The following is a 547,547-nucleotide window of genomic DNA, read 5'->3' as shown; positions in this document are numbered from 1 at the left end:
CAAAAGACGTAAAGCTGTGATATAAAGGGAAAATCCTTCTACACTAAATGGTGAGCAAATGTTTATCTAGCCTATTAAGTGACGTCCAGCAGACTTATTGGTGTCAAAGCTCTGCCCATGAAAATAGTCTTTCATATTACCGATAAAAATAGTTCTGTGGAAAGAATCACTGCACCGTGCGCAATAGCTACTGGTTGAAAGATCTTCACAAAAGAGAGAAAGACTTATTTGACACAAAGCTGCCCCTCGAAGTGGGGAGGCACATGCAGCAAGGAACATTCCCACCAAATAAGTTTGGTTTTTAATATTAAACTTGAAAGAACAAACGATTATTTTAATTCCTCTCTTCCTGTTTTCCACAAAGGTTGCACTTAGTGCATTAATCTTCCGAGCGAAGTTTTTACGACCGATTGCCTGCACACTATGAGAAGTTTCTCCATCCATTACTCGCAGGGAAACGGGCCCTGCTGTGTAGGAAAATATTTGTTACATCTTATCAGGGTGACACATAATCTAACAACAATTACAGCAAGCCCATATTTTGTACTATTTCGGTTTCAGTGTGAAAAATAGTCCTAATATTAAGCCTGGAGTGGGTGGGGGTTATAGTAACCAGTTGAATATTACGAGCTGTGATTTCCTTTTGACGTGGAGCTGTGCTGCACTCGGACCCTGCTCCAAGACAGTGGGTACACATAAATCCAGTGTACGTGCCTCCTGTGCTGATTGCTACAGTGTGGTACCAGCTGGAAGTTGATTCCACCTCTTTATACATACTGAGGTTAGAAATTGCCAACTCTTTAGCTCTCATGTGGCCAAAAGCATCTCAAATGCAACTCTATGAGAAAAAAGGGAGATACTCTGAAAACAGATCCAGCTGGGAGACCACTGAGGTCAAGAAAACACAAGATCACCCATATCCTAAAAGTTTGCAAGCTCAGAAACTGGTCCAAATGGCCTCAGTGGAAAAACGCCACAATTTTCCTCTGGCATCAGCCTTTACTGTTTAAACCTGGGGTACCAATGAAGAACAGCTGTGCTTCAGCACAGCACTCACAGTGGGGTATGGGCTGTGCTGAAGAGCAGCAAGCATGAGACAAGGGTGTAACCTTGCTTTAGGGACACAGGACGGATGGAGGGCATGCTGGTGTTACACCCACATCCCGTTTCAGACCCCACAATCCTCAGCGCCATGGCAGGACCAGCAAAAATGCTCACTTGAAAAACCCTTCCTCTGTGCTGATGCCTGCAGACATACTCAGAGCGTGAGATACATCAACATTCCTCAGGGTGGGAAACACTCCAAAGAGGTGAAGATGATAATGCTTTTTTCTTGTTTTGGCAGAGGATACCCTGGTAATCAAGAGTCATCACTAGCAGGAGTCATGAGTGTATTTTAAACTCCATTGTTCACATCCAGCCTCAGAACACCCAGAAGCACACATGAGCTTTTCCTGCCAAATGTTTCAATACCTTTAAAAAGGAACAAATGCAAGTACCTAGCTCTGTGTCAGTTCTGGGAACTGAGTATAAATACACTTTAGGCTGTCAGTTCATCAGCTGTATCTCCTCTGCTGCTTACTAGCATTGGAGTTTGTGCCTCAACCTACATATTTTAGTTGTGCACATCCAAATGAATCCTTAACACCAGGCAAACAGACAGTGCCAATGTGCTGGGAGTGGGCAAGGTTACAACAGCAAATCTCTGATGGATGGAAGGGATGCAGGCACAGCAAGGAAGCATGCTCACATCTGCCTCTCAACAATTGCAGTTGACATTTTCTTTCTCTCCCAAAGAAAGCAAGCTCAGATTCCTGAGTCTGCAATGAAAAGCAAGAAATGGCACCACCTGAGATTTCCCTGCCTGCTCACCATGGCCCCTGATCCACAGCCCTGCATGGATCCCATCTTCCATGGGAAGGTGGAAGCCACAGAGGTCATCAGAGGCAGCTGAAATATAAACCCATTAGTGCCTTTACTTCCAGACCAAGCTCCTGCAGCACAGGAGACAGTCAGTGAGCCTGGCTATGGGCTCCTACACTCTGGGGCAATATGGGTGTAGAGCAAGGCAGGGGTCTGCCTTCATCCAGCGTTGGGCTGAGCTCCTGTATCAGGCTGCTGCTGCATAAGCAGGCAGAACAGGAGTGGCTCTGTGCTCTCCATAGCGAAGTCCATTTGCCTGCTAAATGTCTTTGCCAAGCAAGTGTCAGTGAGGACAAAAGCAGCATTCCCATCATGTGCCTGATTCCCTAGACCTGGAACTCTGTCCCTGCAATTGCCAATTCCCTGCTGCACTGAACTCTCCAAGCACTCTGCCTGATAGGGTGCTCCACAGGCTTGTGACTATACTAGTTCTGGGCCAATTAGTCATTCCCTCAATGCCTGGCTTGCTGTTTTCTGTCCTGAGTTATTATTGCCCCTCAAAGCCAATGGTGGCAACAGACAGGTATTGAGTATGGGGGCGGTGCAGACAACAAAATGGATTTTAGTTCCAGGATAATCTGTGACTTCCCAAGCAAATCTGCTGCTACAGTCAAGAGCAGTGAGATCAGCATCACCACATCACAAAGCACTCCAAACTTGCTTGCAGAAGTGGGGTCACTGGAGAGCAGTAACCTCATATGGAACCACAACATGTCATTATGCCCTCCCACTGCAAGCATAGCGTGCTACTGCAGATGCTACTGCATGTGTCATAGCCACCTGCCCCCTGCAGATGCCATGGAGGCCCAATGGCACATGCCTCACCTCAAGGCCTGCATTCAGGCAACTGAAGGGCCCCAGCACATTGCTACAGAGATAGAGAATGTGAGAAGAGATTTTTAAAACTGCCAAGTAACCTTGTATCTGGCCTGAACCAGACATCTGCCAAGCACATGCTATTTCTTTGATTTATCTTCTGGTTGTGGCTGGAGGTCCCAGCTGGGGCCATGGCTCCATTGCCTGGGAAGCCTTGTGCCCACACAGCAAGGGATGATTTCTGACCTGGAAAGCTTCCAGGCTTTACAGTGAAGATGGGCAGCATATTGTTGTTAAGTACAGCTCTTAGCAGGGGGACATTCCTGAAATGGGCCTTCTTCGACTAGATAATACATTGAACTCTTTAGGGGAAGGAAAACAAAAATAAAATACTTTGTAGGCTGAAGTACATTGTTTAAAAACCCTGTGGTTTCCACAGCCTTGTGTCATACTGACTTTTCTAACAGGCTCCTAGTTCTGACCTCCACCAGCCACCCATGCAGACTGCAAGGAGGTGGTGTGGTGTCTGCTGCTGAGATGCTTCGAGTGAAAGCTTGGAAGGGTCTGTGCTGACTTTTCCTAGGGAGGGAAAGTAGGCAAGAGCTCTGGCCAGCTAAAGCACTTCAGATTGGGCAGGGGGGTGAGGGGGGAAATCAACTTTGGTGAAATTACTTTCCATTGTGTCACAGGGAATTGCTGCCTCTCTCCAGCAGGGAGGAAGCGAAAACATGATCAAGAATAATCCATGGGGAAACTGTGAATGCAGCAGTCATGGTAACACCCTGCACACTCTTCAGCTCCTGCTACAAGTGTCAGAGAATAGTAGAGACAATCACCTTGGGGTCTCTCAGCCCTACCAGTATTCAAGACAAGGTTCAAGGGCTCTGCTTACTGCAGTGGAACAGAGTAACACCACCAGCCAATGAATGCAATGTGACCTTCAGTGCTTTAAGATGTTATAAGAGACTGAAGATTAGTATTGTCTAGTGCTAAGAGCAGGAGACCAAAGACTGAGTCATTGAGTAGTTTCCCCATTTCATTAATGTGCTTGTAGACAGGACCAAGTTGCTCATAATTGTCTTAGTGGAATGGTGCTACAGCAGCCCTTTAACATGATTAAAGGACAGTTTAATCCCATCTGCAAAAGCACTCAAAATACAGCAATGTATCTGTGCTTTGCCATAGCCATAAATACCATGGCATTCAGGCTGAGTCAAGGGAGCAATATCAGCATGGTAACTGTTTGCACTGGCAAAGAACTTGCTTCCCAGGTTCCTGCTGATCTGGATGCAATCACCTGCTGAAAATTTGTTGCCGGTTTTGCATCTCTCATCTCACAAGCTCCTGTAGATGTAGTAACTCTAGAGGCAGAGATGATTACTTGTGATAAGCTCTGCAAGCTTGAAGCCAAGCTTGTGTTGCACATTACAGCATCTCCTTCCACTGCAGAAGTAATAGATGAAATGAATTCAGGAGTTACATCCTGATATTCAAGACCCAACTCTATTCCTGATTTACTCTCCAGTGAGTCATTCCCTTAGTAACAGTTTTCCAGCATCCATTATTTTGGGCCCTGAAGTTCTAGAGATAGCAGACACTTCAGAAGTAAGAATGTACCTCTGCAAAACCCAAGCTTCAGATGTATAGATGCTCTCATGTTGGGGCTGATGGGAAGAGCAGAAATTCAGGGACACGGAGATCAGGTTCACGTTTTCTTAAAGCACTTCAGAGTCTAGAAGGAGCCCTTGACTCATTAAGCTCAGACTTTGTTTTGCAAGTTAAACAACCAATCTCAGGCATTCAAGTTAGAGGTCCCTGTTCTTACAGCTCCAAGCCATGGAGACACTGACCTACAAACTGCAGAAAACATTACCAGACAAGAGCATTATTTTCTCCTTTTAGCACTGGCAAACTGCACCTGTATCACCTTTGCAGGGGACACATGAAGGGTTCATCCTTCAAGCATATAGCTCTGAAGCTCCTGGGTGAACAGTCCAAGCCAGCTGCCCAGGACCCTTTTCCTTATGTTCTTGCTAAGGAGGTCTGCATAGTGGAAACTGAAGTGCTGTGCTGGGCTCAACTTTTCTGTATGGATGGGGGAGCTATTCCTTGAGGACTGTCTTCACCACTGCTTGTTACCAAAATTTATCCCAGCCATGTGGTTCACACACCCACCAACTGCTGTCTGCAGAAGTTATTTGCTCTCATGAAGAAGGCAGAAAGTAATCACCAGTCAGGTTTGGGAAACCATATAGAACAAACTACTTCTTTTGGAGACACTGCCTAACCCTCCCTGCTTTCCTTCTGATCCTTCAGGATTTGAGATGACAGGCTGCAGAGACAGGCACCCTTAGCTTTTACAGACAAACCTGTTTGATCCAGGTCTACTTATAAGCCCCACTTTTATTAGGATAAAAACAAAAACAGATGCAGATTAGCAAATCTGTTGTAGGTACAAGAGAGTGAATACAAAGAATGAGAGAGCTGACTGCCAAACACTAATGCTAAAGAATTCAAGCCCAAGGGCTTCATCTCAGGGAGGGACTGACAACCACAGAGCAGAGCCAGGCGGCCTGGAAAGTTGCTAAAAAACACAGGAGATAACCATGTTCAAGGACATTGCTGCTGATCCCTTAAATTAAAATAGACATATTCCTTAAATACAGCAAACATGAGCCCTCTCCATGCCTCCTGCAGATAGATGTGCTTGATGCTCTCCCCAGCCCACCAGCACAGGCTGCCACCAACTTTTTTACACCGGGGGCAGAATTTGCCACCTCAAACTTCCCCAGCTAACCCCAGACAGGCACAATTGCTCAAAGAGGCTGATGACAATGCAATTTCATGGGTGTGTGCAGTGCTGGATGGCTGCAGCAGGAGCCCTCATACACCTCCTGCAGTGGCCCTGGGTGCAGCAGTGCAGGACTGGGTACTGATGCACACAGGCAGCAGCTCTGAGCAGCCTAACACTGCAACTCAATCTGTCACTGAGGGCTTTGGGGTTTGGACTAACACACAAGCATCTTCCACACAGAGAGAGGTGTAAATGTATGAGGAGCTAGAGGCCAGTCACACCACAGCCAAGAGACTAGGGCATCATGCTCTGAAAGGCAAAACCTCTCCTTTGGGGAAATAGAAGCAATGTGCAGAAACTACCCTAAGGAATGGAATGGGGATTGAGTCTGGCTGGCTGAGAAGGATGGAGTCCTGATTATCCAGAGTAGGATGCAAGTGGGTCTCTACTTCAAGGAAACTCAGAGGACTTGTAACCACATTTCTTTCTCCAGGCTGAGGAAGCAGAGAGACCTCTGTCCCTTTTGCACTTACTCTGATGTAAATCCATTGCACACAAAGGAGTTGTGCTGGTTTACACCAAGGACTTTCGATGCAAGTGGCCACCCCCTGGTCCCTCCTGCCATGACTAGCTCTGCTATGCAAGAAGATGGCAGCTTTCAAAGTTGCTGCTCTCCAAGAGTGGATAAAGCATTCCTCTCCCTCTGCTGAGGGCACCCTGAAGCACTGTGGGCCAGGGAACATGACAGGAGCTTCAAACCCAATGCTAGCTCCCCATGGAGGCATGGGCACATTGAGCAGCCAGCACCACCTCCAGCTTCACTTTTTGATTAATGTTCTTCCAAACTTTCCTTGGCTCCCCACGCTCCCACTTTGTGTCACCCTTCTCATTACAGATGTATCTTTGCATCGAGGAAAGCAGGAGGAAAAATTGTTCTTTCAGGGTGACAGCTGAGCGAGGGCTATATTATTAAAGGTACCAATCATAGGTGCCGAGCTATCATCGCACGATGAATGCACTTGTCAGGAGCCCACAGCGGCTGGGGGAGAGAGGGAGGGAGAGAGGTGGCGGGACAGCAGCACTCGCTTCCTTGCTCTTCTCTTCCCACCCCCCACTCTCCCTCTCCTTTAATGTTGGCCACCTCCACTCGCCTGAACTTGGACCTTCAGCGGCGACAATTTCTCTGGCCTCGACAGCACGATTAATTTCTCCTGCCCTCGGCGGGGCCTCCGAGTGCGGTGGAAGTCCAGCTGGCCTGCTGCTGATAAGATGTACCTTTTGATTTGTTTTGTCTTTGATTGCCTTTTCTGTCACCTACAATGGCTGGCCGCCTGGAGACCTCCACATCGCCTGACTGACGGATCTATTTATCTATAGGCTGCTCCCCAGCTTCTCCTCCCCCTCGCTCCCCTCCTCCTCCAAACCACCACCTTGTACCACTGAAGTCCCAGTCTAATAGAAGCCGTGAAGGCTCATCCACCATAAAATACATCTGCCATCCTCCTTCTCTCCAAGATAAAAGCCTGTCAGTGTTACTTTCCAATTCCAGGCAGCTTGATTAATGGTGAAAAGCCACTGCAAGATCGACTTCTGGTTTTTACAAGCGCTGTCAGCCGGCCCAGGGTTATGCGAAACACACACTCATAGAAAACAAAACAAAATGAGAAAAGGTTGGGTGAGGAGGGAGGAGAGGGATGGGAAGGAGGGGGTGAGGGTAACCAAATCATATTAGGCTCAAGACTAAATAAAATAGGAACCTGGAGCCATCAAATCCCTGTCAGCCTGGTGCAGAAATATGCTCTGCAGCTCATTGTACCAAGGCAAATTATGGCAATAATAAATCATTGTTGAAGGAAGATTGTTGATAATTTTTTTTTTGGACGGTGGCATTCAATAGGGGCCCTGGGACACCTGCCACTGGGCTTGGAGTGAGAGCCGGAGCAGGTTATTAGCCTGTCACTCAGCTCTCCTCCCCTCACCCCACAGGGATCACAGGCAGTGGGGCTGGAATAAAAAGTCTGGAAAGAGAGATTTTGAAACAAAACAACCACGGAAAAAAAAAAAATCTTACAGGGGAAGAAAAGAAAAAAAAGCCAGGAGAAAAAAGTAAAAAGAATTACAGCCCTCTTTGCAACACTCACTTTTGACCAAGGAATACTTTACAGTGGCCCAGCCTAGTAGTGCTTTAACTACTCCTCTTCATCTGCCTCTGAGAGGCAGCCATCTCTGGGGTGAGATGCTACTGTCCAATGGAGCAGAGCAGCACTGCACACTCTGGAAAAGTCAGGAAAAACATGGAGCCCAAAAGCTAAAGTAGGAAATCCTCATGAACCAACAAGGCTGGGCTTGAACAATCAGGAACAGGGTTTCCTTGGGCTGAATCCTACAACAAGCAACACCAGGATGTATGAGGCTGCAAGCACTATGATGTTGGATCCCAACTGACCACAGCACCTCTCACAGCACAGAATCCTTATTGCTGTCCACTTCCAACAAGAACAAAGACTGCTGTCAGCTAAATCACTCACTGCAGCATCTCTGCCAAATTTCCCATCTAAGCTGATTAATCCCAACATTTATTGGGTGATAAGGTATATCTGGATCACAAGAGGGAGGTACAGACCACCTAATGAAATAAACCCATATCTCCACTTTCACCACACCAGCCTGGGCAGGGCTCAACAGCACTCTTCCCAAACTGGAAGGTCAAGCTAGTCAGCAGATACCATCTTATCTCTACCAGTGCAAGGAAAAAAATGGCAATTTTCAGTGACCTCACATATAACTTAAGTTAGATATAACTTAAGGAGTCTCATGAAGACCAATACATCATGCTTGGCCATTTGGGGTCTACAAAGTTGTCAACCCAGTTCTCAACACTAGGTACCACACTATTTGCCTATAATACTGGGCAGCACCTCTGGCCTGGCCACAGTACTTCAGTTTACTTCTGTTGCCTATTGAAAGATCACCCACATGGACTTGTTTAAGTATCATCTAAATCCTTCAATTCATACCTGCAATCCCATCACCCAGCATCTCACAGGATAACAGAAGCCACACCCTTATCTTACACCATGGCTGGATGATGGCTTTAAATGAATAAAGGAGGAATATCTCACATGCCCCAACTCTGTTCACGATTGCACTGGCTGCATGTGATTGTGCAAGTGGAGATTTGTACCACCAGCTAACACCCAACTTCTCTAGCCTCTGGTAATGCCTCTGGAAGAGATCACTACACTTGTGTGGTGCAGGTGGATCTCTGACCCATTGAGCAGAGCACCTGGTGTTCTGCTGCTGTCAAGGAAAAACCCAGGCAGAGGAGGTCTACAGTGGAGCAACACAGTAAATCTGTTTGCAGCTTACCAAACCATCTCACTTCAGAGATGCAGCACTGAGGAGTTAAGGAGATGGCAGAAGGAACTGAAGGAAAGAGACTGACAAGCAAGGAGCAGATGTTGCAAAGGAAGATGGAAAGCAGGTAAGAGGTAGACAGAATGGAAGAGAAACTTCCCCAGAACAGGAAGAGAAAGTGTGAGGAAGAAAGAAAATCTGGAGAATGGGGAAGAGAAAGGGAAAGGTGGAAATACACTCACAAAAGGCAAGAGAGAGCACAAGCAGAAAGAAGGAATAAACCCTCTGTCTAGTGGGTGCAATCCCAGAGAAAGCAAGAAGAGAAGCAGAAGAGGGCCAGGGTATTTGAAAGAAGGTTATGCATTACAAGAGAATAGAAAAGGCAAAGAGACAGTGGAAAAGTAGAAAGGCAAAATGGGGAAGGCAAAAGAAAGAACAGGGCCCCTGAGAGGATGCAGCAGGCTCCCTGGCAACACTTTTCCCAGGAAGCTGATGCCAGTGAAAAAAACCAAAGAATTAAAACAAAAGATTGTCGGGTATAGAAGCAAATCCACCAAAACCCCAGGCAGAGGCTTTACTTCAAGTTATGAATTAGACCATGTATTCAGTTTGTATTAGAGAGACCTCCATGGCCACATGCTTTCCAAATCAGTGTTCACAGGGGACCTCAAATCCTGCACCCTCTTTTATCATATTGTTTGCTCAAACAGCTTTGTTCCCCTCAATTATCTTACTAGCCAAAACCTGTCACAATTCACTCCCACCAAAGCCTGTCTGTGACACCTCATCTGCACGTCTGCAGCATCAGACCCACGTCATTTGGCTGCCAGACCGACAGGTAGCTGGGATACAGGGCTCTTGCTACGGGGAGGCAGGCAGGCTCGTTTCCCCAGCCAGGGTGCAGGAATCTGGGCACAATGTCCTCATTGTCAGAGGGCTCCTTGATCTTCCCGACGCTCACATCACCGAGGAGAGCGCCTCCGCAAGAGCCGTCAGCGGGGCCCACGCCCGACCCCGCGCTGCGCAGATGTGAGAGATCACAAATGAGAGATGACAGAACAGACTGGCGGAGCAGGGCGCAGCGGAGACGGGAGGAAGGAGCCAGAGGGTTGGTGAGTGGCAGCAGGTAGGGCTACCACTGTGCACGCTCATCCTGCAGAGCAACCCATCGCAGGCTCCCTTTGGAACAGGAGCACACGACAGTTTTTCCATCTGGGTGAAGTTAATGATTTCCGTACTTAACGGACTAGCTGACACGACCAGCTTAAGTGGGCACACCCAAAGCCTACAAAGATCACAAGGAGACAGGGGCTCCATTCCCATTCCAGTCCTCCCTCTAACCAGACATGGGCTGCAGCCAGGTGGGAGCTCTTCCCAGTGCCCAGGTTAGGAGATCTGCCTTGGCATTGCCCCAAGGCCAGGTGACCCCTACCTGCCCATGCTCAGTGGGGACCACTCACACCCCAGTTTCAAAAGCTTCCTGGACCCAGCACAGATGGATTTTCTGCACCACTGAGTGCTGGCCCATGTCCCTGGATCCTGCCAGATAACGCTCAAGCCCATCTTCCCCAACAGCAAGATCAGGAATGGGAGGTGTTAGAAACAGGGAAGAATCAAAAATAAAAACAACAAAAAATGACCAAAAAGGAAAAAAAAAGAAAACATGATCACATCCTTTTAGACATGTTAATTTTTAAAGTGATAATGCCACTTCTGCATTTCATTACTCAAAAAAAAAAAAAAAAAGAATAAGCATTTAAATTTGAGTAAAGATTGTAGGTAACTATAATCCCCCTTTATTGCTGGCCAATTTTACTGTCAGTCCTTAATACTGCACTCTTAATGGCATTATAATGAACCTCTATTGAAATCTCACATCCTTTTTCCTCCAGCTAGTTCTTTAAAACAGAAGTTTCTTGTGTATCTGCATTATGATGTCTGGATTTAAGTTCTACTCCAGAGCCACAAGACACAACCTTCTTTTCTGTACACATGTGGACAGTAGTGACACTTTTTATTTTCTATATCTTATTCCCCTCTATTTTAGAAATAAAAGTATTCAATTTCTCTGTCCTTGCATGTGATGCAATTTAATTTCTAATGCAGCCTCTATTTTGAATATGACACAGTAAAAGAAATAAAAGCATTTCATGAATATGACTATTTTCCTTATGCTATATAATTGTACCAAACTCCATTTTTCATTATTGGAAAGCAGACATTTAGCTCAAGCAACAACTTTCCTTTTTCTAAGAAACTCAGGGGCTCTCTTCCAGAATTAAGATCCTCTCCACTCTTTAGTTGCTTTCTTTTTAGAAAGGAAAAAAAAAATAAAAGTTATAAAGTTCAGAGTCTTTGTCCATGACAATCTCCTACACAGGGCTTGTATGCCACATGTATTCAATCCTGGCAGACTGCTAAATTACACCAAGTTCACTGTTGGATTTGAATTTGGCATTGAGCAAGTCTGCAGAGTCAGTCACACATCTGTCACACTCTATACACACAGAGATTTGCATCTTCACATGGTGAGAAAAGAAAAGAAGATCTGCAAGTGTGGACTCATTGCTATCACATCTTCTTTCCTCTAGCAAGTGCAACTTATTGTGCCAGCCTCATGTAGCACAGCAGCTTTGCAGTGCCACTGCAACCACAAACTCATGGTTTGGATACACAGACAGAGATGGATAGCAAGAACCTCCTGATCAATGGACCTTCTGTCCAGCCTTTTATCGCAAACAATAGGAGCTGCTACAATCCAAAATATATGTAGGTAAACACTGGGAACTAAAAGGCCAATGGCTGCCACAGAGTTCAAAGACAAGGGACCCCAGGACCACAAAAACACCTTCCCTTTGTTCCAAGCTGTGACTGTCAAGACTCCCAGCCTTGCTTCAGCCTGTCCCTTCTTTTGTTGTCCCCAATGCTCTTTGAGTCTGAGAGCTGCATGTAGTTTTCCAGACCACTGACCGCAGGAGTGATGCACTCAAGCTCAGTATTAATGTAAAGAACCACAGCAGCAGCTTTATTGAATGGCTCCAGCCCCTCTGGACATCTGTATTGTACAACTTGGATGCAAGTGATAGGCACCTAAGATTAGAGAGACTGATAACTGTACACTCCTAAAAGGGCTTGTCCTTCTGGATAGATTTTTTCAGAGGATGAATTTGCTTTGTCCAATCCTTAAGGCAAGATCTTTCCAGGAGTATATACACAGATCATCACTTGTTTTCAGAAGCATCAGCCACCCTCCCTCATCCAGAACCAGAGCCCCACCCAGCCCAGGCTGGGACAGGAGATAAGCAGTCATTGAATGGCTGTTGAAAACCCACAGAACACCTGTGTGGGAGGAAGTGAGAAAATCAAAAGTGTGCATCCAGGAATTGTTTTATATAAAGCCAAGTACACTTGCTACTGCTGCAAGATGAAAACAAATTGTGGGAAGCTCATCTCATGCACTTTAAAAGGTGATGCTGGACAAGCTCACAAAGCTCCTGTGCCCCATCTGACTTGGAAGTTAACAGCATCAGGCTCTTGTGCCTTCCAGCAGACATCTGTGTGAGCACAAAGCTCTGACACACAGTGAAGAAAGACCATCTTTCACCTCTGCTGCCCAATTCTCTGGACATTCATCCTGCTCCTGAAACCCCTCGGGTCTTCCTACCACTTACAGAGGTATTTGGTAAGAAAAATATCAGGCTCCTGCCAGAACGTTTACAAGAGAAAGGCAGAGCCACCCTGTCACATCTGCACTTTATTGCTGCAGTAATAGCTCTGCTGGATAATGGAAGAAAGTGGAGTCTTTTCAGATGACAGAGGTACCCTCTGGGAGGGCTCTGGGCTGGGGGATGCCAACTAGGAGTAATCTGCATGCGCAGAGAAGCACCAGTCTCATGGGTGAATGTCAGTGGGCAGGGAGAAGACATGATTTTTTGAGGTCTTTAAATTTTAACATGCTTGTGATGGGCTCTTCCAGACTCACAGCTTCAAACTCAGGAGCAGGGAAGTCATTCTTCCCCTATACTCAACACTGGTTAGACCACACCTTGAGTACTGTGCCCAGTTCTGGGCTCCTCAATTTAAGAAGGACATTGAGATACTTGAACACATCCAGAGAAGGGCAACGAGGCTGGTGAGAGGTCTGGAGTACAAGCCCTATGAGGAGAGGCTGATGGAGCTGGGGTTGTTTAGCCTGGAGAAGAGGAGGCTCAGAGGAGACCTTTTTACTCTCTACAACTACCTGAAAGGAGGTTGTAGACAGGTGGGGGTAGGTCTCTTCTCCCAAGGCAACCAGCAACAGAACAAGAGAACACAGTCTCAACCAGAAGAAGTTTAGGCTCAAGGTGAGGAGAAGGTTCTTCACAGAAAGAGTAATTGGCCATTCAAATGTGCTACCCAGGGAGGTGTTCAAAAAATTATTTGATGTGGCACTTGTAGCCATGGTTTAGTTGTCATGAGGTGTTAGGTATTAGGTAATAGGTTGGACTGGATGATCTCTGAGGTCTTTTCCAACCTGGTGGATTCTGTAATATCCACATAGTGTGGTTTGCTGCATGCTCTAAGTTAGCCTTCTGCACATGCTTCAGGGATGTGCTTAGCACAGGCAGATTTGGTCTTCTCTATGCATTTATGAGACAGATTACACAGCAAACCCAGAGGCTAGCAGCATGCTATCCACCATTCAAGGCAGCAAGTAGCTTAAGGAGTGCTGTTAGTAATGGAAACACTGAATGGAAGGAGGTGCAAAATTCATTGAAGTGATTCATTACAGACTGCATTGCTCTTCTGTGAATGTCTTTCCCAATGAAAATGCTTCAGAACATTTAATGAATCCAAATACGTGAAAGACGAAACCTAACAGGTAGCTGCAGAGAGGTAACCAATACCCAACCACAAGGTAACACAGTGACTCTGCAAAAGGGACAGAGTGTGTCTTTGCTCGCACTTTCCCCATGCCAGTCCCCCCATAACAGCATCCTGTTACTGTAGCAACACCAGACAAGTTCCTTTTCCAGCTATCAGGAAACACTGGATGGAGGTGGAGATTCCCAGAGGCAAACAAGCACCCATCCAGATACCGAAAGTCCATTTGTACCTGTCCTCTAGAGCCACCCTGCTCTCCTCACCCAGGCAGGAGCCAGAACACAGCCAAACTTCTCAGGAACTGAGACATGGCCATTAGTGGCCAGCATACACAGGAGAAGGTTTTCCTTCCTGCTTTCCCTCCACTTCAGTCTCACATTTTAATGCAGGAGGATGCTAGCTATATCTGAAGTCACATCAAGGATGTCCTGGCAAACTATAAACACTGGAGCAAATTCAGTTCTGTCCTATTTAATCCATCCTGTCTTCTCTACTGCCCCATTGTGAGGGACACAGAGTGCTTCTCAATGTGTAGTCCTTTGCTGCAGCACACCGTCAGGGGGAAACACGAGGTGTGGATAGTCTAAGATTGCTTCCACAGAGAGATTAAAGCTCAGACCTGCTTCATGCAAGAACCTCCCACCACAAACCCACCTGTGGAACACAAGAAAGTAGGATGAAGGCTTTTACACAGGTCTTTCAAGCTGTGGGCTGGAGTCCAGGATAGTGATCCTTTCACCCAATTTCTAGAGGGTGCTTCCACTTCATTATATTCATACGAAGCTCCCTGAGCTGCAGCAATGCAACAGCCTTCAGTCAATTTCATTACTTCTTCAACAACACCTTCCAGACCCCTGATAGCATCAATCTGTCACCTCTGATTAAGGGACACGATCCAGATTTTTGTTGATTTTATAGCAATTATTTTTAACAACCAAACCCTTACAGAAATAGTTTTGTCTTCTATTATAGTGAACCTAAGCATTAAACTTGATGAATCCAGGCATTCAGAGCTCTGACCACCACTTAATGGACAATGCATAAAAGAAATACTCACTGGAGAAACAGAGATATTCCACAAGGAATAACATCCCCACTTTGATCTCTCAGCAATTCTGAAGAACAGAAGAAAACACGACCACGCTGGCACGTGGACCACTTGCTTCTCTGACCCTCTTTTTCCTACAGGCATGAGCTCAGTGCTGACACACTGATTGTAGGATTAAGGACAGAATGAAGTGTACTTCTTCCTCAATTATCTGCCCACAGTTAGGTTTTGAAGATATGCATACCCATGTACGATTTGGATCTGCGTTTCAGTTTCTACAGTCAACATTTCTTCCTGGTGCAACATCAGCAGAAGAGGTGAATACAGAGGTGGCATGATACAAACACTCTCCTTGTGTCAGGGCTCTTGCAATGGACAGCTGTACAACTGGGGACAAGTCCTAGTCCTTCACTACAGCGTCTAGTTGTGGGGGTTCTGTTTGGGTTTTTGTTTGTTTGGGTTTTTTTTTAATAAAAATATGCATGCACAATCTTCAAAGGCAAAAATCTCTCTCATGCTGTAACTGCAGTCAGTACCCACCCAAATGGGTGCTCTCATGTGAAACAAGCAACTCCTGCAATGTAACACTTTGTGAAAACAGAAACTCTTCTGGTATACTTTCTCTACAGCTAGGGCTCTAGTTTTTCCATACATGAGATACCCCTGTCACCATTCCAGTTCAAAGGTTCATACAAGCTTCCAGCTATCCACTACAAAAAGTGGTGGATACAAGTGTTTAAAACTAAATAAAAATGACATCAATGCACTCCAACTGCAGAAAGTTGTGTTGACTTACTTCCACTAGCTCCTACTGGTTAAGAAACGAGAGGCACTCAGATAAGAGGCAGCTCTTTTCTACCTCCCTAAAGAAGTTAAACTCTGTAAGTCCCTTGTCCTTTCAAGAGTTAGTCACAGCAAAGCAGAGCCAGGTTAAAAAACACTCTTCTTAAAGATTGCCAGTTCAAGCTCCATGCTCAAGCATCTGAGATGAATTCCTTTTCTAAACACATTTAACAAGCACAATTCCCTATCTTACAAGTTTCTACATCTTCAGAATATGAAGGAAACTTTGTAGAATGAAAAGGGAACACCAGGTCAGGCTGGGACATCAAGATTAAACAAAACATCAGTTTCCATAGTACACAAGTTTTCCAGGCTTTCTCATACTGGAGAGATCTAGCAGGGAGCTACCTCTTGGCAGTGTTAATCACCATCCCCATCAGCCCAATGAACTCACAGTTTGTTGTCAGCAGTCATCAAAATCCTGGAACTCAAAAGCATTCAGATTATTCATCTGAAGATGAATATTCATCTGAAGATTAGGCAGGTCACACCACCACATCCTGGCTTCACAAGGATACATCTCCTTACTGCCTTGGCTCCTGCGTTACTTCTTCCCATACTTCCACCATGGAGATATGGCTTCTCTCCACACACCCACAAGTTACTCTTTGCAGCTGAGCTCTGCAACCCCAAATCATTGTATAAATGACTACACTTGTGGTCATGGTGAGCCCTAACTCTGGATGCATTAGGTATAGTTCTGCAGCTGTTGGGAACCCAGCAGCAGCAACAACAATTCCTTGCATTACAAGAAGATAAAACCATTTAAACTAAAATAAAATTCACATCTTACACCATGAAGTTAATTATACAAAATGTTCTGCTTCCTGCTCCTTTATGTCTAGAGCTGCCTTTTTCTTTTATAAAGCTAAGCACCACAGGTAAACAGAAGAGACACATCAGAGCTATAAGAACATCAAATGGCTAAAGGCACACTGAAGACTGAAGACTCAGCTCTGATTTCAGATAGCTAATATTCCCCCACAGTGCTCACACAATTTTTGGAACCATCCACTTTATTTTTGATGTATAAGAAGGGGAATCAGGGGGGTGTTATGTATCAGGTAGCCCAATTTTCTGCAAAGCAAAACAAAAATGGCCTAACCAGCTTTTTAAAAATGTGTATCCTAGCTGTGTTGGGTTATTTTGCTCCCTCTGTTTCAAGCTCTCAGGCGTTCATGTTGCTGGCCATAAGACTGGCCCAGCCTTCTTCTTCTCCAACAAGAAATATCTCAGAGCAGGCATTCCATCTCTGACCTTGACTCAGTGATGACAAAGTATATCATGTCTGTGTTCATTCAGTCTCTAGCCCCCCTATTACCATTGTCAAAGGAGGTGCCAGTTGCCAGGGTGCTTCCTTTCTGCCAAGTGCTGCCAGCTTGGCTACTGTCACATTAGCAATAGCCAGAGGATTGCTAGAATCCGGCCCACAGAAGAGTTTCAATTTTAGCAGATCCATCCAGCAGCGTATTATAAACCAGCAGCTTAAAGTCTAGCTGACCAATTAGGTTGCCAGCTTGGGATACTGATTTTGGTTTCAAATGCTTCTTTCTTTGTCTTCTTTCCAGTCTGACAGCCTGCCTCGGTCTAGGCTTAGATTGCATAGCAATATCCAGCAGACCAGGTGACCATAACAGTAACTGCTCCTTCACACCAAGCATGCTTGAAAAAGATGTCTACCATGTTCTAATACCACAAACTCTCCAAGAAGAGATGATAATTTGCAGCATTTCAGCTTAAAACAACCCCAATCCCTGTCCTGATTCAAAGAAGTGCAAACTAATACTGGCGATCCCTGCTGCCAACTTTTTACGCGGCACGACCCGCACCAGCGCAGCAGGGAAGGCAGCGGCCGCACGGGCGTTTGGAGCAGCTTTAAGGGGCATTTCCGCCGTTCGCACCGGAGCCTCGCATCGCGGTGTAACATTGCCACCAGGCGGGCAAGTGCTCCCCTCCGAGCGCTAGCGCGGGTCCTGCGGGGGGTTCGGCGGAGCCCGTTTGACAGAGGCGCTCCCCCGGCACAAGCGGGCATTGTTTGAACACCTGCACAGCTCTCCGTGCCGCTGGGAGCCTGCCAGCAGCGCCGCTCGCCGCTGGCCGCGGTTCAAACCCTGACCTTTTCAGTCAGGAAGCTGGGGAAGGCTGGGGGTTCGTGTCAGAAAGTTGGCAGAGGGAGCAGCTGGAGAAAGGGATGCGGCAGGCCGTTGAGCCGCGTACCGTGCAAAACAGCTTCCGAAATGTCACTGGGCTCCCTCCCCTGCACTTTTCCCTTCTACACTGGTGATAACACTCTGTGGCTATCGCACGTCTTGAAGGCCATGAGCTGGCTGTGGGACAGACTCAATGCACGCTCAGCGCGCAGCAATGCAGCGGGAGGCGGTTTCAGCAGTACGGGCTGATTGAGGACCCGCCAGTTGTGTCAGACCACGTTGGGAGGCGAACAGCTTTCAAAACCCTGCCCCATGCTCCTCAAAGCTGTGATAAAACTGAAAGCCACCTAAAGCTTGTTATTCCTTGCTCCAAGAAGGAACAATTAGGAAAAGCTGTTACTAGGGCAGTCGCTCCCCTCTGCCAAAAGCTGGCTGAGAAATCTATTTCACAGGCTGACAGCCTGTTTACAGTGCAGGGACAGGGCTAGCCCCAGAAGAAATCAAGGGAGCACAGCAATGAAACTTTTCTGAGAGTAAAGCAACAACCTTTATAGTTGCAGCCAACAAAAATTTAAAAACCAAAAACCCAAACAAAAATTGGGGGAGGGGAAAAACCTTTATTTGGCATCTCAAAATTTTGTGGGACAGGCCCTAGGAGTAGGCGAACTAGAATAAACCAGCTGGTTTGTTAAGGCTTCCTGTGTAATGCTGACAGGGACAAAAATCCAACACCCAGCACATCAGTGCTATGGTGCAAGTTTTCACATGATATCCTAGAGCACAGGAGAAAAAGTGATGCAAAGAATTTTGCACTTAAAATACTACCAACAGATTTCAGACACTGCCTTGGTATTAGAATTTCACCTAGCTGCCTTGTGGTTAACTCATCACATCTACAGTGCTTTGCTTCAGTTACTTCTGGGATCAAATGTATGATGATAGCAACCAGGGTTACTAATGCAAGTTTCCGAGGGAGAAATATGAGCAAGGGAGAAGCGGAGCTGGTGTGGTAATATACTTGGAAGTTCTTGCATCCAGCACTCTATCTAAATTTCCTTTTAAGTACTAGAATATTTGTAGTTAGGAGAAATTTTTCCTTAGTTGAAGTTAAATTTAAAAACTTGAAGCAAAACAATATTAGGAAGATCACAGGTTTGACTGTTTTTTTTTTTTTCAGTTAGCATCCTGTTACTACTACCATGCTGGAAGATGAACACCACTTCATATGGAAATACAATCTTTATTAAACTGATGCACTATTACCTCACTCTCTCACTACTGACTTGTGCAGTGCCTTTGGATTTCCAACTCTTCTGGAACAGGAAAGCCCAGAGGAATGGTTAAGGTTCTGTTATTTTGGCAACTTATTGTTGAGAGAAGACCTTGGAGGAATTTGTCTTCATATTCCACTGAGACTCTACACAGCTGTTTTGAAAGGGATTGCTTTCACAGTCTCCTAGGCCCATAACATCATGCTACAAGTGTTAGAATGGCAGCAGCATTCAAAGCACCAAAACCCAGACATTAGCTCCAAAGATGTTCTTTATTTTGTTATAAAGCAGATTGTTGAGGCATTACTTCTTTTTGTGAACATCCACTGTAAGATCAGCAGGTCCTGATTTGAGGACATAGCTGCTTGAAAATAGACAAAGATTTCACCACTAGACAACAAAAATACAGATGCACAGAACAAGTGCTACTTAGACACAGAAGAGCCAACAGTCTAAGCTGCACCGAGTCAAAAGAGATGATATGACCAGAAATACAAGTACAGCTCCAGCCCAGCCAGAGCTGCGTGCCCAAAAGTGGAGTCCTTTTCATTTCAAAACAAAATTTGTGTTGGAATTCCCAGATAAACAGTAAAAAAAAAAAAAAATCCCCAAGGCAGAACCACCATACCATGCTCCTTCCCTCTCCTTTGAAAGTCACTTTTGAACTCTCTTATTTCACATCAAAACTGTGCTGTGGCATATTAGTACTTTATGACAGACAGAAAAAATATCAGACGTAGTGTGAAGTAATAGCAAAGGGCTGGTAGCGAGCATTTCACAGGTACTTTATCCCAATAATTTAGTTCCTTTTACAATTGTCACCCCAGGAGTTTCACTTTTATTGACAGGTGCATCTCATTCCACATTTGCAGATTTCTCAGGCATCTGGTATTTGAGCTCAGGGCATTAACAAGGGCTTCTGGATGTCATCTGTTCTCCTTGGGTATGTAACAGAGTCCCACCACTCCAAGCAGAAACAGTAATTCACACACTGTCAGCCCAACACACAGAAGTGCATAGAGGGCTTGTTGATGCAGCGTAGGGAAACACTCCCAACGTTCTTACTCCTCCTCATCTGGGTGTCCACCTTGTCCAATACTGACTGAGGAAAAGTGTATTTACAAGACTCATACACAAGTATTTGCATTTGGTCCTAGGCACCAGAGCAGTTATAACAATCTACATTAAATTTGGAAAATTAAGTTGTATCCTGATCTATTAAAGCCTTTTACTGTAACTCTTTCCAGTTTGAAGGTGTGATGGTCAAAAACTAGGAGTCCCAATACCTTCAAAGAAATACTTTTCTATGCACCATCCAAGTCAATGAGATTATAGGATGGAAAAGTCTTTTACATAAGCAACTAAGAGTTATCTGACAGGGGTCTCATATTCCACATCTGTAGAAACAGACAAGTAACACAGACTCTTTTCAGGCTCCTTTGTGGTAATGAGACCCAAAATTCAGTAGATATGAGTAATCTGATAACATCCCAATTGCTACAAGACTAGAATTTTTTATCAGTGAAACTTTGCAAAGAGCACAAGCAGACCTGCATCTAAGCAGCCATAACATCCACTTCTTTTCAGCTATCATCAGAACCAGAAGTACTACTGCTAATGACAATGAAAACTAATTAGAAGGTTTTACAAAGCTGCCCGTATGACCAAGTTTCAAAGTTGCAACATTTAGGCACAGACTCTGGCAGAATCTTGACTGACCTGAGTTTTCTGCTTATGAAGGAGGGGTGGTGGGAAAGAACACACTCCCATCTTATACAGAAACTTGACAACAGTCTCAAGCCAATATTCAACATCTGACAAGGTCTAGTATAGCAATTACAAGACAAAGCATTTGGAATTGAAGACATCAATTAGGAAAAAGAAACAACTGCCTTCCAAATCTGCCATACTGGGAAACGCCCCAAACACAAAACTGAACATATTCAACACTGTTTGTGCTTACAACCATAATTATGGAACGTGAGGACTAGAGGGAGACTTTTTTCTTCTCACCACTACTGCAAAGGAGCTGCAAAAACAAGTTAAATGAAAAAAAAATCCCTTCCAAACATTCTTTTATGAAACAATTACCTGTAAAAGTTTCAGGTATACTAAATTTGATATGGGCTCAAAAAAAATTTCAAGAGTCACTGAACTCAATCCAATTCAGAAAACCTAACACACAATTAAAAAAAGTTTCTTAAAAAAATTTTTTTTTGCACATTTTTCCTCTTTTATAAAATGCAAACAGTATGCTAGAAAAGTTTGAACATAAGGGAATGTGCTCTGGAAATATTAAAATATGTGTTCAAATAGAATGATATTATCAAGTTTATGTTACTTCTTTTCAACTGACTGGCTATATTTTGAGAATGTTCCTCCCCTCTTTCTGGGGTCCATGAAAAGCTAGGTTTAGAAAAGAAGAGCTCCCATACTGCCAACTTCACTCTGTTCCTTTACAAAAATTTCAAAGTACTGATAAATGATAGTGACAGCGAGCAGAATTCCAGTTCCAGACCCAATTGCCCCAAGAAAGTCTGCCAACACAGAGAGAGCACCAATACAGAGACCACCAAATGCAGCAGCTGTAGGGATGTACCTGCAAAACATGAAATAAGAACAGGAATTAGAGTTTGCTCAGGAAAACCAGTCTCACAGAACAGCAAGACCACAGAGATCATCTGACCAGGTGATTAAGAAAAAAGCAATGACGCTACATGAATGGAAAAAAAAGTCAGTGGCACAATACTCTCTTTTCATGGGTCTACAATTCAAGATAAGGAACATGCAATAGTACCAGTAGGCTGTATACAGTAAGGAAATAAAAAGCTCAACCTGACTGGAGGTAAAAAACACTAAGTTCAGAAGTTATTACAGTCTACCCTGCAATTAGGCACGAAGAGAAAGCTTATGGCTCCTAGCTTTTCAACTCATCTACAGATGACTGAAATCTAAAGTTACAACATTTCTGTAACACAAAGGAGATTTAGAAAACCTGGAGTCCAACCCATGCCTAGATTTAAGTAACTACTCGAATTAGAAGCAAGGTCTGTGTGAAAACAACATTAAAGACAGTAACACATTAAAAATCACAGTGAAAAAACACTTGTGTGTCACTCTGAAGTAGTAAAGTACACTCAAATGGTCACTACTAACAATCCTACGGATAAAAAAAAAGAACAGAAAAATACAAGCTCCAGAATTTAAGTGCATTGTCGAATTGTAAGGCAAGAATACACCGTGCTGTACAAAATCTACCATTAGTGAGACAATATTCTGTCTTGCACATGTAACACTGAATTTGAGGTATCTGTGTTCTAGGAAAATGGAAGTCCAAGCAAAACTTACCATGTGTGCCCCCAGAACACTTTGCATTAGTAGTCTGTGAAACCTGTAACTCACCTGTTTAGTTCATGTACCATTGAAGTTTCTCTGTGGCCTCGCATTACCATTTGTTGTTCTTTCAATTGTTTGGCAACCTGTATGGAAGCAAGGAAAGGAGCAAGTAAATTTAGCATCGTTTGACAAGGCCACAGGACTTAGTACTATGGGAAACCAGAAGCAAGACATTTCAGTGAATGGTGGTGAGTTTGAAGTGGGTTTGTATCGCTTTGGTTTTTCATTGTTCATCTCAGTTTTAAATGGCCAGCATTTTAACTTCAGATAGACTGCAGTCACAGGTGCTTTCCCACACTGTCACTTACCTAAAGCTTTTGGGGTAATTCTGGTCTTATTGAGAAAAGGAAAATCTGGAAATAGGTAGGTTCTCATACATAACCCAAATCCTGCTCTGCCACCTAACCTTCTCCTGGTTGGAGTTTAGTAGACTTTACCAAACTCATCCTACAAAGCCTCCATTCCAGTTTCCCACATTCAGTTGAGCGAACTATTGGGGCCATCCTAGAGACCACATTACTTAGAAATAATTCCTTATGGGAACTTTATCCTTATATTGCATTTTTGCAATTGTACAGGGTTACAGTAGAGCCCTGCAAACATCTAAGTGGAACCAAAACTCTAGCAGGGGAAGTTAAGAAGGTGCTTGTTATTGAATCCCTGTGTACTGAGGAAAATACACTTTCAGATGATTAAGTTGCCAGTTTTCCACTGGCATATGTATATATAATGAACACTTTAAAAATTATTTATCAATTTTTATTTCTGACATTGTTTACATGAACTTAATATAATTTTATTCAGTATTATGGAAGTATATTAAAGTGTTAAATGCTGTTGCTTTACACTGAAATAAAACCCTGGCTATTACATGGCTGTGAGCGTCTCCCTGAATGCCTGACAACAAGCAGCCAGATTCAAGTCCCAAAGAAGAGTGCTACAGTAACTGTGTAATTGTTATATATTTGTTAAAGAATGGATTAAACTATTCCATATGGCTGCCAAATCCGATTTCCTACCCTAAACCACACAATACAGACATACCACAATGACAACTATTTTCCATCTTGTTTTCCAATTCAAATTCAGAAGGGCACAGTTGTTGAGTATCAAATATCCTTTAGCAAATGGAGGTTTTGAGAAGCGAGGCTCAGGTATATTAATGCTCTGCACTATGTTCTCAGTGCTCTCAAGATAAAAATACCCCCTAGTAAATCTTATCAAAGAGAAGTTAAGAACACTCTGTGTCAGGCATGGGTAGTCAAGCTTTAAACGCAGCTTCTTTAAGTGACAACTGCTTTACACATGGTGCACCTGCCATTTGGCACTGGAAGAGTTTCTACTTTTCTTTGGTACTTTACCTGTCCCCACGCTCATATGTTACACATAAATGTTCAAAGTTTCCTGATGCCAATGAAAGCAATTATTTGAGCTTTGCTGCAGTTGTTTTATAAAAAGCAGCAAACAGGAAAGGAAAAAAAAAAAAATTACCCCCATTCTGCCCTCATCTTCCCCACTGACAAAAAAAGACATTGTTTATACAAGCAACAAATATTGCCAACAAGATAACCAGCATAACAGCTATTTCAGAAGAAAGCCAGTCTTACTCTTACACCAGCCCATTTGTTTTCATCCTGTAAGCTTACATAACTTAGCATTTTAAACTTACATCTTTGGCAGAGGAACCAGAGACTTCAATCCATGTCTTAGAGAAGAAAGCACAGGAGCCCAACATAAATACGATATAGACCACTGCATGTACAGGGTCTTCCAGCACTGAAGAAAAAGACTCTGGAGGTGACAGATAATAACAAAGTCCACCGACTGGGTAAGCACGAGCAGGGCCTCCAGACGACGTGTCCTAGAGGAAGGAAGCAAGAAGTCACCAACTTTCTCATTCTCTCAGCCACTAGACTAAGCCTGGGTTTTTACCACAAGCAATTTTTGAGTGTAAATGGAATACAAAAAGGAACAGCCCAAAGCAGAAGGTAAACAGACACCTACAGTCATCACAGCAGGTCTCATACTCTACTATTAATTTAAACAAATAATTGATTTAGGAGTTTCAGTGTATGTGACCACCTGTACAAGTGTGCAAATGTTTAGAAACCATCTCTTCAACCATGCGTTTTAATGACGCTCTCACAAAGCTGTATGCAAGGTTAGAAGGAATACTCACAGACCAAGTGCCCAGCAGGCTAACCAGCAAGTTGCCACTGAAGCGGGCAGAAAGCATCTGGGAAATCACATACAGGTTGGACACCAGGGCAGACTGAAGAATGATGGGAATGTTGGAAGTGTAAAACAGCTTGATAGGGTAGGTGTTGTACTGGCCACGGTAGCGAGCAGACTTGATGGGAAGATCCACTCGGAAGCCCTGGAAAGGTTTTCACAAGAAAATCTCCCATTACATCTGGACACAAACCCATACTACAAGTCATAAGTTGCAAGTGCAAAGCCTTGACAGCAACAAAAAAACCTGTCACCATTCTGTGCAAGTACACATACTTTATCTAGAGGCCTACTCATGCAAACACTTCTGCAAATGTCTGGAAACCTTCAAGGTCATCTGAACACACACACATATATAACAAGGTATGAAAGACAGAGACATGAGAAGAAATGTAAAATTTCAGGAAGACTGAACGTAGTGTCCAGGAAAAGAAATATTAGAATTTTCTATATTCTTCAGCAGTTTGCTGCAAACAAACAGTAAGACGCAGACATGCTTAAAAACTTAAAAAACCTTTCAAGTATTTTCCAGCAAAAAGCAATAGCTTTGAGGTTAGGCAGTATTGCATACACACATTCATCTGGGGATTTTTGTTTGAGTTTTTTATGTTGTGGTTTGTCTGGTTTTTTGTGATTTTTTTTTTTCTTTTGTGTGTGTGTGGTGGTGTTTGTTTGTTTTCCCCAGAGACTTAAAGCAGCCTCAAGTCTTTTGTGTAGCTACATTAAATGTGAAAACTAATTAAGGGAAGCAAGCTTTAAATGAACATCCAGATGTTCAGGTACAAAAATGAGTTTTCTGAAGACACCAGAAAGTAAAAATATAGTTTCCTGGAGAAGGAAGAGGATTACAGATCTACTTCCACATAGTTTTACAGTCCTTTTTTTCTCAACTGACCTGGAAATAAATTACAATAGCAAAGACAAAGATGGTGGCAATCAGGTTCATAAGGTTGGGGAGATTCTGACGGTAAAAGGCCTCACGAAGAGCTCTGACTTTGTCTGTACGAGTAGCCAGAAGATGGAACAGAGCAATGATGGCTCCCTCAAATTCCATGCCTTGGAACAGAAAAGAAAAGTTAGGTGAGCTGTAATCATCTCCAAACTTCAGTGCTTTCTCCCATTAGGCAGGATTGAGAATAGGATTTCTCCAAATCTTTTGCATTATCTTGAGCATGCTCTCAGACTTGTACTACTGTCATCTTTCACAGCAGATGTTACTTGCAAGACTTTCTTTAAATGCTCCTGTGGTGGCTTAGAAACTAAATCACAATCCAACATTGTTTGTGTGAAAGCAAATGTGATAATCTTACTTAAATTATTAGACAGCACCAAACAAGATCACCTCCTGACAAGTTTGAAGAAAGAGGTTTCTGGGGCAAAGAGTAAGGAATGCAAGAATGAAACAGATGGTATTTGCCAGTAAGTTTGGCAGTAATGTTAATACAGTATCAGTCTACTGCTATCAAGTTTCTAATCATGGCACCATAAGAAATTCAAGGTCAGGAAATATCTTGTGAGATACTACAAAATTAAAAAGAAATGTCCTTGCACTTGCACAGGAGTTGTATTGACAAGATTCACTACATGGCATATTACCTCGTCCTGTGTTCACTGTGGTAGGGCTGAATGCTTTCCACACAATAGTCTCACAGATATTGGTAGCAATGAAGAGAGAGATGCCAGAACCAAGGCCATATCCCTTCTGTAGGAGCTCATCCAAGAGCAGAACTATCAATCCAGCAACAAAAAGCTAGAGTAAAAAAAAAAAAACAAAACAACACACCGAACCATACAGCATTAGTCCCATCTTTTTAATGTTTGTTAAAAAATAATTTGTACTAAAAGTTACAGAAGGACTATGTATACATGAGGAGGCAAGCACACTGATCTTTTTTTTCCCGGCACGTAGGGCAGGCAGTGCCTCATGCTCATTTTTATAACTTAGAGAGGGAGTGTAAGTAGAGGACTAGAAATTACCTGAATTGTAATAAGCAAGCAGATCCCAGCACCCATCTCAGATGGGTCTCCATACATCCCAGTCATTACATAGACAATAGACTGTCCAATGGTAATGATCATTCCAAACACTGTAGAACAGAAAACAAAAAAGCATGCATTTGTTCCGGAGATTTATGCCACTGTGCAATTAGAGAAATAATTTCTTTGCAGAGAAAGTTGGGAAGGAATACATAAGCCACAAGACGTTTAAATTAAAGGGCAAGTTAAGTTTCCTGTCTGAAATCTGGTACTGAACACACAACTACAGACATTTCAGAAACAAATACACTCAGAAGCAAGCAGGTTTGGTTACCCAAGATTGCTACAGATACTGGAAATTCTAAGGCTGTTACAATATTACCTTAGCAATCTATGATTCTTTTCTCCAGTAAACAGACCAGTAGGTAGTGTGGAACAGCATCAAATAGGTAAAGAATACCCTGAGCACAGAGAGGTTCTTATTGCTGAGAAAAGAACCATGCTTAAAGCTGCAAGGTAGAAACAACTCCAACAAACACCTTCATCATCATTAACTTTGTCAGTTTAACAGTGATCAACACAGTTCGAAGGTTGGGCCCCCACAACCTACATAGTGCTGAGCTGATTGAGTGAGATTACAGCAGCAATTACAACCACATAGCTACTTTTCCTCTTCACACCTTCCCAAAGCTCAACAACTAACAAGCCAGCCAGCAGTCAGTAAAAGGCTGAAGGAATACATATACCTACAGCACACTATGACAGAAACCCATCTATCTGGCTCCAGCACTCATCACATGCTAAGTTCACACTTCCTATTGTTAGGGTTGATACTCTAAGCCATCAGCCTTTAGTATCAGCTGCTACTCACATTTCTGTGCTCCATTGAAGAGAGCTCTGTCCTTCGGAGTGTCACCAACTTCAATGATCTTAGCACCTGCCAAGAGCTGCATGATGAGCCCAGAAGTGACAATAGGTGAAATACCCAGCTCCATCAATGTACCTGCCAGACACAGGAAGAACAATGAAAGCAAACAATGTGGCATACCATAACCAAGCACCTTGGAAGTTCAAAGTTTTTTTCCCACCCTTCTTGACTAAGAATATATAAAACTCAAAATCTCCTTAAATGTAAAAGGCTTCAATCATAAGAGAAGCTTGTTAAAAGCCAGTCAGCACTCAGTACTACAAAAACTATGTTCACTGGAAAATACATTTGCTGCCAGGAATGGATTTGCTCTGCATGAAACAAGGTAGGAATTTGCTTTCTGCCTCTGATAATCAATCATTTCATTATTTGCAATTTTAAACAAGAAAACACAAACATTTTTCAGGAGCACACCTGAAGCAGCACACATGTTTTTATGCATATCTCATGATGATATAAACTGACAGACAGCCCCAATGATACATAATGACAAAACAAATTCAGGAAACTGTCACCACTTCTAATTCATACCTGCATTGGAAAACCTCTACAAGAAACTGAAATTTATACAAGCTATCATGAATTCTAATATTCTGCAAGACAGACTCAAAGATGTCACACAGAAAAATCAAAACACACATATAATATGGTCTGAAACACAAATTAAAAAGCTTGAAATACATACAGAAGATTGCAACAGCAGTGATGTGGGTAACTGTCTCTTCCCTAACCCTTTTCCCTCTAAAACGCTCCTTGGCTTTTTGTACATGGAACAGGTTGTGCACAGCCAACAATAAAGTCATTTTGTCCACAAAGCTGTTCCTTTCCCAATGCCACACTGGCTTATGATTTTACATAACATCTAAACAGACTCTTCCCTCTCTACTTTGTTTTTGTCTTCATTAAAATAGAGTGCAATGTAAGAATGAGTTAAAAAAATGTTTTCATTCAAGCTAAAAGTGCCCTCCTGAAAGACTGACTGTACCTCTATTTGATGCCAAAATCACTCTCATCCAGTAGAAAGGATCTGCTGAGTCTGATGACATGATACCAAACAAGGGAATCTGCATTTCCAACCAATAGAAGAAAATAGTATTAAATCAGAGATACCAAAACATCCTTTAACCATTTCTGTTGCTACTTAAAAACATGAGATAGAAACATACCTGGCAGCATACTAAGAAGATGAAGAGTGTGATAGCTGTCCATAGTACCTTCTCCTTAAATTGAATCTAAAGGAAAAACAAAAACCAAAGTAAACAACCCAAGATGACAGAGCTGTCAAGATAACAATCAGGCAAATTTTCATAACAGCTAAAGCACACTTGATTTTCTTGTGAAGGGACAAAGTACAGGACATCCTAAAGAAAATAACTCTCTCATCCCTTTCATACTATGCAAGGCTAAGGAAAATCACAAAGCTTTATTGAGACTTTAATTCAAATAAACACTGCCAATGAAGGGGATTCTAGTACTTCCACAGAAATGAATCTTAGATTTTCATACAAAAGAGCTGCTGGTAAGAAAAAAAACAAATGTAAGACAGAGAAGCTTATCTTAACAAAAAAATCTTTGATTAGAAGTAAAGACTGATGAAGTGCTACTCTGGTTTACACTCTGACGTGTACTGCTTTCAACATCACACCACTCACTGCTATGGCACAGCCATATCTGCACAGTTGCATTTACCTGCAAATACATTCTTGTGCAAGCACATACAAGCCTATGAACAAGATTGTATTAACTTACCTTCCGCTCTGGCTTTTGGATTTCAGGCAAGATAACACAGAAGGGCTTGATTACTTCAAGAAATTTTACTGTATGGACAAAAGTTAAAAGACAAAGTGAACACATAAAGAACACTGAATAAAGCACAAGTAAAACTGCATTTGAACATATAGGTTTTATATCAAAAGTCCCAGTTAAGGACGATGGTTTGTTGTGTGGGTTTTAAGCTAAATTCTTATCTGTTCTAAACACAGATTTAGCTAGTACTGGAAACAGAGAAAGGGAAAAAAGCCTCAGTGTTTTTCTGTTAACAATGCAAAAAACCCACCCTTGCCATTGCTTTGCATGAGTTTACAAATCAATACCCTTGAACTTTTATTTCATAGTAGCTTCTCTAGTCTGGCATTTGAGAAAGGAAATAAGCAAGACAGTTTTTTAAATCATAGGTTACTTTTGGGCCATGCAACTTAAGAATTCCTACATGCTGTTCATAAGCAACAATTCACTTAGTTTACAGAACTTCTCATGCAATCTCCTCCTATTCAGGGAGACCAATCAGGGATATATCCTTAGATTAGGATCTCAGTCTTTTTATATTATACAAAAGGTGAGAGTTTCTGCACAGTCACAAGTTCTATCAGCAGAGTGATCTGATTTTGAATGAAGTTAATGCTAAACTGAAGACAAATGCAAGACTGCATGTATGTTTTGGACTGATTTGAACAAGGACACGTACTATGCAGAAGAACTGATACTACTGGTGGCATTTCACTTCTTTGCAGAATGCTGCAACTTCAGTGGCAATTCTGTAACACTCTAAGACCAGCCCATAAGAATTATTTACGTAGCTGCATTATTTATATATTGCATTATTTACTTAATTTTTACAAAAGGTGAGAACATCTGCATACTCATAAGTTCTGTCAGCAGAGTGATCTGATTTCAAATGGCGTTAATGCTAAACTGAAGACAAATGCAAGACTGCATATATGTTTTGGACTGATTTGAACGAAGACATGTACTATTCAGAAGAACTGATACTACTGCTGGCATTTCACTTCTTTACAGAATGCTGCAACTTCAGTGGCAATTCTGTAACACTTTAAGACCAGCCCAAAAGAATTATTTACTTAATTGCCTGAAAAGTTACAGTGCATTGTGGTTTTAAAGCAAATCGTTATTTTCTCCTATATCCACAATAATATACCAACTAAGATGCTTTCCAACAGACTGAAGACTTCCATTCACTCGGATTACTCCTGTACTGTAGATCACTGTTTATAGCTTAATCTGTCAACGGAACTGAAAGTGTTGTGACCAGTCTCCAAACTTGAATCCGCGTCTCTAACTGCCTGGGTGCCACACCAGGCACACTGGACCTAGGATGGCAAGACTCAACAGGGCTCGCCAGGCGAGCGGCCCACTCACTGGGCATCACAGAGCAATCTCCCTTCCCTAGGAAGATCGCCATAACCAGAAAATAGATCTTTCATCGAAAAAGCGAAAATAAATAAATCAATCCATAGGCAGCCCCTAAATCACAGGAAGGGAAACCCACGGGGGGCTGGCCACGGAGGGAGTGCCGCGGGCCCGGACTGGGGGCCTGAGGCCTCAGGGCGGTCGAGAGCAGAGCGGCGGCCCCTAAGAGGGGCACGGGCCGCCGCGCCGCCCGTGAGGAGGGCCCGTCCTAAGATGCCTGTGCAAGGAGAGGCGGTGGCTGAGCTGCGGCTGCTTGGCCGTCACGCACCCCGCAGAGACCCCCACCACCCTTCCTTCCTGCCCCTGCCGCCGCCCAGCCGAGGCGCCCCTGTACTCACTGCCCATGGCGGCCGCCGGACGGGAGCGAGGAGCGAGCAGCGGCAGCAACTGCCTCAGAGGGACACGTCAGGGATTGAGCCCGGCCGCCTCCTTCCGCCTCCTTCCGCTTCCTGCCACGCGCCGCAGCCACTGCGCAGACGCAGGCGTCCCCTCTATCACCCGCAACCACCGCCCGACGCCGCAGCGACGACAAAACGCCTACAACTCCCATCGTGCATCGCTGACAAAGCAAACCACACCACCCGCGGAGGACCCTTGATATTTATTGGCTTCCCGACGGTCTCTGCAGCCAATCAGATGACGCGGTGACACGCAGCTTGCTGGTAGTTGTAGTCTTGGCCCCCCAGCCACCATCTTAATGAGGCTAGGACAGGCTCCAGAGCAAGGCGCGTGGAAAGGCGCTGAGGTCGTAGGTTCATCTGAGAAACGCTTGTTTTAGGTACCAAACCCCGAAACGTTGGCTTAAGAGACTTTACCGATAAATGCATAACTAAACAAAATTTTCTGCTGGTGTGTTTTTATGGTGCAGTGTTTTAGCCCTTTCTCTGCGGGAAGTGCACCGCCCCCCACCCCCTTAAACGTCAACCAGTAGTGCCATTCAGTCACTGCCCCCCAGGCTGGGTCTAAAACAAGCCGATTGCGATGAACTTATTATAAACTATGAAATACTGGTGGGGAAAAAAAAAAAAGAAACAAAAATGTGAAACATTGTGCCATACGTCAAAGAGTAATGGTACATCATTGTGTCACTACCATCCCTGTCACTGCATCACCCAGGAGCACCAACACGTGAAATATGCTCACATTGACTTACTGCTGCAGGTGCTTCTTCCTGAGAATCACATTATGTCCTGCGTTCTCTCCAGGCCTTTATAGAAGGAGTTATCACCAATCTGAAAACAAAAGGTTAACGGAACTTAGAGGAAAAGGAAAAGCAAACACAGGCATTAAATCAAAGCAATTAGAGTCAGCATATTAGGCTTTCTGAAATCCATAATGATTTCCTGCGATTTTCTAGGTGCTTAGGATGCTTTGTTTGATTTTTTTTGATCCCTAGTTTTCCAAGATTAACTTTGAAAGACGAGTCTTAATCCAAATTTCCTGACTTTTTTTTTCTTCTCTCATTTTTATTGGTGGACAGTATATTTGCCTTTCTCCAGGCTTCTAAAACCATGCATCTCCTCTTAGAGTTGTTGAAGACAGTTACAAATGGGTCTGAGAATGTTTTAGCCAGTTCTTGCCCAGAGCAGCTTATTTTAAAACATCAAAACTGGGTTTAACCCACTCATTTCTAATTGCAGATAAAGCAACTGTTTTCCAAGTGACATGCTGTGTTGCAGAGTTGATTTGCTAAGGTGATTTGGACTTACTACCATGGGCACAGTGCCTGGTTTACCAGAGCTTATTGATGGAAAAGAAGGAAGAACTAGCAGTGGTTTTGTGGAAGACTGAGCAAGGAAACAGCAGCAGCAGTTATCCAGGGGATTGATGGCAGAACCATGCAAACGAAACACCATAATTTGATGAATTTATTAAAATAAGGCAAGCCATTGTGAGAGATGCTGGTAACATCTCTATGCCAGATCCCTGCTATGTTAGGAAGGGTAACATGGCTTTATCCTTATCTAAATGGCTCATCTGCTTTTAGCACTTTAAAAACCAGGTGTCTAGGCAGTTTTCTAGATTCTGTGGGCAATGGGGAAACACTTTGCCATCTGCTTTTGGATTAGACGAATCGTATTCCAGGAGTATCTATATCTTGATTGTAGAGGAAAGTAAGGCAACCTCTTCAGACTAGGTACCCATATTTTAGACACTTGGTGTTAGAAAAGGTGAATTCTACCTATAAAGACTAACAATGTGTTCTCAAATGTGTTATCTCTGAATCAAGCTTGGGCATTTTTGAAAGAGCCCAAGGGGAAGCTTGGCAGGCTGCTGTTCCTATTGTAATTGCTCTTTTGACAAATAGAATGTCAGTCTTCTGGAATCTCAGTCTATTTCCCCTCCAAGGGGAATGTGGTAAGTCTATCCTTAGTGATAAATCTATCCTTAAAAGTTTGCTTTGTAGGACACCATCACACGTGTGTTTTGTGTCAGTAGCCTTTATCCATGACATAAGAATAGGTAAAAATATTTAATAAAGGTATCATTTGCCTGGCCCACTGATCAGACTTCTTGGATTCTTGTTGTTTTTAAAAATTATTTAAGAAAGTAAGATAATTTGGTTTCCCACTGTAAAAAACAAACTAACAAAATGAACAGAGCCAGCACACTTTTAATACACAGAATTGTCTACTTAGATATGGAAGCTGAAAACTCGATAGTTTTTGCTTACATCTGTGTTTTGTCCATGCTGGTTCTGAAAAACTTCACATTTTGGGTGAAGAGGGTCCAATCCTACAGCTGACACATGCCACTGAAGTTCATTTCTAGGTAGAAAAAGTGATTGATGAAAGCTGTCTCTCTTAAAACCTTACAGTGAAAAAAAAAATAAAGAAATCCTTTCTTGCCAACTGAAGTAAAAATAGAAAGAAGAGCCAAGTTCATCTCCTTTGTATAATGAACTGTCACTCTGTGGAACAGAAGAGCAAAAGAAACTGAAGATACAGTTATTGGGGAATTATTACAGTAAAGCCATGTGAGGCACTAGGTCAAATTTTGGTCTGAGGTGACTTCTTGACTTCGACAGTTTATATTGGGGAACTATACTGGCAGCCAATTGCAGACCAAGTGACAAAAAAGGGATTTTGATACACTAGGGCTGATTTTTACACTGTGTTTGAGAAGCACCTCCTATTGCAAGAGGACTCAGTTTAAAGTGGTGTCAGCTGGAACAACTGGGATGATGAAGAAAAGGAGGATAGCATGTAATTAATGAACTGCTCTTTAGAGAACAGCAATATCTGAGAAGCAGACCTAGATTTTAAACAGCTTGTTCTTTTCATGTTCTGCTCTCCTTCTTTGAACCAAACCAATCCCTCTTATATAACCAAGTTAATCCTGCTTTGGAAATGGTGCAGTTTAGAATCATTAAAAACATTAATATTTGCTCACTGGCTCTGAAGTTTGTTAGCCACTGCATTCCACTGTTTCATACAGCATTACTGCAAAATGGTGTATCTCAATATACCTCAACTGCATTAGTACAAAGCTGATGTTTAACTACTACTTCTGAAATGGAGGTTCACTCTGTGGCAACTGATGACATATGCTGGACCTGGGTGTGTTGCAGTGTACTCTGATGCAAACAATAAAGATTATCTGATTGCTTCAATAGCCAGGGATACAAAGCAGAAGATAGGGATGGAGAGTAGAAATGGGGAGAGAAGCACAGATGAATTTTTCACTTGCCTTCCAGTGGCTCCTTTTAGCTCTAGTGGCATTGCTCACAGAAAGTGGCTACAATCTCTATTTGAAGAGACCACATTTTCCACATCTGTGACATGCTGACACTGTTCCCACACCAGTACATCTTATCAGCATACCAAAGCTTGCATGTTGCATTGAACAAATGCCTTTTTTTTCCCAAGGAGGGAGGATAAAGGAGGCACTCCAGCTGCTGCAGCGCTAGCTCTCATAGCTGCTGAGGGCTGGGATCACCGGAGGGCATTACAAATCTCTGTGCTTGTACACTTAAGTAGAGACACACACACAAACATTCACCTCACAAAATAAGGCTAGGAAATATTAGCCTGCAAGAGAGGTCTGGTGACAGCATCAGCCCTTTGTGTGCTGGGTCTGTGTGGTAGCACTATTCCTCTGCAGCCTGCAATTCTGATGTACAAACTCTGGCAGTATTAATCTATCTAACCACAAGGTGGGAGAGCTGCTTTACTTATGATGCCATCTCAGCTTGCATGAACTGTGCACAGCTGTGTAGGCAAGTTTTATTACTATCATTATTTAATTGTTATAGTGAATCAATGCCCAAGGGTCCCATTCGGGACCAGAAGTCCTTGTGCTAAGTGTAATACAGATACAGCCTGCGGTCCTGCAAGGAGGTTCCTGCAGATAGATCCCAGTGCCCCCCACACTGCTTAGGTCTGTGGATAACTTCAGGAGATCACTGTGATCACTTTCTATGCATGGTATAGCTACACTGTTAGAGACCTGGTGCCCAGTGCAGGGCAAGGGGCAATGGGCACAAACTAGACCACAGGAAGTTCCATCTAAATATAGGGAAATACTTTGAGGATGGTAGAGCACTGGAACAGGCTGCCTAGAGACGTTGTGGAACAGCAGCCTGGACACATTCTTATGAAACCTGATATAGACAAACCTGCTTTAGCAGGGGGGTTGAACTTGATGGTCCCAGAGGTCCCTTCCAACCCCTACCATTCTGTGGTTCTGTGATCACTTCAGTCAGGCTGCCAGAAGAGAAATGCATGTGGGGAGCTTCATACAATTGTGCTCAGATGTAGCAGCTGTAGCTCCGATGCTCTGACAGAGTTCCAGGGAGCAACCACAACTGTGACATATTTTACCTCTTCTTTGCTTGCCTCCTCCATGCTGTCTATCAGGCTGTTTAACAGTTCTTTGTCAGATGTCCTTACAGATTTATCAAGCCAGGTAGGTGAGTTCTAGAGGCAGTCACATGTGTGAAACAATTCAGGTCATGAGTAGAAGCTCATAGTCTGAATGGCAGGTGAGCAAGGACGTATGGATGACTTTCATGGAACCCTGAGTAGACAACATTTCTAAACCAAATTCTTTCCTATGCTGCTAACCTGGGAGAGACTTAACTGTGAGCTTCTTAAAGGCCAACAGCCAAACTCCATTGATTTCAACAGAGCTACAAGTTCCCTTCTAGCCTGTACTTAGCAGATTATCTCCCAGCTTGTCTGAGAAACCTGAAGCAGTGTGCCAAAAGGCAGACAGGAATCTCCTGCAGTGGGGAAACGTTGAGAGACAGATTTCTAGTTGAAGAATTGTGAAATAACATTTTCTTACATAGATTTGATCTTCACTTTATTACAGGGCCATGAGAGGTACAGGGCAATGGGAGATGCTGTGTGAAAAGGTCTTTCTGTCTCATTGAAACAAAAAGAGGAGTGAATTCTTCTTTTTTTTTTTTTCATTTTCTTTTTTTTCCCCCTAGACCATCAAATCCTCTGATTCCATAAGGAAAGGGGCTTTTAAAAATGAAAATTCCTTCTAGCCTAGCTGATTTTTAATTGAAGAAGGGTGTGCTAAAAGATGAAACCTGCAGTTTCTGTAAAGCATAAAATTAATGTCTCTTAAGGCCAGATGGGTAAGAAATGCAAAATTTTATCCTATTCTGAAGATCATAGGTGTTTCTTAACTGTGGGTATTTGCAAAAAAAAAAAAAAAAAATCCAATTTAGATATCTAAAATAAGATACCCGAACTGCTGATTAAATAGAATTGCCCTAGATACATCAAAAGAAGTAAGCTTAGCTTCTCCACCAGGCATAAGTCCAACATTGCAGTGCACAGAAGTATTTCCAGCATCATTATCAGGACATGAGAGGTTAACTGAATGTCTTGGTAGTGCTTTGCATGAAATGTTTTGAATCCTGAACTCCTGTTATGACTCACACCCGTGCTTCTCCAATTTGTTTGATCAGGCACTCCTAGAACTTCACTTTACTCTATGCATTTAAGGCAATACTTAATAAGGTATCTAAAATACTTTAGAATACTGTAACTTTAATCAGCCATGCTCTTAGCTGGCAGTATTACAGCAGTGTTTTCTCAATAACTAGGATTTTGATTCTGACTCTGATTAAGACAGACCTTCTCTGTAACACACACTTGTGTAATATGAAGAGCTAAACCCTGATCTTGTCAAAGAATGACAACAAAACTTCACTAAGACCAGCATTTCATCCTGTATCTTCAAGCTAAGCCTCAGTATTTCAAGAAGTAGTGAAAAGTGACATGTAGGTTTGCTATGATAGCAGTGCTATTGATTCAGAAAAAGCTCAGTACTAAAGCTACCTTCTGTTTGCTAAAATGTGCCACAATGGGAGCAAATTGTGACGAATTATGACAAGATTATGCAGATCAGCAAACAAGGCCAGGCAGATACTTGCCACTGTCAGTACATGCAATATGGGCAGTTTAAACAGATGCCAGAAGAATGAAGAGGTTTTACATCCTTCCCCAAGGGATCAGTGTTAGCTACTGCTGGCCACAGAACTCCAGACTAGATTGATAATGACTGGCTTTCAACTGACAGCCCACAAATTACATCAGTTCATAGTAAACCAACAGGTGAATATTTCAGCAGGACTGAAAGGTCTGCAGTTAATGCATAGTTAAAGTCTCTTTGTAACATCTCTGTGCTTCCCATGTGTTCTCTCCCTACCTTTTTAAAGCTTTTTGAAGTCTCCAGCATACTTTTTTTGTGTACCCACCCCTACCTCCAAATGTTTTTGTTTTTCATTCCCTGTTTTATTGTGTCTTACTTAACTGAATTCTGCAAAAAATCCCAATAGTGCTAAATAACCCAATCATATTCATATTTCTAGGGATTAAGAATTAGCTTTTGCTTAATAGAATCTGTTCTTTAATCATCAAGCTGGAGCCATTGTTTAGAGAAAAAAACCCACCACAACCAAACAACTAAGGAAACACTAAGGAACACTAAGGAAAAAAGTGCTTGCCTGGGAAATGTTGATACCCATTTCCCTTAAGTGCCTATAAGTCTAGTAACCAGATACCTATAGTTCTGATAATGGACTCATTTACAAAAAAATCTGCCAACTTAATTGTAACAGTCATCATGTGGAAGTTGGCCAGGACTAGAAATCATAGCTATTAACCGCCTAAGAGAGCATTTACACCTTTGCAGAGACAGCTTTTGGCACAGAGCATTAATTTAATCCAGAATTTTATGAGCCATGAGTAAAAATACCTTTCATGCTAAAACCACATTGGACCAATATTTGGGAATGGAAAAAAGTACCAGTAAGAGGCGGCCGTCTGGTTTTCAAGTCATCAAATCTTAAATGATGCTGGATCCCCTTAGTCCAGCTGGAATGTTCTGGCAGTAGACAAAATCTAACAGCATGGATGTTGCACTTGCAGCTGCATGGGCTCTCGTTTTTCAGATCAGTGTTTGGATGTTGAATTTGAATAACCTCATGAACACAGTGACCTCGAGTTACACTTTTCATTTAGACCTGAACGTTTTCTGCTGTGGTACACACAAAGTGGGGTCAGAGCTATGCTTGTAATTGTATAACTTTTTCATGCAAATGAAACATCCATGTAAGGCATTAACAATTTTGCATAGAGTGATTATGAGATCCATACTTGAAAAGAAAATGCTGTACATGTAAACTTATGATTTTGATCCTGAAACAGAACTGAATTATGTTTATTTTGTGGATATTTGTGACTTGCTGAATAATTCTTTGACCCTTTCACTTTTCAACTCTTGACACCATCAGCTTTGAAATCTAAAGTGTTTGTCAATTACCTTTTAAGCTGTTGCCGTTTTCTTTTTTGGAATTCTGAGCAGCAGCATAAATTCTCCAAGTAAGTTCTCCTCCTGGCTTTAAAACCGAAGCTGAAACCTGAGCTGCTCTGTTTGGTATACAGTGAATGAGCTTTGATTTGATTTTTATTGTATTTCATTCAAATTTTATTATAAAACATCTCCCAGGGACACTTGCATGAGAAACACTTTGCAAGTAAACCCAGCATTTTATTTCCAGGCTCTCATTTTTTAAAGGTTATTATAACGTTTTTATCATGCTTGCTTATCTCCATAATATCCCACTGCATGGCAGACAACTGCAGATGTTAGATAATAGAGCTAGATGTCTCTGTAGGTTTTTCTAATGGATTTTCTTTTTCCTTACTACAAAAGGGTTTCACTGTGTCATTAACCCAGTGACCAGCACTTCTGCAGTCTGACTGTGGGCAGTCCCCAGGCAGCTGTATTTCCACTATTCTTTGACTCCAGTTTTGTCTCGATTATTATATTGCCATGAAATTTTTTAACAAATGCCCCTCAAAAACCTTCTCTAATTTAAATAGAGCAGAAGGTCTTTGTGGATGGTTCAGCAGTGGGCTTTATGTTAACATTTCTATACTGTTATTCCCTGTGGTTGGTTCCTTCTCCTTCTATCCACTCGTATTTTTCAGTGAACAAGAATGACTTTCAGCAGCTGCATCATTTCAGGTTTGTATTCAGGTTGGGTATACAATGTGTTTCCTGAAAAATTTTCCTTCCTTATAAAATTGGAGTTTAAAGCCAAACTAGATGTAAATTACAACATATAACTTCTTTTTAATAGACTTTTCATTACTGTTTATCTCTTGGTCTAAGAGAAGGCTTTTGTATAAGCTAAGGGGATGACAGGCTTGGTTTGATCTTGCTCCTATTACAACTATTGGCCAAAAACCACTGCTGGGTCATATCCTCTGAGTGGATCAGGTCCCTTTGGATCTCCTCATACACTTTATAAAATGTATCCAGTAAATCCAATAACAACAGAAATATGATTAAACACACAGTGCACAGATGGGTCCAAAAAAAAGCAAGCTACAGCTTCACTTTGGATTTCTGCTTATAAAAGATTTACTTTCCTTGTAAAAGTAACCTGTATAAGTCTTCATCAATATTTATCTAGCTCTGCTAGAAAAATAAAAGACTAACTATATGCTGATCACTGCAATAGCATTGTGGCACAAGCACATTAAAGTCTTCTCTAAATGCAAGTGAGCAGGACCCTGGCCATCTGAGAAGAGCAAGAGAATAGTTAACAGGCTGGGGTTTTATAGACATACCAAGTGGCTTAGCAGCCTTTACTGAACATTTCTGTTACGGTGGTTTGCCTGAAATAAGAAACAAAGAAATCAGATTAAAGATTGAGCGCCTTAGGACAGCAGCATCAGTACAGGAAATTTCCTGGCAAGACAACTGTTACTTTGTGCATCAGACGACTGCTCCATGCTGTAATGCTGGGCAGGGGTGAATTCTGGATACATTTTGAAAAGTATTTACTGAAAACCTTTAGGAAGGCTTTATCAGCTGTAAATACTGGAAAGAAGGAGAATGTCTTATCTCATGATTTTGTTCATATGCTATTTGGCATCTTTGCATAAGAGCATGTGAAGCCATCAAGCAGTAAGCTATTAATGCATGAGTCATGACAAGGCTTTGCAGCAAGTCTCAGTCATTGTGTAGTCTTTGACTATTTGTCCCCTTGAAGCACTCCAACGAGCAGGCTTTACTGTGGGCTAGCTTCAGAGCCAAGGTAAATGCTGGTGCACTTGATGGCACAGGTTGATGAATGGATTTTCAAGTGGCAGTGCTGGCACAAGCAGCTGCCATACCACACACCCATTAGGAGGCACTTCTTGCTGTCTCTATGCCTCTTTGTATTGTGCCAATAGAGACAATTTTGTGGCTTTGTGGCAACATGGACTGTGAAATGGTATGGCTGTAAAAGACTTTTTCAGGTTCTGCAGCTCAGATACAGGTTTAGTCTTTTTCATACTCGTTTAGGAGTTCTGTCTGCCAAGTGAGTGAATACCTTAGCTTTAGCCAAGACTGATGATTAATGAGAGCAGTGAGCACCCAGCAGCTTGTGCTTCAGCATGGGCTGTCCAAGCCAGCTAGAGATCACACTGAATTGCTAGGGCAGCTGATGCCTGCACTACTGAATCTTCATTGCTAATAATTAGATCTGGCTTGGGTACATCTATTCAGCCTAAAACCACATCTCACAACTGCAATGTGGCTACAGCTTTGCTATCAACATACACGTAAGTGCATGTGCATCCCAGCTGACAGAAAAGAGAGGCTTGAGAGGTCAGCCAGTGCAAACCTCATGAAGTTCAACAAGGCCAAGTGCAAGGCTCTACATGTGGGTTGGGGCAACCCCAGGCTTAAATACAGGCAGGCAATGTGTGGACTGAGAGCAGCCCTGCTAAAAAGAACTTGGGGGTGTTGGCAGATGAAAAACCAAATATGAGCCAACAATGTGTACTTGGAGCCCAGAAGGCAAATCATATCCTGGGCTGCAGCAAGAGAAGTGGGAGGTGTTTCTGACACTTTTCTTCACTCTTTTGTGGCCCCACTTGGAGTATTGTGTCTAGTTATGGGGCCCCCATCATAAGAATCTCAGACCTTATGTATTACAGATTATCTGCCAGTAAATATTAAAATTACTTCTCAGTTCAATTAAGATTATTTACTCATACACACTTGTGAGGAAGGCAACACAATCCCTAATAGCAATTCAGTAAGGCAGCAAGTAGATGCCACATTGTTTACACTTCAGCCACAGCCTAAAACCCTCTTATATGTATTCTGTAGACAATCCCTACAGTGCCTTTGACCTACAGTGCTGGTTAAATGTATCACAGATTTCATTATGGGAATCCCCAAAGAGTTAAAGCTTTCATATCAAAGCTGTGGTAGATCATCTAAATTCAGGTCTCAGTTACCCAGTAAATCTACAATACTTCCATAATGCACCTTCTCTTTTTTGCATCATAGCAACTGTGGCTATCTAAGCAGCCTAATTTACTAAATCAAATCTGCTTTGAGAAAAATACACTACACTCATTCTTCTAATTACTGCTGTTTAAATTTAGCCTCGATTAGTGACCTCTCAATTTGCTGAGATTAGTTCTGCCTGTGTAGAACTGTGACTAGCTATTGCACATACAATAATCCTTAAATTTCTTCTTCTACCTAATGCATTACACAATTAGAAATCTTTTGTCACTTTTCTATGAAGGAGTAAACAAAATACCCTTGATAGCTACAAACATGCAATCTTTTCTTTCCCAGGAAGGCTCTCTTGTGGACAACTGTGTTATCAAGAATCAGGGAGATTACAGCAGTGAAATAATATTATTATTCTACCATTGTGTAACACTTTTTGATCTCTGGATCTCAACATAACATTACAGACAGCTGTGAGCCACTCCCTCTAAAAGCACAGCAAAGCAGGCCCACAAAATGAGGAGTGGTGTATTGGTAACTACTTTACATGGGTGAACCTAGGCACAGACATCAGATGCTCAAGATGAGTAAATAAGTAATCATAACTACACTTCAATATCTGAAGGGAACCTACAGGAAGGCTGGGGAAGGACTGTTCAGAAGGGCTTGTAGCGATAGGAAGAGGAGCAATGGTTTTAAACTGGAGCAGGGTAGATTCAGGTTAGATATAAGGACGAAGATCTTTACAATGAAAGTAGCAAAATGTTGGAACAAGTTTCCCAGGGATGTGGTTGAGGCCCCATCCCTGCAGACATTCAAGATCAGACTTGATGTGGCCCTGGGAATCCTGATCTAGTTGGAGGTGTCCCTGCTCACTTGCAGGGGGTTGGACAAGATGACCTTTGAGGATCCCTTCCAACCTAATGCAATCTGTGAATATGTAACTGAACTGGAAGCAAACCCCAGAAGTTCAAATTTCCAGTCCTTGCTCTAGTTAAAGGATATCTCTTTGTGATCCTCTTCCCCATACTAGAAAGCCTGGAAAAGCCTGTTGAAGGGATATCATTGTTTTTATGTTAGGATTCTGCAGTTGTTTCAGCCACATTTGAAAGGAATGAGTCAGGAATTTGTGTATGTGGGAAGTGGTTTCCTCTCACATTACCTTATGTATGGATGAAATACATTTCCTCTAGTATGAGGAATGAGAAAATAAAGAAATGCTGCTGACTGACAATTCAGTGGCTGTACTCTGACCCTGACAATGAAAAGCTGGTGGCCTCGGGAGGCCAGTTTGGGTAATACATTTCATAGAAGAGTTGATGAAATCACTTGCACTCTTATAGAGAATGAGAAGAAAATGACAAAGTGGAGAAAAAACACCAGTACTAAAACCTGATAAATCAGAGACCAGGTTCTTTAGCAAAACCTGGCCTGAGACTGCAAAACATGAGCTATAAAGCAATAATGAAGATGCCTCCCTCTGTGCTTCAGCCAGTTTTTGTAGCAAATAATGTTCAGGAGTCAGAAATCATGATAATGGTTTGTGCCTGCAATCATTACAGCTATGGCATGCACAGTATGCAAGGTATTTAGTGTCAAACTTACCAGCATCATGCAGTGAGACAGCAGTAAGACTAAGCAGACTGCAGGTCACCTGCCTTCCAACCTTCATCATAGCCAGAGACCAGCAACACTGCAAAGCAGGCAGGTTCTGTTTGCAGTGAGACTGAACCACAGGATTTGGCTGCTCAAAGATGAGTGTCCTCAGTTCCAGGGAGCTGGTATGGGCTTCCTTCTGTCCCTCATAGCCAGTTTGTTGCTGGAGGAAAAGGCTTCTGTGAATTCTGTAGCCTGGGCAACACCCTGAGTGCTGTCCCCATCTTCTGGGGAACTGAAGGGAAAAAGAGTTTAAGGGCTGGTCAGATAAGTGGGCTGAGGTTAGGGGTGAGAGAAACAGAACAAACTTACACAAAGCTTTCAAGGGTAGTCTGAGCTTCTGAGAGAAGTACTACAGCCAGCAAAAAAACACATTGGAGAAGACGACTTAGGCAAGGACTAAAAGATTTCCCCAGTTGTTCCTTAGCTCAGCAAGGAATTTGAGGTTCTTCTTGACTTGAATCCTGGAATAGCTCCATGTGTTTAAAGACCAACATTTTTTTTTTTTAAAGTAATTTGATAAACTATGCAGAATTGCCAGGTATGTGTTAGAAAAACCTGTCAGTAAAGAACTTCTAAAATTAATGTTATACATATGTATATAAACCACATAGGAGTATACATCCTGGAACACATAAATGCATTTTCCTTTGAAGTTAATTTCTTATGGCAGGGCAGGCAGCCTGTCAGGAGCCACCATGCTCTGCACCATGCTGGTTCTTTCTGCTCTGGCAGCACGAACATGTAGCCTCAGTGTGGCCTTCACTGTGGCTGCAATCATAGGTTATTAGTAAATCATTCCATCAGACACCCAGGCAAGGCAGAAAACACAGCACACATTTGCCAAGAAAAAGAAGGAAAGTGCACTTCCACAAATATTCTACGTATATTTTAGCCGTTTTCCAAAATTTCCTTTGCTTTCAACCTCTACATGTCAAATGATAGGAAATTGCAAATGTACTAGCTCCAGCTGAGCCCAACTGGGGGTGAAATAGCTTTTCTTTGAAGCTGAAGCTAGAGTCCACTTGAAATGCTGTAGGGAGAGCCACAGAAATTTGCAAGAGAGTAACTGAAATTCTGACCTGGTGATTCAAAGCACTGTGATTCAGGAAATATGCGTGCAGAGGAGCTACCTTATCCACTAGGAGAGCAGCCTGTGAAAGAGACCATTGCTGTAGCTAAGATAGTGATCACTGGGTAAACAACTTATTAAAAGAATGTCAGTGTCTTCCAGAGCAGCAGAAAAACAATATAGATCTTTGTTAATATATTTTAAATATTCTAGCACATGTTTTCATTGCTTTTCAGGTGATCAAGGATCTCATTGTTTATTTCAATTAGAAGAAAAAAAATACAAGGTGAAGATCCAGGGCTAAATGGCTTTACATCTGAACTCTCCCTATGACAAGGTAGGGAAGATTGTTTCAGCACACCTTGGCTCTGCTCTGTGCTTTAATATTCTGGGAACACCTCTCATCACTGGTGCCAGTGTCTCAGTTTTGATACTCTCTCAGCCTCTTACCTGAAGTACATTTGTGAGTGCTGGTAGAGAAGCTGACAGCTCTGTGGGAACCAAGGCAATTTTCTCTTGGCAGATCAAGGCTCTTTGAGTGGCACAATACAGCTGGAACACAATACAGAAACTGCCCCATAAACCCCAGTGCTGCACACATGCAAAATGTAGGTTGTGTTTGTCTGGCATGGGCAGGGACTGAGCCACAGCAGTGGTATATGAGGGTGGGTAGTCAGATGCCTGATGGCTCAACTATGTGGGCAGTTCCTATGACCACATGTATGAAAACAGAGATAAGATCTGCATGCATCCTTATGAAATCAGTTATACATGGACCGTTTCAAAATAAAACATGAGCTGGGGATAAAAATGGAGAGCTTCAATTAGCTTTTTATAGCTTTTCACTTTTTTTTTTTTTTTTTTAACTCCCTGTGTGCCATGTGACCAGCTACCTCTCCAATGTTTCTCTTTGTATTTAGGAACTAGTGATGGGCTTCAGTGTTTTGAGTGAAACTGAAGTGTGTGCCTTTGCTTAAATTCCCCACATTCATTTAAAGAGTCAGCAGCTTGCCAGTGCTGCTTTGTTTGCTTTGCAGAATTATGGATGATGTCAAGACAGTCTTGATTAAATGCTCAGCTAACTGCTGCTCAGACAGAAAGGGGCTGAAGTAAACTATTATTTCAGTAAAACTCACAAGCTTGGAGAATGCAGATTCTGTTGTGTTTTTTTTCTATTTTTTTTTTCTTTCATCAGGGTTTGTAGTAGAAAAAATTAAGACTCTTAAAGACTTTCCCAGCAATGTGAGTCTACCCATGGACATATCATATGTGATGTATTCATATACTGTCAGAAAGAGTTTGGCTGAGAGCTATACCTCTCTCTGTAAGTGTTCTTTCTGCCTCTTTCTTCCTTCCTTCCTCAGTCAAGTTTTCATTTCCAAGTATTGGTTTAGAAACTGGAGTCGCCCCAAGGGCAAACCATGACCTACACAGGGCCCACACAAAGTTAAGAAGTTAATGCCCCCATTCTAGATATTTAATCCAGAAGAAAACAATTCCCTGCTTGATACATAGTGCTGGACATTCGGACTTTGGCTGAAACTGGGAGACACAGACACAGAGTCCCTGCAAACAGCCAGACCCTGGAGGCATCAGGAAATGCGATGCTCGGTGCACACAAGAGCAGGTCACTTGCCAGGGGCACATGAAGGAAAATCTGTGTATGGCCTGCTCCAGCTTAAGCTGGCTGATTGCAAGGCCAGTATACAAAACATGCAATTACTCTCCTTGATTATCAAGACAGACCTTCTCTGAGTACATACTTTCCTTCCATTCAGCTCATTAAATATCAGTCTTAAAAAGCATAACATACAAAGTGGGAAAGAAACAGCCAGCTTACTACTGGAATAACAGTTTAATAGAGCAGTCTCAGCTGTGTTCCATATGTATGTTCAAATACAACTAATGAAAGCCTGTGAAAGTCTCCCTTCTCCCCTTGAAATATTCCAAGTGGACTGTCTTTCAAAGAGTGAAATCCAGTAGATTAACTCAGGCTTTAAACCACACGAGGACTCGAATCGTTAGGAACAGACCACAGAGCAGAGACTGAAGAAAAAAAAAAAACCCAAACTTCAAAACACTTTTCCTTAAAACAAAAAAGGTGAAGGAAGCAAAATCAGTAGAAAGAGTTACAGAATTTGGAGTTTCACCAAGGAAACACCTAACTGATGCTCAAGAGATGGCTTCCAGATGCCTTGAGAGCTCTATAAAGAAATGAGAACAGAAATATCTTTACTTTTTAGTAAAAAAGAAAGTTAAACACAGAGTTTACAGTATTGGATGGTTAATTGGAAGAACTTTCTACTGATTTTGTTTAAAAACATAGTAAAAAAAGTTTGCTTCCTTGATCTTACACCTACAGCTGCATTTAGTGACCAGAGTGGTTAAGACTCTAGGAACTGGTTGGTGATTTTTACCACTGAAGTTCATGCTTGTCACAACTCTTTTCTAGATAAGTGATGAACTACATATGAACATGGGAAATAAAAGAGTGACTGGATGATACAGAAACAATACAAACACAAGAGTGTGTGTTTAGGCTGTGGCACTCATTCTGCTTGGGAAGCATAAAGGGAGACAGGAGACAAGCTGTAAAAGGCTCAGAGATTCACTTTTTTCCTATGTGTTTTCTTCAGCTTCTCCCTCTCCAACTCCCTTATTGTCTGAGCAGTCCTCAGTGTCCTACTGTACTTATCAGGTGAACTTCTGTGACCTTCCTGCAAATTGTTTATGTGACAGCTTAATATTCCCACTGGATATTTTAGAGAATAGTTCATGAATCAGAAAAGTCAGAACTGGGAAAGGGCTTTAGGGTCATCCACTCCACCCCTCTCTGCCATTAATGTTGCAGGCAAAAAACCCCAAAACAAACCAGCTGGCAATTTTGCAGACTAAAATGCAACTGAAAAAAAAATGGAGATGCTCTGAAGTGCAAATCCTGGAAGTAGCTACAGATGAACTCTCTGATATATTCCCTCATTTCTTTACCAGTTATTTCCTTCCTTTTGCAGCCATCAAAAGCAACTTACTGCTGACAATTATGATTCCTGTACTATATCACAGTTTACTCTTAGTGTTTGCCCCTGCCATTTGCTGTGCAGTGCAGCTCACTATCATTTGCAGTTTTGGCCACTGAGCACAACAGAGATTTCCAATTCTCTTATCCATTCTGCCTAGGCAGTGACAGATACACTATAAGGCAGGTACCACAGAAGTGATGAATGGTTATCACAGAATCACAGAGCATCAGGGGCTGGAAGGGACCTCAAAAGATCATCCAGTCCAACCCCCCTGCCAGAGGAGGATCACCTGTATCAGGTCACACAGGAACGCATCCAGGCAGGTCTTGAATATCTCCAGAGAGGGAGACCCCACAACCCACCTGGGCAGCCTGTTCCAGTGTTCTGTCACCCTCACAGTGAAAAGTTTTTTCCTCATGTTTCCATGGAACTTCCTATGTCTCAACTTCCACCCATTGCCCCTTGTTCTGTCAGTGGGCATCACCAAGAAGAGCCTGAATCCATCCTCTTGGCACTCAATCTTTACATATTTATAAACACGAATGAGATCACCCCTTAGTCTCCTTCTCTCCAAGCTAAAGAGCCCCAGCTCTCTCAATCTCTCCTCATAAGGGAGATGTTTCACTCCCTTAATCATTTTTTGTGGCTCTGCGCTGGACTCTCTCAAGCAGTTCCCTGTCCCTCTTGAACTGAGGGGCCCAGAACTGGACACAGTATTCTAGATGCAGCCTCACCAGGGCAGTGTAGAAGGGGAGGAGAACCTCTCTCCATCTACTAATCACACCCCTTCTAAAACACCTCAGAATGGCATTGGCCTTCTTGGCCACAAGAGCACGTTGCTGGCTCATGGTAATTCAAACATCATAGCAGTACTGGTAACAACTTTCCCTGTAAACTACCGTCTTCTGTAAAGACTAACACTGCCCTAAGAAACACTGTTTGAATTATTCCTCTTCCCTGTGGTCATAGCCAATTCTGTTGGTAGAGAATTCATCTTGTGCTACTTCATTCAAGCTACTTCTACAAAACCAGCTACTGTTATATAACCATTTATTGCTGAGCACATCTATTCTTTCCCTGTAGCTCCAGAGCTGATATGCAGATAATTCTCATTTATTACTTTTGAGTTTACATTCCCTTCTCCATCTCTTAAAGGAAGAGAGTTTTCTAACTGAGCTTTAAGATTCTATAACAGCAGACCTTGTAACAGGTAGGATCTACATGAAAATTTAGGACTCTTGTCTTTGGTACAGACTGCCTACTAACCCTGCTGGAAGACTTGCTTGTGACTTGTTGCCAAAAGACTAGTTTTCTACTAGCATAGGCTCAGCTCTGTTGGCAAAGACAGGCTCTCTTGACTGTCCTGTCTGTGGGTTAGATCCTGTTTGTAGTAGTTGGTGTACTTGTCTAATCAACCTTGGCTAATTTTTTGTTGTTGTTTAAAACAAAGCCTTCTCTGGTTTCCATCTGCTCCTGCATCAGTCCAGTACAGTCTGGCCCTTTGGCAGAGCTGGACTGGTTTTCATCATCTGACTTAATATTATTTCTTAGCCTCTTTGGTGGCTTAGTAGAACCAGGTGGGATGAATAGCAAAGAAGGGATTTCCCTGGCTAGAGCTTTCCTTCATGTGTCATGCTCTGCTGTGAAATGAGCCCTGTGCTGTCACTGTGTCTGTGAGGCACCGGGGCCCAGAAGCTCAGGCTGCACCCAGCACTGGAGCTTGCACAGCCAGGTGGAAGATGAAGAGCCATACACAAAGGCTGGGAAATGTCAGCTTTCCATAAAGGAAGTCCAGAATACCAGTACTAGCCAATTAAGCATCATCTGAGAAGCTCAGCTCAAAGGCAGTCCTGTCTTTAATTATGTGTTGCCAGCTCCTCTTTGAAGGACTCGGCTGTCATCTAGAGCCAGTGCAGCCTTTGTCTTTCCAAACTCTTCAGTTTCTGCAGAACCTGGAAGCACTGAAAGTCACTGAACTTCTACTGGTCCACTAAATCCGGGGGAGGAGGGATGAGATCCCGTGGGTTCAGCCTAGCAACCAGGCAAACATCATAGCTGTCATGCATGAGGACGTTGACGGCCACCACGTTCCACTGGTTCTCCCACGTATCCAGCTCGAGGATCTCTTTGGTGATAACTTCATGACGTGCTGAAAAACAGCAGCAACAACAGCAGACATCAGCAGTCAAGTCAAACAGGATCAAAGAGGTTTGTGTAGCTATTATTATGATCCTTCTGTAAGGTGGCAATGAAAAGATAATTTCTGTGGTACTAACAGCTACACTATTCAAAGAGCACCCAAGTTGTTGACATATAGCAAATGAAATAGTGCAGATGGAGATCTGCACATTGTACTCAGTCCTCACACTCTGGACTCCAGGTGCAGCTTCAGGGACAAAAACATGAAGTACTCCACCTTGGTAGAAGTATGCAGGTGGCATTTCATCATGCAATCAAATGTCCAAGGCTTATCTTTTAGAATCAGGCCTATTGTTAACAAGTCTGCCTACACTCAGGATGTTGGCTTTTTCCTTGCCCTGACTGAAATACAGCTCTCAGGCTCCTGGAAGCACTCCAATACCATGGCTTTTCTTGGGCACAAAGTCTGGACATCCTGTGATTTAGGGTGAAAATAAAGACAGAAAGAAAGCTCCAGGGCTTTAAATGTACTTTAGATGTTCTGAACCGCTGAGAAATTTGTCATGAGCAGTCAGGTTAGAAGAGTGCCTTTAAATCACAGCCAGTCTCAAGACAAGAAGCTTTTTACTGAGACTACCAACAATAATGAAAGAATCACCACGCAGCAGAGAACCACAGTTGTCATCCAACAGTGCTATATTAAACTGCTTAACACAAAACCTTTCCTTGCTAGCAGAAGTCCTGAACTCTCCAGCAATTGTTTCACAAAGCCAAGGTCTCTCCTAAGACTGCAAAAGTTCTTTCACTTCTGCTCACTTTTTCTTTTCATCTTAAAGTTATTTTCTCATACCACATAACCTTAGTCTAAAATTCTTACTTTGAGCTCAGGACATGCAAGTGCTTAGCTGTAAGCTTGCTTCTAATGTATTAGAAGACAGATCCTGGAGATTTACAAGCACAGACACTTCACAAGTGTCATCATCAGAACCATCACAGCAAGAAACATCAAATACTCAACACTGTCTTAATGAGTCTTAAAAGGCTGCTTACAGGCTAAAACTTTACAGGGTCCAGACAGCTTTCCTTTCTAGAAAGCTTCATTTAAAACAAACCCAAGAAATACAAACAACAACAACAACCACCAACACCATCTTCAGCTCTTTCAACTGCATCTCATTGTTTGGACACGACTGTTCTGTGGAACCAGCAGCAAAGGACTGAAGAAGAAAAGAGTGAAATACAGAAGGACATCCAGAGGCCCATGTTGTTTAGGTTGGAAGCACAGACCACATATTCCTCCAGAGGACATCAGCCCTGGATGTTTAGTGTTGTAATTTAGGCTCCATGCAAAACTGGTGGTGGTGTTATGATGTAAAGTCATCAGATTTTGAATACCCATAGGGCTCCTCTGCAAGTAGCTTCAGGACACAGGGAGGACAGAGGAAAACAAGAATTATTCTCCTCTCAGGACTGGTTTTCTTGCTGAGCTGATGCAGGACAGTTCTGTTTGCTGTGGGTACTGCACATGCATGGGGTTGTGGGCGTCTCATTTATGGATATTTCTGTACATTTTGGCCATGTTTACCTAAGGAAACCACTTGGCACCCTGCTCCCTCTCTCACCTAATAAAGGAGTGCAGCACAGTGTTTCTGAGCCTGTACTCATTTTCCTCTCAGTTGTGTCACAATTAATTGTGGTGTCATTTTTGTTGGCCAAAACCAGACTTTTGGGATTTTCATGGATCTCTAGAAGCTTGCTTGCATAAAATTTGGGGAAGGTTTCAGAATTTAGCCTCAGCTGGACAGTCCTTGTTCCATTCCTATCTGCTGTTTTCAGAAAGTGAAACAAGCCATGATGGTTTGATTATTGAACCTGGATATTAAAGGGGAATAATAACACTACATAGGAAAACTGCACCCATCCAAGAGAGAAGAGAGAGAACTGCTAGAAAACCCAGTTACATGTGAAGAGAGAAGGCATGACTGACAAACTGCAAACAAATAGCATGTGCCAGTACCAGCATAAAGCTAATTCCTGTATGACCCTGCAAGAGTGAACATTTTTTTTCCTAAGAGGCAAATCTGGAGACACAAACAGCCCTAAGCTGTGACATGAGTGGCTCCAGTCCCTGTATTTATTATTAGATCATCTCTTTTATGCAATAAATTTTTAAGCCTGGATTTTCTTTGGCATGAATGCTGACAAAAATCAGAGAATCTGAGGAAGAAAAAAAAAAAAACAAAACCAAGCCAACAAACACTAGAACTGCAACATTCTGGGGGTTATTGGAACACTTCAGAATAAAAAAAAAATATCATAATTAAAACATCAAAGACAGACTCAGCAACCCTTCCTTAGAAACCTTGCTGTGTTTTTTCCTGACCTTGGTGACTTACAACCTTTAGTGTCCCTGGTTCCCTTTTCTGTAGGATGTTGTAACTGGTTTTGTTCCACTCTACAAATTCTACTTTCCAGCACATGGAGTATTAGTTAACTCTTAACCCCTGGGAGACAAAAAGGGTATGATGTTGGAATAAAGGAAGCAATCATTTCTCTAGTCTTATCTTGTTTAATATGAAAGGAAGCAGCACCCTTTGGATGAGAAAGTTCACGTGAGCACTGCTCAGAATACAGTTGAACTTCAGGAAAAAAAATTACCTTCCCCCTTTCTTTTTAAAACAGAAATGAGTTAAAACAGCTCAATTGTTAAGCCTTTTCTTTTTTATTATTTTTTTCCTTATTTAGGACAATAGAACAGGTAATGTTTTTTCAAAGAGCCTTTAATTCCAGGTTGTAATATTGGATTTTGGCCTTAATCCCAATAAACAGTTTTAAGCATGAAGGTGCAAATAATTCCAATTTCTGCCTCATTGTCTCACCTTATTTATTTGATTTTTTTTTAAGGCAATATCTTTGCAGCCAATTTTATGTACAGGAGAATAAAGTAATATCTACAAAAAAAAAAAAAAAAATGGGCTGCATTACACAGATTACCCCACAGAACTCCTTGTCATGCATAGCATCATTCTGCATCACCTACCAGACAACCACATTACCTAATGAAAAGATTTCACTCCTTTCCAAATGCTTACCTTTTTTTTTAATCTACCAAATGAGGGAGTATTTTCCTGCACATTCTTGTTTAATTGTGAGAGGTTTTAAGAAACTGTCTTTACACTGTGTTTCTCTGCATAGGAGTTAAACCACTTCATATTAAAATTATTCAGGTAGTACAAACCTAACTCTTAATGCTGATTCTTCCCAAGCAGTAAAACAGTGTTTATAGAGGTGTGGTTTATTTTTACTCAGGGAAGGAAAGGTCTAAACTAGCACAGAGAACATTAATTCCAGCATAAATTTATCCCCATGAGGAATTGTGGCATGTTAAAAGAAAGTCAGAGCTCTTCTGGTACACATAAGCCCTTTTGATGTAAAAGTGCAGACTGGAGGCTAACACTGAACCTACAAACCCTTTTTTTTTTCCAAGTGAAAGAACTTGAGTTATACCTGAAAATATTTAATTACAAATGCTAAATTCATATTTCATATATGCAAATACAGCAGCCTGAAAGCAAAATTCATCTAATCTTTCAATCCTCTTTTATATTCTGGTCCATAACCGAAACACATTCTCAGAATGTTTCATGTGAAATTTTCCTTTAAATGCTCAGAAAACCCAACAAAAATACTATTTTTCAGTAAATAATTGCTTGCCCTCCACATACACCATCAAGTTTGCTCTTTAAAAACGTTTATTTTCCAATATGATTCACGCCACAAACAGGGCCAGGTTTCCTTTTATTCTGTAAGTTTTCTCATGTCAGTTGAATTAGGATTGACCATAAATCAGAATGAATCATTCCTGGAAAGACCCCCAGTATGGCTGCAGGCAACATAAATATTTGATCTGCTCTTTCTCTCTTTTTTTTTTTAAACTGCATTCCATTTGTGATTTGGTTGGGAGCAGCAACAACTTTCCATGTGAATATAGCACATATTCTTCCCACTTTTAGTCTTTTTTGACCTTGCTTTCTCTCCTATTTGGAACTGAACATTCAGATGCAATTATTAGACTTTTGAATTGGGAGGGTTAAAGGGAGGCAGATGCAGAAAAATTAAGCAATATGCTTAACAGGTAGAAAATCTATAGGTCATCCAGGACTAGTAACCATGCAGCTATTATGTTTGTAAGCCAACACAAATAAATTCACTCTACCATAGACTGTTGAGTTTTCATAGCATTGAACTAAAAGAAAATTTATGCTGAATTTTAGTTCACTGGAGTTAAGTCTGTGGTAAGTTTGCTGGAATGCAGCCAATATTTTGTTATTTTTTTTTTCCTAGAAGCCCATTGACATTGGCTGATATATTTGCCTCCATCTCATGGATGAGAAAACCGAGTTATGGAGAGAGTGAGAGCAGGTGCCAAGCCACGAGTCATGATGCCTGTGCCTCAGTGCAGGGCAGAGACATGCAGAGTGGTTTGGGCCAAGCTCACCCACCTACCAGCTGCAGCACAGCAAGACTGACACACTGGGATGTAGCCAGCAGGACCAAAGCAAGTTTCTTCAGAGCAGAGCCAAGTACTTCAGCACAGAACTGCATTATCTGGTGGGGAGAGTCTCGGTGTCACAGCTGTCCTTGCCCATGAGCTCTGTGTCCTGGGACATCCTCTCACCAGGCTACTTGCCTGAGCTCCTGATGATGTGGGTTCTTAGACTGTCACAGCACCTTTTCCTTTCCAGTTTGCAGTTTCCCAGAGTGCTCTCTTTCTTTTGACATAAATAAGTTTACTGATTTATCGGTCTACTCTTTCTGTGGAAAAAAGCACTTCGGCATCACAAGGTGATTGCCAGTTCCCCAACAGTCCCCAAAATGTTTACTCAGGTGTTCCTTTCACTGGCTTCCCCAGTTCTAGTCACATAAAAGCCACCCCAGAGCTGCCTTGAAGCAGTTCAGACTCCATTGCTGGTTTGTACCTGGGTTTGTCTGCCGTTATTTGTACCAGAGAATGTTTTTAAACATATGGGACTAGGCTCTGCTACTTATCTTCCTCACCACTAAGAGCTGCTTTGATAATTACATGATGTGGAGTTAGGCAACTTGGGAATTCATGTTTATGTTGCAAAGGGATAAAAGTGCATTTAGATCATTACCACCAGATGTCCTGGCTCCTCATTTGCAGTAGGAAAAGGAGTAAGTTCATCAAGCCTGTGGCCTTCAATCCCATTTGTGTATGCGAGCTGCCCCTAACTCTACCAGCCTTGCTAGTATAACACAGTAGACACCCCTTGTGGGGTCAAGAACATCCATCATCTGTGCCTGTGGGCAGAAGCAGGCAGAGAATACACAGGAGAGAGAACTTGGCTTGGCTGTTTAACATGCCTTGGCTGTTTAACAGCCTTCATGATGTTGTGTCAAGCCAGCATATCCCACTGGACACAGAGAAACCTGGGAGGCAGGTTGGGGCTTGAATTTACAACTGTGGCAGCTTACTGTTTTCAGAGCACCTGCGTGGAGTAAGGTAAGATATTCACTCTCATAGACAGGACCTCTCTCCTCTTCCTCTGCTGTGTAACTCTTCAGAACCATAGTTTCATGATCTGCCCATTCACTCACAAATCAATATATATTAAAAATTTAAAGGTATATATACAAAGAATGGCATGGTCTAGAGGAGGGAATTTCTAATTCAGTTCCTTCAACTGGTTTGGTTTGGTGTTTTTTTTTTTGTTTGTTTGTTTTTTCTTCTTTGTTTGTTTTTTTTTAACTGATGCAGCTCCTTCAGCTTTTAAAATCTTTCCAGATTTTGCCAGTTGATCAGGCAAAGCCCTTTTTCAGAAATAATCTTACAAGTGCTGGTCCTGCTCGTGATGCAAGTGACAGCAGGATCAGTGCTCTTAAAACCAATGCACCATTAATATGAGTAAAACCTGAAAGACAGGAATAAGCATTTACTAGTCTCAGACCATCCAGAGATACTGTTTCTAAATGCCTTACAATGGGTTAATACATTATTAATAGAGGGTATAAAGCATGTTTAGACTGTATGCATGATAGGCAGTTATGAACACAATAGAAGATGTCATACATGGCTACAAGCCATGTTTCTAAACAACCTATTGACCTTTTCAGCGACTAATTAAAATGCATTTAAATATCTATTAATCATTCATTAACCCTTTGCAAACTATAAATGAGCCTTAGTAAGAGGCAGGACTGCATTACTAGTCCCCTGCTGTCAGCTACTGGCTCGGATTTAGATCTGAAGTGGGCAGGTGCTGCTCCCAAGCAATTCCCCTGCCCTGTGCTGTCCTTATTTACGACAGCGAGTTTTCAGCTAATGAGCCAGGGGCTAAGCGGGCAGCCCTCCCCGGGAAGGCAGCAAGCAAGCTGAGGAGGTCTCTCCTGCAGCTCCAGCTAGTGCTAGGGAAGAATTAGGTGAAAGGTTGAGCAGCGTTTTTTTTGGGGTGGACTTGTCACACAGGCTGAAGAGACGTGGCAGTGCCCGAGGCATAGCACAGCGGGTGGCCAGCAGCGGATTTCTGTGCTGCGCAAAGCGCAGGGACCCTGAATCCCTTCCGTTGGTGGGAATATTTATTCAAATGGTAACGACTGTGGGCAGGAGAACTTTAATTATTCATTGCTGCCCAGTAAATTCTAACAGAGGGAAACAAACCGTGCTGCAGATAGGCAGCCCAGGGTTTGCCCCTTTGCTTTATTTAGCTGGGAACATGGGAAGGTGCTGAAGAAACAGGTTTTGTTCCTGTCCCTCAACCCCCAAACTTCACAAGTGCAGTATTTACTGTGCCAGACTCCTTAATATGTCTAAATTTAATTTGATTCCAGTAATGTTCCATAACCACTATAATAAAAAATAAGCACTAGAATGATTCTCCATCTAAATCACATAATGGAGGAGCCTAGGGGGAGCAGCCTTTATGGGAGATTAGTCAAAATAAATAACTATTAAGCTAGTCCACTGTCAGGAGAGGATGGTGTGGAGATACAAACTCATTAGCTCAGCTGGAACACAGTAATTACTACACAGTTCTGCACTGCTGCAAGCAGCACCTCTTTTATTCCAATGTAGGGATTGCAGTTTATGTAAATGAGGAAGAAGAGGCCAGAAAATGAGTCTAGGGTAAGTATATATCTTTTTTGATAGAATTAGATTTACACGGCTAGTATGAGTTAGGGCTCAGTGTTGCTATCACTTGGATCACAGTTGCAAACACTGAATTGATATTCATGCATGCCAACTTCACCACTTAAGTGAAAAATTCATTTCTCCTTAATATTAGAAAGTAAATAATAGAACTGGGTTGAACAGCTGTAGCCCCACACATGATGCTAAACTCATTCCAGAGTTTTTCAACATAGCAGGGAAGCAGTGCATTTATCTTCTCTGCTGTAAACCACCACTGGAGAGAGATGGTGAATCTGTGAGTTCAGAGAAAGGCAGTTCCACAGCAAGTGCCATTAGCTGATGAAATCATAAGACATTTTAAGTGATATGTGCTGCTAATAGCAGGTCTCTTAAACAGTTTATTATTTACATGGAGGTGGCTGTCCCTCTACTTTCCACATCAGCTGATGTCACATGGGTGTACAGTAAAGATGGCATTCTAATTAAAATCATAGAATCGTAGAATCTTTTATGTTGGAAAAGACCTCTAACATCCTCATGTCCAACCATTCACCCAGCACTGCCAAATCCACTATTAAACCACATCCCTAAGCACCACATTTACCCCTTTCCATGCCTCTAGGGATGACGATTCCACCACTTCCCTGGGCAGCCTGTTCCAATGCTTGAAAAGCCTTTTAGGTCAAGACATTTTTCCTAATATCCAATCTAAACATCCCCTGGCATAACTTGAGGCCATTTCCTCTTGTCCTATCACTTGATACCTGGGGGGAAAGACCGACCCCCACCTCTCTACAACCTCCTTTCAGGGAGTTGTAGAGAGTTACAAAGCCTCCCCTCAGTCTTTTTTCCTCTGGGCTAAACCAATTCCCTTAGCCACTCCTTGTAAGACTTGTGCTTTAGACCCTTCACCAGCTTTGTTGCCCTTCTCTGGACATGCTCCAGCAACTCAATGTTTTTCTTGTAGTGAGGGACTCAAAACTCAACACAGTATTCGAGGTACAGCCTCACCAGTGCCAGATACAGGGAGGCAATCACTTCCTTGCTCCTGCTGGCCACACTATTGCTGATACAGGCCAGGATGCATCAAATTGAAAAAAATCAACTCTGGACTTGAATTCATTAATTCAAATCTGTGAGACAGGGAGTTGGACCAAATGAAACCAGAGCTACAACCTCCAGCCCCCTGAACCAGGCCACAAGATCTGTATTTTTGCAGCTGCAATGCAAAGTCAATAACCATGTGCCTCTGCAAGCTGACAGTGACAGCAGATGCCACAGTCCCAGCAAACAGGCATGCTTGCTTTCATTATTTTCACCAGAAAAATATATACTACTCAGAAACAGTTAAAGAAAAAGGGGATGCCAGTCTAGCTGCCACTTTATAAGCCTTTAATGCTGCATACCTGAAGGGCTGCTCACCACCCCCGTGGGTGAGGCACACTAATGAGGTGCTTCTGCCGTGCACAGGCTCAGGTTAATAGCTCTCAGCCTGTGCAGGTGTCAGGTTTTAGTTCTACTTAATGGCAAAGGAAATAAAACTTGTCAAGAGGAACGTTGTACAGTCAGAGCACAAAGGCTGGCTTAAAATCCATAGTTAGTGCAGTAAAGGCAGCAGCATATTTCACCAGGTAATGGAAAGCCAATTGGCTGCCACACATTGAGTCCTTCGGAGTGGTCACACTGTGGCTGACGTTTTCGCTCCATGCAAAGCTTCAACTAGTGGACAAACCCAAACCACTGCAACCATTTCTGAGTGCCTTGTTGAATGCTCTAACGTTGCTGACAAATGAAGGCATTCACAACACTAAGCTGCTGGAGCTGAGTGCCAGAGACAAGCAGATTAATGGTTCCTACTTGCCATAATACTTTTAGGAGAAAATTAGCTAGTTTATATAAACTACTGGTTAAAAGATGAAGTTTGGCAAATCTTGCTAAGGAGGAAACAAATCCAGACTAAGCAGATGTTATTTTTTCAGGGTATTTATCATGATTGTAAGAACATGCATTTCTCCATTAGGGGTACAACACAGAGGTCTCAGAGAGGTTTGTACCATCTAAGCATAGACACCAAGCTCCTGATGTGTTTGCCTTAGATAAGTCAAATTAGAATCTCCCATATCCTGATCAAAACATAGACCATTAAGAGGCATCAAAACATCACAAGAAGTCCTCAGAGTTCTTAATTGCCTTCTGGTCTTTCAGAGCAGATGTAAAGCCCTAAGGACCTGTGGAAGTGGTTGTGCTTCTCCATATGCTGCAGGAGTATAGGCACTCCAGATTAAGTGTCTGAACTTCAGCTGAATGTATCTCTTTTCCTCCTTCATGGCCTTGACCAAGCTTCTAACTTAAGGATGTCTCAGCAGGGGAAGTCTTACAAACTCTGCTTACCAACACAGCTCAACACTGAGCAGCATTCATTGCAGAGTTCAGAGGAAGTTTTCTCTTGATCAAGCTTCAATGTATTTCGGGGTCTACTCATCCTTTACAGAGGCTGTGCTCTGTATTGCTGCTCTCAGTTAGCCAAGCTGACTTCCCTCTGGAGGCTCTAAGTAGCTGCAGTTTTGTTTTTTCTACTCCTGTTATGGCTGCCCCACTTGTCCTTCTTCAAGCAGACAAAGATTTGTGAGAGGCAACATATCTGGGATGGGAATCCTGCCTTCAAAAAAGTTCAAGTGTCACATGGGATTCAGAAGAGGTGGTAGCTGAGCATCAATCTTCATCCAAATTTAAGGGCCTTTGAGCAGCTGAAAGCTGCTTTGAGGCTTTGTGTTTATGTACAGCATCTCTCGTGTCTAATTATCCATTCAGGTCAATACTTGTACAGAAAGATGTACAGAGCATGGCACTTATGAGTAAAATTAAGATGCAACAATGTCTTTAGTAGGTCAGCTTTCATGCTGCTGGATCAAGTTTAAGCAAATGTGAAGGCAAGCTGAGGCTGGGGAGAGATCTATAGTGTAGAGGAAGTTGTTTGCAGTCCCTTATAGACATTGGCTAAGGCTTTCAGTTGCAGCAGTGATCTTGGCTTATTTTTCTGTGTTTTTGAGAAGCATTCATTCTTGAATGTTCACAGCAGCCCTTTAGTGTTCAGCAGGCAAAAAACTCAGAGACTACAGCTGTGCCTTCAGCTTGTTCCAAAAACCCCACTCGGCTGAAACTAAATTATAATGTTCTGTAAAATTGGAATATCCTCTCTTGGTTGCATCCCTCACAAAAACCAAAGTGACATGCCAAGAAACCTAAAAGACTAAAACCGAACAAGCACATTCTAAAATAACTCTATCTGCTACTAAAGCAGCAGCAGCAGCACATGCTGTTCTGTGAATATCTTGAAGCTGCTGAGCAGCTGTAATTGTGAAAATGCAGAGTTAAGCCACCCTTTCCAAATTCCCATATGACAGTAATAACCCTCTCTCACTCCACTCTTCACCCCCAAAGAGCTGAACAGGCACGAGCTTTTTCCAGCATGCAGAGAAGATGGGGCAAGGGAGAGAGGCCAGGCTGATACCCTCTTCAGGTTCAGCATATGGACTCCACCCTTCTTTTTCTTGATGATGGTAGTTAGAAGTTGTTATGAAAATTTTAGAAAGCCCTTTTCCTTTCATAACTTGTAAGCCTCATTAAGAAGCCTGTCTTTAAGGCACAGCTTCCTTCTCAAACATGTGGCTACATCTGAGGTACAGTTGACAGAATCTTAATTTGGCTCCCTTGTTAATAGGCAATCACAACAATCTCTAACAACACAATCACATATAATTTCTTCACTGGTGTACAAAATGCACACACAGGGGGTAGGAATTCAGGTTGCACAGGTAACTGCAAAACTGGCATTTTCTAACTTTGACTTGTTGTTTTCCAATCTAAATAGCACTTTTAGTGCAGGGGAGTTCTATACATAATTATCTAGACTGCAATAATACTGTCAGGAACCAGGACCCCATCGAGCTGGCATTATACAAACTCACAAAAGATGACCGTCTTCAAATCCACAGGGGCACTTTCAACCTCTCCCAGTGCTACCACTCTTTATACATGACTCAGTGACAGAATGTGGTGGTATTGTACAGGGTGTTTTTATGGCTCTGAAGCTAGCTTATTCAGAAAATCTCATACTAAAATGTTAGTCATCTTGAATGAAATTGCTTCATTTGCCAGTGCAAATCATCAGCCTTTTGAGATTTGTGCCCACTGACTTTAGGGTTTTTCATAACATTGCTGAGAAAAAGACAAATTTGATGGCACAACATTTGCTATGGAAACAGTGATGTGTCATAATCATAACTGCCGAGAGGTCACGGAGCTTCCATCAGAGATGACATGAGAATGTGCCTGTTAGAGAGCTGCCACACCATTGTTTTCAGGAAGCAGCTTCCTCAAACAGCAGCAAATGCAGGGAGGGGAAGGTGAGTTATGAACCAGATGATAAAAATCACATGATTTTTAAAGCTGCAAATGACAGCAGCTTTAGAGTTAGCAATGTGAAGGACATCACCCAGTGATACCATGTGGCCATTCCTGGGCAACAGTGAGCCTGGTGTGGCATTTATTGGTGGTGGAGAATGCATCTGTGAAAGAAGAGTTTAAAAGTGGATGTTTTGAGACTCTTGACATTTATGATGAAAAAAATTGGTTAGCAGTACTGGAGATTTAGACAGAGCTAAGCACAGCTGGAAGGAAGATGAACTAAAAGAAGAAAGGTAGTCATGGGGCTAGGATTATTTAATATCACCAGATATGGAATTGGAGTCCTTTTGTATCTTGGTTCCCTACCCAGAGTACTCATTAAGCATACAAGGTTTTTCAATGTTGATTATGAACAGCAGGTAAGTAAATATGCAGAGCCAGATTGTTTGGCTGAGGACAGATGGATAGTGCCCTAATTTTCAATAAATATGCCCAAGTTCTTTCTTGTCCATAACACACCAAGCTCCCAATCTCAGTAGTTCTGGGTGTAAATCCAGAACAATTCTGCTGAAATTGTAGATTTATACAGATTTATCACAGATCAGAAACATCCTGAATTTTTCATGTTTTGTTAAGGAAAAAAAGCAAAGGGCAAACAGAACACAATTCATATTGACATTAGGAGTCAGCAGTCCAAAGGGCAGAATCATCTCTGTGGTTACAGGGCATGACCGTGCCACCTGATGGGGTTGGGCCATGACCAGGTCACCCTGTATAAAGTGGAAATTATTTCAACTGTGTAGGAAAAAAATCAAACTCATTTTAGTACCTGCTCCACGAAATCCTCCACAGAGGTACAGCTTCCCATCCACGGAGCCTGCGCTGGTAGAGTTTGTTCGTAAGGAGAGGAGGGGAGAAGGCATAGCAGGTCCATCCCTCCAAAAGTCTCCATCAGGGTTATAGATTTCCACTGCATCAAGACATTTCCGTGTTTGTCCTCTGTCTTGACCAAGGCACCCAATTCCTCCTGCAAAAGATAGGTAGGTGAAATGTAGCAGTCCCAGGTTCTGCTGAAAAACACTCTGCTGGAAAACACTCTGGCTGCAGCATTTTTTTCTACATGTTCTCATCTCCTTCTCTCTATCTATCTTTTTTTTTTTTTTCTTTCTTCATTTTGCAGCTCCAGAATTCTATTAGAAAGTAAACTCAAAGCAGAACTTACTGGACATTCTCTACAGACATCAAAACAAGATCCTTTCTGAAGTCTTGTATCAAAGGAAGGGCAAGCAGCATGCCTTCAAAACCCAAAGGTATTTTCTCCTGTTTCCTGCCTATATAGTAGAAATTGTCATAATTACTTGTTCTGTGTGATGGACAAATTGCTTTATCATTAGGTTGCAATGGATCAAAAACTATTTTCCAATTACTGTTAGTGGATTTGACCCTCACACAAGTTAGCCAACAGACTTGTGGTTTTGCTGTTGAGTTGTCTTCAACAAAAGAAAAAGTTTACACCCATTTCCTAAGGGAAATCGGCTTTGAGAAACAAACTCATTCGACATGCAGGAGTGCAGCTGAGTTATTTGTGACAGGCCCTACTGCTGAGGGGTTAGTTAGGTTGCTTAGAGCAAGTAAGATTGAAACAGATCCATCCTGTTTGCTGGGACATACTGCCACAGGCTGCAGACACACCTGAGATCTCAGAGCATGCTGGAGAAATTACAGTGTAAACGTTGCCTTTCCAAATCCTTTCCAGTGATCAGATGAAGATTTTGCATTCACAGCCTTTGGTTCTTGAGAATTAATATGCTGACGTACCCTCACAGGTTTTCCATCTGTGCCAGTGGACACAATACCCTGTAATGAGCACTGATGGCGTGCTGAAGGGCTTCTTTTGTGCATGTGTGTGTGTATGTGACCACTTTTAAATATCAAATGACTGCAATATGCAAGCAATTTCCACATGAAGGCTGGCTTTCCAGATACACGTGTAGGACTGCTCAGTTGTGCAAATCCAAAATGCATTGTAGGCGTGTAATTATGCCTATGCAAAGGGAAAGGACTGCAAGTACAACCTCTGCAAAGCTGATACAGCTGCTTTTAAAACACATAGCCCCTGGTGCTGTTCAGCTGGTTTGTCAGAGAAATGAGCCCCCAGCACTCAAAAGTTTTACTTGCACATGGTTTTCCATCTGCTTCTTAGTATGGTGGTGTAGTGTGGTGGGCTGAAATTCCCTTCCCACATCAAAACCACCAGACTAGCTCAGTTCAGAAGCAAACAGAACTGTATTTACAGGCAAAACTACAGTCTATAATGGAATGCAATTAATATATTTCAATATACAGCATTTACAAATGGGTACAATTAACAGAAACAGCACAAAACCCTCCTGGCCAAGCCAGGAAAGCTGCCCCTCTGCCTTCCCCAGACCCCCTTGGCAGAAGGCAGAAAGACAAGAAGCAGAGAGGTTGTTAAACTTAGCTTTACAAGGTCAGTATGCAAGTGTGTGTTATCTCTGAAAAGCAAAGCACAGAAGAGAAACACAGACTGCCCAGCAGAGAAACACCAGCCAGACTAACAGACAGATTAACTTTTTTTTGAGTACTGACTCTTAAACATTTCTCTCTCTCCAATGGAAATGTTTAGAATAATCATTATTTTGCTTTCTTACACCCAGTTGTGATTGATTTACATTCTTTTACTTTTCTGCTCAAACTCTGTGAAAAGAAATTAAAGGTATAGCCTTAAAACCATCACATATGGACAGTATTATTTTTTGAAATTTTTTATGCCTTCTCTAAAGGTATTTAAGAGACAACTACATGTCAGGGGGGACCACAGCGTTCCAAATTTGCTATCACTGCATTCCTGATTTTTATTTTCATCACTTAAAGATGAATTATCCCTGCATCAGAACAGCAAAACTAGAAGCAAATTCACCAGCAGGAAGTTTTCCTCCAGCTGAATTTAGCAGCGCTTTATTTGGTTCAATATTTGAATTCTAAAACCTGGACTGGGTTTGGTTTTCAGCTCCTTTCCCAGGCACAGCAGATCTTTACTTGCCCTAATACCTACCAACAAGGTCCTAGCAGTTAGCATTATATTTCACTCCATGTGAGCTTAAACAAGGCTACCATACAAATGCCTTCATTGCCAATTTAACAACCCCAGATAAGCAGCATTTGCTCTGATGAGCTCTTCCTCTGAAGCTTCATTCACCTAAGAGAGCTGAGGGAGGGAGTAACGGTGGTCAGAGAATTTTGCTAATCATTTCCATGTCAAAAAGGGAATTGTATGCATCACCACACTGAGCCTTTCTTGTGAGTCTCACTGAGCTATTCCTTAGGGTTCTATCTAAACAAAAGCAAATCTCAGACTTCAAACATTTACTTACTGTATTGTTCTTTATGCCAGGAGCATTGCCCTCTCCTGTGCAGTATTATCCACCACTCCTTACTGGCTTATAAGAAAGGTGCCACTCCAGGGACAGAACACTATTCCTCTAAATTTATTTTAAAAAAAATTTAAGAGCTAATCAGGCTTTTTTTTTTTTTTTTTCCCAGCTGATAAGCCTATTTAACTGATGACTTTTCCCATAGTCTTTTGGATTCTTTAGCATCTGTTGCAGAATCCCAGCGACAATTTGCTGCCTGGGTATGTACAGTCTACAGAATGCAGTGTAATGTAGAAAGAGAGATTCAAGGCAGTTTTCACTGAGAACTAATAATATTAAAGCTCCTCCCAGATGAATCTGATCTGTTCAAAAGACAGCTTCATGGTGCCAAAGACAGGCTGGTGCTGGTTATCAAGCTAGCTTTGTTTCAAATTAGCCCAGGTGTTACTGCACACCACTGAAGAATTTGTAGTCACCCATAAGCCTTCACATGGGGAATGAAAGAGTGTCTTGTTCAGAAGAATGAATGGTACCAGTTAGGGAATGCATGTGGCATGTCAGAGCCAAACAACAATAGCTTTGCTGGTTGCCTCAATATTTCAAGGGGGAGGGAGGCAATGGACAAAATGCCTCAGAATTCCTCCAGAAGTATAATTGCTGTTTATTTCTTAGGGCATTTTTAGTGTAATTTTCTAAGTTGAGTAACCGTGGGACATGGTAGTGTCAGAAAGAGCAGAAAGAATCAGGTACAGGATTGATACAGCAGTCAGTGACTTCATGCAAAAAAAATCACAGCCATTACCAGTAAGTGAAGACATTCAGCTGCCAATCCAGGGAATCCACCCACAAACAGTTTTCCTATGTGGCTATTAGAAAAGTATTTTTATGACTTACTGGAGCATCTTTTCAAAAGGGTCAGAGCTATCACATATTTTCAAGCACTTATGAAACCTTCATTGAATAGCTCAAGCAACTGAAATTTAACCTCTTTTAATTCTCTCACAATCAGAAATAGTCCTGAAGGTATAAAATATCTCCATTTTGTTTACACTCTGCACAGCCCTTTCAAATAAATCCAATATCATGTTCAATTTACAAGTGCAAAGGTAAGTTCTCAGCAAGTGGAAATTAAGAAAGAAAAGTCAGAGGAGGATAAGGTTTAATTTTCAAGCTTAGAAAAATAGTATTGTGAAAAACAAGAAATCAAGATTTGCAATCTCCTCTTCTAAAGCAATGCTAACACTGATATATTGTTTACAAAGGAATCTGAGGATATTAGGCTCTACCAGCACTGCTTTACTGGTCCCCAGATGCAGTAGCTGAGAAACATCCCAGTGAGACAAGAGGCTGATGTCTCAGACCTCTTCCCAAAGAACTGAATACACAAATGAGTTAAAAAAATTTAAGTAAGATTTAAGTCAATTCACATCTGCATCTCATGCTAACCAGACTATCCCTCATCTACTATATATGTATATCTCATGCAAAGCTTCAAATTGACAAAAAAAAAAGAAAAAAGGAACTTGCCACATCAGACAATTCGGGCTGGTTTGTGCTTTGTCATGCCTGACTCCAGATTATCTTGTGCCACTGCCTTCCTCATTCAGATTCGTGAAACCACTTGGATTGTAAGTGGAGACTTACAGGATCACAAGATATTAGGGGTTGGAAGGGACCTCTGGAGATCTTCAAGTCCAACCTTTTTTTTTTTTTTTTTTGCATTTAATTGTTTTGGTTTGGATTGTTCTTCACAGTTAAGACTGTGAAGATTGTCTTTATTTCATATTCTCTGGGTAAAGCAGCTGAACAACTGAGTTCATGCTCTGCTCCTACATATAATGAGGGTAACCTTTAAGAGTGCAGTGAAGAGGGCAGAAGGGTTTGGGTCACTTCAGGAAGACTCTTGGGCCAAGTAACCCTCCAGGAGTGCATGGATCTGTACTTACAGTTTTACTTAAACCACCCAGAACTATAGATGTGATCACTAAAGTATGAGCTGTAGTGGTAGCCTCCTGGGAGTACCAACAGGTGTGCAATGAGCAGCAACTGCTATTTCCATGCCCACAGTCTGGAATGGGTGCTGAGGAGGGTCCTTCATTGATCCACACTTGTCTATCTCATTATGAACAGAGCAAGTGAATTCAACACTACCTCTCTTAGATCTCTGCATAAAACCCAATTATTCATCCTTTGTGCTGAGGGAGATGGAGTTCTCACTGGGAATTTTGAGTATTTCTGTCATTTTCACATTCATCACACAAGAGGATTTAATCCCAGAACTCAGTCTCACCCCCAGTCCCTACCCTGTACAACTACACCCTTCCAACACATTAAGCATTTTACGTTATGAGCTCTCCCTAGGAGATATTTCAGACATCACTGAAGGACTAAAACAAAGCCAGTGAAGCCACCTTTGTGTTCCCAAACCCATTAATGCTTGAGAGCTTTCCGTATCATGCTTGGATGATTCTGCAATCAAACATACTTTCAAGGGCACTCTCTAAGCAGTGGTTCTAATGGACTTTAAATTTAACATGAAGCTCCATTAGTAAAATAAATCTATAAATAAAACACATGATCTTTATTAAGAAATCAGGATAGAAAAGACAAGCCTTTGATGCAAGAAGGCAAAGAAGGGCAGGTGATGAGATTAGCACGTCTTCAGAATTTCAATAAGGGACGGTTCTGTGCCTTGCTCTACTCATATGCTGCTCAGTGCTGGCTGAAGGCAAAACATATTGCTTTGACTAAAATGTGCTGCCTCCCCATCACCCCATGATCATTTGAGAAGACTGAATGCAATTTGAGTCACATCAGTTCTCATAACAGAACACCCTTCTGGCACTTGAAGGGGAATGTCTGCAATGGCTGTGAAGTGGTAAGGAGCCACAGGCAATCATTAGTTCAGTGGCTGCAGAGGAAGTACTTAGATAAATCTAGATATGTCTAGAGGAGTGAGACACACTTAGATGAGTTTCAAGAGATAGGCTGCATTCCTACTTACACATACCTGTGTTACTCATACCTGTAAAGGCAGGCAATGGTGCAGAGCAATTGCACTTTCAAGTCTCATCCACATCCAACTCCTATGCAGCTAAATCTGCCAGGCAGCCAAATCCAAGATGGACTTTTTCCCCCCACAGGATAACCTCAGACCAAGTTTGTGTTGCTCACTGCACAGACAGGATGGCTGACCAACACGACACCTGCAAAGTGGCTGGTGGTCCAGATAGGACTGAAAATAATTTAGGCACTCCATTGAAAGGAGCAGGTGATGGTGACACCTGAATGTCAAATATCATAACATTTAATTTGGTTCCTCCACTAAGAGACAGCTGAAATGAGGCATGAGCTAGTGTCTTTCAGCCAGGGCAGTGTATCAGGGAGCAACAAGATCATAGCTGCTCCTGAGGGAAAGAGGACTCAGGTAATCAGCTCACCATCAGGGCACAGCTCAGCAGAACCAGATGCAGGCAGCTGCAGAGGATCCTACCAGCAGTTTTCAGGCACAAAGCAAAGAACCAAGAAAAAGCTGCTGCCCCTGGGCCTGTGTTTAAATGGTGCTCCTGGACCTATGGGCAGAGGGTGTGGGTGGAAGTCCCAGATGATGCTGGTTAGGATGATCAGGACCTATTAATGCCCTCAAGGCATTACCACAGTAAATCTTTGTTATATAATTAAGTCCTTTGATCACAATACTGAGCAACATGTATTCTTGCTAGTGCCTCTTTGAATTTTTATCAAAGGAACCTAGGAAATGGGGAAAGAAAAAAACAACGAGTAATTCTCCTACAAGCAGGTGAATTCTAAGCTTTGCCTCTGGTAAAATAATTCACTATTGCATTGAACTCTGGAATGCACAATGGATTTACCAGTGCTAATCTCTCCTGTACCATTTCCCTTCATTACACTTTAACAGCACTCAGGCTGAGACTCTCAGCACTTCGGTTGCTCTCTCACTCCCTGCAAGGCAGGGCTGCATAGCTGGTGTCTTGGCTATCCCTGGTAGGCACTTCCAAAGGTGAAATTGGAATCATTCTCAGTCTTCATTAACGCAGATGAAGTAACGCAGCTTGCTTGTAGAAGACGTGAGGGCAAGAGATTGATTAGAAGCAAGGCTGAAAACACAGGTGATTGACTTCCTAAACATGGTCAGCACTTCAGTTCCATCTCTTCCTTTTCTCATGTAATGCCTTGTTCTTGTTTCCTTTCATAACCATTTCTGATGCCATCTATCAGACCAAATTTTTGCCTTTTTTTGTTCCTCCCTGCACACAGGCACTCTGGAGGCTGCTGCACAGGTATAACAGAACAGAATCTCTCTGCCCATAAGCTGCTACTTGTCAGAAGTCCAAAGTATATTTATAAATAGACAGGTGTTATTCAAAAACACAGCTAACACTCAGCCATGAAAAGCTACAATGTCTTCTTCCAGCCCTTCCTACACAAGCTTTCCCTTCCAGAGAGACCCCAAATTACATATTCAAATAAGTATTTTTATGATCAAGACATTCAGTATTTAATTGAACCTCATTTAAGCATTTAACTGCTTAAAACTTTAAAAAGAAGGTCTCAGCAAGAATTCAGGTGAAAAAAACCCAAGTTGTAAGGGGTAAGGTGCCAGGCTAAGGAGGATAAACAAAAATGCTTTGATTCCTAAATCTCCCCTAATAGGATTTCTCATTTAAGTCCTCCTGTATGTTCTTATTTGTAAAGCAGGAACTATGTAACACAAAAGCAACACATGGTTAAAGCTGCCATGGTGATATGACACTTTTTTACCTGTATTTCGTAGAGACTAGTTCTACTGAATGTGGTTTACCGTAAGCTAATGAATATGGCATTCAAATGGATTCATTTGGATAAATTTTCCTAATTGACCTGTTGGCTGTAATGAGTTTTCAGAGACTTAGCTGGAAAGGATATTTTTTTTAAGCAAGAGATTAAAATGCATGACCTTAAATAGAGCCCTCCCCTCTGGTTTTCTTCCAGAAGTGTCTCAATTGCCTCTGTCATTAAGAACACAATACTGCTCTTTCTTGGGCTTTCCAACGAATATAGTTATGGTCCTGGGAAAATATGGAGAGAAAGAGCTAGGACCAGTCAAATGGATTGAATAGGAGAAAGGATTTTGAGCCTTAGGAAATGCTGTTCATTTACTTCTGAGGATTATGTACACTGTATTCTCTGGGAGCATTACACAACAAACAGACAATTATATGGCAGGATTGCTGATTAAGACCATGGTACAGGCTCCTGAACAACACTTTTGCTCAGACCAAAAACTCTCATCTATTTCTCATTTCCCTTTCATCAGTGTAACTCTAGAATAATTCCATAGAAGTCATTAGGGTTTTGCATGCTGGAGCTGGCAATTAGGCTGGAAGGAGTTTTTGGACAGTGGCTACGTTCTCTGTTCTGTGCCAATAGGACTTGTCAGAAATTAACACTTCAAAGGCTAAGCATCACATTCTGATCTGGGTTAGAATGGAATGAGTCTGACACAACACAACAGAGATCAACAGACTACTCACTAGAGATTTACACCCACATGGATGAGAGCAAGAATTAGACTTGTATATCAAAGAGTCTCCTACTGTATCATATTAGAAGCTGGAGGTCTATCTATGCTTTTTGCTTCATATTTATGATAGAAACTTGGTTCATACATCAGAGATAGTGGAGAGGATCAGCTTTCTCTGCAGTGATTTTTCATTTATGCTCTACAGTCCCACCTAATCCTGAATGTGCTCACACCTGGATGAACTGTACAGGGAGACAGAGATCTTGTCTGAAAAAGCTGACAAACTTAAGGATTTTGTTTTCACAAAATGCCTGAAAGAGATCTCATCTCTCAGAAGCACTCCTTTATGTATCTAGCCAGAGCTATGTATTTCTTTATTTCATGTTTTTATTTCTGGGAAGCAGGGCTTGGTCCTTGAAGCATACAGAAGATATGTTGCATTTACCTGCTTCCACCTTGTCTCCCTCCTCCTTCCTCTGCACCCAGTGGATCTTCTCAGTTAGATGCAGACTGTGGGATGCCCATGGAGGTAGTGCATCACAAAGGGAATAAGTATGATAGAAAAAAGCAGGATGTGATTGAGGAATTGCAAGGAATGCCATTGAGCATATTTCTGAATTGCCCCTTCCCTGGGTGTCCTGTGAGTGAGGCTTCTTGGGATCTTGTTAGATGTTCAGGTTCTGTGCACACTCCCCACACCATGGGGAGACCCCATCTGGAGTGAGGAGGGGTATAAATGGTGATAGTAGAGCCTCCACAAAAGTCTCTCTCATCTGTAGCACACAAGCTTAGTCATTATGCCTGAGCATAGATGTTTCAGATGTCACAACATGGGGGCAACCTATGGGTTGTGATACTCTTCAAAATGTGTCTTTTTTTGCACAAATCACTCTTGACAGCATCTTTCTAGACTCCCACAGTGCTCCACTTCATTCCTTGTGAAACAGGGTGATGCCTGAGGGATCCAGAGCTTTGAACAGTCTGCAATGGTTTTACCATCCTCATGACAGTTGCTATTCTTTGGTTTGTCAGCATCAGCCTCCACTCCTTCCATTCCCATTCTCTCCTGCATGTCATCTGCATGATCAAGTACAACATCAGCCAGATTAAGAATGCTTTCACTGTCTTCCTTTCAATGCCATGATTTGCCCATTTCCCAGCTGGGGTTACTATCACAATTGTATCCAAAGGAAAACTGTATCCACCTCAGAGCCCAACAGCCTGAGAATTCGCAAGGTAACAAGAACTTGTCACCATTAATAAACTGTGGAATGTAGCTTTTCTCTGTGAGGTTTTAATTACCATGGGCAAGTGTGAGTTTACAGTTGGAGACGTGGCCATGTATGTTATCAGCAGCATAAGATGCCAATACCAGTGGCTGTATCAATCTTTCCAAAAAGAATTCATTTGAAAATTACTTCATCATTTTAAGAGGTATTGGGAAATGTTTTAATCTTCTCCTCAGACTTTTCAGACCATAATAATGGTTAATATTTACCAACCACGTTGTCTCTCAATTTTAACAGACAAATCTTTATTTCCACCCATATTGTTAAAAGTGGATTTAAATCAGCACATGCAAAGGCAGAAATTGTTGATGAATCATTTTTGGCTCAGTGTCAAGCTTTGTCTTTCAATTAAGAAATTACTATGAATATTATTTGATTTCCTAAGGAAACAAGACTTATGCAATTCCCCTCACTACATGTGTGTTCTGCGTCTCTGTTCACGTTATTTTGTCTGTGCCTCACAGCTTCTGCTTCAGCCAAATTTTACAGATTTATGGATGTTAAAGTCACCACAAGGTTTGTGAAAACAGGCAATTGGAAGTTTGTGAAAACAGTCCAGACCTAGGCCAAAATGTCTTCCCTGCAATAGATACTCATGGTACATGATAGCAACTCATTCGTGTCTACACTTGCTGCAGTTACGCCTTGAGTGGATGGAGCATCAGAAGAGAGGCAGGCTCAGAAACACAATAGTGAAAACAGCACAATCTTTCTCAAAAATCTGCTCCCCAAGCAGCCTGTGATCTTAGCTGACCTTTGGTATAAATCACAAGCTAGTTTGTTCATTACAGTGAAATTACCTCAGATTTATGCTGTCAAAACTGAGAACAAATGCTGCCTTTAAGCACATTTAGTTGCACTTAGTGGCAAGAGTGAAGGGTCCATTTCAGCTAATTGTTTATCTCAGGGTTTAAGTGCATTGGTTTCCTTAGGACTGCCTGAATAAGGACTGTTCATGGGAAGGTGTGTGAACCAACAAAGTGATGGAGACAGAACAAGAGGCTGTTCTGCTTCACACATTGATCCAATTGTTAGCAGAGATTTTCTCAACAAAAAAAATATTGGCACTGGCTAGCATGTAAGAATTCAAGTCAATGTTCAACTGCCTGAATACTGCTGCACTGGTGGCTATTCATAATAAAATGATGGGTTTGATTTTTTAGGCTAGAAAAATGTTTGTTTAGGCCTGTGAAACCATGAACTTTCCTCAATGCCATTTAAACAGATGCTTTTCAGTTTTCATATCATGCTTTGTGTTCAATCTGTACATTTCGGTACTGGAATCACTCAGGTTTCTTTCTTTGCAAGACTCTGAGAGAAGAAAATGGATGCAGTTTTCCTTATTAGCCACTCCTTTTCCTTGTCTCAGTGTCAGACTTGCTGTGAAGAAGACTGTCAGTTTGTTTTATCATATACATCTCAAGCCAGATCCTTTTTTTTCTCCCTGACTCTCTTGTGTCATCACATCATTCATGGTCTTGATCTCAGAGCACTTCTTACTGAAACCCATGAATAGAGCCTTTCTCTTCCCAACTATTACAGCTGCTTCTGCTGCCCCATTACAGCATCAGTGTCAGTATAAATTATTATATATATTTAACCTTTTACAAAGCATGGAGTTTCAACATTTTTGAAGCACCTTTGAACTTGGGCAGCCAACACTCTCATTACTTAACAGTGTACTGACGTTCTCTATCACTAACCTACGACAATAATGAAATTATTTTCTGTTTGCAAAACTCTCTTTGCCATACAGACTTCTTCCACCCTTTCTCCTGGTTGTGTCTACAGGCTTGTCTCAAGCCAATTAAGAGAAAGAAGATTCTCTAGAAGACGACAAATGCAACTTAAAGCCATTTCCCTCTTCTACTTAAAAGACACCTTTCTTAGATACACCTCCTGCAAAAATGCTTTCTGTATTACATGCCAGAAACAAACTGTCCTTTATCTGTGGTACATAACAAAATATAAGACAAAACCAGAATACTCTTTATACAGGAGGAACACTCTTTATACAGGAGATGTATTAGTTGATGAGGCCATATTTATTGTGTTCACAGGAGTGGTTTGAGGCAGAAGGAATTGAAAGGTCCTGAGGGTCTGATTTGATTACTACCCACAGGACCACAAGAGCATAGAAGGGCATGAAGGACTTGGAGCCCATCTGTGGATTAATTGACTGTATGAACTTTTCCCCCACTTCTTTAAGAACTTTCCAATCAGACCCCTATGTATAGTCCTTCTCTTTATCATATAGATACCTTCCTAGCTCCTATTGCCCTTCCAAGATGTCCCTTTGAATGCTTTCCCCACATCTTTCCCAGTGCCCACAGTGCTTTTCTTCTCAATGTGCTTTTACCTGCCATAGATCATAATTTTCTGTTCAGAAACTAAAAGAAATCTTTTGCTTCAAAAACACCTCTTGCTTGCCACTTTCTGAGCTGTTTGCTAGTGTTTAGAGACAGGTGATGTTCCTTCTGTTGGTCTGGGCAGAGATTGAGATGGGGCCATAAGGAATGGTCTCTGAAAAGAGTCATGATGTGGACAAACTGCAGAACTGGGGATATGGATGGGGATCATCTGGGGGCAAAAGATTTTGTGGTAGAAGACTACTGAACTCTTTCACAGAAAGAGTAAAACTTGCGGTCAAAATACTGTTCGAAACAAACAAAAAAATGAAAAGGTGCAATCAAAAAAATGACAAAATGAAACCTTTAGGTTTTTGAAAAAATACACAGCGTTGAGGTGAGTGGAAGAGAATGATTCGCTGAATTTGTTCAGAATCCGTAACTAATGTTGTGCTTGGGAGATCCAGCTTCTCTTTGTTCTACGCCATCCCTTGATGATGTTGTGTATGTTCCTTAGCTTTTCACTGCTCCCCTCTGAAATGGTGCTAACAAGGCTTCTTTACCTACCTTTTCTTCACTAAGAAGAGCCTCAAGCTCGAGGGCTGCTCTTTCTCTTCACACCTGACACTTTTTAAAATTCATTATTATTTATAGCACACGCTGATACACCAAAGAAAAATACTTTCAAAAAGTCAAGTATCTTTGTTACATGAATCCAGAACACTTAATTTAATCCACCTAATAGAAAGAAGGAAGAAATTACGTGGGGGGGTGGGGGGGAAAAACCAACTTGAGAAAAAACTCTGTCCGTTTAAGTCCAGCGTACTTTGTCCTATTGGGATGTAGCACAGGGTGAGATATTTCACTTCACGGAAGCAAATTGCTGGAAGGAAGAAGAAGTCATGGTAGTATCTGTTACAAATCTGTTTCCTCTTACCCAAGACATAAATCTCACTGTTGACTACGGCTGTGCTGAAGCGGTATTTGGAGTACTTCATTGGCGCCCTTTCCGTCCATTCGTCTTGGCCTGGGTCGTACCGAAACGTTCTGTTACTTAATCGATCCGGCTCATCGTCAGGCAGATCCATCTGCATGAAATATGACAGCCATATAATAATACAACGTTTGGAGCCCCCTGCACATGCCTGCACCCAATTAATCACAGCAGACAACTGAGCAGATAAATAACGCAAACACATCAATTAGAGCTGCGAAGTGATTCATACTCGCTGGGGTTTAACAGACTTGTGGCTGGGAGTACGGTCTAGAAAACAGATAAATAAGAGAGCGTTTATATTCTGCAGCAACAAAGCTGAGGATTTGGGGAATAACAATCCATTCATGGGCCTGGCATTGTCAGAACCTAACTCTTTCACTAAGCTACTGTAAAGGCCTAACAATTATAGAGGGGAAACCAATCTCTCTGACACTTTTTCTTCCTGCTAAGGGTGGAAAATTATTCCCACTGTTTCTCAGACTGTACCATGAGTCTCAAGTCTGTATAGAAACATAACTTATTTTCAAGTGATTTGCACATTTAGCCTAACCAGACTGATATTCAGCTGCTGTAACTTCTCCTTCAAGAGTTTTCATAATAAATTCCTACCCCCTGCTATGCCTTTGCTGCCATAATACTCTTGTTATACACACTCCTACACCTCTTGTTCTCTCTAATCTTCTCCCTCTTTCTCTGCCTGTCTCATACGATTCAAAGAACTTAGATTATGTTTTCGGGGTATGACACCCTTGAAAGTAAGCAGTAGGCTGTGGGGGAAGCATCCTGAAATATTTTGGGATGAAAAGCTGCACACAGAGAAAGTGAGAACTACTGTGTTTACTTGTGATGGTGTTATGTATGTTCTTGCTTTGTTTGTTATTTTTCTTTCCCGAAAGACCTTTCCAACATTAATGTTGCATACTAGATAGTAGGAGGCAAACTAGGAATAAAATATATAGCCCCTTGGTTACTCCCTGTAAGTGCCCAGGGGCACACTCTTTCTCTGTGGTTAGTGTGAAACATGAATTTATTCACTGAAAGAGGGGTAAGCTTTGCATTTTCAACACAGACTAAGAATGTACTTACAGGAGCAGGCCCCATCTGACATGCTGTAAATTCATATCCTACCTCATTTTGGTGGTAACCTTCACTCCAGAGGGCACCCTGTGCTATTTCTGTACGGAAAGCAACATCCAGCAGCCTTTCTCTCTGTCTCAAGAGTCTGAAATCTTCCCCTCAGCCTCACCAAATGTTTTATTCCACTTTGAGTACCCAGTTACCAAGGCTGGAGTCACCTGGGTTTTTAACTCCACTGGCATCAGTGAGGCTAAACCAATACTGAGCCAGAGCAATGCTGCTGGGAGTCAAGCCCTTGCCCTCCTAAGCTGTCATTTTATGTCCTGGCTTGACTTTGTCTTGTCTTGTTTCAATTGCAAAGCCCGAGTGGGCAGGGAACATGTATTTATCTCTGTCCTGTAATGGCCACATGCATTTAGGGCACTCTCAATGCCACATCATTAGTGTTTGTTCAGGATTGACAGAACATTCAGTGCTACTTGAGCACAGGGCCAACTCCTGGCATGACAAAGTCATTTGCTTTCAGAGTGCAGCTGTGGTAGCCCCACACAGACAATCAACACATCTGACAGGTGAGTGTGGGAGATGTGTGTTACCAGAATTATCCAGCACTCCGCAGTAGTGGTCTTAAGGCTGTTTTTTGAGAGCTTTAGCTAACTCCTTCTGATCTGTTCAGGCAAGCCCTAATCTTACAAAGCTATGGGGTTTAATCAATGACTGTTAATCTGCTCGTCTCAAGCCTATGTATATAAAATGTCAGACTCCCATGTATTGTTACTGATAGCACTGGTTGGTTTCTGGAAGGTACCTGCATTCCTTTAAAAAACATTTTTGGCTCAATATTCCTGACTTGTGCTTCTAAGCCATTTTCCCCTTACAATCAGTTCTAGAGAACTATTAAGAAACACAACGCTGGTTGCCTGACTTCAACATCTGTCTTTGTGATATATCTTTCAGTTCAGGCTTTTTAACAGACAGATTGTTTCTACATTAAATGTTTTCATATTTAACTTCTCTAAACAGCAAGGTATCCTTGCTCAGTTGTTTTAGCACCGGAAATACACTCTGATATTTCTGTTCTCTCCTTTGGGAACCCTTGCACTCAAAATGCCTAGAAAGGTGGAAATTTTGTTTGCTGAATGCATCTCACTTTCAAATACTTTAAACAGTGATTTGTTTCAAGAGAACACAAACCAAGGAGATGTGATGACAGTCTGAACATACTGCTGTCACCAGTAAGGATTACAGATGTTCTATTTCATTGTCAGGTTAATGCTCACATTTAAACTGCACTGAGCAGTAAGTAACAATGGGCTATGCTCTTTAAAAAGATCTTTCACACTGAGAACAAATGGGGAGAGCATACACTGTTCCTGACATCCATCTTCCTTGTAGCATAGTTCTGTATATTCCCTGTGCTACTGAACGTGGTAACTAACGTGACCTTGCTGAAAATTCCTGTTAAAACTTTACGTGGCAAAGAGATGCAACTGAAAGAAATAAATGAGCCAGTTAAAGAAATCTGTTTTCCAGAGACTGCTTTTCACTTTTCATTTGAAACATAATATGATAAAAATCAAATACATGAATTTTCCTTAACTAAGAAATCAGTTCCCTGAGCCATTAAAGTGAATTTTAAATTTCAAGTATAAACCTGTCCCTGAAATTTACCTGTGTCATGTTTTTTGAAGACAAGGCTCAGTTAAGGGTTCAGTTAAATACTATTATTTACTGACACCTAGAAAAATAAAGAGTATGGTATACAAGGAAGGCTGAAGTTAATCAGTTTTCCACAGCCTGCCCTGACAAAAGAGTGTCAAATAAGTATTTAGTATCACCCTAGTTATTTTAAGATTTTTTTTTTCCAAAATAAGTTGTTTAACCCAGTAGATATTTAAAATGGAACGCATGTTGACACAGGAGATGTTTTTAAAACTCTTGCTCGCTGTGCAGGTGTCTCTGAAATAGCTGCCCTTCCTGAAGTTGGCATTCACAGTCAGGATGGCATAAGCTGGCTGTGATTCCTCCTCACCCTGTTTGGTGCTCCTACAAAAGATGTTTAATCAGAGGAATCTCAACAATTTATTCTTCTGTTATCACTGATCCTCTTTTCCTATGCAAGAAGATCCACAAAATGACACATCATATAAACCAAGCAGAGCTCTGCTTGTCAGTGAACAAACAAAACAAATTAACAGGCACATTTCTTGACCTGTGGTGTCCAGCCACCCAGCACGTAGAGCTTATTCTTCACCGTCACCACCACATGGCAGGCTAAGGGCAGCGGAAGAGGTGCTGTGCTTCTCCAGGTGCCTTGCTCCATGGAATACTTCTCCACACAGTTTGTGACCAGATACTGATTTTTCACTTTCATTTGCCCTCCTATTACATAGAGGTCATTATGGGTGGTGCCCAACGCATAGAGTTCACGGAACTCAGCAGTGCACAGGCTGTGCCAAAACTGGTTTCCTCGCTGGTGGTATCTGCAGGGAAATCCAAAGTCATAAATGCCCTGGTTCACTGAGGTCCCATGGGCTTGTTTTGAAATGTTACCCCCTCCGTCATCAATGCTTATTCAGACAATGGTACAACCACATAAGCAGCTTTCTCCTTCACAGAGGAGCATAGCATAAAAGCACCACACTATAAAACGGATGTTTTTAAGATCAAGCATTTTTAGTATGAGGAGCCCGAGGCTTCCTTTCAAAGATATCTGTCCCTTAAAAGGCAAGAAGCCTCTTATTTTTGCATGTGCTGCTCAATCACAATTTCCACCAAAGTTAGAGGGAAAAGTGAGAGCTCAACACCACTGAAAACAAAGCCACTTCATCTGCCTCAGTATGGATTGACTTCCTCTACATTTAGGTATCTGTATTTGAAAATGCTGTTGCCAAGTGTTAATTTTATCTTTAATCCAGAAAACGTTTGGTTTTCTTTCAAACAGGTGAATCTAAAAAAGACACATGGAAAAAAAGGAGGGTTTAAAGCTACCAATCATTACCCTTCAATCTCTGAGGCATTATCACCAACGTGAACAGTGAAGTGTGCTTTCTCGGTCTTACTGGACTCCTTGGGTCATTTGTGTGACTCAGTTTCCCCTGCTAATGACCAAGAAAAGAGCATCCTAGGGAAATGTTGAGAATGTAAAATCCATGTACATTGTGTAGGATCTAATTAAGCTCATATAGGCAGAGATCCCACTAGAGGAAATTCTCCTCTCAGGAGACATCAAGATTTGGTAGTATGTATATATTTCACTGCTAGGAAGATAAATTGTGGTGAGACACTGGAACAGGTTGTCCAGGGAGGTGGTAGAAGCCTCATCCCTGGAAGTTTTTAAGTTCAGGCTGGATGGGGCTCTGAGCAGCCTGATCTAGTGTGAGGTGTCCCTGCCTATAACAGGTCCCTTCCAATCCTGACAATTCTGTGATTCTAAAATCTTTGGGAAAACTTTCAAGTTAAACGAATGCTTTGTCTAATGGTGTTTTGGTTTGTGGTTTTTTTTTTTGTTGTTGTTGTTTGTTTGGTGTGTTTTATTTTGGTTTGGTTTTTTGTTTGGGGTTTTTTGGTTTGGTTTGTTTGGGTTTTTTTTTCTTCATCCCCGGAAACATTACTCAGCCTTAATCTTTTTTGAACAATTAGGGATTTTCTGGCAGAGGGTACACACCTATAAATTTCGATGTTCCTGGTCTTTTGCCTAGACATTTTGACGGCACTTGCCTCACCTGCCACAATAATATCATTTTTCTCAGTGACCACACCAGCACAAACGCATCCTAAACCCTCTCCATACTTTGGAGAGGAAATGAAGTAACTTTTCCGTGTCGCAGGAGCGTAACAGAAACTGGCATCTGCATAGCTGCCATGTCTTGACCTGATGCCGAGAGAATTGTTGCCGATGCAGAGTAAGAGGTCAGTCGTCTCCATGCCATATCGCAGGCTGAGAGAAGGGTGGTTGGACAGCTGAATCGTTTTCAGTGCTTCCTCAAACATATCATTGCATTCTGCATTGCACAGGATCATTGTGTTCCTTTTCCGGGCTTCCACAAGAAAGGAAGGGCTAACAAGTACCAGTCGCACTTGCTTCAGGAGCTCAAGAAGGTGCTCTAAACGTGACTTTCTGCTGTGCTTGACCCATCTAATAACAAGGTCCAGAATGCTCTCCTCCCTGGAAATATTCAGATCATCTGATTTTATGAGAGTCAACAGCTGCTGGAATTCAATCTCTAATATTTCTTCCTGTAAGCTCACTTCAGCAAAATGCTGATATAAGTATTTCTTTGCTTGATCACATAAATCTTCTGCCCCAATGTGGTTTGCAAAGTAGTAGATGCCCACACAGTTGGAAGCATCCATATGGTCCATCATGTACTTCTGACACATACTGCAAACATCTTCCATCTGCATGAAATATGCAGAAAGGGCAACAGTCTGCACATTCTGATTAGTGAGGTGCAAATCTGCACTGTACATGTAATTGAGTATTACAGACACGCTCTCTGCCGAGATGTCATACAGCACCACTTCTCTTTGTGTGCATTCAACCAAGCCACAGGTAAACATGGCTTTGAAATAGGGACTGAAGGCTGCCAGCACCACCTTATGGCAGGGAAACTTCTCACCTTCTGCAACTAGGACAACATCAATTATCTCTGTTGATTCTTTCATTCTCTTTACTTGTTCCAATAAAATCAAGCTATGGCGCTGCCTTCTTTTCTCCTCAGCTTTATGATCCATGGTTTGTCTCCAAACTTCCTGGGTTTAAATCTCTTTAGAATTCTTCATCAGGAATGTTTCTAGAGGTAGAAATGTAACATTGTCCAATGAGAATAAATGATTGGGCAAATGAATATTGTTGTTAATACCTAAAGCTAGTCATTCTATAGAGTGGGATGTAAATCAATAATGGGAAAAAAAAAAAAGTATGTAAAGCTATAGTGAGGTCTCAGGCTCAAAATCTCCAAGAGATAAGAATTTAAAATTTATACATAAGTGACCTTCAAAATTCAGTAGCCTCTTTCCAAAGTTTAGTGGTTATTTAAAGAAAATTACAGACTTCCTTTCAAAATAGTCTTCTCCATTTACTTTCTCTCTCTTTTCTCTGATCCTGATCCAGAGCCTATTAAAATTGAGGGAAAGATTTCCACTGACTTTTATAAAAGTCTAGGTCAGGCCTTTAGTCCCTTGGCTACTCCAGTTTTGTCTCTCATGTGCACCTGAAGAACATTAGTCCTTCCTTAGACACTGGAAGTACCTCATATTTTCAACAGCCTCTTAGGTTAGACCACCACAGTGGAGCCTCCTCTCAAACTAGGAGTGATGCCTGAGCAGGGACTTCAGAAAAGGGTTTTACAAGACAGAGAAAAAAAGAGAAAAAACATTAGACCTGCTTTTCTCTTTAGTTTTTACAGTGATCTACACCTCTGCAAAATGGGTGGGAAACAAAGCCACAGGTACAGCCCAATTCACCAGCAATTTACAGACTTGGCTACCCAGTTGCTGAAGTTTGGATTCAGAAGCACTGTGCAGAGCTGTTAGGAAGCCACTGCCTTCCTACTCCAGTGGATTGGTCTCTGCCTCATCCTACCCCACTTTACCAGTAGCTTCAAGCTGAGAGAGTCCAGACTATTATGGTCAGAGACAGCTTCCACCCCTGAAGTGTGGTGGCAAATTGTCAGGAAGCAACTTGGTCTGTCTGGCCAGGTTCTTTATCACACCAAAGTGTAGGTCACTAGTTTTTAGAGTTGCCACTGGATTACCTTGGGATAAATGAAGGATTAATAAAGAGAAGCCAGCTTCTAGCTATCCTCTCACTTCTCAGCAGGATCCACAGTTTTGGTTCCACTTACTATAACCTCAAATGGGATTTTTAATTAAATTGTAATTATTGACATATTCCTCCCAGTTTTATTTATGGGGCAAATGGGAGGAACTTGATGGTCCCAGTTCTGGGTTTTGGGGGAGGGCTTTACTGAACCTCTCAGGCTTTCAGATCAGCAAGATGCAGAACTGTAAGGTAGAGTGGTAGAGCCATAAATAGGAGAATGATATTTACCCATCACTTCAGGGATGCCAGTCCTTGACAGCTTTTGTTTCTAATGAGGTACTGAGACAGTTCTGTTGTGGAAATGCATTAAGGACTCAGGTCATGAATCACCAATACACAGACAAGTCCTAAAGCTGTGGTGTAAGCATGCTTGAAACACATTGCAAACATGCTATGAATTGCTTAAAGAGAATATCCAAATGAGTAACATTCCTCTCCAGCTTAAATATTTGCAGGATCAGGTTCTTGTATGACAGATTGAATTGGTTTTCTCGGATTCTGAAAGCAGAGTAGTCTTAGTTTCATTTTAAAATATACATCAACGTTAAAAATGAGTATATTAAATTCCTTGAAATTGACCTAAAGGTATTTCCACAAACAGTCCAGGTTTCTCTACAGATCTAGATAGATGGATTTTTTTTTTTTAACAAATAGGTATTTCCCAGGTAAAAGGAAAATCTACAGCTCTATCATCAATCTCAGAGCTACACTTTTAGCTGTTCAGTTATTTTTTGGAAGTAGTCATCACTGTGTTTTAGCAAATTACATAGGTTCCTCACTTCAAGTGCTAAATTAAAATCCAGGCATGCTTGAAGTCTAGAATTTCCTTGATTTGATCAATTCTTTCCATATTTCAAATCTGGAACTAGAAGCAAAACATCTGAGAAATTAATCTGGGTTACTACCAGATTTAAAAATTGATTTGGAAGAGAAAACATCAACTTTGCAGTCTGAATGTGGACTAAGCTCTGAGCTCCTCTTGTGATGCTTTTAAATACCAATCAAAGGCAGTAAGTTTAGTACAAGAAATAAAGCAATGGTATTTCCAAAGTCCAGAAAACTGGCTACATTGAAGTGAAAATCTAGAACTTAATCCTGCATTGACTACCTCTGGAGCCGTCTTTACAGTCAGTAGAAACCTTTTATGAGAAATATTTTTTTTTTTAATCCTACATGATAATTAGATGGCCAGTTTATTATTCTCCCTTCATGCTGTTTTATCAGCTTGCAATATTTGATCTTCACTGCATTTTGATAAGGGAACCTCACCATATCTCAAAGATTACATATTATGAGCACATAGATCTTAAAACAGATGAGCTGTGATGTCTTTATCCATGCTTTTCACTCTCCAGCTGGATGAAAGTGTTAATAACTACCCACAAGACCCCAATCCTGTTTAGCAATCTGACTAACCAGGGCTTTTCCTTCAAAATGATCGATTTCTCTCCTTTCTCTTTTATGATGTCAGAGCCTCACACATCCTCCAGCTTTTCCATAATGGACAGACTATGCATTTTTAATGTGAAGAACAAGTGAGATGATTAAGCATTACCATCATCTTTACCAGACTTTTCTACACATCAGGAAGAAGCAGTGTGTAGAACTGAGTTATGATTTCACTTCCTTCGCTGGTCATCTTTCAATTTTCTTTCAGTGCTAATTTAGCTTTCTTAAGAGCAACACATTGTCTTTGATTGCGCCGCTCAGCCGACTGGTGAATTGTGTTTGTTTAGCGGTGATGACGATGTCTGTCACAACGTGCTCGCAGCTGTTTGCTCCTCTCTTCCATCATTAAGATGGCAACAGTAGGAATCTTACAGCACAGGGCAGTTTGTGCCACTTATGTATTCCTTAGGCACAGATTGTCTCATGGATGAGTCCCGCGCCCACTATTCGGATGACAAAGGGCACTGCTCATCTGCACCCAGTGTGGGGTGGTCTTCTCTAGGTCTTCTCTGCTGCCTACAAAGGTGGTGGTTTGGTGCTGGGTATCCTCCTCAGGAGCAGCAGCAAAGCTGCATACAACCTGTGAGTTGTAGAGAGTGTGGCCTCTCTCTTCCAGCTGGGAGTTGGTCCATACTCAACTATCACTTCATATTTGGGCTGAATTGCTCAAGGAGTCTCCACCTTGCAGGCAGAATCTCCTGCAACACTCCGACCTCCTCTTCACCCACCTCACTGAGCTCTGCAGAGCAATGTTGCTTTGCTAGCCAGAGTTATATAGGCAGTGCTTGGCTACCACCTTACACTTTTAAGAACACAGTATTTGCCTTTTCTTGTAGGAGCATGCTTTCTGGCTGATAGCACACTGAGCTCCTGACTGCACTCAATAAAACCATGCTGGTGACTTGTATGTAGGTCTATTTTCTCCATCCTACAGCTGAGGAGACTGAAATGAAAAGGTTAAAAAGGAAACAGGATTAAAACCCAGGGGTGAAATCCTTTCATTAATGTCAGAAATTCACCCCTGTGCATTAGCTACAAACTTGTCACTCCCCTCCTGGCTTTTAGCACTGTTTAGGTGAGGTCATTGGAAGGATATTAATATTCTCCTTTATATCACTGGGAAGACTATCAAAGGGTAATAATGAAATGGTGCTGCTTTGCCTTTCCCTCTGGGTTACAGGGGGGGGAAAAAGATGGAACATTGGTATTAAAAGAAAGGATAAATGTGATACAAATATAATTTGCAGTGAGACACTACTGAGATTGTGCCAGAGGCTGGGATGTCATTATAAAACCTCCAGTGCAAGGCTCAAATTCTTTGTAATGTCACCAGGACCTGAAATAAGAGTTATTTTATTGCCTTATTCAGAGTTTTAGATTTTTTTTTTAATTCTATTGTTTAAAATGGATTCAGGTGCAAATCTTCATTTCATGTTACTTTATTTCAGGGCCAGACTGTTCATTTTCCTCCAATTCTGGCTGCCACTTTAATTTTTCTATCAGCTGTTTTGTTATTCTAATTTCACTTTTTACTTGCCTTTGTGTCATGGACCTTATGAAGAGTCATTTATAATTCTATGCAGGAGCTACAGCATAGGCAGTAGGGTGCTGCAAGAGCAGTTCCAAACATAAATAAGTGCACTGCTGTGAGCTCAGCTCTACAGCTTTTATGAGGTTATCAAACTATAAATAAATGCTGTCCTCAATTCTCAGTTACACTGCAGCCTCTTTGAACTGTCCCAGTGCAAAAGGACTGCAAACCACATGGAAGGAGCTCCTCAGGAATTTCCCGTAACCTCTGGGAAAAGAAAAAAAATCTACCTTGTAATTAGACACATTATTTTGTCTGTATTTTTGTCTGGGACATAGATTTTTCTTGTCTTTTCCCCCAGTCCCAAGGAACCTCCTCTTTCCTGTGCCGTGGTGGGAGGGTGGGAGCAGTGAGACCTGGCCCAGAAGAGGTCACAGCACCCAGCATGGGGCAGTGGGCTGCGGCGCAGGGGGGCACCTCCTGCATCCTCCTCTTCCTCCTCTGCTTGGTTTTATTTTTTTTCTTCTCTGCCTTAATGAGGCTGCCCTGTCTTCAGCCTGCCTCCCTTCAGGTGCTGAAAGGATCAGAGTTCAGTCACATCAAAGAACCAGTGCCTCTGCCTATGAATTATTTGTGCTTCCTTTGTTATCAGTAAGCTGAGAAGCAAATCTGTTAATTGTATGCATTATGACATTTGGCTGACAGCCACTGTGAGGCAGAAATCAGTACCCAGAAGATAATAATGTTATAATCTCAAGGTTTAATTATGAAGGCTGTGCTGGCATTTAAGACCAAGATTTTAAATCGTGCTAAAGATCCCACTGTGCTAGAGAAGGGCAAATAATAATGCTAATCTTGATATAAGGAAAAGAGGGAATAAGAAATAGAAGATATAGGGGGGAAAAGGAAGCTTCCAGGGAATTACAGATGTTCCTATATCCATAGGATAATAGCAACTAGTCTCTTAAATCTGGAAAGATGCCGGAAGAAATTATTACAGGATTAAATTATAAGAATTTAGAGGGTGATAAAAGCAACTACAGCATCTATTTATCAAGAACAAATTGTGTCAGTCTAATTTTCTTCTCTTTTTATTTTTTTTTTTTTAGGGATAATAGGGGAAATATTAGATACTTTGGCCTGAGTGAAATTATTTATATTGTCCTACATGATATCAACAGAAACAAATTATGATGAAATCCACTAACTAAACAAACTGACAAAATCAACATAAGTTAAATGCCCAACTGGCTGAAAAAGCAGATTCAAATAGCTAGTGCTGGTCAGACTGGGGAAGCATTTCTAGTCTGTGGTTGGAGAACTGTGCTGAAAAGGTCACTCACAGTTTCAGGGAACACTTTTTTGCTTGACTTAAATATTATTTCTTGGAATTAATTTCATCCATTTTGTCCAGGTAAGTACAGAAACCTGTGGAAAAGCATTACATAGGAGAACATCCAATCCTTTTCAGGAAATTTTTCGCTGTTAGGGTGAAAGAGCACTGGAACAGGCTGCCTTAGAGAGGTTGTGGAGTCTCACTGGAGACAATCAAAACCTTCCTGGATGTGTGACCTACTCTAGGTGATCCTGCTCTGGCAGGGCAGTTGGACTAGATGATCTTTTGAGGTCCCTTCCAACCCCTGACATTCTGTGATTCTGTGTAATTTATGTCTCTATGTTTTGGGAGGGCATGGAGGTAAGTGCCTGTGATAAATGTTTCCCTGTGACAACTGGACATTTAGTGTTTGGATGAGTCTCAAATATCACCATAACCACTGGGGCATCCTTTCTGAAGTTTTCTGTATTCTGGCAGTTTCTAGTTATTTAGAGATTTAGGATCTTCAGATTTTGAAGGGCATGTAATTAAGTTAAAAGTTCAAGCCCTACTTATGCTCACCATGAAATTTAACTACAAGACAGATTGTAACTGTTTTCCTCCCTCAGTGCCTGTGGCTCCCTGTTTATTTTCACATGCCATCTGATACTGAGGAGCCTGAGTCAAGGCAGTCTGAGGTCTCATGATACCCAAGCACGGACCAGCTTCTGCAGGGACATGTGCTGCTAGGCGTGTTCATGGGAGCTTTCTTAGCCAGTTACAGTCTGCAAGCAGTGTAAAAGGAGGCTGTTGGTGCAGAAAAACAGTCTGCTGTCCTAAAAGCTGCTACTATAGACGTAGAAAGTTGTGGCAGTGTTGGATTCCCTTGTGTATCACTGCATCCCTGCTGCTCTAAGCATCCCACCAGCAGCAAAGACTGCAGTCAGCTCCACTCAGACTCCTCCAGACACAGCCTGTCCTTTCTGGAGTAGCTTATTTGTTTTCTCTCTAATTTCTTTGCTCTTAAAGTAAAAATAAAATGAGACTTAACAGGGCTCTTTGGCCCAGGAGAAGGTTGCCATCTAACAGTGAGAATTTAAGCAGTCTGCACAGGTTCGGAAACTGTGTTTGGGAGCACAATTGACCATTGGAGACCTGAAGATGCTTTGATCAGTTTTCAAAGCCTTTGGGTAGTTTCGGATTCTGGAAAGATTTGACAGTTTGAGCTCCGTTTACTGCCAAGACAGAGGCCTAGATGTGGGATTGGATTAATATTGATCCTATCTCAGCAAATACCAAGCTTGGCTTTTTTTTTTTTTTCCCTTTAAACTGTTATAGATTCAGGAAAAAGAAAAAAAAAAAATCAAAGCAGCTGCAAATGAAATACCCTGTGGGTCATCTTTTCAAATATGCCTTTACCTGACCTTAATCTTACTCCAATTCAAAGCTCAGTGAAGTCAGTCAAAAGAATCCCACGATTTAAGTAGGAAATGGATGTGGTTCTGTTCACAAACAAATGCCTATAAACAAATCCCAGGCTGAGCCAATTGTGTGCAGTAATTGCATGAGAAGAATAGAAGCTAAATATATATCGCCAGAGCCCATTCCTTTTACAGTTCACATGTGCAGATCATTTTTCTTACATATCAAAACTAATTGAAATGGCAAAGTGCTCATTCACAGAAGGAAGATGCACACATTTTTACATATCTAATGGCAGATGCCAGCAGAAGGAAAATGTATTTCTGAGATGTATTTCAGTAGCTCTTTAAGCAGTCTAGTAAAGGTCTTAGAGACTTTTCTTTTTGCATTTATCTAAACATACTGGCAAGTACAGCAAAGACTTTCTGGAACAAATGTACAGTGGAAACTGGACTGTATGACAATTAAAAGAAACTCAATTTAATAGCTTGGTGTGAGCCAGATTCTATTTGTATTTTTACCACAGAAAAGATTGTGAGCTCTGATTGCTAATATTGACACAAAACTCTGAAGTGTGTTTCTGTTTGGTGAGGAAATGCTAGCATGCAGAAACTTTAATACCCCTCTCACTCAGCAGTGAATAAAAATAAATTGCAAGTTGTAAACCTTTATAACTTGATGTCAGCATTCCATTAATTCCTGTTCAAATCTAGCCTTTCCCACATATTTCTCTAGTTTTGATTTCAGTCGTTACCAAGCAAATATCTGGGTATGTCCAGATGAAAGAAAATCCATAGCAAACCATAGCAACAATACAGCAACACCTCTGAAATGGCCTCTGCACTAACACACGTATTTGACACCTACTAAATCTGCAATCCCCACTGAACCCTCATGTGAAAAAGGTTCTTCCTCTTGATGGTAAGGATCAGTCCAGACACATACAGATAACCTTGATGGGAGAAGCAAGAATTTCTTTGAGCTTCCTTACTAGAAGCAAGTCTAGATGCTTGCAGGTTTGTGGAGTATGCAGAGCTCCCACCCCAGACAGACACCAGAATTTCTGCACCCTCAGGCTGATCCTATTTCCACAGTGCTGGCAAACCCCAGATACCTGCAAACAGACCCCAGTTTGGTATTGTTTGGGCGTTCCCATCCTTTATGAACTGGACAATGGGCAAGGTAAGAAACCAAAAGGGCTTCAGGTTTGTCACCAACAATTTGTCCTACGTATCTCCCTTGCAGCTGACCCTCCATCACCATCTACAGTCCCTCTCTCCAGCATCTTGAAGGGTTCCCCAAGGCATATACTCAACTCCCCTTACCCATAATTTTCCCAGGCACCCATCAACCCAAACGATCCTGGCCCTAGCATTTCCACCTTGCCCATCTGTCTCAGCACCAAACTCCTTGCTCTTTCCTGTTCTGAGTGAGGAAAGGAATCAACTGTACCTTTTCAATGCCGGGAGTGGTGGGTGTCTGTGAGAGCATGTGGGAGAGGGAAACAGAGATCTCATACAGCAGCACAGGGCTTCTGGTGAGCAGTGAGGTGCCAGGACTATAAATAGCCCATACTGTGCTCCTGGCTGGGGCAAGGAGCTGCTTTAATGTCATGCCTAGGGGCACATTAGGACACAACTGACTGGCATTGGTGCTTCTCTCCCTCCCCCTGCCCATGTGCTCCTGGTCTGCGCCTGCCAGACTCACTGATAAAACACAGCAGGCTCCTCTGTGGGATGGCACAGCCACCACTTGTGTTGGTAGCCCACCTAAAGAATTCTGTGTGACCCCCAGAGCTTGCCATGGGCACATCTCTGTGTCAGTTTTCTGGATGGCTTGAGCAGTTCCAGCATAGGCAATGATGATCAAGACTACTCCCACCTACCACTGAGGTCTTGGTACCAAACCAGAGAAGATGCTGTTGTTAGTTGACCCTCCCCAAGCCACTCTCAAAACCAAGGCCACAGTCTCCACAGGAATTTCCACAGATTGTTTCTCCTGCCCTTGATTGACTGCCAAGAGCTGAAGTTGTGCAATAAATAAGGTTTCCTGACAGATTATAAGTGTTATCTGTATATTTTAATTAGGCATAAAGCCTATCTTCTTGTTTGTGTTGATGTAAATCAGAAACAGACTCACTAAATTGATCCAGAAGAGTGAGGCTGCACTGATTTACATCAGCTACAGATCTTGTACTCTGTAAATTAAAGGGCACTAAAAAAGGCCGTAATACACTATTTATACCTCCATATGTTTAGGCAAAGATGGAAAAAAGATTAAGCAAAATTTAGGGTTATAAAATTGATTGATGTTGAGCCTATACTTTTTAGTTGAGAAAGACATTAAGGAGTTTTCAGAATGCTCCTTTTAAAATGGCATGAATTTATTTATTCACTGTACTAATTGGTTGATTGATCATAATAGCTTCTGAGAAAATTGAAAATGAAATTTATTTCCTTATCTAGATTTTCAGTCAGATGGTTTTATTACAGAGTTTTTGTAAAAGCCATACAGGGACTGCTCAGGAATGTTCAACTTCTAATGGCAGTTTGGTTTTAGTGGGAAGATTAAGATGTATCATTTTAAAAGCGTAGTTCCTATCATTTGTGAACAAAACTAGGAAAAAATAATCCAAATTTTCTTATCATAAAATTCAACAGATTACAAAAATATGCATTGTGTAAACTCCCAGGTTGTTCTTACTAAAAGTTCAGCTTTATCTCAGAAATAAAAATATCCACAGAAGCTAAGACAAAACAGTGAACTGATGAAATGCCAAAGCTGTGAAAAAAAATGGACCACATTCCCTAAACTGCCTTGTTTTTTTTTTTTTTTTGTTACATGGAGCAATTTATAGTATGGTGATGGTTAACATGGGGTGTTTATGTAATGATTTTTATTTATATAGCCTCCACCATAATGATGTTACCTTCATGTGTGCATTTCTTCAGCTCATTTCTATAATGACTCTGTTTCCTAAAAACACTACCTAATGCTTTTAAGGCAAATTCCTTTTTGGAATTCATGAAATGCTAAATTTGCTTTCCCCCCAAATTAACTGGGAGGCCCTATCTAGCAGCAGGGCAACCACCGGGCAGCTTTTAACAGAACTTTGCAATTACAGAAATGGAGTAACAACAGCAAATCAGGGCTCTGATATTTTGGATAGAATTAAAAGCTTTCTCTGCTGTAAGCCAAGCTTGCGTTCACCTTCCTCGTGTAATTAAGTCACACTCCTTTCATTCTGATATCATTATCTGTTGTCATGGTAATTTTAATTATAAATATGAATGGCTGAGAAGTGGGCGAAGACAAAAGTTTTCGGTGAACTTCCTGAATTTAATTGCAAAGGGAAGAATCTCTGTGGTAACACGACAAATGGGTGATCTTATAACACAGTTTATTTTAAAACAATGATAAGAAGTAGGTGTGGGAGACAGAAGAGACACATTTTTATGTGAATATATATCACTTTATGAAGTGTGTTGAATTTAATGTTTCAGAACTGTTTCTGTATGGCACCAGTCATACAGCACATTCTGGTGTTGGGTGAAGAGAGATAGTCCCTTCAAAATCTCAGCTGCTAGCAATTCACTGATGGCACAAAAAAAAAAAAAAAAAAAAAAAAAAACACCAACACTCTCTTCTCAGGAAAAAGTCTGACCAGCTTCCAAGGGTATGTTTTTCTGAAAACAGGCTTTGGGAACAGCTACACAATACTTAAAAAATCATAGAACTGATTAAGTTGGAAAAGACCTTTAAGATTATCAAGAGCAACTGTTAACCCAGCACTGCCAAGTCATCACTAAACTGCATCACTACACATTTTGAACACCTGCAGAGGCAGTGACTCCACCACTTCCCTAGACAGCCTGTTCCAATGCTTGACAACCCTCTCAGTGAAGAAATTTTTCCTAATCCCAATCTAAACGTTCTCTGGCAGAATTTAAGGCCCTTTCCTATTGCCCTATCACTTGCTACTTGAAAGGACCACTTCACTACTTTGAGGGAGTTGTAAAGAGTGACAAGGTCTGTCCTGAGCCTCCTTTTCTCCAGGCTGAGCAACCCCAGCTCCCTTAGCTGCTCCTTGTGAGATTTGTGCTCTAGGCCTTCCACCTGCTTTGTTGCTCTTGCATCTCAAAGTCTTTCTTGCACTGAGTGACTGTCTACATCCAGCCCACATCCAGAGCTAAACTATAGCAATTGTTCTATCAACTGATGGCCCCTCCCCTGCAGATAAGGGGGTTTGGTAAAGAGAAAGGACACCCCTAGACTGAAATGAAAGTAGATTAGTGAAACAGCTAAACTAACAGCAATGCTAGTATAAAGCATATAAAGTTATACACAGCCCAGTGAACATACCAACAAACAGGAAACAGTCCTCAGGAACAGGATGACAAGCAAGCTCCTGGAGCAATGGGAAGAAGAAGAGAAGAAGCAGATCCAAACTTCCTCTTTTATGCTGAACATGATGTTTATGGTCTGAGATAACACCTAAGAGCCAGCTCAGGGCAGCTGCTCTGACTGAGGCCAAGCTGCTAACAACCTGCAGACCACAGCTGGTCTAGGATTCTATCCCAGCAAGACCAGGTCAAGGACCCAGAACTGAAAATAGTATTTGATGTGTGGCCTCACCAGTGCCAGGTACAGGGGAATGATGACTTCCCTGGTCCTGCTGGCCACACTGTTTCTGATACAAGCCAGGATGCTGTTGGCTCTCTTGGCCACCTGAGCACACTGTTGGCTCACATTCAGCAGGCTATTGACCAACACCCCCAGTTTATCTGAAAGCAGAAAACCTGTTCTGGTGAGCAGGTGCATGCCAATTGTCCATAGATGAAGCTACAGCATGGCCTGCAATGAGCAGACCCACAAGCCACAGCAAAACTTTAGAAGAGATCTGCATCAGCTCAGTTAAACTCTGGGTGGTATCAGGATGTGTTTTTATTTTGATACTACTGAAACACTGCAACCTATGTGCAGAGCTAAACTCACATCCTCCATCACTCTTGCTGTAGTTCTGCAGTTTTGTGCTGGCTTGCTCTCTGCTGACACACACAGAGTTTTACACAGCTGTGTCATTAAAGAGTGGCACAAGACTGTTGTGGGGAAAAGGACAGCCTCACGCTTGACTCAGTGCTCATGGGCGATTCCCAGTGTGGCTACCACTCTCCAGTCCTCCCAGCTCAGCAGTTCCCCAGGGCTCCTCAGTCTCTTTTCCTGGAGAGTGAGGCATCATCTGATGTGCGGACTAGTACCTCACATTTGGTTTACTTCCCACAGAGGAGTAGTTCTGGGATGTCCATTCATCCACTTGGCATCAGCTAGCTGCGTGTGGAATCGCCTCCAGGCTGGCCACAGTGGTGACAGCGCCGGCACCGCTCCCTGCCACAGCTGCTCCCTCCTCCCGGCATGTCTCATGCGCTGCTTTGGCACTCTCCCGCCTGGGCAGGGAGCTGGAGTGCATTCAGGCCCTGATGGTGGGTTAGGACCAGATGACACTGGGTGTTCTGCACATGGAGATTATTCCATTTGTATTATGTTAGGGCCAGTAATGATATTTGGGTTATCATATCCATATGTACAGTGGCAGTTTGGATACAGAGAGAGAGGAAAAACAGAAACAGAGATTTCCAGTTTAATCCTATTACCTATTCTCTTATGTCAGTCCAAATGCAACATTGGTTTTATTTATTTATTTATCTTTTATTTATTTATTTATCTATCTATCTATTTATTTTCTTACTGTAAGTGTTGACCTTTAGAGCAGACCAAGGGCAGTTGTGAGCTTGCCTGTGACCTTCGGTCCAGGGGGCAGCACCCCTGCATTCCCTCTGAATTGAAATCTCTCCTGCTCTGTCGATCTGATTCCCAGGTTGCCTGACAGATAAGGTGGCATGCCAGCAACCCGCTGCTTCTTCATTTAAATAAATGAGAAAGTTGCAGCTAAATTAACACTCCAGCGGAGGTAATAAGGACCCACTCAGCAGCTGCCATGATGTATGCAAATTGCAGTTTCACACATTAGCAGCTAGATGTTGCTTAATTTGTAGGTCTTCCTGTCTTTGAAATGAAAGAGCCTCCACTGAATGCAGGCGATCTTAAAAAAAAAAAGGGCAAATGAAAGCCCCTAAAGTCAACTACTCACCAGTGCTTCCAGCAGCACCTACACTCTTTCTTCTGGGGTTTCCCTCCTGACCCCCCGAGAAGCAGTTATTACTGAATTACCCTGCACTGCCAGATGCTTTTAGGCAAAATATCTGCTGATTTCCAACGAACAGACAGCCTGATTAAGGAGGTACTGCCAGACCTTTTGTATTAACAGAAACCTGAGGGGTTTTGCAGTAGTGCCACAATCCAGGAGCTCAGCATCCATCAGTTTGTTTTCCCTCTGGAAGTGAAACTGTAATAGCACAAAGGAAGACCTGTGATAGCTGCCAGTTAATCAGACAGAAGGAATGGGCTGATAGCAGAGCATTTTTTTCTCCTTTTAGATCAGTAGAGATGGGAACGGCGATGCAAAGAAGCATGTAACTGGATGGGGTTTGTGGAAAGGTTATTCTGAATGTTAGTTTTAGTGCTTTTTAATCTCTTTAAGAAAATTATTAATATAACTGTGTTAGGATCAAAGTGATTTCTAAATGGACACCAAACCTGAAACTCAGGAAGGGAAGTACATACTCTGAACAGCAGAACCTGGGGCTACTGTGGCCACAGAAAGCAGAAATAACTCTAACATTTCTCAGGGTATGCTCTGTGAGAAGAAGCAAAATATTAAAAAAATCTAAATCAGATTTTAGCCTGATCAGAAATGCTGCAGCTACAGGATATAAGGCTTAAAAAAGAAATGCTCCAAACTCAGTCTTCCAGGTTTTATCCAGAAAGACAGGAGTTTCATTCTAAAATAAACCCCATTCAAACGATTTGGGGTTTGCCTATCTTTTTCACTCCCCTGATTTACCTGGTCAGTCCTCAAGAGTTATTATTGCCGCACATCTTTTACTGCTTTGGAGGAGATGCTCTTTCCATCACTCTGGCCACCAGTTCCTTCATGCTGAATTCTTCTTCCTGAATATCATCTTCTTAGCCTTCATTTACCCCTTTCCTAACCTAGAGATACCTTAGTGACCCCTGGCATGCAAAGAAATAACAGAAACTTGCCCTATCTAGTCATTATTCAGCTGCATGTGTTGAAACAACCACATGAAAATGCAAGATAAAAAGCCACAATGAATTTGCGGGCAAGAGACACTCAGGCTGTGAAGAAAATGCAATGTCTGAGAGTGCTTCCCATTTCCCAGAAGTGAATGCATACCCAGACTGGTTTCCATCTCCCTGCTGAAGGCAGGGCAGGCATACACATCTCACTCAGTGCTCTCATTCCTGAGACCACAGCTGGGATTAGAGCTGCAGCCTGCAATGAACTGAGCTGTTAGGGACAGGAATCGAGGGAAAAGCCCCAAAGTGCCTGCATCCTGCTGTTCAGATGAAGTCTTGGCAAACTTGGGTGATTTACTATTCAGGACACCAAAGAAAACTGTAATTCTGGTTGCTGTGATTTTATCTGTCACTCAGTGCAAGCCCCTGTCACTCTCTTTGGTCTTTGTCCCTTGTCGTTTTCCTACCAGAGAGATTAATTAATATTCACTAAGCTGCAGAGCCCGTGTGCCAGTTGTGCAAATTAAGAAGGGTATCCACGTTTGTGTATGCCAATAAATTCTGCATTTGCTGCCATCCCCCAACCTGGCACACAACTGTACCACAAAAGATGCATTAAAAAACCCTTTCTTATGCCGTGGTTACGGTGAAGGAATTACCAAATAGGAAGCAAACCAGACATTGCTTTTCTGACAGAGGGAATAATTCTGAGAGACACAAATTACTCCCATCCTGGGCATCAGGCATCTGTCCCCAAAGTGGTATGATGACAATACTGGTTTGTACGTGCCCAGTCCTGAGCATCAAGCTTGAGATGGTTCCTCTCTCTTGTGCCCTGCTGACCCAAATGTGACTGGCTGGAGCTCCAAGCCACATGATGAAACTACATCCCAGAGGCAGCCAGCCAGCCTGAATTGCCTCTCCATCTATGGGGGCCAAGGTGACAGGAAGAGAAATGGTCACAGCAGAAGCAAGAAGAATGAACCACCTAGCAAGGCCTTATCCTGAAAGACCTCAGTAAATGGTGCACATCCTAACTCAGGCCAGGAACCAGATATTGTCTTTCCTCCCATGATCTACTTCACCAGACAGTAGTTTTGTGAGTTCATCTGTGAGTGATCTCACGAACTAAGAGGTAAAAACTTGGAAAGACCTGCAGTACTGTCACCTTGCCCATTTACAGTTGTCCACAAACATGCAGCTGATTATGCTTAAACCTTGCAACTGAGCAAACTGGTTTATTCCAGAGCAGCAGTACCTCACAGAAAACAATCAGGAATTAGGATCCTCCAAAAACAGTAAAATTTCCTCTACTTCTGTCAAAAAAAAAAAAAAAAAAAAAAGGATGAAGAAATGTAGCATCTTCCAAGTTACATCCCATGTGGCAATCCTCCAAACCTCTTTCCATATGCTCCTAAGTGTCGAAAGCCCAAATGTTCCATATCTTCCTGCCAAATTCTCTGGCTCAATCCCAATGGCTCTTACAATACTTTTGGGTATTGTCTAGTGAGGAGAAAAAAAAAAAAACAAAACAACAAACCAAAACACCTAAGATTGATAATTAAAATTATATTGGATCATCAGATAGGTATGAATGGCCAAGGGGTGTTGTGCTGAATGAATCATTCACCCTCACAGATTTCAAAGCAGCAGAAGGGAATCTTTCTCTTATTACTGAACTTGCACCAGAAATCCTTGTTGCAGAACATATTGCTGAAGAGACTTGAAACAGGGCAGAGGTGGAAGCAGATGAGCCATGGCAGAGAGCTACACTGCCGAGCTGCAGTCTGGGGCATGTGTCTGAACCAGGCTGCAGAGGGAAGTTTTGGACTCAGGCAGACATTGCTGGATTTGTTTCACCTCTAAGCTCCACATCATCAAAGGCTAGGAGTTTGCCCATGTTTTAAACTGAAGTGCAAAAGCTGCTGTAATCCCATCCCTGCAGGTGCTGAGGATGGGACTGAGGACACACACGTTGCTCAGCATGTCTCATGCACATTTCACAGCACACGCTGTGTGCTCTCTGGCTCAGGTGCTGAAGGTTGCACCCTTCCCTCTGCTGTCCTCTTCCTCATAACCTTCTAAGGTCTGGGAATGATGGAGTTACATCCAGATACCTACATTCAGGAGCTGAGTGTTTCCCATTGTGCCTGAAAGTCTAGTATCTCCAAACTTTAGATTTCCATTTTAAAACCTTACTGTAACTCCAGAGAAGATTCAGTAAGGTACTATGAAAAGTCATCAAGTTAAAATAATCAACACATGCTGGTATCAAAGCATAGTATTGTGAACTGGAAGGTTCCTAAGTGCAGGTGTTCAGGAAGCCCCACTGACAGGTCTGTAAGAGGAATCTGAACTGACATTCCCAGCCCACAGTAACTGCAGATGCTCAATGACTCCAAAGCACAAGCAAAACCACAGATACCTTTGCTCCATGAGAATCAAAGACTGCAGCCAAGATATAATAGATACCTTGTGTTGGAGGAAACAGGATGAGGGTTGGAGGGCTGAACTCTCACATACCAATACTTTTGATGTTATTAACAGCACATGCTGCTAATTTACAATATGATCAAATACAAAGGGTGTTAAAAGCCTTGAGGATTGAAGGTGTCCATCTCTAATGCACAAAAGGAAGGAACTAGCAACTATCCTTTGCTCTCCTGAGACATAGCATTGTCATCTTGCACAGGAAATACTTTGCCTGTAGATGCTTTGTCCCCCTTTTCACTGCAGTGCCCCTCATTTGACATCCCCTTTCTCAAAGTGTACTTCTGGGTTAATTATTACATGCATTAATTCAGCCTGGGAGGAAAGCCAGTGAGTGTTCTCTCCTGCACTAGAAGGTATAAAGTAAATCGCAGCAGGTACTGTAAAAATTAAGTAACTTGAAAGGGAACAACTCCAAACCAGATGCAAACAGTAACAAACATGGTGATTAGTACAGAGTATATCCCATGTGAATTCATGGCATTAGGGTGCAACACTGAGCACAACTGGGCCTTAATTTTGTTGGCCTCTTGGTACTACTACAGTGTCTATACAGGAGAACGCTCCCTGGAGTGAGCAGTGTATATGGTATAAAGTGTCTCTAAGACACAAAGATCCTGCCTAAGACTTTGGCCAAGATGGCAGAGTCCCTTCTAGAATTCTCTTGTTGTTCCATACCATAATGTTTACTTTTTCTTCAGCATGCATTTTGTACTTAGGGATATTCTTTATTGTCATTAGTACTGCTCCTGATTTCCATCAGTGTGGCTGAGAGCAGAATCAGTCCTGCAGTTAAATAACCAATGCAGCTGTTTTGCTGAACCAGCTTCCTGGCTGGGAATGAATCCAGTCAGCTGTGGATAACAAACCCCAGTAATAGAGATTTCAAAGATTTCATACATTAATTTTTTTTCTTAATATTTGCAGAGTTACTTTTCTTACAAAATCTCTTAGGCAGATGTTAGGAAGTAATTACTGTACATGAATCAGAAAGAAAATGCATGTCTTATGCTGCACTTGTGTAAAGAAACCAAATGAAAACAAGGGGGGAAAAAATCTAAAATATATCTCAGCAGAATCTGCCAGAATTTGCCATGGGGTTATAAAGAAGAAACAGCACAAAGCAAGCTCTGCTCCTGAGCCATATATTCATTGTTTAGCCAAAACAGTAAGCCTGCTACCTTTTCAAGGAACAGCAGAATTACACTCACCATTCATGGACAGAAGATGAAGTACAGGTGCAGTTTCCATCAACAGCTAAGGGCTTTTCAGGCAATTACATCAGTAACCAATGTGCTGGACTGAACTAAAATGTTGCTACAAACACCCTCATCCTCAAACATCCCAAAGGACCCTTTGAACACAGTGCACAGCACGCAAAGGACTGATCATGTGAGTTAAAACTCTTGCCTTCTTTTACAGAATTATTGTTATTTTCATATACAAATGCAAGCAGTCTTCAGGTAAGGGTGGCTGTAGTAATGACATCCAGGACATTAGCTTAGAGAGCAAAACTTTGCACTGAAGAATGTGGTTATCCAGGCTGTGGGTTTCTCCAGGACATGCTATTCCCTATACTTGCAAATCTGGGTAATCTTTAATGACTGAAAGAGTTACTGCTTTGGTTGTTCACAGTGCCCTCATGCATAGATTTCAAGATGAGATGGGAGCAATGGTATAATTGGATAAACAAAATCAGCAGCACTAAGAATGGATTCTCTCAGCTTGCCTCTAGCATTGAGCCCAACTTTCTCTGCTCTGATTGCTCCCTTGTAAAAGAAAATGTCCTTCCTTTCCAGTGTATTTGAACTAGGGTTGCTTAGTATGGAGAAAAGGAAGCTGAGGGGAGACCTTATCATTCTACAGCTCCCTGAGAGGAAGTTGTAGCAAGGTGCGGGTCAGTTTCTTCTCCCTAGTAACAAGTGATAGGATGAGAGGAAATGGCTTCGTTTCACCAGGGGAGGTTTAGGTTGGATATTAGAAAAAACTTCTTCATGAAAGGGTTATCAAACATTGGAACAGGGTCTCCAGTAAGGTGAGGTGTTGAAAAGACACAGAGATGTGATGCTGAGGGATGTGATTTAGCACCAGACTTGGTAGAATTAGAGAATGGTTGGACTCAGTGATCTTAAATGGTCTCTTCCAACCAAAACAATTCTATGAGTCTATGAAATCTCAGGTTCAAATTACTAAATTAGAGTTAAATAAAATGTCTCAGTAAACAATAATGATAATAATAATACACTGTGTGTATTTTATGGCATTTTCCATCCCTAGCAGTTAACACACTCAATAGGGTTGGTGTAATTACCTTTATGTTGCAGGGTAGCTGGACCACCCGAGGCCAAGCAAGGCAACGACTCCCCTGTACCATAAAAGGTCCCTTAAGATGCCTTTTTAGGGACATAAAGCAGACCTCCAGATCACACATAAGATCAGCTGCACATCAGTAACTATGGCCCTATATAATTCCATCTCAGTGCTTACAAACACAAACCTTATAAAAAGAAATGTTACCAAAGAAGCCTTTAGAATTACAAACCAGCCAAGATGTTTAATATTTCAAGGCTAAATTACAATATAAACTCTCATATTGAGAAATGCTATGAAAGCATCAGGGTTGAGTGCATTTTAGAACAACATTTGTCATAAAAAAGAGCTTGAACATTTGGGTTGCCAAGGCAGAAACGAGCACCACAGACACATTTTACCCTTATGGGGATTCATCAAGGTTGTGCAGTGCAGCTGTTGTCTTAGTAAAAGAAAGTATCAGCCCCTGGCTGGAAGAAACAGAAACATAATTATGTTATGATGAGCTGGAAAACATGCAAAGAAAAATTGGAATGCAAAGCATGATAAATGATGCTTTGTCAATTGCAAAGCAGCAAGAAAACCAGGCAGCACAATAATAACTCTTCTCCAGTCAGTGCTTCCAGTTTGGCTACCAAAATAAAGCACTCCTCTAACCATGGCTGTATCTTTTGGCTTTATCATGTAGTCCTGGTGCAATGGTGCTGGGTTTGCAAAGTGGATTATTCAGCCATCCTTAGTAACTGAAATGAGAAAAGGGACAGTCAAGTACTTCTCAAAATGTAGAGCATCATTCCACCTGGAGAAAATTTAGAATGCTATCTTATTCCAAAATTTATGCACATTAAAATTCAAAGCTTGGAACCGTTTCCTCTAAGACATCTTTTAATTACATTTTCTGCCATTTCTACCACAGTGACCGACATGTTACCAGGATTAATATGGCAACGTGCAGTCATATCACAGTCAAATAGGAAACACCATCCAGTAACAGGCTTGTTCATCTGCTTGCCCTCACAGTGACAAGGACAGGATTTCCCTTCAAGTGCTGCAGCAGTGTGCATGTCCAAGGTACAAACCACTTGAATTTATTCCTGCGATGGGAGTGAATCCAGAGGGAAAATTTAGAAACCAACACTGGGCCACAGAGATAAAGAAGGGACAAGTGTTTAAAGAAAAGCTTCTCATGATAAAGGGGAAAATTATTTTAAACCAAAAATATTTCAGGAGGAAGGGATATTTGGTGGGGCTGGCATGTGCCCATGTTCCCAGGACACAAAGAAGCTGTGGCTGTGCCCTCTAGTGCAAGACCTGCAATACTGAACTGCCATTTCTATAAACCAGGGGGCTGGTGCACCTGAGACTTTCCACCTTTCTACAGCACCCATTCCAGATCTGCTCCCTTGCTGGGACACTGCTAAGGTTACACAATTCCAGACTTTAATAAAAAACATACTCGTTCCCTAGGCTGAGTTCCTCTAAAGCAAGAGGTTTGATAGAACAACACTTAACAACTTCACCTCTACAGATAAAACTTTAGGACAGAATTTCCACCTTTCATTTTGAATTTCCTGCCTTTGGAGGATGCCTTCCATATATTTCATACTAAGAAGGTGTCAGAATTTGGTATCAGTATTCTTGTGATTTTTTAATTAAAAAAAAAAAAGCCACAAATGAACCACCAAACAAAATGTGTATTGCTCCTGTAATTAAAACCAACCAGCTCTCAAATTGGCATCTATGTAGGATGGGTCATCTTCTGCACATCAGTTTAAAGGATTGAAACCTATATTCAAAGAGTGTATTTTTAAGTGTGTATTTTTGGTCCTGTCAAATAAGGAGCACAGGCAAGAAACGAATCGCTTCCCTCATACAGCTACTGTTTGCAGTCACAGCTTTGTAAGTGACTTCTAATGACAGCAATGATTTGCAGAATTTTTATTACCTGGGGGGGGAAGTCTATTTTTACCACTAATTATTTTCATTTACATGGTAAAAATACTTTATTACTTGAGTGTAGTTTGCATTTAGGGGTATTAAACCACTTGGAGCTTAATCTAATAATTCTATTTCTACTGATTATGGAAAGCGAAATTACTGATGGGCAACAAATCAGTAGAAGCCTGCAAACAATTTCTGTGATACTCAGATATCCCTGTACTACCCCTTTGACCTTTCTCCATTTCCCTCAGCACTAATTTGTGAAGGTACATGAGACTGCAGAATTGCAGACCAATGCCAAGCTAGTTATAATTTCTCCTGATATTGTTAAGATTAATCTGATCAGTCAAATATTGTCCTTTAACGCTTTCTTCTTCAATCTGGTTTGCCTGACACCAAGGGTTGTTGGTTTTTTTTTTTTTTTTTTGGCTGCAAAACATTAAAATAGGTATTTTACAGGAAAATGAAAGCAGTTTATTCCAGCCCTGTTTTATTCAGGAACACCAACAGGCATGCAAAGGCAGATTACACAAATTAGTAAAGATGAATGAGTGGGGTCTGGCTAGGGATAAATAAATTTAAAAAATCAAAGAGGGGGCAAATGCAAAAAGATGATGCTGAACTGACAGCTTTAGCAGTGTTGGCTTCTTTGCTTTTCACATGATTTTAATTCTTCCTCTTCATGCTTCATCTCCCATTGTTTCCCATGTGTTCTCTTGCTTGTGCTGTCTATTGCTCTCTCCAGCTGCTCCCTGACTGCTGTAACTTCCAGCATTTGTCTGTTGGAGCAGATTCTTCCATAACCACATACTTCTTAGATTTGTGTCCTCCTCCTCTATTACTTTTTTCCTTCTTGTCAGGAGAAGTTCTCTTTATGATCCTGGTGAGCAAAATCCCAAATGCTTTAGCACCCACATCCCATGAAATCCACCTCTCAACCAAAAACACTCCTTAGCAATCTTAGAGTGTGGTATTATCTCTCAGAGTAGAAGGATCTCATACAGTCTGTGTACCTTTGCATGCTGTCAGGATGTGATCCATTAAAAACTCATGTTGTGAAGCAAGGCCTAACAACAAAGAAAATCCTCTCTCATTCCCTTACTTCACCATCAGGACTACATACCAACCCACTATGCTGTTTCCCATCTGTCCTGCTCTTTTCCTTCTCTCTAGCCACTAGCCCATTATCTCCACACCCTCCCTCCCCTCCTGTGACAAGTTTTCATTATGTGTGTTTTCTCTGTCATTCCAGCAATTGATTCTTTTTCCTAAAATTTGCCTTATTTGAGGGCATGATACTTTTTTCTGTACTCCTTTGAGTACGTTGGGAGTCAATGGAGGTACTTAAACTAAGCAGGGCTCAGCCTTTAATAAACCAACTTTCCCTACAAAGCTTAAGCAATTACTGAGTTAGTGTAAAGATTCACCAAGTGTATTTCTATTTTTTATTAAGAAGTTGATTTAGCTTAAAATGTAATTCTAAATCATATTTCATTCCACTGAGACAAGAGAAGATGTTACAGTCTCATAAATACTGCATGCTCAGACATCCCTTTGATTTCTCGCAGGGAGCTAGTGAGCAGTAATTTCTCTGCTAAAGCCCTGTATCCTGTTTGGGTATCAGCTAGATGAATTCTTCAAACCCAGACCAGTTTTGTCAGGTGGCTTTTCATTCACAGCTTAAACTCCATAAAATAATAAGGTAACTAGTCAATAGTTGCTTCTCATTCGTTCTTAAGATGTTATTGTGAGATGGTAGAGGGCATGCTACCTGTGAGAAGAAACGTCCTTAAATTCCTGGTGCCTCAGGGAAGCTAGGGGTAAGGGGCAAGAAAGGTCAACTGATCCTCTGCTCCTGTGCAATGCTGAGAACCTGAGCCTGGCAGAGAGGGCCGGTTGGACCACAGTCCTGCTGCCTCCAGTTTTAGCTACATGGAGGTTAAAAGGCCATCAAGGGAATCGTATATCTGCACTGACCAGGCAGTCTCTCAAAGACAAGATCTCACTCTCATGTCCCAACAAAGGTCAGTTTCTTCAAGATGCTATTTTTATCTTGAATTTTAGAAAGATATTTTTCCCTTGTCCCTCCCCACCTCCCTGTGGCCCTGGGAACTTGGGCATTCCCAGTGGGAGAAGAGCTTGTTGTTGGCATCGGGTTTCATGGATGGGTGTAGGGAAGCAGTAAAGTGTTCCTGGCAGATAAACTGTGAGCCGGGGAATAGGTTTTTTTCCTTCTGTCTTTTTCTTCTTAATCCAGTTATTATCTGATCTGTATCCTTTAAATAAATACACATAACCTTGTTTCTTCAGCTCTGGAATTGGCTTGTAACAGCTCTTTAATTCCACCAATCCATGCTTAGACAAGAGCTGGCCTAGCCAACTGTACACCTCCAAGCACAGCTCCCAGGTCTCTGGGTGAGACCCATCCAACCTAAATCTCACTCATTTTATGGTTTTAACAACCATAAATGCTAGGTTTGTTGTTGGTTTGGTCCTGTGCTTTGTTTTGTTTGTTGTTTTTTCTTTTTCCCAAACAATGCACTTGCAGGAATATGTAATTTTGATTTTGCCATTCATAATTAAACCCCTCCACCGTGGGACATTTAATATAAATTACACTGAAAGAGGAACAAATCTGAGGTTTATATGGGTCATCTCTGAGATTTTGCATTTATTCTTATTATTGTTAGCACCTATTTCTTTACTTTCCTCAGCATTTGGTTCCAGGTTTGGACTCATTGAGCACACTGCCTGTCTTTAAAAAACAGTGGTGATACTCGCCTCTTCTTAGAGAGGCCTGAGATCTTCATACATGCATGCATGTAAAACTGAGGTTTATATCATTCCAATGAAATGTAAAAGGCCTGGATCTTTGCCCATCATAGAAACAATTCAAAAAAGTGCTCAATAAATGCAAAGCACTTAGCAGCATAAAATGACAAAATTCAGAGTTGGGATGTCTTAAGGCTGGGGAGATATTGTCACTTTGGGGGGGAGTCTTGCTGTGACAATTTTGATAAGCAAGTATCAAATACCATCAAAGAGATGTCAAGTTACACATCTGCAACGTATGCACTGCTTATGCTCTATGGCAACTAGGTGCACTACAGATCATGTGTGTACAAATCATGTACTGTGCTCAGAAACTGACACTGACCCGAACGAAGGGGGCAGAGGGGCTCGGGTGCTCCTCTGAAGGGCTCAATTTTCCCGGCACGGCTTTTAATTAAGTCTGAGAGCCAAACATCCAAATGCAAACGTTTTAGCTTGCATTTGGGGTTACAATGCGCGGTTCGGACCGGGAAAGCCCAAAAGCAGCATGTCTTCAGCGTCCCCCTCTCTGAATTTCGCGGAGACAAGCCACCCGCGCTCCCAGACTGTCATTCGAGGCCATCCCAGCGCGCTGGCAGCCACCGAGTGGCCGCTCCCCCAGCAGGCGCGCTGTGTCCGGGTTCTGTCCGCCCGCCCGGGCTGCGGCCCCCGCACCGCTCCCGAAGCCCGCGGGGAGGCAGCCGGAGGCTCGGCCGGTGAGGACTCACCGAGGCCCGGGCCACCCCGCACCGCCGTGGGGATGGAAAGGCAGCTTCTTCCCCTTCCCGCGGCTCAGGTGGCTCCGCAGCGCTCCCGGGCTCCCCTCCCTGCTCGCCGCTCCGCCGCTCCCCCCCTGCCGGCGGGCACCGCTCCTTTCTTGGTCGGCGCCCAGCCCAACCCAGCCGGGGGGGGCAGCAGTGGCCGCGTCCCGGCCGCGTCCCCGCCCGCCCACCCGCCAGCCTTCCGCCGGTGCCGCCAGGAGCAGCCGGTGCACACCGTGCGGGGCCGCTTGGCCTTGGCTCGGCGGGGGAAAGCGGGACGGCTGCCCGCCTCGCCGCCGCGGGAGGATGTGTGTGCGGGGCTGGCGACCTGGGATAGCGTCGGTACTTGGATCTCTTCTCCTCCTCGTTCTCCTCCCTTCCTTCCCACTCCCCGCTTGCCAGCGAGGGGCCGGGGCAGTGGCGCTTACACGCGAGATGGCTTCGCAGCGGGGATCGCCTTGAGAAAAAGGTCTCCCCCTCCCTCGCCTCCCCCCGTCGCCGTGGCCTCCGAACAGTAAGTGGTAGGAAGGAAGGAAAGTTGCAAACAACCTGCAGCGGCAGGAACTTTCTGAGCTGCTCCAGCTGCATGTGTTCAAGGTGCCTTTGATGTGTGTGCAGCAGCTTCTGTAAAGTGGACTGCAGCTTTCCCACTCGTGAGCCCTCCCTCTCCCCCACCCTTCCCAACCTCCCCTCCCACCACCGCCACTTCAGCCCACACACGCAATTTGTTTGAGAACGGAAAAAAGAAAAAAAAAAAAGGGGGGGGGGGGGGGGGGAGGTGGGAAAGTGATGAAATGAACAAGAAGTGGTGAATTACCCAAGCGACTTTCCTCAAAGGGCGAGCGAGCCGGGAAGAGAAGCTGCGGCCAGCCCCGCGCAGCCCGCCCGCCGCTCCCGGAGCCGCTCGGGAGAGACCCGCCGGGCACCCACCGGGGACTGTGGGGGCTGCGCGGCTGGCGGGGCGTGAACGCGGCTCTGCAGCGAGATGCAAAAAGCCTTGCCTGCTGCCGTGTGACTTGTGATTCCGGCTCCTCACTAGAATGCAAACCCTTGCACAGGATGAAAACAGGTTTGTGGCAATTTCTCCTGGAAATGTTTCATTCCCCGCCGCCGCCACCTTTCTTCTGCCTGAGATGTCAGAGGAGCTTAACGATGATACGGTGGCAGATACCACTGCTTCGTACCCTCCACTGTTCTTTGGAGATGTTAAGGCAGAGATAAATCTTTTATGCAGCTGTGTTTTCATATCTGTAGCAGTTGCTGCACAGTCTGCACTTGATTGCAGCTAAAATATTCTCTTTAGGAGCCGTTTCACAAAACGATGCAAAATAAACACAGATAGGAGAAGTGAAGGAGAGAAAGCTGTAATGAAGTATTGGTGTTAGATTGATCTTCCTTCCTCCCCCCACCTTCAATGCCCTTCCCCAAAATGTGAGCCTTTTCTGTTTTAAAGCAGGAAAAATTTGTGGAGCTTTTTGGCTGGGGCTTTGGAAGAAGACTCCCATTAGAGGTGCTTGCCTTTAATGAGTGCTTGTGGCTACCAAGCCCAGCAGCCTGTGTCTTGCTTTCACATGTTTTAAGGTATGTCTTGTTTCTTGCAATACCTTGCAGGTCATTCTTCCAGAATGCCAGAGGAAAGTTCGCCAAAGCGGAGTCCTCAAAACATCCCGTACAAGGACCTGCCCCATATCGTCAACGCTGATGGGCAGCATCTCTTCTGCAGGTATTGGAAACCAGCAGCAGCTCCCAGGTGAGCACGTTCAAACAAATTACTTTTTTGCTGTCAATAAATAAGACTTTGTGTGATTATTATTTATAGCCTGGCTGACATTACAGGCTGTGACATTACAGGGTTGTGTGCACGGGGCTTTACAGAGCCACTAAGGTTTCTCTCATCTGAGAGAGCCCCTGCTGTAAAGTCTGTATTCTCCTAGCCTTTGCTCACTCAAGTGAGCCTTACAGATGTAAAATACAGAGTTACCGTCATTGCATACACAGCTGGCTTGCTTGACAGTCCAGTGTGCTGCCAAGTGGCACATGCAGGTGGCTGATGCCTATTGACAACAAACAACTGTCTTCAAACTGCTAGCAGCACAGGCAGTCAGGGAAGGACAGGATACATGTTTAGGGATGTCTACTCTTTCTGGTTTTCTCATTGCCAACAAATGAAACATCAGCTTCTGACCTCAGTTTTGGCAGTAGTAGCTGAACTCTCAGGGCAACAGGCTGAGTACGGTTTGACTGCACAGCTTTTTGGACCATTGCGGGGGGAGAGCGTTTAATTATTTATAGTTAGTAAATGATCTATGGAGCTCTTCCATGATTTCAAAACTGACCTCAGTAATAAGCATAGACAAGGAACCAGATAGAGACATTTCTCTAATGCTTTGTCATAATTTAAGCAATGCCTTTACTGTAATAGCTTTCTATGCTGATCGTGTGCTGATTATGATCTGCTGTAGAAAGCTGTCTCTGTTCCTCTCATAGTTATGATCTTTCTTCCTTCCAGTATCTTGGCATGTGTTTATGCAACCACTAGTTGTATATGTAGCTACTTCATACAAATCAAGGCATTGTATTATTGTTTTCTTTTTCTGCAAGACAACAGGACAAACTATGTTGGTTTTATACGGTTAGAAAACTGTCACAGGAAAAAGTTGTTTACCTTGTAGTAGGGAGTCAAACTTTTTCGTTGACCACACAGCAGGTTAGACATCATCCTGTGTCCAAATCAGCCTGCAGCTGCACTGAGAGAGGAATACAGGTCCCAGTTAGCTGATCTTGGGTTTTAGGTCTGCCAAACTAAGGGGCAGTGGGAGGGGGGAGGTGGGCAAGCACCAAAATACACTGTCCACAGAGGCTAGGGCAGTGCAGCCACCCCACTATAGCTCCATTGCACTAGGTGGGCTGTTAGGCACAGGTTGTAGTTTAAAATCAGCTGGTCCACAAGACTTGTTTTTTATTTACTTCTATTCACTGCCTTTCAGAAACAAGGAGGAAAGGTTTTGGCACAGATGCTTTACACACTTTTTGCATCAACCTGAAGATTTCCTCAACTAAAAAAAAATACTATCAAAACAAGCTGCTTCTGTGAAACCAGAATGTCTTGTATTATAATGCTGTTTAATCATTAACTGTCCACAAAGTTCTTCACCCAGTAGTGGAATCCCTTTCTGTTTTGCATGTTTAATTTCTCAGCAAAGTAAAGGTGAGTAGATAGATCTTTGATCCAGAGAATAAAAGGATGATAAAGAGCTGAGAGTTAAAACTTGGTGTCTAAGCCCTCTAGGTAGTTAATGTGGGTTTTTTTAGGGCTCTCTGTGCCAAGCAGTTGATTGAGAGTGAGCTTGCCCTAGTTTTGTGACAAGAAAAGGTGGATGGGATCAGTGTTGCTCGTTTACAAGTGGTTCCTAAGTGCGTGTGTGTGTATTTGCATGTTTGTGTATAAGCAGGGGGCGTGGGGGCGTACTGTTTATTATTAGCTCCTTTTGCATTGTTATGTATGAGAGAGATGGTAAGTGACAGCATAACAAGTTAGTGCCTGGATCCCACAGACAAGAATGCTCTTGAAGTGCTTTGATAGGCACACCAAAAATAATTTATTTTTTCCTCCCTCTCATTTTTCCTAAGTAGCTCAGCTTTCTTTGCTCTGTATGTGGAAGCTCAGCAACTTTCATCTAATTTTAAATGTTCAGCAAAAGTGATCTCTCTCTCTCTCTCTCTTTATATATATATATATGTATGTATGGGGAGAGAAAGAGAGACACCTCAGGGGGCTTTTACAGGCCTGTTACAATTTATTCTATTTCAACTACTGAAGGTGATTCTTTCAATCTTCCAACTCAATTGTTGATTCAGGTTCAAATCTTAACGCTAATGAATGGCACTATAACTGTCAAGCAGTGGGATCTTTCATTGATCCATTATGCATCTAATCCCAGCTAGGGCTATAGAAATACCTCTTTACTGCAGATGCCCAAAGGTTATCATTGACTTGTCTGCTATTAGAACAGAACTTATCACCCTTGATCCCTGCCCCAGGGAGGGGAAAAGAACGGGAGATCTGCCAAAGGAAAAATTAAAAGGTAGCCCTAGCCTGGGGTTGAAGACCAAACAATGGTGAGGCAGTCCGGAGAGTGGGGCCAGCCAACAGACATTGCCCCTCAGAGCTGGTGCTTCTCTTTTATCTCTTCAAACAGACCTCCAAAGGTGGACAAAGGCTGTGGCAAACGAATGTGCTGTAGAACGCTTTAAAAAAAAAAGACTTGTCAGGAAGATGGGAAAATTTTGTGAGGCTGTTTTGCTTCAGCCTCACAAATATCCAGGCTCTGATCCTGTGTGGTGTTGATTTGCCTGATCAGCCCATGCTGGTGCACATATGGAAGCTTTGTTGTAAGTGCCACAGAGGCCAAGGTTGTCCTGGGAGTGAAAGGCACCTATTGTGAGTTCCTCAGCAGGGTCTGCTTTGTTTTGAAGGGGGATTTAGGTGATTACTTCACAGGAAGCTGACATACAAAGGCACTCAGATGTCATAATGATTAGATGGGGTAGATCGAGTAGATAGTAATGGGACTAAGGAAGGGGAACACAGAGTTTTCCACTGGTACATTGGATGGGAAATCACTTCCAATAGCAGAGCTGGAGACTGGGTGTTGTCTTCTGTCCCTGTGGGCTGAGAGCAATGCAGGTGGGACTTCCCCAGCCAGCAGCCCTGCAAGCTGCCCAACTTGTTGAGCCAGTTTCATCTTAAGATGTAATTAAGTGGTCTTGTTGAACGCAGCAGGGAGGAAAAAGCAGTATGTTTTGGTGTCGTTTTCAGGTATCCTGCCAACAGCAGGATTTATGGAGCATGAAAACAGGTAGCTCTTTGGGACTGAATGCTCACTAGTGAGTGCAAAACTTGAGATCAGGGAAAGGCAGGGATTTTCAAGACCATGTAATGTTGTTTGGAGAAGTAAATCATTGGTACCAAAACAGGTTGATCTCATGCCTATAGCATGTCCCAGTAGCCAAGGAAATCCTACTTAATGGGAAAGCAGTCCTTGTGTAAACAAAAACAGCAGTTCCATGCAAGGTTAAAACCTCTGCCACCACCCTGGGCGGTCTCAGTCAAAATATGAGGTAATAGGAGGTGAGGAATTAAGAAACCATGCTCTGTTCCCAGCTCTCAGACAAAGCTGCTAAGAATAGAGGTGGGATGAGGAAGGGGAAGGAAAGTTGGGAGGAGAAGTCAAGACATTTCCTTTGAGGCCCCTAAAGGGCCTGGAGAAGTTCAGAGGTTGCTTTCTTTTCCTCTCTATTCTGTATCCCCTTAGCCTTTTCTGGATACTTCAGCTGTTTCTGTCACTGCCTAAATGAGCACAAGCAGCTTGTTCTGGGGCACTTTCAGCCCCTCTGCTTGCCCTACAAACAAAGCCTGTGAGATTTATTGACTCACAGTATTTTTTTCAGGGGTGATAAAAGCCTGCATCCACCACTGACTTCAGATTGAGAAAGTGATGCTCAGCTCCCTCCCTGTGCAGCTCAGCCACTCAAGGTTGCACACTTGAAGCTTGAGAGACTTGTCGTTAGAGGACGCTTTTGGAAATGTGTTTTCCAGGCAGTCTTACATCTGAACTTCTTCATCCATCAAACAAATCATTATCTGTCTGGTTAGCTAGTGTCTAGGTGCACTTAGGTGATTGCCAGCAACTGGTCAGCCTCAGGAGGCTGCCTGAAGCTGGGACCAGATGTGGTCTTGCTCAGTTGTTAATGTACACTAAAATAAGTTGGCTCAGTTGCAGATGTTGTGGCCATGGTATACGTGAACAGAGTTGCAATTGTCTAAGTAAACATTGTCTTTGTAGGAGTTCTTTCAGTTCTACACCTGGCACGTGCAATTAAAAATCCCAAATTAAACAAACAAAAAGCACCTGCTTTTCTATTTACTTCTGTAAATTTGTTTTACTCTTTGAAAAACACCTGTCATTTGTTCTGACTTGATAGCAGTGAAAGGCCAAACCAATAAGGAGAAAATACATTTCTGTCTTCCCCAAGGACTTTGCAGAAGGGCCTGTGGTGCAGAAATACAAACAGCCTTTATGTTTGAACTGCTCCTTAAATTGGGGATATTGCTTGCTGATTTTGGCACCTCATTACCAGCATTTCTATGGCATTTCCAGAAGAACAGCACAGCTCCCAGCATGAGCAGATGACAAAGCTGAGTTTGACTTTCAGACCCTTCCAAAAGGCATAAATAAATAAATAAACCAAAGTGAAGTCAAAGCAAATGAAATCAAGTCCTTAATTATACTGTGGTGTTAGTCTCTAAAATATTTAAAGGAATTTCTAATTCACTCTCAGTCTTGAAGAACTCTTTTGCTTGTACCAGTGAGGTTGACTTCAAACTAACACACAAGGGCCAGCTCCATGTGGTGCAAAGGGACTTGTGTCGGTGCAGTTTGTCACAGGATGAGTTCAGCTCCCCCTGTGTGTCTGATCCCTTCGTATGCAGTGCAAAGGAGAAAAAACAAAAATTGCTGCTGAGTCAGCATTCCAGGCTTCCCCTGCTGTATTGCCACTGCCTGGGGTTCTAAAGCCTTCCTCCCATTCATCAACCATGCATGTGTTCCTTTAATGCCTGTGTTCCCTTTGCTCCATGTGACTGGCTTCTTCATGGTGAATGGGGGCATCCTTTTATGATTTCTTATGCATTTCCAGAGTGTGGGAATATTAGCAAACTAGGTTCACATCAGAGGGCCTCCAACAGCAGCTTTGGCTCTTCCTGTATAGATTTCCAACAGTTTTTTTCACAAAACTACAGAATGTTAGAGGTTGGAAGGGACCTCAAAAGATCATCTAGTCCAACCCTCAGACAGAGCATCCGGGAGGGTTTGAACGTCTCCAGAGGAGACTCCACAACCTCTCTGGGGAGCCTGTTCAGTGCTCTGTCACCCTTACAGTGAAAAAAATTTCCTTATGTTTACCTGGAACCTCCTGTGATCCAGCTTGCACCCATTGCCCCTTGTTCTGTCATTGGACATCACTGAGAAGAGCCTGGTCCGTCCTCCCATCACCTGCCTTTCGTGTGTTTATAAACATTTATGAGGTCACCCCTCAGTCTCCTCTTCTCCAAGCTAAAGAGCCCCAGCTCCCTCAGCCTTTCCTCAGAAGGGAGGTGTTTCACTCCCTTAATCATCTTTGTGGCTCTGCACTGGACTCTTTCAAGCAGTTCCCTGAAGTTCGTCTTCAACTGAGGGGCCCAGAACTGCACACAATATTCCAGATGTGGCCTCATGGGAGGAGAACTTCTCCTGACCTACTAGCCACACCCCTTCTGGGTGTACCCCAGGATGCTATTTGCCTTCTTGGCTTTTTTTCATTCTCCACAGGAGTGTTCAACAGAAGCAAATCTGCCTTTTATTCCACAGAACCCAAGGCAAAGGGCAAATAAGAAAAGGAACAACAGTTGTAATTAATGTGTCCCTCTTACTCATTGCCCTCTTAGGATCAGCTCCGGTGCATGAAGTGTGCAATTTTGTATCATTGGTGTGTGGGGAGCAGGGTGACTTTAGAAGTTCCCTCTTGTGAATCTCAAAGCAGTACAATTTTATCATGGTCCTTAAACAGTGGCAAAGGAAGCAAAATCTGTGTTGGTTCTCAGTGCACCTGATGAACTCTTGGAAATGGTGCTGTCCAGCGTGGTGAATACAGCAAGAGTTGGCCAGTGTAGTTGTACTGGCTAGAAGGATATTTTTTCTAGATTCCTGTTGCAGGGGAGTTGGCCTTGCAAGTTCCCCTCAAGCTGCTGTAGCTTTGTGCTTTTTTTCAGAGGCACGGCAAACATCTGATCTCTTTGTTCTTCTAGGAAAATTGTATTGTTCTAAGAGCTGTCCCTGCAGACACATTTGCCTAAGCTGCCTTCCTGGGATCAGGCATGCCATTGTCCTAATGTACTTCCACTTGAATGGAAGCCATCAGTGTTTTAAACCTTCTATTGTCCCTTATCCAAGATATGTGACACAACCTTGATAGCAAATGGCTGATTATCCTAAGCATCCAAGGAGATAGTGTTGCATCTTGCCCATGAGATTCCTTAAGATTTGCTTAGGCAAGTCCCTTGCCTCATCTCATCCCAATTACATCCTTAACTATAGCCATACATCCCTGCTCTGTACTGTACCAGTACAGACATTCTGACGCTCAATCAGTATGGTTTGATATCGTATTGGAAGGAAATTAGCAGCACCAGAGTAAATGAAGCTTTTCAATATCATTAAAGCTCTCCTAGGGTTTCTTCCTGCAGAGCAGTAAAATTTCACTTGTGTTTACTGGAAGAGAAATGCTGATAGAACAATCCCAAATACCAACCTTGGCTTAGTCCTAACCATAAACATCTTCTAAAGCAACCAGATCTGGGCGAGTCACAGAGTCGAGGTATCAGGAAGGCATCTCAAAGCTGGCCAGACTCACTATCCAGACAGTGGTACCAAGGTGTGGCTTTGGGGACAGGCAGGGCATGACCTGTGGAAGAAGTTCTGGTGGCCAGAGTACTCCAGTCAGATTTGCCTGCCTCCGAGCACATTCCTATGGGCTGTCCACCTCAGCAAGGGGCTGGAGGGGGGATGAGTCTTGGAGTGTGCTCTGCTTGGGGATGTGTTTGTTTCTCCTAAGTTGCAGTGTGTTCATGTCCAAAGGGATTAATCAGTTTTTCAGTAGCAGCCACGTCTGTTTTCAGTGTCCCAAGACATTGACTAACACTGAATTCTATGAGTACTTCCACTGGAATGGAAGAGATTCACCTTCTGCATGTCAGACATATGCTTTCCAGCCAGGAGCTAACTTGATTTTTGTTTGGCAAATGCTCACTTGATGGTGGGAGCTTCTGAATCCTCTCATACTAAGTGATGGCAAAGGCAACTTGCTAGACCTAGATAATGTAGTGTCAGGAAACAGAACAAAGAAGACTTTGAGGAGCAGAGCACAGGCAAAACACATGATCAAGACAGTCATGAGGCACTGACACAAGGACCAGTGATTTACAGTTTGAGACTCATCATTTCTCTGTGCTATTGGTTCCTCATTTAAAATTGGGTGTAATCATCCAGACAAATGATATAAATTGGGTCTGGAGCCCCTAGATGAAAGTTGCCAGCAAAAGTAAGTTATCCCTTGAAGTTTTGGTGTTTGAGTGCTGGATATTCAAGAGAGGTTTTGAAAATATCTACTAAATGATGCATTAGTTGTTTGATGCCGTTCAGCTACAAGCAAATTGTCTCAGCAGCAATCTGTTAAATGAGAGGGGAAAGAAAGGAAACAAAATAATGATAACTGGGCTAAAACCAGATATTCAGTGGTGATAGTGTAGTAACAGAATCACAGAGTCACAGTAACGTTCAGGCTGGAAAAGACCCTCAGGATCACCAAGTCCAACCCAGAACCCTACTCTGCAAAGTTCACCCCTAAACCATATCCTCAAGCATCACATTCAAACAATCTTTAAATACATCCAGGGTTGGTGAGTCAGCCCCCTCTCTGGGCAGCACATTCCAGTGCCTGACCACTCTTTCCATGAAAAAATGTTTCCTAATGTCCAGTCTGAACCTACCCAGTCACAGCTTGAGGACATTTCCTCTTGTTCTATCACTAATTACCAGTGAGAAGAGACCAGCACCAGCCTCTCTACAATGTCCTTTTATGTCGTTGTAGAGACTGATGAGGTCTGCCCTCAGCCTCCTCTTTTTCAAACCAAACAGCCCCAGCTCCTCCAATTGCTCTTCATAAGGTTTATTCTCCAGGCCTTTCACCAGCTTCATTGCCCTCCTCAAACCACTTGGGTAAGGAGGAAATGTACAAGCTACTACAGGAAGATTACTGATCTTTTTCAGCCTGATCCATGATAAAGAGGTCCTGCTATGTATGTTTTCTTTCTTCCTTGGTCAAGCTTGATGCTTGAAGAGTGAGGGAATTAAACTTAGATCATTGGTCTTTTTTTTCAGAACCAAAAGTTGGTTTAGTATGCTGTGGGTGTCATCAGGTTAGCTAGTTCACCAGCTGGCAAGAGGAGCTTATTTTTATAGATTTTCAAAATATTTTTTACCCTTATTTTTCAAGTATCTCAGTAAGGTTTGAAATTCAACTGTCAAATTCCAGAAATCTGCTGTGGCATAATTTGCAGAGCTAAAGACAGGAGGAGTGATGAGGAAGCAGTAAGAAATTAAATTGCTGTGGAGATAACATCTAGCTGACTTAATGGTTGAGCTTTTTTCTTCATTTCTTGAGTTTTGTGTGAGAGCTAGTCTGCAATATTTGTATTATTAAAAACTGTATTCTGAGCAGCATTCATAATTTCATGTTATTAAAAGGATATTCAAGTGATCACCATCCAGTTGTTCTCTGGCCCTCCACAAATGATTTTAGCAAGGAGCACCAAGCATCTCAACCCAAATTGTCCTGAAAACACACAGATCATCTCTCTAAAGTTACTACCTGCCCACAACAGGAAGCTTTTTAACAATTTGCTTTCTTCTCAGCTTCTCTGTGCCCCCCTGTATGTAGTGCAGGGCTGGAGCTCAGGGAAGCCAGGGTGAGATTTTGACTGTGCTATTAAATTCCTGCTGTTTGCTGTGGGGTCAGATTTTGCCTCACACTGTGTGTCCATCTTTGCATCTGGCGGACTGTGTTGCCATGGGCAAGGCTTTTTGCTTCTTGTGTTTCAGTTCACATGACAGTGTGGGGAAGAGTTGATCATTGCTTGGGACAGGATAACAGATCAGAGGACTTCTCCAAGTCCCGTTCATCACTCTCTGTGTGACTGCAGCAAGTTAGATGCACCCTTTGTACAGCATTTGGGGGGTTGTGAATGAGGAGTGTTGTACAGAGCCAGCTGTTGTTATTATTTGTGCTGTTTATTTACTGGTCACATTTCTCAGAGCTGGGGGATGGAAAAAAATGAATCAGCAGATTTACTTTATTTAATTTCGCTTTCAGAGTTTGTGGAATGCTGATTTGTAAACACTACTCCTTCCTCTAATCGCTCCCTAGTTTTATGTAGTTGGTGGTAACATTACCTCATTCTTACATACATGTGTACATCTATCTTTTGAAGTATCATTAAGGGTTCTGACCATCAAAGATTTGCTTCCTGCTGTGTATGTTTTCCTATTGCTTTGGGAGAGAAGGTCAGATCTCTCAGCACTGCTAATTGTAGCATCAAAACTTGTTGACATTTTGCTAAGCCCAGGGTATTTTGAGCTATGCCTCTGCTCAAGTCATCTGACAGCTCTGCAGGCAGTTGGCAAACCTCTGCTGCCCCATACACCTCTGCCAGCTCTCAGGGCACAAACTTGGGTGCTCCAGTGCTCCTGAGCCCCATCCCTATCTCACAACTGCAGAACTGAGGTCTCCCTTCTTCCCTGTGTGGCAAATGGCACATGCAGTGGTTCAGCCCTTGGCTGGGAGCTCTATGGCTCCGATTCCATGAACAGCCCTGGCATTGTGCTGGTACAATACACCTGATGAAGCTCTTCCCATTCCCATTTCAGGCTGTGGCAGATGCACACCTCACATATGATCCAACAAATGGTGTCTTGTAAGTTGGCAGAAGAGAAGCTCAGGAGGAAAGGCAAAACATCTTCCCTGCTGCTAGGCTGGACATCAGCTCTGAGTCTTTAATAGCAATCGGAAGAGTTGGAGCCAACTTGGCAGTGACGGGGTTAATAACTATGGTATTGAAAGTATTTGCTCTTGATGTTGCTGAGGCTTTTTTAAAATGGTCAGAAATATGTGGTACTTCTCAGTTCCTGGTGAAGCACTCCACATAAAACACAGCGTTCCTGCAGCAGAATAACAGCTTGTGGTTTAAATAAATGTTGTTATTTCTGCTCGGCTGTAGGTGTACATGTGTGTTTTGGTTCAGTGACTGCCAGATACAGTAAATGAGTATTGATTTCCTTTTCTATTTTAAGCTTTTCTGCAGAAAAGGCATCCCACATGCCTTCAGCTTTCTTTGCCTGTACCTACAGTGTTAGCAGCAAAGGATTTATATAACAGAATACTCTCATTGTTACCACTCATTCTTTTTTAATAGTAGTTGCACCCCAAGTTGTTCAGGTCCCTGTTCACCTTCTGGAGTTTAAAGTATTAGATCTAACCCTTTTTGAGAGCAAATCAACAAGACAGTGTTGAAAACTCATGGCTAGTAGTTCCTAATATACATTAGCCTTTGCTGCAATAGGTAAGGCTGCCTTGGTGTTATAAACAGAAGAACATTTAGGAAGCAAACCTGCTGTAGCTTTAAGCCTTTGGACAGCCAGATTAGCTCAGTGGGGCCAAGAAATAACACAGGCCCTGATTTGGCAACCGTAGGCTGAAGTCTCCATCCATTTGTTAACTTTTAAGTCATCTGTAGGTAAACCACTGCAACCTCAGCCACAGGTCAAATTTACTTTGGTTCAAACCTTGAATAAACATTTCACCTTTTAAAGCACATATAGCAGAGATCACTGTCTTGGAACTCCTGTGGCTGATGTTTAACTGCTTACATCCAACTTTCTCTCCTACCTCAGGTCTACAGCAAACATGGACTAGTAAATTAAGTGCAACACACTCAAAGCCTTGGCAAGTGCTTTGCCTGTGATGTTACTGATTTCCCAGAGGAATAGCTGCTGATATTGATTTTGACAGAGCCTGTAAAGCCTCTCACTGCAAAGATTCCTCTCATAGCTGGGCATGGCTGAAGTGCAGTTCTGGGATGTGCTGAGATAGGAATATTCATTGGAAATGAATGTGCTTAATCTCAAAGTATGCTCAAATATACATAAGTGGTTTATGATTAAGAAGTCAATCCTTGAGTTTCTGTCTCAAAGTTTATGGGATAATTCCATCCTGCCTTTTGGAAGATCAGGCAGAAAAAGATTGGGTGTTTGGAGACTCATGTTATCTCTGGTATCTGAACTTTTTATGAGTTTGTCAGTTTGTTAAAGGTAACCAATTAAGGTCTCTGCCAACACAGAGGAGCACAGACAAAACTGGATCAGAAAGGTAAAAGTGAGGACAAGTAATTGAATCTGTGCAGGAAGTAATCAAGAGTTCCATATTATGGGTGGTATTGCCTGGTTACGAACTATCAGGTCTGAGTATTTCAGGGAACTGAAGTTTATGTTTTGTGTTAAACCATTGCCATACAGTGGGGAATTGCACAGTCAGAGCTTTATTGAAAAGTAATAATATCATACTATCTTGAGTTCATAGAACAGGTAAAGTGTCATCCCATTTCTTGCTTTGTATTTATTCACAGCTCTCTTCCGAGCTGGTGAAGACTTGCCCATGTAAGCCCAAAATGCCTGATCAATGTACTTCACCTGTGCAGTTTGTATTGCAAGGAATGGCTTGGAAACCCTCTGAGCCCTTACGCCAGTTGTGTGCTTTTCAGCTTCTTTCCTGCACAGCTGCATGGGTGGTGAGCAGAATTAGAATCATAGAATTGTTAGCATTGGAAGGGACCTCCGGGATCATTTAGTTCTAACCTCTCTGCCATAAGCAGGGACACCTCACACTAGATCAGGTTGCTCAGAGACACATCCAGCCTGGCCTTAAAAACCTCCAGGGATGAGGCTTCTACCACCTCCCTGGGCAACCTGTTCCAGTGTTTCACTACCCTCATGGGGAAGAATTTCTTCCTAACATCCAATCTGAATCTACCCATTTCTATCTTTGCTCCATTCCCCTTAGTCCTATCACTACCTGACACCCTAAAAATTCCCTCCTCAGCTTTCTTATAGGCCCCTTTAAGGTACTGGAAGGCCACAATAAGGTCTCCTCAGAGCCCTCTCCTCTCCAGACTGAGCAGCCCTAACTCTCTCAATCTGTCTTCACAGGAGAGGTCCTCTAATAACTGCTTCAGCATTGCCTGTCATGAGTTGTCTGTACCATCCACTCCCTGAAATAACAGCTTGGGACAGGAGGTGTTTATAGTCATGGATGGAGTCTAATATGGGACAAACCCATTTTTAAGGACCATGGATTTTGTGGGGAGACTGACTGTGAAGAACCTCTGGTGAGCCCATGTTCAGACTACCAGTGATGTCCAGCTGCCATGTGAAAAATACCTTATGAAAAAAGTCAGAAAGAGTCTGCAGACTTGTCTTAGGGGACTTTTAAGAAACATTGCTGATGTAGTGTCTTCTGCACCACTTTATGATAAGCACTTCTAAGCAAACATTTGAAAAATAACTGAGCAAGTAAGGACGCTGTTGAGGACTTAAAAGTCACCAAGTACTAGCATGAACCTAACCGGAGGGATGGCTTTCCTAACTCAAGTAGTTTCCATCATCTGAAACCTAGAGAGGCACAACTAGAACTTGTCACCCCAATACAGAGATTGCTGCTGTCTCATTCCATCTTCTGTACTATGCAGAAAGGTGAAATAAAATGATCAAAATGTGGCTAAGGTGCCATGTAGGGAGCATTCATGCGTGGCTTGAGCTGATCCCTTAATCAAGCACACTTTGTTCCTCTCTAGGAAGCCTGCTTAGTCTAGTTCTACAATTGAGTTGGGTTTGCCAGGCTGTGAGCTAGTAGCAGCAGTAAGTAGTGACTTGTCACTGGAGCAGGTACCAGTGTTCTCAGTATGCTGACACTGAGTGAACTCAGTAAGAAGGAACTGGTTTTGCACAGATACTTTGAAACAGGAGCATACTTGTACATAAAAATGCCTCCTTTGTTCAGTGAGCAGGTTTAGCCCTGTGCTAGTGAGTAGTGCTGAGCTTAAGTGATAGTGACTGTGCAGAAGAAAACTTCTGTCCCTTTAATTGCCACTTTCTCATGCTTTGAAAGGACAGTCTGTCTAATTACACAAGCATTTCTTTTCCCAAGGCTTTGGCTCAGCACGCAGTGCCTGCATTTTGATTCCAAGAAGAAAGTGCTACATGACTGGCTAACTGGTAATTTTTGTCCCTTTGGAAATCATTAGAGGTTCAGTGCAAGTCCATGAAAAAGGAGGGGGAGGTCTGCAAAAACTGTTCTTGCTGTTACCCCCTATTTGTCAGTTCTCCATGGAGAATCATGGTCCTGAAGCCATCTTCCATCAGCAGTGGCTTTGCTTCCAAGTGAGAATTAATTTTTAATACAATTAGCAAGAGATGTCTTATCCAAGGGGATGTAGGATATATGCCAGAAACTCTTTTGTTTCCTTGATTTTTTTCCTGTACACCTTAAAGTTAAGCTAAACGTTTTGGGTATGATTTCAGAACATCCTGAATGTTGCAGCTGATGTCTTTTACTTCAGTAATGCTTTGCCCAGTTTTCTTAGAAAGACACTGACTGCTTTGTTCAGTCATGCTTGTAGCTTGCCTTAGGAGATGCTGTCTCCATTTTATCTCTCTTGTCGCCCTTGTACTGAGGGAGGGCTGAAGCAGAGCCAAGTATAGAACCAGGATGTCTAATTCCAGCCTTACTGCCAGCTGGGTCTGGGGACAGTCAGCCCTTCTTCACTCCTCCATGTGTAGCAAAGTCTACACCTTGCCCCTGTGGAAAAAGAAGTTGTAATTCTTCTTTCAAGGATTCCTGTGCTCTGTAGAAGGGCAGCAATAAGAAGGAAGCACAGCTCCAAATCCTGAGCTGCCCCTGGCTCCAGAGTGCTTGTCTGCCTTGCAAATTCGGAGCAGCAGGTCTGGCAGTCAGTTCTGCCAAGGAAAATCCCATCTCTGATATCAAAGTGGAGGAGTGTCTCCCCGAGGCAATCCTTGTAACTGTAGAATCCTTCATCCTCAGTTTTATCCAACATAGGGTGGGAAGATCTGGCCCATGTATTTTAAACTACACACCACGCATTTCACCTCTGATCTCAGCCTTGTGTCCCTTAAAATATTACATCAAAGCTTCCTTGAAACAAAATGCAGCTGGTCTCAGATGGTAACTTTGCAGAGATTTGTATCCAAAGCTATGCAGTTGCATGGTTCCAATAATTCCTTCCCTCCCACCCCCACTTGAAGTTTCCTTCATCTCTCTTCCTTATATTGGACCACTCATGAGTTATTCTCGATGAGGGCTTGTTTTTCAAAGAGCTACAATAAATCAGCCTAAACTGTTTCTCCACATTGTTTTGTCCTGGCTCTAGCTAGATCCTGTTGAACCTTTTGTTTTGAAATATATCTGTACAAGCCAGTGCTGTCTCTGCCCTCTTGATTTATGGTGTCTACACTTTCTGGTGCTGTTGAATAACTTACCCATGCTGCTCCGCCTAGACATCATGGCAGTTCTCAAATGTCCTCCTAGTACTATGCTGATGAGGAATTGTGATTTTGAGATGTGTGATGAGACTGTGCTTGCAGACATGTTTCAAGGGAATTGCTTATGAAAGCAACTACAGATTTTAAGGCTGAGCCATAAGTCTGTACTATGTTAGACAGTAAGATGGTGCTTAAACTAAAAGCAGTCCCTTTGGAAAAGCTTGCATGAGAACTTCCAACCCTGAAAAGCTGGGTAAAGAAAGTAGGGAGCAGAGTTTGCAGAACAGGAATGGAGCTCCTGGTTCTACCAGAATGGAGCAAAACACATCAAACACAGATATGCAGAATCCTCAATCCCCACAAGCTTTATAAAATCCAGGGGAAATTTTGTGGGTCCTTTGACAAAGGTTTTTCACAGGTTAAACTACGTTCTTGAACTACTGCTTACTTCAGCCTATCTGGAAAAGGTGAATTCCTCTACATCTGGAGCTCTGTGAGATATCTCTCCTGATGCTTTGTGGTCTGTGGTATCAAGAAAAGGTCCACTGAGACTGAACTCCAGGCCGTTGTCATTCTTACTTGCTTTTTCTTCTGAGTTGGGAGAAATAGGTGTAGAACTGCTAGTTTAACATCATATTGTTTGGCTTCCATGACAGGTGAAAAAAAGAGGTGGCTACCCAGAGTATGGCCTACATGGCAAAGCAGGGGGCCAGTAGAATAGAGGCTGGAAATGCATTTCTAAAAACAAAACCAAAACCAAACAAAACCAAAACCAAACAAAACAGAGCAAGAATGCAAGCAAAGCTCTGGGGTGCAACATGTCCTTGAAACATGGGACTGGGACTGGGAGCGCAGTCATTGCTTCTGGCACCTTCGGAGGGACGTCACTCGACATGTTTCGTAGAGATGGAAGGACAGCATGAAGGGACACACCTGACTCCACCATAAATATTCCTGTCTAAGTGGAGTCACCAGGCTGACCTCGTGGCTATGAGTGTGCACAACGTGAGATAAATCACCCTAACTATTTTGTAATCTGTGCTCATGACCCAGGCTTTTTCAGGATTGCTTGGGAACACAAATCACCTCAGGAGGAAATAAAAAAACAGGGCAACAGCTGACTTGAAAAGCAGACATCCCTCTTCCAAACTTAGGGGCTTACACTCAAAGCAAAAGGCTCAAGAGCCCTCCAGAAAAAAGGTCACCAACAATGAACAAAAGAAAAGGTTCTTCGTTGTGTGTTCTTGGAAATTATTAGCTGGGATTTAATTATTTTAAATTTTTTTTAAAGGTAATCTTTAACCAAACTCCAAGGGTAGAAAATTGGAATGATAGTTGAAGCTCAGCAAAGTTACAAGCTGCTTAATGTACAATCTGCTTAGGTGAAAGATAACTGAGCTTCATGATCAGCCAGTTTCACTGTTAGCCAGCTAACAGGATAATGCAAACCTTTAACTGATTTTCCATTATAATACACATTGGAAGGAAAATATACATACATGGTGTTACATTTTTAACACATTAAAAAGGCCTGTGAGCACCTATCCAGCTGCTTGTCCAAAAATATCCCCAGTGAAATGTGTTTGGTAAATAAAGGTTAATTGTTTACCATGGTTCTAAGGCTTGGGCTGATGTCAGCTATAAAGGAACTAATAAATCAGCTCAAACAACACAACAAAAGGCAATGCTTAATTTCAGTAAGCCAGGCATTTTTTTCTGACCACCTACCTAACTCAGAGCTTTCCTGTCCATTGAAACAAAAATTACTTCAGGTATTGAGAGTCAAATATTGAAAACTGCTCAGTTCAGATGTTCTTTGTTAGAGCTGATCTGGTTCTGGTAACAACATACATAACAACAAATGAAAAGCACAGTTGCCTCACATAGACTAACATGGCATTAGCTTAAGTTGCAAGGGATTGACTTAGGAAATCACTTCTGTGTGTGATTAAATCAGTCTTTATTCAAAACAGCATTTGTAAACCCTTTTTTAACTTTCATCTTGTTCTTTGTAAGTCCTACCAACTTTCATGCATTGAAGAAAATTTCCTGAGGTTAAGCAAGTACTTAAATATAGCTCTGAAGAGGGATGCTTTCAAATGGGGTGGAAAAGATTGCATTTTTCATATATGCAGTCATAGGAAGCTTGTCTTCAGTTCTTTGGTTTAGTCTCAGTGTTTTAGGTTATATTCTGGCAATAAAAGAGCATGCAAGGGGTTCCACAGAAGTGGCTCTGTTCCCAGAGGACACAAGATATTAAAAGAACCCCATCCTACTCACAACCTTCCTCATCTAGTGCAGTTTCAACATGATTTTGTTGAGGATAAAGCAAGAAATAAAGCCCAGCAGAATCCAAGTCTTGAGTTGTGTTTCTGGCCTGACAGATTTCATAGCCCAGCAGCTTTCTGAGTGTTGTTTCAAGGTGTTTCTTCTGGTAACAGAGCCCTGGTGTAAGAGAGCTCTTGCTCACTGGTGTAAGCCTGGTGCTGCAATTTATTTTCCCAACAATTGTTCTTCTGCAATGGATTGTGGAATTGCTTCTCTAAACAATTGTCTTGGCATGGCTGAATTCCTGCCCTATGAAGCTGTACCCCACACAAGAAGTGAAACAGTAGGGGACATGATGTGAAACAGTGAGACAGATGGAAGGTGAAGCTTAGATCAGCTGGTGACCTCTCTGAGAGGCAGGACGGGAAGAAAATGTGTTCCTATGGGTTTGTACTCACCAACGTTGTGCTGTAGCCTGGCCTTTATCACTCCCAGGCTCCCTGCTTCAGGAAAGGGTGTTTGCACGTGCCTTGTACCAACTGCATGTGTGGCATCTCTGTGTGTCACCTGCTGTGTGGCATCTACTTATCAAGCTGCAGCTGCGACACAAGGAGAGACCAGAAACACTCATGGATGACCAGCACAGTGGGTGCTGGGGATGTGGGAATGGGGGACTGGTCACTGGCATATGCCATCAACCTCCTAATGGGAGATAAGTAAACACAGCCAGTAGTTGGTTTGAACAGTGAAGACAAATACTGTCCTGCCCTTTTGGTGTAATAAGGACCTGCATCTGTTTTCCAGATGCACAGTATTGGAGGCAGAAACCAGTGGTGGCGAGAGAGTAGGAGGTGGTGAAGGCTGTGGGAAGGGCAGAGATCTGTGAAAACTGTCTGTTGCTTTTGCAAACATCAGTCAATAAACTGGTTTCCTTTAATAACCATAACTGTTGTTGCACTAGTTAGGTGAGAACAAGCACGTTGATGTTTACTCATGTTCGGTTCACACCTTGGTGTCGTGTGGGGACATACCTGCTGAGTGTGGGGCAATCATGCTGTTGAGTGATAAGGTGCTTTCTTGAGCAAATGCCCAAGCAATGCTATTTCAAGATATTCAGCAATTACAGTTCCACCAGCCAAAGCCAGCTCAACCACACAAAGATACACTGAGTTTCCCTGCCTGCCATTAGAGATCAGAGTTAGAACAGATTCAGGTACAGGTCAGTATCCACCAGAAAACTTTGCAATTTGTGCATGATGTCTTCTACCTGAGATATGCAAGTTTCCCAAGGATTTCACCAATCAATTGCAAGAACTGGAGGTGAATGAATTTCTCCCCAGGGTGGACTTGATACATGGCTGATATTCAGATCTTGTTCAAAGAGCATTTCTATTGAGGTCATGCACAGGGGCACCGCAGTCCTACAAAACCTGAAAGCCTGCAGGGCTTCTGTATTAATTTTAAACAACTTTGTTGAAACCTGTCTCTAATACTCTGTTATTCCAGCCATTTGTGGTAGGAAAGGGCAGGCTGCAATTCCAGAGCAGGGGTGTCTGCACAAAATGCATCCATACAGTGAAGAAGTGCTGCCAGTCAATCTAATCGCTCTTATTTTCGTGCCAGCTTGCAACTGAAAATATGTTGAACCATCTATTTGTTATACTGCCTTCAGGTATTGCTTGCCAAACCTAAACTTGTTTTGCAATGGAAAATGAGAGATTAGGTGAAGGAGTCAAATCCTTCAATCCTTGTGCAGATGAAACTAAGTCCCATTTTTCAAGCTGTTGCGTTTAATGTGTGGCCCCTGTGCTCAGACCCTAAGGCTGGAGCTAAAGAGCTGTGTGTACATGACCTACTTTTTAATCAGGAAAGCCACTCACACTTCAATGAACAACAAAATGAACTCCCTCTGTTTTGAAATAACAGTTTGGAAATTTTACTCCGTGGTTATGACTGTTGATAGGACAAAACTTTTTAAAGTATCTAAGTCTTGTTGACAGCTACTACTGTTAGGGTGCTTAAGGCACAAGCGGTCTCAGGAATGTTTTCAGTGTTTTGCAGTCAAATAATAACCCAGGTGTCTTCCCTGTGGTGACTAAAGGCTCAGTTCTGCAATTCCTGGCAGTTGTGCTAGATGAGAGGAGAGGTTGCAGGAACACCTTGCCTCTCTGAAGCGCTGAGGGGTTTTCTTTTCTCACTGTTTTCACAGATTAGGGATCTGAGCATCCAGCAGGATGCTGTCAGGTAAAGTCGTGGTGCTGCATCAATGTGAATGAAAGCAAACTTAAGGCTTTGCTGTTAGGGGAATGAATAGCAGCACAGATTTCCTGGCAGAGATCTCTTTGCCAGCTTCCATTAGGATTCATTAGGATTCACTTGATGCATTTCAGTGCATACACTCAAACAATATTTCTCTGTGAAATTAAAGGCTGTATGCAGAGTAGTTTCACTTTAATCTCTGTGCCTAGTCAGCAGAAAAAAATACAGATCCTCCAAAGAGCAAGTGAGGGCTTAAATAAGACACTGAGCAGGGAAGCTGTCAAGAGCCAGGTAATAGGAGGTATCCAGCAGACAAACTTATCCTGGCTGGGTCTGTTGGATATCAAGGAGATGGCTACACAGGGATTTTCTCTCATATTTCCTTGGTTTCTGCATTGGTGTCCTGTGCATGCAGTCCACAGCTGGGCTGCAGAGTCCAGAGCCTGTGGGTTAACAGCCTGGGTTTGATTCACCTCCCACCTCTCTCCGGCATTTCTGAATGCTTGGCAGATCTGCAAGCTCCAGACCTGGGAACTGTGATGTCTCTTTAGGTGACCCAGGACCAGGATGACCTTGGCTGAGATGCCAGGCCATTTAAGTGTAAGTGGAGGCAGAAGCAATTGGATTGTGCCTCCAATTTTTCAGGGACACGTATGGAAGAATAACTTGGCCTTCCAGCAGTGACCACAGTGTCTCTCCTGGGCTGACTGCATCTGGGAGAGGTGGGACACTTAAAGTCATGATGTCTCTGTTGCAGAAAGTCAGTATTCTCTGCTGTGGAATAAGCAATGTCTCCAATTCATCAGTGTTTGGAGCTATAATAATAATATACCCTGCAGTCTGGAAATTAGGCAGTCTGGCAAGTGCATTGATAGCTTGACAAATCGATTGACTGGGGAAGGTGACAAAGGCAGAAATGACTGCTCCACACTGATTGTTTTGAAACCTTCCATGATACTAAAGAACATTTGTAAGGCACAGCAAGTTAAATACACTACATGACCTAACCTCACCCTTCCTAATTACACAGATACCAGAGCATCTTTGCATTGCTGCTTTGTGTTTGCAGTGTGCTCTGTAAAATCCTTCTGGTTTCGATGGATGCCTTTTCAGATTGTCTAACATGAGCAAATACTTTGAAGCAGGTGCTAATCAGAGGGCTAGAGCAAGAGTTTCTACACCATCCAACTTCTTCTTTAAGTTTAAATATAGTAAGCTCAAGAGAGTTTATTACAGTGCATAAACTGTCTAAAAAGGTATTCAAAACCTCAATCAAAATAAAGTTGAAGAATTCACTTGCTGTAAACTGCTGCTGTCATTATTTTATGTTGTCAGTTCATTTAATACTTCACTGTCAATGTACTGAAAATGTCTAACTGGTAGCCTTCAGGCTGTTTTGTGGTTATTGATGTTGCAATGACAGATGGTATTTTTAAATGAACAAGTTGTGTTTATCTTGCTAAAGCTGTTTTTTAAACAGTCACCTGTCAAATTCAGCAAAACTTCTGTAGTTTCATTGCTACTTCTGCTGTGGTTCTAGTCTAACTCTATACAAACTTTGCCTAGTAAAAACATGGGGAAGGTTCATTCAACTCCAGTCGCTTTCAGTTGATGCTGTTCCAGTAAAGTGAAATATCATTGGTAAAACTGGAATCTTCAAAGATAAGTGTTTGTGTGTCTTTCACAAAGAAGTGTCTGTTAGACTGGGTTTTTTTATATCCCTGTCTGTAGTGGTACACTGGCTGCATAAGAGGCACTTTAATCACTAAAGTGAACCAGCTGTTTGGGGGCAGAAACTGGAATGGTAAAATTAGCAGAACTGGGTTCAAAAGATAAAAATTCCAAACTCCAACCAAAGTTGTGGACTCTGCTTAAGACCTGTTTTTTAGCCAAAACTTCATCCTTCGGAATGCTCTATAACATCACACAATGTTATAAGGCATAAGTTAAGGACAATATTTGTCTTTGAAACACCAATCCCAAAAGAAAATGGTAGCACGCTCCAGGGCACTCCAGGAGCAGTGTAGATACCCCAAACCCAGAACAGAGTTATCCATCCCAAGGTCGATGCTGATGCCCATCTGCATCTACAGCTTTGCAAGCAGACCATGGTGGCAGACAAATGGAAAAAGGCAGTATCTGAGCAGCTATCTTCCATGATGTCTGTCCTGATACCCCCTGGTAAAGACCAGGTCGATGGTAGGTCAAGGTGTCAACCGTTTCCATTCTGTTGAAACCTACTGCAGCCATTATGTACTTGCCTTGTATTTGTTGATGCTGTTGTTAAATTGCATGTAATGGTTTTGCTTGCAGCTCTGAAGCCTTTGTGGGCTGATTGCCAAGTTAATGATCTATACCTTAATGCTCCATTTAGGGCCCTCGTGTTTATCGCTCATGGTGCTGGGGAACACTGCGGCCGCTATGATGACTTGGCCCAGAGGCTGACAGAACTTAACTTGTTTGTTTTTGCTCATGACCATGGTGAGTAGCCTAAAACAGTACTTGATTTACAGCAGCTCAGGACTTTATTGAACTAAATGCCATTAAAGCTACTGAGCAGTGAGAAGAGAGTCAGTAAAACATCTACACCTCGGCACAGATGAGAAAGGGATCATCTATTGCTTTGGAGAGATCTGCATATTGAATCTGTAAAGAGCTATCTCTGTTTACCTCGAGTTTTCCTCAGCCTTGACATTAATGCTAGTGCTATTTTAACCTCTGTAAGGGATTACTTCTCTTTCACCTGACTCCTGGAACTAGGAGCCATTTCTGCTGGATTCATGGTTGATACTCTAAATGATCCCAGAAGGGAGGCTGAGATGACAGCATAGCTTTCATATGCTGATACAACAACTAGACAGCTATACCCTTGCCTTGGGACATGGAGAGACATGAAGACATCACAGACCTTTCTTTGGACACATCTTCACTGTCCAGCAGGGACACCAGAGCTGGCTGTACACACCTCACCTCTGATGTGGCAGCAGCTTGAGTGCTGGCTGTGTGATAACACAGTGACACCAGCCAGTGGGCATGGGCAATGGTGTGCCATGCAGGCTTACTGTCCTGGCCTCTCTGGCTTGAAGATCTCTGTTCTGTACTCCAGCCTGTGCCTGTAGATATGTTGGATATCACCAGATCTCCTGCAGTGTGTGAACAGAGGCACCCTAATAATGTGTCTGAACCATCTGCCCTGGTTCTTCAGTAGCCTTCTGTCACACCTGACTCTTGCAATTTCATGACTTCCCTGGGCTTGGAAGTCTTCGCTTTGTTTTTATCGTTGCAGATTGCAGCTTCCCTGCAGTGGTCACTCTAGCAGAATGAATCAATGGGATTAATGATGGCAGTGGGCAATAGGCAAGGCCAAATTCTGAGTTAGCAGGTCGAAATAGAATGAATCTCATGTAGTGTAAATCTGATCTCCTTCTGGCCAATGGTACATTGACACTGGAAAGTATACTGCAACACATTGGAAAGTATTCTGCAGTTTAATTAGCTGAAGTGGAGACTCAAACCTGCCCCTAGATCTCCTCAAAGACAGGACTGTTTCATTTGAGCTTGAATATCCTAACTTCATTGGAGGCATTGAGCAATTTAGTCTGCAAAAGGAAAGGCAAAACCTTATTGAATCCAGGCAAGCAAGGCCTGCCCTTGCACTTCCTATCATGACTCCCTTTCAGTCTGCCCTTGCACTTCCTATCATGACTCCCTTTCAGTCACAGCTCTGTGCTTGATGTGCAAAGACAAACCCTGTATTTTCCCTGGGAAAAAAAAAAAATACCTAGTCCTCAAGACAGATTGCAAGGAAAAGAAATAAAACTGATGTGCTGTTTCTGGAAAACTGATTGCTTGCCATACTCAGGACTTGCTTTACAAAGTGCAGAAGTATCATTGCTGACCACATGACTCTCTTTTTTTTTCTTTACAGACACTATATTCTAGGTGTTGGTTCATTCATTTGGGTACACATCCTAGTTGGATGCAGACTAGCAGGGGTCTGCAGTAATCCCAGTAAAAAGTGTCTCCATTCCTCTTTGTTTCTGTATGGCATAAAGGTCATGACGGAACAAGCCACGTGCTGTCCACCCTGCAGCTGCTGGTTGTAGATCACAGACAATACATGCACAAAAAGTTACTGAACTCTGGGACACAGCAGCAATTTGTTCAGAGCCACTGTGGGCTTACAAGAGACTCTGACTGCTCTCTGTGAATGCTTAGCTTTTGCACCTTAGTTCATCAGTCCCTTAAAACTCGTAAAGGTTTTAAGAAGTAGTTAAAATCTGAAGCAACGAACCCAGAAGAAACAAGAAAACAATTGTATTTATTGCATGGATTGGAAAAAAAAAAAGAATGCCTCTTATGTTCATGGAGAAGGACCTTTGGAGGGAAGGTTCCTGTCAGGCATGCTGTGTGTTGTAATGAGACAATTATCTGCTCTCCTTTTCCTTGAACATCTTTTTCACTAAAGAAGCATGAATATTTTGTGGGGTTTTTTTCTATAGACTGATGTCACTGGATTAATTAGTTCAGTTAGTACAAATATGACTTCTCAGGCCAGTTAACATCCTCATTCTTCCTGTCAAACCTACAGTTTTCTTTGTAAATTCAGTTTGGTTTCCCTCATCAGCAATGGGCAGAGGGTAGAGAGGAACCCAAAAGCAGAACACAATTGGGTTACACAAAGAGCTACTTTAATTGAGCCTGCATTCACCATAAATTAGAAAGACAATTAACAAATTTTAGGCTCTATACAATAATCTTTGCACCTAAAGAGGCAAACTGCAAGGATAAACTTTGTTTGATGGAATATGTCACAGCCTGAGCTGGATGCCAGCAAGACATAGGACATAAACACCTCCATTGCCAAATTGGTCATGGCAGACTAGGAAGTTTATAGCTTTCCTTCACCATTTTTTGTAGATTCCAAATCACTTCAACAGCGTGTTCCCCCTTTGCATCCAGCCCTGTGCATATCTTTAGATAATACTAATTATTCAGTTGTGTTAGCAAAATAATTACTTTCTGCTCCCTATTTCTTACTGTGGCTCTTAGTCTTAGGAGCTTGGCATAGATTTCCTGACTTGGACATTTGTTCTGCTTCTGGTATTGTCATGGATAAAATTCCCAATACAGGTGCATTATCCATGAGATTATTAATGCAGTTCCACAGTGTGGCTAGCATGATTTCCCAAATGAGTTGGGAAGTTACCAGGGCTGCAGCATGCATGACTTGACTGTTTTATACTGTGTCTATCTTTCAGTCAAAAGAAGAAAAAATAATTTCCATATATATTGCGAAGTCTGTAGCAGCTCACACATTGGCTCTAAGTCTTGCCGAGGGCTGCTCTGCACCACAGTTTCCTGTTATGCAAGGCTGCAGTGCTTCACAGAGTAACAGTGTTCACCCAAATTTGGGTCTTTGTATTGCCCTGTGAAAGGTACGGCTGGCTCAGTTCCCTTAGTATGTCAGGATTCGCACAATTACTCTTTGGGGTATTTCATAGTAATCCCAAGACTGCTGGACTTCACAGAAACTTTCCATGGTGGTGATGAAAATTTAATTGCAGAAGACCTCTTAATCAAATATTATTAAATGGCTTTGGTTTAGGTCAATTCCATGAAAGAGGAAAATGATATTTCTTTGTAATACAGCATTTTGTTCTATGGTCTCTTACACAATGTTTTTCATAGGCAGGTAACCATTTCCCATGATTTCAGGATTTACTTGGTTTGCAGCTTCACGAAGGCAGAACTAAGGCTGTTTGGATGACCTTGCTATGAATTTTTGCAAGCTTTAGGTATATTGAAATGACATCTCAATTTCTTTTCTATAGTACTAGTATTTTATTGCAGCGATGTCCCGATGACAGAAAACAATGAGACAAACATACCAGGTTATTGGCAATCAATTTAGGACAGCCCTCTTTGAAGGAATACCCGTGGGAGATGCATCAAATTGCTGTGATGCTGTAATTCTTCAGTCACAGGCAGATTGCAGCCCTTTAGTTATGCAGCATTTTGAGGGATCCGTAAAGCTGAGAGCCAAGGGAAATGAGAATAAAGGAGAATGTGGCTTTGTTTTCTCATACCAAGCATTTTCAGTTGGTAAAGCACATGATGTTCCAGCTATCCTCATCTCTTTTCCTATAACATCTCATTTGCTGAGTTCTCTGTGGTTGCATTACATGGCCAGAGCCCAGAACAGCCACAATTTCACCTTCAAAAGAACATGTCGACTAATAGCAGTTACAAAAGCATTTCCAAGATGCAAGAGCCACAAAAATGTATTTACTTCTCTCCTTACACTTTTAACAGTAGTGGCATTTGCCCTCTTTTGCACTTGCACTTGCTGGTGCTTCTTAGTGGTAAGGTGGCTGTCTTTCATGAAGATGAGGGAGGTGAAGTATTTAGTCCTAACCTGGCAGCAGTTCCTAATCTTTAGATTTGCTTGAGAACAGCCCCTCCAATGTCTCTCTCTCTCCAGGTGCAGCAAACCCTCTACCTGTCCTGGTATATGGAAGGAAACCTCTGACTCTGACCTTTTTTGCAGCTGTTGAATTTCCCACTCTCAAGTTATGTGTAACATCACATCAAAGCAGAGGGAAAGGTTGCAGCTCTAACAGCTTATTCATATTCCTTAGATGTTTCTGGCTGAAGTTCAGCTTTCTTTTTCAGCCCTGCTGCTACATTGTGTGTGGTGAGCATTTTTGATGTGTTAGCAGGTCCCTCTCAGACACCTACCACTGGTTGTGCTCACCATTAAATTTTCACTGTTTTCTCTATTTAACAAAGCACTTATTTCCACAAAGTGGAGAATAGCTGGAACAGAGATTTTTAAATGTATAAATATTAGCTGGTTTTGGTTTGTTGTTTGTTTGTTTGTTTTCCTAATGATTGCCATGTTGTTCTTGCAACTGTTAAAAGATCATTTTGTGGATGAGAACAGAAGGCTTTTATTTATTCACAGCCCTGGGAAGGATTGGTCAATGCAGAAAGATTAAAAAGGACTAAACATGGTCAAACTGGGAGGGGGGGAAATAACTAACAAAGATGTCAGCACTAATAAGCACAACAATTAGGGTAGCACTGCGAGTAAGAAGTATCAGCTCATGCACACCAGCATGAGGGAATGTTCCTGGAGAGCAGTGCTCCCTGCCTGATGATGTGATCAGGCTGGCTTCAGGGTGATCTCCAGAGATGGAGTCAGGAAAGCCTTGGCAGGCAATACACAGAGCTGGTTTGCTGGCAGAGAAGCACAGCTGTTCCTTGGTGACTGGTAGCAAGGCTGGGGTTGGGCCCATATACCCACAGCAGTCTGTTCTCTTTCTGCTCCTCTGACTGAGTCTACCTCACTATAGCAGCAAAAGTTTACTCTGCTTTTCTGCATACACATAAGAAGGAATGGCACTCATTGTTTGCAGTTCCTTTGACAGGGGGCTTACAATGGGTTGTGGGCATTTTTACTTCTTTTTTTTTTTCCCAGAGAAGGGCTCCTGGCCTTCAGCATAATACCTGAACATCGCCAGGAAATAAAATCTTCTGTGTGCACTACTGGAAATAGCCATGGGTATGGACACAGCATTTGCAGGAATGCAAAATGAGTGTTCTCCCCATGAATCCTGTTCTCATTCATGCCCCCACCCCTAGCAGGCAGAACCTCACACAGTACTGGGATTTACTTACATGCTAAGTTGCACTCATCCCGGTAGCCATGCTCTGAGCCTCTGAACTGCCACTGATGCACTCATCCTCAGATAGATGTTCTGCTTGGCTAGGAAAGAGAATATTGCACCAGCTGTGCACCTCTGTTAGCGCATCCTCTTTGGGCCTTTTTCAGAAGTGATGAAAGTTGTTCTCTCAGGAGGAGTGTATTTCCTCTGCATAAATCCCCACTCTTTAAGAGTCAGGAAAACTCTTTTAGTATCTTTACTAACAGTTGCAGTCTGAAGACTCCTAGCCCATTCGTGCTTGTCAGGTGAGGACTGCTTGCAGGAGCATTTGCCATGGATAATTTGTTAGGAGTAAAGAGGGAAGTTCTTCAGAGCTTCAGATTAAATTTTGCAAGTACATTCCTTATGGGGAAATTAGCCCTTTTGTTCTTTAAATTATCTAGACTTGTCAGTCTTTCAGTCTTATATGACAATTTATTTGGAGTAGAGAGAGAGCTGCTAAGGGGTGATTAATCTGTCCCACCGTGACACAAGTATAAGGACATAAATCTTGGTGTGTATAGCTCTGAAAACTGCTAGATTGAAAGCTCACGGCAGAGTAAAAACAATGGGAAAATAAGGGATCACTTAAACGATTCTTTGACCCTTGATCCATGTTAAGTATCATATGGACCCATGAGCCCTGTCTGGAATTCATCTGGTTTTTAACCCAGGGGAAGATTGAGTCGTAAACATGGCTGTGATGTCAAAAGCAGGCTGTGATGTCTGCTGCACAGCATGTGGGCAGAGAGAGAAACTTAAGGGATTTGCCAGAGAGTCATGCTGGTCCGTCTCACCTCTCATGTTCTCTCTTGTAAGCATCTGCTATGGGTTCCTCATAGCAAGGGGATCACAGGGGAGGTGGCTCTTTGGCTTGGCTGGCATCCCACTGCTAGTGCCATTTTATCCCTGTTTTGACTCCGTATTTGGTACAATTCCAAGCCAGAATAGCTGTCCCTAGCTTTTCCTTCTCCAGATGTTGAAGGAAGGTAGTGGTCAGGCTTATCTGCTTTCTAGGGCAGTGGTGAGGAATGCTTAGCATGTGCGGGGCACGCAGGAGTGAAACCACAGTGCGTAACTGCAGGGTGAGAGTTCAGATGCTGCAGTGTAATTCCTTAAGCAGAGAGAAAACTCTTAAGAACCTGAGCAAGGTCCTCCTTTAGAACAAATAGCTAATGAGTAAACTTACTTCTGCTACCCTTTTCCTAACTCTGTTTTGCTTGTGGGGATTCTCATGTAAAGTGAGGCCACAGCATGCACTTCTCCCAGCACAGATGTGAACTGTGAGCTTGAAGAGCAAAAAGCAAGGTAAACTCAAAGACAAACTGGGAGACCAGCCTGCCCACCACGACAAGCTCCAGCCAGAGTGAAACCAGTCACTTCTCGCCTCTGGCTCTTCTGGTCTGAAGAATGGTCTTGTAGCACTGAATCTCAGAGTAGCAGTGGCAGCCTGCTAAGGAAAATAGGTCATACAGCTTGAGCCTCTTTGAAATTATAGGCAAAATTATTCATATGGCTAAGATGCAACTTTCTCCATGTACTAGACAAATGTTTGGGCACACTATTCCAACTGCATAGTGTATTTTATCTTGCTTTCTTCAGGTTGCAGCATGGAGTTGGGGTCAGTTGGTAATCATGAGACAATACCTCCAAGAAGGGTCACAGCTCGTGTAGGAAAAAGTGATCTGGATCCATCTCTTAAAACAGAGGGATGCTGAGAGTACCTATAATTGTATCAGAAATTGTCAGCCCTTTGAGATGGGTTTTATTAAATGGAGATGTGCACAGTATTATTATTATTTGTGAGAAGCTCATTACAGACTTCTGCAGCCCAGTCTTGCTCTGGTGAAGTCCTCTGTCACTTTAACTCTCGCCCTTCATTCACACTGGGATCATACAGTCCCTAACCTTTGTGCACACCACATGGCATCTTTCAGGGCAGTAACCATTGTTGCCATCTGAGGAGAGCAACTACACAACAGCAAGAAAACACTAGCTGAATCGTGAAAGAAAATACCTGCAGAGTCTCATACTCTAGAAGAAGCCACAAGCTGGGACTTGGAAATGCAAGTGCAGCTTTTATGTTGTCTTGTGAAAGCAGATGAAACAACGCTGTCGAGCCAGGAAGCAGCTAGACCACAGCAAGCTAAAAATAGAGACAGTGAGACTGCCTGCAGCTGATGTATCTGGCAGTGCACACATACACTGCAGAGGAGTGCTCTGCTTAAAGCCTTTGGGTTAGGAAAGGAGCAGGAGATACTCAGAGGTGTTTCCACTCCACTCCTCTCAGGGGATGAGACTTTCTTTGTTTCATGGACTTCCCAAGAGTAATACTGGATCCATGCTGGTATAAAAGTGAGGAAAACATGGACCTGCTCATATCTTTTAGACAAGGAGGGTTGGAAATTGTGACAATTGGAAGAACCTTTAGCACAGACACATCAAAGAAAGAGCACCTGAAATCAGACATACAGCATCATCTAATGTGTGCTATACAAACAAGCCAGGCCAGACCTGGGCTGGTCAAAGCCATCGATTTGTTTAACTGCCCAACTTATCTTTTTTAAAGTCAGATTTAATTGTGGTGCAATCAGTGATATAAGACAGGCAGGTATGTTCAGTGCTATAACCCAGAGCTGGATGCAGACATTGTTTGGATGGGGGAGGAGGCAGTGCAGATGCTCCTTCAGCATGGCTCCTATATGTGGACACCATTGGCTGATAATGTTGGACTGCAGTAAAGACTGCAAAAGAATGGTTAAGGTTTTCTCAGTCCCCTCAATTACTCTGCTCCTTCCAACCACTCAACTGTTTCCTCGGTGCTGCAGATCCACCCTGTGACAACAGATTATTGAATAAACAACAATATATCATCCAGTTGAACAGGATCTTTGGCTCAGGTCCTGGTTGAGCTGAGTTGAGCTCTTGAGTGAAGCAAAGTTAGGACACCCTGTACTCCAGCTTTGTCCAATCTACCTTCTGTCATGAGCTGTTCTCTTCCCTTGCTCCATCGAATGATAAGAAGGTGCTGCAAAGCAAGATCCCCTGGCTTTGCTGCCAGCCCACTTTATGAGGGAATCCCTTGTGGGACACACTGGGATCTAAGGAGCCAGGTTTTTTTACTCTGAAAGAAATGGGCTGTGCAATCTGCCCTACTTCTCCTAATTGTTCACTGCTTACTAATGAGCAGAGGGAGAAATGTCAGTGGGTCATTCCATGAGATAGTACATCTTCTCAGCAGCTGCTTCTTGAACAAAGCCTCGCTGTTGGCCTTCACACAAGGAGGCGTGAGGCTGAAACAACGGACCCCAGTGAGAGGGGACACAGTGCTAGAAGGAACAGAGTGCTCCTTTTCAAGCATGACTTTTAGTGTGGAGCTGTCAGCACTGGCCACTTTCCAGATGTGCTCCTCAACCTGTCAGTGTTAACTGTTAACAAACAGGCTGCATGACAGAAAAAAGACTTGTCATTCATTCAGGAAACTTAAAAGGCTTCCTTCTTCCCATGAGAGTTGAGTCCTTCTGGTTTCCCTTCCATGTTTCTGCTTTTCAGATCATCCTCCGTGATAAAGAGCAGTGAGCCACTAAACTTGTGTGGAGTCCCACTTGGGTGGGACTAAGTGGTAGGAATTTTGACTGAGTGGTCCTGATAATCAGGAATAAAACATTTTTTATTTGTACAAAGAATTTGCTTTGGTGAATAAGAGAAACTAATGGAGAAATAGCCTTGACTGAAGTAAGCACATTTTGTTTTTACAACCTGTTGGTTTGTTTCTGTTGTCTCAGATATCAGTGCAATTGTCACCTGTACTCAGTTTTTACATATACAAATTAGCCCCACTTCAAGGGTCAAATTCTGCTTTCACAGCTGCTCAGGTAAATCCAAGGTACCTCTGTCACCATGTCAGAAAACAGGTTCAGGCATGTAACTTGTAACTACACTTCCTGTTAGGGAAGGAGGGATGACAACCTTGTGTAATGTTGTCAACAGCTTATTTCTCCCATAACCGGCTTTGCTAGATGTAGGTGCATGTCTGCAAGCAAGATGGTTGAGGGTGGAAGGACATGGATCAGGTGGTTGTTGAAGATGAGAGAACAGATCATTTCATGTTGCTGCCTATGTCTGTTACCTGGGAGTACTAGACAGACATCAAACTTGCTTCAAACTTTGTTCCAGGGGTCACTTCCTTTACTGACTTCCATGGCAGGACATGAGTTCATGTCAGCAAGGATTTTCACCTCAGGAAACATCAGAGGAATCGGTCTTATTCAAAGAAAAAAATGCTAAATAGATGTTGTGTACACTATCAGTGGAGCTTTTTCATTAATGGTGTTAATGGTGTGGATGGTGGGATAGAGAGCACTTTCAGCTGGTTTTCAGGAGTCCCAAATTGTGGAAAGTGAGCATATGCTGGAAGGCTGCTATTCATAGGGACCCTGACAGGCTGAAGGAACAGACTGGCAGGGACCTCCTGAAGTTTCCACAAAGGCGCTTGTGAAGCTCTGCATCTGAGGTGGAGTAACCCCATTCAGCACTAAATGCTGGGCACTGAATGAATAGAAAGTAACTTTGTGGAAAGGAACCTGGGGTCCTTGCAGACCAGTTGGAGATGGGTCAACAGGGTGACCTTGTGGTGAAGAAGGTCACCACATACTGAGCTGTGTTGGAAAGATTACACAAAGCAACTCAAGACAAGTGATTATTCTCTTCCATTCAGCATTTCTGACACTACATCTGAAGTGCCAGGTCCAATTTGCTCCCCAGTAAAATGAAAACATTGACATACTGGACCAAGGCCAGAAGAGGGCTGTCAAAACAGTTAGGGTACTGAAGAACAAAATGTACGAGGAGAGGCTGATAAAACTGAGTTTATTTACCCCGAGAAGGTTAAAAGGGAATCTTACATCACAACAGCAGAGCCAGACTCTTCTTGAAGATGCATTGTGATGAGGTGAGAGAGATCTGACACAAATCAGCATGAGAAATGCTAGTTATCTACAAGGAGCAATGTTTTTACCATGGGGATAGTCAAATCTAGATCAGGATCCAGAGAGGTGGGGAATTGTCAAGGCTTGGAGATATTTAAAACTCAACTCAACAAAGTTCTGAACAACCTGAATGAATAGGAAACACTCTCAGCAGGGGCTCGGACTAAATAACCTCTGTATGTGCCTTCCAGCTTCAATTATTCTTGATGAGCTAAAGAGCGTCCTAGCTGCTAGCATTTGGGATGTTGCTTCCAAAATTACAGCACAAAAAGTTTTGAAACAGGTGAAGAAATGACCCTCTGAAAAGCAGACTTCAGTGGCATCTGCAATTCATAACGGCCTCTTCTTTGGGGAGATGCTTTTGGTCTTTGCACAACGAGAAAAAGGAAGCATGTTCATTTTCACCTTTACAGAGACATTTTCCCATAGCAACAGCATTTCATTAATGTGACTTGCTTTCCAATTGCTTATTTGTCAGATGTGTCTCATTTGGAAGAGGTCATTTTGGAAGCTAGTTACGGATGATTCCTCAGCTATGAATGTATCTTCATACAGATGTGGAGTTTGCCATCCTGTTGAGTTACAAATGACTGTTCCTAGTGGCTGAACACCATTTCAGAAGAAGATACATTTTGTGTATATTACTCCTGTTGGATTAAAACACAGTCTCGGTGTCCTTCAATACCTTTTTAGATAGACAACAAGGGTCAAAGGAGCAGAGCCCAAATCAGGTTAGTGTCTAGTTCAGCACTAACCTGGAGGAACACCCTTGCTAAGGAGTGTGGTATTCAAAGAAACCTGGTTTGCACCAAAAGCAAAGGACAGGCAGCTTTGCAAAAAGAAATAAAATACATAACCAGTCAATAAATGGCCTAAACCTGCCATAGCACCAAACCTACCAATAGCACCCAAAGGTGCTATTAATGGATTCCCTGAGCCTGTCCCAAGCAAACCAACTGCCCTGTGTCCATTAGCGCAGTATAAAACGCTGTTAGCCGACGCAGGGTCTAAGCCAGCCACAGGGTCCTTGTGGGTGAGGCATCTGTTCCCCACAGCTTCCCAGTTCTTTCAAGGCCCACATGCTTAGATTAGGCTGAGGTCTGGGGCCAGAGTTACTCTTGCCAAGTGAGATGCAGAAACATCCATATACTGCTTTTTATACTCTGTAGTTCTGGTGTTTGTTGTTTGATTGTTTATTTGCTCATTCATAAAGTGTGAGGTGGTGTTATAGAGCTGGTATATCTGGTTCACATTGGTGGATTTCCTCCATAAATAACTAGCCCTGTTGATTTTCCTGGGGGTAACTCTATTTGTTACAGACCATAAGCCCTTTTAAGGGATTGTCTCACAAGTCCTAAAACCAACAGACTTCTTTCTTGTTACAGAAGGTGCAGAGACATTTTTAAAGCCCGAAATGTTCTCTAGCAGCAACTGCAAACGAGACATTGAATATTGCAGCCACAAGACCCAAAAGCAAACCAGACAAGGAATGAAGGGAAAAATCATTCTTTTTTGATGCATGTGTTTAGATCCTTCCCTCTTTAGTCAGGCTGAGTGCTGCAGAGAAACATGTTTGGTTATTCTGTCTGGTGTTTTCAGTTAATCCTGTTCCTCCTATTGCACATCCATTTTGAATGTGAGACAGGACACGTACTTGTTTGTTAAAACACATCCTTATTAGCAGCACAGACAGGAAGACACTCCCTAGGTTATCTAGGCTTTTGTTCCTGCAGACAGCATCCCTCTGCCTTTGTGGCAAATGGTCAAAGCCCAATTTGGTTGCTAGCAAACACTCTTCCAGCTGAGCAGGCTCTTCCAAGCTCTCGCCTCTGACTCACAGAAACTTCTCTGGTTTTGTCCCAGTGTGTTTCTGCCCACTTCAGCGCTATGTATTTCAGTGCCAGTGTTTTTCTTTTCTCTGTCTAGTAGTTACCCACAAGATGTTAGTTAAGAGCATCTCTCTTTCAGTCTCACACATTGTCTGCAAAGCCTGGCAGAGGTCAACATTCATTGATGTCTCTCATTTATGTAGCACAGAGCCCTTGACTGTTTCCTCATTCTGCCTCTCCTTCCCCCCCTTGGAGGCATCTGGCTGATCCAGTATGTGCTGGATGCTGTCAGCGTTTTGCCTCTTGTCCCTTCGGGGACGGTGCCAGTGTGTGTGCCTAGCTCAGCACTGCAGCTTCTCTTTAATTTCAGGATGCCTTTAAAATCGTGTTTATAATCTGATTCTTACATCATTTGTTTGGTTTTTTTCTTAGTTACTTGAACTCTGTATCTGTGCACATAGTATACAGGCAAGCACCCTCTGAAGGCATTAGCTAAATGTCACTAACTTTACTGGGGCCAGGATTTGACTCATGGGTTTTAAGGTTGGTTTTCCTATTTTAGTAAAAAGCTAACATGTCTTGGGCTATATTTTAGATAAGAAAAGATTATTTTTGCTCATAAAGGGTTGTACAGGGAACTATAGGGAATATGGTTGGCAGCATGATCCTCTTCGAAGCCCATTAGTAAAGTAAAGCAGAACATCTGTTTAGTCTCTGGTTCATTCTCCAATGCAGATGAGATTTTCCAGCATCACAGTAACATTCTTTTCAGCCTTGAGCATCTTCCTTCTTTATAATAACAAAAAGAGCATTGAAAAAGATATTACACAACCTAATGCTATCTGGAAGAAGTCTTACTGAGGGTGTGTGTGGAGCCCACTGTGAAGTCTTCCATCTATTCTGACAGTCAGGGAGCCAGTTGCAGCAGAGGTGTTTCAGTTTCATAATGCTGTAAGACATCCAATGAGAACTCCTCCACCCATTTTCTTAAGCAACAGCCAATCCTCAGATAATAGCATATCTTGGTCTGTGCCAGCCATGGCCAAATTTTAGTGACCTGAACTAGAAAAGTTCATGTGCTTGGTAATCTGAAGATTTTCCTGAAGTTTTTAGGTCTGGCCACTGTTACGTTTCAGTAGGGCAGCAGTTTCAGTGGCCACGGATATCTCTCGTGGGTAGTCACACGATTGATCCTGTATGCTTCAGGTCAAGATGTGGATGATTCTGCACTGCAGTAGCAGACTATGCAAGAAGGTGCTTGGAAACACCCACCTTAGCTTTGCCCCACATTAATTGCGGATCTCAGGAAAAACACCTCGCTCTGTCTCAGGTTACTCGTGGCAAAATCCAAGCATGATATCAACCCACTTCCAGAGAGCTTGCAGAAGAAAAGCCCTTAGCTCCAAGAATGCAAACCTCTGTGAATGGCTCTTCACAAGCTGGGAGGCAGATTAAGCCAGTGAAGAGAGCAGCTTAGAATGAAATATCTCACCAATATTTAAAGGGATGAGGCGGAAAAACAAGAAGGGTTCAAGTGCAACTGTATAATGTTTTCTTATCTCTTAATGCTAAGCATTTGCTTTCTGAACTGCTATGGAATGGGGTCATGGATAGAAAACTAAGAGATGTCAGATAATTACATGCTGATTGATTAGTTTGGTAGTTACATGTCCTGTGACTGAATTTGTGTTCAGGATTGTACCTGGAAACTTGACTCCTTCATAAACAGTGTACCAGTTAAGCTAATGCTTCACTCCACCCTCTGTTGGTATTGCCCCACAGAAGGGAATGACCTATGTTAACCACAGGGGTAGATTTCCTACAGCACTGAAGCTGATGCCACAGAGCCTGTCCTGTGGCACTTGAGAGTTAATTTCTCTGAAGATACTGTCTGCAGATTCAGTTCATGGGGAAAGCTGTTACACCCACAGCATCTCTAATGCTGGGATTTATTCAGGGCCTGGCAGTACTCTCCAATTTGAGAATCCTTATTTAGCTTCAAAAATAAATTTTAAAAAGTGCTGAATTGTAGATGGTACAAAGACTAATGCTTTCAGCCCAAATCACTTAAAATTGACGTTCTCCACACTGCCCTTATTTTCTGGTTCTGAATGTATCAAAGACAAAGCGTGCTGGGAGACCCTGGCAGTTTGTCTGATGGTAAGGAGAGGGCAGCGTGATCCATGGTGGTGCCAAGTTCATGCTCGGTTGGGCAGATGGCTGGGGGAAGTGAGTGGAGGCTGGGGGCTTCTCTGTACTGAGGCTGCCTGATACAACCTTCTCTTTTGAGCACAGGCCTGTGCCTTTTCATGAACCTTGCACTTAGAGAATCATAGAATCATTCATAGAGGTTGGAAAAGACCTCTAAGATTATCAGCTCCAACCTTTTATGCAACAACTCTGTGACCACAGATTTTGAAGAGTGTTCTCTGAGCTCCAAATATGCCCTCACTGAGTGATTACTATGTGGACAACATACGGGTCAGTAACCTTCAACAGCTCAATACTTGTACCTGTGCATTGTTTACTGAGGTGCAGACCTGTCAGCTGGTATTCATTGTCTGCTGTCAACCAGCCATGGTTTGAAATGAGTAACAGAGCACAAAAAGCAATAACCTGTGTGTCTGATCCTGGCCTGTTTGGTCTATAGGTATGTAGTGAGGGTTTCAGAGTTGCAGGGAGGAGTGTTGTAAAGAAAAGGATTATCTTCCCCATGAGGGTCATGAGACACTGGAACAGGTTGCTCAGGGAGGTGGTAGAAGCCTCATCCGTGGAAGTTTTAAGGCCAGGCTGGATGTGGCTCTGAGCAACCTGATTTAGTGCAAGGTGTCCATGCCCATGGCAGGGGCGTTGGAACTAGATGATCCTTGAGATCTCCAACTCTGACAATTCTATGATCCTAAGTGCTAAAAAGCAGCTGAAACAATAATGATGCAATCAATCTCTATCAAGAAAGGACCACAGGTTTGCTGCAAGACAGATTTAGTAGAGCTATTTTCTGCCATGCACTTTCCGCGTGACTTTTCCCATGCACCATCTAAATAGCATCCAGCCATAAGCCAACTGGCAGCCAAGGGACTTTGTTCTGGCACACTAGGCAGGGTTGTCCCACTCAGGAATTCTCCCTGCCAGACCTGCTTAATTGGAAGTTTTTTTCTTATTTGTGTTGCTCCCGGTCAGGTCTGGCAGGGTTTGGGTGAGCTCTGTGTGGACGAATCCTGTTCAAAAAAACAAATTAAAACCCCCTACCCTTATTTCAAATAATCCACCTGCCGCTCACCCGCTGAGCTTGTGCTAAGTGGGTATCAAAAACTATCAGCTCTGGAAGAGAGGTATTTCTTTCATGCCTTGTCATGAACGGAAACAAAACCAGTTTAATGAGGGTGACACTGCCATGTGGCAATGGGAAGGAGAGAAGCAAAAAGCAAAGATCTCTTTAACTCTGTGGGAAAGTTCCCTTTGGAGAGGTTGATTGAGAACTGGAAGTGCAGCCCATGGGGAGAACTGACCCTGAATGCAGGAATTTGGAAGCTCTGGCTTGCTAATGACCTTTTGGGTGGATTAATTGGTAAAACACCTTGCTGATGTCTTGGAATTTGATTTCTACTTTTTAGAAACATTATTCTTCATTTGCCAATTGCGGAGAAAAAAATTACATAACCAAAAAATCTCTGCCAAGATTGCTTTGGAGTAGAGAAATGCTGTACTCTGACGCCAAGAATCTCACAGACTAAACAGAACCCACTGGGAGCCCTTGCTCTAGAAGGGAATTTGTGTTTATTTTAACATGTAAATAAATCGGGTGAAAAATAGGTCTGTTTTGTTGTTGTTGATGTGGGTTCCCAATGGGTGGTCTGCATGGAGGGGAACTTTTTGAAGATAGCTTGAAAGGAAGTTGTGCCTGTCCCCCAAGACATTCATCAACAGCATGGAGGGAGTTCTTACACGATTCAGCTTTCATCTTCTTCTTGATGCCTAATCTACTGCTGGCAGGGAGGAATTAGGACTGTCCTCCCTCAAATGAATTCCTTCCATTGTTTGCTCAAGCATAAGAATATTCAAGGCACATGTATGGATTTTGCAATGTAAGTAGCTTGCTGGATGCTGCTGCAGTGTGCTGGGCAAGGCTCCCTGCTCAGAGATCAAGAGGTGGGTCATTAACTTGCAGCGCTGTTTGGAGAGGAACAATCAGGAGGGTTGTGCGAACTCTCAGGCAGGGCAAATGAAACCATCTTTAAGCAAATAGAAGAGCAAGAAATGAATGGCCTTTGTTAAGGGAAAAAATGGAAATGTTTTCTAGTTAAACAAGCTGTCATTTAGGACTTAATAGCATGTGCGTGTTGGAGACCCAACCCACATGCCAGCCGTGCTTTGGAAAAAATGGGCAGGGAAAGGGAAGGGGAGTGTACAGTTCCACTCCAGTGCTGCCTTTTTCACTGAAGACCCTCACATTTGGAGTTGGTGCCCCAGCTGTTTCAAAGCTGGAGCTTGGAGCAGAAAGTTAATGCAAGTGGACTTTCAGCCTTGTTTTCATCCTGGAAAAAAATGAAGTTTGTACCCTGGTTTTGAATTTTCTGGTACTAAAACAAGAGGAGAAAATGATATATATTAATTAAAATTAATTAAAAATTAAAAATATACATTAAAATAATGGCAAGATTGTCCTTGGCTGCTCTTCTCTTCCATGGAATATGAAATTCTGTCTGCCCTTGATGTTATCTTAAGTCGCATGTGAACACCAGAGAAGAGTCCCATCTCTGTTCCTTAAAGATCAGCAGTATGTAGGTCAAGTGAACCAATGTGACTCTGGATTAACTCCAGCAAATCCATGCAATATTTTTCTGCAATATCTGAGCACTGATGCTGGTTCTATGTCACATTAGAATAAATCCTTGAAGACCAACTCAGATGCTAAGTCAAGTCACCTCAATGATATTTCAGGAAATCATCTGCTCCTCATGAAAGAGGGCAAAATCTCAGTGCAGCACTGCAAGAATAACAGCTAAAAATATTAGAGGGCCTTAAATAAAACCACTTAGTGACAAATTTTAAGACTCCTTAGAGGCACTGTAAGTTGTACCCCAATGGTTCCTTATTTTAGATTTATATTGTGATCTTCATCCTGTGGAAAAAGAAATCAGATAGGAATTGGTTCACCCATCACCAAAAGATATGCTTATGCAGAGGAACTCAACATCTGCTCAACCCTCAATGCTGGCTTTGTGCAGCGTTTTCAAATCATTGACCCCAGCAGCCTGGTAGAGAAGGGCTTTCCTTTCAGCTGTCTTTTGCTTTCATATTCTTGAGGGCTGGCTTGGGAGGTGGCACTGTGGAAGGGGCTGAGGAAGAAGGTGGAATACTCTTGTGTGTGAGCTTTGTGGAAAAGGAGTTGTGCTCCATATTCCTCTTTCATCAGCCTTAGCATCTCCCACAGCAGTGTCCTGATTTTGTGACAGGAATGACAAAGTTACCCTGCTCCAGGCAGCGTGGTATGGGCGGGTTTTCATCCTGTCTTGCCCCCTTTTCATTATATGACATCCCAGGAGACACATTTCCAGTCTGGCCACAGTGACTGTTGTTTGTAAATGCAGCTCATTATTTTGCAACACAAATGCTCAGATGGGTTTTTTTGCAGCATGTTTCCATGAGCAGCATGATGTTCCAGGAAGACTTTTAAGGAATTGCAATTGGGAGCCAAATTCAGCAACAGCATAAGAAATGGGCAAGTCTTCTAAAGCCGGAAGAACCATGCTTGTATCCTGTAGAGATGAATTTGCTCTTCACATTGACAGAAACAGTTTGCCTTGTTGGACAGCATTAAGGACTGCTCTGATATGTACCAGGCCATTTTGTTTGTCATCTCTGGAGTACAGAACATATTTTCAATGGCTTCAGCGAGATGACTAGTTCTCTGCTCCTCAGCAACAAGGCACAAATAATTTTAGTATAGAAAATTGCCTGTTTCTTTTTTTTTCTTTTTTTTTTTTGATCCCTAACCAAGACAACAAACAATATAACTCTGTGTGTGCACTATTCTAAAAATATCTAAGCTCTGCAAATGTGTCTCTGATGTGGGAGGAGAAGGCTTTCAGTTTGCTGCACTCTTTGTGTGAGGCAAGTGTATAAAAACTAACCAGCTGATGCTGAAAGAAAAATTATTTTCCTAACCTTGAGAAGGAAGAGGGAAGCTGATGACTTGTGCACTCAGGACAAGACTCCTTTTTGGTGAGAGAGATGCAGAACCCCTCTATTTCTTAGTTACATGCTCCATACATAAAACATTAAGGGTGGAGAGGTACTTCTATTGGATACCATAGAAAACCCAGTGTACTCGCTGTGCCTAGACAGGTGGTGTGAAAGAAGGGATGCCAATGGAGAAATTACTAAGGATAAGCATGTGTTAGGTTATATTTCAGATCATCAAGGAACATAAAGATGGAAGCAGTGCTGAGAGGGAACTCTCTCCTGTTAGTTCCTAAAGCTTCCCATCTGATGTGGAACTCCTCCTGGAAAAGCCTGAGACTATAGGCTTGTATCAGATATTCACAGTGCTTGTCAGTACTCCACAGTAAATTTACCATGCACCATACACCACAGTCCTGTTCCCTGGTGGTCCAGGTCATGGGCTTAGCTGGATCATTCCACAGCTGCTCTCCAGCCTAAGCACTGCTTTTGCTTCTTGTGGAAACCAGAGCTGTCAGAGAGGATGAGAAGGGATGCTGCACAACTAAGGTTCAGTCAGATGGATGTTGAAAAGCTTGCCTCCAAGGTTTAGCTACAAAGTACACTGCAGCACAGGAGCTGACCTAGGTGACAACTTGATCAGAGTCAAGGTAGCATGGCAAATCCTAGGACAGCTTATTCTGCTTCTCCTAGCTAAAGGTCCTGCCTTTGCTCTCCACCTGCATGCAGCATGAAGAGTACCTGCATATGGAGGGCATTCAATGCCCTCCATCCATCAGACTTGATTTGGTTGGGTAATGCAAAGAGACAGGGAAATAAAACCAGAACAGGCTCCCTTGCTGTGCCAAGTCTGTTTGCAGGGCAAGCAAGCCTCTTAGTTGAGTAGGAATCTGCAGGATGAACTTGGAGGTGGTTCCTCTGTGTATTTGTTCAGTGAGTGGAACATTTGCTGTATATGTCACTGGCAGTATAGGCACAGTCTGTTGACTTTCCCAGATGTTGATTGTATTGCTTTGAAGCTTCTTCCTGTTTTAGTTGTTTGTGTGTCTGAATGGTGGATTGGACGTACTGCCTGTTAAACAAATAATTAAACACTGAGAGCTCTGGAATCCGGTATGTTTAATTAATGAGCTTTGCTCACTTGGTGAAAAGGATGTGTACTTGATTCATTACAAAACAAGTGTAGTTTTTTCAATAGTGAACTGTTATGACAATTTGAAGTGTTTACTAGTTCATTATTATTGGTTTTTTCTTCTGTTAAACCTTAAAAAACACCCAAGCAGAAAATCCAGGCTTCACACACCATTTGCTATAGAAACCCATTATTAGTGTCATCTTGTGTATTGTCTCACCCACATTCTCCATCTATGTGCTTTCTCCCATATCCTCCTCTGCAAAACTGTGCTGCCTTACAGTCTGGGATTAGAGTTAATTATTATTTTGAGATCTTGCAGTACCTTGGACTAAGGTCTGTGATGATGCCCTGTGGTGCTGGGTGCTGTACAAGTGCAAAAAATCAGAGGAGTTTCAAGAGATTTAAGTACAGGCATCAGCTGTAATGCCTTGTGACAACTGCTGCAATGACTTCCAAAATTGAAACACTTCTGAAAACTGTGTCTGCTTCATCTTGTGCTTTCTAAGCTTTACCTCCAAGTCTGAATGCATTTTGTATACAGCAGAGAAGAAAGCAGAGGCGGGCAAAGGCTGCTGTCTCCCAGTCTGTGGAGTTTGGATATTAAATTGTGCTACTGAAGTGGTCCCTTCCCATAGCAGTGGGATTGCAGGGTAGGCTGTGGACCACCACAGAGAGGTCCCCACCTGAGCAAGCTGTCACAAGCTCAGGAGGATCATAGGAAAGGGAATTAGGTAGGCACATTTGCACCTTTCACAACAGAAGAGCCATCCAAATTTCTGTCACTGACATCTCTCTCCTGGCTCAAGACCCCGCATTGCTCCTCCATGTGGGCCACAGAGTGAAAGCATCATGAAATCTTGTAATTATATTTTTTTTTCCCTAAGCCAGACAGTTTAGCAGCAGGGAGAACATACTATTTTCATCTCTCTCTCCGGCAGCATCACCTGCCCAACAGTGAGAGCTAAAAACTGGTGAGGTGGGCTCACCTTCCTGTGTGCTGCAGTGTCCAACACCAGTGAGGAGCCCATCCTGTCTCTAATTTGGGGCAAAAGACAGAGCCAGAGGCCTTCAGGAATAAAATAAATCTTTCAAAAAGCTAGTAAACACATAATACTAATGTAAATACCTCATTTTCCAAAGGGCATTTGGGCATTTGCTTCAAATGGACTTGTCAGACTTCAGAGACAGTGAAAGAGGGTCTTCAGGCTGAGCTTGGTTGTGGGCTCTAACCAAAATCCTTCCTTTGCACCCCACTGCCTGCACTGTAATGTGTTGCCACTGCCTGCTGCTACTGCAGAGCCAGTGCTGAAGCAGTAACCACCTTTTCTGTCTTCCAACACCTCCTCTGGGAACGGAATTGCATCCATGCTCCAGCTAATTTCAATCAGGTACTACAGCATGGAGCCTTGCCAATTGTCCCCTCTGATGTAATTAAGAAGTGCCCTTTCAGTGTGGGACTCTGCAGTACAGAAGCAGCTGCTGGGCTGTGGCTGGACAGTCATTGACACCACAGTAGTGGCCGTTCTCACCTTTAACTACTGAAAACTCCTGGAACTCCTGTGTTAGGGCCCTTGTGTTATGAAGTGGTAAGCCTGGAGTGCCAGATCTTCCTGTAACTCTCCCTGTTCTTGGTTCTCCCACTGGAAAATCCTGGAGTTATGTATCTAGAGAGGAAAGCAAACACACAGATGATGTATCCCGAGGCGGGAGTTAAGCTCTACATTATTCCTTGTTATTTCCACCATAAGTTGTCTAGGGAGAGCATTTCACCCCACAGATGCCTGTGATGGTGTCCTGACTATAATAAAAATGGATCCAGACCATCCCTTTTCCCCTAAAGCTGGAAACATCAAAATACATGAAAAGTCAAGATGCAGTTTCTGCCTGGAGAATTACAGCTCCCCAGGCAGATTCCTCCTGTCCTTTCTCTCTGTTTTATGGCTTTTCCATAATAAATAGGAAGCAAAGGCTGAAAAAAAAGAACATAGCCCATAATTTCTGCTCTCCCATGACTGTAAGCTTTAAGGAACAGGACTTGAATCGGTAAATCTACAGCAGCATAGCTGAAGTCAACACTTGACCCTGCACTTCCCCTGTCACTTCATCTTCCGTAGCAAACCATTCCTGCTGAAGCTCTGAGGAGTGATTCAGTCCACACCTGAACGTGCAGGGTCAGGTTGTGCCTTTGTCAGGAGGGTTTGGCACTAGGAAAGAGAGAGAAGTACATATAACGTGTGTGGCTCGCCTGAAAGTTGGTGTTTAGAACAAAACCTCTGCAAATATCCGAGGGTGGCCAAGGTGTGCCGCCACGCTCATGCATCCCTTCAGGGCCTCAGGAGGCTGGGTGCTGATGTGCCCTAGGGTGTGAGGAGACAGGCAGTGCCAGGCTCTCCTCCTTGCCTAATGCTCTAGTTGCCTTAGCTAGTGGACTTGAGGATGGATTACTTCAGCTGTGATGTGGCCCCACAGCCATAACAAAAAAAGCATGGTGCTGGAGACCCAGCACGGCTCCCCTCTTCCGAATGGCTCTTCCCAGCCAGCCCGGAGCTGGGGTGTTGGTTGCTTCAGGCAGTTTCCATCGGGCCTTTCCTGACAGGAAGGGAGTGTTGAGTTGCACTGTGCTTTTTATTGACAGTATCTCCAGTCTCACGAGAAGGTAACATTTTTTGAGGCACAGGAGGCAAGGTCAGCCGGAGTCTGGCTGTTCTGGAGTGGTTTCCCAAAGCAAGTCTCACAGCACAAGAGAAGGGATCTGACGAATGGAGGACCTTGCAGAAGGATGCATTTGCAGGGCCACAGAGTACATTGTGCACCACAAAGCACTTCCCAGAGTTCACCACCTCAAGTATTTCATCAGTAACCCTTCAGCTTTGTCTTCCTGTGCAGCCAGTCAGTATCCTTCCATCCAGAGAGGTGTGTGGCTTTGAAGGGTCTATAATCATAGGTGAAATCTTGCTTTCTGACAGAATTGATTGATCATCAGTTACTGTTCTTGTCTCTGCGGTGGCAGAGCTGCTGCCTGAGCAAGTTCATGCAGAAAATACAGAGGGCAGAACTTAATAGAAATTACATATTGGGCCAGATCATTGCAGCCTTTATTCAGACATTGTTTGAGCAAAGCAGGTTATTATTCCAGTTTGGTGGGAAATGGAGGCTTAGGCCTCCTAATTCTAGATTTGCGATTTGAAAAGCTGTGGTTTGGATTCTTGTTGTCAAAGGCTTGCCCCCAGTTATCTCAGTACCTTACAACCTGAAACTGTCAATCACTGAGCCACTGCACATGTACAGTACTGGCAGTGACCCACACCACCTGGATGTGAAGCCAGATAGATGTGAAACCTATCTGACAGTTTTTGAAAACCAAGTGTGTCACATGGACATGCACTGGCAGTCAGAGCTCTTCAGAGATGAGCATCTTGTGGTTATAACCTCACATCACTCTGTTGAATCTGGGGGGCCCAGGGGAGTGTTGTGATAAGGAACTCATGGAGCTGCGATTCTCATGACGCTTCTCTGTTGTCTCTCATGAGTCTTGTGTCACTGTGGTGTGGAGCAACCACTGGTTAGTTGCAGTTCCTGGGGGCAGGTAGTTCCCCCTCCTCTTGCACCCAGTGTCATGCCACTGGCTCTGTGGAACCACTGTGCCAGATTCATTCCCAGCAAAACCCAAGGCAAATAGCTTTACATGAAGGCTGAACATGACCTTTCATTCTTTACAGTTCTAAAAGCAAAAGATCAGAGCACAGCATGTCAATATTCTTGACCGTATTGATGTTTGGTTGTTCATGTCTTTCATCTAATCGAAGAGGTTTTCATTCCTCACCCTGAAGCTTTTTCAGGTGGGAAATTCTAACCTGCAATAAACTCACTATCTGATCATTTAAATTTAGTTTCTTGGAAGAGAAAAGAGAAGAATGGTAAAATAAAAGAACACAACCCAGCAATGCCATCTGACTAGTCTTGTGCTAGGGACAGAATTTTATGGCCTTCCTTTTCCTAGACAAACTGCTCTGCAAGCTTTGCTCACTGCAATCTGAGTGGGAAAGAGTAGTTCAGAAGTTAAAATCAGGGTCAAAAGGTGGGTTTATTAAGTTATTAATAAAAAGGCCCCAACCCTGCAGAAATCCAGTGTGTTGCTCGTCACAGTTAGCTCACAGTTATTTCTTGGCTTCCACAATTGTAACTCTGACTGTTATGAGCAGTATCATTGTTATGTAGTAGAACCAGGGGATTTTCTTGATGCTGAGGACCAAAAAGGCTTTCCAGACCTGCTTCTATCTCACCCAAAACCCAAGCAACGCTTCACAGCTCCACAGCAGGGAGTCATGGCCCAGATACAGACCTGGGCCACAGGGATTTGCTGCTTCTGCTTGCTCAGCTGTCTTACACAGACACTGTAGAGAAAGAGGTACTAGAAGCAAGGGCAAGAGAAAAAAAGTGGAAGTGCAGAGCTCTGCTATGAGAAAATGTTCCTCTCTCAGGATTATTAAACTCATATCAACCTGCTAGATTTGAAGTTTAAATAATAGGCAGATAGCTCATTTGAGATCCACAAAGTGAGTGGACTGGCCATGTACAAAAGTTCACTTTCCATCCACAATGAAAATCCACTGGCTACACACAACTTCACCTCCGTAGATTATTTTAACTTGTATTTTAATTGGCTCTTCGATTTGTTTCTGGTCACCGATCCATGTCAGACTCCTGCTATGTCATATTTTGGCAAGAATTGGAATGTGTGCATGAGAACAGAAGTGGTAATATGTTATCTGTAATTGACCAGCATGACGTCTGTGGGCTTGTCTGGCTGACAGTATGGCTGATTGCAGTGTCCACTGCAAAGAGACCCAGCTCTGGAGAGCTGGTGGCAGGACAAAAGAAGAAGTCTGGGGCTCAGCTTTCCTTAAATGGAGTGTGTTTAATCCAGCTTTTTGTTAGAAGTTCTGCCTAATTTGCAAGGTGATTTTTTTGGATGGCTCACAAGAAAATTAAGTTTAAACATACTGATTTCTTTTGGTATGACTATTGCCAGCACATCCAACTGAAGTCTTTACCTTTGGGCTGGGCAGGCAATGCCCTTCTTTGTTGATCACTGGGTGGGTACCATACAGCATGTAAACCATTGTCAGGCACTTCACATCCTATGACAAGCTATTGCCTCTTTGTGCCTTCAAGTATGTCTAAGTGCCCACTGGAAAGGGCTTATGGAGACAAATAGCAGGAGGGAAATGTTGTTTGAGACTCCCTATGCCCTGTCCCACATGGGTGAGATGTGTTTTGCCCTTCACAGTTTTCCTAACCTGCATGGAACACAAACAGCAAGGAGACTGTTTTTAAGGAATAATCCTATTTGTGATAGGTAATAACGTATATGTGTGGTCAGGTAAACATTCAGAGTGCTTCCCTCAGGTGGTATTACTTTAAAGCCTTTGCAAGCTCAAGTTGCCTGAGATTCTGTTTGTGGTGATGCTGGCTCCACCTCTGCCAGGGATGCCACTGTTCCCATGGCAACTCACCATCTCCCATTTTAGTCTTTCCCTTCCCTTTGATCAGACAAAATAATTCCCAGATACAGAATGAGCTACAGTGTCCATGTGCAGTACAGTTTGCCTTAACATTTGAGGAGGAGCAGGCTACTGGATGCTTTCCCCCTGCAGGTTGTTGTCCCACCCACCAGCATTTGGCCTCCTATGCAGAGACTGCTTCATCTCATAGCACGGAAGAGTTCCAGCCCACCTAGTGCTCCAGGGTATCAGTGAGAAAAGGCAGGACACTGCAAAGCTCATGCACACTCAGGCACTGGAAAAGGCTGTGTCCACAGCCCACTGGGTCACTGCATCCAGTCTTCAGAATTTCTCTGTTTCTTGCCAAGACCTTACACAGCAGTTACTGCTCTGCAATGAGCCATCAGAGCGTGGTGCGATGATCCCTGGAGTTTTGCTATCAGACCCCAGCACAATGATCTCTGGGGCAAAATCCCATTTCCCAGAATGCAGTGACCTGCCATCTCTAGAGCAAGGCAAGACAGCCCCTCTGGTCTGCTCACCCCTGTGCTGAAGGTGATCTAAGCTCTTAGATGAGTGCTCTTTAGTTTAGAAGAGCAGGTAGAAACACAGAATGTAAGATTTACTTTTTAAATCAGGTCACAGATAGTATGGCTCTGTGCAACTTCCTTTGTGGTTTTGCAGTACTCTTTCTGTTGAGAGATGACTGCAGGAGAAGGTCAAGTTAGGACAGTAACAGTCCAACAAGCAAGTTTCTGTTAAATTCTCTCTCGATGGCCAACCCAACCACTGCTTCAAGTGACTTAGCTGCATGCTCTCCTTTTCCCCTGCAGTTGGCCATGGACAGAGTGAGGGCGATCGTATGGTTGTCTCGGATTTCCACGTCTTCATCAGGGACAGCTTGCAGCACATTGATCTCATGAAGAAAGAACACCCTGAGCTGCCTGTTTTCATTCTGGGGCACTCCATGGTAAGCACCATCCCCTAACCCCTCCTGGCAGCGCCCAGGACACATGCCACAGCAGGTGGTACTCAGCCCACAGCAGGAAAAACAAAACTACGAGCAACCTTCCCTTCCGCTGCATTCACTGACTGATCTGCCAGCATGCCTTACCCCACCAGGGCTGTCTTGAGTACAGTCAGTCCTTAATCTTTCTACCTGGATCATGGCCCTAATTAGTGCCATTTGTAACAACAGGACCATTCATTCACAGTGGGTACATGGCAAGTCCCATCACCTCCCTTCAGCATTGGGCTTCTCGTTTTGTTTTAGCCAGTAACCAGGAAATTAAATCCTCCAGAGCTTTGTGAGACGCTGCTGGGTGAAGCACGGAATTACCCTGTAGCCTCTCATTCTGTTAAACAACCTAACAGGAAAAGTTACCAGGGATTAGGGCTACAAAAACAAAGGCACTGATTTGGTGAACAGATCTGAAGTCTGATTCTGACAGCACGGGCCAAATCCCTTTATTCAAGCTTGCAATATTCCCCCTGATGTCATTGATCTGCTCTCCCTGCCTTCCCAGAGGAGAGGAAAATGAATGAGCACTTTGGGATTCAGCCCATGCTCAGATAAACAAGTGTTCCTGCATAAGAAGGCATGGCATGCTCTGAAGTGCTTGCTGGGCTCCAAAGCTGTGTAACAAGGAGCTAATTTCCCAGTGAGGTCTTTGAGATGCTTCTTGCTCATACTCCATTTAACAAGCCTGTGGCTGTCCAGCAGCGTGGAAGTTCACCAAATATTTCCCTTGGCAACTAATCCTCTGCAAACTTCCCTGGGCAAGCCAGCCAGATCCTTTCTGTCCCCAACCCCTCACACCACCAGCCCCTGTCCTCGTGCAGAAGGGCTCAGCCTGGCTGGCATTCAGCTCTAAACTGTGGGCTGGATGTTTGCTGTCAGGCCCCAAGCACAGTACTGCAGGGCTGGGGATACTGGAGAGGAGAATATTTAACTTCCAGTAATTAGTGAAGATTTTTGCATACCAGATGGCAGCATTGCTGCTGCCCAGGTTACAGTGCCACAAGCACAGAGCAAGCCTGGCTTCACAGCATCTTCCTGACCAGTGGTGCTGGTTCTGACCAGTTTGTCACATTGATAGAGCCTCAGCTTATGTTTCAAGTTCTACCTGAACTACCACTTCACACAGTTGCTTCTTAGTCTGTTAAACTGAGAAGGACACAAGGCATCCTAGGGAGCTGACAGACATTGAGTGGAGACTTGAGTTAAGTGTGATGTGAGAGCTTCTATCAAGAAAATAGAAACCGAATCTCTTCTCCCCCACAAACACGAGGTACTTCTAGCACCCCTGCCACTCCAGCCTTCCTCACTGACCACACTGCATTCTCACTGAAGCAGAAATAATTTGCTTGTTAGGACTAGAACCCTGGATTGCTGTAGAAACAAGCTGTTGACACCTGTATTAAGCTGTGGGCTGTTATTTTGCATTGCAGGGGGGAGCCATCTCCATTCTGACAGCTAGTGAGAGACCCAGTGAGTTTTCAGGCATGGTGTTAATCTCTCCTTTAGTGGTAGCCAGCCCAGAAGTCGCCACTCCCATCAAGGTAAGAGCAAACTTGCTTTGTACCTAGTTACCTCACTCTTCTGCTGAAGGGAACATGTGAAGACCTCTAGCCTTAAAACGCAAAACCCTACTGAGATCAGTGCCACCTGGATGCCAGTCAGTACTTCTCTGCTAAGTGCCTCCCCACAGTCCCACCTACCTTTCAGAGAAGAAGTAAACCTTGAACTCATCCAGAAAAACTTAAATGAGAGTCAGATAATAGTGCTACCTCAAGAGGTGGTAGCAGACTGAGCTTTCTTCACCACACACCACAGCAGCCCACACTGTGCCATCCTTTCCCTTCCTTTTCTACAGTTTTCTTCCTGACTCATACAGAGTCTGATATAGTTGCAACACTGGCTAACTGTCAGGGCAAGGTTATTTTTGGTGTTTGAGGAACAACCAATTTCTAAACAAAACTAGAGTTCTTGAGTCCCAGGAGTCCAGGAGGCTTCCAGCTAAAGCATCACTGCCTCAGCAGCGTCCCATTTGGCTCGGTACTATAGCTGGTTCTTGTCTAGACTATTTCCTTCGGTTTGCATTTAGGCTTTACCCCACCTTCATTCACACCTCCCTTCCAGAATCATTTCTGATCCAGATTTGCACTGCCCTGTTTGCCCTTCCCCAGGGACGCTCTGCAAAGCAACTGAACCTCAGCTCCCCACTCCTTGCTGGATTTTTAAAAGAATAAACAACAACCTTAAAAGAAGCTGGAAGCAAAGGAAAGAACGAGATAAGCCATCAGGAGGAAGAGACCATCACATTCCCACTGGCCTTGTTCTTTTAACCTTTCTCCCTAGACTCTTCTCCTGGAGCCAGCTTCTTGTTTTAATCTACTTCTAAGCTGTTTCTCCTGCTGTTATTTCTTCTGAGAGAAAGGAAACAGATTGCCTCAGCTTTCAGTATAATCCTGTTGCACCTTCTGCTGTAGCCAAAGCCATCTACTGACTTCACAAAGCACCAAAGGGTGCTTTTTAATGACCTCACTCTTCCACTGAAGGAAACATGCTACCTCCTCTAGCCTTAAAATGGAAAGAGTCAGGGATCTGCACCACCTGGATGCCAGTCAGTGTTTTCCCTCTAAGTGCCTCCCCACAGTCCCACCTACTTTTCGGAGGGGAAGAAAATCCTGAAGTCATCCAGTCTGCGAAAACTTATTTAAATAGGAGTCAGAGCACCAAGATGTGTTTTTAGGAGGCTGGTAGTTGATTCTTCACAGGTGAGGCTACAGCTGACTCAGCATAAGGGTCCCATGAGCAGCAGTGTCCTTATGTTGTCTTTCTTTGGAAAGGGAAAAAGAAGGAAAAATAAAAAGAAATTATATAGGGTCTGAATCTGAGAGACACTGTTAGCCTCTGTTTCTAGTCAAGGAAAATAAGGGAAGATTGTCCTTCTTCTGGAGCTATTCCTTTTGCTAGATGCTAAACCTTTTCTGAAATAAGGGCTTACTCTAGGCTGGTTTCTTGCAGATCTATACCAGATTGTTGCTTTATCTCAGTGTAGGAAATCCTAGTCTCTAACTGAAGTATTTTGGAGGTGTTTATACAGTCTTTTTCCTAGAGACTCTCTCACCTGCAGTAATACAGGTGCACAATGAGTTTCTGTCTCTTTCAGATCTATTGTTGCATCTTAAGCCTGATAAAAAGAAATATTCCTGAAGTATCTCTGCTCTGTCAAATTTAGTCAAAGTCAGTCCTAGAGTTGAAAAAGTGTTTGGAGGAGAAAGGGACAGAGTATTGCTGCACAAGACACGTTTTTCTGTAAAGCTGAGCTGGAAACACTTGTGTGCTTTTTTGTCCTCTAAGAACCAAAAACGATTTCATTGGCATTTGTGCCTCTGAGGCACAAAGGCTTTGGTTTTCCCTTGGAACTAGGAGACTTCTCGGCCCTGGGCCATTTCCCGAGGACCATTGCATTCATCCCTTTGCTGGGGAAGTTTCCAGCTGAGCAAGAATTTACCTTGGCCTAAACAAACGAGGGATCAAGGCAACAATAACAGGGGGCCAGATTACACACTGAGTCTTTCAGCCTGTCCTAGAAATACCTTTCCTCACTGCCCAGCTAGTCCTGGCAGCAGCAGAAACACAACACATTTGCAGGCTGCATGCAGGAAAACCAAATTCTGCTCTTTGCAGAAAAAAATTTCATCAACGTCCTATAAATCCTGTGTCCTGATAGATGCATCCAGTTGCAAATCTAGTGGAGAGGGAAGGATCTTACTGCCTTCCTGGTTTTCTTCTCAATTAATCTGAATAAAATTCAGCTCTGAATTTTTAAAGTTTCAAAGGATGCAAGGAGACAGGAGTCACATATGCTAGCAAGGAGCAGAGTAAGGGTAAAAGAGTATCTCCCACTGCATTTCTGCTGTTGAATGCTTTGAAATCAGGTGGGCAGGACAATGCCTTGGGAAATATTCCTACTGACTAACAATCTGTCCTACAGACCAAGTTTAGTTCTGTCTGCATAAATAAGAATGTTCATGCACACAGGGAGTATATATATGTGTGCAAGCACAGCTGACATACCTATGTACAGGGCCTGGTGCTTCTCTTGCACAGATGAACATCAGAAATTACTTAACTGATACCTCCAGGATGATGCATACTGTTACACCTGTGGGCAGAAGCCAGCTCTATCTCTGTGGCAGTTTAGCAACCAGCTTGTGACTTGGTTTGGCAAAACTCCAGATACATGCAAAACCTTCAAGAACATTTCCAAAGCATGTCACAGAGAGGAAGTCATCAGTAGGTTGTGGGGCTGGGATGATAAATACCTGTCATTTCAATAGAAAAATGGCCACGTTGACTTTGACAAAAGCTGGCCTAGCCTGTCTCTAACAAGGAAGAGCTTGAGAAAGAACATTTGTGTAGTTCTCCTTGCCTTGTCACTCCTGCCCTGCCTTCAGCACATCGTTAGGCTGGTGCATTGTTGCTCATATGAGATGAAGATTGAAATTTATGCTCCTTCTGCAAAATCTCTGTTGCAGACCCTTGGCAATATAAATATTTACACAGGTACCAAGCAGACACAGAGCAGAATCCCCCTCAAACTCACTTCTGGTGTTTAAGAGTATGTCAGCTACCTTTCTTCTTCAGCCAAATTTAAAAGTAAGCAAAGCACCCCTCTTCAAAAAACATGCCATCTTTCACTCTCTTCTAGTTCATCCTGGATCTAAATATCTGTGGCCTTAATGCCAACATATCAATCTTGTGGCCAGTACTCTAAATAGATTTTGAGAGATAATTTTTGGAGACAAACACTTACAGACCTTTATTTGGAGTGTTTCACTCCCCAGACTCTGTAAAAAAATCCTAAGACAATTCCATTTCTTCTAAGTTGAATTCCTCAGCTAGGTGTCCAAAGTTGCTTGGCATGTATCTGGGTCATCATAAGTGGCAGGAGAGAAGCAAAACTGTGACAGTGTCGTCAGTGCAAAGTCCATAACCTTACGTAGGATTCATGAGGGTACATTCCTCAAATCAGCACTCCCTTGAGTTGAAACAAAGAAAACCCCCTTCCTGCTTGTTTGCATCATAAGGTCACGCTTGCCTTGGTGTGGATATGTTATTTTACTGCCTAAATTTGGAGATCTCAGTAGAAATTAGTTGTGCTGACACAATGTCATAGCCAGTGAAGGACTCAATGTACTGGTAGGCAGTGGCACTTCTTCCTAGTCATACCCATCCCCAGGTGCACATGTGTTCCCAAATCTACTGTGATTCTTCACTGCTCTTCACTGCTAGGTGACTTTGCCTTCCACCTGCATTATTCTGCTAATATTGCAATTACTCTGTCATGTATCATCTGTGATCTGAGATGTCAGGGAGCACTTCAGAAGTGATTACGCATCAGCAGAAACAGAGAACATAGGTGACAGCCCACCTGCAAGTGTTAGCTGAGAAGAGGAAAGGGCCATAAAACAGACCAACAAACACTAATTGTGTGTGTTCTGACTGAAGTGGTGATCACTTAATTAACGACAGCCATCAGCTATCCCAGCAGAACCCTGGTATCAGCCTGCTAGTACTGCTGTCAAATTGAACGGTGTTACCCTTTTTTCTGCCAGGGGTTTCAAGCCTGGGCTGCTGAATACTTTTGTGTTTTGGTCCCAGGAGACAAGTGAGCAATGGATTCCTTAGCCAATGCATGCACATTTTGTTGTTGTTTATTTACAGGTTCCCTGGAGAATATGTTTCTCAAAAAGATTGCAGCCTAGGCAACTACTGCAGATTGCACTGAACATTGCTGATACACTGCAGCCTGAAATCAGAGCTGTGGCAGCAAGGAAAGGGTTGTAGAACACAAAACCCAGCCCTTCCAAGGGCTGGAAATGGCTTTTTCCTATCAAAGTGCTTAACTAAGGCCTTTTTAGAAATTACTTTGAGAATGTGACAAAGGCAAAGCACAATGACATGGTGATACTGCATGTGGATGAGCAACTGATGGCATTTCAGACTAGCACACCCACTCCCTGATGGAGCAATTTAATCACTTTCTCTTTAAGAGAAATCTTTTAAGTATAGGACAGGTCTTTCTCCAGTGTCAGCTAACATTTCTCAACTATTTAACTTCCCATCACCTCGGGATTTGGCCCTCTGTGTTATCTCCCTTGCTCTAACCAGCTCTTTATCTGCTTCCTTTCCTCTCCCACAGGTTTTTGCAGCGAAAGTGCTCAACTTTGTTCTCCCAAACCTGTCACTGGGGTCAATAGATCCAAGCGCAATTTCCCGGAACAAGAAGGAGGTGAGAACCTTAATGCCATTTAAAGTCAGTGTCTTGTCCTCACCCTGCCATGTCTCTTTAGAAACCACACAAGTGTTTTGCTTAATCATGGGGGAAAGATCTGTGCTGATGTGAAAAGGCGAAACGTCTCAAAAGCCAGTGGAGCTAACTGCACATAGCAGAAAACTGTGGGAAATCACCTGTTCTTCCCTTCATTGCACCTTGCATCTGCAGCCACGCTGGGTGGGACTGTTCCAGGGTGATGTTTTGTGGTGTCACCATAGCTTGAGACCCTTTAACCATTCATACCCACTCCTAGTAATAAGTTACAGCCTATTCATGCCATTACTGGCATAAACAGTGGTTGCTGCAACTGCTGTAACAACACGTAACAAAGGTTCTTCTCTCTGTTGTGGAAGGAGTGAAAGGAGTGAAAACACAAACTGTAAGTGAATGAAGGTGCTTTGGATGGACCCAGAACTTGATGCATTTCAGAAATGAACTTGAATGATGGAAAATGGCCCCCAAGGGTGTCTCAAAAGCAGGAGAGCTTTGTGGCATAGTGATCAGTTGTTCCTGTGCTCCCACATCAGCTCACATCTCACTGACAGATGCTGTCAGTGACAGAACCTGCTGTTCACACAATGGTTCATGTCTTAGGTCGAAGTTAATAAGTTGCCTTCCTCTGGGGAGGCTGGTTGGCTGGCATTAAAACTGAACCTGAAAGGCTTAGGAGCAAAGATGATGTCAGTGGCTGTGTGAGTGTAATGCATTCAGCCTTGGCTTATCCCACATCTTTGATTCACTGATTCAGTAAGGGGAAAGCAGTCTTCCATTACAGCCTCAAGGTGTTCAGGGTTGTTTCTTGGTTCTAACACTTTTTTGGTCAAAGGACTTTTCAGTTCACTTATCTGTGAACAGAATATTTTAGCATTTCACTGGGCTGAAGGTGGAAAGATTCAAGGAGCTAAGAAAAGGAAGATAGAGTAAGTCCTAGGAAACTGTCAGGACTAGCATGGGGCGAGTTGATGTGCATCCACTGATGCACCATATGACATATGTTTTCAAGTACCATCTGAGGCTGCACAAAATACATACTTGGGAAGAAGGCTGATCCCAGTCAGGCTGTAGGAGCCTGTTCTTAATTACATTCAGCTGCTGTAACTTGTTGCAGATAATTCAGAGAAAAGGTTTAAATTAGACAACCACTTCCTTAAAATCACACAGAGGAAAGCTTTCACTTTTGCATTTGTCTTAAGAGGATAAAAGCAATCAGTGCTCTGGAGGAAGAGAGGAGTTTGAGTGTTAACCCCTACTGAAGAGTGAGTGCGGCTGGGACATGTGGCTCTTTGCCTGTTTCTGCACTGATTTGTTCTGTAGCACTTGAACTCAGTGCCTCAACTGGTCCTTAAGGGTTAGCAGTTTTAAAATACACCTCCAGCAGTCGTATCTTCTGCTGGAAGTGCTCCACTAGATAGCTTCACAGGAGGGGCATTCTGAATAATAATGCATTTAGAAAAGTGTCAGTGAGCTCCTTTAATCTAGGACACAACACTGACTGAACATTTCCATGTTGGGGTGATATTGGAAGTCACCACAGCTTATAATGAATGCTTATAATAAATGCTATTGTGTTGTCTTTCTACCCAAATATTTGCTGCTGCTCCCTGTGCTCTATAATGCTCTGAGTCTGAAGAGCTGCTTCTGAGCGTTGGTTTTCCTCTGCTCCTTCCCTTTCCATGGAACAAGGGAAAAACATTTGCAGTGGATAAAAACAGTAGGTCTGCTTCATTAGACAGCAGCTGTGGATTGTGATGTAAAGCAGTTTCCTGATCAACTTCAAAACCAGGATCTGAGGCTTCAGGCACTTACTGAAGACAACGCAGCATCTCAGTCCTCTGGCTGCCTGTAACACACACTCCACCCTCCTTCTTGACTCAGGACTTGCAGCTTCAAAGCATGCAATGTGCTGGAAACATCCATTATTTATATGTTAAATACAGACTCCTGCCAGACCAACTTTCTATTCTCTAGAAATATTTTTGGGACATCATTCAAGAATTTCCTGACTAGTTTGTGTTCCCAGCAGGCTGTCCTCAGGGTGTAGGGACTGAAACACAGGATGGTATGGAGATGTTTGCTTGATCCCTTTGCTGTATCAAGAGCAAGAGACACAAAAGAGAGCAAGCAACAACCTTAAAAACCCGGTTCTGTTATTCCAAGGAGGAATACCATCACATGGCACCCCTTTACCCCATTAATCTTTGTTAGCTGCTGTTGATTTCAGTGGAATAGTCCCCTGACTTTAGTCTTGTTTCTGCAGAGTCCACATAGGATCAGCTACCTTATAATTAATTCATTGCTCTGCAAAACTCAAAGGGAAGATGCAGATCTCTAAGTAAGGGAATGTAATGCAGCAGGAGCCCTGGTGATTGCTTCTGTGTTAGAAGTACATAGAGAGAAAAAAGAGCTGTTGTGAGGGACTCTGCAGAGCCTTTGCTGGACTGTGGCTGGAAGCAGTTGCAGGCTCTCCCAGCATCACCCTCCCTCGCTTGTCTCCACTGTCTCAGAGCTCAGTGTGCCAACAGGAGCTCTGGGCTTGCAGGATTTGCAGTTTATAGCTTCCAGAATATAAAGCCCATTCCCTGTCTTTCCCTCTCCTGCTGATTTGTCCCTCGCCTCATGCACTGAACACAAGGATTCCTGTTCATTGTCTGGGAACAGGATCCTCTCCTTGGAGTCCTGATCATTCAGTGTTGGGATTGGGTTATTATTTTTTCCCTTTCCATCATCTACACAAAAATATTTGCTGACTGCTCAGTGGCTAAAAACTCCATGTTCCTTTGGAAAAGACCAAGAGAGAAAGAAACCCATTAGGTCATTCTCTTAGCACTGGTGGGGCTGGGGAGGGGGCCAGCTCACATGAATTCATCAACACTGTTTTACTCCATGGGAATGGAACTTCTGCCAATCCATCCACCCACCTCTCTTCATTCTCTCCCTGTAAAGTCCCTCATTTCTTGCCTTCAATTAAAAACAACAAAACCAAACAAATCATCTCAAATCTCACTGCATTAGTGCAGTGCTGTGACAGAGATCCAGACAACTCTCAGATTAGGCTGGAGCCAGTTGCTAAATAGCCAGAGGAACGCAGTAGTTTTGCTCAAAATACTGATGAAAAGTCAAATGTCAGGGTACACCCAGCTGTCAGTGGAAGAGCTACCACCACACTGTGGTTGGTGTTTTGGAAGTCAAAGGTGAACTTTTCCTGTGAGCACATTCACCAGAGGATGCTTCCTTCTTAACACATGCAGCTTCTCACCCTTCTGAAGCACTTTGCAGAGCAGGGAAGGTATGGCAGACAGACAGGCTGAACCATGTAGAGGTTGGAGGATGCAATGGAGGTTTCTGCACCAGTAAACAGGTTGGGCACTGGGAGGATCCATATGGAGCCAACAGGACCACATGCTGTTCAGCCTCTCTGTTTCCTAGGGCCTTTAGCAGGAGCAGAGGATGTTCAGCCTGTCTTAAACTGGATCCATTTACCTTAATCACAATCTTGTCTTTGCAGTGGCCTCCTACAAATGGTGTTTTCCAAAGCCTCAGCATGCATGGGCACTTGCTTCTTTGAAAGGGAGATGCTGTGCATGAGATCCTAGTATTATGAGCTGTGATGAGAAAGCTTGATCTTGGTCTCCCTGCCAAAAACTACCATCACTTCAGAGTAGCCATGATCTTGCACAGAGGCCAAAACCCAGTGATGGCCTTAGTCAAATACTAGAAACATCTGTGGCATCCAAGGGTCCCTAGATAAGTGCTGCAACAGTTTGAATTTCTTTGGTCCAGTTCCAGCACAAATTAGAGTGGCACTACAACTGTCACTCCTGTGACCATCCTCAGAATGGTGGGCTGAGGTTGAAGGATGTCAGCTGCCAATAGTCCCAAATTCCCACCCACTCCTTCCCCTTGCACTCAGGGTTAGGAACCATGAGTTCAAGCAGCAGAAAATGGTGGGGAGTGGAAGTAATATTGTGATAGGGGAAGACTTGTGAGCACCCTCATATCTCACTGCCAATTCCATTTCCAGTGCTTTGTGTTCCAACACACTTGAGATGGCAAGGAGGGAAGCTGGCTTTATGTCCTTTGGCAAATTAATGTCTCCCAGCCAGGAAAGCTCCACCTTGTATTGTCCTGCTGCCACATTGATAATTACATCTCACAGGCAGATGAATGCGGAATCCACTCCAAAGCCTTTCTGGCTTCTTGGTGGGGATCAGGCAAGCCACACTCTCCTGCTACAGTGCCTTTCTGTACCTACCCCTAGCTACACCCTGCAGTAGCCTTGAGAGTCACCTCCAGCCGTGGTCCCCTCAGGGGCAGGCACATGCAGGAAGCAAGAGAACCTCCAGTTTCAGCAAAGTGAGGGAGAAATTGAACAGACCCCACTGCCTGCGAGACGAGGAGACTGTTTTCAGCTAACCTATTAATAACCATCATTTCTATAAACATCTGCCAGGGATGGGAGAAACTGAAGGCTGTGCCAGAGACCAACCCATAATCAAAGCATTCTGGCAAATAGTGAGATGGCAGTGGCTGTGTGGGCCGTCTCCATGTACAGTATACAAATATTTACTGTAGATTGGCCTGCCGCAGCAACTACTCATTCCTAGCAACTTTCTGCACAAGCTATTCTAAATCTTTATCCTCTTACAGGCTGGCAGAGCAAGTTGGTGACTTCTATTTTTTTTTTCTTTTTTGCCTGTCACCTAATACCATCATCTGCTGCCTCATCTGTGCACACTTTGTACTCAGAGAGGACTCCTTGGCATAAGAGTGCTTTGCAGTCACCTGTGTCAGTTGTCTGTTATAGTGTAGGTCTTTGCCCCACAAAGGAAAGGTGGAAGAAAAAAACAACTGAGCCCTCAGCAGAGGAGTTAAGGACCCAGAGATTATCTTAGAAGTGACACAGTGTGAAGAATCCTCTGCAGATGAGATGTCACATTTGAGTGACAGAAGGACATGGCAGAAGGGAAAAAATGTAGGCAGGTGCCCCCACAGGAAGAGTCTTTGTCCAACTCTGGTTGTCTGCCTGCAGAAAGAGCTTTGGCTTGAATATTTTTGAGTGCTGTAAAATAGAAATGCACAGCAAAGAGCAAGCCAGGTTGTGTGAGCAGTTCTGGCTAGCCACACTAAAAACCTTGACCTTGACTCTGAGGGCAGGATGTCCTGATACAGTAGGAAATGACCGTGCAAGCCAAGGGAAGAGACTCCTCACTGCCAGGCTGAGCTGCTTTGTCTTTATGAAATATCGCTGACCTTAAATTACTTCTTTCTCCCTGCCAGATGGAGTCTTACACTTCTGATCCCTTGGTCTACCATGGTGGCATGAAGGTGTCCTTCGTCATCCAGCTGATGAATGCCATTGCCAGAATTGAGCGAGCTCTGCCCAAGCTGACTTTGCCCATCCTGGTGCTACATGGCTCTACTGACAAGCTCTGTGATATCAAAGGGTCCTATTTACTGATGGACACAGTGCAGAGCCAGGACAAAACGCTGAAGGTCATCTTGCTTTGATTTTTTTAGGATATGATTCTGTCAGTTTTTGGGCTGAGCATGAGTGACTGTGAGGGGCAGGTGGCCTGCTGAGCTCCAGAGCACTGTTGAGACAGAGCAGGTTACAGGAAGCAGCCCAAGTGCAGCCCTCCCTGAGCACGGTGTGGTGGCCTTTCAGCAGCTACAACCAGGCTGTGGGCAAGGGGGTGGTGGGTGAGATCTGACCCAGCAGTGGTTGTGTACCTAATGGGTCTCTTGGACATGAAGCAGCCTGGTGTTAGAAGTGGAGTGAGGCTCATAAGCAGTAAAGTGCTGACCCCAAAATCTCTTCTGAACAATGCTAATGTAAGCACCAACCTTACCTCATGCCCCAGTGTGTAAAGGTACACTACGGGGCCTTTCCAACCTTTCCAAAGCACTGCACAACAAAAGCCACTTCACATCTGCTCATTTCAAGAGATCCACAGCTGATTAACCAATTGTTAGCACATGAATGAGCTTGAAAGAGAGATAGGGAGACCAAGGGAAAGCTTTTGTCGTTGGAAAAATAACTGGGTAGTCATAAAAGGGAGTAAAATTGCACAAGGCATGACGGGAGCATCTCCCATTGTCCTTTAAGCTCCAAGGGCATGATCAGTATTTCCTCCTTCTTAGTGGGATACACAAGAAATACATGGGGCTGGGACATGCATTATCTTGCAGCAGGGTGTCAAGCTGCAAATGCCAATGCCTTCCTGCTCACAGAGGGGCAGCATCTCCAATGGCATCTCTTTGATTTCATAGCTTGCCACACCTGAGATGAAAACCTGACAAGGCGTGAGCAGGACATGTTGGACCTGTGGGTGTTGACAAGAGGGGACTGAATTTTCTTGTGTGGATGTTTTTTTTCTGTGCTAATCTCCATTCTCTCCCTGGTGGCAGGTGTATGAGGAAGCCTATCATGCCCTGCACAAAGAGCTGCCCGAGGTCTCTACCTCTGTCTTCACAGAAATACTAACATGGATCGGCCAGAAGATCTCAGCAGCTGAGGAAATCAGCCATACTTAAGAGCAATTGGTTTTGCAGCTTTTCCTGGGCCTTTCTGGGAACAGAGGCTTTTCTTAATAGAAGTTTCTCTGAAAAAGATGTAATGTGGAGGGACTCTTGGGATATTTTATCATGCACAGCCTAAGGGAGGGTGGGGGAAGAGGCACAGTGTGGAGCATTGTTTGCTGATGTAAATCGCCATTGCCCTCATTGACAGCTCTCTAGGTCGAGTGACTTTACTGGAGCGCCCCTCACCCACCAAATTTCCCTCACCACTTCCCCTTCTCTGCTTTCGCTGGGGTGACAGGGGTGTATTTACACTGCAATAATTTTTAGTATATCAAAGAAGTCAGTATCTTCCACTTTATGGTTTTGATTCCAGGTGCATACAGTCCCTTCCCTGTCCCCACCTTCCAGTACCTTAAAAGCCCTGGTCCTTGAGAGGAGAGCAGTAACAAAGGTGCTGGGTAACAAGGAGAAGCTGAAGATGGAGCTGGCAGCTCCGTGAAGGTGAAAGGCTGGTTTTCAAGGTCAGGCCTCTTTGGATACTGTCCTGATAAGCAGGCCAGGCCAAGGGAGAGCATCAAGACAGCCTCCCCCACTGCTCTGCATGTCCTCTGCGAGGTCGCAGTCAAGGAAAGCATGCTGAACTGCTCTGTGATTTTCATCATCAGAGCAAATCCCAGAAGGGAGAGGAGGAATGTGGAATCAAATCCACTTAGCACATTCACAAACCATGCTTTTCCCAATGCCAAACCTCGTCTCCTCTGCAAAATGAGCTATTCTGTAAATATTACTAGGAGCTGCTTTTTTTCCTTCCCGTTTTTTCTTTCCTTAATTTTTTTTTTCCTTTTCGGAATTGATCACTTGTGCTACTGAAACTGAAAATGCAAAGTCAAAGTTATAAGAGAATATAGTAATATAATATATGATGTATATAGAGATGGCTGGAAGTTGGAGAAGAAATGGGAGGAGAGTCTAAAAAAGGGGTTGATTGTTCCTTCTCTTGGCAAAGAATAACATTTTTCTACCGGGAGCCAGTCCTCTCGACATAACTTTGCAGTCATAATCTGTTGTTTTCCTTCATCAGTTGGAAAATGTCCTGAAAATAATGCTAGAGAGAAGTGCAGAGCATCTGGTGGGTGGGGATTAGCAGTGGGTGTCCTCATGGTCCACCAGTTTAGCAGGAGACCCACAGTGTGAACAGAGATCCTGTCCAAGCTCATCCCGATCTCCTCCTAATCAGCACAGCCAAATCTGGGGCTAAGCAGAGGGGCTGAGTTCACCCCTTTAGGTAAGGTGGGGAGCTGAACACAGAGCATAGTGTGCAATCATCCATCCGACATCTGCCTTGGTGCACTGGGGGCATCCGGGGCACTGGTGTACAAGCTGCCACGGAGGAGCTTGTGGACTGCTCTCGTGGTGCAGACAAGCCAAATGCTAGAGCCACCTGGCTCTCTGATAGCAACAAGGTGAAAGGAAAGACTTTTTAGAGCCAATTATGGAGCAGAGGTATCACATTGATACACTAAAAGCTGCCTAATAATCACATCATGGCCCTGCAGGTCAGTTTGTGCAGGGTGGTGGCTCTGATTAAGAATACACTTAGCACTAGCCAGTGAAGTTTAACCTCTGCTTCTTCCTCTGATTGTGCAAAAAATACCTGCAAATGTTGCATTATGAGAGAATGAGGCATCTCCCCCAGTGAGAAACCAGCCTCCTTTTTGCCTTGCCTGCCAGCAGTGGGAACCATTGCTGTAACTTGAGCCACCATGCCCAGGGCTAGATCCCACCTGCAGCAGTCACAGGGGGCCATGCACCTCTCCTCCCTTTGCAACCAGTGCTGGCAAGATTCAGGAAAGGGGCCTCTGTGCAATAACAGTCAGAACCAGGACTTGGTCCCATTCAGTTCCAGCAGCATGGGTGGATGAAAGATATGTGGATGCAGGTTTTGTCCTTGGAAAGTTACACAGGTTTTATGCTTGTATTTTCTTGCCTTTAAATAGAGGAATGAGCTGTAGTTCTCCCAGCAATGCCAGCTTTTGATTCAAATATTATTCCAGTGCAATCAGCTGTTCTCACCAACCTCTGCTAAACCTCTGGTGACACTTGCTATGGGAAGGAGGCAATGCACAGGTCATCTGCGCTGTATTTTCCAGCAGCCTGGCTTGTTGCAACTTCTTTTCCCTGCGCAAAATCCTTCCTTGCCAGATGCTGCTAGGCAAAGACAGCAAGAAGTGAAACACCACAGCAGTGATAAACCTTACCTGCTTCTTCAGCTGGAAGGAGAATCAAGTAGGCGTGATCCAGTGGTGACAGACGTTGGTGGGGGTAGTAGCAAGATGATGACATAAGGATGGGATTTTTGAAAGCACTTTTCCCGAGGAAGTCAGGAGGAGTAAATCAATACCCACATTCTTTAAATCCCTTCCCAAATTGACAAGCACTTTGTGGGGGTGGAGGGAAGTGACCCTTCAGCAGGAAGGTCAGAGCCTGTCTGCTCCCTCCAACCTGGCTTCAGGCAGAGGAAAGTCCATGATCAGTGCCTTTGCTAAAATGTGTCCTTTCAAGAAACATCTGCAGCTCTGCAGAAATAAAAGGAAACCAATTACATTGATCTGGGGAAGACTTGTTCCTCTGTCTAGCTAAGCTCAGCAATGGCACATGGCCCAGGGAAGCCATGTTTGAAAATCAGACTAACGAACAAGAAGTTGAAAGATGAAGAACAGCAAACAAGCGTGGGCACAAGGTTTATTGCCACCCTCAGCCAGTTTTCCGAAGAGTTACCATGTTCTGAAGACATTAACACAACAAAACCCTCCCCGAAAAAACCTGGAAAGGTGCCTGTCCCTGGCATCACACCCCTCCAGGCAGGCTGCATAGCAGAGAGGGAGCAGCGAGGGTGCATGAGTGCAGAGAGAGGGGGCCAGGAGCAAACCAGCCTGGGCCAGTAGAGACCCTGGTTTGTGGGAGCTGCAGCTCAGGCTGCACACTTCAGCTCTCACTGCTGTTGTCGATCCCTTACTCTGCCTGTAAGCTACTTTATATTGACCCAGTTAGGTTTCACCGTGCCCCAGAGGAATTCTTCCTTCCCGGACCAGATTAGTGAAAAGCAGAGCTGCTGCCAAGGGAGATGCAATTAAACTACTTTCAGATGGCAGGTCCCCTTCGCAGAGAGCACAGCCAGCCTTACGAATGTTGCTGTGCAGAGCCGCACCCCAGACCGCTCTGCCTCTGAGAACAGGTGGCCCTGGCGACTGAGCAATAGCAACGTGTAACTACTGTAGAGATCATCACCTGTAGCACTGACAGGCCCTTCCCCACTGCCTAACCCATCCCATTTTCTAGTTAGCCTGTTCTTTTTATACCACTCACCTTAGCACACTGCCAGCACAAGCCCATTGAGATCACATTTACTTTTCCAAGTAATTTCTGAGCTTGTCTCTCTTGTTCTGTTGTGTTCCAGTTCAATAGAATACATTTATATATATATATATACATATATAAAGACATATATACATACACATGTATTTTCAGTGGGAAAAAAAAAAAAAAACAAGTTTAGGATTCTTAAAGGAATGCAATGGATATTGCAACTAATAATAAAGTTATGTTTTCTGAACAGAGCGTGTTTGAGGCCATCATTGGTGACTGCCATCCCTCTGGAGGATGAGAGGGAAAGGCAGAGAGATATTAAATTGCTATTCAGCTTCTGGAGGAGGGGGATGCAGCCAGCACCTGCTCCCCAGCCACTGCAGCCCAGAGGTCTGGGAGCAGTCTAGTCTCATGGAGGCCTGAGATTTCCTTTCTGCTTCAAGGCCAGATTTTCAAAGAACCCTGAAACCTACAGCCTCACGCCACTGTTTGCTATAGCCCACAGCAGCACAAGAAAAACACCAGCTGGAGGCACTGCAGGTGTGAGATGTCTCCATACCACACTGACCTAGCAGGGCTCTCTGGGTAATCCCAAGGAAAGCTAAGTTGGCCCTCCCAAGAGCCAGAGCTTGCTTCATTTTAAATTGCAGCTGAGGTGCTGACTTCAGAAAAAAAAAATAAATTCTCTGACCCAAGTGCTTGCCACAGCCTCAACAAAACAGCAATCAAGAGTGGTGGACGAGCCTGAAGCAATCAGCAATCTCAGCCTGCTTTGAAACCTGGTTCCCACACTTTTATGAGTCCATTCAAGTATTAAATTGGTCCTGAACTGTACTCCATTCAAACAGGAAGCATCTGCAGCAAGGCCAGGAGCAGCAGCCATTTAAATCCTACTTTTTGCCTCCAGCTGCAACTACAGAGGACTGGGGAGCAGGTTTCTGCAGCTATCTCAGCTCCCAGGCAGTGCCTAGGTACTGTAGGAGTCCCCAGCTCACCCAGACACAGGGCTGGTGCTGTCAAGGTGCCCGGTGCTGCAGGAATGTCTCACCTACCCAGACAGCAGGGCTGGGGAACAGTCCAGCCACACAGCCTCCTCCTACCTCCATCCTTGTGCAGACTTCAGGACAAGCTGTTGTGTTTTGAGGACTCCGAGGTGACCTTATTGTGGCCTTTCAGTATCTGAAGGGGGCCTACACGAAAGCTGGGGAGGGACTTTTTAGGATATCAGGTAGTGATAGGACTAGGGGGAATGGAATAAAGCTGGAAGTGGGGAGATTCAGGCTGGAAGTGAGGAAGAAGTGCTTTACCATGAGAGTGGTGAGAGCCTGGAATGGGTTGTCCAGGGAGGTGGTTGGGGCCCCATCCCTGGAGGTGTTTAAGGCCAGGCTGGATGAGGCTCTGGCCAGCCTGATCTAGTGTGAGGTGTTCCTGCCCATGGCATGGGGGGTTGGAACTGGCTGATCCTTGTGGTCCCTTCCATCCCTGACTGATTCTATGATTCTATGACTCCCCAGCCGCTCACTTGCACTCCAAAGGGGGTGACTGCTACTATGGCAAGGGACAGGCAGGATGCTTTCACATGCCCAACCTGCAGCCTCCAGCAACTGATTGCATCCTCTTCATGCCTTGAGTCACCACATCAAGAGAGCAATACAAGTTTTCTATGTCCCTGTCAGGCTGTAGGTCTGATCACACCTCATCTTACCAGGTCAGGAGCTCTGGCCAAGGACTTTGATGCACATCAACACAGAGAGCAGAGCCGGGACTTTTTGCCGAGCCAGCAGGCACACTGTGGTAGGAAGGAACATCATTAGTAACAGGATTTTCTTTACTGCCAGAAAACTCCCTGGTTCTTTCTCATGGTATTTTAGTGCCTCATTCAGCTCCTTGCAGCTTTGAGGGCTGCTGGAGGGTGCACACCACAGTGCTGGGACAGGGATCAAGCCCAGGAAGGAGGGGAGAGTCCTGCACAAGCCTGAGAGCAGCTCTTTGGCAGCGCAGTTTTCTTGGTGTCACCACAGCTCAGCAAGCTGTCACAACCATAGATGACCTTTCTGGTTTCAGCATGTGCTTCTAGACTCATCCTGTGAGTCTGTGGGAATGCTGAAGCTTTTTTGCCTTTTTCTCTCCCCTCAGCCTGTGGTGGGTCTTGTGTTGTCCAAAGCTGGCTCTCAGGGTTGATGCAAAGTGGGGATCAGACAAAGGAAAAGCAGAAGTCATAGCAGTACCATGAGGGGTTTGGGGAGAGAGCTGGCAGGGACAGACAGCCGGCTCCACCATCAGGGCATGGAACAAGAGGGGTCACAGTCCACCACGTTGATGCAGGGACCATGCCTGTCAGACATCTGGGACCACACAGCCAGGCTCAGGCACCGGGGAAGAGCCAAATACTGCAGCTTCAGTGAGAAGGGAGGAATTTTTACTTCAGATCTGCTCAGTGTATAAAGCAGCAGCATTTCAGCTGCATGTGATGCTGGCAATAGCTTGCCAGCCTTGAGGAAAAATTTTTTGCTGTGAGGGTGATAGAATACTGCAACAGGCTGCCCAGGAGGGCTGTGGATTCTCCTTCTCTGGAGATATTCAAAACCTGCCTAGATGCATTCCTGTGTGATCTGCTCTAGGTGATCCTGCTCTGGCAGTGGGTTTGGACTAGGTGGTCTTTCAAGGTCCTGTCCAACCCCTGACATTTAGTGATTCTGTGGCTTCAGCATAGGATATACAGCCCACCAGAGAAGGGAGAAGAGGGGCTGCAATTCACCCCAGTGGGGGGGCAAGTGGGCACTTTCACTTCACCAGTTGCCATCATCCTTGCCTAGCCTTGGGCAGATCTCCATCACAGGGAAACAGAGCTGGATAGGGTCATGCAGGTGCCATCTTACCATCAGAGACCACACTGATACCCACACTATGCCAGCAGCCTGACTGCCTGCCACTGCTACTCCTGCTCGTGGCAGGCTCTCAAAAGTGGGGGGCTTTGAGCAGTTGTTCACTCGTTTCTCCACATACAAGCACGAGTCTCCTCTGCACACACAAACAGGGCAGTGCTCTCCCAGCTTATCAATCTGTGATGCTCTCTATGAGGGGGAAGCTGCTGCTGAGGAGCTACCACTCAACTTTCCTGCTGCTTTCCAAACAACTGTGTTATTAAAGCAAATAGCCACCTCTGTGAGCAAACACTGCAGAGCCCACATCTCCCAACAGGAGCAAACCAAACAACCATCCTTCCTGTGGTCACCACTCCTCAGGAGGGAGGGACACAGGATTAATTACCTTTGCCTCCGGAGGAAACTCTTTAGTGTATGGAAACATTCCAGGAATTCAGATGAAAAACAACTCCTAAGAGATCAATTAAGAGTTGATGGATCACAAGATATGTGCTGATATCTAACCAGAGGAAACTTGGCAGAGAAAGCTGGCTGGCCCAGGGGGCAGCTGAAGGGAGGGCAAGATGTCCAGCATGGAAAATGTTTGTCTTGTAAGAAAACATGCAGAGATGAGAACAGCTGAGGGGGCACCATGGCAGCTCATAGGCAAAGGACAAGTAGTCCCTTCCCTGCATCATTTAGGAAGGGTCCGTGACCAAAGGCAAGGGAGGCCCTGCCAGGCCACAGTAAACCCTGCCATAAGGAAGAGCCCCAGGAAAAGGAAGGCTTTCCGGTCTTCCCAAGGTCAGTGGCTTTCATATGCAAGTCATGCCTTCATTTAGATGGAAAACCCTGCAATAGCAACACCAGTCTCCTCAGGCCAACATGGTCAACCCCAGAGCAGGAGACATCTACATGCTAAATAACTCTGGATCCCCATTCAGAGAAAAACAAAACCAGGTTTTCCCTCCTGCCAGACTGCCAGGTCAGCTTCATGCTGCAGTGACAGCCACAAGCTGGCACAAGGCACAGGGCAGCCCTTGTATTTGTCACATCAAAACCCCAATGGCACTAAGCTTTCAGTGTGCACTTTTAACATCAAGTCCTCTCATCCCATGCTGTGGCTGCTCAGCACCAAAACCCAGCCCAGGGGCACTGGATCTCCACGAAACACTGAACTTGACACACGAGACTGATCTGTCCTGTTACTACAACCAGCACTGTGAGAACTGCAGTCTCAGAGTGAGAGAATCACTGTCCCCTTGTGTGCTTTCAGAACTTTTAGACTGTTTAGTTGCACACGATCAGAAAAGGCCACACAAAATCAGGAAACAAGAAATACCATCTCCTCTGGCCCTTGGAAAGGAAGGAGCAGTCACCCCAGGAGCAGCATGGCTAGTCACAGACAGCACCTTGAATGGTTTTGAAGAAGCTGTGCCCAAGAGGCACTCAGACTGGAGAAGCAGCATGGAAGCTCTCCAGACATTTTGCTTGAAGCATTTTCAGCTTCTCAAAGAGAGCCTTTGGGAATGGGAAAGAGATCGAACTTGCCACCAACAAACTTGGTTTAGAACTCCTGGTTTGGTTTTAGATTCAGGAAGGGGGAGATGTTGGAAGTTCTCAAGAGCAGATTGCTGGCTCCCATTATGGAAGCAAGCTTAATAAAATTCATAGAAATATTGGTGGTTCTGCTCTGCTGTGCCAAGTATGTGTTAGAATAAAACCTTCTGAGCAGAAGGGAGAGATATAATGTCATCTTAGCCTTGATATGAAAGATCAGCCTTCATCTCCTAAAGCATATCTCAAGGAACACTACCACATGTACTTGCTTTCCCTTCAGAGCAGGTCTCAGCACAGCCTTGCCTGAACAGTTCATCATTGTCACACACTTGTACAAATGGTACTGGGATAACCCTGACTAGTGAAGAAGTGATAAAAGAATAACAAGAGGCATTTTTTCTTGCTGGGGTTTTAAAGGCATCCCAGTACAACACAGACCAGCTCGGTTTCCTCCATGGGAAAGCTACATCAATTTATTTTGGATTTCTTTACAAAGGCCAGCCCCACCCTACCCTGAGCCCATGAACCTACCCATCTGGCCACATCACAGCAGTCCCTTCACCTCCCTCTTTTCTAACCCACTATGGCAAAGCTAAGGCCTTATGTTTTGCATATCACCAAACAGAGCCGGGAGCAAAACAGAACCACTGGAAGAAGGCTGCAGTCAAGAGGGTGCAGATCTCACTTTCCAATCCTGTTCTTTTTCCCCTTGAGCTTGCTCTGCTGCTAATAGGAGGAGGGAGAAGAAAGCTCTCACATTCATATCTAAGAGCTTATTTTGGGAACTGAACAGCCAGACCCTTGGGAGCAGAGCTAGCTCTTGGCATGGTACAATCCTCTCCCAAGGCCTTCTTTAGTTTCCTGAAATGCCCATGACACAATGCCCTGAACTTGCAAGCTTATGAAGTTAACCACAAGTAGGAAAACCCATGTGCATGCCTGCCCCCTTCCCCTTGAAGCTTAGCTTTGGCCTCAATGCCCTTGTTTCCCACCAGCAGCCCTAGCTAGGTTTGTTCACCCTGGGAGCTGAGAACAGGCAAACATAACCCAGCTCCCCAGACTGTGACAGGCTTCATGAGACTGCCCATAGCAAGTGAGTTAGAAAAACTCAAGTGGCACTCTGAGCAGATGAGTTTGTCAACTCACACCAGCTGTGAGCTGTCACATGGGGAGGTGTCATCCCCAGTCTGACCATGACTGTACCAACATTAACAGCTCAAACATCTTAGGTTCATAGTTTCCTTCAGGCCTTCACAGCACAATGCTTCTTGTAAGCACTGCTTGTCCCAAAAGCCTGATAGTGCTCAAACTTTCCCAAGCCCAGTCTCTCTCTTCAACAGCATTAATCATTCAGATGCTATTGGTATCCCCCCATAAAAAAAAAATTATGATCCTGGTATTTAGGGAAGTTATTGCCACTGAAACTATAGCAGCTACCCAGGCACACAAGAAGGCAGAAGAGAAAGTGTGTGAGTCTATGAAGAGGAGAGGAAGGACTGCACAGGCATTTCAGCAGACTCAAAGGTTTTTGAGAAAACACGTGCTTAGGAGAAGGCTCTGTAACCACACTGAACAAGTCAGAGTGGTTAAGGAGAGGCTCAGAAATCTCCATCCTTGGAAACAGTCAGCAGTGTCAGAAGTACAGGAGACAACTTATCTGAGAGGCTGCTCAGAGCAATTTTTCAATATATCCATCACCCTCCTGACACACCACCACCAACTGACCGAGCCTGTGCCACAGCACTGCTAATGAAATGATGCAGGGAGACAGAAGTCAGTGAAAACAAGTTGATGGTTTACCCCCATGTTCTTGGTGACAAATGGGTCACCAAGAGAGCAGAGTCACACTTTCCTCACTGCCCAGAAAACAGTTGGTAGAAAGCCAGCCCCTGGTTCCAGTGCAGGACCCCAAGCTGAAGGAGCCCACCTAGTCTTGTCAGAAATAAAGCCACATTGATGTCAGCTGGTAAAAAAGAGGCCACAGCAGGAAGAGATATAGTGAAATATACTATTTTATTGCTGCATACATGCTTACACATTTCTTCTTAAATAAACGTTGCTCTGATAAATTTTACAATCTTCTTAATTCAGCATGTGGCTAGTAGTAATTAAAAAGGACAGAGGCAACAGAACACAAAAAGGACACTGGCAACAAAAGAAAAATCAAACAGGTTTTATTTTGCAATAAAATTATTTGCTGCAAGAATAAGTGAATTCAAACCTAAGTTTTGATCTGGCTCATCTTAGAGAGCTTGCCTGCATGCTGACTATCTGCTTATGCATGCTTTTTGATAGCCCTGTTTTGCCAAGAGGAACAGGGGTGATGGTTAAAGGAACCCCAGTGACTGGACAACGTGACAAGACTCAACAGATGTGACCACTAAGTGAAGCATTTGCTTGGCAGCCCAACTGCACTACTGAAGAGGCAGACCAAAAGGCCACACTGACCTTTCCTTCCACATGTACAACTGCAGCCTCAATTGCTCCACACTTGAAAAACACTTCCGAGCACTGCTGTCCCTTCTCTGCCTTGCTCCTGCTTTTGCCCATTATCAGTGTGCCTTTGCTTTAGCAGGTGAGGCATCTTCAGAGAAAAGCCTTAGCACACCTCTTGGGAATCCTGTTTCTCCATCTCACTTGTCTCAAACAGCGCGCCACTGAAGGGTGGGTGTGCACACGGCGCTCAGCACAGCTCTGGGGGCGATGGGCTGGCGGTGAGGGAGGCGGGAGCAGGGGTGCCCAAGGGAGCCGCGCCACTCCCTCCCCGCCGCCGCTGCGCTCCGCACTGCCTGCGCCGCCCGGCCCCGCGCCGCTCCGTTCCGCACTGCCTGCGCCGCCCGGCCCCGCGCCGCTCCGTTCGCGGGACTGCCTGTGTGCCTAGTGCCGGCCTCACTTCGTGCTGCCTGTGGCCCGCAGAAGACAACGTGGCAGGGCCCCGCTCCCCGCAGGGTGTGCGCCTGCCACCAAAAAACTTAGAACTACCCCTGTGACAAATCTAGCACTTAAGCCAGGGAAACGGTGATAGCCCTTCTCTTTGATACGTATTTTCCCCCACTGCTTCTCCTTCTCCTTCCCCTTTTCCCTCTGCTCCAGTCCAATCCAATAAACCCAGTTCATCAGCCATTTCGCTGCAGCTCCCATCTCAAGCAGTGGAAGCACACTGGACATGGATTTTTTTTCAATTTCTGGCTTCAGAAAGTGACCAAAATGACAATATGCATCCTACTGCAGCAATGGCACCACCCGTGCAAGACACCCTATGCTATTCACACGATACCTCTTCTTCCTCCCAAGTCACACCATGACAGAGCATGCCTGGTCTAACCCTTGGAGACCCGAGGCCCTCATAACGTGCCATTGCAGAGATGAACAGCTCTGAGGACAGCCTGTTTAGCAAGGCAAGCTTTATGCAGGGTTATCGGCTGCTGATTAGTGCCAAGGAGAAAGAACATCATTACCCTCATTAGGAGCCTAGGGATGCAACAGCAGATAACATGACCTACTGCAGAACACAGATTCAAAAACATTCATTAGTACAAACAGTAAATTTCCTGGAGAACAATGAAGCTATGAGGCTCACGGCTAAGCAAAGCCAGAAGGTTGATGAGTGGGACAGCTGCCCTGAAAGAGACCCAAAAGGCCCTTTTCCTTAAAAAAAAATTTCCTGTGACCCCTCTGAGTCGGTTTTGCTCTACCATGATGGACATAAAGAAAGGGAAAAGTGCTGTTTCCAAGAAGAAAGTACTTCATTCCCCAGTTAGGAAGAAAACTGAAAAGCCACTGCTTTCTATGAAGAGAAAGATTCTGGTTTTTACTGTATTCCCAAAGATGTTTGTTCAGAAAGCAAAAGCTATTAAATTCTGAGCACTTCAGAGCAATGAAAAGCTAGGGAAGATCTGGAAATCACTTAATTTTTTTTCATCCAAGTATTAGAACAGCAGGTGAAGACAGTGCCTTCTACATAGCCAAATACTCCTATGTCCCTGTTGGGGAGGCATTGCCCATCTTATAATCCTGACAGTGAAAGGCAGGCTGCCTCCCCCCACTATATTTGGAGAAATTAATGTAGTTTCCTTCCTCTGCTGGTGATAATTGAACAAATATCCTGGCACAAACTAGTTTCTGAAGCATGTTGCTCGGCAATAGAACTAACACCAGGCAGTAGCATCCCTTACCTAACAGCTTCCAGTCTCCTATCCACATTGCACTGTGCAAAGGAGCAGCTACTGATTTGGGTTGAGCTTTGGAAGCTACTTCCAAAAGGAGAAATAAAACCAAACACAAGTCAGACACGCAAATGTCCAGACATAAATAAATTACAAATACACCATGCCTGAAAGTGGATGGGAAGGAGGACAAAGAAGGGGAAGAGAGACATTCAGAGACTTGGAAGTTCTTGCACTCCAAGCCAAACCAGAGGGACTACGCAGGCTGCATAGGACAGGCAGGGTTTGCACACATCAGCACTCAAGCCCTATACTGGCCAGGAGGTTTTCCAGAGCTTCAAGTTTCTGGTTGGCTTCCTCGATGGCACTGTAAGTCTGCACGTTGCTGGTGATGTGGAAGCGGATGTCATCCACCAGAGGAATGGAGTCAGTCTCCTGCCGTTCCTCCACAGCCTCTGCATTCTCCTTCACAGCAGCTGCAAACTCCTCCAACTCCACCAGCTGGATGGGATGGACAAGAGAACCATTAGGAAGGTAAGAAGACCACTAAAGGGATGTGAAGGGTTGTGACAATGGGCTCAACCACTGTTGAGGGACCCTATGGAAGAAAAGGTAACAGTAAGGGTACATCAAGACCCAAATCTTCCTACAGACACTGCTTGGAGATACATCTTGCTGTTTGTCCAAGTGAGGCAGCAACACCCCAACAATAAATGGTCAAAACTGCAAGCAATCTGCACCTCAAAGTGCACTGCAATACACACCATCCATAGCTCCAGTATCGGGGCACATGGATATACACAGCACCACCTCCAGAAAGGCTCCCCAGCAGGAACCAAGAGATCCTGCCAGACACTTTTGGAAAATGTCTTGCAGCAGGCATGACAACAGGTCCTTGTGCCCAGTTCAGAACCAGGAGCCACAGATGACTCTACCTCCACCACAGCTCTCAGTGCCCCCACCACCAGCCGACAGCAGCAAGGCAGCTGCTCTGTTCTGTGCCCAACCTGACAGAATCAGGTCACCCATCAATGATTTTGCATCAAATTCCCCAAGAACATGTGGTGTGCTGAAGGGTGAGAGACAGCTTCTGTCTGTCTACACTGCTAAACTGTGCCTGAGCATGGCAGGCTGCTGAGCCCTGCTCTATGCTACACACACTGCCAAAATCTCTCCTTGTTGCCATCATCAGTGCATCTCCACAAGATGCTGGCAGCTGATGTTTGAACAGAAGGGGTGGCTCTATTTGTGCCAACACCCTTAGGAAGGCAGCCTTAGGACTGCCAGTGCTGGGTCTGAGGACTCTCACTCAGTCTAGAGAAGAACAACACAAGGGGAACACACAAGCAAAACTTTACCTTGCCTGATTACTACTTGGGATATTCATCAGCTTTCAAACCTATCCCCCACTTTCCAGAAGCCAGAATCTGGGTGCATGCTGATGTATCTATCATCACCTATATACACTGAGCAAAATAACAGCCCCAGAATCCTTTCCTTCACTGTTCTCACATGCCAAAAAGAATTTCACACCTTTCAAGCTGCAGGTGAAAATGTTACATTCCCATGTGAACTGCACAAGCCGTTTACAAAGATCTGTCTCAGGATAAAAACACGCCATAAATTCTAGTTTATCCTTTTGCATGGCAACTTTCTCCAAGAGTCCCAAAACTTCATGCTATTATCACTCAGGAGAGCACTTAAATGGAGGCCTATAAAGAAAACTTCAGTGTTAAATTCCTTACCTCTGGCTGTTCAACAGCCAAATTTCCCCTGTGGAAACCCTACTGTTAGGTTTGTCATCCTAGAGGACAGTAGAGATCACAGTGATTTCTCCTATAGCATCACGTCAGGAAGAACTCCCCTGCATACCTCACTGGGTTCTCCAGGCTGCAGCTGATAGATGCAGGCAACACCATTGCTGCTTTGGGCACAGTGGCTGATAGGGTGGTGAAAGTCACCTGCTCATGGCACTTGCAAAATTTTGGGGGCACGTTTTTCACCCCACAGCTCACAGGGATATGCTGACAACTACTGGCATCTGGCTTACTTCAGTGACACCAGCTACTGCTACACTCCTCATCTTCTGTCCTATCTCAGTATGTACCTTGCCACTTCACCACTGCTCATTTTCAGGAAGCTCACTCAACCACAGAGGGGAACCATTTGTAACAGACCAAAGTCCAGCCATTAAATCTGTTGTATCTATGGCTCACTGTGCAGTTAGATTTATGGGCACACATGGGGAGTGTTTCTGCTACCTTCTCGATGATCTTTGCCATGTATTCCGTGCACTGGTCCTCCAGACGGGTCAGCTGGAACAGCTTTGCAATCCTCCAGATGCTGACAATGTTGTCCTCATCGAGGATCTGAGCCAAGGTCCTGCCACAGAGGCGCTTGAGCCCGGGCAGCAGGTACATGTCTGCCACACACAGCACATCATAGGCATTTTCTGGTGACAGCTGGCAATGGAAGGAAGAGAATTAGTGTCCAGTCCTACCCTCTTCACCTGTCCCAGGCAAACTGCCTTCTTGTCTTATTTTTAGCAGAGATTAAAGTGTTGTTTCACCTATTACCAGGTAAGTATACTATGGAGAGTCAAGAGCTCAGTCTTTCAGGGAGAGGTCTTCCTCACTCAGCTACCACAGAGGAGTTTAAGTTACTGCAGAGGCAGCTTGCTCAGCACAATGCAAGAATTTTGCCATGCTGCAGCTAACTCCTCTAGCTAAGCACAAAGTGATGCTGAAACACTGAAGCACACCCAAAAGGTGGCTGCTAAGGAACGTTCAGTGTGGCAGTGAAAAGAGGTAGTTTTTACCAGAGGTACTGAAAACCCTTCAAGGAGACAAAGAGAGCAGGCTGGCAGAACAGAGCACCTTGTCCTCAGCAGGACTTTTCCTCCCATGTTGTACTGCTGGACTCACATTTTGTGAAAAATGTGTGAAATTCTCCTAAGTTCCTTCTTCAAACTGGCTCTGCTAAGGCAACCAGCACAACTTCCCTGGCACAGGGATACATCTAAGGACAGAAAAAATGCACTCCAAATAAACTGCAGGTGAGACTCAACTAGGTAAGGAACAGACTGATCATCAAACACGACTGAAGCTTTAACAGGCATTCAAACTGAACTAAATTCATGCACCAGAAGCTTAAGTTCACACTGTTGCGGATGGCCTTTAACGTTTTCAGGGTCTTGAGCTAGAGAATCACCCTCTTATTTCCATCTTGGGTACTTTTGTTCCTTGCAAGCGATAGGAGGATTAAAAAATGCTGTAGATAATGTTGGAGGCACCACCTCCAGCTTCACTCTCTTTCCCTTGGCTGGGCAAATCCTATTTTAGTCAACCATCTGCGTCACTAACCTGGAGCTAGAGCCTCTCTGCACAGTTCTGTTCCTGCTACTGTGAGGTGCAAAGAGCACAGTTAGGCACATCCAATTCAGCAGAGAATCTGCAGGATGCAGGACACCCTGGCTGTGGAGGAGGCGAGATCTCTTGCATTTAGACATCCAGCCACACTGATGTAGACTAAAGAACAGTAACTCTCGGTGCATTGTAATTCACTGCCCCAATAACCAGTCATCAGCAAAACCACTGCTGTCAACATCCACACATGGAGTTGCTCACTCTGACAACTGCAAAAGGCTTATTATTTCTTTCCCTGCAGCTGTCCACACTGGTGTGTGGAGAAACTACTCACAGCAAAAGTCTCAGCTGTGTAACACTCTGCAACAGCTGTGCAGAAGGATGCAATATGTACTAGAGGCATGCCATGAGTGCTGCAGTGCCACAGTGGTGTAACAAAGATCTTGGGGCTATTAATCAAGTACTGCTTTGTCCTTTCATAAGCTCCTGGAATCTCACAAGGGCAAGAAGAACACTCCATATTAAAGCATGGAACTAGAGCTATACTCCTGTTTTCCTGACCATTTTTCCTGGTAGATCTTCATGACAGATGAACTCTCTGCAAGAGCTTGCATCTTGGCTTCTCAGTTTGAAATCCGAGTGAGTTTCTGCACAGAAAGCTTATGAGCAAGATCCTTTCAACTCCTACATGTTGTTGCTGATCTCCCCTCCCGCTCCCAGTCCACAGAAGGCAGTTGAGGTAGACCTTGGGGTCTGGGAAATATCCTTCCTGTGAGCCAGTATGAGGAGGGCAGAGTGGAGAGGTGCAGGGAAACATCATGCTGCAGTACAGTCACAAGGTCAGGAGGTTCTTCAAACCCTAATGTGCTCCTTTCCCTCTCTGCCTGCCCTTTCAGCACATGGCTGATGAAGAGTGCAGACAAATGAAACATCTGCTCTCTGGCATACCAATGGCAATGCTGCCCTTTACTGCCTGCTAAATACATCTCTCCTTGCCACCCGTCCCTGCTGCTACCCGGAGGTGAACAGATCAGCAGAAACAAGGTCACAGCTGTGTGCTCTCTCTGTATGTGGCACCTAACCCAGAGCACGAGTATTGCTTGGGAGAAGTGACACTGGCAGGTGCAGCGGCATCTCTGATCACTGCCCTAATGCCAGAACACGTTCTGGCATCTTGTAGCTAGATCTGCTGAAAGCACTTGCCCCAAAAACAAAGCTGGAAGCTGCATTAACACTGAGAGTTGCTGCACCTTCCATTAAGCTGAAAACTAGGTGGGGTTAGGGCCATTTCGTTACTGCTTGTGACACTGAGCACAGCAGGGCGTTGGTCTCCCAGTGGAACCTTTGCCCACCCCAGCAATAAATAACAGTGGAAATAATAACTTGATAAAAAAGGAAAAGTGGGCTATAATGCCAAGAGCAAAGAAGCAGAACCCCTCAACCTTTCCCCATCTCCAAATGTGTTCAATCTGCCACCTACTGGCAGCTGCTCACCCTAACTTTCCACAGAGCCCAAGAGGGAAATCTCCCTGCATTTCTCACGCCAATGTACAACGTGCAATCTGATTTCCATTTTTTTATCACGGGATGAAAGACTGGGGATTTGCTTCTCAAATGTCATGCATATAAACTAGATCCCTGAGTGGCTAATAGCAAATCCCAGTATGTAGGTTCCTGAGCTAGAAACGAGGCAGCAGAGCAGCGGGATTTAAGAAATCACACACAGAGCCCCCTGCTCCAGATGCTGTAGGAAATCACTGCTGCGAACTCCTCCAGAATGAACCAGGACAGGAGGAAAGGCTCCATGGATGGCCTCACCTCCGTATCATCGCTGTAGATGTAGTAGAGGACCCGGATGAAGATGTCTTCTGAGATGTTGTGGAGAGTCACCACAGGGATGCTGGGCTGCGTCTGCAGCTCCTCACTCTCACTGAAATGGTCTTCAAGAAGGGCTTTGAAATAATCACTGCGACCACAGAAAAATGCCTGGAGAGGAAAGAAAGGCCAAAACACTAGCATCTCTCTCATTGCACTAAGCTATTTTGGAAGTCCTCTAACTCTGATCCTCCTTTTATTTTGAAGATTCATCTCTGGCATTTTTCCATACCTTACTTCTATCCATGGCTGCCCTTAAAACCAAAACAACAACATGTAAACTTAAGAGATTCAAAAGCAGCATGGCCTTAGGCAAGGGGTTTAAGTTGAAGCTGCCTCTCCAAACCCATTCTCACTGCTGTTGACTTGCAGATCAAACATTCCCCTCTCTAGATAATAAAATCGCAAGTCAGCAGTAGGATATTTTGCAGCTCTGAATGCTGTAGCTGGATACATAAATTTTTCTCCTCACCTCTGCAAGAAAGGCAGGGTTTCCTGGTTTTTGTTAAACGCTTGAAATACAGTTGCCAGCTGTAATAAGATTTCTGGCTTTCAGCTGATGAGGCAATGTGGCTTCTGCAGAGCATATCCAACACTGGATGACTGGGGGAGACAGACAGACTAGACCCACAGCATAAAGGGAGAAGAACGAAGTCCAGCACAAGCACATACCTTATGGCACAAAAAGTTGTAATCTGCCACCCGGAAACACACGTCAGGACAACTGTCAAAGTTGTCAGTGCTGTCAAATGGCAACTCCCCAAAACCAACCTAGGAAGAGAAACCAGGAAACATTGCTTGTAACATCTGTGCTTTAAATACTCTCAGGGTCCCAAGTTTGGACTTCTTGGTCTTCCCAGAAGCAACCACCCGTCTGTTCCCTGAGTATGGTGTAGAGTACCAGAGATGCTCTAGACAGATTTCAATGTGAGGAACTGAAGTCCTTGCCCTCCTGATGGAGATACTTCTAGTACAGGGGGTCTTCCTTATCCATGTAAACTCCCTGACTCTCCATATGCCTCTGCAAAGTATTTCTGTGCCTCCAAAAAGACAGATAACCAAGTGGAAGCAAAGTTTACTGCATGTAGTAGGTATCATAAGCACACTAGAGTTTAGGCCTAGCCCTTTTGTGTGTAGATGTAGTAACTTATAGATTACACAGATACATACACCAGATTGAAATGGTTTGGCTACAGTTATTGCCTCACTTGAATAATCCAACATTTCTAAAGCACATTTTACATTTCTGATTTGTTTGCAGCCAAAGTGCAGTATTAATACTCTAGTCAGTATTAATACTCTAGTCAGCTATTTTAACAACAACACACTTCCTTCCAGTCCCACAGGCCAAAGACAGCACACACACAAAAATAATAATTTTGTTTGCTTTATGTTATTTTAAAGTGACATTTCATAGTATTTTTACTTTCACCTTACCCTAAGTACAAATCAACTGTAAGAAAAAGTTTATAGTCACAGTCACATAACCAAGGCAATCTCTGGAAACAAGTTTCCCCCATTTCTGCTTTCTAAACACAGCCCCTGAGCTGCCTGGGCTGAAGATTTGATTACTGGTATCTCTCCTCCAGGAAAGCTACATCCCAAGGTGCAACTAGGAAAACCCTGGGCTGACCATAAAGATTAGTTCCCCAGCTGCAGACTACCCAACATGCCTGCTTCCATCCTGACTTAAAGCAACTGACTTTCAGCTTTACTGAGGAGCCAGATGACTCCTCCTTCCCAAACTGAACAAAGACACAGCCTGCAACACCCTACAATGGTGTTCTCAGCCAAGCTCAGTTTGCATGCAGTGAGGTTTCTCTCACAAAACAGGTCCCAGGATGTGGCAAAGCACCAGGTTGGCAAAACCTCATGCCACCACTGAACATGGCAATCTGGACCCACTTGCTAAGGTCTTTCTCTGTCCACAGCAACATCTGGCAATTTCTCATTCCTAATCACAGAAGAGTACGCCCAAATTGTGCACATGGCTGTAGCACTAACGCTGCCTCTCCATCAGGGAACTCCCCTCCCAGAAGAGATGCAGCAAGTCAAGGTACAATCCTCACCTTAATCTGCTTTTCATACAATTGTAACACAAAGGGCACCTCCAGCATTGAAGATGAGATCAGACTGTCCCATTTGTAGATTGCCCAAGCTGCTGTTTCGTTGTTATCTGATGTGTGCCTTATGTTTCAAGGCAACAAACCAGCCATGGTCTGGGGATCTGCAGCCATGCCCTGTCTGTGCATCCCATTACAAACACCAGTAGCTCTGATCCAACAATCCAACTACCTGCTCTGTTTGCTTTGCTGCTATCCTCAGCTTCCATGTCTTCATTCTAATGACTTCAAAGGCTACAACTTTGCAGGCATGTTACAGGTAAGACAAATTTAGGAAGGTTTTGGTAAGACGCCCCTCTTTGTAGCACAGGAATTTTAATTGAAACAAGTAAATTTTTAAAAGAAATCCATCCCTCTGGAAAGGACATGGGAGTTTTGTCTCAGAGCTGGTCTCCTGGATGACAAATTCCTCTGGGCTCAATTTCCTGCTTTTAGCTTTGCCTGGTCCCCTCTGATGCTCAGGTTTACAAGGTCATTTCCAACTCCTGCTACAAAGGCAGGTTCATGTCTTTGTCTCTCCTATTCAACACTGAAGTGGCTATAGAGAATTTTCTCTTTTACTTCCCTTTTGAGACTCTACTACTTCTATGCTCCTGCCTTGGTCATGCTTGAGGAATTTAATCTTCCTTTCAGGGTCTCCCTGCTGAAAACTGACTTATTCCTCCCACTACCCTATTCAGGCAACCTCCTTAGCATATCTGTGTGCAGGACAAAGTTAAGTATTTTGCACAGGAAGCACAAAGCAGTTCAGCCTACCAGGTGCAAACATACCCAATAAACTCATTCACCATACAGAAATGTTCTCAACATCTTTATAGCAGTAAGACTTCTTGAAAGTTCAGAGGATCTTCCAGCCATCATATGTGGAGGCACAAGCCTTTGGTGCTACAAATTTGAATTAGATCTAAAATAGAACTGTTGCTGGAGGCAAAAAACACACAAAAGAACTCATCAGCAGCAATTTGTACCTTGGCCAGAGTATCTCGGCAAGAAAATTGTAAATAAATTACAACACAAAATAAAAGGGTTAGTGATCCAAGAGAAGATTACCAGCCCATAAAGAGATACAAGTGGATTGGATTTAAGAAGAAAAAAAAAAATTAAAAAATGGAAGCATGTTGTAAATAGTTCCATTAATCTGCCTCTGCCAAGTGGGCAAAGCAAAGCACAGGGATATCTGCCACGGACAGCCACGCTACACCAGTGTGAAGGCAGACAAAAGGAACCCATCCACTCGTTTCAAACTATTCCTTCTGTGCATTACAAGATTTAGCTTTACCCCAAAAGTGACAAACGGTCACCTTTTTGCAGCCACACCAAATGGCAATACAGATGGAGAGAAAAGTATTTATTTCACAGTAAATTCTGATCCTTTTAAGTCTGATTTAATCTTGGCTCGGAAAATAAGATTTCAGTTAAAAAGTGATGAAAAACCAGCTACAAGGAAATGATGTGCCTACAGTCTCATATACTGGCAGCCCTGCAGTCTCTAACTCAGAGTTCACCTGGCAGACACGAGATGAAGAACTAGGCAGGCAGACAGTGGAAAGCCACGTGGTTTCTAACAGTTGTGATGGTTATTTTCCTTAAATCTGTCACTGCTACACTCTACTGCAACAAATCACAGGAGCAGCTGTCATGGTCATAAAAACTCTGGCCATGACTAGCTTAAAACAAAACAGAGACAACAATCATACTTTTAAATCCAAACACTATGAGAGCAAAGGACTTTCGAGTACAAACAAGAATAAGAAACAAGACAAAAAGATTATAAACATGTTTAAGAGTTCAAAGAACAGATAGTTCTCACTCTAAAAAAACTAATGAACTGTGATTGGATATCAAATGTTATTTACTCCTAAAACATATTACTGAACGATTAAATTGGGATGCATAGAGTTTGCTGCATCATTAAAGACACTATATGCAAATTATTTGCTTATAGTGCAACAGAAAGCTGTGCACATTCCCACTTGATATAATATGGCATGACATGACATGCAGCAGCTCAGCATGTCCCTTGCTGAATTCTGTGAATGCTGGCTTTAGTCCAGAAGCCAAATATCTATTTTGTTCTGCATAGGCTGAAAAAAATAAATAAACCTATGTTTCTCTTGAGAACATGGATGTTTGTACGTGACTATTCAGTTGTCCCTGAGATTTCAGGTCACATAGTTTGTATCCTGTTCCTTGTATGGCATCACATCTTGTAAGAGCAAGGCTGTACAATTCCTCCATCCCCAAACACAGATGCTGAATTTCACTGAATTTACTGAATTTAACAATTTGTAAACATTAGGATGGGATACAAATGGCAATAGGATAAAGGGCTTTTTTTCATATATTCTTTGTGAATTAATTGAAAAACAAAAAAATACCTAGAGAGAGAAATTCAGGAATCTTTTAGAATTCATCAGGCTAAACCAAGGCACCCACATTTGTGCATGGCATAGAAACTCTCTAGTAAATAGGTGTGTGCCCATACTCCTCACTTTTACAACCATAATAAGTCTAATACTGCTGTAATTGCCTTTGTCCTGATCTATGAACTCAGTGAGAAAAATCACAGCTCACAGAAGCATTCACAGTGCTGTCAGATGAGTAAATTATTCCAGGTTTCCAGCTACTATTCTGCATAGAAGAACTGAAAATGTTTCCAAATCTTGAAAAGAAAAGCTTAACCTGACAGGAGCATGCCACTGAAGTCTGGGAACAAGGAATCAAAGAGAAAGTACTCTTATTTTTGAAGTGATTTAAAGTTTATGTAAACGTCACAGTTTTGGGGTCTACAATCCTTTTCTTTAATTATTGGGGAGGTAAATCTGAGGCTTACTTATAGCACCCCCTCCCTTTAAAGCTTGCAAACATACAGACAAGCAACAAAAACATGCACAGTTATTTGGGGGAGTCAGGTTACATAGTAAAGATTTCAGCACTGGTAGATGGAAATTTCATGGAGGAAAAAAATTCCTCTATAAAGTGCTCAATACTCACAAATATGTCTGCCAAAAGCCAGCATAAACCATGCTGGCATTGTACAGGTAAAAAGCCTTATCTGTGCTATACACAAACACTCTGCACCAGGCAGGTCTATTTGACAGGGGACAAAAAAAAAAAAGGCAATAAACTTTACTACATCACTCAGTCATACAATCTCTAGGCACAGCAGCCACCTAAAATGAGTTCATGCTATTAAACTCAGTGGTTGGTACGACCAAAAGAGAAAAAAAGACTCAAAGCAAAGTGAATCTGCTGATATTACAGAAGACAACAGATGCAGGGACAATAAAGGCCACTAATATTTATCCTGATCTGCAACTGGGAGTGAGGACCTAACTTGATGCTATTTTAATATAGCAATCATCAACCTGTAGCCTGTGGGCTATTTCTGAGGGTCAGTAAGATTTAGTTATGAAAAGTAAAGCTGTAGCCAGTCAAGTTAAATTCGCTTCAGAGGGATTCATATTTCGGCTGGAAATATTTCCAGGGATTGAAAGCACCTCTCCACTGCAGGGTGCCAGCTCCTAGCAAACAAGCCCAGCAAGCCATCTTCATCTGTAAGTCCCTTTGGGTGCCAATGCCTGCTGATAAAACATTTCTGATACTTAAGCAGGATAGCAGAGAGAGAAGGGAAAACAGCCAGGGGCCAACTCTTGTTCCATCGTAGTCAGTGGGGAAATCTTTATCAACCACAAGGCAAGGGTTTTGTTTACCACTGGGAGAAAAATCAAGGGGAAAGGCCCAGCACTGAGAGCTTCATTCAACAACTTTACAGCATTTCCAAGGAATAAAAGGCTTTCGGCATTTGGAGCTCCAGCAAAGAAGCAAGCACGAACTGAAATGGAGAGAATGAGACTGAAGACATGTGAAGACACATCCCAGCCCCACCAAGACCAGCAGTGGTACAAAGCTCCCTACCCGCAGTTCGGCCGGCAGGGCGCAGTCTGCTAGCAGAGCCAAATCTTCCTGCAGCTGGCAGTTACCCGAGGGCTCAATCGTCAGCACTTTCACACAGGTCCCTGGCTTGGAAGAGACTGGAAGAAGCAAAAAACAAGAGAGCAGAGATGCCTAAATTCCTCTACAAACATTCTTTCCCATTTGGAGAAAAGAAAGACACTCCACGAAAAGGCAGTATTGTTGCTGCTTAGCTTTCACTGCAGAGCACGGGCCATTCTTCCATCTGAACATGCACACAGCACCCCCCAGTACAGCTGGTGAGCAGGGCTGGAAGGGGATGAAGGTATTGTTGTCTCTCCTGAAATCCCCACTTAGTTCCTTGTGCTGGAGTATCAGCTGTAGCAAAGCTGCCACAGGCATATTTCAAGCCCAGCTTGCTCTCTGCAATCCATGTCAATTACAGTTGGGGACCACTGATCAGGCTACCCTTGATGCCTATAGGAGTCATTCATACAATGCCTCCCCCTGCCTACCACCCCTACCACTGACAGTGTCACGTAAGGTGAAGCCCACACCAGGGAATATCTAGTGAAAATAAAGCTGCTTCCATGCCTCTCTGCTCTGTCATGTGCTTTCACGGGTCTCATTTCAGCTGTTACCATCCTAACTTCATTCCAGGGAACAAAGGGATTTATTCTTGTTTAGATAGTGAGGGCCTGTCCTCCGCTTTCTACCTGTAGATCCCCAAAGCACAAAGACCCCCAAAACATCTGGACTATGTTCTTCACAAACACTAAGTAAGCATCATTACCATCAAAGAGATCAAATAAACCATACAGAGATGGCAGTTTCATTTGCCCTGTCTTTCTGTCTTCCCCTAACAGCCTAATAAAGGGTAATACTTTTGTTGTCTTGCTATGACCAAAGTTGCTGAGGAGCTTGAAGCCAGCTCCTCTAACTTCAGGTAAGTGGCAGCCCAAAGCAGGCCCAGTTATTGTGTTACAACACCTCTGCCAGAACAGCCTTTCCTCTTTATGGCCACCTTGCTCCTACAGTTCATAACTCAGCTTTGTTTTCGGCTCAGCGTGCTCCAGGACGAGGACTGGAGCATGGAAGACATTCAAGAGCCCTTGGCATACAGGGAAGCTGGTAGAAAACATGGGACACCACTGGAAAATGCAAAGTTGTGGTAAGGAAGGCTTGACATGCTGTTGGGAGCCAGAGAAAAACAGTTAACTCTCAAGGACAAAAGAGTTAAGTGGCCCCATGCCGAGGTGTTCAGAAGAATTTCTGTCAGGCTGATTCACCACATTAAAACCCCTCTCAGGTGAATCACACCACCTTGAGACCTCATTTTTCCTGACATTTTACATGGCATTACGTGAGCTTCATCAGATGACTCCATTGAGTCGTGGGCGAAACAAGACCACGATGTACCACCAAACAAGTTCTCCACCCCCTCCTCCACGTTACTGCTGCACCCTTCAGATATGTCACCACTGTACCTCAAATAGGCTGAATATCCCAGAAAGACCCTGGAAAGGGAAGGACAATCTACCAATACAAAGAAAGCTAGGTATCAGCACTGCTACACAGATTTACACCAGCAAGGAGGAAGGCTGCTCCATTAGACCTAAATGCTACTTTCACATAGATGACTACGGGTAAATAAGCCCAGAGGACACCTAGCACTAATATAAACAAGAATGAATGCATTTTCTCAAAAAGCCCTGCCCACTTACAGACCAGTGTGAGAGAAGGACATTTCTCACTGTGCAATTAGCAATTCCTTATGGCAGAGAGAAGCATTTGTGTTTGTGTAATGCAACCAAGTCAGTCAGGCTCTGCAAGCACTAATGGACCTAGTAAGTTTTAAGCAGTAGTCAAAGGAAAGAGTTCTCTTGGGATCTACAAAGCATCTGCACACTTCCACAGCAACATGAAAGAACAGTCATTTGTCTGAGAAGCAAATCTATCACAAGCATTTCAGACACTATCTCTCAAATCCAAGAGAACAGCATTTGTTATCACAAGCAGCTCTCTCCGGACAGAAACAAAAATCAAAGTGACAGAACAGGAATAAGCTTTTGGCTACAAGCAAGCAGCAGGGACCACCACTTTCTTGCAAGAAGAAGGAATGAAGAGTTTTCTGAAAGAGCAACATAAACAATGCAAGGAGCTGGAAGGGAAAAAAAAAACCTAAACCACAGTTGAGAATGGAGGATTCTGTGTTCCCAGTTTAGCCCAGCTGTATAGCACTGAATGCCACCTACCAATTCATCAGCTGCTTTTGTTTTACTGCTCAAGACTTCTTTGCAGTCTTTTGTTTCAGCTGAGCCAAGGCACCACAAAAAAACGTGCTACAAAACCCCACGCTGAACTCCCAAACCTTTCCAAAACCATGCCACACTTGGGCACCTACCTTACACATCCCCTTCCCAAAGCCACAACTAGCTATAACCACACATTCTGCACATCCAGTCTCACCCAATATGAAGACAAGCATCACAAACCTTCCTCTCAACCTTTTTGCCCTAAAACTTGCAGGAATAACTGCAGAATATTTATTTTCAAATACTTCCACTTCTAAAGGAAGGATTACAGCTTAATCTGAACAAACTCTCTCTGAGCTCTTCCAAACACTGCAAGAGTTTTTGTTGCTGCAGCCACAGCACACATGGAGGAGGAGGAAAATATACAAGCACTGGCACTGAAGTCTATCTCAGGTGCAACAGAAGGCACTGGGTCAACCTCTTCAGGGTTTTCCTGAACTACTCTCTGTGTATGCCAAGATACTAAGTGCTTTTGAAATGCTGATTAACTCTAGATAATGAGATTGCAGAGACTGCAATTATCCACTGGAGCTGCCCAAGCTTGAGTTGATGTTGTTTTATTAGGCAGAGTTCAACGTTAGAACACAGATGCAAGACATGACCCTGCTCTGCAGACCTGAATCAGATGTCTACTCCACAGAAAGTACTTTGAACAAGCAGACATGATGCAATCTAAGAGTTTTCTCAGTTTTAAACTTCTGTAATTTTTCTATGTATTACTTTCTGGAGAATCAAATTTTCCTGGTTTCCACATGAGATCTGATATGAGAAACAAACTTTTAACAGACCTATCAGCAGTCCTGTCTATTCATTTAAATCCAGCCTGACACGAATAAAAATCAAGTCTCATACTTTCATCAGTGCTTTACACCACCCACTGATTATATCTTCCATGAGGCCTTATAAATAAAGTACTCTTCTCTCAAAGGAACAAAGAAATTAAATGATTTGTCTGGTGCACCCAGGAAGTTTGCATTACAAGCTCCAAGGGGAGCTTGTATCTGAAACTCCCAACCAACCTGAAATGTTAGTGCACCATTTTCTCTTTTTAAACCCCAACAAGAAGACAGCTTTTTTGCAGTTCAGAAATTTAACCACTGGACATTATGATCCTTAAGTTGCCAATGACATACTGTGCAATAGTTTCAGACAGCTAGCAAGCTGCCCACCCTATTCTCCTCCCACAAACTAACATGAGATTTTAATCTGAGGTACTAAAGTGAAACGGTCACCTTCAGGGGCTCAGACAGACCTTGTGAGTAAAGCACAAAAGAGAAAAAAAAAAATCTCCATTATCCACTGGATTATTCTGAAATCAAAAGGTGCCAGAAGGTAATTTTGTTACCTGATTGTCTGAGTAGTTTTTAATTTCTATTCATGGTATTCACCACCACTCCCCTTTTCCACCACTTATTTAATACACAAAGTGCTATCTCACACTATTTGTGGCAAGAAACACATTAATATTCTCTCAGATGCATGTTTACATGGCTGAGGTAAGACACCTTCCATAAGGACTTGCACCCTGGTCTACATGGGAACAATTGTATCATGGTAATCTTGTAGTTCACCACCACCAAACAATTGGGCATGCATGCCTAAGGGGAGACATCCACATGGTAATATGCTCCATGACATTTCTTCCATGTAATTTGCACATGAGGAATTTCTTGAGCCAGAACCATTGTCTCTTATCTGCTAAGCCCTGCAGCTTCAGAAGGATGAATAATCAGAAATCATAATTCAAAAGGGAAAGGTGGAATAGCTACACCTTTATCTCTTAGGTCAAAGAAGAAGATGCTATTGACTTAAAACCTACAGACTAGATTCTCTCCTCAAACCAAAACTAACTTGCCTGAAGTAAGGGAGTTAACTCAGAGCATGAACTGAGAATCAGATGTTTTTCAGCCTGAAGGTTTTGTTACCAGGTGATTTATTTTTTTAACTTAATGACTAACACTGCCCTGCCCTACTTGTGCTGTTTTGATTTTTCTTTATGTGTCCATTAGCTTGAACCAAGGAGGTAAATGATGAACTCCTACCGTTGGTTTTCATACTTGACTGGATAACAAAAAGCACTGAAGAAGAGGATTGTGTCATTGAAGATTTGGCACATACATGTGTTACAAACACACACATGCTTTCAGAAATACTTCTCTTCTTTTAAAAAAGAAAAATCTGCATTTTGAGTGAACTTGGTTAGGGGGCAGATAAATGCAAAAAAAAGGACACTTAACTGTACATATTTTATCTCCCCCAGGCATTTAAACAAGCTCCCTACTGAAAGGCACTTCCCAGTACATCCCATGATGTTCCACTGAATGTCTGGCAACCACAGCAAAGTCCTGCTGCCACAGTTGCTCTACTGTACTTTAAACATTCCACATAAATGATAACCCTGTATGTGTCAGAAACCATCAGAGCTGCCCTACAGAGAGCCTGTCACTGCAAACTGTCACACAAACATGGGAATTCCACAGCAGAATCATCTTCTCTGGGCAAGGCAACATGAAACATCTACCACCACACTTCCCTCTCTCTCCCTGAAAGGGCACACAGGCACAGCAGAGACAACAGCAAACACAATACTCACCAAATTCATAGACTTTTTTACATTTGGTCTCCAAATCATCTATGAGGTCCTGCAGGCGACACTGCTTGGCTAACCTCTTGCAATCATGCACATATTCCACATCAATATCAAGACGACCTGCCAAGAAGAAATGCAGCCAGGCATTTTAACCCATACCAATTAGGTGTAAAAATGGCTAAAAGTAAGGACTGAAGACTTGATGGCACAGACATACTGCCTCACTTTTCAGCACCCAGTTACAACTCAGTCCATGAAACTAAGACTTACTGATCACTTCAGTGGATCTCAGTTTGACATCTAATTCACATTCCCACTTTCTAGTGTCTGCCCTGGTAACTTCATTCAAGATGCTAACAACCAAACAGACTTATACAACAGATGTCCAGTTCCCTCAGAATAGAAAAATAGCAGCACAACAGCAGCATGCAGGATTGTCACCACTGGCTATCTGGCTTTGGATAAGAAAAGACTTTAGGCTCACAAGTTGTCATCCCAAAACCTTTTACCACCACTTGATAACTTGGCAAAGAATGTTTCTGAAAACACTGGAGTGACAAGGACAGCCTTGAACATCTGGCACCACCTCCTGGCCTGAAATAGTTCAGCACTTAGCATGCCTACTATACAGCATTAGGCATTTTCATAGCTTTGGGATCAACTTCTATTCAGAAAAAAATATTAGAAAGCAGTTAAACCATTCAGCACACACTGCTCAGGTCTGCCAGACTGAAAATGCCATACATGGGAACTTGGCTTTTCACCATTTTAGGTGACTGTTATCCCACATGACAGATTTTCCTTCTTTAAGTTAAAAACATTCTCCACATCCATCCAGCCGAGCAAATTAAGATGATTTTTTTTTTTAAATGTAACTGACTGTGTAGTTATTGGCAGGACCACAATTGGTAAAAGGTACAAACAACTTGGAAGAGCTAGGGATTGCTCAAATTCTCCCTTCCTGCCAAATATAGAGGATGTGTTGGCAGCTCATGCACCCAAACAGGGCTGTCTGCAAGCCTGTGCCACTCAAACAGTGATACAGCAGAGACACAGACAGCAGTCCACCAGCCATGTATACATACAGTAGATAGTAAGTCATTTACCTGTGTATAGATACTGCAGAAGAGAGCCAAAGGCTGCTGGATTAATCTAAAATAAAACATAAGAAAGTTACCTACAGAATTACCAGGAATTTAATAACAAGCATGAAACATGCTTGGATAGAAATATGATCCTAAACAAATAAAAAATCCCCAAACCATTTAAATGGCAACTCACACACTGCACCTGATTTCCTTGTCCCTCATGTAACTAAGGCTTCCACAGCTCTCTACATGTATCAGCTGCTACTAATCCTTGTGCCTGGGGAGGCAGGACCTGATTAACGGAGGTGCTCCGCAGACACGGTTGTAATACAGGCTCTGTAAAATGCAGTCTTTCACTGGTTGTAAACTTTCCCAGCTCTCCATGATTTGAGAGGAAAGACACATTCTTGTACAAAGAAAAAGGAGAGACATTAAGTAACGTCCTGAGAAAATGGAAGTGTGTTTGTCACGAGAGGTTTTGCCCAGCCACAGACGAGCTATAGAAGCATATGCCAGAGTATTGGCGATTAATGGATGGAATGCACTTATGGCCTATTTAGTTCTTGATGCAAAGGCAACAAAAGGGACTCAATTAGTGCCAATTATGGAGGTGATGTCTTCACTACAGACCACCTGTCCACCAGGAATTAGAGAGACTCAACTCATTCCACAGAGGAGTCATGACACAGCTGGCAGATGGTAACAGCTACCTACTGCTGCAATTAATTATGTTTGAGCCCACGACAAGGGAACAAAGGGGAAGTACACAATCTACAGCCTTTTACTATCTTAATAAGTTGCTCTTTTACAGCATAAAGTGCCTCTACAAGCCCCTCCCCTTGATTATGGCCATTCTGAGCTATTCACTGTGGAAGTTAATCCTCAGACCATCCTTCCTGCTCACTTTTGTCACCCAGCTGCAACAGGAAAAGAAAGGAGAGTGCTGAAAGCACAGGCTTGCTCACCAGTGGATGTTTCAACACTATCATGTTCTTCCCCTTCCATTTGGTCTCAAACATTTCTGCAAAGTAGGCGCTGCGAGCACTGAGAATGCAGCGGTGGGCACAGAAGGATTTGCCATGAACAATGAAAACAATGTCACTTTGGTAGCCCTGCTCCAGCAATCTGTAAGGAACAGATTGAGGAAGAAGTCAGCAAAATGAGAAAGGACAGAATGCAGTAAAGCCAGTAAACCCACACTTAGGTCTAAACGAACAAATACCTCTGGACATTACAGTTTCTCCCTGCCACGTTAGGTGGCCAGCAGTGGGGCTGGTACTTCAAAAGACTGGGATGCCTCACTGCCACCAATGACTCAAAGAAGCTCTATTAGTGCATGAGGGACAATGGAAAATGAAACCTTCCAGCCTCAGGCAAACCCTTGAATCCAGGGAATAAATTGTAAAGAGAAACTAATCTCTAGTAAAGAGAAACTAATCTCTTGTAAAGATCTAGTAAAGAGAAACTAATCTCTTGTAAAGAGAAACACATCTCTAAATGTTTTAAATTGTCAGATGACAAAAAGCACTGTGGAAACATACACTTTCAAAAAGAATTACTCCTCTATGGAGGTGCAGCTTTCCTGCTCTCTGGACATTGTCAGCTGTACACTTTAACCAAGTGTACAAATACAAGAGGATTTGATGTCAGCCACTCTCAGGAGGAGGAAGGATGTTACAGGCATGAAATACAGGCAATTACCACATCGGAGATTTGTTTACGATTACATGCCCATACCCTCGTCCTTTAAAAGGTTAAAAACCAAGACTGCTACTTCCAGAGTTTATGGGAACCATCACCAGTATTTCCTAATGCCTATCAGCCTTTACATACATATTGTACAAACATCCCCAGAAGGTCAAATCAGGCAGACATCAGATATCATACTCCTTCTGGAGAGCTGGACTGGTATGCAGAAAGGTGATAATGTCAGAACAAGGTCTTGAATTCTGATCTTGATCTCCTTCCTACTATCCTCTTGCCCAAAACAAAACAGAAGCAGTTAGGTGTTTATTTTTTGCCTTTTAATGTTGCCCTTACAGCACATTTTTCATGTCCTCTCAACCCTGTATCATCTGAGCCACAAACTCACCAAAGGAGCATAAATCACCCTGCAAAATTCTACCTCCCTGAAAGGCAGAATCTGATTTTACTCAGATAAATGAGTTTCCTTTGTCCCCTCTTTCCCCACAGCTTCAGAAATTAGGACTCTGTAGTAATGGTGAGATTGTCAGATCTTTCCAGGACTTATTTGCTCTTCAGTTTTGAAGCTACAGATGCTGAAACCTTGCTGGCCTTGTTTAAATCAGTCCAATAGGAAGATAAAAATAACACAAACAAAAATGAGTCTGTGTAATAACACCAGAACTATCAGAGTAAAAAATGAGCAAGAAGATTGACACTATTCCTCTACTCTTTGAGTAAGTTAAGCTTTTTCTCAAGCTCTAGATTAAGACTACAAGGTATGACAGGTAACTTTCAGAACTAACTTTAAATTAACATGTTCTATTTGACAATAATGTAAGAGAACTAAGCACTGTCTCTGTAAGTCACTTTGAGGCTTCTTAGGTTGTTCTGTCTGAGAAATTAGATACCTATTATCACTGCTGGAAACCTCAAGTCTGTTTATTGGAAACCTCAGCTCGTGGGCTCTAGCACTCTAGGTCTGAAACTCGATTTCATCTGAGAAATTATCCTAAATTGCTCATGTGGTTTTAGTGATCTGGTTTTGGTTTGACAATCAAGAATGGCAATCTAATGTTTCTGCATTATAATGGTCAGCTTTCTGTTGGTTTTGGAGTCTGCACCTAAGTCACTGGACGCTGTATTTTACATGCGTACACACCTGGAAGTTCTCCCTTAGGGTACAAAGAACATCCTTAGAGGAAGCTCTACATGCCCAAGAATAAGAAAGGGTGCTCATCAGTTGCCTTTCAAATCTGGCCTTAACAGAGAGCTTGGATATCCAGGTTGAGAGCTAGGAAGGAAGGATGACAGAATGCACTGCACAGAGAGCTGTCTCCTCTGCTTACCGCTGCAGGAAGACATCATAGTAATCTCTCTTCATGCACTGGGCCGTGATCTGCTTGTACTCCTTCAGCAGACGTCGGATGGCATCGCTCAGAGCTCCATACAAACAACGTTCCCCATCAAAAGTGTTTGCCTCACATTTCGCTCCTGCAAAATGATCACAGGTGTATGGCAACAGTTACATCTTTCTGAAGTGTCCCCAGAAGGTTGCTAAATGAGCCTGACTCTTGGCTGGCAGCCGGCGATCCTCTATGCTACTGAGCATGTTCACAGTAACTAAAATCCCCTTACATCTGTATAACCTAAAGCTCTTCTCCCACAGCAAAATCCTTCTCTGGAGAAGTCATGACTCATTCACACTGATCCTGGTGATATGCCTCTCAGCATGGCTCCAGCAGTGTTCTGAGAAGAGGAATCTCACTGTACAAAGACTGAAACCATTCACTGGACTTTGAATAGCTCCTCCTAAAGAAAGCATTTCTCTTTTGCACAAAGGCATGAGATGCTTCTCCAGGTCAGACTCTGCTAGAAATCTGGAAGGTATTTGCATTTTGCTATTTTAGAATTAAGCAGTTGATTACGATGCTCTGGATGCAGTGGAGCCTTTTGAGGCAAGAGACAAGCCTTTTGAGATCCAGCTGCACTCTGATTCCTCTGCCAGAAGACAGAACACCACCATTGCTTAAGGGAGTTTGGGTATTGGGAACCAACTGGCCAAATACTTTGCCTGGAGAGTCTGTCTTGCTCTGAGGTTAGTAAAAGTCCTTGCATTGCACCTTTATGTTCCTATTTGGAAAGCAAAACTATCAGAAAGACACAAGAAAGCTTTACACAGACAGCTCTTCAGGTGAAGTACAGTTCTTACAGCAGCATAGTCTCAACAGCAGTGCACCCTCATAAAACATCAGCTGTGATTCCAGAAAGTCATGCTGTCCTGAATCATCACAGAGAGGTTCCCTGTAGCAAATTCAAGCAGCAAATGATAGGAAAAAAGGCCATGCAAGTGTATCCAGGGCTCCCACTGCAGCCTAAGATCACTGATCAGATAGTTGATTGTAACAGAAGAAGTTTCCACAAGGGACAGCTAGAAGGATATACAATCCCTACGGACCAGCCTGGATAAAGATAGCTCGACATATTTTTACTCACCATTGGCTAGAAGATAACGCACAAGCTCCTCATGTCCACAGAGGCAAGCATAATACCTGACAATAAGAAGAGAAATAAAATCAGAGACACACTAGCAAGCAAAATTCAGTGTTTGGGCACATTACAGCATGCGGACCTCAGGACTGAGCCATCCCTGATAAGCTTAGAAGATGACTCCTCATAGGAGGGAGGAATTGCTATTGAACAGCATAGAAGTCTAACCCCAGCAAAGGACTAAGCAGGATCTGTGCCCAGCACTCCTCAGCATTGCTGTCCTGCAAGGAGATCTCAAGGTCCCACTCTCAATTCAGCATCTTCTGTTGCCTCACCAGCTGCCAAATCCGTCCTCATTTTAATGGAGTTGATTTCATGTGCACTCAGCAACTCCACTGAATTCTCAAAAACATTCCCTGCTCCTTCTGCTGTCAGTCTGACTACTGCACACTGTAACAAGGGAACTGCACCCACACTGATGTACAGCAAATCCACCCCTCAAAGTCCTACTTATGATAAGCTTTGTCTTCTCCTTCACAATCTAAGCTTTCATGACTGTCTCTCACAAGGACCTCAAACTGTCCTACAAACTTGGAGAATCCTGTAATGTAAACTGCAGGAAGCAAACGTTAGCCTACCTGTACTCTGAGGAGTTATTCCATACTCTGAACATACTAAAGATGTCTATGTGGAATTAACTTCGGATTTAGTATGTGGGGAGATAAAAAGGTCAGACAGCCCTCCTCAGCACCAGCATGGGATTCCTCACTAACTACTGCACGGTTACAGCCTTGCCAGAAAGACTGTGATCCAGCAATCACTTTGTATTTCACCAAGCCAAGCCTTCACCTGAAAAGAGATGCTAGAATGACATACGCTTTGAGGAGGAAAAAGCCTAATCAGACCAAGAACAGACCACTTAATCCAGGCGATCTGGTCATAGAATGAACTGCCCTTCTGAGCACTACTACAGCAAGTGTCAGACAGGAAACAAAGACATATGTAACCCCCAGAACAGAGAAGCAGAACTACGTAGCCAAATCTCCCAAAAAGCAGAACCTGAGACATTTTGTAGCAGTGCTCCTAGCTGCTGAGGAGCAGAAGAGCTCTGAAAGCCCTCCCCTCCCACCCAGCCAGTGCTCTAGGCTGCAGGACTCACAGAGGTGTACTGTCCCACTTATCACGGACATTGATTTCCACATCTCGCTGTTCAAGAAGGTATCTGGAAGAAAAGGGAGAGCAAAGATATAACTTCATGCAGCTACTCAGTCACTTTTTCCTTTTTCAAAAGATGTAACTTTGAGTTTGTACAGTAACTTCCAAAGGTATGACAGGATTTTGCACTTGGAGACATGTCAGCTGTGGCTGAAGGGGCATCAGTCAAATCCTCAGCCCAAAGAAATGCAATCTGTAGTGTGGCTTGGCAGCTCCCTTCACTCTTAAGTGGTAAAAGAAGGGAATCAAATCCACCTCCTGCAGATCCCTAACAGGGTAGCAATCACAAAAGAGGCCTGAGCACTTCAGCAGTACCTCTGCATTCTCCAGCAATGCTCACAGATTGGATGCTTACAAATAAGTGGCCAAGCTCGCAAGTCTAAGGCTGGATTCTTATCCTGCTTGTGACTGTGTTTGCCACAAGTAACATCATCAGCATCACTCCAGGCTGTCCTTAAATCCTGCTACTTCTTTGACCTGCATATTCATACTGTATCAAATGCCCGCAACACTCCCGCAGCTTAGGACCTCCAGAAGACAGACTTTGCCTTGCACACAGATCAGCCTGGCTCTTGTTAAATCCAGCCTGTCTCCAGCTACTGCAACAATCATCTCCCTACATATGAGTCCCTCTCAGCCTTCATAAAGATTCTCAAGACGGATTTTTTTTTCTCATCAGCCTCTCCTCATACTCCCTCCATATTTTCTGTCTCAGACTTCAGTTCTTTTGACCACATGCAAAGCCCCAAACAGCTCACCTCCTTTCTACTCAGCCCAATTTGTCCTCTCTGCTTTGACAGCGTTCTCAGACTGATTATTTCTCCACTTTCACTTCTATGCCACTCATCTCAAACCTCTGCAAGGCCACCTGTCTACAGTAAAGCTGCAATTCACTGCTTGTAATGACTTAATGTGAGTACCCAACAGATAACAGTGCCCCCCAGATCTCATCTATGTGCCTTATTTACCCTTCCTTAGTGAGCACTTGGAAACAGAAGTGCTCATTCTGATTACCTGGGAAAATTTACTTGTTGGGAGCTGGAAGAATCAAGTAGGACCAAAAAGTGAAGCACAGTCTTAGACTCAAAGCATGAGATGCAGCCAAGAGTCTGTTATAAAGTCTAGGCCGTTGTGTTCTAACACTCTTTCAACCTGCAGACAAGCTCACTGACTCCCGATCTACAGTCACCGTGGCTAAGCCATACTGCTTCAACGCGAGCAAGGGGACTCGGCTTGAAATTTAGCAGCCCGGTGTTTTTCACAGTCTGCAGCACGAAGTGTCTAAGCGTTTCCCGGACGATTACTTCCCAGAACTCAAGCTTCCTACCGACATCAACACAGCCTCCAACGTCAAAGAAAAAGCAGCTGGAGAGACAAGACTTTTGCAAAATCCCCAAAGCCTTGGGGAAAAGCAGGGTGCGTTAATTTACAAAGCCAGAAAGTCTCCCTTTTCACACCCCAGGTGTCTCCTGACACCGCGGCTGCCCACGGCAGGCCCACGGCAGCAAGAGCCGCCGGTTCAGCGGCCAGGGGAAGGGCGGGCCGGGCTGCTCGATGGTAAACACGACCCGTGCGGGGCGCGTCCCGGCGCCGGGGCGGCCCTCAAACCGGAACCCAACACAGTGAGGCCAAGCTGTCCTCCGACAGCTCCAGCCCAGCTTCCCCCGAGGGACTAAAACTGTTAAAGGCAGGGCCTCAGTGCGAGGGGACACCGCAAAGTGCTCCGCTCCGCTCCCCGCCCCGGCAGCTCGGCCCCGGCTCGGCTCACCGCACGCGGCTCACATCCCCCTTCTTGCAGCTGGTGAACAGGTCGCTGGTGTCCATGGCCGGCGCAGGCCGCTGAGCGGCGGCGTCGCATTGACACGGAGAGCGGATAACAGCCGCAACGAGCCGGAGGGGCAGGGACACCGCCGGCGGGACGGAAGCGGCGGCGGATGTAAACATGGCGGCGGGCGGAGCGGGGGAGCGGCGCCGTTGCCCAGCGCAGTGCCCCCTTGCGGTCTGGAGGACCTCCGCCTGGAGCTGGCGAGGGAGCAGAGCAGGGCTGGGCTGGGCCACGCGTGGGACTGGGGGTGCTGCAGCTCCGGGATACATGAGACGGGCGAAAGGGAGCGGGGACACCCCTGATGAGGTCCTGGTCCAAAACGTGGGTGGGAGAGGGGGACTGGAGCACATCCAGTGACTCTGGACACGTGCACCTGCATGGGGTCCAGCACTAGAGCAGGGGTGGGACGCGGGGAAAGGCAGCTGGGGGCATCCGCTCTCGGACAGACGTGGCACAGGGGTTTGCATTCATGCAGGGGCTCTGCTCCGGAACAGAGGCTTGTGGCAACCTGCACTAGCAGGAAACAGAGGTCCTGGGCTGGTCCTCTGAGCACCGCACAGGGTCGGGACTACCACCCCACGGGAGAAGTGAGTTCCCACGGGCACCAGCCTCGACTCGGCTTCAGCAGCAACCTGTGATGGGAGAATCACGGTGCTGGGGGCACACTGGAGGGAGACCGAATACCTTACCTCCCAGCAGAGGTACCTGGGCCAACACCACATTCACAGACTCACAGACGTGAACTCAGGCAGATGCAGTTAAGCAAAGGACTCCTCCACTCGGGTCAGTGTTCAGACACCCAGGAGGTGCATTTTATTGCAAAAAAAACAAACCCACAACCCTGTTGCTTCCAGGGCCAGATGCAAGTGTTTCTAAGTGTTCTCCCACAGCAATCCCGAGCAGCAGCCAGGTCTTGCAGACAGTCTAGGTCCAGCAGGAACAAGGGTGTTGAGATGGACGGCTAGGAGCCTGGCTGTAAGCCCCGATGAGCCCACAAGGCTCTTATAAACCAGCACAGATTAAGGTGCTGGCTGACTGCTCAAATTGCCCCAAACGATCTGTGAAGGAGAGAGGTGCCTCTGCGTGACTGCGAAGGTGGATGGGAACAGATGAGCTGCCGACAGCAGCAGTTGGAGTGAGATGCTGCTGCAGTGCCCTAAGGTCACACTGCAATAATCCATACAATTATTACCTCTGTCTCATCCTGCATCCTTTGCCTGGGGAGATTCTTAAAGTGGTATTTTGAATTGTATTCTCAACCTGCATTATACTCCATAGCACAGTTACTGGGTCACTTGTCTTAGTTTCTTTACATCCTACATACCATGAGGCAGTCTGCAGGATGCAAAGTCTTATTGGACTCCACATTACAGACACTGTTCTAGCCATCTTGGGGTAAAGTGCAGCTTGGCCATGCCAGGCCACACTGTTGTACAGAGAGGGAAAGCCACTCCAGTCTTGACTGTTTATCCAGTGGATGACACTGCAGGTGTTCCCCTGGGCACAGAACTCCTTACACCAGCACCTGATGCTCTCTCTGAAGAGCCTCCATTTCAAGCCCAGGCCTCTGCTTTCCTGCTGTGCTTCCTGGGAGGAGAGGGGGCAAGTGGAGGAGAAAGTGAGGAGATGGAGCTGAGACCCTGTATTCTTAGCGAGGACCTCTAGACCAGTGACTCCAGGGAATGTTCCATCTCATTGTTTTGCAGATGGGGATGTACTCACACAAATCATCTCTTATGTGCCTGGTGCAAGCCCCTCTGCTCACAGGCAAGTCCAGCAGACCCTTGTGAGCAGAGCAGGTGACTGTCCTAGGCAAGTTGCAGGAAGTTAATACCCAGAGCTAAGAGGGGGAAAGAGTCCTCCTTTTTGAATTATTTTTCGTCTTCAGCTCTCCACAGCCACCAGGTGTCAGTGAGATCAAATGCTTGGCAGATTGGACTACAGTGAAGTTCCAGTAGGTGGAAAACAGTTTTCCAGGGATCAGTTTCTTTCCCTCATCTGCTCTGCCACTGAGCACACCACTCCAAAAAGTCCAGCTTTCACAGTTTTTGTTAAAAAGGAGTTTAACTACAGTAAGGTGATAGAAAAGCTTCCTGTTACAAATGCTAAGACAAAATGTTTCTTCCTCTTTAAATCCTCCCTGTGCAGAGCTGGAAATCCAAGCACTGAACAGCAGAGTAAGTGGTCTATCAACAGCATCTCTACAGTGCTCCTCAGCCCACAGGTCCCCAGAGATGGCCTGTCTCTGCAAGGCTGGTGGGAGAGGGACAACAGTGCAATCGACTTTACAAGATCAGCCTAGTGCAAAAAACCAATACAGAGAAAAACAAATGGTAAAGGTATAAAAAGTACCACCAGACTAAAGTGAAATGCTATTAACCAGTAGATTTCTGGAGCTAAACTGAGATCACACAGACAGCTGCACCCTGTCAGAGACAGCAGAAAATTGTTCTCAGCCTCTGTACAGTCACTCTTAGACGCTCTCAAGCTCACCTGGATACTCCAGGCACAGAAAAGTTCTACAGTCTGTGGAAAACCTTCAGGCCATAAGAAGCCAGAAGGGCAAATCAGGGGAACTTGCTAGCTTACTAAGCTCACATAGCCCCCTTGGTTTCTTTAAAGTTTGACACAAGATCAGGAGGAGGTGAGCCTAGCCAGAAGCATTGCTTTATCAGCACCTTGTTGTTTCTCTGAATTAGTAGTGCAGAGAACACAGAGCAGCAAAGCAGCTCCCTGCAATGACGTACACCAAGGAACTGCTTTGGGAGTGAACAGATTCCTATCTCATGGGTGGAATTATTGTTAGTAGCCACTGGGCATGAAAAACCTATTTAATGAGGATTATTTGACTTAGAAATATTCATATGGTGAAACTGCCTGAAGGCCACAGCCATGCCAGGCCCCATTATGCTAAGTGCTATACAAACTTAAATTTTACCTCCATGCTTTAATTTACTCACCATACTGTCACAACAACTTGCATTTAATCCTGTGAGCCCCGAAGTGCCATCAGCTCAGCCACATAATTTGTGCAGTTTCAAGCACAGACCCATCAAACTCAGCAGGAGCCATCAGTGAGGGGTGGCCAGAGAAGAGCCACATGTGGCTGGCAGTGTACATGGAATGTTCCCCATTATCAACTGCTGGGGAAGGAGGAGGAACTCCACTGAGCATCTCTGCAACCCTACCAACAAGATACAAAGGAGCTGATGATCACCACCTCCTACATAACACAGAAAAAGGTATGGAGGCAGGATAAAAACACTGAAAACTGGAATCTGGATAGGAAACCAAAGACTATCTCCTTTCTGGAATCCCTAACAGACTGATACCAATGTGGTCCTAGATCGAGGTGATCCATGGTTCAGTTTGTATGCGAAGCGCTATGCAAAATGAAACATCAGATTCTTGTACCTTGACTTTAGGCACTCGCATGAGGGATGAACATGCTAAAAATTTCTATACATACAGGGATAGATTTACAGGCTCAGCATCAAGCTGCATATCTGGGGTCTTTCTGTACAAAGGTTCACTTAAAGACCAAATGCGAAGCTGCATCTTGCAGTAAGCAAGCGTGCAGATCACCGTAACAGACGAGTACTCCAACCAAAGCAAGTCCCTCAATCCCTTGATGATAAGAAACAAATGTTCTGGGATTTCAGGCTTGACAGTAGTTCTGAGTCTTGGTTTAGGCAGGGCTCAGAGAACAATTATGCATATTCACGTGCCTTTTATCACATCTTCAGGGGGCTGGAGCCTCAAAGATGCCTGAGGCATGCCCAAAGAAACATTCATTGGGGAGCTCTTAGATCCGATTCTCATCTCATCTGAACTGCCTTTTACACTTGCTTAAATGCAGTGATTTTAAAGATGTCACCCTGATTTACATCTGTGGACATTAAACACTTCCTCTCCTTAGGGCAGGATGCCGAAAAGGAAACAAAAGGACCGGAAAAATTTCCAAGCTTTCACTTTTCTCCCTGTTTAAAAAGTCACACATAGTCTTCAGACTTACCTAAGAAAGACCAACTGAAACCAAAACTATCCTGGAAAAAAAAAAAAAGAACAGAAGTGGGAAGGCCTGCCAGTCTAACACTTGAGATTTAGACAAGGGATGCTTTGCTGCTGATTTCACAGGCTGTTGCACGAGACAGGCACATAAATGTCTCTAAGCAACTCTCCAACCTAAAGCAAATTCCTAGCTAAAATGCTGCACTATGGCACCAAATTCTCTGCAATCAGTCAAGCAAGGGTAAAGTGCTCCAAACTTTGAAAACAGTTTGGAGCTGTGGAGCTGAAAAAGAGTGGGGCTATTTGTGGTGGGTGGGGAAAAATAGGATTACAGAGGGATGTATTCCCAAAATGTAAACATCAGCCCATCTAATGAACAACTGAATGCTAGAGCACTAGAAAACCTCTTTTCATGTGTGGAATGCAAACACTGTCCAGGACATTTACTGAGACTTGATGCCCCTCTATTCAAAATGCAGTTTTTACTGCACCTGCAGGGACTGAATGTGATCTCACGGCCAAGATTCTGGCTGCCACAACTCCAGCTAGACTCCCAAAGTGAATTTACTCCCTAAAGCTGGATTCCTGGTGGCACACTTAGCCTCACTGCCTTGTTTCTCAAGCCCAGCCACTACTAGAGAGCTACAGTAAGTGCATTTAAAGGTAATGAAAGCATCGGTGCTACTGATAGGAACACACACACAGAGACCTACAAACCCAACCCTCCCCACTTCCCTCTGTTCAGTAATCATCCTGGCTCCAAACCTCAGATGCAGACTCAGGACTTCTATTGGGAAAGCTTGCCCAAAGACTTGACCTGAGAAGCCACCTGATCCCGTGGTCCAACAGTCAAGATAGGAGAGAAAGTGTATTTAAGGGGTGGTTCCCTCCTTTCTTTTCTAAAGATGTGTGTCTTCCTCAAACACATCCACATCCTCGCTCGCCTGCTTATTGATCAGGACATCCCAGCTGTCAGGACCATTGATAGTGTTTCCACCATTCACGCTTGGCTTCTTCTCCTGCATTTCTGACTGGCTGTCACTGGCCACATCCAAGGTGGGGTTGTCATGGCAGCCGTTCTCAACAAAGCGCAGCTCCTCACCGTGTGACTGCAAAGGACAAGAGAAACGAATGGAGAGAAAGAAGGACAGGTTTTAATGCTGCTGAGAAGCACAATCAGACCAGGCTATGAGGGTCATCGAGGACTCTGCAGGGTCAGCAGGAAAAGATAAATTTATTCCTAGCCCAGTGCTTGCAGTGGAAATGAACAGTCCTGAGCAAAGCAGCAGACAGGTTTGCATCTCTCTTACACCTGAACAGGCTACCTTGCTGCTGCAGCAGTGTATCTAGCTACGTCCCTTACGTGGACAGGGGAAAACCATCTCCCTCTTAACATTCCAATTCCCCTTCCATCCCATCCTAAGAGTACAGCTTCTCCACCTGTCCAGTGCTCACCATGTTCTTCATCTTGGGCAGGCGCCTCTGCCAGCAGTTGTATATGAGCCCCAACACAATGATGATGGCACAGATGGAGCCAATGATCACCAGCACCACAAAGAGTTTCCCATAATCACTGCGCGTCTGGTTGGGGTGCGACTGGCAGCTCGTGGTGGTTGAGTAGTTCTGGATGCCAATCTGGAAGGAAGAATGAGGAACACTGAGTTCCCTGGCCTGCAGTCAGGTGGCATCCTGCTCAGACTTTCCAGGGTCCAAGTACAGGACCATTGCTGTGGGTAGAGGAACTAAAAGGCAGGTTTTAGGGAGTCAGGAAATACACTGCATACACAACTATAATGTGCATAACTAAATATAACTCCATCTTCCATGAAAGCTGACATGTGAGCAGATGACAGTAGGTACAATCTTACCTTCTCACATGCACAAAGATCACACCTACGTGCAAGACAAGGAAGCTTTCGTGGGAGAAACTGCCCAAAATTAAGAGTTCCCAAGACAAACTATGGGCCACTGATGGGTGCTGAGGCTGTGGTGACTGTTTGACAGAGCATGTAACTGTAATAATCAGGTTTACATTAAAGCTCTGGTCCTAAGAGGGAAAAACGGTCTTTCCAAGGTCTTAAAGGCAGACAGCTACCTGCTGATCCAAAAAGCTTAGGAACAGCTGCCCTAGAAATGGACTCCTTGTGGTTGTTAGCAAACAAAGCCTAACATCAGTCCCAGTGACTTGTCAGATTTCAACGAGGTTACGTAGCAATTCAGTAGTAGGTATGACGGGTGTAAGAGAATACCCTTCCTCCTCCTTCCAATCTCATGCTAGCACAAGATCAGTGTAACGAGCAGCATTTCATTATTGATAGAGCTGGAGAGTCAGAGTCATGTGGCAGGGGTGCTCTGGTAGGGTGCACCTTAACATAGGGTCATGGTTGCAAAGTCAAACCTTATACCAACACAAACCCTTTTTTTCTGGACAGTTCTAGCTGCTGATACTTCAGTCACAGTTTCTACAGGGTTAGCTTTTCACACTTTCTCTGGTGTAAGCCAATCAATACAGCACTGAGCACTTAATTTGCTTTGTCTAACTGCACCAGTTTGTTGTTAGGTCAGAGAAAAACCTGAGAACAGACAGCCGGCAAGGCAGTGGCCCAACTCTGCTGCTCAAATCAGCAGAATTATTCCAGCAGTGCAAAAGAGTCAAGCAGAATCAGGCCCTCTGCGGCTACATAACCTGCAGGCTTAAGGGGCAAAGTCAGGATCATAGGACTAATTTGTCCTCATCTCTATCCTCTTCCAAGCTGCCCAGGGTTAGAAAAGAACAAGCGAGGGCTTGAGGCAGCTGGCAGTGGAGTCTGGAATCTATTGCCTTTGGTATTCTGTCTGCCCTTGTGCAGGCAGTTGTCTAAAGGAATGAAAACCAGACACTGGGATTGCAGGAAGATGATGTGTGAACATGTCCCATCTGGCACAGGCATCTCTCTCACCTTCTTCAGCAAAGCCCGAGCTCCTGAGAGCAGCCAGTGTATGTGAATGAGCTGTAAGGTGAGCAGGGCAAAATCTGGGGCTCCGCAGCACCGGCATCGCTGCAGGCAATATGATAGAAGGGATGGGCTCAAGTATCCCAGCACCATGAATGTGCAAAAAGCAGCTTCACAACCAAGCAAGAAAAGCAGAGAAGGAATAACCCATACTTACACCAGAGAGAGGAGAATGGAGTTTGCCAAATGTCTGACTCATCTGTTTGCCTGCTGAGGGTTCAGCACTCAGACCAAGATATGGTCCCAGTTTTCAAGGTGCTTATTTTAATTGTATAGCTAGTCTTAACGAATGGATGCAGGCAGACAGGCTCTTACCTCAGCTAAGCTCCTCTTAACATCCCCTAGTGCCATGAGTACATCATTTGTAGGGATGATGCCTGCAAAGGAGAGAGAGAGAGAGAGAGATCAGTGTTGCTCTCAGCTCAGGTTAGTTCAATCAGATGTACTCAACCCTGTGAAATCCCCAACAGAATAGATGCAAGGAAATGGAAATTTTTGTTCATTGCTACTTTATGTTAGGAGGCTGAAAGAATGCAAGGACCAAACCCAAGGGTACCTCTAAGTGTTCTTTAAAGTGGGGGAAAAATCCAGGCACAAATTGATACCAGAGGCACCTAGGTGCCCTTCCCACTGCTACAGGATCTGTGTCTGCTCTGGCAGCCAACAGCAATGTCCAAAAATTCACAGAGGCAGGTACATATGCTTCCTGATCCGGCACATGATTCTGAGCTGGATCACTCAATATGTTCCCACAGAGCTTCATGCTCACCTATCACAACCATTAGCAGGTATGCTTTGCTCTGCACAGCACCTTGGCAAGGTGGTGTGCCTGGCACAACAGCAGAGACTGCAGATGTCTGCAGAGTAACAGCTCCACTCCCAGCACTGACAGATTCAGCCAAGGAGACCAGTCCACACTGAGCAACCTGCTCCTGGAATTCTCCTTTGCTAGCAGCTCCCAGGATGCTTTCCCAACCAGGAGAGCAGGAGTAGCCAGCGAGGATTTAAAGGCTGATGCCCATTTCTCCCTCCCCTTTCACAGCAGTAAAAAGAGTAACTGAACGATAGCACAGTTCTTCAGAGCAGAAAATACTTCTGCTCCTGAGATTTCAAAACTCTCTCAGCCTGACTGTGCTGCTGGAGTTCAGATCTGTTTTCTTCTTCAGGATGTCCCCTTGCATGATGGCATGAAGGTTTTAGTTTAGAAGACTAAATGCTCACCAAAGCCATTTCATTGGCACATGGTCCAGCTCAAGGGCATGGCAGAGATGCACTGATTTAAGGCATCAATATAGCAAACACCACTTAAGTTTTTGCCTCATTTTCCCATCCCTGTGGGACACTTCAAGATACTGGCCGGGGTTTTTTCACATGGGCCATAATGTCAACATTAAGACACCTCCATCACTAAGCAGGCAGCAGAAGCAGTACAGGAAAAGCACCAGAAGGGGATTAAAGAGATGTTAAAACGTTCGAGCCCAGCCCACCTTCCACTGTCAGCTTTTCTTTCTTTGGGGATGCAGTGGAGGCAATGTCAGGAGTGGCCCAGCTTAGACAAAATTTAAGAATTGTTAAGAAGTGAAGTAGGAGCAGGCTGTCATGTCCTGCCACTGCAGTGGCCTGTCCATGGAGGAGAACATACAAACATCGAGAGAAAGCTGTTGGATGCCTCAGCAAAGGCATTCAAGATAGGGAGCAAAGCAGGAGGCAAAGTGCCTAAGACAAAGCTTTGTGCAAGTGGCAAGAGACAAGCCAGGAAGTGGATGGGGAGCAAAGTCTTCTGTCCTCAGTCCCCCTCCCAAGTCCTCAAGTGTAGTCAACACTGGGAACTAGTGGGATTGAAATGAACTGGAGAGTAAAAGCTCCATTTGAGAGCTCCTTAAATAAAGCACCTGATGATAGGAAGGCTCCTTCCCAGCACTTACCCTGTTCCCCTGCCAGTGTCATTAGCAAGTGCTTGTCGTTCTCATTGGGTTTGCTCAGAGAGATCAGCCAGCGGTCCTGCAGTCCATCTGCCTGTCTGGAGAAAGCATCCTCCACCAGTGCCAACAGCTGGGGACCCCTCTCTAGACGAAACTCCTCCTGCCACAAGGAAATGGACCTTGGTGAGTGCATGGTGGGAGCAGAGCAGATGTAGCACTGCATGGCTGGCACAGCTGTGACCCCTGAACCAGGCTTGTCTAAAAACCAGCAATGATAAACCGGGCGCAACATTCCCCTGCACATCCCCAGTGCCCCAGGCAGGACCCACACACTTCTCCTAACACGCCAACACTCCATCTGGGCTCCTGCTGCTGCCATGTGCCCCACATCATGCCAAGCCTAGTTAGCCCAGCACACAGGGATCCTGGAGTGACACTCTCAGGTAAGGCAAGAAGGAAGCAGGCAGGCTCTTCCCTGCAGCCAGCGCTGGGTCAGCGGGTGCTGCTCAGCATGACATGCTCCAGCCATCCCTTGTCAGGCTCCTCTGCTGCTTTCTCACTCCTGTGTTTCTATTCTTATCTCTGGTTGCCATGCCAACCTGAAGGCCACACAGATGATTAATAAAATGGAGAGCTCTTGTTGCCATGGCAATTTGAAGCGCTCAGGGCAGGCACAGGCCTGTGCTGAAAATGGCCTAATTGGAAAAGACACTGATGACTGAGGCCTGAATCACAAGGGCCTGCCAGTGCCTCGTCTCATCAGGCTACGGGTTTGGGCATGGGGAGGCAGGAGGAGCAGCATGAGGACGCAGCACCATGCTGCTCAGCTGCCATCCCACTCACGGCCCTGCGGCTCTGCTCTGGGGGATGTGGAATCAGGGGGAGCAGCTGAGACAAGAGCAGGAGGAGGAGAGAGAGAGAAAGAGGTGAGACATCTACAGTGCTGGGGAAAAGCAGAGGTTGCAGAGGACTGATAAATTCTCTGTAGTGGAGAAAAGAGCTGTGAAGGAGACTGAACACACATACGCCGAGGTCAAGGCCACCTCTCAGTAGCACTGTTCGTCAGACCCTGCAGTCCTCACTTGGGCAAAATTCCCAGGTATACTGAGAGGGAGATGTGCCCAGAAAGAGGCTGAAACGACTCCCTTGCCCTGAGTCCATTAGGAAGATAAATGGGCTGCCAGCTTAACCCAGCAATACAGACATCAGTCCTCCAGCAGGCAAAAACCTGGCACCAGGAAGAATATTAAAGCTCAGATGTGACCCTCTGGAAGGCACTAGGCATCCTTCTTGTCCCTGAGCTTTTCAGCAGAACTCAGTGCTACAACAGATCAGGGCACTGGAACATAGGAAATAATTGAGGAATCCCCACTCACACTACTTTGAACTACAGAATTGCAATGCAGGTTCTCCCTCGCAACCCTGGAAATCCAAACACCACAGGGCTCAGATACAGAAACCAGGAAACAAAAGGGACAGGCAGAGGGTCAGTGAATTTCCCAAAGTGAACAAACTACCATGGGTGGGAAACAAACTGCATCAACATCAGTGGAAAGGAGAAGAGCATTATTCCAGCTTCAGTTGTGCAAAGTGATAATGGGAGGCAGGCAATGAAGCGATGTTCATGTTAAATATGTATGTTGACGAGTGTCCCTGTGAATAAGGGGGAGGGCAGCACAAATCATTCACTAGAAAATACGTTTTGAAACATGAAATGAAGTAGAAAAACAGTTCAGTCCTGCCTATCCCAGGGCCCTGTCTTCTTTCAGCAAGGCAGAACCGAGGATTCAACAGTAAAGGCACCATTTGGTCAAGAGATGTCTGCACATCTGCTTTTCAGTTCTCTCCCTTCTTGTGGTTTAAACAAGTGCAGGCAACCATGGGAAGCAAGTTACTATGTGCTACAAAATGAGCCAGCATTTAAACTCCACAGAGACAGAAGAACAAGCAACAGAGAATAGAACACAGAGGAAAAGGGACAGCAGAAACACTTAAAACCCTCCAAGGAGCAAAATGGTTTGCCTCAATCAGGAGGAAAGAGACTGACTTTTCTTCTGTCCTTAAAGCACTCAACATGCCTTATTGTGTATAGAAATCTTCCTCTTTTCCCTGTCCACAGAAAGTTTACCTTAAAAAGAAAACCACAAAAAAACCTGACCCAACAACCCACCAGTAGTGGAAATAGATCAGTGCCACAGAGCTCCTCTGCAGTAACAAATCAGCTAGCTCTGCCCAGAGCAGGAGTCACAGAAAGCAAGAGTGCAGACACATGAGGCCAGAACACACTTCCCTGATGAAACATTTTGGTCTTGGGCTGTCAAGCTGGTAATCATTTCTTAGAATTATGAAAGGCACCTTGACCCCAGGCCTTTCACAACTGGTTTTAAAGTGCCTGATAAAAGGCCTAGCAGAAGTGAATGAGCCCTTTTACTAGGGATCCACAAGGGGCTCTGGGCTCATGAATTAACTGCAGCTTTATAGGGATGGATGGACAGGCACTGGATTAGTAGAGCATGGCTGGTTAGCAGATCCAGATAGCACACAAAATAACAGGGCTGGGAGAAGAGACACTTAAGGAAGATTTAGTGACAGCTGCTCGCCGATGAACCATTTGCACTGCAAATGGGGAGTCCCTATTCCTCTGAGCCATCCATATCCTGGAAGGAGAGGAGGAAAAGGAAGAGAGGGAAGGAGAATCACACTTCAGTCTTGCCACGTTTCCTCCACTAAGAGGTGCAATGCTTAAAAGCTCTCAAGTCTGACAATCCAGGTATTGGCTGGCACAGACTGGCAGCCAAAAGTTAGTCAAAATCCAATACGGGACTGACATGTGCGAGACTTGCAGCAAAATGATCTCTCTCCACCCACTCTTTTTCCTTTTGGAGAAAAGGAATATTTCTGTCCTCCTCCCATTCCCTCCATAGCCTCTGTAGGGAAGTTGAGATTTAGTGCTTTTAAAACGTTTTGTAGCAGACAGCAAGAGCTATGCCTGCCTCCACTTCTCTAAGCACTATTCCCCCATGCCATCAAATCTCTTTGGGCTGACTTACACAGTCAATGTTATCTGACATATTCAGGATGATGTAGTTTTTCCCCGCAAGGTTGCTCCAGTCTTTGCAGATTACCTGAAAAGAAAAGACAAAGACAACTGAGTGTAGCTCTCCTGCTGAAAGCACAGGGTACACAAGGGACAGGAGCAAGGGGTTGTGCCATACCCCTGAGAAGTGCTTCTCAAAGGGTCTAACTGTCCTCTAACTCTTCATACGAAGGAGGAATCGCCCATTTCAGTGCTAGTGCATGAAGCAGGGACAAGGTTACTGTGTCAGCTTGCCACACTCCAGCTTACCTTCCACCTCTCCCTAGACTCCAGGATGACTCAGGTACTCAGTGGAAAACTCTCTAGCCTTGCAGCAGTGCATGATGAGCACTGAACATAAAACCTAATGGGAAGCCTCTGTGGTCCTTAAACTGGTGAGGTAGGGCAGCAGTTTTGCAGGCAGAACTGGATGCACAGAGGGATTAAGTCACTTGCTGAGGCTGAAGTACCATGGGGTAGAAAGCAAAATTAGCATCAGGGAATGATTTTTTCTCACCACTCAGCTCCTGCTACTTATCTTCCCTTAACTAAATGCCAGTTTGCTGGATTCAGGAACTGCAGTTCACCTTACACCTCCTCTACCACAGGCTCTCTCAGACCAACATCCTCACAGAGATTGCTGTACCCTATTCTACCTGCTCTGCATCTGGTCCTAGAAGGCAGCAGCAAAAATAACACTTCCTTCTCATTCCCTTTCCAGAAATCCTTGGGGCCGTTTTTGTCCTGACATTTCCAATAACGAAGGCTGAGGAAACAAGGAGCTTTTGCTGCTGTGCATGCCCCAGAGGGCAGGTGTTTATTAGAAGCAGAACTTTGTGCAGCAGTTCACTGGGGAAAATGTGAGGGGGCAGGGCTTTCACCAAGGCTGATGGATGCCATTAAGAAGCACTGTGAAATACTCTCAGTTTGGCTGGGTGAACTAAAAAAGCTACTTCCAGTAAGGCTTTGGGACTTAGGTGAGGTTAAAAGGATAGGAGAGAAGGGCCCAAATATCATTACTGCACCCTCCCACACACTCCCTGCTCCCAGTACTACCTGTGCTGAGTCCCAGGGCAGCTCTGTTGGTAGCACAGCCATGCGGGCATCCCCAGCTTGTGGTGAGAAGCTCCTCTCTGCTGCCACAGTCTCAGTGGCTGACTCGGTGTCATTCCAAATGGGATCTGGTGCAGGTTCACCAGCCCTGTCCCATGGAGATGCAGAGGTGGTGTGCTGCTCACTTCCCAGAAGAGTGTGGGTGTCTGGGGAGCTGCCTCCCAAAGAGGGTGTCCCCACAGGCATTTCTACTGTCTGCTCCATTTCACTTAGTGACGTGGGCTCCAGCATCTCCCACCCCACCGTGGCCTCTGAAACCTCCTCTCTGGCTGAATGCTCTTCCCCTCCAGTCTCCACTGTGGGCTCTGCAAGCTCTGTTCTTGTAGTCACAGTCAGCTCCAAATCTGCTCCCTCAACAGCCCACGCATCCCCAGCTGTCACCTCAAACAGCTCTTCTGAAACTCTGGGAGACCCTGTGGCAACAGTAGTAGAAAAAACAGAGGACACAGGCAGAAGACCTGGTCCCATGCTACTCCCAAGGTCTAAGCCTGGAGGAACAGAGTCCTCTTCTTGCCCTCCTCTGGCTGCCTCTGTCACAAAACCTGGCCTGGCAGAGGCTGTGGAAAACAGAAGGGAGAAGGAGTCCTCTTGATCTGCTGGTTCAGAAGATGTAATCTCTGGCCCAGAGGTCTGGAAGTTCTCCACTCCTCCTCTAGAGTGGTCTATAGGGAGCAGTCCCTCCTCTTCCTCCAGCGTGCTGGAGAAAGGTGTGTTCAAGTCAGGTTCAACAAATTCTGCTGGTGGCTGGGCAGTGGCTGTTTCCCAGATGTCTTTCACTTGTGTCCCATTCCCTTTCAGCAGGGCCTTCTGAGACACAGCAGGAAAGCTGTAATCTAAAAAAGAGATCCAAGAGACTTCATGTCACAACCCAAGCAACCATGAGCTCCAAAAGGCAGAGAGCTAGCCCCATGGTTTGTGTCTAGCCACAGATGGGGTCAAATGGTAGAGATTCTCTAAGAGTTGGTACCCTGCCACCAAAAAGAACAATCCTATCTGATAAATACAGTGCAACCTCTGCATTTCCCCAGCTCCCTCCAGTGAACTCACTTTCCCTAGGGATAGCTCCCATGTTCATTTTCTCCACTCCTTTCTGTCCCACGGCATTTTCATCAACAATAATAAACTGTTTTGACACCTGGCATCTCTAAGGTAATGTTGTGAGAGTTAGGAATCAAGCAGAGACTCAGAGATTTGTTTCAGATGGAATTCAGAAAGATAAGGAGTGGTTAGCAGCAGTCAGCCACAAGCTAAAGGGAAAACACTAGGGAAGAGAAACAAAAGCAGAGCAAACTAAATCCTGGCACACTACAGTAATATCACCAAAACATCAATCAACTCTGGCATCTTTGAAATGAAGAACTTCAGTTTGTACAGCACCTCACAGCAGAAGTCATCTCATAAACATATGCATTTTAAGACTCCCATGTGATTAAGGAGGAGTTGTGCTGCAGGAAAACAGAATCCAGAAACAGGAGCCTCTTCCCTCCAACTTTAGCTCCTGGTTGTTTTGTGGCTCTGACCATGACTGCCTGTGAGGTTGCTAGACAAATGTAGATGCTGAAGGAAAAGATGCACCTTACAAACACAAGGTCAGAGCAGGCAGCACTTTCTTCTGGAATCCCAGCAAGAAGCTAGGATCCCAGGATAAGGAGAGTAACTGTAATTTCAGCTAGGTTGAGCTGAGAATGGGAGGCGTAAACCCAGCAGGCATAGATCAACCTTCATCTTTCTTGAGAAACTGCCTGCACCCGAGGAACTCCTGAGTCTGCATCCCAATTAATTCCCTTTCTCCCCAGGATGAGCAAGCACGTGTTCTGACTGAGAAAGGGAAGGAAGAGGATCCCTCTGCAGCCAGAAACGAGCACCCGTCTGCAGTTATTGTCATTAAACGACTGTTTGAAACCCCCCAAGGCCCCCATTTCTTCTCCTGCCTGCCACAGCAGATGCTCTACTAAGCACAGTGGGCAGCAGCTGTCTGGATGCCTTACAGAGGAGATCTGCACAAGGAATCTCCATGCATCCCTGACTCCACTCCATTGCTTGCTGCTGTCAGAGTGGGTGTGAGCTCCCAGGCAGACAGAGCCATGTCAGCAAACACATCCATTACTTTGGATATTCTCTGGCAATGGGGACTGCCCATGCTGCTCCTGCACACTCCTCCCTATCCCTCCTGAGCAGAGAACCATGCTGTTCCCTCCACCCAGGGCAGGTGGTGCAAAGATGGTCCTGTTCAGCTGGCAAGTAGCTTTCCTTAAGCCACAGCTCATTTCCTTCATACTGTCAGCACTCCCTCCAGATGCGGTCCAAAGATGAATATGATCCAGCTGCTGACCTTCAGGTTTGTGGCACGTCTGTCTCACAGTTCTGGCTGCAAAAAAGCCACTGAGATCTACTGATCACTGCAGACAACATCAACATCTGCTTTGCTGCTGTGTTTCAGTAGAGAGCACCCATCCTGACTGAGACTCTACCCAAGGATTCTCAAGATTAAAAGATTTTTGCTACCCAACAGCCTACCTGGTGATTCTCCCTCAGTGGCCAAGGAGGCTGGAAACACCAACCAGCAGCAGCACAGACAAACAAAAGCCATCTCCCCTCCACTGCCTGGCACTGAAGGCCTTTACCAAGCTACATGTCCCAAGGTCTGCAGATGCAGTCACTGCCTTGCTGGGACGGATGGTGGTTAACAGCCAGAACAGACCATGGGATTGAGGACACTAGGTTGGGACCCACTTCAGACAGATGGTGGGAGGTTTAGTGTATCTCCAGGGTTCTGTTGCTCCTCCTGATGCAGGGTTTGCACCAAAACCACTACATTTTGTAAGAACCCCGCCTGCGTTGACATGCTGTGGGAGGAAAGTGAGGGTTTCTCCCCTTAAAACATGGCCCTGTCAGAGGAGATGTTATTTTCAAGGATCGCTGATCCAATCTGCTATCTCCTCTGCCTAAAGACACTCTCAGCTACTCCCAACTCCTCTGCATCTATTCTCTTCTCTGCCTCTCTCCCCACCTGGAAGAGAACAAGAACTGGCAGATGGGCACAGCAGAAAAAACAGGGGGGGAAAAAAGCACACAGGAGCAAGAAGTGCTCCTGGCCTGTCAGCTCACCTCTCAGGTAACACACTTGGACAGATCAGCCAACCTGCATGGGAGTGCAGCCATGATGCCTTTCCACCAAGATCTAAGGACAGAGGGATTGCTGCCTCTGCTATCTGTCCCAGGCAATGGAAGCTGAGGGAGAACCCATCCCACTCTCTTCCAGCAAGCTTCTGTCTTACAAGGCAGCCAAAGACTGAAACCGGGCCAGCAAATCAACAAGGTAGAAGCAGGCACAGGAATCCTCACACTCACTACTAAATGAGTTAACATCCCCACCTGCCACCACACCCTCCACTACTCTGCATACTAAGCTGGGAGCATTGGTCTCCCATCTGGTTTGTAAGACTCCACTGACTATAACCTCAACTCCCCACACACATTGCAAGACTTGTTACTCAGATTCACGCAGAGAACAGTGAAACTCGAGGCATCTTGGTCAGAGCTGTGCTGGTTTGTGCTCCTTAAAACAAGAAGCTCTCCATACAACCCAGTTCCCAAAGGAGTTCAATCATTTTCCAGGTTCAGAGGTTCACGGATGGTGAGTCAATCCTTCCTTCCAGACATTCCAGCTACACACTTAAATCCTGTCTGGATTCACCTCCTACTGTCTCACTACCAAGAGAGTCTGTCCACATCTCAAGATCAAATCTCCGTCATCCTTTCTTTTACTTTACATTCCTCTTCCATGATTTGAAGGAATTTTTGCACCCTGCCCATCTACCTGGTATGATCCCAATCACTTAAGTATGTCCTAGCATCTTCCCAAGATTCCTTCCAGACAAGCTGGTTTCTGCCTCTCATCTGTGCAATGCAGAGTTAAGAGCTTCCCTGTTTGGAAAGTTGTCGCAGCATTTGCTTCATCTCCCTTTCCTTCCAGCTCTAAAGGAACTCAAAGGCCATCTCCCATTTTTAGCAGCTCCTCCCAACATTCAGCTAGCAGCTTGCCTCTGCAAGTGGTTTTCTAAGACCTCACAACCCACTGTCCCACCTGGCTATCCACTACCTTCTGCAGATCCTTAACACTTGCTTCCCATGCCCTGGGCACATGGAATTGCACCCACAGACCTTCCCACACACCTAGACCAGTGCTATTCAGTCCCAATCTCACCAGGTTTTGCAGAGAGAAAAAAAGCCACTGTGGAACACAGGGGCCAGACAGACACAGGTGATGGGTGCTCCTGCTGCAGAAATGGGGCAGAGTGTTCTGTTAGAGACAGGTATTACGGAGGTGGCTGCAATGCCAGATTCATCAGATTAGAAGAGCTGATAATTTCAGCAAGGAAGCAGAGCACTGCCAAAGAGAAGGGTGCCTGAGAAGGGAGGAGGTGGTAACCACACACCATCAGTTCCTTCCCTATCAGGGTCTGCTCTGTAAGTCTCCCACCAAGATCAGCAGTAGGCAGGAGACCAAGAGGAACTTACAGACACACACAGCACTGGTGTGTGCCAAGTACCCCTTCCAGCCACAAACAAGCAGTCAAGCCATGATGAAGCCAGCCAGATGAGAATGGGACAGCTCAAAAGAACTGCCTGCTGAAGCCACGAAATTGTCCCAGCATCTCTGGCCAAACAGTCTAGCAGGGATGGACCAGATGAGCATAGCAGGCAGCCACAGCTCCACATTATGTATCTCTCAGAGCTTTTCAGTCCCACCATCCTCTTGGGAGTCTGGTTCACCGATATGAAATTCCACACCTCCACCTCACCTCTTGGCCACCATATCCTTAGCTACAACACTTAATGCCTTCCATCAGTAGTGATATTACTCACTCTGCAGCATCCAGTTGTCTTTACCTCCCCCTCCACACCTCCCCCCACCCCCGTTCTTCCCTTCCAAGCACTCTTGCAAAGACCCTCAGGCACTATTTTCTAAAGAGACCATCTTGCATAGCCCTCCTGCGACTCCAAAGACTGCCTTTGCATCTCCCAGCAGACCCAGGTCTGGGTAGCACAGATTCATTTCCATTGCCTGGGAAGATGATTTGCCCTGGGAGAGGTGAACATGAGCTCCACACCTCTGCAAGAGTCGCCATTTAGGCGATGCTCTGCTTCCTCTGAAATCAATACCAAAACTTCCCTGACACCAGATGGGCCAAGAGTTGGCACTGTGCCAAGGCACGATTCCCCAGCCAGACATTTAATTCATTACATTTCTGCTGCTTCTTCATTCAGATACTGCCCTGCAAGGTTCCCTACCCTGTATTTGCCACTACTGGCTGTTTAAAGCAACTGTGACAGCTCAGAAAAAGGGTGACCCTCATTGTTTTTAGTGCACATAACCTGACCATAAGGTCTTTATTGGATTAAATTGGAAGATCATGTTAACTAGTGATTGAATTACTGATAACTAGAAGGCACTGTAATATAAAGACAAGAACATCAGGCCCCCACCACAACAACACAGCCTGGTAGCACCAAGCATACTAAAGCAGCTGCCAGCTTTGGGAAATGCAAGGTGCACTCTACCAACTGCTTAAAAAGCTGCCAGGTCTGAGGTGATCTTTTCTCACCATTTTGCAGCACAGAGCAGTGAATCTTGCTGCAAAAAGACATACATCACCTGATTGAAACTGCAGGGGGATTTGAAAGAGGCAAAATGCAATTACTGGTGCTGGAACTGAGCCAGTTGGGGCTAATATCCTAATCTTCCAGAAGAGCCAGAAGTTACTATCTGTGACTCCAACACAGGCCCACACACACAAAAGAGCTCATAGCTAAAAGAAAAAGATCCAGGGTAAGAACGTAGGTAAGTCTTATTATGTGTGGCATTTCCTTCAGGTAGAGACTAGGCACCATGTGCTACAGCTGCTCCCAAACTGTTCTGTGCATGAACTGCAAAAAGGCCAGAACAAGCCACCCAAACACAGACAGTCAGGGATAGCTGCACAAAAATAACCTTATGCACAGAGAAATCCTCTTTGTCACAGGTCAGCCTTTGCCAGCCATGTCTTGGTCAAGATGGCTTGTCCTGAGACAGCTCACCCAATGTGTCAGTGTGCACTAAACCAGGGCATAAACAAAAGGCATCCCAGGAGCTGAGCTCAGGCAGGGGGCTGCTCAGTGCTAAGCTTCTTAAGCAGACAGTCTTTACCAGGTGCTTCATTTCATTAATGCTTGGGTTGAAGATGGTATTAAGAACTGCAGATTTGCTGTCAGTCTGGATGAAGAGGCAGCAGATTTCAGCAAGGCTGAGGGAGACTGGGATCTCTCTGGCCAGAGGCAAGTGATTCATCATGGAAGGAAACGAATCTCACTATCAGAGAAGAGTTAGGGATGGAAGATACTTTATTCCATTAGCTGGAAACTAATGGAATATGTTTATGTTTATTTGAGTATACCTCTTCTAACCTGCCTACCCTGCTATCTCTGAACCTGGGAATCCCTTCTGCTAATTACCATGAATAATTAAAAGATTACAATTTCCAAACCCCACCCCCCTCCAAGAGCCACATGCCATCCTAGTGAATCACCAGCCTATAAGACTAGATTGGACAGCTCTTAGCACAGCCATACCTTGGTATTCAATGGCACAACCTTGAAGCCAAAAAGAGCAGATCCTGGCTCTAAAGAAGCAAGCTAAAGTCAGCCCACCATCACACTGGAAGATGTGGTAATGCACTCCAATCCCTAGAGGCTCAGTTGCTGGGCAAAGGAAGAGAGGGACTCAAGTGCCTTCATTCAGCAGATGTTCATAAGTCTTGCACCAGTTTTCAGGAGCCCTCTCTTCACAGAAATTAATGATTAGGCTGCCTCAACCTAGAGCCTTCACTGCATGGGGAACACATGGGGCATGGTGTTGTGACTGAGCCAAAGCAGAACACTGAGAGATGCAACCCAGAGAGCATTCCAGGATGCATACACCATCATATAACTCACTAAAAAGTAGGGACTCAAAGTGACCTGCATCCCTAATGATTCCCCTCTTCAAGCCCTAAAGCTAGAAGAGATGTTGCACCCATTACCTAGGAAACCCTACCTGTCAGTAGGAACTGGGGGATTGGAAGCCTCCACGCAAAACAAGATGGGGAAGCTAGGAAGAAGGAAAAGGAGGACAAGGCCAGATCCAAGTCTCTGCAGGTCGAGTCTATCTTCAGGGTTGATCTGTGGCTCAGGCCAATTTGATACCAAAAGGGAAACAAAGCAGCCAAACACAAACTACAACCTGAGAAGCTTCTGGATTCCCTGGAAGCCTGAGGACAGCTGGATGCAAAAGTAACAGGTTCACAGCTCCACTGACTTGCCTCTCGGCTATGAGTCACACACCCCTTCTTTCCTAGGACGTGGCATCCACGTTCCCATCAGACCCAATCCATGTCTTCCAGATGCAGCTCCACTGGATAGGAGCTGTACACACTGCAAGCCTGCACTTCTGTGTACACCCAACAGAATGAGACAAAGCTCAGGGTCCTTCCACAGGCTGATGCTAATGTCAGTATAGACTTACTGTTCTTTAGCACAAAATCATCAAACCCACATTATTCAGGAGAATCAGAGTCCTGTGCTGAGCTGTGCTCTGCCAGAGGGAGATTGTTCTCACTTTCTAATGGACTAACAGGTGGCCCTAGATGCCACATGTTTTCCAGAAATATTTTTAAAGGGTGTTTGAGTGCAATTAAAGAAACAGCAGCAGCTGCAGATTGTTATTACTTTTTAATCTCTTGCAGCCTCAAAGACACATGAAAGTAGAGGAGTCTCCCCATACAGACTTCAGAGGGACGAAATACCAAAAAAGAAAGGAGAGATGGACTAGCACAGCTTCAAAATCTCAGACCTGGCCTTTCTGCAAGAAGATCACCAATTCCAGACCCAGTATCTGTACACCAAACACAGAAAGAAGCCAGAACAGGTCTCCTTTCATAGCAGGGAATTTTCTCTGTCCAGTAACATAACAATTGTAGTTTATGCCTTGATTTATACAGGGTCTCAAATCCATGCCTGGGACAGAGCTACCAACTATGCTGGGCCACACTTAACTGTCATTCAGACAGAAATTCCACATAAGGAAAACTTATACCACAAATTTTTTTTTCCTCTTAAACAGCAGCTGTTTGAAGCTCTTTAATAGATTTATACATTGAAACAGATGTCTTCACACAGTTCCACAAGGTACCACATGGCATCTGTCACACATGGAACATGTAAGATCCATTGGTTGTGTGCATCTCATGCACAGGGCTTTGCATGACAGGAGAAGGCTGCCCAATTTAGGGATGCTATTACAACATCCTTTATTGTAAAATGACACACAGCAGGTTTCTAATTAAATTTTAAGTAGAAACGTGCTCCCGGCTCTTGAATAATTCAAACTGTTCTATCAGCCAAGGTCCTGAAATGCCACTGAGGCATGAGCTCTGGACACAGCAATGGCCAGGGGAAAAAAAAAAAAAAACAGTGCTGGGGAAGCACAGAAGTGGTTAGCTGGGCAGTGGACAGGGTAGGGTACATGTAAAGGACAACTAAAAGAGCACATCTGTTCATGGAGGAAAGCACTGCAGGCAAGAGCGGAAGGAGAGAGGAGCGTGTTCTGCATACAAATGGGGCGAGGCACATGCAGGAGGAGAGGCTGGGTTCGGTACCCAGCGCATCCTGCTCTCAATGCACAAGCACATGCTGTTCTCCAAGTCACGTCCCCATCTGTGAGCACATGCAGGTGCCTGCTGGCACACAAATAAAAGCGCCGCTGAGTGCGCTGCCAGTGCGTGAGAGCGGCTGAGCCAGAGCGTGTCCCAGGGATGCACCGATGGAACAAGCACCATCCACCCCAGCATCTGCACAGCCTCCCCACCACCACGCCTGCAAGTGCCCCAGGGGTGCACACGAGCCACAGGGCAGCAACAGCATGGCCAGATGAGTTTAGCAGCAGTGTTAGCGAGCAAAGGACTTTGGAGACCTAAGCTGGGATGGCCCTTGCCCTGCAGAGCATGCACTATGCTCCAGTGGGCAGCCTGAGCTGCAGCACTGTGGCAGCCCTCAGCCCTGTACCAGCACAGGTCTTTAAGGTCACAGAAACATGAGTGAAGATAAACCAAGATTTGTGCTTTCCAACTGCAGACCTCAGCCAGACCTGCTGGGAGGGAGGAGAAGATACCAGATGAGGGTGGAGGGATCAGGCTGAAGCGTGGCTCCTGGGTAACACTAATACATGCCCCACATAACACTTAAGAGCAGGAACATGTGAAATAATCTCCTAAGCTATTGGAAACCCTGCAACACTCCTCCTTCCTCCCATTCCTCTCCCTGAGAACATCTTATAGCCAATGAGGGTCTAGGGTAGAAACCACTCAGTAGTCTCAAAAAGCACTCCACAGAGGAAAACAAGCTCAAATGCTAACAAAACTCATTTTGGCCTTGACTCCCCAGGAAGTAGGCAGGACAGGGTAGGCAGCAGGACAGCTGCCCAAGACAAAAAACCTGTTGCCTTCTCTTAGGCCAAATCCCCACTGAAGTCACAAAGGAAAAGATACAAAATTTGGCCAATGGAACCCAGCTCTTCCTCAAACCCCCACATAGCCTTGATCTCTGAGCCAGAGTCTTGAGACCTTCAGGTTGTGTGTAACTGACAGCAATAGAAAGGAGGGAGAGGGAAGAGAGCAAAGAAGGGGAAAGGAGAAAGAAGGGCACAATGCAATGGGAAACTAGGTGGAGGCAATACTTTTCCCAGCTCATAGCAGCTCAGGAATAAAGGCTCAGCTCTAACTTGGTTTCTAAAGCCTGTGCTTGCTCAGGGTTCACTGGGGACACATCAGACACTGAGGTGAGAAAATAGAGCTGACGTTTAATCTCAGGCCCTCTTAGCGAGAGTTGTGTCAAAGCAGGAGGCAAGATCCCTGCATCCTTCCACCTCCCCGGAGTCCCTGCAGTGTGGGGAGGAAGAATGGGATAAAAATAGCCTACCTGTTGCTGGTCCCAAGTCCAGGTTGGAGTCATTGAGCTCTCCCCCATCTTCCCAGAAGTACTGTGGGGGCTGTAAGATCTTGGACTCCTCATTCTCCTCACTAGCAAAGCCCGATCCCGGGGCAGCATGCAGAGAGCCAGGGGCAAGATCTGGCTCTGCAGCTTCCGGGCTGGTCTGCTCGTGGGAATTCATGGCCTCCAGGTGGGACATCATGGCAAACTCCAGAAGGGAAGTTGATGTGAGGCCATCAGTGGTTGGTTCCTCCGAGGAGGCAAGGCAGAGCCACAAGGTCCCTGTATAACGACAGTAAACCTGTATTAGAGATAGGGCTGACACCCACTGGGCTTGCTCCTTCTTGCCTGCTCCCACCAAATTAATCTGATGCTTACACCTGTCTTCAGGATGACCTGCCCCTAGGTGGGCTGTGCTCTCAGCTGATGAGGAAAATCAGGGCATTTGGGAAATGTGCACAACCATGCTGAGGAGCATCCACATCCAGGAGTTATTGGTGACAAGCAGCCACCCAGCCTGGGGTGCTTCTCTTCAACAGGGCAGTGATGGTTCACTCCCTCTGTGGGTTTTTTTGCCTCTTGGAAAGAACAAGGTGCCTTGTTAATCACCCATCCTGGAGAAAAGGTGGAATGTCTTATATTTAAGCCACAAAATTCTGGCCCTGTGAAGTCAATGCCAGTTTCCTATCAGGCTGTCACCCTGTGCTCCTGATCTGTAGCTGTGTTACACACAAGGAGACTGGTTTAAACCAAAATTATTTAGCATGCCAATATTAATCATGTTTTAAATTAGTACACTGGAAATCTATTCTTAAGTATTTTCTTTGAACATTTTGTATTCACATTTTTTGTTTTCTTAAGGAGGGGCTGACTGCCACAGGTCAGAATTAAAATGCACCAACACCAAACATTTACCTAACAATAAGCAGGGAGGCAGGCTGCATTTTACACTTTTCTTTCAACAATTACATCCTTGTAATTTCCATTTGATCTATTAGAAGGTTTGACTGACACTTCTTGATTCCTAGATGAGACTTTAATTGTGATTTGTGTCAAGGTACATTCACATGCATATTGAACTTCAATCAAAATTCAAGAAAACAGCACCTGGAACTTAGCTTTATTCAACCAATAAATACCATGATAAATATGGAGACATAAGGAAAAAATGAGATTACCACAACATGTTTTACATTTAAAATAGTTTTGTCAAGCAAGCAAAGTAACTAATCTGAGTGAACTGAACCAATTACTTCCTAGCCCTCCGCTCTTCAGCACATGAAAACCAGATCTCATCCTCTCACAGCTGATTTTTATTCATAGATTAGATAAAAAAAGGACAAGTTTTGCTGCATTCTCAGCTCATACTCAGTTTCTCAGTTCTTAATGAACTAGTCAGTGAACTGAACTAATTGAAGAAGCTACAATGAAGACTAATTTGGTATTTTCCTTTGATAACCAAATTTCTGGACAACAAAATTTAGCAGATCTAATCCAACTGGACTTCAGTAAAACATGATACAGTGTCTCATGCAGAATTACAAAAAGGGCAAGAGAATAAACTGGCTAGCAGGAAAACTGTAAGGCAGTGGATGTAAGAGAAATCACAGAAGCTTGTGTTAGAGTGAGGCTATTAGTGGAATTCCTCAAGGTCTGTCCTTGGATCTGCTGTTCTTTAATATTTTCATGAGTGACCTTGGCACAAAAGTTAGGAATATGATTATGAAATTATCCAGGGACACAAAGGAAGGAGACATTCTCACTGGACAAAGACTGTAGGTACAGCTAGGTAATCTTGAGAATTGAAATCACAAATATTATCAAAAGAAATAGTACAAAGTGATAAGTCACAACCTTGAGAACTAGCACAAAACATTTCTGATATAAGATGGGAAGCCATCCGTTTCTGTATCAGAAACAGCTCAGAGATATCACTGGCATGCAGATGTGAAAATGCTTGCACAGTCCTGAAGCACAGAGAGATTTTACAAAGCACTGCTGAGGCATCACCTGGATGCTGCACACAGATCTGGGTACACACAGCCTGAATTTTTTTAAACAGAGCTGAACTGCCTTCAGGCAAGGGCACAGGCTAGAAAACTTCCCAAGGTTCCTTCCCACCACTGTGTCCTATGACTCCACATCCCAGAAGGACAAATCCAAATCAGGGCAAGAGTTAAGATGAGCTACAGAGCAATGGCAGGTGGGTGGGCCTTGGTGCTTTCCTTGAAAACATGGGCTTGGTAGCGGAAAAAGTTTGGGAGCTGCTGCTCACCCTGACAGGCTGATTGCAAAACCTGTCCTGGGAGCACTAGAAGCCAGAAATGCTCAAGGCTTCTGCCTGCTCTGACCCTCTCCACCCTTTCTCCTCCATTCTCTGAACTGAGCAAAATTCAATATTGGTTATTCTTTCCCACATACACTTGGGCCAGACTTCAGCATTTCTCCATCTCATTTATTTCGTTCTATCGATCCAATGCAAGATCGGCTGAGGCCTGTGCAGCAAAGAGAGGCAGAGTATCAAAGGGTAAGGAAGCTACTGCAGCATCATGGAGCCAACCAAAGCCCCTCTGGGCATCCCTGGGGATGGCTGGGCTCTCAGTGAGCTGTGCATGCACAGCAAAACCCATAGCTGGAAACAAGTCTCTAGTGCACAAGCATGGATCTGGAGAGACCTGGCCAGGCCAGCCCCCATGTCCGTTTAGTGGTGCCCACCAGGCTCCAGCATGACACTGCCTAGACTGCGCTTCCACAGGCTGACACGAGAAACCTGCATCACTACCTGGGAGCACTGCTGAGCCCTGTGCAGCCAGCGGAGAGAGCACTTGAGGAGCTTACTGCTTAAGCAAACATGACAGAGACCACCACGGGGGAGAATGGGAACATTATTCTTAAAGTTATCCAGAAAGGGGGGGGCAGACGGATAGGGAAAGACCACAGCAGGCCCAAGGTCACATGGAAAATTTGGTGTAGCTGGACTGCAACAGTCTGCCTTGACCCTATATCAACCCTTTATCCACCCCAATGCCTCAGTTTATCCTGACTCCTATTAGCAGAAATGTGCTTGATGATGCACCTTCACTTTCCAGAAGCACCACAATACACATCCCAGGTCTCCCAGTGAGACAGGCAAAGCCTCAACGCTTAACTTTGCACCAGCTCCGAACACTGGCTCAAGCCTCTCTGTTTCCATCAGCTGCACCCCATTTGGGCTGCCTCCAGAGCTCAGCCACAGCCCATCACACCACCTCTACAACTGACATCTCGTGGCAGGTGAATCTGGGCACCTGGAGAGCTAATCCCATCCATGCAGGAAGCTCATATCCTGGGAGTTTGTTTACCCTCATTTAACTCTGAAATGTTTACCCAGTTAAAATCCCCTAAGCTGCATTATGTGGTTTACTGGGATGCTCTGCTGTCATCAACCCAAGATAAACTCCATCACCTCACCCCTAAGAATGAGTCATTAATAGACATAGCCTCAGCAAGCCAGGTTTATCCTGGGGTGGATCTGGCATAAGATGACACCTTGGGGCCTGACCCACAGGATGGGATGCAGGGGCTGGCCTGGGGGAACACTCCATGCCAACATGAGGCACCAGTGTACAAATCAGTACCTCTCCAGACAGTATCCTGACACCACTCTGTATCTTTTGCACCAGCAACAAGAACTCAATGGCTTGAGGTGTCAAAAAGCAGACCCAAGATTTGTCACCTTCCCCCTCTCTCTTGCAAGCATCTCATAAAGGAGCACAACGCAGCTGTCAACACCAAGGCAAAGAAAGAATCAAAGCTGAGCTGGGAGGCAGGGGAGCACAGCTGAGAGAGGAAATTTAATGCTCAGGGCATCAGTGGCTAGCCATTTTCCTCCTAGGATGGGCAGCAGGGATTAGATGACTTCTATTAGCCATCAATCTCCCAATTCTGTGTTCTAAAAGGCAGATCAAGCAATAGGAAAAAAGAAACACAAACGAATAAAGCCCTGTGACTGTAGATGGGAGGGAGCAGGGAACAGAGCCAGGGCTCGCCAGCTGCTTCAATGGGGTGTTTGTCTCTCATTTCTATTTTTGCGGCACCTCTGCGTAACCTGGAGGAGATGAGGCTCTGCATGCTAAAGAGGGCTGACAGCCTTTGGGGAAATGGCAGGACTGCGATCACAGCAGCAAAAACCCTCCCCAGAGCAGACTGAGGAGGGGTGAGAAAGGAAAGAAAGTGGGAGAGGTAGGTGGAGGGGGGGGAAAGGGAACAAAGAGAGAGAGAGAACAAAAAAAAACATGGGAGCTCCCGTGCTGGCTGCAAGCTCTCCAGCTGCTAGCACCCACAAAGGTGACACGTGGAGGTAATGCTGACCTTGCAAAAGATGCTTCACCTCTGAAAGGAGCACAATGGGGCGATTTTAACAACAGGGAATAATACTGCAGTGTTACCTTTCCAAGGCCATTGGAAGAGAGCCAGCCAAGAGGACACAAAGATGAAATTAACTTGCTAGTTCCTGACCCCACTGGCCTCTCAGAAAACGGTTCCAAGTCAACGTGGTGAAGCTTCCTCTGATGAGCTCAGCAAAGGATTCAATGCAACACCATCAGACAAGGCAGATGGGGGAGTTTCACTCAATAGCAGAAAAAAAACCCCAACCAAATCTAAGGAAATAACATCTGCCATCTCTCTCCCAAACTGCTGTGAATAAGCAGTTTCACATTTCTGGGGTTCTTCTAGAATTGCTTAAAGTATTTTCTGCATTAGTCCACCAATAAACACTTTATCCCATAAGGCAAGCCACCTCTCCATAGGACAGGGCAGCTGTTTAAAAGCTCCCAACTGGTGCACTGAATAGTACTAGAAGTGAAAGAGTAAATTCATTTCTGTATCCATCTGAAATGAGAGGAGGGATTTGGGGACATGAAGTGGAATCTGGCTCTGACTGTGTCAAACAGCCTTTAGCATTTTCTTTTTTTTAATTAACAAGTAAACATCAACTTTCTCACCAAGGAAATACACAAACACCCCTTAAGATGTCAGCATATCAGCTTGACCTATAGAGTGGCTAGCATGCCCTTTGGTTTATGCAACAGGTCCTTCCTGGATGCTGTGGCTACTCCACCGTACCACACAGGCAGGATCAGCCTACTGAAGAGAAGAGCACTTGCCTGGAGCACACACTATGACTTACCTTCCTCTCACCACCAACTAGCAGAAGCTGTACAGCACCACTCAAATGCAGTTACACAATTGGTACCAAGGAAGGGGACCAGAGAATCTCAGTATTGCCAATGCAGCAGCCACAACAATGTCCATCTGGCCCTGCTACAGTTGACCTTCCTTTCAAGCCCACCCCAAACCCAGGAGTTACTCTCACCAATGTTATTTCCTAGGAGAACTGGGTCAGGAATGGGTCATTTGCTGATAATCAGGACAGAAACACAATGACCAGATGAGGGAAGCACCTGCCAGGGATATTGCCTCCCCCAGACCACCATGCCTGGAAAAGATGGGGAGCAAGGCCCAAGGGCAGAGAGGATAGAGGCCCCAGGGCAGAACAGCCAATGGCACAAATCACTTCCAGAACATAACAAAACACAGAGCAATTTAAACAGCAAAAAAAGATCCCAACTACAGACAGTGGAGGAAGAGAAGAAAATGTTCCGTGAGGGATGTCCATGCCGATTCCCCCACGCACACCTGGAGTCTGTGCTGACCACGTACCATATCATGTACTTTTGGTGCTAACTCAGTTATGGACCATATCTGTCCAGCTTCCACATGGCCTTATTGCTGCTCTCTTGCACTCCACTAGACCACTAATGAATCCAGCAAGGCCCCTAATCTCTGAGATAATATCCATTTAGGGCTTCAGAAAACAAGATCAGACTGCCATCCTCCTCTGGTACTGTCAGCAACCAGGTTCCTTGCTGAGTACCCCTCTAAAGCCATCCACCTTCCCACCACCCCAGTATACTTTACAGTGATAAGAAAAGCACTTGAATCTGTGGCAAGCACATACACTAACTAAGCTGCACCAACAGAAGGAACAAAGCACAACTGAAGAAACCCTTGCAATGGGACAGCTTTTCAGAGGGAGATCCTACAGCACACAGTAGCTGTGCCAGTATCTTGTACAGATCTTTACAGCTACCATAATCAGAGAGCTCAGACACCAGGCTACAGGCTGTGCACATCTGCATGTACTGAGTGGGAGCTACCTTGCGAAGGACTGCCAACGTTTGCTCTCTTGACATTTCAGCAGAGAACATCTACAGCATGCAGACCCAGGTATATCCACAAGAAGTGGCAAGAAACTGCCAGAAGATGTACCTGCTTTTGCAGATAATAGCAGATGTGCCCTTTGTCAGCACGTGTACTACGGGTCTACCCTCCTCAGCCCAGCACTGAGAAGAGTCTGGTCTCCTGTCCTTATGAGCAGTAATATCAGGACTGCTCTAAGCACCACCACACTTCTCCACAAAAGAGACTCCGTGCAAGCAGGTCAAGGCAACTCAGACAGGTCTATTTATCCTTCCCACTTTGCTCAACCATTCATGCCAGAAGTCATAATCTTGCTTGGTTTCAGTCTCCCAGACTGTTTGCCTTTGCTCCCTCCCCAGATCATCTCATAGCTTTCACACCTCCCTCCTCTGCTGCTGCAATGCCTGCTCTCCATGCTTCTTGCTATTGACAGTGGCAGTTCCCATCTTGGGGTAGGGGGGAGGTGGTGAGTGGAGATGTAGCCTCAGAGGAAACAGTGTTGGGTAGCCAGTAGTGTACAGCGCAAGTGAATTTTCTTTCCTCAGTTACCTTTCACAGGCCTCCTCAAAACAGCCAACAGACCTCAAGGGGTTAACAGACCACAGGATGAAAGTCACTGATCTAAGGGAGAAACCACAGCCCGCTCAGAATTCCTCTGCCCTCTCATAGGCCTAAAGCATTTCATCTGCCTGCTAAAATTCACCTTGCCAGGCCTGTGCTTCCTCTTCTTGCTGCGTGACAACATGGACCATGTACTCATCGGTGCTCTGTCTGATTTCCAGCCCAACAAATAACAGCTTCTGGCTGTTTCATCTTCAAAAGCCTCCCTGCCTGGACAGAGCAAGCACTACCACAGATACAGGAGGTTTGACATGGTTACCCCTCAAAATGTAGCACAAGCCTTTTACACCCAAAAGGTGTTTAAAACTCACTGGGCACAACACTGAGCACAAAATGGTCACACTCTGCTCTAGCCCTTGTAGCAGAATAGAGATGAACACCCCACCACACACTGCCATGCATGCAGCAGTCTCACCCTAAGAGACTCAAGTCTCCAAACAACCTCATGCATCCTTGGCAAAAAAAAAAGCTCATGCAAAGGGTTGGTAGTCCCAAGGCACAAATATGGGTCCCAATTATCTTCCCAACATATTAGGCAGGATAGCAACAGAAGAGCTGCTGCGGTTGTCAAATAGAGGAAGGGCAGCAAAGCTGCCTTCCCAACAGTACAAAATTATCCCCCAAATAAGAATGTACATCCAAACCCTGGTAACCACACTGGGGCTTAACCAGGCACAGGGACAGCAGGGTGCTGATCCAAGCCCCAGCAAGATGCATCTTCCCTGCCAGCATCCCTGGCCCTCTGAACAAACCAGCGCACGTGCTTGCCCTGCCTGTGTGCGGGCTGCGCTCGCGCGGCTGACAAACAGCCTCTCTCCATTCTTTGGGGATTACGTGTTGCAACAGCCAGCCAGGACGGGAAGCAAGCTCACCCGACTGCCAGCTACGGACCGTGATGCACCTTCCCCACGACCCCTGGCCCTGCCGCAGGGCTGCTCTTGCTGCTGCTGCTCACTCAGGCACCCACAAAACACTGGAGCTTCCTCCCACACTGAGCGAGCAGAAAAACTTTTGTGCTCTCTGATCTACAGCTCGTTGCTGGCAGCTTCCCCTTGAGGGCTTAATGTAGTTATTTCTACCCCTGATGCCTATAATTAAACGAACATTTCCTTATGGCACTGGAGAGGCCAAGGAAAAACTGTCTACAGGGAATTTTCATCCATCCTGATTTATACTCACTCATCTCGGGCTCGTTCACACAATGCTAACAAGGAATCTTGTAAACAGGCAGAAGGGAAAAAAATATCCTTAAATAGCCCACAAGCAGAAAATTACCTGGGGATAAAACAAGAAGGAAGAGATAAACTCCCTTCCTTCTCCCCCTGCTTTTAACCACATCATCTTCCTGCTTGCAAAAGCGAAGGGGCTCAGATACCCTGGAGCCTGGAGAGATGTTTCCACAGTGTCGGCAGATCTGCACTGCCCAGCAGTCTGATGAGGCACACATCCCCTTTCAGCCTATCCCACAGGTCTGCAGAGGCTTCTGATCCTGGGAAGCACTCCATCTCTCTCAGGTTTTAACTATTCCTGCCCTGCGGGACTGGAGGAGCAAGGCCAGAGTGCACTGAGTTATTCCAAACTGGAACAGATCCTAAAATGTTGAGCAAAGCTACTAACCAAAACAGGACTTCATTTACAAATTCCCAGCAGTTTGCATGTTCACTTCTGACCTTCCGTCTAGGTAAGGAGTCCAGGTGTCCAGAGATGCCTGGCAAACTGAGTCCAGTCCCCCTAGAGGTACCATAACCCACCAGGATTACCAGTTTCACTAGACTAGGAACTGAGCTGTCCCTCAGAACTGCCACTTGCCTCCCATACCTATGCTTCTCCCTACTAGGGCAACAGAGGATCACAGGAAAAGACAAGGACCCAAATCACCCATATCATCACGGGTTGGACAGCAATGCTAGAAAGTTTCCAGCAGTCTCAGCAGAACAAGAAGCACAGCCTCCCCTCAGCACAGCATTATTGGCTGTGGTCCTTTTGCATGCCAGGCTTTAAAACAAGGTCTGTGTCTGCAGAGCAAATGCAGCTTTCAAGGGATGGGGCGAATCCTTGTCAGCAGAATACAGCAGTTCCCCACCCACGCACCTTGCCCTCTGGCTGAATTTGGGTACACAGTTCTCTTCCTGAGATGCAGCTAAAGGACCCTTGCCAGCTGTGCCTGAGGTTTTCCCTAACGTGGACAACCTGCCTGGAGAAAGCCACAAAACTGGCTCCCCACTCAGCTCTGGAAAAGCTTATTGCTTCTGTGCCACTGAGTATTGGCACAAAACCCCAACAGGTTTCCTGATCCATTTTGCTCCTTAAACTCACTATTGTTTGCAAACCTAAAAGGCTTTATCCCTTCTCTTTAGGGAGCCCCAAACAACAGGGGTGATGCACTGTACATACAGCTCACGAATAGAGCAGCTCCAGAGATGACACACTTTCCCGTGAGCAGTTTTGGGAGATGGGGGTAGTAAGAGATGTGCCGGGGGCTGGATGTCACTGCTTTACAGCTCGGTTGTGCTGGAAGAAAGCGACTGGTTGGGAGATCAACCCTTCCCTCCCTGCCAGAATGACTCAAGACAAAGACTCCCCCACTCTTTAAATGTCCCTGTTGAAAACTCCTGTTCCACCCTAACCAGATTTTTGTACAAAAGGCATGCGGGTAGGGAGGCAGCAGACAATCTCAGCCTCACAGTCTTTGGGGGCATCCCTTTGTTGGTAAATTTCCCCAGACTATTTAAAAATAGAAGCACAGCATTCATAACTATTCCAAGTATAATTATTCTTGCACTTAATTGCCTTTCCCTGGCACCCTACCTCTCTTCCAAAATTCAAGAGGACGCTCTTGGGGAAACGCGGAGCAATTTGCGGTTCCCCCTTTCTTTGTGCCAGTTTCGCGGTAGTTAGCAGAGTCGCCACGACGCCAGACGAAGCCATCGATACAAGAGAAGGCGGTTCTGGGGCAGCGCGCCCCGTCCACCCTCTCCCGCACCGCCAGCCCTGCGGGCTATGGCGTGCGGGCTCCCCGCATGGACAGCACTGCGTGTACCGGCTCTGAGCAGAAGACCCCGGGGGAGCCCCCAGCCCCGCGGGGTAAAACCCATGTGCATTCAGCCCCCGTGCCAGGGGCCCGGAGGGCCCCCGTCAACCCTCAAGGGTTCTGGGGCAGCAGCCATCAACTCCAGAGGGCTCTGAAGCCCAGATGGGGGGCAGTGACACGAGGAGAGATCCGGAGTGGGGGACGGAGACCCGACACAGTTTCGGTACCCACCGCTGCTTTAAAGGCGGGGAGTGATGAGGACCGGTCTCCCGCAGAGGTTCCTGTGTGCCGGGGCACTGGACCCAAGGCAAGTGCAGTTCCCCGGGCCTGGGGGCGCAGACCCACCCCGTGCCGAGGGTCCCTATGCTCGTGGCGCTCCGGTGCCCACTGAGGGAACCGACACCCATCCGCTGCCCGGTACTGCCCAGCACCACCACGGGGGCTCCCGGAGGTCGGCCCGCTCCAGCCCATAGGGATGGCGGCGACCCCCACCCCACCAGCCTTCACTCACCGGCGGCCAGAAGCAGTAGCAGCAGGAACGCTGGGGCCCGGTGCAACGGCTGCATGGCGGCGGCAGCCGCTGCCCTGCCGCGCCGCCTCTTCACGGGGAGCGGGGCCGCCCCGCCGCCCGCCGGGCTCTGCCCCTCGCCGCCGCGCCCGCCCGCCGCCCGGCCCCGCACTGCATCCCGGCGCCCGGCGCCGCCTCCTCCCGCCGCTGCTGCCCGCCGCTCCGGGGGCGGGGGAAACGGCGGGAGGGGGGGTTCTCCTAAATGCCCGCCGGGTGCGCAGCCGGACCGGCCGGAGCACAGGCGGGGCGCAGCCGGTGATTACCCTTAATTTCTGGGGGCTGAGCTGCCGCCGCCCCTCGCCCGCTACTGCCCAACTCGGCTGCCCCCGGTTGCAGGGCCCCGGGCACGCACAACGAGTGCCGGCGGTGCGGCTGCATGCGCCGGCGGTGGGTGATCAGCCCCCGCGGCGGGAAGGCGAGAGCCGCCGAGCGCCTCTGGCGCGCCCCCCTCCGCAGGGTGAGATAGGGACAGGGGTAAAAGCCAGGGCGGGAAGGCAGGTCCCTGACTTCGGGGTCCTGACAGGAATGGTGCCCAGGCCAAAGACTGTTAATATCCATCTATCTTCTGACCTTTCTTCACCTGCCCATGGCACGCAGGACCACTGTGTCTACTTCAGCTACCTCTTGGAATACTGCCTGGAAAAACTTCTCCCCCAGGGGAACTTCATTTCCCCTCCTTTAAAAGTCATCTGGTCTAACCTCTCTACTCAAGCAGACAACCAATAGTCAGTTGCCCAGGACCATGACCAGATGGCTTTTAAGTATCTCCAAGGCTAGAGACCCCACAATCTCTCTGGACAACCTATGCCAATGCTCTGTTACTCTCACAGTAAAAAAAGTGTTTCCAAAGGTTCAGAGGGAACCTCCTGTGTTTCAGCTTGTGCCCATTGCCTCTGGTCCTGTCACCGAGCACCAGATGAGGCTGGCTCCATCCTCTTTGCACTCTCCCTTCATGTATTTACATTCATTGATAAGATCCTTTTAGTCTTCTCTCCAGGCTAAAAAAACATCCCGGTTCTCTCAATCTTCTCTTGTATGTGAGATCCTCCAGTCCTCTAATCATCTTTGTGGCCCATCATTGGACTTTCTCTGATATGTCCATGCATCTCATTTACTGGGGGACCCTGCACCAAACACAACACCTCAAGTGTGGCCCCACTAGCACTGAGTAGAGGGGAAGGATCACCTCCCTTAATCTGCTGGCAACAGCCCTCTAAATGCAGCCTAGGATACCACTGGCCTTCTTTGTGGCAAAGATGTGTGTAGCTCATGTTTCATTTGGTGTCTACCATAACCTTACCTTAATATTAGGGATGGACACTTGCTGCTCCTCTACTTCATCTGTGGTGGAGAGGTCTTCATGTTGTTTTGTCTCAGAGAAGACCCTGTCTACTTTCTTTCATCTTCTCTGATGCTGCACAGTCTGCTCATTTCCTCCTGTAACTCCTCCAATTGGTGGCACAGGTCATCCAAGAGTGCACAACTCCTGAGGACAGACCACCGGTTTCTGCTGGCACCACAAAGAAGTCCCAGGAACTTGCTGCAGCTTAGACCTTGGAGGGCTGCATCCTTGCATTATCTGAAGCTGGGACTGTGTTGGTGCCTCTGCCCTATGAGGGACAGCAGCTCCAAGACCTGCTGGGGAAACCATTCTGTAGTGTCTCACCACCATATCTGAGATGCACAGTGATACTAATACAACTGATGCCCTTTCCTTTGTGCCCTTCTGTGAAAACTACTGCATCTATGAAAACAAACAAACAAAACCAACAACAACCCCTCCCAGATTTTCTAGTGTGGCAGCTCTTGAGTTTGTCACTGTGGGAGCAGTTCTTGCTGAGTAGAACAGCACAGAAACATGCTGAATATGATGTTGAAAATCATTATTACAGCAGCAAGGCCACCTGCTCCAATTACATTCAATTTCAAATTAAACACATCTTTTGTGACCTCAGGGCACAACATTACAGTAAATTACTTGAGCAAGGTCTTTATCAGACAGGTGTCCAAGAAATAAGGCTCAACAGGTCCCGTAATAACACAGCACTTGAGAGGGGATGCCTGCCAGCTCCCTGCACTTCAGCCCTTCTCCAGCTCCCACTGAAGCCTTCCTGCTTCCCTCTTGCAGGCCTCCAGCATGTGCCACATCAGAAGAGCTGTGCAACTCCAAGTCTTGCCCCAGACAAATATCCAAGGGACCTGGGCAAGCCTCAAGCATCACAAGGCTGCAAACATGGTATTACTCCAAGCCAAAGGACCCCAAAACATCAGTCCCTTCCCATTAGGTGTTCAGCTCATGTTTTCAAGGCTTCCTCAAAAGGCAGCAGGTAGGAGCCTTTTCCTTTGGTTTCAAAACAGTTCTCTTTTGTCACACAACTCTAGGAGGGCAGGAGATGCTAAAAGCCAGCATTGCAAGCTCTGAGCGAGGAAACAGTTGCACTGTCATGGCCTTATCAAGTGTCTTCATGCTTGCAATGCTGGCATTGTGTGCTCAGTGCTCTAGGTCTCCAATACAGCACATTGCTGAGATGACAGGATGTAGCTCTGAAGCTGATCAAGAGTTTAAATTCAAGCAGTCTTATTTCTCAAACAAGTGATTGTTAAAAATATAAATATCCCAGAGTGCTGTTTGGTTTGTTTGGTTACTTTTTCGGTATGAATTTAATTCGGTTGTTGGTTGAAGAGTTAATCTCCTGAAAAAAACCCATTGATCATGATTTTGCCTGGCATGAACTTGATGGTTTTCAACAATTAAAGAAAGGTGTCATGTGCCAAAGGCCTCTGAACCTTCTTAGTGACCTAAACAGCCAGCTGAGGGTACCCACTATTATCGATACTGGCCTCTACAGCTCCTTCCAGGCCAGTGCTGGCACATGTCCCTCCTTTGTGCAATTGCCTGCCTCTTTTTGCCAGCTCTTTCTTTTCCATGCAGCAGCTACCCCAAGCACAACAAGGGCAGGTAACAGACTGGCTGCACCCAAAGCAGCAAGGCAGGCTTGGACCGAAGTACTTGCTTTTGGCTTCTTTTGAACCACATCCTTCCACTGCTTTGAAAGTCCTTTTTATCCCAGAATCAATGCAGCCCCCAGCCCCCACTGAGCAGGAAATGCAGCAGGAACTACCGAGCTGTCGCTTACCCATTAGATGAGATAAAAACACTTCAGTGTGCTCAGAATCTAGTCCAAGCATGGCATTTAATGAATGCTCTTGTCATTTTTCACTTTGTTACTGGTAATTTGGCTGTCTTAGCATGCAGGTGGCTTACTATAAGTGGGTAACTAAAAGCCTTTCAGATCTCCTGACCCTGCCACATCCAGCTCCCAAATCTTAGAAACTGAATCCCGTGTCTGAAGAAGCCTAATCACATCAAAGAAAGTGCAAAAACACTCTCATGTATTACATGGTCTTGAATCAAGAGGGAAGGAAACCATGCAGCCATGGCAGTGAGCACACTTTCTGTGAGGCATGTGGTGCTCCCTGGATTTATTTTGATGTTATGCATCAATCTGAGACTGACTAACAAAGTGGGGGATATGAAAAGAGAAGCTACATTTTAGGCAAGACAATTAAATAAAATTAGTGGCAACATCGATCAGGCAGGTCAGGGCTGCCAACAGAGGGGAAAACAGCCAGCAGAGATGGGCAACACCAGTTCTCTTCAGAAACAGCACGAAACAAACATAGCACAGCCCTTGTGTCTTCATTTTACACTCCCTGGAACAGGTATGGCTGGCTTGGCTCCCTTCTGAGGGATTGACAGATTTATAGTCAAAGGCTTGGCATTTCTCAATTGATCTTCCCCAACTTCCCTACCTGGTGTGTATTCTCCAGGGATGCTCAGAGCACTGGTAAAAGGGGCTTTACAATTGCACTAAATGTTTTTTTTATAGCCGCTTCGAAGCTGTTCTGAAATTTTTCTCAGTATTACTATTATCTGTGCTTCTCTGTTCTTCCCCAGAATTGTTCAATTTCACAGTTAGGTCTGTTAGGCAGAATCAGAAAGCAATCGTGCATTTTAGGCTGGCCAAGCTGAAAATCCTTCTGCCGTCTGCCCCTGTAAGTTACCATAACAGCTTTTGCCTTCAGGAAATTCAGCCAGCTTTCTGATTTCAAGGGCCACATTTTGTTCCAAGATCCTTGCAAACAAATACTGCTGAGGTAGAGGAATGAGGTGATAGCTAAGGGAAAGAATTTGGTGCCTAGGACTTAATTAAAAATAACCACAATGTCTAATCTCAATAGAAATGTAACTTATTTTGAAACTCTAGTTAGGGAAAAAAAAAAAAAAAAAAAGGGAATACCTTAACCTGAAATATGCTGATGAGGTGTTTTATTTCTCTAAATACAGCAAACCTGAATTCACCTACAAAGATGAAGCTGGTCTATTGCCCTTGCTCAGCACAGCAGAAAGTAAACAATAAGCAAAACAAACAGGCAGTCAGATGTTAAGTTTTTGCAGTGCTGGAAAATGCAAGATGTCACTGGAACCCTTCTTCCTTTGCATGCTGACAACTGTCCAGAAAACAGAAGGTGATCTCTGCCCATTCTTAGATCAAAAAAAAAGGGAAAAAAAAAAAGCCTGCTCTCAGACTCTGTCCCATCACCTCGATGGCTGGCTCTTGGGGACTGAGATTGGGTGACACAGCAGGCTTGTGGCACACCATGCCATTGAACTCCATCTTCTGTGAAGTAATGGAGCCTTTTGATGTCTCATCCCCTCATAAGAGGAAAGCTTGAGAATTCCCTTGCTCAGCCCCTCCTTCCTTAGGCACAAGGAAAGATTTAACCTCTCCCATGTCTCAGCATATGTGAATTTACTTCAGAGCCTCCAACAAGCTTTGTATAAGCTTATTTGCTGACTTAGCCTTTTTAATGCTGGCACATGGTGAAACATTTTGACTGTACCAAGCAGGACTGGGTACCCACTCAACTCTTGTGTAGCCCAGGCACACAGCCATTCTCTGGGCAAAGTGCAGTTTCTCCTCTCATCCAAAATCCTACTGGGGAAGATATAAAATAAACACTTCAGGAGCAGTGACCTGGAGTAATTCATGCCTTCCAGGATATGCTGTAATCAGAAGGGAACAGAATCTGCTCTATTTTAGAGCCCAGGACCAAGATTTTCTGTATCACTTTGAGCCTTCCCTCATCCCTCTGCATCATCTTGCTCACCTTAGAGGAGGGCATGCTGCTTACCTGGGGCACAGTGCTGTTCCCAGCTCTGCCTGTTTCCCATCCCCTGCTGTCAGGTGCAGTGGAAGAGCAAGCACCAGTCATGATTTACTTTTCCAGTCTTCACATGACCCTGCTGCCCTACATCCCTGAAGATTTACATTTCTCTCCTCACTAAAGTGGAGTTGATTGCTGCATTAGTAGCCATGTCACTCTTTTGCAGGAGGGTCTGACAGCAAACCTCAGTGGACTCTTAGAGGGCAGAGGAAAACAAAGCTATGTTGAATTTGATTAAGGAGCCAGAATAACCTTTAACAGAGCCACCCGGGGCAAGGAAGCAGACAGCTCTCAGGTTGAAAGACCATGCAGGTTTCCTCACAGCCCAGAGGGCAGGGCTCCTCTCACTCCAGAGCAATAGCAACCCAGACACATTGCTTTGTTGGAGCTAGCATGCAAAGGGATGTTCACAGCCTTCCACTTGCGTGAGGAGAGACTGCTGAACTTCCAGCCAGGAAGGAGAAAGGACTACATCTCTCGTGGATTGTTCGTATCATTTAAGATGGGCTTCTGTTTAGCAGAGCTTGGAGAACTGCTCAGATACTAAGCAGAGACCAAGTGCCCTTCTGGAAGGAATGGAAAAATCTTCAGAAATGCAGAAAAGTAAGATGTCATGAGGACAGGCAAACCTCAGACCTTCTGAAGCTCTTTACTGGGGCAGTAGGATAAGCAGGCTAAAGCCAAGCAGAGGCAAGAGGTTGGTGGCAAGGTGCAGGAGATTTGGTCTTAGCTCTGCCTAATTTAGAGGTATGACCTAAGCCAAGTAAGTGGCTACCAAGCCCTTGATGGGGAGGGTTCGAGGAGCACACATCAGAGAGCTGAGAGTACAATAACAGCCAGCAGGACAGAGTCCTCCCAGTACCCAAGGCAGATGAACAAAGCAGCTCGAGATGGCAGCCAGATTCCGCCTGAAGTCCAGCTGCTCAGAGAAGCTCATGGTGATGAAGCCAGTCCAACATCGAACCAGGAAGTCAGAACCAAGGTCTACTGAGAGTAGCCACCGTCAAACAACACCTACTGATCACTTTGCAGCACCAAACCAGTAGAAAACCAAGGTCAGGTCAAGACAGCAGTCCATAAATCACAGCCCAAAGCAAGAGGGGCTGTGACCAAGTACAGTGAGCCAGAATCTACTACCCCCACCTCATAGCTCAGGCAAGCATTAAGAGGCTTGCTGAGCTGAGCTTAAAGAGAGCACCTGGACAATGGGTGAGGGTGAAGGCCTCAGGAGAGCCTGGTTAGGGCAAATAAGGCCTATTGCTACCTTCAGGACCTGACAATTCAAGCGTCTCTGCTTGCACAGCGACTTGAGGAATGGGAAGGGAGTTTGAGCAAAGTGTCTTCACTGGGAAGAGCCTTGAAGTGGTTTATACCTTTCCTTGCTAAACTGAAAAGCCTAATGCTATCTTCAGAGAAAGTGCTGGCTCTTCAATAGCTGACCAAGCTGGGATGTGGATATCTTCAGAGTAGAGGGAGCAGCCTGGATTGAGGAGGGCTGGTGTCTGCTCAGAAGAGTCTCAGAAGAGACTGGTGTCTCAGAAGAGCCATCCACTGGCTCAAAGGTACTACTGGCATTGCTACACGTTTCCATATGGATTGAAGTTCACTGGCATCTTTTACACAGGACAGGTACTTTCAGATCTCCCTGAGCACTAGATAACCCAGAGAAAAAACCTGACATCTCCACACAGCTTCATCCTGACCCTTAGAGGGAAGTGACCTGCAAGATGAGCAGAAAGGAGCACAAACCCCTTCCAAGGAGCTTTTGCTCTAAAGATGCAGTGCTCAGCAGCCATTCAAAGCTCCTCCCAGACATCTAGTTGTGGCTGAGGAGCATGCTGGATGGCTGGAATTGTTGGCAGGCCAGTGTGCCATGATAATGGAGACATTAAATCAGTCATGGCAGCTAGAACTGCATAATAGATGCAAAATACAGAAGCCTGATCCAATTTTGGCTCTGCCCTGTTCAGTGGAAAAGTATTTTAGGAGATGGAAAAATACTAGGAAGTTCAAAGTGCATCCTCCCTGCAGCATTGCATGAGGAGTAGCTGTCTGCAGGGACTTGCTTGTATCTGTAGATCCACTTCTTCTGTAAACATATTCCTATACTGTCCTCCCAGCAATCATATACTCAGCAATCATATGCTGGAATTCAGGTGTTCAGGTCAGTTGAGGTCAACAAGGACACAGCCATAAGCACCTGAAATGGCCCTCCTGGCTGAACCAGAGCTGGCTGGCCTCCTGTTATCTATGAAGAAGACACAATCCAACATGCCTGCTACAGCTTGAGCACAGGTACACCAGGAAAGCTCTTGCTAACCAGTTTCCCTGTGGCTTTTCAGTAAATACACAGGAGATGGACAGAGCAGGTTCCAGACAAGGTCTGGCATGTGCTCATTTTTCCAAGTGGCTTTGGCATCAGTGGAAAAAACCCCAACAAAATCACTGGAGGTAGAACTTCCCCTACTTGCCATTTGAGAAGCAGACTCAGAAACAGCCACTAACACACTGGATACAACCCAGGACTTGCAGATGGAGTGTCTTGGTTTACGATGACAATAAAGGCAGAAGCTATCAAGACCCTAAACCCTGTCAGTAGAGAGGAAGGAACTTGCAAGGGGAGGGGGCTTGTCACTCCCCTGATCCTAGATCACACCCTCACCTGTTAGCTGGCTAACTGCTCACCTAGCCCAAGCAGCCTGTTGTTTGTGGTGTACAGGTATGCCCTGTGCTGGGCTAGGGTCAAACAGCATCTAATGAGAGGCAGAGAGCCACAGTATTCCCCAGGAGTGTGCACACAGCATGTTCAAATTGAAGCGGGTCAGGATCTGGACCATCATTCCCATTACAAATCAAGATGCTCTTCCAAGCCAGTCTCATACAGCATTTGCCAACAAGCTCCACAATCCCAAAGTGGGAATGACCACTGGAAGGGACACTGCTTGGCTTCACAAAGACCTCTCTGTTTTTCAAGGAGCATCTTCATCATCTTCCATCTGAGCTCACACACAGCTTGTTTTGGACAAACCTCACCTCCCAAGACTCTTGCTTTTCCCCCAGCTTTTTGGAGGCACTAAGCAATGTTTGAAGCACAGCAGCGAGAAGCCAAATGCTCAAGCTTGGCTAAACTCAAGGTTGTCAGGGGAGCAACTCCTTATTCCATGAGTGTGGCTTGGCCTGCCAATCTCCAGAGCCCTGCAGTAAAACCCCTGCTACATTTGGCTGGAACATGCCCCCTGGCAAGGCAGTCCCTGTTTGAAGCAGCATCTGTTTTCACCCTTCTGCACCCCTGTCCAGACAAGACACCTGATGCTGTCAACAGCCAACGCTTGCTGCAGGGAACCTGAAAAGCTCAGTGGCCGTGAGAGGAGGAACATGCCTTCAGACTGGCATTAGCACTCCATGGAGCGCCTGATGCCAACATTAGCAAGGGCGCAGCTGCAAGAATTCATTGCTCTGCTGGATGCTGGCAACACAAGAAGGTGGGAGGGCACAACTGCCTTTGCAGTGAGGTTTCAGGAGGAGGCAGAGAAAGCAAAGTGTCAAACAAGTGACTCCAATGGCATTTCTCCGTTATCACTGCTCACGCTGTGTGCCAAGTGTGGTGGGACCAGAGCACAAGAGGCAGGAGTAAGTTGTAAGACAAAACTGAAGGGTGACTGTCAACAACCCTGTCCAGCACCAGGGCAAGCAGCTGGGAAAATCAGGTTCATTCCTGTCTCTCTTCTCATTGTTTGTGGTGGCATGTTTGGCTATGTATTTACATGTGTGGCTCACCACAGGCACAGCAGAGGCTTCACAAGGCTGCCAAGTGTTTAGGAAGCAGTTTTTATGTCGCCAGAGTGACACAAAACTTCTTTCTCTTCCCACACCCAACATTAAAACCCACAACACCCAAGTTCAGTTTGCTTGACAAGCCTGTTCCATCCCTCACTACTGCTGGTTTTGCCGTCTCAGGGCCGGCATTTTCCCCTGCAAGGTGTGTGACTTAACATAGAGCTGGCCACAGCTTGCAAGTGCTGGCAGCTGTTCTCCCCAGGGATGGCCTCTGCCCATGACCTCTGGCATGAGGCGGTGAGGCGTGAAGAGTTCTGTGCCCAGCTCTGACAAACCACGTGCTGGGCCTCCCCATGTGGCTCCAGGCACACAGCTCTGCCATCCCCAGCACACACCTGACCCAGCCACGCATTCAGGGGGCAAAGGACTAGCTCAGGCAGGGAAAAGTATGCCAGGGAAGTGTCTCTGTGCACTGCCCGTGGAAAGCCTTGGTAGACAGAGGCTCAGTGGGAAGGGTGCAAAGAGCCAAAACAGTTAAACAAATACACAGGAGGGAGCTGGCAGACAGAAAAGGCAACATGCGGAGTCAGTTTCAGGCTGAGAGTCATGTGCTAAGCCCCCAGCAGGGTTCAAGCACTGCTAGCTCCCGAGAAACAACCCGGCTGAGAAGACACACACGCACACACATCACCATGACAAACCCCACCGTGTCAACAGCCAGGGACATGTCTGCTTGGCCAGCACAGAACCCCAGCAGCCAGCTCACAAATTCTCTCAAGCACAAGCAGCAGGAAGCTGGAGATGCCTTATGATGCCCCAAGCCTGGCCAGGCAAAGCACATTCACTACAGAGCTCAGGTGCATCTTAGAGTTTACTGCTTCTCCCAGACTGGAATCCAAGTGACAGCTAAGACATGAGAATGAGCTGTCTAACCCGAGAGTGGGAAAGGAAGATGGGTGATACAGTGATGTTAGACTCTCCAGTTGACACTAACATTTACAGAAGAGTCCAGCACAGGAATCAGTGCTTCAGTAAGCAAGCAAGACATGGAAGGAGCCACTGCAGGCAAGCCCTGGGTGGGAAAGGCACTGTTAATGACAGTGTCCTGTGGACAACTGTGTCCTCTTATCTATCCATGGTGAAGATGTGCAATAGCTGAGAGACCAGCACTGGCAGTTCCTATTAGAAGAGCAATCATGGGATGTGCTTCTACCCAAACCCAACCCCACAAACTGCTGAGCTGCTGGTCCAGCATCCAGTTTGCTCACTTTTCCTTCCCCTCTGTGGTTGTAGGAATTCCCAAAGAGGAGGAAACACATAAGTATTTAAAGACACATGTATTAAAAATGCACACAGTAAGAAAATTGCTTGTCAACACTGAGCCTGTCCTGTCCTCCCGGAACACCTTCAGCTCAGGGCTTCTCCACTGCTGCTCCCAAAAACAGCACTGTGGGTACTTCACCCCAACAAACGGATGCGAGAGATGTTGTTCAGTTCAGGTGCCAGCACTTCAATCCCACCATAAATTCGCATCTGCCAGTTGCACAAAGAACACCCAGTAAGGCAAGGGCAGCCCCTTCCCTGAGGCTTCTGAATACTCCCCAGCACGTACTGAAGGAGCTTAAAATGCCCGCAGAGATCACCACTAATATTAGAAACAGTTATGTTTTAGTTCAGTTCTCACCTTCCTCTGCCCTACCCCTTTACAAAACAAACACAAGGTCAATCCATGTGGGAACCTGGGGAAATGTGAGGTGTTTGACACAGAGGCCTGGAGCTGAGAGGCTGGATGGTTCATAGAGAGTTGAAAGCAGGCTCAATTATCACCCAGCAGGCTGCACAGTCATCAGAGATGGGAAAAGAGAATCCCTGAGGGTGTTTGCAATCCAAGGGGCGTGGAGAAGGCAGACAAACACTTTTCGAATGCTCCCACTACTTGGTCCCTCCTGCAGATGAGCCCATAACAACTAGCAACAAACAAACAGCAAAAAGACCATCTATGTGGCCAGCAATTCTCTCCCTGCTGTGCTTAGCTACAAGGCAAAATAGTGAAGGAAGTTGCTAAACAGACTTGGCTGGGCATTTAACTACTTAACTCTGTTCTATTTACAAGGTCTTCAGCAGCTCAGCACTCCCTTAATCCATAAGGCACAAAGCAAGCATTAGAACTTGCAACTTAGTCCCTCTGGATTGTGATCTCTGTAGTGCTCCTGGGAGGGCTGCAAGAGGGAGGTCTCATCTCACAGGAGCATGTGGCAATTTCCACTGTCAGCCTCAGAACTGCTGGACAATCAGCTTCCGCCTCACATCCCGGCTGAACCTGTTCATCTTGAACACTTCACTGTCGAAGAAGGCAGAGAGGTTGTGGATGTTGATCTGCCGAGCCTGGGATGAGGAGGAGGGAAGGGAGAGGTAATGTTTCTTTAAAACAAGTGAGAACTACATGGTTTTCCGTGGCAGAGGCTGCACAAAATTTGGCAGTCAGCAATCTCTGCCCTGCTCAGTGGGAACCAGAACTGCAGCAGCAAAGGAGACTGCAGGTCAGGAGGAAAGGAGCATTGGCAGAGCTGAGCTGAGCAAAGAGAGGATGCTGACTCAGCATCTGCCTGCTCTCAGCTTGTCCTTTTACTTCCATTAGAGATGTAATATAGCTACTATCCAAAAGCCCTAATACCTCACCCAGTGGGAGACAGTGCTGCAGGAGACCTCTGACTACAGGTGGTCACAATGAAGCACCAAGCTGGTACCTCTGGAAGCAGTTACTCTGCACATTTGATAGAATGAACAGGAATCAAATACTGCTTTAGAGCCAAGCAAGGTCAATTCTACCTTATACGGAAAGGTAGAATGGACAAGGATGAAGATGCATTGAGGAGGATGAGTATGAGCCTCAGGAGGGATTGGAAAAGTTTTTACAAGCAGAGACTTTTCTGCTCATTGCTTCTTCCAGTTCAGGTGCCAGGGAACTTGTGTCCTCATTCCCTGACAAAGCACCAGCTGTACTGCAGGATTTACCACTCCAACCCCAAAGCTTTACAGGGATGCATGAGAACTGAGGGGAAGAATATGGTGGTCTCAGAGAAGAGAGCAGCAGGGACAGAAGAGACAGTCCTGACTCTGGGTTAAACTGATTAACACCATTTTTTCCTCTGATACCCTAACTCAGCAAGGGAAGTTACAAGCCTTAGAACATCTCTGGTTCTGAGGGTACAGACAGAGAGCAGGAACAAAACCCAGAGAAGGCTTGTTATGATAAGCCCATACCTTATCCACCAGGTCCTTCTCTGGGACTTCTATGGTGTCCTGCTGGGCCCCATAGCGGTTTCTCTGGTACATCACCTGCTCTGCAACCAGCTGCTTCAGGATGAACAGCAGCAGCTCATTGTTGTCTCGCTTGAATGAAAGGTAGCGGGAGAACGTCTGGGAAGGAGGACGAGATCAGTCAAGAGGGTCAGGAAACATCTGACACACAGCAGTCTCCCATGCCCAACATCAAACAACATCTGTGTGAAAGACATGACACTCCCCTGCCTGCTGCTCTTACATCCATTAAAAAATCTCTTGTGGAGGCTCATCGCCAGCCCTGAAGCCTCCTGGGGCTGGCAATGCACTACTGTGGAGGTGTGCTGCCCACAGGGAAAATAGCTGTGGGAGGGCTGGCCCTGGGGAAGGCACAGAGCAGCTTCCCTTAACCCAGACTGCCCTGTGCCTCCCCAGCAGATGCTCACACTTGGCTGGCTGGCTGCAGCCAAAGAGAGAGGCCATGAGCTGTCCAGACTAAGGGCAGACATTTGGAGTGGATAAATGCCAGGCTATGGCCAGCCAAGAGTTTTTTGGAGCCAGCCCCTGCAACTGAGAGAAAAGGGCAGCCTGTGCACTAAAACACAGTGAGTGCTGCCCCTGTGCTTAACCATCCAGTGAGGATCCCAATCAAAAACATGAAGAAACTAACTGCCTGCCTGGGCTTGATCACCTGGCAGCAGCAGCAGTGGGAGTCCTGTGCCAAAATAGCAGGGAAGGCATCAGAAAGAAAGAGCAGTGTGGCCATGCTTTAGATACAGAGGCTCGGGGCATGCTTCCTTCTCACCCTCAACAAAAACATCATTCCACCACAGACGAAAGAAAGGCAGTCACGTATGGCTGCCTCCAGACTCACTGCATGGGCTCAGCACCTGAATCTGCACAACAGACTCCTGCAGAGCCTGGAAGAATCTCTTCCCACGGCCAGGGCAGTGCAAGGAAGCCACAGTAGAACCCTCGGGGTCTAGGGTGCAGCTCCAGCCCTTGTCTCGGTCGGTGCCCACCTTGCGCATGCTCCGCATGACGCTGAACTTCTGTGTGTCGATGAAGCTCTCCAGCATCACCCGAATGGCCATGTTGACATCGTCCTCCACCACGTAGTCTCGCAGGTGCATGCGGGCGTGGGCCTCAGCCATCCGGATCATGGACTCGATGTGACGCACGGTAATGGGGATGCTGCCGGTAGCCTAAGCGGGGGAAGGAGGAAGCAGCTCCTTAACAAACAGCATAAGGCATGGGGCAAGGCAGATGGGTTCTGGCCCAGGAAGTCTACTCCACACTGCAGGGAGCTGCTTCTGGCCTTTGAGGACTCTCAAGCTAAGGAGGCTCTGCCACCTGCTGGCATGTTCTGTGCAAAGGGATACAAGCTCCCACATTCAACCTTTTAATTCAGCAGGGGGCGAGGGGATGCTACCTGAGGTTCGTCTTTGCCACTGTTTAGTGCTTTTCCACAAACAGCAATCCCATTTCCTCCAGCAACTTTTAGGAGGACTTCAAGAAACAAAATAACAATTAACAAAGAAAAGATAATAGTTTTCCCAAGCTCCAAAAATCTCCTTCTGACCTCAGCGAATTCCTCTTCCACTTGGAGAGCACGAAACAACCCTGACACACCGCATGGTCAAAAGAGAAAGGCATTTATATACTGGACAGTTCCCGGTAATGTGCCAGGAGCTTATGGGTCTGAGTCAATGTGAACGTCTCCTATGGGCCTGCCAGACTGGGTGACAACGAAAGGACTTCACCACGGCAGGCACTAACTAGTGCATGTGTCCAAGTCCATCAGTCTGCCGATCACCAACAGGCAAGATTCTGCACTTACATGAAGAATCATCTGTTCAGCAGACACTGCAGGATCTGTCTGTCTCTCACAAAACAGTGGCACAGACTTTTGTGACAGGAATGGCAAGAATGTGTCAACATACCCTGGAGCAGTCTCAGCCTGCTTTGCAGTCTAGATACATATTGCTTCCCCATCTTCCTCAGTAATCTCACCATAGACTCTTTCCTGAGGTCACTGTACATCCTGGCCACCTTGTCCTGGTCCATTTGGTTGAGTTTGGGGTGGACCTTCTCTTTGGCGTAGGTGATGTATTTCCTTAGGATCTCCTGGGGAATAGGTTCAACCCCATATGTGTTGGGAAGAATAACCTCACTGGTGTCCCCATTCACTGCCTCCTTGCTACCTGGGTGGTGCTTGATGTGGCTGCCAACAACAAACCGGGCAAGCATTTCATCCTACAAGAGAGCAGTGGACTAAGAGATACTGAAGACACTCACTGGACAGCAAAACTCAGCAGTCAGCTGCAACTGAGCATCTCAACAGCAGCATCACAAGCTCAGATTGTACCTGCACAGGGTCCACTGTGTCTCTCACCACGCAGAGGATATCAAATCGAGAGATGATGGGCTCTGTCAGGTCTACGTTCTCCGAGAAAGTCAACGATGGGTCATACCGTCCCCCTAAAGCACAGAAACATGTCTCCAAGTCAAACACAGGCTCCAAGGCTAAAGCTTTGAGGCAAGCACAGACCTTCTGCACAGAGACTTTACTGCTCACTTGAACTGGAGAAACCAAGCAAGGGGAAGCTGCAGCACAGTTCTTATGAGAGCAGGACTCATGCTGGAGGAATGAGATAGTCCTGTGGTCTGTCAGCACTTACCTATGGGATTGGCAGCAGCAATAACAGTGCAGCGGGCTTGCAAGGATGTGACAATGCCTGCTTTGGAGATGGAGATGCTTTGCTGCTCCATGGCTTCATGGATGCTGGTCCTATCTTGATCATTCATCTATGAGAAAGCAAGAATGAATTAAAGTGAGTCTATTTCTGTACCCATTGCCCAACACACCAAGAAGAATCAGCTCCTGATGCTCTGAAAAAGTAGCAAACTGCAACATAGACTGGTAGGAGCCTAAGCAAACCACACAAATCTCAGTCAGCTGGGAGATGGCACCATGAGTTATCATGTCTCCTCATCACAGAGGTTACAGCCAGTCCCTCTACAGCTAATCCTTCTCACAGAAATGAAGTTAGGCCTCACCTTGTCAAATTCATCAATCAGGCAGACACCTCTGTCAGCCAGCACAAGGGCTCCTGCCTCCAAAGTCCACTCCTTGCTGACTGGGTGTCTCTGGACATAGGCTGTGAGACCCACAGCCGAAGCACCCTGGCCAGTGGTGAAGATTGCTCTGCTGGATGCCTTCTCTACGTATTTAAGAAACTGGGATTTTGCAGTACCAGGGTCCCCGCACAGAAGCACATTGATGTCACCACGGACTTTGTGTTTGCCACCTACAACAGTAAGGGGAGAGATACGTTGGCAGCTTGATAGCAATCCTGCCCTGAACACCACAAAGCTGAAGGGAAGGCAAAGAGTAGGCAGAGAGACCACTTTACAGGGAAGCTGAAGGAAAGTCAGCTTTGGAGGTGGTCACATGTAAACCAGCATGTCTAACCTTGCTAAATGCACCTAAGAAGGAGCTGAAAACAAAAGGACTCCAAAATGTCAAACCTCTGAAGGGGCATTAAAACATGACCTCCCAGAGGAGCAGGAATAAGAATAAGAAGGTGCCCAGGTTTGCAGCAGGAACTGTTTTCAGTCTAGAGCTTCTACTGTCACACCACAACGTTTAGCATGATAAAAGCAGCTCCTTCCATCACAGATACCCCTCAGTTACCTTGTCTGTCACCAAGACACACAGACAACTCTAACCACTTTCACTGCAATACTGCAGACAAACCCAGAACGATTTCCTTTCAACTGAGTGAAGCAGCTCCAAATGACACAAGTGACACCCACCTGGGTTTTTGGGCTCTCCACCGAAGAGAGCTAAAGCCAAGCCTCTCTTGATATCTTCATGCCCATAAATAGATGGGGCAATGCTGGCAAAAATCTGAAAGAAAAACAGGAGGAGTTGTCCAGGGAATACCACTTGCCAGTCTGGGCAGCATTCGGCATGAAAATCAGCAAGAGGCTTTATCTATGGTTGCTTTAACATACTGCTGTCTTTGGAGAGCTTTTTATTATCCACAGTGAGGGGGATTTTTCCAAGGTAGCTACCTACCCAGAGTCCCTAAAAGTTCTTTACAAAAAATGGTGCTGTTGGGGCATGGCAGATTGTGTAGTCTGGCACTGGAAGCTGCTGCCACTGCCTCTACACTCCTGTTGTGCACAAACCACATCACAGAGGCTGTTATCAGCTACTGCAAAGCTGGAGACCTTGATCTGAGACTTAACTCACTGCACATGGTAGTGGTTGGATAGGCCATGCCACAGATGAATTGTTATCATGGTCAAATACTAACAACAACTGGCTTCTTTTCTCAAGGCTATTCTGTCAATACTGGAGACTACGAATGTTCAAACAGTCCTGGCTCAATTGAAGCAGCTCCACCAACTGGGAACAGCAGTCAAAATAAAAAGAGTAGGGCCAAAGCAAGATAAGAAAGTCCCTTTATTACACAGAGCTTAAACCCAAATGAGGTTGAACATGCACTAATCCAAGAGCTTTGTTCTTTCAAGTACTGGATTCAGACTTAGCATGCAAAGAGAAGCAATGCTAAGATCTCTACCATAGCTTAAGCTAAGTAATAACATCCCCTTAAGAGGATTGGAGATGGAAGCACTGGCCCCTCCGAACGCTTCCCCTTCAAGACATAGGGAGAAAAGCCAATGATCAGATATAAGCAGTATCTGAGTGTCTCTCTCCTGTCCTCCAGCCCTGTTGTGATGTGGAAGACTCAGAAAAGTAAGGGGAGAAACAGAAAATATTACCCCCAAAAATACAAGGATATCTTCTTATTTACTTCCCTCCTATAACTCACTCTCATCAACAGCTGTCAGAGAGCTACAGAAGACCATTCAGAGGGGACTGAGATTGCTAAAAGTTTCTTTAACAACTATTTAGACACCTGACACCTTTCAACACTTTGGGATCCAGCTGCCAAGTGATTAGCAGGCTATCAGCAGGAACAGAAGGAAAGTCTGAGGCTGGCTCACCTTCTCAGCAATTTGCTCATCCTTGGACAGACCCATAATGACTTTCACATCTTCATCAGTCAGTTCTCCAACGGCCAGCTTGTTGTCCTTCTTGGCGATGTGGTTGGCTAGGATCACAGTGGCGAACACTGGGAACCCATTGGCAGTGTTCAAGGAGCCGTCATAGTTGTTGTGGTAGATCCCTGTTAGCTCCTAGGAAGCAGGAGATGGTATGTCAGTGCCTGCACAGTGCAAAACGGCCTCTTCTCCATTTTAAGACACCAGTCTGAGAAGTAGCTGCCCACATGCATCTGAGGACAACGCCTCCCCACACACGTTCCTGTGATGTCATTTCCAGGGTTTCAAAATGCTCTTGATATTGACAATGTACTCACAATCTCATCTCCTGGCTTGCAGCTGTCAACCAGATCTGCAAGGAGAATGGCATCCTTGGAGCGGGGCAGCCTGCCAGCAGCTACCTTCCCAGGGCTCTCCTGGATTTTGATGCGCTGGTAGTTCTGATAGACTGTCTGCAGCAGAAAAAGAGAAGTTACCCAGCAAGGCAACAGTACAGCCTATGCCTTTCAAAGGCATCTCACTACAGAATGACCACTCAGAGATTTGCTGTATTTTGGTTAGAAAACTATGGGAGGATGAAGGCTGTGAGGAGCCATTCCAGGGTGTGATAGACAACAACAGGGGCAGTAAAACACTTTGCCACATCTCATCACTGTGTTTCAGCCTCCACAGTGTTTGTCCACCCAAATACTGGAGCAGTTTCTGGGATGAGGATGCTCCACTTGTGATAGTTAAAGCAAAGAACAAAAGTGAGAAGCTCCACATCAAGGCTTTTGTTATTGTCTTCTAGTTTCTTTAGCTGGCAGATCAGGAAATACTGAAATACTGTTTCTGCATTTCTACAATATAAGTGAGTAACTGTGTACCACAGATGATTGTGACAAGATTCAGCCCAAACACTCACAATGACAAAATAAATGACTTTTGGCTGTTAAACTGGGCCAGTTCAGGTCAAGAGCTCAAACAGAGAAAACCTATCTTCACAGCCCCATGGGTATGACACTAGACCTTCCTGCTGACACCAGGCCCTTTCCAAGGCCAGCCTGGGGAGAATAGGCAGCACAGGAGCCTAGGCAGGATAAGCAGATAGCCCCATCCAGGCAAGCACATCTCTTACCTGTTCCATGTTGATTTCAAAGGGGCCAAGAGACTGACATTCTGGACAGGAACCGGGTTTCACCTCCTGGTTCTGGGACTGGAAGAAGGGTCCCAGGACAAAGCTACATTTGCTGCAGTTGTATTTGACCATGCTGAGCTGAGGCAGGACCCCTGTGCAGCTTGTCACTACTCCGCTAGTCCGGATCAACTGATTCAAGTGCAGTTGCCTGAGGAAAGACAGAGAGATGCTGGATGCCTGCAGGACACACAAGGCAGATCACCCTACAGAAATATTCTTACTACAAGGCACAACTTCCACAAGCCTACAAAAAAACAGTTATCAATAGTTTTCTTGAAGGGTTTGTGCTTTATTTTTGGGAACACTGTAAGTTCATCCTTAATCTGACTTTCTTTCTGTAACAAACTCACACATCCTGTTGGACTTATCGAGAGCTTCAGCTTGCAGACCAATTCTCCTGAGCATCCCAAAGCCTGCTGCAGGCAATTCTGCTGCTTACCTGAGCGACCGCAAGTCTTCCACCAGAGGGAGGTGGGAGATGCGGACATGGATCTCCTGGGCAATACGATCGTATTTGGGGTACATGGCCAGCACCACTTCCTTGGCTGCTTCGTCAAAGATCTTCAGCATTTCTGCTGGGGCCTCAGGTAGAAAGTAGGCAAGGACGTGTTCCTGGGCTGCCAGATCCTCATAATTCACTACCAGACTTTCTCTGTTCTCTTAAGAAAAAGATAAGGTGAATTGTATTTTCAACCTGCTCACTCCTCAAGGAGTATGCAGAAGATAGGCAGAGTAGACAAGCCTGTATCCTGCAGGCAGCAGTTTGCAGACACTTATACCTCTCCTGAAAAATGTTAAGGAGTCAACAACTTGAAAATGGGCAGAAAAGTCTTAAAATTTATTTCACTGACAAATTCTTCATCAGTATCAAACTTGTAATTGCTCCTCTTCAGTTCAGCACAGATACTTCCCAGGCTCAGTGTTCTGAGATTCAGAAGCCTCAGTTCAACACACAACTTTCCTATAGACTTCCAGGAAACAGAAATTAATAGTAGTGACAACTATGCTGAAAGGATAGCAAAAACCTTCTGCAGCTGAAGTTCCTGGAAAGGGAGAAGATAAATGCCTTTTATTTCCTATATAAGCTGCATAACACTGACCCTGATTCAAAAGCTTCTGGAGCTTCTGCCTCAACACAAAGACGAAATACAAACAATTGCAGTTGCATGAGATGTTCATAGATGTCACAATTTCTGCTTTTAAAATTTATCAAGGCCAGCTTTAATGATTGCTTCTTCTGGCAGTGCCTGGTCAGAAAACATGGCTCCAATGCTGACTGACATGGTTTTCAAAGTCACAGGGTCTGTTTGGGTCCCCTCACTGGATAATCCAGTTTCCAGTGTGAGAAAGTAACTGGCACAGACAGCAAGCAATTGTTGTCTCTTTCAGATCACAAGCTTGCAGACCACTGTCTGCTGCCCCACATACTCTTTTGCTAGCACTTCTATGATATGAATATTAATGAGTAGCAAACGCCAGAGGCCTTCTAATTAGTCAGCCAGAATCAAAGAAGAGAGTAGACATGTTTCCATTATTCATTTATCTCTGTCAGCATCCGAGTTTCTTAAAGCGCTGATTCAATGTCTGGGACAAACAAGGCAGGCAGAAAAAAATCCACCTATGGACTGAATCACTGCAAAGCACCATGACCTGCATAAAGAGGAGAGAACCTCTAATCACCCAGCTCTACCTTTGCACATGTCGCTGATCCTTTCCTTGAAGACGTTGTGCCCACGGTCATCCACATGGGTCTTCAAGAAGTTCTTGAAACGGTGGTAGATCTCTAGCCGGGGAGCTGCCATGGAAACCCACTCCCTCACCGAATGCCCTTTCATATCTTCCAGATTCTCAATGCTCTCTATCATGTCTTCATCTTCCTCTTCGATGCCATCAGCAGCCCGTTCTGCAAGCCGCCTCTTCCGTGAAGGGCGGTCTTCATCTTCATCATCACTATCTAAGGGTCGGGAGGAAAAGTTGTTAAAGATATTCAAGAATTGGGATTCTCTCTCTCACTCTTTGGCTTAGGCATTGCTAGATTGCACGGGCTGTGGAAGCAAAGAGTTCAGAGCCTGGGATACAACTTAACAACTATCCCAAGCCCAGCCTAAATCCACTTCTAGCTTGGCTTCTACATCTTCCACAATGTAGCTGAAGACTTTACAGAGGAAATTTAACAAGAATTATATGCAATGATATCCAGTTACATCCATTAATACACCAAGGAATGGGCTTCCAAGTGCATCAAGGGCCCTCCAACCTGGCCCAGTAAAGTCTCCATAAGGACACCAGCAAACTCCAGAGCATACACTCAGTAAATACCAAACCCTTGATACAAACCCAGGATCTTGACTTTGTTTCAGCAGTGAACACGTGACCAGAAAAACACATCAAATGAGCTCCTAGGAAGCCCAAATCAAAGAGATCCTGCACTGGGGAACCCACCCACAGAGATTTCACTATGAACCCAAACAGGCTGCAGCCCAAGGGACCTCTGTGCTTCTCTGAGGGTGACAGTCTGTCTTCCCCAAAAGAGGGAAGTTACAATCAATGACATGGGGATCAGCAGCCCACTTGGTTTATAGCCCATCTGCACCTACCGTAGAGCAGCCCCCTTCTCATGCGGCCCATGCCCTGCTCCAGCTCACGGTCTCGCTGCCTCATCACTCGCTCTGCAGCCTCCCGCTGGCTGGCCGTGAGCTCCTCCACATCTTCATCATCCAAGGCCAGGCCCTCTGCTTCATAGACATCCAGCTCAGGGATGGGGCGGTAGTCCCTAGCACACACACAGAGCATCAAATGAGGCCAGGCTCCAGAGAGTGTTTGTCCAGCCTTTCTCTGGCTACTGCTGGGTACGTGTCAGGACAGTTGTTCTGCCTCAAGGCTGGATGTGTTGAGCAAGAAGGCTCTTCATAAGGCAAGATGCCCCAAATACAAAGGGCTCCAGCACCATGGTTATGAATGTCAGCATTCAAGCTTTTGTACTGTAAAGTTCACCAGTAGTAGGCAGGCCTGGATGAGTAAGAAAACGCTAAAATTCACGCATGGAAGAGTAAGGAGATGGGCTGGATGCACATCAAACATCCAGGGAGATCTTGGTTTAACCCACACTGGATCATGATGCCACTTTGCTCGCAGCAAGCAACTTGCTTAGTTGTTCCAGGACACAGATGACACCAGGCCCTGACATTTCTCCACTGTCCAGCAGCTCTTCAGTCCCCTCACCTCAGCTAACAGCACAGCAGGACTGGCTGAGAGCTCCCCTGCACCCAAGTCACTGATGTTGCTGGCTGCACTGGTGTCCAAGTAACAAAACCCCAGACAAAACCCTCCACAGAAGCTGGCTCCCGCCGGTTTCCTTACCTTTCCATCCCTTCTCCGATGAGTTCTTCCCCTTCTTCCTCCTCTTCGGGGAGCCCCTGGGTCCCCAGAAGCCCTTCAGACTCATCCTCGAAGGGAGGCAGGTCCCGGCCCGGGCTGGAGGTAAAGGCATCGCCCCGCCGTGAGCTGCGCACCGGGCTGGTGACCGCCACCTGCGACTCGGAGGAGTCCTGCAAGGACAGGAAAGGGAGGATGACGGAGGGAGCCCGGGCACCCTCCTCCCAGGCGCCGGGCCATGGGGGAAGAGGGGAGACAGTGGTTCCAGGAGCCTCCTCAGCGAGGGCGGCGGTCAGAGGGGGCCGCCATGCTGCGATGAGCCTCTGTTCCGATGCGGGGAAAGAGTTCAGCCCTCCCTGCAAACGGCAACGGCAGCGAACGGGAGAGCGGGGGAAACACAACCTCCGAGCCCGAGGCAGAAGAGCGGAGGGGAAGGGATCCTATCCCCCCGCGGCCCGAGTTTTTTCCGGTGCAGCGCACGTGGAAAAACCTCCCTCGGCATTCCGGGTGTCCCCGGAGAGCGTACTCCCCTCAGCCGCCCCCTCCTTCCCGCCAGATGCCCTCCGGGCCCCACTCGACCACAGTGCCAAGGCTCCCGTGCCGGGGTGTGGAGGGCACGGGATGTGCACCCCGCGGGGCTGGCACCCGCCCCGCTCCGTTGCCCCGGTCCGGCCCGGCAGCTCACCGCCATCACCGCCGCCTCTTCCTGCCGGTCTGGATTCCGCGCGAAAACAGACCCACGTGGTCTGCAAAAGCGCGCGAAACCTCATGAATAATGAACGAGAGCTCGGGGCAGACCACGCCCCGCTATGCAAATATGGAAGAGGCAGGCAGAGGACACGGACATTGTTACCCCCTGGCTTGGCCGCGGGGGTTCGGGCGCCCAGTGGGCAGTAGTGGCCAACTTGGCAAATTTTGTCAATCAACTGGCAAACGTTCGTCTGCGGAGAAGGACTTGGGGCGCTGGTGGGTGAAAAGCTGGACATGAGCCGGCAATGTGCACTCGCAGCCCTGAAGGCCAGGGCAGGAGCCCCAGGGATGGGATTCTGCCCTCTTTGGTGAGACCCTGACTGCAGTGCTGTGTCCAGCTCTGGAGTCCTCAGCACGGGAAAGACATGGACCTCGTCGAGTGGATCCAGAGGAGGTCACAAAAATTATTAGAGGGTGGAACACCTCCACCGTGCAGACAAGCCAAGAGAGCCAGGTTGTTCAGCCTGGAGAAGACTCTGGGGAGACCTTATTGTGACATTTCACTACTTAACAAGCAGATAAGAAAGAAATACAAGAAAGATGGGGACAGTCTTTTTAGCAGGACCTGTTGTGACAGGACGAGGGTGATGGGTTTAAACTAAAAGAGGGGAGATTTTGATTAGATGTAAGGAAGATTTTTTTTTTTTTTTTTTGCAGTGAGGGTGGTGGAACACTGACACAGCTTGTCCAGAGAGATGGTAGATGTCCCATCACATCTCAGGTCGGGTTGGACCGGGCTCTGAACAACTTAGTCTAGTGGATGATGCCCCTGCTCACTGCAGGGACTAGATGACCTTTAAATGTCTCTTTCAACCTGAAGTGTTTTATGATTTGGGCATTTCCCTCTGTGCTTGAGGGGTCCTTTCCTGCCAGGAACCTGAGTTACAAGAGAGATCCTACTGGGAATTCTTGTGTCCATGTTCTCATGTCTGTCTCTTCTGCAACTGAAACCAAGTCTGTTTTGACAGTGTTTGCCACTGACCCATGAGCCACCTGCTTGAACCACCTTTATTCTGCATCACACTGAAACTACAGAAGATAGGAAGGGAGCTCTGACATTTGGGGTTAATTTTGGTGTGACTCCATACATAATAACAGTAACGAGAAGCTAACTGGAGCAGTTCTGAGGAGGAGACACATCTATCTCCCCAGTTGCTTGATGAAGCAAGAAATGCCATTTAGGACAGCAACTGAAAAAGAACACCTGTACCATAGAAAGTAGAAGAGGAATCTAGAGAGACAAAAGATGGAACAGACTAATGTTTGACAAGGAAGTGAACCACTTCCAGTCCAGGCCACAGGCCTTTGCACAGCAGGTGGTTTGGATTTTGGAGACCTGTCTTCTTTGAAGGGTTTCTGACCACTATTTAGTATCAGGCTATTTCTGCTCTTGGCTGCACTCAAGTGTGGGACAGTAACCCTGAAACAGGAGACACCCAAAGCAAAAGTGACTAAAGAGGCAGCTGACAATCAGACCTGAAATGGCTCTTCCAGAAGCCCAACTGGATGATTCAGCCTGGTACGAATACAGCAAAGCAAGAGCACCACGATATAAATAGGAGTGTCTCATCTTCTTTTGTGTGACACATGATGGGGAGCTGGATAATACTTGAGTCAAGCAGGCACAGGGAGCACCCAGAGATACTCCCACCTGTAGGCTACTAGAGGCCATGATGGCTTTGAAAGAAGACAACCCAGGACCTGTGTAAGGTGGTGCTGTCTGACAAGGCCCAGGTGACATGCTGTGATGAAACAGCCTCACCACAGGGTGCCACTGTTTCTCCAGGCACTGGACAGCTGGATGGACAGATAGCTTCTCGGTCTGTCCTTCCCAGAAGGCCATGCACTGTGTCCATTTTTTCACTGCTTTCTTTGCTTCAACTGGGGTGCTCAGTCTCTTTGAGAAGACCTGAGGTTGGGCAGCTAAAACACTAAAATGAGGTGGCCACCATGCATAGGACAGGGCTCCTTCTGCTGCCCTAGAGATGATGCACTGGGGCTGAGATGCAGGCAGGGCTGGACAGCTCACTGGGGTAAACTCAGGTGAGCACCAAACTCCTAACTGTATCAAAACACATCACAAGGATTTTGCAGACTGGTGGCTAACAGCACAGGAGCAGCCCTGGGGACTGAATTCCCCATGAACAGAAGGGAAGAGACACAGGAGTACAGCCCAGATGGTGTCCTGTGGTGCAAACTTATGGCTAATACTAGAATCCAGTAGGTTGGTAGAGCAGCTCTGAAACAAGACACACACATATGTCTCTGCAGTTGTTCAGCACCTAAACAGTAAAGCAGTTTTGGAAGAGAAGTTTTGGATGCCCTGTCAACCAGACTGATCTAATAAAAGCTGAAAGAGTGTTTTAGAGAAATTAAATGTCCTAGAAGAATGGAATTTGGTGATGATATGAGGGTGTAATGCTGTCCTGGAAACCGTGACTGTGCCTTCTGCCTCCAACACCTGCAAGTCAGGTGACCTTATCAAAGGACGGCAGACCGCAGCCAGTACAGCACCAAGTGCCAGCTTTCCTTGGGGCCCTCAGGGTTATACTAAAGTTGGTAAATATCACCTCTTGTCCTGCTTCAGCCTGGCAACACCAAGTGACACAGTGAGGACAAGAGGAATGTGCCACATCATCTTTATGCACTGCATGGAGGAGATGGCACAGAGAGCAGTGGTTCTCAGCTGAAGCGGGAGGATGTGTGCAGTTAGGAGATGGGGTAGTCCTTGGAGGTGGAAGTTATGTTTGCACATGCCATGTTTGGGCTGGAGGGCATGGTTTACAAATAAAGGGAAATATAAGTTTTATGTAAGCAGTGAGGAAGGCAGGATCTAAAGTGCATCTTGCAGTGGCACCCAGCTGCCTTCTGCCTGAGATACAGCTTTTGGATCTTGTGTCACAAGTGCTGGGCTCTGGCCTCAGAGTGAATCAGATGGAAAGAGCAGGTGGATTGGAAAGCAGAATCTCTCCTTCTGACATAGTTATGTGGGAGGTAACATGTTTAATTAGTGCCTGAGGCTACAAGAGAGAAGACATGGAATTTGCTCTTGGCTCTGTTACCAAGGCACTTTTTAGGCAGAAGCACTCCACCTCTCTTTAAACAGAAGTGTCTCTTCTGTAACTCAGAGATGCTGGTGCTTGCTGAGCTTCTGAGCTTGGACCCGTAAATAGAACATGTCAAAATATTGCACCATCTGATTAACTTGAATGGCAGCGTGAGATGAGACAAGCTAAGGACTGGCTACGCCAGATGTCATTGCCAAGGCATGATACCAGTATAAGAACCTGGTTCACCCCAGTGGAAAATCACAGAAATAGGGTTGAGGCAAGCAGCACAGCCTCAGGGTATGTCCCCTTCATGAGGCTTGCTGTAGTGAAGCTCAAAAATGAAACCCAAGAAGAGGATCAAGCAGACTTAAATTGAGAAAGATGTATGCATGCTGTTGACCCAGAACTCTGTGCAGGTACTGTTTGCTAGAGCAGGGAACACAAAGTTGATCAATACAGGGATCTTCTAAAGAGGCATAGGCCCTGTACAGCAAATGTCAGCCTAGCAAAAGCCTTGCGCTCCTATAGAAGCAATCCCTAAAACCCTAGGTGAACCAGATGTAGAAAACCACACCAGAGTTTATCCTCCAGTCCTTGAAATGACTCAGATAACAAGAACTGTTCACAGTCAGACAGCTTTTATTGCTGAGAATAATCTGCTAATGTTTAGACAGTTATTTCCTTTACTTTCCTTTTTAAATCTTGACTAATTCATCTCAGTTACTTCCATGTTTATTATAGTTAAATACTCTTTTCTTGGTGTATTATTTGCACCTCCACGGCATGCTGATTATTTATCATGTTTCCCTTTAGCTGCTATTATCCCAGTCATGCAAGGTTAGTTCAATCAGCTTTAAATTTTCCTTAAAAGCTAACTCTCCCAGTTGTTAATCCTTCTCTCCTGTGGGGACTTGATTATAGGATCGAGGCCATGGAAGATTACTAACTCCCCTGCCTTGTGATCAATAATTTCTATACAGAGGTAGCATAAACCCCTTATTCTCCTCTCCATGGAGGTGTGTGACAATACGAGTACGGGATCACGAGTGTTTGCCATTGGGTGTAACTGGATTGTGTGGGCTGGCCTGTAAAATATGATCAGCTGTAGAAGACATTACAGGCAGCATTGAACACGGCTTGCCTGTGGTAAAGATAGGCTTCTGCTCAGGCAAGACCATGACATCACTGCCCTGCCTGCTCCCCACTGTCCCTTGCACCAAGACAGCATCATAGAATGTTTTGGGTTGGAAGGGACCTCTTAGGGATGTGGCTTCTACCACCTTTCTGGGCAACCTGTGTCAGTGTTTACCACCCCCACTGCAAAAAAAAATCTTCCTTGCATTTACTCTAAATCCCCTTTCTTACAGTTTAAAACCATTGTCTCCTGTGCTGTTGCAACAGGCCCTGATAAAAAGACTCTCCCAAACTTTGCTGTAGGCCCCCTTCAAGTACTGAAAGGCCCCAACAAGGTCTTTCTGAAGCCTTTTCTTCAGGCTGAACAACTCCAACTCTCGTAAGCCTGTCCTCACAGTGGAGGTGTTCCAGCCCTTGGATCATATTTGTGGCCCTCCTCTGGACCCCTCCAATAGATCCATGTTTACCCCATGCTGAGGACTCCAGAGATGAACATAGCACTGCAGTCAGGGTCTCACCAGAGCAGAGAGCAGAATCCCCTCTCTTGAGCTGCTGCCCAGGCTGCTGGGGTCACAGCCCAGGACACGGTTGGCCTTCAGGGCTGTGAGCGCATATTGCCAGCTCCTGTCCAGTTTTTCACCCAGCAGCACTCCAAGTCCTTCTCTGCAGGGCTGCTCTCAATAAAAAGATAGTGCAGGGGGCTGGCAGGGAAGAGGGCATGAGAGGGGGAAGCTTTATTACTCCCACTCATTTCAGAGAGTGATCAAGCAAAACGGCTCAGCGATCCAGAGACGTCACCTAGCCAACAGACGGAAGAACAGAGGCCCGCGGCACTTTAAAGGGCGGCAGGCCCGCCCCCCGAGTCCCGCCTCTCACCCCTTCCCATTGGCTGGCGCCGCTATTTCTTTCGGCCTCTGTCACCGAGTCTTTCTTCTCTAGTCTTTGATTGGTCCAAGCGGCTTCCCTCTTGGGGACTCTCTCTCAATAGTGCCGCTTCACACTCCCGAAAATATATCGCCCCCGCCCGGCTCTGGCGGTGCGGTGCTCTGCTCCAGTCACTCTTTAGTGACGCTCCCTGGCTGAGGGGAGCGGCGGGGCCGGGGCCTGGGATGGTGGGGCTGGGCCTCCGCGACTGAGCACCGTCGCCGGGGAGGCAGGGGCGGGCGCCCGCGGCGGGTAGGAGTGGAGCTGGCGCCGGGAGAGGGGCTTTACAGGGAGGGACTTACGGGCTGGGGCGGTGGGGCACCTCATCCCGAAGGGGTGGGCTTTGCCCTGGCGGCACGGCCTGCCTGCGGCGAGGCCGTGGCCCTCCGAGGTGAGCGGCGAGGCCGGGGTCCGGGTCTGTGCGGGGCCCCGAGGGACTGTCGAATTCCAGCAGTCGTCCCCGAGCGAGCGGAGAGTCTGAACGTACCTGTCAGGCTCCAGTAGCCAGGCTTTGCTGTCTAACTGCGCTTTTCGTGTAGGAAGAAACCTCCGTGCCTTGCCTGGAGCTCGGAGGTTACCGGGGGCCTGGGATGACCTCGGTGTTCTGAGCTTCTCCCCTGTCCTTTGCAAACGCTTCAGCGGATCCTTCCTCTTGCAGCTTGGGAGCCCGCCTGTGGCAGAGGCACCTTTGCCGATCGTAAAAGGGATAGAATGTAACTTAACGTTTTTTTGCAGTCTCTAGATACTTTAGTAGCCTTCAAAATAGACAACGTTTACTTGGCAGCGTAGAATGGAAGTCACTATGTACTACTGTTACTTGGCTTCATTTGCTGCTTTCTTGCTTGTTGCATGTACACCCACATTCTAGAGTTAAAAAACCAAACAAACACCACCCCCCCAAAAAAAAAAAAAAATCCACAAAACAAACAACGAACCCAAAACAAACCAGGATACTTACTGCTGACAGACGTCCCTGAACTGGGATTCTCTCTGATAGTTGTGGGTTATTGGTTTTGCTTCTGCTTTTGGTGTTTTTCTCTGGTTGTTCTTTTAGCATTGCAGTTCTTTTCTTTTTAAGTTTAGTCCCGAGCAAAACTTGGAGAAAAGAGAGGTCTTAGATCACTGGTAGAAAGTCCCTGTCTTGTGAGTTCAAAGGGTGAAATGCAAAAATGCAACTGTTATGACCAAACTGAAGCTTGAAGAGCTGTTTTGCTTTTAAGCATTTAAGTATTGAAGTGACAGTTGTATTTAAGCATGAATCTGGACAGTGCAGCTTTTACTTGCACTAATAAAATGTTTTAAGGAGCAGTGTGTAGTATGATCTGTACTTACAAGATTTTCTGGTACTCTTTTTCAGAAATGAAGAGCACTTTTTTTTTTTTTTTAATTAGAGCTGAAACTCTGGTAGTGTGGTTGGGTTTTGAGAACACAGAATTACCAGTGATGTGAGCCCCGAATTTCTCTGAGCTCTGATATGATTATAGTACCATTGATCAAGAAACAACATCCCCTGGGTGGGAGGCATTTTCACTGGAGGTGGAGCCGAGCCTTCCCCAGCAGCTGTGTCACAGCAGCCTACGAGTCATGTTGATGTTCTTCATCTGAGTGCAATTCAGGAGTCCAGTGCAGAGAAATGAGCCTGTGCCAAGTCAGGCTGGCTTCAGTTGTAGTGTAGAAAAGCATTTTATTTTGTTTTCTGGTGTATGGTGAATAGATAATGGATGCCAGAAGGAAAAGGGAGACCGGGACTGTGGCACTGGCTTCCTTTTATGTGGCTATGGGGTGATTTTATCCCGGTTGTGTAGGCTGGGCTGGCTGCAGTGAGCAGCCCGGTGGAGGTAGGGTGTGGTGAGTGATCTCTTGAATATGCTCAGCTGACTGGATTTCTTTTGGACTAGATAGGGTGAGGGTTTGGACAGTGTGCTGTCAGCAGCAGTGTTGCTGGGTATGCCAAAGCCTAATCAGATACTTGCCATCAGTTCATGGTCCTGTTGCCACAGAGTTTTTGCTGGTGATTCCAACAGGAATGGGCCAGTTCCTTGTATCTTTGCTTTGGGCCTTAGCTGTTACAGAAGCATGATGATTGTGTTGTCTGGCTAATGGCTTTGGCTGCCCTTTCTTATCATGTTGGATGTTCTGTTGCTCTGCTTTGTGTATGCTCCATCTTGGGAGGAAAATTAGAATACTGATACAAATATTAGTACAAGGCCATAGCAAGCAGCCTGGCTGAGGTAAGTTTGATTCTCTTTGCCCTTTGAAACTTTGTGACTTGAGCGTTGTTACGTGTGGCCAACTACTCTCTTTATCAGCAGCTCGCTGTTGTTGCATGATAGTGGTGGCTTCTAGGCCCAAAGAATGGAGCCTGTTTGTTCTTTCTATAAAGGAAGATGTTTTTCCTGTGTAATTTTCTTGCAGCTTTATTCCTGAGCTCTTTTCAGTGGGACAGGCAGATCAAATTCATTGTCCCAGAAGAAATATTAGGAGAGTGTTATGGTTTGCAGTTCATGGTACTATGGTACCCATGCTCAGTGAGGTTTTTACCTACTCTTCTCCAGCCTTTTTTTTTTTTTTTAATTTGGTATATTTTTTTCTGTGTTGACAAATGTGAACATACTTATCTTTGCTGCTATGGAGAGGGTAGAGGAGTTTCAGAGGAAGAGAAGGGAGCAAAATTATTTTAAATAGTGTCAATTCAGAAAAGTGAGAAGCTGGAGGGAAGAGAGGACATTTGTAGAGATAAGGAAGGTGAAAGTTTGTTAGAAGCTCTTGTAGAGCTTAGGACTTTTTAGCACAGATGTTGCCATCTTGGCTCAAAGTTGATCTTTCCAGGTCTGTGTGCGTTTATTTAATGTGATCTCTTATGTAGCACAGCATATGGCAGTCGCAGAGGAAAAGTCCCAGCTCAATGAGTGTCTGTCAACATGGATGAATCAAAAGGAGGGTTTGTTAGCTGAGGGTAGGATGTTCCCCTTACCCCTCAGAAGACCTGAGAAGAGTCTCAGCCCCTGAAAGGAAAGGGGAGTCTGTGGCTGACAGTCTCGAGTGGTTTGAAGGGAAGGTGCTACTGAACTCTGAGAGCTTAACAGATGACATGGGGCTGTGCTGATTTGTTTCTGACTTGTGAGTTACCCAGAACCTCACAAGGAAAATGCCTTCTGAGTCCTGTCACAGAGCCTGCCAGGTTTTGCTGTGGCATCCAGGGCTAGTCAAGCAGGGAGAGGTTTTTTTTCCTGAGATGAATCCTGGATCAACTCTAGCACACAGACTGCTAGAGTGATTTCTGGCAGTGTGCATGTTTAAGATGCCAGCTGATAGAGACTTTTGTTAGTTTTTTGAATATGTTGGGGAATGTCAGGAGAGAGGCTAGGACCTCCTGTTTGTAGTCAGCTCCTCGGCAGTCCAGGTGCCTTAAGGATGAGGGTTTCTGTTTAAGGGTGGGAAGAGCAGAGGATTTGCAGAAAGTGATACGTTAAATCAGTAGTGGGCTTAGTAAGGTAAATCAGTATATAATGATTTAATTAATATATACTAAATCCTGATCTAAAGTACTGCAGGCTGTAGTCCACTTAAGCTTCCAAGATGATCATAGAACCCACAGGGAGAGAAAATGGCTGGTGTAGTTTCTGACAAAGTCATAAGCATGAAGCACTCAGAGGTTATGGATCACAGCAGTTTCCCTTTAACTTCTGGAAGGACAGTTAATATCATAGTAGTGTAGGGTCTGGGGGGTGGACAGGTGGTGGAAAAGATGTGAATGTTCTCTCAGGGAAGATAACACAAAAAAGTTTCATCAGGGAAATGGTAAATTCCATGTTGTCATCTCTGAGAGACAGGAGAGGTGCAAGGCAGTGCAGGCAAAAGAACCGAATGCCATGGCTGCTCTGATTCTGATCACAGTGCCCTGCTGCTTGAGGGCTTGACCTCAGGAAACCCATTAGACAGGACTGTACCTGGTTTTGGCTTTTGTAAGCTACCAGGGATGATGCTGATCTGTCTGAGAAGGGCAATGTGGTTGAGACTGCTGGATGCAAAGAAGCTGAAGAGCTTTACGCTTAACATGGTTTTAGGCACTGCCTTTTCACAGCCTTACTGCCATGCTTAAAATCAGAATAGTTCAGGTGTTCATTGTGTAATCCAGTCTTTCAGATGATGGTAATTTGCTGCAAATAGCAGGAAGCAGTTGTGCAGGGGCCTAATGGCAGGGATGTGCTCTTCAGCTCTGACTCACAACTGATTGAATGTTGCTTTTTGTCTCTTCTGTGGCTGCCCTATGCTGGGTTGGACCTGAACCAGAAGGAAGGCAGGATGTTCCAGTCTGTGATGTCTGTGATGAGGTTCTCAGTGTCTGACAACATCACACATTCAACTGCCCTGGTTACACCACTGGATAATGTGACAACTTCGGTGCCAACAACCACGCAGGCAATCAATGACACCAACATCACTGTGCCGCACAAGTGCCTGTTGTTGCTCTATGAGGACATTGGGAAGTCCAGGTGAGACAGAAGAAATGAGATAATGATCTGACCCTGGGTCAGGGGAGAGAGAGCTTTATTTCTCAGTTTGGTTGAAAAAGGAGTGGGGCTGGTGTCAGCACTTCCAGATGCTGAAGAACAGGACAAAACCTGTTTTATTTACTTTTGCAGGGTCCGCTACTGGGATCTTCTGCTCCTGGTTCCCAATGTGCTTTTCTTTATGTTTCTTCTCTGGAAACTGCCCTCTGCCAGGGCCAAAATCCGGGTAACTTCCAGCCCAATCTTCACTACATTCTACATACTAGTGAGTACCACTGTGCTTGTGAAGTGATGAGTGAGTGGGTTTTATTCCTACTCATGAACTACTGGAGAGAGAGAGCCTAGACCAGATCTCACAGGGATAAAATCCATTTTGAGTTGAAGGTGTACTATGAGTAAACACAGATGGTTGTTTTTTTTCATTGTCTGAGTTCTGCTTTTTACGGATTCTGGCACCATATCTGCTGGATTTGAGTGGATTTTGTTTTCCTGTGGAGTTTTTTTTCTTTTTTCTTTTTTATTTGTTTTGTTTGTTTTTTTGTTGCTTTGTTGTCTTGAATTCCAGTATTCTTACACTTTCCTTGCTCCATGCAGTAAGTAGCATGTGACACAAAAACAGCTTCTTACTGAGGCAGTGAAAAAGAAACATTGGAGAGTTATTTATGTGAAGCTGTTGAAAAGCTTGACCATCCTCTGTAGAAAATGATTTAACAGGGTTCTGGTTAGTCTGAGAATGTAGAAATCCAACCCAGTTTGTTTCTCTCCCATGATATCAGTGGCTGCTGACTTGCTGCTCTTCATGCTTCTTAAGGTGGAAACAGAATATTTAGGCAGTACAGTTCTCAAACATCTAAGGTTTTGTTCTCTCCCCAGTTAAAAAAAGTAAATTCACCTAAATTTGCTTAAAAGTATTGTTCAGAAGCTTCATTTTAGTGTTTTTATGACCCTGGCTTGCATTAGTGCTTGCTTTTCTTTAGTGAGTTTGAGTACAAGTTGTAGAAATCAATGTGTGTTTGAATTGGGCTGGAGGCCTGGCATGTCAAAACTCAAGAAGCATCAAAACCAGATCTGAGCTAGTAGCCTCAACTACATCTTTGGTGGGAAATCTTGTTAGCTCTTTCATGCCTGGAGTGTGAGCCCTGGGCTTGTGCAGAGTTTTGGATGACCACATTGGTACACAGTGGTCCAAACTTGTAAAAACATTACCAGACATTTCCAATCTGGATTTAAATCTTCCTTTATGCTTCCAGTAATGCACATGGCTCAGTGGGAAGTTCATGCCAAAGGCTTTGGAAAGTGAAACTCTTGATAAACCAGAGGGGATTAAAAAGTGAACTGACTTTGTGATGTTGACTTTTCAAGTCAGAAAAGCAGAAAGTGATGAAATAGCCTTAGAGGAAAACAGTTTCATTCAGTTTGATGTTCCAGAGCATGTTATTGGGAAATGATGATGGAAGTGTGTTCTGTGAGGATTTCCTCTCAAGTGGCTGTAGGAATGCTTTCCTGTGGAGTAGATATTAAAGCTAATAGGTTTGGCAAAGTTTCAGCCTACTTAGGGAAAGCAAAAAGGGTCTGTTTTCATCTATGTATGCATTGTAGTTGCTCTAGAACATTTTGTTCAGGGACCCTTCTTCTTTGTCAATGTTTTGTCAGAGTTTCCCACCCCAGGAGAGGGTGATGAATTACTCTTTCCTGCCATTTGCGTCCCTTCTTTCTCTAAGGAAGAAACATTCAGCTGTAGGTGGCTTATCGGTCACTTCATTCTCCAGACACTTCAGAATCAGCTTGAACTCTTCATTCTCTGACAGATTTAGCTGTCTCATGCCTGCATCATTAGAATGAGCCTGTGCCTCACAGAATTTTATTTGGAAAAATCTGCTTTTTTAGAGGATAAGTCTGCACAGCAGAGGGTAGGTATATCCAACTGAGCTCTTAATTGCATAGTACGGCTGTGACAGCACAGGAGTTGGTAAATTAGCCTTGCTGAGCTCCCTGCTGTCATGAGTTGACTTAAGTATCTCTGTGTTGCACTGTGCAGCAGGGTAAGGTATTTTAAAGCTGCTGGTTGCAGCTGACTTTCTGCTGCATTCCTGAGCATTGTCAGTGTTGAGAGAGAGAATTGTAGATTTTAGCTTTATCACAGACCTGAAGTATGGTAGTCAGGTGAGTGATTTCTGTTGTCTGATGTGAGTGGTTTATTCAGTCATTTGATCTTGATCTTGTCATTTGGAGGGATACGGGTTTTGTCTGTTTTTTTTTTTTTTCCTCCTGCCCTGCCCCAGTGGTCTGTGGGAAGACTGCTTGCCTGTAAAGATACTATTGTAAGGAGTGGATGAAACCTCTTCAGAACTATTTAATCTGACAGTTGAGGAGATCTGTTCCATCCTAAATTCTAAACCAGTGCTCCTACATCTAACAGGCCTGAGGAATCTTCTTCAGCAAATTAATCTGCTGCAGGAAATCCTTAATACACATCAGGTTTGAAAGATGACCTGGAAATGGCATTCCAGAAGGCTTTCTGGTCACTCCTACATATGTGCCTTATAGACATGACCTCACTTCTGGTATCTTTTTGTGTAGGTATTTGTGGTGGCTTTAGTTGGGATTGCTCGTGCTGTTGTCTCCATGACTGTGAGTGCCTCTGATGCTGCCACAGTTGCAGATAAGGTAGGTACCACACTGTTTTCTGCAGTTCTGATCACACCAGCCTGCTGTGCTTTCCCTTTTATATCCATTCAAGAGGAAGGTGGGTTTGGTTTTTGCAGTACTCATGTACTACAGAATCCTCTTCTGATAGCTCTATCTAAATAGTCACAACATCCAGGGCTGTGAAACAATGGACTTCCTAAAATAGACACACAAACAGTGGCAGCAAAACTTTCCTGTTGCAGGGATCATCTAAACATTCAGATACCTTTAGTGGATAGGCAAGACCTGGGCTTTGGTATACTTGCAGTAGTTGAGTGACTTTTGGAAAAATGTTTAATTCTTTTGTATTGAAAGCGAATAAATCTGAATTTCCATTTGAGACTGATAGCTGAATGTCCTTGCAGCCACTCTGAGCACAAGGTGAACCCTGAGCAAACAGGAAATAGCTTTGTACGTGCTGTTCTTTGTGGTCATTTGACTTTTAGTAGAGTATTACCTAAAACAAAAGGCTCTGTAGTTTCTGAGCTGCTAGATAAGAGCCACCCATAGTGTACAGGTCTTCTGGCTTTTTTCTCTGGGATCAGTCTGGTTCTTTTACTTTTCCCTTTAATGTTCCCTGTTAAAGTATTGTAATACACTGCTTGTTGTCAGTGGCTGGATGCTTGTAGCAAGTTCATTCACCTCTGGAGTAGATGTAGGTCTGGGATGTGAATAATGGAGAATAGGTGAGAAGGTGGAGTTGTTTTCAGCTCTGTTGGTGTTGCTGCTAACTGCACCTTGCTGAGAAGTCATGCCGTAAAAGAGATACTGTCAAGCTTTTTTTTCCCACGTAAACATGTATTTTATCATTTTTCTTTTGTTTTCTGTCATACACACAAATACACTGTGTGTGAGGTTCCACCTCAACATGAGGAGAAACTTCTTTACTGTGAGGGTGATGGAGCACTGGAACAGGCTGCCCAGAGAGGTTGTGGAGTCTCCTTCTCTGGAGACTTTCAAAACCCACCTGGATGCATTCCTGTGCGGCCTGCCCTAGGTGATCCTGCTTTGGCGGGGGGGTTGGACTCAACGATCTCGAGAGGTCCCTTCCAACCCCTAACATTCTGTAGTTCTGTGGTTCTGTGTTTTCTGAGCGTTGAAATCTCATCAAATGCCTGTAAGTATTGTGTATGTTCAAGAGTGCCATTCAGTGATCAGAGGAAAAGCATTTATAAACCAGAATCTGGATTATTGATCTAGGTTTGCCACTGATGCATTACATGACTGCCTGGGAAGTTACCTCACCTGCTGACTTTTTTGATCTTGTTTCACCACAAGACATGGGAAGTGGGAGGGCTTTGGAGTTGAATATACTTTAAATTTAGGGACTGGTGGCTTTGGAGGAATGCAGAAAACTGAGTTTGTTCAGTTGTAACTGTACTGCAGAATCTACTGCTTGACCCTATTTAGTATACTTTTGATGTCTTCTTGGGTTGGTGATTCTTGGGAATACAGCTAAAAGAACACATCCAAGATGAGTGGCAGATCACAGCCACTTCCTCTCTCTTGCAGGCATGCTCTTTGCTTGCTCCCACACAACTGGGCTGTTTCATGGGCATGGGCAGGGCTTGGAACAAGCATGTAATTGGTATTCCTAGAAAGCACGTGGTGGGTTTATGGAAATGACCTGCTCTGTTCAGAGGCTGCCATCCCCTGGAGCAGAGAGTAGAGTTTTGCTGTATTAAATTATGACTGGTTCCTGGCTCCATCTAATTGTGTTTATCTGGTTTCTGTTATCCTTCAGATCCTGTGGGAGATCACAAGATTCTTCCTTCTGGCGATTGAACTGAGCGTGGTGATTCTAGGCCTTGCCTTTGGTATGTGTCAGGAGGTGTTTCAGTGCTTTGTTTCCTATTCCCTTGCTTTGCACAGAGGCTGCATCTACAACTTTGTGGAGATAGTGATTCTGTCAAGTGAGGGAGCTCTGGAATAAAGACAAAGGACAAACTGGGGAGTTCTAGTTAGAAGTGGCTGCAAGCTTGATTGTTGTTACAGATCTGTGGCTTGTGCAGTGTGCTTGCTTTGTCCTGTGAGCATGTGATGGAATGTATAGTTCAGGTGAAAAAGACATGCACAGGTATCAACAGTCTGATCTTTGCTTCAGTTCCATTTTATTTAAGATTGTGCTTTTGGGGGTCCTTCAATCCCCTCCTTGGTTGGTTTGATTCCATCCTGGCTTCATTCAAATGTTTTAACTGTACCTGCAATCTGAAACTCTACTTCTTCCAAGTGAAAATGCAGTTTGGAGCACCCCTTCCTGTGGGCCAGAGGTAGAGGAGAAGGGTTGGTAGGCATCAGTTCCATCTGCCAGTGGGATAACTGAGCACAAGCTCTTTCATCTTTTGATGGCTCATAGCATAATTTAGGTTAGAAAGAGTTTCTGGAGGTTTAGATTTCTCCAAATGATATCAGCCCTTCTTCCCTATTCTAACCCAGTCTCCCATAAATCTTTTCTTCCTGAGAATAAACACAACATCTCAGAGTATGTGATACTGGAGTCATTACTGACTTGGTTCTTGGGTTTTGGGTGTTTGTTTGTTTTGGTTTTTTTATTTTGTTAAACCCTGTGGAAGAATTAAGTTACTTTGTCTATGTTAGTGTGGAATTCTCTGTGTTAGGGGGAAAGCAAGAACTGTTGTTTGTAAGTACTATTTTGTCTGTGAAGAGCTCAACTCCACAAACAGGGAAGCAATTTATAGCAGTTGAGTGAACTTTAACCTTCCTTTGAAGGCCTCTGGAATTAGAGATGTTTTCCTGTATTGGTTTTGGAGAGAACTGATTTTTATCAGAGCGGGGTTCGCATCATGAGTCATTTCTGTGGTTCTTAATTCCAGGTCACCTGGAGAGCAAGTCAAGTGTGAAACGTGTTCTGGCAATCACTACAGTGCTGTCTCTGGCATATTCTGTCACCCAGGTGAGTACATTGGAGCAGAAGAATTAGTCTTTGCAAAAGAGAGGATTTCACTTGGAGCTAGGTGGTTAGGTGTGGGACTCCTATCTGGAAAGTGGCATCTTTACTCTTTTGATGAGGTTTTAGGATAAGACAGGATGCTTGTGGCAATGTATAAGCATCCCCAGAGTACACTAGACTCTATCTCATGTCCTTTTTGTGGCAATAATGGCTCAGCCTAGGTGAAGAAAGGTGAGGTTTAGATGGGTTGCATCAAGTGAACATTGAAACAGGAGTGAGATTTTTTTTTTTTTTAACACCTGAGCCACAAGTTCTGAATTTAGTCTGAAGTGCCTTGGAAGGTGGATGAGGGATCTGAGGTGTGTTTGCCAGATAAGGGCAGTGCAGTGAGTCTCTTGTCTCCGGACTCTGAGAGCTCTTGCTTCCCTTCAAACTAGCAGCTGGCTTGCTAGCTCAGTATATTAGCTGTCTCTATTCCTCTGAACAATGCAGTATGTGTCTGGGTTTGTTCTTGATATGTAAGTGGTCAGCCCTCTGTCTCTGTACTTGGGACAGTGCTAGAGCAACACAGAGCTCTTTGTTCCATGACCAGGCTCTTGCTTGTGTAGGCAGTGAGCTGATCATTACCATATGATAAATCTGGGGGAGCCTCGTTTAATGTCAAGGGTTGGAGCTATATTTGGGTTCAGGAGTGCTTAGAAGCTCTTTTCTCTCTCCACTGTCTATTTACATGATAGCTTCTGTTCATACCATTTTTCAGGAGTTTTAAGTGAATGAGAGTGTCCTTTCCCACTTACTCCACAAGTGTGGGCTTTTTATAGTCTGGATTTTTCATCAGGAAAGGTCTGCTTTAGAGATGGAAATGTAACTCTGTCTTTTAAACAGACAATTGCTTGCATCCCCTGTCTCTTCATTCTTTCTTCTGGAATGTCACTGATGCTCATTTCCTTCAGATGCAGATTCCTGCCACTTTTTTCCCCTCCCTTTTTTTCAATTTCTTCCACTTTTCCTGTGTGAGCTTGATCTAAGCAGGGCTGTGGTTCATCTTAGGTGGCAGATACAGCTGTGCCTGAACTTCTTTAGACATAGTCTTCTTTGTTCAGGCACCTTCTGTAGTGAGGATGATGGTTATAATACAATTATGTTGGTGTCTCTTCTCTCCTAGGGCACCCTGGAAATCCTCTACCCTGATGCCCACCTCTCAGCAGAAGACTTCAACATCTATGGCCATGGAGGGAGACACTTTTGGCTTGCCAGCTCCTGTTTCTTCTTTCTGGTAAGTACTGGGCATGTGTTATGCACTCTGAGAGCTTCTTTGTAATTTCTCAATGGGGCAGGGAGGATGTTTTGTGTACAATAAGGCCCTAGTGCCCCTCCTGCCCCACACAGTGCAGCACTGACGCTTCTCATGTGGCAGGGAAGCTCGAAGTAGTAAAGGTGAGGTGGGAGTGGTGTGAGCTGTGGCAGCTGAATTCCAGCTGAAAGCAGATGTTCTCTCTTGTTTCTCAGTGAGTAGCCTTTTTGTGCTGGTGGGGATGAGGTGTGAGGCCTTCACCATCTGCACTGGGTTTAATATCAGGAGCTATGTACCTCTGTCTTGAGACATCTAGGGTGTGTGTGGCACCATGCACTATTCCTGCAGAGGTACTTGAGTTAGTTCTTTGTCTCAACAGGTCTATTCCTTGGTGGTGATTCTTCCAAAAACTCCTCTCAAAGACCGGATTTCTTTGCCCTGTAAGTGACCATAGTGTCTTCCATAGTATAGATGCAGACAGTGTCAGCATAAAACATAAGTGGGAGTAAGAGGTTCCTCTATGTGGTTGTGCTGCAGGTACCTCCCACTGTCTCAGGGTACAGGTACATGGCAAAGGATTGCTAAGTTACCCCTGGGGAAACAGCATGTTGTACTTTTTGGAGAGCACAGCAAGAGCAATTACTTTGCTACTTCAGTAGCTAAACAATTCCATAATAAAAACCAGATCTACTGATCAGATAACGATACAGGTGTAAATATATAAAGTTCAGAAAGTCACAAGAAATGGCTTCCTAATAATAGCTTGAATGTATGAATGATTAGTTGAAGTGTACATGCTGGTCATCCCCTGAGGAAGCATGGCTAATTGTGAGCTGCTCAAGTTTTTTCTTTGCATTTACTTTATTAAGATGCTTCTCTGGTTTTTCTTTTTGTTGCAGAATATCTGCAGCTCTTGAATAGGGAGAGAAGCTATACTGAGCTGTTTGCATTGGGCTGTTCTGTCTTAAATAGTGTTGCCCTCTGTGTGGGTGCTCTGGAGGAGTGCGTGTGTGTGGCACATGCTGCAAGCCTGACATACCCAGTGTCCAGCATATCCTGCTGCTCCTGTCCAGGTCTCCTGAGCAGTTTTGTTAGTGCTGCTCATTGGAAGAGTTCAGCTTCTGGTTGTGGGGGTTTTTGTTTATTTTTCTTATGCTCAGTTGTGTGACTGCCACTGGTTTCGGATGCTTGCCTATAAACTCTTCGCATGTGTTGCCACGACCACATTTTCAAAAACCATATATACACATGCAGGAGGATGTGGTTTAGTCCACTATACCTCCATCAATCCTGCCAGCATGGGACAGTCTTAATTCTTCAGGAGTTCTTAGACAAGATGGTGAGGTGCTTCTGTGTGTTTGATGGAGGTGGCAAACCAGATTTGTACTGGGCTTGTTCTTACCTGTGTCCATGCCTTTTCCACAGCCAGGAAGAGTTTTTATGTTTATGCTGGAATCCTGGCACTGCTGAACCTGGTGCAGGGCCTGGGTAGTGCTCTTCTCTGTGTGGATATCATAGAAGGACTGTGGTATGTATGCTGGGGCAGGAGTTCTACAGCCCAGTTGATTGTGTTGCGTTTGAGCGTGCTTCATCGCTGCCTCTCCCAAGGAGATAAACTTGTGCTGTGTTCCTCAGAAGAAATAAAGATGTTGGGTCTGGTTTGTGCCAAAAGACTTCTAAGTGGTCAAGAAATTCACGGGGGAGAGGTCTGTGGAGTTGTATGCTCTGCAGTGTTCTTGAGGTGGTGAGAAAAACTTACAGTTTGGATCCACCGATGCCTGGCCATTGGCTCATGTGTTTTAGGTAATAATGGAGGCAATAGTCTGTTTGCTAGAAATAGCCTTATTCATATCTAGAGTCTCATTCTGGAGGGGTCTGTGTTGCTTCTGTTAGTCAAAATTGGGAGCACTGAGACTGTGACCTTAGTCAGACCTTGAGTCTTGGCATGGTTCCCTCTGAGTGTCTAGGAGTAGTGACACATGTTGATGACAATGTCTGTTTACTTTACATCAGCTTGAATCTGTTTAGCACAAGACTTGTCCTCTGGAGGGAAATTAGATCATTCTAGGGGGATGTGACTAGTGTTATCCAGCTGTATTGTGCTTGGGTGCTAAATTCCTTCTTCCCTTTTGTTGTTGACAGCTGTGTTGATGCAACCACGTTCCTTTACTTCAGCTTCTTTGCACCTCTCATATATGTGGCATTCCTGAAAGGCTTCTTTGGGTGAGTAGCCTGGCACAGGAGTTCACAGGGTGTAGACTGTCATTTGATTGTTTTGCACTCAGGTTCTCCCCATCTGTAGAATAAAGGCAATGGCTCAAGTGCCAGATAGGGAAGCAGTTTCTCCTTTCTGGCCTTGAAGTCTTTCTTGTGTGATCCAGAGCTGCTTGCTTCTATCCAAGGCTCTTTTGCATGCAAAGTAGAGCTGATAGCTATATTCCTCTCAGATCACTCTCAGTACCACCTCTCAGTAGTAGGATTACTACTTCAGTGTCTGTGTCTTGTTTAGTACAGAGTTTTTCCCACTGTAGCTGTTAACTAAATGGTTACTGAGAGATTGAATCTTGGAAGGTTAAATGGTCTTCTGGGTTTTTTTGTGGGATAGATTTGTAGAAAAGATTTAGGGGTTAGGTTAACTCCAGCACGGGCCCAAGAGTCACCGGTTAAAAGCGCTCGGGAGTGCGATTCCTGGCTCGGGGCTGCCGCCACGTGGCCACTTAGAGGAGATGCATCTTGGTAAGGGAAATAGTGGTTAGGTGGAGGCTTTAGCTTTGTTCATAAGTAAGAAACAGCAGGCTTTGAAATAACTACGTGCATAAAGCGCTCTTAAAATATGCAAATGTGCCTCTGCTGCCTTCTGAAATCAGAAGGGAACAGTGCCTGGAATTAGAGATGGTTACTGCTAAGACACAAGTGTTTGTGTTTTGGTTTTCCTGATGCATACAAGTGGAGCTTGAGGTGGACCTGTTCTATTGCTATCAGTAACCAGGTTGCTGTGGAGTCCCAGTGGTGTTTGGATGCTGTTGCCCTCAGTAATTCAGAACTTCCAAAGATGAGAGCACCTTTCCCACACTAGATTTCGGGTTCTGTGATTTTTATTTCCCTTAAGTGACTTAGTCCGAAGCTACATTTAGCATTACTTCATGGCAGTTGCTCTGCTAGGTATATATCAGGCCTGAAAGCTAGTATGTTTTTAGGCTCTGAATACACAGTTTCTTAGTGCTGCTGAGTTTCAGCTAAGGGTGAGTGGCTGTGATAGGACATTGCTTAAGCACACATTTTAACTTTTTCATCACTCCAGGTCTGAACCGAAGATCCTTTTCTCCTACAAATGTCAAGTGGATGAGCCTGAGGATGTGGATGTGCACCTACCCCACCCTTATGCTGTTGCCAAGAAGGAAGGAATGGATTCTGGCTTCTACTCAAGCACTCAGATAGACACCACAGCCTACCTGGATGACGTGGCCTCCATGCCATATCACGTGGGCAGTATCAACAGCATAGACAGTGACCGCTGGAAAGCCATCAATGCCTAAAGCAGGGCTACCTGCTTCGTGTGATGTCTTGTTCCTTTCCTTCCAAACTCCCTGATACCACAGCTGTTAGGATGTCCTCTGGAAACCTGTCCTTGGCTACCTGCCATGGCTTTCCACTCTTCCTTAGGGTTTCCAAAACCTATTGTGGAACTGAGTTGGCAGTCCAAATTCTGTTGAAAAGAATATTTTCGTGTCACTGAGAACAATGTAAACCAGTTTTCTTCATAAACCTATAAACACTGAACCTTCCTGTTCTGCCGTGTTCCAGATGTGAATATGACCCAGAAGACAGGCCTGCCTGGCACCTCTTCCTTTTCAGTGACTGAAAGCACTTGTCTGCCAGTTTGGGGAGCAGTGTTTAGGGATGAAGGTGCTGATTTGACTGCTGTATTGTACATATATAAAAGAGTTTGGTAGTTGAAACCAAAGATGGTCTTCATGGGCATTTGCAAGCAGCATGGCTGCCTGGGTCTTTGTCATAATGCAATAGCATAAGTGGTGATGGTGGCTGAAGAGGAAAGCTGTTGAAAAAGATAAAGTAGAGAAAGTTTTGGCTTATCTCTGGTTTCAGCTAGTACTGATGGAAATAATGAATTGCATTTTGCCAGGATGGTAGCTAGCAGCATGGATGTGAACTGGCTGAACAATAGGGAGACAAGAACAGACAGAGCTGCTGCCTAGCTGAGCTGAAGTAGCTGTGAAACAGTCTGTGAAGGCTGTGCATCTGAACTCGCAGGAAAATCGAAGTAACAACATTGAATCAAGGCTGAGTTTCAAGAAAAGGTGCATTTTCTATCTGCATCCTGTTTCATGGCTCTGGCAGGGTCTTGGAGAGTGCTGTGAAGGAGGGAACTGACTCTGCAGATGAAGGCTCCAGAGGTGTTCAGGTGCTTGAGGCAGAGCAGAAGCTGAGCTGTCAGGAACTCAAACACCATAGATGTGCTAGAATTAATGGCTGGTGTTTTAAGTTGGTAGGCAAGTGGGAGATGGATGTGTTTCTTTGGCAGTGTCCCTTTCTCTTATGTTACAGTTCAGATCCCTGGACTTGTGCTATTTTGAATGGGTTTCATGTCTTGATGTGTTGAAAATGCTTATGTGCATGTGGAAAGTGGTTCATTTAAAAACCATCTGGAACTTCTTATTAACCTCTTCCATGCTGGAAAAGGGACTACTGTTGTCTGAGCTGTCTTCTATGTGGTTTCAAGACATCATGTTCCAATCCAGGGACTGTTCAGGTGAAAGCTGCATCAGGCTGGTTTCTGGGACATATTGTGCTCTCCAAGGATGAAGAGGTGTATTCCTCTAGCTTTGGGGATGCTTTCCTACCTGAGTCCTCCAGGTAGGTGATGATCTGCTATAAGCAATAGCAACTTCCCATTAGGTGTGGTAGAAAGAGTATTTGAAATGTCTGGGGACTGTGTAAATCTCTTGTCCCAACTGACTGCTTTTCCTGAAGAATATTGAAGTAAGTTTCTGAGAAATTGTCATGCAGGGTGCAGTGTGGAATTGTTAGTTTGGATCATGAGCAGGTGGGGGAAGCATTGGTTACCAGGGTAAGAACACAAAGTTCATATTGGTTGCCAAAACTATGCAGGCCCTTTGCTTATCTTTTTTTTTGTTAATGAGCAATGCAGCCTCTCTGTTCTGCCTGTGGACTTTGCCCTGCAGGCCTCTAAGTAGCACTGGCACCTTGAAAACAAAGACTTCCCCCTTTTAAAGAAAAATGTACTTTTGAAGAAAAAAGGTTTCCCTTTGTGTGAGAGGTGAATTGTCTCATGCAGGTCAACAGCCTTTCACTCTTCCCCTCCATGCAGTGACTATGTAAGGGCTGGACAAGGAAGTGGCCAGCTCAACCCTGCCACATCAGCAAAGTGTTCTGTGCTGCTCCTGTCACTTGCTTGCATTGGCCTGAGCCACATGTGCTCATGTCCTCTGGAAGGGATGGAGGTGTCAGAACTACCCTCCTGCTGCTCCTAGTGCTGCTTATGACTGATCTGAACTGCTGGTAGACAGCGTGGGGAAACTTGGAAAGCTTCCCTGGAGTTGGTGGGCCTTGGACAGTGCTGAGATATGATGGTCTTAAAGCAGCTGAGAAATAGAGGAGCAACTGTTTGCCATCCAAAGGAGTATTTGGTGGCTCTCAACATCCTGAGTGGACTTACCTGCCCTCCTTGATGTGAAGAGCAGGTTATGAATTAGCCTTTTTATTGGCTGAATTCAGTGCTGAAGAATCACCTGTGCAGGTGGTCAACATGTCCATCCTGTCCTTCACTGGCAGGACTCCCGTGTTGTTGGAGTGTCCTATGTTCTGCTGCTGAGGAGCTTCTGTGCTAGATCATGGACTGATCTTCCTCCTGTTGTATTTGTATGTATATATAATGCCATATTCAAAATGGACCTCAAGCAGGAGTGTTCTGTGTGGAGGGAAGGGGGGAAAGGGGAGCAAAAAGAGAGAAAATATAGAATAAATGTATATTTTTGTTTGTAAAATAAAGAAATAAAAGTAAGTTTGGCATAAATGGTCATGCTTGCTTTCTCAAATGGTCCATATTACAGAGAAAGAAATAACTTTCAGTTTCTAAATCTATGAGATAATAAAAGAACTTGATGTCCTTTTGTTGGAGGTGGATTTTTCCTTCTTGGAAGGCTATTACTAGGGCAGCAGAGGACTGTGCAGAGAATGGTCTCCAGGTCTAAATAACTGACTGTGAAGCCTTTGACTGTGCTGTTCCTGGGTGTGTCAGGGGTCTTTGCTATAGGATATCTTTCTCTGCTTGGGAAAAAGCTTATGTAGAAGTTGGAACTGATTCTTATTTGTGTCTTTTTCTGGGTTTTGAAATTAACCCAGAGTCAGGACTGATTTTTGTGCTGCAAGATGACATGGTAGCTGCTGAGTAACACGTAAGTGTGATGGCAGAACCCATCAGCTTCTCTGTTCAGGGTGTGCAGGCTGGGGAAGTGAGCTGAGATTTGTCTTTTCCTTGGGATTTGGTCTTGCTCTTGTGCAATAAACCCTGTCCAGGCTCCCTGAACAGTGGGGATTGCCGTAGCGGATGCTACTGCTGGAGTCAACTTTAATGGCATTCTCTGCTTTTGCATAGGCAGGGAAGTTGCTGTGTACAGCTGCTCTGCCATTATCATAGCTGCTTCCACATTGCTGTCCTGCAGATAGTGGGCCCTGTTGAGTGTCCTTAAGCTCTTGGAGATCACAGGAAGGCATGGCTGTAGGTGTCACGCTGTTTTGTTTCTTTGCCTGCTCTCTCATGGATCTTTGCAGGTGATGCTTGCCACCTGGCTGGAGTTGCCCCTGAAAAAGGATGAGAATAATCGAATTTATGGGAGGACTTCTGGAATAATAACTACATGCTTGAGAACTCATCAGCCTGGAAGAGCAGTGGTGCAGGTCTGTGAAACCTTGAGAGGACAGAGGAAGTAAGGAATGACTGTCCCTAGGCTTTTTCAGTACAAAATCTGTGTTCCATCAAATGAAATGAGCAGGTGGCAGATGAGAAATGAAGAGGCCGAATAAAGTGTTCTGGGGGACATCATGGTTTGACTGTAGTCAGACCTTTGCTCTTGCACTGGGTGTGTGCAGTACCTTTGTACTGCAGTGCAAAATACAGTTGGTGGTACCATGAGGCAGTCTTAGGAACTTCAGCAGCAGGCCAAAATCCTCTGTGTACAAGGGATTACACAAGTAACAAAATGTTTTCTGCTTCCAGGAACATGCTATAGAAGGCACCTTGTTATCTTGGGTGGCAGAGAGTCCTAGAATACTTCCTTAAAGGTGGCCAGAGCCCCACTGTTGAGTCAAAGCTGGGGTTATTTACATTAATTGCAGTGAAGAATAAGCACTAGAGTTAAAACTGCTGCAATGTGCTACTAAGAGTAGATAAGTGCCGTGTCCATACCAAAGCTTCGTTAACGGTCTAGTTACAAATAGGTCATCATGTGGCCTGCATTTCTGGGAATGCAGAAAGTTTGTTTGATAAAGGTCCTTCAAAGCTGCCATTTCTCAGTCCAGCTGCTTGTGCATTACATTGTCTTATTCCCTTGATTTATGCTGGGAATTGGTTGTGCCTGGTGACAGTGACAGTATCTGCAATGGCTTGACCTATGCAGGAGCTGTGCATGTGCCTGTCATGGCAGGTAACAGCATGGTTAGTAGGTCTTGATGGGACGCGGAGGCTGAAAGGAGCAGAGCAGCTGCTGTGCAATTGACTAGACCGTAGTTTTGTTTTTAATCCCCACAGAAATGTGAGCTGACAGGTTGTGCGGGTGAGCTCCCTCGAGGACTCTGGACAGAAATGCCGAGTGCATTTCTACTGCACTGCTAGTGGGGTGAGGGGGGTGCCCTTGCTCAACTGCATTGCCTCGCTACTGCCAAGGGGGAATTGCTGTGGACATCTTCAGAGACTTGTCAACCCGTGAACCCTCCCCGACGGACAGCATCTGGATGGTTCTTTAGTCTTGGGTGTTAGGAGGTAAGATTTGTGCCTTCTGACATATTTTTCTGCGTGGTTACCTATGGTTCGGTTTCGTTCGATAACTCTGACCCGGTAACGAAAGCCTGCGAGCTGGGATAACGGCAGTGGAAGGTTAGGGGCTGGTTTGATCCTACCTCCAAAACGCAAGTGTGGAGGGCGGGCACGCCTTGGCGCAGGAGGAGAGGAGGAAGCCCAGCGAGCCCGGAGACTCTGGTTCCACAGGGTCGGCTGCAGGGTGAGGCCGAAGCAGTAACCCGACGCGGAGAGCAGCTTTCCGCGGAGCCGGACAGGCCGCCCGCGCATCGCAGCCGCCGCCGGCAGCCTACAGAGCCCAGCTTGCACCGCGCCGGCCTGCAGCACCGCGCCCCGCTATTGGCCTTCCCGGGGCCGGCGGCCAATGGGGCGCGGGTATGTTGGGAGGCGGTGGAAGGGCACAGAAGCTCTTGGCAGGCGGCAGCCCGCTGTGAGTGGGGGGCGCGGTGGGAAGAGGTGTCCGCAGCGCCCGTCTCGCCGGCATGGGAGCCAGCGAGAGCAGCCAGGGCGGCAGGAAGGTCTCCTTCGGGCTGGATGAGCGGGATCAAGTCCGCGTGCTGCAGGGCATCAGGGTGAGGCGGCCCGAGCGGGCACTGGGGCCGGGTGATGGAGGCAGGGTGGCTGCGGGAACGGGGTTGGAGGACGAGGATCTGGGCTGAGGAGTGCTGTGCTGGAGCGACAGGAGAGGGCAGGGAATGTGGTACAGGGGTAGAAGGGGTAAGTGGAGAAAACCAGTGAGGAAAAAGGGAGGAAAAACTGGAAGGTTGAAGGAGTAGGGGGTTGGAGAGGAGATGGAATGATTGGAAGGTGGTGGGAAAGAGGGCTGAGTACCTGAGCATTACTTTTCTTAAGTGGTGACACACCAGCATTTATCTCCCCTTCCAAACTCTGCTCTCAATCCTATTTTCCTCCTTGATGCTTAATGACCCCATCTCGCCCCTGCCTTGTGCAAGCAGTTTGATGCCAGAGCCACTGCCTGGCTGTGAGGGCATCCCAGGGGAGACACCTCTGCCCTTATTAATGATACCAAGAGCCTTGGCAAAGCACTGCTGTTAGAACATTCAGGCAGGTAAGAGACTATGAGGATTAGTGAGGATTAGGGTGTTTCTTGAACGGTCAGTGGGAAAGTGCTTCTTGAACTTACTATGTGTATGTGTTATGGAAACAAGCCCTGGAGTGGTGGTGTTGTCATTAAGGAATGTTTTCTTACCCCATCAAGACCCCTCTCCCTGTTTTTCATTAGTTATTTGGATTTTGGATTTTTTTTTTTTAAATTGCTATCATAATTTTCATTGCTATTGCTTCTTCGTCCTTTTATGGCTAATTTTCTTCTATGATTTCTCTGATAAGAGCTTGCAGAGTGTGTTTTGCTGTGGTTGCTTATTTTTCATCTCATTTTGACCAAAACTTGACAAAACATTAAAATAAAGCAACTGGTACTACTATTGGAGTAGCATGGAAACTGATAAACAGGGAGCTTTCATAGTGAAATGCATTAAGAATTGACTTGGTTAATTTCTTTCCTGTATTATGTCTGTTTCAGCTCACTGAAGATGTAGTGAACCGAATGAAAGAATCTTCTCAAAGTAAAAGGGACAACCAGAGATCGTCCCGTTCATCCAGTGGCACAGCTCCATCTTCATCAGCTGCAGAAGGGAAACCCAAATCTCCTATAGGTACTGTCAGTCCCTATCAGGTCCTTGGGCTCTTTTGACACACTTGTCAGTAGTGCTGCCACTGGATGTTATGTGGTATCCCTCTATTTTTTCAAGATAGGAGATTTCTTATATATGAATACAAGAATATGTATATTCTTATATATTAATTTCTCCTCAAATAATTTATGATGTGATAGAGGATGTGTTGTACTATAGATATCACACGTTCATGGTTTCTTTTCTAGGAATCCAGCCACCAATGGCAAGTGACTCTGGTCAGAAGTCTTCTGCTGCAGAGCAGGACCTGTACAGGAGGTAAGGTGAAATTCTTGAGAAATACAATATATAAGCCCCTTTTGGCTTATGTGTTTTTTGTTTTTTTTTTTACTTCAGTCCAAGCACAGTGATTGTATATTTTAATGCCTGAGAATCCCATTTGAGACTTTTTTCAGTTAAAGGCCATGGAACACATTTTTTTGGAGGAGCCTGTCTCCTAGCCAAAAGGAGCAGTGAGGGGAGCTGTGGGATGTTGGAATGGTGTATGGAGAAACAGGAAGGACTATGGAAAACTTTTCTGTGATGTGTGCTGCGAGACCAATAGAGCATGAATTTCAGTATAGCTGCCTTTTCTGGGACAAATGAAGGAGTCCAAGTGTTTGATATATCCTGGGAGGGAAGGGTTTTGGAATCTCAGATATGGTAGTGGGTTTAATTCATTTCATACCTAAAACAGACAGGTCCATCTTAGGTAACTGATTCCATTCCTTCTTTTTAATAGACTGGGCATAAAGTCTGTCAGCCAGCACTAAAGTGCTATGAATTTTTCATCCAACAGTATTTACACTTGTTAAGACAGAAATACCTGTAAAGGCGAGGGTAAGACTTGAGGGGGGAATTGCAGAAGAGAAGTGTCCTCTTCTCTCTCTCAGAAATACAGCAGTCTCCTCCTAGTTCCCTGTATTGCAGGGCAGTGAGAACTTCAGTTCTGTGTAGCTCAGTAGCTTTCTATTTCTGTTGCTGCTCTGATGGTCTTTACCATGCTTACTGTCTAGGTAACGGTGAAAATCAGTCTGTGTGTGCGTGGTGTTTTTTGAGGATTGCAGCTGACTGACCAAGCCTGTTAAAAACCCTGTTGCATCAATCACACTGTCCTTACAAAAGTCAGAGATGCAACCAAGAAAATCTTTGGAAAGCTGGATCATTTTTTTGGGGACTGTGGGACAAAATTACTAGCAGTTTTAAGTGCTGAGTTACTGAACTGCATCCCACGTACCTGACGCGGGAAAGGAGAGGTACACAGAAATGTGGTGGAATGGTAGGCAGGTAAGACAAGAAAGGGAGAAGCAGCTTCTATGTGTGTGTGAATGGACAGAAGCCTAAGAAGGTTTGTGGATGACTCAAATTCTTAAAGGAGTGCTTGCTGTGCTGGAGAGGAACATTGCCACTCAGAAATTTGAGGCATGTTAGAAGAGAGGATGAGGGAACTGCATGGGCTTTGCCTGGCAAAGAAGGAGGATGGAACTGTTGTTTTCAGCTTCCTAAAATGGTACAATAGAGACGGTGCCAGACTGTTCTTGGAGGCACACACTGAAAGGACAAGAGGCAAGGGACACAGATCACAGCAGGCATTGTGTGTTGTGTGTGTCCTGAGACAGTGAGTGCAGTGAAGTACTGGAGCAGGTTGCACTTAAGCGATATTAGAATCTCCACCACTGGAAATCATTATAGAGTGACTGGAGAAGGCCTTGAGTGACGTGGTCTAACCTTGAAGTTAGTTCTGTTTTGAGCAGGAGACTGGAATAGACGACTTTCAAAGGTCCTGTTGTTTATTTACTTCACGTTTATCTCTCTTTGCTTGCATATAGAATTTTCAAGGCACAAGTTTTTTCTACTGCACAAAGTTTCCTTCGTGGATGCTTAGGTATCCAGACCGTGGATGTGACCAGGCTGCTTCTCTTGGTGCTGTTGTTGCATGCATTTGATGTTACTCTCTTTCCCTTTTATAGCAGAAGAGCACCATTGTCAGCCAGGTTAACTCCTTTTATTGTATGCCCCTTGATCTGTTCTAAAGCAGTATCTATTTTTCTGGCTAACTACTTTCTATTTTCACTGGCTTCAGGTGATAATTAAATACTCAGAACTAAATATAACTGAGGTATAAGCTTATATGGTGCTAAATCTGCTGTTGTTCTCAGAGCTGTACCTCACCAAACTTGTAGGTCATGTTTAAAGTTTGTTGGACTTCTGAATTCCTTCTGGTGGGGCTGTGAGCAGACTTTGTCAAAGAGGTTATGGATCTGTGTTTTGGCTCTAGGCAGGAGTAGTCCATAAGCCATGACCCTGTTGCCAGAAGTCTGCTGATCACCCTCTCTCTGTGCTCATACAGGTATGAGCAAGAACAAGCACTGGTCCAAGAGGAGTTGCTCCGTCTGGCCAAAAGAGAAAGTGAAGCCTTGAATACTGCCCTTCAGCAGGAGAGGAGCAGCAGTAAAGAACAGAGGCAGAGAGCAGCCCAGCTGGTGAGTGACAAACCCCTTCAGGAAGTTTCCAGGCAGGACAGGCTAAAATATCTCTGCGTGAAGGGATTCATTAAATGTTGCTTGTGTGATAGACTTGAAAACTTTGATTTAGGCTGAAACGCTCATCACTGCCTAATTCATAGATCATAGAATCTATGAACCTAATTCATCACTTGGCATTTGTCTTGTGGTGTAGCTGGTGAGCTGCACTCACAGTGTGGTGTGCAGTGATGGTAAGGCCAAGTGTGCAAGGAAAGGCATAAGCAAAGACTGCTGGGGACAGCTTTACCTGTGGCATTCAGTGTGGAGTGTGTTTATGAGGTCATTGTCTGAGCTAGAGAGAACTCTGAAACTATGAAGTGTGTGAAATGAATGTTTTGATAGGTACAGGACCAGAGTCTGCTGACGTGATCTGTCTTGAAACCTTGCTTGGTTTTTCTATAGCATAATTGTGCAAATACTCAAATTAATAAAAAGTAACAGTGAGTTCTGTTGAGTCTTTTATGATAACAGAAGAACTGTCATAAAACTGTCAACTATTTTAAGATTTTGAAGAAGGCTTAAGACTGATTCTTAGGGACCAGGAAGCGTAAACCCCTTTTGTACACACCATCAACTCCCAGACCAATCCATTCTCACCAAGCAGGCAGACTTGGTTTTGAGCACTTCTTGCTACATCCTCTACTGTTACCCAGGCACCTTGGTGTTGCTGAGTTAACCTGTTGGGTTATTGTCATAACTAGTGCTGAAAAGAGCAGTGATGGAGGCAGAAGTACAATGAGACTATGTAGAGCAAAAGACTTTTATCAGTACAGTAGATTGGAGTTGATGCTTAATAGTCACATGATACTATTTTACGTTGTTTTCTTCTAAATACTAACATTATTGTGGCAATGGTGTGCTGCCTGTAAATAATGCAGAGTCTTACTGGAGCTGCCACTTCTTCCTGACCTGTGGTGGAATAACTTTTTAGGTGTGACAGTGAGGTGGGACTGAGCTTGCCACAGTGAGATCAAACTCCCAGTGCATTTAGACTGTGATGTTGAAGCTTTTTTTTGAGAGAACAAGACTGAAAGTAGTTCTCCTAGTCTGGTAAATGTGAAAGGATGGTTTAGGGAGAGGATAACCTTAAGTAATGATGGTCTTTATTGTTCCTTCCATCCTACTTTGCTGTTGCATGCACTTGATTTAAATGAAAACTCCTTCTATGAGCATGTTTGAATGCTAACAGGCAGGTCTTACTCAAGCATGTGACTTGGCTGTGAAGCGTTTTGAGGTTACAGTTTTGGTGGCTTGGATAAATAAAATTGTTATAAGAATGGCCATAGTGTTTCAGACAGAAGGTCCTTCTAGCTCTTGCCCATCTCTGATAGTGATCTGCAGCAGCTGCTTAGGGAGAGCAGGAGAACAGAGCAAATGTAGACCAGTACAAGTAGTAGCCACTTGCAGGCCCTTGCAGCTTCTGCTGTTCTGGGGTTTGGAAGCTTCTTCAGCAAGAGGTTCTATTTTCACTTTGGTGTTAACAGTCCTTAATGAGATTGTCTTCTGTGAATTTGTCCATTTGTGGTTTTGGACCTGTTGGTGGTTTTTGAATCCGTGATAATGTTTGTATGTGGTTGGATTGGTAGATCTCCTGGATGCAGCTTGTGAAAGGCTGCTGTGTTGTAGGAAATCATCCCCTTGGCAGATTATACCCTGATCATAGGAAGTTGCATGATTGCTGAGCTCTGGAATTGGGATGTCTGAGGCAGGTGACTGCAGTTTGTCTGCATAGGACATCTGGGTCAGCAGATGCAGTATTAACTCTCTTCCCACTAGAAAGAGAATGTTCTCTTTATGAATGCAATTAACCAACTTCTGTAAAGAGGCAGGGGAAGAAGCTAGTGGATTAATTGTAAAATATAAAGATGTGGTCTGGCTGAGAAGTAGAGCCTTGCCTTCCTGCAGTGGGGTGGAGAGTAATCCTGGGGAAGTGTTGACTAGCAGAGTCAGGCAACATTGAAGTGTGAAGAGGACACCTCTAAAATGCATGGAGACCTGCCTGCTAACATACAAAAGTAGCTCTGGTATCTGAATTAGCTTTAAATCCTGCTGTGTTTCATACCCAGATGTCACATACTTGATGCTTTGCAAAAATCTAATCAGGCTCTCCTTGTGTAGCTCACAAAAGATAAATAGCAACCACAGAGTGTTAGCCCAGAACGTGGTGCAAGAATGAGAAAGTGTTAAATTTTATTGCTCTTTAACTATCTCTTGATCAGTCATAAATTTAAGATCCTTAAAAATGGAATAGTCTAGCTTCTCCTTGCAAAGATGAGGTCAAAGCTATTGTCTGTTGGCTTCTAGATGTCTTCCTATGTGAGAACTGGTTTTCCTAGCCTTATGAATTATTGGGATCCTTGTCAGACCTGCTTTATCTCAGCTACAGTTTAATTTTGGGCATGGTTACCTTATTGTATTGACTTAGTCCTACACATTTCATATCTGTCCTTTGTCTTGCAGTATTATTTTCATCCTTTATTTGGAGTAGGGGTTGAATGTTTCTTGCTCACCCTTCTGCTTTTTATTCCTAGCCTATGAAGCAAATAACAGGTGTGAGCTGCTCCTTGATCTCTTTTGTGTCAGTCTTCTCTTTCAGGTAGAAGAAAGTAGTGTAACTCTAGGTGTACCTTGTGGTATTCTGGGTGCAGATCACACTGGAAATTATCTGCTTGAATTTATAAGTGAACAACTCACAGGCAACCAGCAACAGAATGAGAGGACACAGTCTCAAGCTGTGTAGGGGGAAGATTAGGCTTGATCTTAGAAGTTCTTCACAGAAAGAGTGATTGCCCATTGGAATGGGCTGCCCAGGGAGGTGGTGGGGTCGATGTCCCTGGAAAGAAGTTTAAGAAAAGGCTGGGTGAGGCACTTAGTGCCATGGTCTAGCTGATTAGTTAGGGTTGGGTGCTTGGTTGGACTTGATGATCTTGGAGATCTCTTCCAACCTGGCTGATTCTGTGTGTAACTTCAGGGTTGTTGTCATTGTTGTGACCTACTAGGGAAGCTAAAGAAAAATGGGGAAGCGTTAATGAAAGAAATAAGAAATAAATAATTGGCTTCTTGCAGCACATAATGTAGTAAAAATTAAAAATCATGCCACATATAATTAGAAAGGTTTGGTTTATTCCATATTTGCAGTAAAGATCTTGAGCTGCCCAGTGCCTTTAGCATATCAATAACTTGGTGACTAGGAGCCTTCTCTTGTACAGCTGTCTCCAGTAGTGCTGCAATATTCTCCTTTAACCTTACCACTTGTAGATCATAAATCCAAACGTGATAGCTGTATTTTAAAGTGGTTTCATTTTGGTTCTGCTGAACATCACTTGTCATTTAATCTTGTCTTTATAGTTTTCATTCACTGACTTTTATTATTGGCAGTATTGCTATGAAGCACTTCTTCAGTCTTATTGCATAGCACACATTCCTAAAGAGAGCATGGACTAGTGCTAACCTTTGACAGAATTTGTGTCAGCTTCTGGGGCCAGTTACTTCATCATTTACAGGGTAGGATGCAGATTAAAACTTCTGTTTGTTGTTTGTTTGTGTGATTTTGCTTGCAGTGTTATTTTTGTTGTGTGGCTGTGTATTTTTTTGTTTTATTTTTGCTTTTTCCTTGAAGTGGTGGTTGCAAGAAGGATTTAGAGGTAAGTACCTGTGTTCTACATTTTTTTGTCTTGATCTTTTTTTTCCTTTCCTTTTTTTATTTTATAACTTTGAACAAGGTACTTAGCTTTGAGTAAAACTCCTTAAAGTTTTAGTTTAAGAATCAAAATAGCTCTCTAAGTAGAAACTGCAGCATTTGCTTCCCTCTTTGAGCTAATACGGCTTTTTGATTAGCCATGGGAGACTGGCTGAATTGGAAGTGGTCTGCTAAGATGCTGCAGAACTCTCACCAATTTGTGTTAGAGATGTAATGTTTTGTTTGTTTGTACAGCACTGCAGGATCATGGTGCTGACTGGACTCTGAATAATTTAATGCTTAAAATACAGCGAGGGTTGTATGTGCAGGGTTTCACAGCAGGGCTGGAGGGGTTTAACTAATGCCTGCAGCATGCCTTGAGTCTCATGTGAAATAGCCAAGAGTTGATACAGCTATCTTTTAAAGTTTGCTTTCTTTTTTAACCTAGCATGAGGAACTTCCAAAGTTGTCATAGTCAAGTTATTTAACTGCTTCACTGTGTTGTGAATAGTCTCACCTTTCTGCTCTACCAGGAGTCTTTCCTTTTTCGTCTCCAATTAATCAAAACCTTTCCTCTCAACTTCTCAGTTCTTTTGGCTTTCCTTTTTTTCTTCTTCTTGCCAACAAAAGAAATTTTGCAAGCGAAGCTGCTCTTTTTTCTTGCCTTTCTGCTTTTGTAATCTCCTAAGGCTGAGCAGCATGTGCAGCATATGCATCATGAGCCTCTTGGAGCCGGTGACTCCCTGCCTGATGGTTTTCTCTGAAACCTTTGAGACAAATCAATGTGGAATGGGAATGGAGAAGAGCAGAAGCTGGGGGGGAATAAACGCGATTAGGCGAAGACATCTCATTACTACTCTAGAAAGGGAGGATTATAACTTATAAAATAGGAGGATCTCATTTAGGGGCCATGTGTGCCTGTGTTATCAGGGCAGAGGGAGAGCAAATAGAATAAATGAAATTAATACTTTGAAAAGAAGCATTACCCGGATTTGAGAATTGAACTAATATGATTTGTGCAAAGCCCTGGAGTTCTTATCTCCCCATTTAATACCCCTAGGATAATGGCTTTGTCAGTTATTGACCAAAAGTCGCCGTCTTCCTTCCCACTTTGAAAGAATGAATTCAGAAGTGGGGTGATGCTGGGACAGACTTTGCACCATGATCAGCTTTTGTAGGCAAGACTGATGGGCATTGGTTGCTGTGTGAGAACAGACTGGACACAGAATTCCTAAATTGCTGTGAAAGTGCTTCTCCAAGTGTTAGTGATGGGCAGCTTACTTTTCTTAGTGTTCTGCTCGCTGGCTTGCTGGATGGCAACCTTTACTTTCTGGTGGCTCCAGCATTGCACTGTTGTGATTAGCATGGTTCAGAATATAAGCATGGGAGGGAATACAAGGATTTAGGGTTTGCCTCTGGCTGCTCCAGTAGCTGATTATAGTTGGTCATAGGCTCTGGATTATTTCAGATGATTTCTTGCCCAGAAATAATCTCTTTGCTGTTTGGTGCCTTCATCTCCTGTTGATTCAGCAGAGGGGGGCTGAAGGGAGAATGTGCAACTGGCAATGTCTTTTATCAGGGCAGTGGGTTTTGATATTGATGTCATCTTGTCAATGTGGAATTCTGAACTCTTGGGCTTTGTTGGTGGCATACTTTGGACACTTCCATCCTTGGTTTAGTGTAGATTGTGGTCTACTGACATTTTAAGCAATATATTAATTTCTCCATTTCAAAGAATGTGGAGGTAAAGTTGCTTAAAATTGGTGAAAGCAGCATAAACAGCTCGTTCATAGATTAATACAATAGAGGAGAATTTTGGTGGTGGTAGGAGAGTGGAGCAGTGGTGGATTGAGGTATTTTTTTGCTTTGTACGGATGGTAGGGTGATCCAGTTGGCCTAGTTCTGGTCTTTGAAGCTTCAAGCCAATCATGCTTACATTTTTTGCTTTGAATTGGCCACTGTTGTGCAGTATCAGCTGTAGATGCAGCTGAGCTGATGCTGAAGATGGTTTCAGAAATGGTGCTGAGCATGATTTAGGTTTGTTAAGGCTTTCATTTACTTTGCCCTAAGCTGGGGATCAGCTTCATCCTGGCTGATTAAGTATCTCTTGATTAGGCTGGGTTTCTGTTGTGCCTAATCTCCTATCACTGTGACAAGCTGGAGTAACTGGCTGGGGTCCAGTAGTAGATGGTGTTTGAAACTGACAACGTGAAGAGACGCTGCTGGTTTTGAGGTCAGGCTGCTATCCTCAAAACTTGTAACTTTTCCCTCCCTATTTATCTGAACTGATGCAATGAACACGATGTGAGCTTGCCTTATGCTTTGGATACTGCTCACATTAGGGCCAGTTTTGTTGGTCCTGTTTGCTCAGCACAAAGGGCTAAACCCTTCGAAGGTTGCGAGCCTCTGTGGTTTGTACTGCAAGGAGACATAGCTGACACAAACCTTGAGGTTTTGTGTCTCTTCAATTTCTGTAAATATTTCTTGATAGAAGTGTTTCTTTTTGTGGGTGAGGCAGAAAACACTGACTAAATGTAGAACATTTGGAGGCTTGTTTCAAAAATAGTGCAAGCCTAATTTTCATGGATTTTACAGTGAATAGCAACAAGTACCTGCATGTGTTTACTAAAGGAATGAGACTTCTTTGTTCAGATTCATCTTTATGCTTTCTTTAAAAAATGACTGGTGTGTTTAGTTACTAGAACATGAACTCTTACATACAGTGTGGGTATGCCCAGTGGCACAGGCAGTACTTCATGTTCCCTGCAGCCTGGCTGCTTGCTGAGCATTTCATGCCCTGCTCAAACACTCTCGTACCTAATCATGGTGCAGGCAGAACCAGCTAGGGAACTCTAGCAGAAGTGACATTATCTTGGGCTAAAAGTTGCAGTGCAGCTGCTTTGCATTGCTTTCACCAATGGAATAGATTTGGTACAAATGGAAAGGTAGTTTTTGGTTTAAGCCTTACTGTTGTATTACAAAAAGTTGTAAGGTATCCATAGCAGGATTTAAATAACAAGGCTGATTAGCTTTGGACCTTTTTCCTTCTGTCCCTCTCACTTTTGCTGTCTGAGCTAAAAGATGCTTTTCTAGACTTCAAGTTAGTGCCCTGATCTTCTTTGGCCAGAATACCCCTTCTTTTCCCCCACAGATGGATTCTTCTGCTGCTACCCTCTACTATAGAAGTGGGTACATTTCTGCAGTGAAGGAATGACTCCTTTTTATGAGACCATTAAACATTTAAGGGGTCCCTATAGAAGGCAGTCTTGCAGTATTAAATGGTGGACTTTGGGAAGGTTTGCATTAAATTTAAGCTTGCTGTGCTGAGGATCTACATGTCTTCTACCTCCAGCAAGCTAATAACTTTTGGTCTCTGGAGCATCGGTGAGGTCTAAATTTAACTAAAGCAATTTTGGAGAATGTGTACTACAGTGAACCCAGAATGGAAAAACAAAGCTAAGTAAAACCAAAAGAAAACCACCTCTTTCCCTGTCTTCTCTGGAGGGAAGGCAAGGCTGTTATCTGGCTAAGGGTAAGATGCTGTGTATGTGCTCCTTATTTTCCCTGCTACTGCTGCTATGCTTTCTCAGACATTTTAAAGTGGATTTTTTTTTAATAACTTCCAATTTCTGCAGCTAGCTTTTATCTCCTGACTGAAGGTTAATTTGTGTTTGGAGAGTTTTTGCAGATTGCAGCAGCTGATGGTGGTTTGACCTTCTCATTTTTTGTAGTCTCTTGGACTAAGGAACCTTATCACAAAGTTGGCCTCTTTTTAAATCCAGCAGCTGCAATGAATTAAAATTGTCTATGGTGCTGCCTTCTTTCCCTGTCTGCCTTCAATTCTTGTGTGCCCATATTTCCCAATTTTTTTGTCTACCATGTTCATATCCTTCTCAGAAACGTCTTCCAGATTCATTTGTTGTGACTTAGGGTTACTGTAAAGCCTTGCCATCACTTAGGAAGCAAAAGATAAGATTAGCCTTAATTTCCCACTAATTATCACTGTAAAATATTTAATTCATAAAGAAGTAAGAGAGTAATATTCCAATATTTTTCATGAATGGTTCAGCATTCATGGAAAAAAAGCTAGTACTGAATTTAAGGAAAAAAATATTTATTTTACTGCCAGACTACTATGGAGTAGTAGAACTCTGCTCTAATTTTTCAAGCATAAGCAACAGATTTGATAATGCATCAAATGTTTCAGTACAATTTTTTTTTTTCTGTGGGCCATTATTAGTAAAATGTGGTATGGTTTGTGGTGTAAGATTGTCATAGGCATAAAGGCTGAGAGTGTTCTAAGAATGTAGTTTCTACTGTCTTGGTTAAACTTTAGTTTTGGATTATGATTTTGCTTGTCTTTTTTTGAGTACTTGCAATATTACATATATCTATCTTAGTATTTGCTGATAGATTTCCAGTATTTATTGTATTCTATCTAAAAATTTACAGTGTTTAAATCTTGAATCAATGATCCTTGATGGCTGAAAATTTTCTTGATGTTTCTGACTAGAAAGCATTACTTCAAATTCATAACCTTGCCCTCTTTTGAAGGGCTAATATAGCTAGGAAATGAGTTTGCACTGAATGGAACACTTGGCTTGCACTCTCAGCTGATGGGAATGTGAGGTAAATGACCTGCCACTGGATGTCACTTCTGTCATATTCCCTAAATGCCATCAAAATTAGCTTTGGTGCTTCTGCCACCTTTTCTCAGAGCCTTAACATGTATGTCTTGATGTGATGCTCATTGACAACAGAGGTGGCAAAGAAGTTCCCTGAGGTGGGCCAGGTATTCAGCACTGGGTGGCAGTGTGAGAGAGAAATGGTGCAGGGTCCTTTTTGGGTCTGGCAGGTGACTTCATAAAATAGGTCTTTTAATAAGATAGAATAGAAAGAGGGCTACAGATAGCAAGTGGATCTTGCATTCTTTCAGATGGATTCAGATCCATACAATGCAAGGATTTTCCAATGGCATGCTGTGCAGATGGAGAGCTTCCTCCTTTTTGATTGTTTGAACAATTATATTGTTACTAGAAACCAACTGTTGATAAAGGATGCTCACATGAGAACATCTTGCTGCCCTTTTATATAATGGCAAAGTCCCACAGGGCCAGTACTGAGCGACAGCTGCCTGCAGGCTCCTCCAGGTTCCCGGGTTGAGGAATCTGCAGCACAGGACAGGCCTGAAGGCCATGCTGTATCTGCACCTGCCCACCTTCACTTTTCTGTGAATCACCACCTCCTCTGTCTGCAGTGGTGTCCAGGTGAGGGTCACTAGATTCTACCCCTTCATCTACACAGTTTTGCACATCTCAAAAGACAGGTAAGTGTGGCAGTTTAGGCTGGGTGCCCCCTGCCACTGCTGCATGAGATACACCTCTGGTGTCCCAGGTGCCCACCCAGTAGGGGTGGACACAGGAAACGGCGTATTTCTACCCATAAATCCTGCACCCTATAAGGCCATCTGCAGAGTCATTCTCTTGCTCTTTCTTCCCTCTCTGCTCCCATGGGAGATGTCCTCTCTTATCGGGTAATGCCGGAGGGGGTATCTCAGGCCTCTTAGACCTGACTAGGCCTAATGCCAGGAGGAGAATGGAGGGGGGGCAGTCTCAGACCTGGCCAGCCTGAGACTTGCCTAGCAGTGGGAGGGGGGAAGAAAGAGCCCTGAGGGATTGGGTAGACCCTCAGGTGGGAGGAGGGAAGGATTGGGAAGCCTCTGGGTACTATGTAAGGGACTGTATATGCTTTAGGATGTTCTTTGCCACTATGCTGTGTAGTTTTTCTGTAGTTTCACCAATTGTTTTTCCATTTAAACTTTCCATCACTCTCCAATCCATTTGCGTGTGTCATTCTTTTGTCCCTTTCGGGGCAAGAGATGTTCTGGCTGGCCTCAAACCAGCACAGTAAGTTACATTGTATTAGCAAGCTGTTCAGCTAATGGGAAGTTTCCAGAGGGGCTGGAATGTTACCTGTGTGGTAACACCTGTCAGTGCACCATACAGACCAGCATGAGGTTGTCCAGTGGGTTCCCGCTCAGCAGCTGCTCATGGTAACGTACGGGCTTCTCAAACCCCTCATATCAGGCCTAACAGAGCAGATGTGTCTTGTTCAATGGCTTTTCCTCAAATACAATGTCTTCCACAAGTCTCCCAATACAAATAGCTCTGTTGGGTTGTACTGGAAGATGAATCTGCACGGTATGATGACAGAGATCAGCAGCACTGATGTCATTCCTTTATTTCTCACCCTAAAGAAAAGTTAAAGCAAGCTGATACAAAGAGCAAATGTCACTGAGTCATCTTCCAGTTTGTTTATACCCTCTGAAACATTTGGGAGTCCTCAAACTTGCTTCTATTTGCTGATGAAGTTAATTTCCATTGTGTGCTTCCCTCTCCCTCTTTCTGCCTGTGTCTTTACTTTCCTCAAACTGCAGGACAGTTTGCTCCTGCTGCCTCTCCTCGTTGCGGCCTTATCAGGCACGTGTGCAGCGGCTGAGATTGCAAACGCCGCTGTTCTCCGGGATTCTGAGCATCAGACAATGTTTTACACGGCGTCCCATTCTCTAGCTGACTGGTTGGACATGATGTTGGTACCTTATCTTCACGCTGACACACACTGGACATTAATAGAAATACATTGCTGAGGCACATGTGTGGAATTTCAAGCAGCCTTTCTAGCTGTGCTTTAGATAGTCTATTGTGTGCTTAACCTCTGGGAAGAGGTTTTGATGAGAAACGCGGAATGTTAACTCTTGGGCAGCTGGGTGGACTCTCCTGGAGTTTCTTACTACAGTCAGCATAATATCTTCCTAATTGCCTGCTGCTTATGTATTTTGGAGCTTCAGCAGTTTTAAACCTCTCATTCCATGAGCAATATTCCCCCCCTTCCTAGTGCAAATCTTTAGGGAAGAAATACCAATGTGTACTACGTGTGGGGAGGAGGTAGGAGATACGTGCTGCAGAGGAAAGTGAGCAGCCAGCACCCGTGTTTAGCTTTGTCTAAAGTCTGTCCCTGAATTATTTTTGGCTCTGTGATTGCTTTGCATCAACTGAAAAAATGGCCTGGGTGCAACTGCTGGTATTTGCCAGGAATTCCTTCTGCTTTTGGAGCACATTGAATTGTTACTGTTTCCTTTGCACTAGATACGTATACTTTTTCTGCTTGTTTGTTATGACCAGCTGCAATTATCTCTATTATTTATGAGTACTGAGTATAACATGATGGAAAGTAGCTTCTTAAAAGGGACTGTACTAAGGGAGAGGAAATGAGCTGATGACTTTCTCTTTGATTTTTAGACAAGGAAAATAGAATACCTGCAAGCTTATGAGGGAGGGAAGGAATGAGAGTTAGCTGGCTTTTTTTTCCTGTCTGCATATTACATTGGGGATTTGGAGCCGTTTTAGCCTTGAAGACTGTGTGATAATGGGCAAACTTGCAGTAGGAGTTGAAAGTAAAAATTGATCAAGCAGACAGATAGAGCAAGGCTATTTATAATTACTGTCCAAAAGAAAAAAGCTCTGTAGTTTAATACCTACTTGAATAGTACATTAGACTTAAGGATACATTTGTTAAATATCCAGTGCTCTTCCAATTAGGACCAAGAGCTTGCCAGATACATTGGCTGGATCTTCAGCCTAATAATGCTTTTGCCATGTAAAAAGTGGTTCACTGTCAAGCAGATGACTTCAAGCTCCTTTCTTTTTCTAAACACATAGGCTCGTATCTCTTCTGTCTCCTTTTCCCTTCTTTCCAGCCTCTGAGCAAAATGGATTTGTTCCTCAGTGTTCATCTTGCTATAGCTGTAATTGGCACTGTCAAGCTCAAACTGTGACTCCCCCCTGTAGCTTCTGAACTTCCAATACATAAATGGTTCCTTACAAAAGCTATTCTCTTCCCAGCTGAGGATCTGAGCAGTCAGTCATTTTTGTACTTTTATATGATATGTTATGCTTTTTTCACATTTAGCTGTTAAAAAGGGGGAATTTGGAATAAGGGTATGTTAATAAACCCAAAACAACAACAAAACCCAACAAAATGAACGCCACCACCCACCACCCCAAAAAATCCAACAAACCACTAGCAAACAAAAGAACATAGAAAACTCCCCAAACCAACTAACCAAAAAACCCCCAAACAAAGCAAAACAAAAAAATCTCCCCCAAACTGAGGACAATAACAGCAACAATTTGTATCAGCTGCAAATATTTGCTTGTTCTTAAATCCTCTTCTCTAGTTTTTCAGGATGAAAGAATTTTGGTTTAGGTCCAAAACATTTTGAAAAAACATGGGAGCTTTAAACTGCAAAGCCAACTACAGTTCTAAAGATAACGAACATCAGTCCAGCCTTTAGTTTTCTAGAATTTAAAATGTTGCCCCCAGCCACAGCATGCCTTTTCCTGTTCGAGGCTCAGCATTTTGCAGTGTAATTTTTCTAAGCTTTGTGGTGCTGAAGGTTTTCCTTAGAGTTCTGTTAAAAGCCTGCTTGCCTGTGATTTCCTGTTATATAGCAACCTGCAAAGAGTGATGGCTCTGTGGTCAAGTAAAACTTTGACACTGTTCATTTACTGGTAGCAGAAGCAGGATGCATCAACACCTTTTCCCATCTGATGGCTGCTCAGAAGCTGGCTCTCAGGTCACTCTGCCCTTGTTCCAGATCGTGATGAAGATCTAAATGAAATCTTCAAGCTTTTGCCAGCCACTTGCATTTGCTGTTCTTTAGTGCAGTTTAGAAGTAGTTCATAAAACTGTATGCATCTGGGGTAAAAGTAAGCATTTTCATTGTAATTAATTTAGACGGAATATCGGTTTGTGCCCAAATTAAGTGGAGCCCCTTAGCTGTGCTCCTGTTCCAGTAATGTCATTCTGCCATGGCAAGCTTATTTTCTGAGGTTAATAAGGAATGTGTTAAGGCACCTGGAGGGAAAGGAGCTCTAATGGCCTTAGCTGCCATTCTTCTCTGTGGAGATGGGACTAATGTGGATGATAAATACTTTGCTGCCTCAGGCCTTGCAAACATGCAGTGCTCCCTGGGAAAGAAAATAGTTCAAGGGGTACCATGGATGTTCTTCAGATAGGTTGAAGTGGCAAGATTTTCTCCAGCCTAGTCTCACTAATGCGAATTTTAAACCCTCTTAATTTCAGTGCTTTGCTGCGAAGTATCTTGGAGGGCAGGTAATGGTAGAAGATGTTTTTTTCTGATTACACGTGTCTGCAAGCACAGCCAAAATTTTGCCTTGTTGGTGCATATGCTTAGAAGTTACATCTGCTCTAGGAATATCTCATACTGGGCATTCTTAAACGGCAGTAAAAATTCACACCTTTGTTAAGAATGAGTAACAAACTTCCGTGTCGTTAGACTGATTTCATGTTGTGGCACAGTCGCCAGCAGATGTTGCTGTTGAGCTTGATTGGGCTTCACTGTACAGTTCGAAGGCATCTGCCTATTTTAAGAGCTATGATGCAGACTGATATAGAACTAAATTTCCTGCTTGATAATTCATGTCACCTACTGGTAAGTCAATATACTGTCCAGGGACTGAAGGTACCTGTGTGTAAATAAATAAATTGTATTAGAATGTCTTTTTTGACCTGTGCATTATTTTTTTTTTCCACTTCATTACTGACTGAATTCTTACGAAACTTTCCACTGTTGTTAGCAAAGCAGTTTTGATTTGCTTATTTTTTTTTTTAATTATTTTTGAGGGAGGAAGTTTGTTGGCTCTTTCAAGTGAGCCTCTAAAATGTGATGGTGCAAATGGAGACTAATAGGCAATCCGTAAACGAAGGATCTTCGTTAGCATTCCTTTGAATTTAGGACCTGGGAAAATCTATTCCTGCCTTGTGTAGAATTTGGGAGATTATTTGGGGTCAAACCCCCTGCTCAGCCTGGTGCCTGCTGTATGTATTGATCTTACAGACTGTACTCTGCTCCTCCGTTCTTTATGATGTGATTCTAGCTGTAGTACTCCTTATTTTGGGACTAAAGATTGTTAATATGCATCTCGGGTGCATGCCAGTGATGATGTTCACACTTTTTCCTGTGCTGTGAGAGTGCTTTCAAAGCACTAGTGAGTTTTTCCTGAAGGTGGCAGTGAAAGGACACCCATTAAAGCTCCTTTCCAGGGAACTGCTGAGCCTTCGAATTGTTTGCATACCAATGAAATGTCTCAAAAGCTTGCTTATTTGTGTTCGTTCTGACTAGCTTCCCCAGGAGTTACCATAATATTTTTCAAAGTGGTTTTACCCCAAGTTTTTGAAGCTCTTCAGCCTCTATAGAAATATATAATTTGATATTGTGAGGCCACTGTGTACTGACATAATTTATGAACTGCTGAATCAGCCTGCTTCTATCTTTCATTTTCTCACCCTGCTTCTTGGGGCTCACTTTCATGTTTGAATGCATGGATCTAGCAGCTTGTGAAGTTGCTGTGTATTCACACTGCAGAGAGGAGGACAAGGTTGTCATGAAGATGGTGCAGGTTTCCGCACAAGTGATGGGCTCAGCCACCTCAGATTCCTCTTTGGTCTTCAGTTCTCCAGTTGGTTTCTAATAGTACTTCTTGGAGAGGTAGATAACTGCTCCTGAGAGCAAGTTTCGTTCTGGAAGTGGTGGGAGAAGAATGGCAGATACTGTCCTAATGACATCTCAGGCTCGCTATCAAAACTGGTGTTGCTGCTTTCATGACTCAGATCTTCTTTAAGATTCACTGTTTTGAAGACTACATCCTAGCCTTCTAAATAGATATTAGGTACAAAACCCAGACTGTAAAAATCGACTATAATATCTGTGTCCCTTTGTCTGCAATCAGACTATGTAGACTATCTAAGAAGGCCTGTACTGGAAAACCACTGAAGTTTCAGCAGAATTTTGAGATGTGTGCAGTGCTTTTGTAAAGATGATATTTCAAGTCAGTCGTCACTGATCGTATAAATTTCTGACTGATTTGGATTAATTTGGAATTTAAAACATAAAGATGATCTGGCTGGCCTTGGACAAAATAAATTATTGCTTTGAGGGCAGAATCTTCTCTTGAGGGACAAGTTGGTGGTTGGCTGGAATCCCTGCAGATTTTTAGGCAGGAGATTTGTATCTTTTCATCTGTTTTCAAGAAGGAGAAACAAGAGTTAGAAAAAACACTTAAAGGTTCAGTTAAGATTTATTCTGGCTGCATAACTGCCTTCCATAATAACTTTAATATGCATCATCCTGAAACTCTTAATTGGCCCTGGTGTTGGCAGGACTTTCAGACCCAGCAGAATCTCCAGTGTTCAGCAGCTTTTAGGAAGGAATGTAGCCAGAGAAGCACAAAAGATGAAATGGCTGCCTTATAAATTCTGACTGACCTTGAGAGTCCTTGTTTTAACAAGCAGGAGGATGCTGTTGAGAGCTTTCTAGACTAGAGCAGTGGTGGGAATGTGTGTAGGTGTGCAATTGTTGAGGCAAGAGGAGGGGATGGGGGAAGATCTTGTGTGCCTTGGAGAGAGGAGGTGGTTTCAGTGTGGGCCATGTACCTACTTACCCTGTTGTATCTGTTTCTGTCATTGGAGTCTTGTATGTATTAACAGTGATTAAAAATGTGTGGTTTGTTTTTTTTTTTTCCGTCTGAGGGATGTTTGTGGGGATGGGCTATGGAAGATCTGTGGGTTGAATTAATCCATTTCATCTGAAGTGGTGTCTTTATTTAGGAAATGATCCCAGTCAGTTATTCCTCTCTGCTTACTGACTGACTGGTCCCTGTGCAGGTGCTCATCAGACAGATCAGAGCTGCAGGATGAAGTCTTCTTTAGCTTCTCTTGGGCTCCCCCTGTGCCTGGGTGCCTGCCAGGCTGTTGTGGTATCACACAGTTTTTGTGACTGATGGAGGACTGTCATTTTTGCTCTCCTGGGCTGTCAGTTGAGCACCTCTTGCCGACCCTAAATTCCCTTTAAAACAAAACATTTGGCTTAGTTTATTTCATTCCATTAAGTAATTCCACTGCTAACACATAATTATCTACAGCAGTGACACTCGTCTGTGCTTTAATTATCTCAAAGCTGCACAGTTCCCCCTCCCCCCTGCCTGGAAGTTGTCACTTTTGCAGGGTGGTTTTGCAGAGATAAGTGTGTAATACAAGGCAGTGCTTTGGGTCTCACACAATACTCAGGCAGTTGCTGATTGCTAAATGCAGGCAATAGAAGAGGCAAGGATTTTGGTCTCAGCCTTCTATTAGTGGCTCTTATCCATGTGGAGTGAGAGACGTTGGGAAGGAAAAAGCTTATCAAAACTTCGTAATACAGGCTTGAAAGATAAAGATGTGAGCAAGTGCTGATTGGAGGCATTAAGCTTACAGGTGTTAGGAAAATTTGGAAGCACAAGTATTTGTTTTTCTTCTGAAGAAACTTAAGAAATGAAACATCCTTGATGCTGGGCAGCAACCCAGGAGCCCTGGTTGTGTGAGCAAGATTCTTTGTGTTTCTCTTTCTTTGTTTATTTTTCTTCTTCTTTTTTCTTCTTTCCTTTTTTCTTCCCCCCACCTCCAGCTTTCTTTTCTCACCTCCTTTTTCAGCAAGCACCTTCTATAAGTGCAGAAGATCCCAGTAGAAGTCTTCAATCCAGCCAGTCATTATAAGGAAATACAACTTAGTTACAGGGTATTGACTACCAAGCTGGATAAATATTCTAGTGGAATACCTGCTATTCCATAACACCACACTCTCTTGTTTAGAAAGGAGTGATTTTGTTAGTAAAGGACAGGGTCAATCCTGTCTGAACTTGGGGGCATGGAGGTAGCAGGATGCCTGTGTCATTGGAAGGTAAAGGTCTGTTAGGGATTAAAGTGTTCTTTAAGAGGTTTTTAAGCCCTTGCAAAATCTGAATGAGGAAGAAGCTGGAGGGGGCTCATAATTGGACTTGTCTAGCTTCAGAAAGCTGAGAGAGGTGGGTTGTAGACGCCTCATTTAACGCGCAATGATGCACTGAGGTTTGGGGATGAACACCTGGAGCATGTGTCAAAAAGATAGCAAATCTTGAGGGGGACCTGATAAAAATGAGGACAGGAGGAGGAAGGAAAGCCTGTTTATTATCTTATAATAGATGGAAATGAGGCCATTTATTGGTGTTATCTGCTGGCAGAGGTGTTCTGCCAACTACCTTCATTTGGAACTCTGACCAAGACATGCAGTATGTAATTGTGTTGCAGCTTCCATCCTGACTTAATTTTCAGAATTAGAGTTACTCTTTTTCACATACAAAAGCACTGAATTATTTTCCTGTATTGTTACGGTGAAGACAATTTCTTGCTGCTGACTGGCAGGAATGAGGAGGGGTGGACTATGTAGTTCATGCTGCAACATGTGTCCTCAGTCCCAGCAGTATCTGCTGCACTTGGCTGGCAGCAGCAGCACCTGTTGGAGTAAGATTTCCTTGGCCTACAAGTAGGTTGTATATTTTCTTTGGCTCAAGGATGTAGTCTTAAGTATGTCACTTGAAGACCTCACAGCTTACTGAGCTCTAAATCTTTCCATCAATCTCATATTTATTTTTCCACACTATTTATCACCATAGTGTTTTATGTACTTTCCAGATCAGTAGACTGGCATAATGTGGTGGTCAGTTTGATGGCTTTCTTCCTCTCAGGAGACTATGTTATATTAAAATTTGTACTTCCTACAGGAGGCTATATACTCACCCCACAGTCATTTAGTCTCAGAACTTTCTGAGGGAAAGTTCTGGGAACCTGAGCACCATTGACAAATTTCCAAACATCTCTTCTCTGAGTATTATTGATTGAGATACTTTTCACATCTGGCAATGAATGCTTTCACAGAAAAACTTGGAAGTGGTAAAGTTAATACCCAGCACAATTGCTTGAGTTTTTGGTTTTGTTTAAGGCATGCTTGAAAACCTTTCCATAAGAGCCCAGAAGGAAATACTGCCTTAGTGGCTTCTGTGACTCATCTTATGAAAAACCACTCACCAGGTCTGAAGTTTCCATGAGCCTATGTTAGTTATTTTTCTGGAGCTTGTGCTCTCACCTTTGTAATATATTTTCCGAGTAGAAATGGGATGTCACTCTTAAAATTGTTAGTTCATGCAAAGATACAAAGTAAAATGAGGAGATGAGAGCTGCATTATGGGAGTGATGGAGCTCATTGCCTCGATTCTCTTGTGTGACATGATTGAGGTACAGCATGGAGAGAACATTCCTTGTTCACATGGCAAGGGCATGGTTTGGGCATCATTGTGGAGCTGTTGTGGGAAAGGGTGGGTGAGTGATCTTAATGGGACACATGTGGGAGAAGAAAATAAAATAGAAACCATAGGACACCCTGTGGAGCCTGGGTTTGGGGTAAGAGGGAGAATAGCACTTCCTGGCTCTGTGTGCACACGTGATATCTTTGCCTCCTGTGAGTTTGCTGGCAGGTAAGGAGAGAGGATCCCAGCCTGGCAAGTCAGGCGCCAGTGCGGCTGATGATTAATTGCCCTTTTTAAATTACAATTATGTCAGTCATAGAAGCCCTGAATATTAATTCCCAATTTGCTGCTTGAAAAACTGAACGATGATGAGATGGGTCTGTTTTACTGATGTCTCAGAAGTGAGCTGAGTGCTGCAGCCAATAGCTACTACTGAAAGGAAAGGCTGCTGTGACTTTTGTTGTTTTGTGGCTGTCTCGCCTCTTCTTCTTCAGTGTTTCTGTTTCCTTCTTCAGAACCTTCTCAGTGCTTACAGCGAATTTTCCAGACTGATGGTAGTAGGTGGCGGGCTGACACTCAGAGTGAGTTAATCACTGCAAGCAAAGTTACTTGGATTTGCTGGATGGCCTTCCACCATTCACTGCTGCTTCCTGAGTCCCTTAGAGACTTAAGAATGAAGCGGGTTGCTTTTTTGCTGCTCCAGCTCTTTCCCTTCATCTCAAATGTGTGCAACGTTTCATTCCATTGTACTTAGATCTTTTGAGATAATTTTCTGATTGTGCCATCTTGGAAGGATATTAACAGGCAAGCATCAGTACACTGTGACTGTTTTCCTTTCAGTAATCTGCTCAAATACACAGATGATGAAAATCTTGGTTTCTTCTGCCATTCAGTCTGTTATCGGTCATGATCCTGTCTGGTGTTTTCTGCATGAATCAGGACAAATTATTACATCTTTCTTGTGCTTTAGTTTTCTTGGAATAGCAGTTATCTCAAGAAGTGTTGTCATGATGTGTGGATATTCACTGAGATCTTTGAAGGTGAATAATACGGTGCCTTTTTAGAACACAAAAATAAAACCCTTCAAAGTGCTCTGGTGGTTTAGTTCTTGATGCTTTCCCAGTTTCTAAAACGTTGTGTTTCTTTTAAAGCATTTCCAATCTTTCAGCGAAAAGTGACTTTGAGTGCCTATGTATTTGATTGTTTTCTTGCAGGGTTGTTGGTATATGCTGAGTTGTCAAACTGACTTCATGATTTTTAAGAAACAGAAGTAAAAGGTGGAAGTTACACAAAAATTGTCTCCACTGTTTGTTCTTATTTTAGTCTTGTGTTTCATGTGACTGGTAAAAGTTGCCTGTTGCCTGAAAAATTTTCAGAATGGAGGCATTAAAGAACTGAAGGTGCTGAGAAAGTGAATGCAAACTAGTTACTTGGTATTTATGGAAAAGCAGATTATTACCTGGGGAACATCTGAAATTACAGTGCCTCTTTTTTTAGGCTGAAGTGATACTGTTCCATTTTGACATTCTTGATGTTTTGCATACAAGAGGGCCTTGCAGGAGGATTACAGTCCCATCCCATGAACTAATGCATTCATATTTAAGGATATCAGTATTAATTTTAATCATTGTATTTAGCAATTAACTTTGTGAGCTCCTATTATCATTCTATTTAGACATTCGTCATTAGAGTTACCGTCCCAGTGGACTGAAGGTGTTATGTGATAACCCCTGCAAAAGCAAGGGATGGGACTTGCAAGCCACAGGAGGCCACTTCTCTGTCAAATTGCTAGGGAAAGGCTAGAAGAAAATTAGATGCAGCAGAAAATAGGGACAATGTTTTAAATTTTGCTTGGTGTTTTCTTTTCCTGGAAAAAAGGCATGCAGCAGGCAGTTAAGTGTATTTCTGTAGTCTTCCTACTGGCCTGAAAAGGTGTCAAGGGTTCAGTTCTTCATTCTGGCTTTTTTTGTTTTCCCCATTGTTCAGCTTTTATAATTGAATGGTAAATTGCTTGTTTTCATTGGACCCTTTCATTTTGGAAGGCTCTGGGCAGTCTTCTGTTGCCGCTGTTGGCCTTTGAGGTGAAAATAAAGCATTTCATTTTGCTAAACAAGGATGTTGAATAGATAGCCCTTTAAGTTAGTGATAAAAAGCTAGGTTTTGTGGATGTTATTTTTATCCTCCTTCTTCCTGTCCCCTTAGTGCACTTTGCTTGAACTGTGGTGTAGGAACTACTTTATCCAGCACTTAGTTAATGGCATCTAAGCGTGGCTTTTGGATGAGGAAGTAGTCACTTTTATGATAGCTCTGAAGAAGTATTAGAGCTGCCAGCACCCCTGGCTTCTCAAAGTGCTGTTTTATTGGTATGGAGAGGCTGCACTTAGAAACCTGTCTGCCAAATGCAGAGTTTTCAGCAGTGCCTGGCAGATACAGAAGTTTCTGATGTGTGATAGGAGTAGAGTGATCAAAAGCTTCAGTTCCCATTTCTGTTGGAGTAGTATCTGTTTCACCTAAAAAGTTTGCAAAGCATTTTGTCTTCAGGAATTGAGCTTCAGTTTCATATCATTTAGAATATTACTCCCTAGCTAAACAGGTGCTATAAACATTGATTATAATTAACTGAAATAGTTTTGAAATACCCATTTTTTTGTACTTAAATTGTTTTAGTAAGGTTTGTTTCAGTAGGATTCCCTAGTAGCACACATGACAAACTCTCCCTGCAAGTTACTGCTGAGATATTCCCTGGTTTAGGTGGCAGCCCAGCAGACAAGTACATAGCCTGCTGCACAGTGATGTAAGGTGTGTACACTCATTCTGTTGACACCAAGTGCAAATATCAACTCTTATTCAAGAAGTGACAAGGGAAAGTCATGTGTAAAGACTGTGCAGGCTCAGAGGTGATTTCAGACTTCAACAACATGTCTAACCATTCAGTAGGGGGGAATGGTATGATAATCCAGTGATTTCTGCTGGAAAGGAGTTTAAGGATATCTGGCTAGGAACTGGAGGTTCACTTTCAGAAAGTTAAGGTGTTTTGGAATGGAATATGCTGATCACCACCACAGCGCAAGTAATTTGAATTGCTGAGAACTGAGGATGGAAACTAAAATATGAAATGGCTGTTTGCTTTTTTATAAGAAGAACTGACTGTAACTTGTAACATGACTTGAGAGAACACCTAGTGTTGTGGAAAGCTTGGGAGGAGAAGGGAGTCTCCCTTTGTGTGTTAATATGGGGTTTTGGTGTCTATTTTTTTCCCTGACACAGAGCTGTTGGAGTGAGTCTGAAGGAGGGTCACAAAGATGATCCAAGGCCTGGAACACCTCTACTCCAAGGATAGGGTGAGGGAGGTGGGGTTATTGAGACTAGAGAAGAGAAGATTCTGGGGGGACCTAATAGTTGCCTTCCAATATCTGAAGAGATCCTACAAAACAGCTGGAGAGGGACTTTTCATAAGGGTGTCTAGTGATAGGGGAAGAGAGAATGGTTTGAAGCTGAGAGAGTGGCTTTAGACTGGATCTTAGGAAGAAGTTCTTCAGTATAAGGATAGTAGGACATTGGAATAGGCTACCCAGGGAGGTTGTGGATGCCTCCTCCCTGGGGGCGTTTAAGGCCAGGTTGGACGAGGCCTTGAGGATCCAAGCCTCATTGAGAGGCATCTCTGCCCATGACAGGGTTGTCCTTTTTCGTTGGCAATTCCAGTGCTTGTGAGTTCAAGGTAAGCTCTGTTTCCTCTGGTGCTGTGGTCTGAAAAGGATCCTGCTCTTGCTGCTCAAGCACTGTGACCAGCATGAAGAGGAAGGCAGAGGAGGATGACTTCAGCTGCTGCCTGTCTCATTTCCATCAATGTAAAGAGCTTTACAGAGACAAGTAATATTTTGCAATTGAGTTTCTCTTAAAGACGCTCTGATGCTAATGTTGATTTAATAAGGTTCTCTCATTCTCTCTCCTTGCTTAATTTGAAACGTCTAATTTTGTGCTTCACAGTTCTGAACACAGAATTAGTGAGGGAAGAAGAGCTGGAGGCAGGGGAAGCAGAGTGCCTCACCAGAAGTTGCCAGGGGAGACTGATTCAATAGAGTGAAAAGGTGCAAAAGGTTATGTGACCATAGTTCAGAACAACGTGATGGTGGTACTAATGAGAGGGAAAACTTGATCCTTTAAAGTGTTGTAAGGTCTCTCTGTGTGTATAAACAACATGAAATGGAAAAGGGAGCACTGGAGGGTTGGCTTCTTTTGAGTGGATTTTTCTTTTGATTGTATATGTATGTAATATATATCTTGTATGACAGACAGGAAGGAGAATATTATGAGATAAAGAGGCTTTTAAAGGGTTTTATTTTGAAGGTTGTTTTCATAAGTGTGGCATTTATTTTCAAAAGTGCTGAGGGGCTATGAGAGATTGTGAATTTGATCTTGCTAATTTATGTTACCTGCACCTGACTCTCTATTGTTGTTGGTTTGGGGTTTTGGTTGGGGTTTTTTTGTTGTTTGTTTTCTTTTTCTGCTTTAATTTTATGCTTCTGGTAAAAGGTATTATCATCCTTGGACATTTAGCTCCATTGTCATCCTGGAGATGAATATAAGCTCCCCACAGTGCCAAAAGATAACCTAAAATATAAACAAGAAATAAAATAACAGCAGCAATGCAAGCTTTTTCCTTGTCCTCCTTCTTTGGTAGTGTACCTTTCCTCTGCCTCTCAGGGAGCTACTCTTATACAATCAAGCTGAATCCTAATTTGCTTCTTGCTCGAGTTGGGTGACAGTTCTTCACACAACCAAGTGGACAGTGTGAAAGGAGTACAAGTTATGCTCAGCTTAGTTTTATGATAAGCTGCTGACATGTTTCATTGAAAACCTCATTAAATCACAATTAAAGGTACAGGGGAAAAAAAATCATCTCAGTGATAAATGAAGTTTATGGCTTTCGGTGCTGGCCAAGGATATAATCTGCTCCTGGCCATTTGAGCTCAGTGAAGTCCCACCACAGAATCACCAGAAAACTGTCCCAAACACTGGGAGCTGTTGGGGGATGATGATCTCCACGTGTGTTTCTTCCATCCCATGGCCCTGGGCAGATAGAATTATCCCTTTCCTGCATCAAACTCTTGTGTAACACACTCACTCCCCCTTTCTTTCTTCTTTCATTGTTGCTGGTAATAGGAGCTGAACTTCTGCCAGTTACTTCTGAAGAATTTGACAGCTGATACTGAATTGTACTGTTGTCTGGACGTGTGATGGGGACTGCACTTGACCAAGCAGCCTGCGTAAGGAATGAAGTTATAGGGCCAGCTGTTAATAGAGATTCTAAATAAAGGCTAAACCTGCCTTCATGTTTTGGGTTTCCCCCTTCGCCCCCCCCCCCCCTTTTTTTTTTTTTCCTGCTTAGTAGTGACTAGTCTCCAGAATATTTATAAAATCATTTGCCTGTCTGGTTATTTCTAGTTTACTGCACTGGTCAACTTGTTTGATCAATAAATCAATCAGCAGGTTTTTGTAGTTACTTCCATTGACTTTGAAGGTCTAGCATACAAAAGGAGCTCACAGAAAGTAAGTTACTGGATGTGCCCCGACTATAATTAGAAAGCAAACAGTGTGGAGATATGTTTGTAAATAGTACCTACTACAGTAAATACAGCAATCTGTCTTTAGAGTTCTGTGATACTCTGAGCTGGATTGACTCGCAATTTACAAACTCATGAAGCATGAATCTTAGCTTTGTCAGGTCATCTGACTGCTATATTGAGAGAATACACTGTTTTAAAGCTAAATTTCATGCTTCTTGCTTTTGATCCAAAGGTTTAGGGGTAAATACTTCTGTGGTTCCTTAGCATGTGGTGTTTTTTATCTTGAAGCTCCATTGAGAGAAGAATGCTGTTTATTTTTCCTAAGGTCAACTCCTCAAGCTGCTTAACTCTTCCTGCTGCACCCAGTCTATAGTCTCTTGTCAACAGCAGCACCACCTGGTTTGTATTCCTTGCTGAGGGACTACAAGGTGCTACTCTCCCCTTGCCCCTGATTCTTTTGCTCAAAGCAGATGGCTTGGAACAATGTTGCATTGCCCAGTGCATAAGCATCAACTCAACATTGAGTTCTTGTAGTTCTTATGAATGTTAAGCACTTGCACTATGTGGAGAACTGCTGTTTGCAAATTGTCCTATCAAATGGAAATCAAAATTTTGCTGGCAGTGACGTGATTTGCAAGTTACTTTTGATAGAGTCTTCATGCCCTGGAGATTGCAATGTAAAAATAAAGAATACATTTTAACCATAGCCTGAAATCGGTGTTGCTGAACCTTCTCTTCATGCAGCTGATTTCTTTATGATGTACTTGGACTTCACTGAAAGGTGCAACCTTGCAGCATTTTCTCTGATCACAGCTTTGTGAGGAGCTAAGATTGCACATATTTGAAAACCAGTCTGTTCTCTTCCTAAAACACACAGTGGGTTGCAAGTGCTTTGGAAGCAAGAATCAGTGTCTCTAGTGGACATTTTGTCTATAGCTCAAAACCACAAGTTAATTGGCAGCCTTTTCATAACACTGAGTGTGGCCTAGGATGCTGCAGGCAAAGACCAAGGTACATTTTCAGAACTGCTTGTAGGGAAATTCCATGCTAACTGCCTGTTTCTCTTTAGTGAGCATAGAGATGAGGGAGATTGCAGTAAAGTTTCTCTCCTGTATGTTTTTTCTTTCATGTGCATTGATATCTCATTGATATTCCTATGTATTCTGACTCCGTTTTATTCCATAGGTAACACCTTACGACAAGTATGATTGTGTACATGTGCTAGTCCAGACCATTCATTTAAACTGGACTTATCTGCTTTGGGTGATGCTTTCTGTCAGGCTTTGGAATCCACTTGCTTTATTCTAGAAGTTGATTACTGTATGCCTTCCCATATACATCTTGGCAACCTGGTGGGTTGCCTCTAGAAAGATACCCGTCCTCTAAGGATATGTGAAGTGTGCTTTTTGTATGTACAGGATAGAAGAGCAGGGAGAAAAGGAGAATTTACAAGGCTGTCAGGGTGGGTAAAGACGTAAGTGGTGATGTTTGAAAGTGCACCTGACTCTCCACCTGTGGAGGGATTCATGGAGACAGACAGGGAGTGCGTGGCCATGACTGAAGGCTTTCAAGGATTTTCTTAAGCATGTCATTAAGACACTCTTTGCTTGTATTAAAAACCATCCCCAAAGTCCACTGTGTTTCTCTTAAATGGTATGGTTTGAAATATTCTTTTTAGTAAGAATAAATAAGATTTTTATCTTGTGTACTAGGCATTCACTCTGCTATACTAAACTGTATCCATCGGCTGGTGTCTATAATCGTATTTTGTTCAGAGGAAGGTGAAAATTGCATATAGTGTCAGAGAGCAAAAGTGGAAAGGGAATTCCTTCTGCATTCACATGGTTCATCATTTTTACTGCTTGGAAGCACATGGGTTGATTATGAATGTCATCTGGATTTTTTTTTTTTTTTTTTTTTTTTTTTCAGAAGAGTGGTTGTTTGAAGCACTGTGTTTGACTCGGAAGCTTATATATTTGGTATTTAAGAATCTGGCAAGAGAAAGCTCTGTCCCCATGTGCATGCACAGAAATGAGATGGGGATGTAGGCATGCGTAACTGTTATTTTCCCCCGTCTGTCCTATCCCTAGAAAGCCATATGCCACCCTCGGGCTAGCATAATGGCAGTCTGCATTAATGATTATGAGCTAGAAATAATCCAAGAAGAATTGAGTGGCCTTTGATTCTAGTTTTGTGAGAAAATACCTCATTGACTCAGCAGGGTCTGAAATATGTTCTGGGATAGAAAGTTGTAATTAATACAGCATTTCATGATGCCCTCTCATGAGATTTTGATTTTTATTTTTGCTGAACTGGTCAGGGACTTGGAGGTTCTTATGTCTTAACAGTCAGAGTATTAACTTCAGGTGAGTCAACAACTCCCCCTCTATCAGGTATCAGCATCTTGAGCACACATCTCTAGAGAGCCTATGCTCTGCTAGATTTCCATAGATGTTCAATGCCTTGCCTGTTGGCAGCCTACAGCATGAAAACTATATGTATGTATGTATAGAAGTGGTGATGGGAAAGGGAGAATGTGGAAATGGGCTAGAGTATTAAAGCAAGCAATGAAAGCAGATGGTTTACTTTGTATTTTATAAAATAGGTTTCTCTTTATTTTGTTTTAAATAAAAACTATCAGCTGTCAGCATTGCAAGCCTATTTGCAGCAATGTTACAAGTATTAGGAGTGCAGTTGGCCCTGAATCATAAAAGGGCAGAGGGTTTTTCTACTGCTTCCCATCTTCATGTTTATAGAATTGTGTATGCTCTGTATACATTAGAGTTGAACAATTTCATCCCAGCCTTTCCTCAAAATTGATTGCTGTTCGGTGTCTCTTCTTGCTGCGTCTCCCTTGTCAGTTTGTTACATCTCTGACTCGTTACATTTAATATTGATACTGCTTCAATTTTCCACTAAACTGGAAGAATTTAAAGGCCTGGAGTGGATAGTCAGTGTCTAGATATATTCTTTAAAAGCTTTAATTCCTGTCATCGTGGACAAGTTTAGAGCTGTATTATCACCTTAAGAAGAAATGACTCTTTGTTCATTCAGTGATGAAGTCTGGTCATCAAGATGTTAGAATATGTGTTGCGGAGCTCTTCAGATACTGACACAAGTGCAAAAGTTGTTGCCAGCAGCTGTCTTGGGTTTTGGACACCTGCTGCCTCTCATTTCTCGCATCTCCCACTCTATCTTCCAATCCCAAAGTTGGCAGTGCCCCTTAAAGTACTGTTTTGAGTTCTTAAGCAGGAGATCTCTACCAAGCTGGCATTCTGCATTCGTGGAGTCAGTGGTCATGCTGTAGTGAAATTAGCCATGTGACAAAGATTATTGACTGTGGCAAGGTAATGGATGTCTAGGGGGAAGCTGTCAGGTTACAGAGGCTCTGCCCTTCCTAAGACTGCTGTTTTATCATGCTGATCTCTTCTTCCCTCACTGTCAAATGCAGAGCTACGTTTTGATGGCTCGCTGCCATTTTTGTGTTTGCCCAGACTACGACAGACATGAGTGGTGTGCCCGTTCTGGCAGTCATGTATGGGTGATACGGTGTATGGCTTTGAGAGAAGGTGCTGGAAATTGTCCCTAGGTGTGAAGTGCTAGCTTGGCAGTGTTTTCTTGATTTCAGTGGAAGTTGGATGGTTGATAGATATGTGGGAAAGCATCCCCTGCCTTGAATGATCAGTGCTCCAATGTGAAATATGTGGAAGCACAGGTGCATTCCATATGTGCTTCCCATATCTAGCCAGAACCTTCTCCAAATGGATGGTGTCACCTCTTCTACCTCTCCTAAGTACTGAGGACAGAGGTTGTCAGTTTGGCCTGAGATCCAGTTTCAATATTTATTTTTGCCTTTGATAGTCAAGAGAAATACCTTGATTTGTGCTTAAGTCCAGTATATGTTCATTTTCCTGTGATGTCTAGACAGTGGATTACCTGAAAGAGAAATAAACACTTGTTTTAGAGAAAGATTCAACAATCCTGACCAAAGGTGCTAAAGGCTGGGACTATAAAACTCACCAGCCCCTAGCTAGGAGCTGGAAGTGAAGCTCACTCAGTCGGGAAGCCCAGAACCCAGATGTTGCTCATCTCTTAAACAGTGTCTTTTATTATCAGTCAGTGTTCCTAAGGGCAGAACTTGGCTCAGGCTTAGAAGGTAGCAAAACTTAAGCCAGTAGCCCTCCTGAGCTTACATTTTTTGTATTGTTTTATTTAGTCTATGCTTCACTCCAAATGTAGTTACTTTTCCCCAGCACAGCAACATATTGTAGTGCATCTACATCTGTTTTAATTTTCCTGTTTCCATTCAGTGGAGTCTCTGTCTATTCCTGGAGTTATAATTTCCCCCTCTTCTGAAAGGTGACAAAATTCAAGCCCTAGGCTGTACCTGCAGAAGAGCTGACCTGTGGTTAGTAACAGTGTTACCTTCCTTAAAATTCTGCTGTTTTATGAAGGACCACCTCTTGGTGGTAGCACTGGTTCTTCCTCCTTCCACAGTGCCACTACCTTGTGTTCATTTTGTCATGCAAGTGTTTGTCCACCAGGACTGTGACAGTTAAGGGCTTAGGCACTGCAGGGATGACAGATGTATAACCAGTAAAGAGCTACTGGTGTGCATGACCTACCTGCTGAAATAATAACATGCACAATAAAGGGCCCTGTGTTCCTCCTGTCCATCTGCAAGGATGGACAGCCTTGCAATTGCTAAAATGTAAAAGCAAAACTAAGCACATCTGTCCTGACTGTAAAAACCAGCAGGAAGAAAAACGTTATTCAAATCAGGCTTTTGTCAAGACTGGTCAGTGATTACCACTGAACACCTGCTGTGGATTGGTTTGTTTGGCCGAGGACTTGATGCTGCTATATCAAACCTGTCTGCAGAGAAGGTAAAATTGACTTCCCTTGGTTCAGCTGCAGATTTCAGTTCCATCCCTCTCAGCTGTTGCAGAGGATGAGAATGGATGACACACACAGCTGATGACACATCATCTCTCAGTTACCTGAAGAAGTCACTCTGTGCCATTAAAGTGATGGCAGATCCCATAAACATATGGCACTCCATCGTCTGCTCCCTCTGGCACTGAACTATGACCAAGAGGAAGGTTCCTCCTGCCTTGTCAACTCCCCTCAAATAAATAATCATAATAAGAAAGGCTAGCCTTTCTGAAGTTCCTGCTGCACAAATGTGCAGCTGATTGCATATAGTGCTGAGAGGCAGGGAAGGCGTGCAGCCCTTAACAACAAATGAGATCTGTGGCTGCCTCATAAATGCCTTGGCTTTGAGAAAGAACTGGTTATGGGTATGAAATGTTTGTCATCTTGTAGTTGCTTTGCTACTGCTGGGTTATGGTGTAAGTAAAAAAATAGTAATAAGTAAGTAAGAGTTGAAACTGCAGCCTGCTTCTCTGCTTGTCTTCATAGCTCAATAGGCTTGCTGGCAAAAGAAGGAGCAGGTGAAGGCAGATTGGATTTGGCAGAAGTTTGGATTGTGCTCTGAAGATGTGTTCAGTTGCCTATGAAGGGGGATCTGGTTGGACATCTGATCAGCTTTCTGTTAGAGAGCACTCATTGAAATTGTCCAGTAAAGAAGATGACTTGCTATGGAGGTCAGCTTGTGCATTAAAAGTGCCCTTGCAGAAGGTTTTGTTCTTTGCAGGTCATTTGGAAACAGCAGCGTTGTTGGCCACCTCCTTTTGAGTGTGCCCCGGCATTGCCACGTTCATTGGTGCATGTTGTGGATATCAGCATCTCTAATATTGTGCAGCACCAAGTATGACTCCCTGAAACTGGCTGCTTCACAGCTCTCTTCCCTTTTCTTCCAGCCTATGGAGCAATCCTGCCACAGTCTTTGGGAGCTTTGCTTTGTTTTTACTTTTGGGGTGCACGTGCTTCGGTTTCGCCTTACTAGCACCGGTTCCCAACAGGGGATGGCACCACGCTGCTGAAGGTGCTTGTCGTTTTAAAGGAACTTTCCTGAACTTGTCATCCTAAAAGCTGCATTGTGCAGCAGTTGGCAGCTTCTATAAATCACTGATTTCTTGTTTTCTTCTCTTTCTCTTCCTTTCTCTGTGTATTCCAAGCCTGCGGATTTGGATGCCTGGGTAAGCACTCTCTTTTTTTTTTTTTCTCTTTCTGTCTGGATCTTGCTTATTCCAAGTGTCATGTTGTTACTGCACGCGTACAGATTGTTATTGCTGAGCACAGATGCAGGATTTTATTTTCTGTCATTACATTTTAAAAGGTGTTCAGCTAGAAAATTGCATATTATTTCCTCCATAAAGATTTTCACTCGTTCCTTTTGTGTAGCTTACAGCTGCTGAAACCGAACTTGATCTGGTGATGTGTGTTGTTGGCTTAGAGAGTAGCAGAAACAGGAGGAAATGAAGGTTACAGCACTGCTGCTTTTTAAGGCCATGAGTCTACATCTGGGTTCTTAAAAAAAAAAAACAAACCACAAACACAACCAAAACTCAGTTACCTGCCCTCAACAGAATGAGAGAGAGGACAAAAAGCAGGTGTTTTTGTAGGTCTTGTGTCTGGAATAGTGGCTGCTGGTGGCTCCACAACAGTGGTGATATTTCTGCTGATGCAAGTGAAGATTGAGTCAAGACTCCCCTGTGGTTACTTGTCCAGTACAAGCTTCCCTGTAAAGTTCTGCTGTTCAGTCTCAGGCATGATGTATGCAAGCTGTCTCTTGTTTCAGTGTTGCCCTTTCAGCTCTGCCATTCCTTTTGGGCTTGGTGAGGACCATGCTAGCTAAGTAATTTTGGAGCTAGTTCCATTTTGCAGTGCATTGTTGTCAATTCCTCCTTCCATGCTTGGAGCCTTCAATAGCATTTGTTTTTGCTCCCCTGCCACCTGGACTGCCACCAGGACTGAGAGACATGTGAAAGCATGAGGTATAAGAATTTGCAGTTGTGAAGTGTGGCAAGCTGAGGTACTCAGCCAAAATATCCCTGCTGTGCTCCTGCAGAGATGTTACTGGATACCTTTTGGGGGAAGCTGATAACTCCTCTCAGCACAGACAAGATGATGTTTCAACAAGGCATTTGATAAGAGACTTAAGGACCTTTCCTTTATCCTTCCCTGAACTGCTTCTGACTGATTCTCCAGGCATCATCTCACTAGTTCTTCTGTGACTGGGGAGTGTGTTTTGCCAAGAAGAGAAATATTTTTTTGCAACAGTATTGCCAAGTGTGTGACTTCCCTTTGAGGAAGTTCTTTATAGACTGAGATACAGATGTTTCTTTCTAGCTTGACTTGCCCTTTGTGATATTGTTTTTTTTTTTTTTTTCCCCTCCAGTGGTCTTCTCCATGCTTTCTCCCCATATCCCACAATCCCAACAGTATTGCATAGAGATCCAGCCTAATGTTAGCCATCAGCTGTGGGCTGTGCTATTGCTGCACTTTGTTCCCCGGTGACATGTTCCCTACTGTAATCCGATCCTGCCAAGAAACTCTTTTTTTCCCAAGCAGGTTTCCTTCCTAGTTTTCATGTTTAACAAGGTGATGAGAAGGGACTGTGATTAAAAATAATACAAATCTGGTGATATTTTGGGAAGGGGAGGGGGGGGGAAGGGAGGGGCAAAGCCAAAGCTAATCTGTGCATGGATGTAGCTAGATTGAAGCCCAGCTCTTAGAAGATCAGTTGCATGGTCTGATGTGTTGCATGTTAATGTCAGTTCAGGACGAGGCTAAGAGTGTCTGGCTTTGTTCATAGAGCATGAACCAATAATATTTCATTACCTCAATTAAGAGGCTTGTAAAATATTTCTTTTGGCCTGCCTATCAGTTAGTAGGCCAGTGCTTGAATTCTTTAGTTGAGCCAGTATGTAATGGATAGCTTTAGAAATGTGCTTTCACAGTTTGTTTCTAAATGGGTTGCTTGATAAAGGGAGAGGAGGAGGCAGGGAATCACACATGACTCTGCCCTAGCTCTTCAGCATGGTTCAAAGCAGTGCTGAGATAACCTGGAAGAACTTGGGGTTGTGGAAGAAGTTTCAAGTTCAATGTTAGTAGTTTATTTTCACTGTTCTTTTGTAAGAATGGTTGTAACTTCTGACATGTCACAGAGAATTCTTGAGCATTTCCTGAGTGTATCCTATACCTCTGTTTTGTACAGCTGCCTATTGTGTGCATCCTCTTCCACAAGTATGTGCTGTCCCATGCTACATTCCTAAGTTTTGGCTGCATCCATGTGTTCTACAAGTAATTATCCTCTTCCTCCCTTCCCTCTGTTTTGTTTCTGTCTTCATATGTCTTGGACATCACACTCTATTGTGTTTCTAACTACAGTTTCATAGATGTCTTCTCTGGGCTTTGGTCATCTCTTGCATGATAGGATCCAAGCTCAGATGTAGATTCTGCAGCATGGATGTGAAATGCAACTTTCTGATGTATGATTTTCAAAGCAGTGTGTTATCACGCATGTCTTCTCTTCTCCTTCCTTCTTTATTCTAAAGACCTTTATGTGAAATGCATATCTGCTTTGTTTGGCACCTGCAGTGTCAATCCCCTGTGAAATTGTAATCATTTCCATAGCAGCCAGTTCTTTCTGGGGCATCACAGGCTTCTATCTTCAGGTAGGGAATAAGCAGCAGGACTAGAGGAACTCTTAATAAATATGCTGCATTCATACAAAATGTCCCTTGTTGCCTAACCCAGTTTTGGAACAGTGAATATTTCAAATAACACATGCTCTGACTATACCATTCATGCTTCAAATATCATCATAAAGTATACTAAAGTTTCTAGTAATAACAGCAGGGGATAGAGGGAAACAGCAACTTTCAAGCAGATCAGTCACTAATAGAATGTTTCTCAGTATACTTCAATGCACTGAAGCACCAGCAGCTCTAAAAACAAGCAAAGCATAAGAAATGTTTGAGTTGTGAGTACAAACTTTTTGTGCAGCCTTTGGTTCATCAGACGAACTTACGGCAGTAAGTGGGAGAACAAAGGCAGGTAGAATGGGAGAAATTTCTTACAGGGACAAATGGTTTGTGTGTGTGTGCTGAGTAGTCTGTAACTGGCAGATCTAGTTTTGATTCTTTGACACCAGGCTTGCAAGCTCTTGCAGAAGTCACTGATGGAATGTCTGTCTGCTGCAGGGTGTATTGTTGTGGAGGTGTTATTCACTGTGGGTGCCCCAGCTCTAGTCAGGCCTGCTTGGGAGTCCATGGCTTGCCATCATGCAGACCAGCACACCTCTTGTGACCCCATCTCAGCATCCCACTTTAAAGGTTAGGTGTTTGGCTTGTGTTCCCTTCCAGAGATTTCATATCCATGTCTTGCCAGAAACAATAAAGCCTCTTGCCCACCATTATTGTTACATGTGTTGGGTTTGTGCTCCCAGAGCAGTTTACTACTCCAGGAGAGCAGCACTGACACACGATTGATTAATTTAGATTAAGCAGAAACTTTCTTACGTTTTTAAAGAGTTACTTTTTTTCTTTCTTGAAATACACTTCACATTACATCTGAGTTGTGCAGTGGGGTCACTACTATGCATTCTTTGATTTTCTTATTTATTTTCTCCTTAAGGAAATACAAATCACTTGTTTAGTAATCTCATTTTGTGAGTGTTATGCAGAAAATCAACAGGAGAATTGGGTTCCCTTGGTCATTCACCAGACCCCACCCTGCCACCTTATGTCTGTTTTGTGTCAGCTGAAATTGCCTATTCCTTTTCTGTACAGAAGGTGGATATTGATTCAGGATAGCTTTGGTTCTCTTATCACAGAAATGGTAATAATGTTGATGCTAAAAAGTGCCCATCAGTGCCCCTTTTGTTCCTCTTGATACCTCCTTGGGCATGCTTCATGTCTGGGGCAGCTGATTCTCACCCCCCCTTCCCATCCTGTTTCAGATGGTCTGTGGGCCTCAGGATACATGGCAGCTTTGGTTAAAACAAAGCCAGAGGTTTTGCCTTTAATCAGGTGTCTTTGAGAGCAAGGGGATTTAGGTGTGAGTCTATAGTGTTTGTGCCTTCCTTTGGCCCTGTTGGCTGGGTGACAAACATGATAACCAAAATATTCCTGTTTGCTTTAAAAACAGACACCACCACCAGGGCCCTGCAAAACCATTATTTCATGTACTTTTCTTCTTGCTTATCAAGCTGCCTAGCTTAAAGTCTCTTCTAAGCCCTATTATACCACTGTATTTCCATCAGCAGGGGAGTAGAAAGAAGGAAATGCACAGCAACTGGCTTTGAGATGTAGTTTCTCATTAACAATGGCTCTTGGCCATGAAAGGGCAGGTCTGAGCCCATGAGGATGTTTCTGTCCCAGCTGCTTAATCATATTGGACCAGCATTTTCTATGATTGTACCATCGTCATTAAAGTTAAGAGCAATGCTGCTGGGATGCCATAGATAAGCAGGGTTTGTGCTCATGTTAAACAGACTAATAATTCTAGTTGTGAAAGGTCTTCTTGCCTGGTAATAACTTATGTGAGCCCGGAGATGTGGGGATGGGATGGGGGAAGATAAGCACCTGCCATTCTTCTTACTGTAGTTGCTTGTTATTTTTAAGATTAAGAAGTTTGGTTTAGGTCTGTCAGTGCCATATTTTCTTAATACTAGTTCAGTTTAGGGATGGGAATGCTATAAATGCATTATATATAATATAATGCATACATATATATAATGCTGGTTGCTAAGAGCTGAAAGGTAAGAGCTATTGCTGTAACCACACAATCGACCATTGTTTAGTTGATGGCCAGACTATGCTTGAGCAAGGGCTTGTATACCAAGCACTGTGCTGGAAGTGTCACGCTTCAGAAGATGGAAGAGGAAGGCTCTGGCACCCATGTGCCCTCCAAATCTGTAGTACCCAGCTGGTGGGGTATGCATAGTGTGAGTGTGGAGAGAGCACTTGATTATCAGGATATGTGTGTAAAATCAAGTGCATGGTCAGTGATGAGGTGTGTAGTTATAAAAATGCTTCCATGTAGACTTGTATTTCAGATCTTCCACATGGTTATAAGCATCTGTTAAATCTGCTGAAGTTTTCTGACACTGAGGGACAAGTGTTTATGAAGTGGAGGATTTGAAGTTTATTTTTAAGGTAAGGTGAAGAACAGTGAAGTGGAGTAATAAACATTGTGATTCTTGAAAAAGAGACTTGGATAAGGTGGAGTTTTGCAGAAGGCAATAGGAAGGTGTCACCTTTGTATAGTTATAGGCTTCATTTAATAAGGAAAAACAAAATCAAGTTTATGAGTTTGGTACTAATAAGATCATTTAAACTTGTGGAGATAATCCAAAATGAACTGCAATACTAAAAGCTTGTAGTTCCACCAAGAGGGATGCTCAGCTGTCCTGAGCAGTGATTTTTTTTTTCCTTTGTTTTAGTTCCTTCCAGTCTGCATCCCACATTCTTTCCTTGCACTCACAATTTTCGTTTTTGATTTCTCCTTCTGCTGATGCTCTTTTGTTCTTCTTCCCAGGCTGCAGAGCTGCAAGGCAGGGAGGCAGAGCTGAAGCGGCAAGAGGCCTTCTACAAAGAGCAGTTGGCTCGCATTGAGAGGAAGGTGAGGCTAAGTTGTCTTTTGTGGCCTCTGAATGCTAATGGGATCGGATGCAGATCTGTGTGAGTGCAAAGTGTAGAGAAACAAGAAGCATTGTGCTGAAACCTGGAACTGTCAGCTCCCAACATCTGTCTGTTGCCCACCCCTTACACATCGAGGTGATGAAAAAGCTGTACCAACCAAATCTTTTGAATAGCTCACAATTGAAAGATGAGAGGGTTTTAGCTGGCTGATGTTTGAAATGAGTCAAACTTTATTTTCTTTTTCAGCATGGGGTTTAGGTGAAAGCTAAGTTCAAAAAAACAAGTGTCCTTTCCTAAAATTTCTTTTGTTAAAGATTCTTTCCTAAACTAAAACCCCAAACAACTAAAAGTCTTGCCATAAATATGAATAAAAGTTGTATTATTAATTTTTCTCTGGGGAGCCCAATGGTTCAAAGGGTGGTGCTGCAGTGCACTGCCTGCTTCTCGCTGGATAAGCCTGTGAAATGAGCATGATTTAAAGACACACTGTCAAGCATCTTTTAAGCCTGAAATGACCTTTGAAAATCCATTTAGGGATTTGAATCTCTTCCCTAAACATAGGATTTGCTTTGCTGTTTAATTGTTTACCATGATGAGTTTTTAAAAATTGATGCCATAGAAATAGGAGCAGCCATGCTGCTCCGTATGAATTAATGTGTTTTTCACTTCCTGGCAAAATGAAATAATGTTATAAGTAGTCTTTATTTTTTAATAAATGTGGAGAATAATATTCTCCAATTTGGAGCAATTAAACCTCCTGACAGGGAGTTGCATGAATGTGACTTGTAGTTGTGAAGAATATGAAGAAATGCAAATGCTGAGAAAGGTGAGTTGTAGAGAGACAGAAATCAATCAGCTCTACTACCAACGTGTAGCATGATGGTGAATATGAAACCTGGGAAAACTGCAGATTATAGAAATGGTATAAAAATGTTGGCACATCCATTCCCCTTCTCATTCCCTGCTACTGCATGATTGTCCATACAGGTTTTTTTTCTTCTTTTCAAGCTATTGGTGGTAAAATATGCCCATGAGCAATTTCACATAATACAATTCTGTAACACTTTAATCCATACAGTTCATTAAAAAATAAACTATTAAAACTACCACTCAGTGTTGCATTCAGATTTTTAAATTCTATTTCTAGATAATGGGGATTGTTGAGTGAAATTGCAAACAATCTAGCAGCTATCGTTCTAATTATCACAGTTGTCCATATGTTCATAGGCAAAGGGAATTTCTGCAATTTCTTGGTCTCATGCTGTGTGCTTCTATTATATTCCCCTCTCTGGATGTGGTTTCATGAAGCAGAAACTGCAGGGAAAATCTGTATGTGTGTCTGTCCTTTATGGACAGTGGAGTGGGGAGAAGTTTGTGTCCAGGCTGCATTGTCATTTTTGAAGTCTTTTGTTTGTTTTGTGTTTCCCTTTTCAGATCCATGTTCCTTGCTGCAGGGCACTTTTTTTAAACAAGGTGATGGCTATTTTAGTGCAGGAACTTCTCAGGGCAAAGAGGTGGCTTGCCCACAGTCCTATTCAAATGCAGAGCTACATAGAAGCTATCTTCTAGTTCTTATGCGTATGAAAGCAAGTAGATTAAAAGGACAAATTTTATTTACTCTCTTGAAACACTAGATAGTTTCTGACCCTTACACTAGTATTTTGCTGGTAATAAAACAGAAGAATGCCTCTAACTGTTAATCTGGATTGGAGTGGGAGGTGATGGGGGCTAGAAGGGAGAGCAGAGAAATGTGCTTGAAACAGTGTAATAAAGCTTAATTGTATTAGTTTTGAAAAAGGTTTTCGATCTTCTCTGTGGATGATTTTATTCCTATAATGGTTGGAAAGATGGAAAACATAGTACAGAACAATCTTTTTTATTAGCTGCTGCTTTTATATAATTCTGCTTTTATTTGTTGAATACACGCAGACCTTGACATTTACTTATTTATTTTTGTTTCCACTGTGCTAAAATGTTCCAACTCAGGCTTAGATATTTCTTATATATCTATGTCTACCTGTGTTTGTGTGAGTCTATGTAAGAAAAAAGCCATTGGTAAGGGGGCGAGGTGGAGGGGAGCTCTGAAATAGAAGTTTGCTTTCTGTGTTATTTTCAGAGGGGATGGTCACTTGGACTGTGGTCACTGGCAGTTCAGATGTGTGTGGCTGGAAGTGAATGAACGTAGTGACTCAGTGTGGAGTTAGAAAACTGAAATTCTTCCTGCTTAAAGATTGGGCTGTCAGGAATTTCCCTCTCTTCTGCTGTGCCTGTCTAGAACCTCAGGCAGGCTTTGTCTCCACTTCAGCATGGTAACAGAGTGCGGCAGCAGGAGGCTTAGAGAATTGGTGTTGCAGGATGTTTTGAACTGTTGGTGTTGAGAACTAAGCACGTTCTTGGTAGAATGCTAAGAATAACTGTTATATACCCCTTAGGATGTAGTAACTGCGGCACTGAATCCATCATGGAAACTGTCCTGTTTCTTCTGAGAGTGGTCAGTTTTCAAGACTTTGAAGGAAGGTGCAAAACAACCTCACCAAAATTAAACAACTTTTGGAGAAAAACTTTGAGAGGAAACTTCCTAAGTGTTGTCAGTTGGAGGCTGACACAAGCCCTGCTGTAGAAGAGATTTTTTTTTTTTCATTCAGTATTTTTATTCACTGTAATGGTACTTGGCTTACTGCCATTGTTCTTCTACATGTCTCAGGCATTTTTCCTGAAGCCTTGTTTAGCTCTTTGCTTCCAATATCACATGGCACTGTGTGTCACAGATTAACTTCTATACTCTAAAAAAATCTGTTACCAGTTTCAAATACATTTTTCACTTAATATCCTTCATGTGAAAGAGATAAAGGGAATTCTCTTCATGATTCATTATCTGTTGATTTCTGTTCCCTCTTACCTTCTCATTAAGCATGAGCAATCCTTACCTTTGTAGCCTCTGCTCCTGTGAATGACTTTTTCCTGGTTTCACATTCTACTTGTTTGTGTTTGAGCCCTTTCCCTCTTGTGGCTTTGTCTTTGAGATGTATTGACCAGAACTGAATTGAGTAGTTCCCTTGAATGCAGCAGATTCTGTGAATACATTATCCTTTCATTTTGTAATCTGTGAAAGAGTTCTGTAATCTACTGGACAGAGCGCAGAATTGGAAGCAGAAAACTGTTCATTTTCTAATAGCTGTTTCTCTTTTGGGAGTTTGAAACAATTACTTAGTCCATCTATCTCAGTTATTCCATCTATGTGATGGAATAGCTTATAATGGGAGGGCAAAGTGTTGTGAAACAGTAAAGCTATAAAAATGCTAAAAAGGTTTTGCCTTTAGTTTTGCATGAGATGAACTATGTGTACCTTGTTTGAAACAGATCTTGAGAAACCCAGTTACTTTAGACAGTCTTATTAAAATTTTCACAGGAAAGGGCATATATGAAAAAAAAAAAAATCAGTGTTTCAGCTTTTGCAGTTTTCCCTATGTCTTCTACTCAAGCATTGGAAAAAGTAAGACAGTAAATGCAGCAGTGCTGTGTCACGCTGAAGATCCATCTAGTTCCGCGTGCTGGTCCCAGCTGTGGCTGAAAGTGAATGTCCTGAGGTAAGATCAGGGCAGAGTGTGTGGGATACTTGCCCCAAGTGTTGTGATCATCTTTGAAACTTTTCTACATTTGTTCCACCCTCTGTGAGACATCTGAACTGGAACTGTGCACACAGTGCTCAAGATGCAGGTGTGAACCATGAGCATATATGGTAGCTGAACAGGAAGCACTGTTTGGTTTGCTGATTCTTTGTAGTGCCTAACGCTTGATCTGCGCTTCTGACTTGTGTTGAGCAAATGCCACACACTACTGCTGCTAGCAGCAGCCAACTGCTTGGAGTGCAGATCTGAATGCAGGAAGCAGCTGTACTGGGCTTAAACCAATGCTGTGATTTGTTGGTGGGAGGTGTTCTTCCCTCTCTACCCTTCACTGTCAGTTTGTCAGAGATTGTGTGTGTGTAAAAGCGTGCTGGGCTTTGTTCTGCCTGCAGTGTGGTGCATGCTTTTTAGACTTCTGTTTTCAAATAAACAAATGGACTTGAACAAATTCTTTGCAGAGGCTCAGGACATTTGTGATGCCCTTTGTGTTCCTCATTCTGGTAGTTCACTGGTTGCGTTCCAGTCTGTTCAGTTGCTTGTATGTTTTTGTTTTGGTGTGCCTGAAGTGTTTTATTAATAAGGAAAAGTACGAGGAACAGATCCTTTGGCTATTTCTTATATGACTGTGTGTAATCACAGGATTTTGGAACTGGTGATGCAGATGTACAATTCCACACTTATTTCCAGTGTGACTGTCTAATCTCCAATACGTAATCCAGTAATGAGGCCTGGGTAATTTGTTTTAAGTGGTTAAACTTCTAACTCTGACTTGTTACACTTAATTTTACATCTCATCCATGTAATTTGGAATTGTTTCACAAAAAGTGGGCCTTGTCTCAACTGTGTGAAGGAGGTTTTGTACTGTAGTGTGTCTGTGGGTAGAAAGAATGAGAGTTGGACCTAATAATCTCTAAGAAAAACCTTAGAAGCATTTAATTTGAGAAGGTTAAGGTGGAGTTCTTTTATGCATTGATATGTTACTGAGAGGGAGGCAGATGGATGGAACTTGGTATGATAGTTAACATAGATATTGCTCAGGACTGGGATTTTTGTTAAGCATTCAATGTGTGCATTGTCCTGCTTACTCCAAATGCTGCAAGGACACTTCAAAAAGTATGGTAAGAAAGAAATGCAGTCTCTCGTGGAACTCTTCAGATGCCAGGAGATTTCACTTGGCATATTAGTTGTATACTTTCTCCCAAGTAAATATTTGTTTGATTTGTTTTGCCTTTTGGCCTCTTGCTGGGTTTAAGTCGACAAAGGGGAAGGGCAGCGCCACAGTAAAGCAAAACATGAGCAGCTCTTAGTAGTGTAAAATGACAGAGAAAGAATGAAGGTAATCTTGGCAGATGAAGTGAAACTCCTTGCTGTAGATGATGTGTCTTCTTAGTTCGGATTTTCCTAAGCCCCAGCTCCTACGTTATCTTTTATTAGGTGGCTGTGGACTACTGTGAGCAGTGAGTACATTAATATGCAATGTTTTTCTGCTTGTAGTTTTCCCCGACAGTAAGTAGCACAAGAGATATTCATAAGCTGTAGAGCATTTATGCCAGTGGGAGAGGAATGCATTAAAAAATACCTCTTTTTTAATTATTATTATTAATCAGGTAGACTGTACCCTGTTCTCTGCTAGCTTCACAGATCTGGTATTTTTTTGTGTGGCATTCACCTTGTTTGGTTTGTGTAAATTAATCTCCTTTTGCCCTTGCACTTACTATTTAATTCATGTTTGTAAAGCATTTAGGATGTGTAAAGAACAAGAAGAGAACTTATTTTTGTTTGTTATTGGTGTTATTCTTATGCTTCTTCTTGGAGCATTCTCCCATTTCTGGTGCACCAAGGTCACCCCTGCATGTGAGTCCACTGTCATTTCTGTGCTCTTTGGCCAGTAACTCATCTGAATAAAAATCTCTGCTGAGAAAGTGACAGCAGCCTGGGAAAAAAGAAAGTCTTCTGAAAGAATCTGTTCATATTGGGTCTTTGTGATCAGATTCTGTGGGGCTGAACAGACTAACGTCACCTAGCAGAGGTGGCAGGGGGTTTCTCTTGAAGGGGTCAAGGAATCCCTGAGCTGGGATCCCAAGCTGTGTCTGTATCCAGGAGATGGAGAGGCCACTGGCCTACCTTTGAAAAAGCAAGCCGTGTTGAGGTGTTATCTTCAACCTAACCCTCTGCCCTCTCAGTGGGAGTTAAAGATTCAGTGCCCTTTCCAAATGAGTTGATGTGTCTTGGCAGGTGTCACCAATACCATTTACTTTCACAATAAAGTGGTCTGTAATGTCTTAGGGCTGCATGTGAGCTGTTGCTGTGCATGTGAGGGCTGCTTGCTTTGCCTCTAGTCACTCTTGCCAACCACTAGCTTACTGCTTTAGCCAGTGCTGTGGGCTACTTTGAGGAAGAAAAGCTAGTGTGAAACCAAGTTCTGGTCTTAAAAACTGTTTCCCTTACATAAGTATTTCTTGTCCCTGCCTTTGTAATTGAGCCTTGCAATATTCTTTACAGTATCTTTCTTTTTTTTCCCTTTTCCTTACCTAATTTGTTCAGTTCTCATCCCCTGTTTCAAACCCATCCTCCTACAAACCCAGCAGTGCTTTATGTGAACCTACAACAGCTGTAATCCAAAAAAACAGTTTGCCTTTCAGGCCAATGGAGCACTATAACAAAGCCCCCAGTTCATCAAACTGTGTTGATTTAATCTTCTGAATACAAGAATAATCCCCAGCATAGGTTTTTGAAATAGGCTGATAAGATCTGTCCTAATCATCCAGATCACTTCCCAGTTGCTCAGGCTGTCTGCTCAAGGCTCTGTGGACATTGCTGTGCAGGTGGTGGTGGCTCTAGCAGTGTCTCTCAGGATGCAGCCTTTGATATGTAGAGAACTGAAGATTTTGTCCTGTGTGTGCATTAAATTTCTGTATGGGAACAAAATGATAGAAGAACTAACCTGAAACTGTCATCTGAACTTGTTCTGAACTCTCTTCCTCCTCCTCTTTTCAGTTATTCACAGACATTAAATGTCAAGCTGGGGGATGAGTGGGGAATACAGCACCCATAATTTCTTCTTTCCAGTGGTATCTGTTAGGGCTGACCAGGATCTAGAGGAGGCTCTGTCTTCCTAACGCTTCTCCCTGTCTGCAGGGAGCGTTCGATTCGCTGTTGCCGTTGGCCAGCTCCCGAACTGACTTCCAGTAGCCTGTGCTTAATTCACTCATTTAATGGCTGTTTTGCTGAAAGCTTGTAAAGTTTAGTTGTTAATATACCTCACTACACCAGCTTTTAGAGATCAGATAAATTGATTGGTAATTTGATGAACTCAAAGAACATCTATAATAGAGTAAATAAAATGTGTTAGATGTCAGCACTGCCTCTCTGCCTGCTCTGCAGTGTGTATGTTCTCTCTTCAATATGTGTTGACTGATGTACAGTACATTACATCAAATTACAACCAGCCTCTATGCAAACAGCAACCAAGTGTTTGCTTCCTCTTCAGGCTGGACAATTAGTGTAGAGATGCATTTGCAGTCTGTGTATTGAAGGGTGAACTGCCAGAGCCTTACAGTCATTTTGTTTCCCTGGCATTTAGAGTACCTTTGCAGAGAGAGAGAGAGAATGATGCTTATGGGTTGCTTCATCTTGGAAGAATCCATCCTCAGGCTTGACTTGTGAAGTAAATGTGGCAATGTGTGGTTTGAACTTAGTGTCTTAACACTGAATTTAGCAGCTGAATTTAGATAACAATCTGGTATCTGGTCTCATCAGTGTATCACTATGAAGACTTGTTAAAGGCAGAACAAAAAGACCTAGAATGTGATTTTGTCTCTTTGTTAGAACTCAACCCAAGAGTATTTATCAAGTCTAGTCCACAAAGAGCAAAACCAGGGGTGCTTTTTTCTTACTTTTGAGAGTTTTCCCCATTACTGAATTTCTCATATGCTCCCTCTATGTTTTTTGTTCAACCCAGCTTCCCTTTATTTCTTTCATTTTCTTATTACCTAATAGTTTTAATTTCTGTTTCCTCCTTCTTTCTGCTGTTTACTGCTTGTTTATAAGCAGAATGGTATTTATAAATATGTAGCACTGTTTCTATCAATGGGAAGCACTGTCACCAGTAAAACCAGTGCTACTTTTTTAATGGAGTGCTTGCCTGCACAAACACACATACAAGTGTGCACACATGCTGCTGCTCACCTCTTTTCACTGTGCTGTAGTTGTACCTTAGCACCAACTACATTATCCTGCTGCAGGACATACCAGAGCTGTCTCTTATTTCTGTTTAATTTGCCAACCAGTGTACAATTAATTTTTGGCCCTGTTATTGCAGTATTGGCTATTTAATGAAACTGTAGAGAGTTAGCCCAGTGAATTGATTAAATATGTTCCAGACCGTAGGCTGGAGTCTGTGTGTCTGCTGGGATTTGGATGATTGAAGCTTGTGCTTCTCTTGGGATATTCCAGATTTAGACTTAAGTCTTGTAAATTGTTTCAGGTAGACAAGACTTCCCTGTGTGTGTGGAATCTGCTTGCAAAAGAGCCTGACTTTGGGGAATCTGAGATTTCTGTTTCAGCCTGGAGCAGTCCTTCCATGTGTGCCAGGAAGAAAGTCATCACCACTGTGACTTAAAAATAAAGCCAAGGCCTGGGCTCATTTTGAAAAGGTCCTTGAAATCATGATTCTGCCCTAACAGAATATATTATCATCATGCTAGTGGAAAATATGGTTGATAATTAGTCTGTAAATTGGGCAGACTCCACAGAACATCTCAAATTTGTGATGAATTAAGTAGTCCAGAGATCAGACTTTAAAAAGAGACTGCTCCATATTTACAGCAGCTCTACCTTCTGAAGTAAATGTGTTTAGTAGTTTACTGTGGGTGTGTTAAATACATGTTTCATGACAGCCTAGGGCCACTTCTCTGAAGGTTTTTCCCCATCTGCCAGTCATTTTGAAGAAACATAAATAAAAGAGCTACTCCAATTTCTTGAACATATAATGCACATTCCCAGGAGACCAGAGTGACTCAGAAGGAGCTTGTAAATAACATGTTTTAATGTTCTTAAATATATGTGCATCATCAGGCTCACCATGAGGTCTTGAGCCACTGCAAATGCTATTTGCTTTGTCTGCCACAGAATCTCCTGATTCCAGGGTGATGAGTGATGGGGGTTTTGTTTGCCCTTTTTTTGGGGTGTGGGGGAGGATGGAGGGGGTTAGCTGTTGGCTCTGTATTCTGCTGTACCAAGAGTGATCCTAATTGCAGTTCACCATTACACATTTTGACTGTAATGAGAATTACCTGGCTTGCCCATTCACAGTTGAGGCCCAATGTAAATGTTTTGGGTTTTAATAAAAATGCTAAACATACATCTCATATGCACTAGAACTGTCTAGGAGTTGAACCCTGACAAATGTGGAGAGGAGAGTTTTACCCTAATAGGTATTCACCAGTGAAGTAGCCATCAGATAAAAGATGCTGCTCTGAACAGAGGGCAGGGACAGCAAAGAATGGCCAGAGAGCCAGAAAAGGTTGGGAGGCCACTTAATCTGTGCCAGTCTCCAAGAACCCACAGATGGGTGAGAGATGGGAGAAGGAGATGCTGGAGCTGAGATAAAACTCTAAGCCTCTGATTTGAGACTTGTAGTAATGAGGTTATTTTACAAGAAGAGCTAGCTTTTCTTTTCCTTCCCAGTGACTGCATTTCAGGTGTTTTAATAAAAATAAGTCTTCATTCCTTCTCCTTCTTTCTCTTTCCTTCTCCCTCCCCATTCTTCTGAATGGAAGCCAAATTTTTGCTTATTTTGCTGCAAGGATGCTGTGAGCTTGCATGCCTGGGTCAGTTGAGGAGTGCCTAGATTTATATTTTTTTTCCCCCTAGAGATGTCTGATGATGTATTGGATGGTGTGTAGAAATCATTTAATTTGCCCTGACATGCAGCAAGCCTTGAACTGACTGGACTGTGGTTCTTGAAATGGACAAGACAACTCATATGGGCACGTAAAAATGCTGTGCTCCCTTGGTCAAGTATATGATTGTTTAAAACTTCTTTGTTTGTAGTAGTTATGTATGGTACAAAATTTCCTTTGACTCTTTAGGGAACAAAGTGCAGTAGACAAGATCTTTCACCTTTAGGTCATTTGTTAAGAGAGAGCTTCCGTTAAGAGCAGTAAAAAGCCACTACTTCCAGATGCCTAATCACTCATTTGTATGGCACTGAGATCATTCTCCCTCCACTTAGAGGCAAGAGTTTGTTGCAGGAAGAACAAAAAAAATAGATATAACTGTGTCCTAGCTGTGGATTTCTATGATGGGCAAAGAGCATCCCAGTGAGGAAGACAAAGTTTGTCCTTGCTGGCTGAAAACAGGGCAGCGCTGGGTTAGAAGTTTGTTGTGTGTTGACTTGTTCTGTGGACAGAGGATTTGGCTCCAGGTCTCCAGTGTTTTTGAGGTGTTTTTTCCTTTTGGTTGTTCCCCAGCAAAAGTGTAGTTCTGTCTCCTCTTTGTGTTCCTGCTGTCTGATTTCTGAGGCTGGGCTGTCCTCACTTGAACGGCTAGGATTTGGTTTTGGTCTTGTCCAGTAGACACAGGTGAAAAATTGATGCTGTTTTCATGAGCCTGAAAAAATCCAATTATTACATTGTTTTCCCAAGCCTTTTCTTGCTACAAAGGTTGGGAAACAATGTAATAATTGGAATTTTGTTCAGGCTCATGCAGGGGGGTGTTGGACTCGATGATCTCCAGAGGGGTCCCTTCTGCTCCCTAACATTGTGTGATTCTGTGAAAGTTTATCAGCTAGAGCAATACTGATAATTACAGTGCTTACACCAAAATATTTATTTTGGAGTTATAAGCCTGCTTTTATTTCTTCTTTATTTACTGCTAAGGTCAAGATCTGGTGTCACTCACATGTTAGTGCTCCTTACTGTTAGAGATGGTGGTTAGAGATTAAATTCTGAGAGCAGATTTAGCTTGCGTCTACGAGTGCATGGTACAACATACATGTGACATTCTTCAATTTATGGTCCTGAGGTGCATTGACAGCAAGGCTTTATGATTTAATGTTAATCAAACTTTCTGCTTTAATGTTAATAAGGAACTATTGGTATTATTCTGTAATGGTCTGAAAGTGAGAAATGTTCCATTTCCTCTGACCGGGTTCTGCAATGACAGTAAAATACTAAGCTGGTGGTTACCCAAAGCTATTGCAGACAGTGGGTGACATCATGCACGAGGTTTGTGACAGTCATTGGCTGGAAGGAGTGGTCTCTACTGGAGAATGAAGCATTTGTGTGCCTGCCTCTGCTCTTTCCCTGGGTGTTTGATTTTTTTCATGTATTTGTCTCAAAAGCCCTGCTGTGAAAACACTTCTCTCCACCTGACTGGTGGTCTGTGGTCCTTCTGGGCTTGTCTTTGGAAAATTCACAAGCTCTTTGCTGGCTACACAAATGTCTCTTCAATGCCTTGTCCTGCTCAGAGGTGGCAAAACTTCTCTGTTAAAAACCCTGTGAAAGAGAAGATCACTAAAAGCAGAGAGAAGGAGACTTTCAAATGATGGAAGGGAAATTGCTTACAAATATTTTCTGATTTCTTTCTTATCCCTTTTGCTATCCTTTGTCCTTCTTGGCTTCTTTATCTTAGGATAAACATTGTATTTCCATTTACTGTGTGGAGAATTTCAATCAATTTTGAATAGCAAAATAAATATAAAAAGATACTAGTGTTCTTTTCTCTGGCATGCCTTGCAGGGAGAACTGGAGGTTATGTGACAGCAGTATTGTAAAGGCAGGCCAAAGGAATTTGTGCTAATCCATTTTCTTTCTTGTTATCAGTGTTTGATTTTATATTTAACTTTCCTTTTTAAGTAATAATCAATACTTTTTAGTAGAAATATCCTCCTAACTTTTTTTTTGTCAGCTGTAAAATAGATATACCACTGCTTTATAATGTTTGTCCAAGTATTACTAATAGAGGCATGACATCAAGTTATCTTGATAAAACTACTTTTGAGGTGTGGAGCTGGGAACCTTTTCCAGGTATTAACTGAGGTTTCCAGTTCACTGGAAGATAAGTGAACACTGTCCATGTTTAAAAAGTGAGACTTCAATGCTTAAGGTTAGTATTTTCTGTAATAGCTTTTGTTACTTTGCTTTTTGGTTGTCTGGGTATGGTAAATTTCTTGATGTGCTGATTACCCAAAACTTGAGCTGGAAGTTTTGAGTAATGAGCTCCTGAGCACCTCCAGGCAGAGCCATGAGCCAGCAGACACTTGTGCAAGTGTGGATTTGTCCGTGTCATTAGCTGTGTACAGTGACCTGTGAAGTCTTAGCAGTCTTTTTGGCTGTGATCACTAAACCAGCCTCTCCTACAGGATCAAATGGCAGACGAAGCTGCAAGCATAGTGAGAAAACCCTGATGGAAAATACAAATATCTTCAGAAAATGCTCTGGGAGTAATAATAACAAAGAAAAAGTACGGTGGCAAAATAAATTGCTGCTGATACAATTTTTCTTCCTCTCCTAAGTTTACCTCTAGTATGGCAGTTTTTCTCCCTTCAATAAATAAATGCAAAGATGAGAATCGCTGCCAAAAACTGTCACATTTCTGGAACTTTCAGCCCCTGATTATTCACATTAAGCCTCCCTCCCCCCCCCCAGCAGTACAGTATTCTGAATATGTACACCCACCATTCTGTCAGATCTGTGCAGTCTGTGTCTGGTTCATCTTCTGTGTCTTTGATGTGCTCCATAACGTAGGCAAAGAGAGGTCTGATAGTCTCTCTAAAAACCTGACAGTTTGTGTGACAATCTGTCCACGAATCCACAGGCTCCTTGTCAACCAAATGAGCCTTTCAATATCAGAGGTTTTCGGAACAGTGCTTGCAGCATTGCATATGACTAAGGGGAGAGTACAACAGGCTTCCTTGTAACCTGAGAGATGTCTGCATTTTCCTTAATCATTCTGGGGACATCTCATCATTGCCTGTTGGCTGGTTCTCAGCACCACACATGTCGGGGTTATTTAGCAAAGCTTGATTTACTGGAAGCTGCACATTGAGAATAATTTGCAGTTGGGGGTAGAGGAAAAACCCTGGGAGGGTGTGCAACTTGCAGGCTTTGGTGTACTTTTTTTTTTTTGATGTGTTTTGTTTGGGGTTGTTTGGGGTTTTTTTGTGTGTGGTTTTTTTTTCTTATGTGACTCTCTTCTGTGCAGTTCCCTTTACTGATGCAAGTGCATGGATATAATGCATTTTCTTCAGTGTTCTCCAGTCCTCTTGCACATCCTGCTGCTTTGAGTCTGGGCTTCCTCTGGGAATCCAGTGGATTGCATTCCTTAGCTACCTGTTGTGGAAAAGGATGGGGTCATGAATGTAATTTAGATTTTTTAAAATGGTGACAGGAACTGTTAACTGGGCCAGCTGCTGCAGTTTATAAATGGGGCTTAGGATATTCTCAGCAGGAATAGCTGAGAGTTTTAGCTGCAGCATGCCCATCCAAGGTGGTGGGAGTTCTGTTGGAGGCTCTGTCAAATACCAGCTTTGGCATGATGGCATCAAACCTTAGCTATAATGTTCTTCCCTTCCCAAAATAAGCTCCGGTGATGGGCCTGACAGGAGAATGTACGTGGTGTCCTTTTTAATGCATGACAAGTACTTGATGACTGCCTGTTTTCTCTTTGGTTGTTTTGTTGGTACTTTTCTTTTTTCCCTCTGAAGTGCTGGTCAGCCTTCTAGTGAGGCCTTCAGCTACTTACCTTGGCACTCCTGATATTCTGGCAATTCCCTTTTTGCATCTTCTCCCCTTCCCTTAGCGCTGATTCTCTGCATGCCTCTCTTGCATGATGCCCAGTTAGAGGCAGTATCCTTGGGTCTGGGAGTTCATCCTGGTTGTGTGATGGGTCAGCTGATAGGATGCAGGTATCTTGGTGGGAGTAGTTGTGCAGCTGCCCAGCCCAGGCATAGCTGTACCCTTGAAGTCAGGGATGCTGCATTGCCTGTGCAGGTCAGCCAGGTGTTGGACTTCTCTGAAGCAGATGCTGAAAACTCTTGATGTTTAATCAATGCCTGGTAAGCCTGTTTACCTGCACTTGTCAGGTATAATTGATTCAGGCATTTACTGTGAATTCCTAACCTAAGACTTCTCACTCCTGTATTAAACTTCCAGCTAGGAGGAGAGCAGGGCAGTGCTCTCCTACAACAGTTTTGGTGTTAATCTGGGCCTTTCACAATGCTATTGCTGTCCTTGTCAGAAAGGCTGGGTTGTGTTCTGGCATTTTATGGCCTTTTTCTTTGAAGGTGCTTTTATCTTATAGCATTTGTGTTTAAAGAATTACTGATTTGTTTGCAGACTTTTAGAAATATGTGTTTTGAAACAACCTTGTATAAACACAGCCTTTAATTCTTTCTGGGTTTCTTGTGGTTCTTCTTCCTCTTTCAATGGTCTCTGTAGTAAAAATGTCTTTGCTGTTGACTGTCTTTCTGACTGGAAGATAACATGAGCCTTTTCTGAATGTTTCCAGTGAGGCACTTGCAGCTCTTTGGAGAAGTTCCTAATACCATCCTCTGTGGGGTACATGTTTTAACTGGACTCTTCTCCCTGTACCTTCATGAACACAGTCTGACTCTGGCATACAATCACAGTCTGGATCTGTAAACTCATTTTCACCCAAATCAAGTATCTCTATCTCCAGATCTGGGACCTGGTTCTGAAGTTCTAGAATGCATAGCTTTGGTTCACTGTGCGCTTTAGGGGCTATAACTTAACCTTTTTGTGCCTCACTTGTTATCCACAGGATAAACCCAGCTGTGGTTCTTCCCAGCTCTCCTTTTGTGGGATTGGTATTTTGTGGGATTATATTTTTGAGAAGCTCTCTAGATATGCTACAGAATTAATATTTTGCTTTCAACTCAATATTGCAGTTGTAAGAAGATCTGTTCAAACAGTTACATACTTCTGCCCATGACTAGTTTGTTTGCTGTGTTGTTGCTGTGGACATTGCTCTTTTTCTTTCTTCTCTGAATCTTAATCCAAAATTTATGATCTTACAGTTTGTTGCCAAAGGAAAGAATAGAATGACACAAATTCAATGCTCTTATTTCATTATTGGTCTCAGCGGGAGGAGTGGATGAACCCACACAGGAACAGCAAACAACAGAGCTGTGTTTAGAAGTTCGCTTTGGCTGAAAAAAAAAAATCTTTTTTCCATATCAGCAAGATGTTTGTAGTTGCTTGCATCTTTCCTCTATTACCTTTTGAGGAAAAAAACATTTAAATTTGCATAAAAGCAGTTTAACCTCTGGCTTCTGTGCTCTCGTGATATGCTTTATATGCATATTTCTTTTTCTTGCCAAATCATCTTCTATGTATATCTGTGCTTTTGCTTGATAGGAAGGAGAAAATGTGAATGATCTCTTTTAGCTAAACATTAGCTGATACAGTCTGAGCAGTAACTTGAGGACTGAGCTCAGGAAATGAAGAGATTGCCTCTTGCAGTGCGTCCTGAAATCCCAAACTCTCTGATTTGGACCAAGTTGATAGCAGTGACTGATTGTGGAAGTTGATTTTTAACAGCTCCAAACTGTCATACAGTGAACAGATGAGTTCAGCTCCTCTGCCTGTGTACCTGTGGGAGCGGTGCAGGGAGATGGGGTAATTTTTCACATCTGTTAGGATCCATTTGCATGAGTGGTAAGAATGAGTAACCTGATTTATAGTGCGTGTAAACCAGCGACCTGGTGAGGGGTGGTGCCCAAGTGTATCTTTGCTTCCCTTGGGCAGTACTGTGAGCAAAGGTGGCTCCTGAAGCCTGTGCTAACCAAAGTTTTTTTTTTTCTGTAGCTTCCCACTGTTCCTCATGGCAGCAGCTGTGTTGAGGGCACACGTGTGTTCCCCCTCCCCAGGAGCACACAGGCAGGCAACAGTCGTGCTGGTTTATAAGGATGTGTTAGGTCTTATTTTTGGCTTCAGAAGCAGCTGGAAGCAGGAATTTGAATGTCTCCCAGCTGGCATTTGATACGTGAGGAGTAACCTCTGCTTTCTTTTCTCCTTTCTCACCCAAATTTGCAGTGTTTTCTGCTCCCAGGGCACGCTGTGTAATTTCTCCTGCCACACAGCACCACCCTTTGTGCTCCTTTCAGCTCAGGCAGGGCTTGTGGCAAGAGGTTTGCTGGGAGCTGGCAAGCGCAGCCATCAGGAGAGGGGATCGAAGCAAGATGTCTGTCAGGTGCGAGGCAGATCGTGCCATCTAATCCCCTGGCTGCCGTATGCAGCATCTGTCAAGGCCTCCACTGGCCTGCTCCATTTCTTCAGAGGTATCACTAGCATTCATCTAGGCTGGCAACATTTCAACAGCTGTTAATCCTCTTTGTATCTTTAAACGCTGTGACCACTGACAAGCTTCTGTACTCCGAGGTGTCAAAAAAATCTCAAGATAGCTGTGGTGGTGGTTGGGATTTTTTGTTTAATCCGAATCTATTGACCCAGACTGAACCTGATGGAAAAATCCATGACCCAGTGTCAGATTTTTTTTTTTTCATCTAAGCTTGATGTGCAAGAAGAATTTTGCCTAAAATCTGATTAATTTCTGGTTCCTCATGCTTGCCTTGCTTGATTTTCTGTTTTACATGTTACCGCAAGCAGCGTGTTGCACTGAAGTTGTAAGGAATGTGTTTTAATGTCAGTGTGAGAATGAGCTGGCAGGGTTTTCTCTTTATGCTTCAATTACTCTCCCTCCTGAAATAACTCTGAGAACTCCATCTTCTGCTATATTGTTTTCTTACTTCCCCTGCTATATGTTGTGGAAAGGGCTGGGGCAGCGTAGCGAGGTGTAGTAGTGAGTGTTGGAGTTTCTCTGCATGTTTGCAGCCAAGGAGGAATGATGAATTAAAATTGCTTCAAATTTAGCTCTGAATTGTAAGATCTATTCTCTTTGGAAAGGGAAATTTTTAGTACAAGGATGTTTTGGGAAGAGTGGGGAGCAAGAGTATAGCAGCAGATCTGTTGCAGGAGAGCAGCAGGGTAAATGAAAGTGGTTCTGTTGGTCTTTAGGCTCTAGTTATGTATTTTTATAACTTCTCAGTGTTTTTATTATTTGCTACGAACCATCATTTAATAGCAGGGAAAAAATCTTTCAAACTAACATTTCTTTGTTTAGTTTGTTTGTCCTCTCTGGAGAGCTCTTTCCCCATACGACAAAGATCTGATGTTCTGGACTTGCGTCCCCTAGGGCTTGGCTTTATTGAGAGAAGTGAAACATTTTAGGTGGTTCATTCATTCTTTCTGTGTGTCTTGTTATTTGAGCCCTTATAGCGTCCTTTGGTCATGTTTTAAAACTTATTTCTGCAACTAAGACTGCCAGGAGCTTTAATAATAGTTGAGGTCTCATGCTCAATTTCTTTCTTTGTGAACTGCTATTTTATCTCAAGCATCAAATATTGTAAGTGTAAATTAAAAGCAGTGTTGATGTCCTGTAATTTTGTGTTGAATGTTCTCTTTTACTCTGCAACTGAATACTGTTCTATGAAGGCAAAGGACTTCACTAAGGCTGTGCACCTCAGACTTTGTTTCAAGTGCAAATGCCGCACCTTGATCTTTCTGAATAGCCCTTGTGTGTGGGCAGGTCTGCTGAAGTCGTGGGAAGTGCATAGGTGGTTCTTGGCTTGGTTCCTCATTTGCAGCCTTATTATAAAGCCCTAGGATTTTTGGAGTCTATTGGAACATTATCCTCTGCCGTAGTTTGGTAGGGAAAAATACTGAAAACTAAGCAGATCTTGCATCTGAAGTTGTCCAGATGAGGATATTTGGAAAATTATTCTCTGTGCATAAAATCCCCAAATCAAAGAATGTGCTGTGACTGTGCCGATGCCGAAAGGCCTGTCTGTTGCTCGTTTAGTGTTTAGGACAAAAGTGAATTTGACTTCCCCAAGGTAGGAAAGGGCCTAGAGGCCAAGGAAAACCCGTTTAACAAGTCTGCTTGTTGAACGAACTCAGGTTTAAATGGCAAAACTCTGTTTTTCATACTTGGGGAAGCATTTAAAGATTCTGATTCACAGCGTTGGCAATAGTGCTTCATTGTTTCCAAGGATTATTGAAGGGGAGGGGAGAAGAAAGTGGCAGAGAGGTCTGATCCAAAGGCAGGAGGCCCAGTTGGATCACATGCAAATATGTTTCCTTTTCATTTTTAAAACTCAGCAGCTTTCATCTTCATGTTGAAGATCATCTGTGCCCCTCCTTGATCTCTGCATTGTGCCATGTGCCTTTTGGCTTCTTTTGAGGCAAGATCTCCTTTTTTCCCTCACTGAGTTTCTTGCCCTTCTGTTGAGGTTCTCATTTGCCTTTCTGTTGAGGTTCTCACTTGCCTGCTTTTATCAGTGTTATGATCCAGACCTATTTCATAGTGGTTTCTTCTCCAACTCTTTTTTGCCCATGTTTGTAGCTGGTGTTGAAGCTGAGGCTGATGATACTGCTGGGCAGTTGAACTCTTTGTAATAAACTATATGCAAGGTTGTGCCACAACCACTTTAATCGACAGTGCAACCAGCAAATGACTCTGTTGGCTGGTTTTCTTTTCTTTGGGTGGGTTAAATGCCAACCTCATGCTGGGTCTCACGTACAACATATTTGTTCCTGTTTTCCTCTCCTGCTGCTGTTTCACTGCAGAGTGCTGCAGGCTAATAGTATCTGACGGGGCTACTTCCTCTTGCCTGAGAAATGTTTAATTCTACTACCTTGCTTTCTCTCTTCCCCAGTTTCTCTCATTTTGATCTTTCAAATCCAGTCCCTTTGAGAAATCAGACAGTATGAAATATGAAAATTGCTTGAGTAGTAATTGGAGAAATGATGAGACTTATGAAGCCCGTGGAGATAAAGCTTACATCTACTTATTCACATTATTTAATTTTTAATGGCAAATTTAATTAATGAAGCACAGGTCTTGTGGTTTCATGTGTGAATAAGTAACAGCAGGGAGCTGAAAGTCATGAGGTCTGTTTACAGGACAGAGGAAAAGGCTCCATTAAAAGCTGAACTTTTCATTATGGGAAGGAGAAAAATGAGTTTAATAGCATAGAAATGTGACCATTATGTAACAAGTAAACAAACAAAAACATTAATGACATTTTCAAGTGGTTACTCTTCCGTGATTTCTCAGTTTAAGTCTGTCCCCTAGGTCAAAGTTAGGAAAAGCCAAGTCTGGTGTGTGGATTTTTTTTTTGGTATGTGACATAAATTCAGGCAGCAGAGATAAAATGCTTAAAAGTTGCACCTGGAAGCCTAGGCTCTGGAAACTTGTATAAGCCTTCCAATTAGCTGAGCTTCACACAACTTCAGTGGTACAGGCAGCTGTTACTCCTCGCTTGCAGATGAAGAATGGTGACTTGCTCATGATTGCACAAGTGGCAGAACTGCTAATAGAACTTGAGTTATATCTGTCCTTTCCTTTTTCTAACCGCCGAACAATATGTGTCGCCTCATCATGTGCAGGACCACAGCTGCATCTATGGGAAAATAAATGAAGAAGGGCAAGAATAATGTTCTGTATAAAATGACCAAATCTGGGAGAGATGAGGTAGCAACTAGAACCAGCCCTAAGTGAATAGCTGTCCTCGCTTGCAGTGCCGTTTTGTCACTTTTTTAATTGATTATTGCATATTTTCTGCATGTGCCTTTTCAGACTAAGGCCCTTGCAGATGAGCTTTGAGTGAGGTAATTGCAGCTATTTCAGTATGAAGTCCAGCGGCTTTGCCTAAACCAGCTTTATCAGCAATTTAGTGACACAAAACCTTGCAGTGAAGTTACTGGTGGTGTGCAGCCATTCCCTTCTGCTGTTCGTGCTTGGGAGGCTTGTAGGTGCTGCTGAGAGGAAGAATTCATCCTCCACGTTCAGCAGCTCAGCAGTTGTGAACTGAAACTCCTTCTGTGGAATCTTGGGAGAATTTAATGCAAACCTCTTAAGCCCTGCAGCAAGACACTCCAGACTGGCAGTGCCTTAACTGATACCTGATACACCTTCCTGTGTTGTTAAAAGGGAAACAGGCTGCATAATTTTCTTTTAAAGAATAAGTAACATAAGTAGAAGCACTGAAATGTAAAATGGATTTTCCAGTGCTAGCAGCCAATTTTGATGCTTGCATGCCAGTAACTTACAAGATCCTTCACAGCAATTAATGAAAAAAGAGAACAAAACATAACCTAACTCAAACTAGCTTGGTACTGGAAACACCTCAGTTTTGTGGTTACATGGAATAATCAAAGCTGAGGGTTGTTTTTTAGTGACCTTCTCCCCCCCTCTTTCCCTTCTCAAGGGTGAAGTGCAGAATGGAGGACATGTCATGGCTTGATGAATTTTGCTGAAAAGAAAATAAAATTTTAAGCATTTTATTTTTAAGTTTTTTTTGTGTTCTTGGAACTGAATATGCTCTTTGTTGTTGGAAATCGTCATTAATTATAGACTATGACTTTGTGATGGGGTAAGATCTGAGGTGCCTCTAATTTTTAGAGCTGAGCATTATGTTCTTTGTTTCAGAACGCAGAGATCTACAAGCTGACATCGGAGCAGTACCAGGAGGCAGCCACCAAGGCAGAAGAGTCAATAAAGTGAGGAGCCATTTCTGTTTTTTTTGTCAGTTCCAGCTGCATTCCGTAATGCTCTGCGTGTAGCCTCTGGATATTCCCATAAATGGAGTGTGAAGTTACCTCCTGTCAGGTGTTTAGGGGGCTGATGAGTTAGCAACTTCTTTCGGTGCCCAGCTTGACAGAATTCGGTATAAAGTTGCTAGATCTTGCAAGGGAGAACAAGGGAGAAGAGAAGGACTTAGAAAATTGTCATTAAACAGGAATACTTCCTGGCATTTTGAAAATGGCAAGGGAAATGCTTAGTCTGTTCGAGCTTTGACCCAAAGTATTTAACCTACACATTGCAGAACTGGGCAAGTGCACGGGAGTAGGAAGAATGGCATCACTTCTTCCTTGTCCAGGGAAGAAAAGCTAAACAGTCTGAAACTTAGCCCTGTAAATCTCAATTAAAATAGAGTTGTAATCAACACAAATGCTTTCTTAGAATGGATGCAGTGATTTTTCTGGCCTTGTTTATGGGCCTTGGCACAATTAGTGTACCTTGAATGTGTTGGTTTTTTTCTTTACCATGAGCATATTTAGTGTCTAAATTCCATTTGAATTTGCCAGTAGTGTTATATAGCTTATTGTTCCACATGCACTAACAGCTGTCCAAGAAAAAATATTTTCTATAATTCTTTAATATTAATGAGTCCAAAGCAATTACACTGTCAAGAGCAGTACTCTGATTTCAGTTGGGTAAACAGTTGGCCGACGTGCAGTAAACTGGAGTAGTGGCATATGTAGTCCGGTTGGGTCCAGTCCAGGCTGTATGATACTTAATTGCATAAACAGATAATATGGTAGTGATGAGTATGTTAGTGGGGTGGGCAGTATATTGTGGTGTCTGTATTTAAAATTATGTTTGGCTGCCAAAGCATCACATAACCTGTTGTGATTTCACATTTTTGTTTGGACAGTCAAGCAGTAAGTTGCTGAAGAAGCCAAAACAAGGCAGCTAACACATTGCATGCATTTTCATGCAGTTTTCCATCGTGGAGTTCTGGGGTTTTTGAAAAATGTTTTCAAATTCATAGGACGTAAAGGTCTGACAGTCTTTGATCAGTTCAGTCTTTTCTCAGATTTGCTTCTGCAGATGTGCCATCACAGAATGACAGGCGTTGGAAGGGACCCCTGGAGATCATCTAGTCCAACCTCCACCACCACAGCAGGTTCACCTAGAGCAGGTTACACAGGATGGAATCCAGGCAGGCTATGAGTGACTGACTCTAGAGACAGAGACTCCACCACCTCTCCGAGCAGCCTTTTCCAGTGCTCCACCACCTCAAAGTAAAGAAGTTCCTCCTCATGTTTAGATGGAAATTCCTGTGTTCAAGTTTGTGCCCGTTACCTCTTGTCCTGTCCCTGGGCACTACTGAAAACAGGCTGGCCTCATCCTTCTCATCACCCTTTAAGTGTTTATAAGCATTGATAATATCTCCCCTCAGTTTCCAGTCTCTGGGCTAAAAAGCCCTAAGTCCCTCAGCCTTTCAGTTGTTGGGAACACATGTAGCAAAGATTTATCTTTGTGAGTTGGCAGAGGAAGAGATTGGGACCTTGGATTATGTTCTCAACTTGCTATTACAGACTGTAACTAACCTATTTTTTATAGCAGTCTTAAGTCTGGTTCCTGAGGTTTCAGTTTCACTTGGTATCTTCTGTTTCTTGTTGAAATGAAGACTGGTAATGTAGCAAGCTTAGGAATGCAAACATTTCTCATAAAGTTCAGTGGTGAGGCCAATGCAGATGCTAACGACTTCTTACTTTCAAGATTCAGAACATGTATTTATAGTCTCTTAAGGGTTTATTCCTCTTTTCTTTGAGCCCTTATCTGCTAATCCCAGGCTTCTGGCCTTTGTACAATTCTCTTTGATGGCTGCATGAACCTGAGCCATCATAAAGGGACAGATTCCTTAGGCTGCCTTCGTTGCAGCCAAAGGAGACACCTGCCTAATGTGACGCCAAATGAAAAGATAATATGGCTGGAGGGGTGCCTTGAGAAGGGACAAAGCTGAGGGCAGAGTCTGGGATAATGCCCTTTGATAGTTGTGCATGTGGGAAGAGTCATTGTTCTGCCCCATCAGCCTGCAGTATAAGTGTCTCTTTTAGCACCCTAGGAACGCTCTCAAAGGGTACACGTGTCTCAAGTAAGGCTGGGACAGAGTCAGGGAAACTTCCTTTGTACATCATGCTTAATTGATAGGAGTTGAAGTCTGTGTGTTGTAAGATCTTCTTGTCAGGCATTGTAGATTCAAGTTGTTCTGCAGGCAGTTTATGGTAATAAATGACAAGACCCTGTGACTTCAGTGGAAAGAATAGTTTGCTCATCCTGTTTTGCACTTTCTTATTAGATATACAAGTGCAGTAAGTGCTAAGATAGGTAAGAATGATTTATGCAGATCTATTAGCTTGGTTGGCAGGAATAAACTGACACTCCAGCAAAATTACATGAACTGGAACACTGCCAAAGTATGAATAAAGCCCTGGTCTGCCTGCTTCCAGTGCTGAACTACGACAGCTCCCACAACAAAAGGAAACCGGGAGTGGCACTTTCCCCATCTGCGGAAGAGAATGTGTCTCCTTCCCATAGTGTCTCTTCCCAAGTGAGCTCTGCTTCACTGAACTCTTTGACCTGTTCCTGGCAGTTGTGCCTTGAGACCAGTCTACCCTGTATTTATTAACTTCTGCCATTGTGTATCAGCATAGTTGATAGATGAAGAAGGGAATAGAGCAGGAGCTCTTTCCACAGTGAGTACTCTGCCTTTTGGAGGCCATGTTGAAGCAAAGATACAAAATATCTGAAACAAAAAACCCCACATTTTTTTCTTGTAATTTACTGACTTCTGTACATCCCTTATCAGCACCTACAACTCTGCACAAGTGGTCAAGTTTTCCATGGACTGTTTCCTCTCCTTAGAGATTATCAAGTGTTGCAAGACTTTGGAATGTTGTATAAGCTTTCCACCAGTGACCCTTCTCAGCATGTCTGTGAGTTAGGCAGGTAGACCTTCCTGTCTCCCTTTGTATAGAAACAGAATTGGAGTACTTACTGCTTCATATTAAGTCACTGACACAATCATTAGCTCTTGGTTTCTACTTCAAGGTAGGATGCTAGGCCTGATGCCTGCCTGGCCTGACTTGTAGAGTAGACTTTGTTCCTCATCACTTAAACCCAGCCTGCTTGTGTCTCCATGTTCCTCCTACTGCAGTGTCTTCTTTGTTCTGGGCTCTGTCCAACCTGTTTCTTTCTCCCAGAAAAAAAAAGATCCTAGCAACAAGAAACCATTGAGCGCAGCTTTCAGCACCTTAAGCAACTTGCCCTTGTTGCTTACATGCTGTGGTGAATTGGACAGTTGCCACAGACATATTGTCTAGATGTTGTTATAATTGGTGCATTATGATTTTTCTCCTTTGTTAACCAACAGAATTAAAGTCTGGGGACCTACAACTTTTTTCCCCTTTTCCTTCCCTGTTTAGCAAATTGTGCACATCAGTAACCACCCACAAAGGAAGCAGCGTGTAAATAAAAAGCCAGTGCTCCCCGCCCTTCCCTTCGTTCCACATCCTTTTCTCAGTGCTCATAGAGCCATGACTCAGACTGGGTTTAGAGAAGACAACTTGCTAATCCCCTCCCCGCTACAGAGAATAAAATGGCATTTCATTCCAAGCTCTATTAATGCTCTCGCTCTGGGGATAAAGCAGCACTCCCAAAAGGCAGTGGCCAAATTTTTTTTCTGTTACGTTGTCTTTGTCTTCTTTTGAGTGTTACATTTAGATTAGCTTCTGAGGATTAAATGTTATTACAGTCCCTGAATCTGTTAAGGGGAAAGAAGAAAAAAAAAAACAACAGTGAAGAGGTTATGGCTTAGTGTAGGCACTCTAGATTTATCCTCAAAATGCTGGGTGTTTTGTTGTGGTGGTTTTTTTTTTTTAATAAGATTTATTTTCTTTTGTGAAGGTTGCCTTATCATGTTTTTTTTTTTTGTAGTTGTTAAATTTGGATGCACGAATTGGCATGGGGGTGGGTGACCCTCTAAAAGGTAAAGCTGCAGGAGTGGGTGAGGGGATTAGGAAGCTGTTAAAAGATAAAATTGTTCGGAGGCTGCGTTTCAGTCTGAGAACTCCTTACAGTTTGCAGAACTGTTTCTGAAGCTGCTTACCATGGCTGTGTTGCTTTGCATGTTGTGCAGAGAGGACTGCTTATGCTTTGTGCTGTTATCAACCATTGGTGTCTTATCCTGATAGAGATCAGCCTTGAATCCAAAGCAGCTTTCCAATGGAGAAACTGCCGAAGAGATTTACTCCATATGGGACTTAGTATCTAAGAGTTCCTTTTAATGGTCCTATGATCTTTACACTTAATGGACATGAGTATTTAAGGTGATCACATTAGAGAAACTGGCACGTAGTAAGTATCCTCCTGGGCTGAACGTGGAGCAGAGAACCACACTGATGTGGTGGGGGTTGGGGGAGAAAGTTCATCGATGGTCTTTCTGCTGGGAACAGGAAATTTATGGCTTGCTTTCAGTACTTATGGAAATAAAGGTTTTATTGAATTGCACAAAATTTTATGAGGCTGATGGCCTATCAAAATGGCAACACTAACTGGAACCTGGAGGAATTCCCTTTTCTTTTTTTTTTTTCCCATTGTTTGTGTAGATCTGGAAAGTTCTTAAGGTGGTTATGGGGTGATGCTTGAGTTTAATAAAGTCTGCTGTGAGGCTTCAGGTATTTCAACAGAGGGCTGTGCCCAGGAGTCAATTTCTGAAATAGTTACTATGTGGACAGTTGTGAAGCCCAAGGAGAAGGGTAGACATCATAATTTGCAAACAAAATTGCTTTGGGATTTCTCCTAGCATTAGATTAAATGAATGATTAATTCAGTGTTGAAATGAAGAGCTTCTGCAATAGGGATTTAAGAGTTTTCAAGAGTAAAAGACTGATTACCACTGGGAGCTCATCCCCAGCCTTATCTCAACATAGGGCTTTTGTGACCTGCAATGATGACACCCTGACAAAAATTAGACTCCATCCCAGTCCTGTTCTTCCCACAGTCCTTGGTTTGTGTTAGTTGTTCCTACTTCTGTCTGAAGCTTTGCTGTTTCTCAGATTTATGAAGTTGCTCTTGGTAGGAAATTGGAATATTGCTGTAGGAGAATAATGGGCATGGATTTCTCCAATATTACTTCAAAAGAGAGTAAAAGACTAGATGGCCCAATTTTGACTTTGTATCATTTTACATGGTGTGAGTTTTACTGAAAGAAAACCTTTCTGATCATTTTCAGTTCTGCTTCACAAAGATTTTCACTCGTTTACATTAGCATGTAAACATTTTCATTATGAACCCTGGAAGACCCCTTGTTAAGCAACTTTTTCTACCAGTGCATTGATTTTGAGGCAAGGTATGTTCCCTTACTTCTTTAGTAATGTGGTATGTGATAATAATAGTCAAATATATGTAGCGAATTCGTAGAAATGTTCCATCTGGGCCAGATTATTCTTTTTTTGAACTGAATTTTAAATCTTTAAAATGTATTAGTTTGTATACTTCATCCAAGCTGTTAAATCTTTTCCAAGTTCAGTTCAGTTCTTGGGGATCTCTGAGATGCTGGTTCTAAATAAGACTTTCCTTTTGCCCAGTTAATAAAATGATTTTGTAATCGAATGTTCACAGCATCATCTTTCCTCTCAGGCGTGGTGAGGGATGACTAATAAATCAGTGGAATGAACTGAGATGGCAGTTTTGTTAGTGCTGAAAAACTGCTGTAAAATATGAATATATCTTTCCAAAATTTCTTCAGAGGTGCGTTGGTAGAACTTGGGAATTTGTAAAATAAGACTTGAACAGGAATGACTGAAATAGCAAAGGAAGAGGTGCCAAAGACTCCATGTAGTCTATTAGGGATGTTTCTGTTGCTATCGATTTTTACGTGGAAAGCACTCGTATTCTGCACTAATGTTGTCATTATAAAACTCTTAGATCAGGGTTTGTTGGCAGGCCAGATCCAGATTGTTTTCAAAAGCATGGATATTTGTGCAGCTGTTAAAGCAAACCTCAGAAATACTTTGCGCATCAGAGCACGTGAAATCTTTCAGACCAAAGCTCTTTATCACAGAGAATGCAGTGGAAATAGAAGCCAGGTCTCTGCCCTCAGATTGGAAATCACATGTTCTGCTGTGTACTGTGGTGGAAGCAAGGTTTCTCCAGGTTCCATCGTGTTTTACATTAGGTGTAATCACAAGCCCACACCAGTGTTGAGAACTTCTTGTGCCTTTTGTCACCCTCTCCCCTTAGTTGAGTTGGGAAAGGCACCATGAGTATGAATTAATGACCCAGCTCAGCTTATTCCTGCAGTGGTTTTCTGCCTCTTGTCTTCCAGCGTGTGTGTGGTGTACAGTGTGCTGGTGGTAGTGGCGTGGGGGTGATTTGTAGAGGATTGAGGTTAAAGTTGTCTGGGGAAGCTTTCCAAAAAGAGTGGTGAATTGAGGATGTCAGAAGCAATAATGCCTGAGAAACTACTTGTTACCAGTGAATTAATGACTTGTTTGCTAATTAGCAGCCTAAGGCAAAGTTGAGGTAACACTTCTAACAATCTGGTCATTAATTCAGTAGCAAATTATTTCAAGGGCAATGTTGCTATTTTGAACACTAATTGTGTTCCTGATTCTGGATTATATGTGTTGTGCAAAATGTCTTTACTGACTGTTGAGTCAGAGTCTCCTCCTGAAGTGATGGAGGGATGAAAGGAGAGGCCAAAGGCTGGTACTAGTGGGCGAAATCTAATGAGAGAAATAGTTTATTCTGTAGGCCAGAACTGCTGTGTCTCCTCCTCATGAGGCAGTAAGCTGTGGCAGGATGACTGTGGGCAATTTCCATCATGATGATCCATCTGTACCAAGGAAGTTGGTGGTGTTAGGTGCTGTTGGCTGATGAGAGATTGAGGTCCTTCCCTACCTTTTAAGGGGAGTTAAAAATCGTCTCTGCTCTCAGACCAGGCTTAGATGACTTAATTTATTTTAGTATTTATTTATTTTCAGTGGTTTTAATAATTCATGAAGCTACTCTTTTAAAATAGGTTTCTAGGCTATGGAGTCCCATTAACTTTTGGAGTCTCAAGATCGAATGGTACTCCACCTACAGTAAGAGAACTTTGCTGGGGATGGTTCTTTCCTTCCTGTCCTTTTCCTTATTACTCCTGGAAGTGTCTCTTACCTGCCTGCCTGGGGCATACATATAACACATCAACCACAATCAGACTGAATTTGGCCCATAGAAGTGGTGTTTGGAAGACAGGAACATTTGCTTATTCAGGGAATATTGTTTCTTCAGAAAGGTGGTGCTTCCTAGCATGAGGGAGCAGCCTTGGGTAGCCATGGGTCCCATTAACTCACACAAGACTCTTCATATGCTCTTCTCCATGCTTAAAGCTATGTTATATAAATTACTTTCTGTAAGGAATTTTTTTTCCCAGTTCTCTGAGGACTTCTTGAAACTATGATAGTAATTTTATAACAACAACAAAAACAAAACTGGTAAATAATCCAAACCCCCACCTCCAAACAGACTTCAAGGCTTTGAGTGTTCTTTGAAAGCACCGTTGTTGAAGTCCTTTGGGGCATGAATGGAGATCTTACTGAGTCAGTACTCAGGAAGTTGCACAGGATGGTAGAAGAGGGGCACTGTGGTTTGGAAGATTAGAGTATGGGCAGAAATAAAGGGATTTTTTGAGTATGATATTTAGCTTCTTGTCCCACCTGAACTTTACTGGCAGCTTCATTCTCCTCAAAATTTTGTTTCTGCTTCAGCAGGATATGCCACACTGTCACTGCAGAATTTACTGACGGACTCATATTTTTGTTTGTCACCAGCAGCCCTTTGTGTAGTTAGGTGTAAACTGTAGAGACCTAGCACAGTGCCTAGTGGCATTTCACAGAAGTAGCTGCTGACCACTGATTGGAACAGGAGCTTCTTCCAAAACCCTTCCGTTAGCAGTCTGACATCATTGCAAGATCATCCCACACAGGAAACATTTACTGAACCTGTGTGTCCCTCTTGTCTGGTGGTTATGTGAAATCAGCATATCACATCTTCAGATACTTTCTTCAGAATACTTTTTGGGGAGGGCTTTAACAGACCAACAAAGAATATGGGTCCACCATTCTCCCAGCAAGTAGTGTCCCAGCTAACCCTGGGAAATCACAGCACTACCACAACCTATGCATTCTTAGGGGCAGGGCTGCATGTATCCTGTAACTGCATGCATTCCCTTCCTGACCTGAGATCTTAACTAGTTTTCAGATTTTTTTTTTTTTTTTTTTATCTGAAGAAAGAAAATCCCTATTCGGGTCACTTGTTGGGCTGTGTGTTGTTTTCAGAGTCAGTTATTGCTTGCTATATTGCTTTTCTGCCTTGTGGGAGCTGAGCCAGCTTCCTTTCTGATTCAGAGAACTCCTTCCAGCAATGAGATTCTGACTCATTTCTGCTTGGCTTCCAGAGACCGTTTTGCTGCTAACTTTAGGCTCTTCATCTTTCCTAGTCAACTTTTAGTAGCTTGGAATCTCTGGAAAAAAAAGTGGTGCATGGCTTTGTGGGCAGGAGATCCGGTTCTGTTAACTTCTGTATCTCTTGGCATGTGAAGGAAGAGGCAGTACTTTTCATCTTCCAAACTGGCAGTTTCTTATAACTCAGTATTCTACCATCATAATCAGTAAAGAATTTACATCCAAATGTACATTGGAATTATCCATTTGTGGGGAAAAGTCTCTCATTATTCCAAACCACTTGCCATCTGCCATGCAGAATGCTCATAGGGATGATTAGTTATTGTGTTTCCAGGTTCAGTAGGATAGGGATCACTTAATTTTATGTGGTTTTGTACAGTATTTTGCCTATTGCTACCCTCTTCCTCCCCTGAACACCCACAGCCCACCACCAAAACCCAAGTGCCTGCAGCTTATGGGGGAGCTGAGGAAGCCAGTAAAATTTGGTTGAAGCTGCACTTGGCAAAGTGCAACGAAGTGTAGATTGAAGTCTTTTAAAATGAGCCATTAGTCAAATGGGAAATGACCACTTGTGTGTGAGGATAAACTGTATAGGAGGGCAAGAGAATTTGTGATACATTGGAGTAAGAAAAATAAAAGACCTGGAACCAGCATCAGTTTCATCATTGAAATGGAGAGATTGTTGGATTTCCAAAATCAGAGGTTTTTATGGAGAACTGCTAGATTCTTATTATTTTCCCTTTGCAATCCCTATAGTTCAGAGCTTGGGTTTTGGTTTTGGTCTGGTTTTACTTTTTTATTTTCTTTTTTTAAATTTTTATTTATTGTATTTTGGGGGGGGTGAGTGGTGTTTTTCTTTTTTGTTGTTTGGTTGGGGTTTTTTTGTTTGCTTGTTTTGTGAGGTGGGGTTTTTTTTCTGAAGAAAATGTGTTGGGTCAGACTGTTTTCACTGAATACAGTACAGTGACACAACAAGTTGCTGACACTTGAGATCTGGACATTTGTGTAACTTTTGTTCTCAGTGATAGAATCTAATTACTTACACAGAAGAAGATTTCAGAACAGCTTCTGCGTGTTTGTGATCAGAAGGAAAGGAAATATCAGTCCTGGGAAGGACAAGAGTGCATTGAGTGCACAAATTGAAGTGGGGAATTGTGTGGCAGCTTCAAACAAGCTGTCAAAACAAGAATGGAGATTGGGAAGTACTTGAGTGACAAATTTTGTAGGATCACAGAGTCATGCAGAAACTCATAGTGCTCTATAAATATACATTCATTAGGCACTTTTGTGGACAAGGTAGGGAAAAAGAGAATCGTGTGACCTGTTACTGAAATGCAGCTGTCAAGAGGAGAAAAAGAGAGGGGAAATAGGGCAGCTGTGCAGTAGCGTGCTGCAGACAGTGTGACAAGGCACATGGAAAAAGGTTTAGAAAGACAAGAATACAACTGCTTCAGCTGAGATTTGGACACAGTGCCCCTATTCTCATGAAAATTGTCATGAGGTTTCATCCTTTTTTGTAGTCTGTTTCCTCTTGCTCTACACAATGTTACTTCTACAAGCCTTGTATTCCATCCAGATCAGTGGCAAAGCCTGATGAGCAGTGTTTTGAATACATGAGGCTGATGAGAAATATTTCCTTCCTAATCACATTAGTCTATCCTTGTGAGGCATTCAGTTTACACTGAGCTGGGTTATGTAGCTTAAATATTACTGCATTTTTAGTAGACATTTGGATAATCTATTAAACTTACTCCTTCTCTTACTTTTCCTGCCAGACAGCTGCAACATGACCCTTCCCTCTTTCATTTAAAACCATGTTATCAGGCTGAAGTGCAGAATCGGGGAATCCCATAGGTGGTAGTGAGGCTGTAGTCCTTGCTTTGTGACAGTGCAGTCCTGCAGCCTATGCTGTAAGTTAGCTTTCCTGGCTGTTTGTTCTGAGCTGATGAGTTTGTTGTGTGTGGGTGAAAATGCTTCAATTGTGTTTAATTTTCTGCTGTAAATATCAAGGATGCACTAATGAGAGAAGATGGAACCTTGCTATGTGCTGTGTATCGCATCTATCTGGAGTTATTTTTCTGCCATGTTAAAGAGAAGTGTTACCCAAGGGAGAAGGCAGTTTTACAGGTCAGTTGACCACTTACCAGTTTTTATCCCTGTGCAGTATGGCATGGCAGCACACCACACTGATGTGACCAAACCTCCACCAAGTTTAGTCTGAAATGCATGTAATGTACCCTGGACATGTGAACGTGCTGACCAGCTGATTCCTCCTTGACATGCAGAAACTGCTGCTCTGTGCCCTGGGGTTTGCTCACAGTGCTGCACATGCTCTTCATTGCTGACCTCTGAGGCTGTCTGCACTGCAGTGACAGTGGTGAAAAATGTGGTTTGCTCAAGTTACCTCAGACACTGGTCCTAGTCAAAGAATGCAGTAGAAAGCTAAGCTAACAGTTGTTGGATTTTGCAGCCCACAGGAAATACCAGGTTAGTGCCCCATTTAGGTTGCTGCTTGCAGCCGTGTGCTGAAGCTACCTGCTCTGAAATTGTCATATATGAGGCACCCTGCATATCTTTGTTTTTCACTTTCTGAGCAGAAGTATCAAAATGTCTGCGTTTAGATACCACCAGTCTCTTAGTTGTTTTTTTTTTTCTTATCTTGAGTGGTTTCCCAGAGTAAAAGGTAAAAAAGAGAATCTTGCTTTAAACTCCATCTGGAATTGCTGTTCTACCCAGTGAAGCCAAGTGGTGGTGTGGCACTCACTTTGCACTAGCCTAAAGAGCTGCCAAGTCCTAAAGCATTAAAGTTGCATCTCTCTTGGCTAGTCTGATTTTTCAGCTGGGTGAAAGAACTAGCAAATACATACATGCCTTCCAGCTTTCCCTTGCTTTCCAATACTGAGTCCATAACTCTTCCTCAAAAAAGGAAACCTGTCAGCAGCAAGTAGCCAGCAGCCATTGTGCCATGTTTGAAACTTTGTCTTTGGGGTCTGTATCATGATGATAGGGCCTTAATTGCCTCCTGCAGTAAGTTTTTGTGTTTGTCTTTGGAAGCTATGTTGATTCTTGATTAATTGATGGACATTTAGACCAGCACTCTTCCTACTGTTGTAGAGCTTATGATGGAAATTCTCAAAGAACCTTGCTTTAACCTCCCAGACACTTAGCACTTCTTCATGGGGTTTATATCCATGTAGAAATGAATTTGCCAAGACAAATGAATGCAGTTATTGACTGGAGCAGCCATTACCTGCTGCTATTGAACAGTTAGGAGGGGGTTAAGAAGAAAACCTCTTCTGAGCCACTAGATTGGCCCTGACTAAGATGAATGTCTAATTCACTCCCAGCATCCTTACTGCTGCCAGTAATAAAAAGCTTGCTTCACATATTCACCCCACTGCAGACGTTTCTCTTAAATTAAATATCAAGAGGACATATAATAGTACGATTCTACGCCAAGCCAATATTATCAGATTGATGTCAGCAGTGATAATAGAAGAAGGATAAGTTGATGAGATTTCATTTATTAAATAAAGTAAAAGGGAATATGCAGTGATAGAGAGGATTTGGTAACTCTTGGTGTGTCGAAATGCAGCGAGATCATGCTCATTTTGTCTTACCTCAAGGGATAGCAGAGAGAAGGATGCCCTTTGTTTCATTTTAAGAAAACCTCTCCCTTGTTTTCCAGACAAAGACCTGGTTTAGATCCCTTCATGGGAGGGGAAGTTCTGAAATAATGGATTTCATGTGTATGTAGCCTTCCTTCCCACTGAACAGCAGCAAAGCAAAGGTTTCTTTCCCTGCTATGATGGGGGACACCCTGCTAATGAGTTTTATTTCTGGATTCATCCTCTCCTTTTTCTTGCCTGTCATCTTTTCTCCTTTCCTCTTCCTTTAAAGAGACGACAGCGCAGGTTATTGGTTTAATCTTTCATATTCTGTATATCCTGCATTTATTTCCAAGGTATTGTCAGAGCTCATCTCCCATTCATCCCTGTCTACAGGTGTAGTCCTAGCCCCTCCCAGCCCAGCCTTTCTCTCTTGTCTTATTCCTAGCTGCTGTAAAGGAGCCTCTTGCATCTGTTTTGCTAATAATGGTAGCAATTACAACGTGTTTTATTTTAGACAGAGGCTAATTGTCTGCCTTATTTGGTGGTGGCATATTATGCTTAAAACTGTGACCCATTGTAGAAGAAAGGTCAAAGCATGCTAGTCTTCTGCTCTTTATGTATTCAAACCTCATCCCTGCTCCACCATGTACCTTCCCCCTTGTTGTTTAAGAAATAGTAATAAAACCCTTCAAACAATGAGGTGCTTACCAAGAGCAGTGTAGAGAAGTGTCCAGAGGATTAATTTTTCTAAAGGTTAATTAGAGCCAACAGCCTTGAGCTAGGCTGAGGTTCAAGTGAGATAGCTGGCGAAGGTCCACCTCCTTTGGAAGTCAATGTGTCATTGCTCTCCACAGAGATGTTTGTAGTTAGCTGCTGCTGGTGCCCATCAAGTTTTTTGTGTTTAGCTTCCTTTTCCTTTCAGATACGTACAAATAGAGCCAGATAACTATAGGATGCAACTGGTGTTATAGGGCTGTAGTTCCCCCTTGTGTGGAAATGTTGCAACCTGAAGGTAAGAGACTTAGCGTGAACAAGAGTGGCAACCCTTTGAATCAGGTAGGACAGCAGTACTGGTTACTGTGCTGGGAGGAAAGCTGCTCGAGCACTTGTTCACCAAAGCAGTACAGATACCCCTTTTCAGTCCAGATGGGTACCCTAACTGGTCTGCTAGATGTGGGTGACTTGTGTACTCCCAGGCTCTGCAGGACCTGCTTCCTTGTGGCAAGCTGACATTTACTTCTTGTCCTCTCGTTTCATAGCTCACACTGCATGCTGGGGCACAGTGACAGTTTTCTCCCAAGCAGCATTAGCTTACTGCTTCAGAGTGAAATGTCATTCTCAGTGGGATTTAACTGGTTCTGATGAATTTCCAGTTCACTTGTGAAGGCACTGACATATCGGTGTGTGTAATTTGTATTGATAATTACCTTAACCAACTTTGCATTGGGTTGATTAGTTTCTCTAAATCTGTTTTGAGAACCTGATGCAATTGATGCATAACCACAGTTGGAGATTTTATTTTCAAGAAATAAAGGGGAATATTCTTGTTATGATTCTGAGTACCTGGTACCAAATAAATCCTGTGTGTTGTGAGAAGTGGCAGGTGTGAACACTGATTTAGGTACTTGCTGGACAATGCATGCCATTCTGAGCTGACTGATCCCTTGCCTCTGGCATCCTTTAAGCAGCCACACTCGCTCTGTGCCTTCTCAGTCACCACTGTGTAGCTTTTAAATAGCTCTCTGCACTGTGGGCTGAGCATCTAGAGGTCTCCTTAAGAAGAGAACAACAGACTTTGCACTACTGTCTGAGCCCACAGATGGGTCCCAGTGTTATATTTACTCTAGGCAATGAATGCTAGTGCAGTAGGATGGATGGTGAAGAAACAGACCAGAAAAAAAAGAGGTGTAATTCCTATAGCTCTCTATGCTGACAATGGCAACCTCAAGCATTCATCTAAATATTTTTGAGGTGTTTGTACCATATTGTTCACTTCAGATGAATACACACTGGTTTGTGGCATGCTGTACTTTTTTGCTCTTCCAGTTCTCTGTGAGAAAATTGCAAAACGTCCTTCAGTTTAACATGGCTGAGTTTCAAAAACCTAATTTTAAAAGTCTTAACTTCTTCAATGAAGTGAGGGATTTGGTGGTATTTCCTGACCTGGTATTGTTTGGTATCATTTCCACAGTCTCACTGATTTGATTAGAGTGACATTAAAGTTAGTGACAAAGCAAAATGCCAACATTATGAGTTTCTGAAGCTCTCCCTGGATTCTTTTCTATTCCAAAAGTTGAAGATTTTTTTTTTAGAATATGGATTTTTAGAGGCTTTAAAGGTGATTTGCTATGGAACATAGAAATTAGAAATGTGCACTAGCCTCTAGGGACCATACATGAAATAAGTTTCTTCTAAAGCTGTAAGATTTGAGCAGAAGTGGGAAAAGATGTCTGTATAGTATCTTTGGTGGTTTCTGGTCCAAACCTCAGTGATTTAGAGTGTGACTCTCAAACCGTAACTGATAAATTCTTAATTTGTCCATATATGTTGGCAGTAGGACTGAGGACTGAAGAGGTATCATTTGGAGTATATCTCAACCAAACTATTTTGAGGGAGCAACCAGATTGCTGATATGGAAAGGACAGAGGTTGTTTGGTTTGTTTGTTTTTTTTTCTTCTTTTGGCCCTTCCACTTGCCTTCCTCAGCACCTTAAAAACGAGCATGATTTGGAAACTCTCATCTGAGCTCTCCAAAAGCTTTTAGAGGAACTTGGCTTAAGATTTCTTAGAAATCTGTTCCACCTGAGATGAGACATGCCCAGGAACGGGTTGTGTTTTCTGTCTGCCTTGCTATGAAGCCCTGCTGCTGAATGAGTGCCTGTCGTTACTGTGGAAGTGAATACATCATAGCGTGGCACTAATGCCTGCCTCTGGCATCGAGTGCTTTGGGAGGAAGAGGTGCATTTGATATTTGGACACAGATCTCTCTAATCACATTGGGGCAGAAAATGCGAAGAATTAAATAGATTTATGGTTTAGGAAGCAGCACTTGAGGATTGCTGCACCAAAGCATATGCTGTCTTGTTCTCTGGTAAAGCATACAGTGGCAATCCTGCTGCAGATTCCTGCAATGTCTGTCTGCCTGTCTGTGCAGCTGATGACACTGTCGTTACTGTGTTTGTGTCATTGTTGCTGGTATTGTTTTACAACGACCTTCCTCTTTATGGTACTGTTGCTGATGATGTGCCATATGTACACATACACATTAGAGTGTAAGAACATCATCCCTGATTGTTCTTGGGTAGCTGTCAATGCCATTTACGGGGTGTGAGTACTAATTACTTCAGAAATACAAAGAAACAGATATCTGGTCCTGCTATTATTCCAGTCTCTAGGAGAACAGCAATGCTTCCAACTGTGTTGGATTTGTTGAAGTGTTTAAACATGAAAATACAATAGATTGAGGCAGCTTATTCAACAAGTCTGTTCAGTTCCTTATCAGGCTGTGTACAGATCTAGTGCAGGCTCAATCAGGATTCCTGAGTTCTGCCGAAGATTTCCAATGCGAGGTGGGGAAATCATTGAACCTCTTCGAATTGACTTTTTTTTTTTCTTTTTTCTCCTGGTTGAGGAGGAGAGATGAACTTTTATCTAAGGGTAAAACTGCCTTCCACACCAACCTAGAAAGGTGTTTGTTTCTGTTAGGTACCCTAGATTTCTTAGTCAAAAGACACTGCAGGTCCTTTGACCAACTTTGGTGGTTGCTGTTCCCACCAGTTTCTAAATTAGTACTAGTCTAATAGAGACTGGGTCTCCAGCACAAGATTAGTATGTATGTCACTGGTAAGATGGTAGTAAGTGGATGAAAACTCCTCTTCATATGTTTTTTGTTTTTTTTTTTTTTTTCCCTGTGCTTATTTTCCCCACAGGAGAAGGAACACTGACCCTGTGTGTGCACGCCTGCAGTCTGAAATTCTGAAGTGCTACCAAGAAAACAAATGTGAAGTGCTCAAATGCTCCGAGCTGGCTAAGGAATATCAGCGCTGCGTTAGTGCTGCTCAGAAGGTAATAAAAGCTTCTCTGTTGTACCTGCTGGCCTTGCTGTCCTGTTTTACATGGTGTTTTCTTCTGGGAAGTGTTTTTGAGAGCTATCTGTTAGTCAAATTGCCGCATTCTTAGGAGACAATTTTTTTTTTTAATTAATTTTCCCACATTCATTCTGCATTTCCTAGTCACACTGTGGTATGTCTTGGCTTTATTCCTATGAGTCCTGTTATACTTGGCTGCCACCTAAATATTTACACCAGTGGTTCTAGCTTTCAAAATCAGTCAGAATAATTTTCCCAAGTTCTATCTTTTTGGATAGCCCCTTTTGCAAACGCTAGGCAAAGCATTTGCAAAATGTTGGCAACATTTTGAATGGGCTGTAAACATCCTCTCATTGTGGGAGTTCACAGGTGGAGGTCTTGCTGCCTTTCATTGCTGCATGAACAAAGCTTCTTTGCTGGGCAAAGCTGCTGCCTGCTAAGAAAACTGCATCATCTTGTACAGAGAGTCAGCAAGCCTTGTGGCTATTCCTTCTGAGATGCAGAACCCTAGTAGATTCTGTTGATGCCTTAGAACAGCAGCTGCTTGGTACCTTGGAAGATTTTCTGGCTATTGAAACAATTGAAGGAGGAAGCTAAAATGAAGTATTTGGGCATTACAAGTAGGATATGGTCTTGGTAAAAGTGAATGGTAAGTCATACACTGCTGCTTGGGATATCTGGAGTGCAAAGGATGCTGTTCCCCATCTGAGAACTCAATGGGTCAAGTGTCCTCCAGCAGCAGACTTTTCCTTGTTTTTTGAGGGCAGAAAATTCTCCAGAAGGTGCTGAGACTAGTAAGGTGGATTTAGGGAAAAGGATGGACCCTTCTGGGAATAGAAACCCAAGATTCTTCTCATGGGATTATTAATGCAAAGGCTGGGGGAGAGGTGAAGATTTCATAGAAGCAGTCTTTCTGTCGCATTAGCATTGTGAGGGGAAGCTGTACGCCTGATTTAAGTATAACATGAAACAAGCTGCCAGCCAGCTCCCAGAAGAAACCCGACAGAAGGAGATGGGAAAATTGTCAGGATATATTAGACCAAATGTTGTTGCTAGTCCTAGTGGAATTTTTTTCCTTCCTGTTTACAAAGAAGGTCTTTGTATGTCTGCAAATCAGCAAGGTTAAGGCTGCCAGGGAAAGGGCTTTTCTCTGATATCTTTAAAGTCCCCAGCTCCCAAAACATGTGGTTTCTTTTTCTTCCTCAGCTTTAGAGTAAAGCAGTGCCTGTGCCACTGCTGCACAATCCATGCCCTCTGGTGCTGCGCATGGAGCACTGGTGCATCTATTGCCAGCCTCTGTTACCTGATGCTTCCTCCTTGCCTCCTGTAAATCAGACTTGTAGCCTTTTCTGTGGAGTATATCTTTAGCAAATGCATTTACCAATACATCTTTATTGTGTGCAGTGCAGGCGGAATGTGATTACCAGAGAAGACAGATTGCATTAAACTTCAGCATATTTGCAAGCTGTGGCTCCAACCCGCCTGAGAAAGGGGCTGGGACACTGCCAGCCCTGAGCCCCAGCCCAACATTATTATAGACTAGGTTGGAAGCTGAATGACTGGTAACAGCAGAGGGCATCAAACGATCCTGCTAACTTGGATCTTTTTTGGATTTGGGTGGTGGTAGGTTTGTGGTAGGTTTTTCTTTACAAACCATAACCTGGGGGTTGTTTTTGTTCCCAGAGTGCTCAGTGCTCTTGAGAAAATTTTTCCCCTGTTACAGAAACTTCCTTGAAGGAGCATTGCGTGTGCATGAGAACAATGTGGCAGAAAATCTCATTGCTGTGTTTTAAGAAGGGGTAAGAGAGACTAAGGAATGGGTAACTGAACCTTGCAGCTAGATACAGGCACTAGAGAGTTCTGCAAATACAAATTCAAATAAAACTTGTTTAAGGCAGTGTATCTTCTGTAGTCCCCTTTATTCCAGGACAGCTAAAGCCCTAACAATTTGCCTCGTTGCTCTTACTGACTCCTCTGCCTCCTGAGATATGTATGTAGTGATCGCAAGCTGTTGTGTTTTTTCATGAAGGATTAAAGCTCCCTCCTCCCTTCCCCTTTTAAGCTGTTATTTTTCTATAAGTTTAAATTAGCATCTTCCACCAAATGGCTTTGTCTCACGCATTCCTCATACAGGAAATTCAGGTTGGAGGAATATGGGGGAGAGGGGACAGAATCTCTTTATTTCTTGAGTGTTTTTTCCTTTATTTTTATTTTTTTTTTATTAAGCACAATTTGTTTTCTGGTACAGGAGGTTGTAATCAAAGCTGGATGTGTGACTTCAGCTCACTTGCATGCTGGTGATTTGTTCTTCAGCTTTTTACTAAAGATTTTATAAGGCTTGGTGAATATTCTTTAATGAAGCATCTGGTTCTCTGCAAGTTCCTTTTGATGGCTGGTAAAAATGTCTCCAGGACATGGTATACATTAGACTCAGAGAAAGCAAGCTCTAGTTTTCTAGAGTGAAAATTACAGTGGATGAGAAGAATTCTTCACATCTTCCCCCTTACTGTGTTGCTTTGAGACTGTTCCTTTGGGCACCCATCTCCCTTTGCCTGTTGCTTTGCACATCTCATATCTAAGGTGTACTCTCAGTTACTTCTGCCCCAAGGACAAATAGATGGGGTAATCATTTAATGAGTTTTGAAATTTATTTTCTACTCATACCCTGTGCAGGTCCTCTTACTGCAACAGGTTACTTAATTGTAGTGCATGGTAGGGATGTAACTGACATTAAGTGTTTTGTATATTTTCTGGCCATCAGGTTTTCTTTTGTAGTCAAGGGACAGAAAGAAATAGGTACTGCTAGAGCATGGCACATCTGATCCTAAGACAGTCATTTGAAACAGGTCAGCTGAAATCCCATCCAGGAGTGAGTATTTCTCTGCCACTTGGGAGGCACGTCCAAACCATCAACTCCAAAGTTAATGCTTGTAGTGGGATATTCAGAGAGGTGTGGGAACAAGATCCTGCTCTGGTTGTCCACCTTTGTAGGTGGCATGCTTTCAGCTTGCCCTGCCTAACCTACTCTACTTGTTTTGCTTTTTATACCATCCAGAATGTTAAGTTTTGGTAGTGTTGCCATTGGCTTGCTGAAGCAGTGTCAGCCCACGTGGGCTCTGGGTTCCTTGCTTCATCCTGTGCTTTGCTTATGTGGAAGCTCTCTGTTGCTAATGTCTCCTGTTTAATTTAGGAGTGTTTTATCTTTTCTGGTGGTCTGTTTTCATGGCTCTGCAGAACTTCAGCTACAGCATAAAAATTGCTGGCTTTAAATCTAATAAAAGCTGGGATAATGGGACAGCTGTGGGAGGGGCAGTTCCCATTGTGTCTTTCAAAATTGCCTGTAGTTTATTGACCACGGGTTTCACCAAGAGCTACCGCTGCCGTTAGATAATGAGAATTGAAAATTGCTGCTGCTGCTTCCCCAAGGTTTTATCTTGTGCCAGTGAGAAGAGGCTGTGGAAGGAAAAGGAGAGCGGACAGTGGAAATCTGCATTATTTCTTGCTTTGAGTCCAAGTGGAAGGGAAAAACAAATGAGGTTGTTTTTTTTTTTAAAGCCCAAGTTCTGTTAGTGAGTTGGTTCCCTCACCCTGCAAGTACAGACTCACATGCAAGCCTTTCAGAATATTTGGTGACCCGTTCTACTTCCCTTATGTCCTGTCCACACAAGTAGGCAAAGCTGAATTTCCATTGAGTTTTAGTTGTATAATTTGCTGCATAAATGATGATTTTTCCAGGGAATCTCTGACCAGCTGCCACTTGAAAAATGTGACCTCTGGTGACTATGTATTACCATGATTTGAGATTTCAAACAGAACCTGCTTCTCGTGACTATGCAGGGAAATGTCTGTTAGGAAAGAGCATGTATTCCTTTCTTTCCAAGTGTTTTCTTGCTGTCTGTAGGTGCTTGTCTTTCACAGAAGGACCAAGGAGAAATTTTTGTGCTCTAGCTCCTGGCCAAACCAAGCTATAAAGAGCTGCATACTCAGACACGTGTATTCCCTTGTCAATAGGAGTTGTGTACACTGAGCTAGGAGCCATTCATAATTCTCTGCTCTTTTTCCCTGTTCTGTGGCCAGCTTCTCATGAGTCTGCTATTCATAACAAAGGTAAACCTACTTCTGTCAGGGCTCTAGGGCTTGTCTAGATGGGGAAATTAGAGTAAAATAAACTGATGAGTGTGAGTTTATGGTACAACAACTTCTCTGTATATGAACATTCTGGGTTCGTAATAGAAGTGCAGGAAAAATTCACACTCGTTAACTGTGAGTCACTCTGCTATGTAAACAAGCCCTTGCAAAACACTGATTGACTGGATTCCAGCAGAGGTGTACTTTTAACACAACCTTGAGCTGACTCTCTTTTGCCCTTGACTGTAATAAAAGAAACGTGGTCAGTTTACTGTGCCTACTTTTCCGAGTGATCCCTGTGATAGTGCAGTTCCCACTTAGCACACACAGCAAAGCATTGCAACCCTGCTGGAAGTTTGTCTCTAATCTGTGGGTGGTGACCTGGATTGCTGATATGCTGCTGCAGGTAAGTCATGCAGTGTCCCATCCTCATGGAGCAGTTTCACACAAGCATTTTGGATCTTGCTGAAGCATGGCCTGCTGGGAGCTTTCATTTCCACAACCTGAATCTCTCTCTGCTTAACAGAAACAGCTCTGGGATGCATTGGATGCCACGGGCTGCACTGCAGGTATCTCTGATCATTCTCAATCATTGGGCTCTTGTTAAAGAATTGCTTCTGTTCTGAAGGACTTCAGAATGCTTTATAGATTATGCACTTAGTGGGGTACAGAGCAGCAGCCAGCGTGTGTGGCTGTGGGAAGAACATTTTGGCCAGATATACTGAGGTCCATATCCTGGCACTTGAGAAATGCCAGGATTTCTCCTCTCCCAGGATTCTGCAGAGGTAGATCTTAGGTGTTGAAGTCTCACTGAGAAGATACAAATATATCGCACGGTGTGCTGCTTGGAACGCAATGTATCAAACTTAGAAGGCTCTGAGGTTGTTTGAGCTTTGTGAAATTCAGCTTTGTAGTTTCAGATAAGTCTGTTCTTCATACCTGGGGGGTGATGTGCCCAGCCATTCTCAGCCACCTGTATATCTGCCCTGCCTTTTGTCGCTTGTCCTTGCTCAGAGCAAACATACCTCTAAAGCATTTTTCTTGCCTTTTCTGTAAAGTCAAGTTTCTTTTAAAAATCTTTCTGTTTTCCAACCTTTATTTGTGTAAATGCTGTGGTGATAACACTATTGAAGGAGTTTATGACTCAATAAATGGACCCCACAAGGGAGTCAGTGGAGAGGCTGCAAGCTGCAGGCAGCTGCTGTTTGTTTAGTCATAAACATAGAGGAGAGCAGTAGTGGATTAGCTGTACCCAAGCATACTCTGACCTGTTCTTCACAAAGGTGAAAAGAAGGCATCTTTTGCTTCTAATGAGAAAAGATGGAAACAATTATTGTTTTGATTTTTAAGACAACAGTTCTTGGTTCTGGTGAGTCTTGAGTCTATACATAGTCCTTCATATCCTCAAGAGTTCGTCAGTGGATAAACTAAAAATATAAAGCTGCCTGAAAGGATGTGAACTGCCATTTTAATATATGAGGCATGTCCCAGAGTAAAATGCTGGCCTGCTTAAAATGGAAATAGCTGCTGCCTATACCTGGCATTTAAGAAACTGGAAGCTTAAGTTCTTTGTTTGCTTTGTGTCTCAACATTTCAGGAAGCCCTGATGTTCCCCACAGTCTGGTGTGTCCTTAGCACTTATTAACCCACTGTCTGCTGTTTGTAGTCCACATAGAGCTCTGAAGTGGCACCTCCTGTAGTTTGTAAGTTTTGAAGAAAACAAGAGCATAAATAAGCTTAAAACTTTTTCTGCATACTTGGCTGTACTTCAGGGCTCCTCTTCCAGAAATACTTAGTGTCCATACTTTACATCATCATTTCATCTCAAGTTCTTGTATTCATTGCCTGATCTGGATGGGACACTTCTGGCCTTGTTTGTCTTCTCAGAAATAATCTGTTGTCTAACAGGTCAATGCAAAGTCTGTGTGCATTTATTTTGGGGTTTTGTGTTGGATTATTATTATTTTATTTTTTTTGGACATTGTTACAGTGAGGCAGAATTGTCTTTGGGTAGAATTTCTCACTTGATGATTCTGATCTCAATAAAGTTGATGTAAGTATGCATGTTTCACAGATGGTTCAAAAGGTAAATTTCTTAAAAGAGGTAAAGGAGTAAGATTTCCATTACAATTTCTGAAGCTGAACTGTTTTGGTGTTTTGTTACTTTTAACATGTGGTCTATGCTACAGTTCTTCTTGTTGTAAAACTTAGTTTGCCTGAACCTATTTAAAGCAGTCTATTTTTTTCCCTATAATAAAGATACTGTAAGAGCTATCCAGTCAGGGAAGAGAAGTCATAGCTGACTTGATGCTGTGATGTGGTCTTTGGGTGGCTGAATCTGAAAAGGCTCATTTGAAGTTAGGTATCAAAATTTCAAGCAAAGTAGAGCCAGGCACTGTCAGGAAAGGAATGTTTCTCCAATGCAATGGGTTTGTTTTCCTCTTTCCAAAGACTAATTATATTTTAGCTGAAATTAATGGCACCTAAATGGATCTACTGGATTTCTCTTGTTGTGTGCTCTTATGGTGTGTTAAGCAGTGCTTTCCTGTAGCCAGTATTAAATTGGACTTATTTAGCATGGGAAGTAGTTGCTTGGGGGTGAGAGTGTTGTGATGCATCATGCTATTTTAATGCCAAATGTTTTCACCAAAGATTTGTAGCACTGCGTTGGCAAGTTGGAAATGGAAATTCTTACTCAGATTAATTCCAGGAGACTGATGACCAAGCAGTCTTGGACAGGAAGAAGTTGATTTCCAATTTTTAAACGATGAGTTTTGCTGCTAAAGTTAGATTGAAACAGATCCACTAAAATTGCTGTCGATAGCAACTGCTGGGTAGAAGCACAAGGTCAGTGGTCAAATGCCTTCAGAATCTCAAGAAGTTCCAAAATAGCTGTGACTTCCATAACTTCCGTGCTAATGTTAGATCCATTCTCTGACAACCTGGCTATAACTTGGGAAATTATTTCAGTGGTGCCAAAGTCTTCATGACAAACTGGGGAAAACAAAGATTTGTTATGCTCCTCGTTGGTCATAGTCTGTGCAGGATGATTTCCTGCTACACACAGTTTGCAGTTTCCACACACCATCCATCAGCTATTTTTGTTAGCAAGTCTTGGGGCTGAGTACCTTGAGGACTAATAGGATTCGCAGCCTTTCCTGGTCAGCTGAATGTGTCTGTGTTGATAGCCTGTACAGGGGTTATTCTGTGGCACTGGTCCCAGCCCAGTGGAAGAGTTGCTACCAAGCAAGCAAGACTGCCCTACCTAGCCCTGCTAAAAGAGAACTTGGGAAGTCAATGCGCGATGGATGATCCCTTCTATCAGTAGGAAACCAATCAATTTCTTGTCAGAGCTATGGCATGTTGGAGGAGAAGGCTTGCAGAAGTTGCCCTGATGCTGCTTTCTGGTGTTTGTTCTCTCCACAGAGCCTCCTTCCAAGACTGTGGAGCATTCATCTGTTAGAAAGTCTAAACTTTGTGGGGAGGTTTCTTTCTGCATCTTGCCTGCATTAATTGCTTCTGGTTTTCACCCTGCTCTGACGCTGTCCAATGGGCCTCTGTGTCTGGAGATATTTCCCATTTATATTTGGGATGCTTCCAAAGCAATTCAAAGCTATCAGTCCTAGGTAAACCTTCTCAAGCCAGTTTAAATAACCTGTCTGGACACCAGTGCTTCAAATACAGGAACAAGATATGTTGAAGACAGCTTGTTACAGTGACCTGAGTATAGTGCTAGAGTTAGCTCTGCTGTTGATACTTTTCATGTTAGCAAGAAACTTTCTTTTTGCTGTAACACTGGTTTTTGTTACTGGTTTTGTTAGAGGCCTTTGTTGGGGGCCTTTAAAAATGGGTGAAAGGCCTTTACAGACCTCTGCATTCACAGAAACTATCCACAGAGCCAAGACTTCTTATAATTGGAGTTTGTTACTTTTGTAATGTGGGAGAAGCAGGTAGGGAAGTCTTGAGTTAGGAATGCACTGCAAAGTCTTGTGTATCTTCTGAAGTTGGAGAAACTTGCTGCTCAACTGTGTTAAGCCTGAAGGTGCATCCAGAAATGCAGGCAAAATTATTTTGACAATGTGTTCGCTCTTTGTCCCTGCTGAATGCCTGTTTGTCCTCTATAAATGGATTTCAGGATCAGCCAACCTCCAGCTCTGAGTTAGTCTAATAAGGTATGGTAGGTAGGGTTTAAAGGCCATTTTGCAAACAGCTGGTTTTCTGCATATATTAGGGGGAATGGTTTTTAAAATAATGCTATTGGAAAGCTGTTTATTTAACTTTTGAGATATCTGTATGCTGTAATATCTCAGCTCTTCTGCCTCTGTCCTTCAAGCTGTCTGCTTGCCCTCTGCCTGCTTATCTTTCTGTCATTTCCAATTACCTCCACCCATCTGCCTCTGCATTCTCTCCCACTCAGTTTATCAGTCCATGTTTGCTGCCCACAAGGACTGGGTTTATTTTTCTGAGCAGATCATCTGTTGAGTTATTTCACTGGTCTGTGTAACAGAAAGCTAAAGGTTGCTTGGTTCATTCTATTAGTAAAACATTATTCCACTGCTCTTTTATTGGGGGGCTGGGAGCTCTGAACATCACCAGTACATTTGCAGCATGTTTATGTTTGCAGGTACCTAGTTCCCTTCTCAGAATGAATTTAATATTGGTGAAAGAAGATCATGAGATTGTATTTATTTTTTCAAAACTCCTGAACAGGCTGAAGTGTGCACAGTAATCATTCCACTTCACTCTGTGCAGTGTGTTTTTCAGGCCTGCCCTGATCTAAGCGTTTTCTGTGGAAATGGTGAGTGGTTTTCTTCATTTACTTGTTCCTGGGGTTCTTCTTTGAGCTTGCAAACAAGGATGATTTCAAGTGTTCTGGTGATCTAATTGCTGTGGGCACTGTCTTACACAAGTCATGCAAGCCTTTGGCAAGTGGCAGTGCCTTCCTGCTGTGTCTGAGGTGGTACCTTCCCATTACAGTTATTTGCACCTGTACAGACTCCTGGATCTTAAAATCTTCCTGTTTGAAGTTTCGTTCAGTAGATACATCCTCAGGAAATCAGAAAACTGAACAACATGCAAGCTTAAAACTTTGTGAGAAGATAGCAGCTGGAGCCTTTTTCTGCTTTCATTCAGATCAGCCTGTTGGAAGACTTTTACATTTGTCTTATTCTCTGAATGATGTTTCCTACTCATGCCTTGCAGTTCTGAGTTTATTCTCCTCTTTAGTACTGTGCAGTGCCCCAGCCCAGCTACTTAAGCAGTTAGGTTTCTGTCTAGGACACACCTTTCCTCTTCAGGTGTTACATTAACAGCTTCCTGTTCTTGAGGTTTTTCTGTGTGTCAGTCTCTTGACTGTCGTGAAAATTGGTGATACTGAACTGACTGGATCTGTATGGCTGCCTGTTCAGGGGATCAGACTAGCAGTGCCCAGCTACTTGATAGGTCCCTGCACTGCTGCTATTTTGAAGACAATCATCTGTGAGAGTCTCATCACTGATAGGGCTATAAACCTTTGGATCAGGGGGTGAAACTATAGTTGGCAAAGTCTGCATGCTTTAGGATGAGAGAGATGTACAGGAGAAAAGAATAAACACGTTGTGGTATAAACTTCAGCAAGAACTGTGTAATTTAGAGGACTGGCTTAAGATTCAAAAAACTCAGAAAGTTTCTAAAAAATCAAAGAATTGAGGTTTTTGGCATCTGGCTGAGGCAGCAGGGCAAGTAATATACTGTTACTTGATAACTTTATGAAGGAAGTTCTTTGACAGGAGAACTTTTGGTTATAGATATGATATGGAGACTTGTTGATTTCTCCAAAGGAACTGGAAAGGAGACTGAATTACTGTTTGTCCCATCTCAATGCCATCTTAATTTCATATTTGAGCGCTTCTCATTTCTTTTCGTGGGATGAAGAAGGGAGAAATTGTATCCTTCTTCTGAGGCACTGGCTGCAGCTGAACACTGTGTGTTGCTGAATTGTATGGGTACTTCTAAATGACACTCTGGGCTCCCTGGTGCATGACTGCTGTGTCTTCTCATGGATTGAGGTGTACACCAATTGCTGAGTTAGAGCACAAGAGGTTTCCTCAAGCCATATTATCAGGAATATGAAGGCTTTTGCCTTCGGTAGTCCTGAAGGTATAGCCTACTTAGGATTATCATCATTTAACAAGCTCCATAATGTTTCTGGGCCCTAGGATGTTGGCACTATGGTTTAACTTCCTGTGGCACATCCAAGTTGTATTTCATCTTTTAGTATCAAGCCTGTGTTCAGGCTTAGTATCAAGTTTAGTTTAGTATCGAGTCTGTTCAGGAGTGTCCTGAGGCTCAGAAATCTTCTCAAGTCTTTTAGGAGTAGACAGCCATTGAAAAATGTATTGGACAATGTGATCCAGGTAGAATTCTTGCCAGCTGCATGTACCTGGAGCTGACATGACAAAGGCACTGTAAGAGGGCTGGAGTACACTAGAGAAATTTAAGAGCTTTTACTGCACCAACGACCACCTTACTGTTCTGCAGAAGCCAACCTTAAAGCGTCTGTACAGACTCCAGAGTGACCTCTCTGGAGGAGAAGCAGGCTCATGGCTGAGGACAGACAGGGCATGATGTTCTAACAAACGCCTTGAGGCACATGGGGTGCTGCTTGGTTCAAGAAGAACAAGCATTCTGGAAGCTATTAAAGTCACATTTTGTCCTGGCTTGTGGTGATGGAACGTTATGTGCACACACAGCTACGGCATGAACTTGAGACAACAGAATGCTCTCGAGTTCATTGTTTAATGCCATATCAAATGTATGCAGGTTGGGAGATGAGGAAGAGACTGTGTGAGACAGTTCCTTATGTCTTCATTTGCTGAGCCTTGACATTTGCTGCATTAGAGCCCCACAAAATGCAGGAAAGTCTCTCTAATCACATAGGTGTTATTAGCAGGTTTCTTGCACTGATGGATTAGAGCCAGGCTGTGTTCAGTAAATGTGGATAAATAATAAAAGGTGAGATTGTGTGCAGTGATCCCAGGTCTCCTTTCTCCAGCTGCCACCTCCTGTCTGTTTGCCGGCAACCTTTGCACAGGCAGGCGGCTTTGCTTGAGAGAGCAGGCTGTGCCCTGTGTTCTGACATAGCCAAAGGTGGCTGACACAAAGCCAACGGAGAGCTTCCCTCTCAGGGACTGAAATGTCAACAAAGATGTTGTACTGCCTTGCAGGGCCCTGACTTGCTTTTGTATGAAAACTGAACAGATGTTGGAAGGTCAGAAGCTTTGCCGTATACAGAGCAGCCCCTGGAGAGCAAGACAGAGCCTGCTCAGGTGTCACAAGTAACACTGCTCCCAGGTTTAATGTGCCAGCACTTCCTCTGAATATCTGGCTTCTGCCTAGCTGTGTTTGGAGTTTTACCCTGATTAAGGAAGTGGGACTTGCGTAACCATGTTGTGCATCCATGTGCTTGGTTTCTGTCCCTCCCGCTCTCTGCTTGCCCTGACCCTGCTGGTGAGTTACAGTGATGCTCCTCAGAAGGCACAAAGGCTCTGAAGTAATAAGTTCCTGTATGTCTTGTGAAAACAGGCAATTAGGTGGAGAGAAGGGACCCCAGTGGTGTTTGTGCAGGGGGGAATGGTATTGACTCACCCCTTATTAGACATTAGTTTGGTCACAGAGGAACTCAACTTCAAGACACAAATCTCACAAGTGACGACAGTTCTACTGCTCATTAAATGCCCAATTTCCACTTGAAGACTCTCACTTGCCTAAATGTTTAAGGGACTGGCTTGTGCTTACCACTGTCATCAGCTTCACTAGAGAGACTTAAGGGTGGCACTGCAGCAACTGAGAAAAGCCTTGGGTTTAGGGACTGCCCTCTGAAATATGCTTTCTCTTTTCAAGGATAGATTTCCTTCTTTGCTTTTGACAAACAGAAGCAAAAGCCTTATTGCAAGAGAGGGCTACAGAAAGGGCCTAGCTATCAGAAGTCAATAGGCCAATTCCTTAAGGCATGTTCTCTTATTCAAGGATGAGAGAAATTATATGGTATCAGGTGTGAGCAACCTGGAAGAAGAAAAAAAGCTCATGGATTTAAGGTACTCTTTGGTCTGTACCTCTTTGTGTTGTTCAGCCAAGAGTTTCACTCTTGGGAAATTTCAGCTCTGGGGACCAGAGGAACTGCTGATCCTTACTGTCCTCAGAATCTTCTCCTACTGATCAGCTGGCAGGCAGTTGTCAGTTCCTTGGTAGCTTGTTTTTGTTGCTGTGTATTGAGGCAAGACAGCAGTTGGGATGAGGGAAGAGGCAGCTTTGCAATGTTGTGTTCCTGTGTCCAAGAACTAGTGCAACAAATAACTATGTTTGAGTGGAATAGCCTAAGATTGGTCAGCTCACAGTGTGGTCCTTGGCTATTATGTCTAGCAGTCCTTGTTCAGAGCTTGGTCACACAGTCAATGACTTTTCACCATCTTTTTTCAGTCCCTGCTGGTCATATTTGCCTCTCTGTCATTAAGCCCACTTTGGCATGACTAACAGGAGCTTGTTCCAAAGCTTACTGGGAGCATAGTGGTTGTGGAGTGTGCTCACTGAAGAATTGGTTGTGTCAGCAGGTCTGCATGAAGGCTTTGGACAGTATAGCAGGGGATCATATTTTTAAAGTTTTCACAGGCCCTGAGAATACAGTGATAGGCTTTAAGCATGATTTCTTCTGTGCTCTGCTTTTCCACAAAATATTCAGGCATGATCCATCAAGGAGTGTGAAATATATTCAAAATCCCACTGCAGCTTTTTTCTCACAGTCAGCAGGGTTGTCCTTTCTTCTCTGGTGTGGAGTTGTTTGCTGTTGAGAATAAGCAGTCTCTCTTCTCGTGATTCTTTACCTCTCTTTGGGACATGATGCCATCAAGAAAACCAGCTGTTCCAATCTGAGAGTCTGCTTCTGCCTTCATGCTCTCTTGTCGACTGTTGAATCAATGAAGTGTTGCAGTAGTACAGAGAAAAGGGTGTGTGAAGAAATGAAGAGTGAGATCACACAGCAGGGGTGTATCAAACAGGATTCATATTGTGTCACAGTGGTTGTGTCTGGGACCAGATCCATCATACTGACAGAAATCCCCCCACTGAAACTTGAATCTCAGATCCAAATCCTTGCTTCACTAAGCAGTGGGATCTGAGAGTTCCCACATGGAGAAGAGAGCTAGCTAATCTGAGCATCTAGCAAGACCTGACAGCAAGTTCTGACTGCTTCTGCTGGGAAGATGGTGGCTTTGATAGCTGTTACACAAAAAACATTTAAAGGAGAGAGTTAAGGGAGATAATCCTTGGATGCCAGCTGTAGCAGAAGGATAAGGTTCAAAATGTTCTTCCTGCAAATTGCAGTTCTGACTCTCTTAGCATCTTGAACTGCTGTCTCAAATCTTTATCAATATGAGCTTTTCACCTGTGATGCTCACATTCAATGGCATCTCTGTTCAGCAAAGAAAACTGCCAGGTTGTGCTTTGACTTTGGTTCCAGCTGTTTAGTGCACAAAGCTTTCATTGCTGCTATGAAAAGCTTTTCTTAAGGGACAACATAAAGCAGTAGGAGTGTTGTGGTGCTTGAAGTAGACATCTTCCCTTGAGAAGAGTCTTCCAAAGCAGCAGTCTTGTACATTGTTATGTGGATAAAAGGTTATAAGGATTGTGCTTTAATCTGTAGCTGTGTGTGATTAAGCTCCCCAGCAGGTTTGGATCTGACTTATATTTGGACCCACCAGCCAGGTATGTAAGGGAATTTCTTCAATGGCTCTGAATTGATCCACAAGCCTTTAGGCTATAGCTGTGCATCTGGGTCCTGCCTGCTCTTCCTCATGATCCTTCGTTCTTGTTCCATCTTTGTTCTTGCTTTTTTACTCTGTTCTGTACTTTTCTTTGCTTCATTAGTTTTGATTTGTACTTGACTATGGTACTTGGTCCATCCCAACAGCAGGATGGTAAGTTCACTTCATACTGCCTGTTTTGCCTCAGGCAAACTTGCCTTCTCCCTGTAAATGCCTCAGAATCAACAGTTGGAAGCACTTCTTAATCTTGGCACAAATTTCTCAATTGCCATTGAAATTTTGACAGGCTTCTGGAATTGTGTTGTAGAGCTGCAAGAACCTGTCCTCTTCATATCTGACTTGGCATTTCTTATTTGCAAGTTTACTTCTAGGTATGCACTTGATTCTCTCTCTCTCTCTCTCAATTTTCAAAAGTTTTTCTCTGAAGTTAAGTATCTGGAATCCTCTTGAACTTGAAAACACAAAAAATTTGCCAACTGTGTTGGGCAGGATCTAGAAGCATGAAGATTGAGGAATCCCCATTTTCACCTGCTGCCACCAGAATCAAGTGCTGTATGGCACTGCCAAGTTCTTTTCTCCATCTTATTTTTGGTTTGCTTTGTTTTGTAGCACGCTGAATTCAAGATGGTTGTGAGTCCTGTGCTAACACTGGGGTGGGTCTTCATTAGGTCAGGACAGTGCATAGCAAATGTTTGAGCTGTAGGCAAGGGTAAATTGTCCTGGGGCTCTTCTGTGATGCTCTGTGATTGAAATTTAAGCTGTTTCATGCATGTTCTAAGCTATGTGTGGCTCAATGATATCAGTATAAGTGAGTGATACCTTCCTCACTACCCAGCATGAGCAGTTCTGGCTATCCGTAGGATTTTTCTTGTTGTGTGTACAAGCAAGCTAGACATATGCTATTGCCTGGTTTTGCTACCTCCTTCTATCTCTTTGCTTACTCATCTGCTTCTGGAGACTGGGCTTTGGGTTTTTGTGGTTTGTTTTTTTCTTTCCTTTCCTCTCTGTCTTCAATTTTTCACCTGCTTCCTTCCAGTGTCTCTGCACCCTCTCCCTCCCTTTTCTCCTCTCTTCTGTCCCTTCGTTTGCATCCCTTTCATTTTAAAATCTGTATTGGAGCTGACACCAGGCTGCCTACTCCCTGCAGCACTGAACTGGCAGTTTGAAAAAAGGAGGCTGCAGTTCCCTCAAGGGCAAGACAGAGTTCAGTGTCTGTCTTATTTTTAAATATGCATCTGAACATGGCTGATCAGGGCAGCAAAAGATGTCTCTGGGTTCTGAATACTGGAAGCTTATCAGGACATAGAGTAATCCTCTGCATCTGCCTGTGCTCCTCACTGAACATGAAAGCTTTTTGGCATAGGTGAGTTTAACTCCATAAAACACAGGTAAGAGATTCTGTGGCAGGAGGGTGGAAACGTGTGGCTGCTTGTGTAGACCTCACACCTTCTTTTTCTGCTTCAGCTTCTTTCTCATCTTGCCAGATTTGTACACTTCTGTTTTTAACCCTGAGGGATCCTAAAGTACATTACCAAGCTGTACATGAACCTTGCCTAATGCTGTTTGCCTTCAGCGAGTAAAAAACTGTTGACATCATCACGCTGTTACGGTGAGGGGACAAGCTGGGAGATCCCAGTTCTGCATTCTTGTCACTACTAGTACCCTGACAAGGTACCTGAAATGGATTTGTAGGATTCCCAGTATGACTAGAAGCTCTGCTAAGGCAGGTTATGTACCCAGCCACAAAGTTCCTAAATTGTTTTGCTGCTGGCATCTGTTCACCTAAGGGGCAGAAAAAAAAAAAAGGCAGATGCCTACTGGTCCAACAGCTCTTGCCAGCCAGTTAGGATCAGAAGTGAAGGAGAGCATATGAAATTAAAGGTATGCTCATAATTTTAGTTTACTCAAGATGTATGTAGTTTGGCAGAATAACAGAGTCCTCATGTAAAAATGTGTCAGAGAGTCCCTCAGAACCATGGGAAGGTCAAGACCTCTGTTGGAAACCTTCAGTCAGCTGTGTCACTCTGTGACATCGGCAACTTTGGTTTGACATAGACACAGGGTAAGAACTACTCCTTTCTGCAATGTACTGGATGTTTCTGGTCTTTGAAGTGGTCAAACCTGGTCTGCATAGCTGGGAGTCTTAAAGTTGATTGCAGCAAGAAGTGTGGTGGAAGCTGCACAGGCTCACATTCTTCATGTTTTCCCTTAGTATCATTGACTAGCAGCCCAACTTACGAGGGGAGATACCTTGACAGCATCAGGACTCAGTAACAGATGACTGCCAACTGGAGGAGGGCAATGACTGTGTTCAGAGTAGAATGAAATAGGCTTTACTCTGGAGAGAAGAAACATACAGATAGAGGAGGCTAATGTCTTAGTTCTTCAGAAATGCTCCAGTAATGCTGGAATAACAAACTGGTTTGATTGGAGAAAAATTCTTCTTGCAGGAGTATCTTAGTGTTTATTCTGTTTAACTTATTTCTTTGACTTTAAATAGTAGTTAAGACTTTCCAGCTGGAGGCTGATCAACTGTGTGTGAATGATACAAGAATTGACTGTTGGGGTGGATGGATTTGTCCTTCTGTTTTGATTCTGACTTTTTCTTTTCCCCCCAAAGATCCATGTTTTTGGACTCTGATGAGGTGTGTTCAGTTGCTGTCCTTGCTCCAGTCTGCTCAGTATTTATGTGGAAGAGGTTGTGCATTTGAAGTGGGTGAGGAACAGAAACAAGAGCTGGCACTGTGCAGCTGATCTCTGCAGTGCTGCATATTCAGTTGTCAAATTTTTCTTCTACTTTCTGAAAATTTTTGGTTTCTTTTTTTTAAAATAGCTAGGAGAGAGAGAGAGGATTCACTGCTTACATGAAGGATAGCAGAAGCCAGGTGACAGACCTTCCTGGACTGTGTTCTTTCAGATCCTCCCTGCCCAGAAGATGGCTCTGCTGGAGCCTTGGGTCCATTGAATGTGTCTGTCTGTGCACCCTGTCCTGGTGAACAGTGCTGTGAACACCATGGCTTATACACTGCAATCCTGAATGGCATTGCTCTTCCTCTTAGGCCTTTCCTGAACAGTCAAGCTGCTCATTACAGACTGACAGTTTTTTCTGAAGAATCACATCACACCACGTTGCCACCAGAGCAGGGTTCAGTGTACAGGGGAGCCCTGGGTAACAGTGTGCTAGAATTGCCTGAACTGACCACTCTGATTCTGCAGCTATTGAGGCTGTGTCAGTGCTGGGAGAATTCCTTGGGAAGGCAAACAAATTTCTAGAACACTTCCACTGTGATCGTGTGTGACCTTGCTTTTGTTGTGATGGGGAACAGTTTCCAAAAAAGCAGCAGAAAGGGTGTGGCCAAAGGTGTTTTCATGTGTAACTTGGAGTGTTTAAGACTAAACCCTGGTCTAGTCCCTGGAGATAAAAGGCTGCTGTGTTAACCCCACCACTGCATCTCTTGCCAAGTCTGAAAATCCAAGTTCTTAAGAGGAGCTGTTACTTGTATGACCTTCATGCGTGAAACAATTTCTCTTTTAAAATGTTTTTCTCCTTTATCAGTTATTCATTGAAGAGTCTCTTTGCATCTGTAGAATTTTGAAGGGTAGCTATTATTTTACCATTTTAATTTTCCCAGCTGTTCAAATAATTGTTTTAACCTCTCAGTGCCTGGAAGTGCTTTTCACATCCTGGTTGCTCTGCACTGTATTTCTTTAGTTTCGTTTTTTAAATTACCAATAAATATTTTTGTCCCCATTCCAGATGGCTATTCTGTGACTTTCCTCTACATAGCTTTAAGGCCATATTCATTTGAACAACACTCTGGCAGCAAGGATCCCCTGAACTTCCACTTTGTGATACTGGGTTCTTGCATCCTGGTGGTTTGTTGTTGTTCTCCCCTTAAATGACCCTCCCCAAGAGATGCTCAGTACTTGTAGATCCTAAGACCAGAATGAGTGGCAGTTACTCTGAAAGATCTTGCTGCTGGCCTCTCTGGGGTTATATTTCACTGTATATGGGGAAGGGCCTCTGACAGACAGTAAAGCCAGGACAGTTTTACAGGTATTAAAGTCAAAGCATTAACTACAATAGTTGTTTCTCCAGCCCCAAGACAAGGGTGTGACAACCAAGGACAAAGCAAAGCCTCCTGCTGGTCTGTCAGAGGAGGTTGCTAATGGAGCTGCATGGGGCAATCAATCCCAGTGTGATGTTCTGGCACAGGGTGATCCTCAGAGAAGGGGAGCTCCACCTTTTGTGTCCCATTTGAGACAAAGCACTTCCATGTAGGAATGCCTCCTTAGCAGCAGAATCTCATTTCATAGTATCACCTTTCTTATCTCTCTCTCTCTCTCTCTCTCTAAAAATATATATATTTCTTTGTCAGTGGGTGTTGCTTTTCTTGAGTATGTCATCAATGGTCTTGACATAGGGACAGAGCTAGAGTCTGAAAATAGGTATCTATAATGTGATGTTTTGGACATGTTGCTGTAGTTTCTCCTGCATGCTCTCCTCATGTGTTCCAAAAGTTGTAAAAGGTGATTTATAATTCATGAAACTAAGCATGAAACATCTGACTGCCTAAACCTATCGATCTGGTCCCATCTCTTTTCTAGCCCTTTAATTAGGGAAGGCCTGCTGAAAAATGTACCCATCAGCTACTGAAAAATGGTGCGTTCCTGGACCCTTGGTATAGATCTTGAGTTATCCAGGTGCCAAAATGCTGTCAGAACTGACAGCTCTTAGGAAATACACCCACAGGCAGAGCATTATCCATTATACCAGCACCGAGCAGTGGGCAGTAAGGAAAAATCAGCAGAGACTGTATCTTTATCAACTTTAATTGCCTTTTCCCGTTGATAAAAATCAGTGTACCTGGCAAGGAAGAGAACCTATCTAGCAGCTTTATCTTTCCATCCCAGAGCTGAAGGGTGCAGTCCATCTCCACTGACATGTGATGTGGACTTGCTTCAGCACAGTTCCTAGGAGTGCGGTGGAGCCTACAACCCACACAGAGAAGGCTGCCAGTCAGTCCTCAGTGAGTGACCATGTTTAAACAAGTGTGAAGAATGAATTTCTCTGGATAAGTTGGAATTCATCTGTGCTCTAGTTGTTCAGAATTTACTTCAGAGAGAATCAAAGTTAAGCATTTCTTCGGGTCCTGATTTGCAGGCGCTCTTGGACTGCAGCTGACTGGGCTGTGAAATCAAGGATCTGGGCAATGGATACGCTGATATGAAAAGGAGACAGCGGACAAGGGAAGCAGGAGCTACAGGAAATGGCACATGTAGAGGTTTGGGGAAGAGAACGAGCTGCTTTGGGTCATTTGGCACCATGGCTTTATATGTACCTTTACATCAGAGACAAAGGAGACAGCAACTGTGTGGATTTCTCCAGAGATGCTGCTTTGATGTTTTCTTGCAGCATCTTGCACTTACTGAACTATGTAAAATGTTTCTGTTTTTCCTTGGTGCTGCTTATGTCTATTGCTATTAAGATAGGTGGCAGTTTTATTAGAGGAAATAATGTGGTAGAGATGATTGCAAACTTATTGCTATATTAAGGTTTTATTCTATTTGATTAATGAGAAGAAGTAATTTCTTTATGAACACTTTGGCAATGTGTAGCACCTCTCTTGCTAAATTCCGCAGGGCTTCTGGGCATGGATTTATTTTAAGTTCCTATTCTGTTAGGTCAAACTCCTCTGTCTTATTTCCATAAATAACGGAAAACACAAGTATGTTGACTCAGAAGATGACAGTTTAGTATGTGAACTTTACTACAGAAGTTTCTTTTCCACAGTCCCTGGTGACCTTAAAAAACAGACTATAAGGCCATCACACGATTGCAATCATATAAATGCTTTTAACTCTTGTATTTAAAACTTTAAAACACAGTTGGGTGTTCAGACAGATGAAGGAACAGTCCTGTTTCCAAAGGCTGCTGTGAAGGGAAACATGCTGCGGTTGGCATGGACCACTGTGATCTTTTCCAGTGTATCTGCTGTGCCATGGAGGCACAAGTTGGCATCCTGGAAATGTTTATCATGTAACTGACAGGGAAGCATTGAGAAGTGTGGATGCAGTGGTGGGTAGGCTGTGTGCAGGGGTTGGACTCTGCCAGCACAGCTCTGCCCTGGCCAGGATAAATGTAGTGCCCAGCTTAACAGGTTCCCTGTTGGTGTAAACTCTAGAGCCTGCCACTGTACAAGCTGTAAGAATATGATGGACCTTATGGAGAAAAGGTGGTGTGTGGCTTTTTTTTTTGTTTGTTTCTTTCTTTCTACTTATCATATGTCTAGGAGAAACAGAGTAACTTCTTGTGTTCAGAAGATTGCTTTAGAAACATGAAGCAAGTGGGAGGGAGGGCTAACAAAGTCCATTCTGTTCCTCTAATTCAATCTGCCTATTTACAAGACCAAGCCGTCAAGTATGTTGTCACTGTTCTTTGCAGGAAGAGGAAGATTGAGGCTTTAAAAGGCTTCTGGAGAATGTATGCACAACCACATGAATACCCTAAACCATCATAATTCATATGGTTTCCATGGATGCTAGCCATGCTGCACTCAGGGCAGTTCTGTTCTGCTGATCCAAAAGCCACAGCAGTTTTACCAGGAGGCAGATTTACCTGCTAGACCTAAACTCTGGCCTGATGTTGCTGTCCAGTGTTCAATAGCTGTCTCATGCCAGTGTGAAATAAGAGATCCCTGCGTGTGCAGCCCAAAGAGATGGCAAAGAATTGTAACATTTATTATGCGTTATAAAAGAATAATTCCAGATGAAATAAAACTGCAGAAAGAGATCAGGATTTTGACATCTTGTTTTGGGATGGCAAAATGCTTCTTTGGTGACCTGGAGTTATTAAAGATGTGGCTGTCCTAGATGCTCAGTTTGCCAAGTGCACAGTGTAAATGTGGATGGTCTGGCTCTGTGTCAATCATTCCCTAGATGCTTGATGGTTCCAGAGTGACCATCTCCTCAGCCACCTCCTGCTTAAAAGCAAGGCTGTTTTTCTAAACCATTTGCTCCCTTTAATTGAGGGCTGTGAGCCGTTGTGTGCAAAGTGCTGCAGGATCCTTGTTGTATGAGGACCTTGATAAATATGTATGGTGTTGTCAAGTGTTTGTAGCTACTCTGCAGGCAGTGGTGGAGAGAAGCAAGCTGCATACAATTAGAGTCTCGCTGCATCTCTGGGGTCAGTAAAAACAAGATGGCACAGGGAGCTGTGGGAAGGGGAGCCAGGATAACTGCCTTCAGCATCACCTATTAATAGCTATTTATAGACCAGCTGAGTCTTTCTCAATTAGATTGTTAAATTAACATTTTCATACTGGCTTCATTGTCTTTCACTAAAAATCTCCATTACATTAGTGCTTGGACAGAAGTGCAGATTATTGTGCTCCACATGCAGGGGTGCATTTGATCAGAGTCTGTGGTTTGCAGTGTGTGTGTCAAACCATTCCTGATAGATCCTTGCCTTGCAAATCCTCTTGTCCCCTCAGCATCATCTATCCATCTTTCTGTGCCTCTCATTTCTCGCAGGAAAGCTCACCTTTGTTCCCAAATGTCCGCAACTCATCGTAAGGCTGATCTTGCCTGAGAGAGGGATGAGCAGCTTTTCTGCATAGCAATTCTTAGTTAATCTCTGCCTCTCAGAGAGAGACTTGAATTGTTGATGGCTTGTGGGTAATTTAATAACTAGCAAACAAATAGGATGTGTAGGTTGTAGTAGCTTAGCCCAGATTCAAAATCCCCCACCCCTCTTTGCATCTGTTTGAATGAATTTTGTTTGCTTCTTTACATTTTAGTGCCAGTGACATAGCAGCAAGAGGAGTCACTGCTCAGTGAAGCTGTTGATCACAGCAGGCTCCACACCTGGCTAAGCAGTTTCAATCCCCTGTGTGTGTCTGTGTGCCTTTCAAAAAAGAAGAGAAATCTACTTGCTAGATGTGTCTCTCTCTCGTAGTCCTTGGATGACCTTGAACAGTCATTTAACTTGTAGGGCTTTGCCCATCTCTACCTGTGGCGTGGAGTGTTGGGGTTGAATGGATGTCTCGGAAACATTGTGGATGTAAAGCGTTGCTGGAAAATAAGGTATTCATATAGTGCCTCTTCAGACAGCTGGTCAGAGTTCAGATTCACCTCCCTGTCTTGCTGTCTCTTGCTCCAACGCCATTTGGACACTGGGATTGTGCGGGAAGTTGGAAGGCAGTAATAGCAGGGCTGTGATGCAGGCAGGTGTCACAGCCTTCGCTCAGTTTCCACTTCTTAGTGCTTGCAAGGCTGTTGATAAGGTGCTGTTATGCTGGTATTGTGTTATTCTTAATCTGTCTGTGGTCTGCAAAGGGTCTAACAGCATCTGTTTCTCTGACACCTCTACAGGCTCTCTGGGCACCTCATTACTCTTTTTGGGAAGAGAACATTGCAATCCAGTTACTCTGTCCGCAGAGAGCAGAGCTCATCTCACCGTGCCAACCTGCTTGCCGGAAAGTTAGACCTCAGAAAGCGGATTGCGGTTTATCTCTCCAGGTGCATGAGGCACGTAATATCACAGAGATAATACAGTGTGTGCTGAAACCATTCACCCTGTATTTACTCTTTTTAAGATAGCAAAGCCTCAATTTCCTCCCTTTCAAAATGCCTCTTTTCTTGGCTCATGAGAGAGAGTGGGACAGGCCAGCTGTGGACACAGGTCTGGGAAATCTGGAAGTCAATTCCTTGATATTCCGTGTCCAGTGAGCTGGCTTGCACTCATTCACTGCTGCCTCTTCCATCTTAGCTTTAATTCTTGCTGAAAGCAGCACCTGATTGTTGTGTTTTCAGATCTACCTTTTTTTTTTTCTTTTTTTTTTTTCTTTTTTTTTCCCCCCCCTGCCTTCTGATATCCAGGGGAGATGGGGATATGATTTTCTGCAAAATGTCAAGGTCTCTTCCCAGAGAGCTGACAGCATAGGGGTTTTATATGTACATGGGCTATTGGGATGAGGCATTCTTACTCAGAAACATTGGCTGAGACAGGCGGACATTCCTCCTGCTGCCACAGAAAGACAAGCAGGCACTCTCTGTTGCCAAGCCTTGAAGTATTTGGCATGTTTTCTATTGCCCTAGTTTTGTGGAGTTGTTCCTGAAGTTTTACAAGTATATGAGAATTTTAGTTCTGTGGGTTTGGGGGTTTTTTTATTATTATTAAAATAAAAGGAAGGCATAAATAAAGCTACCCATCCCTCCTGCCTAGACAGCACTGGTATGAGAACATGACTCAAGTGCTTAAAACTAGAAGGTAAATGAAATAACCTCAGTGCATTTATTTCTAAACAGTTTTACAAGCCAACCTTGTGGGTTTTAGGGAGTTTCTGGCTTAATTCTTGGGTTTTGAATGTGTGAAGAGTGTGCAGTAGGGTTCATTTTCTTGAGTGAAGGGAGCATTTGCAGCTCTCTAAGAGTCCACACATCTGCAGTGTCCCCTGCAAGCAATAATGAACCAACCAAAACAGTCTCCCCAGATTAGAAGAGCCCTGCATTTTTCAAATCTCGTTTGCATTCTAATTTGTGCTTTTTTAGTTGCTCTACTTTTCAAGCCTTCCTTGCAAATGGGAGGATCTCAGGCTCTTTAGTTTTAAGTGGAAGCCAAGATTTCATGTAAGAACATGATTGGGGGAAGTGGAGCTTTGACATTTTCATAGCTGTATCATATATCATCAGACTTCCACATGAGCCGGCAACACCGTTTATGCAGAGATTCGTAATTATTCATGGAGGGGCCCTGCTCAGCTTTGTACTCCCTGTCTCACCTACAGAGAAGACTGCCTGGATCTACAGGCCCAACTCTCTGTCCTTCCATAGGCTCACGGGAGCACATCAGGCTTGCAAGCAGCTGCCTGCTTTCACACCGGGTCCATAGGCAGCCGCAGAGGCATGTGCTCCTGAAATCACCGATGGATTCAGAGGCACACGCTCACACCTCTCCGCTGCCTGAGTGGGGGGGACACATGCAGTCAAACTCCCACAACAGAAAGGTTTCCAATAAAGCTGAAACACAGAGGTATTGTTTGTCCTACTGCTGGCAAATGCACAGAGCCATTGTGTGGGTCCTGAAAGCCTTGGCGCTTTATTCTCTGCAGACTGAATGGCAGCCGCAGGTAATAATAGCACAAGATTTAAAAAAGCCAACATTATAGGGGCATTTACAGCCTGCTGAGAGAGTGAAATCTCAGCAAGGCTGAGCAGTGTCTCAAGTAATCCTATGTTTTTACTGCTTGATTGGGAAATGATGGGCAGCTCTGGAGAAATGGGCACTGCAGAGCAGATGAAAGGGGAGCAGGTTGTCTGTTTGAACTCTGCAGTTAGTAGAATGGGACAAATGGAAAAGCTTTCTGCAAATCAAGTGATCAGCCTGTCCCTTCTGTGCTGAGTGGGTTGAGGGGTCTGTATGTGTGCTTGTACACCTATGCTTCCTTCCCAGACTAGCTGAAAAGCTAAGGCTGGCTGGTATCAGTGGGCCCAGACTTGCTTTGCATAATTTGGAGCCTGGTGCTTGGAGACCGTTGGTCAGCATCATCCAGAGGTGGTACTTCGGTAACTGTCAGCAGATCCACTCAGGACTATTCATGTGTGAAAATGTAGCTGAGGACCAATTGTAGATAAAAGATGGTAGGATTAGCCTTCTGCCTGCAAGAGCAACCAGGCTTTCTGTGAACTGAAATTTTGGGAGACAGAAAATATTGAGCTTTCTGAATGCAAGTCTCAATTTTAAGTCATGGTAATGACAGTTAACTTACACAATTTAAGCTTAGCTGATTGATACCATCTTAACATGTGGAATTTCATTCTTTTTGAAACAAACAAAGAAGCTCCACCTCACCAAGAAAAAAAGGTCATTTTTAAAGGCATAGTTCTTTATCTTCAATGCTAGGTCTTTAATTCAGTGCTGGTTCTAACAGTTCTTTAACATAGATCTCTTATAAAGCTTTTTGTGTATGTGTAACTATCCAAACAGCTTTAAAAGGCCCAGATTTCCTCTGCACACACATTGAAGTTGTACTTGATAAGCCGAAGGCAGAGGACTGGCCCATAGCAACATCCTCTCAGGGTATGTCTAGGCTGCAGAAAGATGATATATCAGAGCCAGCCCTAACCTCGCTACCTTGGGTATTCCCAGCAGGTTAACCCTGGCAGTGCTGAGCTGCTGGAATATGCACTCACCTGCTGAGACGGGTTTTGCAGCTCTCTGCTACTCACCAGGGTTCTGAGATGCTGCATCTTACAGATGTGACTGTGGTCTTTGGTGTTGGTGGTGCAATGACTGAAATGGTGGGAGGTATTTTAAACTAACAAACCATGCTTTAGTAAGAACACATGCTACATGGCTAGGGCAGGTGTGCTTTAATGGCTATGCTTTTCCTTTCTAAGAACATTCTCATCTGTTTGTGTCTTGCTTTGCTCATGCCAGGCAGCACGGCATGGAAATTGCTGGGTCCTGGGCGCTGTTTCTTGTGTGAGGTGTTATGGGGATTCAGAAATCCAGACTGCTTCACAGATTCATTTACTTGGATTAATGAATCTGTCCCTGCCTCTGTTTCCCCAAGAGTAATGTGAAGTTCCTTACGTCACAGGGATTTATGAGCTCCTTTCTATATTGGCCACTCTGTGGAGAGTGAAATTCAGCTCGGAGGGCCCCTCTTTGGAAGGACAAAGTATTTGAGTTTGTTCTGTTCTAATCCTGGTTACAGAAAATTGGCAAGTTCCTGCTGAAAGTCTCTTTAAAAACAAAATATAAATACCCTTTGATTGTCCTTTTTTTCTTTTTTTTGGGGATCCTTTTCTTTCTCCCCTTTTCTCCTCTGTCTCTCTCTTTCCTTTATGTGTTTTGTTTTTCTTTTAAATGTTACTTGTCTTAAACTTCAAACTGTTCAGGTTGAGACCTGAGAGCTTCTCAGTGCTGGCACAGACCTGTTCAAGAAGGCTGTGGGCTTGCTTTGTTTCTACAGGTTGCAAGTGTGAAATTAAATGTATGTTAGTGGTAAAGTCTTTGTGGGAAGAGGCTAGAAAGAGGTGTTGAATGACACTAGAAAAGAATGGTCTAGGAAGGGGGGAAGAGAGGATGTAGCTAAAACTAAATATGATGCTTGCTTTTTGCCAGAACCTTTGCAGCAGAAGCATGGATGTATTCCCAGTTGACAGCTCTCTTGTCCCTCCTTCCCTTTTCTCCCTCTCCCTTTTCTCTCTCTCTCTCTGGGGCTACTGTTCTAGGATGAGTTGGTTCCAAATGGACAATACTTTTCTAGCAGATAAACAGACACCTAAGCAGCTGCAGTAGTATCTATCATGAACAGACATGCTGCACAGTGAGGGAAATTAGAAGACGGGACCAGCATCATTTGTCATATTTAAAAAAGAGAAAGCTCCCCCTCCACTTGAGCAGCATCCACAAGACAAGTGAACACCACACTTGAAAGCTTTTGCTTTCTTTTCCAGTTTCTTAATATGTTTTCAAATGCTTCTGCTAAACAGTCCACCCTTAGGTCCTCTTCATATGAAAACAATGTGTTTTAGGCAGAGGGAAGCAAGTCTCTGTCTTGACACAGATGCAGGACTATAAATTTGCAGTGGAGGAGATCTGAGGTAATTATTTAGGGGACTTTTTTTGGCTTGTTCCAGCACCTGGTATTGTATCAGGGTGCCCCCTGAAGAGGGAAAGGGGCAGGAAGAAACTAGGGAAATGCTGAGCTCGTTTTTCACTTGGTAAAGGCTTTTAATATTGAACAAATGATTTGGAATTCATACAGTAGGAAACACTGACTGAGAACTAAAGATGCATCTCCTGGTGTTCACCATTCTCCCTTTTGTTTGCTCAGGGCCACGTTCCAGGTTGCAGGGCATCTAATCTGCTGTTCTCTTAATTGCATTAGTTAACTTTGGGCGCTGCTGGGCAGTTGCTCAGAACAAATCCCTCTTGCTGAGATAGTGACTATGATGGCTCCTGCCTTCTGGGCTGAGCACGTAGCTTCATGCAGGGCTGCTGCTTGGGTGTGCTTGTGGTTGGACACCTGCACCTAATCACTTAACTGAGTGTCTCTGCAGCCTGCCAAGCCACCCACAGCCTCTGCGTTCTAGTCCGCATGTCACACCTGAAGAGAGCACCCAGCACTCCCTTGCCCAGACTGTGGATTCCCAACCCAGCACGACCCAGTGCAGCAGGCGTGACCTCCCTGCTTCTTGGTTCCTTGATGGTGTAAAAGGGGAGTGGCAGAGTGAAATGGGGTTTAGGATTTCTGGGGTGACTTCTGAAACCTCTGTCCAAGAGGTGTGGTTGAGTCATTTGACTGTCTCAGTTCAGGTCATTAACATTTCAAAATGCCTGTTATTTTGCTGTCTGGTTCCTTAAGCTTGGTAGAGAGCTGTCTAATTGGAGCTTGGTGTGGGCCAACCAACCACATTTCTCTTCCTTGTGATCTAATCAGATCTTGCAGCTCCTGGTACCAGATATTTCAAGACACTTAAAGACTGGCAAGAGTTAGACATGCAATTAATTCTTTCAAATCTGATACTAAAATACCACAAATGCTCAGTCAGCAGTAAGCTTCTGGTTGCAGGGCTGAGTCAAATGGGCTGATTCTGCTGAAAGATATTTCTTTTTTCTGATTTTATACCTGAGCAGTGAAGGTAATCTCACAATACAATTAGGTTTCATTATTATTACTATCTTTTAATTTACCTGTAGGCTCTTTACCATGACCCTAGTCTTTGGAAGGTGTTATTATATATTCCACATCTATCTGCAAATCGACATGAGAATTCCCAGTCCTCCCTTGGCTCTATCATTGCTGATTTTTGCCTCTTCAGCCAGAAGAAAAGGAGGGTAACGTCTACACCCATATGGGTGAGATGAGTACGGCTATCACACAAATAAAATTACTGGCTGCTGAATAGCAACAGCTTAATGAAAATGTGAACTGTTAAACAAATAAAGCCAGTCGACCTCATAATACTTCTGCATGGAAATTCCCTGTATCACTGAGTAGAAATAGAATTAGGCTTAGAAAACAAGGTATCTGGAGAAGTCTCTGCTTCTGTGCTTAGTATATGAAGCTGGACTAGACAGACAAGAGTGAGCTATACTAACTGTGGACATGCTACCTCAACCTAGAGAGGAAATCTCCAGTGCAGGAGCCTGCTAAAGCAAGGCAGAAAGGTGTAATATAAAGCATTAAATTCTTTCTGAAGCCTAAATGCAAATTGTACAGAGGATGGACCCCTTGAGGGCAGTGTGGTTTTGGTTTTGTTTTTTTTATTTCCTTAGTATCTTCTGCTGGTGAATAATTATTGTACCTCTGTGTGATTGCCAAGTAACATGACTCTTAAAAAAGGGAACTGAGATGGGAATTTAGCTACAGCTGCTGGGCAAAGTTGGGAGGAGTCTGACAAGAGAGCCTGGGACTCTGGCTTGTGCCCTCCAGGCAGTGCTGCCTTCTTATAGCCATGGGAAAACTGCAGGGTTTAGTACACTCTCATGTGGCAGGTGAAATCCCCAGGAGGAGAATGTAACAACCACTATTGAGGTCCCATCTCAAAGGCACAGTTGTATCTGAAGGGTTGTAAAGCAGTTTTTAGTAGCTCTTAGCACTCTACTCAAGGACTGGACTTCCCTGTGCTTCATGAAAATTCCTGGAGTTAAAGACCTGCTCATTACGTTAATAATCTGTTCCAGGATGAGATCTGGAAAGGCAAAATGCAGTATGTAAAGTTGGGATCAATTTGTGAAGAACCCCTGCAGCCAAGGAGCTGCTGAATCTGCCTCCACACAAAATGTCATCCTCTCTCCCTGGCTTCTCCCACCTGTCTATGTTTGGCTGTGAACAGAGGGAGGCAAAGGATGGGACGGGAATGATCCCTAGGACTTCAGAGGACAACTGGAGTTGCTCTTTCTGTTTCCTGTCTCTCTTTCCCTCCACTCCCACCCTGATGGCATTTCTTCACAAGAAAGCACGTCTCAGCTAGGCCTGGTCTCAGACTTCAGTGGACTCGGTGTTTTGAAGGTGTGCTGTGTCTGGGTCACTCAAAGCCTTAATGCACTGTGGAATTAGAAGCATTGGAGGAATTTGTATGCTAAATGTCTTCATTTTTCTAGGTGACCTTGTGAGATTTCCTTGTACCAGATCTGTATCTTGCCACCCTGCTGCCTTTATCTAATTTGTTTTCTTGTGTATGTTGCTGACATCCAGTGAAGTGTAATTTGTTTGAGAAGTGGCACTTATAACGAGGATCCTGCTAGTAATCCCTGCATTGAATCCCTATATACACAATGTTCCAGGAATAATTAAAGGCACAAACTTCAGTCTTGAGGAATGCACAGGGGAAACCTATCCTGAAATGAGGCTTGGCAGATCTTGCAGTGTTTTTTAGCAGTAGGATTTGCTATTTTGGTTCCAGGACTGAAGTAGATTTAAGTGGAAGTCTGACATCCTGAATTTACACGTCCTAGCAGCAGCGTTCATCAGTCACTATTCTTACTGTATCATTTCTCTCTATTAATTTTCCTCAATAGTCTGCAGGGATCATTTGCCAGCCTGATTCAAATTCCTGCACTTTCCTGGCATCTTGTTTTATAACATCTTGCATCATGTACTTTCCATTTCTGTAATCCATTTAATCCGAAATACTGGAATGGCTTTGCAGGTATTTACTGCATTTCTTTCTTCCTTGTGTTAGGAGGTAACAGGTCATTTATACAACTTAATCCAAAGTCTCTTTGCTTCTGGGCTTACTTTTTCCTTTCATTTTCCCACTGATTGGCTTGTAGCAAGAGCAGGAATGAGAGTATGGAGGAGCTGCCTTTATTGGTCTATATGGTTTGGTTATGTTGTGCTTGGAGCAGGGCTTGGCAGTTTAGCAGTTAAATCCTGCAGCCAGTGACCCCAGCAATAACATTGCTGGTGCCTGTCCTTAATTTTTGGAAGTGTTGGGTGCAGGATTTGAAATAACAAAATGCTGTTGCATCAGTAAGTGGTTTTCCATTCCTTTTGGCTCTGGAAACGGATATTCACAGTCGGGTGAAGTTCATTTTAATCCTCACAAAACCAGAGCTGGATTTGTACAAGTTGTCGTTGTTCTGCTTTAGGAACACTCTGTGCCTTCTGGATCCCTTTATCCCTCCCAGGTACTAATCCATGGTCTTGAGAAACGCTTGGGGTGACTCCAGTTGTGGGATACAGGGGCAGCCAGTGTTATCTCATTTGCTTGTTCCAGAAAGGCACAGCAGTGTTTGTAGCGCATGCTTTCTGATGGGTATAGGTAGTGGGATGTAATTATCTTTCCCTGAGGTAGAGTAATTATGCTGGTTGTAAAGACAGAGGGTCGCAGTCCTAATGGGAAATGATTTTAAAGCAATCTTGACCAAGTCTAGTGGAGCCATTTCAGACCACTTAAAGCTCAGCCAGTCCTTCATGGCACTTGTGATACGTCCACTTTATGTGGTAAGAGGCAATGGGACTAACGCTTGTCGAGGGATAAAGAAAATCTCTGATAAACTGCAGCCTCGGCTCTGGGTAAGCACTGTGTGCTGCCACGGGGGAAAGGCTCTGGCAGAGCCCAGGCTTGATTATTATTGTTCTTGATACCGATTTGGACAAACGCGAGGCACTTGCAGAAGCAATAAGGCAGCAGTCAGGAAAGCCACCACCTTGGGCTTCCTGTGCTACAAAAGCTGCTCCTCTGCCCCCAGGCTTGATTCCTGCAGAGGCGAGAGGATTGTTCCTGCTTCCCAAGCAGGTGGCTGGGCAGATAGTGGCACAGTCCCCAGATCAGAGCCAAAATACTGGTGGATGCACTAGTGGTTTACTTGAGAAGTTCAGACTTCAAACGTGCTCTGACTTTCAAGGCAAGTTTGGTCAGAGGTTGTTTAATAGCAAGTACTACTTAGTGTTATGAGTTGAGGAAAACAGACTTAAGCATGCTTTGTCCTGTGGAGGAGTTGTGGTCAGTAGCAAGGTGAGAAGAAAGACTTTGGCAGAGCTGATGGAGGGTGGCTGTCAGCAGTTATAGGTCATCTGGAGGTGCCCTGGCAGGTCTATTGGGACCAGCTTGGCACCAAAAGCAAGACCCTGCTTCACAAAAGCGCTTCTCTGTATTTCAGTCTGTTACAGATGCACAGCAGCCTGGGCTGTGCAGGTTAGCAACGCTCTAAGCCTAGTACCCAGGAGAGCCAGAATAACTAGTAGTGAACATTCCATGTATGACTTTCATCCTTTGAGCTCCTCTGTAACGTTATTGGAAAACAAAAGTTGTTTAAATAATGGAACAGACCCGATGAAATTGTGCAGTGATGCAGAAGGGGTGAGGAAGGGTTATTTCCTTTCTTTCCATTACTTTTCTCCTCCTGCCTTGCCTCCCAAACGTGGGTGGAATCTGCATGTCAGGCACTAGCAACATCAGCCTGGCCCCGTGGCTTTTCTTAACGGTGAGAACGAGCTTAAATGCAATTAACATTGATTGAACCAAAACTGCTCTCGGTTTGTGTGCCGATTAATTAACAGCCATCCTTTCAGCAGTGACCCTCTGCAGAGCTGCGTTTGTTCCTCCTGGCCCCGGGATTTTCTAGCACACGTCCAAAATCAAAAGCACTGAGTGTGTTCCCTACTGTGATGTCTGGGGCTACCAGCTCAGTGGGGAGATGCAGCCCCCCATCTGGGATGATTTTTTTGTGCAGTCTGGTAAACTGCAGAGCTGCTCAGTCAGAGGCAAAACATTTCCTGTTAAGCAAGGCTAACGACGGGAGTTCTCTGCGAGTTAGAACAATGATCAGAACAATTGTCTGGAGGAAATCAATGTTATAATGCATGAACAAACAGGTGAGGCTTAGAACAACCAGAGATTAGTTGTGTTAGTAAATAACTTCATATTCAGGTGATGCAGAGCAATGGGGAGGTGTCAAGGCAGAGCAAAGCAAACAATGTGCTGCTTCTTGTGATTCAAAGGAGAGTGAGGAGCAGGGAGAGGAAACTAGAAAGACTATTTCTGTCCCTTGTGCTCTGGTGGGGTGCACAGACCAGGGAACTTCCATGTGAAAGCACTTTCTGGGGTGTACTGGCAATGTGTCTGGTGAGGTTTTTGAAAGGCATCTTTACTGCTGTCAAGCCAGCTTTGAAGACACCATCTGGGGAAGTAGCCAAGAAGTCACTGGGTGAACTTCTCTGCTTTGCAAAGCTATTAACACCAGTACAGAGAAGAGGGAAAACAAAACTCTCTTCATAGCTTTTTGAATTAATGTTTTTTGTTGCTGCCAGGCATGCTCTTGCCCCTTCTTATTCCAGACCCAAGGACAGCAACTGTTGGACTCCTGAAGGATGAGGGAGACAGAGAGGCTTTTCTGTGCAATAACTATATGGCACAGAAGTGCTGTGATCCATTAGTCAGCACAGCTGCTCCACAAAATAGCCAGTACCCTGAATGTAACAGAACAAATTGCACATAACCAAAAAATACCTACAGCATACATCAAACCAAAGAGACTCAAATGTCCCTTGCAGCAGTTTGGGGTGCTAATAACCCCACAAAAAATGTCTTATGCAGTGGAAAGGCCTTGAAAACCCATCTTAGGACAGGTCAGAATTTTTGTATTTCATTAGCACTTCTTTCTATACCAACTGAGAGGAAAATGTTGTGTGGTCATGTTACTGAAATCTGCTGTGTGCCAACAGGTATCGTGGCTTTCAGAGTTGCCTGCACACTGCAACAAACTAGGAACTATGGAGATTAATTTCTACTTTGTCACTGACACTCCAAATGCTCAGAGTAATTTATCATGAGGATCTGCTTTCTGATTTCTTCATAGCTACACAGTGCCCATATGTCTGAGTGCTGTGTTGTGACTGCTCAAAGGAATATTAGAACAAAGGTAAGGCACTCGCTGGAGGAAACTTGCAGGGTTTACCCTGTGAGACTAAAGGCTGGTTAAATAAATCTCTCTTAGCACAGCTGAGGCTTGGCAAACAGCATCTCTGGCAAACACTGAGGGAGGAAGTTCTTCAGGGCCTGGGCTTTCGAGAAAGGAGATTCCTCCACTGGCTGTGATCCTCTGTTGAGGCCAAGAGCCGAGACGCGGAGCTAGCCAGCGACTGCAGGAGATGTAGAGGATGCTGTGGTCTCGCCAGGCAGCCCCAAGCTCACACGCTGGGATGCAGCTGACAAAGAAGGAACTGAAGGAAGACAAGAGAGTGATGTGTTAGAAAAGCTTGCTGGGACTTACTTGTCCTGATGCTGGTACCAAGGCTTCAGCTTTCTGTGTGGGAGAAGGACTGTATTGGGTGTTGACTGGACTCCGTCCTCAGCAGGCGTAAGATTTGTGGAGCAGATCTACTCATGGAGCTCAACCTTTTCTTCTTACTCAACTGGAGCCAGACTGGAAAGCTAGAGGCTTTCCCACAGAGGCTGCAGAGTGGTGAGGTGTCAGCTCAGTGTCGGCCAGTTTGACTGCTGTTATCTTCCCAGCAGGGCCCTGTGGTGATGGAAGAGCATGAGTTAGTGGTTCAAGGTCCTGCTTGCCAGGAGAGGCGTGGAGGAGAGCACTGAGTGCCCTCCAGCTGGATTTGCTGTCAGGACTGAACAGATTGCCATTCCCATTTGTCCTGCAAACACAGCTGTGAGGAATTGCTTTTGTATGGACCCCTTTGTATGGACACTGCATCCGTTCATAGAGGCACTGGGCTGCAGCTCGTCGAATCTGGAACCTGGTATCTACCTGGTGTTGCATTGGCAGTGCCATTAAAAATGATCTAACCTTGTGCAAGAAGGGACGGACACTGCCCCCTCTCAGGAGAGTTAATGCATGGTGCATTTTACAAGGCAGCTTGTTTCCTGAGTTGTCCTTCTGCTAAGACTGCAGCAGAGACCAGCTAATGCCAACTGTTGGGCAGTTATTTTGTGATGAGGCACTGAACTTCTTCAGACTGAGCCTCAGCTCAATTAATTGGGAGTATCCTGCTGTGTAGAAACAGCTTGTGGTTGCAGGCTGCCTGGGTTTGTTGTGTGTGCAACTTGTCTGGTGCGTAAGTAAGGGCTTGAAGCAGAGGTAAAGGCTTCTCCTTCCCTTTTCTGGCTCCTTCTGCTCAAGGTAAGCATTGTATCTACCTGGTAGCATCTTGCAGGGAGAATTCCAGGTTGGAAGGAAATGAGGGGGTACCAAGTCTGTCTTGGCATGGTTGCTGGAATTCAGTGGGATTGAATTCAGTGGCATTCCATGCTAGGTGCAATTCAAATGCTGTTGTAAATGATTAGCCTAGCACAGAGTGGGTTGAGTCTTAGAGATACAGCATCCTTCCATGCTGTTACACAGCCCGTGAGGCATGAAATTAATGCAACTCTGCTTTTAAGTAGTTAGCCACAGGTTTGTAAACAGATGGCCTAGGAACAGTGAAAACTATTATCTGCAAATTCTAACAAACATAGACTTTAAGTGATGGACTAACAGCCCACGAGGCCTGTGCAGTGTCTGTGTGACGCTCTGAGTAGCCATCAGAGGAGACCTCTGGTCTGCAGCGTTCTCAGCTGTTAATTGTGCCTGCACCCCACAGCATGTTCTGCAGAAGATCCAGAGGAACACGGGTTCACAGCTGTCCAGAGACTGCCTTCTGGTTTCACTTTCTTTGTAAATGGAACTTCAGCAATATTGGAGAGCTCAAGATGGTCTACACTGGCATGGCAAATGCCGTGAGATCTGGATTGGCATCTGAGCAGGAAAGTTTGAAACAGCTGGGAAAGTCATCCCTCTGTGCAGGCTGTTGAGTACTGCAAGTTTTTCCATTCCCCAAAATCTTACAGCCTTCATGAGCACTCTGTGTCCCTGATGAGGGAGAGGATGTTAATTAGTTGCTCCATCCACCACAGACTGCTCTTAGATGTAATTATCTTGCATTGAGAGCAGCTGGGCTGATCAACAGTACGGTTACCTGCATCTTTTGTTCACAGAAGTTTCCCTTGGTGAGAGCTACAGCAGGAAATTGGTGTTTGGCCTGCCTAGCAGCCCATCAGTTCTAGGTCCAGTGCTCACTGTGCAAAAGATTTTTGAGAAAGTTTAGCCATCCAGAATGAGATGGGACCTGATGTTTTTGCACAAGGAATGTTTGTGAGCCTCCAGCTCAGTGCTTTTCCAGTACGTGGGCAGGTTAGGCTGGAAAGAATTGACTGAGGTTAAGTGCTGCCTGGTTTTCAGCATTTTCTGCTGAAACGAGTAAAAATACGTAGTTATGATTTTGAACATGAAATTATGTAACTCTAATATTCTGTAAAATTACTTTAAAGAGAGAGAGGTTTTACTATCTTCCAGGAGGGTTAAGCACAGGGTGGCCACATCAGTGGCTTTTCCACAAAATGTAGCATTCCTCCACACTTCAGTGAAGTGTTACAGTGTGAATGCAGCAAATTACTTTATTGCAAAATTGATTGCCAGTTGTTGCTGCTTCACTCATTACCATTTGTGTGAGTGTTATTGGAGTTTTTAAAACATATTGCTCTGTGCAAAACTTTAAAGTCACTAATGATGAGAAAAATTACCTGGGAAATTAGAGTCAGTCGAGTTATATTGATGGTTCATTTGTCAGATTTCTGGGTAAGCTTTGTCTAAATAATTTGTCAAAGAGTTTTCTCTTTATTCTTGAGTCCTTTGAAGCTTTTCCAGTTCATTGTTGTTAGAGATAGGGCTGTCTTTGGAGATGCATGGTCAATGTGGACTAAATATGCTGACCTTGCAGGTGGTATGCAGCAAGTATCAGCCTGCTCTATGGAAGTAGCCCAAATTACACCCTCACCTTCTGACAGACATTGCCAGGTGTGCAAGTGTCATTGTTTTGTGATGCTCTTCTTTCTGATGCACACTCAAGGAAGCACAGCTTCTCTCCTGAGGAAGGCTACTGTCCAGAACTGAGGGCAAATCAGCCCTAGTAAAAACGGATGGTGAGACCACATGCAGCTAACTCTTCAGTTGTCTTTCTGTAGTTGGCTTTAGCAGGGTCCTTCAAACATGGGTAAGTGCTCTCTGCTCTGCAACAGGGGACTGCACCTGTCCAGAGCATCATAAAAAAGGAGCATGTTGATGGGTTCATCCTATGCAATTCATCAGTTCATTAATATAAAGATGTCATTGCTGATGAATGAGAGCTGGTTACCTAGGTTTTGAAGTAAGGTCTGACACTGGCACCCCCAAAGGTACCTATCAATACCCCCCAGAGGGAGAGGTGTCAGGTCTGTTCTCATCCACTGCTGATGGCATTGTTGGCTTGATTTCTTCAATTTTATAGGAACAGTAACATTAAAATAGGAAAGACCATAGCAGGCTCTGGAGTCTCCATCCTAAACAGGTTGAAATTCTTCTGTTTTTTTCTACTCATCAGAAGTCCATAGCTCATGTAACAGCTACCTGCAGGATCTGTCACATAGAAAACAGTGTATCACTTAGATGATGTATCACTTAGAAAACAGGAGGTTACTGTAAGGACAAAGCAAGCATGATTTTGCTTTGCATTTGAGGAAGATTTGGGTGTTAATAGGATAAAGGCTGTCAAACATGTCTGGAGTGTTAGGGCAGTCTCTGAGGTCCTCTTTTTCTTTCTCTCCCCTCTCTAGTTCTCACTCTTACATTGATCCAGTTCCAGGCTGAGTAAGTGATGTGGGCATGTTTGATGGCAGCTAATCAGAGTGTTCCAGTATCCTGCTGAGAGTTAGCATGGAGCTACAGTTTCTCCCTCCACCAAGCTGCTCTGAGGCATACCTGAGACCATGGTCTTTTTCTCCTGCTATAGGCCATCAGATTTACAAACTCTGTTCATAAATGACCTTATAATCTTGTTCACAGAATCAGTCTCACCTCTGATGTCATGACCTGCTATCTTGCTTCTACAGCCCTTTGTCCCCTTGAGCATCTTGTGTTCTGCAGAAGATGAAACCTGGTGATCTTTCTGTGAGGTTTTCACCTTGCCAACATTAGTCCTTCATTTCTGAAAGGAACAGTGCCGTGGTGACAGCTGCATAACTAACTTGCTGCCTTTGTCTTCTATGTCCTCCAGGAGCTGTTAGTTAACTCTGGATAAACATCAGCCATCAAAGAGCAGAGGACAGGGACTACAGATGCCCTTGGAAGCCCCAGCATCCTTCTGGATAGACACTGACCTAAACCAGTGCCTTCTGCCCTTTGCAGTCTAAGATGACAACATGATTCCTCTTCTGATTGCCTGCATGTATCGGTCTGGGTGGATGTTCCTGGAGGTGGGAGGAGGGTCCTGGGAAAGGGGGACGCTCTTGTTTCCTTTTTCACTGTATCACAATGTCAAGAATCCTGCTTCCAGCACAGCTCAGAGCTTGGAGGCTATTCAACACGAGGCTGGTTCGCCCTGTGCTAGCTTTGGTTTCACTGATCCGCATCTGAGTGTCAAGATCTGTTATCTTTGTCCATTTGCTCTGGGGAAAGGGTTTTGAAGCATTTGGAAGTAACCCTGACTGGCTTGTTAGGATAAACTGTTCCTAGCATGCTCCCATCGGTTACACCGGTAGGTGCAGTTCTTCCCTTCCAAGGTTCCCTCCTAAACAATAAAGTGTTTAATGATCACTGTGTGCTGTGAGATACTTTCAGTCCCATGAGTTTGTAATTTGCTGTTTTCTGTCTACTACCCATGCCAACAAAAACTCCAAATGAGAGTAAGGAGTAGAAATATTTCAAGTCATAGTTTATAAATCACAAAAGATGTTCATTTTGGTCCAGAGCTGAATGACTTTGGCTTATTTCAAAGTACTTGGAAGAGTGCAACGTCTTGGCTGAAGGGAACTGGTGTTGGTGAATGATACTGAAAAACCCTTTACCTGCTGAATGCAGAGCTCAGGTTATCTTTCTTTGCACCAGCTCTTGTGTGCAGTTCCTGCTTTGTCTGCCATAAACCAGCATCCTTTTTAGATTTGTGCTCTGTTTTGACCTCTCCTTGCAGAGCTGAGGGACAGTGGGAGCTGAGTGCATCATTTCATCCTTGTGGAGGTAGGTGCAGCAGATCTGCAGAAGATGTGTCATCAAACCAGGGGAGCAGGTCTAGCATAGTTCCCTTTCTCCAGCTAAAGCTTCTCCTCTGGCAGTGTTCGCTGCTCATGTCCTCTCTGACTGTATCTGACAGCTTTTAAAGAATGTGAACATGGATTTTTGGAGGTCATGTCAGAGTTTAATGTAGTGTTTATGAAAATGGATGAAGGGGGCTGAGAATTGTTTTCAGTGTTATATTCTCTTTTCTCTTTTTTTTTCTTTAGGCAGCAACTCAGTGCTTTACGTCTTTATTAAAGCAAGAAAATGCCTTTCCTTCTTGTGGAGAGCTGGTACCACAACCCTCTTCCTCCTCACAAATGATGTTTGCTTACCCATGGCTCATCTCTGTTAGTCTCAGATCTTGCAAAAATTTCAGCTTGTTATCACTGTTTCTATACCCAAGGGAGGAGGGACAAACTTTCCAAAGCAAAAAGTAGGACACTTGATGCCCTCAGATCTGTTTGTAGGAGTACTAAGTAGGCTTTTTCTGCTACCAGTATGTCAGCTTTTGGATCTGCTTGGCATAGCCAGGTTCTACAGGGCTGCAAAACTTCTGACACTCCCATGTGGAAATTCAGAGCACCAAGGTCTATCCTTGACTAGACTTTAAATTAGTGTTGGTCTGAAAAGTACCTACTGTGTCTCTTCTTCATTTTACTCTTGCCCCTACCCAGTGTTGCCTTTACATGTCATTATTTCAGCTGCCCTAAATTGGGGGGGGGCGGGCGGAGAGGGATTATAATGCCAGGGCTGATTATTTGGCAGTGCTGGACAATTTTCTCTGTTAGGCAACTGTAATACATTTCCATGTTCTTTTATAATGAGCTTTATTTACCAAATTGGCAATTCCTCTGTTGAGAGATAACTGATTACAGCATTCAGGGAGTTGCTGTCATCTCAAGATATGCAGGTGTCTGTGAAACATAAACAGATGTGATCGTTCAGACAGTGAACTCAGTTGATAGAGAGAGGGTAGGGAGAAAAGTATCAGCCATAAAATCATAAATGCAGCATCTCCAGCTAATGTTGGCCAGGTGCACTGTGGCTGTTTTGCAGCCCAACAAGGACAAAGTGGCACTCTAAGGCCACCCAGTACCTTCAGATGAGGGAATGCTTGAGTATTGGCTGAAAAATATACCTCTTGCTTGTTGTCACACTTCAGTACTGGCTTGACAAACTCTCAGTCTCTGAGGACAGACATTGATTCAATGTGTAGCCTTGAAGTGGGAAACTCCTCTGACTGACCATGTGGGGTTTGATTTTAGCTTACTCTGTGATGAATGCCTCCAAGCCTCTTGGCGATCGTGTGTGTGGGGATTGTGGTCCTTTCAGGTTATTCCTTTCTTTTGGTGTTTCCTAGTGCCCAGGAGCAGCTCAGGTATTTGAGACTTGGAGAAAAAAACACAACAGATGAGCTGAGATGTTGATAGGAAATTGTCAAAGATGAAGTTCAGTTTGCAGAGCCTCAGCTGTCACTGGAGTGAAGATACATATCACACGCTACACAGCAGCTTCTCGAGTGAGTGATTTCTCTTCCCCCCCCAAGTCTTTGCTGCTCTGTACTACTGAGACCCTTGCAAAGAAGGAAGAAGGCCTTCATCTTCTCTTAGGCTTCCTCTCATGTTTCTTCTTGTCTGCTTGTGGGATATTCCAAGCATGACTTTTTTTCATGCAAGATTGTGACAGCAGGTGTCAGTTACGCTCCACAGTGGCACAGACCATTATTCCTGGAGCCTGGTGTCCAGTGCTGAATAGATTTCCTTATCACCCAGCTACTGTCACAGCTGGCATTAATGGGCAAGTAGGACAGCAGGATAAATGAGGTTTGAATCTACTGTAGAAGCTGAATTGGAGGCAGTTTCCTCCAAAGGCAAATTTGAGGTAGGATAGGAGCAGCCAGCCAGGCTGCCGTCTCTGCTGCATGTGTTGGATAAAAAAGAACTCTGTTGTGTCCAGGAATATCTGTGACCTATTTCACCTACGAAACCCAAACCTGCCCAGTGCCAGATATGGTTGGACACAGTGCTCTGTTCAGCTGAACAGCTGCATGTCCATTTTGTCTGCCCTCTTACTGCAGTTCTGTCTGCAAATTGGGTAATTGTGTGTACAAATGCATCTGGTAATTCTGATGCAATGTGCACAATTGTGGTAATTTCATGTGAAAACACAGGCTTGCAGAGTGCCCACTTCACCAACATGAATTGTTTTAAAACTGGCCAGATGAATAGAAGGAACAACCTTGTTATTCATGCATAATTTCTCAGTGTTGCAGGAAGGAAAAAGAACCAAAACAATGGAGTGAGAGAAGATACAGCAAATAACTGATAGAAATTTTCCAGTAGGCTTCAATAGTTTTTTAAATGAAACATTCAACAAGCACTTTGAGATTCCAGTGTGCAAGAACATCTCAGGCTTTCTGAGCACCAAATTTGTGATCTTGCATAAAAACACAACCCATTGCCTCCTGTTGTTAATATTTCACACTTGGCTTTGCAAGATGCTTTATCTAATATCCTCTCTGCATTCAGACTTCTACCAACTCTGCCTTATCCATAATGGGAGAGGCTGGAGGAGGAAGGCAATTGCCAAGCATGTCTGTAATCTACGTAGGAGGATTTTGTGTAGCTGTAGGAGGAGAAGAGTAAGTCTCATTTCCTATTTTATAGTCTGCTGAATCCTGTGATCTCATGCTGTGTGCTCCTTTTCCAGGCAGAATTTTTCAATTTGTCTTTCAAGTTGTTGTTATTTTTTATTTCCAAACTGATTAAAAGTGTTTGTCTGTAGCTCGTTGCTAGGTTGTTTATGTTTGATTGCCTCAAATGATTCATTGTCAGTGTTGTATGCATCCTGGGACCAGGTTCTTCAGTTCCCCTGGTGACCTGGTCTTTTGGGGTTAGAAGCAGTGTAGGTACAAGGACTGTCCACTTGCTCCTTCCCACTACCTCTCAGAAGTGCTGTAACTAAATGCACCTTGATAAAGCAGAGCCCACAGCTGCAGCAGCTCCGTTTGCCACCCCAGGGAGCTGTTGCACCCAGCACTATGGAGTTAGGGGCCCCTTTTTGGGAAACCCTCAGGGGCCTGAAGGGCCCTTCAGAGTGCTGTGGGGTTGCAGCCCCATACCTTCTCCCTTTAGTTTTTTACCTTAATACTTGCAGAGGATGGATGTGATATTCCTGAACTAACTCACCTGCCCTCCTTATCTGTCAGCTTTTCACTCTGCTCCTGGTATGTGTTTTGGTTTCTCATCACTTTCCCAGTTCTCCTGGGCTAATACCTTGGGAGAGTGAGGGGTGATGCAGGCTCAAGTGATTAGCCTGGACCCGTAGTCATCTTCATGCTGAGGTTGTTCAGGGCAAGTAATGATGCCCTCCACATCCCACTCCAGTGCATAATTATGCTGGCAGAGTGGTAGTTGTGCAGCCTGGGGCAAAGCCAGAAGGAGCAAATGGAGCAGCCACTGGTCTCAGGAGGGCTCTGTGTCAAAAGACTGTCTTGGATTTAATGACACATGTGCTCTTCTCAGACTTTTTACAGAGGTCAGCACATGGCAGGGAATTTTTCTTTGTCATCTTCCTAGGGAGAACAGCAAACAAACTTTTGTTTCCAAGTTGAAGATGAAATCAACCAACTGCTCCCTATGGGGTATGTAAAAAACAAAAAAAAACAAAAAAAAAAAAAAAAAAAAAAAAAACCCAAAAAACAACTCCCTACAACTGCTCCTAAAGCTGGTTTCCCCTTGTGAATGGCCTAAATTAGATGTTCTTCCTGCTTGTACTCAGTGGAGTAGCTGTACTTGATCCAGCTGCTTCATTTGTGCAGTGTGCTATGAGGTGCTGATGGTACTTGTGTCTGGCTCCTGCTGCCCTGTGTATTGCTTTCTGTGGGAGCTGTTGCATGGAAGATTTGCTGTCCCAGACAGTGTAGAAGTGGCAGTAGGGAGCTGGAGTCTCATTTTGATTCCTGCTTTACATCCTCCTTTATTTTCACAAAGCTTGTTTAGAGATCAATATAATTTCTGATACCTTTGAAACAGGTTTACTCACCAGCATGAGCCCAAACAAAGCCCTTTGTCTCACATGGCTCTTTTTGAAGAGTTAGGGTCTGCTCACCTTGGTGTGGATCCCTTAAAGCTTTAATTTCAAAATCCTTTTTTGAATACAGAGTTGATACTGGGTTGACAGCTGAGGGGTAAGTTGTCTACTGCTAACATTTATGGCAAACTGGTGCATGCAGTTCAGTCCTACACCCTTCTTACTTCCTTCTCCACAGAACTGAAAAAAAATATAAGTTATCTCATTCAGCCGTGCCCTGGTTAATAGCTGGAAACTCAGAGTCCCCTTGGGTTCTCTGCACTTGGTCCTTACCAATTTTTTCTCTATTTAAAAGGGCTTGTACCTCTTCTGAGGCAGCTGAGCTGCTGTCTTCTGAGAGCTGTGTTCTAGAAGTCTTTCAGCCTCTTGCTCTCATGAGGGTGCAGTGTGCCTGGCTGCTGTTGGCCAGTGAGAGGTGGACCTGTTGAGTGTACTCTGTGCCCACATGGGTGTGCTCCAGCTGTACCCTCTGCGTGTGCATCTGTGCCTGAGCAGCTCTGCTTGAGTCTTGGAGTGGGCAGCCCCTTCCTGAGTATGGGGCAGGGCTGCTTGAGCTCTCCAGTTGCTGCATGGACGTATCTGAAGGCTGCTGTTCCCAAGATCCATCTAAGAAGGCTCATTTTGACCCAGCTGCATCGTTAACCTGGGTATGTACTCTGATGTGTGTGAATGGGAACTTAAACCTTGCAGGAAAAGAGAATATCACCAACCTTCAGTCTCAGACCACTGAGCTGTCCAAGGGCTTGCTTTCTCACAGGGACAGCACAGCAGAGTCTCTTGTGTTTCAGTACCTGGTGCTGAGGTGCCAGTGGAGTTGGAATGGATCTATGGGGCAATTACCTTTTTTTTTTCTTACAGCTCTATATGATTCAGTCCTTGAAGTGCCTGAGCTAATTCTCTAATGGGCACCATCTGAAGCCCACGAGTGACTCTCCTGCAGCAGGAATGACAAGGGTGTTATTTTTTCCCTCCTACGACCTCTTGAGCATCCCTCTGTGTCCATTCTCTCAGTGATGGAGTCCATTGTCGTAGTGAGTTTGATTTTCATTTTCTATGAATGGGAGTGCCACTGTAAGTCAGGATTAGCTAAACACAACATTAAAAAATAAAGCAGGGCTATTAATTTAATGGGCTCCTCGTTACAACCATCATAAACCAAGTAAACAGGAGCTCTGCCAGTGCTGCTGAGCATTCCCCCTCCGAGCGGCTGAACCAAGGGAGAGATTTGAATTTCTGCCATTTGATGAAGCTGTGTGCAAGCATGGCTTTTAAAAAATTAATTCTTTGCTTTTCCTTCAGTACCCTTTCAACTGCTGAAGAAGTCTGCGTGGTGACTGCAGTGAAACTTCATGGCTCTTAATGAGGCGGAGGGGAAATGCTAGTTCAGGTTTTAGCTTAAACCATATCAGCCAGCTTACAAAAGGCAGAAAAATTGCTCTTTATGGGCTGCTTCAACAAAGCAGCCTTCATAGTCCCTTTAATCCTTGTTTACTTATTTTTCTTTTGCAAGCCTTTGTGTTAGGACTTTTTTTTCCCCCGTACTCCTTACCTTACAGTGTGCTGTTGGTAACTAATGATAACGTCCTTGGCTTGTAATTTATTGGGTTAAATAGATGAGCACTGTGCCTCTGGGATGGCCATGGAGAATGAGCCTGGCATCCACATGCACTGCAGGAGTCCAAAGCCACCTTTTCCTGTGGACTCTGTGCCTGCTCCCACGCATGGCTCTGTGACCTCTTCTCAGGGCTGTGTGGTGGGAAGGCAGGCAGTGTTGTCCAAAGAAAGTATAAGCTGAGGCCAGCAGAGTGACCTATGCACTAAGCTTGTTCCAAACCTAAATCAGGTGCTTGTGCAGTGCTGTGGGATCTTAAAGAGCTCAGAAGAAGAGAAAATGCTCATCCATTTATTTCAAGACTATGCTGTAATTATTTTATATAGTGCCTTCTGGTACCCTGAAGTATACTTTCCCAGGATGGAGGGCAATTAGAAAACAGAATATCTGCAGTACTGTATTAAATATGCTTCATGGCTGCTTTCCCTAACATCCTAATGAAACCCAGCCATGAAACCTCAATGCAAGCTGTTGGTTCCACCCTGCTGCTGGCTGGCCTCACCTCCACATTGATGGAAAAAATGAGTTATGCTGTCTGAAGGAAAGGGTGGCAACTTGATGTGGCCAAACAGGTAAAGAAGAGAGATCATGCTGCAGAGTTTAAGCTGATCATCTTCTTGCAAACACCCTCAGACAGCAGGGTCTGGTTCTTCAGCTCTTCAAAGAAGGTAACAGATGTCCTCTTGGGAAGCTGCAGGTGGTCCTGCATTGCTTGTTGCTGTTCTAAACTCAGGTAGTTTTGTCTGGGCCTATTTTCAGCCAATGAATGGGGTTAGATCTATATAGGTTATAGGAATGCAACGTCAAGATGACAGTGTGCAAGTGTGGCATCAGGAGAAAGGAAGTCCTGTGCATGATGGGCAGATGTTTCAAAGTGTGGCTCTTCTGCTGGGTAAAAATCTCCACCAAACAGTGCAAGGAATTGCACAGAAAAAAAGAGACCCATGTGAACATTGTAATTTTAAGGCAATCTGCATAGTTGTGACTGCAAATTTGGTCACTGCCCACCAGTGCTTACCTCGTGGGATTGCTTAGGAGCTCCAGGTTTAGACAACTCTGTGAAAAACCAAGCACACCCATTAACAGAGAGGTTTTAATAAGTTGTACACAAGAGAATTGTGCTCCTGATAATTTTCTAGTCACCCCTGGGACTAGAAGCTGATGCTCTAACACTGCTACCGACCTTGGAGCACTGCTGAGCAAGAAGATGACAATATAATCATAGCTGTTCTCAGGAGAGCAGAATTCTGCCATTCTCAACGTGAAAGAAAATTAGACTTTAATGAGGAGTACAAGGTGAAAAGTTCTGAAGCTTGGAAGCCTTTAGCATCTATTATGTGGACAGTGGAGAAAAAAAAGCATGAAACATGGCTCAGACCTGCTACTGCTCACAGTGCCCATGGGGCCACCCTGTGAAAAAGGCTCTCCAGGGACTGCTCCTGGCTCTCCTTGCTTTATTTGGTCCAAAGCAGTTCTTTCCATCCAGCCTTAGATTTTTGGGTTAAGTAATTTCTAAACCCGTCTGTAATATTTCCTCTTGTTGCTGTAAATCACCACATATCCTCCCAAAAACCCTTTCCAGGTTTTCAAGTTATATAAAAGCTCTTCCTGAAGACTGCAAGAGAAGCAAGAGAAGACTACAAGAGAAGCACCTGTCATCTCGTGGTGTCTCTGTGTCCAAAAGAGACATGTCTCAAGGGTGCTTTGTCCTTGCTGAACCTGGGGGTTGAGAGGTTGTTGGAATGGGGATAAGTGCTCATGGAAAAGCACTGGCTGAAAATGTGACTTTGATATTACCTCGGGGAAGACTGACAGCCTTGGTTCTGGTTTTCAAAGGGTCCTCCAAGTCCTGAGATTTTGTGTTTGTGAGTATTGGCAGGTGAGTCTCAGAGCTGTGCAATAAATTCACAGAATTCTCCATGTTCATGGCCCTGTGTGCACTCCATTAAATAGTGTTAACAGTGCCCTCAGTCTAAACTTCATTGCAAAGTCATCAGCAGTTTTGTAGCCCCTTCCTGTTAATGGAGATATTCCTTACCCTAGGAAGGAGACATGGACTTCTGGAGAGGGCCTGGGTAGTTTCTGTCCTTCCCAAAGGACTTTGGCAGGGCAGTGATGCTGGGGCTGTCTGTGCAAACTGAAAGGCAAACTGCTCCTGCTGTCTCTGCCTTGCTTTTCCTTTCCAGCAAGTAATTGAGTGTTTGCACCTTATTAATGCAAAGAACTTTTTTGTTTGAGCTGTTAGTATACAGTTTGATGTTTATATTTATTTATTTGTAACATCCAGACTTTGTACTGTCTGGATTAATCCTCAAGGTAATCTGATGCTGAGCTATTATTGTGACAACTGAGTGTACAATTTGACATTCATGCTGTACCTTGTGTAGCTAATTTATGTAACCCAATTTATAAATTACATAAATTGGTTACATAATTTACCACATACCTTGTACACTTCACAGTAATATTCCCAGCTTGCAATTTAAACAATCCTTATACCAAGAATAATTTACACTGAAGACTCTTGAATAATTTTGCCATCTATTCCTGGACAGATAAGGAGCTCTGTTTGTTAAACAAACGCTTGCTGGTGTTGGTTTTAACTTACTAATCACCCCGTCCCAGTTCCCAGGTAATCCACAACCTGTGTGTGTCCCCTTCTGAGTGATGCTCTGCTGGCAGGGTCAGACCCATGCAGAGGTCCTGGTCTTCATTTTACGCCTTTCAGGAGCCTCCTGCCTGGGAACAGTGAGTTTCTCCATCACCCAGTGGAATCCAAACTTCAGCACAGCCAATCCTGCTGGGAAAACTAGCTGTGCTGCCTGCAGCCTCATCCGGGAGTGCAGCCTGGCTTCTCTGTCGCCCACTCAGGCATGTGTGTGATGGGTGGTGGTACACTCATGGTGAGAGGAGATTGGAGGGAGAGGAGGGGCTTTTCCATGTATCTGGGAGAACATGTGGTGCAGGGATAGAGGATGATAGCTCCATGGATGGTGGCCCAAGGAAGTTACATATGGTAAGTCCTCAGGAAATCTCTGCTTCACCCAGCTGGGGGTCTGCTCCTAATTTCCTTGCACTGAGAAGTTGAAGGAATGAATGCAAGGCACAGGGCAACCTTCATGCTGCCTGTTTGCAGCCACCCTACACAGCTGCAAGCATCTGCCGGGCAGCACCTTGGCCCTGAAGCTCTGCACTTTCCTCTGGGGTGCTGAGACCTAGAGGAGGAGGATGGTGCTGTTCATTGCCCTCTGTTTGGGTGGCTTGTGGTGCTCGACTGGCCCATTTCATTGCTCCTGCTCACTGGTGTTATGAGTTGCCATAAATGTTATTGTGGGTTTGCAGGTGTAAGCTTAGGTGTCCAGCAGTGCCTGTAGCCTAAAGGGAGCACCATGCTGCTCCTTCCAGCTAAGCACAATGTTGGCCTGATGCTGAAGTTGCCAGAGCTCCTGCTCTCCAAGGCTGGCTTTGTCCCCTTCCCATCTTTTGCAGTCTAGCTGTGGCCAAACATCTGCACAGGCAACAGCAAAGCAGAGAGGTGCCAGGGCAGGGAGCATGAGTATAGCACAGATTTGGCAGGCAGGCACTCCTGGGTAGTCTTGGCCTTTCCTTTCCTTGTCCTGTTGTTTTGCATCCTGGTGTCACCACTGCTCTTCCCTGCCTTCTCCAGGAGGGGACAATGGTGACAAAGACCATTAATTTAGCATCCAGCTGCTCCAAAACCCCATTCTATCTCCCTGTGACTGATGCCTATGAGCACTGCAAACAAGACACTTGGGAGCATGGGGATGGAGGTCGTTGTACAGCTCTGCTGGCCACCAGCCACCTCCTACTGGTGCCCAATGCTCTCCCCTTCCCCACAGCACTGCCTTAAGGGGACAGGCCCTCATCACCTTCTTTGAGTCTCCTGGCATCTGGGGCACCATGGCTCTTCCAGTTCTGCCTTTGCTCCTCCAGACCCATGTCCCAGTTAGGATCAACAAAGGAGTTATTGTATGCACATGATCCCAGCACGTGCGCCAGCCAGACCCATGTGCCCCAGACCCGCGTGGGCAGCCCCTGACCTGGGCAGCTCCCATAATTATCTCCTGCAAGGCAAAACAATTAGGAGTTTCTGCTCTCTTCTCCCTTCCTTCCCCCTTCTTTATTGTTCTTGGCAAAAAAGGTTAATTAAACTCAGAAAATATCCCTTTTCTCCCCCCCCCCCTCCCAAGCATGAGACTGTTAATTTTCTCTTTATATTTGTATTTAATTAATTCCTGTAAAGGCTCCAACTATATTTTTTTGGTATAATTTCTTCCTTTGTCTCTCTCTCTCATTGTTAATCCTTGCATATTCAGGTTTTTTCCCCTCCCTTTTCCCCCAGATTTGAAATTCTATTACCATTTCAGAAGGCAGGCGTTTGAAGAGAAAATTGAATACCCGTCCAGTCTTGATAAGAAGGGACATTTGGTACTAACGGTAATTTGGGAAGCAGATTCTCCCCACACCCCACCCTTGGTTCCCCCTCCCTTGCTCTCCATGCTCGTGGTGGAGGATGCACTTATGCCATGGTGGGGGAGAATGTCACGACAAGGCCTGTGGCTATGCTTGGGTCACTGCATGGGGATGGAGTGGTGTGGTGACACGCTGAGCCTGACACCTCCCCTGTGCCTTCACACACCCCGGGAACCCACTCTGCACCCCCACTTTGCTCTTTTTGTGTGAAGGTGATGCCCTCTCAGGTGGCCCCCATGGTTTTGGGGGAGATGGGCTGTGCTCACAGGGTACCCTGTGTTGTCAGAGAGAGCTCCTCTCCCCATCCCCACCAGCAGTGTGCCAGCAGGACCGAGAGCAGCAGCCCTGAGTCTCCCTCATAGAGCCAGGAGGGTTTGGGTTTTTTTTCTCTCGGGATCTCCGTGTGAAGTCGTACGGCCCGTGTCTGGTTGGGTCACGCATGTGCACTGGGCGGGGGGGAGGGGGGGGTGTGTGTGGGGATTTTTTGGGCACAGAGTCCTGCAGCTCCTTCATTCAAGACGTGGCGGTGGGCACAGCATTACTTTGTGCCCTCTCCCCTCCTGTCTTCACACAGTGGTGCCAGCGCGGGGCTGTTGGGGCACTGGGGCCAGGGCACCTGTTGATGAGGGAGAAACAGGTCTGGGGATTTATGCCTCGTTGTTCCCCCTGCTCCGTGCTCGCTGTCCCTTTCCTGTCACTTCCCGCGGCACAACGTCCTCTGTGCCGGCCCCGCCTCGCCCCGTGCCGCTGAGGGGTGCGGAGCACCCATCCCGCGGCACCCACCCCCCGTGGGTTCGGACCCGCAGCCGTGGGGGTGGGAGCGAGGCCGGGCATCCCTTCTGGCAAGCAGCACAAGATGGCACTCTCGCTCCGCGCGTCTGCCCCTGCTGCTTCCCGGCTCCCGCTCGCCTCGGGGCCGGGAGAGACCGGGGAAACTGGGGATACTGGAACCCGGGGCAGGGTCTGGGAACCGGCGATGCTCCCGGTCTGCCATAGCGGAGCCTCACTCGTCCGAAGCCGGGGCGCATCTCTGGGAGCTTCTCAGACCGGCCGGGTGCTGTGTGCCCGCTATGGGAGCGGCAAAATCCAAGTGTGCCCGGCGCTGGGACATGGGCTGAGACCTGCCCAAACTCATGTCACTTGTGACCCACAGGGTACGGCTCTGGGCTCCCAGGACAATGCATTAACCAAGCGTTCCGAGGAGCAGGAACTGGCCACTGCTGCTGGCTGGGCATTTCTCCGGGGTTCAGCACGATGTTCCTTGCTCCGGGACATGGTGGGAGCTGCAAGCCACCAACAGCAGCAGGACCCTCCCCGACAGGACAAGGCTGTGGACACCAACGGTGGCAGGACCCTTCCCGACGGTCCAAGGCCATGGTCGTGACACTGCTGCCCCATGCAAACACCCAGTCCCAGCTGGGTGGCAGCCATAGTGACCACCAGCATTCCTGTGATCCTATATAGCCCCTGAGCACGGGGTGGGAGCGGCACTCCTGCTCGGGTGCCACACTTGTGTGGCTCTGCCCACTCAGGCTGGAGGTTTCTGAGCAGGGTAGTAGTGGCTGTGCCCACGGGGTGCTGGATGATTAAATGGGAGCCCCAGGAAGAACCTGCTGCCCTGGCACAGCTGTGGCCCTGAAGCAGAGCTGGTGGGACATGAGAGCCTGGAGAAACTTCAGGTCCAGGGATGGAAGCCTGGGGGCAGCAGGCAGGGGGATGACTGCTGGAGCTGCAGAGCCCCTGGTGAGCCATGCTCTCCCCACCTCCCTCACTGCTGTGTAAATGATGACGGCTTGGACTGAGCTGAAGTGAAATATTCCCTATTTCCTTGCCCAAATCTGTAGTTTCCTTCTGGCTCTGAGGCTCTGGGCCATATTGCACATTTGAATTTAAAAGCAGGCTTGGCTTTGGGCTTGTTATTTATTTATTTATTTATCCATTCATTCAAGAATTATTATTTTCTCTAAAATCAAGGCTCTTTTTCACTTCAGCTTGATGCTTCTGAGTGCAGAGGGCTGGGGGCAGGAGGCAGAGGCTGGTCCTTGGCCCTGAGGAGTGTCCTTGGGGCTGTCTGGAGCTGTGGAAAGGAGTTTGGTGGAGGGGAGAGCCTAGGCACCCGCTGCTGGCTCTCAGCCCTGAAAAGGGAGGTGCAGAGCTAAGGCGATAGCTGGGGGTGCTGATGGGCACCCTGCTCCCCCTCCTGCTGCAGGATTTGCCATCTGCTGTGCGAGATGCAGCATTTGCTTGCTTCAGGGATGTCACACTGGGGATGACATGTCCTTGTGCAGCATTGCTGGGCTGCTCTGGCTGGGCTGTGCTCTGCCCTCACCCAGTGGAGCCAAGGGCTGGGGTGCAGTAGTGCAGGTCTGGGCTCTGAAGGTGGCCTTGTGGTTTGGCACATTCTGGTTTCATCTTATTCCCTGGAAAGCCAGGAGGCTGGTGGCTGAGAGTGCAGCATGGGATGCCCAAGTCCTAGCAGCTGCCCCACTGCAAGGGCTCTCAGGGCACCTGCTGGGGGCATGGCAGGCAGGGACCAGTCTCTTCTGTACTTTGGGACTGGGAGCAATGCTGCAGGAGCATCTTTGGGATGGGATGCTGGTGGGAAGAAAGGATACAGAGAGTCGAGGAAATAAGGACAACAGGGGAGAGGAAGGAGAGGGCATGTGAGTGGGACAGGGTTAGGAGGCAGAAACAGGAATGTGGCAGCGAGCAGTGGTGTCACAGGAGTGAGCCCTGCTGCAGGAGCTGCCCTGTGCTGCATGCCTGGCAAGTCTGCCTCCCCATCAGGCTGCTAACAAGGATTAATCACCAGTGCTGGGCTCCTGTGCTGGGCCACACACTGCTGCTGCTACTGCCTTCTCTCCAGTGTGGGTCCCCAGCAGCTCCACAGTAATTTATGGCCACATCAGTGCAGATGGCTCTGCACAGGTTGGCAGCTTCACCAGTGGGTACCTATTCCTGGGCTGATCACAAAGCAATCCTGTCAGCTTTGCTCTTTGTCCTGGCCAGGCTACCCAAGCTGCATGTAGGAGGGTAGTGGGCTGGGCATCCTCTGGCCCTGACCCCAGCCCCAACACCAGAAATGGCTGCTCCACCCTCATGGGCCTCCCCAGGCAAGGGGAGCAGATGGCTACGGCAAGCTCTTGAAGGCCTCACTGGGCAGTTGATGGAGTCCCTTAATTACCAATGCCACAATTAAATGACATTCACTGATTGCTGTTAACTCTTGTTACCCCAGTGCCCATGGGGCAGGCCAGTGCTGGCAGCCAGTGTCTTGCCCAGCAGAGGCCATGGGCACTGCCAGTACCTCACTCTCTGCTGGGGGACTGTGTGGAGACATATGCTTCTCCAATCTGCTTGATCCTTAGCACATTTTGACCATCCCCTGCAAATGGTCTTTGAGGGTTTTAGCAGAGAAAGGAGGTGTTGGGGACACCAAGATGGTGAAATGGTGCTTGCCCCCCTGGCGCTGCAATGGAAAGGACTGGGAGGAAAGCCTCAAGACCACGTGCTGGGTATTTTTGGGGATGTGGGCTTTACTTGGTGAACCAAATCACCCTGAACCTAGACCATCCTGGCCAGAGGTGTAAACCTGTCTTATAATCCTTTGCCTTTGATGACTTGGTGTCTCCTGGGCTGCGTCCTGGCTTCAAACAACTGGAAAAATGGAGCAACCATCTCCCCAGAGTCCTCTGGATGCAGTGAACACTTCCAGCATCATGTCACCATCTCCAGAAGATGCTGGAAGACAGAAGGATGTGACCTGACCTGGTGCCTGCAATTGTCATTGTGTCCCCAAGTAAGATGGCCTCAGGGGTGGATGGGTGGCCACAAGGCACTGGGGAATGCTGGGACACCCCCCTGGCTGTGCACAGGGCAGGCCAGGGGACTGTGCTGGCTGCTGGCCTTAGCTGTTGGTGTTTTGGGGTCCCTGAGGGGGACTTTGCTTGCAGCCTGCCCAGGGTTGGCTGCTGTGGCTCTGCACTCCAGTACCTTTGCTGGAGCAAGGCAGAGTATTTCTCACATGCTGCTTCTTGTGAGCAGTAATTGCTTTCCAAGAGGTTTGCTTGGTGTTCCTGAGTGCACTTCCCTGTCTGCCGCATGAGGAACGTGCGCTCTACCCCTCTCTGCTCTTTGGGTGCTTCTAGGTTCAGGCAATCTCCAGTTCCCTGGCATGTGGGTGAAGTCCTTGGGGAGAGCAGGGAGAAGAAGGATGAGGGAGGAGCATTTTCAGGGTTCTGCCAGGGCTGGGGGAGCCCCTGGGGATGCAGGGGTCTTGGGAGGAGCAGCAAAGGCCCTGTTGTGGGCCAGTGAGATGCTGGGACAGTGAGGGTGGTGCATGGCTGTGCAGTGGAGGTACCCTCCCTGTGCTTTCTAGCCCAGAGCCCAATGGCACTGCAGCATGCACAGCGTTGTGCTGGGCTGTATTGCAAGCCAGTTAATAACTCTGCACTGGATGGTTTGTTAAGGAAGTTAATTTACCCTGGGCTGTTGGCTAATTCAGGTGAGAAGGCTCAGCCATGGCTGTGTCAGGCTCAGCTTCTCCAGCTTTGCCACCCTGGCAACGTTTGCCCTTTGACCCTGCTCCTTGCACTCAGCAGAGAGCTGAAGAGGTGCCTGGCATGGATGGGCTGGGGTGCCTACTGGCATCCCCCTCCTTGAGCACACAGCACCTCTTCCTCAGCCCCCATCTCTGCACTGGGGTGCCAGCAAAGCCCCCTGGCTCAGCTTGGGCACCTGCCCTGCCTGGTGACCCTCAGGTGGCTGAGCTTGCTGGTGGTGTTGCGCTGGGAGTCGTCTTTAAGAACACATATTGACATTAAAAAAGGCCCCTCTGCACCTATTAATTGAAGTAATTAAATTTAATGGGATGGTTATTGCATGTTAAATAAATACCAGCTAATTATGAAAAACATATTTGCCAAGGTTTAACTATAGAAAAAGATGCCTCAATTACATGGTTATTAAACCTAAAAAATATACACTTTTAATAATGAAGTGACATTTAAATAACATGCATTAACTGTCTTATTAAATGTTGATTCTTTTCATATTTGAGGACTTCAAATTAGAGCATTTTCCCTGGCATTAACCATATGATGCATCATCAGCTGTCTTTCACTCACGGTTTTTGTAAACTTTTTTTCATAAACACTGAAGTGTTTGTGTTTGCTTTTGTTTCTGCAGCTCCCACCTCGCCCTTTGGGCACTGGGGATGTGCCAGGGGAGTTGTCCATGGAGAGCAGGAACTTCCAGGCGGCTTCTTCAAATTGCTAAACCCTTCCTCTGGGTGTTAAAATCCTTCCTACATCTCTCATCCTAAAATAGAGGGGCAGCCAAGCCTTTCAGGATTTCTGATACATCCTTTTGGAAAGGAACACTCTGCCTTCTCTTGGTTTTCCAAACCAAGTAAGTTTGCAAGAAGTAGCCAGGAGATGGGGAGCAGAGAAAGAGGAGGAGCAGAGAAAGAGGAGGAGCAGAGGCTATGGCAGAGGTACCAGCCTGGTGTAGTAGAGGGAGGCTTATTTCTGTCTCTGCCACCAAACTGTGGCACCAAACCTTGAAGCTGTCAGTAGTTTGGAGGCCTGCATCCCTCCCAGATGTGAGGAACCCTCCTGGGGAGGGGTGCTCCATGGCACACGTTCCTAGCTGCTGCAGTGCCCAGTGCCGCTGCTCACAGGGGAGTCCTGCGCAGCCTTGCTGTGGCTTGGAGTGGGGCACAGGCTGTGGGGATGGAGTGGAGCAGCACAGCCAAAGGCTTTAAGGCTCCTGCTGCTTTAATGCATTTATTGATTGTGGTGTACACGTCAGGATATAATTTAGAAATCGTTCTCCCAGAATCAATTAAAGACCTTACCAGGCACAGAGGAACCTCTTTTAGTTAAAGCCTTCACTCTTCCCACCCAGCCTGGTGTGCCTTTGAGGGGAAGCCCTGTCTCCCTCCTTGCTGAAGCTGAGTCCTTCTCCATCTAGGAGCATGGGTGCCAGTGTTGCCCACTGGCAAACCTGCTGCTTTCCTGGGAATTGGCTCTGCCCTGGCTGCCTCCCAGACCAGCCATCAGTTACAGGCTGACAGGAGGCCTCAGTGGGCAGCACGATGCGTGGAGGCACTTCCATTAATTATGAAGAAAAGTCCTGGGGGAGTCTCCCAGGGGAGCAGGGCTGCAGGCTGGGCATAGAGTAGTTGGCCATGCTCCTGACTGGGCAAGGGCAGAGGTAAGGATAAGCTGGGGGTGAAGGGTTGCCAGCCTTGCCCTGCAGCTGTGCCATCGATGTGATGAGTAGTCCCATTGCCAGCCCCATGGAGTGGAGGGAGCTCTTTAGAAGCAGCAAGGAGGTACCATGCTGCAGGCATGGGGATGTGGCAGCTCTTCCAGCTTTCAGATCAAATGACTGTTGCTACCATGGGACAGCAGTGTACCATCTGGGTCCATGCTGACACCTGAGGGATGGACTGGACAGGCCTTCAACTGCTCTCACCCTGCAGTGGCTTTTGGCTGCGATATAGCCAAGGCTGCTTGGACCATGAGGATGGTGAGGGGGTTGGGGGAGTGGTGTTGGAGCTTGTGTGAGTCCAGCTGGGTTATGGTGAAGGTCTGGCAAAGTGGAGGCCGGACTTGTTCAGGGGGAGAAGAAGAGATTTCAAAATGTATCCTGCTCCACAGAGAGGAGATACATTTGTTACTCCATTTCCTGTGCAGCCAGATAGGGAAAAGGCTGCGAAAAGATGTAGCCTCTGCTTTCTGATTTTGGCTTTGGTAATATTATGAAGTGTAATAAAAAATGGAACTGAAACATCCTTTTACAAGGTAACATCTCTTCCAAGACATAGATCTTTGACCACATCTAAATTTCCCTGTCCTTAGTTTTTTTTTTTTTCTTACTGTGGTGATGAACTTTCATCAGCCCGTTGGTTTGGTTTGGGGTTTTTTTCTGTATAACCTCTTTAGTCAGTTGTCACTTTCTCATGGGAAAAATGTTGAGGGGGAAAACAAGGAACTCTTTAAGGCTGGGAAGATTGAGATTTGGGTCTTCGCTGTCTCCCTTCTGCCCACTGTTGCAGGTGTATGGACTGAGGTCAGAGGGCTGGTATGAAACATCTCAGCTCTGTCTGGCAGCTTTACACACATAGTGGTGATGCCAGGAGTCCTCTGGCAGTGATGTGAGGAATACACCCAGCTCAGCTTTTCCTGGGGAGCTGCCTCCTGAATACCAGGCTCCCCAGTTGCTCTTTTCCCACCAGCAGAAGAAACATAGTGACTTGTGAAACCACCTCAGGTTTGGAAAGCTGGGAAGCTAAAGCCAAGCAGCTGTGGATGCATTGCAGGCTACAAACACCCTGCTGCCCTGGGGCAAGGCTTGCTGGAGCTCAGTATTTCACAGGGCTGGACACTTCTTCCTTGCTGAGGTTTGTGATGCTCACCAAGGAATCTCCATGCTGCAATTTAACATTCCTGTGTAGGGAATTTGTCTTAAGTAATGCTTTCTATGATTTTTTTTTTTTAATTTTAAAGGTATATTTATCATATCTTTTATCAGAATAGAATTAAAGCAAAATTAGAAACTGGAATAACTTTAATTATGAACTTCATGATTCAGTATGTTGTAAATCCTTCAGCATAATATTGTGCCATAAAAATGCTATTTTGTGATAATTATTATTATTATAATTAATGTTCCTTAATTGCTAATGTCACAGGCATGTGTTATCTCCCAGGTTTCCTTGCAGTGTCTCTGGAGGAGCTCCTCCATGGGGAAAGGTGGAGGATCCAGATGGGTACCCGGGCAGGCACTGGCTATGTGTGGGGGGCTGTGGGTGGGTGTCCATGTGTCCAAGCAATGCTGCTGACTTATCCCAGCCTGCAGCTTGTGTCCAGCTCAGTGCTTCCCAGAGAGGAGGAGGCAGTGAGCAGCAATCAGGGATAAATGTTGTTACAAGCTGTGAATGATGCCTCTGACCCAGGCTTTGCTGCGGTCTTGCCTGCTCTTGTGGTTGGCCACGTGTTGCCTCCAACAGGCACAGAAGAACCGAGAGTGGTTTGATGGCTCTGCCTTTGGTTGGGCTGGGAGAACCCCAGGGCACCTGCCTGTCCTTGCAGGGGTGGGTGGTGGCCTGGCTAAGAGTGCTGCTTGTGGTTGGAAACCCCTGGGTTTCCCCCATCTCCCTGCAGAGCCTCTGCTGTGCCAGGGCTGCCTGCTGGAGGTCTGAAGATGCTCACCTACGCCACGTCTCATGGCAGTGGTGCCACGGCAGGTGGCCTTGCTGTCTCAGGGTTTGCTGGAGCTGCCCTGCTTCTGCAACCAAGTGCCACATAGGTCATTCCTGGGCACTGCATGTGCCAGAGACACAGACCCTTGGCACAGGGCACAGAGTTCCTGAGGGGTGCCCTCCTCCCCACACTACACACAGCTCTGTTCCTACTGCCCAGCCTTAGCCTGCAAGTGGTGGATCTTCATCCTTACAGAACTGCCATTGCTCCAGCCATGTTATGTGAAGTGCTGCCCCATTAAGGAGACCTTTGGGCTTGTGGCTGCCTGGCTGTTGATCAGCACATGACAAATTTCAGCCAGGCTTTGGGTGACTTCCTTTTCTCTTTCCCAACCTTGAGCCTAGCTTCTCTTCCTCACCCCCAGCCACCACTTCCAGAGGACCAAGGGCAAACTCTATTCCCTCTGGTGCCTGCCAGGAGCTGTGCAAGATGCCAGTGTTGGGCACCATGTCCCTGGAATGAAAAAGAAGAGCAAATGTAACACCCCAGCCTGTGGGGCCCAAGGAACCCAATTCCTCACTGCTGTCACTGGCAAGGCAGGAGGATGCTGTAAAGAAGCTATCTCCTGAATGCTTGGCTCCCACCAGCTGTGCCCACCTGGCCATGAGCTGGTGAACCCTGCAGCACAGTGGGCTGAAGGTGGGGAAGACAGGCAGGGTGTGAGCAAGGGCAATGTGCCTGGGAGAATTAAAACTGACCAGAAGGGAGGTAGGCAGAAGGCAGCAGGATGGGAAAGTTGTGGGATTGATGCTGCAGCCAAATTGGGGCTTAGAAGTTCTTGTTAGGATCCATTAGTAGCTTGGAGGATGCTGCTGGGGTCTGGGAAGCAGTGTTAGAGAGTGGGTCCTCAGGCCCAGGTGTGAGGGAGGAGCAGGGAGCAGAGGGATGGAAAATGTCTGATGCCAAACGCCTGAATTTTTCATGTGACCCAGAGGCCTTGCTCATACCAGCATGGTGCTGCCTGGGACCAGCTGAGAGTGGGGAGGCATGAAAACAGCTACTGAGCCACCTGCTTCACAGTGGTGAGTGTATATGGGATGAAGCTGAAACCAGGATGCATTTTTAATGACCCAGGCAGGGCTGGGTTTCTTTAAATAAGACTAGACAATGACTATGTGCTCCTGAAGCCGTGTAGTGCACCACAAATGCATTATTTACAGCAGCTCCTTCCTTGTCCATTTTAATTTTACATGGGTACTGGAGAAAGGGAAGGACTCCTCGGCGTCTCGTGGCCACCCACTTGTTCCATGTGACGAAGATGAACTCCTGAGCCACCAAAGGATTTGGTGTTGGTTTTTCCACTGATTTGAGTCCTGGGGGAAACAGCCAGCCTGGGCATGGGACCTGGAACCTTGAATAGGGGCAACTGTGGCCTGAGGTTTCGTCTGGCTGATGCATTGTCAGATCTTAATTGTGTAATTTTCTGTCTTCTCCCAATGCATGATGGGGATGCTCTTGGACCACTTCAACCTCCCTTGTCTCTATGCACACTGAACACAACATCTCTCCTCTTGGCACTGGTAGAGGACCAGAAAGCCTATGGAAAGCAGACAATGAGATGTTATCTTGATGGTAAGGGAAGAGGCAAATCTGCTCCAGGGAAGAGGTCCTCAGCTGTCCCTGGAGAGGGAGGGTATGATGCAGTTGGGAGTAAACAGCAGCACTGTGGCCTACTCTGGAGGAGGGAGGGAAGGGTGCTCTGAAGGATGCAGCATTTCCCCAGGATAGATGTTCTGCCTGGTTCCAGCTGTTGACAGGCTAGCCAAGGTAGCGAGCATTGACCTCAGGTTGCTCTTCAGCCCTCAACCATTAGGTTTCAGAGCTGACACCTTTTGGAATTAGCAGTGGATCCCTTTATACTTCAGTTAGAACCATCCTGTCAATGTGCCCTGCCTTTTTGTCTCTGCAAGACTGTCCCGCTCCAGGTAACCTGCCACAGAACCTCGCACCATGGCTGTGGTGCACTGCTGTCACTAAGTGCCCCTGACACTAAACATGCTGGCGATGGCACCGGGCCCTCCTACTGGCTGCAATAAACCCAAACAACCAGGGAGCCTCTACCAGCTATTGCAATGGCTCCCAGTGTGGGTGTCCCCATGCCATGGCTGACATGATGATGTCATATTCACAGTGGTGGATGTCTGTGGAGCTGGGGAGTCAGGCAGTGACTTTCCTCCCTTCAAAGCTGCCCTGACTCAGTGTCTGTATTTGGTGCATGCTGTGCAGGGATGCCAGGATTTAGTCCATCAAGGGCTGCCTGAGCTCCTCGATGGGGAGCCCTGGGGCTGCCACAGGAAGCACAAAGCAGTTGCACTGCTCCTGAGCGTCTGCATAGGTGTGATTGGAGTCCGGGAGCTGACGGTCATGAGTCCGCTTTCTCCGGCGCTGCTGGGCCTGGGAGGGTTGAGATGGCAGCTTGACGGCTTGGAAAATAGGCTGGGATGAAGGAATATCAATATGGAGAGCGAGCGCTCCTGCTGAACAGCCCCGGGGCAGCTAACGTGAAATGCTGGTTGTCTCCGAGGAGTTGACAGGTGTCTGCATCAGGCTTCCTGCTAATTAAGCACTGCTGTGAGTCATGGGGCTGAGGGATGAAGCAGCTCAGCCAGGGCAGGTATAGCCAGAGGGCAGCTCTGCAGGACCTCCCTGCCCATCGGGCAAGAACTGATGTGTGCCTGGTTTGTCAGCTGGTGGATTCAGAGTCATCAGGGCAGGGAAGTCTTTCAGGCATCAGCTTTGAGAAGAGCAGAGTGAGCCGTCCCACTGGGTGTCCATCCTCTCCCATTGCAGCTGCGTGTCTGGGTCCCATGGCTGGCACTGATGCCCAGATCTCCTGTTACAGACCTGATAGAGTCCTCCAGAGCATCTTACACAACCACAACTCCCAGTGCCCATCCCACTAGACAGTGCAACAGGCTGGGGAAACAAGGATGTTCTCAGACCCCTCTTTCTGCTGAACCCCTTCAAGGTGACCTGCTTTGCCCCCAGACCTCTTCCTTCCTAGCCCTGGCCAGGAAGCAGTTTCTTGCTGTCATTAACAGTGGCACTGCCCACCAAAGCCTCTAAAAGAAAATTTCCCATTTCAAGGAACACAGATGTGGTGGAGTGGAGGACGGGGCTGCTCTCCAGCAATGTTTTGTGGACTCCACTGATCCTGAGGGTGCCTGTAGCAGCAGACACGGGATAAAAGCTATGCTGGCAAGGAGCAAAGTGTTTTCCTTCTTGGGTACCCTTCTTGTGAAAGGAAGGGTAGGTGATAGCCCCAGTGCCATCACAGTCCCTTCCCCATGTGCCTCTTCAGTGCCTTTTGCCCACTAGTCCCACTTGCCTCTGCAGCTGTGATCCCCTGAAAAATGACTCTATTCATCCCCTGTTTTAATCTTACCCTGGATCCCCACAGCTCCGCAGACACAGTTTGTTATCCCGGCTGTCAAGAGGCTTAAAGAGCTTCTGACACCTCCTGGAAAACTTTGACAAACCCTCTGGTTGGACCTAATGCTGCCTTCCAAGCTGGTCTGCCTGGCTTTTCTGTTCCCAGGTCTTGATGAGCAAAGATGTCTGTGAGGACAGAAGGAGAGGAAAAAAAACATTGCTGACCTCTGGGCAGAGCCAAGTTCCTCCTGGAGCCTTTCAGAGGATCCTCAGGCACTGGGTTCCTGGGATCAGAGCTGAGCTGCAGAGGTAGGTGAGAAGGTTCCCACAGCCCACATCTGGGTTGCAGCCTCTTCCCTGGACCAGAGAGTTTTCACAGCCCAAAAGGTCTCTGGGCAGAGGCCACTAGATTTATCTTATCCATATGCATCACTGTTCAGCACAGGGCATTTAAACCCTGTCACAGATCCTAGGGGCTTCATTTTGTGATGGTCCCTTGGGAACAGCCCAGAGAGGCAGCGTGTGCTTGATTTCCTGGGCACACCATGCAGGGATCTGCCTTCTAGCAGAAATTTTAGCTGTCAAAAACTTCAAACAGTTGAAAAATCATTAATTTAGCTGATTATTTTTAGCCCCTTACCACTCAGACTGGGTTAACCCAGTAGGCTGAACAGAAGAGCCTCCCCATCTCCTCAGGCTCTCTCCAAAGACCTAATCCCCTCCCAGTTAGTATTTTTTTTTTTTTTTTTTTTTAACAAAATATTTGATAGGCTGCTTTTAGAGAACAAAATGCCCCTTGGTCTCTTCGGTAACACAGGGAAAGCACACTAGACACACGGAGAACAGATTGTCTCTCAACGTAATTTTGGTCAAAGTTGTAGGCAAGAAGTGCTGAGTCAGCTTATAGCGTAATGAGAAGGCGTTGAGCGAACCCCTCACCGCTGGGCTTTGGGTCCAGCTGCCACCAAGCCACATTCTGCCTCCAGCCTTTCCTTACTGCACCCTGCCGAGTGTGCAGCTTTGGAGTGCCTTTGAGGTGCCACTCAAGCCGGCTGTCCTCAGGGCATGGCGAGGCTGTCAGCCCGCGGGGTTTGTCAGGGAAGCGGGGGTGAGGATGCAGGAGGAGGCTGGGGGATGTACAGAGCAATTAGAGCCCCAGGAGAGGCAGGATAAAAGGCCAAGCTTCCTGAGATAACGAGGATCTCTCTGCGGGGGTGAGGTGCCCAGGGTCTGGGGAAGCCGCATGAGTGACAAGCATGTCCCAGTGCCCGCCGGGCACAGTGCTGGATGAACCTTTGGACCGGCTGTCACTGCGAGCCTGCGGCTGCTTCCCATCCAGTACGGATCCGGGGCGCTCCCCTGCCAGGTCTCTCCTGCCCCCATGATGGGCTTCTGGCACGGGGAACGCTTGGGTTTTCTTGCTGTCTTTTTATCACCCTCTCTGGGGGCTGGACCCTCCTTGGCAGCCGAGGACAGGGCTGGTGGTGTGCCCACAGCCAGGACACTCCTTCTTTTCTTAACTCCACCACCTTAGTTTCCCTCATTGCTGGATGGATGTCGACAATCACATCTTTCAGCCAAAATAAATTACTCCAGTTTCCTTCCCACTGGTGCTGAGCAGGGGGACATGGGAACAGTGGCAGTGGCCCCGGGGTTGGTGATGCTGCATCACGTGGTCCTTCCCTGGGGAGGAAGGATTAATCCCTTTCCTCTTGCCTCTGCAGCAGGAGATGGCAGCTGTGGGACCAAGGTGCCCATGCACTAGCCCTTGGAGAGAGTGGATTTAAAAGCAGTGTTGGGAGCTTGCCTGAATATCTTTCTGTTCTTCTTTATATGTTTAAGAGGTTTCTCTGCCTTGGTAATTCCCCTGAGAGACCTGAGCAGAAGCCTCTTTGGATGTGAATACCTGACAAATTTTAATGTGAAAGGAATTCACTAAATTTAGTCTCTTGGAGGAAGGGGGTGGGGGGGGGGGGGGGGGGGGGAAGGCAAAGTGTTTCTTTCAGTTTGGGGGAAGCAATCCAAACCCCATCCGCTTTGCTGCTTTCTTCTTTTCTCCTCAGTCTCAAAGGCTTTTAAGTCTGGGCCCCATGTGTGTCTGTGCACAAACCAGAGAGGGGAGAATTGCAAGCACTGACATTCCCTCCCCAGGGCCTGTTCCCAGCCCCTCCAGGAGAGGGATGCTGCCAAGGGCACTCTGTGATAAACGATGGAAAAACCCTGTTTGTGTTGGAAGGAACCAGTTGTCTGAGTTGCAGGGATGTAATTTTTGTTCTCAGGTGGGCTCTGAGCAAAGTGTGAGCACTGAGCAATGGAAGAGCACCTCTGCTGTTGTATTCAGATGAATCATTTATTCTTCCCTCCATCCTCCTTCCTACTCTTGCCCGAGCCTCCAAGGGCCCCTCTCCTCCTTTGTTCTGGTGCTTGAGATTCACCAGGAGCCTCCTGTTTTCCTTTTGTTACCTCTCCGGCATTGGGCTCTGCACTGCTGTTGCTGAAGGAGTCTTCCCTGTCTCTGTGACTTCGGGAGTCAGGTTCCTCCCATCAGCCAGGACAAGGTCTTATATCCCTGCTTATACCTGCGTAGAGGCACAGACACCTGTTGGGATGCTGGTGGAGGTCTGCATATATGTGCCTGCAGAAGGTGAGCAAATGCTTTTCATCATGGAGAGAGGGACTACCTTCAAACTCCAATGACACATCCCTCTCTTAAGGGCAAAGTGTGTCCCAGCACTGAGATTTGGTAAGGATAAAGATCCGTCTGGCTGCACCCAGGAAAACCTGTGTGAACAAACCATGCAGCATGATTGGCCATGGGGAGGTGACCCCCCACCATAGCTGCAGCACACAGTGGGGTCCCAGAAAATCCTGTCTGCAGCTCCATCTCCTGGAGGGCAGGTCCGCATAGAGCCGCTCACTGACGTTGCCATCCCAAAGGTTGCTTATGAAGCCAGTGGAGGTCCCGGTTAGAAGCACTGGAGTTCTTTCTGTTGGTCTTTGGAAAAGTCCTCTCAACCTCACGGGGCTGTGCTGTGCTGTACTGGGGACACAGGCTGGGTGGTGGCAGGGGACTTACACGTGGAGAGGGGGAAAGCGAGGGAGAGAGCATAAGCGTGGGGGAATGAAGATGGCGAAAGGGGCTGACACTGAGTATGCTTAAAAAAATACAATCAATCTCCTCAGCCCCCAGCTGGATTTTTCTGCGTTAACGGCTTTTATTATTACTTTCCTTTTTGTAGTTTTATTTCTGGGCGCACCGGATGCCAGCGGACAGGGGCTGGATGGACAGCCTTGGGGAAGGCATCCGTGTTGTGGGCTGCAGGGGGAGAGGCCGAGGAGGACTCTCGGTGCTCGGACTGTTGCGGGCCCCACCACGTACCGGCCGGTTTTAGTACCGCTCCCCGCAAGGCGTCGCCCTTTTAAGGGACCGCGGGGGGCGGTCCCGTCCCCCTCCCTCCTCACCTCTGGCGCCCCCTGGAGGCGGCGGAAGCCACTGCCTCCCCTCCCTCTCCGGTTGCGGGCGTGCGCGTGCGCGCGGCGGCGGGGGCGCGCGGCGGGCGGCGTTCCGTCGGGGCCCCGCGCCGCCGTCCCATTCATGCGGGGCAGCGGCGGCAGCGGCGGCGTGAGTGAGGCGGGCGCGGAGCCCCGGGCGGTGGCGGCGGCAACAACGGCAACGGGGGGAGGCGGGCGTGGAGGAGGTGGTGGTAGAGAAGAAAAAGGAGGCGGTGGCGGCCCGGCGGGCGGCTCGGTGTGGAATGCAATTATGGCTGGCACGGCGGAGGCGAGCGGAGACCGGAGCCGTGAGTAACCCGGTTACAACTTTCGCTCGGCGGGTGCGGCGCGTGCCTTTACGTGCCCGATTGTTTGGTTCGTTAAAAACCCGCGGATTTGCCTTTATTGCCCACAAAACACGCGGAGGGGGCGGTGGCGAAGCGGGGCTGGCCCGGGCAGGGCAGCGGCGGCCCTTCGAGGGAGCGCGGAGGGGCCGCGGCGGCCGGGCCGGGCTGGGCTGGGCCGGGCCGGGGCCGCGCTGCTGCCGCCCGGGGCCAGCCCCGCATTGCGCCCCGCGGCTCCGGGAGCGCGGCCGCGGGAACCGCCTCCCGCAGGGAGGACAAAAACCCTCCGGGGACCGAGTCTTTCTCCTCATCCACCCCACGCCCCGCCTGCATTTCGCAGAGCGGTGCCGGGGACCGGGCAGGTGCGGGCTGGACCGACCGACCGACCGACCGGGCGGATGCCACCTCCCTGTTCAGAGCTGTTCGGGCCGGGGCCAGTGGTCCCGCGGGGGTGCCTGGACCGGGGGTACCACCCTGCCCGGCGTAGCGGCGGGGCTGGCTGCCTCCCTCTTTCAGTACTGCTGCCCTTCTGCTCCGGGTATCGGTGTGGTTGTCTTTCCCTGTGCTGTACCGTGAGGAGCCCACCCGAGTCCGGCACCGCTGGAGACGTGAGCGGGGCGCAGCCTTTTCTGGGCTCGCCACCTCGGGTCCCCGCATCCTCCCTGCCTCGGATCCCTGCATCCTCGGATCCGCGCATCGCACTGCCCCGTCTCCTCGCTCACATCCTCGCTGCCATCCCCGTGTCCTCGCTGCCCCACATCCCCGTTCATACCCTCCCTGCCATTCATGCATCCCTGCTGTCTCATGTCCCCGCTGCTTTATGTCCCTGCATACCCGCATCCCGCCAGGGCGCGGGGCGCGGCATCCTGGCCGGGCTGTCCCCGAAACCCGCAGAGCCACCGCTGTCCCCCCCGCTTCCCTTCCCAGCAGCAGGCAGAGGAATGTCGGAGGGGAATGTCTGCGGAGCTGCTCGGGTTTGCCGGGCGAGGCAGGGCGCCCTGCGGGATGGCTGCTGGCCGGCGCCCTCCTCATCATCGTTACTATTGTGATCATGTCGTAGTTTGGCAGCGCAGCGCCTGGTCACCTCTCCAGCCGAGCTGCGATACCCGCGTACCTGCCTGCCTCCTCCGGTATTACCGTGGAGGGTGAAAAGTAAAGCCGGCGGCGTGTTCGGTGTCCCTCACCCCGCTCCCTTTCCCATTTCTGCCCTACAAACGCATACGGCAGCTCCGGCGTGCGAGTGGCGAGGGATTTGCAAAATCTTTGTGGCACGCTGTAATAAATCCCGAAATCCCTTCTTCTCCCTTGTCCTCCTTGCAGGGAAATTCTTCCTCCTGCCCCTGGCCGAGCGCCGGGTGGGGGGAGCCAGGGGAGGGGGCTGGTGTGTAAACAGGGCTTAACATGAAGGTCACTGGTTAAAGAGGAGATGGATGGGAGAGAAAAGACAGGCATTAACCTCACTTGTTAGCTCCCCCTTTCCTCCTGCTTTGGGGAGGACAAAACAAAAGCAGAACCTGCTAATGGCGGGATGAATATTCATGATCCTTCTCGTATGCTCTGGGACACGGAGGGGAGAAAAGTTGGGCAGATGAGCTGCCTTTCCGAAGCTGCTTTTCCTCCGGCTTGCGAGAAAATCCCGTTTTGCTGAGCGGGGGCTGTGTCTGGGGAATTACTGGCCTTTGCTGGATTTTTTTTTCTTTTGTGTGCTGCTGCTGCAAAAAAAAAAAAGGACAAAAAAAAAAAAAGAAAAAGGAAAAAAGAGGATCCGAGGCTATTGACTACATCAAAGGTTATCCATTTGAAAACACCATTTTCCTCTGAGCAGCGGCTAGTTGCTTCCTGAACAATCTCAGGGTCTTTTGTATGTACTCAGTGGGTAAAATGAGTGACTCCATGTCTGTCTCTCAAGACACTGGTGGCCGAGCAGGGTGGAAAGGTGGAGAAGCCGAGGAAGAGCAGTGAGGCTGGAGCCTCTGGGAGGGTGCACAGATAATTTCTTAAGCGGCTGCGAGGGTGGAAGGTTTTCGCTCCTGCCCACTCACCGTGGTGCAGTCTGCTGGTTGCTGGTGGATGCCTGCGCTGGCGGCGGTGTGGTGGCACGGGGCTGAAGGGAAGCCTGGTAAGGAACTTTGGATTCAAAATACCCGATGGTGCGTGTGATCTGGTGCTCCCCATCTGCCTGTGGCTTTAGCTGCCAGTGCCGCTCCTCTGCGAGCGGTGAGCCTGGATGTGCCCTTCTCCGGGGACTGCGGGGCGGCAGTGCCGGGATCTGTCTGGCTCTGCTGGGTATTCTGCGGCTGGTACCCTGAAGATTAAAGTTTTGGTGGCGTGGTTTTAGTTAGCATGGCGATAGCAGCACCGGCAAGAGTTATCCCCTCTTGGCTTGTTTTCTTTTTATTAGATGCATCGGATTTGGAGCAGAGCAGAGGCATCGCCTTCCAGCATGCTCGGGCTGTGCAGGGAGCCGTGGAGAAGAGCCCTTGTGCTCCTCTGTAGCACAAAGCCCTTTTCCTGTGCGAGGAGGCAGAGTGCTCTGCCAGAGATAAACAAACTCCTCTGAACTCCAGCGAAGACAGGGCCGAGAGCCATGCCGGCGGCTCCGGGCGAGCGCTGTTTTGCCGGAGGTTTGCGCAGCCGAGATGGAAGAGGGTAATAAAAGCGGCGCTGCTGCGTGCTGGCAGGGCTGCCTCCCCTCCTCCATGCCGGCAGCCGCCGGGGCCGGCCATGCCCCGCTCCCTGGGTGTAAATGTCACGCCAGGCAATTTATTTCGGTAGGTTCGCTGCATTTGACATCCATTGAACAAAGAGAAGGATGTGGCCCTGGGATCAGACTTAACGAAGGAAACTTGTACGTGGTTATTCTCCAGGCTGAGCATGAGTCTGGGCCTTTGTTGCTGCCTGCCATGCTCCTTACTGTAGCACTAACCTCCAGCGAGAGACTGACCTGGCCCTGAGCTGGGAATTTCTGAGCAGGAGTGCCTGGTGCTGCTGTGCAGGCACTGCCAGCTCACTGCAAAGCTGCAGCATCGGGCTTCTGCTGAGTCCCGCGGGGCTTTGTTGTGACCGCCTCTCTGTGTAGGGTGTTTTAGTGCTGCAGTCTTTTATGTCCACACTTGAGGATCAGTCATGATTTTTGGCACCCCGATTCAACAGAAGGAAGGTGGATTTTGGAAGAGGCAGGGCAGCAAAGGTGCTGCCATTCTTCTGTGCAGCAATAGGAAGGTCAGCATGGGTCACCCCCATGCCGTTCTCGCTACCTAAGCTCAGATTTTGCATTGACTTGGGCTGATGGGATGTATGTGTTGGTTTGCTGCACTCTGTGACCCATTGATGTCTCCTCCTGTGAGCTACGTGGAAGAAACCAGTGGGTGGACAGGCTCCTGGCTAGTGTTTGACCAGTGGTATACCATGCATGTGTAGGAAGGCCCAAGGGCTCCCGTGGTCCCTTACTTCTCCTGGGTTTGGGCTGGGGCTCCTTTCCCCAGCAAGGTGTTGAACGCTATATCTCCATGTGAAGTGGAGAGGAGCAAGCATTTGCTACCATCGGTGCTCAGGTTGCTGGTTTGTCTTCAAGCTGGAGATATCCAACTTCTTCTCTGACTGTAGCCCATGACTTGTCCTGGGCAGTTGTGGAGAGCATCCCACTACAGATAGCTGGTATGTGTTGAGAACATGTGTGCTCCTATACTGTCTCTGACCCATTGCCTCAGCCATGCCCCTCTTTACTCCTGGCCAGGAATGGTAGGACTGGAAGGACTGGAAGTCAAGGATGATATCCCAACATACTCCTCCAGCTATGTTTGGAATCTGAGTTTGAGCAAACATCTTGTGCATCACAGAGGAGGAAAGCTCCAGCTAATAAATACATCTTGATGGTTTCTGAGCCAGGCATGTGATGACATGGTTTGTGTGTTGTGTAGCCAAAATGCACATCTTCCTCCCTGCTTGGCATAGAGTAGCTGGGTATGGGTCTGTGTCCTTGTTTTCCTTGCTTCCCTGAGCATCCTGCATCCACAGCTGCCTCCAGCCTTTATTCCAGGTGGAAGCTGCCACTTAAACCCCTGAATGAAAAGAATTTAAAAGTTACTTTTCCCTTTATCCAAGGCTTGGCAAACCTACTTCTTGTTGCTGGTGCATGGAGATGCTTAAGTCTGGAGAAAAACTCCACATACAAGTCATCAGGCTTGTATTCCACAAACACTTTGGCTTCTTTCTTCTCTGAAGTCTCCTTGCATGGCACAAGATGGACTATTTTGGGTAACTACTCTGTCCCTATGATGTAGAATTTGTTGGTGTGTTGAGTTCTGTCTGCCCTGTGAGCTGTTATGTGCTCACCTGTAACTACTCTGTCCCTGTGAGTTGGTGTGTTGAGTCCTGTCTGCCCTGTGAGCTGCTGTGTGCTGGCCTGTCCCCAGGAGCCAAGAGCCTTGTGAGCTGCCTGAACCACAGAGGAGATTTGTTATTACTGGGGTTGATCTGGGGTCTGGTGTGAGCCACAGCACGATATCCTCTTTGCTTCTTGAGCTGAGCTCATGAGGGATTTTGCTGGAGAAAGTGCCCGGGGTGAGAGCATGGCAGGGGTGCTGGGGTTGGGCTGCATGGCTCTGGGGGATTCGCTTTGTGGGTACTGTCTCCTCCCCATCTGTCCTCCCAGCTGCCTGCAGTCAGCCCTGGAGCTTGGTGCTTGTCTCGAGTGTCCGACAATCCGCTGGCCAGCTTGGCACAGAGACCCAGGAGTGGTAGTAATCCAATTTGGGCAGTTTAGCTGCACTTTGCTATCCAAGCTGCTGGCCGGAGCTTGAGAGCTTTAATCCGGCTAATGACCCCGGCTTTGGGGTTGAGTAACTGATGACAATTTCCTTGATTTAGTTTTCCTTTCTGTCAATGGTGGAGAACGGAGGCTGAGGCTGCTTCTGAGGCTGCCCTTTGTATCGAGGACTGTTTCCAGGTGTAGGTATGTGTAGGGGCTGGAGGGTGAGGGCAGTGTGGAGGGGCATTGCAATCTCTGCTTCCTTTTCAGGAGATCCCTCCTTCCCTTTTCCCGTTTTCCATCTGCTCCCCCTCTTTCTCTGCTGAAGATAAGCCCTTCTGCTGGAGCTGTTTTGCAACATACTATTATTTTCGGAAAGGCAAAGCCAAGAAAAATAAAGCCTCTCTCTTCCTTCGGTTGCCTACTGTTTAATGTACAAAATACAGGGGTGGTAATTGCATTAAAATGTATATAATTATACTGGAGGGTGAAAGAAAAAATCTCGCTAATTGCACGAGTGTTTTGAATTGATAAATGTTGAGCGCTTCATGCTTTTTTGGGAGTTCAGTGGAGCCGAGCTGCAGTCCGGTGTGTGAGGGGTTAGGAGCAGGGCTGGTTTCCCGTCATTGCTAGGAAGTCAGCTGGGGTGCTCGACCTCTCGGGACGCTCCCGACCCTGGTCCCAGCCCTTCCAGGGTCGTGCCAGTTGTGTTTGGAGCCTGATCCTCTGCTATTGCAGAGGACTGAACCCCAGAGACAACTGACTCTATCCCCATCCATGAAACCCCAGCGTCATTGTAGCAGCCCTGTGAGTCTCTCTGCTTTTCGTGCTTAGTTAAGCAACTGCTTGTGTGTCAAACCGTTCAGGCTCTTGCAGAAGGAATTCCCTGGTGAGAGGAATGGCAGATTCCTGTTGGTGCCCGTGCAGGGGGAAGAAATCTGCATGTGATGTAGCCCCGTGCCCAGGGGCTGTTACCCCCTTGCTATTAACATCGTGTCGGTGCGAGTGGGTGTTGCTGGTGGCTGACCCCTTGGGCAGGGTAGGAGGAAGGATGGTCTCATGCTTTGAATGACACAATGTGAATACCACATTTCCTTCTGCGAGTGCCGACCCTGCCAGAGCCGCGATAGCATCGCAGGTAATTGTGCTGGCAGGGAGTCGTTTGCTGCGTGCGTGTGGCCGTGCTCTGCGTACGGGCGGCTGCTTCGCTCTTCCTGTGCAGACTGTTAGTTTCAACAGGGGAAGAGGAAACCCCAAAAATATTTTGAGAGGAATTTAAAAATAATCTTGGAGTTTGGCCTGTGGGCAGGATGTTTCGCAGAATCATGTTCCCTGCTGGTCCAGGTCCAGCCCTGTGGCTCTCGGAAGGCTTTTTTGGGTGTTGTTAAGTCTTGTCTTGTCATTCTGGGCAGCCTGAGGACTTGCCGTCAGTCTCTGGGAGCTAGAGGGGACCAGGAACTGGCCCTGGGTTTTGGCTTTTGTATTGGGTGGGTTGAGCTGGCCCATACCTGAGCAGCGGCAGAACCAGGGCATGAGCCCAAGCTGAGGCTTAGAATCAGTTCCCCAGAGTTTCACTCCCTCCACCCTCATCCTCTCCTTTGTGGTTTGTATTCCTAGAAGTGCGGACATGCCAGCAGAGTCTCTGCCTGCTCTGGCTCCTGGATGGCTACATCCTTTCCAGAGCTGTGGGGGGCTCTCCCCTCTCTGGGGAGACCAGGAGTGGCCTGATGAGCCCTTCTGAAGTCAAGAACCTGTTTTTCAGGCTGATGTCATCGGGAAGAAATGGGGGAGGAGGAAGGCAGGAAGGCAGCGTTGCTTCCGAAGGAGAGCCTGTGCCGCTGCTGGCAGGCCTGGCTTCCACCACCACACGCCATTCCTTATCAGCGGCACGGCGGCGGTGCCCGCAGGGCTGCCGGCACATGCGGCAAAGGTCCTGCTCCACACGGCCTCGTGCCGGCCTGGCTGCGGGAGGAAGGGATGAGCCCATGCCAGGGCATGCATCCGCTTGCACTAGGGCTCTCGGCAGGATGTCTTTTGGCTTGCTGGGTGTGCCCTGTGCCTTGCACAGCTCCCTGGCCTTCTGTGGGGTGCTGGCGCTCGCTGGAGCTACCATCCAATCATCTTCATTAGCAGAAAGTAGATTTTTGGCAGAGGTGCTTGGCCAGCCGTGCACAGGCAGGCAGCCACCTCCTCTAGTTTTTAGGGCAAATTAGCAGATCCATTATGCTAATGCCTGTTGGGGTCTCAGCCCCTTGTGCCTGCAGCATCAGACTGTAACAGCATGCCTGTGTCCAGTGGGGATTGGGGCTGCAACTGGGATCTGCAAGGAGAGAAGCAGCCTTCCCCTCGGCCAGCAGCTCTGGGCAGTGCTGCACCCATGCTTTGAGGTTTGCTCTGCCCTTGGTGGTTGGGTGATACTCCCAGATCTGTTGGGTAAGAGTCCCTTGCTGCTGGTGTGGAGGTGTGCTAGAGTCGGGGGCTGTACTGGTGCTGCTGGTGAAGGTGGTGATGCCAGCAGGAGAGCAGAGTGCAGGCACAGCCCCTGCCGTGGTGTGCACAGTGCTGGCCTGTTTTTATTGGATGCCCTGAGGCTGTCATGCTGCGAATGAAGCCCCCATTAGTCTCTCAGTGCACTTTCCCCTGTGGTGGTGTTGCTGTGAGGAGGCTTTTGGGCTCTTCCCCTTCTCTGCCTGTTCTACTGCTGAGTGAAGCTCCACCAGCTCTCTGGCTTTCTTGCTGCTCCTGAGTCAGCTCCACCTTGGGCAAATAAAACGTAGGGTCATGCTGAGCTGGGACATGTGCAGGGGAAGTGGAGCCAGGAGCTGAGCTGATTCCAGCAGAGGTGCTCAAGACGGCAGAAAGGGAAGGATGAGAGGTTGGTGGGAAGCAGAGAAAAACATGGCTTGGGATTTAGCTGGGGAAGTCTCATTTGGAGAAGTTTTGTGGTCTGTTTTAATCAGACCTACCTAACTCTGGCAACAGTTGTGCTCAGCTTGCCACGTGATGGCAGGAGCGCTGGTGTTAGCACGCGGCCGGGCGGAAGCATGGGAATTTCAGCTCAGCTGGGATTAAACCAGCCCAGAGCGACCTCTCTTTGCTGGGAGCAGAGGGAGTCCAGAACTGGGAATCCTGCTGCTGCAGTGCTTTGTGTCAAAGCAGGAGCTCCCTGGATTCCCTCTGAGATTTGGGGGAAGTACAGCAGAGGCAGTTAGGAGGAGTGGAGATGTGCACGTGTCAAGGGGGGAAAACCCAGCCTGGAGAGCTTGGAGAGCTGGGCTGGAAGAGGTGCATTGACCTGGGGAGGGTCGGGTCTTTGGCTTGTGTTTGTGGCTGCCCTAGCCAGGTGAGGGATATGGAACAGTGGTTTTGGGATTGAGGAATGATGTGTTGTGCCACGGGGAGTGACATCAGACAAGGGAATGATGCTGGTGGCCATAGGACATCTGGTTAGACTTCTCTGCTGACTTCTGGGACACCTGTCTTATGGGCAGTCTTATGGGTGTCTGCAGGTCCAGGCTGGACCAGGGTGACCTCTGCCAGTGAGGCAGAGTGGTTTTTTTAACATTTTCTTGGAGCAATGGACTGATGGAATGTCTGGGGGAGTCTGGAGTGCATGGGCCAAAGCCAAGGTGGAGGGTGGCCTTAAGGGGACTTGATCTGGACTTCTTTGCTGTGAAGCTAGGGACAATATGTTGTTAACTGGTCCTGACTGAGGTAGCAAAATTCACATCAGTCTGGGATTTGAAATTTTGAGCTGGACTGGGTGTTGATTGTAGGAAGCCACAGTTCTGTAGCTGAGGTCCTGGTGCCTTGGGTCAGGGTCTGCAGCATGACAAGAGTTGCGGAGGGACTTGGAATGATATGTGCTCCATGTGTGTTGATGGACATGCTGAAGCAGGATGAGGAGACAGCAAGCAGTGTCCCGTGTGGGTGGTCAGCCATGGGCTGTACATTGGTCTCTATCCTAGGCATCAGTCAATGCAGGTCTCTCTTGGCTGCAGGAGCTCAAGGGAAGGCTGGGTTGTGCTTACCTTCTGCAAAGCACACATCCAGCCTGTAGGCTCTGTATAGAAAGCCCCTTGGCAGCTCTTATTGGGTCCCTACAGGGACTTCAATACTCAAGTCTGTTATGAGAATAAGGGAAGGGACAGCCATTGCCTTTCACTTTCAGCATAGGTGAATAGAGCTGGGGAGCTTGTTTCAAGTCTCAGTCAATGCCTAGTTTCTGTGTCAGGGACAAGCAATCCTGGCAGGATCTACTGAGACTGTTGTGTGCCTCACTGCCTTGGGATGTTGTGGTTGGGGGAAGCCTGTGTTTCCATCTTGGAAATGCACGTGAGCCCATTTGGGAACAACTCTCTGCAGGGCAGCATGCAGTCTCTTGATGGTGAGAGCACGTGGTGGCCCCAGCGCTGTTTTGCTTGGCATGATGTGACTTCTTGCAGAGGACTGGAGAATTGCATGCTTGAGAAATGCTATTTAATTTCCTTGCTACTTGTTCTTTTATGCCCCTTTTTGCCGGGGGTCAAGCTTCTCCTTGAATCCTGTGGGTAGTAGATGGCTGCTTCTCCTTGTTATGTTTCTTAGGACAGACAAGGTTGAATTCCTTGCAGGGCAGAAGCGAAGCTGCTCTGCTCACGTGCACTGTAGTGGCCTTAGCCCTTGCCTGCAGGGAGGAAGGGATGGCAAGAGCCTGGGAAGAAACTAAAGATACTAAAGGTATTCCTGGAGCTGGTGATAATATAGAGATCGGAGTGGGGCAGCTTCAAAGCTTGCTGTTGATTTCATCAGGGTGTGGTTTGAGCCAGGGACAAGATTTGTAATGATTTAACTCTCTTGCTAGGGAGAGACCCTAGCCAAATAGTTTTTAAAGCCTGTGTGCATTGAAGGAAAGAGTTAAAGTCTAACCCTGTTGCCTATTGCATATGTAGTGCAGCTCTGACTCCACCACCACCAGCCTCCCCTCGTTGCAAGGCTTTTCCCAGGCAGAGGTGAGGCTGACTCTCCTGTAGCACATGGGCTTTTCTTTCCCCTGGAAAACCTCCCCATCTTCCCTCTCTCCCCTTTGCTAATTACTGGCAGTTCGACAGCTTTGGTGTTTGAAAATGGAGCTGGTCCTTTCTTGCACTTGAGAGCAGCAAGTGACTTGGAGAGATTGCAGGTAAAGACCCATTAGATGCCATTTTGCCTTTCAGGGGTAGGTTATATGGGGGATTTCAATCCCACTGCTTCACTCTTCTAGCCTCCTTTGCAAAGTTCAAGGCTGTAAAGCTCTTGGGGCCGTTTGCAGCCTCATCCCACTGCTTGAGAGCAGCTTCTCCAAGACAAACAATGTCTTCTCTAACCCTGGGGGTGCAGACCTGCTTAGGACCCTAGTAACTGTGTGGGGCTCCTCTCAGGGCATTGCATGGTGGCAGACAGCACCAGTGGCCATGTCTGCCTGACACGGTCTTAGTGGTGCAGGAGTGGGGACACCAAGTAGATCTGTGAGTGCCAGGTGTACACCCCTGAGCTTGCTGCCATGTTTTAAACCTTGTCTTTGGCTGTTCCCATGAGGGCTGCTGCTTTGTAGCCTAGCCACCCATGCTGACTTGGCATCTGTCAGTGCTCTGGATGAGTAGAGAGCTGGCCCTTATGCTCTGTCCAGTCTTTGCCTTTTAAGGTTAGTTTTTTTCATCCCAGTACTCCTGCCTTGTGCCATCAGAAGTGATGATTTCTGATCCCAAAGTGTGATCTCCCATCCCAAACCCAGATGTGGGACCAGGAAGCTTGCAGCCTTGGGGGATGAATTCTGCAGCCCCGTGCCACCTCTTTATCAGCATGGGGCACATTAATGGTTTTTTGATGAAAGCCTCGTTTGAAGCTGGGGTGGATGAGTGTTAGTCAAGGAGAGGCAGGCAACCCCATCCAGGTCATGCAGCAGCTGTGACCAGCTCAGTGGCCACTTTTGAGGTCAAACCGTGAGCAAATGCCCTCTCCAGCATGGTGAGAAAGGGGCTAGGGTGAATTTGGTGCTTGCAGGATTGCTTTGCTGGCTTTGTGTCTGACAGCAGGTTTCCTGCTCCCCCTCTCTGGGTGTTTATATATAGACATACGTGTGCGTGGGAAATGCCACACACGAGCCTGCGGTGCTGTCTGACCGGCAGTGAGGTGCAGGCTGAGCCTGTGCTCCATCACTTGCTGCCCAGCCAGTGCAGCACGGTGTATCTTTGGTCTTGCTCTCCCAGTTGGCATCCAGGCTGGGCTGTATTATTTTATTGCAGCCTGTTTCAGGGCTGGGCTTGGCTCCAAGGTGTCTGCTCAGGGTTTTCCATGTTTTTGGACTGTGGTGTTGATGGGTGGAGTGCAGGTCTCTTCCTGGTGATATTCCCGTGGTGGTCTTGGGCTGGGGTCCTCCCTGAGGTGAGATGCACTCATGTGCAGCCCCATGGAGTGTGAATGCTTTGTGGTTTAAAGCACGTTCCGGCAGAGGAGCTGCATTGCCATTAGCTGTACTGTGACCTCTCTGTAGGGGTGTGACAGGAGGGAAATGCCCTTTGGCCCCTGCACCACCCTTCCCAGGCTGCTCCTGAGGACAGGGGAGCTGGGGCTGTGCAGGCACTCGTGCTCTGACACAGGGCTGCCTGCCCCACTCTGGGCTGGAACCCAGCTTTAATTCAATCCAGGTCTCAGAAACCCAAATCAATTAACTCTGAAGAAAGCAGACCAACCATTCCTACCTTGCCTTCAATAGTTGCTACTGATGGTTTTAAGCAGGACTGGACGACACCACTACTGCTGTCAGGTCACTAGGACGAGATGTTGCTGCTAAAGTATATTTAGGAGCAGAAGTATCTGAGGAGCTCCTCAGTGTCACTTTTCAGCTCGACCTAGCTCTGCCTTGCTTTGCTCTCATTCCAGCTCTTGAGTGGTAGTTCCTTGTGTTAATTTGGGAATCTCCTGTTGGGCTTTCTAGCCCTGCTTTGTGTCAGCAGCCTGACCTCTAGCTCTCCCACTCTCTGAAATAGAAGCAGTGAATCACAGAAATGCACCAAGAAAGTGACTTTCCAGTTCTGCTTGCTGTTCTGACAGGGCAATGCTCTTGCTGGCATCCCCACACTGCACCAAGCTCCCACTTTTGCCTCCACTGTTCTCCACTCCTCCTCCTCTCTGTGGCATTTTGCTGGCATGTGAGTTTCATGTCGGTGGTGATCTCCTTATGAGGCAGCTGACTGTGCTGTTCCTGGAGGGGCTCAGCTTGGTTTACTGGCAGTTCAGGGCAGCTTGGTGAGAGCCATGCTGGTTTCTTGGGGTGGGAAACTTCCCTCTGCAAGCTGGCAGGAAACCGCGCTGCCCGCCGCTGCCGGGCTGGTGGCTTTTGGAGGTAACTGGTGGGTTTGTGCCCACAGCGCTGCTTGGTCTCACACCATGGTGTGGTTTGGGCTTAATCAGCTCTGATCTGGGGTGCTTGTGGTTAGGCTCTTATACTGACAAGCTCTTAAAAATGAAGGTGTTGGGCAGTGTAGCTGTCTCTTGGGAGTGTGCTCGTCCCATCAGTGCTGTGACTCTGTGCTCCTTCCTAGAAGGCTCCCAATATTGAAAAAGTGGTAGGAATGGGGGATTAGGACCATGGGGATGATTTCTATGGATGGTTACTTCACACTTTGGTTGTCTCCACAGCCACAGAGGTTTGTGGCACCTGGCTTTGGTCACAGTGTTGCTTGTAAGCTGTTGCCCTGTTGGCTGTTGTCTTGGAAGTGGATGTGTTGGGGGTGGAAGGGAGCAGGGTGGTGAGTGCATGGGTAGGGGAGAGCTGGTGGAGTTGGCAGATATGTAGAGAGGTTTTGGAAGGAAGTGGTGTGGAAGCGTTGCCCAAATTGTTGGGAGGCCAGCATCCTGGCAAGGCTGCAGAGATGGCTGGGTTTTTTGTGTTCATTGGGAGCAGGAGAAGAAGGGAAAGGGTCTTTCCCCATAGGCCTCTTCCTGGCTGGCTTCATGGCTTGGGAAGCAGGCGGCAGAATTGAAGGATGCTCTATGGAATGCTGGGGTATGCATATGGCCCAGCTGCTCAGCTGGTGATGATGCAACCCCACCAAGTTTTGTGTAGGGCCTGGCTGGTGGGCCCCATGCAGCCCTGCTGTTACGGTGTGCACAGCCAGCTGCCCCCTGATGCCAGCATCCTGCCCTGCCCAGCCTGGGATGCCGGCAGAGCTGCGCAGTCACTGTGGGCAGTATTTCCTACTCCTGCCACTCCCCAGTGGGAATCCTCCCGCAGGTTATCCCAGGATGAGTCAGAGATGGGTGATAAGGAGAGGGAGTCTCCTCCTCCACTGTCAATCCTCCTAACCCTGCTCTTGTCTTTCTCTCTCTCTAGGGCTGACCAGACTGGCTGTGCCCACGATGTCCTGAATGCTGAAAACAGTGGAAGCAGAGGAGACTGTGTCCTGTTAGCTCCTCCTCCCTCCCTCATCCCTTTAGTTTGGATTTGTTTCTATTTATTTTGTGGCTGGGTTTGGGCATGGCCTTGGCTGGATGTGAGGCTGCTGCAATGTGGCTCCTTTGGCTCAAGCACCACTTGGCCATTAATGTTTGGACCTTGCTGCTCTTCGGGAGCACCTGGCTACCGCTGGCGGAAGGCAGCCCCAAGTCTCCCTTTAGGACTTTCCCAGTTTCAGACTGGAGCTTGACGCACTTGGTGGTCCACAACAAAACTGGGGAGGTCTATGTGGGGGCTGTCAATCGGATCTACAAGCTCTCCAATAACCTCACGCTCCTGCGGACCCACGTGACAGGGCCTGTGGAGGACAATGAGAAGTGTTACCCTCCGCCCAGTGTTCAGTCCTGCCCGCATGGGCTGGTCACCACCAACAATGTGAACAAACTGCTGCTGGTGGACTACTCGGGGAACAGGTTGATTGCCTGTGGCAGTGCCTCCCAAGGTATTTGCCAGTTCCTGCGGCTGGATGACCTCTTCAAGCTGGGTGAGCCCCACCACCGCAAGGAGCACTACCTCTCCAGTGTCAACGAGTCAGGCACCATGTCTGGGGTCATCATTGAGGTGCTGAATGGGCAGAACAAGCTCTTCATTGGGACGCCCATTGATGGGAAGTCAGAGTACTTCCCTACCCTCTCTAGCCGCAAGCTGATGGCCAATGAGGAGAATGCAGAGATGTTTGGCTTTGTGTATCAGGATGAGTTTGTATCCTCCCAGCTCAAGATCCCCTCGGATACACTCTCCAAGTTCCCCACCTTTGACATCTACTACATCTACAGCTTCAGCAGCGAGCAGTTTGTTTACTATTTGACCCTGCAGCTGGACACCCAGCTCACCTCACCCGACTCTACCGGGGAGCAGTTTTTCACCTCCAAGATTGTCCGCCTCTGCGTGGATGACCCCAAGTTCTACTCCTATGTGGAGTTCCCCATCGGCTGTGTGCAGGACGGCATTGAGTACCGCCTCATCCAGGACGCCTACCTGACCAAGCCTGGCAAGGCTTTGGCCAAGTACCTGGGCATCTCGGAGCGAGAGGATATCCTCTTCACCATCTTCTCCCAGGGCCAGAAAAACAGGGTTAAGCCTCCCAAGGAGTCTGTGCTCTGCCTCTTCACGTTGAAGAAGATCAAGGATAAGATCAAGGAGCGTATCCAGTCGTGTTACAGAGGGGAAGGGAAACTCTCGCTGCCCTGGCTCTTGAATAAGGAGCTCGGCTGCATCAACTCGGTAAGTTCCCGCTTGTCTCTATCCAAGCCAGGATGTTTCTGCTTCCTGGCAATGTGCTCTTGCTGGACCTTCCTGATGGAACTGACCTGAGCTGTATTTTCCTGGTGGGAGGACTGGTGCTGTTAGAGCTCAGCTTGTTCAGTAGCATTCCTCATGGACTTTGTGGCTTCATTGTGGGACAGCCATCTGGGTTTGGGTTGCATCGGTGCCTGTGGAAAGCCCCAGGCAAGAGGCCCCGTGCCAGTGCAGGTGCCTATTTCTGTGCCCCTGCCTTGTGGATCTGGGGAGTGTTGGTGAGTTGGGCTTGGGGGACAGGATGCTCAGTCCTCCAGGCATCTGCTGCAGCTCTTCTGGGAAGTCCCCTGCAGATAGCATGTGTGAATTTGTGAGTGTTGTCACTTGGGGCTTGGCAGCGGCTGAGCAAAGGTGTTTGGGGCAGTGGGGCGTGGGAGACAGGGAGTTCAGGCCTGATATAAGGAGATTGAGAGGATGGTGGTCCTGGGCACAAGGTGCCGTCAATGAGATCTGTTTTGAGCATGGCCATCACAATCTGTCATCCAGAGGTGCAAGAGATGAGCGCTAGAGTTCCAGAGGAGTGATTCCCAATCAAGGGAGTGCTCCCTTCTGTCCCCAGAGATGTGTCCCTCTGCCTGGTGCTCACGTGGATGTGTATGGCCCCTGCTTGTGGCTCAGCTGCTCAGAGTGGGGTGCAAGGGATCTCCTTACTTGGTTCTCTTGGTTTGTTTTCCAGATGAACTCTTTTTGTTGCCGGACTCTTTTTCCAGGCAATGTTATAAACCATGAACAGTCACAGCAAGGCTGTGGGTCTGCATTGTGGGGAGGTCTAACACTGGGCATCACCAAGCTGGGCTGAATAGTCTCCAGGCAGGGTCAGATACCTGGCAGAGAGAGGTTTTGGGGTGCTAGTGTGTGTGCCTGGGAGAATCTGGTGGAGGTCTTGACACTCCTGCTATTGCCCACCCCTCCCCAGCCCTGCTTGCTGGTGCTCAGCGCTCATCACCAGGCCCCCAGCTCAAGCAGTGTTTTGGGTGCCTGGCGGTGGAAGCAGGTGGGTAGGGTGTCCCTGTGGAGCAGCCCTGACTTCCCTCCCACCATCCTCCCCACAGCTCTGAAGGAGACAGCTAACAGCTGCCTGACAAAGTAAAGGGTTTGCTGTCAAGAGCGCTGGGCTCACAAATCAGATTTTGGCTTTGAACTAATTCAATTCTGCTGGAAAATGATGAAATCGTTACACTGCTGCCTGTTGGGTCACGCAGCTGCTGGCTGCAGTGGAGGAGATGCTTGCTGCTTCCTCCTACACTCCTGGCTTGTCTCTCCCAGTGCCCCTTGGCAGCACCATGCATCCCAGCTTTGGGGAGGGGGCTCTGCCCCCATGCACTTCGGGAGCAGTTTCATGTTAACAGAGTCCCAGGGTTACTACCTGGTGTAAGCCCATTTCAAGGTGCTCTTTGGGTCCTGCAGATGTGGCTCACGTGGAGTAGATGTGTGGCATGATGGGGTGGCTCCTGCTTCCAGATGGGTTGTGTTTGGGGGGTGCCACCCTCCCCCAGGGCAGCCAGGTGGTGTTTTCTGTCCCCATCCTGCTCCAGCTGCCAAGCAGAGCTGTGCAAGACATGACTGGATTGTGAGCCAAGTCCTCAGCCCCTTATCATGCTGAGTGCAAGTCAAACCAGACCCTGTGGAGCATGTAACTTTTCTGGCAAGAATCTCTATGCCCCTACTAAAACGCAGCCACCTCTGGGATGGGGCATGGCAGTGATGGATCTCGGTTTTTTGGGCTGGCCAGAAGATAAAGGGCATGTTGTGGGTTTGTTTTGTTTTTTTGTTTTTTTTTTTTTTTTTCATTTTTAAGGAGCCAAAATGTAATTGCTCACATCAGTAGTTGTTTGGGATTGGCACCCTATCCATACAGAAAATATCCCAGGAGCTCTCTTGCTCCACTTGTTTGTGATGGCAAGGGCTTGAGGCTGGACCTTGCTGGAGAAGGCTTTGCTGACACCCCAGTGCTGGACCTTGAGCATCATAGGACCAAGGGATGCTCATCTCCCAGAGCTTCAGGGCAGCTGGTGCTGGAGCCAGGAGAAGAGGCTGCCAGGCTTGGCAGCCAGCTCAGGAGATGTTAGTGGTTGCTCCATTAACTGGCAAGCAGAGCAAATTCTTATCTCCTGTTTTGCTCTCTTCCATTTTGGGATCCAGTGATCCGGCAGTGGGAAGGGGAGTGGAGATGGCTTGGAAGCAAGACCCCTCATATTGGTACACTCAGAACAGAACACACACAGCAAAGACACCTTGCAGGACCATCTGGTCCATTCCCCTGCACCAGCACTGCTGCTTACATCACTCCTGAACCTGTCCAGAGATTTTTGCAGTCACGGTGTTCTACTGAGGAGGGATTTGGTGTTGTGTAGCCCAGCTCTTCGCTTCCCCTGTGCAGTGCAGAGTCTGGAGGTCTGCATGCCCATGGCCAGATGTCAGTACATCTGTCCAGGGTACCCATACCCAAAATGGAGGGACAATAGTCTGATGTAGCAGGGGTGAGAAAGGGCAGGGAGTTGGAGCTGGAGTGAAGATGTTGCAGCAGGGAGCAATTTGGAATTTCTGAAGTCCTTGACCCCTTGGGTTGGCAGTGCAGGCAGAGCCAGTTCTGGAGCTGGCAGGACACCATCAGCAGCTTTCCTTGGGCTGCCCCAAGGAGAAAATGATTTTTGAGTCTTTGGTGTGGGGCTTGCCACCCAGCCTGCTGGCAGAGGGCAATGGCTGGTGACAAACTGTCCCAAACTGGGCCAGGATAAGCCAAATTATTTTCTGGTGGCAGCCAGAGAATGCATGTGTTAATGAACTGTACCACACCAGGATTATTTCTGGGCAGCAATTAAGGTGCAAAATGTCCTGGCATCCCAGCTTAGCACTTGGTACCTGCCTTCTGCAACCCCCTCCCTGGCTGTTTGTCCCCCTCGTCCTCATTATGGGCCCTGGGAGGGCAGAGGGGGATGAGGTGAGCCTGTAATGGTGTTAACTGGCAAATTTCTGGCTAATGAATAATGCTGAGAGGTGTAAGCCTTGCCTCTGCTGTCTGCTCCCTCATTGCTTTCGTAAGTGGGCTTGAAGGAGGCAATGAGACAAAGCATGTCAAGGAGACACCCGCTCCCACTCGCTTAGTGCTGTGGAACTGCTTTTTCCCCTCCTGCAGGCCAATTCCCTTGGGAAATTCGAGTTCTCTGTCCCTTTCTGGGGAGGTGCATTAGTGCTGGGAGAGAGAAGGATGTCCTGCTGCAGAGGTGGGGGCCTGGGGTGTCTTGGGGGCCAGGGACAGCTGAGAGGAGTGCCAAAGGAAAACACTGAAATAAAAACAAAATTAAAAGTAATAATTTAAAGAAAACTACATCCCCTGTGCAATGGGCTGAGGCTGTGGTCCCTGCAAACACCCATGCAAATGGGAAAGCAGGCAGAGCTTGACACCTCCTGCAGATCCCAGCGTCTGCAGGCTGAAATGCTGCAAGGTCACTGTCCCTCTAGGGCTGTGGTGTGTGTCAGTCACTGCTGGCACTGACCAGGGGACAGCTGTCCTTCTGTCCTTCCGTCCCTCCATCCCTCCACCTTGCCTCTCCCTGCAGCCTGTACCTAGTGGGGATGCTGGTGGGTGCCGTAACCCTGGTACTGCTGCCCTTGGCCCGACCTCGCCGTGCCGCCTGCCTGCGCTTCCCTACTGAGGCAGTTTGCTGTTAATGAGCTAATTGTCGGCGTAATTATTTATCGAGGTGGTGCCGGCATCGCAGTGGTGGCGGCGGGGGCTCCTCACGGTCCCGGAGCACAGCTGTATTTGTCGTTTCCCAGAGTTTGTTGAGACAAAGCAGAGAGGAGTAAACAGGGTAAACATCTCTCCTCTTGCATATTCAGCAGCCGAGGGGTTGGGCAAGCTGCAGACTGAGTGCAGAGAGAGCAGAAACTGCACCCAGGGGCTGACAGAGACTAAATACCTTCATGGTGTTGCCCTTAACTCGTCTGCTACTGCTGGTGGATGGGTGGAAGGTACTGGGATGCATTACTGGAATGGAAGGGTTGTCAGGGCCAGAGAGTGGATTTTTTTTTCCCCCCAGCGAAGTGCCTGAAGAATCCTGGGTATCCGGATGGAAGCTGGGTGTCATTTGGAACATTGCTTCTGCCCTCCTCTGTGTTTGGGAAGATAATTTTCTTGGATCTACTGTTTTAAAATGCCTTAGCCAGGTGATGCAGAGGAGGATGGTCGATGTGTGTGCTGGCTGATGGATAGAAGGCGGTGCTTGCAAGGCTGGGATTCAGAGGAATGGTGGAGAGGACCTAGGCTCCCTTCCCCCCTTTTTCTGTGGTTACACAGGCATGTGTTCCTGTTTTCGACTTCCCACCTCTCACACCTGGCTGTGGTTGTTCCCCCAGTTTAGGGAAGGACAAGCAAAGGTCAAGTGGGGAAGGGACCTGATCTTTGGCTGTGTGCTAACTCAGGCACCCATTGCAAACAAATCAGAGTAACTGAAGAAGCAGCCAGCATCCACACATTGCCTGGGGTGGCTGAACGTGACCAGCTGGCCTCATTCCTGGTCCTCCCTGCTGGAATGCTGGCATGGCACTGAGTCACCACAACAGCCAGGAGCAGGACTGCTGGCCTTGGGGCCAGCATGGCAAGGAGGACTGTGGCTGCAGGAGGCTGAAATCATTGTGGCTGCCAGTGCATTGCGCTGGGGCACAGAAAACCAGCATGTTTTCTCTCCTCATTTTTCTTCCTTGTTGTGCATGACTAGAATTTGCTGGTGGGAGCTGGTCTGGGCTGACCCTCACTTCCCAGGCAGCAGCAAGCCGAATCCTGGACCTATGCACTGCCCTTGTATGCGTGGGGCTCGGGAGCTCAGTGTTTTCCCATATGCTCCATGCACATACTGTATGGATTTAAAACCCCTTGGGGACTGGCATGCATTTGGAGGCTGCTGCTTGCCAAAAAGCCTCTCTCCCCTTTACATTCAAAGTTACATAAGGAACTTAGTGAAGTGGAAAAATCCCATGGCTGGAGCAGGCTGTCTCACTATTGGCCATTCCTGCCTTGCTGCCCTAGCCTCCTGCACCCAGGCTTGCTGCTGCCTGGGGATTTGGCTGGAGCCCATGCTGCCTGAGACAAGCTAAGGGCTTGTCCATTGGCAGGACTGACCTTGCTAGAGGTCCCTGGCATCACAGCTCCAAGGGCAGAGAGGGGCTGGTGCAGCCCTGCCTTGGCTTCTTCCCAGAGCTTGCAAAAGCTTCTCCCAGACCCGTGGGCGAGTGCTGCAGCGAGGAGGTAGCTGGCTGAGCCAGGCGGATTGTCTGGGACAAGGTAGCATGAGAAAAATGTGGGGATTTCCCAAAGACATTCCTGCAGGAGTGGGAACAGGGTTGGCAGGTGGGTAGCACTTGCTGGAGGCTCTGCTCTGTGAAGTGAGGTTCTTTCAGGAGCCCAGACCCGTTTGCCTTGGGACAGCCTTGGCTGGGAAGTGTTTTGTCTCTGGAGAATGTCTGGAGCGCAGCGTTCTGTCCCTCCTGCCTTGCTGCCAAACTGTTCTCTTGTTGAAGCTAGTGCTGGGGTGAGGGAGGGAGGTGTGTGTGCTGGGGAGTTCCTGCCGGCATTCCATGTGTCTGAGGTGTCAGTGGCAAGGACGGAAGGGGAGCAGGGATGCTGCTCTGGGTCCCACTGGATTTGTAAGTGCTGCTCTGTAAGATGCAGAGGACCAAGAGCCTTGGTCTACAAAGCTTGTTCAGCTACAGAGAGGGGCTGCACACCTTGGATATGTCCCAAGTACCTTACATCAGCATGCAGGGAATTTTAGGGAGGCATCAGCTCATCCCTTCCCTCTGCTGGTAAAGGAGGGATGTCTGGGACAGGACAGGCAAGGAATGGGGCTACTGAAGCTGCTGCAGCCAATGAAGTGGAGGTGGGATATGGCTGGTGGCCATCCAGGGGGTCCGGCATGTCACTGGCAAAAAGCCATCTCTCCTCTGTTTTCTTCTGACAGCCGCTGCAGATCGATGACAATTTCTGTGGCCAGGACTTCAACCAGCCCCTGGGTGGCACCGTCACCATCGAGGGCACCCCTCTCTTTGTGGATAAGGAAGATGGCATGACCTCGGTGGCCGCCTACGACTACAGGGGACAGACTGTCGTCTTTGCAGGCACACGGAGCGGGAGGATCAAAAAGGTAGGAGAGCTTTCAGTGATGCTGATGGGGAGGGATGACTTCTTGCCTTGCTGGTCCCTTGAGGGTACAGCTGGGGCTGTGCCTCCATCACAGCATGAGTTGGTGTGTTGGGGGTAACATGCAAAGAGCCAGAGAGAGGCAATTTCCTCTTGCTCCTCTTTGCCAGCCAAGTTTACAAAAGCTCTGCCTTTTGGAAGGGCTATAATCTAGGGAAGTTGAGTCCTGGCCGCTGGTGGGTGTGAGGCTGTTCTGTGGTGTCTCAGGGCAGGTGGGTTTGCCATGGGCTGGGCTCTGTCTGGCCAGATCTGAATGACTTTGCTGTTGACCTGGGCTGGGTGGGTGCCGAGGGCTCTAGCCTGGGGTGGTGGAGACTTCTCTTCCCATACCCTGCCACGGCACAAAAGGTTGCTTGTTGGTGGCAATTAGCAAATAGCTCTGTGTGTGCCTTTCTCTGTCTGCATCTCCACAGGGCACAGATTTCCTGTTATCATAACATCGTGCCTATAATTACAGCTGTACATGCCTTGTCTAAACACAGCTTGCATTAACTGTATCCTCAGCCTGGGAAGACAGTGCAAAGGTCCTGGTATGGTCTCTACCAGGGACAAGAGGACCAGGCCTTGGCTGAGGGGTTTGGCCCACTGCTTTGTGAGTTGTAAGGTGCTCCAGCACCTGTCCTGGCCACAGCATGCTGCATTTTTGCTGCTTCCCCTGATCTGTGCTGGAGGAGGCAAGGTGGATTCCCTGGCAGGAATCAGGAGGAGGGTGCAGTGGTGGATGATAGTCCCCATACGTTCCACTTGCCCTGTCTCTATTCCCTCTGGCTTGCTTGTGGCCCTGCTAATTAGCAATGTGTTTAGGGGGTAGGAGGGGAACATGTGCAGCATGTGTTGGGTGCTGGGGTCGGCAACGGGATGCTGGTGGTCCTCTCCAGCCCCACATCCTCTGCTAGGCTTTCTGTGGTCCTTGTTGCGGGGCACAGTGGCGTCAGGGCTGAGCAGGGCTGCGGGGAGCTGACAGAGGCAGCTCATCCTCCTTTCTGGATCGATGAGGGATCCGGAGGGACTGGTGTCCTTCTGGCAGCTTCTCCTGCCGCTGGGCTCCAGATGGGAGATTTTAAATGGGGATGGGAAGGAAGGAGCATGTGGGAGGAGGGTTTGCAAAGCCATGGGAACAGTGTTACACCTCTAGTTCCTTGTTTATCTAGAGGGGCTGGCAGTTGCTTTTTACACAATAGGTCTGGGGTTTCCTCTCCTTCCTTTTTTCAGTTTTTCTCTAAAAAGTTTTGCACCTTTAGAGCCACTTAGCAAGCAGTGATCTGGGGTGCGTGCCTGGCCATGGTGCAGGCTGCAGACTACAAAGTTGTGGTTGAGGCCAAGACTTGAAGCCTGGTTGTGGTTTGAGCATCCTTCTGTCCTGCAGGGCTTTCATCAGCTTGTTTTTGCTCTTTTCTAAACTCTGTTCCCTGGAGAGCTGATTTGGCTCTCTGGCCCTGTAGAACCAAAGGACATGAAGCAGGAGCTTCATGGGGAACAAAGAATTCTAAGTCCTGTCCTGGCACTGTAATGCTGAGCAGGTTTCATAGTCGTCTCCTTCTTGGAGCTCCCAAACCCCCTTGGTTTGCAGGGAGTCACTGATGGCAGAGTGGGAGCACTTTGAAGGCTCCAAGCCCTGCACTGCCAGGTCTCCTCCATGTTCCTTGTTGTGACCTTGGGGTGGGTAGCCCAGCCTCTCTGCGGCAGCCCCTGTCTGGCTGCCCAGCAAAGTGCTGCCTCAGCAGCTACCTGATCCTGCTGCATGGCTGCTGGTGGGGCCGGAGGGAGGGTAGGGCTCCCTCCTGCCTGAGGAGCACAAGGAGGGGGGGCTGCTGACCTGTTTGCGAGTGGTGCCAACATGTCTCCAGTTATGGGTACAGCAGTGTGGTCAAGGCAGTTTCTCCGGGCAGAGGGTGAGGGAGGGGTGCATGCCCCCGCAGTGGTCACAATTCCTCTGCTTTGAAGCATTTCCCACCATCCCCTTGGCAAGCACCTAAGTTAGGCTTGGTGCAGCCTGGTGGATTCTCTGTTCTCCTGACTGTCCCACCTAACCTTGCTGGCATACCCTGGCATCCTCTCTGGGGAGAGAGGGTTGTGCTGACAGCTGGGTACTCCTCTCCCCACCCCCAGGAGCCCTGTAAAGGATGCTGTTCTGCTGGAGGGGCACTGATCTCGCCATCTGGGCTGGGGTAAGGTCAGGGCAGAGTCACTGCTGTGTCTGGATTTTCCTTGGATGACAGCTCCTATACCCAGCATTTGTCCAGGCTGTCGTGTGCAGACAGAGCCTCCCTTTGTCCCCCCAAAAAAGCCACACGAGCCTCTGGCTGCGCTGCAGCCTCTCCCCAGCCCTGCTGCCAGCAGTTGCTGCTGTGAGGCCGGGGTGATGGGCAGCACCTGCTGCCACCGCAGCTGCAGGGAGACCCTAATTTTGGTGGGAGGTGTTTGGAAAGGTATTGCAAGCAATGTCAGATTTGCAAACCTGGCAATGGGACAGGGCCTGTGGGCTGGTATGGGGAGGCACTGGAGGAGGTGCAGATACAGGACCCTGAGCAGCACGCACAGGTTGCAGCAGTGAAGGCTATGGCAGCCTGCTCTCAGCTTGTCCCCTCAGGGTTACCAGGCAGGCACAGTTATCTTTGGCTGGCCCTGAGTTATGTGCAGAGGCCAGACTTGGAAAACCCTGGGCCCCATGTGCTCGTTGTCCTCTGTGCCAGCAGTCATGGGACTGGGGCGCTGGGGGGATTCCTGGCGCTGCCTGGGTGAGCAGCCTGCGGGGATGACTTCTCACGCTGCCGGGGCTGGCGGTGAGCCACTTCCTCCACGCTCCCGAGCTGGTGCGTCAGGGACCTGGCTGTGCACCCTGTGGTCTGAGGATGCTGTGGATGGGGAAGTGACATGGGGCTGTGAGCCAGGAGCATGCTGCAGTGGGGATGTCCAGGGGATGTTTGTGCGAGGGCAGAGAGGCTTGCTTCCTGATGCCTGGGTTTTTCCTGGAAACCACATGTTCTCACTGGACAATCTTCTGCTGGGCAGTTGTCATTTTCTCAGGCTGTCTTTCCCATCCTTTGAGTGGACAGAAAGCTGCATGTGTAATTGCAACGGGAGTGCTCAGTCACCTGCTGGAAAGGCACATTTGACACTGCACCTGTAGTTACCTATTAACCAGTTGCATCCCAAAGACTCTGTTTTGTGTGTGCTTTGAAGTGTTGTATGGAGAGAAGGAAGAAGGATGATGCTGGAAGAGTGTAATGGTGCAACCCCCTCCCCAGTTACTGCAGTGTGCTGGGCTAGTGACTCTGAGCTGGGGCAGTGGGGTATCCTGGGAGGTGCAGCACAGAGACACGACTGCCCTCCTTAGTTTGCCATCTGCTCCTTGTTATGCAAACAAGGAATTGCCTTAGGGCTCTGCTGAGCTCCAGTGTGGCCCTTGTGGGTTGACCCAGTTTTGGGTTCTGTGTGGTTATTTGGGGGGGGATAAATTGAGCTTCTTTATCAAAGCAGCTGGTGGCTGCCCGCCTACTGCTGTCCCCTCACTGCCGTGGAGCAAGGCAGCTGCAATCTCTTCCTCCTGCCACAGACCTTCAGGAGAAACCCAGCACCACCTGGGATCTAGATACTGGAGATCCCTAATGTGGGCATAGTTACGGGATAGTGCAGCCAGTGCATGCCAGCCAGGACAGCACTGGACTGTATATCCTGCACACCCAGCCAAGCTCCTGCTTTCTGAGGATTATCTGGCTCAGTCACCATCATAATCACGGCAGCTCCCTGCCCTGTCCTGAAAGCAGCTGGCTTTGGGGTGAGGCTTCATGCCTCACATGCATCAGGAGGTGTCTCCGTTGGGAATCTGCTCCCCCGCGGGGCTGGCGCTTGCTGCAGCTTGTTTGTTCTCTCCCACGGAAAGCACAGCTGAACTGGCCCCATGTCTGTCGTCTTTGGCTCCTCCACTTTAATAACAACAAACTCTTCACACTAAGTGGGTCACCCCCAACCCTACACAATGAAATGTGATTCTCTTCTCCTGTCCTGGGGAGGGTCAAAGGTCTTCCCTGCTGCTCTCTGTCCTCCCCTGTGCTTCAGGGACCAGATTTGGCAGCCTGTGGAGGCAGCTCCTTTGAGTGGGGTTCTCTTAAAGCTTTAGAGAAGGATGCTTCAATGTGTTCCAGCCCTTGGTGTGTCTGAACAGTATGGCCCAGAAATAGGTGCTGTAGGGAGGGGAAGCTGCTGACCAAGGGCTTTTTGGGAATTTCCCTGTTGGCTGCTGGCTCTCTTCCCATCATAAAAGCCCCCATATATCAGCCTCTTGGGTATGATGCATGACCTGATCGTGGTCCACATGAGCTGAAAGGAGAAGCTGTCAGTTTCCCTGCCCGCTCTGCCGGTCCTGTCCCCGCGGGTCCTTTTGCATCACCCTCTGCTTAGTGCTCACAGTAAGCGGCTAGGGCTTAGAAGGAGTCCTTTGTGTCCTGGTGGCTGAAATCTGGCTCCTGGAGTGAGCAGGAGGGCTCAGCCCGACTCGTGACCCTACTGCTGGCTACCCAGATTACTGCCTGCGCCTCAGCAGGCTTTTGGGGTTGGAGGGGGGCAGATTTGGGGCATCAAGCCTGCCCTGACCCTGGTGGTGTCAGCTGGTGACCCTTGAGGACTCAACTGAGCATCAGCCCCGGCACAGCCCCTTGAAATCCTCTCCTGCCCGTGTTGCTGCCTCTCCCCAGCTGGCTGCCCAGCACAAGGGCCTTTTGTTCTTTCTGCCTTTTCCCTCTGCCCTCTCCTACTCCATCCTCATCCCATCCAATGGGGACCCCTCACCCCCTCCTCATATGCACACAACTCCCTGAGATGCCTGTTCCCTACCCTGGGAGGAAGATCTGCTCCTTGGAGCGTGCATCCGTGCCTCTCCCCAGTCAATGGCAATAATTTTATTGGCATGACAAGGTAGCCGAGGGTTGCCAAAGTGAATCCATCAAATACCTCTTGGCGGCTCCCCACCCCCTCGAGAGCTCTTGCTGGAGTCGTTAAGCTGTTTTAATCAAGGTGGAGCTGGAGAACTGCCGTGTTAAGTGGATGGGGTGGTGGGGAGGGGTGGCAGAGCCCTCCCTGTCTCCCACTCGTGGCGGGGAGCGCTCGGCATTGCCCCGTTCCTGCTTAGCAGGAAGGGGCCCTGCTTGCCAGCGTGGTGCTTTGTTGAGCCGCCCGGCTCTGAACAGGATGTTTCATTGTTGGAGGAAACAATTAGAAATTCATCGTGAACCGCTGGCCTTGGGGGACCGGCCGGGCCGGCGGGGCTGGGGCTGCAGGCAGCTGCCAGCTTCGTCCTCGAGTGACTTCTGGAGGGGGATGTTGTGGCTATTCCTGCTCCTGCGAGATGGACAGGGATGAACCTTTCCCTGCTTCTGGCTCTCCGAGGGATGCTCCAGCACGCTCAGGAAGCCTTGGGGAAGGAGAGGGGAGGTGTCAGTGGGCTCCCTGCCCCTAAACCTCTCTCCTTCCACCCCTGTGCCCCCAGGCTTTTTGTCGCAAAAGCCATAACCCTTTTTTCTTTTCTTTTTTCTTTCTTTTTTTTTTTTTTCCCCCTCTCCCATCTGCTCTGCACTCTGCACAAAGCCGGCAGGTGAGCGAGGGCGGGGAGCCTGGCACCCGGCCAGCCGGGGAGGCAGCAGCAGCCAGCCAGCCCTGCTCCAACCTTCCCTGCCAGAAGTGCTGACGGTGCACGTCTCGCCTTGCCCTGCTCCGGCGCCCGCAGGCGGCGTGCCGCCTAACCCCATCCATCAGCCCGCAGCCAACACGCGAGGCAGCGCTGCCGCCGGCTTTGCTGGTGTCAGGGCAAGGTGACTCCTGGGAGCAGTGCATTGCAGAAGCTGGAGGAGGCTCAGGGATGGAGGCAGATCCCGAAAACCCCACGTCTTCAGAAGGGCTGCTGGATGTGAACCTGGCTTCTAATTTTCCCCAAGAAAGGGGTCTGAGGACAAGATGTCCCTCAGCAGTCCCCTGAACCGGCTTGTGCTGCCCCATGGGGAGTGCTCAGAACCTGGTGGGTCCATGCAAGCCACACACAGCAGCACTGCCTTTGCAGCTCTTCTGGGGCTCCCACTTTGGAAAGAGAGTAGAAATAGGGTTGTGAAAGAAAAATCCAAGAGCCTGCATGTTTGTGCCTGCATGCCATTGCTGGTCCTGTCTGTTGTTGCAGGTCTGTTAAGGCAGTGGTGACTATGGCTCAGCAGCAGTGGGAGAACAAGGTGGAAGAGTGATGGTTTGGGGTCATTGGTGGGGACTCTGAGCCCCTCTAAACCTCTGGGAGAGTCACTGGGTGCCCATATTAGGAAAAGGCATGTGTGGACTTGCCCATTGCTGGGGGCATGAAGTGCTGGCAGTGAGCACTGAGGTTTCCGTCCCTGCTGGTAGGATTGATTTGGTTGGTAAAGCATGAAGCTGCTCAGCATTTTCTTCTGCATCTGTCTGGGGCTGTGGCCCCTGCCTGTGACCCCTATTCTACTGAGAAAAGCAGGAGCATGACTCTGGCTTTGAAACTTGCCTCTGCGGTGGCCCCTTGGGGACTAGACAGGGTGAAAAGCCACCCCATTGAGATGGAAATGAGCTGGGAGGTCCCAGCTCCGTCGGGTCCCTCGTGTTGGAGCCATTGTGTCTATTCACTGGCACAAACGTTGACTAATTGTGGCTTTTTGGGTGGGAGAATAGCTCAGCCTCCCACTGAAGGCATCGGAGAAGAGGGAGGATGTGGGGAGCCCACGGCTCATCAGGCAAGCAGTGGTTGGGGAGGCAGAGGCTGTGGGTATGCCTGGTTGGGGAAGGGACTGTGCTGGTGTCCTGTCTTGCCTTTGTGCAGCTCCATTAACCCAGGTTTAATGTTGCCTGAGGAATTTGTCCTGAGCCCGTGGCCCCCTCCAGCAGGAGGAGGGAAGATGTGTGCTCAGCAGGGACCAAGCTGGTTTTGGTGTTGTCTGGGTCCTCACATATCCCAACATTGCCTCAGGTAGAGATGTGACAGTGGAAAGGTCAGGTATCCTCAGTCTCTGTAGGCTGACCTCCTTGCTTCTCCCTGCTGAACTGGGAGGAAAATCTGTCATGACTGAGAGAGGTGAAGGTGCGAAGTGGCACTTGGAGATGCAGACTGCTGGAGCCCATCATCCATCTCTGAGGCTTTGAGACATGGGATCGGTTGTTCATCTCCACTGCAGGTCCAGGAGGGGATGGTGCTCAGCCCAGGCCGTTCAGAGGAGCTGCTGTTTGGCCTCTGTTATCCCCTGCCCTTGTTAATTATGGGCTTTTCTGAAATGCAGCAGGAGAAAGGATGCTAAGGCAGGCTGGTACTGATGAAGAAGGCCGCAGGAAGGTGCCCCATGGGACTGGCATTGTAAGAAGAAATACAAAGGTGGAGAACAGGAGCAAGAGCTGGGGGGGTGGTGAGGGTGCAGACCCCCTTTTTCTCTTGGGGATTGACCTTGTTGGGTGACAGGGTATAGGACCAGAGTTAAACCCCGTCCTGTCAAGTATCTAAAAAGCACCCAAGATGGGAACAGAGTGCTCAGCCTTCATCTTGCCTGGGTCATACTTAGCCTGTGTGATACAGGGCAAACAAACCTGAGGATCAGGACTGTGCTGGTAATCCTACCCTGCCTCGTGAATAAGAAAATATCTGGGAGCTTTGCTCATCAAAGGGCAATGCAGCTGGAGCTGCAGCACCAGAGGTTTAGGCATTCCACCAGGCTGTGGAAGGGGGTCTCCTGGCCTCGAGGGTGTGCATGCTAATCCTGGTTTAGGCCACCACAGCAAGGGTAATGCCAAAGATTTCAGACGATGGCACTTCACAATGAAATGAGTTTGGGAAGTTCTCATTTTAATCCCTTGACTCGATGCAGCTGTGGCTGAGGGGGAGCTGGAGTAGGCTGCTGGGCAGAGCTGGGATGGTGTAGCAGGGAAGAGCATCTCAGGAGGAGCATCAGAGCCCCCAATGTAAACATGTCCCATTCTTACTTGTTTCCTCTGTTTTTTCCTTTTTCTCTTATCTCTCCTACCCCCACAAATGCTGGAAACAGCTCTGTCTGCTGCACACCAGCTCCATGTTCTTCTTCTCCTATTTTGATGGGTCCTTGAGGTTCCCATATTTCACCTCTGACTGGCTGGAGGAGTGAAGTTGAAAGGTTTTGCACTGAATAAACCTTCCCTAACCCTGTCCAGCTGCTTCCAAGCTGGGACGTTTCCCCATAAATCCTCCCCATAAATCCTTTCCTTACCCATTGCAATTTGGTTGAAACTGGAAGGGAAGAGCGGGGTTGCAGTGAGGCATGGCAGGGAATGTGACAAGTAAAGGGAGTGCCATTGTTTGGGGTTTGGCACTGGATTTTGGGACCCTCGGGTGCTTTCCCTGGGTGGCCTGTCCTGTACCAGAGCTGATCCTGGCACCTCCCTGCTCTTTGTGCTCCCATGGACCAGCTGCTGGCACAAAACCTCCCCACAGCAGCGAGAGCAATTGTCTACATAGGAAGCAATAGTGGGAAAGTTTTATTTAATGAGTGCTTAGTTCTTTTAATGCCATTTAGCAGCTGGAGAGAAGGAAGAGAGCCAGTACTGTGTGACAGGCTGGCTCTCTGCAGAGTGCAGACTAGCTGAGGTGGTGTGGAGCATCCCTACAGTCTGGCGGAGTGAAGTAGGGCAATGTGATAGTGCTTTGATTTTCCCATGCTCTGTGCTCTTGAGAGCAGCATTGGTTGGTTGCTCTGTGCCAGGACAGAACTGGCATGGCTGGGCTGCTCAGTTCAGGGGTGCAGGGGTTGCAAGGTTGGGTCATGCTGGTAGAGCTGATGCTGGAGGAAGCATCTCCCTCCTGCTGTAATCCCTGTACGGGCAAAGGAAATGATGCTGGGCTGAAAAAAGCCTGCGTGGTTTTTATTAGCTACAACCCTAATGATGTATTTTGGATTGCTCTCCTGTGTAGATAAAATTTACCAGACCTTGAACAAAGGGGAAGAAAAAAGTCTCTCTGACCTTGAAGCTGTTCCTTCACTTGTCTTCATTTCATTCCCCTCGGCTGGGGATGTGGGTCAGTTTTGGGTGCTATTTATAGTCTGCTGTGCTTGATGGTTTTCTTTACAAAGAGAAAGGTTGTCACCTTTGTTTCTGATACTGCAGAGAGGAGCTGCTCAAGGGAAAAGGAAGAATAAATGAGAAAATTTTCAGAGTGTTCCTGCATGTAGCAAAGCTTTGTAATCTGGAAAGATCAAAAAGTGCTGAACTGGCCACGCTGAGCTCCTCGTGTGGACATAGTCGTGGTTCATAATGCCTGGAGAGATACAGGATGATGCTCTGCCGTGCTGGCTGCTGACTGTTGGGACCAGGTGAAGCCTTTATCCACTCCAGAAGGGTGATGCTTTCCCTTCCCAGGCTGTTTGGCTCACTTCTCCACATCTGGCACAGTTGGCTTTGCTTGAAACAGCACGTTAGCTTAATTCTTCCCTTCTCCCTCCCCCGTGAAGGAAGCCCTGGCTGTGTTTCCCACCTTCGCTGGAGCCACCTGCCCACAGGAGCCCTGCTGCTGAAATGGCATCACTTGCCTGTGCCCACATCCCCTCCTCCGGCCTTGTCCCGTGCTGACAGACTTGTTGAAACAATAAATGTTGCCATAATTTAATTTTCAGGCAAACAATAGTCCAGGGACAATGTTAAATTCATGAAACTGGCTTAATGCAATGACATTTAATGAAACAATTAGTGTTCACTAGTGTGGCTGTGCCTGGCTCTGGGGTACTGGGGGTGCTGCTCCAGCTCGCCCACAGTCCCTTTCTGGGGACAAGCTGGGGAAAGGTTGGTGCTCTGGGGATAAAATGGGGCTGCCCTGCTGTTCTCCCCAGGCTGGGTGTGCTCTTGGGCTGCAGCTTTCTTGTCCTGCTCCTTGATGCTGCTGCAGTGCAGGCTGAGAGGTGGTGGGTCCAAACTCCAAAACTCCATGGCTTGGCTGAGAGGGGAAAGGTTAATGAGAGTGTTCTGGGGCAGGAGTGAGCTTGGTCTTTGTAGGCTTTGCCTTCCCTGATCCTTTCCTCCCTTTGCCTGGAACTCCAGAAGGTCACTTCAGCTCCCAGCAGAGGCAAGGGGTGGGGGCAGTGTTCCTGCTGGGGAGGCTTTTGCTGAGGGATGGCCAGGCAGGGGATTGTTCCTCAGCTGAGCACTGGTCGACGGTTTGGCAATGGATAGGTCCAGGTGAAGGGCTCCTGGCCACATTGCTGTTGATCTCCAGCTGCTCCTGGAGAACTCTTGTCCCTGTTGGTCCCTGGGATGCCTCTGGGTCAAGGGCAGGCAGAGCAGGAAGAGGAGCCATTTCCTTGTGCTGGATCTGCATCTTGGAGAGTTTCTCCTCAGGTGTGAGGATACCTGTGGAAACACACTGTCATCCCCAGCCTTTGCTTTGGGCTGACAGATTGAAGTCTCAAATGCTGTGGCACCCCAGCTCCCAGGTATGCATCACTGGCTCTTCCCAAGGGCACTTGCCTCCAGGGCCACTCTGGGTTGCAGTATCCATGAGGCTATTAATTGAGGCTGTTCCATTTGTAGCAAGAGTTAGGAGTGGTGCTGTGCTGGGAGAGCACAGGCTTGGATTTGGGCAGGGGTTACGGCTCACAGAGCAGGTGAGAAGAGGCAGTTTGGAGAGCAGAGAGCCTGGCTGCTTGCTTCAGCACTGGGTTGGATTTGTGCCACCCCACCGGCATCCCTTGGGCACCCTGGCACCAGTAACAGGTCCAGAAGAGGTTTCCCTGCTGTTTCTTTCCTTTCAGTGATTGAAAGAGCTCTGTAGATCTTAATTATGTGCTGGCATCCACAGAGCAAACCTGGTGCTGGTGTAGCTGGAAGCTTGATGCTGGCAATGCTGCTCACTGGGCCTGGTGGCTGCTGGGGTAAGGGGCTTCCTTGCCTTTCTGGTGGCAGCTCATCCTTGCTAGATTGGCAGACCTCTGGAGCCACATGGGTAGGAACTGGGGCAGTGGTGGACTGAGGGATGATGTTAAATGTATGTGTGGATGATTTTGCTATGGCTGTTCTTCAGTCAAGCTTGAGGAGGGAGCAGCTGGAGACACATGGATGCCATCTCCTTGCCCTGAAGGAGATGCCATCTGTGGGTCTCCAGCTAGGCTCTTCTCACCTGCAGAAGTCCTTCTTGGCTCTTTTGCATCCTCCTAATCCTCCCAGCAGCGCCCTCTACTAAAATCTGAGCACCACCAAACTTGTGTCACTGGACATGCTTTTCCCACCTGGGACTTAAATCTAGATTTTCACTGCAAGATGCAGCAAAGTCTTTCCAACGATGGATTTCTGAGCTTGTGGGCAAACCTGAGCTCTGTAGAGCAGTTTGCACTCCTGGAAGCTGTGAATGCAGCAGTTCTGCTAGCCTCAGAGGCTGGGTCAGTGCCTGGTTGTTCCCTGCTCCCTGGCTTTGTTGTGCTTTTTTTGTTTTACTTTTTTGCTTTAACCGGTAGCTTTCGAATGAAATGCAGTGGGGGGAAAAATATCATGGAGGAAATATATGATGCAGTTTTGATGTGCATGTGTGTGTATACATATACCTGTGCCTGGTTTTCTTTACAAGCTTCCAAAAATAGGCCTGTCTTGGCCAGGGTGACTGCGTCTGTAATTAGCTTTGGAAAGTGGGTGTCTTAGTGAGGCTGGTACATTTGCAGCCACACAGAAAAGGCTCAGCATTGCTGGCAAGGAGGTTAAGGTGTGAGACCTCAGAGGTGGTGGTGGGCATGGCTGGAGGCTAGAGAGGTACAGGCAGTGGGCTCCTACAGTGGGCTCTGTACCAGCCTCTGCCCTGCCCCCAAGGTGGAAATCCTGGATGGGGTTGGGCTTGCTATTTGTTTTTGCTGGTATTCCTCTTCATATTGTTTTCCTGATGGTGTGGGGGGTGTGTCTGATACCTGTGATGGATTTTGTGAGAAATGAGCAAAATCCTTTAACAAGACCTCAACCCCCCAAAACTATGCCTTGTCTGCATGGCTCTTGCCAGCTGATTCCCACCCTGTGCGAGGGACGGAAACTTCCCAAATTGAATTCTCCGCTTATTTCCCCAGGGTTTCTCCATGTAACTCTCCCTCTCTTTCTGGTATGTTTATGAGCCTCCAGGGATCTGTTTTTACACTCAACGTTTAAAATTAAAGATGTGTTTCTCTTCTAGAAGGTGAGATAAACATTCCCTGTCTCAGCCAGGGGTTTCCTTCCTGACTTCCCTTCCACCAGCCTCCCCCAGAAATCTGCTGGTGGGAAAGAGTGAGCCCATGGCTGGAGAGAATAAGCTGGGAATGAGATGCTTGGGCTGGGCTTTCCTCCCACGGGGTCCAATCCACTGCAACATGGGATGTGTGAGATTTGGCTTCTTCCTTCAGTTGCTTGTTTTAAAAGAGGGCAAAAGTTGCTACCTTTGGCATGGGGTGGATGGAATAGGAGGGAATGGGAAATGTGCTTGCTTCAGCTTCAAGCATGGTCCATCCTGGTGACTAAAGGCATACCATGTGATGAGGCCATACCACCTCTCATCTGTGGGAGGGATCTGTAGATTGCAGTAACTGATGTAAGTCGGTGTCTGTTTCTGTCCTGAGGCTCTGCGGGGGCTGACACAGCCTGTGGTGGCACCTACTACCTGTGGTTCCTGGGGGGTGTGCTGCTTGGGCTGCCTCAAGTGTTTCCCCCTGCAACTTGTGCCCTCTTGAGGCACTCAACCCAGAGTTAGAAAGCAACTGCATCCTACTAGCTTAAGGAGAGGTGGAGGGTCTTACTCTGTGTCTCTTCACATGAGCATGACTCTTTACCTTCCTCTCTGTAGCTTGTTCTTTCAGATCACAGTTGAGGGATGCCTTTCTGCCTGCTTGCTCAGGCTGCTGAAATGGGACCTGAGCTTTATTCTGGAAATGGAAGCAATTAAAGAGCCTGCAAACAGCTCTGTCCCTCCCCAACACCATATCCGCCCAGGTGGCTGCCAGTGCCTCCCTGGGATGGAAACATCTCCTCTCACCTCTGCTCAGCCTGGTTTCCCCCCAGCACGTGCTGCTGCACTTGTGTGATTGTGCTCTGCTGTGCTGTGAAAGCTCTGACACCCAGCCCAAATCAACAAGGACACAATTTTTCAGCTGAGACTTGGCCCATAGTGCATTTCTGAGTCAGTGCTGGAGCTGGTACCATGTACCTGTAGTGCTGGGGCATTTTTGCAAACATCTAGTGAGCTCTAGACACCCTCAATGTCCCTGCCTGGGTGGCAGCTCTTGCCGGCCAAGACTGCTGAGTCAAAACTGTTGTTGCTGACCCCCTAACCTCCCTAATTCTGTTTATGCTCATGAGCAGGGAGAAACAGAGAAGGGTGAGCAGGCCTTCTTTTTTTTTTTTTTTTTTTTTTTTTTTTTTTTGTGGCTTTCAAGTTTCGGTGATGTTTTTCATCAGGAAAATGATAGTTGCATAGAAGCAGTTAATTGGAGGAAAAGTTTATGGTAATAAATGTCAAGAATGTTTCAGGGATGGTTTGTATGAAATAAGTTTCTTTAAAGCCTCCCAGCAAAAACAAAAACCTTGCCCTATTTTGAACCTTGCCAAAGAGAAACAACTTCAAAAATTCAATTTTATCTTTTTTTTTTTCCTTTTTCAGTGTGTATAATATTTAAGTGTTTTTTTCTCCCCTCAGCCTGTGCTCTTTAAACAAAGCATGTGTTTTCCTGGCGCAGCTCCCCAGAGGCAGCTCTGCTGGAGTGGAAGGCAGGGGCTGAGGAGAGATGATGGTTGGACAAGTCCAGGCAAGTCCTGGTTTTTGGCAGGAGCTGGAATCCTCCATTTTTTTGGGGGTGGGGCTGGGGGATGGACTGTGGTCAGTTGAGTTTCCTGCCTGTGCTTCCCATTTCTCCTCTGAAACATGCCATCTGTGGATGGCGATGCCCACAGCCAAAATGAGGAGCAAGCTGCAGGCATGCACAGAGTATGTTGATATCCTGGGGCAGAAGGTGATAAAGGAAAGAATAAATGCTTCCAAGTGATGTTAGCACCTTGGCTGCCTCTCCCTGTGCAGCCATCCTCTGTATCTCATTGGGCTGTTGGTAACCTTGCTGTGCCTCTTGCTTCCTTAAGCAAGTGAGGGCTTGAGGAGGTTGGCATGAAAAAAATGGGATGGGAAAGATGATTTCCTAGGAGGAGATATTTGTCTTCATGCATGGTCTGAAACATCCCTGGGATGATGAGGCTGCCTGAATCTGCCTGGAAGCTCCACTCACCCCAGTGCAGCCAAGCCCTGCTGCGCACTGCCTTCCAGCCACAGCCGTACCTTCGGCCCCAGCTGCAGGGCTCGGTGCTGGTGTGTTTTTCATAAAGGCTCTTAATCACATACAGGATGTTTCTGTTTGTTCAAGCAATGAAATCACACAAACAACCCACCCCCAGTTTGGCTTTCGCGGAGCATCAGCTGCTTGACCCAAGTCCTAGGCAGAGCTGGAGCAGTCCTCCCGTCTCCTCCTCTGGCTCTCGACCTGGCAGCGCAGTGAGAGCGCGCTTTCATGTTGTGGACATGGCCTGGAAAGCTGCCCGGCACCGGGGACAGGATTAGATTAGGGCTGGGAGCTGGGGCTGACTCATCGCTGGGGCTCGCGCTTGGCCGAGGCGGTGGCAGCAGCATCTCGCGGGAGCTCGTGGGGAGGCTCGGAGACCTTGAGCTGGGACCAGGCCCATGTTTTGGGGGTTGGGTTGCAGGCAGGCTCCACGTGAGCAGTGCTTGCCAGCTCAGACCCTCTCCTAAGAAGAGCACAGTTGTTTTTTTGAGTGGGTTAGAGGTGGATTGCAGGCATCGCCTCTCATTCCTGGGCTCTGGGGTTGTGCTGTTGCGTTACCCCAAGCACCCAGCCTTGCTTGGGGATGTTGCAGACCAGCCACTGCATTGTTGTCTTTAGCTTTGAGCTTCATCCCTCGGGGTGTTAAGCATAAGGAGAGCAGGAATGCCTCAGGATGGATCAGAATGAAAAAACACCCTGACTTTTCTTGCCCCTGTTGTGCACGTTGGTCCCGTTGCTGCTGTTTCCATGGCAAAGCAGCGGGCCTGTAACCCAGCCTGCTCCATGCTCCTGACTGTTCAGAGGAGCAAAAATCCTTGGAGATGATGAGAATAATGTAAGAAGCCATTAACGAGAGTGGGAGAAAGAACGGAGGAGCTGGAGCAGGGTCGGGGCGGGGGCGCGGGAGGCAGGGCTGGTTTTTGGCAGGGAGCAGGTCACGTTGGCAGCCTGCTCGCCTCGCCTTAGATGTGTTATGAAGTTTTGGAGGTTGCTTGAAAAGTGTCTGGGGAGCAGTGGCGAGCCAAGCGGGCCACGGGCCAGCTTGCAGCTAAACATGTTGTTGTGTAAAATTGCAGTCAATTAATTTAAGACCTGCCAATTTCAGCTGCAGAGCATTAGGAGGTTCTGTCAAGTTTTCAATGGGATAAAAAGGGGGAAAGGGGGATTAGTTTTCAGCACTTGGAAGGGCAAATAGTGATCCTCTGCTCAATCCTGCAAAGCACCTCCTCCTCTCTCTGCTTCTTTTGGTTGTGGTAAACTTGCTGCCGTTGATGTTAAAAGTCCTGGTGTGTGCCATTGGGTCTGGGATGGTTGAAGGACAACAGCTGGAGCCCAGTGAGATGTCAGTGGCCATTCCAGGGTCTGGGGAGGCACTGGCTGTGGGGAGATGACTTAATCCCCTTTGGCTTTGCAGAGGGTTCCCACCACAGCCCCATAGGGAGCATCCCCTCTTGCATCTTGTGATAGTCTTCCCCAGACGTCTGATCATGCAAGACTGGTCTGATCCTTGGCATGTTGGGTGGCATGCTGTCTGTCTGTAATAGAGGAGGAGCTGAAAAATAGTCAGAGTAACCTGAAGAGATGCCTTAAGTACTCTGCTTGTCAGCTTAGAGGTCAGAACTATCATTCATGATAGGGTGCTTAGACTGGTACTGACCATTCGAGAAAACCTACCCTGGAGAGCCGTCAGCCAAGTGAGCACAGTGTCTGAGCCCAGAAAGGCTTATGTATCCCTTATGTGGTGGCAGTGACATGGTGCTGCTCTGCAGAGCTCCTCTCTCAGGATGTGCCCCATGCCAGCTACTCCCTCTGCCCATTGTACTGTCATGCTGCAGGAGCGTGGCACTTCTGGCAAGGGGACCCTGCTGGAACTGGTGTTCTGTTGTGTTTGCTCCAACCTTCATCGGAAAAGTGTGTCCCAGGTTTTGAAGAGCAGTGCAAGCTGGCTTTTTGTTGGGGTTAGGGTTTTTCTTGCTGGTTTTTTTCATGGTTTACAGCATAGTGAAACCTGTGAGAAAGCTCAGCTCTACTTGTGAGTAACAGTCATGGGACTGGCAGGCAAGCTGGCTTTGGCTGTTCCTCTTGGCCTGCTCACAGCCAGCAGCAGGGCTGAGCAAGAAGGGGAGCTTGTTCTGCTTGGGACTTGTGCCTCTCTGGCTGTGGCTTAGCTCTCCTCTGTCCTTATCCTGACTTGCTTTTACATCTCCGACAACAACTTAGCATAGATTTACACACGTGTGCCTGTGTGTGTCTGTTCTTTCTGTGGTCTCATACCCAGGCTTTTATTGTAGCCTCAGCCACCATGGCTCTGTGTTTCCCAGGACAACTTCTTCAGCTGCTGCTGCTTTCTTACTCACCATGGAGAGGTACAAACCCACATCTCAATGTTTGTGCTTTTCTGTCCAAGGGCCCTGTTCTGGCTTCAGTGCCCAGAGCTGCTGCACATCCCCTCGGGGCTGCAGGGATTTTGGAGGTAGGTCCCTCCTCTAGAGCCAGGCTGTGCCGCGTAGGCACTGCTGTCTGCGGACTTCCACAGAATATATGAAGTGTAATTTCCTCCTGCTTTGCTGGCAGCTTGTTAATATTTCACTGGGACATGGGGGCAGACTGAAAAGCCTGTGCTTCAAAGAAGGGCAGCTTTCAGCAGCTCTGGGGTTAGCTTTTGGTTTCCCAAGCTCTTGCTATAACTCGTTCTGTGGTTTTAAAAATAGGTAAAAAAAAAACAAAAAAACCACTCAGCAGAGGAGGAAGCCCAGAGAAAGAGCCTGGCCATTGCCTGTGTGTCACTGCCTTGCTGAGCTGGGTTGCGGGTCTAGCGTCTGCTCAGCTCCGCTCCTGCATTGCCATTCAGGAAAAAAAATTATAAATTCACTCTAGTTAAGGGAGAAGGACTGTCTGCAGGCCTTGTGAGCCCACTTGTGTTTGAAATTGCCAGTTGGGATCCTCTGCAGCCCAGCTGTGTACTACTGATGCCAACCCGGTGCTTAGGAAGGGCTGCTGGTGAGGTGCATTTTAGGAATGACTTTTTTGAGGGGTTTTTTGGGGACTTAATTTTGCCTGGTCCTGGACTCCACAAATCGGAGCAGGATTGGCCCTCCAGGGGCAATAACAGAAGAATTACTGCATTGCATGGGCGTCTTTATGTGTTTTTTAAACCCTGCCTTCTAATTATAAATAATGGCTGTGATATGAGATATGATTATGATGGATGGTGATTCTGTATTCCGTGTGCATTAGCAGCTTTAACCTTGCTGGGGTAATTATGTCTCATTTCAAATTCTGATACTATTTATTTGAGGTAGGGGACTGGGAATTTAATTTCTACTGCTTTGTCTTTTAGTGTTTATTATTATTTGAAAAGGATACCTTCGTGAAATTGTTTTTTAATCATTCCCTCCAGTTGGCAGCACCAGTTCATTAATATTTTCAGGGCCCAAATGGGGTTGTTTTAGAGATGTTTGTAAAGGTAGATGTTTCAGGGGTATGTGCAGCTGAGGGCCAGTGTATAGGACAGAAGCTTCTCTTCTGAGACACCTGTGTGCATCCCGCTGGCTTTGGTCTTCCCAAAGCAACTATCCTTGCCCGTTTGCACTAGTTGCTGCTCTTGACCTTCATGTCTCTGCCAGGCTGGGCTCCTTCCTCACAAAAGGTCTCTGGGGGAGTCCAGGCAGGAGCAGGCAGGGCTGAGCCATCGTCCTGCCTTCCCCTCTCACCATCTCTGACAGCACGTTTAATTAAAAACCACATCAACCCGAAGATTACGCACGTGGTCCTTAATCAGTTTGAAGTCTCCGTGAGAATAAAGTAATTATACTACTCGTTTGGTTACAGTAATTAAAACTTTAATTAACATCATTTCCCACCCCTTGGCCTCCCTCTACAGATATTCAGGAATGCAATGGGTACCTGCCAGGGTTGTACCTTGGGATAAAGCCATTTATCCGGGGGCTGTCTGCCCATCCTGTTTTCCACTCCCTCCAGCATCATGCTGGTGAGGTCCAGCCATGCTTGGTGCTTGCCTGTCTTTCACTGGGTTGCTGGATGCCAATCTGCATCCTTGGCTGGGAGCAGCTCCTTGGTCACAATGCAGGCAAGTTTCAAGGGGTGACAGCTCCAGTTGAGGTCCTGTGTCAGCAGTGAGGAAGGTGGTAGGTGTTCCTCAAAGATCTGAGACCTTGATGTGTGCTCTGGTCTACTCTTGGCCAGAGCCAAACTTTCAGAGAGCAGCCTTGCATCTGCAGGAGTAATTTATTAGGAAGCTGTCTGTGCTTTTCGTTTCCCATTGCATGGACCTGCAAGATCTGCCACTACTTGTGGCAGAGTGCTGTTTGTTGTATCTGAAAAGCTCAGGATGAGTTCCAGCCCCCTTTCACCCTAGTTTACCTCCTGGGTGAGCCCTGTAGTCACAAAGGGGCTCTGTGTTGGCCAGCGGGACCCAGCGCTCCCTGACAGCCTGCCAAAGGGATTGCTGCCTGGAGAAGCAGGGTGGGGATTTCTGCATCGGTGCTGAAGGAAATCCATGCTGTGTAAAACCTGAGCTCTTAAATATCTTGAGCAGCATCCTTAGGGAAAGCAATCTCTGTATTTAAATCTTCTCAATCTCTCCTTCAAAATTACTTCTATCTGCAGCATGAAGAGCCTTATTTTCATCCTGGTTTTGAAGCGAGAGCCTGCTACAGAGAAGTGGTTTTCATTGCTCCAAGTTCTGTGTGGTGGGCAGCCATGGCACCATAGCTTTCCCCTGGCTTTGTGGAGATGCAGAGGAGGGTGTAGCGTAGCCAGGGATGTGGCTCTTGAGGTCAGAGCTGCTGTAGGAGGGCCAGAGATTTAGAGTGTGGGAACAAAGCCTTAAAATGCAAATGAAAAGTGAGAGCAGGGAATTTAGCAAACATGTCAAGAGCTCAAGGTGGTGCAAGTGAGAGGGTCTGATTTTTGAAGCAAAATATTTGGAGGCACTCTCCTGTGTGCTCAGCCTGAAGCCAGGCTTAGCTGGCTGTTATCGCTGGGAACACCAGGCATGGAACAGCAGAAGATTTCTTCTGTAATCTTGGAGGTGCTTATGTCTGGAGCAGGGACTGTTTTGGAGGAAAGGCAGAGCCTGGAGTTGTAATTGTGGAATGTCAATAGTGAAAATGTTATCTGAAAAAGAAAAAAAAAAATTAAAAGTGTGACTAACTTCTTGCCTCTTCCTGATGCCATGGGTTACATTTCCATCAAGTTCATTGTGTGATATATGATTTTGTCATTGAATTTGTAAGAGATTCTGGATGTGCAGTTCTGCTGCCAGTACTGGGTGTTAATATTTAATGTTGTTTCTGTGCCCTGTGATATTTAGACTCTGATCATTTATTGCTTATCAGCTTCTTTTGGGCAGTCTGATGTGATTTGTCTGTGGAGATAAAACACCAGGACAGTCCAGAGCTGCAGTAACAAGAGGCCTGATGGGTAGGAAGGGATCAAAGCCAGTGTTAAACAGGTAAAGCTGAATCACCCCATGCAGTCAGCATTGTCCTTCTCCCTGGGTAGAGGTGAGTGGGCAGTGGATTTAGCTCCTGTTAGATCCCCCTTGCTGTAATGTGTCCCTGCAGCAGACAGCTTTTGGCTGTGGAAATAGTTGCTGGTGTGCTTACATGGCTGGAGCTGAATGAATGGGGAGCTGCTGAGGTGGGGCTGCAGAAGACTCTTAGAGTCTGATGGATGGATAAATCCCGATGCAAGGCATGGTGCAACCCTACTGGTTGTTGCTGGATCTGTGTGTGGGGCCTCTGGTGCAGGTGCTGGAGTGGAATAGGGCCTGCTGCCCAGGGGTTCCCTGAAGCAGATTCTCCCCACCTTGGGGTCTGTCCCTCCACAGCCTCCCCTGTGTGGGCTTCACTTTCCACTGGCTCCTCTGTTTGCCACATCAACAGACCCTACCTTGTCCTCAGGCAGCTCCTCTCTTTCTGCTGTGTTGTTTTAGAAACCAGGAAGGAAACAGCTCTTTTCCTGAAGATGAGGGAGGAGAAAAGGATACAGCTGATCTCCAGCTGTGCTACAGGCCTGGGAGCTTGTCCACCTTCCCTGCTACATCCCTGTTGAAGCCTCACTGCCTCCTTCCTTGCCATTTGGGATCCCCTGACAGATCTGGAAAGAGCAGTGTCCCCATCGCTGCTGACTGGCAGCAGGGGTTTGAGTCCTTGTCCATAGTTATATCCCAAGCAGCCAGGAAGATGAAGGTGGTGAGACAAGCCTTTGGTGTTCGTGTTGGGATTGTCTTGATCTGGTTGGTCAAAAGTGTGGTGAGACTTGGAAAGGAAGGTTTGTGCTGTTCTGTTGAGCTAAGCAGCATTTTTAGGAAGAAAATAAGTGGTGGTTCAGATTTGCAAGAGAGAGAGAAACTTCTAAGCTATGGAGAGGCGTGGGATGGCATCTCTGGGTCTGTCCTCCTTGCTAGCCAGTGCAATGGGCTGGGTATTGCAGGAGACTGGTAGCCAAGGGCCTGGGCTGGTCCCCATGGGACAGAGCGATGCAGTCTCCTTGGTGAAACCTGTGCCTTGGCAGTGAAGGCATGGCTTTTGTTTGGTAAATCAAGTGCTGAGTCCTTCAGGTGAGACCTTTCTTCAGGGACTTCTCTGGGACATTTAGGACTTAACTCGCCCTAGGCTAGTCATGTGGAATCCAAGTCCTGTGGTAGCCAGGAGGGTGACAACATTGCCATGGCTTGCACATGTGCCTGAGGCCTGTGGAGATGCTTGGGATGTCTACAGTAATTAATAAATGGGGAAAAAACAATCCTGTATTTCTGTGATGTGCTGTGCCCTTCACTGCTGTCACCCAGGGCTTTTTCCTGCATGGAGGGGAACAGTGGAATATAGAGAGAAGGTCCCGATCCCATTTTGCTGTGTGCATTTTCTCCTCTTACCTTCTGCTTGGCAGGGCTGAACTTCCTTCCCCGTCCACTACTGGGCTCTCCTACCTCTGCAGCTCCCTCCTCTCTTCCCATGGCTTGAGAAGCTTTGGAACCCACTTACATGCCTGTGTGTGATGGTTTGAAACTGTCTACCCTCCCTTGCGAGGGACACATCTGTGGTGAGGTGTAGGGCTGGGGTCTCGCAGTGCATTTATGCCAGAGAAGGCACATCCAGGTGGAGCTCCCTCCCTGGGAAGCTGATGCCCTGGTGGCTGCTGCTGTACATTTCCTGCCCCCCCACTTCCCCGGGAGCTGCCATAGATTCTCTTTAGCCATGAAGAGCCCAGAGCACATAGGCTCGGCAGCTGCACGCACGCTCCCTGCACAGGTTATTTTGCATCACTGTTGCTCGGCTTAGGGTCAGCAAAGACTGAGGACAGCCATCCTGCTGGGCCACAGCATCACATGGAGGGGTCCCTGGGGTTCCCTGTCCTATGCCCGCCCTTCACCACACTGCTTGCCAGCTGCTGGTGCCTCCTACCCAGTTCCCGGCTGCCCCCAGGGCAGAGGCTGTCCATTGATTCGCTTGTCAGGGCCCCCTTCTGACCGCCTCAGCCCCGAGTGATGCTGATTGGGAAATAATTGCAATAATAATAGAGATATTTTGCTCCTGAGTGACTAGACGATATGAACTGGGCGCTGAGCCAGGAGAGTTTTGAAGGGCAAAGCTGGGAAATCAATGGCTTGAGACTGCCAGAGAAGCCATGGGGACTGGGGGACGGGACCTGGGGCTTTGCTGAGAAAGGAAACAGGGCAAGTGCTTTTACCCATCCTACCCCACGTGGCTCTCAATTCCTTATAATTCCTTTCCCTTACTCATTTTCTCTGTCACTCCCTCCTGCACCCGTGTTTGACTTTGGTGAAGGTGCCTTGTCACTCACTCCCTCTTTCCAGCAGTTGTGTTGTGGTACAGAGAGATCGAAAAGATTTTTGACAGTATTGCAGTTCTATCAGCATTGCTGCAATGGTGTGTTGGGCTGTACCTTTCCAGCCTGCTGATGGAGCAACGTGGGCACATCTGGTTAGGGGAGGTTTGGGGAAGGTTTGAAGGTGGTGAGCACGGTGCTGGTCAGTGCCATGCTTTGCCATTCCATGCGTGGGCTGATGCTGGTCTGGCTGGCTTTGTTAGGCTTGGTCTGTGCAGGGGAATGCTGCTCATGTGGGTGGGTGAAAAAGAGGAAAGGATGGAGATGAGTTTGAGCAAAAGAAAAAGGTGGTTGGAGAGGTTTGGGGAAAGTAGTGCTTTGGTTTGGGGTCCTGCTGGGAAGGGTCACACCTCTGCCTCCTCCTCTCCGCTATGTCCTGTGGCAGACCCTAGTGCCTTCACACAATTCCCACCTCACCTCCTTGGAATGGTGCGGTGGTGCATCTGTCCTCAGCCCGCAAGCCTAACCTGGGGATGCTGTCCGGGGACAGCACGGCGACAATAACGAGTTTTGAAACTGGCTAGATGAACCGGTGTCGTATCTGTCAGTGATGGCAGGTCGCTGGCATTTGCGGCTGTTACGAGCAGTGATTCAGATTAGGTTATCTCCTGGGCTTTCGATTTGTTATGCTGACAGAACTGAAGTCCCGGTGTTCACCGGTTCAAGAGACAAAAGCCTTGCTTTTATTTGTCTTTGTAATGCGAATGGGCTCTCACTGGGTGGGAGGAAGCAGCTCATCACGCCCCATTCCCTTGGTGAGCTAGTGGTGAGGCAGGAGCATCCCAGCCCCGTGCGAGGAGTTGGTGAAACCTCCTCCCTGGCTGTGCTGGAGGCCGGGAGGCTGGCAGCCAGCTCTGCGGGGCCCCGGCGTGCCGGGTCCGAGCAGCCGGCAGCAGGCAGCTGCCAGCCTGTCTGGGAGGAGTCCTGCGTCTGCTCCACGCCCGGCTGGTGCATTCCTGTGCAGGCAGCTGGCGGGCCGGCGGGGAGGGTGGCCGGCTGGCTGAGGGAGCAGAGGTAGCCGGGGTGCTGGCTGCCAGCCTGCCCCGCATAGCTGGGATGTTTCTCTGGGGCCATCCTGTCCCCAGTCCTGAGTTCGAGCTCTTGAGAGATGCATCCCCAAGCCCTGCTGTGCCCTTGCTGCCTGTACCCCTCCAGCTGGGTGCTTGGAAGCACAGAGGCTGTATGGTGAGCCCAGGTAAAACATGATCAAGGCTCTCCTGGTGGCAGTTTTCTTGACACTGAGACGAACTAGAGGTGAATCCTCCATCACCCTGGATGCTGAGTTTGTCCACCTGCAACATGGCAGGAGCCACTGCCTTCTCTCCCCTGCCTTATCCCTGCTCTTGCTGCCTGCTGTGCCTAGCCCATGCCATGCCTGCCTTCTCTCCCTACTGGTTTTGCCCCCCCCCAGGACAAATGATGCTGTGGACCCACAGTTGCTCCTGCCCCTGTATTTTGCTGGACAGCCCCTGCACCTTCCTGGGGTGGGGGGAGAAGCATGTGATGCCCCAGAACAGCTGACCTGGGAACCGCATTTTAAATCCTCATCCTCCTTTGGAAACTGGAGAGGGACATGTGGGCAGCAGCTGCTGGCACTGCTGGTCCTGAGGAATGGTTGGTGGGAGGAGGCATGTGGAGGGGCAGAAAGTGTCCCTGTCCCCATACTGGCTGCTGCCTTGGGGTGAGCCCAGGCCGCATGCCAAGAGAGGCTGTGCAGGCTGGCACCCCCGGGGGGTTGTTCTCCCCCTCCAACCCCCCAGCTGGACACGGAATACTCCCTGCTGTAGGCTTGTCAGCATGGTGTTGTGTGACACTGCCTGGCAGCTGTCACCTTCACCTTGGGGCAGCTGGGCTTCACAGGTCTCCTGTTGCCTCAGTGAGGTAGCTCCATGGTTTGTGGACTCAGCTCTGTTGGAACCTGTTTCTCTCCTGGTTTTATTTGCTCTGTCTTGTGCCCTTTGGGTGGATGGTGCCAAAATGAAAGCAGAATGGTGTGGCTGTCAGCATGGCCCTCCTCTTGTGAAGGGAAATGCTGGTTTGGCTGAGGGAGCCCAGGCCTTTTGTGGTGGCTGAGCAGTGAACACAAGTGGCACACGGAAGGGAAAGTTTCAGCTCAAGCTCGGCTCTGCTCTCTGCACATGTCAAAGCTTTTTCTTCCTCCCAGTTCAAGGATGTGCTGTGAAACTTCTCACTGACAAGAGGATGGGGCAGGAGGGGACCAGGACACGGACAAAGGTGGGACAGGGACCTTGATCCAGCATCCTCTCCTCACAGCCCCTTCTTGTCCCACAGTGCTCAGTTTCTGTTCTCAGTGGACATCCCTGGGGCTGGAGGACTCTTGGCTTCCCTGAGTGAGCGTTAAGAGGGAAGGGGGAGGCTTTGAAATGCACTCCCATAAATAAGCCTTTCTTTCACGTCGCCCGTCTGCGCTGTGCGAGCCCCGTGGATGGAACTGGAAAGGGTCCCCGTGAAAAGGCTATGGAGTGTGTTTCAGGCAGATAAGTCGATGCCTTTGAAGTGTGGCAGGCGGGCAAAAGCGCCCTCCTCTTGTAGCTGCTGCCAGCCGCTGCGAATTAATCACAGCCCTGTACAGATAAGAGTACAAAGCCTGGCTGAGCACTTCTCCTGCCCGAAGGAGGGGTCTGCAGGAGGCTGCTTGGGACCCAGGATGGGGCCTTGAGAGCCTGGAGGGGAGGAGATGGAGGGCTGGGATGGGAGAGTTCCATGGGGGGGCCGACTGTGGGGTAGTGAAGAGCCTCTTCACCTCAATGGTGGGCTTGAGGGGGGTCCCCTGCAGTGAGACTGACTCTCTTGGGGATCTTCTACATGTGTCCACAAACACATGTTTTCAGTCCCACCCCAACATGCCCTGGACCCTGGTCAGACCTCTACCAGCATGTGTTAAATCCAAAGGCAGGCTTGGCATGTCTGCAGCTGCCTTCCCTCTCCGGCTGTGCTTCCTCCCTCTCTGCCTGGAGTCCCTGGCCAGGGCTGAGCTGTAAAGCCCTGTCCCCTGCTGCTGTCCTCCTCCAGACCCGCTGCCAGCGCTGGGTGGCTGCCAGGTCACAGCTGCTGCCCTTCATTCCTCTTGTTGCCTGTCTTTCCAAAAGGCGGCCCTGGGGAGGTGCCTCTCTCTGCTTTGTGCCAGTAGCTGGAGGCTGTAAGGACGTTGGGAGGTTTTCAGCTTGGTGATTTGTTGAGTGGTAGTCAGGCAGCAGTTATGGCAGTGGGGAAGTGCTTCCTCACCTGGACAAGCCTGGAGGGCATCTTGTCCAGGAGAGCAAGGGTGCTGCAATGAAAGGAGCTGCCTACTCTTGATGTTTAGGTTTTGCCTTTGCTGTCCTTTCCCTCCTTTGCCTTTCACATGGGTTTCAGGTCCCAGCCTTGTCTTGTACAGCTCCTCAGGGCAGCAGCTCTTCAGCTAGTGCTGGCTGTGGTGGGGCCTGGGCCCTCATGACACTTTTGAATGCTCCAGCAGCATGGTTTGTAAAGGAGAACGGAGGGCATTGGAGAAGGGAGCATTGGGCTCAAGGAAGCAGCAGGACCTGTTGGTGCTGTTGTCTAACCATGACCTTGCACCACTGCATGCTTCTTAGCAAGGTGATGTGTTTTCCTCTTCCAAAATCTATATGGGAAGACAACTCCAACCAAGACCAGACCATCCCCAGGAACTCACTGTGGGCCTCCTAGGTGAAGATTTTGCCTCTGCCCAGCCAGGGCATGCTGTGCATTGTCAGTCACTGTGCTGGAGTGCCTGGGGGTTGAAGAATTGCATGTCCACCTTTGCCTCATCTTTCTTTTGCTGGGGTTCTTTGTGGCTGGCCTGGAAGGCATGGAGCCTGCTGATCAGGTGAGATGCCTTTGCATCTCCTGGCCTTGTGCTGCTTCCACAGCTTCTGGAAGGGAACAGATCTAAACCCTTTCCTCTTCAGAGTAAGATTATGCTGGCTGTTCTCCCTGTGAGATGGGCTTCTCACTTTGGATGGGAGGGTGGTGTGCACATGGGTTTCTGGCAGAGCAGCTTCCAAGCTTGCTTTGAGATGATTCACCCCAACAGGGAGCTTTTAATTTCTTGCCTCTGGTCTCCTCCATATACAAAATGAGGCAGCAGCCCAACAAGCTAATCTTGCTCCTGCTTTTCCACCCTGGTATGGCCTTGGGGTCCAGTCACCCCCTGGGTCTCCTGCCAGCCCCTCACAGGAGGCAGCTCTGCAGAGCTGCTGCCTGAAGCCAGCCTGAGGCAGGCAAGAGTGAGGGCAGGAATCCTGAGCAAGAAATTAGTGCGAGTAATTATTAGTATTGGGTAATTATATCAGCACCAGGATGAGGAGAAAGGTTAATAGGTTTATTTATTTATTTATTTTAGGTAAATGTCTTTTCCCCCGGGGGGGAAGGCAGGCAGGGTGGGCAGGAAGGAGCGTGTTTCCGAGGGGGGCTGCTCTGATTAAACCACATCCTCTTCCTCTTCCCCTGCCCCCACCTACCCTGCGGGTGTGGGAGAGGGGGGGAAGTGGTCCCTCCCAGTGCCTGTAAGATACGGGAGGCACTTTCTGCATCCCATAGAATCACAGAATTCTTTAGGTTGGAAAAGCTCTCTCAGGTCATTGAACACAACTGTTAACCCAGCACTGCCAAGTCACCACTAAACTATGTCCCTAAGTGCCACACCTACCTGTCTTTTAACTGCCTCCAGGGTTGGTGACTCAGCCATTTCCCTGGGCAGCCTGGTGCCTTGCAATCCTTTTGGCAAAGACATTTTTCCTAATAGCCAATTCCAACTTCCCCTGGTGCAACTTGAGGCCATTTCATCTTCTCCTGTTGCTTGTTACTTGGGAGAAGAGACTGACGCCCACCTTGCTACAACCTACAACATGTTATGGTCCAAGCATCCCTTCCCACCAGCTGGGAGAGATAGGTTCCCATCAGGCTGATCACACTGGAAAAACCCTAATGCTATGGTTCCCACCTTTGTCCATATGGCAGCAGGTGCTGTGGGCAGTCAGATTCTCCTGGTGTGGAATGATATATCTGCTGGTGATCTCCTCATGCTGGGGAGGAGTGGCAGGATGAGTTTGCCTACCATGAGCTAACTCAGAAACTTACCCTGTGCTCTGCCTTTTGGCCAGCCAGAAAATAACTCAATTACCACATCTTGCAAATTTCACTTTCCTGAATCCCAAACCTACCTAGAGATCATCCTTAGCAGGAGAGTTGCCAGAGAGAAGGATTCCTATGTGTATATGTCTGGGGTGGCCTTGTGCTCCCCACCAGAGCACCCTGATGTGTGGTAGGCTGGGCTCCAGCCCTGTTTGACTACTGAAAGTATTTTTAGGTGCTTCCTGGAGCCTCAAATTAACTGGAAGTGCTCCATGTCTGTTACTTTTTTTTTTTTTTTAATACAGCTCTTTCTCTTTCCCAGCACTGTGCAGTGCAATAATGTAATGGGGAAATTACCCTCCTAGTTAAAAATTACTGCCAGCGCGACATCCAGCCATAGATCTATTTTAGAACCAGGGTAAAACTATATTGATTCCTCTGTGCCGCAACTGTGGCCCATAAAAGGGTTGTAAAGGTGCATTTGTCACGTTGCAGTAGCGAGGTGGGGAGCTGCTGCCTTGCTGGAGAGGGGTGTGCTCCCCATTGCTGTCCTCCAGAGAGCTGACTTGGACACAACTTTGTAGAGCAGAAGCTGAGAAGCAGGAGGGAAGCAACCTGTGAGGGTTGGTGGGCTCTGGGGGTGATACTGGGTACCACTGAGCGTGGGGTACTGTGGGGCAGGGGTGTCACATGGCCCTATACCACAGATGTCTGGAGCTTGCCCTCCTCTGATGTTGGGAGCAGGAGCAAATGTTATCTGGGACCTGGTAAGAAAGACACACCCTTTCACCCCCAAAAAGGGTAGGCAGCAGCTTCAGGATGGGTGTTCAGTATCTCTGGGTTCTCTAGCACAGTGGTACCCAAGGTGGGGGGAGTGATGGGGAGCAGAGTCTGTGTAAGTGTCTGGCAAAAGGATGCTGAGAAGGGCAGGTAAGTACCAGGAGCACTTTGGGTAGTGGAGGAGGCTCTTCAGTCCTGCAGCAGGATGTACAGGGGCTATTGAGCTGTGCTGTGTGTTCTCAGGAGTTAGCCTGGCCCTGCAAGCCCACTCGCCGTGTCCCCACGGAGAGGGCGGCCCCTCTGCTCACTGCTGTGCAGGACTCGTCACTCTCTGGTTGCTCAGGGGTCTCTTTCTTAATTAAATACATTTGTTTTGTAAAACTGCCTAAAAATAATCCAGGGCTGGTGCATGCAGGAGGCTGGCAGTGAATCAAAGGCGCCGCTCTAATTAAACGGGCCCCAGTTTGTTTGTGAGCCGCATACATTTCCATGCTAATCAGCTGCACACCGGGATCCTGCTTTCCTGGCCCGTATCCTCCTGATTGGGAACTATGCAAATGCCAGTGGTGATTTATTGCAGCAGGGGGACCAGGGTGACTGGCATGCCAGCGTGACTGCCATGGGTGGCGCAAGTGCTTGGGCATGGTCATAGGAAAGGGTGTGGTGATCAGGGCAGGGATAGTGGTGGATTTGATCCTGTGTCCTGGGGGGGATCCTGAGTCCTGCAGATGGGGATGCTGGACCGCATCTCTGCGTGTGCTGGCAGCAGCGTGGAGCTGATCCGGAGCAGCATTTGCTCCATCTCACTGGGCACGCTGCTTCTCTGCCTGCTGCTGGGGTTTTTGCAGAATGTCCTGCTGGCATGTTCCCTGTCCCATCCCATCCCAGCAGACCAGACCCACTGAGCCATTTATCCAGCACTGTCTTCCCTGGGGCTGCCCCGTCCCAGGGGTCAGCTTGAATCTGGGGATATTCCCAGTGATGGCATTAGCAGCAAGCATCTGGTGGCAGGTAGGTTATGGCAGGTAGTGGAGCTGAGTCTAGCTTCTGTTCAGTAAGTGCCCCATGGTGCCTCCTGATGTGGTTATCACCAGTACAGCCAGAAACCATTGTGCTTAGGAAGAGCTTTAAAGTAATTGCAAGCTATAAGGGGATTAAAGCCTTTGCCACATTCCTGCTCAGGGAACAAAGGAGCTTTTGGAACCTCTGTTGACCCTCAGCTTCCTCGAGACCCTCTTGACTTTGCTGGTCATGAGCCCAAGTGTTTCCTCTAATGGATGGGGAGACAGGAGGCCAGCCTGCATGCATCCTGGTTAGCCTGGGCTTGGTGCAATGTGTCATGTCAGCTGCTTTCAGTACTGCTATGGCAAGATGGGTTTGCTGCTTTACTGCAAGCAAGAAGCTCCTCTGTGCCATGCTGCAAATCGGAGGGGCTTTGAGGCTGAGCGCAGCATTGAGGGAAGCAGAGCAGCTGTGCTGCAGTGGCAATGGCCATGCTGGTGTGGGATGGAGAGGTGGCATCCCTAACAGAGCACAGTCCCTGTTACACACCATGGCTGGGGACTGAGGTGCACGTGGGACTGTGCTCACCCCCCCTCGCTCTCCCCACAGATCCTGGTGGACTTGCTGGCTGAGAGGAAGCACCAAGCGCTGCAATATGAGAACGTCGTGGCCCATGAGGGCAGCTCCATTCTGCGAGACCTGGTGCTGAGTCCTGACCGCCAGCATATCTATGCCATGACTGAGAAACAGGTAAGAGGAGGGGATGGTAACCCCTCTGCTTTTTACTGACTTGGCAGCCTACATTGCCACCCCATCCTGCAGTCCTATGTGCTGGGATACCTTTCAGGCAACTCCCTGGTGGAGTCTGCTCTTTGCTTGCTCGAGTTGGGGCTACCTGGGGACTCCTTTCCCAGGTCAGAGTGGCAGCTCCTCCATGCTCCTCTCTGCAAAAGCACTGCCCCGAGGCATTGAGTCTGTGACCCTGCTGTTCCTGTTCTCCCTGGAGCTGTGCTCCAGGCATTAATTGTTAGCAGCTGCTTGAAATCCCCATGGTCCCTGGGGACTGAGGGCTTCCTGACCATTCTTGCAGTGAGGGGCTGGCCATAAACCCCCTCCCTGTTCTGTACATCCTCTCCTAGGCAGGATTTTTGCAGGTTAGCAGAAGCTCCTTGCTCCACAAATAACTTTTTCTTTTCTGGGGTGGCTGCTTTTGCGCTTCGGAGCAGTGGGGACATGGGGCTGCTCTGCCCCTAGGCCTTGGTGTGCACCCTTCAGTCTCTGCTGTTGCTCATGCTGAGTCACCCAGAGGTACAGATCTGATCTGGATCTGGTGCTGCCATCCTCGTGGTGTGATCAGGGCTCATGATAGGAAGGTTTGGTCATGAGCGTTTGCATGATGCCCAACCTGTGGCAGAGCTTGCTGGTGCAAGTTCATCCAGCCACAGGCTGCATTAGAGCAGGTGAAGCAGGTTCATGCCACAGTGGTGGCACTTCTTGGATCTGGTTTCAGCAGGGATATGCACCATACCTCGTGGAGTGACACAGATCCTGTGTCTCTGCTCAGCAGAGATGCGTGGGTGAGTGGAACTACTGTGGAGCTCCAAGCATAGCAGGTCTTCTGGCTGCCAGCCTGGGAGCTTGGGAGGGAGAAAGATGCTGGAGTAGGTCTGTGGGTTTGTCTAGACAGCCCCATAGGGACTGCAAAGCCCTTTACCTCCTCCTCCAAGCTCCTGTCTCTGTTTTCTGCTGTACAGCAGGAAAGCTTTGGCTTTCCAGGGGAGGAAAAAATTGCATTTGGGTTCCATGCAGCTGTCCTGGGCCATGTTTGTCCTTGGCTGTGTTCCTGTCTCAGGCCTGGTTCAGCTAAGCCTCCTGTCTGTGGGGGATATGTTGGAGGTGTGGGTGGAGTGGTTATGTTAGCCTGGACTGGGGGTCTTCCCCAAGGGCTGGCATGCACCTGTGCATGGTCTGCCTCAGGGGGACCTGCTGCCAACCCCCTTGCCACCATCTGCCTGAAGCAATGTCAGGGACAAACAAATGGGAGTGCTACAGGTATCCTTATTAGTATGCAAACTGAAGAGTGCTTGTTGGACAGCATTATTCCAGCCCTGTAGGCACCATGCTGAGCCCATGCCCTTCTGGGCTGGGAGGAGGGAAAGCACCTTGGGTTTAGTCTGCAGTGGAGAACTTGGCAAATTTTAGTTAATGAGTCCTGTCCTGTGGCAGCAGTGGGGAAACTGAGGGATGAGCATGGGAGGTGCAGGCAGCTGCTTGGTGCTGCTGGCTCCTCACTCAGGTGAGCAGGCAGCTGCTTGTACCCCCTCCCTGTCCCCCTCTTCTCCTCCCCTCTCCTTAATAAAACTCACTCTCTTCCCTACTACGGCTCAGTGTTATCAGAGTGCTGGTGGAAAGTAATTAAATGAACAGTTGTAACAGAGCTCGGAGGGCTCTGAGAATGAGGGGATTTTAATCAAATCTGGAGGAGCAATTAATAAAGGACTGGTAACCCTTTCAGAGCAGGGCTGTGGAAGCCACGGGGTGCCTGGCCAGCACTGGGAGCTGACGTGGGCCTGAACCAGTGCAGCCTGCTCCCACAACCCTGCAAAGATGCAGTGGTGGAAGGAGGTTGGCTGGCAAAAAAGCCTCCCTGGGGTGGAAGTGTTGCCTGCAGGCATGCTGCCTGGGTGGTGGTGGGGGTTTAGCCTGCTCCCCACCACTATGTCTTGTCTGATGGGGTGGGAGCCACAGGGCAGGGTGACTCCTGTCTCTGGCAGGGTCTAGCCATGGGCACAGCAGGAAACATACATCCCATCATCTTCTATTGCTCCTTGCAGGTGACACGTGTGCCGGTGGAGAGCTGTGAGCAGTACGAGAGCTGTGAGCTGTGCCTGGGCTCCCGGGATCCCCACTGTGGCTGGTGTGTCCTCCACAACATGTAAGTACCACAGGCTTGGCCCCAGGGCCACCCCAGCAAAACATGGTCCCTCTCCAATGCTGGTCTCCCTGGGGACATACCTCCTGGACTTCAGTCCTGAAGCATGGGGGGACAGAGTAGTCCAAGGGGTCTGTCATCCCTTCCCATGACACCTGGGCAGCGCTCACAAATAACCTGTGTGAGCACTTAAATCCTGTCTGTGGGCTCCTGGGTTCTACATCTTTGTGTTGATAAGCAAAGCTGAACCCTAGAAGTCCCTGTGCTGGCACAAGGGGAAAGCAGAGCTCCTGTACAGGCCTTGGGCACCCAGGGTCCCTAGCTGGGCATCACCTCCATGCCAAAGGGTCTGCCTGCCATAGTGTCAGCCCAGAGCCATGCAAGACCCCAGGGGATTGTCCTCCTCACCGTGGTGGTTTCATCCCCCTGCAGATGTTCACGCAAGGACCGGTGCGAGCGGGCAGACGAGCCCCAGCGCTTCGCCTCTGACCTGCGGCAGTGTGTGCAGCTCACCGTGCAGCCGAAGAACATCTCCGTCACCATGTCAGAGGTCCCGGTAAGCCACCTCCGCTGCCTGCAGAGCCCCTCAGCCACCTCCTGACCCTCTGGAGAGGTGGCTGGGGAGGTGACAATTGGTGCAAATGATGGCTGGGGAGGCTGGCTGCATCGAAAGCAGCATAGCCAGCAGGTCGAGGGAGGTGCTTCTCCCCCTCTACTCCGCTCAGGTGAGACCACACCTGGAGTACTGTGTCCAATTCTGGAGCCCCTGTTACAGGAAAGATAGGGATGTACTGGAACGTGTCCAGAGAAGGGCCATAAGGATGAGCAGAGGGCTGGAGCACCTCTCCTGTGAGGAGAGACTGAGAGAGTTGGGGTTGTTCAGTCTGGAGAAGAGAAGGCTCCAAGGAGACCTTATTGTGGCCTTCCAGTATCTTAAGGGGCCTACAAGTAAGCTGGGGAGGGACTTTTTGGGGTGTCAGGTAATGATAGGACTAGGGGGAATGGACCAAAACTAGAAATGCTTAGATTTAGATTGGATGTTAGGAAGAAATTCTTCACCATGAGGGTGGTGAGACACTGGAACAGGTTGCCCAGGGAGGTGGTAGAAGCCTCATCCCTGGAGGTTTTTGCAGCCAGGCTGGATGTGGCTCTGAGCAACCTGATCTAGTGTGAGGTGTCCCTGCCCATGGCAAGGGGGTTGGAACTAGGTGATCCTTGAGGTCCCTTCCAACCCTAACAATTCTATGATTCTAATTAAAAATAACTAACGAATATACAACAAATAGGGAGACAGGGGATAGGAAGTCCGAGACACATAAAACATAACAAAATGCAGAGCATTGATAAGGGCTGGCCTATTGATGGAGGTAATAAGCCAGCTGATGATTATTCAGAATAGACATAACCAAGCAATAAATATTTCTCTGTAATACAAGCACCAGCATCAGAGATGCCATTTGCAGGCCAGTGATCTATCTAGCTCAATATCCTGTCTCTGACCCTGGCCTGCGGTAGATATTTTGGGATGAGACTTTGATGCACAACTCTCTGCTCTGTCTCTGTGCAGACAGAAAGGATGATGGACTTCCCTGAAGTATTTTCCAGGCCATTAGCACTGTGAAGAGAATATGAAACAGTGTATACTAGCAATAAAGTTTTGAAAACTGCCATGTCTGGATATCTGACGCTTAGGAGTCCTATAAGAGTTGGCCAAGGAGTTCCATGGCCTGCAGATATTTGTAGCATTGTGACTTTGTAATAAATAAGCAATGTTAAGAAAAGCCCTGAGAACGGAAAAGGTGCTCATTTGTTTTTTTCCCAGATGCAGCAAGGACCAAATGGTCAGAGACTGCTTAGTCTGATGTCAAGTTTAGAAAAACTAAAGGAAAAAAAACCTGGTGCAGGGTACAATTAATGAAGATTTAAGGATGGGAATATAATTAATGCCAGTCGATGTGGTTTTATGTCAAACAAACCACATTTTGTTCTTTGATGGAATTATGACTTGAATTAGAAGAGGGACTATGGGGATGTGATGTTGTTAGGCTCCTACAAGGCATTTGACTTGGTCCAACACAACATTCTGATTAAAAATTAGCATTATACAATATTGATAAAGCATGTGTTAAGTGGATTAAGAACTGGCTCCGTGACAGATCTCAAAAAGTCCTCAGCAGGTGGGAGTTTCCACTGGATGGAAACAGTTTGGAAAGTGCTTCTGCAGGGGCTGATGTTTGTTGGTGATGTGGAGATAAATGCAAGATGGCTGGGGATGGGACCCACTGGGATGCTGGGACTGAGGGGGTGGTGTGGGGTGAGATGTTCTTCAGAGCAGTTAGGTTTGAGTTGGACTGGTTAGCAGACAAATGGAGGTTTGACGTAGCCAAGTCTAAAGTTACACACAGAGGGAGAAGACAAGCATTCACTCAGTGTCCTAAAAAGTGGTGCTGGGACTGAGCCCTCGCTGTGGGGCTTTAATGATTCTTGGGTGAAGCTGGGAGCTATGTGGTGTGTCACCTCTCGAGTGGTTATCTCCCTGACCGATGGCAGGATGCTGTGCAGAGGTCTGGTGTGGTCAATGTGGGGACACTGTGCTCAGGCTGACGTCCAGATTTTGAAGGGAGAAGCTGAAAACCTCGTGTAAACATCATGTAAATGAGTTGAAAGCTGGAGAAAATGCCTTGCAGTGAGAGACTTCCACAGCTCAATCTGCTTAGCTTATCAAAAAGAAGATTAAGAGGTGACTTGATTACAGAGTATAAGTGCCTTTACAAGGAGCAAATATCAGGGACTAAAGGGCTTTTTAATCTATCAAGGAAAGGCATAACAAGAACTAATGGCTGGAAGCTGTGAAAAATTCAAATTAGAAATAAGGCAAGCATTTTGTAAAGTGAGAACTGCTGACCCTGAGAATGAACTTGCAAAGGGAGAGGTGGATTCCTTCTCTCCTCAGCTCTGCCAGAGTGGATGCCTTTCTGCGAAACACTCTTTGTCCCTGACTCTGTGCTTGGTCTTTGTAGAGAGGTTAGGTGTAATGGCTTGTGGTATGGTAAGGGCAGACAATGGGAGGCTGAGTCATTTCATCTTTTAACCCATTTGAATCTGCTCTCCTTGCCTGAGCAGGGAGGTCCAGGGATGGGGCTTGCTTGCAAAAGCCTGGAGCAGGTCTTCCCAGAATGTGTGGGTGGAAGAGGAGGGGTTGCAGCCCTGGTCTTTTGTGTTGGTTGGCTTTCACATAGCAGACACAGAGAAGTCTTTTTTGCTAGTCTCCTGTGTTGATGCTCTTGCCTCTCCTCCTCAGCTGGTCCTGCAGGCCTGGAATGTCCCAGACCTCTCAGCAGGAGTCAACTGCTCCTTTGAAGACTTCACGGAGTCTGAGAGCCGCATTGAAGATGGGAAGATCTATTGCAGTTCTCCCTCTGCCAAGGATGTAATCCCCATCACCAGGGGCCGTGGTGAGCCTTATGCCCTGGGGTTGGAAGAAAGCCCGAGACAAACCTTGTCCCACTTGCTGACCCACAGACAGATGTGGAAGAGGACAGTCCTCCCACAATGGCAGTTCCCAGTCCCTGAGCAGGACCTGCGTTGAATTCTTGGGGTGTAGGAGGAGAAGGACATTGCTGCTAGTAGGGAGCTGGTCCTTGGTCTCCTCCAAGCCATGGGCACAGCTACTTGTTGATGCTGTATTGGTCTGTACACCAGCCTGGGGCATGTTGTTCTTCTTCCCACCTATGGACCACTCCTTGGTAAATGTACTACAGCAGGTCATGGGCCATGCCCAGGTAGCCATAGGCTCTAGGACATTCTGCTGACCCCAGAAATGTTAACTTCCCCTTCAGTACCACCAGTACAACTCAAAGCACCTGCCTCCATGCCAGGAGGGTTGCAGTTAGCAGTAGGGGCTCAGAGCTGCATTTGGGCTCTGCTGGCCTGTTTGGTGGCTGACTGGAAGAACACCAGTTACCTGTTAGTAAACTGGGCTGGGTGGTGATGCCTAGCTCACTCCACCCATCATAAGCCTTGAGCTGAATGCTGGGCTGTGCACTGTGTTCTTTCTGATGCCTTTTCCTGCCTGTGTCTTTCTCAGGGGACAAGCGAGTGGTGAAGCTCTACTTGAAATCTAAGGAGACAGGAAAGAAATTTGCCTCTGTGGATTTTGTTTTCTACAACTGCAGCGTCCATCAGTCGTAAGTGGCTTGGTCTTCATGAGCATGCTGTGGGAGCAGATGGTGGGACAGTGTAAGACTGGGGGGGAGAGATCTCAGTTTTGTGGGTGCTGATGTTGCAAGAGAAAAGGGCAGTTGCACTGAGAAACCACCTCTGTTTGCCTTTGTAAACTGGGATGGTGACCAGAGCACCCACAATTGCTTTGGGCGTGCAGGAACGTGCAACATCAAGGCAGAACCTCACTTAAAAGCAGGTCTCTGGGTTTGGCAGAGCTTTGGAAGCAAAAAGCAAGCTTACTGCATTGCGGGCTGCAGCAATCCCTGTGACCGAAAATGCCAAGCACCTTGTTGTTCCTGGAAACAGTTAATAGGAGTGACTGGGTGATGCAAAAGGAGAAGCTTGTGTTTTCCTGCATACCTGCTTCCCAGGCTTGCTGGAGAGCCAGCTGGAAAATTACAGCAACATGGGATGGAGCATGCTGCATGTCCTGGGGCGTCTACTCAAGAATTTCCTAACTGGAAGTAACTGTGAATTTTCTTTCTTGTAAGGCTGCTGTGAAATCTACTCCACGTAAGGGTTGTTAGGCAGTCTGAGATATGCATGTGATAAAACAGAGGAGGTGTGGGTTATTGATGTGCTATCTAAGGAGGGTATCCAAAGCCTCTAACAGCAAGCTCCTGATGAGGAGCTGTGGATGGTGTGCTTGAGCAGTGGAGAGATGGCTCTGCTGTGGAAATGCTGGAGTAGATGCTGGGGTGTGTTAGGGCAAAGAATTTGGAGCTCAAGAATGCAAACGATTCTATTACCCTGCCAGAAACCTCCCATGGATGGTAGTGCTCCAGCTGATCAGTAATTATAGATAAGCAAATGCAGAGTGATCTCTTGGATGGCTTTTTGCAAAGTGTCTAGCCTGGCTCGGGGGCCTCTGCTGCAGGTTGCTTCTCCAAAGACTGTTTGGATTTTCCATTTTGATCAGGGAAAAGCAGGTGAGATGCAGGCACCCAGGCTGGGTACCTGCAGTGAGCTCTGAGGAGGATGAGTTGGAGGAAAGCCCCTGCAAATCTTGTGCATCACGAGGGGCCCTGTCTTGCCTGCCCTTTGTGCAGGGACCAGATCTTGGCTGGTCCTGGGAGTGCTGTGCTGGTGAGGGAGGAGAGAGAGAGAGTTTGCAAACTTGACTTTCTCCCTCACCTTGACTCCTAAGATGAGCTTTGTCTCCCTTCACGTCGTGTGGTTTCAATAACATTAGCTCAGCTTTGGCTCAGGCTGGCTGCATGTCATTATTTTGCAAATCAAAAAGCAAATTTGACTTTTATTTTTCTAAATGAAAGAATGAAGACTTTTAAGTACAAATGGCATCAGATTGGGTCCAATGGGGGCTCCAGCGTTCTGGTCCAGGGGGAGAAGGTGGTGAGGGAATTGGGAATTATTTTATGTGTCAGACACAGGAGGAAAAAAAACCCCAAGCCTCCCCCCACCAGCAAACCTACAACAAAGAGCCCTGACTGATTTATTACTGCGTTGATGTTTAATTTTGGATGCATTATTTAAAAAGGCTAATTATGGATGCATTAATATTTATGGCCTTGGGTTGGAGCTGATAGAAAAGTCCATGTTCTAGGCTGCTGAACGTTTTTATTATCTTCTTTACGTCAAGAATTTGGGGGTTTGGAGGCAGTTTTAACTATGTGACCTGCAGTCAAGTCATAGCCAAAGAGCATGGCAATACCTAGGATGATGCAATACTTTTAAATACCATTTTGCAGACAGCCGTCTTTAATGGATCTCTTTGGAGTTAATAGCTTTTCAGATCTAGGTTTCATATTTTGTGGAGGAAAATCTATACGTCAGCCCTGATAAATTCTGTATTAGGAACAATATGCTTTTCCACGAGGCTGATGTTTTTCCTGTGGAGATCTCTGATCACTGTGCATTACATTTTCTTTTCGTATTTTGGTGGCTTTACTCGGGTGGGAAGCCAGAGGCCTGAGTGTCAAATCATTTCTCAGCTGTGGATGAAATGCTTAGGTGAGGTTTTTCAGATGGTTGTAGAGAGATGGGAGGATAAGGCAGCTCTTCACTGGTGTCAGCTGAGCTAGCTTCAGGGAAGCCAGTGCAGCCTCCTCTGCATACACCAGGGAGAGTGTTCAGCAGACATCTGGAAAGGCATCAGTGAAACGTGCCATTCAAGCCCTTTTGCAGTCTGTGGGGCTGATCCTGCCACTGTGCAAGCATCCCTGCTCTCTTGTTCCTCATCACTTTGCAAAACTCTTCTTCCTATGCATTTTCAATGACTGCTGGAACCTGCTTGGACCGGGGAAGGCTTGCAGAGGGAGAGATACATCAATCCCATTTCCTACAGGGGGAGGATGAGTGCAGAGGAGATTGTGCTGTCTGTATGATTGGCTTGTGATGATCCAGGCTGAGGGATTGCCTTCCAGATAGAGTCCTGTTGCTGTCTCATCTGTTATTGCAGGGCTTTCTAGTGTCACACAGTGCTATGGGAATTGCAGACCAGCATCACTGGCTCCTGGAGTACTTCTCTGTGCAGGTCACTGGGAGCCCTGATCTGGGACTTGCACCCTCTCTGGGGGTCTATTCCTTGGTCCAGCACGGTCAACTGGCAAGTTTCAAGGTGTCTCAGTTTGGTGTAATACACCCCAGGAGCTTTGGGGCTGCTGTAGGGCTCAGGCAGGTGGTTGCAGTCAGTGGCATCTTTGGGCATCTTGCTCATAAAGGTTTGTGCATTAGGCAAGGGATGATTCTGGCTGAGCTGTGAGAAATGCATTGAAAGGGGGTGTGGAAAGCTGAAGGTCGATGCAGAAAAACGGGTCCCTTGCAAAAGCAAACATGGGTGGCTGAGGGTCACTGCCAGCCCATGGCAGGGAAGTAGGGCTGCTTGCACAGGCTCATCTGCAGCTCCTGGGGACAGACTGGTTCTTGTGGTGAAGGATGGAAAACCCCAAGACAGGGACTGGGGTGGGTTCCCTTGGGGGTTTCCTATGGGGTGCAGATCAAGCGCAGGCATTTAAAGACCGCACGGTGCTTTGATCGTCTAATGAATCGGCCTGGGTCCAGCTCGTGTGCAGGCAGATGTTAAGGTCGTCTTTGTCAGCATTAAACTCCCTCTTCAAAGCACTGGTAGGGAAATGAGTTCCCTTTCAAGATAAAGACATACCACCGGGCTCCCTGCCTGCCTCTGGCAGAGCCTGCACTTGCCAGCGAGGTGGGTGAGTGGGGAATCCTCCCAGAAAGTCAGCGAGCAATTCCAGGGAGTACCAAGGTTTATTTCTTCTCACTATTTTCAGCTTTGCTCTCTGGGATTCTCTTCTGGAAGCTCTGCTCTGTAAATCTTGTTACAGTTTGGCTTTTTGGAGAATGTGGCTGCAGGGATGGGGGTGGCAAGTGAAGAGGAATGGGGAAGAAAATGAGAGCCTTTGATGCTATGGGTAGGTTTTGCAGTGATGCTGGTTTTTGAGCACCAGCATGCCCAGCCATTGCAATATAGAAGCAAAAATCCAGGTGGTGGCACAGGGGAAGGGAAGAAACCATGTCAGCAGATCTGATGCTGAGAGGGGATCTGAGCAGCCTGGAAACCTGTGGTGGTGCAGGCCTGCACTGTCTGCCCTGTCTGGGAGGTAGTCATGATGCTACCTGCCTCATGGTTGTGCCTCACTGCAGTGTTGGCTGTGACACCCAGGTCCCACCAGCTGCTGAGTTTCTCAGAGGCTGGAGCAAGGGGCAGACATATCAGGTGGCTCTGGCTCCTCCTGGCTGGAGAGATGCGAGTCTGCTGTGACCCTGTCCCACAGGCCAAGCTTTCCCTATAAGCCTCCATTAAATAGATGGGATTTTAATGCACGTCCCAGGGGCTGTGCTGGGAGGTCAGGGCTGTGCTGATCTGGAGGCTGAGGCACCTGTTGGCACCCGTGGGACAATGCCAGCCCTTGTGCCACTCATTTACCACTGCCTTTCTCACTGCCTGCACCGTTGAGCACTCCACACATGGAGTGGCTGCTTCTCTGCTGGCCAGGCACTGCTTGTTTCCAGATGTTTCTAGATGCTTTCTTTTCAAGGCATGGACAGATGGCTGCAAGCAGTTGAGTGAGTCTATCTGAGCTAGCACAGCTGAGCTGCAAGGTGGTAACAGATCCCTCTGTATTCCCGGGCTGGGGCAGGTGGAAAATCCTGTAGGATGGCCTCAGAGACCACTTGAGATAACCTGGTTTATGTCACATTTGTTGTGAATGAGGAGGGCTGGTACAGCCTGGTGTTGTTTCAGTGAAACCTGGGTCTGATTCTGCATCCTCCATCTGCATGATGGCAGATGCCTTGGGCCACATTGCAGTGGGTCTGTGTGCCCAACCCCTACCCTTTGAGTAAAGCCCTTGGCAAAACCTGTCAGGGACAGAAAAGCATCAGGCTGGCATGAAAGGAATGTCAGAAATGGATTGAGATTGGCAGGGATGGACAGAGGTGAGAGCTGAGCTTCCACCCTGAACCTCTCCCTACTTTGGGTCTGGGCACAGATTGGGAAGGGCAGGGCTGCCTGTCGATCTTTGTAGAGGTTTGGGGAGCACTGACCATCTGTTCCTGCTGCTCCACAGGATATCCCCCCTCTCCCTGAGGCAGAGAGATGGATATAAAACCCAAAGCTCTGCAGTTCAGCTCCTCACCCCTGACAGCTGCTGCTCCAGATGCAGACTGTGCTGGAGCTGAGTATTTGCAAAGGATACAGCCTCCTGCCAAGAGGAGGTCTGAGGAGCAGTTGGGGGGCTTGCAGGCAGTCTGTGCTGTGCATGTGCAGATGCTGTTTCCATCAGCACCATGTTTATAGTTTCCCTTCTTAATGATCCTCTCTTGCTCTTGGTGCTGTTCAACTTGTCCCCGTCCCTCCTCCCTGCCCTTCGCTCTGTGTCCTTCTTTCTGGAATATGCTGCTCCATGGAAGCAGGCTCAGTGTGTGTGTGTGTGTGTATGGTGCTCACATGCCCTCTCCCTCTCGTGTTTGCTACCCAGGCTTATCTCAGCCCTGTGGACACTAGTTTTGTTTTCAGCCTTTCCCACTCACCCCTCTCAGTGCACTGAAGAGCTCTGGGCTTCTCTGGGCATGTGACATGCCCAGGGCTGGGACAGTGGAAGGGAGACTGAGCCTGGGTCTGCATTACTTCAGATCAGGCATGGAGGCAGCTGCAACTTCACCATGGCAGCTGGAGGTGCATTCTGCAGAGCTGTTCATGTGCCCAGTGAGGAGCCAGTCCCCAAAGCCACCCTGGCTCTGGGTTTGTCCTGTGATGCTTGTGGCCCTGAATGTTCCATGGAGATGCACTCAGTTCTGAGATGCTCCTTAACTTTCCTGCTGCCCTCTGCACACAGCTGCTTTTCTGCCACCATGTGAGGTGTTTCCCTAGCATGGCTTAGCAAGTTTGGGACTGATTATGAAAGTGGAGTGGGTCTTGACCCAGCTGTGTAGTGAGTTAGGGACAAGAGTGGTAGTTGTGAGGAGGCTCCAGCTTTGCCCCTGTGTCACTCAGGGGTGGGCAGGGCTGCCTGCTCTTTCTGGAGGTGCTTGCAGGCTGGCAGTGAGCCTGGGTTTGTTTTGGAGTGATCCTGAAATGTGGCTCAGAGGCTGGTGCCACTTCTGTCACATGAAGGCAATAGGAGGCAAGAAAGGCACTTCTAATGGGTCTGACCCCTTTCCCCATTCCCAGCCTAAGCTTCATCTCCGCTGGTCCCTGGTATGGATGGGGAGGAGGCAGATGGGGAGCAAGCTGTGGGGCCATGTCTTCACTGCACCTCCAGCATCGTTTTTCTGCCGGGCTGGGCTTCTTGCACTCCTGGCACGCTTTGGGGAGGGAGGGGGACTTCAACACATGAAGGAGAGCCTCCCCCTAATTATCAGGAGTGATGAAAGCCTCTTAGGCAAGAAGTGACGAGGGAAGAGTGCCTGACCGTGGGAAGGAGAGAGACGGCACAGATGGCATCATGCTGCAGAGCAACCTGCTCCTGTGCCGGGAACAGCCAGCAGTGACACGCGGGCACACCGAGGATAGGGTCCTGACCATGCCACCTGGCCTGACCTGCAGCCAGGGAGCCCTGCCTCAGCTCCTGCTTTGGGTTTTGGGCAGCATTGCAGGGCAGCGGGGTGGTTATGTGGACGTGCTGAGGCTGGCAGGACCCAGGCAGGCTAGAAGCGGGGTTTCACCGTGTTACTGGCACCTAGATGCTGGCGTGCTTGCCACCTTACAAGGTCTTTGGCCAGCTGGGGGGTGCTGGCCCAGATAGGCTTTAATTGCAGCAGAGAGATGTTACAGAGCGAGATGCATGGCCTGAGTGCTCTGAGTGCTGGATGTCCTTCTGGCAGATGGAGAGCCACAGCAGAAGGGAGAGTGTGAAAACCATCTCTCAGGATGGGGCTGTAGAAATGGCTCGGTTAAGTTATAAGCAGTTGGAAGGGCTGAAGTAGGAGGGAGGGAGCTGTGCACCCCAGGGTGTATGTGGAAGATAACCTGAGATACTTTATGTCCTTTGGCAAATGGAGACCAGGAGACCAGCTGGGACTGCAGTAGTTAAATGGCAAAGGAGGCCCTCAGGTGAGGAGGGTCCCAAAATAGACAAGATTTGGCTTTGGCCCTGAAGAACTGCAGAGCAGAGCTGCAGCTTCTCCAGGCTGGGGTGCCCAGATCAGGGCTGTGCTAGGTGCTTCACCCAACTGCTTTGAGGTGCCTTGTGAGGTGGTGGAAAAGGGACTGGGGAGTCTTTTTTAAAGACCTGATGGCTGGAAGATCTCCCCTTTGCAGAGGGCTGATGTCATGAGAGAGTTGGTGGTTATGTCCCAGCACATGCCTTTCAACTGCTTGGACTATGCTCCTCTCTTACATGACCTCTCTGTGGTTGCTCTACTTCCGTGAGGATTAACCCATGCTTTCCCTGCCCTGCTGCCTCCATGCCGTGGATTTGCCTGCTCACCAGTCGCTGCTCAAGTCCTTATCAGGGGAACGGTATCCAGGAGCCACCCTTGGCTTCATTTGTGTCCCTTGCTCCCCCCACCCTCTGCACCTCCCTCCATCAAAGCAACCAGAGATAGGAGGTTGTGGCTCTGCTTTTAAGTTGAATCTCTGCAGCTGAAATAAAATTGCATATATTTGCATAAGGAGCATCTCAATTAGCATATTTGTGGGTAAAGCTAAAAGGGCTGTTCATTTGAAAGTGAAAATGTGAGCGAAACATGGAAATGACTTCCAGCCCCCTTTGCAAGCAGCTTAATTAAATATTTCCTTAGTGTGTGCACATGGATTTGGGAAGCTCTTGCTGTATATGTAATGGTGTGTGAAACCCTGTGAACTTCTGGGGTGGGCACTGGCATTCTGAGCTGCCCACACTCACACCTCCAAGGTGACAAGTGTCTGCTGGAGGGCAAGGGATTTGGCATGTCAGTCTCTGCCACCCGAGGATCTCCCTCTACAGGAGTTTTCTTTCTGCCCCTCACACAATGGTGCTCTACTTTCTGTGTTGTTTCCCAGGGGCAGAGGCGGGGAGGTAGCAGTGATTTAGAAGCGGGATCAGGCTGGGCAGGGCTGCTGCCAGAGCTGTGTTCAGGGGAAGATCATGCCTTTGATTAAATATAATTGCTCTGGTCCTGATCCTGTCCATACTCAGATCAGCGAGGGCAGGTATGTGCCTTCTAGGAAGACAAACGGTGCTACTGCTTTTTTTTCCATCTCTCTTTTTTGTTTTGTTTTGTTTGTTGTTTTTTTTGGCTTTTTTTAAAGGCAAGGATGATTATTTTTCTTGCCTTCAATCTCGTACCTCAACTTGGCTGTGTGGGACATGCCTTGGCACAGACCTTGGGGTAGTGTGGTGGGGAGGGCTCAGCCCCTTCCATCTGCACAAGGGTGAGGGCCCCAAAAGCTGTGGGGTGGGTGGGATCCCTTGCACTTGCAAATAGGGATGCCTCATGGTGCAGAGAGGGTGTGGTTTTAGTGGGAAGTGGTTTGTAAGGGAATAGGCTTTTGGGGTGCTGCTTGTGTGAATGGTTGCACAAAGAGGGGACCCTGTGTGTCCTCTCCTGTGTGAGGAAGAGGCATTGGCTTTCTGGAGCTGGGGTTTTTGCTAAGAGAGGTACAGAGCAAAGCACGGGGGCCCCGGCATCCCCCGGAGCCTGAGTACATCCTCCGGGAGAGGGGAGCACGTGCGATCACACCGCACAAAGAGCCTGGAGAGGAGGCTGAGGAGGGAGATAGAAGCATCTCAGGCTGGAGAGAGGGGGTGGAAGCACACACAGGCACGCAGGCGCGGCTGCGGAGGGCTGAGGAGGCGGGGGGCTGAGGGAGGGGGTCACACACAACCTATTGTGAGCGGCTGAAAGGCGCTACAGTCCCGAAATGTTAATCTGACCCAACCTTTCCCCAGTTATAATTTTCCTCTCAATGAGTGTGCATTAATCTGGCCCTTTCTCCCCTGTTTTCCTGCGGTGCAGAGCCCTTGTTCGGCCGCCTCTCGCTAAAATCGCCTTTCAACGAACCCAAATAAAGCTCCCAAAGTCTGGAGCTCGGCCCCCGCCCAGTCGCGGGGCGGGCAGGGTCAGCTTGCCAAGCAGAGGAGAGAGCGCAGCCGCCGTGCCTGGGGCACAGACCCTGCAGTGCCGGAACGGCTCTTTCCCCTCACCCTGCCGTGGGTCAACCTGGCAGCGTGTGCAGGCAGCTCGCCTTCCAGCCTGCTGGTTCACAGCTCTCGCCCCACGCGTGAGGGGTCCTTCCTACCCAGGCATACAGGATTGCCTGTAGATGCTGTCCTGCCGAAGCATCCCGAGAAGTGCCCCAATGGACCCTGCCTTGCTGTTGCCCTAACCCCTCCCACTTCTCTCTCTCTGCAGCTGCCTGTCCTGTGTGAACGGCTCCTTCCCCTGCCACTGGTGCAAGTACCGCCACATCTGCACCCACAATGCTGCTGACTGCTCCTTCCTGGAGGGACGGGTGAAGCTCTCTGAGGTAAGGCAACGTCAGCCAGCTTCCCTCTCCTGCCCCAGTCCTGTCGTGGCCTGCTGCCCTACAGGGATGTGTTTAGAAGAGAGCAAACTGCATTGGAAACCTTTCCCACCACCTTGCCTAAGGTGCTAGGGCTGCCTGGGAAGCAGAGGAGGGGTGGGAAATGCCAGCGGGGAGAGGCTGTGTTGCTGCGGAGAGGCTGCTTGGGAAGTGCAGCCCAGAGCACTTTAGGCTGAATGAAGGGAAAGACAAAGGCAGAGACGCTGAAGCATTTTCCTTTGATGTTTCTGAAGGGAGCAAGCTTGAACTGTCATTGCAGAACAACTTGTTTTCAGAGAGGGGAAGGTTGAAATCCATAAAACAAACGGTTTTGCTACACCTCAAACATTCTTCCTCTCGAATGCTTTGCTAAGAAATGTGTTCTTTTGTGGGGGTTCATCCTGTGCAGTATCCATGCCACCCACTGGGGAAACCTGTCACTGACAGGGTGCTTGCAGAAGGTCCTAGTGTCCCCAGCCTTTTGTAGCCTTTCTGGCTGCTTGGGTTGGGTCTGAAGGTTTGGCAAGCAACTGCTGGCTGTACAGTAAATGCTGGCTTGGATCTACAAGGGAGAGTTTTTGGAAGGAGAGTTTCTCTTCTGTCCTTGTCCTGGAAGGGGCCTGTAATTGGAACTTCGGTTCCCCAATACCTCTGGCAGAGGCCCAGCAGGAAAGGTTTGCTGGGAGTAAAGCCATATGCTGTCCTCATGAGAACAGCTCAAGTGGATGTTGTCCTGGAGAAAGCATTTGCCCAGATCATCTCAGATAAAGTTTGGTCTCTCAGTTCTGGCAGAGCTGTTGTCCCAGCAACCTCCCAGCCCAGGACTGGTCCCCAGAAGCAATGGTGAACAAGAAAAGCTTGTCTGCACTTCATAGACCATGTGTGAAGGCAAGCAACTGAGATGTCCCTCGAGGTATTTGCAGTCCTGGCTGGCACTGAGAGGAAGCCTGCCTCTGTATCTCCCCATTTGGGAGGAGCAGCATCTCTGAGTGAATTGCCATCCCCTATAATTAGTGTCTTCTGAGATCTATGGGCTCATGGGTGTCCTTCTTGATCAGGGCTGTTGTCCTCCCTGTGTCCCCCTGCTTCTGGGCTGGGAGCACGCATGGAGTCAGACAGATCCCTCTGTGGCGGAGACACCCCAATTAATTTCCCCTCTCTGCCTCTCTCATCACTCAGAGAACTCTCTCACAGGAGAGAATGGCAGAGCTGGGCCATTACTCAGCCATTGCCCAGCCACCAGCAACACTAATTGATTTTGTGCCAGGGGTGGGATGGATGGAGAAGCTTCTTTCCATGTACTGAGGCTGAGCCCTGCATGGCTTCTCTGCTCCTGTGGTGTGGGTCAACCTGGACTGGAGGCCAAGTGTCAAGCCTAGGTCAACCCACCACATCCCTGTGGAAAAACAGAGCACCTGCTACTTCACCCAGGAGAGCTGCTCTGTCTGTGGGGGAACATTTGGGTTTTTCAACCTGCATAGAGAGCTTCTTGGATGCTCCCTGGTTTGGAGCCTCCAGGTACTTCAGGAATTGATGGACCTGCAGAAGATGATAGTTTCCCTGCACAGGGCCATGCTGGGCTCTTGTTGTGATCCTTAGTCCAACCATGGAGCTGAGTCAAGCTGCTTCTCAGCCAAGTGCATTGGAAGAGATGGAAAAACCCAGCCATCACTCTTGTGTGTGGACAGGTGGGGTTGATGCTTGCAGCCCCTCTGCCAGCATCTCAGATGGCACAGTGATGGCTTTGCACTGTGCCTTCCACCACACAGCCAAACTCCAGGCTCTGGCACTTTCCCACACCTCCCTGGCATTGTCATCCAAGTGCAAGGAGCATGTAACATGCCCATGGGTTCTTGAGGAGGGGGGATTTGGTAACATGTTTTCTGCTAGTTTCTACCCTGAAGACATCTGTTGATGAATGGGCCTGTCCCAGTTGTCCCAGAAGCCCTGGTACTGCTTCTGCAAACACATGTGGTGTCCAGACCACTGGATCCTGGTGGCTGTCTTCTGCCCAGTCCCCTTGCTGAGGGCATGGAAGGCTGCTGGGCTCTTCCCTCTTCCCTGCCAGGCAAACCCAAAAAGCTTCTGGCTGAACCTCCCAGGGATGTTATCTTTGGGACTCATGCATTTCTTCCACAAACCAGCTGCCTGGGAACTCATTTCACTCCAGAGCAGCCTGCCCCACAGCAGACCTTTTGACCACACTGGGACCTGGAGTGGTGCCTGGCTTGGGGTTTGGAGTGCTTGGCTCAGCCTGCTTGCACATTGGTGTGGCCTTGGCTGTTCCCAGCAGCATGGTCAGACACCCTCAGAGCAGCTGCTGCTGCGGGCTGCGTGTCTGGGCAGCAAGCTGCATCATGAGACATCCCATTCCCATCCTCAGCCATCCTGATCTTCAGTGTGGTGGGCAAGGGAACTGAGTGCCAACCCATGGCACCACTGGACAAGTTAATGATAGGTGTCCAGCCCCGTCCTCTGTGGGAGGATGTCTAATGGGAGGGCTGTTTTAAGCAGAATTTGGTCTGTCTCTGTTGACTGTAGTGTGGTGGGCACTGGTCAGAAGAGGCAGGGGCAAACGTTAACAGCAGTGCTTAACTCTGCCTCCCCTGGTTCCCACGGGTGGTTCACCATAGTTTCCTGGGTAGGAAAGTAGCAGCTGTTTGGTAGGAACACTTGAAGAGTGACCCACAGCACTCTGCCCTGGGTATGCCAGGAATGTTTGCCTGGATTTCTAGGGTTGGCAGGAGAGGAACAGGGCGTGGGTAGGAGCCACCACTCGTGTAAATGTGCCTGGGAACAGTGGCAGCAGGAAGGATGTCCCTGCCTGCTGGCTGCAGTGGCTTGAAGCCTGGGCTCCAGAGATAGTCCCCCTCTGTGGCTTGCTCTGCCTGGTGATGAAGCAGCACAGGCTGCTGTTCACTTTTCCCTGCTCATGGTGCTCAGTGGTGGCTGCAGGGTGATCAGTGGTGGAAGCTGGAGCTTCCCATTCCAAAATCTGCTCTCCTGCAGCAGTTCTTGCTGCCTGCTTTGTCACGTTCTCCTCCAGCTGGAAAACCAGTTTTAACAGAGACTATCCGAGTTGTGCTGTGTTTGGGAAAGTGTGCCTCAGGGGTCTTGCTTTTCTGCTTGTCCCATTCCTGCCTAGCTCTCTGCTCCTGGGGCTGGGGCTCTGCAGGAAGGGCTGTTTGCAGCAGGACGGGGAGCTCCAGGGGCTGTGCAGAGCGTTCCAAGGGATGCAAGTGTTGGGCAGTGCTGCAGCAAGCTTCCTTAGTGGTTGGCATTGCTCATAGGGGATATGAGTTGTCCCAGTGCCCCCACTCCTCTGGGCACCCTGGGCGCCCACCAGCACCAGGTGCTTCCTGTTTGGGCGCAGGCTGACATTTTTGCTGGATGAGACACTTCTGCCTGCAGATGCGGAGCATGTGACGTCACGAGGGGACTCTGCTCAAACTGCAAGTCAGCAAAAGCAGCTCCTGGCCTGCATGGGGAGAGGGATGCACAGCACTGCTGCGCTGCCTGGTCTCACATGGACTCACCCACAGCCTTGGCTGGGCTGGCAGCAATAATTACAGGAAAAACAGGGAGGTGGAGGTGTTGGAGAGTGAGCTGAGAGCTAATCCTTGCAGAGGTGAAGGTGCATGCCACCTGTGGGATCCCCTGCAATGTGGAGAGGGATCAAGCAGGTGGGGACTTCTCCCTCATCAGTACTTCTGAACTGGGAGCCCATGAGCCTTGCAGTGGTGGGTGCCAGCTGTTATCAACAGCAGTGGGTGTGTGGGGGCTCCTTGCTGTGAGCTTTGAGCTAATTCTGAAAGAGGAGCAACTGAAGCCCTTTGCAGAGGGGCAGCCGTGGTATGGAGCAGGGTGGTGGCAGAGCAGCACCAAGGGTCCCTAGACTGTCCCAGCCCCCTCACCATTTCCAGGTTGGGGCTGGCACCACTTTTCCTCTTTGCTTTTGCTTTGTTTTGGGGATGAAGTTTCTTCCCTCCGAAATCATGCTTTTGCAAAATACAGGCTTGTGAAAACCAGGAAGCCTAAAGAGTAAAATGAGTTGGTGTTTTGTGTCAATACTTGCTAAATGAAACAGTTTCTTTGTCATTTCTCAGCATCATTGGAAAGTGATTCTGCTAGATTAATCCTGCCAGCTGAGATAAAGCCTGGTGCTGGGCAAGGTGTGGCCCAGCTGGCTGTGGGGTGGCAGGAGGCAGCTGGGCAGTGTTGGCCACGTGTGGCTGCTGGTGGCCTTTAGGCAATAGCTGCCCCTGCAGCCACGGTCATGGGGAGCCTCATGAGAGCAGCAGAGTGGCTGTGTCCACCCCCAGTGCTGCTGCTGCCGTTTCTGTTTTCGGAGCAGCTCACTGCAGCACACGTTATTCCTCCTTGATATTATTTCAGGCTGATACTTCCAGGAGGCTCTGCCATAGGTGTGAGACCTCTGCCTGGCTTGGCAAAGCCCACGTGGGATTGCATCAGGCTGTTGTTGCTGAAATGGCTCCCGCTGGGGCCATGGAGCTGTTTTGCTGCCTGAGCCCATTTATTTTTGCTCCCTTCTTCTCCCCTGTGCTTTGCAACAGGGCTCACCAGCTTCCCTGGAGCAGCTGGGAGCCTGTGGCTATTAAAAGTTGAGTGCTTTGCCCTCTCAGTGGCTCCTTCCTTGGGGAGTGCAGGACCTAGCAAGGTCGTGGTAAGCCCTTTGCTCTTGCCTTCTTCCCTGGCTTGGACTCACCAGCATTGATACATTGTCTTCTGGGCAGCTTGCAGCTGGGCTAGTTGGGGTGATGCTGCTTTGAACTGGTCATGGATAGAAGCAGCAGCAGCAAAACTCACTTCAGAGCAGGTTCTTTGCAACACTGCAGAAGCACATTGCAGTGTCAAAGTGTGAAAAGGCTTTTCTGTCTACCTGTGAAGGAAGAGGAATGGAGGCTGTTAAGAGAAACAGGAGGGTTGGGAGGGTAGCCTGGCAAGGCATAGGCCAGTAGGCATTATCTCTGAAACCTCCTGACTGCAGTGATGGTGTTAAAGCCCATCTTGGTATCAGTTGTTTTGTCCAAATATGTGCTGCTGTTGCAGTGCTTTCAGGTCCCACAGCTGAATCTTCTCCCCACGTCATACCTGGATCAACCTGAGCTGTGGAAAACATCCCGCTGCCTTGCCATGAGTTTCCTCTGTGCTATCTCTGTCTTCTGAGCAGCCCTGAGATGCTGGTTTGGGGTTGGCTGCACATAAAGATTTACTCCAGCCTGTCCTCAGGGTGCTATTTTGGCAGAGCATTGCCCAGCCCGCCAGGCAAGGGAGGGTCGCAGGGGTGTTGAGTGGTGTTCCCTTCTCACCAGCTGCTTCTTGTTTCCCTTGCAGGACTGCCCCCAGATCCTGCCCTCCACCCAGATCTACATCCCTGTGGGTGTAGTGAAGCCCATCACCCTGACAGCCAAGAACCTGCCCCAGCCGCAGTCTGGCCAGCGCAACTATGAGTGCATCTTCCACATCCCCGGCAGCACCACGCGAGTCACCGCCCTGCGCTTCAACAGCACCAGCATCCAGTGCCAGAACACCTCGGTGAGTGCCCGGCTCGCCTGGGCGCCGGCTGCCTTGGCAGGCTGCTCCTTCCGGCCCTGCCCTGGCACCTCCCTGGCTGGTTGCACAGCTGGCTGTGCTCTCTCTGGGCAGGTAGTGGGGGTTTCTGGTGCTTGTGGGGTGTGAGGTGGGCTCCCCTTGCTTCTCCCAGGTGTGTGGGAAGGCTGCTGCTTGGGGTCATCCTGGGTAGGATCAGTGCCAGAGCCGTCCTGGGGGACCCGCCAGGCTTTAGGAGCACTTCCAAGGAAATTGGCTTTGGAAAGCTGAAGAAAGTTGCCTGGGCTGGAGCCAGCTGGCCCGAATGTGCCAGAGCCTTGCCGCATCCTTCTCCCTGCCTGCTTTTGCTTCCCCCTGACACCGAGCCATACCCCTTTACAGGGAGATTGAGCTAACACCTTCTCTGTGTCCTGCTGTGCATACGCTTCCCCACATGCAGCCATGCCTACAAGCTCCATGAATGCTTCCCCTGCAGCCCCTCTGCATCTCTGGCTTCACCTGGCAGCTACCTCATCCCACCACCTGCCTGCCTGCCTGTTCTCCATCCCCAGGCCCTGCTGGTGCATTGCTCCCTGCCTCTCTGTCCTTGAACCCTGCAGCTCTGTCACTTTAGCTCTCTCTGCAGGCAACTCTGCCTGGTCTGCCCTCTCTGGTTCTCTTGTCACTAAGCGAGAGGTTGTTTGGTGGCCCCTCAGTGAGCTGTGTATGTGCCTCTTGCTGTGCAAGGAGTACCCAACCCATAAGAGAACTCACCCAGGGTGTTAAGAACACCCCCTGGGAACAGATTTTGCTCAGCTCCTCCATTGCTCAGCTCCTCAGCTACTCTGCTGAGCTCTGCACCGACCTGCCCTTGTCTGCATGGAGCTAGCCCTCCCTTCTCCTTCTTGTTTAATCCTTTTAAAATTTGTTTTCCATCACTCACACTGTGAAAGCTCATTTGCAGCCCAACACCAGCGCCAATCCCTGCTCCCTTTGGTGGCACGAGTGACATTTAGAGACCATTGAAGATGAGCCCTGTCTCCCTCCTGCCTCCAGCACTTCCTGGGGCTGTGAAGCATTTGAGCAGGGCGAGCATCCTGAGTCACTGCCTCCTGCTCCCAGCAGCAGTGCTGGAGATGCAGTGCTGCAGAGGCTCGCTCTTGGTGACATGCAGTTTGCAAAGAGCAGAAGTGGTCCCTGTCCTGAGCTGCTGGCTGGAAATGTTAGTGGTGGGACTGTGCTTGACCTGGAGGCAAATGCAGGCAGTGGCACAAAGTGCAGGCTCCAGAGAGCAGCAGGACAGGAACAGTGTCTGCAGGACTCTGCTGCCATTAAAGAGGCAGTTTAAGCAAAGGTTTGTGGTCTTGCTACTCTGTTTGGGGAAGAAAAGAAGCTGCCCAGTGGAGCTGGCTTGGCTGCTGGTCCCTGATCTTAATAGTGACTCTCATCAGGGCTTCATCATGCAGTTCTGCCCCTGGACCCAGTCTTACCCATCACCAGCACAGGTTGGTGTTAGTGTTTCAAGGGAAATGCAATGGCTGTGTGCAAAGAGACATCACGGTGGTGGGGATCCCTTCACTGGGGTCTCATTACTGCTGGCAGCCAAGCTTGACCACTCTATCTCCAGCACAGCCACGTGGGAGGTATCTTATGGGTCAGCTGTTCCGTGCTTGTCCCAAGAGACGGCCAGTTATGTTGGGTACCTGTTTGGTTGTCTGAGGGCTGTTTTGCAGTGTGTCCATGCCTGGTCCCACTGCTGGAAGGCCCGCAGCTGGAAATGGCCTGGAGGAACCATTACCTTGTTGCAGAGTGTGGAAGAAATGTGGCCTCTTTCTGCCAAAGAGAGAGCCCAGCCTACAGGGACCCTGTCTGGGCACAGAGCTGCATCAGCACCTGTGAGCTAAAACTGCTTCTGCCTGGGGCACAGAAAGTCTATGGCAGAAGCGGATGTTGGCTTGCAGACCTTTATCCCTCCTGGTGATTTGCTGGTTCCGAGCTTTGCAGGGATGTCTTGTGAGCCCCTGCCTGGCACGAGCCCCTCAGCCAGCTCAGCCTCCTGCCAAGTCTTTTCTGCCTGCAACTGGCAGAGCTGGCAGTTCCCTCTTGCCCAATTCTTTACCCTGCAGTTTGGCTTAGCGGATTCAAAAGCAGTTTGGGACGGTGTGTGCTGCACTGCGGCTGCACAGTGCAGGCAGTGGCAGCTGATGGCTCCAGTGGGATGTTGGGGAAGGTGCTGGTACCAGAGCCTTTACCTGACAAAGACAGGGCTCAGAGTGGGGGTTTAAATCTTTTGGACTCATTTCTCCCCAGTAAGTTCCAGTTGGAAAGGCAGGAGGGAGGTGTTTCCTCAGGGGTGCTGTGGCTGCCAGCACCAGGGTCACAGCCTCTGCAGCTCTTGTCCAAAGGGATAGGACTGTCTCCTCGCCCTGTATGGGACCCATGCAGAGCTGAGGGAACTGACACTTCCTGGGCTGCCAGTGGTGGACCTGTGGTCTGAAAATTACCAGACATGCCCTGAAAACAAAGGAAATAATCTGGAGAGCCTGTGAGAGGTGTTGTGGGCAGTGTTAGGAGCTCAGGAGTGTCAGCAGCTCTGTGGTGCCATGGTCTCGGGCAGGAGACGTGGCTTTCAGGCACTGAGTGTCTTCACAGACGGAAGAAGAGAGTTTTGGCTTGAAAGAAGCTGTCTTGCTTTCAGGGTCTGCTCATCTGCTTGAAAATTTGAGGGCGTTTAGCCAGGCTGCTTTATGGTGTGGGGGATTCAGATTCACACTTCTGTGATGCTTGTCTCTTCTCTGTCTTTTTTTGCAGTCCGTCTGGCTGGTTGATAGCACTTTAGGCTTCTGCACAGTCACTCACCAATGACCTGCTGGTTCTCCCATTGCAGTTCATCCTTTGGGTTAGGATTTTGTGTCTTGCCTGGTGTGGAGGATACTGGGCACTGGAGAAATAGGGAAAGGATGACTTCCTCCCAGCCAGCAACTGAGGAATAGATGTCCTCTTCGAGGGAAGACATTTACTCAGGCTTTATTTCCAGGAGTTCAATGGGATCTAAACAAGAGGTTAATTACCCTGTGGAATTAGGGATGCTTTCCTGAATTGTGCGTGAATAGAGGGATAATAAGTCAAGCCAGGGCTTAAAACTCCTGGTCTTTTGTTTAGTTTTAGTGCTTGTCAAACTCCAATGACTTGTTAGCACTTTGAAGAAAGGACATCTTGTTTAAATATTCAGCACTCCATTCATTAAGGTTCGAGTGTTGACTATAAACATCATTTGAGACACCCAATAGATCTTCAGCAAACTCAAGGGAGACAGGCCTGGTGTTCCCCATGCATCCCTGGAGGGTGAAAAACAAGCCCAATAAAAACGTTTCTGTTTCCTCACTTTGGTCTTTTTTTGCTCTGTCAAAGGAAAGCAACCCTAAGGATTTCATGTTGTAAAGGAACAAAAAGGAAAGACAAACCTAACTAAGGGAATTAAATTCTTTGACAGTAAACTTTTTTTATTTTTAATGGTTACTTTTAATCTTCTCAAGTCAGACATTTCCAGGCTTGTTTCTTGCAGCCTAGGATGGAGAAATGGTCACCTGTCTTACTGTGTGCATGTGATGTCACTGAGTTTCACTATGAAAGCATTCCTTGCCTTTGCCTGTTCTTTCCCATCTGCCATCCCTCGGTGGAGCTCATCTTTCTGATTGCTGCAAAAAATAAACAGTTTTGCTGTTGAAAAGTATCACAGCCCCAAATCTTCACTACTGCTTGTAATTGGTGGACTTCATCTGATTTAGTACTGGCCCTGGCAAAATGGCTACAGGTGTTTCTTGCTGCCAAGGGTTTGGATTTTCTCTCCAGAATGTTGTTTTCAATAGCCCCAGAGCTGCTCTTTCCCTTTAAATGTAAAAATAAGAGGAACCCCTGATCTCCTTTCCATGAGCATTTCACTTTGCATCTCAGCACTTTAAATTAAGCCTCATGCCTCAATTATTTTCCTTTCCTTTTAACCAAAGCCCCGTGTGGCAAGGAGCAGCTGTGTCACCTCCCTGGCTCCCTTTTGGTTCTTTCCCCACCAATCTCTCTGGCATGGGCAGCCCACCCTGCAGCTCTGGAGGTCTCTGCCCTCTGGCCAGTCTTGGGGGCTTGGGTTAGGATGTTCACTCAGAAGTGGCTTATTCCCATGACCAAGTGAGGTGCCTGCTGAGCAAACTGAGCTAGCAGGGTGGGCATGTGAGTGGTATTGAGTGCAGATGCTGAAACCAAGGTGCCCAGCTCTGGATGTGGATGTTGGGCAGGAAGGCAAGACCTGGTAGATTTACTTTTTCTGGGTGATTTTTTATTGTGGTAGAGCCTGGGTGTTGCTCTGACATGCTCCCAAGGTCTTGGGTTCTCACTTACACCCTGCAAAAAATTTTGTGCAGGGGGAATCCAGGCGAAGAAGCTCATGTGTGATGGGGGAGGGGAGGAAGAGATTTATGTTAAGAGAGCAAAAGGAGATCCAGAATCAGAGGCCAGGCAGTGCCATCAAGTTGTGCTGCTATGTGGATGCCAGTGTTTTACTAGGCCTAGGGTGTATTTGTGGAGGCACATAAATCATACCCACACGCCACGTACCTCCAGTGCATGGATCTCTAATTAACCAGCCATGGAAAGGGAAGCAGGATTGGAGCCCACAACCCCCAGCACCGTTTGCCAACAAAGCCATGCTCTCTGTCCTAGCAGTGCCTACATTTATCTTTCCTGCAGCAGTGTTTAAAGTGAAAAGGGAGTATCAGGAGAGTTTGATAGGATCCAATTAAATTCCAGCAGATAAAATAATGATGAATTGCAGTTGAGCCCTGGCGAGACGCGATGTACATTACTGCCGTCCCCATAGTGCAGGGGAAGGAGTTGAGGTCATCAACTACAGAAAAATAGGACACAGCTGCAGCCCTAGCACTCCTCCAGAAATGCAGCCCAGGGGGATGGTGCATATGTGAGGGAGGGGGGTTGCAAGGGAGACTGGGATTTGTGGGTTTGCTCACAGAGGACAGAGGAGCACTCCTTCTGCTGCAATTCATTGGGACTGGGATGCCCTGTGGCAAGGGATGTGATGCTCACAGGGCCACCTTGGCTTGTATGGGCTGAAAAGGGCTTGTGCCTTGGCTAGTGCCTTGGCTAGTTGACATGATGCTTGCAGGAGCATCCCAAAATGCATCTCATTGTAATCCTCCCACAGATTTTGGGGTGCCCTCTCGCTGGCTGTGGCTCTGTGCCCTGGGAGTGTGGCTTTTTGGAGTGCTGAGTCCCACACCTCAAAGGGGATCTGGGCAGCTCTCAGTGCCTATTGCTGATATCTGGTGTGTGAGCAGTGGGCTTCCTAGAACCAAATGCGAAATCTTTAGGGGATGTGGACCCACAGCCCTTGCAGCACTCTAAGCTGGTGGGTATCCTCCTTCATGGGGAGGGGGTGAGTGTGTGAATTGGAAAAGCACATGAGGTTGTCAGCTGTTACTTGGGAAGATGCCTGAGATAAGTCTTGGATGGAGAGCCTTGAGACAGGTTTAGTGAGGAGTCCTCTCGCTTGAATCATCACTGCAGAAAGCCTTTCTGGGAATAGCCATATCCAGGTTGATGGGGCTGGCATTGTCCTCTGTCAGCTCTTCCACGCTTGCCTTGCAAACTCTTCCAGAAAGGGACAGAAAGGCTGGCTGGGTTAGGTAAGGAGCCAGACAGCTCATATCTCTGCTGCTGACTCACTCAACATCTTTTCTCCCATCCCAGCACTGCTAGTTTGCTCTTGGGTCTGTGCCTGTCGTTTTCTGGTCCCAGGGCAAATGTCCCTTTCCCAGATCTTGGCTTTGCGGGAGCTGCTGACCTGCTGCGCTGCATCATCCTTTAACGTGGCTGGGGGGGGTGTCTCAGGAGCCTTTGTGGAGCAAAAGCTGGTCTGATAGCAGGGCTGCCTGGCTAGGGTCATCTCCCCACTCACATCCGTTCCAGCCTCCTCGCCCACAGCTCATCCCAGATCGCTGCCAGCCACGGTTGATTGATTAGCTGGGAAGTTAATAACAGATAAGTGTTTAATGGATGTTTAGCACCATGTGAGCTGGAAGCAGGGAGGAGCCAGCATGATGGAACTCGCTGGCTGTGGGCTCTTGTCTAGATCCCACGGGGTGGACAGATTGGTAAGCCAGCCCCCTGCCTGATCCCCAGTGGCTGGGGGCCTTCAGGGCTGGAAAGCAGCTGCTGCTTTGCTCAGCTGTTGCAGTGGGGGTGCTGCCACCTACACGGCTGTGGCTGTGCCCGAGGATGAAGAGGGCACTGTGCTGCTTGCACCACAGCAAGAGCAGCTGCAAGAAGACCTTTTGAAACCGTCCCTCAAAATAAGAGGTACTTTAGAAAATAGAGAGGAATCTGATGGATCTCAACATCCCAGGAGGCTAAGCCATGGCGCACTGTGGCTGCAGCTCCTGCCCACATATGACCAAGCCGTGACTTCGGCTCCAGAACCTCACAGTTACCAGTAATGGCATACAAACTGTGGACTCACTGCCCACCTGTGTGGGGCAGGTGAGAAACTGATGTGGACACGTTTTTCATTGATATCTGCATCCTCTTGCCACAAACACCAGCGGGAGCGATGGCTGCTGCTCATACCTGCTGATTCCTGCTGTACAGTCCTGTGTACCCGTCTGCTCTCCACTGTCTGCTCTAGCTCCATGCCATGGCAAATTCAGCATCCTCAACACAGTGTCCTTTCCAGGGACGCCATCTCTTGTGCAGTCGCCCTGTTCCTGCCTTGGGTTTGGTGCATAAAGAGTTAATGCTCTCCCTCCCTCTCCCCCTATTCTTCTTCCTCCAACCCACCTCCCAGAAGAACTAATTTCCAAAAGCAGCCGGGGCAGAGAGATGCAAATAAGTGTTTTGGACAGCTGCAGGCTGGATGCCTTCCCGAGATGCCAGGGCCCCAGATGAGACATGTCAGAGTACAAATTGAAAATGCCAATTTCACTTACGCTGCCACGTGGCTCAACACAGCTAAATTCTGTTCCGGCACTGCCACCGCCCTCCTCAGCACATGCGCCCTCCTGCTGCCATTCTCCCTCTGCTTGCTGCTGCAAGTCTGGACAGCTCCTCATCATGGTCCTGTTGGACATGTCCTTGAGTGGGTGTAGGGTAGGAGAAGATGATCAAATATGGACTCCCAGCCCAGTTCTGGGTCTGTCTTCCTAAGTCTGGTGATGGGAATGTTGCGGAGAGGCCCTGGTTGAAGATGGTGTGTGACGGAGGTGTGGCTGAAGGTCCTCTGAGCAAACACCATGAGAGGTGCTGTGTCTGAGAGGCTGCATGGTGAGGGGTGATGAGGCTCTTCCTATAGAGGCGACGTGGTGGTGGAGCTGTTGGGTGCCCAAGGGTTGAGTTTTCAGCTGGATGTCTTATGCTTTACAGTGCTGCAGACCTTCTCCCTGCGATGGGCTGCATTTTGGGCTCCTCCACCCTGTGTTTGTGTGGGGTGGGCCCCAGACGTAGCAGCACCAGCAAAAACTGTAGAGGTGAAACTGAAGAGCAGGATTTGCCTCTCACTTGCACTTTGTAGGGCTGAGGGAGGAGTACATTGCCATAGCCATGCCTCACATTGGGCATGTGCCCCATTTTGGTGCTGTGTGGTGCTGGACGTGCTGCCTGGTGGTCTCAGCACAGAAGGGACCAGCTTTGATGCTGAAGCAAGGACTCAAGTGTCTCTTGCTTCCAACAGTCATCTGGGCGCTCTGGCTCCCTTCATGGGTCATGTCCCTGCCTCCCGTGGTGGTGGCTGAGCAGAGCAGACCCATAGGAGCAGTTCTTGGTGCCGGCAAGGGACAAATGTACTTTGTGGGGCAGCAGCTGGAGGAGATACTGAGGCCATCTCCTTTGTGTATGGCACTGGGGCTGCGAAAGGTGACACTTAGGCAGGCTGGAGTTGGTGGCAGGGCTGTGGCCAGCCCGTGGCCGGTGAGCTGCTGCTGGCGCATCCGCCGCTCCCTAACGAACTCCATGAAGCCATGAATCATTCATTTAATCTCTCCCGACACGCCTGTCATTTTCCCGGGCGAGGAGCGGGGAATCTCTTGCCGAAGGAGGTCATTAGCTGTCAGGGATGGTTCCGACTGCCTTCCTGCCTCTGTATCGATTAAACCTCTCTGCCTGCGTGCCGGGGCTGTGTGGGGAATATTGATGGGATTGCTGGGACTAGGACTTGGGTGTTCAGACAGGGAGGAGAGGTTTGGGTGAGGAGGAGGCACTGGCTGGGCTGGAAGGAGCAAACGGAGATGGCTATGTCCAGACAGCAGTGGGTACTGGGGCCTGTATTCATAGTTCCCTGGAGCTGGTGGGGCAGGACCGCTTGGTGTCACCTTCTCACATGGAAGCTTGGGGCATCTGGGTGGTGGTGCTAGTGCTGAAGTAGGGTACGACTGATGGGTGAGCACTGTGTGGAGCTGGGAGCAGAGCAGCTTGTGGGTGCAGTGTATATGTTGACGGGAGGGATGCTCTCCTGAGATCTGTTTACTCTGGGTTGATGGGAGACATTCACATAATGGGGTCATACACATCTCTCTGCTCCTCACCAGGGCATTTTGCCTCACTGGTTAATGGGCTTTGCCACCTTCTTGTTCTTCTCCTGCAGTATTTCTATGAAGGGAATGACATCAGTGACCTGCCAGTCAACTTGTCTGTGGTCTGGAATGGGAACTTTGTCATTGACAACCCCCAGAACATCCAGGGTGAGTGAGAGATGGGACAGGGTTTGGAAAGCAGCTCAGTGCCCTCCCAGCCCCCTTTCCCCACCCCTGACCACAGTTTGCATGAGTGCCTTGTGGGAGGGAGTGGTGCTCCAGCTGCATTGATCACACAGATTTCTAACAAGAAGCTTTTCTCCAAGAAGCTTTGGGAGAGAACTCAAAGCTCTGCCTCAACACTGAGTCCAGTGTGCTGGTGCCTCCTCCCAGTGGAGTTTTGTCCCCCTGGGAGCCGGTGGCATGCATGCAGCATGCTTGCATGAGAGTGGGTGCCCTTCTCCCCAGAGCCCTGTGCCTAGGGGTGCTGTGCTGACCCCTGCACTCCTCCTGCCGTTGCAGCCCACCTGTATAAGTGCTCAGCGCTGCGGGAGAGCTGCGGTCTGTGCCTGAAGGCTGACCCACGCTTTGAGTGCGGCTGGTGCGTGCTGGAGAGGCGCTGCTCCCTGCGGCAGCACTGCCTGGCCTATGACAGCGTCTGGATGCACGCCAGCAGTGGCAACAGCCGCTGCACCGACCCCAAGATCACCAAGGTATGTGGGGACAGGTGGGTGGTGATGCCCTGTGCTGGGGGGAGATAGGGATGCAGGTAGGGCTCTCTGGTGGCACCTCGCAGCAGCCAAATCTCCTGGGTGTTTAGGACTGAGTGTGGCTTGTCACTGCTTTCGTTTCCAAGGCTAAAATCCTCTCTCCACCACCTCTGTGCACTGGGCTTTGGAGCTGTTGGGGGTTGAAAATTTTCCCCAACATAAAATTGCCAGACCAGCTCAGTTGAAAAGCAAATGAAGCTGTATTTACAAGCACAACTGCAATCTGAAATATGAAATGGAATGAATATGTACAAGGTAGACAATATTTACAATTATTATACAATATAGATGCCATTTATAAACAGCACAAGAACCCCCTGGACAAACCAGGGAGCTACCAACAGCTTCCCCCTCCCTGCTCCCTTCCCCCCTGTACAGGGGACAAGAGAAAGAGCAGAGAGTAATTTGTTACTACTTTGCCAAATCAAGAATGCATTCAAGGTCAGCAAAGCCAGCAGAAGCACAGAGCTAGTATCTGCTAGAGTGAGGAAGCCAAAAGAGAGAGAAAGTCAGTGTACACAGCTAGCTTATGTTGGTAATCTGTCCAATGGGATTATGTAGAATTTATCATTATTTTCCTTTTTTACACCCAACAGTAATTTATCTACATTCTACCACTTTCTATTCAAGATCTGTGGAAAATTTTCTAGGCACAGCCTAAAACTACCCCAGTGGCCTGTCTTTGAGATTCCCACCACTCCTGCATGTGACCAAAGGATTGTGGGAAAGCAGTGGCTATAGGTTGCTTCCTCTCAGGTTATCATGCTCACTTGGGCCAGTAGTTCATTGTCATCCCTTTTCCTGACAGCTTTTATGACCTTTATTTAATAAGGTTGTGTGTTAATATTAATGTGCCTGTCTGGGCTGGGCTCCAGGTACATGAGGAGGGACTGGTGGATATTTCTACTGGATACCTTCCATTTACCTGTGGCTGGCTAGGACGCACTGCTGTTAATTACTGGAGTCTTAGCACAAGATCTGATCTGTTTGGATTTCAGTTATTCATCTGATGGAAGCTGGAAATGAGTCATGCCTTCTCCCCACACTGCCTGCTTCTCACAGTGGGCTGGTGTTGCAGTGTCCTGAGTGGTAGCTATGTGGTGGGTAGGGGTTTGCACCCATGTTGGGCACTGTGTCCCTGCTTGCCAGGAGTACTGCCTGCAGAGAGTTGCTTGGGGCTGGCAGAGTGCTGGCAGGACAAGGGATCTGTTCCTGGGAAAGTGGGATCAAGCCCTAGAACCTGCATCCCTACTGGGAGGTCCACTGTTGTGTGCAGGGCTCCCTATCCCCAATGGCTTCCCACCAAGCTCAGGATGAACTTCCCAAAGATGGAGTCCTGGGTATGGTGGGAGTGGAGATCACAGCGACTAGGTCATGCTTGTGGCTATGCTGTAGGCTATGCCCTCTCCTCTTGTGCTTGTGTGGCTGGGGCTGCAGGCATACACGCATGCACTGACACAGCAGATGATGGTGCCTAGCCTTGGTAGCAGCTCTCCTGCCCTGAATCATTATGAAATTTTGCAATAATTTTGGGTGCAAACAGATCTGGTAGCAGGTGGGCTTGACCTGGGTGCCACTCTGTGTTAGTGCCTGGGAGCTGGTGTTTGATGTGGATGTGCACAGGTGATAGGGTGATGCTCATCCAGTAGCCAGCCTGTTACCTGATACTTCCCACAACCCCTGTCCTACACCCTGGGCTGTGGACAGGCTTGGAAATGTTCCAGAGAACAGCCTAGTACAGAAAGGGTACTATGGGTTGGTGGGGGAAAAGAGTCTTCTACAGTGGTTTCAGGAGGAGTTGGAGCCTCCTTCCTGCCCAGCCCACCAGGGTGCATGTGTCTTCATGGATAGTCATGCTGGCCTGGGAGATGACAATGGTTCTTCACTCTTGGAGTTAAGAGTAACTTGTCCATTCCTCAACGGCGGGGACAAGCTCCCTCAAAACCTCTATGGGGTCCTGCCCAGTGCTGCTTGTGACCCTCAGAATGTTGACTCCTTCCCCTGGAAAGAGGGAACCTCTTGGCTTTAGCATCTCCTGGTTCTGCTGCAGCCACCGGTGCTGGGAGCGAGCCCACTTCTTGTGCCCACCACAGCCATTTGCTTGTTGATGTAAAAAAGTCCCTGTGAAACCAACTGGCAAAGAAGCAGTGGTGTTTGTCAGGGCTAGAGGCAAAGGGGAGGCTTGAGCAGCCCCCACTGTCCTTCTCAGCTCTCTCCTCCTGCACACCTTATTCAGCTGTGACCTCCCAGCACCAGGTGCCAACGATGTAATTTCATTCCCGGGCTCATTTCTCTCCCAGCGCGTGGCCCTTGTCAGCTTTGCCGTGGAGGAGGAGGAATCAAACATGCCAGAGCAGCTTTTAACACTCGTTTAGAAACACCAAACAAACAGCCACTTCTTGCCAGCTGTCCTGGTGGAGCTCATTTTAGGGGGAAGGCCCAACCTCATGCTGGCTGCAGCTGCTACAGTGAGCGCCCATCCTGGACTTGGGCAGGAGCTGAGCTGGGTTTGGGCAAACAGCAGCTCTCCACAGCCCTGGAGGACTTTGTTGATGTATAAATTGTGAGTTGTGGCTGCCTTGGTGGGAGCTGGGGCCCCAGGAGCTGGTCTCAGCTCTGATGCTGTCCCAGGGTGTGTCCTGCAGGCTGCCTGTAATGTTGGGGACTGATGCTGAAGGTAGTCAGTCCCTGGTGCTAATGCAGAGGACAATAGTTAACTCTAGAGGTGATGGCTGCGGTGGAGCTCTGGCTCCAAAACAGCCTCTGGCTCCGTGTGGTCCATCAGGGCTGCTGGGGATGTGGACGATGTCCACTGCTGCTTGTTTCCTACCCTCTGCTCCTCTGCCTTGCCTCACTGTGGGGTGGTATCCAGGAATGAGCCTTTGTGTGAGGGGGAGGAGGAAAAGGAGGAGGAGTAGTTTCCAGCTGGCTCAAGTCCCAGGGTTACAGCCACCCAGATTTGCCAGGAATGCAAAGAGCTCAATATGAGCTCAGTCACAGCATGAGCATGGTTGTGGTGTGAACCTGACCAAGCACTGGGCTGGCAGAGGTCCCTTCTCACGTTCTCATGTTAGAGTGGGTCTCTGCCAGTGCCACGGGAGCATGAGCAGAGGTGAACATCACCTGCAATAAATAAGTTCCTTTTTCTGGGTCAAGATGCACCTTCCTCTTGGACCAACCCAGCAGGCATTATTCTCTCCCACAACTGCTGCCAGCAGCTGCCTTTTCACCTGCTGTGTCTTGGTGTCACCGGGGACCAAGCCGCATCCCTGGTCGCAGCTGGGGCATGCAGCCCTGCCATTCATCCAAGTTAATGCTGCAGGTGGGTGCTGAGCCCCCAGGCCAGTGAGCACTGATGTAAAACTGCCTCTACTTAGTTGGATGCAGTGGTGGACCTGCACCTCTATTCATCTCTCATTCCACCACCATCTGCCAGGCTACACCTGCTTTATTGAGCAGAATCCTGGTAAATGAGATGTGGCACTGGGGTGAGGTCCCCTCACTTTCCAGCCGGGCTTGGCACAGGGTTTACCGGTGTAGAGGACCCCTTTTACCCTGCTGCCTGCTGTGTGCAGGGATCTGGTGGAGATGCTTTGTCCTTTGAGGAGGATGGGGGTGAACCTTGGATGTGGGGCCCTCATCCCTGGGTATGTGGGACCTGGCCAAAAGGCAGGCAGATCTGTGCTTTCTCACTGGCTCAGCTGGACCTGTGGCTGACGCTGACCTGTCTCCTTCCTGTTCATTTCCTTGTCACCTGCAAGGCAAATCCATCTGCAGCAGGGTGTCCAAATCCAAACCCTCTGCGTGGACACATCTGGCATCTCCTGGCTTGTCCCTAGGGCAAGTTGTGGATGTGGCTGTCATTCAGTTGTTCTTTCCTGGTTTGTGGGCTGCTTACAGGTGCACTGGCATTTATCACCACCCATCTATTCCTCGCTGCTTGTGGAGGAGTGACAAACATCCTGCAGCTACCTGAGCGAGGTGTTTCTGCAGTTCTGCTCCCTTGATTGACAGGTCATGCTCTCTCCTAGCTGTTCCCTGAGACTGGCCCTAGGCAAGGGGGGACCCGTCTGACCATCACTGGTGAGAACCTGGGCTTGAAGTTCGACGACGTTCGCGGAGGCATTCGAGTGGGCAAAGTGGCCTGCAGCCCCATCGAGAGCGAGTACATCAGTGCTGAGCAGTAAGTGCCTGGCAAGGGGTGAGCCTGCTCCGGATCACCTCAGTGCTAGGTTGGGCACAGGGGTGCTGCCCAGTGGGGCTGCAGAGACGTGGAGCTGCCTGGGAGAGAAGAACATGCTGGTTGTGGTTGCTCTGGGAGGAGCCCAAAGGCTTTGGGGAGGTTGCTGGCAGTGGAAACAGTCACTACCTTGATTTGTTGTGAACCTGCTGGCACCTGGGACCTTTGCTTCCTGTAAGATCTATCCCTTCCTGAAGCTTGTCCATCCCTACCATGGCACAGGGAGGTGCCAGGTCACTAGGGACTGCTTCCCTTCTTCCCTCAGGATTGTGTGTGAAATCGGAGATGCCAGCTTGAGCAAGGTCCATGAGGCACGGGTTGAAGTGTGTATCCGTGACTGCACAACCAACTACCGGGCCCTGTCCCCCAAGAGCTTCACCTTTGTGGTAAGCCCCATGCCAGGGGTTGGGTCTGGTACTGTAAATGGTTTTCCAGGCAAGTTGGAAAAGGGGCCATCCTTTCCTCACGGGGCCATTGGGGAGGCTCTGGGCAAACACTGGGTCAGTCATGCTGGTTGAATTTCTGCAAGGCTGCTGCTGCTCTGCCTCCCTGTGGTCCTGCTGGCACTGCCAGCCCTTAGTACCATGCTCTGCTGGTATCCTATAGGTCCCTCTCCTCTGTGGCCTGTCACCTGCTTGGGGTTGCTTGGGGACATGAATTTCGGTCTCTAGCTTGTCTGACACCAGAGATGTTTTTGTCTTTTCCTTTGACAGACACCCACTTTCTCCCGTGTGATCCCAGCACGAGGTCCTCTCTCCGGTGGCACCTGGATTGCCATTGAAGGCAGCCACCTCAATGCTGGCAGCAACGTCTCTGTGACCATTGGGGGACGGCCTTGTGCTTTTTCATGGTGAGGAGCACAGAGATGGTGGAGGACAGTTGACAAGCACGTTAAGAAGTAATGGGACCCTCAGACAGAGAAAGTGCTGGGAGCCAGGAGGGATCCCAGGGGACCTAACACCGCGGGTGGCTGGAGATGTCTCCTGCAAAACCTCTGTGTGTCAGAGGCTGCAGGAAGAGCAGATTTTTCTCTAAAAGCACAAAGCCCTGAGGCATGAAGTGGATAATTTTTAGATTAGGGATGATAATGGAGCGGCTCTTTAAATATTTTCCTGCGGTAATTACTGGTTATCAGCCCTAATCGCTGCTGTTTGCAGCAGCCGCACGGTGGGAACGCTCAGGAGCTGCTCAGCCTTTCCCGGCTGCCTTTTGTTTCATTTCTTCTATTTTTTAATCCCATTTTTGCCTCCTCCTTTTTCTCTTTGGCTTTCTTGGAAGATTCAGAAGGGGAGAGGGGCTGGGGCAGAGGGCTCCAAGGCAGCATTGGGCACCTCCAGCCACTTTTGCCTCCCTCCTGCATGGGTACTGATGGATTATGCATTTCTGCCCCAGGAGAAGCGCCCGTGAGATCCGGTGCAGAACTCCCCCTGGGCACACCCCCGGTGGCTCTCCTATCCTCATCAACATCAACCGGGCAGAGCTGAGCAACCCAGAGGTGAAGTACAACTACACGGAGGACCCTACCATCCAGAAGATTGATCCCGAGTGGAGCATCAACAGGTGACTCATACGGTGTCCACAGGAAGCTTGTGGGACAGCTGGGAGGCTGTTTTCTGCACAGATCCCCTCCACCCTGTGGGTACATTTTAGTGCTGCTGTGATAGCCATGGGGCCATGCTCCACAGACATGTTGAGAAAAGTGTGAGCAACAGCTTGGCACCAGGGGCCTGCTAACTCCTGGCCTGCAGTGCTCAGCCTGGCAGGGGGCAAGAGCAGAGAGAGCTTTGGATCTGGTTAATTTCAGCTTGACATTTGGCAGTGGCAAATAAAATTAAAATATTTCCCATCGGGGGATTTTCTGAAATGTTTACATATTTTTCTAAAAGGTTTGAATTGGCTGGAGAGGAGGCGGAGAAATCCATTAAGAGCTAGCGCCAAGGGAAACCTTCCCCAGGGTGTTGATGAGGAGTGAGCTCCCCAGGGGCACGGCCGAGCTCTCTGGGACCACAGGGCTTTTAACACCAAGTTATGGAGAAAACTTGGCAGGGCTCAGGCTGCTCTGCCATCCACTGCCTGTGTAGTGGAGAAGAGGGTGGCAGAGAGGATGTCTTCCTCCTGGGGAAGCTTTCCTATTGCAGGTGCCTGGTCTCCTTTATCTTGGAAGCTGCCTTCAGACCCCAAACTGGACACAGGGTGGGATGTTAGCGTTAATTAGCAGATTTTATATCTCTTGTTAGCTCCTGGGTCAGCTGAGATGATTTTTCAGTGGTGCATGCTAGATCATGCTACCGATGGTGACATCTGGGTGGGATATGAGGTCCCTGGGGCATTGTGGTTCACCGAGACTGGGGCAGATGGGTTGATGAGGATAGGTGATTTCCTTCCAGAAGTGGAGAACCAGTGCCAAGCTACCTTTCCTAACCTGTCATCTCCATGATTGTAGTGGTGGGACATTACTGACCGTGACTGGCACCAACCTGGCCACCATCAAAGAGCCCAGGATCCGAGCCAAGTATTCCAGCTCTGACAGGGAGAACGTAAGTAGTGGGGGCTGGGGCTGGGGGCATGATGCTAGGAGGAGGGATGCTGTCCCTCTGCAACAGGGCAGAAAGCATATCCCTTGCCCGTCAGGTGTGATGATGAGGAAGGTCTGAGATATGGGGGCTGCCAACCAAGGACAGGCACTGATCTCTGTGCAGAACCTGCAGCCAGGTGCTGCCAGGGGAAGGTTGAGATCTGAGTGTGCACAACTGATGGGAGGTTTGTGGGATGTCTGCAGAACAGTGACAGAAAGAGCTTGTCCCGAGAGTGCTCCCACTTGCCACCCCTTGCATGTTCCTTGCAGACAGGAGTCTCTCTCTGCCCCGAGATGGGAAGTGGTGCCTGTTGATGTAACGTCACAGGACAGAGGATCCCAAGTCTAAACTGTGTCCAGACCTGCTGTTTGCAGGAGATCCTTGTGAGGTCTGATCCTGACCTCCCTGATGGGACTTGGGTTTGACCTTGTTCTGTGCCTCCTGCAGAACTGCACAGTCTACAATGACACCACCATGGTGTGCTATGCACCTTCCATTGACAACCCTGTGCGGAGCCCTCCTGAGGTTGGTGACCGGCCGGATGAGATTGGCTTCGTCATGGATAACGTTCAGGCCCTGCTGATCATCAACACCACCAACTTTGTTTACTACCCAGACCCTGTTTTTGAACCGCTTAGCCCCACAGGGATGCTGGAGCTGAAGCCAAGCTCTCCCCTCATCCTCAAGGTAAGACAGTGTGTGCCGGAGGACGTATGGGCAGGGAGGTGTCCCTCTGTGGAGGTAGCTTTTTGTCTCTCTTGGGCAGTGTCCTGCACTGCTAGAGCACAAATCTACTTGTGTGGGGTGTTACAAATGTTCCATTTTGCACGGGAACTGACGGTCTTGTTCCTTGTTCCCTCAAAGGGCAGGAACCTGCTCCCACCAGCTGCTGGTAACTCCCGCCTGAACTACACGGTGCTAATCGGGGACACTCCCTGCATCCTGACTGTCTCCGAGACCCAGCTCCTCTGCGAGTCCCCCAACCTCACCGGCCAGCACAAAGTCACGGTAAATGCTGACACTGCTACCTTTGATTCTTGTGTCCCATGTGCCACAAGAGGTTCAGTCTTTATCCCAGCACTGGTCCTGCTGCTTGCTTGTCCTCAGTGGAGGACTGGACAGCCTGTGCACGTGCAGGAGCATCCTCAGGAGCTGTCTTCCTGCTCCCTGGGTATCACTCTCCCCGTTTACAGTTTTGGTAGGACCGAATACTTTGTCCCCATTCTGACACACTCAGCCAGACATTCCTGTGCCTTGGGTGTCCCTGCCAACAGCCTTCTTTCTCCACTGGGTGCCAAGGCACAGCCTTTGCTGAGGTGAGGGTGGTTCCCAATCCATACCCCAGTGCTGGCTCATGCAATAAGGAAGGTTCCTTTGTTTGTAGGATTGTAGTGCAGCAGTGCTTGCACTCCAGGACCCTGACAGGTTGAAAGGCACCCAGCACAGTCCTCCCCAGGATCCCCACCCATGAGGGAACTCACTTCACATCCCATCTGTTACTGTAGTTTTGTCTGAATGAGCCATCAAAATCTGCCTGCTCTGAACGCACACTGGCAGCATGTGTCCGGCATCCCATTAAAGCACAACGCAGCACTCTAGACCAGCTCCTACCATCCTTGAGTTTTTCCACATCCTTCCTTTCACGGGCTGGGAGTCATCCCCTACTACCCAGCACAGTGGGCACAGAGGAGGGCTACCCTGTGCACATGCCCCCTGACACCAAGGTCTATGTTTTCTCCCACCATGGTGCAGATCAAGGCTGGAGGGTTTGAGTTCTCCCCAGGGACGCTGCAGATCTACTCAGACAGCCTGCTCACCCTGCCTGCCATCATTGGGATCGGAGGTGGGGGTGGTCTGCTCCTCCTCATCATCATCATCGTCCTTATTGCCTATAAGCGCAAGTCTCGGGATGCTGACCGGACCCTGAAACGCCTCCAGCTGCAGATGGATAACTTGGAGTCCCGGGTGGCCCTGGAGTGCAAAGAGGGTGAGGGATCCCTGTACCTTTAATGTGGCTGTCTTCAAGGGTACTGTAACATCCCAAGACTCAGTGTGCTTCCAGCCTTCCCTTGCTGTCTTCCAGAGAGGGACTGGGAATGGGCAAAGCTGCTTTATCAGAGGCAGCAAACTCAATTTGGGTGGAATTTGGTTGTTTTTTTTTTTTTTTTTCCATTTAAGAAATTCCCTTTCATTTCTCCAAATGTGAGAAAAGAGAGTGAGGAGGGTAGTGAGGGCTGCCTGTGAGCAGGCAGTCAGTCTCTCATTATGTGACAGACAGATGCTGGGAAATTGGACAGAATTCCATGTATGATCCTGCTGATAAAACCTAATTGCCCATTATCCCCCTGAGCTGGCTCCCAAGGCCCTGACCCTGCCAGCCATAGCCACAGCCAGCTTGGGCATTGCAAATGGAGCAGGCACTGAAAACAAGATAATAAAAAGGGGAAAGAAAGAAAAACCCTTTGCTTCCCCAAATCCCCATCCCTTCACATGCCTGTGGATGGAACTGGTGACAGGAGAGGGGAGGGAGCTGCTGAAGGGGATGGTGTCTTGTCTTCCACAGCTGGCAGATAAAAGGATCTGCTTTTAATTAAAAGGCACAATCTCTTCCCTGCCTTTTCTCTTTTCTAGTCCCACTAGTTACAGATAAGATAGCACGCCTTTCAAGCTGACGGTTTGTTTTTTCTCATCAGGCTGACGAGCCTGCAGTCCACTGCCTGGCTTTCGGCTCCCTTTAAAGTGCCGTTAATTTGATTTTTGTGAGGGTTTTCTCCCCCCAGCCCCTTTCTCTGGTGCATCTCCAGGCCTCTTCTCCCATCAGCTTTTCCCTGTAGGTGCAATTAAAGGTTCAGGACCCCCCTGTATCACCTTTCCCTGGGAGGTGTGGCTGCCTCTGTTCAGATTGAGAGGTGCCAGGGTGGGTGTGTTCACGCTCTTCTCTTGAGTAGTATTTAGGTCAAAAAGAAATGAGGACATTCTTGTGGTTTAGGCTAACGTTTTCCCCACTGAAGCTCTGGCTTTGTTCAAGCCTTGCTGTTTCTGCTGCCTCAACCATTCCTGGGAGGTTGCAAGTGCTGAGCTGTGGGGATTTGAGCCTTTTGGGACCTGGCAGTCCTGTTTCCCAAACTGCTACTTGATTTATTCTGGGGAAGCCATTCCCACCCTCTGCAGCTCAGTTTCTTTATCTGTGAGATGGGGACAGGGATGTGGAGCTGATGCATGCCTGGGGGGACCCCGCCTGTGGTGTGCTGGGGGATGTGACAGGAGCTGTGTGCTGGGACTCTGGGATGTGCTTCTTAATGTTACTTTTCCCACCCCAGCCTTCGCTGAGCTGCAGACTGACATTAACGAGCTGACCAACGACCTGGATGGGGCTGGCATCCCGTTTCTGGATTACCGCACCTACGCCATGCGGGTTCTCTTCCCAGGGATAGAAGACCACCCTGTGCTGAAGGAGATGGAGGTGTGGTTCTGTCTGTCTCTGTAGTGTTTCACGCTGGGGGATGTGCCCCAGCATAGTCCCTTGTGTGAGTCTCTGTGCCCTAGCCACAGGGCTGGAGAGATGCTTTGGTGGGATGCTGGCCCAGCCTGGTACAGCTAAGAGCTGCCATGAATGTGGACCGGCTGCCAAATGGTTACTGTGCTCCCTGACATTAATATCAATATTTATATTAATATCATTGCTGCTGTCATTTTCTACAGCACTTGCTTTATTCAATTGGGTTTGTTTGATGCCTGACCGGCTGCTCGTTTCTAGCAGACTTGTCCAACATTGCCTGCTTGCTTAGCTCCATTTCCCCACACAGAACCCATCCTTGGCATTCTCCTGTTCCCCAAACCAGCTCCTTCTCCTCTCCAGGCCTCCCCATGTCTGTTTAATTTAGTGCGTGCAATTGCACAGCAATTGGCTTCTCGTTTGCTGAGCTGCTGAGGCCGCTCTTGATTAGAGAAAGGAGGGGACTGACCTTAGCTTCCCCTCGCTGCTGACCTGGCACAGTAATTAATGTCGACGTGGGCTTCACAATGTATTTAGGAGAAGTAATTGGCCCTGGTGCAAGATGCACGGTCACTAATTACAACACAACAAGCTCTTACCCACTGCAGATGCACGTGCTGGTGTTGTACGCCAGCATGGCTACAGCACAGGACCCTGGCCCTCTGCCTGCTCTCTTTCCCTGATCCCTAATCCCAGCTCTGGAGGGCTGTAGGGACCCAGTTTCCACGAATTTCCCCTTGCAGCTCAGGTTTCCGGATACTCAGAGCCACAGCAGGCGTGAGCGTAGCCCTCCCTGGAGCTTGGCCCTTCCTGTCTGTGCAGGCTGTGCCTGGCTCTCCTCTCACCTCTGCTCTTGCTCTTAAGGATTTTTCCTAAAGAGACAGGGGTGGAAAGAGTGTCAAAAAGGGTATCAGAGGAGGATTTTTGCATTTGCCGCAGCAGGGTGAGTAGGATTTTGTCCACTTCCAGCTCCTAATTCAAAACATCCCACTTGAGAGAGCATGCTAGCTCAGCCTGACCTGGGAAACAAGGAGTTAAAGTTGCAAAGGAGGGGAAAGAAAAAAAAATTCCCCAAAAGAGATTAAATACAGCCACTACAGTTGTGTAAGCTTCATGTAATTTAATCAGGCTTACTTTTATTTGTCTCTTTACTCAGAGTGTAACATTAGCTATTGCAAGTGACGGGCAGGAACCAGCACTTGCTCACATAGGCACTAATCCGCAGCCAGCACCAGGCTGCAGGTACCAGCTCCCTTCCTCTGCAGGTTTTGGGGAGGAGGTTTATGCTCTGTGTGAATTTAAGCCTGATTAAATATTTAATTCAGTATTGTTCATTTATTTCTGCTAATGATCAGCAAGTTAAACACAGGAGCTCAGGCATTGCCATGCTGCTTGTGGCGGGGGTTTCATGTCCTCCTTTACTGACTGCCAAGGCTTCAGGAGGGTGGCTGTTAGGCAGGGCCCATTTCCCATCTTACTGAGATCCTACTGCTCTGCTGGTGGGAGAAAGTATCTTATCCTGTGGTCTCCTTCACCTTGTCTTGGCTGCAAAAGCACCAGCAATATGCAGGGATGGGTATGCACTGCCCCAGTTTTCTTGATGGGTCTGGTAGGTCTCCAATGCAGCTGCTGCTCTCTAGCCAATTCGTGGGTCTTCCCATGCTGAGGAATTGACTGGTATCTCTGTGTCCCAGCAGGGAGCAGCCAGTGCTGATGAACCTCAGGCATCTGCCCAAGTTACTAGCATCATTGCATCAAGGACCCTGCAGAGTCTGGAGGGAGAGACTCGGGGAAAACATTATGTAAAGCATTTGTGTTCCTAGCAGAACATTATCCTCTGACCTGCATTAAGGGAAACTGAGCCATGTGCTTGTTTGTGTGGTGCCAATGAGAGGAACCCTGAGGACAGGGGCAGAGAGGGTTTGTCACTCCCTCATCATCTTTATGAAGTACGCTGGGGCAGGCATCCCAACTGGCCTGTGTGATGAGGGTGGCAGTGGCACCTAGGGGCTTGTATCGTAGAACCGACAAGAACTGGGTGGGAAATGGGGGGTTTATCCAGTGGGAAGGAGTATTTTGGAGGGGGAGGTTAAAATGATGAGGAGTATCACTGAAGTAAAGAGAGCTGATCCAAAGTTTTGATTGAAATGAAATGATTTGATGTGTCAAAACCATGTTCATCATTTTGAGTTGGTGTTTTGAAATGAAAAGTGCTGTTTTGTCTCCAAATATCAACACAAAATAAAATCTTTCACTTATTCTCAATATCGAGACAACAAGAGGGGAATAGAAAAAAACTAATCTAAATTAATGTTTTACTATGGCAAAGCTTTTCTCCAGAGAAAAACATCTTTTTAAACAGGAAAACATTGTGTGGTAAAAATGTTCATTTCTGATAAGAAATGTGGTCAGGGTTGACCAGATCTGAGCTGACAATGGCAGCACAGAGATGAAAGCATTCCAGCCCAATCCCTGCTGGGTCCCATGTGGCCACATATGGCCAGAAATACACCTTCAAACATCTCAAGTGGAAAGGGAGTATTTCAAGCTGTGTGTGGAGTGGGGCAGAACCAGGTTTCTGCTGTTTGTTTCCCTGTCTGTAATCCAGCCCCCCATAACCAGAGAGGTTTGCTGCTGGCTGAGCCCAGGGTTGTGGCTTTATTTGCTTTCCGTGCAATACCCGATGCACATGTTTCAGTGACTTGTGTGGAAATTGAGCTGCTTGTTAGCTGAAATTGAAAATTATAATTTGTGTGTGTTTGGGAAGGCAAAAGTGTTCTTTATGGGAGGGAAGTGCGTGTATGTGCCTGCACACGTGTGGGAGAGAGTCTGTGTGTGGAAGTGTGTGTGCACATAGCTACATAGAGATACACTGATGGCCTGAAACTGTGTTAACCTGATGCTGAGATAGTACAAACTAGATAACGTTTCTGTAGGGAATTGAAGCTGATCACCAAAAAGGCAGCTTGGCAGTATGGAAAAAGCAACTCCAGATGCTTTGTGACCCTTTTTCATCCTTTCCCTCTTGGGGGATGGGGGTGAATCCAGGGTCTTGTGCAGCCCAGACACCTTTTTCTGATCATCCTCCCTGTTGTGCCCATCTCCCAGTTTTGCTTTATCTTTGCAGGTCCAGGCAAATGTGGAAAAGTCCTTAACCCTCTTTGGGCAGCTCCTGAACAAGAAGCACTTCTTGCTGACCTTCATCCGCACTCTGGAGGCTCAGCGGAGCTTCTCCATGCGGGACCGTGGCAATGTGGCCTCCCTCATCATGACGGCGCTGCAGGGTGAGATGGAGTATGCCACAGGTGTGCTGAAGCAGCTTCTTTCTGACCTCATCGAGAAGAACCTGGAGAGTAAAAACCACCCCAAGCTGCTTTTGCGGAGGTGAGTGACTACCCAAGAGGATGGAGTTCTGAGAGTGCCCAGGTGCTTCTGAGCGTGCGCATGTGAGCTGGTGTCCTTTATGACACTATGAATGACAGCTTTGGTGTTGGCTGTGGTAATGTCAGCACTGGGACTGTGGTCTGGGATTTCCTTGCCTGTCCACATGCAAGTATGAGAGGGATGTGTGCCTTCCCTTCTCCATTTCACCAGGTGGTACCCTACACCTCTCGGCACATCGGGCAGGTCTTGCCTTGTCTGGTGGCTGCCTTGCTGCATAAGTCCCTCCATGGGCTGGTAGCAGGCAGGAGTCCTCCTTTCCTTTCTTCTTCCTTCAGGCTTACCCTCCTTGCTGGGCACTTGGTGGTTTTCCTGGGAAAGCCAAATGGATCTTCACAAGCTGAGAGTCTCACTGGGGCTGGGGGAAGCATGAGCAGGAGGCAGCCTGCCAAGCCCTGCCGTGAGTCTGCCTGGCCCATCAATATTTAACAATAGCTCTGAGCTCTCCTTCATCACGGGCTGATGAATATTGAAAGATACACCAAGTGCTGAACAAAAACAATTAATAAGCTCCACCAGCTCCAACCAGCTCTCTAGGCCCTCTGTGCCATCTTCTCCTTTTGCTCACCATGCCGTGCATCCCCATATCTGCTTCCACCAGGCCGGTGCTGCCAGTCTCTAGCAGAGATGCAGGGATGGCTGAGAGCCCCATGACTGGCCTGTCACCAGAAGGGCTCAAGAAAACCGGAGCATCTCTCAAACATGAGTTGATGTTCATGGTGTGGCCAGACCAAAGCCTATCAGGCTTTGTGTGCCTGGCTCTGGGGAAATGCTTGGAGAAGGCACACATGTGACCTCATCCCAATTGCATCCTTGCTACCTTCCTTGGCCAGTCTCTTTAGGCATGTTGCTTTCTTACTCTCTTTCCTTCATTCATTGCAATGCAAGGGTGCCCTTAATTTCTCAAAATACCTCATTAGCAATGTGCCAAACAGGAGATATGGTGCAGACCTGTGGCTAGCCAGGTCAGCTATGGGTATTAGAGGTGCCAGCCACTGTCTCCCAACCCTGTTTCCCAAGTGCAACCATAGGCTCTTTCCTTCTCACCGTTCCTCCAACCACACTGGGTTTCAATGAAATATTTAAACTCCATTTTCAGCTCCTGGGTCTCTCAGAGCATCACAAAGCCACAGCCATTGGAGCAAAACTCTGGAATGAAGTAAATCAATAAAATATAAATAAAAGGCAGTGTGGGGAGCCCAGCAGCTGCAGTGGCTGAGCCCTGGGAGCAGAACAGGGACAGAGCCCAGTCTTGTGTGTGGTGAGAGCTGGCAGCCCAAGGACTATCACTTCCCAGCCTTGGAGCTTGAGGTGGAGCTGCAGGATGATTAGGACAGGGCTGAGGTCTCCTGGCCAGTACCTTGCTTGTGCCTCCCTGAGTGATAATGAAGAGACTTTGTTCTTCCTGCAGCTACGGCATGGAGCGAACAGTACTGAGGGCTGTGCTTCTCTATCCTTTTGATTAGCCTTGCTGTTGGCCATAAGAGTGTGCTTACTGCCCAGGGCAACTGGATTAACATTGATCTAACTGGAGAGAGCTGTTATTTATTTATTTTGTTATTGGATAATCCCCCTGTTGCTGTGGCATCTGGTTCTATCATGGAAAAAGACAAATGTTTGCCATAGCCTGGGTGGTGGCACTTCAGAGGAGTGTTACAGGCTTGTTGTCAGCAAAAAGACCCAGTTCGGGTGCTGGGAAGGATGTCTGCTGAATAGCTTCAGTTCATCCCACTCTTGACTTTCTCCCAAGTCCCTTTCCTTCTCCATATTTTTTTTCCCTTTGGTGGATTAATCTTTCCTGGAGGGGCTTCCCTGCTGTGAAGGCTCAGGTATTACCATCCCCGAATGGTTTAAGGGGGGGGCTGTGCTATTCCAGGGAGGGCAAAATTTGCTAAACCCCATTAGCATGAGAGAAAGCCTTGGAAGGGACCATATGACCCTGAGCCACCTTGAATAAACTGGGAAAAGTGGATTCCAACCCCAGCCATCTGGTCATTGGGAGCTGTTCCTGGCCCATCTGCTGGGCATAGCATTGCCATTGGGCAGTGCATGGCATTGGGCAGGGAGACTCCTTCTGATGGCTCTGAGGTTTGGGTTCCCTCTGAGTTTTGTTTCTTGAGTCAAGTGGATTGTATCTGTTTTCCTGGTGGAACAGGAATGCAGCCATGTGCTTGAGGTAATTAGTGTTGCTGTGCTTTCAGGAGCATCTGCTTTTGCAACTGGGTGATCTGATGGTTAATGGGTGGGTAAGCTGAAGAAGCCTAACCAGAGAGGGTTGAGGGGCTGGCTGGCAGTTTTACTTTAAAGGGAGCGAAAAAGACTTTAAAAGTAATGGATATGTTGGGGGAATTTTAATCTATGGCAGTGAGACCAGGCTGTGGTGCAGGGACAGGCATGTTAAACTTGCTCTTGCATGTTAAACCTGCATGATTGCCCTGGGACTTGTGTCACCCTTGGCTCCTGCCATGGTAGGATGTCTCTTTCCTCTCCTAGTACAACATACCCTGGCTACAGTACCTGATGCCCCCACATTCTACCCACCATGTCTCATGTCCATCCTGTGGGATCCTGCTTTTCTCTTGTTCACATGCTGTGCAGAGAGCATCTCAAACAGACATAATTCTTGCTGCACTGCTTTGGAGCATGACAGCATCTGGATTTGAAACATGCTTTAGGAAAAGAGGGGCAATATGTAGATTTTCTCAGAGCAGTCTTGGCTGCTTTCTTCAACTCCCTCTCCAAAAGCTGAGCAGCATGGTTCTGTTTTTAAATTCCTTTTGGAGTAGGCAGTCTGAGTAGACGCACAGAGACCTGGAATTTCCACCATGCAGGCAGGGAAAGGTTAAATCCCAAGCTTGTCAAAGTGTCTTTTGTAAGGTGCCCCAAAAGTTCACGGTAAACAGCTTAAGCTTCCAGCCACTGGTCCTCCTCCTTTAATCCTCTTGTTTTCAGCTGAATTAGTACTGGGGATAAGTTTGACCAAAACCATATTGGGATCAAAGTCTCCAGACCTCAGTCAAGTTACTTGCTTTAAAACAAGGCCATGTGCCAGTGGATCAGTGCCCTCTCTGCTTTGCAGGGTTCTGCATTGCTACCTGAGATCCACCTGGACCCATGCCCAAGAGCAGGGCCATGGAGAGAAGTAAAGGGCAGAGCACAGCCTCTTAAACTTCACTGGCATCGCTGCTGAATGCCAAAACCCAGGTGTCCTCTCCAACAATTCTGAGCAGACCTTGCACAGGCTTGAGGGGAAAATTCTCTTTATCCCTCCAGTGCTGGTGATGGTTGTCCTCTTGCTCTACTGTGGGTCCTGGGCTTGGAGACCCTAGAGATCAAGGGCTGTTTTGGGGATTGCAGGAAAGTCCCATGTCTCCCTGTAGTGGTGGGCCTGTGTCAGGGCAGTAGCAATACTGAGTGCATTTTAGGAGCAAAAGTCAGCAGCAGCTCCTTGGTGGGTAGAGGGGCTTCCAGCTAGATCAGGCATGTGGTGATGTAGGAGGAGATATTCCTGCTGTGGGGATGTGGGTCAGGATCTGACTTTGTCTTACAGCCTCAGCTCTTCTCTTCAGTTAAAGTAACTGAGGAGCTTGCAGAGTTTTATCTGGTGTAGGTGTCTCCTACAATCCTCCTGTGGAGGAAGCTGCCTGCTTCCACTAGAATAAGAGGGAAGAAACAAACTTCACTGAAGTACCAGGGAGAAACAGAATGCTGGTCATACAGTGGATGAAACTCCCCATGGGACAAGGCCATTCTCTACTCAATCTGGTTCCCAAAATACACTGAAGATCAATTTGCTTCTCCCTCCTGAGGGGCTGCTGTGGTTCAGCCTTATGGATGGTCAGGCTTTGCCTTAGAGCTTTTGCTGCCTGCTTGTGCCCCTTTGCTTTGAGACTCCTGCCTTTCCAGATGTGACCTTTTAAAGACAAAAATAATTTAGCCACAGTCCAAGGCTGAGGTGGCAATGGGTGCCATCAGAGACCTTTAATATCCTGTGTTGACAGCTTTGCTCTCTCCCTCTTTGCAGAACGGAGTCGGTGGCAGAGAAGATGCTGACAAATTGGTTCACGTTTCTACTCTACAAGTTTCTGAAGGTGAGTTTGGACAGGGATGACAACCCCACAGGGAGGTGGTTCCTGCCTTGCTGGGATGAGCAGTGTGGTACTCAGAGCGTGGGCTGATGTGCTCTTGAGTGCAGTCCCTTCTTCCCAGAGCAGAGATTGCTTCCCAGACCTCTGTTCCCATCCTGGGTTCCTGAGGTGTGATTAGTGATTCTGAGTCTCTTTTTGGGGAAACAGATGAGATTGAGAAATGAAATCCAAGCCTGTGTTGCTTAATGCCTACTGGGTTTGAGATTTTCTTAAAAATAGTGCTAAGAGAATGGATAAATCTGAAGTAACTCAGCTGAGTCTTGAATCCCTTTGGAGTGGACCCATTCCTCCGTCCTTGCCTCTGCTTGTGTTAACTTGGAAGCAAAAAGCCCTGGGAGCTGGTCCTTCTGTAGAGATGACTGTGTTTGGAGGATATGTCTGCCTGTTGGAGCTGTGGTTTGATGTGCTGCACTCCTCATGTAACACCACTGCTTTTCCTTCATCTCTTTGACACTGAGGTTCTGTGGTAGGAGAATTCTTTCCCAAAGGCATCTCCACTTTTGCTGCAGCTTCCCTTCCAAAAGGGCACTCCATGGGGCCTGCTGGCAGCCAGGGCCATAGCTCTCTCTGCAGCATGTGCACAAGGTTGCAGAGTCCATTAGCTTGAATTTGCCTTTCTCCCAATTTGATCTGGGTAGCAGAAGAGGATGCCCAAAGCATAAGGGCTGTTTTTACCACTGGTTCATCCAACTCATGTCAAGAATAGGGAGGTGGTACAAGCCAAATCCCTGGAATTTTTTAAGGCCAGGCTGGATGGGACTCTGAGCAACCTGGTCTAGTGTGAGGTGTCCCTGCCCATGGCAGGGGGGTTGGAACTGGATGATCTGTGCGGTCACTTCCAACTCTGACAATTCTGTGATTCCATCAGCACTGTCAGTGCTTCCACCTGCCAGAGCTGCACCATCAGCTGTGGGGGTTACACAGCTACAGCTTCAGCCTGTGGAAGCCTGGCTCAGTCCTGCTGCTGCTGCTCTGGGATGACCTAGGTTGGGTGACCAGCACCTGCAGTTCTGCTACTGGTTTTCCAGTCAGCAGATCCGTTTCTTGGGATCCTGCCTGGCGTCAGTGCAGCGAGGCTGGGTGGCACGCAGCTGTTTTTGTGGGATTTCATCCCTCATTAAGATAAAGAGAGTTTGAACTGTTTCCAACCAAGAGATGAGAGTGAGCAGGAGTCTGTGCAGAACCCAAGTGATAGTCAACAAGAGGTGATTTATAATATCACTTTCATGCACTTGGCTTTTTGCCTCCGTCGAGGGATAGCCTGTATCTATAAAAATCTAGCTGTAGCATGTGGTGGAGATTGCTTTCTGGGGGTGGGAGAGGAGAAAAGCTGTGCTGATCATGGAGAGATGTCAAACCTCCTGCTGTTTCTCTGGGCTGGGGCTTTGCTTTGTGAGACCACCCTCTGCTCCTGCCACAGCAGTGCCAGGTGAGATCAGGTAGGGCACTGACAGACCACTCTTTGGGCTCTATGGGGTCAATGGGACATATAGGAGTAGCTCTCACTGTGGATAAACTCCCTCAGGGCTCCTCGAAGTGGACATGGTTGTGCTTTGGCTAAGTGCAGTGTGTAGCTTCGAACAGCCACAGCAGCATTTGTGGATGTTGCATTTCTGCATGACTTGATGCTGTTGGCCTGTCCCTGGCTCAGCTGGGCCTTGTGGGCAGGTGGTTGGAGCACTTTTGCTTTCTTCAGAAGTGGCTTGGATCAGTTCATGGGCCCCCAGTGTCCTGCATCTGTCCTTGTACAGCCCTGTCCCCTTTTGGAGAAGATGCTACATGCATTGCCAGTGCTGGGCAAGTCTGAGCATGAGAAGTAGCAGGAAAGAGAGTGAGTTGGGGGGATGGGACAAGGACAATGCCTTTTTTTTAAAAAAACCTTGACTACACCGTGATTTTGGTGGCAGAAAATAGCTCCTGTCTCTGGGTGGTAGCAGCAGGAGAAAGCAGTCTGATCTAGAGGCACCATTGCAGGAGGAACATATGTGGAGAGCCTGAATAAACCTGCTGGCTGTGAGATTTGTTACACTGCAGATCATCTCCTTGGGGAAGTGGTTGAAACACCATGCTTGGATCACTTCAGTTAGACTGGAAGAGACTTGAGGATGCACTCATGGCCTCTCCTGGGCTGGCCCCACCAGAGGAGACTCACAGGGCCATTTCCTCCTGTCTCCTGGCAGTGAGGATCGCAGGTGGCATCAAAAGCAGGAGAAACCCATGGAGAGGTATCACAGCAGACAGTTTGCCAGCAGGGAAACTGCACCAAACTGTGGTAATCATGCATGTAAACGAGGCAGGAGGACATGTGCCCAGCTGCCAGATCAGCTCTCAGCAAACCTGCCCCAAGCAGGGCTGGGTGCTCAGATGGGGACAGAGACAGGACAGCCTCCCCTGCCCAGGGCCAGCTGCGTGGGGAGCCAGTGAGGGCTGGTACTTTCACGGGGCCCCTGTGGTAGCATTTGTCAGACTCTTAATGAGACACCCAGGGGAAAGAGGGAGGGATAAATGGAGACAAGTGCTGAAAAATGCACGATATTAGGTGCCTGATGAGCTAGATCTAGTCAATAAGGCAGTCTGAGCATTAGCTGGCTCACCTCAGCCTGCTCCCAATGTACTGATGTGTGCATGCACAGGGGTGTTTGCAGCAGCCCTCCCCCAGCTCTGCTCTCATGGACAGCCCCTCCAAACCCCCGCTTCAGCCAGGCCCCCAGCAGTGACCAAACTGCACTGGGGCTGGCAGAATGGGCTTGGTCACATCTGGTGGGCATGCTGCCTGCCTTCAACCTGCAGGGCCAGTCAGCCCCATCTCAGTGGTCCCCTCCTGTATCTCACCCAATGGAGATGATCATGGGGCAACTGCCCAGCATTGGTTTCTGCAGTCCCTGTTTGTTGTCTTGCTCTCTATCAGGGATGAACCCTAAACCATCCTCATCTGTTGTGGTTCCGTGAGCTGTTACCCATGGCAGCATTTTGGCCCAGATCCTCAAGAACCAATGGGGACAATGAAGTTGGGAGCAAGGATTTGTATTTTAAGGGTAGGACCCATATTTGTCAAGCTGCAATGTGGAGGATGCAGAGAGTCAGAGAAACAGGTCACAGAGGCTGTTGCAGTTGTCATTAGGGTGCCTGACAGATCAGAAGGAGACCAGGATGCTGGGGCACACAGGAGCCCCCTAAAGCCTGCATGGTGCTGGAGGGGTGATGTATCCATCACCAGTACCACTGGTGTCTCCATCCCTCCAGGGATGGACGTAGGGCCAGCTCTAATCCACACATCCAAAGATTTATTCCCCATCAGCCTGACTGGCATCTGAAGTGTGGAGGAGGGTGATACCTGGAGTGCAACTGGGCCACCAGGGTGGCAAGGGCTGAACCGACCTTTCTTGGTGGGGCTCCCCAGAGGTGGGCACAGAGCTGCAGATGCAGAGGGCAGCAACCATGCCTTGCTGAAGAGGGGAAATCTGTGGGCTGAGACGGATGCAGCTGTGCCAGATGTTAGCAGATGTCCTGCTCCAGGCTGTTCTCTATCCACACCGCTTCGGCAGACTGGAAGTTTTAAGGGGAGTTGTTACAAGCAACCAAAAGAAGCAACTCAAGTCTTTCCACCATGGCCAGTGGGGAGGGCTTTGGGTGCCGTGTGTCCCCTCAGGGCTGACTGCTCTGTGTCCAGCCTGGCACTGCCACCTTGCTGGACAGCTGGCAATGTGCATCGCAGCACCCACCTTGGGTCGCTCACTTTTCCAGGCTGACTTAATGAAGCCAAGTTTGCAAATGAAACATAATTTCAAAGACAGGCATGTTGTTGGAAGGTCTGGGGATGATGTGTGCCTGTTCCTGCTCGTTAGCAGCTGTCTCTTTAATTACCACAGATGCTAACGAGATGCTAACAGCATATGGTGACAGGGAGAGGAGCCGCACTTTGTACCAAAGTACAATTTGATTGTGAGGCTGCTGGAAGGGAGGGGTGAGGGCTGGTGGGGTAGAATCTGATGGGACTTGTCCCCATCCTCTCTGCTCACATCATACCCTTTTTTCTGCCTTAAGGCTGATGTTTGTTGGGATTCAGCTCAAGGGAGAGGTCTGGGCTCTGGGCGATAAAGGGGTGTCCACTTCCAGTCCCTTTAGGCTGGTTGGTGCCTCTAGCCTTGGCAGGTCCTTTGCTGCTCAGAGGTCACTGTACTTCCACCATCCAGCATCTTCTAGGGAAGTGACAGGTCTAGTTTCCCTTCTGCCCACCTATGAGATAGATGCTGATGTGGCTCTGGCTGGTGGCTAAAGCTGGCTCTGACTATAGGGATTTGGCATCCCTGTAGTGGGAACACATAGGTGGAAAAGGGTTTAACTGCAGGAAACCTCATTGCTTGTTCCCCACCATCAGCTGGAGACTCAGGGTGGAGTTGTCAGAGTTGCTCCTGCTTTCTCCTCCCAGTGGATCTGGCTAGCTGGACCTAGATGTCATATGGAAAAAATCTCCTTTGACTTCCTCTCATGTGAGGCTGGGCTCCTAGCAGATGCCAAAACTTCACTGTGATACCTGGGCAAGAGCACCTAGGCTGTCCCACTGTCCCCCCTTTCTAGTTCTCAGGTGCTTTTTTTGGCTGGATTGGCTTGAAAGACAGGCTACATCCCATAAACAAAATCCCCAGTCAAAACCTCCTCTTTAGTAGCTCAAAATTTAACCTTTTTAACTAATTTTTGGCCTTGTAGAATGAGCAGAATTCACCAGGGAGTGTCTGGAAACTGTAAAGCTAAGCCTAGGAGTTGCTAAGACAAGGAAACAGCCTTCAGTGAGCTTAGAAGGAGAGAAGAGTTCCTCCATGGACTAAATTCTACCATGTGCCCTCTTCCTTACAGTCCTGAGTCTAGGGCTGGAAACTAAAAAGCCACATACAGGACTTTATGCTGCAGAAGGCTCCTGATGCAGTGGTGGTTCTTGAAAGGCAAAGATGGTGCCTGGTGCCTTCTTACCCCTCTGTTGCCTCTTCTCCATCCCCTGTCCTGCAGGAGTGTGCTGGGGAACCACTCTTCATGCTCTACTGTGCCATCAAGCAGCAAATGGAGAAGGGACCCATTGATGCCATCACAGGAGAGGCTCGCTACTCCCTCAGTGAAGACAAGCTTATCCGGCAGCAGATTGACTACAAAATGCTGGTTAGTGCAAGCAGAAGCCTCACTTGATGCTGGTCTTGTCAGGACTGGTAGGTCAAGCTGTTTAGCAAGATATTGAAGGCAGCCAAAGTACTTTACAGAGAGTGGCTCGTTGGTTGTTCTTCTGTCTGGCCTTCTGGGGTGCCTCTAGCCCTATCTGTATGGTGCCTGTCCAGCTGGGGTCAGAAATGGAGCCTTTGCATGGCAAGGTTTGCTCTTGCCATGAAGCTGAGAAAACCAAACAGGAACTGAATCCCCCTCAATGCCTCTCCCAGCAAACCCCATGGCCCTGACAGATACAAGGCCAGAGGTGCTGTTGAACACATGCTACCTGGAGCAGCCAGCAGCTTGTGTTGGGTGAAGATCAAGGGTAGAGCCTTGAGATTACTGCAGGAGATGAGAGACACTTGTCTTCTTCCATATGAGTTGTCTCCTTTGTCCAACTGAATGATAAGTCAGGTCCTTCCCCTGGCTGAGTCTGGGTCTACTTCTTCACCACCTTGATCTTCACTGGTGCTGGGAAGAGTTTGCCTGGCCATTTCTCAGGCTAGATGGATTCTGGTGAGTTGGGCATGGTTTACTGGCCCAAGATTCCTTCACTGAGACAGTGCTGCCTTTCCGGGAATAGTTGGGAGATTTGAGGGTGGCAGGGAGAGGTGGGGAGAAGCAGGGAGCAGAAATCTGCTGTGTGGCTGCAACTCCACAGCAGCCTAGGAGGTGAGAAGACATGTTGACAGCTGTAGCCGCATGTCCCTGGACCTACCTTTACAGCCAGCGTGGGACAACCTCTCACTTGAGTCTTTCTCTCACTCTCTACTGTGCAGACCCTCAACTGTGTGAATCCTGAGAATGAGAATGCCCCAGAGATCCCTGTCAAGGTTTTGAACTGTGACACCATCACGCAGGTGAAAGAGAAGCTGCTGGATGCTGTCTACAAGGGAGTGCCCTATTCCCAGCGACCCAAAGCTGGAGACATGGACCTGGGTAAGAGAGAGGCCAAACACTTCCCAGTGGGGAGCAAGGATGTGACTAAGAGCAGAAGTACGAAAGTTCAAGGCAGGGAAATCCACATCTCCTACAGCAGAGGGGACCTAGCAGGACCGAAGTGTTTGTGCTTGTCCAGTCCATGTTTTATGTGCTGGTGATACTTACCCTTGACATGAGATTGTGGGTCTTGCCAATAGAGAGGATGGGGAGGGGATCCTCCTTGGCTCTGGCCATGGTCTGGATTGCAGACTTGAAGTGGTTGAGGTCCAAGGAGGCCAACAATAGTTGAGAACAGCGTTAATAGTCCTGTTCTTAAAGGAGCAGCAGGAGAATTAGGAGGAGAGGAGCAAAAGGAAGTGATGGCTGGGGTCACATTGACACAATCTTTCCTTGAGTATCTAGAAACAGCTTTTACCCAACACCACATTGATAGGTATCAATCCCGGGGTTCAGAAGGTGGTGGGAGGGCTTGTTGATTCCCAAACCATGCTCCCACCCTCGCCTTGGCTTTGTGCTCCAAGCACCCACTAACCAGGAGCCCTTCTCCCTCACGGGGACAGAGTGGCGGCAGGGCAGGATGGCTCGGATCATACTGCAGGACGAAGATGTCACCACGAAGATCGACAATGACTGGAAGAGGCTAAACACCCTGGCCCACTACCAGGTAAGGCTATCTGTGGTGGAGAGTATTGAGCACTTTCAAAGCACCAGCTGCTTTAAGCATGGGCATCTCTTCTTCCTCCTTAGCTTGGTCAGGGTCTGGGCTCAGCTCTTCAACCCATCTGGCATCAGCAGGAGGTCTGCGCTCACTTTCCTGCCTGGGTCCCATGTTTATGGTCCTTCTGTTCAAGGAGGCAGTAAGCAGGGCATCTCCAGGACTCATAGAGGCTGTTTCCTGCTCTGAACTTATTTTGCCATTTTCCTGCCAAGGTTTTTGGTGTGTTCCTGTTCTGACCCCTTCACCTGATCTGTCGCAGAGGTAGATATGTAGGTCTCCGTTGCTGGAGGTAGATATTCTTGGGTGGGGTACAGTGTAGCTTCACCCTTCCTGGTCTAGTTTCTCCCTCCTGTGGGAATGTTCCTCCTGTGTCTCTCTGATATCACAGCCTGATCATGCCATCTCTGCCCCCAGGTGACAGATGGCTCCTCAGTAGCCCTGGTGCCCAAGCAGAACTCGGCGTACAACATCTCCAACTCTTCCACCTTCACCAAGTCCCTCAGCAGATATGGTGAGCATGCAGGGACATCCCCTGCTGTGCTGGTAGGGGAGGCAGCATCAGGCTGGGCTTGCAGGCCATGGCACAGGGCAGGTTCATTGTTGCTGTGGGTCATGTGAACAAGGATCTCCAATCCCTCAGCTCTTCTGCACCATGTTGTTTATTCTGGTGTTGGAGAAGGAGCAGATGCCCACAGAGTCATCTCTCTTTGCAATGTGTCAGACTCGGGGTGGGGGGGGGAGAAAGACATGTCAGATGGCTCCTGCTGAGGGATCTCCTCCTTTTTATTCCTCTGAAATCTAATTAAAATAGGCACAGAGACACTTTGCACTTAAATGAGCAGTGTTAAGGACTCCAGTGAACATACTGGCAAGCGTACTTCAACCTTGGTTTGGAAGAGAATAGTGTGGTCAGCTCAGATTGGTACAGGGAGCATCTGTGATCCTGGCACCTGCATGTGGGGAGCAGGACAGACCTCTGCAGAAACCCTTCCATGATAGTTCTGGCTCCAGTACATCAGCCAGGCTTGAACATAGCCCAGCAGGCTGTGAGGACAGCCTCAGCAGAGCTCCCAGTCCACAATGACTACAGAGGCTGGATCCCAAAGCTCCCATTTCATAGACACGATGTGCCCTGAAGGCCCAGTGGAGGGAAGGGGGCTGGAGGGGCTGGCAGGGAGGTGGAGGTGGGCAGGGTGCTAATGCCCCCCTCTGCTCGGTGCTTGCAGAGAGCATGCTGCGGACAGCCAGCAGCCCTGACAGCCTGCGCTCACGGACCCCCATGATCACCCCGGACCTGGAGAGTGGCACCAAGCTCTGGCACCTGGTGAAAAACCACGACCACATGGACCAGCGGGAGGGTGACCGGGGCAGCAAGATGGTTTCTGAAATCTACCTGACCCGCCTGCTAGCCACCAAGGTATGGCCCAGTGATGCAGAACTGCCACCTGGCTTTTTAAATCTGAGTGGGGAAAGGGTAGTGATTTCGGTTGCCTTCTCCCACAGCACAAATGGAGCTACTCTCTTGGTCTCTTTCCTGAGCTGGAGATGATTTTTTTTGTATGTCAAAACTCTGTGAACATCTCTTGAGAGGATTTTCCTTATTTGCTTTTTGCACACTTCAGAGTTTTTACTGTTCCATGTATCCCTGAGCAGCTGCTGGACTGCCAAGCAGAGATGCCTTGGGGCAGGTGTCTCATCTGCTTTGGTGTTTGGGATAAAGCTGCAAAAGCAGTGATGTGGGAAGGGGAATTACCTGGGGCATTTGGCACATGAGCAGGCTCCCTTTCCCAGAGGCACAACCCTCCCTAGTACTGAGCAGGTGCTGTGTGTCTGAGGTGACCCTAGAGACGAGCTGAAGGCTGCACTCAAGGTGCTGGTTCAGGATTGCTGTCTTCCCTGTGATTTGGCTCCCTGCTTCATGGGACAAGGGTTTGTTCAGAGATCTGTTATCAGGCCTTAATGGGTGGTATGACCGTGGTATGACATACATTCCCTTTTTTGCCCCCCTGTGTAGTGTTTTTATTTACATGCCTTTAATATGCCACATCGTGCAGTGAAGGAAATACCTTCTGACAGCAGTGTCTGTTTCCCAGTATAAACCACTGAGAACCAGTGGAGTTACGCAGATTGCGCTGTGCTTCTCTTCAAGGTGGGAGGGTTATCAGTGAAATTGGTTAAAAGGACAGCCTTTAGTGTAAAGCTCATCCCTGGACATTGCTGAGCCACCCTCTCTCTCTCCCCTCCTCAGGGCACCCTGCAGAAGTTTGTGGATGACCTGTTTGAAACCATCTTCAGCACAGCACATCGTGGGAGTGCACTGCCCCTTGCCATCAAATATATGTTTGATTTCCTGGATGAACAAGCTGATAAGCATCAGATCAATGACTATGATGTCAGGCACACCTGGAAGAGTAACTGGTAATGGAGCAGGGCAGTGGGGGAAGGGGTAGCTAATGATACTGCATCAAACAATACTTCCTGCCACTCCCACGGGGAGCAAAAATATGCCCTTGGAAATGATTCAGGACAAGAGAGGCTCATATCTCTGTATTTTGGGTGTGGGTAAATCCCTTACATGCCTCTGTGCAGCAGAAAAAATCCCAGGAATGTAGTGCTCCCTCAGCCCTTCCATCCCCAAATCCCAGGCACCACGCTCCCCCTGATGGCTGAAGGCTGAGGACCTCAGTGTCCTCATCTTGGGCAAATGTTCCTTGGGCTTCTCCATCCCCAGGGCTCCTTCAGAGACGCCAGCCCCAATTCTCATCTCCACTGTCCTAAAGGTGTTTCTGTGCTCCCTCCTGTCACTCAGTCAGGCATGCTCTGACAAAGTTGGTGTGAAGCTGTGTGCCCATCCTCCCTAAGTTTGCCTGCAGAGCCAGCCCATGGCTCTGCTAATCGTTCTTGAAAAGCAGGGTGGAGCAGCTGATGAGACCTCCATAAGTGCCATGTTGGGGCCAGGGCTGGAGCAGGCATTGAATCCTGCTCCTGCCTCCCTAGGGCATTTTTCTTTTCTGCTGCCTCACTGATTTCATCTCTCTGATCTTGCAGTCGCTGGTACGTACATTCCCGTGTCTGGCATTTGTTAAATGGCAGCCGAATTGCTTTTGTGTAGTTCAGTAACTCTTGGCAATTAGCAGGGCAGGCAAGGAAACATTTTTAAATGGAGATGTGAGAGTGTAGAAGCGTTTGGAACTGATTTATAACTCAGCTTTCTATATTAAAAGAAGGAGTGAAAAGCAAGGGAGGGGAAAAAAGGCCTCACTCCGCAGGGGCTGGGCATGCAGGCTCCTGCATGCTAATGTCTCTGCTTATCTTTGGGCACTAATTCGACGTGTGGAGCTAATTTCTCGAGGCCATTCCCTTCTCAAATAAAATATGTACATGCACCCAGTACCCTCATTAGGGAAGTCCTGGGGCACGCTGTGTGTTTTGTCTAAGATAAAAGCATTCTCTGGGTGTTGGTGCTGAGGAATGACAGAGTGGAGAGGCTTTTTGATGGAGGGAGGTCCTTAGACGTTCCTGGAAAGAAAGTGAGGGGCAGCAGGACTAGGAAATGGAGCCATGGAGAGTGGTGTGTGTGTCAGCATGCAGAAAACATCCAGGCAGTGGCAGGCCAGGAGACTTGCTGCTTCTACAGCCGCGAGCTTTATTTATTGCTTAAATTCTCCTCTGGTGTTAAATGTGCTAATGAGTCTCTTGAGGAGTCCAGTTAACTCCCTCCTCCAACACAGCTGATGTGTGCCATGGCACACAACACCTTTGAAGAGATTACTGATGTGCCTGGTTTGACCCATGGTCTCAGCAAGGGCTCTTCAGTATGAGTGGATTGGCACTGCCACGTTTGCCTTTGGAGGGGTTGGCAGTGCTGAGGAATTTCTCCATGGAGAGTTGTGGCCAGGCAGGGGTGGGCAGAGAGGAACAGCTGTTTAATCCAGGATGTTTGCATCCCTGGGGTGCTGGGAAAAGCAGCCTGCCCAATTCTGGGTGATAGGGAGCTCCTTCTCCACAACTGGAGGAATATGTGTGTGGTAGCTGCCCTGTAGGGCTTGGTTCAGGCACTGACTTCTGTTTCCTTCATCCCTCAGTCTACCTCTACGTTTTTGGGTGAATGTGATTAAGAACCCCCAGTTTGTGTTCGACATTCACAAGAACAGTATTACTGATGCCTGCCTATCCGTGGTGGCTCAGACATTCATGGACTCCTGCTCAACTTCTGAGCACAAGCTAGGAAAAGACTCTCCCTCCAACAAACTACTGTATGCCAAGGACATCCCCAACTACAAGAGCTGGGTAGAAAGGTGAGTAGACTTAACAATAGCTCCTTGCTTCACCAGGAGGGCTTGCAGCCGTTGTGGGGGACTTGGGAGTTGGGAGGACTCCTCTTAGCAACTGTCTGAAGAAGAATTGTACTAATGCTCGTGGAAGGTGGTCCTCTCATTTGGGAGATGATGCTTTCTCGTGATTGTTTGACTCAAATGAGTTTGCAATGACTGTTTGACAAAGCTGTTTATGACTTGTTTAAGGGCTGCTAAAGGCAACATCCACTTTTAGGTTTGCTGCTTCCTGTTGTAGAAACTTGATCTTTGCTAGGGAATTGCTAACACCTCCCTTGATTGCTTTCTAAGAGCAGTGAGAAGTCAGCCTATAGAAGTGCCTTTTTTTGTGCCACCACACAAGTTTGCTGAAAGGATTGAACGTTTCCATTTCCCACCTCTCATTCTTCAGTACCTCTTGCCTGGGACCCTGATAAGAGCACATGCTGGGAGGCAGTGCTTGGGCTTCTGTTGCTGTGTTGAGGAGCAGGTCTCCTGGCTCCTTCTAACACCTTCCACCTTCACTGTTAGCTGATGAGAGACATCTTTCTGTTCTGCTGAATTAATGTAGCATTAAAAGTTTGGAGTTTGAATGCTGCTGATTGCAAATTGATGTGCTCAGGCATAATGCTGTGTTTAGCTTTATCCTTTTGGGAGACAAACCTAGGAGATGTCCTTCAAAGCCCTCCGAAGAGAGCTACTGTTAAAATGTTGCTGTCTTGTGAAGTGGGACTTGATCAAGCTTTAAAAATGGCAGATTTCAGGTTGATGATGCAGCTTTTCCCTTGTGCTCATCTGCTGGGCTCTAGCTCATGCTCTTTTATTTTTGTCACTGAGGACCCTTCTCTTTTTCAATATCTAGACCAATGAAACAGAATGAACCAAATGAAAGATGTCCAGGGAACAATAAGCATCAGATTCTCTGGTTTGCAAGCATGGGACTTTGTAGCCTAAATCATCTTTTGGATAGTTGCTTGTAGAGTTATTTGTCGCACTGTTTGGCATGCCTGGTGCTTTGCAGGCAGGTACAAAGACAAGTGTCTTCCCTTGAGGAAGACAGGGCTTGGATCAGAAGAAGAGGTGCCCCTGAAATATGATGGCTGAGATGAGAGATGAGCTGCATTGGAATAGGAGAAAGTTCTTTGTGGGAGACTGGAGGGAGCTTTGGAGTGGGGTCCTGTAGGAACATTGCAGACTTCATCAGGTGAGTTTCTCTGACCTTGTGACAAAGATACTCAGCTTTCTGTGTGCCCAGAGTGGAAAAAAAAAAAGGTATAAAACCATTCCGCAGTCAAACATTGGTCTAGACATGCTGTGTCCCTGTGGAGGAGGTGGAAGATCTCATCTGTGACAGATGTTCCTGCCATTGCTTGCCACTGCTATGGTCCCAGAGGCAGCCAGGCAGAGGGCAGAGCTGGCCCGTGCAGGATATGACTGCATCTCCTACTGCTCCTCTGCCTTGGGGATTCACTCTGCAATCAGCATTTCTGGCTTTTGGCACCAGTTATTGTCACAAAGCTTTGCAAAGGCAGGGTGGGAGTGATGCGAGGACAGCTGAGTGGGACTGCTAGTCACAACAGCAGGTCTGTCTGCCACTGTGGCTCAGGCACCAGCTGAAAAAGGGACATCCTGCCAGTGCGAGGCATGAATAGTATGGTAAAAGGCTTGGGGAAACCCAAGACGACTGCTGCTGGTGTCATGGCTAAAGCAGGTTCCTCTGGAAATGGCAGGTGTGACTGGAATCTTGATCTGTGTGCACACTATTGAAAAGTGGTGGTTTCCTGCCATCCTTTGTGTCATGGTGAAGCATGGAATGTAAAAGTGCTGCATGTTACCTGGACATCTTCTTGTGGTAGCCACAAAAGTTTTTTTCTTCAGTAAGTCTCCCTTGTATGTTCATCTTCCACAAGTCTCTCTCCACAAGGGCCTTCACCTATGAGGTTAAAGGGTGACCCGGACAATCTTTATGGGTTTCCTTGGCTGGTCAAAGCTGACTGGAACTGAGAAGGTTGGGCATATTGTCCCTAATAGTCCTCAGCACAGGTAGAAGTAATGTCAGTTTTATGTGACTGGGGTGTGTTTTCTCTAGCACCACAGCAGATCCCTTGATACCTGGTTTAGTCAGAGGTTCTCACCTCAAACTACTCCTCTCTTCGCAGTATCCAGGAAATCTCACATCATTTTCTGGGTGTGAATGAGCCTCCTTGTAAAAACTGCCCAAGTATTTTATCACTAGCTGAGTTCAGCGCTGTGGGATGGAGTGGATCCTCATATTCATCTCCTCAAGTGGTCTTGCTGCCATCTGCTCCCATCCAAGTGCTTCAACTATGTTCCATCTCAGCTTTCAGCTGATGATGCTAATGATGCTAATCACCGTACCAGAAATTTCACTGAGTGAAGAGTCATGAGGAGTAAAAGAAACCTGGGAGAGACTGGCACTCTGTTGTAGGTAGGATATCTGTTTTAATAGAGGCCTGTGGACACAACCCTGGTTCTCAACAGGACCTCAGCAGACCGTCAGCTGGTGCATCTGCTTGATGTAACCCTGCTGCTGCAATGGAATGCTGCAGCTTTGATCTCCCTGAGTTATGATGGATATCCTATTAGATGTTCTGGTTTTCCACTATGATTCTGGACCATATGAGCTGTGTCTGGATTTTCCTGTATTTGCTGAGCGTATCAGTGAAGTCAGCTATGGGATAGGACTGCAACTTGTGGAATTGTAGACTGGGGTTGGAAGGGGCCTTTAAATGTCATCTAGTCCAACTCCCCTGCAGTGAGCCAGGGCACCTTCAACTAGATCTGGTTGGTCAGAGCCCCATCCAATCTGACCTTGAATGTTTCCAGGGATGGGACATCTACCACCTCTCTGAGCAACCTCTTCCAGTGTTTCACCACCCTCTAATGTCTTAAGGTGTCTTAGGAAATGTAAGATAGTATCTGGTTGGTAGAGAGAAGCGCAAAGAAGGCAGGAAAGCACCAGGTCATTTGACCGAAGCGTGCCCTAAGGCATCAACTACTTCCTCTGCAGCTTAGATTCTTTGAGTTCCCAGACATGTTTGTACAGCCTTGGTTTTCACTGAAAATGAGAGCTCCTTGTAGCTCTTTGGTGAGCAGCAACTTCTGAGCATGCCATAGGCTGTGTTGAATGCCTGTTGCTGAGGAAGAGATAACCACATGGGAGTGTATCACTGCAAAGGCTGGATGTGAGCTCGTGTTCACGCACCAAACATTTAATTGAATGCAAGGTGGCTTTAGTGGCATGGTGACCATAGGTGACAAGGACAAAGCCTTGTGGGTTACTACAGTCATGGAAGATTCTGCTGGATGTGGCTTGGTGGCAAAATATGTCAATAAGATGGGAAGGAGTAAAGATGTGTGATTTAGGAGAGGGTGGGAAATTGCTCAGAGCAGCAGCTTCTGGCTTCCCAGCATGGAAAACAGGGCTGGGCTTGGCTGAGCTTGGTGCTGCTTTATTAGGAGTGTGATCCTAATGGTGGACTGCTCAGGAGACCTTTTGATGAGCAGCAGCACTATAATGGGTGATGGCAGTATGTCACTGCTGAGAGGTAGAGTGATCTTTACCTCGCCTCTTGCGGCGGGTTGAAAATTCTCCCCGATATAAAATTGCCAGACCAGCTCAGCTGGAAGCAAATAAAGCTGTATTTACAAGCAAAACTACAAATTAAAATGAAATGCAATGAATATGTACAAAATATACAATATCTACATATATGTACAATTTATAAATAGCACAAGAATGCTTCTGGACAAACCAGGGGGCTACTAATAGCTTCCCCTTCCCTGCTCCCTTCCCTACTTCCCTGTACACTCAGGACAAGAGAAAGAGCAGAGAGTTGTTTGTTAATACTCAGCCACAGCAAAGCAATGCAGCCAAGGTCAGCAAAGACAGCAGAAGCCAGAGCTAGTATCTGCTAGAGCGAAGGAAGCAAAAAGAAAGGTAGTTTACAGATCTAACTTTCATGTTTGTATCTGTCCAATGAGATTATTTAGAGCTTGCCATTATTTTCCTTTTCATCCCCAATAGTGATTTATTTACATTCTACTACTTTCTGTTCAAGATCTGTGGAAAATTTTCAAGGCACAGCCTAAAACTGCCATACCTCCCCTGGCAGCTGTTGTCAGCGAGTGTCGCAACGGGGACCCATCTCCTTGTCTGTCCCTGTTTCTGACCTGCTCTTCTGTTCTCCCTTGCAGATATTATGCAGATATAGCTAAAATGCCAGCGATCAGTGACCAGGACATGAGCGCGTACCTGGCGGAGCAGTCGCGGCTACACCTCAGCCAGTTCAACAGTATGAGCGCGCTGCACGAGATCTACTCTTACATCACCAAGTACAAGGACGAGGTAAGGTGCAGCGGTGGGAAGTCAAGCCTGGGCTGCTACTCGTCTCTCTTTGCCTGCGTTTCTGCAGTCTTCTGCTTCTTCCTATAGGAAACCACTCTGTGAAATGTGGGAGAGCAGCATAGTCCATGTCTGTGCGTGGGCTGTAGGGAAGGGAAGGTCTGGGAAACGTGGAACCAGGTGCTGGTGTAGGCACTTCCTCATTCCCCATATTTTCTGCAGTGAGTAATGTGGGGAGCACCTGTTTTACTATGCATTTGGCACATGAGCTCTGTGAGGCTGTAGATTTCATGGTGTTGTTTCATTGTGCCTCTCCTATCAGCTGCCACCAACCCTGTGCTGCAGCAGCACCACCACCATGTGATTACCCCAGGTGCTGTCTGGCTCTGCTCCCTGGGAATGCTAGAGGTGGTGGCTTCTTCAGTGCTTGCTTGGTGAACGTCAGCAAGAATGGTTCAAAACTTCTCTCTTGTAATTTGTACAAATTAAATTCATAAAGCACTACTCAAATCTGCACCCCACATGTTTTTATTAAAGCAATAAAATATGTAACCTCAGTAAAATACAGATCTATACATAGAACATGAGAGTGTAGGTTTTATTGTCCCAATAAAGGGAATGGATGATTGTGTTTGAACGGTAGCTTATTTAGGTGACAGAGAGACAGAACATCTTCTTGCTCAGCAAGGACTGGTGGAGGAAACAGAGTCCCTGTCATACCCTCCAGCAATCCTGAGAGGAATCTCCTAGTGCCTCTTGGAGCTGTGAATTTAGGAAGTCCCTGGTCAGGTTGTAGCAGACCTGGCCCCTGGATCTAAGGTCAGCATTGGGACTATGGTAGCCGGAATCCTTGTGGAGCTTGGTGCTTTGCAGGAGTGAGGAGAAGGAAAGCCTGGCTTGCCTATGGGAATGGGAGGAAACCCTGGTGCTTGGGAGGGTGCTGTGTGGTAGTCACTGTGCAGCTGGTGGTCATGTATTGATGACCATACTGATGGGATCTCTGTGACAGTCCCCAAACAACTTTGGATGGCAGATCCAAGAGGCCCTCATAGCTCTGTGTGATGAGTTGGCCATGAAGGGTTTTTGTGGTTTTACAGTTTATACAACAGCTCTGTGTATGTCATGAGAGTGGCAGAAGAGCAGTCTGGAGGATCTAGATCTGGTGTGGGGCAGCTGTCATCCCTCAGCCATCATCAAATCTTTGCTTCCTCCAGGATACGAGTCCCCCAAGCTTTAAAGAAGTCCTCCAAGTACTGGGCAAGAGGGAGGGAGGCTACCATGTAGCATTAACGAGCTGCTCTTTAGGGGCATTAGTCATCTTGTAACAGCAGCCTGACATCTGTTGAATGTCTTGCCCTCGCCTGCTCTCTGAGCATCACAAGTGTGTTCACAGCTCTCAGGAACTTCTTTTATTATTTGTAATGGGATTAATAAATCGCAGCTGTTCCCTTTGTTTGTTTTCATTCATTAAGCACAATTATATGCAGCCCGATTGCACCCTCTTTGATGCAAAATGGGAGAGAATAATTTTTCCTGTTGTTCAGAGCAATAATATGCTGTCATTGGCTGTGGATGAAAATCATAATTAATTTTCATTTGGGTACTTGCATCTTAGTAATCAGTGGTCCTGGCTCCTTACAGCAGGTGACAAACCTGCGTCTCCACGCTCGGCACAGGTTCCCTTTGCCTGCATTGTTTCTGTAAGGCTGACATGAAAGAGGAGCAACTAAATGCAGGGGCAGGTTGTGAATCTTCCAACACCTCAGCATCCCAGGATACACAGCTGTCTTATTGGGAGAGATGGAAGCAGCAGGTGGGGAGAAGAGGCTCCTCTTCCACTTCTTGAATCAGTCTTACTTGGTTTTAGCTCAGCTACATTTCAGGCACATGGGGTTGTGATTTTTGTGTGAGTGCTGTTATTTTATGCTGTGTGTAACATGCCAGTCAAGAGTGGCTGTGGAGATGAATGATGGGGGAGTGTCCCCAGTAGGAGGTTTGTGGCAGAATCCATCAGCTCTCCTGCAAGTCCAGCTGCAGCCTGGGATCGTTGCTGCCAGGGGAGGTAAATCAGATGGGCTCCAGCTCTTGCTGGTGAATTTTCCTGTCCTCAGGAGCTGACACTGGTGATGAGATGCAGCTTCCCTTTGGGAAGAGATTCTTCATCAGGCATCTCTTACTGCCCCAGTAGACAAGGACCACCCTGGTCCTGTCCCAAAAAGCCTGGCAAAGAGCCAGATCACAGCATTGGCTGGAGGCTGCTGCGTGGCAGCGTGGGGGAAGCTGCACAGCACGCCCTGTGCGCCGCTGCACAGCCCGCCGGCACTGCAGCAGCTCTTAATCAAAGGGAGCTGATTCCCCATTAAGAAGTTACCTGTAGGGCTCCTGATGGACTTTGCCTGCCTCCTAGTAAGTCTATTAATTATACAACAGTTTGTTTCCAATTATGCAGCCAATGAAATGGTTAATCAAGTCCCCTTTGACGGATGCCTTGATATTTAATTGCAAAAAAATTTGCTCTCTCAACTAGCTCACCCGAGGAGATGAGATTTCTGTCAGGTTTGTTTTTTTAAATCAGCTTTTCTGCTCTGGTGGCACAATGTTAGTGAGACAAGGCTTCTGGCTGCTGGGAGGGCAACTGCCCCTTTGTTTTACACTTCATTACTTCCTTCTCCCCACTCTGAGCCTCTTCTTCCACCCTCCTGCTCCATCAGACCTGGCATGGCTGTATCCAGCCCAGGGTAGGGGACCATCCCTCCCCTCTGCTGTCTGTCATCATGGCCAGGACCTTGTTTAGAGAAAGGGAATTTCAAGTGGGAAAGTCATTCTCAGATGTCTGTGGGTGTACCCCTTGCACAGGACTGAGTGCTCCTAGCAAGGCAGGCTTTGCTGGTGCATCTGTCTGTTCTCCTCCTCTATCACCCCGGTGTCACCTAGTTGTCCACCTTGGGTAGAGATGAGCAGGGTTTTATCACTGGTGGCAGCTGAAGCCTTGTGGATTTGGTCTTTCTGTGCTCACGGAAGCAGTTCATGGCTTTATCGTGGTGGCTGAAATGCAGCTTCTGTCGTCCTAAGGTTGCAGGTTTGTTGGAGTCATGGATGTGGCAGGAAGATATCTTGGTTTGGGGGTTGCACTTCATTTGATGATGGATGTTCACATCTCTGTGCTCTGATGTCATTGATGAGCCAGTGTGGTGACAGGCAACCAGCAACAGAACAACAGGACGTAGTCTCAAGCTGTGCAGGGAGAAGTTTAGGCTTGATCTTAGAAAGAAGTTCTTCACAGAAAGAGTGATTGCCCATTGGAATGGGAGGTGGTGGGGTCAGCTTCCCTGAAGGTTTTTAAGAAAAGACTGGATGAGGCACTTAGTTCCATGGTCTAGTTGATTAGTTAGGGTTGGGTGATTGGTTGGACTTGATGATCTTGGAGGTCTCTTCCAACCTGGTTGATTCTGTGATTCTCTGATTCTGAGTCACTTTGGGTTGGAGGGCACCTCCTTACTCTCTTTTCTCCTTTCTCTCTCCCCCAGATTTTAGCTGCACTGGAGAAGGATGAGCAGGCCCGGAGGCAGCGGCTGAGGAGTAAGCTGGAGCAGGCGATCGACACAATGGCCTTAAGCAGCTGAGAAGGGGGCGGTGCAGTGCCAGCATCCCGGGCAGCGGAGGCAGCAGGAGGGAGGGCCGGCCGGCGGCAGCCACGGGCTGAAGAAGACTTTGGGGCTGGCCAGACCTGCAGGAGCCGCCGTGCCTCCGCACGCTTCCCGTGAACGAACAAGGAAACCTCGCGCTTTAGCGGAAAAAAACCCAAATCCCGACGACAGCAGCAACATCGATGTAACCCCCTGACCACACACAGCGCCCCAGGCCGACCAGGAGGCAGCAGGGACCTTGCAGAGAGGCGAAGCCGGGTGGAGGAGAAGGGGGTTGCCTGCCCCATGGGACCCGCTGGGCAAACCTCGCCCGAGCAGAGCCCCTGAGCCCACAAGGGAAGGAGGGTCGGGACCGTGGGGCTTTCTGGGCCGGCGTTTGGATGTTGTTGTTACTTTGGTGGAGGGAGGGTGGGTGGGCTTCTATTTTTACTGTACTTGACTTGCTCTCCCCTCCTTCCCTGCAGCTATCTGTCCCCTCTCCTCCTCCTCTCTTTTTCTGTCTCTAACCCCCTTTTCTCTCTCTCTGGCCTTCTGCCACTAGTGTTAACTGCTATATTTGCACAATTTACATGAAAGAAACAAAATTTTTAATTTAAAGAAAAAAAAAAGAATTGATAACAAAAAATGGGAGGGGAAAAGAAAGAAGATTCTAAATCTTTGCAACAAACTAACAAAACTGGTTTTAAAAACTAAGCTAAAGGACTGATGCTGGGGAGATTTGGGGTGGGAGCAGTAGGGGTAGGCAGGAAAGGGAGAAATTCCTGAGCTTTGATATTTCTACAATATGTCCTGTGCCATGTTTTATTTGAATGTTGTTTAGTGCAGAAAAAAAAAGAAAAAAAAAAGAAAAAAAAAGTGGGAATTTTCTTAGCTGAATAGGTGCTCTTATTTAAATGCTGCTGGAGTGGTTCTGGAGGTCAGGATCAGAGAAGAAGGGAGATCCCAAGGCTGGTTTTTCTTTTCCTGGGGAATCAGTGAGGGATGGTCAGTGTTTTGTTGAGCTTGTCCTTGTTTTCCTGATCTGGTGGCCCCAGGAAGGTCTGGGCAGTGCTGCCTGCTCCTGCCTGTCCCGGGACAGTGCAGGGTAATAGATGGCTTTGGAAGCACAGGAGTTTGGGGGGCTGTTGTGGAGAGCCAGCTTGGGTTTTTTTTGGCAGATACTTTTACACTGGAGCAGCCTGAATGAAGCCCCTTTATTATTTTTTCTCCTCCATCATCTTTTTGTGCTGATGCAGGGGAAGGGACCAGATCCTCTGGGAAAAGGGAGGCAGCTCCTCCATGTCTCCTGACCAGGATCCCACAGCAAACCCTGCTGGGTGACCAGCCCATGGAGGCATCAGGATGCTCGGCTGCCACAGGACTGTTGCCTGCTCCCTCCACCCAGGGAAACCCAAACATGTGCAAGACTTTCTGCCCAAGATTGACCTTTCTTTCTCTGTCTTTTCCTTCTTTCTCCCCCTTTCTCTCCTTGCTGTCACCCCATCTCCCCTCCGCCACCTCTGCCCTGCTTGGGAGTTCGCTGGAAACCTGAGGTCTCTCCCTCAGCTGCCCTCTTCAAACCGTCAGATCCTTGTGGGTTTGTGCTTCCCAGACATTAAAAGGTTCCGAATGCTGCCCCAGATGGTAGCAGGTGACCAAAAACTTCCTCCCAAAAAAATGAGCAAAACCCTTTCCTTTTCTGTACTGAGAGCTCCCACTGCTGCCCAGGCCATGGCAGACAGGGCCAGACTCTGCCAGAAGTGGGTGGCTGTTGAAATCCAAGTGGAAGGAAGCCCAGCTGATTTCTGTCCATTCCCTTAAATTGCAAGTTAAGGGGAGGGGTGTGGGGGGGTGGGGGGGTGAGGGAGAAGTAATGAAGTTTTTAATTAAAAATAAAAATAAAAGTGTGTATATATATATATGTGGTTACAATCTAATTCTCGTGCCCCAGTGGGGTGCTGTATAGTTAACTGAAGGAGAATCGAACCGGTATAAATATGAAATGAATTTACACAGCCAGTTAAAACAAAACAAACAACAACTGCAAGGAAAAAGAAAAAAAGGATACCAAATGGTCTGGAAGAAATTTCCAAGCCTTTTCTCACCATGCAGAACAATCATTTGAAGCCTGCACATCTCTCATTATGTTGTAATTTTGTTTGGTTTTGTTTTGTTTTAATAAGGAGGGAAAGGAGAAGATGCTGATTAAAAAAAAAAAAAAACAAACCACCACCAACAACAAACACATCAAAAAACCACAACCAACAGCAAAACTATGAACAAAGAAGTAATGATTGTTTCCCAAACCTATGAACCCTGAGCTGTCGCTGGATTTCTGAGAGCTGTGGGCTGTTGCATGACTGTGCTAGATTTTAGTCTGAGTTGATCTTTTTAAGAAACAGAAGAAAAAAAAAAAGCATAAAACAAAAAAAAACCCTGCAAGTGTTGAATATTAGAGGTTTGTTTAGACCTGTTATCTATTTTTTTTTAATTTGAAATTAATTTGTCACTTTCTCATCCAAAAGAAAAAAAAACAACAAAAAACCCAACAAAAAGTGAAAAGAAAGTTCAGATTTTAAATGTGGTACTTGGAGAGCCTTAAAGGACAGCTGTGTGCCTACTCATGCCAAGGCTGCTGCTGGCTGCCAGCATCTCCCTGGGTGATCTGCTGGGACAAGATCCTCCTCAGGGGTCCCTTGGGGGCTCGTTTGCAGAACTCACTGCCACTGTGATGGGGTGGAGGGCTGCCCGCAGCTTCCTTTGCTGGAAGGTTGGCCCAGAGCTTTTTCCTTGTGGTGCTGCTGGCTGGGTGGCATTGGTGTAAGTCCTGGAAATCACTTGGAGGATGGTGACCATGTGTGGATGGTCATTGCAATCTGGTGGGAGGGGAGTGGTTGCTTTGAAGTTTCCATCCAAAAGTGCAATGGGTCCTGCCTGTTTTCAGTGGTAAGAGCATCTTGGGGAGCTTTGGTTGTTGTTGAGGGAGCCAAGTGCATAGTTTGTGTCATGATTGGGAGTGGACAGTGGGACCCTCCCTGTTGCCAGTTGGAGAGCATGGAAGTGTGTTTCTAAGAGCATGCCTCTGAAAATGTCCTTGTTGGCAAAAGAAGGTTGGCAGCACCATTAGAGCAGGGGGTTTATTAGTCTGCTGCTTTGCTGGCAGCAATGCTGTGGATGCTCCTTTTGCTGGGCCAGAGGGACAGGTGAATTTCTTGGCCGTGATGGTCCTGACTTGGACTCAGGCAGCAGGGAGGTTTCTAGGGGTGCTGTACTGTGTAGACGGGCAGTGCCATGGCATAACTCTGCTCTCTGGGCTGGCTTCCCTCACTGAGTTCCCCTTGCCCCATGCAATGCTGAGAACCTGAGGTGTGGTTCTGTGGATGGTTTTTTGTTGGCTTCCTCCTGGGGAGGTTTGGGGTGCCCAATGTGCTCCACCAAAGGATGCCTCTGGCACCTCCTCGCCCCTCCAGGGTCTTCTTGCTGCCTCTAATGGGGAAGGTGGTGGTTGGTGAGGTTGGCATTGCAAAGCTGCCCGCAGCTCTGATGCTTCTTGGTGCTACCTTTGCCTTTTGTGTGATGCCCAACGTCCTTAATTGTGCCAGGCAGCCTGTCCTTCCTCCCTTGCCCCAGCCTGGCAGCAGCAGAGCCAGGCTGACTGCATTTAACCCTGCCTAGGAAGAAACAAAGGCAGGGAGAGGCTGGGAAGCATTCGCAGGACTCCTTTTACCTGAGCCCCAAAATGGGGTGAGACAGAAAAGCATCCCCTGTCCTGAGCCTGCATTTTGGGGAGCTCCTGCTCTACCCCCACTGTTGGAGGCAGATGAACCCTGTGGGCTGATCCCCAACTGCTGCAGCAAGCAGATCTCTTCCTGACCCCCCCCTCCCCCCCCCCCCAACCTTCCCCCTCTGCTCACATTGCCTTTTCAGTTTGGGGTTAATAAAAATTGCCATCCAGCCTGGAAGCCTCCCCCATGCCTGGCCCCGGTGTCCCCCTCCAGCAGGAGCCCTGTGCCACCCCTGGGGCTATTCCCAGCCTGGGGACAGGGAGCAAAGGGAAGGGTGGCAGGACCCCCTTGAGCTCACCTGCTCCCGACCAAAGCGCACAACGAGCTGTCCTTTAAGAATGCAGGGGGGGAACCTAGCGTGGACCTGGCGAGAGACAGAGAGTTTTAATAGTTAAAACAAACAAACAAAAAAAAAAAAAAAAGAAAACGTTAAATGGGGGAAAAAATAATCCAGAGTCCTGATTACCTTTCTGTGATTGTTTCAGACTTGAAGCAACAGGCCAGCGTGGCTGGTCGGACACCCTTTGATCGTGTAAATATCCTGCTATTTCCTATTTTAATGTTCTTCAGATTTAGTACTTGTAAATAAACACACGCATCAAGGAGAGATTAAACATTTTTGCTAAAGCTGCTGTCTCACCTGTGTTTTTGGGGGTGATGCAGGTGGGTGGAACAGGTGGTTTTGGGGAAGGGCTGCTCTGGCAACAGTCATCAAATCTGCGGCTGTGCCAGCGTGGGCATGGTGCAGAATGGCATTAGGATGGGATAGCACCGTTTGGGATGCTGGGTGTGCTGATGGGGTCCCTGAGCTGTGGCTGTTTACACCCCCTAAGTAGACCTGAGGGCTGTGCCAGGTGGGGGTGGTTGGATTTGGGTGGCTGATACATGCGGGGCAGGAGGTAGCTTGATTCCAGTTGTGCTCAGAGCTTTTGATGGGATGCAGAGGAGCTGAGTCCATTATGCTGCATTATAGCTGCCTGGCTGCACCACTGCTCACTGCAGTCAAAAGGAGCTAGGACAGCTTCACTTCTTCCTCTTGGCCAAGCCTGGTCCTTCCTCTCATGGTTTTCTGATGGGGTGACCCCCCCATCTTGGGGATGGTGGGTGAGAGGTACACAGTAGTGTGGTGATGTACAGCTGTAGCTGTTCCTCTGCAGGCTCTGTACACTTGTAGGGCACTCTCTTTTCCAACCCTGCCGCTTGTCTTTAAGGTGTGTAAAGTCATCCTGTCACCTCATAACTCTGGGTACCTCCAAAACTGTGTTACAGGATGTGCAGGATCCCAAAGCAAAGCACTGGGAGAGGAAGCCCACACTAGAAGCTGGCTACCGTGGCACCCTCTTCATGGTGATGGCCTTCCCCAGCAATGCTGACTGGCCACAGCAGACATGAGAGGACATTCCCAGGCTGAGGTGAGTTTTGGGGGTGCATCCTCAGGGTGTGGGGCTGGGGCTCTGCTGAGCATGTATACCAAAATCACCCAAATTAAGATGCCTTTTTTTTTTTTTTTCTGCATTCCTTGTTGTCTTTGTTTCCTGGGGCCCTTCTCCTGAGGGTTTGGGCTGGTAGGGCTGTGTACTGTGGATCCAAAACACGTTTTCTCTGCTTTCAGTACATGTATGAACTGCATGGCTTTTTCTGTTGTCTCCTACAGTTTTCCTACTCTCCAGCAAGAGAAGAACAGCAGCAGCAGGTACTGAACATGCACTGTTTTAGCTGTACTGCCGTTAGGACAAAGAATGATTTGATCTCTTTTTTTATCTGCCTTTTTAAAAAAACACAGCAAGTTTTCCTCCTAACCCTTGAAATGTTTAAGAAAATCACATTAAACAGAATCCTGTTGAGGTTTCTGGAAGGATTTCACTGAATACAAGAGGAGAAAAGACCCTCATCTCCCCTAATCTTGTGGCTGTAACTGTCCTGGTGGCCTCTGATCATCAGGCAGGTGAGTGCCATGCTAGGCACAGTACTTAAATAACACTTTCCAAACGTTTTCCATCTGACATGCAGTGGGGTGTTCGTTGCTTTTGGGGTCTTTTCAAGGCATAGGGGTGAGAGTCTTTCCACAGAGTCAAGTTGTCTTTTTGTGGTGGCCTGTCCTTGCTGGATGTGTGGGAGGGGACTCCACAGTCCAGGCTTCAGCAGCCCCTTATCACTGCAAAAAGGGGAGCTGACTCCTCTTGTCCCCACAAACACTCCCCTCCCTAGGGCTCAGTGCTGCTGGGTTCCCTGCTTTCCATGGGGAAAACAGCCACAGATCCTTTTCTCCCTGGAGTTGAAATTTCTTGCTGGAGCACACCCTGCCCCTAACAGGGGGCAGAGAGAGGAAGGGGGTGACCTTGACACCTATCTAGGACATGCTGTTGCCCTTATAAACCTTCTTCTTGGACTTTACTCTCAGCCCTTTGCAGGCAGGATTTTGTTGTTGGGTTTTTTTTTAAATCCTTCTTAATATTTTCTTTATTATTTTACTAGGGAGCGAAAGCTCAAAAAAGCCCTCCCGGTTAGCCCAAATAAATATCTAGACTTTCACCCTTGCCAGGATGTTCTTCAGTACAAATTGCACCAGTATTCCCAAGGAGTAAGAGCTCCTGGCATGAAGCCAGGGCCTCCAACGACAGCTACAAATGTCTTTGTTTGCCTCCTCAGCTCTAGTGCAGAGCTAAGCAGAAAAAGATTATCAAGGCCTGCAAATGATTGTGTAATCCACAAATGCACTTTATTTGATTAAATGATAAAACGTGAACCTTGCAGCAGTAACACCACGCTGCTTTTGCCTG

General features: G+C 46.2%; 9 protein-coding genes across 12 annotated transcripts; 4 read left to right on the top strand and 5 right to left on the bottom strand.

Moving 5' to 3' along the window:
- Nucleotides 1-21,297: 21,297 nt before the first annotated feature.
- On the bottom strand, nucleotides 21,298-29,386 carry SEC61A1 (SEC61 translocon subunit alpha 1). Its single transcript, XM_054387706.1, has 11 exons — nucleotides 29,348-29,386; nucleotides 28,765-28,830; nucleotides 28,584-28,662; nucleotides 27,542-27,673; nucleotides 26,671-26,780; nucleotides 26,290-26,443; nucleotides 25,589-25,749; nucleotides 24,641-24,838; nucleotides 24,131-24,322; nucleotides 22,468-22,544; nucleotides 21,298-21,664 (listed from the first exon to the last, which is right to left on the bottom strand). Exons 3-11 carry the CDS (start codon nucleotides 28,642-28,644, stop codon nucleotides 21,478-21,480), a joined length of 1,272 nt encoding a protein of 423 aa, XP_054243681.1. The 5' UTR covers nucleotides 28,645-28,662; nucleotides 28,765-28,830; nucleotides 29,348-29,386; the 3' UTR covers nucleotides 21,298-21,477.
- Nucleotides 29,387-49,302: 19,916 nt separating this feature from the next.
- KBTBD12 (kelch repeat and BTB domain containing 12) lies at nucleotides 49,303-80,386 on the bottom strand. Its single transcript, XM_054387546.1, has 5 exons — nucleotides 79,317-80,386; nucleotides 77,862-78,132; nucleotides 74,513-74,663; nucleotides 61,849-62,046; nucleotides 49,303-49,472 (listed from the first exon to the last, which is right to left on the bottom strand). The coding sequence occupies exons 1-5, from the start codon at nucleotides 80,384-80,386 to the stop codon at nucleotides 49,303-49,305; spliced, it is 1,860 nt and encodes a 619-aa protein (XP_054243521.1).
- A 24,558-nt stretch (nucleotides 80,387-104,944) lies between these two features.
- Nucleotides 104,945-170,199, top strand: MGLL (monoglyceride lipase). 3 transcript variants are annotated; one of them, XM_054387255.1, is made up of 8 exons: nucleotides 104,945-105,178; nucleotides 106,276-106,414; nucleotides 127,774-127,880; nucleotides 153,581-153,717; nucleotides 155,199-155,309; nucleotides 159,962-160,051; nucleotides 165,374-165,589; nucleotides 166,505-170,199. In XM_054387255.1, the coding sequence occupies exons 2-8, from the start codon at nucleotides 106,290-106,292 to the stop codon at nucleotides 166,628-166,630; spliced, it is 912 nt and encodes a 303-aa protein (XP_054243230.1). In that variant the 5' UTR covers nucleotides 104,945-105,178; nucleotides 106,276-106,289; the 3' UTR covers nucleotides 166,631-170,199. The 3 variants fall into 3 exon arrangements, with proteins under 3 accessions (XP_054243230.1, XP_054243229.1, XP_054243231.1); XM_054387254.1 differs by lacking the exon at nucleotides 104,945-105,178 and adding an exon at nucleotides 105,597-105,733; XM_054387256.1 differs by lacking the exons at nucleotides 104,945-105,178; nucleotides 159,962-160,051 and adding an exon at nucleotides 105,597-105,733.
- A 7,088-nt stretch (nucleotides 170,200-177,287) lies between these two features.
- Nucleotides 177,288-203,124, bottom strand: ABTB1 (ankyrin repeat and BTB domain containing 1). The gene is made up of 12 exons (XM_054387201.1): nucleotides 203,002-203,124; nucleotides 201,178-201,240; nucleotides 200,025-200,080; nucleotides 198,878-199,022; nucleotides 196,811-196,970; nucleotides 195,864-195,909; nucleotides 194,761-194,877; nucleotides 189,856-189,971; nucleotides 184,487-184,585; nucleotides 183,758-183,925; nucleotides 180,836-181,036; nucleotides 177,288-179,075 (listed from the first exon to the last, which is right to left on the bottom strand). The coding sequence occupies exons 1-12, from the start codon at nucleotides 203,055-203,057 to the stop codon at nucleotides 178,869-178,871; spliced, it is 1,434 nt and encodes a 477-aa protein (XP_054243176.1). The 5' UTR covers nucleotides 203,058-203,124; the 3' UTR covers nucleotides 177,288-178,868.
- Nucleotides 203,125-207,968: 4,844 nt separating this feature from the next.
- PODXL2 (podocalyxin like 2) lies at nucleotides 207,969-233,173 on the bottom strand. Its single transcript, XM_054387609.1, has 8 exons — nucleotides 233,125-233,173; nucleotides 226,167-226,460; nucleotides 216,117-217,006; nucleotides 215,035-215,109; nucleotides 211,988-212,144; nucleotides 210,378-210,439; nucleotides 208,525-208,704; nucleotides 207,969-208,178 (listed from the first exon to the last, which is right to left on the bottom strand). The coding sequence occupies exons 1-8, from the start codon at nucleotides 233,171-233,173 to the stop codon at nucleotides 207,969-207,971; spliced, it is 1,917 nt and encodes a 638-aa protein (XP_054243584.1).
- A 14,748-nt stretch (nucleotides 233,174-247,921) lies between these two features.
- MCM2 (minichromosome maintenance complex component 2) lies at nucleotides 247,922-258,866 on the bottom strand. The gene is made up of 16 exons (XM_054387608.1): nucleotides 258,861-258,866; nucleotides 258,543-258,730; nucleotides 257,780-257,955; nucleotides 256,873-257,136; nucleotides 255,622-255,841; nucleotides 255,123-255,330; nucleotides 254,323-254,457; nucleotides 253,949-254,140; nucleotides 252,749-252,842; nucleotides 251,990-252,240; nucleotides 251,611-251,737; nucleotides 251,298-251,410; nucleotides 250,943-251,185; nucleotides 249,952-250,134; nucleotides 248,912-249,067; nucleotides 247,922-248,032 (listed from the first exon to the last, which is right to left on the bottom strand). Exons 1-16 carry the CDS (start codon nucleotides 258,864-258,866, stop codon nucleotides 247,922-247,924), a joined length of 2,667 nt encoding a protein of 888 aa, XP_054243583.1.
- Nucleotides 258,867-264,640: 5,774 nt separating this feature from the next.
- TPRA1 (transmembrane protein adipocyte associated 1) lies at nucleotides 264,641-281,867 on the top strand. The gene is made up of 11 exons (XM_054387685.1): nucleotides 264,641-264,667; nucleotides 268,709-268,911; nucleotides 269,062-269,194; nucleotides 271,510-271,596; nucleotides 273,362-273,434; nucleotides 274,452-274,531; nucleotides 275,694-275,804; nucleotides 276,202-276,262; nucleotides 277,248-277,350; nucleotides 277,965-278,045; nucleotides 279,124-281,867. Exons 2-11 carry the CDS (start codon nucleotides 268,721-268,723, stop codon nucleotides 279,356-279,358), a joined length of 1,155 nt encoding a protein of 384 aa, XP_054243660.1. The 5' UTR covers nucleotides 264,641-264,667; nucleotides 268,709-268,720; the 3' UTR covers nucleotides 279,359-281,867.
- Nucleotides 281,868-284,357: 2,490 nt separating this feature from the next.
- CHCHD6 (coiled-coil-helix-coiled-coil-helix domain containing 6) lies at nucleotides 284,358-362,903 on the top strand. The gene is made up of 9 exons (XM_054387606.1): nucleotides 284,358-284,450; nucleotides 285,422-285,554; nucleotides 285,782-285,851; nucleotides 287,923-288,055; nucleotides 317,601-317,621; nucleotides 322,969-323,052; nucleotides 343,214-343,284; nucleotides 359,344-359,479; nucleotides 362,847-362,903. Exons 1-9 carry the CDS (start codon nucleotides 284,361-284,363, stop codon nucleotides 362,901-362,903), a joined length of 795 nt encoding a protein of 264 aa, XP_054243581.1. The 5' UTR covers nucleotides 284,358-284,360.
- A 73,490-nt stretch (nucleotides 362,904-436,393) lies between these two features.
- Nucleotides 436,394-540,979, top strand: PLXNA1 (plexin A1). Of its 2 annotated transcripts, XM_054387463.1 has the most exons (32): nucleotides 436,394-437,596; nucleotides 443,632-443,814; nucleotides 473,519-473,659; nucleotides 475,744-475,844; nucleotides 476,274-476,397; nucleotides 479,143-479,296; nucleotides 479,929-480,028; nucleotides 488,883-488,997; nucleotides 494,389-494,589; nucleotides 503,225-503,321; nucleotides 503,676-503,866; nucleotides 507,955-508,106; nucleotides 508,429-508,549; nucleotides 508,877-509,013; nucleotides 509,556-509,723; nucleotides 510,607-510,700; nucleotides 511,187-511,426; nucleotides 511,604-511,747; nucleotides 512,492-512,726; nucleotides 514,060-514,202; nucleotides 517,363-517,619; nucleotides 521,701-521,767; nucleotides 526,829-526,975; nucleotides 527,797-527,956; nucleotides 528,059-528,100; nucleotides 528,481-528,623; nucleotides 529,092-529,188; nucleotides 529,904-530,094; nucleotides 530,926-531,095; nucleotides 532,763-532,975; nucleotides 537,209-537,359; nucleotides 540,884-540,979. In XM_054387463.1, the coding sequence occupies exons 1-32, from the start codon at nucleotides 436,394-436,396 to the stop codon at nucleotides 540,977-540,979; spliced, it is 5,778 nt and encodes a 1,925-aa protein (XP_054243438.1). The 2 variants fall into 2 exon arrangements, with proteins under 2 accessions (XP_054243438.1, XP_054243439.1); XM_054387464.1 differs by lacking the exon at nucleotides 528,059-528,100 and having other exon boundaries at nucleotides 528,520-528,623.
- Nucleotides 540,980-547,547: the final 6,568 nt, after the last annotated feature.

Source organism: Indicator indicator, chromosome 15 (assembly GCF_027791375.1).
Source record: "Indicator indicator isolate 239-I01 chromosome 15, UM_Iind_1.1, whole genome shotgun sequence".
NCBI lineage: Eukaryota > Metazoa > Chordata > Aves > Piciformes > Indicatoridae > Indicator > Indicator indicator.
Note: the sequence above shows the minus strand (reverse complement) of the source record. Positions and strands in the feature narration are given on the sequence as shown.

Coding starts and splice junctions, on each gene's coding strand:
- SEC61A1 (XM_054387706.1), bottom strand. CDS start 28,644: ATGTCATCAGACTCAGCAGATCCTTTCTACTGGATGAGAGTGATTTTG. Junction 26,444..26,670: donor GCTTGCTTATTACAATTCAG/GTAATTTCTAGT, acceptor TTTTTACTCTAG/CTTTTTGTTGCTGGATTGAT. Junction 22,545..24,130: donor CTGGTTCCTCTGCCAAAGAT/GTAAGTTTAAAA, acceptor GCTTCCATACAG/GTTGCCAAACAATTGAAAGA.
- KBTBD12 (XM_054387546.1), bottom strand. CDS start 80,386: ATGGATCATAAAGCTGAGGAGAAAAGAAGGCAGCGCCATAGCTTGATT. Junction 78,133..79,316: donor AGGAACATCGAAATTTATAG/GTGTGTACCCTC, acceptor ATTTCCCTGCAG/ATACCACCAGCGAGGAAACC. Junction 74,664..77,861: donor TGGGTGGCTGGACACCACAG/GTCAAGAAATGT, acceptor TATTTCATGCAG/ATGGATCTGCCTGACGATGA.
- MGLL (XM_054387254.1), top strand. Junction 127,881..153,580: donor TGTTTTTGCTCATGACCATG/GTGAGTAGCCTA, acceptor TTTCCCCTGCAG/TTGGCCATGGACAGAGTGAG. Junction 160,052..165,373: donor TTTCCCGGAACAAGAAGGAG/GTGAGAACCTTA, acceptor TCTCCCTGCCAG/ATGGAGTCTTACACTTCTGA.
- ABTB1 (XM_054387201.1), bottom strand. CDS start 203,057: ATGGACACCAGCGACCTGTTCACCAGCTGCAAGAAGGGGGATGTGAGC. Junction 189,972..194,760: donor TAAAAAAGTCTATGAATTTG/GTGAGTATTGTG, acceptor TGCTTCTTCCAG/TCTCTTCCAAGCCAGGGACC. Junction 183,926..184,486: donor ACAACTTTTTGTGCCATAAG/GTATGTGCTTGT, acceptor TTTCCTCTCCAG/GCATTTTTCTGTGGTCGCAG.
- PODXL2 (XM_054387609.1), bottom strand. CDS start 233,173: ATGGTCCATGTTGTCACGCAGCAAGAAGAGGAAGCACAGGCCTGGCAA. Junction 208,705..210,377: donor TTAAGAGGAGCTTAGCTGAG/GTAAGAGCCTGT, acceptor TCTTCCTTCCAG/ATTGGCATCCAGAACTACTC. Junction 208,179..208,524: donor TGCCCAAGATGAAGAACATG/GTGAGCACTGGA, acceptor TGTCCTTTGCAG/TCACACGGTGAGGAGCTGCG.
- MCM2 (XM_054387608.1), bottom strand. Junction 257,137..257,779: donor GAGAAGGGGGCTGCTCTACG/GTAGGTGCAGAT, acceptor CCCGACCCTTAG/ATAGTGATGATGAAGATGAA. Junction 252,843..253,948: donor ATGAGCAAATTGCTGAGAAG/GTGAGCCAGCCT, acceptor TTTTTCTTTCAG/ATTTTTGCCAGCATTGCCCC.
- TPRA1 (XM_054387685.1), top strand. CDS start 268,721: ATGTTCCAGTCTGTGATGTCTGTGATGAGGTTCTCAGTGTCTGACAAC. Junction 268,912..269,061: donor GAGGACATTGGGAAGTCCAG/GTGAGACAGAAG, acceptor TTACTTTTGCAG/GGTCCGCTACTGGGATCTTC. Junction 275,805..276,201: donor GCTCCTGTTTCTTCTTTCTG/GTAAGTACTGGG, acceptor TTGTCTCAACAG/GTCTATTCCTTGGTGGTGAT.
- CHCHD6 (XM_054387606.1), top strand. CDS start 284,361: ATGGGAGCCAGCGAGAGCAGCCAGGGCGGCAGGAAGGTCTCCTTCGGG. Junction 284,451..285,421: donor GCGTGCTGCAGGGCATCAGG/GTGAGGCGGCCC, acceptor TGTCTGTTTCAG/CTCACTGAAGATGTAGTGAA. Junction 285,555..285,781: donor GAAACCCAAATCTCCTATAG/GTACTGTCAGTC, acceptor TTTCTTTTCTAG/GAATCCAGCCACCAATGGCA.
- PLXNA1 (XM_054387463.1), top strand. CDS start 436,394: ATGGCCTTGGCTGGATGTGAGGCTGCTGCAATGTGGCTCCTTTGGCTC. Junction 473,660..475,743: donor ATGCCATGACTGAGAAACAG/GTAAGAGGAGGG, acceptor TGCTCCTTGCAG/GTGACACGTGTGCCGGTGGA. Junction 488,998..494,388: donor GACGGGTGAAGCTCTCTGAG/GTAAGGCAACGT, acceptor TTTCCCTTGCAG/GACTGCCCCCAGATCCTGCC.